The sequence below is a fragment of the Marmota flaviventris genome, chromosome 14, assembly GCF_047511675.1.
Source record: "Marmota flaviventris isolate mMarFla1 chromosome 14, mMarFla1.hap1, whole genome shotgun sequence".
Lineage (NCBI taxonomy): Eukaryota > Metazoa > Chordata > Mammalia > Rodentia > Sciuridae > Marmota > Marmota flaviventris.
The window spans coordinates 43,289,787-43,805,604 of NC_092511.1; the positions used below are offsets into that span (position 1 = coordinate 43,289,787).

General features: G+C 37.2%; 5 protein-coding genes, 2 non-coding genes and 6 pseudogenes across 15 annotated transcripts; 6 read left to right on the forward strand and 7 right to left on the reverse strand.

Moving 5' to 3' along the window:
* Positions 1-90,664: 90,664 nt before the first annotated feature.
* Positions 90,665-90,737, reverse strand: Trnaa-cgc (transfer RNA alanine (anticodon CGC)). The gene has a single exon. It is a non-coding gene; the product is annotated as a tRNA-Ala (tRNA).
* Positions 90,738-140,026: 49,289 nt separating this feature from the next.
* Asb3 (ankyrin repeat and SOCS box containing 3) lies at positions 140,027-294,352 on the reverse strand. Of its 6 annotated transcripts, none has more exons than XM_071601565.1 (11): positions 247,381-247,543; positions 231,487-231,711; positions 214,303-214,511; positions 202,881-203,039; positions 187,345-187,457; positions 186,596-186,731; positions 180,724-180,901; positions 178,381-178,578; positions 167,456-167,713; positions 161,776-161,909; positions 140,027-140,688 (listed from the first exon to the last, which is right to left on the reverse strand). In XM_071601565.1, exons 3-11 carry the CDS (start codon positions 214,496-214,498, stop codon positions 140,498-140,500), a joined length of 1,563 nt encoding a protein of 520 aa, XP_071457666.1. In that variant the 5' UTR covers positions 214,499-214,511; positions 231,487-231,711; positions 247,381-247,543; the 3' UTR covers positions 140,027-140,497. The 6 variants fall into 6 exon arrangements, 5 of the variants coding, with proteins under 5 accessions (XP_071457666.1, XP_071457665.1, XP_071457667.1 ...); XM_071601564.1 differs by lacking the exon at positions 231,487-231,711 and adding an exon at positions 246,314-246,495; XM_071601566.1 differs by lacking the exon at positions 247,381-247,543 and adding an exon at positions 244,549-244,666.
* LOC139701845 (Y-box-binding protein 1 pseudogene) lies at positions 143,641-153,670 on the forward strand (annotated as a pseudogene).
* Positions 219,879-229,342, forward strand: Chac2 (ChaC glutathione specific gamma-glutamylcyclotransferase 2). The gene is made up of 3 exons (XM_027934300.2): positions 219,879-220,131; positions 227,102-227,137; positions 228,196-229,342. The coding sequence occupies exons 1-3, from the start codon at positions 219,997-219,999 to the stop codon at positions 228,577-228,579; spliced, it is 555 nt and encodes a 184-aa protein (XP_027790101.1). The 5' UTR covers positions 219,879-219,996; the 3' UTR covers positions 228,580-229,342.
* LOC114092067 (U6 spliceosomal RNA) lies at positions 228,875-228,981 on the forward strand. Its single transcript, XR_003582610.1, has one exon. It is a non-coding gene; the product is annotated as a U6 spliceosomal RNA (small nuclear RNA).
* Erlec1 (endoplasmic reticulum lectin 1) lies at positions 247,610-273,218 on the forward strand. 2 transcript variants are annotated; one of them, XM_027934296.3, is made up of 14 exons: positions 247,610-247,936; positions 254,452-254,556; positions 255,686-255,766; positions 256,651-256,728; positions 256,861-256,924; positions 257,639-257,673; positions 260,045-260,268; positions 260,350-260,479; positions 263,459-263,620; positions 264,469-264,528; positions 268,549-268,673; positions 270,632-270,709; positions 270,947-271,022; positions 272,314-273,218. In XM_027934296.3, the coding sequence occupies exons 1-14, from the start codon at positions 247,775-247,777 to the stop codon at positions 272,383-272,385; spliced, it is 1,452 nt and encodes a 483-aa protein (XP_027790097.1). In that variant the 5' UTR covers positions 247,610-247,774; the 3' UTR covers positions 272,386-273,218. The 2 variants fall into 2 exon arrangements, with proteins under 2 accessions (XP_027790097.1, XP_027790100.1); XM_027934299.3 differs by lacking the exons at positions 256,861-256,924; positions 260,045-260,268.
* On the reverse strand, positions 282,497-294,301 carry Gpr75 (G protein-coupled receptor 75). Of its 2 annotated transcripts, none has more exons than XM_027934291.3 (2): positions 294,216-294,301; positions 282,497-287,583 (listed from the first exon to the last, which is right to left on the reverse strand). In XM_027934291.3, the coding sequence occupies exon 2, from the start codon at positions 287,465-287,467 to the stop codon at positions 285,854-285,856; it is 1,614 nt and encodes a 537-aa protein (XP_027790092.2). In that variant the 5' UTR covers positions 287,468-287,583; positions 294,216-294,301; the 3' UTR covers positions 282,497-285,853. The 2 variants fall into 2 exon arrangements, with proteins under 2 accessions (XP_027790092.2, XP_071457668.1); XM_071601567.1 differs by lacking the exon at positions 294,216-294,301 and adding an exon at positions 292,435-292,503.
* Positions 294,353-299,129: 4,777 nt separating the features above from the next.
* Positions 299,130-397,889, reverse strand: Psme4 (proteasome activator subunit 4). 2 transcript variants are annotated; one of them, XM_071601568.1, is made up of 48 exons: positions 397,646-397,889; positions 381,017-381,157; positions 380,317-380,433; positions 372,569-372,649; positions 369,392-369,436; positions 367,129-367,278; positions 366,501-366,564; positions 365,902-365,976; positions 364,575-364,697; positions 362,287-362,379; positions 361,363-361,628; positions 358,264-358,450; positions 357,241-357,330; positions 356,211-356,275; positions 355,852-356,002; positions 353,710-353,808; positions 353,428-353,497; positions 352,900-352,967; positions 351,931-352,146; positions 350,753-350,910; positions 349,589-349,684; positions 342,510-342,565; positions 341,043-341,099; positions 340,769-340,824; positions 340,581-340,679; positions 338,922-338,984; positions 338,716-338,811; positions 337,214-337,345; positions 334,657-334,866; positions 331,638-331,774; positions 330,552-330,605; positions 330,042-330,171; positions 329,325-329,406; positions 327,581-327,734; positions 326,492-326,561; positions 325,039-325,164; positions 324,407-324,559; positions 321,843-321,947; positions 320,667-320,758; positions 318,941-319,072; positions 318,373-318,581; positions 315,937-316,022; positions 308,758-308,886; positions 307,712-307,867; positions 303,440-303,602; positions 302,059-302,192; positions 301,243-301,380; positions 299,130-300,592 (listed from the first exon to the last, which is right to left on the reverse strand). In XM_071601568.1, exons 1-47 carry the CDS (start codon positions 397,885-397,887, stop codon positions 301,246-301,248), a joined length of 5,613 nt encoding a protein of 1,870 aa, XP_071457669.1. In that variant the 5' UTR covers positions 397,888-397,889; the 3' UTR covers positions 299,130-300,592; positions 301,243-301,245. The 2 variants fall into 2 exon arrangements, with proteins under 2 accessions (XP_071457669.1, XP_027790121.2); XM_027934320.2 differs by lacking the exon at positions 372,569-372,649.
* LOC114091831 (cysteine and glycine-rich protein 2-like) lies at positions 333,768-334,381 on the forward strand (annotated as a pseudogene).
* A 53,942-nt stretch (positions 397,890-451,831) lies between the features above and the next one.
* Positions 451,832-452,564, reverse strand: LOC114092012 (coiled-coil domain-containing protein 115-like; annotated as a pseudogene).
* A 48,164-nt stretch (positions 452,565-500,728) lies between these two features.
* On the reverse strand, positions 500,729-501,537 carry LOC114091997 (cell division cycle 7-related protein kinase pseudogene; annotated as a pseudogene).
* A 418-nt stretch (positions 501,538-501,955) lies between these two features.
* Positions 501,956-504,937, reverse strand: LOC139701714 (cell division cycle 7-related protein kinase-like; annotated as a pseudogene).
* Positions 504,938-514,326: 9,389 nt separating this feature from the next.
* On the forward strand, positions 514,327-514,674 carry LOC114091996 (mitochondrial import inner membrane translocase subunit TIM14 pseudogene; annotated as a pseudogene).
* Positions 514,675-515,818: the final 1,144 nt, after the last annotated feature.

Below are 515,818 nucleotides of genomic sequence, written 5' to 3' on the forward strand. Positions count from 1 at the left end.
TGTTGCTGTTGTTATGCTCTTCAGCATTATTGGCATATTTACATTCTCCTATCAAGTGAGAAAAGACTTCAAGGTGGAGCAGATGGCTCAGGCACTGGCAGAATCACTGGAAACATCAATGAGTAATCAGGTGTTGGAGCTGGTGATATTTTCTTGTCACAGGCTCTGTCAGAAGCTTTCATTTCCCTAGGCCTGGGGGATTAGTAATGCGGAGCACTTCCATACTATTAGTGTATAAAACTACAATGCAAAAACTTTTTACTAAAATTAACGATGCCAGGCCAGCCATAAAGAAATTCATCTCCCAAGTGACATGCTCAGCAGAGCCACACCGACTTCTATAACAGATGTCTAGACGATTTGACTTTGAAATACATAACCCGAACCTGAACAGCCTGAAGTTTTCCAGCCAGTACCCAGCCAAAGTTCAAAACAAGAGACCAGGTAGGAACAGAGAATTTGAAGATTATAAATAAACTTATTCATAGGGAAAGCAGAGCAAGGATAGCAAGCTAAAAATTGATTGCCCAGAGAGGATGACTCATCAATGAGACCATAAAAGACCATCTCGCGGTGATCACACAGCTTGACAGTTCATTGTCCTTAAACATTAACTGCCTGTCACACCAGGTCTCCCATCAGCAGACTGCAAAGCCCATAGCTGGGCCTCGTTAAGCTCTCTAGACATCCCCACCCAGCAAGAAGTAATCTGTTTCTTCTCCGTCACTTTGAAGCCCTACCTGGCAGTGAACACATCTGAGATTCGTGCCCTGGATTCCTAATGTGTCAGCTGGTTGAAAGGATTTGGCCTGGGTCAGTCTGGCCTGTCTGATCATTTTAAGACACTGCATTTCTGATTGGATATTTTAGAGCTAACAAAACCTAACAGGTGGATGAGGTCAGACCAAGAGCAACCTGAGACAGTCTCCAGCTGCTAAGGCAGTGGGAAAGCCGCTCTTGCTCTCATCATTTTTTGAAGGGTCAAAACAACACAGGGCCATCCCACCAAACTGCTTATAAATCTCAGCTTTCCTGCTACCTGCTTCTGCAGCATAGCAGATGTGTCTTCAGACACTCAGAATTTACCTCTGGGGCCTTGAAATTTTATTACAATGACAAGTCTCAAAATGATACCAAGATTCAAGGGTACCATAAACAGTAAATTATCATAAAGAAAATCGACATGGATGCCCTTTATATAACAAATACCTCCTAAGGCCTGGTTCTGAAAAGACACTGATCAGCAGGATTGAGAAGGAGTCAGGTAGCAATCTTTCCACTCAGGAGCTCAAAACCCATGGAGGAGTGATAGGGTAAGCTATGAACCTAAAAAGGTGGATAGGAAAGGGCAAGGTCACAAGGGAAGCATAAGAAAGTGGCTAAACTATTATAAGGAGAGATGGCTTCCATTTGGGAGATGGGAGAGTGGGTCAGAGAAGACATGAAGCAGTTGATGGTATTTGAGCTGGCCTTTAAAGGATGGACAGCAAGAGAATATGCATGGATGTCAACAGTACATTCCACAAAGAGGGGTGGGGTCCTTCCAGAGGGCCTGTACCACCATGGACTAGCAAAGCCTAAGGAAGGGCCAGGAGAGCGTCTACCACAGTCTACTCAAGGATCATAGATATGCCACCAAGTTAGTCTTAAAGCCACCAGAGAGGAGTCAGATTCAGAACAAGTCACCCAATATATGCACAAGGGACAGAAGCCACCAGAATCCAATATACCTTCTGAGATACTGGCTGACAAGGACTGGTAAAGAAGAAAGGACATTGGTTGAATATATTGCTGTACATCTGGATGGGAGACTACAATGAGCTCAATAAAGGAGGTGATAAATATGTATATTTGTTGACATGGAAAAAAATGTCCCCAATATATTAAGGAGGATAAAGGAGACTAAAGAATGTCTTATACAAAAGATCATCTATGGATGTAGCAAGATGAATCCAACTCTACTAAGATATATGTTAAGAAACATTTCCTTTTTTCATGCCAAGTTGAATCTAACTTTGAGCCCCTGACCTGGGAGAAAGTTTCATCTCAGTCATTATCAGGCTTCTGTCATGTCGCTATAGCTGCAGAAGAATCTCAGAGCCTTGGGTGATACCCACAAAATAAAGTATGGCCTCTACACATCAATCCTTCCGCCTCTCACCAACCACCTGGTGGTTCGTGCCTGTGTGCTCTTTGAAGTTCACCTGTGCCCGGAATATAACAGGAAGGAATAAAATAGCAAAAACTTTAACAAGATGTGAATTTATTTTTGTCTCCCATACAAAAGAAGTCTGAAGGCAGAAAATCTAGGGCTGAAATGCCAACTCTCTAACAGGGCCTTCTCTTTCTGCCTCTCTACCCTAAAACCTACGTTCCATCCTCAAGGGTCCAGGAGTGTTTCTAGAGCTTTACCATCACATCTTCACATGAGGTCATAAGTAAGATGATGGGTAGAGAGAAAACAAAAAAAATCTTCCTTGAAATACCACATGGCTGCAGGGGAGGCTGGGAAACAATGTATTTTTCCAAGGTGGACATGTGTCCATTTAAAACTGAGGTTCTATTACTAAGAACAAAGAAGAGATTGGGTGCACATAAAAACAACCGGAGAGCTAAATAAATAGCTCTCCCAGATACAGATGAGTAGAGGGGAGGAATTACAACAGATCCTGGAAGAGCATCAACATTTGAGAGATAAGCAAAGGACCGTATCACACAGGAGACTTAAAATATGTCATCATAGAGAAAAGACATTCTGAAAGATAATATCCCAAATTCAAGGGAAAGGGTTCTGTTGTTGTTGTTGTTGTTGTTATTGTTGTTTTAACTCAGGGATGCTCTACCTCTGAGCTACATCCCCAGAACTATTTATTTATTTATTTATTTATTTATTTATTTATTTATTTATTTATTTATTTTGAAACAGGGTCTAGGTGGTCCAGACCTCACACTTGTGATCTTCTTGCCTCAGATTCCAAAGTGGCTGAGATTACAGGTATGCACTACCACACCTGGCAAAGGGAAGATTTTTAATTTAAGAGAATAATTAATAGGGTAGGATAAGGCCAGAAAAATGACCAATAGAGAATTCAATTGTCTTCAGACAATTTCTTCAGAAAAGAGCTCTCTTTTCAGGATTTATTCTTTTTTTTTTTTATAGAAAGTTTGCAGTGCCTTTGTTTTGTTTTGTTTTTAACTTTTTATTGTTGGTTGTTCAAAACATTACATAGTTCTTGATATATCATATTTCACACTTTGATTCAAGTGGGTTAGAACTCCCATTTTTACCCCATATACAGATTGCAGAATCACATCAGTTACACATCCATTGATTTACATATTGCCATACTAGTGTCTGTTGTGTTCTGCTGCCTTTCCTATCCTCTACTATCCCCCCTCCCCTCCCCTCCCCTCCCCTCTTCTCTCTCTGCCCCCTCTACTGTCATTCATTTCTCCCCCTTGTATTATTTTTCCCTTTCCCCTCACTTCCTCTTGTATGTACTTTTGTATAACCCTGAGGGTCCCCTTCCATTTCCATGCAATTTCCCTTCTCTCTCCCTTTCCCTCCCACCTCTCATCCCTGTTTAATGTTAATCTTCTTCTCATGCTCTTCGTCCCTACTCTGTTCTTAGTTACTCTCCTTATATCAAAGAAGACATTTGGCATTTGTTTTTTAGGGATTGGCTAGCTTCACTTAGCATAATCTGCTCTAATGCCATCCATTTCCCTGTAAATTCTATGATTTTGTCATTTTTTAATGCAGAGTAATACTCCATTGTGTATAAATGCCACATTTTTTTTATCCATTCATCTATTGAAGGGCATCTAGGTTGGTTCCACAGTCTTGCTATTGTGAATTGTGCTGCTATGAACATCGATGTAGCAGTGTCCCTGTAGCATGCTCTTATTAGGTCTTTAGGGAATAGACCGAGAAGGGGAATAGCTGGGTCAAATGGTGGCTCCATTCCCAGCTTTCCAAGAAATCTCCATACTGCTTTCCAAATTAGCTGCACCAATTTGCGGTCCCACCAGCAATGTACAAGTGTACCCTTTTCCCCACATCCTCGCCAGCACTTGTTGTTTGACTTCATAATGGCTGCCAATCTTACTGGAGTGAGATGGTATCTTAGGGTGGTTTTGATTTGCATTTCTCTGACTGCTAGAGATGGTGAGCATTTTTTCATGTACTTGTTGATTGATTGTATGTCCTCCTCTGAGAAGTGTCTGTTCAGGTCCTTGGCCCATTTGTTGATTGGGTTATATGTTTTCTTGTTGTTTAATTTTTTGAGTTCTTTGTATACTCTGGATATTAGGGCTATATCTGAAGTGTGAGGAGTAAAGATTTGTTCCCAGGATGTAGGCTCCCTATTTACCTCTCTTATTGTTTCTTTTGCTGAGAAAAAACTTTTTAGTTTGAGTAAGTCCCATATGTTGATTCTAGTTATTAACTTTTGTGCTATGGGTGTCCTATTGAGGAATTTGGAGCCCGACCCCACAGTATGTAGATCGTAGCCAACATTTTCTTCTATCAGATGGCGTGTCTCTGATTTGATATCAAGCTCCTTGATCCATTTTGAATTAACTTTTGTGCATGGCGAGAGAAAGGGATTCAGTTTCATTTTGTTGCATATGGATTTCTAGTTTTCCCAGCACCATTTGTTGAAGATGCTATCCTTCTTCCATTGCATGCTTTTAGCCCCTTTATCAAATATAAGATAGTTTTGTGGATTGGTTTCTGTGTCCTCTGTTCTGTACCATTGGTCCACCCGCCTGTTTTGTTACCAGTACCATGCTGTTTTTGTTACTATTGCTCTGTAGTATAGTTTGAAGTCTGGTATCGCTATACCGCCTGATTCACACTTCCTGCTTAGCATTGTTTTTGCTATTCTGGGTCTTTTATTTTTCCATATGAATTTCATGATTGCTTTCTCTATTTCTACAAGAAATGCCGTTGGGATTTTGATTGGCATTGCATTACACCTATAGAGAACTTTTGGTAATATCGCCATTTTGATGATGTTAGTTCTGCCTATCCATGAACAGGGTATATTTTTCCATCTTCTAAGATCTTCTTCTATTTCTCTCTTTAGGGTTCTGTAGTTTTCATTGTATAAGTCTTTCACCTCTTTTGTTAGGTTGATTCCCAAGTATTTTTTTTTTTTTGAAGATATTGTGAATGGAGTGGTTGTCCTCATTTCCATTTCAGAGGATTTGTCGCTGATATACAGGAATGCCTTTGATTTATGCATGTTGATTTTATATCCTGCCACTTTGCTGAATTCATTTATTAGCTCTAATAGTTTCTTTGTAGACCCTTTTGGGTCTGCTAGGTATAGAATCATGTCACCTGCAAATAGTGATAATTTAAGTTCTTCTTTTCCTATTTTTATGCCTTTAATTTCTTTCATCTGTCTAATTGCTCTGGCCAGTGTTTCGAGAACTATGTTGAACAGAAGTGGTGAGAGAGGGCATCCCTGTCTTGTTCCAGATTTGAGAGGGAATGCCTTCAATTTTTCTCCATTCAGAATGATGCTAGCCTGAGGCTTAGCATAGATTGCTTTTACAATATTGAGGTATGTTCCTGTTATCCCTAGTTTTTCTAGAGTTTTGAACATAAAGGGATGCTGTACTTTGTCGAATGCTTTTTCCGCATCTATCGAGATGATCATATGGTTCTTATTTTTAAGTCTATTGATGTGGTGAATAACGTTTATTGATTTCTGTATATTGAACCAGCCTTGCATCCCAGGGATGAATCCTACTTGATCATGGTGCACAATTTTTTTGATATGTTTTTGTATCCGATTCACCAGAATTTTATTGAGGATTTTTGCATCTAGGTTCATTCGAGATATTGGTCTGTAGTTTTCTTTCTTTGAAGTGTCTTTGTCTGGTGATGTTGGCCTCGTAGAATGAATTCGGAAGTTCTCCCTCTTTTTCTATTTCCTGAAGTAGCTTGAAAAGTATTGGTATTAGTTCCTCTTTAAAGGTTTTGTAAAACTCTGCTGTATACCCATCCGGTCCTGGGCTTTTCTTAGTTGGTAGTCTTTTGATGGTTTCTTCTATTTCCTCAATTGATATTGGTCTGTTTAGGTTGTCTATATCCTCCTGACTCAATCTGGGCAGATCATATGACTTAAGAAATTTATCGATGCCTTCACTATCTTCTAATTTATTGGAGTATAAGGATTCAAAATAATTTTTGATTATCTTCTGTATTTCTGAAGTGTCTGTTGTGATATTGCCTTTTTCATCCCATATGCTAGTAATTTGAGTTCTCTCTCTTCTTCTCTTCGCTAGCATGGCTAAGGGTCTGTCGATTTTGTTTATTTTTTCAAAGAACCAACTTTTAGTTTTGTCAATTTTTTCAATTGTTTCTTTTGTTTCGATTTCATTAATTTCAGCTCTGATTTTCATTATTTCTTGCCTTCTACTTCTTTTGCTGTTGTTTTGCTCTTCTTTTTCTAGGATTTTGAGATGAAGTATGAGATCATTTATTTGTTGGTTTTTTCTTTTTTTAAGGAATGAAATCCAAGCAATGAATTTTCCTCTTAGAACTGCTTTCAATGTGTCCCATAGATTCCGATATGTTGTGTCTGTGTTTTCATTTATCTCTAAGAATTTTTTAATTTCCTCCTTGATGTCTTCTATAACCCATTGATCATTCAGTAACCTATTGTTCATTCTCCAAGTGATGTATGCTTTTTCCTTCCTTCTTTTATCATTGATTTTCAGTTTCATTCCATTATGATCAGATAAGATGCATGGTATTATCTCTACTCCTTTATATTGTCTAAGAGTTGCCTTGTGACATAATATGTGATCTATTTTTGAGAAGGATCCATGTGCTGCTGAGAAAAAAGTGTAACTGCTTGATGTTGGGTAGTATATTCTATATATGTCAATTAAGTCTAGGTTATTAATTGTGTTATTGAGTTCTATAGTTTCCTTATTCAACTTTTGTTTGGAAGATCTGTCCATTGGTGAGAGAGGTGTGTTGAAGTCTCCCATGATTATTGTGTGGTGGTCTATTAGACTCTTGAAATTGAGAAGAGTTTGTTTAATGAACATAGCTGCACCATTGTTAGGGGCATATATATTTATGATTGTTATGTCTCGTTGGTGTATGGTTCCCTTGAGCAGTATGTAGTGTCCCTCTTTATCCCTTTTGATTAACTTGGGCTTGAAATCTATTTTATTTGATATGAGTATGGACACACCTGCTTGTTTCCGAAGTCCATATGAGTTATATGATTTTTCCCAACCTTTCACCTTCAGCCTATGTATGTCTTTTCCTATCAAATGCGTCTCCTGTAGGCAGCATATTGTTGGGTCTTGTTTTGTGATCCATTCTACTAGCCTGTGACTCTTGATTGGTGAGTTTAAGCCATTAACATTTAGGGTTATTATTGAGATATGGGTTGTTCTTCCAGCCATATTTGTTTATTTATGGTACTAAACATGGTTTGTTTTCCACTTTGATTATTTCCCCCCCTTTACTGTCCTACCTCCCACTGTTGGTTTTCATTGTTATTTTCCATTTCCTCTTCCTGTAATGTTTTGCCGAGGATGTTTTGAAGAGATGGTTTTCTAGCTGCAAATTCTTTTAACTTTTGTTTATCGTGGAAGGTTTTAATTTCATCTTCCATCCTGAAGCTTAATTTCGCTGGAAACACAATTCTTGGTTGGAACCCATTTTCTTTCAGTGTTTGAAATATGTTATTCCAGGATCTTCTAGCTTTCAGAGTCTGTGTTGAAAGATCAGCTGTTATCCTGATTGGCTTACCCCTAAATGTGATCTGCTTCCTTTCTCTTGTAGCTTTTAAGATTCTCTCCTTATTCTGTATGTTGGGCATCTTCATTATAATGTGTCTAGGTGTGGGTCTCTTATGATTTTGCACATTCTGCGTCCTGTAGGCTTTTAGGATTTGGGATTCTGTCTCATTCTTCAAGTCTGGGAAGTTTTCTCGTATTATTTCATTGAATAGATTGCTCATTCCTTTGGTTTGAAACTGTGTCCCTTCCTTTATCCCAATGACTCTTAAATATGGTCTCTTGATGTTATCCCATATTTCTTGGATGTTCTGCTCATGGTTTCTTAACAGTCTTGCTGAGCTGTCTATGTTCTTTTCAAGTTGAAATACTTTATCTTCATTGTCTGATGTTCTATCTTCTAAGTGTTCTACTCTGCTGGTAGTATTCTCAATTGAGTTTTTAAGTTGGTTTATTGCTTCCTGCATTTCTAGGATTTCTGTTTGTTTGTTTTTTATAACCTCTATCTCCCTGTATAGTTGATCTTTTGCTTCTTGGATTTGTTTATGTAATTCATTGTTGAAGTGATCTTTCATTGTCTGATTTTGCTGTCTGATGTCTTCCTTGAGACTCCAGATCATCTGAAGCATGTATATCCTGAATTCTTTATCTGACATTCCATCTGCTGCAGCTATTACCTCTTCTAATGTTGAGTTGACCTGCATTGCTTGTGGTCCTTTCTTACGTTGTCTCTTCATACTGTTCGCGTTCCTTTCTACTTGGTGAAACTGTTGTGCTATTGAATTTTCCCCCTATATATTTATATTGGTCTTGTATAGTTGCAAAGTCTCCCTTGCAGGCGCGGGCGGCAGCTCTGCCCCTCCTCCAATTGGGGCAATGTACCTACCACGCCGGCAGGCCGCTGGGCCTGTTCTGCCGGTCAGTAGCAGGTCCGCCTACCTTGCAGGCGCGGGCGGCGGTTCTGTCCCTCTGAGGGCCGCTAGGCTTGTTCTGTCGGTGGTCGCAGTTCTGCCTACTTTGCAGGCACAGGCAGCGGCACTTTCCCTCTGCAGACCTCTGGGGCTGTTCTGCCGGTGGGTCGCAGGTCTGCCTACCTTGCAGGCGCGGGGGTGGGGGGCGGCTCTACCCTTCCTCAGGCCACTGGGCCTGTTCTGTCTGTAGGTTGCAGGTCTGGCCTGTTCTGTTGGTGGTCACAGTTACGCCTACCTTGCAGGCACGGGGGGGGGGGGGCGGCTCTGCCCCTCAGCAGGCCGCTGGGCCTGTTCTGTGGGTGGTCACAGTTCCGTCTACCTTGCCGGCGCGGGGGGAGGGGGCGGCTCTGCCTCTCAGCAGGCCGCTGCTCCTGTTCTGCCGGTGGGTCACAGGCCCGCCTACCTTGCAGGCGTGGTTGGCAGCTCTGCCCCTCCGCGGGCCACTGGGCCTTTTCTGTCGGTGGTCACAGTTCCGCCTACCTGGCAGGTGCAGGGGGGTGGTGGGGTAGGGGGCGGCTCTGCCCCTCAGCAGGCCGCTGGGCCTGTTCTGTCAGGATTTATTCTTTTACTGTATTCTTCCCAGGTGTTCAGGATTACCCCAAATTCAATAGTTAGATAAATTCCAACTTGTCAAAGGGGCTGCTCTACCAGGTTAATGCTCCAAATGAGGCACCCATTTTTTCTTTCTCTTTTATCTCTATCCTCAAAGGCCTCAGCCTCAAAGTTCTGGTGCATTCTTCATGGTTTTTCCCTTAACTGTACATTGAATTCTCATGATTTCAGGAGCACAGATACACTGAACCTTCTTATAAGGTTAGACCAGACAGACTTATGAAGAAAAGTCAACTATTGATAGTGTAACCTAAAAAAAAAAAAAAAAAAAAAAAAAAACAGCAAATTTTATTAAATATATGCTCTGTGCTAGGCATTTTGCTAACTGTTCAATGAATATGAGTTATGAGTGCATATGTGCACATACATATGAATGCATTATTGTTTGTGTGTAAGTAGTCTTCAAAATGCTTCATGAGGCAGTGCATTAGTCAGTTTGGGCTGCTATGACAAAATATTATAGACTGGATACAACTAACATTTCCTAAAACATTTATTAAATAATAAACATCTATTTTTCACAGCTCTGGGGGTTGAGAAATCCAAGATAGAGGTTCCACCTGTTATGGTTCAGATATTAAGTGTCTCCCAAAAGCTCACGTGTGAGACAATGCAAGAAAGTTTAGTAATGAAATGATTGGTTTATGAGAGCATTAACCTAATCAGTACATTAATCTTCCAATAGGGATTAACTAGGTGGTGACTAAAGGTAGGAAAGATGTGGCTGGAGGAGGTGGATTGATGGGGGTGTGCCCTTGGGGTTTATATTTTGTCCATGCTAAGGGGAGTGCTCTGCCCTCCCCCTTTCCTGGCTCAAGTCTTAAGCTGCTTTCCTGCACCACACTCTTCAGCCATGATGTTCTGCCTCACCTGGAGCCCAGAGCAATGGAGTTGGCCATCTATGGACTACGACCTTTGAAACCATGAGCCCCCAAATAAACTTTTCCTCCTCTTATTTTTCTTGTCAGGTCTTTTGTTCACAGAGGCAAAAAAGCTGACTAAAGCACTACCTAATTCAGTGTTTAGGGAGGGTTTTCTTCACGGTTTACAGACAGCTATCTTCTCACTATTTCCTCACATGAGACTTCCTTGGCATGTGCATGAAGAAAGATCCTGTGTCTCCACCCCTTCTTTTCAAGGATATTCATTCCATCATGAGGCCCTCACTGTCATAACCTCATCAAATCTATTGTCTTCCAAAGTCCCCATTTCCACATAATGTCACACTTTGGGATTAGGATTTTGACATGAATTTTGGAAAGACAAATGTCAGTTCCACAGCAGGCAGATACTATTATCCCATTTTACGAGTGAGGAATCAGAGAGACAGAGAGGTTAAGTGGTTTGCCCAGGGCAGAGGCCATCTAGCCCCACGTCCATTGCTGCTTTCTCACACATGGCTGCCTCCATAGCAACGATGCATTTTAGCAAATTTCTTGATATTTTTAGGTACAACTCCCTTCTTCCACACTCCAATTTTGTCTGTCCTCCTCTGGGCTATGATGAGTTAGAAACCTAATTAGTGAGCTAGTGACAATGAGGGTTTACAAAGAGCAGATCTTTATTTTCTTCCCAGTGGGAAGCAATTCAGAGGGACTTGGAGGTCAGGGGTTCTCTAAATCCCCTGGATTCCTGAGAGCACTTTGATTATATTATCTGGAGAATAATGATAATGGCTCACACCTATTGGGCACTTATATTTTAAGCATTTAACTTTATTAACTCATTTAAGTAATCTTATGAGATAGATATCATTATTCCTATTCTACAAATAGGGAAATGAGAAAATTGAGGTATAAAAGGTTAAGGTCACGTTCTCAAAAATCAGTTAGTAAATATTGAAATTTAAATTTGAACCCAGGCAGAATGACCCTGGAGTCTACATATTAACCATTCTGGTACAATCATTCTTTTGAAATGTGCAAAAAGGAATAATGGGAGAATGATTATTTAAAAGGGCATCCTGTCTGAACTTATTGCCCTTCAACAAACCTACTCTACAGAACCATTTCCTGACAGCTCTCTGCAAAGTGAGAAGCCAGAATCTCTTCACTTTCCCAAACACAATGTTTATAAAGCTTCCCTAGGCCCTTTGACATGCCAGCTCCTGATAATGTTAGTAAATGCTGGTAACAGGGTCTGAGTATCCACAATCCACAAACCATTGACTGGAGTTATTTTCAGCTTTTAGGCAGCAATTCCAACTGCAAGATACAATAAAGACTTGACAGGTCTACTGGGATGGGGGAGGGGGGATATTTAAGAGTTCAGTGGGGAAAATAGTCTCAAAATCATTCAGCCAAGAGAAAACATGCAGAATGGGATGAAGCAAGATGTCAGAACATCTTCTTTCTGTCAATCAACAACCTCAACTGAGGTCCCAAACCCCCTGCCCAGGGGACAGGTATTGGCATTAACAGGAAAATTAAAGACACATGTGGTCTCCTCCCTGCATGAACTAATAATCCATCATAGACCTTAACTACCAGTGTAGTTGGCAACAAATGTTAGAGTCTGTAAACAAGTCTGGATGGCGCCTGGCAAAATGCCAGAGGGAGTGGTTTGTGAAATAACACCAGCGAGCCATGAAGTGTGGAGATTCCTTATTGGTTGATTGCTGTATCTAGTTTATGTTAATTAATATAAGCTGTGTGGAATGTATATATACCCCTCCTGTCCTACAATAAATGGCTCCCTCTCCTGCTGTATCAACGTACACAAGTTGTTCGTCACCCCACCCCACCCCACCCCGGTTATTTTGCTGCAGCCGGACTGCGGCAGATGGTGGCCCGTTAGGGGGAGCCCCGGGACACTCGGGGGTAAGTGACGGGAAAAAAAGCTGCCCGTCCATAGATAGGACGGGAGCAAATCTGCTCGTCCCTAGGCAGATAGGGCGGGAGGAAAAATGGCCATTTCGAGAAAATGGAGAAGATTGATACAGTATGTTTGTGTCTTGTTTTGTCTTGAAATGTTGTATTGTCTTTGTGATGAAAATATGGAAGGGGTGAGAAGTAAATTACTAAGGGAAGGAGGCACCCCAGTGGAACCAAGAATAGTTAGGGCATGTGTTGATAAAAGCCCAAGAACTCTAGTCAGAAAGAAAAAGAAAGTTCAGAAGAAGAAGGATTATCAGGAAAAAAGTTGCAGCAAAAGGCTATTACTAAATACTTTTCCTTACCGGAGGGTGCGTGAAGCAGAGAGGCGGCTGCCGAGGGTGCAAGCCGGTCACAGCGCAGCAAGGATTTTCCAAGAGGCGGCGGCGACTGGCCCTTCCCTGCCTCCTGGCCAGGGAGCTGGCTCTTCCACTGCCGCGAGCCCAAATCTAGACCTGACCTGGAGGCACAGTCTCGCAGGCTCTTGCTCCCTGTGCCCAGTAGCAGTTTGAGTCGGGGACACTCCCCAGGGCCATCTGGGGCTGCCCAGGCACTACCGCCAGCAGAAGACGCTACTGATGTCCCTGATGTTTGGTCATTTTCAATGCCAATAACTAAGCTACAATGGTTCTCCCACACCTGGAAGCTGATGAGTAATGAGCACTATTAATGCTTATTTCAAATGCAAAAAAACCTTGAGATAATGTACTAAATTGTTCAGAAGGTTGTTTTCTTAGTGGAATGCTACAGGATTTTCTTTAGCCATCCGGAGTTCCTGCCTTCGTCCCAGTGCCAGTGAAGACCAAGGTGGAAGAATTTCCAGTGTTGCTGAAAACCGGACGAGACTTCGGCTGAGAAATGGACGAGACTTCGGCTGAGAAATGGACGAGACTTCAGATCAAGCTAGCTGCCTGCAGAACTTACCTGGACTGTGATTTAAGCTAGCTGCCTGCAGAACTTACCTGGACTGTGATTTACCTGAACTGTGAGTTAATCTATTGAGACACTGCTTTACCTGGACTGAGACAACAAACTGTAATCTACAACAAATTGTAACTCAGTATCTTTGCTAACGGTGTCATTGCTGGTATAATTTTTCCAAGGGCTTCTTGCATGGAGCCATCAATTGGCTTGGTATTATGGCATTTTGTATTCTCCCCTTCTGCTTGTAGCAGATTATTTATGGTGTTTGTGTAAAAACCACTATGATCGTTATTTAAATTAAACAAAAGGGGGAATTGTTAGAGTCTGTAAACAAGTCAGGATGGCGCCTGGCAAAATGCCAGAGGGAGTGGTTTGTGAAGTAACACCAGCGAGCCATTAAGTGTGGAGATTCCTTATTGGTTGATTGATGTATCTAGTTTATGCTAATTAAGATAAGCTGTGTGGAATGTATAAATACCCCTCCTGTCCTACAATAAACGGCTTCCACTCCTGCTGTATCAACGTACACAAGTTGTTCGTCACCCTCCCGGTTATTTTGCTGCAGCCGGACTGCGGCAACAAAGATGTTCTGGTTAATAAAACATGCTAGTTGGTTGAGCATTATAACATAGACCATTCAAGGATTGTTAGTTTCCTAGAAAAGAATAAAATAGGTGACATTTTCTTTTAAAGACTCCCAAAGTGAATAAATAAAAACATTGAGGAATTGGTGACCTGCTTTTGGAGCTGTTGGCCTGCCTTTTCAGATGTAGTCCTCCCTGAATCCCCTTCACTATGCCCTGACCACCTCCTGCAGATGACCAAGAGCCTTGGATTCTCTTCTTTTCCAACCTGATAAACCTATTGACAGGAAAAAAGTCTGAGGGATCAATGACTATGTGTTTGTATACTCTAATAGAGCTTAGATTCTTAAATGAAAGCCATGAATGTTAATTGTGGATTTCAGTCATTTGTTAACCAATAATGAAAGTTGTCTAGGCACAGGCATTACCACATTTGTCCTCACACATCTCAACATCTAAAAAAGTAAAACAAAAAAATTACAATAACCTTTTTTAAATGAGTACAAAGGGTAGATCAAATGGAACATACAGATAATCAAAAATTCTTGTCTGTTTTAATTTCAACTTTCTCAGTATCTTTGAAAAATGGAGCTAGTCAGAGTGAAGACTATGACCTATTTTTATAACCCCAAATGCCTAACACATTTGAGAAATGTTTATTGAGCTTATCCAAAAATGTTGACTGGACAGTTTATTCCTATCTTTTCTATTTCCTAGCGTTTCTTTTTAACTTAATGGAAGCAAAGCATACTAAAGGAGGGAAATAGAAATCAAAAATTCAAGCCAGATACATACCTGTAATATCAGTTACTCTTGAGCCTGAGGCAGGGAAATCAAGGCCAGTCTTAGCAACTCAGTCAGACCCTTTCTCAAAATAAACAGTAAAAAGGGCTGGGAATATAGCTCAGTGGTAGAGTGCTTACCTACCATTGCAAGGCCCTGCATTCAATAGCCAATACTGGGGAGAAAAAAAGACAAAGGAATCTAAATAATCTCCAAACTGGGCAATCAATGCTAGAGAGAGAGAGAGAGAGAGAGAGAGAGAGAGAGAGAGAGAATATGAACTATTATTCTTTTTAAGCTACTATTATAGTTTTATTAAAACTAACAATCACTATTGAGGAAGAACATACAGAATATTATTTGAACTTGCCTTTCATGAAGTCTCAACATATTGAATCCATACAACAGAAAATGTGTTATTGGTGCTGATGATAATAAAGATAAGTTATATTGAAACATTACTAAAATCATCCTTAGATAAAAATGTTTTAATTTCAATTTCCTCCATATCTAACTGCGAATAATGGAGCTAGTTTTATTCTCTTGATGATGAATAAAACTTTATTTCAGAAGACAATGAAGGTCTCTGCACTGGGAGATATGTGCCCAATTGAGGCAGAAGGCACTGTACTTAAGAGAAATTAAGTGAATCTATACATAATATATACATAGCATGGTTAAGACCCTCAGACCTTCACTCTCTTACTCTACTTGGTTCTCAGAATGCTGGGGCAGGTACACATCAAAAGTAAATCTCTCTCTCTCTCTCTCTCTCTCTCTCTCTCTCTCTCCCTCTCTCTCTCTCTCTCACACACACACACACACGCAAAGGAAATAGTCCAGCCCAGATCTCCCTGTAGAGAAAACCAGAGCAGAAAAGCTCCATTTGCTTGAACATAGTTTCTATGTTCTATGAACATAGTTCCTCACACTTAAATATGAGCAGATAGCCAAGAATCAGTAGGCATCTAAGGAATGCATCTGTAAAAAGCAGCTTAGGAGCTATAGGAAGGAAGGAAATTTAAACGAAACTTACAACTTATCATCAGAAAGAAGAATATGTTGTATCCATAAAACAAGAAAGGTATTCCGTATTTCAAAAGAAAAACCCAAAAACAAAAAGAAGAGATGTTAGAAGTTAAAAGTATGACAACAGAAATGAAATTTTCAAAACATAGGATATAATAATTTGGAGAAAATGATAGGAAAAGATAAATAACACAGAGATGGAAAATAGGAAGAAAACAAATACATGAAAAAATGTTCAACATCTCTAGCAATTAAGGAAATACAAATTAAAACTACACTAAGATTTCATCTCACTCCAGTCAGAATGGCAACTATCAACAATACAAGTAACAATAAAGTGTTGGTGAGGATGTGGGGAAAAAGGTTCACTCATACATTGCTGGTGGGACTGCAAATTGATGCAACCACTCTGGAAAGCAGTATGAAGATTCCTCAGAAACGTTGGAATGGAAACACCATTTGACCCAGTTATCCCACTCCTGCGTATATACCCAAAGGACTTAAAAATCAGCATACTATAGTGACACAGACACATCAATGTTTATAGCAGCTAAATTTATAATATCTAAGCTATGGAATCAACCTAGATGCCCTTCAACAGATGAATGTATGAAGAAAAGATGGTATATATACACAATGGAATATTACTCAACCATAGAGAAGAATAAAATTATGGCATTTGCTGGTAAATGAATGGATAGAAATGGAGACTATAGTGCTAAGTGAAATAAGCCAATCCAAAAAAACAAAGGCCAAATATTCTCTCTGATATGCAGATGCTGACTCACAAAGGGAGGGGGTGGGAATAGAAGTTCATTGGATTAGACAAAGGGAAATGAAGAGAAGGGAGACAGAATGGAAATAGGTAAGACAGTAAAATGAATCGGACATAACTTTCGTGTGTTTATATATGAATACACAAACAGTGTAACACCACATTATGTACAACCTCAAGAATGGGAAGTTATACTCCATGTATGTATAATATGTCAAAATACACTCTACTATCATATACATCTAAAAAGAACAAATTTTAAAAATAAATAAACATAACATTTTTTAATTAAAAAAATAAATAAAACATTGTCTCTTAGGTCTAAAAGACAATGAAGCAACGTCTTTAAAATACTGAGGAAAAAAAATACTTCCAACTAGAAACTTTATTATACCCAGCCAAATTATCAATCTAATGTGAGGGCAGAATAAAGATACAAAATATCTTTTTAAAAAATTTACTCCAGAGCTGGGGTTGTGGCTCAGTGTCACAGCGCTTGCCTCGCACATGTGAGGCACTGGGTTTGATCCTCAGCACCACATAAAAATGAATAAACAAAATAAAGATATTGTGTCCATGTATAACTAAAACATATTCTTTTAAAAAAATTATTCCATGTATCTTTTCTCAGGAAACTATTGGAATATGTGCTCCACCAAAATAAAAGGACAAAATCTGAATGAGTAATAAACATAATCAAGGGAAAAGGAAATTCAGAGAGCAGAGAGTGAAGGGCAATCTCAGACCACAGAGAAGGAAGATGAAAGATAACAGCTATATGCCAGGCCTAAAAAGCAAACAGTGCAGATCAGTACAGACCCAAAATAAATTCTACAAGAGCTTTTTTTTTTTTTTTTAATGAAATTAGATGGCCAAATGTGTTTAAATGTGTTGAGATAAGCTATGCACAACTGAGGAGGCTTGAGATAAAATTAGCAACTGATACATAGAAAAATAAGAAAATATATAAACAAATATAATTATTAACTTTAAGATAAACAAAAGATTGTGAAAGAAAGAAAAGTTAATCATAGTGTACTACCGACTCACTATTTCCACTCGTATAACTATAAGACTGAAAATACAACAGGAAGAGGGAGGTTTTCACATATCAAATGTCTGTTGATTTCCTATCTGCTCCTATGAGGCACTAGAGAAGTTGGGAATGTGTTTGATAAATAATTAGAAATAATCATTACACATCTAACATATATGTGGCAGAGTTGGAGACAAGACATGCCAGAGTTAAATCTATCCTATCTAGAAGAAAGTCAATAGCTAACATCTGAAACTGAAAATTCAAAAAGTAGTAAGACAGGCATGGTATTTAGAAGCATGGAGATAAAAACCATTGCTTCCTGGGAATGAACGTGTCAAGTGTGGAGATGGGGAGCCCACTTTTTCTTGTTAGAAGCCTTATAGAATTGTGACTCTTTCACCACCTGTAGTTATTACTTCAATAAAATTTTTAACTTCCCCCAAAAGAATCTCCTGACTCTAAAAATCGTAAGAACTTAGAATGATGTTGCCTGGTAAAAATAACTATTTTTCAGAATAGTTGACCCGAAATAGTTCATTTATATATATTTTAATATATATTTATATATTTTTTTAATATATATTTAATATTTTAATATATATTTACAACTCAATGATGTTATTTTATCCTTTACTGCTTTTTTTTTAACCTTCTTCTCAGGAATTGAGGCTCACAGAAGTTAACTATCCGTGATCACTCAGCTAGTAAATAATAGAACTAGGATTTCATAGAGCAGAGAGCCCCAAAGCCCATTCTTCTGAGTGTTCTATCTAGAAACTTTGAAGAAATTCTTGCTTGCTCCCTCCACACCGTGATACTCGTGAGAATCCTCATGGCTGGATGCTCTTTACCTTCCACCCTTCAGTTTCAAGTCAAGCCTTTCCTAATCCACGAGTCCACGTGTACAGAAGCTGGTACCCTGGCTCAGAGCACCTGCATTATTATGAGAGCTACATACCCCGATGTGAGTACCTAGTAGCATTATTTACATTGTCTCCCCAACTAGAATGAGCTCCAAGAGGCCAGCAATAGATCTGATTTGCTTAACACTATAGCCTCAGCACCTAGAAAAAGAAATAGTTGAAAGAATAAATACATTCATGAGCAGAAAAATAAAGTTTCTGATATATGTCTTAACATATTCTCTCAAGGCAACTAAATTACCATTGTGGTCCCAGCCATTCCCCCTGTCGTAAATGACACAAATAGTTTATCTGCTTGTGACTCTGTTTTGTTTTGTTTTGTTTTAAAGAGAGAGAGAGAGAGATTTTTTTTTTAATATTTATTTTTTAGTTTTTTGGCGGACACAACATCTTTTGTTTGTATGTGGTGCTGAGGATCGAACCTGGGCCACACGCATGCCAGGCGAGCGCGCTACCGCTTGAGCCACATCCCCAGCCCCTTATTTTGTTTTTTGTTTTTTTTTAACGAGGCCAAGTGGCTAAGGTTTATCATGAGTAGTGAAAGAGGCACAAGTAATCCCTGAGCCAAAATTTTCTCTCACCTTCCCACCATTCTAGATCTCTGCATCTCAGATGAGATGCTAATTTCAGAAAGAATATGAGGGCACAGAGGGCAGCACTGTGAACTCTGAGATCCTCTCTCAGAAGGTGGAAATGATGAAGGATTGCATCATTCACTATTCTACAGATGCGTAGGTATCACCCATGCAGAAAAAAATCATTACTTCTGATTATCCTATTTCTCTGGTTAAAATAGAATAAAAACTCTTCCAACTGTTTACTTAAAACCAGGAGACAGGAAAGCTCAATTAGCTAAGAATGTTATTTTTTAAGTAATAGCAATAACAGTATCTCATCTCTCTATATTTAAACTTTTGTTTTCCTGAGAACCTTCTCTGATCACCCCTGTGAGACAAAATTCATCAATGTCTGTTGTCAGGTGTCAGTAATTACACATCTGGAGTGAAGCTAAGGTATCTAGACACGGGTGATGCTACTCTTATTTGCATAAATCAGAAAATCCACTCTAATCACCATGTCATTTACTTGCAGACAAGTGATTTTCCCTGAATTAATACAAAGTGGTTTGTCTATTTCTAACTGGTCAGAAATACCTCTTTGCCTCTAACAAGCACTCTATTCCATACAATTTAATAAACACCAAAAGATTTAGTGACATCTCGCTCTTCAAAGGGTTTGCATATGGATGTAGGTCTTTTGTCTTCTGTCACATCATCATTAATGGAACTCAAAGGCAGCACTTTGCATGGTCTGCTTTATAGCATACCTAGACTGATATGAAGGAGACGCATCAAAGACGTCATGATTCCACATTTCTCTGTCCTGACTGCGCCCTTTCCTGTCTCTTATCCTCCAGGAGATCTAAGGCCCGTGTGTCTGGCTCCATTCCTGTCCTCATTATCTGCCATTCCACTCTCGTCCATTGCTGACTAGAGCTGCTCTTTGTTCTTTGGTTCTCTGCCTCTCATTCCCGGAGCCAAATATCAATACTACTCACACTGTTCCCAATGTTCAGAATCAAAAGTCACATTAGCAATTCTTTCTGAATATGCTGTTCATTTTTAAAGTTGTTGTGGGGTTTTTTTAATATATATTTACATTGACTCTTTTTCACATTTAAAAAACACACACATTTGCTTTCAGAGGCGGGTACCCTTTGATCCTTCAAGAGACTAAAAACAAAATGCCCGTGGGTACTGCAGGCTCATATTTAATAGCACATACAGAATTGACTTTCACTTTGTCCCATCTTCATTCAATCATTCATATTTAATGTTACACATACTTGACTCTTTGACTTTTTTTTAATCTCATATGCCGAATGATGCACAAATTAGTCCTGTATTATGCCATCCAGCAACTTGTCATTATTTCTCAGCACTGACTGAGCTATCATTGTCATCTATTCATTAGCTTTCGAAAGATTTAAGCCTCTTCTCATGTATAATCTAGCTGTGTTATTTATCATATTCTGTCAGTAACTCCTCTTTGTAGTGGTATCTGCTTTACAGCCATAGATCATCTTCTGGGCTGAACTTCTCATGAATACCAGGACTGCTCTTCTTTGGCTACCAAGGTTGACCTCAATGGGGCTCACCACTCGGAGAGATCAAACTGTTGTCCTAGTAACCCCACTATCGCATCTCATCACTAAACTGTCTTATGATAACTGTCTAGTTGCTGTGATTCCCACTGAAGAGAGCTACCAACTTCCTCCTGAAAAACATTCTAGGGGGGCAGAACCAGCCCTGCCTCTCTGGGAAAATCCACAGCCCAAGTTTTTGACAGGACAGGTGCTAGTTAGCAACAAGGTCCCATTTCTAACAAGGTCCCATTTCTTGATGTTTCAAGGTTTCAGATAAAAGAGAGGACCTGAAATGGTGGCTTCACTGTGTTCTTTTCAGTGCTGCTTTTTAATCTCCTGTCCCCTGACTAATTAGACTTGGCTCCTGAACTGAGAACTCACACACACCAATAATCAACATTCACCCAAACTTCTTAATGGCATCAGACTCAAAACAAACCTGGCTTGTGAATGGCTGGCTCAGCCCAGGACTGAGCATGAGCTTCCTAAAGTCAGCATATGCTCCATGGATATGGACACCAGCATGGTGTCCTTGGACAAACAGCAGGATCCATTTCCACCAGGTGGTTTCCTCCTATGCCACTTTGTTATCTCTTGGCTTATTTCTCTGAGAGGATCCAAACAGACTATGAAGGAAGGAGAAAAAACAGAGTCAAGAGATGAGATAACCTCAGATTTAAAATGTGCACATATCAGTTACAAATTATGGTGAGAAAATAAGTTCCTCTATTTGGTAAAAGAAGAAAATGCAAAAATAAGGAGAAGTAAAAGCAACTGTTGATTTAAAAAAAAAAAAACAGTCAAGGTTCTGAGTAGAACATAAAATAACCCATTCTAATTCTTTCCCTATAGACAGCCAGGGTTCAATAATCATTTGTTGAATCAGAGTCTTTCTTGAAAGCTGTATCTTTGTAGCCAGAATCTATTTCAATAAGTAAAATAATGTTTCCTAAGTAGATCAGCAAGACAAGCTCCCTGAGGAAGGGACCACACACTTTGTATCCCCTCAGTGCTATGTAAAAGGCAGGTGATCTATAAATACTCATTGAACCAATGGATGAGGGGCCAAATGAACACCCAAATCCTTCAGTGACCTCAGACCTTCAGCAATGCCTGGACTAGGATGCAGAGCTAACCCACAATGAAAAGCTCCATTCTGACACTGTTATAAAAGCCAAAATTTTCTACCATTAACTTAGCTTTTATGCTTCAAGCTGAGAGTATTTTTACTTGGATAATAGCATCTCCTCTGGCCTTTTTCTCCCTCACACAGACATTTTGTTTTGTGTTTACCATCTACGATGTAGCAGACGCAGGTGTTGCTACAAATTTCATGTTGCACCGCACTGCAGGACTTACAGCATGTTTTATCATGGAACCACATTTTGGCCTTAATAAAACACAGCACCGCACAGCATGACATTCACTATAATCTAATTAAATGCAATGCCAAGGGAAATATGTCACTGTGAAGATGAAACACATATGCTATTTCCATCTTCTTTCTACTCAAGGGGCAGGTAAGGCATAGTTCAGGAGGAATGTATTTAACAAGGTGAGGGTCTGCAACCTGCCTTCAAGACAAAAGGGGAATAAAAAGGGATGGTATAGGAGAGAAGGCATAGAAAAGTCAGAAGGAAGGGAAAGACACAATGTGATCAGCAGCACTTCAACTGCATTTTTCTACATAAGCCACAATCTCAGAGAATTTCCAAACTTAAAGATTTCAAAGAAGCAAAGAGTAAGCATCTCTGAGCAAGTGGTAAACAAACAAACAAAAAAATCCTGTTCTTACTCCCATTCCTGGCCATCTTCTGCAAGAACTGGCTTAAATAATCCCCAAACTAGTGAAAGTCCATTCTGTTTCCTTCACACTCATGTGACAACAAATAGTTGATGCAAAAAAAAAAAAAAAACACAATCACTAAGAGGCAAAATTCTGGGTTTCCAATTGCCACACCTTGACTGTAACTTAGTACAACCAATTAGCCTTTGGAGCCCTCAGCTAGTTTCCTTAAAAGATGCTGGATATGGTGGCATATGCCTGTAATCCCAGCAACTCTGGAGATTAAGTCTGGAAGATTGCAAAGTCAAGGCCAGCCTCAAAAATTTAGTGAGTCTCTAAGCAACTTAGCAAGACCTTGTCTGAAAATAAAAAATAAAAAGGGCTGAGGATGTGGCTCAGTGGTTAAGTGCCCCTGGGTTCAATCCCCAGTGCCAAATAAATAAATAAAAGATGAGGACATTGGGTTTAATTATCAAAGCTAAGATTTTAACATTAATTTTACGTCAGAAAATCTGTCCTTTTGCATTTCTCTTACCTATGCAATCTGAAACTTGTTAAGGTCAGTAGAAGCTCTAATCTCACAATGCAGTCGTACAGAAACCTAGAGCAATAAACACAACACACAGCAAGCACCGGCAGCACTTTCCTCTCACCCCTGCAACCTATAAGACTTGGGAAAATGAAGGAATACAGGACTTGCAAGGTCGATTTGGTCATGTTCAAGGAGCAAACTAGTGTTTCCCTCCCAACAAGCAACTCTACTCTTTCTGAGCCTTCTCAGCTTGTGGAAGAAAAAAATGCACAATCTGACCTCCAGAGAAGGAGGAAAGAAATGTCACGTCATCTTACTTCTGCAGCTTCCATGATGACCTTTAAAGAATTCTTCTCTGTTGGATAGGATGGGACAAGGTGCAGACCTGATCTTGGCCATCTAGGGACATTTCATGTGAGGGTGGTCAAACAACTCTTTAAAAAGTGATGGCAATAGTTACCTACTATCCTCAGCTCCCCACCTAATCTAAAATCCCAAACAATAGGAAAAAATCCATTTCATATCTTGTGAGACATATCTTAAATTTTATTTTAAATTTTATACAACCTGAAGGGATTCTTTTTTTTACCAACACTCCCCCCAGCCTTCTTCCAGTCTTTCTCAACTCATTATATGATACTACTATCCAACCTACCTGCTGCTCTGCTCTAGATATCTAAAACACATTTCAATTTCTCAATTTTCAATCCATCAGCAAGTCTTATTTGCTCCATATCCTCCACGACCAAGATCTAAGACACCATCATCATTCATTGAGGTTCCTGCAAAAGTCTACCAGCTTCTGCCTTGCAGCACTAGAGACCAGCCTCTGCCCAGCAGCTAGAGCAATCTTCTAAAAGTATAAATTCCACTTTGTCACACTCAGCTGAAAGCATCCCAATGGCTTTGTAATCATACAGAATAAAATCCCCCAAGATTCCATATTACCAGGCCTACTTTCTTGACACCTCTATCGATTCATTATCCTTCCACCACTGGGGATTTCTTTCTGTTCCTCAATATGAAAGTTCATTTCCACCTCTGAATTTCTATACTCACTCTTCTGTCTACCCAAAATATCCTACAATCAGATCTTAGTCATTTAGGGTTCAGTTCAAATATACCCTCCTCAATGAAGTCAATGAATCCCATCAGCCATCCCTAGCTAAATGTCAAAAATGAGATGCAACAGTTTATTTGGGCCAAATTTTTGTTTGTTTATGATGATGAATGCTGAGTTACAGATTTTTCCAAGACAGAAATGAGAAGGAATGGAAGAAGAGCACATTATGAAAGAAAAGAGAAATAGAAAAATACTTTTTGAGAACAGAGTGCAATACAATGTAATATTACTCAGCCATAAAGAAGAATGACTATAACATTTGCCAGTAAATGGATGGGTCTGGAGACTATCCTTCTAAGTAAAATAAGCCAATCCCCAAAAATCAAAGGTCAAATATTTTTAGTAATATGTAGAAGCTAAACAACACATAAAGAGGGGAGAGGGAAAAGAGAAGTTTAGTATATTAGACAAAGGAGAATGAATGGAAGGGAGGGGGGACAGGAATAGGAAAGACAGTAAAATGAATCTGACATAATTTTCCTATGTACATATACAAAAATACCTAAGTGAAGCCCACCACTGAGTCCACACACAACAATGGGGTCTTAGATAGAAGTTATATTCCATGCTTTTATAATTTTATCAATATGGATTCTATTGTCATGTACAACTAAAAAGAACCAATAAAAAAATAATAGAGTGCAATAAACAGTACTCTATACATATATAAAATAAGCTTACTTTACATGTCCATTTTGGTGAAAGAAAGGAGCATGACAAAAAAGAAGAGTGAATGGACAAGGGAAAGGGAAGTAAAGAGGAAGCATGGCAGAAAGAATAAAGTCAGACAGAAGCAGAGCAGCAGCTGAAAAGAAGGCCATGCTATTCATAGACCCAAGGAGCTGTTACAGGTTGGGCTTCCCAGAAAGAAGGTGTGAGGCAGAGATTGGCAGGTGGGGTGTTGAACAAGGAGGGCTCTTGGGGTTGGTACCACAGAAACATGGGAAGGAGACAGGTCTGGGCAGAGGGAGAAGTCAAGCTAAATACAGGACCAACAGAGGTTTTCATCTGGAGCTGGGGTGGCCTTTCCCAGTAGTCCTAAATTGGAGCCAGATCTTTATACTCAAGTGTCCCTCAGTTACAAGAAGGAGCCATGACTTTGTAGGAGGTCATATTCATCAGCTAAGGCACAGAGTCCAAAGGTCCAGATAGGTCCCTTTGGTTCTTCCTCTTTTTCTCTGCATATATGTTTGGGCTTCACATGTTTCCATCCTTCATTTTTATGCACGGGAAGGAAGTGTGTGTCTATATAGAGTAGCTTCTCAGTTTTTATCCTGACATAGCCTATTGGGGTGAAGTATCTGGAGGAGTGGGGGCACAACCTGTACATTTTCCTTACTGGTTTATCCCAATATCTTCTAAAATATAACAAATTCACAAGATAGATGTTCAATAAATGGCCTTAGGGAATCAACACATGATTCAGACTGATAACCCCGTGTGCCTCCCACACTCTGAACCCATTTTACAGGGCCATTTCCTTCCTTATGTCAATCTTTGTTGAAACAACTGATCACATTTTCCTTAAATTGGCTAATGTATTTTTCTATTGCCTAAATCACCATTCCTTTCCTTATAGCTACTCCACTGTGCTGAGAGGAGCAACCCATCTCTCAGTCTTGAATCTCTTCAGTGAGAACATTCAAAAATCTCTTGTTCTTCATAATTTTAACATTATCTTCATCATCAGAAATGATCATATTTAATAAAACCAAACCTCCTCCAAAAGTTCTAAATATCCATGCTTAATTTTCTTTTTTATTGATTTTTTTATTTATATATGACAGCAGAATACATTACAATTCTTATTAGACATATAGTGCACAATTTTTCATGTCTCTGGTTGTATACCAAGTATATTCACACATGTACTTTGGATAATAATGTCCATCACATTCCACCATCATTTCTAACCTCATACTCCCTCCCCTCGCCTCCAACCCCTCTGTCCTATCTACATACAGTTCGTCTATTCCTCCCATGCTCCCTCCTTACCCCACTATGAATCAGCCTCCTTATATCAGAGAAAACATTCGGCATTTGGTTTTTTGGGATTGGCTAACTTCACTTAGCATTATCTTCTCTAACTCCATCCATTTACCTGCAAATGCCATGATTTTATTCTCTTTTATTGCTAAGTAGTATTCCATTGTGTATATATGCCACATTTTTTTAATCCATTCATCTACTGAAGGGCATCTAGGTTGGCTCCACAGTTTAACTATTGTGAATTGTGCTGCTTTAAACACTGATACGGCTGTGTCCCTGTAGTATGCTGTTTCTAAGTCCTTTGGGTAGAGACCGAGGAGAGGGATAGCTGGGCCAAATGGTATGGAACCACCATTCCCAATTTTCTAAGAAATCTCCATATTGCTTTCCATATTGGCTGCACCAATTTGCAGCCCCACCAGCACAGTATGAGTGTACCTTTTTCCCCACATCTTCACCAACACTTATTGTTGTTTGTATTCATAATAACTGCCATTCTGACTGGAGTGAGATGAAATCTTAGAGTAGTTTTGATTTGTATTTAAAATAAGAGACCCAGAATAGCTAAAGCAATTCTTATAGGTGGCATCACTATACCAAACCTTAAACTACACTACAGAGCGATAGTAACAAAAACAGCATGGTATTGGCACCAAAACAGACTCATAGACCAATGGTACAGAATAGAGGACACATAGACTACCCCACAAAATTACAATTATCTTATATTAGACAAAGGTGCCAAAAACATGCATTGGAGAAAAGATAGCCTCTTCAACAAATGGTGCTGAGCAAACTGGAAATCCATATGCAACAAAATGAAATTAAACCACCATCTCTCACCATGCACAAAACTCAACTCAAAATGGATCAAGGACTTAGGAATAAAACCAGAGACTCTGTGTCTAATAGAAGAAAAAGTAGGCCCTAATTTCCATCAGTGGGATTAGGCCCCAACTTTCTTAATAAAACTCTTTTGGTGCAAGAATTAAAATCAAGAATCAATAAATGGGATGGACTCAAACTAAAATGTTTCTTCTCAGCAAAAGAAACAATCTGTGAGGTGAAGAGAGAGTCTACATCTTGGGGGCAAATCTTTACCCCTCACACATCAGATAGAGCACTAATCTCTAGAGTTATATAAAGAATTCAAAAAGCTAAGCACCAAAAAAATCTAATGACCTAATCAGTAAATGGGCCAAGGACCTGAACAGACACTTCTCAGAAGATGTTGTACAATCAATCAACAAATATATGAAAAAAATGTTCATCATCCATGCTTATTTTTTTTACTTTTCACTTTCCTAAAACTTTGAATAGTAACTTTAAAATAGTTAACTAAAATGCTAAAATGACATCTATACAAAAACAATGTGAAAAGATAAATATCTTTATAATATATGCCCTCTCCTTTCTCCAACAAACTTGGCTAGAACCATAGGGAAAAAGCTAAGCCTACTTGCCAACTGTCATTTGAGATTTGCCCAACTACAGAAGAAAGTTGAGAATTTACAAGATAAATTTTGAATAATCACTGTTTTTTTAAACTGAACTTTTAAATGCCTAGACTTTCATTTTCCAGGTAACAGGTCATCCTTTAAACTGATAATTGTATAAAAATGATTTGATTTCAACATATTTAATTCATTGCCTGTAATCCCAGCAGTTTGAGAGGCTGAGGCAAAAGAACTATGAGTTCAAAGCCATTTAGCAAGGCCCTAAGCGACTCAGTGAGACCCTATAAGAACAAAAAGGGCTGGATCTGTGGCTCAGTGGTTGGGTGCCCTGGAGTTCAATCTCCAGTACCCCCTACCCCCAAAAAAATTTACAACTCAGTTCATCACCTTTTCTAAGAATTTTTAGATATTTGTAATAATTAGGTCTTTTCAGTCTCCTGTGAGGTATCTTGGCTTCTCCCTCAACCCCCTGCCACCAACTAAGAAGTAACTTAGTCAACGTAGGCCAACATTATCAGGAAAACCTAAATGGAGATAGGCAAAGTTCAAAAGTCAGATTTTGAGTATAAAAAAAGTAAAACTATATATCATCATATAAACATGTAAACAAATTTAACGTGATGTTTTGTTTTGTTGTTTTTGTTTTTGTTTTAATTATGGGTTGTGTTTCTGAGAAGGCAGCAAAACGGAATCAGACAGATCCAAGTTCAAATGTGCTGACCAGCACTGTGACCTGGAACTAGTAGTGCCTTACTACTTTGAGACTTGGTTTCCTCATCTATAAAATCAACACCTCTACAGCTGCTGATCTTAACAGAATTCAAGAGATGCTTGAGACAGGGGCACAGAGGGACCAACTTAGAAAATAGTAGCTATTATTGTTAACTCCATTATTTAGGACAAGTACTTAGAATATATGAAATGTCAACTATAGTCATACATAGGATAGTATATTTATATTCATGAATTGAATACCAAACTATGTTTAATAATGATGGACTCCAGATTCATCATTAGGCAAACTTAGAAAACACCTGCTTTCTTTGTATTTTATATCTTGAGCTCTGCTTATATAGTATGGATCTGGAGCGTCTATCAAAGGTCCATGTGCTAAAGGCTTGGCTGCCAATCTGTGGTGCTATTAGGCAATGGAAAAATGTGTAGGAGGTGGAGCCTAATGGAAAGAAAATTAGGTCATTGGGGGCATTCCCTTAAGGAGGATATGGAATACTATGCCCTCTCTTCTCTTTCACTGCCATAAAGTGAGCAGCCTCCTCCACCACACCCTCCACCATGATATACTGTGCTGCCATAGACCCAAAGCAACAGGGCCAAGCAACTGTGAGCTGAAATCTCTGAAATAATGAGCTAAAATAAACTTTGCCTACCTTTAAGTTGATTTATATTGTATATTTGTCACAGCAATGAAAAGCTAACACAGGCTCTCCCAAAAGTTAAGTACAAACTAGATAATTATTTCTGAACATTTTTAGTTTTTCTTTAAAAAAACAAAAACAAAAACGAGGAGTTCACTTTCTTTTCAACTCTTGATAATTTCAGGCTGAGGGCAGACAATACCCAGCTAGTTGTAACTAGGAACACACATAATCATTCTATGACAAATTACTCCATTAATACATTCAGGCAAGTCCTTCCATAGATCATTTCACAATCCCTCACCAACCATTTGTCCTGCATCTTTTTAGTTTATCATGCTATAAAGTTCTAAAAATGCATACATCTCCCAGCAAATCCATGACAATAAGTAATGAGAACTTTTCCCTGGATGTAGGCTTTAAAATATCAGATTCTCTTTTTTATTCATTAATTATTATTAATGAACATCTTTCTTTAAAATTGGCTATTACATTTTTGATGCTTGTCACAGGTCTGGAAACACTAACAACAAGATTAAGAGAAGCTTTGAGTAATCTGGCCAAACACTTGCCTTATAATCATCTGGTATCTTATTAAGTTAACTTATGACCGAAGCCTTGCTGAGAAGCTACAGAACATCAGCCATTTCCAATTCAGCAAGAAATGGGAAAGTTTGAGGAAAGTCTGAGCTGAACACCAACCACCTAGGCATCTATTGATCTGGATTTTTTTCTATTATTAATTAGAAATTGACTTCTTCAGTCAATTTACATGAATAACAGATTAAAATGAGATTTGGAATATTCTAACACTCACTTAAAAATTTGGTATTACATGCTGTTTCTGCAAATGCAATATTAAGTGGAGCACTGAAGTAATTATCTGGATAATTTAAAAACTCATGATATGCTATCAAGGGGAAAGGGTGAAAAGAAGGGAATAGAGACTCAAATTATCCATTAAAAAATCATTACCTCTATTTTAACCACTATTAGTTTCTGAATGAAATGCCTCATTTAGATGATAAGAATCTCCAAAGGAAAGAAAATATTTCAATGTGATTATGTCTAATTGTTTTTCAAAGCATTTGAAAAACAATTACTTCTATAAAAAGAAAAGAACTGTCTACAGAATCAGAAGTAAAACTGCCTAAATTATTTGGATTTTTCCACAATGTCAGCCTTGCCTAAATGCAAGTTCAAATGAGAAGCAATAAAACAAGGTCTTCAATGTGTTTGAAATTCCAGTAAAGTAGCTCTCCCTTCTTTCCTCCCCCCAACCCCCCACCCAGTGAAATTGTGACAGTTATAGAACACACAACAAAAGTTAAGCCAATAAGACAACCCAAAATTGGCTTGAACATGGAAGTAAAGTTAGAGTCATTAATACATAGATCATTGACATCACCAAATCATTTTGTATTAGCATGAAATCCAGGTTTACTAAATCTTTTCCCCTACATGAAACCCAGCAGAATATAAGCTAGACATAAGAGCCCAAATCTGTCTTTCTATCTGCATATTTAGCTGCTGTCAGCACCAGCCCAGCTTCTCAGGACAAGATGACAAAGCCAACTCCACACAGAGGATCAGTCTAACCCCAGTCATCATCCCACATGCATCTAAATTATTCTCTTTGAGGAAGCCAAGCATCAAGCTTTCTTTTGACAATCTAGCATGAAAAGTTGCATCACACTGATCTCTCCCCAAGTTCATACTCCTTGAACAGGTTGAATGAAGCAAAATAAACCCACCATCTGCTCCTGACACTTGTTTAATTTTGGAGGGAATCTAAAATTTGACTAACTCTGTAAGAGGAGCTGAGAAAACGTAAACAAAGCCTCTTAATTTAAAATTGACTAAAGGCGTGTTTTTCCTAGTTCCAGACAATCTGCTGTCTTCCAGCTGTGCTTGCTCAGTTCTGCATCACTCTGAGAGCCCTGGTGTCACAGCAGTGAATAGGCAGGGTTCGGTGGAGATGAGACTGTGCCAACCTGGCCTCCCCCACAGCATACAAATGAGTGCCCTTATGAAAGCATTAATAATGCAGCACACACCAAGGTAGACGGCTTGGCATGGCCCTGAATGCACATCAACAAGGCAGCCGGGACTCGCCAACCCAAATGTGTCTGCACAATCTGACTGTCTGAAAGTGCCTGGTCTCCTAATCGCCAGTCTCCTTTCCCGTCACCCTCAAGGGCTTCATGAATAAAGATGAAGGACAAACACTTTCTACTTCCCTTTAGTACCTCAGCAGGTGCACACTTAATAAACTTTCTTATCTCTTTGGGTAAAAATGACCTCAGAGATTCTGCAAACCCAAACTGTCATTATTTTTTTTTCTCCTTTCAACCACAAAAATATACCCAAGTCACTAAGGAAGAGAAGAAAATTCATGGATGACAATAGTAAAAGAAACAAACTAATCTCAAAGAGATGCAGACTGTCCACACAGAAAATGTTCAATGACAGTCACAAATGTGCCTTCCTCCTTAGCAAGCCATCTGCTCTACTCCTCCAAGAAAAAAAAGTCGCCAAATTCAATTTTTTTCATGTGTTAGCATGTGATAAGGAGTCCCTGGTGTCTCCAAGAAAGACACACAAACATCTTTGGAAAAAGAAATTTGGATTATATTAATTTGATTGTCATCCAAAGAGACAGCCAGCCCGAAATCCTGGAGTTGAATGCTACTCTGGCAAATTTTACATGCTGCCACCACAAAAGGCATCATTAGGAGGAATAAGGAGTGGAGGGTGACATTGCAGAATGCTTTCAAGTTGTGATTTACAATCAGATTAAGACCTTTAACAAATTCACAATAATATTAAAACACAAAGGCACAAAGTTAAAGAGTAAGCCAGACTGCAATTAAACATACTCTTTTTTAAGTTACAAAGATCTAAAAGGAGATATGTTTTCATATGTAGTCGCTCCTTTTCATTTCACAGTCAGTAGTCCATTGTGATTGATATTTGCTAAGAACGGGTGACTTAACACTGATAAATTGTGGATATACCACCATTCACTGGATATCTCCTGCTCCATGAGTGCTCCTTGCCTCTTTCTATCAAGCAGGTGAGGTAGCTTCCTACAAAACACATACACACACACACACACACACACATAAATCATGGCAAAATAGGAATGAGAGGGCAAAGCATGGAATTCTAGGGAAATAAAAACTAAAGCTGAAACACAAAGCCAGGTGATGACGAAACTGCAAGTCCATTGTCTACAGTTCACAAGGGCCTGTCAAGTTGCTTCCAAGCATCTTGAGAGTTGAAGAGTCAAAAGCTCAGCAATGCATGTGTGTTACCAGAGAGGATGAAACATCCCAATTCTTCAGAAGTTCTAAGCCAGCATCAGTGTTAAAAAAAAAAAAAAAAAAAAAATTCTCATGTGTGTTTTTATGGAGGAGTGCCCTGAACTACTGTTGGCACGGCATGTCAAGGGCCCTGGGCCCTGGTAGCTCCCCTCTGCAGTCAGAAACTCTCTTCCCCGGCCATTCCTAGACTCCATTCCTCACTGACTAGGTTTAGCTCATTGTCTCAGTAAAGCCTTCCCTGCAATCCCACTTCAAGCTGCAAACCTCCAGTCTCACCCCTGCACTCGCCACCACCCCCTCTTATTTCTGGCTTATATTTCTGCATAGCACTTACCATCTGTTCAAATACCATGTACCATATTTATTTTGTTCACTCACTCCCACCCCCACGATCTAGAATACAAGTTCCATGAGATCAAAACTTTTTTCTCTGTTCTGTTCACTGTATCCCAAGGCCTTTCACAGTATCTGACACATTTACCAAATGAATAGATAAATGGGCAATGTCTTCAACAATATTATGACAAGTATAATAATTTCCCATGGTGAAATAACTCCACTGGTCAAGATAATTTGGTTCTATTCCATGAACATCTGGTGATGGGGCTTGATCCAATGTCAGTCTTAAATCACCTAGAAGAGCTCTTAAGCATACCTAGTCACATATTCCTCTGAGATTCAAGGAAGAGATAACCCCACTAGCACATGGTTGCCATGGTGTCCCTTCTAAAATCTGTGTGATCACAGTTAATCACCAATGAGATACTCTAAAGAGGCAAGACATTTAGGGAGTGATTAAGTTATGAGGATGGAGCCCTCATAAATGGGATTATTAATAAAGAGATGTGAGAGAGATGAGTTCCCTTTTCACCCTTCTACCATGAGAGGATACAGCATAGCATTTGAGGCACCATTCTTGGAAATAAAGACGGGGCCCTCAGCAGACACCAAACTTGCCAGCACCTTGATCTTGGGCTTCCAGCCTCAAGAACTGTGAGAAATAATTTATATTACTTATAAACTACCTAGTCTTTGATATTTTGTTATAGCAGTACAAACAAAGACAGCAGTGCTGTCTCATAGATAATATAATGTAAGCCATATATAGTAGGCTAAATTTGCTAGAATCCATATTTTTAAAATAAAATTGATCTTTTAAAAAAATTTTTTTTAGTTATAGATGGAAGAGAAGCTAAGAGAAGTCGCATGGCCTCGAAGGTACTTTGGGACTCATGGTTGCCCTAAGATTGTGATTTGCTTATAGTGTGTACACTGAATGCTAGTTGGGGTGCTCCAGCACACCCAACACTTTCTGCATTAATTGTTTTTGTTTGGTGAGTGGTGTGATTGAATATATGCTTACATTTAAAGATAATCTGACTCCGAGTAATTATTAATAGCTTCGCTCATGAAATTGATCTTAAAACATTTTTCATATGTCTAAATTATTATTTTAACATGTAATCACTATTAAATATTATTCAAGAGATTTTTATTTAATATATATTAAATTTTATATATATATATATATATATATATATATATATATATATATATATATACATATTTTTTGTGGTTCTGGGGATTGAACCCAGGACCCTGTGCATGTGAGGCAAGCACTTTACCAACTGAGCTATATCCCCAGCCCCATTTTTCAATTTTGATATCCATTTCATTTCTAATTAGCCACATTTTAAGTGCTCAATAGCACACATATCTGCTGGGTACAGTAGTGCATAGCATGACTCTAATGAGACAAATTTCATATATATCCATATACAGAACATTTTAAATATAATTTGGGAGGTTCCAGTCTCTCTGAAGCCCATTTACATTTCCAAGGGAATTCATAGACCCTGGTTAAGAATTCTTATTAGAATATACTAGAAATCAGGCTATTATCCTATTAAAAAAAAACTCATTTATTGCTTCATACATTGATTTATTCATTCAATTAACATGTGAATTCTTCTCCAAGGCCTTCACAAAGTGGGAAATTTAATCCTACCATTTCAAATAAGAATGTAGTTATTGGACTCTCCTGTTCTGGGATCCCAGAAAAGAATTCACTAAACCCAGATGAGATTTAAAACTGAGTATTCCAAAGAAATCTAGGGTTTTCTTTTTTCCCAACCTAAATGTAATTCTTAGCCTCTCTGTAAAATGATGTTCCTTTAGGTCCACAATTGCTACATTGCTTCAGGCTTCAGAAAGAAACCTGAAGTTTTGTAGATACCAGTCCCCAATTTCTAAACTCCATAAAATGAAATGGTTCTTTCCATTGGGTTGGACTGGACCTGGCTTTTCCAAACAGTATGGTGACTCATCTTTGATCACCAACTGCATATTTGTTAAGTTTCAACTAAAATATTACTTTCTCTGTGATAAAACTTGAAACTCCCCAAAGCAGAACTACCAGATAAAACACATGATATTCAGAAAAATTTAAATTTTAGATCTCCAAAAACAATTTTTTTATGTTTTCTCCATGCAATATTTGGAACACGCTTATATAAAAAGCTATTTTGCATTGTTTGTCTGAAATTCAAATTCAACTTTATTTTTATTTTCTGAGTCTGTCAACCTACCCCAGAGACAAATTCATTTTCCCCTCCACACATATATTAAAGTCCACAATCCTTTAAGTAAAATACTTGGAGCCAGAAGATAAGACTTCCATTTATGGCTAAGTGAGAATGTCAGAAAATTATCTTCACCAAAATCAACTATAAGTCTCAACAAAATTAACCAAAACAAATTTTTTAGCACTCTAAAGTAGCCAAAGGTATACAATAAATGAGAAGCATTTATAAGTTAGCCAATCCCCCCAAAAAACAAATGCCGAATGTTTTCTCTGATATAAAGAGGCTGATTCATAGTGGGGTAGGGAGGGGGAACATTGGATGAATAGATGAATTCTAGATACGGAAGAGGGGAGGGAGGGAAAGGTAGGAGGCAGGGGATTAGCAAGGATGGTGGAATGTGTTGGACATCATTATCCAAAGTACATGTATGAAGACACGAATTGGGTGTCAACCTACTTTATATACAAACAGAGATATGAAAAATTGTGGTATATATGTGTAATAAGAATAATAATGCACAAAAAAAACAAGTACATGTGTAAAGACATGAATTGGCATGAACATACTTTATACAAAGATATGAAAAATTGTGCTCTATATGTGTAATAAGAATTATAATATATTCTGCTGTTGTGTATTTAAAAACAATAAAATCAATTTTAAAAAATGAGAAGCATTTATACTTAAAAACTAATGAGCTGGTCTGGTGTTGTAGCTCATGGTAGATCTCTTGCCTACCACATGTGAGGCACTGGATTCGATCCTTAGCACTACATAAAAATAAATAGGTAAATGGTATTATGTCCATATACAACTAAAAAAAATTTTTAAATGAAAAAAAAAAACCAACTACTGACCTTTACCCTCAGGAACCTGCTCTGGACCCTCTCCTCTCCCTCCTCTCTGAATGTGTTTCTTTTTCTCTCTATCTCTCTCTCTCCCCCTTCCTCTCTCTTCTATCCTTTAAACTTTTTGCTGTTGGGGAAAAAAAACTACCAATATTTAGATTCAAACAGTGGGAGACCACATTGTTCTTGCCCGGGGCTGCTCTCAAGCTCATTACAACTCAGTCAGCAAGGATGTTTGCCAAGGTGGGGTTGGCTGTGAGGATGAGGAGCAGCATCAAAGAGGAGTGGTGGGGGATGCCAATATCCAGTAGCAATAGCAGAGGAAGTTACAATTTTGGCAGCAGACAAGCTAAGAGGGCCAACAGTTCTACCAGCTAAAGTTCCAGTTGTAGTTAGGGCAAACCTATCATTGACTGAGGTTGTGCCCATGTACAGCACCCATCAGAGAAAGTCCAGCCAGTACCACATCCCTAGCCAATCCTGAGGCTGCACAAGGGATTGCAAAATGGTTGTGCAGACATGCAACAGCCTTAACTTTGTGCTCTTTTGCATACTCAAGAGTGTTCTCTTTAGCAATATCTTTGATATTGTGAATAGTGCAAAAATAAATCTGGGTATATAGGTATCTTTTTGTATGAAGACTTCATTTTCTTACAAATTAAAACCACACTGATATTTCATCTCACTCTAGTCAGAATGGCAATTATCAAGAATATAAATAACAATAAATGTTGGCAAAAATGTGGGGTCAAAGGTTCACTCATACATTGCGGGTGGGACTGCAACCACTCTGAAAAGCAGATAGAGATTCCTCAGAAAACTTGGAATGGAACCACCGTTTGATCCAGTTATCCCACTCCTTGGCATATACCCAATAGACTTAAAATCAGCAGCCATATCAATGTTTATGGCAGCTCAATTCACAATAGCTAAGCTGTGGAACCAACCTAGGTGCCCTTCAACAGATGAATGGATAAAGAAAAGATAGTATATATATACAACAGAATATTTCTCAGCCATAAAGAAGAATAAAATTATGGCATAATTGAGAAATGGAGACTATCATGCTAAGCAAAATAAGCCAATCCAAAAAAACAAAGGCCAAATGTTCTCTCTGATATGTGGATGCTAGCACACAAAGGGAAGAGGTGGGAATAGAAGTTCATTGGATTAGACAATGGGGATTGAAAGGAAGGGAGTGGGGATAGGAATAGGAAAGATAGTAGAATGAAATCAGACATTACTATCCTGTGTTCATATATGAATACGACCAGTGTAACTCCACATCATGTACAACCACAAGTATGGGAAATTATACTTCATGTATGTATGACAAAATATATTCTACCATCATGTATAACTAGAAACAAATAAATTTAAAAAAAAAAAGACTTTATTTCCTTTGGATATATACCCAGGACTGGCATATGGATCATATGGTAATTCTATTTTTAGATTTTTGAAGAACCTCCATACTGTTTTTCATTATACTGATTCACATTCCCACCAACTGTATTTAAGGATTCCTTTTTCTCCATGTCTTTACCATCATTTGTTATTTTTTTTGTTTTTGGATAATAGCCACTCTGACTGATATGAGATAGATTTTCAGGGTAGTTTTGATTTGAATTTTTCTGATGGCTAAAGATGTTGAGCATTTTTTGTATGTTTATTTGCCATTTGTACTTCTTTTGAGAAGTGTCTGTTCAGATCATTTGCCTATTTTGATTAAATTATTTGATCTTTTGTTAACATTTTTTTTAGTTCTTTTCATATTTTGTCCATTAATCCTCTATCAGATGAATAACTAGCAAAGATTTTCTTCCATTCTATAAGTTGTCACTTTCACTCAGACTATTTCCTTTGCTGTAAAGCTTTGAAATTTGATGGAATTTCATTTTTCAATTCTTGTTTTTGTTTTCTGAACTACTTGAATACTGCTCAGGAGCCCATTGCTTGTGAAAATATCTTGCAGTGTTTCTCCCAATTTATCCTCTAGTAGTTTCAAAGTTTCAGGTCTAATGTTATGGTTTTTGATCCATTTTGAGTTGATTTTTTGTACAGGGTGAGAGATAGGGGTCCAGTTTTAATCTTCTACGTGTGGTTATCCAGTTTTCCTAGCATCATTTGTTGAAGAGACAGTCTTTTCTCCAATGTACATTTTCAGCACCTTTGTTGAGAATCAGATAACTACAGATGGATGGGTTTGCTTCTGGGTCTTTCATTCTATTCCATTAGTCCATGTGCTGGGTTTTACACCAATACCATGCTGTTTTTGTTACTTTGGCTCTATAGTATAATTTGAAATCACATATCATGATGCCTCCAGCATTGCTTTTTTGCTCAAGATTGTTTTGGCTATTTGGGGTCTTTTGTGATTCCATACAAATTTTAGGACTGTTTTTTTTCTAGTTCTGTAAAGGATGACATTGGTATTTTGATGATGATTACACTGAGTCACTTATGGTAGTTATATAATTATAACAATATTAATTGTCCTAATCTGTGAATATGGGAAGTGCCTCCATCTTCTAGTGTCTTCTTTCCCTTCTTTCTTTGGTTTTATTTATAATTTTCATTGTAAAGGTCTTTTACCTCCTTAGTTAGGTTTACTCTTAGAAATTTTATTTATAAAAACACTATTATGAATGAACTGTTTTCCTGATTTCTTTTAAGCACGTTTATTATTAATGAGTAGATACACTACTGATTTCTGTATTTTTATTTTGTGTCCTAATACTTTGCTGAGTTTTTTTATCAGTTCTGAGTCTGGGTGGTGTTTTAAGGGTTTTCTAAATACAGAATCATATCATCTACAAATATGGGTAATTTGACTTCCTCCTTTCATATTTGCAGTCCTTTCTCTTAAAACAAAATGTTTTTTTAAATTAAAAGCATCTTATGCTGATAAAAAGTCATATCATCAAAAAAGTATAACAATTAAAAATGTTTATATATGTAACAACAGAATCTCAAAATACGTGAGCCACGATTCTCCAATTAAAAGACTCAGGCAGACTCAATTTTAAAAGCAAGATCCAACTCTATATGGCTTGCAAGAAACATATCTCATTGGTGAAAATATCCACACACTGAAAGCAAAATGATGGCTAGCGATATTCCATGAAAACAGGAGTAGTTATTCTCACATCAAACAAAGCAGACCCCAAGCCAAAATTGATCAGAAGAGATGAAAAAGATCACTACATATTGTTAAAGGGAATGATCCAACAAAAAGAGGTAATGATTGTAAATATTTATGCCCTGAACCTTGGCAAACTTAATTACATAAAATGAATATTAGTTGATATAAAGACTCAGGTAGAACCCAATATAATGATACTAGATGATTTCAATAAATAGCTCTCACTAATGGTCATACAGATATAAAATCAACCAAGAGCTACAGAGTTAAAACTTATTATATATCAAATAAATTTAGCAGACATCTGTAAAATATTTCATCCAACATTAGCTGAATACACTTTCTTTTCAGCTGCCTCTGAAACTTTCTCCAAAACATATTTTAGACCATAAAAAAGTCATAGCAAGTACAAAAACACTGAACTAATTTCTCACATGTTATCAGACCACAATGGAATGAAGTTAGAAATAAAAAACAAGAAAATTTTATAGTGCTATACAAACACATGAAGATTAAATAATATCCTTTTGAATGATGAGTGGGTCACAGAATCAATCAGAGGAGAAATTTTTAAAAAATTGGAATCAAATGAGAACAGAGATACAACATAACAGACTACACAGGATGCAGTGAAGGCAGTTCTAAGAAGAAAGTTTATATTCATGCATGTCTAGGTTAAAAAAAATCAGATATATTCCAAATAAACAACCTAATGATTCATCTCAAGATCATTGAAAAACAGAAATAAACTAGTCCCAAAACCAACATAAGGAAAGAAATAATAAAGATCAGAACCTAAATGAATTAAATAGAGAATTTAAAAGTACAAAGGATCAGTGAAACAAAGAGTTTGCTCTTTGAAAAGATAAACAAGCTCAATAAATCTTTAGCCAAACTAACTCAGAGAGAGAAGATACAAATTAATAAAATTAGAGACAAAAAAGTATGATTACAACAATACCACTGAAATCCAGAGGACTATTTTGAAAATCTATATTCCAACATATTAAAAAATCTAGAAGAAATGGGTAAATTTCTAGACCAACACAAACTATCAAAATTGAACCAAGAGGATATAGAAAATCTAAAGGGATCAATAATAAGCAATAAAAAGCAGTAATGTAAGCTTTTCCACAAAGAAAAACCCAGGATCAGATGGATCGACAGCTGAATTCTACCAGACCTTCAAAGAAGAACAAATGCGAATGGTCCTCAAATTATTCCATGACATACAAAGATAGGGGACACTTCCAAATACATTCTATAAAGTCAATATCACCATACTACCAAAATCAGATAAGGACACATGAAGAAAATAAGACCACGCCATTATTGTTACTATAGCTTTGTAGTATAGTTTAAGGTCTGGTATTGTGATGTCTCCTGCTTCACTCTTTTTTTTTAAAGAATTATTTTTTGTATACCTTTATTTTATTCATTTATTTTTATGTGATGCTGAGAATTGAACCCAGGGCCTCAAACGTGCAAGGCCAGTGCTTTACTGCTGAGCCACAACAATTCACTCTTAATATTAAGGATTTCTTTGGCTATTCTGTCTCTTATTTTTCCAAATGAATTTCATGATTGCTTTTTCTATTTCTATAAGGAATGATGTTGGGATTTTAATTGGAATCACATTGAATCTGTGCCAGGTTTCTATTCGCGACTAAAAGGCTCAGGGGTCACTCCAGTTAAACTGACCTGACCGGGCTGTGCAAAATAACCACACAAGAGACACAAATACCTTTTTGTTTGGGGTCACTGTGATGGCTCCTCTGACCTTAAGGGTCCACAGAAAGAGAGAGAACGAGAGCACACACTGACCCCTTTTATTGAGGAGAAGCTATTCAAATGAGGCAAGGGGTTAGGTTTCAGGGGGCTGAGTCTATCTTCATGATGTCCACTGTCAGCAGGTTGACTGACACCTGGGTAAGCCATACCCAAGGGCACAGTAAGAGAAGGGGACACACACAAGGCACTTCCATGGAAGATTCTATCCTAAACAGGGCAAGGGTTTATATTACAAAGGAACAGGTGAGTGTAGCTTCACCCATGGGGCTGTAGCAAGACATACCCACCGACCCTCAAACCCAAGAAGGGTGGGAAAAACTCTGCCACATTTCTGTGACTGAGTGCCTCAGCACCCAGCAGGGGAATGTGACTCAGTCACATGTGAGATTGGTCTCCCACAAATCTATATAGTGCTTTGGGTAGTATGACCATTTTGACAATATTAATTTTGCCTATCCAAGAGTATGGGAGATCTTTCCATTTTCTAAGGTCTTCTTCAATTTATTTCTTTAGTGTTCTGTAGTTTTCTATGTAGAAGTCTTTCACCTCTTTTGTTAAGTTGATTCCCAAGTTTTTTGGATTTTGGTTTTTGGTTTTTGGTTTTGAAGATGTTGTAAATGGGGTAGTTTTCCTAATTTCTCTTTCAGAGGATTCATCACTGATATATAGAAATGAATTTGATTTATGAGTATTGATTTTATATCCTGCTACTTTGCTGAATTCATTAATTCTAGAAGTTTTCTGGTGGAGTTTTTTGGATCCTCTAAGTATAGAATCATGTCACCAGCAAATAAATATAGTTTATAGTTTGAGTGCTTCTTTTCCTATTTGTATCCCTTTAATTTCTTTCGTCTGTCTAATTGCTCTGGCTAGAGTTTCAAGGACTATGTGGAATAGATGTGGTGGAATAGGGCATCCAGTTTTTAGAGGAAATGCTTTCAATTTTTCTCCATTTAGAATGATGTTGGCCTTGGGTTTAGCATAGATAGCTTTTACAATGTTGAGGTATGTTCCCATTATCCCCAGTTTTTCTAGTGTTTTGAATATGATGTGGACCAATGGTATAAAATAGAAGACATAGAGACAAACCCACATAAATACAGTTATCTCATACTAGACAAAAGTATCAAAAAACATACATTCAAGAATATATAGCCTCTTCAACAAATGGTGCTGGAAGAACTGGAAATCCATGTGCAATAAATGATATTAAACCCCTATCTCTCACCATGCACAAAACTCAACTCAAAGTGGATCAAGGACCTAGGAATTAGTCCAGAGACCTGTACCTAATAGAGAAAAAAAGTAGGCCCAAATCTTCATCATGTTGGATCAGGCCCCAACTTCCTTAACAAGACTCCTAAGGTGCAAGAAATAAAATCAAAAATTAAAAAATGGGATAGACTCAAACTAAAAAGCTTCTTCTCAGCAAAAGAAACAATCAATGAGGTGAGAGAGAGCCTACATTTGGGGAGCAAATTTCTGCCACATGCACATCAGATAGAGCACTAATCTCCAGGATATATAAAGAACTCAAAAAACTTAACACCAAAAAAAACAACCCAATCAATAAATAGGCTAAGGAGTTGAACAGACAATTCTCAGAATAAAATATACATTTGATCAACAAATATATGAAAAAAAATGTTCAACATCTCTAGTAATTAGAGAAATGCAAATCAAAACTACTCTAAGATTTAATCTCATGCCAGTCAGAATGGCAGTTATCAAGAACACAGACAACAACAATTGTTGACAAGGATGTGGAGAAAAAGACACACTCATACATTACTGGTGGGACTGCAAATTGGTGCAACCAATCTGGAAAGCAGTATGGAAATTCCTTAGAAAACTTGGAATGGAACCACCATTTGACCCAGCTGTCCCACTCCTTGGTTTGTACCCAAAGGACTTAAAAACAGCATACTACAGGGACACAGCCACACTGATGTTTATAGCAGCACAATTCACAATAGCTAAATTGTGTAACCAACCCAGATGCCCTTCAATAGATGAATGAATAAAGAAACTGTGGTATATATACACAATGGAACATTACTCAGCATTAAAAGAGAAAAAAATTATGGAATTTGCAGGTAAATGGATGGAGTTGGAGAATATAATGCTAAGTGAAGTAAGCCAATCCCAAAAAAAGCAAAGGCCAAATGTACGGTCTGATAAGTGGATGCTGATTCATAACAGCGGTTGGGGGGATGTCAGATGGGAGGTGGACAGGATTGGAAAAATGGAGGAAATTTAACTGGGCAAAAGGAAGAGAGAGCAGAGGAGGGGCATGGGGGCAGGAAATATGGTGGAATGAGATGGATATCGTTACCCTAGGCATATGTATGACCGTACATTTGGTGTGATGCTACATCCTGTACATCCAGAGAAATGAAAAATAGTGCTGCAATTGTGTACAATGAATCAAAATGCATCCTGCTGTCATATATACCTAATTAAAACAAATAAATTAATTAATAAAAAAGAAAATTATAGACCAATATTTTTTATGAACATAGATGCAAAAAGTCTTTTTAAAAAATGCAAATAGAATTCGGCAACACATCAAAAAGATCATACATCATGATCAAGTTGGTTTTATCTCAGGGATTCAAGGATGATTCAACATCTGCAAATCAATGAATATAATACACCACAGAAATAGGATCAAGGACAAAAGCCACATGATCATAAGTGGGGTGAGGGGCTTTGACAAAATTCAACACCCCTTTGATATAAAAACAATGAGGAATCCAGGGAGGAAAGGAATATACTTCAACATAATCAAGGTTATATATGACAAACCCAAAGCCATTGTCATACTGAATAGGGAAAAACTGAAGGAAATTATCATGGTTTGGATATGGTGTGTTCCCCCCAAAAGCTTCCGTGTTAATATAGTAATATTCAAATGTGAGATTTATTATTGAGTTGTGAGAGCTGTAATCTAATCTGTCCATCTTAGTTTGAATGGGTGAACTGGGTGGTTACTGTAGGACATGGGGCATGGCTGGAGGAGGTTTACTACTGAGCATGTGCCCTGGAAGGATTCATCTTCTCCTGTGACCCCTAAAACACACATACACACACACTCTCTCTCTCTCTCTCTCTCTCTCTCTCTCTCTCTCTCTCTCTCTCTCTCTCCCCTTCCTAGTCACCATGAACAGAGCAGCACTCTCCCACCATGCCCTTCCACCCTAATGTTCTGCCTCACCTTAGACCCAAGCAATGGACCCAATCCACCATGAACTGAACCTCTGAAAACATGAACCAAAATAAAGTTTTCCTCCTCTACCTTGTCTTTGTCAGGTACTGTGGTCACAGCAACAAAAAACTAACACAGAAATTGGTACCAAAAAGTGAGCTCATTGCTGCAACTAACCTGACCATGTAGCTCAAAGCTTTTGGAAATGGTTTGCAGGAGCCTGGAAAAGCTTGGAGATGCAGAATGAAGAAGACTTAGAACACTGTGACTAGAGCTTTATGTGTGATTCTGGTGGGAGCTCAGAAGACCAGAATATCAATAGCAATGCAGACAGTAAAGACTGTGTTCATGAAGTTTCAGAGGGAAATAAGGACTCTTCAGGAAATCAGAGTAGAAGTCATTCATGTTACATTGTAGCAAAAAACTTGTCTACATTTTGTCCTGAGACTGAACTTAAAGGTAATGGATTCATCCAGTAGAAGAGATTTCAAGACACAACAACATTCAGGCCGTGGCATGGATTTTGCTAGCAGCTTTCAACCAAGTTTACTGTGAGAATCCAGATCAGAAAGCAGAATTAAGGGATTGGAAAAACTCAAAGTTCGGGCAGAAAAGTGCATGTAAAACTGGAGTCAAGTAAGGTGTGGTAGTTAAAGAGATTACACACTAAGGAGATACTAAATACTTTGCACAGAGACAATAGGAAAGAAGCCTTGAAGGCATCTCAGGAAAGTTGTTTTCCTGGGATTTATTTTACCATACTGAAGCACCCAAGCACACAAAGGCCATTGTAGGCTTGGTCCAAGACAACCTGACTACTGCTTGAGCTGGTGGCAGACTTTGGCTTTGTCCATGTAGTGCTGGTTCTGCAGGAATGCGGAATGCCAGAGCTAGAGGGTCATGAATACTTCTACCAAGACTTCAAAGAAAGGCCTAGGAAGCCAGGCAAGGTGTATCATGATTGGAAGCCCTGCAAGCTGTCCCTGAGAGGGTGATGCGTAAAGCTATGAAAGTAAAGCCAAAGCTGGAACGGAGACCTCAGGAATTAAGACAGCCAGTAATATGGACTGGCTGCTGAGAAAAGCTACTGGCTGCAGAGAGAGCCAGACTAAAAGAGAAGCCATGTGCACTAACCACAACTGGCAAAGCCAAAGGGGCAGGGCTGCCAAGCCCTCTGGACAGCCTATCTCCCTACCATGCATCCTAAAGGGCTGTATGCATAGTTACCAAACCAGTTTGCCCAAGTGGGTTTGGGTCTTGTTTTGGCCCCATTACTTTGTTCTGTGTCTCTACATCTCCCTTTTGGAATGGGAATGTTTATTTTGAATTTTACAGGGGTTCACAGCCAAGAATTTTCCTTGGATCTCAGATGAGACTTGAGACTTGGACTTCAAGGCAACACTGGAACTGTTAAGACTCTGAGGACTCTTGGAAATGAACTCAATGTATTTTTCATTATGAAATGGACATGAGCTTTTGGAGGCCATTGGCAGAATATTGTGGTTTGGATATGAGATGTCCCCCAAAGTTTCTATGTTAAAGCAGTAGTGGTCAGAGGCAAAAGGATTGGATTGTGAGAATTGTAACCTACTCAGTTCATTCAGTTTGAATGGACTAACTGGTTCTTAACTGTAGCAAGTGGCGTGTGGCTAGAGGAGATTGGTCACTGGGGGTGTGTCCTGGAAGGGTTCATTTTTTCCTATGGCCCCTTCCTCTTTTTCTCTCCCCTACCCCCACTCTGCTTTCTGATCACCATGAATGGAGAGTACTCCACCACCACACCCTTCTACCATGATGTTCTGTCTCAGTTTGAGGCCAGAGCAATGGCATTGGCCAGCCATGGACTAAACCTCTTAAACTGTCAGCCAAAATAAAATTTTCCTTCTCTAAGTTGGCCTTGTCAGGTATATTGGTTACAGTGACCAAAAACTCACTAATATAGAAATTCCTCTAAAAATCATGAACAAGAAAAGGGTGTCCATTCTCACCACTCCTGTTCAATATAGTACTCTAAATTGTAACCAGAGCAATTAGGCCAAAGAGAGAAACAAAATGGATACAAATAGGAAAGGAAGAAGCCAAATTATTCTTATTCATGGGTGATATGGTTCTATACTAAGAAAACCCTCATGACTCCACCAAAAGACTTCTAGATCTGACAAACTTCAAAAAAGTAGGCTGGGCATGGGGGCACATGCCTGTAATCCCAGCAGCTTGGGAGGCTTAGGCAAGAGGACCACAAGTTCAAAGCCATCCTCAGCAACTTAGTGGGCCCTAAGCAACTGAGGAAGACCCTGTCTCTAAACAAAATATAAAAAAAGGGCTGGGGATGTGGTTCAGTGGTTGATTGCCTCTGGGATTGCCCCAGTACAAAAAAGAAAAAAAAATAGCAAAGTAGCCATGTAAAAAATCATTAGGTTTTCTATCTACAAACAATGAACCTACTGAGAAAGAAAGCAATTATACACACAATAACCTTAAAAATTTTTTTTTAAAAAACCTAAGAATTAATCTAACCAAAGAGGTGAAAGATCTCCACAAGAAAGTTACAGAACTAGAGCCAGGAACAGTGGTGCATGCCTGTAATCTCAGAAGCTCAGAAGGCTGAGGCAGGAGGATTGCAAACTCAAAGCCTACCTCAGCAATTTAGCAAGACTTTAAGCAACTTAGTGAGATCCTGTCTAAAAGGAAAAAGAAATTACAGAACTATAAAAAGAAATAGAAAAAAATACTAGAAGATAGAAAGATCTCCCATGTTCATTGTTAAAGTGGCAATGCTAACAAAAGGTATCTACAGATTCAATGCAATCCCCATGTAAATACCAATGACATTCTTCACAGAACTGGAAAAAAACAGTCCTAAAATTCACTTGCAAGAACAAAAGCCCTAGAAGCGCCAAAGTAATTCTGAATAAAAAGAGCAATGCTGACAGCATCACAAAACCTGAATACAGATTATATTATAGAGCTTAATAACAGAAACAGTGTGGTACTGGCATAAAAAGAGACACATAGACATATGGAATAAAATAGAAGACACAGAAAGAAACCCACACAAATACAGTCAGTTGATCCTTGACAAAGGCACCAAAAATCTATGTTGGAGAAAAGATAGTGTTTTACAAATGGTGCTAGGAAAACTGGTTAGCCCTAGTGATAGGTAGACGTGATCAGTGGGAACATGGAAAATGAGGGTTTCATTTTACAGACCTAGGCCTATGTGCTGACTCTCAACATGTTTTTAAAGAAACAATATATGCAAAGTCTTCCTGGCCCTGCTCTGTCTTAAGATAGTAGCCCATAACAAGCATCAAATTATTCTCAAGGCTGAGAAGCATTTGCCCAAGGTTTCTTCTCCAATAAGAAAAAGATAGATTACCCTAACAGAGGCTAGAAAGCTCAAATTCTTAGAAAACAAGTTCCAATAAATCAGCCAGCTCAGGCCAAGAAAATTAGCTTTAGGTCTTTGACATGGCATCTTAATCTCATTGGAATTGTAAATTCTTCCCTCCCCCATGAGTTTCCTTTAGGCACTTAGGGGTAGTAACATGTGCAGTAGGGATTTAGGAATCTGACATAATCCAACTGTCAATTAAGAGCTAGGAGTGGTACTTGAGCAGGACACTTAACCCTAATAAAAGCTGAGACACAAAGAAGTAAGTTGTCAATCTCCTCCCTGAGATGATTCATCATCTCCCTTGAGGGTGGTATTGTCCACTTCTTTATCTTCTAATAAACTTTTCTATACTTTTACTATGCCTCATGTATCCCTTGAAATCTTCTCTTGCAAGAACAATTCAACCTTCAGTAACAATAAGTAGGAGAATGAAACTAAATCCCTACTTCTCACCTTGCACAAAAGTCAACTCAAATGGGTCAAAGGCCTGTGAATAAGACCAGAAGCTTTGTAGCTACTAAAAAAAACACAGGGGAAACACTCCAACATATAAGTTCAGGAAACAATTTCCTCAATAGGACTCCTACAACATAGGAAATAATACCAAAAATCAATAAATAGATGGAATCAAATTTAAAAGCTTCTTCAAAGCAAAGGAAACAATAGTATGAAGAAATGACCTATAGAATGGAATAAGATCTTTGCCAAGTACTCTTTAACAGAGGATTAATATTCAGAATATATAAAAAAAAACTCAGAAATACACACACACACACACACATAACCCAATCATTAAATGGGAAAATGAACTAAGCAGACACTTCTCAAGACAAAAACAATGGCAACAAACATATGAAAAAACTGTTCAACATCTTTAGCCACCAGGGAAATGCAAATCAAAACCACACTGAGATTTCATCTCACTTCAGACACAATGGTAATCATCAAGAATATAAATAACAACAAATGCTTACAAGGATATAGGGGGAAAGGAACTTCTATACACTGTTGGTGGATGTAAATTAGTATAGGCACAGTGGAAATCAGTATGGAGATTACTTAAAATACTAGGAAAGTCAGGCACGGTGGTGCACACCTGTAATACCAGACACTTGGGAGGCTGAGGCAGAAGGATCCCAAGTTCAAAGCCAGCCTCAGCAAAAGAGAGGACTAAGCAACTCAGTGAGACCCTGTCTCTAAATAAAATACAAAAAAAAAAAAAAAGGGCTGGGGATGTAGCTCAGTGATTAGTGCCCCTGAGTTCAATCCCCAATTTAAAAAAAAAAAAAACGACTAGGAAAGGAACCACCATATGATCCAGTTCTACCACTGCTCAGTGTTTACCCAAAAAGAGCTAAAGTTAGCATACCATAGAGATATACGCATACCCATGTTTGTAGCAGCACAATCCTCAATATCCAAGTTGTGAAACTAGCCTAGATGTCCATCAACACATGAATGAATAAAGAACAGGTGGTATACATACACAATGGAGTTTTTCCAGTCATAAAGAAAAATGAAATTATATCATTTGCAGGAAAAAGGATGGAAGTAGAGAGCATCGTGGTAAGCAAATAAGACTCAGAAAGTTACAGGTTGTATGTTTTCTCTCATGTGAAACCTAGAAAAGAAAAAGGGCGAAAGGGGATCTCAAGAGAATATAAGGGAGACTAATAGGGTAGAGGAAGAAAATTAGGGGGAGGGAGAAAGAGAGGGCAAAGGGAGGTATGGGGGAATTAAATTGATCAAATTATGTCATAAGCATGTACAAATATGCCACAATGAAACCCACTGTTATTTGTAATTATTATGCACCAATAAATTTTTTAATACATGAGCCAAAAACTAAATTTAAAGAAAAATAAGCAATTCAATAATAATAGTCAGAGATTATAATAGCCCAGTCTCTACAGCTGAGAGAATAAATGTAAATTCACCAAGTATAGAGAAGGCTTGAACAATACTATCTACAAACTTTAGCTAACTGACATATAGCATGCTCTACCCAATGACTGTAGAATATGCATTCTTTTCAAGCATATATAGAATAATGCTTCACGGTTTATCATATGATAGGCCATAAACCAAGATTCAATAAATTTAAATTAGAATTAAAATAGTACTTAGAGTGAAATTTATGGATTCAAATGCCTATGCTGAAAAAGAAGCAAAGTCTTAAATCTATGAACTCAGCTTCTAACTTAAGATATTTGAATAAAAAGAACAAACTAAACCTAAATCAAGCAAAATAAAGCAAATAATAAAGACTATAGCAGATATAAATGAAATGGGGAAAATAACTATGAAATCAAAAGTTAGTTCTTTGAAGGAAAAAAACACAAAATTGGCAAATCTTTAGATAGACTATAGCGAGCTGAATGGTTCCCCACACACACAAAAGTCATGTCCGTGTCCTCATCCCCGGAGTTTGAGAATATCATTCACTATTGCAAAAGAGTGAACTTTACCTTATGAAGCAAAAGATGTGATTAAGGTAATGAACTTAAATGAAGAAGTTTATTCTGGATTATTCCAATGGATGCCATTGCGTGTATCCCTACAACAGAGAAGCAGAGGGAATGTTGAGCGAGAAGGGTAAAATAAGGCAGTGTGCTGATGGAGGCAGAGATTGAAGTGATGGTTTTGAGTAAATGAGATATTCCTATTATAAAAATGACCTTTAGACCCTAGGTCATACAACACACACACACACACACACACACACACACACACACACACACACTCATATCAATTTCAGATAGATTAGATTTGAGTATGGAAGGCAGAGCAATAAAGCTCACAAATGATAACATAAGACCATGTTGTTACAACCCTTCTTAAACAAAACCCACAAAGGACAAACATAAAGGAAAAGATTAAAAATGGAATATATTATTATCTTTATCAAAAGGTGTCTTTTGTTCATCAAAGGACAACTTAAAGAGAGTGAAAAACAGAAGATACTTGCAACACACATATTTGACAAAGTACTTCTATCCTGAATTAAAAAGTCACGGTAAATCAATAAGAAAAATCAGCAATGAGTCTTAAATAATGAGCAGGAGACTCAAAAGAGGAGAAATACAAATAACTAATAAATTTACAGAATATTGTTCAGCATCATTAGTGATTAGAAAGATGCAATTTAAAACCACAATAGAACATCATCATATACCACCAGACCAACTATTTTCTTGGTCTCAAAACATACTATAGAAATACGGTGAGCTTGTAGATTAATTGGAACTCTTAACACGCTGGTAGAGATCCAAATTGTAACCACTTGAAGAAGCAATTTATTTTTTTTCCAGGCATAAACTTTTATTTTCTTTTTCTTTTTTTTATTATTAGTTGTCCAAAACATTACAAAGCTCTTGACATATCATATTTCATACATTTGATTCAAGCAGATTATGAACTCCCATTTTTACCCCGAATACATATTGCAGATTCACATCAGTTACACATCCACTTTTTTACATACTGTCATACTAGTGTCTGTTGTATTCTGCTGCCCTTCCTATCCTCTACTATCCCCACTCCCCTCCTCTCCCCTCCCCTCCCATCTTCTCTCTCTACCCCATCTACTGTAATTCATTTCTCTCTCTTGTTTTTTCCCCTTTCCCCAACTTCCTCTTATATGTAATTTTGTATAACAATGAGGGTCTCCTTCCTTTACCATGCAATTTCCCTTCTCTCTCTCTTTCCCTCCCCCCTCTCGTCCCTGTTTAATGGTGATCTTCTTCTCATGCTCTTCCTCCCTATTCTGTTCTTAGTTGCTCTCCTTATATCAGAGATGATGTTTGGCATTTGTTTTCTAGGGATTGGCTAGCTTCACTTAGCATAATCTGCTCTAATGCCATCCATTTCCCTACAAATTCCATGATTTTGTCATTTTTTGGGAAGAGTAATACTCCATTGTGTATAAATGCCACATTTTTTATCCATTCATCTATTGAAGGGCATCTAGGTTGGTTCCACAGTCTAGCTATTGTGAATTGTGCTGCTATGAACATCGTTGTAGCAGTACCCCTATAGTATGCTCTTTTAAGATCTTTAGGGAATAGTCCAAGAAGGGGAATAGCTGGGTCAAATGGTGGTTCCATTCCCAGCTTTCCCAGGAATCTCCATACTGCTTTCCAAATTGGCCGCACCAATTTGCAGCCCCACCAACAATGTACAAGTGTACCCTTTTCCCCACATCCTCGCCAGCACTTGTTGTGGTTTGACTTCATAATGGCTGCCAATCTTACTGGAGTGAGATGGTATCTTAGGGTGGTTTTGATTTGCATTTCTCTGACTGCTAGAGATGGTGAGCATTTTTTCATGTACTTGTTGATTGATTGTAAATCCTCCACTGAGAAGTATCTGTTCGGTCCTTGGCCCATTTGTTGATTGGGTTATTTGTTATCTTATTGTTTAATGTTTTGAGTTCTTTGTATACTCTGGATATTAGGGCTCTATCTGAAGTGTGAGGACTAAAAATTTGTTCCCAGGATGTAGGCTCCCTATTTATCTCTCTTATTGTTTCTCTTGCTGAGAAAAAACTTTTTAGTTTGAGTAAGTCCCATTTGTTGATTCTATTTATTAACTCTTGTGCTATGGGCGTCCTATTAAGGAATTTGGAGCCCAACCCCACAATATGTAGATCAGAGCCAACTTTTTCTTCTATCAGACACAGAGTCTCTGATTTGATATCAAGCTCCTTGATCCATTTTGAGTTAACTTTTGTGCATGGTGAGAGAAAGGGATTCAGTTTCTTTTTGTTGCATATGGATTTCCAGTTTTCCCAGCACCATTTGTTGAAGATGCTATCCTTCCTCCATTGCATGCTTTTAGCCCCTTTATCAAATATAAGATAGTTGTAACTTTGTGGATTAGTCTCTGTGTCCTCTATTCTGTACCATTGGTCCACCCTCCTGTTTTGGTACCAGTACCATGCTGTTTTTGTTACCATCGCTCTGTAGTATAGTTTGAAATCTGGTATCGCTATGCCGCCTGATTCACACTTCCTGCTTAGAGTTGCTTTTGCTATTCTGGGTCTTTTATTTTTCCATATGAATTTCATGATTGCTTTATCTATTTCTACAAGAAATGCCATTGGGATTTTGATTGGCATTGCATTAAACCTATAGAGAACTTTTGGTAATATCGCCATTTTGATGATATTGGTTCTGCCTATCCATGAACGGGGTATATTTTTCCATCTTCTAAGATCTTCTATTTCTCTCTTTAGGGTTCTGTAGTTTTCATTGTATAAGTCTTTCACCTCTTTTGTTAGGTTGATTCCCAAGTATTTTATTTTTTTTGAGGATATTGTGAATGGAGTGGTTGTCCTCATTTCCATTTCAGAGGATTTGTCGCTGATATACAGGAATGCCTTTGATTTATGCATGTTGATTTTATATCCTGCCACTTTGCTGAATTCATTTATGAGCTCTAATAGTTTCTTTGTGGACCCTTTTGGGTCTGTTAGATATAGTATCATATCACCCGCAAATACTGATAATTTAAGTTCTTCTTTTCCTATTTTTATGCCTTTAATTTCTTTCGTCTGTCTAATTGCTCTGGCCAGTGTTTCGAGAACTATATTGAATAGAAGTGGTGATAGAGGGCATCCCTGTCTTGTTCCAGATTTTAGAGGGAATGCCTTCAATTTTTCTCCATTCAGAATGATGCTAGCCTGAGTCTTAGCATAGATAGCTTTTACAATGTTGAGGTAAGTTCCTGTTATCCCTAGTTTTTCTAGAGTTTTGAACATAAAGGGATGCTGTACTTTGTCAAATGCTTTTTCTGCGTCTATCGAGATGATCATATGGTTCTTATCTTTAAGTCTATTGATGTAGTGAATAACATTTATTGATTTCTGTATATTGAACTATCCTTGCATCCCAGGGATGAATCCTACTTGATCATGGTGCACAATTTTTTTAATGTGTTTTTGTATCCGATTCGCCAGAATTTTATTGAGGATTTTTGCATTTAGGTTCATTAGAGATATTGGTCTGTAGTTTTCTTTCTTTGAGGTGTCTTTGTCTGGTTTCAGAATCAGGGTGATGTTGGCCTCATAGAATGAATTTGGAAGAGTTCCCTCTTTTTCTATTTCCTGAAATAACTTGAAAGTATTGGTATTAATTCTTCTTTAAAGGTTTTGTAAAACTCCGCTGTAAACCCATCTGGTCCTGGGCTTTTCTTGGTTGGTAGTCTTTTGATTGCTTCTTCTATTCCATCCATTGATATTGGTCTGTTCAAATTGTGTGTATCCTCCTGACTCAGTCTGGGCAAATCATATGACTTAAGAAGTTTATCAATGTCTTCACTATCTTCTATTTTATTGGAATATAGGGTTTCAAAATAATTTCTAATTGTCTTCTGTATTTCTGTAGCATCTGTTGTGATATTGCCTTTTTCATCCCGTATGTTAGTAATTTGAGTTCTCTCTCTTCTTCTCTTCGTTAGCATGGCTAAGGGTCTGTCGATCTTATTTATTTTTTCGAAGAACCAACTTTTAGTTTTGTCAGTTTTTTCAATAGTTTCTTTTGTTTCAATTTCGTTGATTTCCGCTCTGATTTTAATTATTTCTTGCCTTCTGCTACATTTGCTGTTGTTTTGCTCTTCCTTTTCTAGGGCTTTGATATGAAGTGTGAGCTCATTTATTTGTTGTTTTTTTCTTTTTTTGAGGAATGACCTCCAGGCGATGAATTTCCCTCTTAAAACTGCTTTCAATGTGTCCCATAGATTCCGATATGTTGTGTCTGTATTTTCATTTATCTCTAAGAATTTTTTGATTTCTTCCTTTATGTCTTCTGTAACCCATTGATCATTCAGTAACCTATTGTTCATTTTCCAAGTGATGTAGGATTTTTCCTTCCTTCTTTTATCATTGATTTCCAGTTTCATTTCATTATGATCAGATAAAATGAAGGGTATTATCTCCACCCCTTTATATTTACTGAGGGTTGCCCTATGGCATAATATATGGTCTATTTTTGAGAAGGATCCATGTGCTACTGAGAAAAAAGTATATCCACTTGATGATGGTTGATATATTCTATATATGTCAGTTAAGTCTAGGTTATTGATTGTGATATTGAGTTCTATAGTTTCTTTATTTAACTTTTGTTTGGAGGATCTGTCCAGTGGTGAGAGAGGTGTGTTGAAGTCACCCATAATTATTGTGTTGTGGTCTATTTGATTCTTGAACTTGAGGAGAGTTTGTTTTATGAACGTCGCAGCACCCTTATTTGGTGCATAAATATTGATAATTGTTATGTCTTGTTGGTGAATGGTTCCTTTTAACAGTATATAATGTCCTTCCTTATCCATTTTGATTAACTCAGTCTTGAAGTCGATTTTATTCAATATGAGGATGGCCACCCCTGCTTGCTTACGAGGATCGTGGGCGTGGTATATTTTTTCCCAACCTTTCACCTTCAGCCAGTGTATGTCTTTTCCAATCAGATGTGTCTCCTGGAGGCAGCATATTGTTGGATTTGTTTTTTTAATCCATGTTACCAGCCTATGTCGCTTTATTGGTGAGTTTAAGCCATTAACTTTTAGAGTTACTATTGATATATGGTTTGTACTTCCAGCCATGTTTGATTATTTATCTTTTTTTTTTAATTTGGTTTGTTTCTCCATGATTAGCTTTCCCCCCACCCTCTGGTTTTACTGAGGTACTTCCCACTGTTGGTTTTGGTTATTGTTTTTCATTTCTTCCTCGTGTAGTGTTTTGCTCAAGATGCTTTGCAATGCTGGTTTTCTGGCTGCAAATTCTTTTAACTTTTGTTTATCATGAAAGATTTTTATTCTGTTGTCATACCTGAAGCTTAATTTTGCTGGATACAAAATTTTTGGTTGGCATCCATTGTCTTTCAGTGTTTGAAATACATTGTTCCAGGATCTTCTCACTTTCAGCATCTGTGATGAAAAATCCATTGTTAACCTCTTTGGTTTACCCCTGAATGTAATCTGCCTCCTTTCTCTTGTAGCTTTTAATATTTTCTCTTTGTTCTGTATATTGGAGATCTTCATAACAATGTGTCTTGGCATTGGTCTACTGTGATTTTGTATGCTTGGTGTCCTGTATGCATCTACAATTTGTACATCCGTTTCCTTTTTTATTTCTGGAAAGTTTTCTATAATTATTTCATTCAGCAGGTTGCTCATTCCCTTGGTTTGAACCTCTATACCTTCCTCTATCCCGATGACTCTTAAGTTTGGTTTTTTTATGTTATCCCATATCTCTTGGATGTTTTTCTTGTGATTTTTTACCAGCCTTTCTGAGTTAGCTAGACTCCTTTCAAGATGATATATTTTGTCTTCATTATCTGACATTCTGGCTTCTACTTGCTCCACTCTGTTAGTGATACTCTCATTTGAGTTTTTAATTTGGTTTATAGTTTCCTTCATTTCTAGAATTATTGTTTGATTTTTTATAATCTCTATCTCCTGATAAAGATGCTTATTTGCTTCTTTTATCTGTTTATGTAATTCATTTTCCATGTGTTCTTTCATTGTTTGAATTTGCTGTCTCATATCCTCTTTAAGATTCCATTCCATCTGTCTAAGGTATTCCTTGAGTTCTTTATTTGACCATTTTTCTGATGCCTCTAGGTCCTCCTGAATATTTACGCTGCCCTGCATTGTTTACACTCCTTTTCTTCCTTGCTTTTTCTGCTGCTCATGTTACTTCTTGTTCTGTTTGACTGCTGAGTTACTGTTTACTCCTATAAATTTATTTGGTTTTGTGTGTCTCTGGGGTCTCTCTTTTGTGATGGGAGACTATGACTAGAGATGATGAGTTTTGTTGCACTTTAATGCAGATTCATTCGTTTCCTAAACTGTGTACGGATTCTGATGGCATATAGCAGTCTGCAGTTTGGTCTTGGGATTTATATTTAGGTCGAATGATGTGATGGTATTGAGGTTGGTATCTCTTGGCAACCTTGGAGTGTTGCTCTACTGATGAGGGAAATTAACAGGAGAATGGTCTGGAGTATTTGGGGGTAGCTAGGGACTTGGTAGCACTATATAATGCCTCGGAACATTGACCCATACATATTTAGTAAATTACACATAAACAGTGTCGTGATGCTTGGGAGGAAAGGTATTAGAAGGGAAGGGAAGAAGTCACTAAAGAGAATGAGAGTAAACAGGTAGAATTCAAGGATGGGGGAATAAGGAAATTGAAAAGAAATGAAAAGACAAAAGAAAAAAATAGAAAATTAAAAAAGAAAAAAAATTAAAAAATAATAAAAAATAAAAATAAAAAAAAATATTTAAAAAATTTAAAAAATAAAAATGAAAAAACCCCAAATAATAAAAAAAAAATTAAAAAATGCAGTCTTAGAGTTCGATTAACTTCTCTTCCAGTAGGTGGAGCTGTGCCCACCGGGCCAAGCTTCTCCTCTCAATATGCAGGAACCAATCACTGTGCAGCAGTTCCTCCTCCCCGCCTGGGCGGGTCTCCAATCCTGAGTGCCTAGGGCCTTTTCTTGTGTCTAGTCACTTCCCCACTTTTCCTCCAGCCAGGCCCTGCTCACCGGTGATGCTCACCACAATACTGGCTACACGCCAGGTCTGCTGCTCCCGGGAGCCCTATTTTCTTGAACGACTGGGCACACTCTCCCTGCTTGCCATTCCCTCAGACCCTAAGGTTGTGGAGCTTGGGGCTGAGAACCCTCAGCGTATTTTGCTTGCCCTCTGGTAGCCACGCCCCCGGTAGCTGGTGCAAGAGACCTCAGTTGTCGGCGCTTGTGGGAGCGGTAGCCGGGGGTCCCGAACCACGGGTCCCGCACCGCTCCTGATTCCCTCGGTCTGACTATCACGCTCACGGGAGAGCTGGGAGGGACCCTTGAGGTTTCCCCGCTGTATGGAGAGGGAAGGCTAGGGGGTTACACACCTGCCGCCACTGGTTTCAATGAAGTTATCTCCTCCGCCGCATTCTGGTGAGGTCAGTTCTCTGCCATGATGGTATCCCATGCAAATGGTGACAGTTTGTTCCCTTTGCCGGGTGACCGATGCAATGGGTGGGTCCTGACTGTCTCTCCCAAGCCCCATCTCAATCCTGTGGCCACTGTGGCCAAGGCTCGGTTGGTATTAACCTCCACAGTTTCAGAAGGGCCGACCAGTTGTTTCAGCGGGATTGTTTAGCGCTAAGAAGCAATTTATTATTATCTACTAAATCAGAAGGCACACAGAACTTTTGACCTAGCATTCCTATTTCAGGTTATATAGTTCACAGAAATACACATTTATAAGAAACAAAGACACATGCAAGAATGTTTATTGCACATTACCTGTACTAGTTAATAAAAACAGTACAAATGCCTAGCAACAGCAAATAGGATAAATTGTGGTGTATCCTGAATGAACTTGTTCTTGAACTTCTACTTGTTGTGAACTTCAGCTATTCACAAGTATAAATCTAAAAAACATAAAGTTGAAAGAAAGAAGCCAGACACAAAAGGATCCTGCTGATATAAGTTGTATATAAAAATAGAATAGGGTAACAATTGGGAGAGAGCAAAAGGGTGATGATAACGTTCTATTATTTTTTTCCTATATGGTGGTGGCATGGGTGTTTTATTAGAGAAAATGTAAAAGTGTTATAGAAATATATATACACTACATATACATATTCATATACACATGTTTATATCTATACACAATATATATGTGTCTCTGTTATACTTTATGAACAATTTACTTTGGGAAATGCTGTAGGAAATTAAATTCTTATTGAAGAATCTCTGCAATAACATTTTGTTGATTGGTCTGTGTCAAGTGGTTGTTATTTAAGAAGAGGCAGACTCAGCAAGTCGGCCCACTGACCTACTTTCTATGTAGGGACCTATGGTAACGATAGAATATGTCCTACATGAGCATAATCAATGTGCCTTCTTTGTAACTAGCACGGCAGGAATAGCTGTTGTCTTTCCAGGGCTGGAGATGGAGTTGCACTGGTTCACTTCTATTTTCTTATCTTCCCCTCACCCACCCGTATAACCTTGGCCATCTATTTTATGGTGATCAGGCAAAGAGGGAGCTGCAGTCTTTGACTCCAGAAAGGACTAAGGTTACTGGTTCCTGTGGTGCTTTGGGACCAGCTTTCCTGACTCCCAGACTTCCTCTGCCATGCTTTAAGGAAGCAGTCTGCTCAAGAGATCCAGCCACCAAGCCATGGGCACATGCACGGCAGATTAAGGCGTAGTTCTAAAGGGGTTTGTGTCGAGTGTGGGAGTGCAGGGGGAGAGACGTCTAGCTGAGGCTGCACAAAAAATAACAGCATTTGAAGAGTGGACAGAACTAAAAGTGCCAGGAAAGGAAGAATAAGACTGCAAAGGAACAGTCAAGAGAAGTGAAAAGACACCATAAAATTAGATGCCATTCCAACCAGCCCACATGTTCCTTTCCAGAAAGATTCTAAGACTATGAGCTCAGAAGGAGCACAAGGGAGTATGGAGAGAAGCAGGCCTCGGGTCCACATCTTGGCATCCAGCGACAGAGGATGAGAGGAGCAGCAGGCACACTGTCTTCATGCCTGGGACCAGTTCCAGCCACAAAATGATACTGTCCCCTCCCCCAAGGCTGGGCACAGGAACCCAGTGAGATTATCAAAGGGAGGTAAAAGTGGCTCCTCCCTCCCTTGACATTCAGGCACGACTATTTCTATTTGGGCCCTCTTTTTTTCTCTCTGGATTATACACTTAACCTTGTGAACAAAAAGAAAAAGAAATGAAATGAAGCTGGAGCCAGTATTTCAACCTCTTTCAATTCTCAAGTTTCTCAACTCACTGCTGAACACCTCTTCAAGCAAATGGCTGACCCTTCCACAACCCACCACCGGACTCCTCCAGAAGCATCTCCTTGAACACTCCTTTTGTCTCCCACATTAACTGTGACCGCTCCATTCTCTCCATGGTCCAGCTGCTCTTTATCTGCTCCCTGTTCTCACTGCTCCCATCAGAGACCTCTGCTTAAGGTGACCTCTCGGTGCATGCCCATCTCCCCAACTCCTCCCCACCTTGGCCTCCCATCCTCCCCTCACAACTCCTCCCTTCTCTTTCTGTTCATAGACCTCTGCATAAATGAAACCATTGCTTACCTTCCTGATGCTGGCCTCCCTCTGGGACCTTGTAGGTCACACTGATAGCACATAATGGCACTCCATTATATTCCAGAGAGACCCTTTGTGATATTTTAAAATATGACAAATTTGGGGCCCAGGTTATCCCCAGAGAAATAAGCCAGCTGCCTCCTAAGAAACCTTACAGGGTGACACTCATTAAAAAGTAGTTCCCAGTCCAGAAATCATCTCCTGGATTTACAGGCTCAGACACCAAGTGTGCCACACACTGTGAGTAGGGTGTTTCCTGGAAGATCTCTTCTGATACTCACTAACCAGGCTCATAAGATCTGCTTGCTTGGAGCCAGAACAGGAGAGTGGTTATAAGTTTAGATGATAAGGCCAACCGGCCTGGATTCAGACACCAATTTCAGTGTTTATGAGCCAAGTACAGAACCTATTTGGACTTGTTTGTAAAATGGAAATGTTAATACACACCAACATCATGTCATTAAGCCATGAGACAAAGGATTTGAGTTTTTTTAATAATATTGAAGTGTTTTTTGTGTATTTGTATGGATGAATTCTGCCTTTGATAAGATAAATTAAGCAGTAATTCCTGTGTAGCAAAAATATAAAGTTGTGCTATTTCTGGAATAGAAATGAAATTACTTAGAATGTTATTTTAATAAACTTAAAAATAAATTAATAATGTAAAAAAATAGATACTGATATCATCAAAGACTATTGCGATGATTAAATGGTTAATGCAGATAAAGTGTTGGAACAAAATCTGGCACCTCGTAAGCGCTCAAAAATAGTTAGCTGTCGTTTTTCATTAAATCAGAAGAGTAACTTTTTAATTTGTCATGACAAATGTAAGTGTTCCAAGGAGGTGATACCCATAAACTCTAGCTAGTCTTTTTTCTGCATAGTAAAGATGAACTGAGATCAAGTGGACTTTTTAACAGGATTTGAATAACAAGCAGTGCGGCATGATGTTTAAGCACTTGGCTATTTAATCCTGGCTCCATTACTTATTACCCGTATAACCCTGGACTTAATTTCTCTGACCCTTAGTTTCCTCATCTATTAAATAGGGATGATGACAGGATCTTCGTCATAGGGCTATTATTGAGATTAATGGAGAGAGCCCACACTGGCTTCTCACTGTACTTGCGTATAAAAACCACTCAATACATAATCGCTCTATTTGCTGTTTCTATCGGCCCAGTGTTTCTTTCACTATAGTCAATGGCTTCTTGACACAATCAGCCCCTGCATCTCTCTTTTCCTTGTTTTATTTTCTTCAACACCCAGAAGATCTCTTCTGATACTATGCTCCTTGTGCAAACTCATGAAGCACTTTCACAGGGCCTGAACCACTACGGGAAAGTCTGCTGGTCTCTAAGGAAAAGGTAGATGCCAATGAAAAAAACCTGAGCTTGAGAATGACCCAATCATATGATCTGTGTTGCCTTGGGCTAAATATCTAACATCATGTAGATGCATTTTCCTCCTTCTGGAGGGATCAAAAGATAATATGACAGTGGCTCAGAGGCTGAGGCAGGAGGATCTCAAGTTCAAGACCAGCCTCAGCAACTTAGCAAGGCCCTGAGGAATTTAGTAAGACCCTGTCTCAAAATAAAATATAAAAATGGCTGGGGATGTTACTCCCTGGTAAGCACCTCTGGGTTCAATCCCTAGTACCAAAAAAAAAGACAATACTGAAGTAATTTGATAAGTATAAAGTACTATCCTATGTTAACCATCAACAGCAATAATAATAAACAAACTTCTACCTTAATTTGAGAAGGAACACACTGTGAAAGGACTCCAAAATAGAGTTACTTAGATCCTGTATCAGCAATTCAAGGATACTAATGACCTTTCTAAGGCACTGCCGAAAGTATGACATGAGTAAAACTCCTGGAAGAGACATATTCCGTAGAAATGGCAAACAGAATGTAGTCCTGGTATGGGAGGAGTTGAGGCACTTGCTTCTGGCAGTAGAGAATTACAGAGAGCAACAGAGCACAAAATGAAACAAGAATTTGCTCCTCAGATATTACCTTGTCCTCCTCTCTCCATTACAACTGTCATCTCCCAACTAAGGACTGAGGACTAAAATCCAAGTCTGGCAAGAATCGCTCTCATTACTTACTCGCTTACCTACTTGGATCCATTAGAGAGCTCAGACTGGACTTTGTTCCATGCTTGAGGAAGTATTGTATCTGTCAGTTGCCTGCAAGATCTGAATACTATATTTTGAGGAAAACCACTGACTCTGAATGATGCCCCAGAGACTTTGAAATGCAGAACACCTGGGACAAGCAAGCCTACCCGAGACCTCAGAAGATCTCACTGCTCCAATAGCCGTGCATCTTAGGTCATAGAGCTCCACTGTCCTGAGGATACTCATACTGGCTGACAGTCCACCACCACCACTCATCCTCTTGGTAGGATGGAGGTTAAGACACAAAATGCTTCAAGAGGACCATGTGTTAATGTTCTCAGTCACTTGCAGCTTGCTCTTAATAAGTGTCAGAACTTTTCCTAGACATGTGTTACCTTTTCAAGGAGGAAAAATACACATTGAATCAAAAAGCAGCAGATACCAGCCACTAAATAATGTCACCTAGGTCAGGCTTCACGCTGCAGCCACAGTTTCAATTGATTGAGAAGGACCACAGCACGTTATGAGTGTACCTCACTTAGGAGAGAACCCATGATCTCATCTCTAAGAGGAATGACATTGCAGTTTTGACTGTGAGCATCTATGCAGAAGGAAACAGAATACATCAATTTATTCAAAAATCATACTCAGTGGGAGAACTATCTTAAGAGGAATTTTAGTGTTTCATCAAAATAAAAGATAATTCTAATTCCTCAGAACACTGAGTAGAGAAAAATAACATTGGAAACACCTGGAAAAATCTGTGTATTTCCTTAATCAAAGCAGGAAAAAAAATGTTTTTTATAACCAGAGGGGTACAAGGGAAGATGAAATACATTCTGAGATACACAAAGTAGTTCTTTGAACAAAAAAAAAAAGCAGCTTCATCAAGAGTTGGTTTTAGCAAAGGTTTGGAAAGCATCTGTGTCCAGATGGTCACATTGAACGACAGTTGCCAGTGCTTAGGGAGAGCGGTGACTGAGGGTGGAGAGGGTGATCGATGAGTACTAAGTTATAATTACCTAGCAGAAATGAGTGCTGCTGTGCTATTGCACAGTACGGTGACTATAGATGACAACATGGTATTATATACTTTAAAAGGCTAGAAGAAAAGATTTTGAATGTTTTCACTGTAAACAGGTGATAGACATTTGAGGAGATAGGCATGCCTATCCAGACTTAAACATTAACATTACATGCTGTGTACTTGTGTTGAAACATCACATGATTCCTTATAAAATATATCTTTATGGTTTTATGGTTCAGCTCAATTTTTTTGAATTAAAAAAAAATTGCAATGTCCTTCCTCTTAGAGATTGAATGAGAGGTTCTTTCCTAATTGAAGTGATCCGTCAGCTTGATTTCAGAATGTGGCTTGATTTGAGTGTAGCAGCAAACTTTCCTGAGCACTGGCCAGCCCAGGCCTGGAAGAAATCTTGGTGATAAAACAGCCACAGCATTAGAAAATTCCCTGGAAATGTGCCAAAGTTAAGGCCTGAAATTTTACTCACAGGACAAGGAAATGAGGGTCTTGAGAATTCCTAGCTTAAGAAGCCATTTCTTAAGAAAACAAATATTATCCAAGGATATTAGCAGCCTCAGGAGGAACAAAAGCTTCCCAAGTGTGTAGCTACCTCTAAAAAGGGCTTCAGCGGTTAATTAACAAAGCCAGAATATTATGCATGGAAAAGTAGACAAATAAGGTATTTTATGAGACACTCCCATTACCAGCAGAAGCACAGCAAGTCTCCCTTTCTCATTAAATTTTCAGAACCTGTATTAGGACTTCACAATATAAAGAAGAGGGCAAGTTGAATTCTATCTCGGGAAAACTGGCCCAGCAGTTATCCAATCATTGGTGGTCATTAAAAGGAAATAAAGTTTCTCAGCTTGCAAAGTCAAGTTTTAAGAGGATTTGAGAATGTAATGCCCTGAATGATATTCAGTGTTTGATGCCTGCCATCTTGGATAGAAGTTCCCAAATCTGACCAATAACAAGAGTCAGGGGAGGGGGTGGAAAAAATGTTTACAACCACCCACTCGCCATCCCTAAGGCGGAGTGCATGGGTTTGCACCACTGTGTTCATATAGCTCCATTCCTCAGAGCCCCAAACTGGAAACTACCAACTTTCAACAACAGGAGAACCAATAACAAACTGATAGAATTAAATCACTCACAGCAATATAAAGAACACATCAGAATATCCACAAGAACATGGATGGATATCAAAAACATCATACCAAACTTGTCAGACTCCAAGTAAATTGAATGATTCCATTCTTACAAAGTTCAAATAAAGGCAAATTGATTGACAATGACAGAAAACAGAAGAGAGGTAACTTTTAGATATACATGTATTTGGTGGTCAAGGAACATCAGGGACCTTTCTGGGGGAACAAATACATATGTGTGTGTGTGTATGTGAAAAATTTCATCAAGTCATATAATTCAGATCAGTGCATTTTCCTGTGTATAAATATTTTTATATTATCTTTAAAAGGGAAATATTCTTCAATAAGATAGAAACTTTCTGTTCTTTAAAAGTGTGGTAAATCCTTTCTACTCCACTAAATGTTTTGTTTGAAAAAAAAATTTACAGGGCTGGGGATGTGGCTCAAGTGGTAACGCGCCCACCTGGCATGTGCGAGGCACTGGGTTTGATCCTCAACACCACGTAAAAATAAAATAAAGACATTGTGTCCACCTAAAACTAAAAAATAAATATTAAAACAAAATTTACAACAAACACTAATTCACCACCTTCCTACTTATAATATTGAATGCTGAGCCAGTTTTTTTTAAAATTACACTTTCATAAAATAAGCTATATATTAGTCGAATTCATTATATTATATTATTTGCACTGTTTTTGTGGTGTTAACATTGTGAACAGGCATCTCATTATTCCTTTCCAGGATTTTTAATAAAAATAAGTATGTGTATACCTAAATGTAGACCAGTTCCACTCAGGAGAACTGGAACCCCTTTTTTAACTTGATGTGAATCATTGTATAGATGTCATGTTTTCAATTACATTTAAGTTTTAGGAGTTAGTTAAATACATATTTTTAAAATATGGCTTTTCAAGTGTCCTTGAATTATTGTTAGTCTTTAGCTTTTATTGTTTAAAAAATATGAATGACCTGAAATTGCAAGTGTGTCACTTAACCATCACTACAGTGGTACCAGTTTATAAATACTGCCATACTGCAGAGGTTTGTGCGGCTCTGGCATGGCCTCTGTTTGTCTCACAGACACCTCTGCCCCTCTGAGTGCTCCAGCCAAAGTTACCACCTGTGATTTCCCTTCTCCCCTCCCACCCCAGCCAATACAAGGAGAGTTCACCTGGGGTCCCAAGAGCCCCATACACATTTCACAATCTTTCCTTTAAGCCTTTCCATCCCCATCCTCCTTCTCTGCTCTCCAATCCCACCAAAGCTATTTGATTATAATTTGGGGGAAGAAAGATGGTGATTATATAGTTTCCAGTAAATATGCTGCTCCCCCATCTTGTCACAAGGAGTAGATCGGCTAAAAATATGCATTTTCCATCTGTGAGGGGTCAGTTGTGCATATACTCTGAGGTCGTTCATGTTTGGTTTTTCACTCACACCTGCAGTTCCAGATGAAACTCCTGAACACACTCATGAATGCTTTGAAGAAACAAATGGGCAAGAAAATAAACAAGAAAACCATCCAGAGCCCAATGGTCTCCAAACACATGACTTTATGTCAGTGACAAATGCAGCCAAATATTAAATAAGGAATTGAAACATTTTTAAGTGTTGGAGACAAAGTGCTCTCATTTGTCACAGCTCATCTCTGAAGCTCACCTCAGACCTCCTCTTAGGATCCTGAGATGCCTGGACTCAGAAACCTGGAACCTAAACACAGCTGGAGCTTGCTCGCAACTCTGGTTTTATATTTCTGAATTTCCTTAATTCTGATGACTCTAAGAGGACCACTGACTGACCACATCTGCTCGAGGCGGGAACACATGCCCTGGGCAGGTCCATTTAGCCAACACACCTGTAGCAGAGGTTTCAAGCATAGCTTTCCAAGGCAAAGCACACAGCCTAGTGGAGACACATCTATCTCCTCCATGATTTTAGATACACAAGTAGTGCTGATAAAGAGTGATAAAAAAAAGATCATGCAACTGTCAGCCTATCAGTTCCCAACAAATTTAGAAGATTCCACTCACCACGACACTACTTGGTTGAATGGCTGATTACTTGAAATGATAATGGCTCTTGGGCTTATCAAAATACACCTGTCAATTCTGGCAAAAAGATGCATTGTTTCTGTGTGTCCTGTTAAGGTACTAGAACTAATTATTAGAGTCTTAACATTTGTTTTTGATGGATTATCAGTTCCTGGGGAGCACAGTTACATGAACCATTAGTTTGAGAGCAAAATTTTCCCACACTGCAATGATCCACTAATGCACTGACTGCTGCTACCTGTCAGTCAGCCAGGGGATTTGCACAATAGAAAATGGGAACAGTTTTTTTAAATGTGTATGTCTTTTTGTTTTTTGTTTGTTTGTTCGTGTTTTAGATATATAGACCATTTATTAACAGCAATGGCCTACAGATTCGTTTCTTCTTAGACACAACCATGGTACAGCCATATAGTCATGATGAAGTAAGCCACCCAGAAGACCCTTACCATAATTAAACAGAAAACCCCACCATATCTGTGGCATGTAAGTTCCTCTTAGCCTGTCAGAGAGGATGTCAGCAAAAGCTTCTGCAGACAGCATTGTGGTTGGTAGTTTCCTCTTCTTATAAATGCCAGGTTGCACACAAAAGGTGTGAAGAGTTAGAGTTTGTAAGCTTGTTGTGCAAAAAGATATTATACAGAGAATCTTAGGCAGTAGCCCCACCTCTGGACCGACTACAGTCAATAAACCTGCTTCCGGAAAATTTCTCAGGTGTCCCGCCTCTTCTGTCCTACATCAATGATGGGCTGACCTCAGACACAAAGGCCCCGGAACAGGCATGGCCCATTATAAACCCTAAATTTTAGTTGCTCCCAGTCCCCACTGAGCTTGTTGTCTAGACCATTGGTCAGAACCTGACTATATTCCATCCTTATATGTTTCTGTCTATCCAGAAACCAATCTGAGACCTATATGGGCATGAATTCTGCATAATGGTGAAAACATTCCACCTCATCCTCTGTGAGTTCTCCGGCCCTGATGGTGGGCCAATGTCTGCTTTCCTTAATACCACATGAGCATATCTTCACCCCACTCCCTTAATGGCAGTGAAGGCAAAGCCTATTTTTCATGGCACATCTATGTTGTAGAAAATGTGCTAGAACTTCTATTGTTTCTTTTTTATTTTAATTGAGAACACTTATAATAATACAATGCATAAGCTTTAAGTGTCTATTTGATGATTTTTGACAAACATATATATCCACATATCCATAATTCTGTTCCAGATATAAAACATTTACATTGCCACCCAAAGTTCCTTCACACCACTTCCAGGCCACCCCACTACCACCGGAGACAGCCACTGTCTGATTTCTATCACTATAGGTAGGTTTGCCTGTTCTAGAGTTTCTCACACAAATGGAATCACACTGTTTTATACCTGACTTCTTTTACTTGGTATAATGTTTTTAAGACTCATCCATGTCGTGAGTAACTGTAGCAACTTCATTTATTATATGCATATACACAGTTTGTTTTCTACCTTCCTGGTAACGGATATTTGAATTGTTTTCTAGTTTGAAATCATGATAAACAAAGCTAAAGCTGCTCTAAAAAATTCTTATGCTAGTCTTTGGATAAATATATGCTCTGTTTCTTGTAGGTAAATACCCCGTACAATTGTGTAGTCACAGAGCAGGGTTTAACTACCTCAAAACTAGGGTTTAACTTTACAAGACACTATGGGGTATCTTTTTAATATGAACACCTCCACCTTCTCCCATTTCTTCCATAAATACTCATTCTAAGGAAGATAATGCATAAGTTTTTATTTTTCTTTTATTATTTCTTTCTGCTCTGGGCAGGTAAGTTTAGTTGTCATTGACAGGGACAGTTTTAATAACTCAGTCCCAATAACTGAAGGGGTGTGAAGGATCCTGCTTAAAGAAAGGAAGAAAGGATGTCCTCAAAAGAAGACTTAGCTTTCCAGACAGGCCTACAGTGGTTTGCCTGTAAAGAAGTGTCAGCTCCTTGTTGCACAAGCTTCAATTCCTGGGATACCATCTAAGCTTAGGCAGCTGGAAACTTTTTTTTTCCATAATACCATTTGATTTTAGCAGTGAAACTACCGCTAAAAGAGAAGTCATTATGCAAATTGATATTATAATTAAGCGGTTGTTACTAACGTAATCTTGGACCAGTCTTTCCCTTTGTTTCTGCTTTGGAGACTTAGGATTTTCAAAATCCCCTTGGGTGTCATTCAATGGCTGACACTGGCCTTAGGAGGAGGACAGTTGTTCACTTGAGACGGCTCCAATTTTGGTGTGATCAGCAGCCATGTTCTTTACAGGATTAAGATTCATCCCTTTGATAATATAAAAAACTAGGTGGCAAAAGGTACTGCGTAAAAATAATGCTTTACCACAGAACACATTTTGCTTTAGTCAAATCTTTTCTTTTCTTTTTTTTTTTTCCTAAGGAAAAAGTGTGTGGGCTTATCTCTTGAAAATGCCAGCGTAGCTGTGAACACTGGGGAAATTAAAAGACTGAATAGAATGGATTTCTTAGGAAAAATCAGTATGAGTATTCAGACAGTTGCATGGCTTATTTATTAAGTTGTGTGCTGGGGGAGGATTATCTACCTTGGACTTATCTATTACTTTGTGGCAGTAGTTTTTAAGTGTGGAGTATTTTTGCGTTGCACAAAGCCAAGTTCAGATGGAATCTAAAACTTAGTAACTTTGGAAGCTTTGGCTAGAAAAGAAATCAGAGAAATCGGATATATAAATATTACCTCTGCCATCATTCTTTGCCCAGAAAAGGATTTGAACAACATCATGGGAACTTTTGACATAGCATCAGTTATTCTAAAAAACAGAGGTTTGTGATGGTGTGTAAACAATGCTGCCCAAGAGGCTATGGTCAGTATACCCCTCCCTTATTTACTGCTGCAGCCAAAAACTAAGAGGTATCTATGCATGAGAAGAATCACAGGTAATCTGGAATCATGTGTCACAAAACAGGAACAGTGGACACAAATCAGTGCAGCTTCTAGCCCAGTTCAAGGGCAATAAGAGTCTCATCTATTAAATGAGGTAAATATGACTTGGTGCCTTGAAGTTATGCGCTACCAGTTCATGATAGTATTCTGCACTAATAATGCTTTTTGCTTTTAATTTGAAAAGTGCTCTATGGCTATCAGTTAGTCTGCAGAATATTCCCCAGAAGCTGAATTAATATGATTGCTCTTGTTCAATTTGAGGAAGGGAAGGGACAGCTGCAGAAAGGACATACAGAGAATAAAGGCAACTATTGGCCATCCAGAATACCTGCCCCCAGTTCACATCAAATTTAGCACTTTTAGCAAAAAAAAAAAATGCATTTCTATAGTTTGTGTAATATCCTATGATAGCTCTATAAAATGACATAATCAAATATGTATAATTTCAGACCCCAAAAAAACCCCTAGAATATGGGATAATAAATAGGACGGATTTTGTGCTTCCTAGCACCCCACCCCCCAGTTGTTCATACAACTGCTACATACTTAATCCTGTTACTACCCCTTGGCAATAACACAGGTGGACTAGATACTTAACTAGAAATTCTTCCTGAATGCATGGGCCTCTTGCTATTAGAAATATTTTCTAACTAAAGAAAACTGCACTTTCTATCAAAGAGAATGAATGGCCTATTACTTCAAAGCAGTATCCTTTCTCCCACAGATAATGCAGTTGTATTTGTTTTCTTTCAAGAATCAGAGTTCCAAGCACATTCTTACAAGCTTTGCCATGGTGAACAGACACAAGGAAACACAGCTGATCTCTACAATCTACTCGGTCCTGGGTACACTGGGGTGTTCAGCCACACAATTTTAATATCTAGCAACAGTCCAAAATCTCTTTCTGGAAACTCTTTCATGATCTAATGAATCTCATTTATTTTTTTAAATACTTTAATTGATTTTTTAAAAACAAATGACAGCAGAATGCATTACCATTCTTATTATACATACACAGCACAATTTTTCATAACTCTGGCTATATATAAAGTATGTTCACACCAATTTGTGTCTTCATACATGTACTTTGGATAATAATGTCCATCACATGGGTTAGCAAGGATAATGAGTCTCATTTAGATGAATGAATCTTCTTTTATTATTTCTTATAAGTTCATACCACACTCCTAAATGATGGAGAATAGCAGGTAGTTTTGTTTCGATGGCTATCATAACAAATCACCACAAACCAAAGGGCTTAAAATAAAAGAAATGTATTCTCCCACAGTTGTGGAGACAAGAAGTTGGAAATCAAAGTCTCAACAGGGTCATGTTCCCTCCAAAGTCTCATGAGGATAATTTCTTCTTTTTTCTTGTAACTTCTGGTCATTGCCAGCAACCCTTAGCATCCCTGGGCCTAGAGAAGCCTAACTCCAATCCTGCCTCCACCTTCACATGGCTTCTTTCTTATGTGTGTGTGTCTCTCTCTATGGCTCTCCTCTTCTGATAAGAAGATGGAAACTCCAATTACCAGGTAATATTAGGATGAACCATGTGTGACAAATGTCCTCCCAAGGGCTGGGGATAAAATTCAGTTGGTAGGGTACTTGCATGCATAAGGCCCTGGGTTCAATCTGCAGCACCACCAAAAAAAAAAAAAAAGTCCTCCCAAAATTTGTATGCTGAAACCCTAACCCCTAATGTGATTGATCTTACTAGAAAGTGAGGTCTTTGGAAGGATCATGAAAGTAGAGTCCTTATGAATGGAACTAGTACCTTTGTGAAAGGGACCTCAAGGAGCTCTCGTACCTTCTATCAGCCATGTGAAGATACAATGAGAAGCGGGCAGTCTGCAACCCAGAAGATGGCCTTCACCAGAGCCCCAACATGCTGACAGCCTCGTCTGGAACTTCCAGCCTCCAGAGCTGTAAGAAACACATTTCTGTTGTTGGTAAATCACCCAGAATATGGTATTTTCTTACAGCAGCCCAAACACTAGTAAGACAAATGGGTGATTTAGACTTAAACATATCTCTTAAGAGGACACAACCCAAGTCACCCCATCTTCATGGTTCCAATAATGCATGAGTCTGAATACGCATTTTAATCACTTGGGGAGAATGTTAAGAATAAAAACAAAAACAACGCCTCTTCCATTCCACCATCATAAGTTAAGCTTTAATATCTGAGGGAAGCCTAAGCATCCAGATATTTGTAAAGCTCCCCAGGTAATTCTCACAGGCCGCCAGTGTGGACCCTTCACAACCTTGAGGAATGATACGTGTAGCTACAGGCAAGAAGAACTATTAAAAACAGATTTACCTATGGCCTCTTTTCTCCAAAATGTGAGCCCTCCAAAGCAGTCTGATTTTAAGATGCAACTCAAACTCTTTTCTAAGTGAATTTTGAACTGACAGTAAAAATGTATATTTTTAATAACACAGAAAAAGCTCCCAATAATTTGTTTCACCCAAGGAACACAGTCTCTGGTGATTTAAGCTCTGAAGTCCTCATTGTTTTCGTACTGTGAAATCACTCTAGACGCAAATTTAACTGTTTGAACTGACCTGAAACTTGTTTTACAGCAAAAGATTTCCATATTGTTCATTCCAGAGACACAAATAGATATTTCCAACCAGAAGAAACTGTGACCTTTCTAAGATGAATGTCAACCAAGAATGCAAACTTTTTCACATTGAATGATTTTGGGGGAAAGAATTTCCAGTTTCAGGTAAGTGAGATTTTTTTTTTTTTTACTCCTGTACTTGCTCATTGCTTCATGTTTGAACTCCAGTTAGGAAGATATTTCTTGATATTTGCTTCCCTGTGCTCATTACTACTTTTTTAAAATTTACATTTTTTTGAGAAATAGCATTTTCTGAAGAATATGCATGCTGAGATGACAGCATTGAGCCCACGGAGATACCATTGTAAGCTGAATGAGCCAAGAGGAAGAAGTAGAAATGAAAGGCCGCATTCATTTAAGCAAATCAAAGAGGCTCTGTGTGCACCCTTCTTCCTTCCTTTCTCTGGGCTCTGAACATCCACACGCCCACAGAACATTCATCAAGGCGCTTTTCTTTCCTGCCAGATCTGTAAAGGGGAAAGATTCACTTCTCCTTCCCAAGGTGTCAACCTTTGTTGTTATTGATACCTCCAAGCCTGCAATTACTTGATGAAGCTAATGGGTAAAAGCACTTAAAGGGCTAGGCTCGGCGGTTCCATTGTCATAAGCCATGTAAAACAAACCAGACCCAACGCAGCCTGACAAGCTCTCAGTCTGTTATTATTAGGGATTTATTTAAATTATAGGTTGGTCTAAATTTATAATTTAGCCCATTGCACTTAGCAACACTTTCCTTTTCTTTGGAAACTAACCCCAAGAGAGACGTTTACAAAATTCCTTTCTCCGCGCTGTCAGATGAGAAAAATGTCAAGTGGCATGGGTGGCCAGAAGGAGGGGTTGAAAGTGTACTTAGAATAGTAAACTTCAATAAAAGTGGAATTTCACAGCTAACTACCCTTTACCTCTTTGCCAATGGAAACAGCAGATGGGTTCATCCTTGGTTTAACGCCCCTATTAATCCTGCTATAGCACTGGGAAAAAGGAATGGGAAAAAGCAAGTTCCATATAACCCCCTCCTCTTTCTTACCCCTGCCTGATTAGATAAGCCCTTAACAAAGCTCAGAACCTATGGCATTAGGTGTTAAAGCTCTAACTGAGGAGGAGGAGGATGCTTTTAGTTGTCCTTCTCTGGAAAAGAAGGGTATTGTCCTGAGAGATCAGCAACATATAAATACATCAAAAACACTGGGTAGTTATATTTTAGGTCATTCAAAATGTGCACCAACATCAGCGATGCCTGATGTCACCCTTACACAAATATTTTACCACAACTAACGTGAAAGAATCATGCAAGAAAACTAAATCCAAGGTGTGCAGCACAAAGTGAGTTTTATTTATTTATAGACAACCTCAGTGATGAGCAGAGAAGATGGGCAGGCACCCAGTAAGTACCAAGACTCTGAGGAGTTCAGTAGGAAGACTGTACACCTTGCTCAAAATGAGCGGAAAACAGAGATACTATATTTCCACTAATCAGCAGGTGACAGATGGGTTGTGAAAGTCTTGAATAGGAGATGACTGTAGTATGAACTTTTAAGAATGAATTACTTACAAAGTTTAATGATCCCAGAAGGAACAGTATGTGCAAGAGCACCAAGTCATGGGAACAATATCTAAGCACAAATGTGAAGTTCAGTGTTGAGCAGCTATGCAGGGTTTGAGGAGAAGTGAGAAACAAGACTCCAGGCAGTGACAATGGAATTGTGAAGGAGTTTATATGAAGCTAAGGAGCTCCAACTTCATCTTTTGAGCCAAAGGTTATAACTGAGCGACTCCTAGACATTTTAATTGATCCACAGTATTGTTTGTTTTAAATATTAAACTAATATTTAAATATTAGGAGTTTCCCCCCCAAAAAATGTGTGACTTTCCAGCAGTACTGGACCTGTACTCCCACATGGACTTCATCAGCAGGGTCTGAGCTGCAGCTACCTTCCTTACACAGGTTATACACTCTCTAGCTGGCCACAGTCCCCACCGTTCCTTATGGTCTTCCACCATTCATCATTTGGCTTGATTTTGTTTTCCTTGTAGTAGAGAGAAATGTTTCTCTATTACCATGTCTCTATTCCAGATGAAAATGCAAGGGATGGTCAAGGGTCTTAGAATCACAGTCCACTTTGCTCCTAGGTTACCTGCCAATCTTACAAAGATTAGAAGCCTGGATGCATAGACCCTGTTCTAGACAGACAGAATCAAGGCTAAAACAAGATGAAAAAAAAATTTAATGATTTTTTAGGGCTTTATAGGGTTTTGGAGTATAAAGTGCTGTTAGATGAGAGGATTCAAGATATCTGAATCCTGTGTTAGATTCTCTTCCCTGTGATGTTCTTCAGAAAGACAAACTGTGGGACAGAAGAAAATGGAAAATGTGGTCCATGTCTGGATGATAAGTGGGTCTGTGCCCATCATCCCATTCACTGCAGAGCTAATGTACATGGTTCAGGCTTAATGTAGGCTGGACCTATCCAGGCCTCTGCCTGCTGGGCAGGTGCTAAATGATAATGACAGTCCTGCAGAGTAGTTCAGAAGAAGAGAAAGCACAAGTGGCCGTGCCCAGACTGGAAAGGCAGGCTCTGACTCAGCTTGTCACCTGAGACATGGTCCTACATATTTATGAGGCACTCCAATCCATGTCTGGGAGCTTGTGTGCTCCTCTGCCAGAGACCTTCAAAAAGAAAACCCTAGTTACAGTATGAAAGAGATGGCTTCGAAAGAGGATGGCTGATGACAAGAGCATCAGTGTGTAGGCAAATGCAGTGTTCGTGCAAAATATCGTACCGCAAAACACTAAGCTGGGGTAGAAATAATTTGTATTTAACCAATGGTACAAACAGAACGGGGGCGGGGGGAGCTGAATCTGCGATCATCTCCTCGGTACATCTTTAATACAGGACATGAATATGGGTGTCCGTGGCTTGACACATGTACCTCCATAGTATAAAACAGAAAAAAGAGCTGGACAGGACAGACATGGTTCCCTGTGGGGTATCACTCCTTACCAAAACTGGACAAGGCAGAGGTCTCAGGGAGGTAGACTGTCACCCCACCCACCCACACACAACTCACTGAACAGGTCAGACTGCACATTACCCTGAGGAGGAGGAGGCTTTGGTCAAACCAAAAAAGCAGATCAAGTCAGAATTGGCACAATCTCTCCCAAAACATGCAGCCAGAGGAGCAGACAGGCAAATGTCCCCCACCCCCTGCAATTTTGGAATGACTTCTACCTGTTCCTAACTCCTCAGGCTTCCAACACCAGTAAGGAGAGAGCTCAACCCAAAGGAGCAGAAAAATGGATCCCAGTAGCTTAAAAACAGAGAGTTTGTTTGCCTCGAATAATAGGAAGTCCAGCAGGGACAGTCGAGGCTGGGGACAGTCTAGGCTAATGAGGGGCCTCCTCAATGCTGCCAGGGAGGCAGGATTCACCCTCCACCCTTAGTTCCTAGGATTGTCATTTCATGGTTGTCAGCTAGAGGTGGCAGGCTCTGCACCCCACGCTCAGCCTCAAGTTCACATTCAAGGCAGGATGTTTCTACAGAGGGGAAAGAAAATGAAGCAGCTTCCCAAAGACATACCCAGATGAAAGGAAGAGCCCCACAGGACAGGTGCTGTGGAAGCCTCCTAAGTTCCCAAATATGCATTCCTGGCCACCCAGTATCCTCATAATAAATATGTCCCATTTTCTTTTTAAATACTTATTTTTTTAAGTTTTTTTTTTTTTAGGTGGACACAATTCTTTATTTTACATTTATGTGGTGCTGAGGATCGAACCCAGTGCCTTGTGCATGCTAGGCGAGCACTCTACCACTGAGCTGCAAGCCCAGCCTGTTCCATTTTCTTCTGTCTTATTTATAGTAGCTCAAGATCATTTCTGTTACTTGCAATTCTTTTTAAGTGTGACCTAATGCACTCATGAGGTCAGATTCACCCTTTAAAATGTACAGATATCTCAGTCCTTGTGGCCTTTCAACTTTACACTAAAGGTCCACTTCAAAGCATTTATATAATTATAGTTCATGGCTTGCATAATAATAATTGGAATGGCAGATACTATTTATTGAGCATATGCCACTTGCACTGTTTGGGAATGTTTACATTGTCACCCAGCTCTGACAAGTAAATGCCCTTATGCATAGGCCTTAATGCTATGAAAAGTCACTTTTCTGAGGCTGAGAAACTCATAAAGACCCAAAGCTATATAGGTCTGATTCCAGAGCTCAGGCTATCCTGCTACAGAACCATCCGTATTAAATTCGCATATAATTGCTAAAGACTCAGATTCCCGAGTCCTTTTTCAGATAGAATGAATTAGAATCCCTAGGGCTGGAGGCAAGAGGAATCTACAGTTTGAAATAAGTTTCTCCGAAGACAATTCTTCTACATACTAAACTTAGAAAACATGGCCTCTGCTTGTAGAGGCTGTCCCATGGTTAGTGCCTGCTGGGATGTTTCATTGGAGCCAGCAGTAATGTAAGGACAAATAAAAATTTAAAATAAGCAGTTTAAATCTGCCTGCTAAAAATAAGGAAAGAGACTTTTCCCACCTCCTTTTACTTAGAACATTTACTTTAGAAAACTTATCATTGTAACTACTTTCTCCTCTCTTTGAAATGTATCTAAATCCTTTTGAAAAGTATATAGCCTTTTTGTCTGCTTTATGACCTGAGAATGTCTTTTTTCAAGCACTGAGGAGCCACTGTCTGGAAATGGAAGCTTCAGGAATGCAGGACCCCTGTTGCCCAGTTTGTGGGAAGGCGGGAGTCTAACTTCAGCAAGGGCTGGGCTCCAGTTTTAAAAACTATCTCCTGTTTTATAAGATATGAAAGCTGTTTTTAATTCTGGTTAAAGCCAGTAAGCTAACACAGGTGGAAACCCCAATTACCAGGTAAAGTTAGAATGACTATGTGTGACTAATGGCACTATGGAGCCCTTTTACTTGACAACTAGTTATTGTTTATCTTGAAAACCTATCTGTAGGGCTGGGGATATAGCTCAGTTGGTAGAGACTTGCCTCACATGCACAAGGCCCTGGCCTGGGTTCAATCCCCAGAACCACACACACACACACACAAAAAAAAACTATGTATAATGGGTTGTACTGCTTGGCTATGTAAAAGGGTGAGATTCTGTTTTTGCAATCTTGTGGTGGATTGCCTGTGACATGCATCACATTCTGGTTTAATGCTTATTCAATAAGAAAACGCTTTCTCTACTGCTTGTGTGGAAAGGAAATCTGGGTTGAGAAATTTTGTTTTTACTTACATTTCCCCAACAGTAACAACATTCCTACTTTGTAGGATGAAAGAAAAATGTTTTTAACTCCTCCTAAATCAGGGTGATAGAAAAGATCCCCAGAAAAAAATAGTATTATCCATGGCCACCTCAGGCACAGTGTTAACAGCATGAAGCAGTAGAGATGTGTACAGTGTTATGGCTTAGATGTGGTGTCCCCTCCCCCCCAAAGCTTATGTGTGAAACAAGAAGGTTTATTTCTCCTCCAAACCTTCTTGTTTCACACATAAGCTTTTGGGGGGAGGGGACACCACATCGAAATTGAGTCTAGAAAGGTTAAAACTGACAACTTCCACCCACAACATCCTTCCCCGCAAAATAAAAACAAAATCTCTTAACCTAATCAGTGAATTAACCTCCCTGATGGGATTAACTGGGTGTTAAATGAAGGCGGGTGATGTATGACTGAAGGAGGTGGGACATTGGGGGCGTGGCTTTGGGGTACATATTTTGTATCTGGCAAATGGAGTTTCTCTCTCTCCCTCCCTCCCTCTCCCTCCCTCTCTCCCTCCCTCTTTCCATCCCTCTCTCCCTCTCTCTCTTCCTCTCTCCTTCCCTCACTCCCCCTCCCTTCCTCTCTCTCCCCTCCCTCCCTCTCTCCTTCCCTCACTCCCCCCTCCTTTCCTCTCTCCCCTCCCTCCCTCTCTCCCTCCCTCTCTCCCTCCCTCTCTCCTTCCCTCTTTCCATCCCTCTCTCCCTCTCTCTCTTCCTCTCTCCTTCCCTCACTCCCCCCTCCCTCCCTCTCTCCTTCCCTCACTCCCCCCTCCTTTCCTCTCTCTCCCCTCCCTCCCTCTCTCCCTCCCTCTCTCCCTCCCTCTCTCCCTTCCTCTCTCCCTCTCTCTCTTCCTCTCTCTCCTTCCCTCACTCCCCCCTCCCTTCCTCTCTCACCCCTCCCTCCCTCTCTCTCTCTCTCTCACTCTCTCTGTCTCTCCTCCCTCCCCCCTTCTTAATCCCCATGTGAGCTGTTTGCCTCTGCCACTCCTTCCACCATGATGCTTCACCTGTGCCCCGAGGAATGGAGCTGGCTGTGCATGGACCGAGACTCTGAAACTGTGAGCTCTCTAATAAACTTTTCCTTCCCTAAAACTGATCTGGTCCAATCTTTTAGTTGCAGCAGCGAAATAGCTAAAAAAATTAAAAATAAACACACACACACACACACACAGCAAGTCTCATCGTGCATTTGCTGCGCACACTCTTACATCATGGATAAGTCCCCTCACAAGAACTGCCTCCATTTCTTCATCTGTGAACTGGAATTGGGTTTCCATAAGGACAGACATAACCACACTGCAGCTAAAGGACTTCCCACAGCAGGTTCCTGAGAACCTGATTATCCATGAAAAGGTCATGTTAAAATGATTCTGGAAACCACACTTGTAAAAGCTCAATTTCAGGAAATAACATACAATAGAAATAAGATAATTGAGTCTAGAAAGGTTAAAACTGACAACTTCCACCCACAACATCCTTCCCTGCAAAGCCCCAAGCGGGATTTTCCCCTGACAGCTGAGCAGGCCTGGACGCACTGGACCAGTTCTAACAGCACATTAGGGAGGGAAACTCACCCCACCAGGAACCAGGGACACAAAGGCTCACGAAAACAAACTGGTTCCATCAGGGATGAAAGCACTTACTTCCCCTATAGAAAGAGGATTTCTCCCTCCTCCCATTCTAGGGTTTTCACCTGCAAGACAGATAGGGAAAAACTGAGTTAAAGGGATTGAGGGAAATGAAAGTCACAAAGATTCCAGAAGTGTTGATTATCTGCTTCTTGATTTTGCATTTCAGTTATTCAAGTGCTGTGGGCAAAGTCTGAAGGAAAAGAAAAGTGACATGAGAAGACAGTTCTCAGAATTCCACCAGATGACAGATGGAGAAATAAGTACTCTTTATAAGAATGCTTACAAAATGCTCACTAAGAAAACCACAGTGTATTCTTTATGAAGGAAACAGTTTTGAGTAGGTATTGTGCTAGATGCTGGGGACACAGAGGTGAACAAGAGAGATGTGGTTCTTCACAGTTTGTGCTTCCAGTTTAGTTACAAACAGTCCAACACACCCATCCCCACTTGTGATAAGGATTCTGAAGAAATAACACAAGTGCTGAAGGGAGAATAACTAGAAACACCTCCTCAGATGAGGGTAGCTTGGAAAGGTCTCTCTAGGGGGTGGCACCAGTGCTAGGTCATGTTGACAGATTGTACCCCAACATGACATGGTGAAATGGCACTGCACCTCTGTGGAGACACCACCAAAGCACAGAGATTCTAAAAGAGATCAGATGACTCAATGCAATGCAGAATTGGTAGGGCCCCAGGGACTGCAGTAGGACATTAGTGGGAATATTGGTGAACTCTGAATAAATTTTGGAGTTCAGACCACAGGTCCCCGTGTTAACCTGTGGGTGTCTGACAGGTGTACATTAGTGGATTAACACTAGGGGAGCTGGATGAAGGGCATGTGTGATTTTTCTGTGCCATCTTTAGAACTTTTCTATAACTCTAAAACTTTCCAAATAAAAAAAATTAAATATTGAAATTTAATTTTAAAAAATTGAAAGAGCACTCACTAACTTCACAAGGATTGTACATGGTTATGTCCTGGTATGTATGGAATCCTTTCTTGGGTGCTAAGGATTCAGAAGTGAACAGTCTTCTTCTAGTTACAGATTCTCATTTCCCTTAGGGAAAAAAGTGCATACTCTGCAGACAATGCTTGCCAATTTTTAACCTTCCAAAGCTACGATATCTTTTCCTTTCCTTCAGCCTCTAAAATAAGCTGAATCAATAGAGAACTATTGGCTCAAATCACTTAAAATATTTTGTTTCAATTACTTTCCACACTGTAAATTGAAAACTCTTAAACCTATAAGTGTATTGCGAAGAAAAGAAGGAAACAGCTCCAACTTTGCTTTTCATTTAAAATTACCTGCAGCCAAAAGCATAAGTTCCATGTTTCTTAATGTTTTCTATTAAATGCATAAAGGATATAATGATAATCAAAGCTTCCTTACTAAAAACTCTGAGTTTGTATTTTCACTCACTTGTGTGTGAGTTAGTTAAAGTACAAAGACTAGAACAAAACTTCCTCATGCTGTGTGTGTGCATGCGTGCGTGTGTGTGTGTGCGTGTGTGTGTGTGCGTGCGTGCATGTGTTGTGTGGTTTGAGCCCAGGCACCAAAATGCAAGACAAGCGCTCCACCACTGAACTATACCATCAGCTCAGCTTCCTTTATATGTTTTCACTCAAGAATGAACCAGTTGCAAGAGCCTGAGGGATTTTCCCAAAATCCTTCACTTGTTTCTAATTTAATGCTAGGGTCTGGGTCTTTGTCATTGAGTATAAGGCTCACCTTAGATTTCAATTTAGTTGAATGTGCTTCTGTCCCAAAAGAAGTGTCCTGCCTTGGCTTTATCTAATGTTTCCCACTAATTCTGAACAATTGGCCCCCCAACTGACTCGAGGGAAAGCAGCACAATCAAACTGTCTGTCCTCCTCTCAGGACAACATCAGTAATATAGCCACTTTGGGATCTGGAACATAATTGCAAACTTTCATTAAAGGGCCAATACAATTCTTTATCCCCTAGATAGAAAAATAAAGGGAGGACCTTCTTACACAGAACTCCTTTGGTTGAGTCCAACACACCTATCCTCAAAGAGAGAGGGAGAACTCCCAGTATGGGAGGTGTCAAGGTCAGCAGTCCTTTCTTGATCCTGAGAAGGCTTTTCTTAATACTGAATGCTCCGCCCACCTCTTCTCTGGAAAGGTAATGCAATCACCAACTCAACAGAAGCTTCACAATTATCAAATAATGACAACGTGCAGCACTCAGCAACGGCCACTCTCTGCTGCACTGATGTAGGCAAGTTCTGGTGAAGAGTATCACCTCCAAAGGACACAGTGGCAAAATGTGTCTTCAATCTCCTTTCTCTTTTACCCTCCCAACTACTTCTGACATCTATGCCCCAAAACAGGACTACTGTAAATCTAATCTACTGTTAGTGGAGTGGGAAGGAAACACTGTGGGTCAAGAGAACATTAACATAAGACAAGGCTGGAATAAAAAGACAATGTGTGGACCCTATTATCTGTCATGAATGATTAAAAAATGTATTTCCTCTCTATTGGGTAGAGCTGCAACAGCAACTTTAAATTTTTTCATTATGCATTATGTTTAGGGTTTAGAGACTTCTTTTTAATTTTGAACACAAAGAGCACCTGGTTAGCTGAAATAGTCACCTGTAACCAACATTCCACTGTGTCCTCTAATTTCAGTCCAAAAATGTGTGGAGTGTGTATCTGTGTGTGTTTGCATGTGCACGTGTGTGCACATGCTCACGCATGTGTCTGTCTGTGACAAGCAGAAAATCTCAGCTGTTTGCTCTGCAGGCATCAAAAGGTTTGAGAACAGAGCTTAGAGGGAGATTGGGGAATAAGGTTAAGTTTGTTGGTCTGCAACAATCTTAAGAAGTGAGTGGAGGTGGGGAGCACTGGGGAGGTATATTGGCCAGATTACATTGTTAAATTGTGTATACATACAAATATGTAACAACAAATCCCATCACTATGTATGATTTTTAAATCCCATCACTATGTATGATTTTTTTAAAAAGTGTCAATTAAAAAAAAAAGTGCCAGGGGGGAGTTGGGGGAGCCAGGTGCAGTGGCGCACGCCTGTAATCCCAGCACTCAGGAGGCTGAGGCAGGCAGATTGCAAGTTGAAAGCCAGTCTCAGCAACTTAGCAAGGCCCTGTCTCTAAATAAAATATAAAAAAGGGCTGAGGATATGGCTCAATGGTTAAGCACCCCGGAGTTCAATCCCTGGCACCAAAAAACAAAATAAGGGGAGGGAAAAAAAAAAAAAAAGAAGTGAGTGGAAGAGAAGACAGTGACCTTGAAAGGACAGACCATAATATGAGAACTTGCTTTCACTTACCACATGGGTATCTGTGGTGCTTGCTGAGCTCTGCTCACAGTGGGAATCCAGTTAAAAACAGTGATATTCTCCAGTGCTTTCAGGGAAGAGCCCATTCCATTAGGTTCCCAGGAACAACAATGACCCGGAGAATAAACTATGTTAGTTGTTAGTTGCCTACCATCCTCTTTATTTTTGCTAATAAAAACCTTAATTTTGATTGAGGGAAGAATATGACCCATCCCAGGGAATGAATTCTGATGTCTTTATCAATCATGACCACCCTGTTGACCCCTTTTCTAGATATTTTTGTGTTGAGGGTTAGCCTTGTGCTATAGTTCAGATCTTGAATGTTCCCCAAAGACCTTTGTGCCACCCCGGTGGATAGCACTATGGGAGGTGGTGGCACTATAGAGATCCTAGTGGGAGGTTTTAGGTTATTGGGAGTATGCCCTTGAAGGAGATAATAGGACAACATTCTCTTTATCTTTCTCTTTTATTTCTGGCCGTGAGGTTAATGGACTTTCTCTGACAAACACTCTCATCATAATGTATGGCCTCACCATAAACCCAGAAACAACAGGGTCAATCAACCATGGACTGAAATCTCTGAAACCACAAGCCTAAATAAACCTTTCCTCTTTATAAGTTGATGTACCTCAGATAATTGTTGCAGTGACAGAAAGTTGACTAACACATCATGAGACCCAGTTCTGGTAATGACCTGTCAAGGGAAGTCAGGCAGGGGCCTTGGAGGAAAGTTTTACTTTCCTAATAAATACAAGAGTCAGGTTTGGCACTATCCTTTCTTCCCCTTTTCTTCCTGCCTTGAACACATATGTGATGTCAGCTGAGACCTTTTGCTACGATGAGAGAAAAAAAAAAAAGAGCCAAGAGAATCTTAGAGATGCCTGCCAGCTGTAATATCATTGAGCCACTGACCTAATAATGTCAGCTTGTTACATGAGAAAAATAAGCCTGTAGTCAGGGTTTCCATGGTTCACAGTACAAATCATTCATTTTTTAAAATATTTGTTTATCTTCTATTTCTTTAATAGAGGAATACAGAATAGTGAGGTTTCTCTTGAGGAACACCAATACTGAAATGTCTTGATATTTATTCAAGATTTATTATTTGGAATTTCCTTTAAATCCCATTTATAATTTGGGATTATTTGGGATTCCATTTATAATTCATTATCTTTTCTGCTTTAAAGTTTGTATTTTTAACAGGTCTACCAGAACATGTTCTAGTAAAAGACCAGCCTGCAAAGAGATGGTAACAGTGTTTTACCCTCAACTCTCAGAACTGTCAGTTATTCTCAGTTTAAAGTGAAGATGAACAGAATGGCCAATAAGGAAAAGGAAGATCTTAACAGCATCATGTCACCAAGGGAAACTTTGTGCAAGAGTTATTCACCTATAGAGGGAAGAAAAGTTCGCCTACCAAAACTAAAAACAGTGATTGGCAAAATCAGAATAGTCAACCCCCCAGCACCCAGGATCGCTTATTGTTAACAAACAAGCCATACAACTAGTTATAGACAGTCTTACATTAACTGTAGAAAAGTGCTGTTAGACCAAGACGCAAGAAAAGACCACTGACTCCAATTAAAATCAAATTAAAGCAAGCTTATTATTTCGACCAACCGGGCTGCCTCTCCCACCAAAAACCACAGGAACAAGACAGCCCTGCAGCTTTCTTGCAGCCCAGATTTATAGCCCAGAAAGTTACACAAAGGGGGGTTACAGATAACAAAACTCTGATGAGCATAACACGAAGGCTAGTTTACATTTTTGCTGGCCCCAGCATCAGAATTTATGAAGGTCATTAGAGCCTCAGAGAGGGTCGTTATCTGGCCAGGAAAGGCCAAGATTTATGAGGTGTCACAAAAGTTTAAGAGAGGGCTGCTATCTGGTCAGAGAGAGCCAGGCATGGGTGAGTTCAAGGCACAGGCAGGCATTCCAAACTAGTTCAGAATTTGCAGTAATTTATAGTAAAGCTGAAATTAGCTTTTCATGGCTTTGTGGCGAGATGGCTCCCAATTTTAAGAGAAAATCAGGCTGGGTCTATCAGTGCCAACTATCAAGTGGCTACATAAACACTACAGCCTCTGAGAGAGGTACTGGAAGTTAAGTGCTGTGTGTTCTGAAAAACATTATCACCAGCATATAGTAGGTGCTTGGTAAATCGGTGTTCAATGAATAAACACTTTCTGAATTTGAAGGGACAGAAAGACCCTGGTTCTCTGCAATGTGACAACAATCATATTCCAGCTTATACAGAAGAAACATGAGTAGATGGAAATGACAGTTCACACATATCATGACTAGAGAACTTGGGTTCTGATGAACCAATGGAAGTCTACTTGTTTTGTAAATCCAAGCTTCCTGAATTAAATGACTTACATCCCTGCATACTTAGGGTACTTTCTTTTGAGAGCACCAAACTACTGCCAGTAATAGAAATTCCTTTCAGCTCCCAGCATCATATGGACGACTGGGAATAAAACATTATTTTTTATCTGTAGCAAACTTTCCAGCCTCCCCCTCAGAGAAACATCAGAGTTTTTTACTCTTGTCACCACCATTAGCATCATCCCATTTCTCACGTGCCCTCTGATAGAGGACCTGGAACATTTAAAGTCACCAAAAACTGCACAGGACGACAAAAGAACATGAAAAACAGCCAACCCAGGTGACCAGTCCATACTCCTCAAGGAAAATTGAAAGCTAAATAAAACTAGAGGAAATGTTTCACAATTCAAACAGGGTGTTCTGGTCTACCTGCTTGTACTCTAGCACCAGCCGACATTTGCTTTTATTTTTCCACACCTTCTTAGTATTTACAGGCCACAGACCACAGCTCGTGTCCTGTTCAGTATTTTTTAAAATTGAGTTCCAAATGTATTGCAATGGCTCAAAGGTAATTGTTCATTCAGATGAAATGTACATCTAACAACCAGACCTTTCAGGCAGGTAGGGCCCCTCAGAGATAGCTGAGAAAATGTTATGCTCAGCTTGTGCAGTGTTATTAGAAAGAGAGGAAATTTCTTGCCATCTGCCAGCAAGATGCCATTCTTCCCTCTGGACCGACGTGAGGGGCAAACCATCAGTAACAGTGCTCTCGCCATCAGAATGACAGAAATAATTACCATCACCTGGGAATACCGCCTAAGGTTTTTGTTGTTGTTTTGTTTCGGGAGGAAGCATTTTAATTTAGTCACTATAGACCACTTTGTCTCACTGTTGTTGCTTTCATACTTACCCCACGCAAGAGTCAAAGCTCATACGTGTGGAATGGATTATTCATTATTTTTCTGTTTCAGCATTTTTCAGCATTCCCTAGGGTACTAGGGATTGATCCCAGGGACATTCTACTACTGAGCTATTCCCCTGGCTCTTTGTATTTTTGAGATGGTCTCCCTGGCCTCAAACTTGAGTTCACCCTGCCTCAGCCTCCTGAGTCACTGGGATTATAGGCATGCACCACCACAGCAGGCTATTCCAGTATACTTTTAATAACAAGAAATTTTAGCTACTGTGGTGATTTTAAATATGTTCACAATGCTTTTGGTAGACTTCTAAGAAAAGATGAAACCAATTCTCTTCCTTTTAAATGTGGGCTAAACTTACTAACTTATGACAACTAGAATGAAACATAAAATGGTGTATGATGGGATATTGGGTCATAAAAGATGCTGTGAACTCTCCACCCCCCACCCCCATACCCACACCCACCCCCCCGGGGATCACTTGTTCTGGGAGAAGCTAGCTGCCATGTCACAAGAACATTCAAAACCTCTGTAAAGAGACTAACAGCACAAGAAACTGAGGCCTCCTGCCAAGTCATGAAAGAGAGATCTGAAGCAGCAACTTATGCCTCGGTCAAGTCTCAGATGACTACAACTACTGACTACAACTTCATCAGGGACTTTACACCAATACCATCCAATTAGGCTGCTCCCAAATTTTTAACACAGAGAAGCTACTAAATTTGAGGACAATTTTTTTTTACCCATGAATAAATAAATAATTCAGTTACATTAAAGAAATATTTATACAGTGAAGACATCACCAGTAACCCATCATCCTAATATGGTTTCCATCTTTGCATATTCCCTTCTATGTGGAAATGTTTTATATACCTGCTATAATATAAGAGCAATTCTTGTTTCTGTCATTCTCTTATCATAAGCATTTCCCTTGTTGTAATGCTTTTAGATTTAATATTTTTAATTGTCAAATAATATTTGATCATAGGGATATATTGCAAGTTTTTTAAGCCATTTCCACAATATAAAAGAGTGGTTCTCAGTTTTTTTCTACTAAAGCTTTTATTACAGAGAATATCTTTGAATATATCACTTTTTGCTTCTCTTGATTTAGTTAGGTAGGACAAACTTTGCATATTTGAATTACTGGGGAAAAAAGACTTTTTAACATTTTTATGGCTTTCATATTTTGTCATATTTACTCTTGAAAAGATATATATATTTATTATCAATGAATAAGTGTACCAGTTATACCCCAACAATAATTATTCTCTCTTAAATTGTAATAGAAGGTACAAAGTTGCATGTCAAGTTTGCTTTAATCTGAATTTCTTTGGTTCCAAATGAAACTGTTTTTTTCAATTTGTTCTCACATTTGTGAATTGTCTCCTTGTTTTGATTATCCTAGTTTAAGGTGTACTTTTTCTTATAAATTTGAATGTAAAAATCACAGATTAGAAATATTAACCTTTGATTAAAGTGTTTTCCAGCCAGTGTCCATTTATATTAGTTTCCTTTTTTATTATACAAAAATTCATTTTTATATTCATATATATCAATACTTTTATGTTACTACTTCCATTGCTTTCTATTGCATCAAACAGTTCACATCTTCCTCTGATAAAAAACTACTTTATTTCTCTAGCTTTTCTAGAATTTATGAGGAGTTATTTTTCATTTATATTTAATTTGAACACTTCTGAAGCTTATTATGGTGTGTAATGTAAAATATAGACTTTTATTCAAAAGTGTTCTTTAGCTTATTTGCTTTTATTAAAAAATAGTTCAGGGGCTGGGGTTGTTGCTCAACAGAAGAGCGCTTGCCTAGCACATGTGAGGCACTGGGTTGGATCCTCAGCACCACATAAAAATAAATAAATAAAATAAAGGTATTGTGTCCAACTACAACTAAAAAAAATATTTAAAAAATTGTTCACAGTACCATTCTATGAATATAAAATTAAAGTTATCTTGGAAATCTTCTTGCTTTAAAAATTAATATTACCCTTAACTAATTCAATAATCTGAATAAACATTTTTAAATGTACAAAAAATAACCTGATTTTTAAATTCTTACAATAGCCCTAGGGCTTACTAGAGATAACTGAAGTGTCACCAAAACAATGGCAAAGAATGACATATCTGAGACCTATAGTAGATGCTATAAATTGAAATTTCTTTCCTCTTTTCTTCATACCAACAGAAGAGATAAATATTTCTAGGAGATTGGAATCCTCTCTAAGACCTAGGGGATGAATCATGATTTGCTCAAGCCAAATATTTCCTTTTTCTCTGCATGATTTACACTTGGATATTTCTCACCATGGTGGCCCACGATATGTGAGGGGGAAAGTGCTAGGGACCTCTGGGAATATTTTTTCTCCCTGAACAGAAGGAGACCTGCATAACAAAAGATCTCTTTTCTGTCAAAATTGCCACCTGCATGTGATACGTGAAACATACCTAGCACCTTAAAATCCTAAGCTGACAAGTCAGAGCACAAATACCAAATACGGTGGAATAGATGCCCAAGATTTGGGTTCTAGATGATGCTATGAGCTACAGAATTAACCATGGTTTAGTCAGCTCTTCATTTCTGTGACCAAAATATCCAACAAGAAAAACTTAGAAGAGGAAAAGGTTATTTTGGCTCATGGTTCAAAAGTCTCAGTCAATAGTCAATTCATTGCTCCGGGCCCAAGGTGAGGCAGAACATCATGACAAAAGGGCATAGAAGGAAGCTGCTCACTTCATGACAGCCAGGAAGCAAAGAGAGGGAACGAGAAAAGGGTCCCAGGGAAGATGGGCACACCTTCCAGGGCACAACTCTAGTTACCCACCTCCTCTAGCAATGCTCCACCTGCCTATAGCTACCACCCAGTTACTTCCTTCAAACTAGGATGGACTGATTAAGTCACTGCTCTCTCACAATCTAATCATTTTGTCTCTGAATTTACTGCATTAACACAGGAGTTTTGGGGAGACACCTCATATTCAAACCATAACAAACCAACTCTAGAATTACCCTAAGAACATTTCTATGTGGAAAAATGTGTGTGTGTGTGTATACATACACATATATATACATACACATTTATGTATATACATTATGTATAATAAAAATGTATATACTTATATATACACACACATATATATACTTATATACACATATATACTTATATATTCCCATTATTAAGCTATTTCTGCTGCTTTTTTATTTTTGCATTTCTGGGGATCAAACTCTCAGAGGCCTCACCTAGGCAAGGGCTCCACCCCTTAGCTATACCCCCAGCCCTAAGCCTTTTTAGATGTCTTTTTCTGTATCCTAAATTTTAAAATTCCTTTGATATTTGTCCCATTGCTCATTTATTTCTCTCATCATTGTGAAATGATGGTATAGGTTTAGCCCCTGTTCCTAATTTGCAAGAGGTCGAAAACCAGAGCATATGTAGGAGACTGGATTCTGTGAATCCTGCTGTTAGCAGGAGACTAGATCTTTACTGCCCTCAAGACTCTTGCAAACTCTGTTTCTCCCACATTTCAATTGCCTTTGTGCTCAGGGCTCTTGGCCTTCTTGCTTCATTACAACACACAGCTACCAAAACCCTAAGTACTTACGATCTACAACTCTCAGGAGGACAGGTTGCAGTAAATGACAAGCACCATTTTCCACTACCATTAAATGCAGTCTCTAGATAACCCCCTTATTGGCAAGAATGCAATGAAAACTGAGCACTCTGCTAACAAGATTTTGATAGTAAATGTCCTAAGCTGCCATGTTCTACAGATTGCACAGAGGAACAAGGGCTGGCCCTCATAACAACCATCTCAATAACGATTACAAATTTTACAACAACTTAAGGCTAAGGGAAAAGTTCAAGTACATCCGATGATTGGTCTACCACAGTGATTTTTCAACCTGAGCTTCAATAGAATTGTAGGAGTTCTACAGAAATACGTCAAGTAAAGGTGGGAGATATTGACCGAGGAAAATTAGGTTCCAGCCCTCTCTTCAAAGGAAAATTTCTGTGTTTATCTGCACAGAATATTCAACATGAAGAAAAGGGGTTTTTTTAAGTTTTAAGTTTACTCTCTTAGCATGTGTAGTCTACAAGGTGTTCACAGTCAGATAAACACTAAAATTTCCAACAAAAAAAAATTGAGGCAAAATAATCAGATCATTAAGGGAAAGACAAGGAAGACAGAAGATACTATATCTTCTTTTTTTCTTCTCATTATTTTTAGCATAATAATCAATGAATGATCAACATTGATGTGTATTTTCCATGTGAAAACTGGAAAAGATGAGACTGGATCCTTGCTCTGTACCTGTTTTTCCTGATGTTTGTTGAGGGAGATGAACAGGAGGGAGAAGGCTGGGTCTCGTTTTCCCATGTTAATATAATAACCCAAGAGCACACATTACTGGCATAGCTTTCTCCATATTGGCACACACAGGCTATTTCTATTGATCCCTAAACTCAAAGAGTCCATGACCTCATCTGAAGTATGCTTTTTAATAATTCACTCCCTTTAAGGGCCCATTAAAATGTCAGGACTGTCATAAACCTTGTAAACGCTTAGTTACCTCTAATGTCTTCAAAATAATGTAATGCATTATTGATGAAATTTTGGTTCCCAATCACTTTGCGCCCATTTGACAAAGCATGATTTCTCTTCATCCCAGGATAAGCTCCTCCCCCTTATGCTAGGATGCTTTGTCCCTGGGTCTCCCAGGTTTTCCTTGATAAAGCACAAACAGAGCATCCAAAAGTAAGGAGCTTGCCAGTTAGAAACCCAGAGCTAGCTGAAACATTTGCTTCTTATAATGCTTTCTCTACCACAATTTCTAGGTGGGGGTGGTGTTTAAGCACACAAACTTAATTTCAGGTTTCTTTTCAATGAAGCATGAGCATGAAGAACAATATTATTCAAGTATTCATAAGCCAGTTAAAAACACACACACAGTAAAAAATATTCTCCAAAGGATGGGGGTTCTCCCTATATGTAAGGTTGCCAAGTAAAATACAAAATTCCAAGTTAAATTTGAATTTCAGATAAGCAACAAATGAATTTTACTAAATATATGTCCTGAATATTGCATAGGAAATACTTATACTAAAAAAATTATTTGCTGTTTATTTGAAATTCAAATTCAATTTAGCCTCTTGCATTTTTATTTGCTAAATCTGGCAGCCCTACTTAAAGGCAAATCTTAATGTCTCACCTAACATTAAAAATGCTGATGGTGCCACTCAGTGGTTCCTAAGCCTGTCTACATACTAGGATTACTTGTGGTTGCCAGGGCCCACCCTTTAGAGAAATAAATCAATCTCTGGAGTGGGGCCCAGACATTCTTTTAATCTCTCCAGGGAATTCTAATGGGCATCCAGGGTTCAGAATCAGTATTCTAGAGGATAATAATAATCCCAATGTAAAATCTCAGAGAAGCATGTCTGAGAAATATCAAGGGTGTCTCAGGATCTAATGGCAGAGAAACACATGTATTTTTAAAAGCATATATGATTGTATCTGAAAAATAAAAAGTTGTATTTATATTATAAACTCTTTTAAAAAAAAAAAATCAAGGATAACTGAGTCACTCAGATCCATAGAGTTGAAAGACATAAAAAAGCACAGGGTCCAGTTGAAAGGCATAAGAAAGCACAAGTCCAAGATGGGACAGAGCATCTGGGGATAAAGAACAGCATCAGAGGTCAGGAGGCAGGGTTAAATGCATGCACAGGTGTCCAGGCCAGAGGGTAGCACAGACCTGAGTTCAGAAAGGCAGACAGCAAGAACAAGGACCTCAGGCCAAGAATCTAGACAGAGTCACCAGCCTGGCACCTGATTGTATAGTCCTGACAACTGCAGAATATTTAGGGGTATCAATCCCAGAACCTGGCCAGCTGAAGGCTCACAGGTGACATTGGTGTGAACATTTGACTAAATTAGGGAAGAGAGGTTTTAGTAAAATCTTTTCTCTGTATTTAGTGACAGCTGCCCTGCATCTGTGGCAATATGCAATGAGGTGTTTGTTTGTTTGTTGTTTTTTGTGGTTTTTTGTTGTTGTTGTTGGAGTTTTTGTTGTTGTTGTTGTGGGGGTTTGGGGGATTTTTTTGTTTTGTTTTGTTTTGTTTGGTAGTGCTGGGGATTGATCCCAGGGCCTTGTGCATGCGAGGCAAGCACTCTACCAACTGAGCTACATCCCCAGGCCTGCAATGAGTTTGACACTGAGAAGACACAGCTTTCACCCCTGTGTATTTTAAGAAAGTCGAGTAAGGCTTCTCTGCCTTAGAGTTCTTTTCTGAAAAGTGGGAAACAACCTTCTTCACAGGACGTGCAGATAGCATCTGATATCATAAGATGCATGTAAAAGAAATGCTCTGTGCTCTATAGGTTCATTTTTCCTGTAGCAATCACTACCGACACATGCCCACATGTCCTTCCATGTCATTGACCACCCCTCCAGCCCTTCTATGCTGTCACTTGTGTTAAGTGACTTATTTGCAGATCAGTGCCTGGCGTTGTCCCTTGCAAGGTAAGTGCTCAGTGAGTACTTGCTGCCTTAATTATATGTGGAAATCTAAACAGATGATCCTCCTAAAACACTTTTTTAGTATTCCAAACACTGTAATATACATCAGTCTAAAATTTGTAATTAATGGCTGTGTTATCTTGGACAAGCAATTTAACTTTGCAAAGCTTCAGTGTACCCATTCTAACATGGGAGTGTTAGTAGTATCTACTTCAAAAGGTTGTTGTAAGGATTAATTCAGATTACATATGATCATCCTTACCCCAGACCTGACATATTATAACTGTTTAAAAATATATTATATATTTTTATATTATTAAAAAGATCACCACTCAACTCCGTCTTTCATCTAGCCAGTTTCTTGACTTAGACTTATGCACTCCATGCCAACCCTAATTCAAATACCCAGAAACAGGTTTGCACTGAAAGCTCCAGTCCCAGAGCAGAGGTAGAGCATCTGAAATCACCCACTGCCTCAGGAGCCACGAAAAGAAGTCATAAATATCCCACAGTGCTCACTGAATGCACAATAAAAGTTATTCCACATTTGTTATATCCCCTTCCATCTCCATTTTCTGTCCTAGGTCTATATTTCACTGAAATTTCTATTCTTCTAATAAAATAGTATCATGCTTTTATGATATTCTCTATGCAAAAAAGCCAAAAACCATCCCAACCCAATCCCCAAAGGCAGAAAAGTAAACCCAAAGCCATATGGCACTGGAATTAAAGTCTGCATATTGTTGTGTTATACGAGTCACCATGGCTGTAAGTGATTTCTTAGTGATATGGTATTAACCCACTCTGGTGTGCAATGAGTCATATAGTTCTAAGTTTTCCTTTGAAACCCAGCTGGCTGTCTTTCAAATAGAGCTTAGGCAAATTTAGCCACACAAATGTTGTTTTGCCAACACCATTCCTCAGCCCAGTCATCTACCTCACAGGAACTGCCTGTTTCAGACCATCCCCCAGGGCTTCTGGCTTTTCACACACAAAGAGGTCTGCAACTCCATACCTACAAGATCTCAATTTGTAGAGGTAATCAGCTCCATTCTTGCTGAAGACATCTGACCTTATTATTCAAGTGATACTACAAAATTTTAACTCAGATGCCCAGTTTTCTAATTTTTCAATTTGCAAGATTGAGGGTAGTAATTGAATTTGCAAGACAGACTGTGAAATTTCCATCAATTAATTAAGGAGGGAACTTAGTACTTAATGTATACATCACCATGTATTAAGCAACTCTCTAGGCAACTTTTATGTACACATAAACTGTATCATACATGAAATCACACAAATGTGTTTTGTTACATTGATGTCCCCAGTCTCACAGCTCCCTAGGTTCACCTTGTCTTTTAATATTCAAGTATAATAATTCAAACAATCATACTACTAAGAAATAAGCAGCCCCTGATACCCAAGAGCTGGCCTGGAATTATCAGCCAGGCCTTACTGTTTCCATAAGCTGGCCTGGCACACAGAGCTAGGCCTTGGTATTCTTCTCTAGAACATAAACAACTTCCTGGAACATCAGCATCAGACAAGGCTGCTGCGTAGCCATGACCATTCCACCAGTGACTATAAACAAAAAGGTTGGCCAACCCACAAAGTAGGAAACATCGCCCTCTCCTGGTAGATGTGGGGAACTGCAGCTTCATTACCAACTACAGCTTCTGTCTTGCTATAATCTGGCCTCCCTCCAGATAAGACAGTTAAGATATTCAATCATAGAATTACCCCTACTACCTGTCAGCATAAAATCCTAACAAAGCTTTGCTTTCTTAAAACCCTACAAAATCACCCAAGATACGTCCCTGTAAGTCCTTTCCACACCCTTTCCCTGAGATGCCCTGAAGTTCAACACAGACTGAGCGCTCTCTCAGTAAAACTGCCCAAATTTTTCAACCACATGTATGTTCCTGGTGGTCTTTGGCTAGAAGACATTTGCACCACAAATACCAGAATCTATTCTTCCTATCTTTTCCAATGTTGTTTTCCCCTGTCATGTTTTAGGGAAAGAGATCTAACTTTGAAGCCTGTGTCAGTACTGCTTCATGGCTAATCTCTAGATCCTAGCCAACTCTCTCAGATCCACCGCCAAAGTCCTGGGACCACCATCTTTTGCATTCTCTGCAAAATACCATAGACACAATGTTGTGAGCCAAATAAGTATTTGTAAGAGGATTTGGAAGTTTGGAAGTACAGCATAGAACACATAATTTAGAAGTTTTATACATCCATGTACCAAAGTTTCTCAAGGACTCCCTTACACCTCCCTTCTGCTGCCACCCTCCTCCCCATCTTCCACATCTTAAAGAATTTCTCACTATCTGGGTTCCAGCTTTGTTTATATGTTTGTCTGTCCTTCCTTCCATCCATACTTCGGTCCTCTAAACTCCCAAATTTAACCTCCAGCAACCTTTTCCATCTTCCTCTCTTGATTATTTACTGAGCCTCAAATGCTGGGCTCGCTGGTCTGCAGAAAGGAGGATGGATAGTGGTAGTGATGATGATAACTTTATTATGCAAGTCATTTTTTTTTTCTTTTGAACACCTACCCTAAGCAGATCCTGTACAAATTGAGATGGAGCCAGATGGGGAATAGTAATGCTTATAAAACCACCACAAGGAAGTATTTGAATTTTTTAAACAAAACAAAAAAAAAACGTACTTTCTGGGTAAAATTTTACTCTAATTCTACTAGATCGGTGGCTTTCAAACTTTCTGAGTACAATAAGAAATACATTTATGTTACAAACCCAGAATATACACATACACAACCATGAGAGCAGATAAGTAAATAGAGAAATAGAGATGAATTACCCTTACTAAAATGCTCTGATTCTTTTTATTCTGCTTAATTTTTTAAAGAAAAAAGATCTAGCTGACTGCAACTTATTACTACATTGATTTAAAGACCCACTAATGGATCTCAGACTGTAGCTCAGGCACACACTCTTAAAGCAACCAGCATTTAAAATGACAAAAAATCTTATTCCAACTGTAGGTAGAGAGATTGATCTTATGCATTCTTCTCTCCCTCCCTCCCTCTCTCTCTCCCTCCCTCTCTCCTCTCCTTCCTCCCACCCCCTCACAAACACACACACCCTGAGATGTCATCTGGCCCACCAAGCAGGTTTCTGAGTCTAATGAGAAATAAGAGAGGCAGAGAGAGAGAGAGAGAGAGAGAGAGAGAGAGAGAGAGAAAGAGAATGGACTGTTCTTTTCCATAGATTTCAATGAGCACCTTGGATGCACTCAGCTGTGGTGAGGCTCAAAATAGAGCATCAATGCATATGGGGACCAGCTGGGTCTGCAGGGGTTACTTTCAGGTAAAAAGACTCATTAAAACCCAATCCAAGGCATAGCAAGCCAAAGCCCAGAGGACAGGCAACTCAGAATGTGACTCAATGGCCTCCAGGAATGGATGCAAGGAGCCCAGTGACCCGGGAAGGACAGAGAACTGCAAGCTGGGAAAGTGCAGTCAGGAAACACGAAGAATCCATGAGACAGTAATCACAAAGAGGGTAGTTCTCAGGAGATGATGGCAAAATAGAGAAAGCCCGGAGGTTGATGGAAGTCACAGCAGGAAGAGGGGTCCAGAAACAGAAATCCACTAGGGAGGAAAGAGGTAGAAACCACACAGATAAAGTGTTACTTACTTGGTACCAGAACCAGAGACTGTGGCTCCTACAGGTAAAGGACACATTTTCAGCTATTGAGGCACCTCTCAATCAAACAGCAACTCTCCGTTGAGCCAGAAAATCCACTTGTGAATTCAAGTTTTAATTTTTTTGCAGGGTAGAACCTCATTTCTATGCAAGACAACAACAAATTTAGGATATTAAGTCAGATAAGTTAGGTAAACTTGATGATGATGATGATGATGATAACAATGTTTTTTAGCCAGAATTTGAGGCAGCACCCCATTTTGGCTAGTTACTTTTCAGCACCTTTTCCCCTGGTTCACACATCTTCTCAAACAGAGGTAAGTATACATTCACTCAAGTTAAATTTATTTTCACTGATTTTTAGGCTCCAGACAGCCTTGCTGGTATGTTTATGCTATGTTGTTTATTTTCAGAGGTAGAACTGCAACAAATGAAAAATACTGCCCTTCAGTAGAAAGGAAAATATTATACTTAGATATTTATAAGTATGACTGGTTATTTTAATGATAAGTCAAAAATATCATTATTATACATTGCCAGCAATAGTTTTCTGAGTGTTTCTCATTTAAAGACTGGAAGTAATATTCATGATGTGAACTATACTTCAAACTGAATATGGAATAAAAATGGATTTAAATAACCAGAGTGAACTGCATTTCTAAGTAGTACATGCAAATCAGCTTAACTGTTTTATGTTAGAGTTACTGTGAAGGGAAATCACCATAATAAAAATAATAAAGCTACTATTTTTTTGAGTACCTATTTTATTCCAAGCACTATGATGGATATTTTATATGTGTTCTCTTACTTACTGCTCACAATAATCCCAAGAAGTAGCAACTTATTAACCCTATTGTGTAGATGAGAAAACTGTGTTGATCAGCTTCCATCACTGTAACAAATACCTAAGATAATCAACTTTAAAAAAGAGAAAAGGTTCATCTTGACTCTGTATTTAGAGGTTCCAGTCCTTGGTCAATTGGCCTGTTGCTCTGGGCCTCTGGTGAGGCAGCACACCATGGTAGAGCCAAACCAGTCGTCGGCTTGGCCAGGAAGCCACAAAAAGAGGAAAGGGTTCCATAATCCCCCTTGAGAACACACCCCCAATGACCTAAGACCCCCCTAGTAGGCCCCAACTCTTAAAGTTGTCACCACCTTCCTATAGCATCACCCTGGTCCAAGCCTTTAACACATGGGTCTTCGGGGGACGGTCAAGATTCAAACTAAAGCAGGAAGATCAAGTAATCTCTCCAAAAACACACTGTAAGTGGCCAAACTAGGACTGAAGACCTAGATCTCCTAGAACAGGTCTGTATTTATTTTGTTTCCACATTTCCTCCCCCAGTTTTAGAGGGATGACTTGCAAACTCTGGCTTTGTCCACTCAAATGCTATCATCTTCAGAATCTGCCAGAGAATGTAGAAGCAAAGATTCTACTAGAGAGTGGTGTGATAATGCCAAAGACAATATGCTCATTTAGAATGTAACATAAACCCATGCAGGCTTTAGAGGGTTTCTTCCATGAATTCAGATGATTCAAGATGTCCTCCTGCCCCCGCAGACTGCAAGCTCCTAAAAGACTTTTGTATATGGCATAGAATGGGCCACCCACAGGGGACAGTTAATAAATGCTGTCTGCCTGGGTCTTTTCCAGCAGAATGCTATAGAAGGGCTGGACCTTAGAATGACCCACACCATTTCCCCTAATCCTTCTTTCCCATCATTTTCCTCAGCACTGAAAGCATTTCCCACTCTCTTTCCTAGAGGCACCTTCCTGCAACCCAATGCACATGCTCAGATGAGTGCATGGGGGGAATCAGTCTGTTTCACTTCATTCTTCACTCTCAGGAGACGGAGTTGAGGATGGGTTCTCTCCATTATATCTCACTTAAAGTCAGCAGCCGCAGCCCAGGCACTCCTTGATAAGGAAGCAGATTGGATACCAAGATGGGCAGAAAAGTGTTATACTTTGACCAAAAAGACACTTTACATTACAATTTTCCAGGGTTACTGAGCTGGTAATTCTCGGGTTTCCTTGGCTTTGGAACCCATACAAACTTTGTAATGAACATTGTCCTGTCTTGGGAGTAACCACCTCTAATTTATTTTTTGCCATAATTATAAATATGTAAAATAATCATGATTTCTTGTATTAGTAATAAGGGCATCAAAATTTTAATAGGGGGAGGGGAATAAACAAAATGCAGACCAGCCTTCTAAATTTAACATAAATGAAACAATAAACAGTCATGAAGGGAATTTTGATGGTACAATAACTTTTATTAGTTTGATGTGCTGACTGAGAAAAGAAATAGCATGCATTTTTTAAAAGTGACTTTTTAAGGAAGAATAATTTGTTTGCATAAAATATGATTACTTACCCTCATAAATGTTTATTTGAATTTATTGCACTATAACCAAAGCCAAAGGCATCCGCCACAGCAGGGAAACCAAATTCTGAATTGCAAAACAAACCAAAGGTGTGACTGAGAGCACATCAGTATCCAATGCTGACTCAAAGAAATTGAGGCAGTTAAAATTCTGCTGATTTTCCAGGATATGCTCTAATGAGGCTGAAGCCTTTCAAAAAAGAAAAAAAAAAAAAGCTACAATTCAGATTGGGGCCCACCTCCAACCCCAAAAAGAACACCTAGAAGATTCTAGTCAGCACCTCCCTCAACTTACCTGGATTCCACCAGCTGTCCACACTAGAATCTATCAACTGACAATTTGAGACTGAATCTACCTACAGATGCCATCTTTATAAGTTTGCATTTAAACTGGTTAAAAGAGTTTAGAACAAAGGATGGCTGTGTTTTCTACCATTTCTTCTCTTCTTAGGCTACCTTCATTCATGATCCACCATAGTGGGCCCTGGTATAACAGAGACTTAGAGTGCCTTTGCCTCTTAGGTCTGCAGGTGCCCACTGGGTACCTGAAAGCAGAATAAAACTTAGTATCTCTGCCTTCATTTTGTATCTATCTCCTTAAACTTTGTAACCTGCTAACCTATGACATAGGCACACTAATCATTTAAGGAATATTCATGTAAAAACTGGGAATACTGGTTTATAAGCCCTAAATGTATCTAATCTATCTTATTCCCCCTTTAAAACTGAAGCCAGGTTTGCAAGGTCATTTACAGCATCCTATTTCAGACCCCTGGAGAGATGTCTAGAGGTTTTCAGTCATTGCCCTACACCTTCCAGTAACAATGGAGCCTGGCAGATGGGTCACCTCATGATGAGACTTCCCCTCTACGTAGGAGTAATCATTTCATGGAAACTGAGTTTCCCCTTCCAGAGTCACAGCCCTGGTAGAAAAAATATTCTGAATAGCAAATGGAGATTGCTCCCTCTAGTGATCAGGACTTTTCCAGAGCCAGCTCACAGAACTAGAACTGAGATAAAGATCAACTAGACCACAATCTGACCGAGACTGTTTAATTACACATACCTCTTGGCCCCATCCCAATTATTCCTCTATTTAAGCCTGATGTATCCCAAAGACAAGGCTGAGATGCTGGATCTCACTTTACCTTCCCAATATGGCCACATTGGTTAAAGTTCCTTTCCTGCTTTTCACCATTACCTTCTCTATTTGGTTTCTGCTGTGAGAAGCCAGATGCCAGACCTGATTTGTTGGAATGCCCTGGAGTCAGGCCTCTGACCTAGGACACTGGTAACAAACACGGAGACCTCTGACCCATGCAGTTGCCTGTTGAAGTCTCGTACTATTCTTTCACCAAACTGAAAACCAAAAACCCTTCAAGGACCTGGACTCAGCTGTCTCCATCATTAGCCAGAAGAAAAATGCAAAAAGAAAGAAGAAGAGATGTTTACCCTTGAAAAGTACGTTTAACACTAATTTACTCACTTGAGGCTGCCCAAGGAAGCAGAGCAGGCTGGAGATAGAGGGGATCCATGACTTCATCTCCCCATTTTCTATGCCCAGCTCTTCCAAAGACCCTAAAGCCAACACTGATCCTAACTAACTGGATGCTTTACAAGTAATGAGGCAAGATAACTACTTGACCTTGGTCAAAGTAACAAAGTAAGTAACAAGATAGCTGGCCTATGCTTTATCTTTCAGAGTTGCTGGCTAATTATCATTTAGACTCACCTACTCATTTTATTCAAATTCATATTTCATGAGTTAGGCTTTGATTTTTGAGACTGCAGTAGAAACTGCAACGTATTCACTATGACATTTTCATTTACCTAGACAACTTCCATTTCCCCTTCTCATACCCAGTTAAGCCCTTCGTAATCTACAGTTCATCGAATAGCCACAGTTTTTAAATCTGATTTCCAGAATGCAGTGGCAGAAGGCAGAAGAGAGAGATGTCAGCATTAATTCCAATGCACCAAGACAATTACCAGAAGTGCAACCTGAAAGAGGATCCTTCTGAACCCTTCCTGACCACGGCTTTAGTTCAATCATTTCCTTTGACTATAGAGGGCCCAAACTTCAGTGAACACTCAGCCTTTCCATAAGGAAAGCTCTTCGTCCAGAGGTTCACTTCTTCATCCCGAGCTCTAGCCAACAGCTCAAGCACAAGGGCTGACAACTATATTTCTAGACACCATGTTATAACTGGGTCCACTGTAGGGAGCTGGTTTTGTCTTTTTTAAATAACATCATGAAAGTATCCTCACAGCATGAAACCTGAGAAAAAGCTGAACACCCCACACGGTGTGTCAAGAGGAGAGTTAACAAAAAAAAATGGCAGTATTTTATTTCCACATTATTTCCCTAAGCCCCCCTGTTGTCTAGACCTTTCTGGCCTTTAAACCACAGGTAGCTTCTGGCAAAGCTTGAGACAGATGGCAATCCGGAGTTCCTGGCAACTGAGATAAATGCGTGTAATATCAAGCACCTACCTTACAGCTTGGGAGGCTCACAACGACCCAGCTCCTACACAAGGCCTCAGGAAGGGGTGCTTGCTAAAATAATTTTTTAGTTAACAAGAAGTCTGTGCAACATTTTGTGCCTGGGTGTTTCAAAAGCCCCCTCTGAGGGGTCAACACTATGCATTTTAATTTAGGTTAAACTCGTTTCATTATTTTTTTTTAGAATGATCGGTGCATAACAACATATTTCACAATATGAAATGAAAAGACCTTGATACAGTTCATCTACTGGAAGGTTTAGCTCCAAATCCAGAACAAATAAAGCAAAATAAACACAGCAGGACCCCAACTGTCCTCTTCCAACGTTTGGTAATTTGTTTTGGCATAGATTTAGGGGATGTTTAGAATATGGAAGAAGAGAGAGGAAAGAGGAAGGAACAGGAATGCTTGTGACATGCCAAAGATGCCTTAAACTCATCTGGAGTCAATGACCTTTTCTTAAACATCACAGTGGGCAAGACACTGTCCTGAATCCCTCTTGGTCATTTTGTCATATTTACTGAAAATCAATTCCTTTCGTTATCAGCTCAGATTTCAAATAAACTTCGAGGGGCTTTTTACCATTGCAGCATGTAAATGGGGATTTGAGATCTATTTGAAAACACAGTAGGAAGGTTAATTTGGAGATAATAGACATTTTCTATTCTTTTGTGTGTGTTCAAATCCACAAGGTTTTATAGAGCTCCCAGTTAGTTAACACAAATATTCTAACAGAAATTCTGAGAGCTGTCAGTGGCCTTCAGAAACATCCACTTCATCCCAGCTTCTGAGGGACAAGAAGGGCACTGGGATGATTTGCCTACAGTCACACTGCCTGGGAAGAGCTGCCTTCAAACCTGTCTTCAGAAGGCTGTGTTCCATGTTCGGCCTCTGATTCTGCCACCATTAGCAAGATGGAAACACACCATTGTCCCCTGGCAGACTGTCCTCATTTCTCCAAGGACTAGGATGAGATGGACTGCTGAGTTTGGGCAACTAACACTTTTTCAGAGAATCTTTTATTAGACCATTCGTGAATATAACCTTGCTTTATTCCACAAACCTGACAGTGTATGAAAACCTGGAATTCTCCCTCTCTATTTCTTTTCCTTTGTGATATTCATGAAAATTCTTCTTCTACTCCCATGGAGATATCTGACATAGGAAAATAATTGTGCTATTTCACTAGCCTAAAAGTTAAAGCAATTTGCAAACAGGACTGAAAGACTGCCTCTCCTTTCTATTTTTGTTCTTTAAAATCTAACCCCAGTGAATCCTCACAAGGTCTTCCACAACCATTCACAATCCACCTGGGTGTACCATGGATATTTACTTTAGTATCACATATTATTCAGGTCTCTTTCTAATCTGCTTACCATAAAAACTGAGAGTTAAAACAAAGATTAAATAGGAGGTGAAAATATCCAATCTATAACCAAGAGGGTGTGCTAAGACCCACCCCTAATCTATTTAGACAGACTTACCCCCCATCTCAGGCAGCCTTGACCCAGGGCAATAGGAGGATGTACGCCCAGATGAGACACACACTTTGGAAGAGAAGCGTTGAAGAGACTTCATACTGTATGTGGACAAGTTGGTTCATCAGCAGAGGAAGAAGAATGGAGTATGTTCTATCTGTTATATGAGTCATTCTCCCCCTTCCTTGAAGATGGATTGAAAAAATAGGAGAGAAGCCTGGGGTGGGCTCAGAAGATTTCCTTCTCAACAAAGCCAGAGGTGGGGAACATATACTTTCCTCTAATATATAGTTTTTCATGAAATTTCTGCATGCATGGTAGTTCAGTCTTTTTATCTCAATTTTTAGAGCTTCTTCAGAATACAAACCATGCCTTGAATGGCCTGTGTCCCACACACGAGCAAATACAATACTGGGTGAGGAGTGGGTAGGATTTGGTCTTTTGGTTGTTGTTTTTGCAGTGCCAGGGATTGAACCCAGGGCCTAGAGCATGCCTGGTGCACACTCTGCCATTGAGCTATATCCCCAGCCCTATAAATATCTGTCTTTTAAAGGATTGTCAGCAAGAGCTGGAGTTGTACAAAGAGTTCTGTTCACATCTATATAAAAGCAAATAAACTTTAGAAATAATAATCTGTTTCAATCAGTAGGTTGACCAGCATGGACCTGGATCTCAAATCAAATCTTTATATTCCAAATCTAAATTAAAGACATGCAGCCTTTTTCTCTTACTGCGTAAGTCCCCTATTTTGTTATTCAAAACACATTTTCACCTAAAGACCTTGAGTATAATTTGATATCAGTTCACTCTTTACGTACTCACAAACTAAATGTCTGTTCTCCTTCAATGAAATAGCTATGGAAAATACTGAAAGATTCCATTGAAAGGAAAAACAAAAACAAAAAACCTTGTTAAACTGTAAGAAATAAGATCCAGAAACTACTGCTTAATGCACAAAGACAGGCAGGATATACCCAAATTCCTATGAATTGATAGACAAAAATCTTTCAATTATGCTATAATAGAAGAAAGAAAAACTACACCCTGAAGAAACATCTTACCAGCACACCAAACAAATTGTGAGTGTAAAATTCCTGAGTGCTTATGCACCACCTGCCAAGATATTTTTAAATTTAAAATTTTAAAATGCAGCCCAAGACATAAAGGAAGAAACTTCTAAATTAAAGAAACTTCTAAACTGGAATGTCCTGTAATTCAAGTCTCAAACATCTCCTCAGTGAGAAGTAACTAGGTGAGGTCTTCTTTCTGAAAAAAACAGCAAAACTGCTGCATGCATTATTTGTGGCCTCCCCTAGGAAGAAGTAACTTTTAAATAATTCCAGGGGGAAAAAAGTGGGGACCCTCCTGAGTTTGCCCTACCTTAGAGACAAATGCCTTTGTTGATCCTAAATAACCAAGAAACCATCTTCCATGAAGGAATATTTGTGGCTTTTCCCCATGATCAAACTCCCTACGGCTGCTTGTGGAGGGGGCCACACTTTGAGAACTGCTCATCTTGAGAATGTAATACTTGGAAAGAAAGGATGGTACCAGTTTTGTACCATTGGTGTTGGTGGGTTTCTCACCACTAGGACACCTCTAGGCAGGCACTGACCATCAAGTGCTGCAAGCAAGCCAACCTTAGAAGGTGATAGAATGGAAAACGCAGAGGCACCTTCGTGGATAATCTCCAAGAAGATCCTCCACAGCCCTCTCAGACTCCCCAGCTGCTCTTTTTTTTTTTTTAATTTTTTATTGTTGGTTGTTCAAAGCATTACATAGTTCTTGGCATATCATATTTCACACTTTGATTCAAGTGGGTTATGAACTCCCATTTTTACCCCGTATACAGATTGCAGAATCATATCAGTTACACATCCATTGATTTACATGTTGCCATACTAGTGTCTGTTGTATTCTGCTGCCTTTCCTATCCTCTACTATCCCCCCTCCCGTCCCCTCCCCTCCCCTCTTCTCTCTCTACCCCATCTACTGTAATTCATTTCTCCCCCTTGTTTTTTTTTTCCCTTTCCCCTCACTTCCTCTTGTATGTAATTTTGTATAACCCTGAGAGTCTCCTTCCATTTCCATGCAATTTCCCTTCTCTCTCCCTTTCCCTCCCACCTCTCATCCCTGTTTAATGTTAATCTTCTTCTCATGCTCTTCGTCCCTACTCTGTTCCCAGTTACTCTCCTTATATCAAAGAAGACATTTGGCATTTGTTTTTTAGGGATTGGCTAGCTTCACTTAGCATAATCTGCTCTAATGCCATCCATTTCCCTGCAAATTCTATGATTTTGTCATTTTTTTAATGCAGAGTAATACTCCATTGTGTATAAATGCCACATTTTTTTTATCCATTCATCTATTGAAGGGCATCTAGGTTGGTTCCACAGTCTTGCTGTTGTGAATTGTGCTGCTATGAACATCGATGTAGCAGTGTCCCTGTAGCATGCTCTTTTTAGGTCTTTAGGGAATAGACCGAGAAGGGGAATAGCTGGGTCAAATGGTGGTTCCATTCCCAGCTTTCCAAGAAATCTCCATACTGCTTTCCAAATTGGCTGTACCAATTTGCAGTCCCACCAGCAATGTACAAGTGTACCCTTTTCCCCACATCCTCGCCAGCACTTGTTGCTGTTTGACTTCATAATGGCTGCCAATTCCCCAGCTGCTCTTGAAACCATCTGTAAAACCTTCCTTTGACTTAATGAAGTCTTCTAAATGTTTATCTTCAACTAATATGCATTATACAGCACTCATGTGTCAAGCACTCTGAGTGCTTTATTCCTCTATACAAGCCTATTGGATGATACTATTATAATCCCTATTTTACAAATAAGGCCACTAGGAACAGAAAGACTAAGTAACTTCCCTAAATCACACAGGCCATAAGTGATCTGAATGCAAACCATTCAGGTTCTTGGGCCCATGGAGCTCCCCATGGGTGTGATCTGCCCAATAACCCTCTTATCTGCCCGATAATCCTCTTTGTCCTGAGCATCCTAGACAGGTCCTAGTTACCTTTCATCAGGACTACTAATACAAATGTATATATCTCTCCAAGAAAGGATCGTACAGACAATGTAATATTAACGTCCATGTGATCGGCACATGGAGTATATTAGAACACATGAACCTCCTTCTCCAAGTAACTTAGACATAAAGGTGTAGGGCAGTGGTTCTCAAACTGTAGCAAGCATTGAAATCACCTAGAAGACTTGCTAAAACTCACATTGCTGAGCCCCACTGCCATGGTTTCCTATTAAGTGGTTCTGGGTGGGGCCCTTGAATGTGCATTTCTAACAATCTCGCTGCTGCTGCTGCTGCTGCTGCTGCTGCTGCTACTACTGATGGAGGGGGCCACACTTTGAGAACTGCTCATCTGGAGAATGTAAAAGGGGCTTGCAAATGTCCTACTCTGGCCAGGAACCCCGTGAGGGCAAACATCTACTTGTGTCAACAAATTCATTGTGTTTATTTGAATCTATTTTTATTCATGAACAAAACTTATGTCTCTCCATCCACATCTTACCCAGTTAACCAGAGAAGAGATCTCTGCCCTTCCTCCCTATTAGATATGGAAAATGACAAACCCCAAAAGTAGTGAGACCTGCGAAAATGGGAGTGAGAAGGAAAGGCATACATTGAGAGCATTGATCCTTTCCCAGTACATTATTTTCTGGTGATAAAACAAACCCTAGGGAAGAGGTGTCCATCAACTCTGGAAAGGCAGTCTCTGGGAAGAGGCCAAAGCATTAATCTTTCTGTAAACAAATCCTTTCCAGATACCAACCACTGACCCCAGGCCCTCCATCAGGTCCAGTAAGATAAACCCCAGAAACTGACCACTGATCCTAGACTCCCTTCCATTTTGCCCCATAAAATAGACCCCAAATTCCTAAGCACTAAAACTGACCCCTTCACTGATTAATAGAACAAACTTCAAATTCCTGAGTGCCCAAAGAAAATTTATATGCTCACTAGACTACCTCTCAGAATAACCTATATAAGCCTAGGCCCTTTCTTTGTTTGGGAGCTTATTTTCCACCAGGAAATTGGGTCCCACCACAGCGTCATTTTGTCCCTGCATCCCCTGCTCCTGTGAGAAATATCATTCCTGAATAAAGCACTGAGCTGATTTGTGAAGTTTGCGTTTGTGCCAGTCTTTTTGAACTAACACTCTAGATGTTGACTATAATCTTTACCCTATTTCAGTATTTTCGGGCTTATATCCATAAAGCCCCCCCCCCAAAAAAAACCAGTATCTCCATGAATTTAATAATACAAACCAAAAAGCAAGCCATTAGTTAGATAGAAATGATTGCCCACTGAGAGTTAAACTATAATTATGAATTAAAAATAGAACAGCATAGACACATGCAAGGTCACCTTGAAGAGGAAAGCGGTTCCCAGATCTACAAATTTTGATTTTCATCAGATTGAAGATATTAAGACACTCAAAACACAGAAAGGAGGACTAAATGGTCTTAGGAACAGAGGAGAAAGGATGCATCTGGGACCAGGAGTGTCAGGTCCCTTTAGAACCTCATCCAGGGATCTGTGAAGCACTTGGTCACTTGCGCTAACACTCCAGTTAGCACATGGTCAGTCAGTTCCCATACCAATCCCCTGGTATGGTGGTCTCTTTTCTGGAAATGTATGCACCAGGTATGGAAAGTAAGGTCATGTAAAGTATGGTAGAGCTGGCATAGCCTGGTGACATAGAATCATTCACTAAGTCCCTTAGTCTTGATTCCATGGTCACCAAGCAGTCTCCTGATAATTGGGTTTCTCAGGCACAGAACATATCTCCAGGGAGGGTATTCTTGGTCAAGCCAAACAGGCAGGTCTGCTTCCATGGAAATTCTATTTCTTATGCAAGTTGGCATTCCGACTTCATGTACCAGCTGGTCCAGAGCTCTGCACATGTCAGGAATCTCCCCTAAGTTCAGTTCAATTCAGGAATACCAATGAGATCTTAATTTCTGAATTTTGGAGCCCAGAGTGCTAAACATGTGTCTCTTCTTCACTGGCCAGCCATGGTGCAGCCTAGGAGGATAAGCCTGACAAGATAGCCAAGACACTTTGTGGTTGAGTAATAGGGCACTCCATGGGCAAATGGAGCATAAAAAGGACAGACCATGGAGTTCAACAAACCTGTGGTTAAACAATGTTCCTACGACTTACTAGCTTTGTTATTTAAGTTCTGACTTTTGATTTTCTCATTCACAACATTCTCCTCTTCTCAAGTAAGTGGTTCTAAAAGTGTGGACCCTGGATCAGCAGCATTGACGTCTCTAGGAATTCATTAGGTATAATTCTCAATCCTACCCCACACCTGCTGGACAGGAATATTTGAAGGCGGGGCCCTGAAATCTGTGTTAGAACAAGACCTCCTTGGTGTTACTAAAAGTTGAGATGCGCTGATACAGATTTCTTTTCTAAGATTAGAAATCATGTTATAGCCAAGCCTAGTGGCACATACCTGTAATTCCATTCACTCCAGAGGCTGAGGCAGGAGCATAGCAAGTGTGAGGCCAGCCTCAGCAATTTAGTGAAACTCAGTCTCAAAAAAATAAAAGGGCTGGGGACAGAGCTCAGCAGTAAAGTGCCCCTGAGCTCAATTCCCAGTACAAAAAGTTGGGGGGAAATATGTATCAAGTATGTGATGCCTGGCACAAAAGCAGGTACTTGAGATGTTTTTGCAGCTATGGCTATTATTACCACAGGAAATTTGGAGACTGAAGGGTTTTCCCATGATCTTACCACCCTAGTAACTATTAATTTATTTTCTTACTTGGCCCAAAACAAGATCTAGCCAAGAGGGGCTGGGGTTGTTGTTCAGTGGTAGAGTGCTTGCCTCTCACGTGTGAGGCACAGGTTTTGATTCTCAGCACCACATAAAAATAAATAAATAAGATAAAGGTCTTTAAAAAAAAAAAAGACCTAATCAAGATCTTTGTATTTATATAGATTTTTCCTCCTTAACAGCAGAGATACTTCTTCCTTTATTGTATAGTTTTCAAATTTCAATGGCTGCTAATATTCCATCAAGTAAGTATTCCATAATTTATGTAGTTATTTTCTTCCCTTTGACCATTTATGTGCCTTCTAATTTTTCAGGAGACATGGTTAGCATACAATTTATTCCTTCTCTTGGAACATTTCAAACTCCTAAATGAGAGAATATCATGTAATAGACAATGAATTTGTACGTTCTTATGTACAATCTAGAAAAAAGTGTGCCAGTGTTTCCACAGGTCTGTTCCCAACAGAAATAGTATTCCTTGGTATTTTATAAGGCTGAAAAATAGTTCCTGCTGTTAGAAATTTTAAAAATTACTTTCCAGTTTGAATATTTATACTCACTAAAAGGTAATATGACTACACATACTATTATTTGAGTAGCTCACATAAATTCACAATTTTTCTCTATAAACCCACATAAATGGATGGTCTTTTTTTTTCATCTGAAAAACTATAATTCTGAGTTGACTGAAAACTGATGAATATCTGCATCCTTTTATGTGAGAGAATTTGTAAATAAACAAAATTGAAAATGGATGCCTTTTACACTCTTTTTCTTAAATATTTAAATACATGGTGAATTTTACTATTGATACATATTTCCTGCCATGTGTTAAACTGATATATGTGATATATAAGCAAAATAGAAAACAATATAACATTAATCAGATGGGTATGTATTATGAACAAAAATTTTAAAATAACACTTACCTGCACTATAATAAACTTAAAAATTAGTGATTGAGATCTCCATATATATTTCTGAATTTTTATGCTAAGAATATATGTGAACTGAAAGATGCATATTTTTATTGTTGTTGGTGTTATAATTACCAGTAAGAAAGATATTGTGTTTGATAATGTGGTTGGTGTGATTTTAATTGAACAAAAATGTTTATTATTTCTAGTTGTAGTTTTGCTAAGTTCCTGAAATTATAGGTGTTTTTTATCCTTACAAAAAAAGAAGGGATCTTGAATTTTTCAGTTTTACTAAAATAGGAATTCAACGTGCAGGCAAATAACTATGAACTTCAGTTCCAAACTATAATGAATTATAGAAAATAGAAAAACTCAAAAAAATAACAGAAAAAATTATAAGTTCTAAAGAGAAACTGCAACAAAATTTTTGGATATAGGGTCAATTTTAAAAAAACTAATATTCCTTTATTCCAGCCATAATCAAATAGAGAATAACATACTCAACCTAAGGATGAATACATAAGATGTTCATGGAGGGGCTGGGGATGTGGCTCAAGCGGTAGCGCGCTCGCCTGGAATGCGTGCGGCCCAGGTTCGATCCTCAGCACCACATACAAACGAAGATGTTGTGTCCGCCAAAAACTAAAAAATAAATATTAAAATTTTAAAAAAAAGATGTTTATGGAGAATATTTTAAAACTTTAATTATAGGACATAAAGAAAATTATATGAATGCATGGAAGTAATAGCAAAGATGACAATTCTCTACAAATTAATTCCTAAACTTAGTATAATCCCAAACAAAACTTCTGATTTGAGGAACTCATACATTTACTCCCAAAGGCATATGGCAGAATAAAAGAACATAAATATCCAAGTCAACCTTGAAAATGAAGAGCAAAAATGAGGACCTACTCTGTCAGATGTTCACACATATCACAGAGCCTTATTAAAAATAAATGTGGTGCTCACCAAAGAACAAACACATAGATAAAATGAATATAGTAGAGCTCAAAGACATACATACACACACACACACACACACACACACACAAAGACACTTCATTTGTTGTAAATATGGGTACCACAAAGTAAAGAAGGGATAGACAGATGATTTTGATGTTGATGGGCAGACTCCTTACCACCTCAACTGTTACCACCTTGTCTAAGCTATCATCTCATCCTGATCCTGACAAAAGCCTGCTATCAGGTCTTTTCATCTACCATCAAGTGTTTTTTTTTTTTTAATCTCTGTCAGTCTACTAACAATAATCCTGTTAAAACAGTCAAATTATGCTTGTGTTTTAAAAATACCAACCACTGGAACCTGGTATGTAGCTCAATGGTGGGGCAGATGTCTAGCTAGCATGGGAAAGCCCTGGGTTTGATCCCCAGTACTGCATAAAAAGCACCCCAAATTCCCTTACCATCCTATAAAAATACCAGCAACTTATATTAATATACCAAAGACCATTTCTAGCCTGACCAAATTAGGCAGAGGATAATGACTAATAATTTTTGCATTCTATTAAGAGGAATATTGGATTTACAGACATAAACTGATTTAATCTTTACAACAATCCTATAAAATAGGCACTCTTATTGCCCCTTATCTTAGGCACAAAAAAACAGAGCAATTACTAAGGATCCCAAGCTACTTAACCTCTCTGTATAGCAGCAGAATTAAGATTCAAACCTTGGAATTCTAGCTCCAGAATATTTGGGCAAGGTTTGCAACACAGAAAGAATTGTTTACTAGACTTTTAGAATCTCCATGGGGTTTTAATTAATTAGAACATTAAGTCATGATGTTCCTAATTGATTTTACAGCTATTATTCAATTTTATGGTAGGAGGGAATTATTACAAAATTTATTACATAAATCCTGCACGTTGTCTGCTCTATCCCAGCTCTCTGATACCTGCCTTCTTTCTACCATGCTGGTTTGGGGCATTATTCTCCTGTGCCGCCCATATAGGCATCCTTTCTTTTGTTCCTTGCCTTCTCCCATGGGGAAGGAAGTCAGACTGACAAGGCCTGCATGTTCCAAGACTGTCCTAGGCCTGATACAGCAGCACAGGTGTGGAGGTGGGACAAGACAATCACTTGCTTTGGCTGGAGCAAAGACAGACTGAAAAGTCAGGCTTATACTGGGCAGTAGAGATGACTTGGGCTGTCGGGGCTCAGTTTGCAGGACTTAGCTTACAGTTAGCGTACAGTAACCTAAAACCCACTAGAAAACTTCAAAGCAAGAAGAATAATGCAGCATAGCAAGGTAGTGCACGCCTGTAGTCCCAGCAACTCCAGAAACTGAGGCAGAAGGACTGCAACTTAGTGAGGCCCTAAGCAACTTAGGGAGACCCTGTCTCAAAAAATAAAAAGACTGCCCATGTGACTCAGTGGTTAAGCACCCCTGGTTCAATCCCCAGTACCAAAATAAATAGTGTAATGTAGTGTGCAGGATAGACTGCAGTGTGTGTGTGTGTGAGAGAGAGAGAGAGAGAGAGACAGAGAGAGAGACAGAGAGAGAGACAGAGACAAAGACAGAGAGAGAGATTTAATGTATCACAAGCACTCCTCTATGCTAGACAAACTATGTGTTTAGACAGGCTCTGCCTGAAGCACCTCAATTATCTATCTAAATTATCTGAAAAAGTCAGGGACATTAACCCAGCCTTAAAAACAAATATTGATTTGTGTGGCCATAACCTAAAGGAAAAACTTAATTAAACTCTAAACATGAAAAATTGAATAGATCATTCATCTTTTGGGTTGAGATCTGGGGGACTCTGATAGGCAGGAAGGGAACAGATGATATATTTACTATTAACAACTGACATTATTTCACTTAAAATTTAGCAAGTGTGTATCAGGAGCTTTCTTAGAATTATCATTTCTAACATTGATTGGAAATGTTCAATACATGTTCCAGACACTGCTATCTGCTTGACCTGCATTATCTCATTAGATTCTAACACAACTCTAAGGAATTACTGTCTTCCATTTACAGATGGGGAAACAGTTCAGAGGGTTTAAGGCACTTTCTCACACTAGTAAGGAGAAGAACAAGAGTTTGAATTCAAGTCCAACCCTGATACTTAATTGTTGTTTGTTGTTTGTTTTTAATTTTCTTTTAGTAATGAAAGACTCTGCTCAAAAATTAGATACAGAGGATAATAGAGTAATCAAGGACAAGAGAGTGAACACATTTGTCTCAGTTACTCAGCTTAAGAACAAAGCATTAGAAATACAGTGAAGGCCCCTGAAGCTCATTCCACTCTCTCCTGCCATAGGTAATTCCATAAACCTCTGGGAGTAAATTTATCATTCACAAATATTCCATTATGTTCTTGCTATACATGTTTTTACTTAAATTAGGTATTAATGTTTTTCTTGCTTATTTATTTAAGCTTTAAATAAATGGGATACTGTAAGTATGCTTTTATAATTAGCTTTTTTACTCATGATGAGTGTATGAGATGTACTCATGTTGCTAGCCTTTACTTTAATTTACTTATAGTCTCTGCTAAATCATATTCTATGTCAGGAGTATACTGTTTTATTATTTATGTAATCTGTTGATGGACATTTAAACACCTTTAACTTTTATTATTATAATTAATGCTGCAATGAACATTCTTGCATTTTTTGTGTGCAAGAAGTTATCCCAGAATATATAACTAGAAATAGAATTGTCACAGCACATATGCACCTTCAAATGCACTAGATGTTGTAGAATCATTGTTCTAACTACTGCTCCTATCAGCAGCATATGACAGGATCTACTGCTCCTGTCTTTGCTAGCACTTGATTCCAGACTTTTTAATTTTGAACGATCCTTAAAGTGAAATACCATCCACTTGGGGTCTTAATTTGAATTTTTCCTAATCATTGTGAGGTTAAGTTGCTTTTCATATGTTTATTCATTACTCAGATCTCCTCCTCTGTAATGTGCCTGTCAACTTGAACCAAGAAGTCATGAAAGTACAACTCTTTTAAAGGACAAAAAAGTTGGGCTCAGTACTGAAGACACTCACTCACTAAGATGGTAGAGAAAAAAACACAGACATTGGTGAACCTGTGAGTTAAACATTATAGAGCCCACAAGAAGGATGGAGTGAGTAGGCATGGTGGTGTACACCGTAATCCCAGCAGTTTGGGAGGCAGGAGAATTGCGAGTGCAAAGCCAGCCTCAGCAAATGTGAGGCACTAAGCAACTCAGTGAGACCCGACAAAATCGGGCTGGGGATGTGGCTCAGTGCCCCTGAGTTCAATCCCTGGTACCAAAAAAAAAAAAAAAGAAAGAAAAAGAAGAAGAATGGAGTGAGTGGAAAGGGACAACTTCCTGTAGAAGATGGCCGTTAGGTCATTGCCAAAGAACTTGTGGTGGCCAGATGCAGAAGGGGAAAAGAACAGTGTAAAGTGAGGAAACATTATCTGCAAAGCTGTAGAATAAAGGAAGAACCTGATAAGTCCAAGAATATCACCACGAGCTCTCACTGACTGAACTTCCTCTACTTGAGGCGGACATGCCAATAAGAAGGGGAGCCCCTTAAGAATTGGTGGTGGGAGGGTGTCAAGATCATATCCGCACTCTGGGGCTAAGCTGGAGTACAGGAAGTAAAGAGGACTGGGCTAAAACAGAGGCAAGAGTATTAGCAAGGACAAAAGTTATGAAGTTACCACAATGTTGATGAAAGCTCACATTAAGGAAGTGGCAGAAAAGCCAAAAGAAAAACCCAGGTTTAGAAGACTAGGAATCAGCAGAACTTGGTGGTCTGTTTGAAGGATACAACTGGGGTCTGAAGGGTTAATTAACTGCATCTCCCTTTTCCAAATCTGAGTCCAGTACTAATGAGGAGACAGTCACAGGTGTCAGGCATATGAGTATCAAGACATCAGCTTTATCTATTGATAAGGCCTAGGTGGAAGGACATGTTTGGGCAGGTAGCCACAGTGGGCTTACTAACACCAGACACAAGAAATAAATACATACCCATCCAGGAACTGGCAGTTCTGGACACCTGGGGGACACACTCTCGCCCCAGCAAGTCTGCCAAGGAGACTAGAAACCTTCTACTGGCAGAGAGGTTGCAGAGAAAGGTAGGAGGGACATGCTCAGGTCCTTCAAAGACACTAACCAGATGAATTGTTCTTCTTCCTCTAAGGAAGAACAAGCAAGCATAAATATATGTGGAGGGGAAGGGGAAACCAAAAAAAAAAAAAAAGTGAGGGCATCTAATGAGATTCCCTCTGAATGGAAATTTAAGGGAGAAAAGGCCCCCTTTCTCCAATCAATGAAAAAAAATATATCTCATTTTGGATAGTGACTGTGAAACAGTCAGCCAGGCATGGATTCTAGGCCTTCCCTGATAACCTCATAGTTATGTGACTTTAGGAAGATTATTTATAATAACGTAGCTAACTCTTAAGGAGTAATCACCTACCTAATTGTCTCATGGATTCCATGAGGAAAAACACTGTAAGTATCTTCATTTTTCAGATGAGTGCCAAGGAGTTAGCTATTTCTCAAGGTTACCTGAGCCAAGGCTGGAAACCTAGACTGTCTGACTCTAGAGTTTTTGTTTTTTAACTAGGACACCTCTCAATACACAAGAGGCTGGGCCCAGTGGATGGCACACCATAAACATTCTATTTAATGGTCATATCTCACTGAAGAAAGAGGAGAGTCTTGAGGTAGAGATTAGAAACGTTTGGAAAGTGCCAAAAGAGGCAGCACAATTCAAACCAATCATTTCTGAAGACAGTACGCACCTGCTCTGAGTGGTAAAAGAACATTATGTTTGTAGGTTCTGCTGTTAGCAAAGGTTATGCTCATCTGTAAATGAACAGACAGAGTACATTGGGAGAACAGGAAGAAACACGGCTTGATTGGCACAGAATACACCTACTGGGCTGTGGAAGTGAAAGGAGAATATTAGGTACTAAAAGATCTACTGGGAAAGACAAGTCTACTCTGTAATTCTGTTGTGTGCTTAATTTTCTTCAAGAAAAAATAAGTTGGGACAAGAATTATATCTTCTACTTCATGCCCCTAACAATGGCAGGCCAGAATTGTGTGCTTATAAATACATTTATTTTTGGATAATGTATATGATACACAGTGAATGTGTCCCCCCCAAAATTAATAAGTTAAATCCTTCCTCACACTCAATGTGATGGTAGTTGGAGATGGGACCTTTTTCCTTCAAGAATGGAATTAATGATCTTATAAAATAAGTCTCACGTAGCTGCCTGTCCCTTCTGCCCTGTAAGTTCGCAGCAAGAAGATGACTATCTGTGAGCAAGAAAGCAGGCTCTCACCAGGCACCAAATTTGCTGGCACCTTGATCTTGGATTTACCAGTCTCCAGAACTGTGAGAAATAATTTTTTGTCATTTATAAGCCACCCAGTCTATGGTATTCTATTACAGTAGCTCAAACAGATTTAGTCAGTGTGTCAGACAGTAACATATTCTTCACTCCCAAATCATGCAGGTTTTATAAACTGGCAATGTGGAATTAAAGCCATAAAAATTGGTGCCATACCTCAGTTGTAACAATAGTATTGAAAAAAGCAAGTGTACTTTCTTTGTAAAGTAAGCCAACGTCCGCTGAAGCAAGAAAGAGTTAAGTGTTTTCCAGCACAGTAACAATGGAACTAATTTTTAAAACTTCAAGGCCAGAGCCATGCAGAATGGGGAAAATGTTTTTCCTCCCATGAGATTCAACTGTGTTGTCCCTAATAAAAATGAGTTCTTACCTTTATAAGGTGAATTTCCTCTTGAGAAACTAAAAAAGCTAGCTGCTAGGCCTTCTTGGTAGAAAAACAGAACTGCTTTTAGAAGATCTATATTGACCCTCACCTATAGGACCCGAGGCCACCTAACCCACTGCAACCCCAGGCCCTTAACAAAAGCCAGAGACATTGCTTGTAGATACAATCTCAGTAAGTTCCCAGGAGGCAGACCTGCTGCTTGGACCCCATGGAGTATGATTCTTGAGTATACCCAATTCAAGAACTTGAAGATGGATGCATGTGGGTCTGTGGCTGCAAAGAAAGAGGGATAGATCTGGGGAATACCCTCCTAGCAAAGTTCTAGGCCTGAAAAGATGTTCCAACCTTAGACAGTTTCAAGTAAGATAAAGATCACACAGAACTGCCATTCTAAGTTTCCCCTGTCCCTTCAATTAAAATGTCATAAATGTGCCTACTAGTCCTATGAGATTTTTCTGGTAGAGACCAGAGCACCTGGGAAATTCAGGAAGCAGGGGGACTTATCCACTTCTCCCTTCCATCAGAGCTCACTAGAGAGAATCTGGAGGACCATCTTCCCCTGCTTCTCCAAAGCCATTACTAACTGGATGGACAGTGGCAGAACAGAGCCATAGGCACCAAGGAATGCTGTGTCCCGACTGCCCCCCAACTCAGGTTAAGGGGAAACACACTTCAGGATGGGACATAAGGGGTGCTGATTCCTTCACACAGGAAACTGATAGGCTGGACATCCCCCTCCTACAGCTGGGAGAAGAGATGGTATAAAAAGTAAAGGGAGCCAGAAAGGTGGGGCGACTCACATACTCCCTAGGCTTTGAGAAAGTAGGTGATACAATAGGTATTGAGAAAGACAGTGATCCTGGACCTAAGATCAATAAAAGAGAAACAGAAAAAACATTTAGCAAATCTGCAATCCTGTGAGCATCTGCTAGATTCAAGGCAGGACCCTATCTAGAATATTCTAGTTGCCTGAGATTCTTCCAGAATTTTGCTGGGGGCTTCCCTCCCCTGGAGATTTAGATAAGGCTGACTCAAACCCCTACTTCCTTGCTCTGTGGAGACCTTAAGAGTACCTCCATTGTTTCTTCAAATTCCCAGGGGTCAGGTTCTAATGGCCCCCAACCTCCAGGCTCCTGATGAAATGGAGCTATTCTTCACAACACTCACTAATCATGAGCTCAGCCACATTTTTTGTTTTTTCTATGACCCAAAACATGTGAGTTTAACATAATTTACTGAAGAATTCAGCAAGACAAAGACAGTTTACACTCCAAGGATACATATCTTCAAATGGAAATGGAGCAGCATCTTATAGCTTTCTGTGCCAGGACAGGCCTACAGGTGCCCCACCCCTTCTCCTCACCCACCCCACAGCCTCTCTGCAGATCATTGGCTCTACTTTTCAGATCTTTCTCCTTTTCTCCTTTACCCTCTTTCCTTTATAATGAGAATCAGTCAATCCCAATCAGCCCAAGGTCACAAGGTCAGGGGGCCTTTGTATCTCCCATTTGGCAGGTTTTTGAGAACAGTGGTGAGAACAGATTGGGGCAATGGTTGGTGGAGAACTAAACTCCCAATATAGTGTGAACAGAAAGAGGGAGAGAGAAAGAAGGCAACACATTGATCCTTCCCCAATAAATCCTTTCCCAGTGACAAGACAATCCCTGGGAAAGAAGCACACATCACTCCTAAAATGGCAGTCCCTGGATAAACATTGATCCATTACAATACAATGCCCCCCTGGAGGAAAAGGATAAGCACGGAGACCCTCCATCCTTTCCCAATAAAAACAAGTTTCAAATTTTTACAACCTTTTTCCTGAATGGCCTAACTGACACATTCTGTTGAGGTGATTAAGTCACCTCTCAGTGTAACCTAGAAGAACCCAGACCCCTCCTGTAACTGGTGGCCATTTTCTAACCAGAAAGCGAACCCCTCTGATGCCTGACTCTGCTGCTAAATAAAAGGCACTGCTGATCCATGAAGTCTGTTCCCATCCCAGTTATTTATGCTTTCATTATGGTGCCAAAACCATTTTGGTTATTTTTGCTTACACTTGGTTTTATATATAGTCATGGGGGATTTGGGGAAGTGTGTATGTGTGTGGTGCTGGGGGTCAAACTGATCCCAGGGCCTCACACATGGTAAGCACATGCTCCACCATTGAGCTATATCACAGCTGCATTTTTTTTCAATTGTAGAGTTTTATTAATTTTTTTCTACTTGTTTCAAAATATGGGAGGTGTTTTTGATCTGTGCATCCAATGGTGCACATTTTCCCTTCAGCCTCAGGCTCCCATGGGCTGGGAGGGCACTGCAGCTGAGGGAGCACGCATGCTTGCGTTGGGTTAAAGGTCATCCAGGCAAAGCACAGAGGATGGAGGCAGCAGGACATGGTGGGCAGGACTTTTGAGTCAATCAGACCTGGGCAGAGGCCTATCCTCTCAATCAAACACTATGGGGCAAGTAAGTGATTCTCCTTCAGGCACAGTAACAGGTGGGCAGCAGTGGTGCCTCCCTCTCACAGGCGCTGTGAGGACAAGATGAAATATTGATGGTCAAGCGCAGGGCAATACTAAGTGACCAACAAATTTGTTACTTGTCATGCTTCTGTATCTTGTATAATAGTTGTGATAGACAAATAAGTTAATTTTGTTTGGCTGGTATGTCTCCCAGTGATTTGTCCACTTAATTGATAATGTTGTTTGGTGGGGGTTCTTTTTAGCATGTTAAAAAAATTGTTTGATAGTAATGAGTGGAACTTACTATGCTCTTTCCTTCCCTCCAAGGGATTATTACTGAGCTTTTAAAATCTAATTTGATGGTCTATGCCACCCAGTCCAAGACTGCAAGTTAACAGACACTAAGCGGGAAAGTGTTAACAGTATACACAAACTACCTTATTGTCAACTAAAAAATGATCATTTACTATGTGTCTACTATGTGTTCTGTGTGAGTTCTTAATAAACTCTAACCTCACATCAGTCCAACAAAGTTTTATGTTTGACAAAGAAAGCTCAGAGAAGTAAAATAATTTACCCAGCACAACACAGCTCGGGAGTGGTGTTTCCATTGTTTTTCTCGAAGAGGTTTTAAGATGACAAAGTACGCACTTTTTTCAGTAAGTCCTCACAAAAACAAGAAAACTAAGCTGGGGGGTGGGGAATCTGTTATCATTATCTCAGAACTAAAGAGGCTGGGGGCACATGCAAATGAGAACATGCAAATATACTCAGTCTATAAATTCACTTGCGAACCAGGAGGTTGGAGCTATCGGGGCTTTTGATGGCCAGATGTTGTCCTACTCCTTTTCTTCCACTCAGTCGACTCAGAGACTTCTTTTTTTTCCCCCCCTTCTAATGCTCTAACTCTGATGATATTGTTTGAAGTCAGCCTGGGATTGGAAACAAAAATGCAGATGCAGTTACAGAAGCACAACAGCTGAAGCATGAAACTAATGTGATCAAGCAAAGTAATAGAAAAATCCTAGAGGCTGGTTTGAAACAAACAACCAAAAAAGAAAAAGATAATACTGGATTGGAATCTCTACTGCTGGGTAAATGAGCTGGAAGGACCATTACTGGAGGGAAAGTGATAATTATTCACACCAAGGGTAGCTGATCCGAGTGAGCTGTGGGTACCATACCTCTCCTTTAGGGCACAAGGCCAGAGTGAGCAGAGGGCATGCTGCTTTGCCATGACATTCCTCATTTTCTCCCCCACCACCCTGCGGCTTGGTCAGAAGGGATTCCTAGGAATTCTTGCCACCTTCAGAGATGCTACTAACCCAGCTGGAAACACTGAGCCTCCACAACAGTGCCACATTATGCTTTCTATGAGTGATATCCTCGGAGTCTCCCAAGGCTGCCAGCCAAGGCTGCTCACAGAGAAGGGAGGCATCCTGGCTGGTGCTGAGATGAGAATGCTTTAGAAGTAGGGCAGTGCACGCCTTCTTCCTCCCCAGGGGCTCAGAAAAATAAGGCAGAACAAATTTCAGCCAGAAGTTATTTTGCATTCTGGGCAAAAACCCTGCAATGGGAGACCATCAGGCAGCAAAATGGGCCCTCCAGGCATCACAGAAATCAGCAGTGATGTGGTGAGGGGCTGGCACTGAGAGAAGTGAAGCAGAGACAGTGCACGTGGCTTTCTGTGCTGATTCCAGAACTCGCTGCCAGGACAGTAAGTCCAGAGTCTCAGGAGAGGCCCCCAGTTAATTAAGTCTCCCCCTCCAGCCTTCAACTCCACACACCACTCCCCACACAGTCTCAAAGACCTTCCTGTGCAGAACCTCCCAGGACCACCAATACTTCTGACAGGTAAGCTATTTCCTCTATGCTTAGGCTACTTTAGGAGACCTTCCTTTATTTATCAACTTGAAAACAACAGGAGGCAGAAGAAGCAGACCTTGAAGGTCTGAGCAGGTGTGGTCAATGCACACTCCACCACAGGGGGAAAGGGGCTGCTTCTGCTGCCCATGAGGCTTCAGGAAAATCTGGGGATTCAATTTTCTTGGGAAAATCCACAAAATGTCCCCATCCCAAGTTTCAGGGTCCTACTCATTTCTCATCCAGGCCTTGACTCTGATACCGAAGACCTGCAGGGACTATTTTTTTCAGCCTCTTTGACAGCTCAGCCAGATCCTAACAACTCAATACAGCATCCCCTGTAGCTTCAGGAGATCACAGTCTCTTTCAGGAGCTGACTTAGAGGCCTTCTGGCTTCAGTGCCTGTCATGGGTTAGAGTTGGTTGTACAGCATAGTTTTAAGGCTTACAATGCTGTTAGCAGAAGCCATAGCACCCTTGCACACACATAACTGTCAAACACATAACAGCTCCAATATCTAACTCAGGCTTCACCTTCTTCTTGGGATAGAGGTGAGCATACTAGTGAGACACAGTGTAAGAAACCTTTACCAATTACAATACCAGGGTCAATCCCACCTCACTCACCACCACCACCACCACTAGTTTCTTAGTGCCGTCAGTCTGCTGAGGAATCAGCTGAAAGGTTCATCCCTCAGGTTTATATTCCACACATTCCTCCCAGACCAAATACCCATAAGCAGCCCTCCTGCACATGTGACCTCAAGTCCTGCAATTCCTTTGGTATGTCAGCTATTTCTCCCTAGGTCAAACATTTAATCTGGGTTTGCCAGAAAGCTGATCCTAAGTCAGAAAATCTGTATGCAAGCATTTTTTTTAGAGAATACATTCCCAGGGAGAAGGATTGAGGAGCAAGCAGAGTGAAGCACAGGCCTAAGAGCCACTATATTGATGCATGGTTGAACTGGCCAGTACTAAATGACTGCTTGCTTGATTTGCAGGACTGCACTCCTGAGAAGTTACATCAACCGTCTTTCAGGACAGCATCACAGAGAGAACTGATGCACTGGCTCCCACTTCCTTTGTTAGAAGTTTACTATTTGTTGTGGAGGAGTAGGCCTGAGTGCCTGCAGCAATATTCCATTAGAAAGCCCAGAGTGGGGAGCAGAAGGCTGACAAGAGGGCCCCTGCCAAAGCAGATTGTATCTGGGTAAATTCACTCAGAACCCTGCTGCTGGAGCATGAGACAGGTGAGACTGGGAAAATATGAGCAGGTGCATCAAAGCACCTGAAATGATGGGTTTTCTGAGATTTTTGGAGGAGAGTAGAAAGGCAGACCTACAACTAGCAATTTGGAGTATAGAATCATAACCTCTGGGTAATGATAAAACCAGAGGTTGGAAAATCAATGGCATGTGAACAGAGAAACTTGAGGGTTCACAGCCATGTAAAACAGAACCAGTCTTCTTTGGAGTATATCAGGAGAATTAAAAATATAAAATTTCCACCTACATATGAAATATTTATATTTTTGTGATCATCCACTGCCCTATGATTAAAAGTCATTTATTTGGTCCATCAACAAAAATGAAATTCACTGAGATACCCATAATGAATTTTAGCACTTTGGACACTACTTTTATTCACCTTAACATGGCATTGAGTTCTTTTTTTCTTTTTTCTTTTCTTTTTTTTTTTTTTGTTTTTATTTTTTGTTTTGGTACTGGGGATGAACTCAGGGACTAATCACTGAGCCATATCCCTAGCCCTTTTTCGCATTTTATTTACAGACAGGGTCTCATTGAATTGCTTAGGGCCTCACTAAGTTGCTGAGGTTGATTTTGAACTCGAGATCTTCCTGCCTCAGTCTCCCAAGCCACTGGAATTACAGGCATGTGCCAGCGCAACCGGCAGCATTGAGTTCTTAAATAAAACAAGATGTAGGGTTTGGAAAGTTCTATAAATTTCAGTTATATTTGTGGGCAGGTGCCCGGAGGAAAACATGAAAAGCCATGATGGAAAATGTAATATAATAGTCTAATTATGCAATCATCTCCACCCATTTCTCTAATAATATTTATTGCCTAGACATCAGCCAATCACTTATATAGCTCATGGGTCAAATCTTGCCACTGCCTAGTTTGTAAATAAAGTTTTATTGGTGCCCAGCCATGTTCATTTGTTTGAATATTGACTGCAACTGCTTTTCTTGCTGCAAAGTCAAAGTTGTATAGATATGACAGAGACCATATGGTCTACAAAGCGTAAAATATTTACTGCCTGGCCTTTTACAGAAAAAGCTTGCCAACTCCTGGCCTAAAGACCCTGTATGAGATTTGTCTTGCAGGTAAAATGTCCAACTTAGCAGGAAGCCAAGGCTAGCAGCTGATCCCTCAGCCGATAACAGGAAAATTCCATTTCCTAATCACTATGCTTGTGTCCAAACTGGGCTACTTCTTTCCCTTTCTTTAAGGATGAATCCAGAAGCTGTGACTCTGGTACCACAGAAACCAGAGACTTGTGTAGTGAAAACAAAGATAAATGAGAATGGTGGGTTTCTCCTTCCTTTTAAACAAAAATTCTCAGAATCTTCTGTCTAAACCTATGTTTAAAAAGCTACTCCACATACTTAGCCCTGATTAAACTCAAGTCACACCTAGGCAGTCCCAGGAATTGTTATAATTGAAGGTAGATGATTGGGAGGGAAAAGAAATCCCACCCCCCATAGACTAAATAAATAATAATCCTCACACTGCATCTGACCAAACCTCAAGGTGTGTGTTTATTATCCTCTATGAAAGTGAGCCCAATTCTGCAGCTTCTAACTTCCTTCATGGGTATAATTTAGGTTCTTTGATGAATAAACTAACTTCTTTAAGGCACGAGAGGCCCATTATATTAGTGATTTGCAGTAAATAATGTTCCGCTATATTTTTATGGGATTCCAACTAAACTTTTACAAGAAGGCAATCAGGGAAACAAACAAAAAAAAATTCCTTTTGGCAAACAACAAAATATAAGGAGGTACAATTCTGACAGACCACAAACTCTCAGAATTTTAATCTGTCGAATCATTAACAGGTATAATTAACCTCCTAAATTGCTGCTCTATGATGTAAATACAGAAGAATTCTGTATTCATATTCAGTTGCATCATGAGCCCATCTGCATCCCCACAAACACACCTGTGAGAGAAAACTTCTGAAAAATCACCTGCAGCCCATAGAGCTGCTCACTTGGGCATGGTGATGGCACTCTTCCTGGTATCTCGGCTTTCCATATTCTTCCCCTTCAATTCTACACACATTTCAATCCTGTTATGTTTCTGAAACATGTACTAGAGAATTTCAGTTATCCCACATTAAAATTTTCAATAGCTTCCTCCTTGTTTCCTGTGGAGGTAGTCTGAGTTCCTGAAGTACACGAGACTTTTCACAATGAGATCCAAACCTAAGTCACCAGCCTCATCTCTGTATGTCTTACCTCCACATATGCATGATCCAGCATATACAGTCTGTAGAAAGCCCATGTCCCATCCCAGTGTTCAAAGTCTCCATACACTGGCCTCAAACTTCTCTAATCTGAAACCCCTGTTCTGTCACCTACCAGGCCATGTTCATTCCCATCAGGTGCCTTTTAAGATGTCCTTTCCTTTTCTCACCATTCATCCAAAGTCCCCTAAATCACTCAAATCCTATGCAAAGTACCATTACCAATGGGCCTTTTCCACATGTTCTAGTCAATATAAAGTGATCATTCCCTCCCATGAGCATCAGTTTTGCCCTGGCCCACACCTTAGACGGCTATCCTGTTGGTGAGATTCAGACCTGTCTCTCTTATCTCCTAATTAAATTGCAAGCTTTTTGAAGGCAGGAGCTAGGTATCATCATTTTCTTAGCAACTGAAATGTTTCTCTGTTGGCATCCTTGAGAAAAAAGGAAGACTATTTCTTATAGAAAGAAGACTAAAAAATCCAGGCTGTCAATATTAAAGGGAAATAGACAGTGAAGTCCAAGCCCACACAGAGCTTGCCAGGACAAATCTGCTAGCTACTTCTCTAGGAATCCTGACTAAGAGCACAGCCAGAGGACTGTCTCCCAAAAGCCAACTCTTCCTAGGGAGGAGCAAAAGGAACCCAAGCTCTGTGATGCAGCTGTTTAATTCAACTCCAGCCATGTAAAAAGATCAGTCCTCTTGCCCATATTTACATTAAGGGTAGAAGCTGCTGAGGAGATGCAAGTTCAAATAAGCTTACTGAATTAAGTGTGTACACAAATACATTTCCCACCACATAAAATGACGGAGTCCTCCACCCCACCTTTAACTTCCTTTACTGCAGCCTCCTTGGGCACTTGAGTCTTGGTTTAAAAGGCAACTTCATAGGATCTTTTCCTTTAATAAAAAAAAATTAACCTTTGCACATAAACTAAAAATTTCCCAAAACCTAGAACCTCATTATGCCCAAACTCCATGAATTATTCATGCTGCCTCAAGTGAGAGAGACCAGATTTAATTATGTTCTGAGGGGGCATCTTCCCTAGAATTAAATGGAAAATATCCTCATTTGTCTACTAAGCTATTTTAAGGACAGGTTATCATGGGCTTTCTACAGATCCTGTATGCTGAGAAACAAAACAGGGATCACTGGATCAGCACAGGGGAAAATTATGAAACCAGAGAGTCCTTTACATGAAGCCTGATTCTAAATTTAACCCAGGTAAGAACGACACCAATACCACCACATGCAAACCCTAATAAATTAGCTGCACCCAATTATTAAGAAGGCAGCCTTAGGTCATAAAAACGATTTTGTGAAATTGATCTTAAATGAAAAATGTGTAATTACACTTAAAGCAGTTACAGGCTGCTAGTCAATGAAAAATTTATATTTCCCGTGGAGTTGTACCACTTTCTGTGCATATAAAATTAGCTGGACTGGTAGAACTTATATTATAATCGGAAGTGGTTCAGGAGACAGAACCATTTTTCATTATACTTTTCTAAATGATCCCACAATATGGCCAGCTATGCACCCAATGTACATGTTGTAATTTTATTGCTTTTGGACAAAAGCCACTGCAAAACCAAGTGTTCAGAATTTGAAGCAAGATTCACAACATTTTTAAAACTATAAATCCATTTTTTTCATACATTCATTTTATTAGTTTTTGTATTATTATTACTTAAGATTTTAAAGACTTAGCTTTTAGTAAAAGTGACCATAAACTTGAGAGCAGGGTGCACATAGACATAAAGTTGTGGGATTTATCCTTGAATCCTCCTACACCTCCCTCCCGTATTCCATCTGTCACCAACATCTGCAGGTTCCATCTCCAAATTTATCTCAAAACCATGCACTTCTCTCTGTGCTCACTGCTAATGGCCTAAACCAGCCCACTATGGCACCAACCTCTTAACTCACCTTTTTCCTTCTACTCTTGACCCTTCCAATTCATTCTTCCCACAGTAAGTTGAGAGATGATTTTGAAAATGTAAGCCAATCCTATCAATGCTCTGATAGGCTTCCCACTGCCCTTGAAGTAAAATCCAAACTCCTTTGTGGCATAAGAGGCCTTGATTAATTGGGCCTCTCTCCCTGCTCCTCAATCTTTCTTCTTACCTTTATCCTCCTTCTCAGGGGACCATCACACTGGCCTCCTTTCCATTTGCAAAGCTTTGGCTTACTATTCCTCTCCTTCAGAATGTTCTTCCCTGACTCATCATATCTCAGCCCCCTACTTACTGCCTATAGAATTATCACTTGGTTCATTTGTTACCATGGTTGGTTTTAGCCTCTGGTAAATACAGAACAAATGAATAAATGAAATAACATACTTAAGGAATGGTAAATTTGTGGAGAAATACTTGAATAAATAAGCAAATAGCTAAGGAAAATTCAAGTTTAAGCTGATGACTGTCTGCCAAAATAGATACTAGCCCCTTTCAGAGCTATGCAGAACTTCATTTTAATTGCACTAGAAATTACATTGTACTAGTAATTTTTCATTTCTTGTCCCCTGAAAGGCACTAAAGAGAAAATTCATGTTCCAGATAAATACACACAATTTTGTGGCCTCTTTTGTAGTAAGAATTTCAAACTTTTAATTTATAATTTCATTGGAGATGGCCATTTAAAAAGCTGATCTGTCTTATCTTTTTGTCTGCTTTTGGTAATCATGTATGACTTCACTGAAACATTCCCATTAGATATATTTTAAACATTATTCCCAATACTATAGGATAGAGTTGAACAATTGGTCCATGACACCTGCCAATTAACTATGCATGTGTTTGCAATAGTTAGAAACTGCAGAGATGCAAGGATGTGCAAATTAGAGTTGTATCCATAAAAGATCTCCCAATCTAGACTGGAGATGAAACAAAAATGAGAGGGGGATGAATGAAGGACAAGATAGGAACTCGAGAGAGGGAGAGTTCATGTGGAGGGGAGGTCAGAGCAGCCTAGAACTGTGTTTTGCAGAATGGAACGGCTCAGACAGAGGGAAAGAGCAGGAAACATTTCAAGGAGGGGCAAGGGCTACTGCTGAGAGCCATAGCCAAGTAGGAATGACGCATGGCAATTTCCTTGTCAGCCTACCCAATGTTGCTTAGAGGGAGGACTCTCCATTGTGGATATGGGCTTGCCTTGGACCCAGGTCATTTGCAGTGACATTGCATGAATGTTTGAGAAAGGTGACCCTGATCAAGGACCAGGGTGGATCCGGGTTTAGGGAGGATCCTGCTGGATTAGGGTGGGTCCAGGTTTAGGGTGTATCCTGCTGGGAATAGGGAGTATCCTGCTGCCTCAGGTGCCCGCCCGCTCCTTGAGTTCCCGTTGAGTTCTCGCGGGATTCAGAGAGTATTTGAGATGCAGAGCCCGGTGGAGGTAAAGGAATTTTCCCCAGAAAGTGCGTGTAGAGTGCTGGTGACAGTTCGAGAATAGAGAGTTGCTGTTTGAATCTACAAAGTGTGTGGTGGCTTGTGATTTTGTGCCCAGCCAGACTGCGGCAGGCTACCATGTGGCAATTAGTCTAACTGGAGTAGAGTTAAAATTGGAGAGAAATAAAGTCAGGATAAACTAAAGAATATTTAGGGGTGAAAAGTCAGATTTAGCTGACATCAGTTTATCATGTTTTGACCCTAGAATATTGAAGAACTGTAAAGGATTTTGACAAAAGAATGAATTAACTGGAATAAATGCTTCCATGAGGAGAAATTGGCCATTTTAAGACCTGCATTTACATAGCAGAAGAATATCTCTTATTAAATTGTATGCTGAAATTAATACCTAGAAAAAATACACGCCTTTTAAAAAAATTTATTAGTTATTGATGGACTTTTACTCATTTGTTTATATGTGGTGCTGAGAATCGAACCCAGTGCCTCACACATGCTAGGCAAGCGTGCTACCACTGAGCTACAACCCCAGCCCCCCAAATACACACTTTTTAAAGCCTTTATTGCAACTATAAATAGTTTCAAAATCTTTGATTTGGGGAAACAAAAATTTTAAAGATCTTGCATGAAGCTTTGTTCAGAATAAAGGAAAACGTGGCCCAGAAAAAAAAAAAACTGCAAAAGAAGTTTGTGAAATAACAACTGTTATGGTCTGAATATTGGTGCCCCACTCCCATCCAACAATTCATATGTTGAAATCTTAGCCCCCATAATGAATGTGCTAGAAGGTGGATCCCTTGGTAGGTGACTGAGTCATAATGGCAGAACCCATAAATGGAATTAGATTCCTGAGAAAGATCCATGACCCCTTCTACCATGTGAGGACATAGTAAGAAAGTGCCATCTATGCCCCAGAGAGCAGGTCCGAACCAGACACTGAGTCTGCTGGGGCCTTAATCTTCGATGTCTCAACCTCCAGAATTGAGATAAATAAATTTGTGTTGTTTATAAACTACCCAGTTTGTGGCATTTCGTTATAGCAGCCCCAATGGGCTAAGACAATGATCATATATGGTTGAATTATAAAGTAAACATCCATTCATCCAGGCTTCATCATTATCTAACACTTCCTTCTTCAATGTAATTTACAATTATTACGTCATTTTTTTAAAAAAAGAACCTCTGAAGCTCAGCTTCTGATTTTTCAAATAAGCATGAAGAATTAGATGGCATACTCAAGGTTATAAGAACAATATAAACAAATAGCTAAGACAAAAACTTTCTGAATTCTAGCTACTCTCTGTATGGTCCTATGAATAGCTGCTAAGATCAATAACAGTTCTTACATGTACAGCATGAAGACAAAATTCTGGTGGTATAACCATTAGAAGAACTTCTTAGAGAAAGACACAGGCTGGGAATATTCAAAAGGATGGAAATTCAAATCACCTGTCAGACAGAGGCCATTAGATAGACTATTCCATCTCTATAACTACCCTGCTTAGTCTTTTATAATCAAAAGAAATGTATCCTTGCTATAGTATTTGTATTATGTCTCTTTAAGACATCAAAACTACAAAACTTTAATATTATCTCCTGCAGAATGTAACCATTAATCTCAGACTTACTAAATGGTTGTCATGGGAAACTATATTCAACCCAGTACCTGTAATTCCATAGAAAATTCCTTTATTCATTTGTTAGTAGGACGAGCCTCAAATGCCTGACTCATTTCCCTTGGGACCTGATTAAATTAAATAAATTAGTGGACCTCATACATCATTTAAAAATAATGGCGCATGAAAAAAAATTTTTGTTAGCATACACACACACACACTGGTAAGGAGTTTGGACATCAGGCATTGCCACTGGCAACCAAATACACTATGCTGCACTGACACCTTCCGGAGAGCTCAGAGGCCCTTCATATACAACAGCAGGGACCCAGGGATCCCAGCACTTGGTATTGTCACAGAATTCTCCCTAATGAGCTTAGATCTTCCTTTGGCTTCCAAACCATTTCTTCTGACTCAGAGGAAGAGAAGCTATTGAGAAGGGAGATGTTTTTTTCATTTCTTTGTACAGGGTGCAGTGATTTGGGCTTACTGTCAAGTCATTAATTCTCCATCATTTTCCAATGAAATTTTCATTTTATTAAAGACAATAATAGTTGACAATCTCTCACTGTCCCTTATGCCCTGAATTATTATTGCTATATTTCACCATGGAGTATAAAAATAATATACACACACTGTCATAGATCATCAACTCAAAGCAAGCAGCTCAAGAATTTTATTATCCAATGAAATATTCTAGAGGGAACTGTATTTCCCTTCTTGGGCAATGTAATATTCTCCAAGTGTCCAAAAGAGGGATATTAGCTTGTTGTTTAAAGCTCACTTCCATCACTATTATTTGAAATAAACAGGCTATGGAACCAACTGGAACTCTTATGGCTCCTCCAAGACCAAGAGCAAATACATCTTTTTCTCTGAAGCCATGCCATATTCTGCTGGAAGAAGCTGCCAACTGAGGACCTTAACCCATCAAAAAAAAAAAAAAAAAAAGAATTAATTATTACAAGTAGTGAAGCAAGGAAGGGAGAAGATTTTTGATCTTGGAAAAATCACATTTTCTAAACCTATTTTTCATCTTTAAAATAGTAATAATATGTAACTTGAAGCACCTACCACAATATCTGGTACATAGTTTAAAGTTTAATAATGTTTATTATTTTATTATGTTCTATGGGAAAGGAGATATTAAGAACAGATTTTTCTGAATCGTGATACCATACTAAGAAATCTGGATTTCAGATGGTAAGAAAAGAATTAGAAAATATTTTAATAACAGAAGTGACATTGAAAGGATAAAAGAAACTGAAGTTAAAGACCAGGCATTGTAAAGCTTCTAAGCTGCAAAGCCTGAGTTAAAATGTAAAAGACCAGGTATTGTTAAGTTCCTATGCTACATTCAAAACCTGAAATTCCTGTAGCTGTTAGGACAATTCACGGGACTGCCCAGTAGACATTCCCCCTGACCATTTAGTTGTTAAATAACCTGGGCCCTGTGCAGTTTGGCACATAGGCATTCAGGGCCCAAACCAATCAGTTTGAATGTACCCCCCTTCTTAGGACTGACCTATCACCCCCGCCCAACCTGTTCCCGCCAATGAATGTACTAATCATGTTCGAGAGTTGTTGTTTGATTTTCCCGTGGTGTATAGTGATTTGTTGAAGGGGACTGTGATGTATGTAAAGTCCCTGCCCTCCCTAAAAAAAATGTATATAAACCCTGCTCAAGTTGTTCTCGGGGCTCTGGGCTGCTCTCCCTCCTTGAGTGAGCACAGCGCCCCAGCATGCTGGATCTTCAATAAACCCCCTTTTGCTGTTGCATGAGTCGGTCTCTTGGTGGTCTCTTCCTCCGTCGTTCGCCAGTCCCTTACAACATATCTGAGTTTTTAGGGGAAAATCAGAATCAAACACTGATATAATAAATATGGATAGATATAAATTTAAATGTTTTAATTTTCATATTTTCTGTTTCTTAGGCATAATTAACAATTTACCTTAAGTCCTATAAATGCCTATATTACCAACTTATTTTTTTTCTAGGGATATGATGCCAATGGCTCATTTGGCAGAGGCTTTACCAGTCAGTCTTCTAATCAATAATCTTCTGAAGCTGACATTAACATAATGCTATGGATTCTTAATATTCAAGTAGTTCGGGCTGGGGTTGTGGCTCAGTGGTAGAGTGCTCACCTAGCAAATGTAGGACCTTGGGTTCGATCCTCAGCACCATATAAAAATAAATAAATAAAGGCATTGTGTCCAACTACAACTAAAAAATATATATATTCAAGTAGCCCTCAGCCATGACTATATTTGCAAGTCATTTCAGCCAGGCTTAGGACACCTAGATCTATAGTCTAAAGAAAAAAAAAACACAGTTTTGGAATAAATTTTAATTTAATGTTAATGTTAATTTAAAATATTATATAAACTTCTCTAAACAGTGAAATCTTTGATAATTTTTAAGCTATCATATTGGCAGAGATTTCTAAAATGATAACACTTAATGTTGGAGAACACATAGAGAAACAAGCACAACCACATACTGTGTAGAAATATAGTCTTCAAGATTTATAACATATAAAAAGAAGAAAATTTAAGCATGCCCTATTATTGTTTTTAATAAAAGAAAGTTATTACTTTTCACATTGACCAACAGAATAATTACACATGTAAATCCCCCATTTGGAACCCCAAATTGTCTTCAAATAAATTTCATGTAATTTTTATGTCTAACAAGTCATTACATTTTATTACCAAAGCAGTAATAGCCGCTTATTAAATTTTTAAAATACCCTACTGACCACTGAAGGTCTTTCCCCTTCCTCAAGTAGTTCTTAAATGAAAACAGCCATTGTCCATCCTGATTATTAGGTATTAGTCACGGGTCATAAATGTCCCCTCTTTCTTACAGTCAGACTTTAGGGGATTAAAATAGGACAAAATGAATAAACTGTCCTCTGAACCAGTTAAAAGCATCTGGTTTAGCCTTATAAATATTCTGGAAATGTAGTCAAGATCAGTATTATTTGCATTTTTTTTGCAAACCAAGAAATCAATCATGATTAATTCTTGTCTTGTATTGCCCAAACACTGCACCACTAATACAGAATGAGCAAAAATTCCTTCTGCTGAGGTCTCCTCCTCTCAGTCTGAGTCACACTTAAAATATTGATGGTTATTCTTATTATAGTAAAACTGCTCTCACATCCATTTTCCCTGGAGTACAATCTCAATTTTCAAGAATTCCTCCTTAGTAATTCTGAGAGTTTGTGATGCAAATTATCTTAGGAGCTCTTGCAGCTGGAGAACTAAAGACTGTGAGAATGAGAGCTCAAATTGGTTGCAGGGATCAATAATAATTTCAAGTGAAGTTGGTCTAAGAGAAATCATGAAAAATAGATATGTATCTCCTTTGGCTTACTAGTAAGACATAAATAGTGTGTGTGTTGGGCGTGGGGGTGGTGTCTGAAAACTCCTATTAGGTCTGGCAAACCTAATAGGAGTAGCAATTACACCCTCCTCCATTCCAAAGTCTCGTGATCTGGTTAATTTAACCTTTAACAGCTTTAACGTCATTTCTTGTAGACATACTGACAACCATTAGAGTAATAAATAAGTTGGAGAATGCCTTATTCCTGCTCATCAAAATTCTTACCTGGAATGTATAACGGAAGTAACTTGCTGCCAGCTACTGTCCAGTGCTATTCTTGCCAACCAATGAAACTGTTAACAACCAGTTTGCTGTAACTTCTTTCTTCTTCTTTTTAATCTATAAAATCAGAATCCCTGGACACCATTTTGGGAGCACTTATCCTGAGCAACTAGATTTTTTTTTTCCTTAGGCAGCCATCCTCATTTTGGCTCAGGTAAACTCTGTTCTCACACTTATTATAACTCAATTCGCCTTTTAAGTTGACACAAAGGTCTTTGGAACCTGGTGGAGATTTACATTCTTGTCTGTTTTCTACCCTGATCTCATAGTCTGAATGTTCGTGTACCTCCAAGATTCATATTTTGCATAGTAAACCCTAATTTGATGATATTATAAACATGCATTCTTTGGGAGGTAATTAGACAGTGAGAATAGGGCCAATCTGGTGGGATTAGTATCCTATAAAAACAGGAGGTGACATGAGCTCTACCATGCGGAGATTCAGAAGGGAGACCATCTGGAAATCAGGAATTGGGATCTCACAAGGCACGGAATCTGCTAGCACCTTGATCTTGGGTTTCCCAGCCTCAAAAACTATGAGAAAAAATGTATGCTGTTTAAACCAACCAGTCTATGATATTTTGTTATAGCAGCCCAAACTGACCAAGATACCTAAATAGGCCTCTCTGAACATTGAAACCACTCTGACCTAAAGATGGTAAAAGTGTTTTCTTCCTTTTCTCAAATTTTACAGCAATTTATTCATCCATTTTCTATCACATTATTCTTCATTTCATAGTATATGCATATTTCTTTCCTACTAAGTAACTTCAGGCTATCTATCTTCCTTAAAACTTCCTAAAGCCTTAAGCAAGATTGGTGAGGATAACTCAAATTTATTTCACTTGGTGTTAGCTAGAGTAGCTCAAAAAAGGAAAGCTAGGATCATCTACAGACTTGTTCATATGTCTGGTGGTTAACACTATCAGTGGGGCTACTGGCCAGAAAACCTATCTGTGGCTTCTAAGTAGCCTAGACTTCTTCCAAACTAAGTTCCAAAGGTGAGGAAACAGAGACAGAGAACAGAGCAGAAGCTGTATTGCTTTTTATGACCTGGCCTCTTAAATCATTAATTCTAACACATTCTAGAGTTTTTGCAGTACTTTTTATTTTGTATTTTTCCTTTTTAAGATATGAGGTCTTGCTATATAACCCAGGCTGGCCCTGAACTACCAAGCTCAAGAAATCCCCTTCTCAGCCTCCTAGGAATTGGGACCACAGGCACTGCACCAGGCTTCTAATACATTCTGTTGTTTAGAAGCACATCAGTAAGACACAAAAGTAGGTGTGAACAACAGGAAAATCAAACCATGTTCTTGCATAGGAAGACACATCACACAGATGTTAGGTACTTCTCTTTGAATTAGTTAATAAATTTTTAGCACATACTAGTATGTGCTAAATTTTTAGCACATACTAATGGCAGAAAAATATCATAAAGTAATTTACTGGAGCTATAAGAATTACTTAAAGTTTACCAGGCAGAAGTAAAACAAGTAAATATAACCAGGAAAATCCTAAGAGAGCAATAAGGAAGAGTTATCCCTGCCAGGCATCAAAACACTTCATTAATCTTTGATAATTAAAGCAGTTTTGTACAGGTGCAGAATTAATGACAGGCAAATGGAAAAGAACATATAGAAATGTAATGGCAATGTTTCAATCAATAGGGAAAAGATAGATATTCTAGTAAATGTTGTTGGAATACTGGACAGCCACATGGAAATAATTGAAATTGAATCAATTTCTGCCATCAGTATTAAAAAATACTATGTCTTGTACATAATAAGAGAAAGGCAAATCAAAAACTAAATTGAGGGCTGGGGATGTGGCTCAAGCGGTAGCGCGCTTGCCTGGCGTGCATGTGGAAGGGAATCTGGCAACATCTGGCAAACTTGCATGCACTTACCTTTTGATCTAGGAATCACAGTTCTAATAATCTCCCAAAGCTAAACTTGCAAAAATACAAAAAGTGCAAAGTTACTCATTGCAACACCATTTGCAATAGAAAAAGATTAGGAACAATCCACTTAAACTGGCATATTTGCACAGTGGAATACCATGATAGAGAAATGAGAGATATCCCTGTAAACTACTATGAAATTATCACCAAGATAGATTTAACTGAAAATAAAAGAACTATGAATAAAATGCTATCCACCATTCTGTTTATCAAATAGGGATTTCAAAATATATGCTTAAATTTAAAATAAAATTTTTTAAAATTTATTTTTTAGTTATAGATGGACACAGTATCTTTATTTCATTTTCATGTGGAGCTGAGGATCAAACCCAGTGCCTAATGCATGCTAGGCAAGCGCCCTACCCCTGAGCCACAACCCTGGCCCCATAAATTTTAAAATAATCTAGAAACAGGCTTCCTTTGTGAGAGGAAGAAAATAAGATGGAGAAGATGAAATATGTTATATTTCTTTGAATATGTTTATTTTTCTGTAATTTGACTTTGAAATCATGTAAATATTTCTCACAAAAATTGAAATTAAAAATCCCTAACAATGAAAATGAAACATGTGATCCCTTGCATCCAAATTACTTTATAACACAGCAATTTAATTCGACATCCTTAGTGAGATATGCTTAAATGACAAAAAGAATTGGCATGGAGGGAGAGAATAATAATCGTATTATTAATACTATAGAAATTGTTATTCTGAAACCATTGTGTGAATCTTAAATAAGACGAATGAGTAATTTTAGTGTCATTGAAAAGATTTTCAGTGTATATGAAATAAAATACACAGATTTAAGATCACTAAAAAAATGTAGTTCTGAATTGAAGTACTTTTCATGTGTGTGATATGTATTTTAGTCAAAAGACAGACAAGATTCCTTGCAAAACTGTGATTCTGATATGAATTTCCTATATACATGTATGAATACACCAGACTGATTATCACCATTATGTACATCCACAAGAAATTAAATTAAAAAGTATTGGTAAATGGCAGAAAGGAAGGGAGTAGAGGGGGTGTAAAGGGAAGGGGAAGGAGAGGTACTAAGGTCAGAATTAAATATCTTCCATGCTTATACAATTAGGTCAAATGGATTCTACTGAGCTCAATCCCCAATACCAAAAAAATAAATAAATAAAAATTAAAATTTAAAAAACTAGAGGATAATTAAAATAAGTAAATACTGACTGGATATTTGATGGAATTAATAAACTATCATTTTTTAGAAAGGCGTGATGATTGCATTATGTTTTTAAAAGGAGAGTCCTCGACTTCTACAGACACATACTAATACATTTACAAGTGGTATATGTATTAGTATTTAAAATGCCATGGGAGGAAAAAAACTGGTGAGGAAAGGAAGTTCAATATATAATTTTCTATCTTTAAATATGCTTGATATTTCCCACTAAAGATAAAAAAAAGAATAAGTATGCACTTACATCAACACACATAAATACCACAGCATGACATTTAAAATTGGGTTTAATAAACCAAATAATTACAAGCAAGATGAAGACCATAAGGGTTTGAACATTTTATTGTCTAATATAATTAAAAGTAAATAACAATTTTAAGTGTCAAAACCAAAATTTAGACTGCACATTATTAACTAGTGTTATCTAATTAAGAAAATATTTGGGGGCGGGGGATATAGCTCGGTGGTAGTAGAACACTTGCCTAAATCCCAGCACCACACACACACCCCAAAAACAATAATATTCAGGCTCGGGATTGCTAATTTCAGCACATATTATTTGATCCAATAATCCATAATAACCTCAGAAATATTATGCCTTCTTTTTAATTGTTCAGTTCAAAGCATAGTCATATTTAGTCACCAGATGGACTTTTCTTCTTCACCTATTTCATCATGTTAGAGAGTGTAAATTAGCACCTTTTAATGACTCATGATAGACTTTTATCATCCACATAGGAAAGCAGTGAAGAGAAGGTTATGCTAACCATTTGATGGTAAAAGAGACATAAACAGATGCCATTCACAAGTCTCAGTGCGCCAATGGCAATTACCACCTGTTCTGCTTCATCTATTAGTGCTATGCATGAAAAAGGAGCCAAGAGGTCTGAATCTTTACTACAACAATTGTATTCTAAATTTCTTCATTAAAAGCATATACATACATACATACATACTAGAGTAATGCAAAGGACATGCAATTGTATGACTACCCTGGGCTGAGACCAGATGCTTGAGCAGGTTAACAAAGATCTCGCCTCCACCTCTTCTTTCCTTCGAAGGAGGAGGGGTTGTTTGCTTTGTGTAGATATCTTAGGTACAGAATCAACTGGGTGATGTCTCATTTCTCATTCTCATCAATTCAGAATCTGTGATAACTCCTGGGCTTACCTTGGCTGTATGTTTCATTAATATTGTAAAGAAAAGAATCAAGCTGGGCATGAAATTGTGAAAGATAGTTTGATTTGAACTACATGTACATTTTTTAAAAAACGTCCTCAAATTTGTATCCAGATTAAAAATATAAAATAAAAACCTGAGAGAGAGAAAATACTCCAATTCAAAGGTTAACCAATAATGGGCCTGGATGACAGGACTACAGCTCCATCTTCTTTCTTCCCTTTCTTTTTTTCTGGGTTTTATTTTTCTTGAGTATCATGCATTTCTTTTTAAATGAAACACTTAAAATGTGCTATTATTGCTATTCCTATAGGAGAAAATTTTAAAGATTTATTAATATAACAACACAGGTTATTAAGATATCCTTTATTTAAAATTTAGATACATTTTATCCACTAAACCAACTCCAGGAGATATATACAATCTGTGCCCAAGAGATTTCAAAGTATTTCTCCATAAAAATATAACTCAGATTGGCATGCTCTCGGTATAAATTATTGATGTTATTGCAAATAGAGGCTATATATTTTCAACCAGCTTGTCACAGAAACACTAAGCATAATCAGTCCTATCTCATTAAAACTACAGGATTTTACTGGGGGAAAAATGGTTTTCTTACTGCAAGGTACTGTTTCAATGACCATTTGTCATAAATAGTAACAATAAATACACATAAAAATTCTACCTCAAAGAGAAAAACAATAAAAGAGAAAGAAAAACAAGAAACTTGAACAGATGAACTTAGGAATAATACATTTTCCTTAAATGTTTTGTTAAAAAATTAAAAAGTGAGCCAGGTGCAGTGGTGCACACCTGTAATCGCAGCAACTCAGGAGGCTGAGGCAGAAGGATCACAAGTTCAATGCCAGTCTCAGAAACTCAGTGATACCCTCAGTAACTTAGCAAAACTCTGTCTCAAAATAAAATAAAATCAAGTGTGGGAATGTAGCTCAGTGGTAAAGTGCCCTGGAGTTCAATTCCCTAGTAATACAAAAAAATAAAAATTTAAAAATTTTAAGAATAAAAAAAGGTAAAAGAGAACCAAATACACTTCTAAAACTATCATGAGAGTGTAGAAGCCACCAAATATGGGCCATATTTACCTGAAGTCATAAACATGGCCTTCTCACAGAGGGAATCCATACATGTGACATCAGAGATCCAACATTAGCTCTTAAGAGAAAGCAGGTGCACCCACTCTCACTTTCAAATAATTATCCCAGGTATTATAGGGCTGTGAATAATGTAATCTCTTGGTTTGGGCCCCATTTTCACATTAGTCCTGACACCTCAGTTATGTCTGACAGGGATAAGAGAGAAAGGAGGAGGAAAATGCTGAGTGTAGGAGAATATATGGTACACAGGGTGCCAGTGTGATATTTGTAGTTGACAGGTAAAGCTGTAGGGATCCTGTTGGCATAGAGATCTCTTTAAATTGCATATCTGGATGAAGCCAGAGAATTGAGCTTCCATTTGTTCTATAGAGAGGATGAATTCATGAAACTGGAAGAACTTAGTGTGTAATTCTACAAGCTGTTTCCCTAAATTGTTAAATTTTTAAAAATTGGTCATAAATCTTAAAATGGCCACATTTTCAGTAGCCCTTCAACATTCCTCACCATAAAATCTTTCCCCAGTAGCACTAGGCCCCTGCCAGCAATAATTATGCTAGATTTTCCTCTTAAACAAACATTTCTATGACTTATCAAGGAAAATAACTAAAAAGCAATATACCTTTGAGGATATAGAGAAGTATAAAATCAAAGGCAAACTTTTAAATGAATATTCTGAACTTCTTTCTAGAGGCCACCCTGATTGAACCACCAAGTCCACTTGACATAACCATCAAATTCTAGAAAAGACATCTAGTTATCTATAAACATTCTTATTACAGTTATAAATCATGGTATGTTTTGAAGACCAACAAAAATATAAGAATATCAGGGAGTAACCAATCAAAAGTACTCATGTCTCTAAATTGTACCTCATTCAACACTCAAAGACTCATAAAATATCACCATATCAGATATAGAGTAGATCTTAAGTAAGAGATGTTAACTGGTCATATGATAAATATGACACAGGCTGTAAGTCAAGGATTGTTACAGGTAGCCATGGGAAGATGACCTACAAGAAGGGTGTAGGTGACCTCTGGGAAGTAGGGTCACCAGAAAGCGGCACATCAAGATACTTGTTATTTGGAAAAGGAGGTAAGAAAAAAATGTCTACATTACTGTTATTACATGAAATGGTCACACAAAGATATTTGATAGAAAAGATCAGCAGACAATATACTTAAAGGAAAATATGGGACCAAGGTGGGGCAAAATCTTGGCCATTTCTATTAAAAGCTCTAGTTTATACCCTGCTCTGGTAGTACATGCCACTATTAGAAAACTATTGTATCAGGGTTTTTCATATGGTTCACTGTGACCTTAAACTGCAACATCAAACATTATTGGGCATGTGGGGCACAGCTTAAGGGGAACTAGCACTAAATGGATGTAGCACTGCAATCAGAAGCTATAACTGCAAATCACCTACCTTTATATGCTTTTAGATTATAGTTCTCATAAAAATTGTAAGTATTTTATTATAACAAATTTGTCTAAAGAAAGATACATTGTATACAATAAGGTAAAATCACTTACCAGTTTTAAATACCAAGGGCTTTTAAATGTTTCAAAGTACCACTGTATGTTGAAAATACAATTTAAGCTGAAAATGCATTTACTATACCTAACCTACTGAACATCCTAGCTTAGCAACAAAGTGCATTGTAGAATATCATTTGTTTGTTTACCTTTGTGATCACATGGCTGGCTGGGAGCTGTGGCTCACTGACTGCCACTGCCCAGCCTTTCCAGAATCCTAAGAGAATATATTGCATACAACCAGCCTGAAAAAATTCAAAGTATGGTATCACTTTTGCACTACTGTAAAGCCGAAAAATGGCCAGGGGCCATCTATACTGATTTTCAGATCTTCAAAAGTGAACATGAGGATAACTTGTGGATTATTTTTATTTTGTCCTGATTCATCATTTAATGGCTGCATAGAACTCGGTCCCTCATTTCCACTGCTCATGGGACCACTGTTCTGCTCATAGGCATAAATATGCAGGAGTTCCTCTGCTAGAAATCCATTCACCAGCTGATGTCTTTGAAGCAGTGGCGTCCCCTTGAACTTAGCAGATACCACCAGGGATTGTGATGCGACCACTCAGAGCCATGTCCTCCACCTCCTCGTGCTGACTCCAGGTCCTACTGCAATTCTCCTGAAGGTAGTCTGCACTGAGTTCCATGGCACAGCAGCAGCCCAGCAGGGACAGAATTCCACCTGGGACCCACCCTCATTGCTTTCCCTAATTGTTTTTATTGTGTAATTGAACACAAACACATAAAAAGTGCAGGGCTGGGATTGTGGCTCAGCATTAGAGCGCTTGCAGGCCCTAGGTTTGATCCTCAGCACCACATAAAAATAAATGAATGGAATAAAGGTATTGTGTCCGATTACAACAACAACAAAAAAAGACTCACCTGCAAATTTAAACATCTATATACATTTGGCCATAACAAAAATTTGGTGTTATATTAAAAATCAGAGACTTAGGGTTTGCAAAATAAAGGTTATGACATTTTAAAAGTACCACATTACATAAAATTTTGGTTTTTTTAATTAAATTATCAGAACCTCCACTTGGTTTTCCATATCTAACCTTATTTCCGCCTTTATACCTACAAACTCTATCTCCACACCACTGGTAGCTCTAAGTCTAAGGTAAAAGCTCAGTCATCCCTTGTGATCTTGGTAATGCTGCCCTGAGTCAGCCCACCTTCATCCCTGTTTTTATCAAAGAGCAAAGGCCTATCAGAGGAGGACCCTGCTGATATACTACCATCTCTTTTAATCACTGGATCCCAACAGGATGGAAGATTTGTCTCCTTTAGATCCCTCTCTAGTTGTCTATCATGACAGCAATGTTCGCAGACCACTCCCAAGGCTAGTCTCCACGGCCTCTTCTGACAGTGCACTTGGTCCTACGTTTATTTCTTCTTGACTCTAGATTTCAAATAAGCAACTATAAAAGCCCATGAGGTGATGACACCTCATTAACCTAGGATTCTGAGGTCTTTATTTCATGGGTGTTTAATAATCTGTCTAGATAAGAAGGAAAAAATACTATAATATTAATAGAACCGACTATTACTGTTTCATAGGAACAAAGCTGCCCTTTGATTATGGGGCTGAATGCAATGTAAATATTATATTTGATATTAAATTACTCAAGAATACACACCTTTCTCTAAAGATGGTACTACATAAATGCCTCTCTCAGTCTCATTAATATTCTAAATACAGTAATATGCTCATTTATCCCTAATTTAACCTAATTTAAAAAAAAAACAAACAAAAACTGAGCATGTCTTGAGGGGAGAATAGCAATATGATTGATTTCCTTTGAAACAAGTTTTCTCCCTGAGTTTATATGTGAAAAGGCAATGAATATCAATTCTTCATAAATGTGACAGGCTTAAGAGATGACAATGCAATGTGACAAGATAGAAAAACTTTAATAAACATAAGATATTCAGCCCCAACTAAAATAATAACAACAATAATAACAGATTCAAAACCACAGTTGTATACACTTCAAGTGAAGTGTTATACATTCCATTCTTAGCTCCTAGAACCAGGTAAACATGAATCATAGGTAGAAATATGCCATGTCTAGCACTAGAAGCAGCATCACAGTTCATTAGCAGAATAAAGCAGAAAATTGTTAGGTTTTACAACACAAAGTGTGCACTGGTGATGAACTGCAATAAAGTAGCATCAGTGATGTTTATAATATGTTTTTACTGAGCCCACTTGTAAACATTCACATTTATTTACTATTGTCCCCAAAACCTACCCAACCACACAAACAAACATCATCTTTTGTGAAATAAAATCATGAACACTTTTGCATTCCACAGCTCTTTTGTCTTGATGGTTTTCAATGAGCTGTGTTAAGTTGCTTCACTCACTTCTCCATCATGAGTGACTCCAGTTCTGGAATCTCATTCATCCTCAGAACCTCTTCATAGAGCAAATAGCTATGCAGGCTTCTGGGAAGTGGCAGCTGCTGGATAAAACTGTCAGAGAGGAGGTGCTCTGGCTTTAGGCTGGACCGAATTTTCAAACGACAAAGATGTGTTAGGGATGGAACAGCAGCTGGAGAGACAGACAAAGTAAGATGAACAACAACAACAACAAATTTCTATTTATTCATTCATTCAATATGCTAGGCAAGCATTCTGCCACCAGGATACATCCCCAGCCCTTTTTGATACAGGGTTTCACTACATTGCCCAGGCTAGCTTTGACCTTGCAATCCTTCTTGCCTCAGCCTCCAGAGTCACTGGGATTACTGGGTTTACATCATGCCTGGCTGAAAAAAAATTTTTTTGAACAAAAAGATGTATCTGTATATTAAGACAAATGCCTTCCCCCTCTGCCCTCTGGGAAGCAAAGGAGAAATGATATGTTGCTTAGACTATGAAAGACAACTGCTGGGGCCAGGATGATCACATAAGCCTTATTCATTTCTTTCCACTACAGCCTTCATCTGGCTCCTCTCTCTCCAGTTGTTGATCACACATTCAAAGCTGGCATCCCAAGACATTAAAATCTAAATTTTCAAATTCTAAATATCTGACAATATTAGTTGACACTTAAGAAATGGATGAACTAACTTTAGAAAAGATAGAAGTTCAAAGCAACAATGCCACTTCCCTCTTAATCTGCTTCATTGCAAATGGTCTCTAGATCTATTCACTAGATGTGTGGCTTGCAAAATTTCTTCTTTTTGTATATGACATAAAATGTGACAATAGTGGCACAGAGAAAAGTGAAACATTCATTGAGTGCCTTGTATGTCACATGCCATACATTTCACATATACTCTTTTTATATTTATGAGGCCTATGAAGGGTATATATATGTGTGTATTTTGATTTATTTATGTACTCTTTTATGTACCTCATGTGTGCTGAAAACATATTATCACTAAGCTACACCCCAGATCCTGAGTTATATATTACCATGTTAAAGATTTTTTAAAAAACTAAGTTTAAGAAGAAATTTAAAAGTAACTCTCTGTGTTAGCTTTTCATCACTGTGACCAAAATACCCAACAAGAACAACTCAGAGGAGGAAAAGTTTATTTTGGCTTATGGTTTCAGAGTTTCAGTCCATGGTTGGCCAACTCCACTGCTCTGGGCTCAGAATGAAGGATAACATAATGGCAGAAGAGCAACAGTAGAGGAAAGCTGCTTATCTTATAGTGGTCAGAAAGCAAAAAGAGAGGAGAAGATACCAGGGATAAAATTTAAATCCCAAAAGCTGGCCACTAGTTACCCACCTCTTCCAGCCACACCCCACCTGCCCACAGTTACTACCCAGTTATTAGTTCATTCAAATTATTAATCCCTCAAATTAATCAATGATTAGGTTACATTTCTCATAGTCTTTTCAGCTTTGACCATCCCTGCATTAACATGGCAGTTTTGGGGACACCTCATATCCAACTCACTACACTTTCCAAAGGTCACAGAGCTAATAAGAGGCAAAGCCAGATTTTAAACTCAGATCCATCTGATTCCAAAGCCTCTATGTATGAGTGGGTGTTTGCTAAAGCCACAGTAGACAAAAGCTAATTAATGGAAAATTGACTAACAGTTTTCACTTGAAATATGAGAAAACAAATAAGGGAGCACTAGAGGAATAAGCAGAGCCATGTCAAGAGGGCATGCCCAAACTGCAGACACCCGTTTCCCAGAGGTACAAGAAGGCTGACTGTATTCAACTATCAAGCATACTTTTACTCAGTAAGATCAGGAACAATAATTGTTAGAGGAAAGTCATCTTAAAGGAGGAAACAAACCATATATACTTTAAACACTCTAATTTGAAAATGTATACATAAACCACATCCATAATGCTCATCTGCAGCCTGCAGCTTTACTTCTTTAAGTTACAGCATTGATTTAAAGATATGTATGAGACAAGGTGAATACACACTCCTTCTATATTTTTACAATATTTTTTCATGTCTTTTAGTTGTCTCACCCACATCTAATTCAACATCCATTTCTGTTCACTGATTATGTTTAAGCCAAGTACTGTGGTCAGCACCTATACCATCAGCTACTCAGGAGGCTGAGGCAAAAGGATTGCTTTAACTGAAGAGTTCAAGGCCAGCCTGGGTAACACAGCAAGACCCCATCTCAAAACACAAATACATAATAATGATGATGATGATAATAATAGTAACCACATTTCACTTTGCCCTAATAGAAAAAAATAATTCTCTTTTCATACTCATAATTCAATGGTTTATTCAATTTGTAATAAAATTACTTGAATAAAATAATATGAACAAATGTAATAAAAATTTCAGAAATAAGCATAACACTAATTCTTGGTAAGCACACAAGTCAGTTGGTAGGGACAAAAGTATGTTGGCATTCTAGGGTTATAGCCTACCAACTGCAAATACTGAGCATGCCATGGGCACAGTCAGATGGACCTGAGAGAGGAAATGACAACAGTGGCTAATCTACTTTGTGGGTTAAAGTGAGGATGGTTAAGAGAACATCAGCTTAGATTCAATTAGGATCTTCATTCTGTACATTGTTATTAATGTGGACATTTCTTGCACACACAGAAGGAAGATAAAGCATGGGAGCTGCTCACTCAGGGATAGGGGATCCTTAATGCTACCCCAGTTTCTCTGGTTTGACAGACTACACTGTCAGTCAGTTTTTCTGTCTGCCCCAAAGCCTCCTGCAGTGCCACCAAGCCTTTCCAGGTTATCAGACTACACCACTGGAGCACCATCGTCACAACTTAATAAATCGTATGGTTATTCTAAGGTGTGTGGAAGCTTAGCCATTTGTGAGCAAACCAAATTGGACCAGTATACATCTGTTAGTGGAAGCTTAAGTAATTTGCCCACATAATACCATATATCAACAAGACAGCTATTGTTAACTAGATCCAAATGTTCTAATTCCAAGTCTAAAAGCCCAGAATTATTCTCTACATCTTCTAAATCACCAAAACTACAAAAAAAAGAAAGAAAGAAAGTATAGTAGTATAGTTACTTCATATTTTAAATGCACCATGCTGATAGCACAACAGATCACTGGCCTAATGAAAAAAATACAGGTAAGAACTGTATTCAGTTGAACTGAGAGAGACTTTCATCTGTTTATTATCAACACAGGCAAAACTATGCCATTAACTGCCATTTGGGCTTAATGTGACAGTGAACAACAAGGGAATTTTATAACCATTTATGCAAATTACAAAGCACACAAAGTTCCTACAAAAGTTTCAGTGATGCATAGTATCCACGAGGCTAAAAGAAGATGAAGCCATGCCTTGAGTTTACCATATAAACTGTGGAAGCTGTAGGAAATTTCCTTGAAACATACAATCAAGGAAATCTGTTAAAAATATATTTTAATCTGTTACATAAATTTCTATAGTTCTTAGATTGTGGTACTGATCATATCTTAGAAAATGATGTCTGAAAACTAGGCTACACTTTTAACTCTTTTTTTTCTGACCCAATCATTTTATATTTAGTATGTTAAACCCAGTTTATCTATAGATCTAGCAGGCAAACAACCTTTAACTTTTTATTTCTATACAAAATATTTCAATTATGTTCATTTTGTTATATGCATTGGCAATAATCAAAATGAGCTACATGTTATATGAAATTTTATTAAAAGCAAAAGCAGAAGAAGCTGGAGCTGGAGCTCAGTGATACAGCACTTGCTTTCAGCATGTGTAAGAATCTGGGTTCAATCCTCAGCATCATAAAAAAAAAAAATAAAATCAAAACTGGACACAACGATTAAAACAAACTCCACAACCCTTAATTAACTGTACTTATTAATGCCAACAGTTACTATAGCACAGAACTACATCAAATACATCCACTATATTCTCCACAATCATTCATCACTAGACTGCCCTCACACAATTGTCAAAATCTACCTGGACTGTTATTTCTTTGGCTCTTTTGTATTGCTTTCCACATCAAAGGGATTCATTTGACTTCTGGGTCTTCTATTAACATTTATATTTTCATTATTAATATATTGTGTTTGAAGTTGGTTTCCACTCCTTTGTTCTCTATTTTCTTTATTCATAGTATCTCTCCCCTTCCCCACCACTGATAACAACTAAAACCTCTAGAGGAAATATAAAAAAGTGACTACCTAAGAATTCTGAAAAACAAATAATAGATCAGCACAGGCAGTCAATGTAAAGAGTAACTAGTATAGTGGCAATAAATGGAAATGGCACTATCCAACAATAAAACCTGTGCTGGAGTTGAGGACCCACTATTAACTAGTTGTGTGACCCTGGGAAAGTCATTTAAACATTCTGACCTTCAGTTCCCCCCCATCCCTTTTTTATTATTTTTTTGAGACAAGGTCTTGCTAAATTGCTCAGGCTGGTCTTAAACTCACAATCCTCAGCCTCCTTAGTAGCTAGAATTACAAATGTATCCCAGAACACCCTGTAGCATTTTATTAATTACAAAATACCATATAAATTCTAGGCATGATCAAGTCTAATGATCTCCAAATGTGTTGACTGCACACCAATCAGTAAAAGGTGTTTGAGAGCAAATCAAGGGTTGAATGTTTTTTTCATATGTGGAAGCTAGAAAAATCAGGGAAAGATGGTGGTTGGAGAGGAGATCAGATATCATAAAAATATAGGGAAGATTAGTGGAGTAGAAGAAGAAAAATAAGAAAGAGGGAGGAAGGAAGGAAAAGGAGATTATAGAATGAATTTTATAAAATCATGTTATATTCATACATAAGGTTACCAAAGGGAATTTTACCTTTATGCATACGTAGAAAGGACCAATCAAAAATAAATAAAGGAGCCAGGCGCAGTGGCGCACACCTGTAACCTCAGATCAAGAAGCTAAAGAAGGAGTATCGAGAGTTCAAAGCCAGTCTCAGTAAAAGTGAGGTGCTAAGCAACTCAGTGAGACCGTGTCTCAAAATAAAAAATTAAAAAATGGCTGGGGTTGTGACTCTGTGGTTAAGTGCCCCTGGGTTCAATTCCTGGTGCACCCCCCAAAAAAAATAGTTGGGAAAAAAGTACTTGAGAACCCAATGTGTGAATATTTATTTATACAAAAGTTACATTATACTATTAGAGTAACTTTATTTGCACATTGAAATAAACATAGAATTAAAAGAATAAGTTAAAATACAAAAAGGTATGTTTTAAATAACTTCATTTCTTTATTAAAGGCATAAAAACTCTTTAGATATTAACATTTTAACAAAAGCAAAAATGACCAAGTTTTAACTTAGTTCTTAGTGATTTAGCAATTTCAAAATTTAGCAATTCTGGGTCCAGATCCTTGGGCTGTAAAGCCTGACACAGCTGAAAAAATATCTTATAAAAAGCAGATAAACTCAAATGGATGAAGTACATTGTGTCCTAACTGAAATAAGGACTTCATTCTATCCCATTTACCTCATGAAAAAGCTTTTAACCAAAATTCATCTTATAAATCTATTATTCCCAATATCAATCAATTTATAAGCTAATTAAAAAGCTTTACATTTAAAAATTTTTAGTAAATGCATTCAAAGTCCAGGGGGACTGTTTCTAAGTGTGACAACGTGAGTTTTTTCTAGGTGGTGTATCTTATTTTTAGCAAGAAAATCATGTAACAAAAGAAATACTTCCTAGTACCTATTTTCAAAATCATCTCCACATAGCAAAAATTCCTTTTAGAAAGCAGTTATTTTTCTCACTCAGTTAAAATGTCATTTCTTCCTTAAATCAACAGAATTTTTACAAAATACGTGTTAGGTTGCATAGTACTGACAGCTACTTATCACCAAGATAAAAACGGGCAAGAAAAGTGGAAGAACTGTATTTTCATAAAAGCAAAGCAGGTAGTTAGTTCATCTTTATGTCCAAGGACTCTTTCCTATATCATGTTCCATGATAATGAACAAACTTTGGGCGGAGTAAACAATAACAATGGTCACTTTCATCTCACTATAAAGTACTGAGGACTCACATATTTTAAAGGTCATGTTTTTTAAATCACCCATGACAGTATTACTTCACGCAATTCTGGTTTCAGCCCTTTTTCAGTATTAACCTCATTTAATGTTATCTCCATTACCTTATTCTTATACAAAAGCCAGCTACTCTATCAGTGGTCATTCTTACCTAACTTTTCCAAACATCATCCTCCAGAAAGTCATGACTGTTTTTTTTTTGTTGTTGTTGTTTTTGTTTTTTCAGAAAGTCATGACTGTTGCAAACACATCTTCTCTGGTGTATCTTTCCTTAAGCGGCCCTCAAAAATGTAACTGTCTATCCTCATATTGAAACAGAACCTTAACAAATATCTAAACTGAAGTGTGTTATAAATATCATAAATCATCTTCCATCTCAGTATACCAAACTTTCTACCTGCAGGATCCCCTCTTCCACCCCGCCCCTGCTTAACTCTTTAACAATACTATCTATGATGCTTTAAACAATATATGCCAACAAGGAATGCATTTTACTTTGTCCCTGTATTATTACTGCTAGCTTTACTGTGACAAGAAAAATGTGTGTCCCCAAAGATATGTGAGTTTTTGTTTTTTACTACTGAATAAGAAAGCTCAACGAGTTCTAAGAGTTTATCATTATGTTTAGTAAATTTTGTAAATACTGACTTAAACATTGATGAAAAAAATCACAGGGTTTGACTTCATGTTCTGAATGCTTAAATTAGCATCTTGATGACTATGAGTTTTTTATTAGCTAACATCTTCAGGCAACTGACACCTTTTTTTTTTTCTCTTTTTTAAAATATTTATTTCACTTATTTATTTTTATGTGGTGCTGAGGATCGAACCCAGGGCCTCACAAGTGCTAGGCTAGCGCTTTACCGCTGAGCCACAACCCCAGCCCAACTGACACCTTAAGGGCAGGGCTTACTGGAAACATTAGTAAAGGTGAGATCATATTTTAAATACTTTTCTTGATAATTTTGAAGTTCTTGTCTGCTCCAATTATATGGTAGTCTCTTTATTTTAGCTCTTTTTTCACTGTTTTATTTTTAATGTACATATTTAAGGTGCAGAAAATTTTGTTACACTTATCTTAATATAGATAATCATAATGAAGTAATAACTAGAGTTGAGCAAATTAATATATCCATCATCTCATATGTACCCTTTGTGTGTGCTAAAAGTACGTAAAATCTATTTTTCTGGCAAATGTACAATATACAACACAATATTATTAACTGTAGTGCTCATGTCATATGGTAAATCTCTAGACTTATTCATCCCACATTATTGCAACTTTATACCCTTTGATCTATATCCTCCCATCTGCTCCATCACCATCACCCTTGTCCCTAGTGACCTAGGTGGGTTGACATTTTTACCATTTAACATGGCTCTTAAAGAGCAGGAGGAAGCAGCTCTACAATTATTTCATTGTTCACTTGTGCTTGCACTTTTAGTATTATCCACATAAAATACCACTTCTCTGCAGAAATCTTCTAAAGACACTTAATCAATTTGAGGAAACTGGTTAAGTTAAAACTAGACAATCATAGGACCACCAATCATATGTTAACTATAATTCACAAAAGCACGACACATACAGTTGCATGGTCAACCACATACACCCTACTTTTAGGAAGCATCAAGCTAACTCATGTAAATACATATGTTCAAGTTCTGGGTCATGTGTGTTAATGGGGGCGGGGCAGACATTCAATCTTATAACTATGACCTATTAGATAAAATAAAAAGAAACGTAATCAATGACTAGCAATTACATCTTCCTTCCCTCCATCTTTAAGATGTCTCTCTGGAGCCTGGAATATTTGAGGAATAATTAAAATTATCTAGCTTTAGCATTTTCCTGTATTTATCAAATGAAAGAATGAATCTTGGTCTCAGAATCTCCCCCAAATTAAAAATCTATTCTTCACTTCCCTAACTTGTTTAGGAAACTACAACACAGAAATCTGGGACAATAGGAGAATAATCAAGCTCAATATTACAAAGAACATAAGAACTCTCTCCAAAACCTTTCCATAAAGTCCTCTAGACTCCCCATTCTACCATTAATACTATATAGAACACTCTCCCTCCCTTCCTGTCCTCATAGAAGTCTAATCCTCCTAAGAAAATTACTTCCTTGACCAATTTCTAAAATAGAATTTTCTCATTTTCCACTCACTTGTCACATCTGCCACAAGGTCTAGAAAATAATTGTAGAGTTCTCAAAGTTGTTTTACAACACTTCAGATACAGGTTTTTCTATATTCCAACATGCACTACTTCCTATCCTTCCAAAGTTTGTTCTCCTTTCCTACCTCCTATTGAGACCTTAGGTGCTCTGACTTTCCCCCCAGATAGTCTATGAGGTTCCTTCAATTCTCAGTTTTTTTCCTATCTCGACTAGATTCCTTGGGCCCATCACTTCAACTATTTTATCAATTCCTGCTCTGGCAGGTACTAATTCCTCTGTACCTGCTCTGACAATCCCCAGGATTGATCTAAACATTTTCCTACTGCCCCTCAATATAGAGAAGAATAAACCATACTGGAAAAGAAAGATTACATAACCACATGAATTGTTATCACTTCCAACCTCCATCAGGCAAGTCTTTTTCTGCAACAATTCCAAATCATCAGGTCTCCTATTCAGCTCTCACTTCAATCTTCTTAGCAAAACTTTACCTCTACTTTTGAGTAAACATACAAGATTTTCCAGGCTCTCTTTCTCTGAGATACTACATCCTCCCATGACCCTACATCCTTCCCTTTTAGTCATTGCACTAAACATCTACATTCTCTTTATTTTTTTTAATTCACATAATTTTTAAAAATACTTTTTAATATTTTTATTAGTTGTTGGCAGATCTTTATTTTTTATTTATTTATATGTGGTGCTAAGAATCGAACCCAGTGCCTCACACATGCTAGGCAAGTGCTCTACCACTGAGCCACAACCCCAGCCCCTAATTCACATAATTTTTTACTTAATATTTTACTGATACACAGCTGACAGGTTATTAAAACAAATTAAGGAATTAATGAATTTAAACAGCTAGATTTATAAGTATCTACCTATAGAAATGTTTCAAAATAGACTCTATTCATTGAACACTTCTGCCTGTGCCCCACATTTGGAAGTAAAATTACAGACTGAATGGCTAGAAGTTCTCAAATGAACAAGCTATCAGAAGCTTCTGCCTAAGCCACCTTTCCATCTTCAATTTAGGCCACTCTACCTAATCATATCAAAACAAATTCCTTATTATTCTCTTAATATTATTTTCTATAATTTACAAACTCACAAATAAGGGAGATTATGAGAACTTAAATGAGATGAACAGTTCTTAGGAGTCTTCCATAATAATTCTTAGGTTTTCACTGATTATGAGAGAATTGTTTCTTTAAAAAATGAACTACCATTGGAAGCAATTAAGTAGAAGGTGAACTTCTACCACTTAGTCCTCAAAAGCTTTTGGACTGAGTTAGAATATCTTGGGCAGTCCTCTTGTCTTCCCTTTATGTAACAGGAAACATCCCACTCATAGATTTAGGCCAAAAAAGTATTTTTATGATCAGATGTGGAGACTGTGAAAAATGCTCTTCTGTTTTTAAGGGGTATGCTCTCAAAAATCAACCAATGGGATTGGGGTTGTGGCTCGGTGGTAGAGCGTTTGCCTAGCATATGTGAGGCACTGGGTTCAAGTATTAGCATCACATATAAATAAATAAGGGTCTATCAATAACTAATAAAATATTTTTTTAAAAAAATCAACACATGTAGGAAACCTGAAAAGTGCCTTAACTCTGCCAATATACTGATGAGGAAAGAAATGGCTAGAGGAATATCAGGAAACATGTGGAAGAGGACATGATTTAAAGCCGAACTTTAAGAAATAAGAGTCAGTAGATTTAAGATAAGCATGCCAATCAGAGGACCTTAAAGTCATGAAGAATATATTAGCAAATCTGTGAGGTATATTTGGGAAAACAAGTATTTAATATATAACACTCAGAGTGGGATAGGACAGGAAGGCACTGCAGGGGCCAGATTATGAAAGGCCTTATATGCTTTGTTAGAGTTTGGCTTTTATTCTGAGAGAAATTAGATTGCTATCATAGATTTTTAAAAAGAGACCTGGTATAGTCAAACTTCTGATTTATTTAATGGTGATTGTGAGAATAATACTAGAAGCCAGGCATTTAGAAGAGTACTGAAATTAAGCATGTCAGAAATGATAGCTGCCAGAAACAAACGCCATGGAAAGGACAGAATAGGAATGGCTTTGGAAGTTATTAACTAAACAGTACTGACAGTAAATGGTAATCTACACACTGTAAATAGTGTTTCTCCAAGATGGAAGGACATCTTCTACCATTGCAACAATTGAGCAGTATTACTAAACTAAGAAGTTACTTTTCTCTACACCACAAGAGAAAATGAAGAATATCATCACAGAAGACAGTCTTTTCCTATATCAATGTTTTACTTTCAACATATTCTAACCTCCTAACCTTCCCTTTATTACAATTTTGTGGCCTCTTAATGTGCCACTAAGAAACAAGTCATAGGAATATATGTAGTATAGAAAGAATGCCTTAAAAAAAGATGAGAATTAAGGTTATTGTCTCTATCTATCTGCATCCACTTATTTGTCTCCCCAAAATGTTAAAAAGCATTCTCCCCAGAATCACATACACCTTAGTGCAGATCTCCATAACTTGGAGAAGAGGAGGTAAAGGCTGACATTTCACATCGTCTTCTTCTTTACATAACAAATGGTGGATCCCAAATGTTCACAATCTCCAGAACATGCTATGAGCCAGGAGCAAATGATGTGCTCAGTGGAGGCTTCATCTAGTGCCCATGGCCTAATCCTGACGAGGAACTGTCAAATGGAAACCCCCAAAAGAGTCATGGCAAGTAGAAAAGGCAAGAGGGACTCAGCAGCAGGTTCTGGTGCTATCTCTACAACAGCCTTTTTCATGCCTCCTTATAACCAGGAGATTCAGCTCCCCTTCCCTTTCTGGAATGTTACAGAAGAAGCCTCTTGCAGCACATATCTCTATAGCTTCCTTTCATCATCTTGAAAACCAACAAGAAACCTAAGCAAAACAAGAGCTCTTATGAATGGGCCAGTTCTTTAACTTATAGATAGTTATTTTAACTTAGAATAACCTTATTCTAAGGTTCTAAACTCTGCAACTCAGGCCTGCCAAGAAGGACTGATCATCAAGAAAACAACAGGTATATCTCATTTTCAAATCAAGGACCATGAACTCTACCTTAACCCCTTAACAATCTTCTACACCTGGCACCAACAACCTCCTCATAGCCATGGTTCTATGCCTTTTATAAAAAGTTAATCCTTTAACAATTCAGGTTTAAACTGCACAAGTCCACTTAAATTTATTTATTTATTTAGATTTGCAACAATTTGAAAAACAATGCAGACTTAACCTAAAAATATTTTTAAAAATCAAGAAAAAGTTAAGATACAAATGCCTAAAATGTCTCTTATTATTTAAAATATACACAAATATACATAAAATATACCATAAAATATATACAAAATTTATTATATAAAGCCAAAATTTACTGAACCTGGGGTACACAAACAAACCATACATAGCACCATTCTCAATTTTAAAAAAAGCAAACTTAAAGATGAACTATTAAATCATAACTGTAAAAACTTCATAGTAGTACATGAACTAGTAATTTCATGTCCACCTGTTCTTGCTATTGAAGTGAGCTCACATGTTGCAAGTATTCCTAAAAACGCCATGTGATGCTAATCTCTCCCTGTGAGCAGTTCCTTCCTCCTATAAATTACATACTTCCTTACAAAAGTAATCTCTCACTATCCATAAATATTCTCTCACTATCCATAAATATTTTTCACAGACTAATCTACTGTTATTGGTAAGGCTTCTGGTCAACAGCATGTTATTAATAGTTAAATTTGGGGAAGTCACGTTACATGTGGAGTTCAATTAGCAGTGTTGGAGTAGAGGGTGAACCCCAGAGGGTGGGGGGCTAAACAGCCCCACCCACTGCTGCTGGTCTAGTTACCAATCACATTCTAGCTTCTGTAGTCAGTCCCACTCACCATCACCACAACCAGAGGCCAAATCTCAGCTCCTGCCTTCAGCAGGGCAGACACCAAGATCAGCACCATGGACAGTGGCATAAGGAGTTGCAGGGCTGGGGTACACATCAATGGCTCCTGCTGGCAGAGGCAAGTAACCCAACAAAGGTTTTGGGAACAATAAAATGGTTCAATGTAAGAAACAGATATACATGATTTCAACAGGAATGATAACAAAAAAAGGTGTATTTTTACACTAAACTGCCATAAAGAATACCTAGGAAATACCTTCATTGTATAGGAGTTGTAAACTATAGATTTTGATGTTTCTGAAGGAGGAAAGTGTATGAAGGCAGAAAATGTTACATGTCTTGGTGGAGTTCCAGTTCAAGTCAGCAAATATGCAACAGACCAAAACTATGGAAGATGCTATCTGTGCTATGTTGTACAGGTCCTCCACATAATTACTAGCAGAATTACCAGAAAAAAATGGGAATGGAGGGAAGAATGAGGAATCAGAGAGGTCCTCAAAGGGGAGGCCCAACAATGCTGACCCTACCTCAGATGTTTCACACCTCACTATGTGGACAGACACTATAGTCACCCATCACAGTATTCTAACCCTCTCATGCAGGGAAAAGTAATGGAGGGTGCTGAAAACCAAAGAGCAGCGGAACAAGGTAGAAGAGTGAGACAGAAGATGTATGGAGTTACAGACCACTATTCTATTGGTGCCTCCTCACCAAAGACAGCCTAGAGAGGACAGCAATATAACGGATAAGAAAAATCAAGGAGATAAGACTTAAGTTAAACAGCCACCTCAGTACTTCTCCAACTTCAATTACCTGACAAACACCCCAAGATAACAAAGAGACAAAAGCAGCCACCTCACCAGCTGAGAATTCATCCATTCCTAAAGCTGAGTAGGGTGGGGCTGAGCAAATGTCAGCTTACCACCTTCACCACTGTGTGCCATCCAATAAGAAGAAATGAGTATGAAATTCCAGCAATAAGAAATAAACAAGAGACTGGCATTGAAGATTAAATGCTTGCTTTGCATTCATCAGCTAGATAACTACAACTATAAATTATCTATGCAGCATGGGGTTTTTCATTATTTTTACCTAAAAATATCTCTTTCTGGTAATGATAAATATGTGTTTTGTTTTGTTAGTTTTGAAAGCCTATTTTTCTCAATATAACTTAAAAGATTTTAAAATTGTTTCTATCTGTTGAAATTGAGATTTTTAAGACTTTCATTTTAATTAAAAAGTTTACTACTTGATTTTTTAAAATCAAACTTCAAATTCCTAATAAAAAAGGTCTTAAATAATTCTATTATTTGCATTTTTTGTTATTTTGGTTTGGGGGTATCTTGCTTTGTTTTGTTTTTGTTTTTGTGGTACTAGGGATTGAACTCAGGCTGCTTTACCACTAGAGCTACATTCCCAGCCCTTTTTATTTATTTTTTTTTTTTGAGATAGGGTCTTACTATATTGCTCAGGTTGAACTCCAATTCGTGATCCTTCTATCTCAGCTGGGATTATAGGCATGCAACACCATGCCTGGATTTAGATAATTTTTTTAAAATTACATGAATATTTTTTACTGTGGGGCTAGAGAGGGTATCTATGCCCCTAACACTGCCCCCCTCCACAGACATATTATAGGGTCCACCCCACTAGTCACTTTTATCTCTTACTCTCAAGGAGCATTGCCCATGCATCTGTAACAAGAACATCTTCCTTTCAATCTTATTCAGTCTCCTGGAAGAAACTAAGCTTTTACAATACTTACTTCAGACAAGAACCTAGTTAATGTCCTATAGTCTTTCCTTACTACTAGATTTAAGAGTCAGTCTTCAGGATTTTGTTTTTGAGTTTTGTTTAGTTATTTTTTAAATGAGAAACTTATAGCTAATGTTTTAACAAAGTTCCATCTGCCCACTTACAATTTTTGCTTCACAGAGCCCAGATTAATAATCATATTTTTATGATTCTTTAAATTTTATGTTATATAGTTCACATATAAAGTTCATCATTTTGGAAGACCTGAATGAAAAGGTTGGTAGAATTCTACGTGGATCCCATCCAGAAGCAGTGAGGACTCAATAAACTGCTTCCCTGTTTGGAATATCTTTTTAATAGATGTATTAATTTCAACAAAAATATTTCTAAGTGAACTACTTTATAAATAAAACTTAAAAATTGTCTTGAAAGTAGAATAAATTTAAGGATACATCTATTCATTTGATATCAGGGGTAACATAAACTCTATTATAGTTCTTCTGTAGTAGAAGAAATCTCTTCTTTGCTCTTTACTATACTTAAAAGGGATATTTGAGATTCAGAAAATAGTATTCTTTTGTTTTAATTGGGATGTAGCATTTTCAGGGATCTTCCTGCACACATAACTAATGCAGTAGATTTGAGGGAAGAGTGAAATAGGCTTTCCAATAACATTGGTGACCTGAGATTTGTATTTTAAACAAAACAAACTCCATTTTAATTGTTTTGAGACAAAAATTTCTACTATTCTAGCTTACCAACAGACTACTGGTAATTTCAAAGTAGTTTTAAATTTTGCTTTGTTCGTTTTATTTGCAGAGCCTCACACATGCTAGGCAAGTGCTCTACCACTGAACTATACCCCAGCCCCACAAAACTGTTTTAAGAGCAAAACATCCCAGCAAATGCAATACAACTCATTAGTGCCTACTTGAATAAGGATTTCCCCACAAAAATAAAAATAAAAAATTTAAATTAGAGGCTGTATGAAGCTAAAATACTAAGTGTGCAGATGGAATCCTGTTAAAATTTTAATCAACTACAAATTTTTCATTTAAAAAATTAGGAAAAAAATACTCCTACATCTGGCACTCAAATCTAGTAATCTCAGTCCTGCAGTCTACCCTTATAATTATATTTAAGAGCCAGATTTAGTTGGGTTTTTTTAAATGATAAATTCATAGTTAACTTAAAACCAAGCCATGAATCTGTTAAAGGTTGTAAAGGTTCATAATATGGCTAATGTCTGAGAGACTAGACTTGACAAATAGATGATCATGCATCCAATTTTTGAAGATTACAAGCAATTACTGATTGGATTCTTGGTAATAATGCCTCACCCAGATGAAAAGCATCCAGAGGAAAAGCTCCTAAAATTAAGAACCACTGAGAACAATAAGCTTTAATGCTCACTAGATATTTAAGCAAGTTTAAATATTAAGCACAGCTTCCATGGCTAGACATAACTTTCTTAAAAGTCCCCTTATTGCCCCACTCCCCACCATATTTACATATCATTTAGTTTATTGAACATTTTATTTAGAAATTTTAAGTTAGTGCTTTGAAGTTCATATTTAAAATAAGGAGAAAAATCAGGAGTGGTGGTATTTACCTGTAGTCCCAGTTACTTCAAAGACTGAGGTGGGAGGATTACTTGAGCCCAGGAGTCAAATACAGCCTGGTCAACATAGTGGGAGCCTCCCATCTCAAAAAAAAAAAATAAAAATAAATAAAAAATAAGTAGCAGATGGGCTTTAGTTGAGCATTCATATGAATAATCATTACAAAGTATACTACTCCAATATTTGTAGCTTTTATGGACCTTTCCTTGGTCCCTGACCTGGGATAGGATCTGGTAATGGGTTAGCTTGGGTATAGGCTAGGTTACACTGTGATAACTAGTGATAACTAGTGTCTTAATACAGTAAAGGTTTATTTCTTGCCAAATTTGCAAAATTTCCTGCAGGTGAGGTGATTTTCCTAAAGTGACAAATTAAGGGTTCCCAGTTATATCCATCTTGTGTCAATGTCATGTCAAAATATGGCTTTCAGATTTCCTCCAAAAAGTAAGTGAAAACAGAGTACTTTGTGCTTTTACCACTTACCCAAATCACATGATAATCAAGGCAAAAAAATAAATAAGTAAAGTCTTCCTGTGTTCCAAGGAAGAGAAAAATGAAATGCAATTTAGTTAACCAAGGTCTGTCTCTGTTACAATTACACTATCTGTTGCAAAAATGATATGAGATAGGTACTATTATTATTCTTCTTATAACTGGATACCAAAGCTCAGAGATACAAGTAATTCCCTATAGCTAGAAAATGTTGGAGGCATGTCTATTTAATTATAGAGCTCCAACCTTTAACTACTGTACTCTGTCTGACATCCAAGAAGAACCTGCACCTGATCTTTACTATCACAGTCAAAGTTAACAGAGAAGTTAAAATGTTTCACTGGCAGGGATGGGCAGGTAGCTCAGTGGTAGAGCATTTACCTAGCATTCTGGAAGCCCTGGGTTTAATCCCTGGTTTAAAAGGAAAAAAAAAATCTCACTGGCATAAAAGTAAGATTATATTCCAACTCCATCTTTTTAAAAAGTAACTTGATATCTTATTAAGTGGCAAGATACATGCTCTTACTAAAGAAAAAAGAAAAACAGATATTCTAAAAATTTAAATAGTCTTTAAAAGCCAGAATATTTACTACCTTAAATTGGAAATACCTTGAGTAGACAATTAAAGCACTACAGATCAACTATTCTAAACTTAAATTTTGTTTATATAACAACCAATCTCATAAAATAAGTTACCAATGTAGTTACATTGGCATCCTAACCAAAAATGGTTTATTTTGAAGAGTACATAAAAAAAGAGCATTGCTCAAAACTGGGAACACTGCTGTTTCAAAACTACCCTTTGATTCAAACTGTAGATACTTATTCAGCCTACCATATTTAGGAAAGAGTCCTGACAATGTTCCTTGGGTTTCACAAAAGAATACTTCTTCCTCACAAATCAACCTTTTAAAACAGATCCATTCCCAACTTTTTCATTAACTTCCATTTTTAACATTTATTTTACTGTTTTGTGATTGTATTATGTGTATAAACTTTGTAAATCCTGTTTAGAACAAAGCAGAAGAACACTGGCATAAAAAGATTACAAGAGTTTGCTGGGGATCTTTTAGGATCCTTTATAGTATTCAGATCCATTTAACACTCTGGGTAGAACTAAATATATCTGGTTATTAAAAATTCAGAATAGCCAAGGTGCAGTGGCACACACCTGTTAATTCCAACTGGTTAGGAGACTGAGGCAGACAAATCTTAAATTTGAGGCCAGCCTCAGCAACCACATGAGACTCTGTCTCAGAATAAAAATAAAAAGGGATGTGGATGCAGTTCAGTGGAAGAGTGCCTCTGGGTTAAATCCCCAGTACTACAAAAAATAAAAATAAAATAAAAAGTTCAGGATGAATTAGACGGCCACAGTGGCACACACCCATAATCCTAGCTATTCAAAAGACCGAGGTAGGAGAATCCCAAGTTCAAGGCCAGCCTGGGCAACTCAGACCCTGTGTCAAAATAAAACTAAAAAACGGCTGGAACATAGCTCAGCATGAGAGCACTTGACTAGCATATGCAAGACCCTGAGTCCGATCCTCAGTACCTGCCCACCATCCCATCAAAAAACAAGTTCAGAATGAACTAAAATCAAGTGCTTTTATCCAAAAGAATTTAATTACTTAAATGTGATCTTGAGCAGATGACCAGGAATTGGTAAATTTAAATATGTTTTGTTTTGGACAGGGTCTTGTTATATTGCCCAAACTATTATATTGCCTAAAAACCCTGGGTTCAGGTGATCTCCTACCTAAGTCTCTTTGAGTATCTGGGACTACAGGTATGTGCCACCTGGCCCAGCTGGAATTTTTTGACTAAGAAGTCTACTGGTATGGGATCAGAGTGATGTTTCAAAGAGGTATGTGTAAGGCACATGGTAAAAAGATTGTCACTAAAACTATAACCACTCAGTAAATTTTACCTGGTATACATTACCTTTCCTAAGCAAGAAATTTTTTGAAGATAACTGAATAGTTAAAAATAAGCAACAAAGAATGGTTTGCCCTTTTTGTTTATAAATGACCACAGCAAGTTAGTGCTTCCTTGGGGTAGAAAAGATAAGGAAAGGAGAATCTTGACCAAAAACAAGGCACCTTCAGGACTTGGAAAGGGCTTCTTAAAAAGATGGAGAAAACTTTTCCATGGGGACAGATACTGCTGGCATACTTAACAGGGCTAAGGAGCTGAGCATTACCTAGGGGCATACCAACAGCAGCAGAGGTGCAAGATGCATCTTCCCATAAAATGTTCTAAAAATATATTGAAAAGGCAGCTGTTATTTAATATTATGATAAGTACTGGAGAAAATGGGGTAAAAACAAGAGTATCATATGATGAAAGGTAAACAAGGAACTGTTCTTCAGGACTCACTCCTACTAGTTAAAATCTTGCCCATGTTCTGCTTTCTGAGATCCTATAGCTCAAATCCAGGGAAAGGAGAAAGTCTAGAAGACCAACATAAAGAAATTGAGTGTACTGAAAAGCCAAAAAGAAAAAGGATATACCGAGACAACCCTGAACTAGAGAAAGGAAGAGAATCATAATCCATTTGAAACCCAGGCAAGCAAGCAACTGGGCAGATCTTTTCTTCCCAGACTTATTAAAACTCCAGCATTGTAATGGTTCCTACTATCTCCATGAGAGGAGATACTGCAAAATACCCTGAGAGGTCAAGTAGGAGAAAGAACACAAGTAATTTGCAATAAGGTTAAAAAGCCATCCCAGGACAGGGTTAAAAAGCCTGGACTGGAGAGTCACTATAGATTGGGATTTCTTCTTTTTTTTTTTTTTTTTTTTTTTTAATATTTATGTTTTAGGTGTAGATGGACACAACATAATGCCTTTATTTTTATGTGGTGCTAAGGATCCAACCCGGGTCCCACCCATGCTAGGCGAGCACTCTACCGCTGAGCCACAATCCCAGTCCCTAGATTGGGATTTCTTAACCTCACCACTACTGACATTGCAGCTGAATAACTCTGTTGTGGGAGGCTGTCCAGTGAAATGTAGGATGATTAGCAGCTTCCCTGGCTGCTAAACATCCCCCTAGATGACAAGAGCACCCTTATAAGTTGTAACAATCAAAACCTGTGTGCAGACACTGTCAAATTTCTTCTGGGGACAAAAATCATACTCAACCCCTAAAACCACTGCTCCGAATGGCTGCCTGGCTTAAACTCACTCTCTTTGTAAATATCACTCCCAAACCATCTCACCTTCTGAACCAGGAAACAGACAGAAAGAACAGAAGAATTTATAGGAAAATGAATGCTCAATTTTTGAATATGTCAAAATGTGAAATACCAAGTGAAGCTATCCAAAAGGCTATTGGCTATATGGAACTGGAACCAAGAAAAACGGTCTTAGCTAGAGAAATAGACTAGAAAAGCATTAGCTATCTTAATACCTTTGAGAAAGACTTTTGCAAATCTTCAGCCAGCATAAAATCCTCTTAAGAGATGATGATGATTACGCTACACAAGGTCTGCCTAGTGCCTAATTAAACAAGAAGCTCTTGATGGATTTAGTCTACTGCAAGGTAATATACCCGTGCTCAATTTTTACCTTCATCTGGACAAGCCTGCCATATGTTAAGATCTTCAGAGTAAACTCTCACATATCTTTACTAACTGATAACACTGCAATAATTTCCCCATTAGGTATATGCTCCCTCTTTTGACTGTTCCCAAATCCACTGTCACATATTCTATCCGTTCTGAATAGATATTTGCTCTCTTCTGCTGCAGATACATAATTAGTTAAAATCAGAGTAAATTCTTAACATTAAGAATTACATGCAAGTGACTAGATGTGGTGACACACACCTGTAATCCCAGTTATTAGAGAGGATGAGACAGAAGGATGGCAAGTTCAAGGCTGGCCTGGGCAACTCAGCAAGAACCTGTGATAAAATTAAAAATAAAAATGGGGGATGGAGTTGTGGCTCAGTGGAAGAGCACTTGCCTACCATGTGTGAGGCACTGGGTTCAATTCTCAGAACCACATATAATAAATTTTAAAAAAAGGTCCATCAACTAAAAAAAAAAAAAAAATGGCTAGGGATATATATAGTTCAGTGGTAGAACATGCCTGGTTCAATCTCCAGTACCACCAAAAGAAAATAAAAATTACATGCAAGTCAGTTTTCCAACATTATCAGTAAGAAATTCTAAACTAGAAGACTCAAGAGATTCTTATCAGATTCCTTTAAAAAAAAAAAAAAAAAAAAACCTAACAGCTTAAATATACCTCGGTGCAAGAGCATATTTTCCTGAATGTTTTGGATTAAAAATATTTACTAAAATATAGTTTTCCAATAAATTAGAAGATACATTTCTACATATGCATATGTTCACTTGTTAAAAGCCTATCTTAAAATGTTTTATGATGAGTTATTTTAAGTAAAAATAGCAGTGAAGAAATAGTTTTTCTAACATAAGACATATAATCTAGTTAACAAAATATAGTCAAAGTAAAATAAATCTGAAAAATAGGAAAACTTTGCATACATGTTTAGTTTAAACTACTTTTCTTGTGCAAAATCCCACTGCATATTCTTTAATTTTTTTAATCAAAAATTTGATCATCAGCTTTAAATTAGCTTTAAAAAGTTTTAATGAGTAAAGGTAAGTTGAAAATGTTTTTAAAACTGTCATTTAAATATCAGCAAATTTACAGAATTTTCACCCAGCTTACCTCCATAATTATACTATGCCAGACACAGAATCAGTAAAGACAACAGGCAGACACAGAATCAGTAGAGAGATGTAAGTAAAGGATGGTGTCATTTCCTCTTAGAGATGATAAAATGATACAGAGAGAACATAAATCCACCCATATTCCAAAAAGCAAAACTAAGTTTAGCATATTTCTGATCACAAACTAAATTTTTAAAAAGCTGATTTTTAGGATCCACTTTGTTTACATAACACTTATTTAAAAATTAAAATGTCAGTAAACGTCTACTTTTCTTTACATGATCTTTAGGCTAAACTTAAATAAAAATCAGATATAATTTTTTAAAGGAAATTATCTTCCCCAACAATTCAATCCTTTCTCCATATAAGAAAATGTAAATTATATCCAATTTACTATGTGTTCTCCAACAAATTTTTTAACTTAAAATTACAATACAGACAAGCATGAGAAGGAAAAGCAGTAAAGTGTGTTTAAAATTGTTCTTTCTTACCAATCCATTGTTGCAGAACCCAGGAGGAGTTTGAGGCACGAGCAGAGAGCATCTTATCAACAGTTGGAGGTAGTCTCTTCCAATTAGTAAATTCCAAAGTGAAGATGAGAATGTCATCGCTGACTGAGTCAATCCTACATTAATAAGATGTTAACAAGTCATCAGAGACAAAATACACATAGGCTTCACCTTATGTTGTAGAAACATATACTACAAATCTATGCTTATATCTTAATGAGGAAGGCACAAAAAATAGGGGACAGAAACAATTCATGTAACTAAAGGTAAGTTTGGTGGATATGAATAATCATCAACAGGTTCCTACTAGAAAGGAAATTGACTGTGTGTGTAGTTGTCCAAGAGATAATAAAAGGAAGCTCTATTCTCTACTAGAGTAGAACTTCCCTTCTCATTGGAAACAGTACCAGTATCATAGTGGACTTACCATCATCTCCTCCCAACCATCTTGCCAAATGTAGTTTGGTCATCCTTACACACATCATTTAATAATCCTGAAAGGACAAAGCCCAAGCACTCTCAAGTTATTGCTAAACTGAGTATACAAGAAAGATGGCTTGGTTATACCCAATTTCCAGGAATGTACAGCTATTCTCATTTCTCATTATAGATTCAGACATAAAAGATGTACTAGAATAAGATTTGTCTTTAAGGATTCAAAGAAGTGATTCTATACAAACAGTTCTTCCTTTGTTCTTTCAAAATTATACAGATTCCCTACCAACACACCCAAAAGACAAACAGCTTTCCTCTACCATGCCCTCCCACCATGATTCTCTGCCTCTCCTAAGACCCAAAACAATTGAGTCAGCCAACCATGGATTGAAACCATGAGCCCAAAAAACGCTTTTCCTCCTCTAAGTTGTTTTGTGTCAAGTTTTTTGGTCACAGTAAAGAAAAGCTGACTAACACAGGACCTCTAGTAATTACTACAAAAACAGAAAATCTTCCCAAGGTAAATTGTTTGGGAGACATTACAGTAACAACTGAAGAAGGGAAAGACGGAGAAGAAAAAACAGAAACTATATAATACTCTAAACTTGTCATTTCAAACACAACTTATTTTTAGTAATTTAGAGTCAAAGTATCCCTGAAATGACTGATTAGAGTATGAGAATTATTAAACTGTTAATTCTCAGATATGCAAATATACAATAAATGTTAGACAAATGCCTTGGGAAAAGATTTTACTTCTTCTCAGTTCTCAGTGAAATCACAACTTATCAGGAATACTGAGATTAATAAAAAGATAAAATATATTCAAAGACAAACAATTTCCTTGGCATTCTTGGAGCACCATACCAAAGGTTATTTGGTTTTGGTTCCTTATTTCTTTTTTAATGGTTTCATTTTTCTGCCTTAATGTGCTTTCAGACTCACTGTGACCCAACACAAAATCATTTTATTCAGTTATCAGAACACACATGAGAAGCAAATCTGTTTGTACAGCTTTAGTTAATATAATGGTGAGTTTATTTTACCAACACTGATAATGCCACTAAAATGTATTGTTATTGCACTACATTGACCATTACATTGTACAAAGCAGTTGTATGAGGATAAATGAGTGACAGTTAATCAACAAAATGCACAGATGACATTTGCTTTCTATTATTCTCCTATTACTTTCCCGGGGGGGGGGGGGGGGGGGGGAGGGGCGGGGGAGACTTAATTCTTGCTTTAAAGTTGATAAAAATATTTCTACTTTACAGATTATACTGTGACAGGCAATTATTCAGTCAGATGCATTTTGAAGACTGTTTAAGACAAGGGATACCTAGGAAAGATATTTATAATTTACATGACAGGCTTGCATGCAATATAAATAAGAAACAACCAAAATCTACTTTAACAACATACTGGTATTTTTACAGGAGAATTTTTCTTATAACAGCTCTTTGAGTGTAAATTTGATCAAAGAAAGCAAAACATTTATCATATTCAGTGTAAACATTGGCTTTATCTATTAAATAAAAGATCAGTGAACAAAAATTTGACCATATTAAGTATTTTCATTTCTAAAGTGAAATTTTCCATTGTATTTTTTCTAATGAATATAAAGTGACTAAAGTTAGTCTTTAGTAGCAAAATATATGCAATTGGCTTTCTCAATTCAGACAGCTGAAAGTTTTACAACTTACTTTAAAATAATTTGTAGCTTATTGGTTCCTAACTCTCTGTATTCCAACATATTCAATAAATACAGCTATACAACCGGTGGTTTACAACCACAAAAATTCTCAACTATTTACATTTAGGGTGGGGAAGCTGTATCAGAACTAGGGAAATGAGAATATACTTTACAAAACCCTCTAAGAGAATAAAGCTAAACAGTCCCTCTGCATACAGGCAGTCACAGTTTATCTAATTGGCTGGGCAAAGACACAAGGTTTAATTCTCTTTTCCTGTGTGGGTTTTCATAACTTAGGAGCAGAAAGGACCAAGAAAGATTGGCATAAATCCTCCAGGTTTGGCAAAGAATAAAAAAACTTATAATCAGTGATACTACTACTTCATTGCTGTGGATTCGTAAGGCTAAGGTAGCACAGCAGAGTGGTAAAGAACAGAGATATGTATGAGCCACACTGTAGGAGTCTGAGTTCAAATCTAACTCAAAACTCCAGAGCTAATTTGTGAGCTTGAGCAAGAATATTGAACACTCTGCCTCAATTTCCTCCTCTGTAAAATAAAGATAACAATAGCACCTACTCCCTTGTATTATACATGAACTAACAGGAGTACAGAAACTTAAAATAATGCTTACAGGATGTCAGGCAGTATCCTTAGTTTTGATTAGATAAATAAATAAATAAAAACCGGAGAGAGCATGAAGGTTGAAAGTACTGGGCAAGTCACATGGTGTCAGTTAATAGCTCTGAAACAGTTCCTTTGAAATTAAAAGCAACTTTCTGGTAACTGTTTTTCCTCCATGCCTTAATTCTTCCTGCTGAGAAAAGATGCCAAGGAGGCTGAAACTGGGGTTCTCTAGCTAAGTCTACCTATGTGTAATACTTGCCTTTTGTTCCACTGTGCCACCTTTTTCTCTTATAAAATCTTTCTGGGCCTCTGAGCCCCCTGAAGATGAAGATTTAAAACATAAAGGTCTCTATCTACCTAAAAGCTGGCTTTGCATAAACCCCTTTTCTTCACCCACCTGTTTCCCAAGTTTCTAGTGGAGTGACAAGCAGTAGAGCTTTTCCCCGGAGTTATAGCTTCAGTAGAGAAACACAGTAAATATGACTGATAAGAAATTGGATGCCAGGCTGGGGATGTGGCTCAAGCGGTAGCGCGCTTGCCTGGCATGCGTGCGACCCGGGTTCGATCCTCAGCACCACATACAAACAAAGATGTTCTGTCTGCCGAAAACTAAAAAATAAATATTAAAATTCTCTCTCTCTCTCTCTAAAAAAAAAAAAAAAAACAAGAAATTGGATGCCTTGGAAGCACTTCGTGGGGTAAAAAAATGAAGGGATCAGACTGTCCAGACTGACCACAGCTACCCCACGTGTTCAGTTCAATTTACAGCACTGTCTGGGAGTGAATCCTAAAATGGTGAGGGGCAACTGCAGCTATCTGTCCAGAGACCAAAACCAATTGTGAAATTCAGTTAAGAATACTTAAATAACTTTCTTAATAATTAGCTGTGTCCTTAATAACACATGTGTGCATGTAAGGGGGAGCTATTAAGACAAATAGACAAGTATGAAGTTCTACTCAGCCATAAAAAAGTATGAAATTATAACATGCCAATAAATGGATGAAAATGGAGAACATGATGCTAAGTGAAAGTAGCCAAACTCAAAAGCTGAATGTTTTCTCTCATATATAGAAGACTGAGTAAAAGAAATGAAAGGGGGAGGGAAGAATAGAAGTAGAAGACCAAGAGGCAACGTGGCAGGATAGGAAAGGCAAAGCAATGCAAAATTAATTCTTTTTTTTAAATATTTTTTTTAGTTGTAGATGAACACATATCTTGATTTTATTTGTTTATTTTTATGTGGTGCTGAGAATCGAACCCAGGGCCTCACATGTACTAGGAGAGTGCTCTACCACTAAGCTACAACCCCAGCCCCGTAAAATTAATTTTTAAAAAATCATGTTACATGCATGTATAATATACCACAGGGAATTTCACCTTTATATATAAGTAAAAAGAACCAAATATATATAAATAAATAGGCTAGCAAAAGGAAGTCTAGCAGGGGAAGGAAAACAGGAGGGAAGAAAGGACAGAAGGGGGACAGAGGAACTAATGAATTGAAACTGAATTCCACACATGTATGAGTTTGCTGGGATGAACCCAATTACTGCATAACTATAAAGCTCTAATAAAATAAAAAATCAGAAATATGTCAGTAACTCAGCCGTAAGTTTCAATTATCTTAAAAAAAAAGTGAAGCTTTGCAAAAAGTAATATATTAGGAAAGGTATAAAAGGAATAGCAACCATGAGCATTTGACAAACAACTATTTATTTATTAAACAGCTGATGGAAAAAAATACAACTAAGGGGTTGAAACTGTTATAAACTATAAACAAAAGTTAAGGTGAGATCAGAACATTTATCTCAACTTTGCTCTTACTTCTGTATGCCCCAAACCATCTAACAGAAAGTACTTTTTTCCTCACAAACCACATGTCTGAAATCCATAGTGTCAGAAAGATAACAGTCCCATTAGTGAAAATTTTTGAATTCTATGGCAAACACATTAAAAACGTGAGATACTGGTATACAGCCAAATACAGACCTAATCTTCATATAAAGAAGGCGGCACTAGGAGGAAGGTGGAGTTCACATAAATACAAATTAATCTCACCAGCAGTGGCAACAGGCACTATATGCCTACACTCTCAAAGAAAGCCTCTTTGGAGAGGAAAAAAGCTGAAATATCTCAGCATTTGTCTAAATTTTACTTTAGTGAATGCTAGTTTTCGAAGTACAAAATGAAAACTAGTAGATGTTCTATTGAAATTCTACAAAACAATGTCTTCTATTTCCCTGGAGACTTCTATTCTACTTTTTCACTTGACTTGAATATCAGGAAAGGGTCCTCTCACTGAAAAAATTATGTGTCTCAGGTCATTAACAATTTCTGCAAAGGCTGGAGGCTTGCACAAATAGTCTTCCTCTTCTTGCCCCAAAAAAATCCTGACTCAGCATTAATAATAATCCCTTATAGAGGACTGCCTACTACAAAACCACATCAAGTAAACACATTATATCCTCAGACACTTCAGAAATCATTATTTTAATAAGGGAGAAAAATTTCAAAATGACAAGATGCTGTAGGGCAGGAGTATCCAATATAGTTTGGTGAAAGATAACAGAATCTTCAAAGCAGCTACAATCATTCCTTTTTATGTCACAGGCATTTTAAGAGAGGCATAAGGGATAGCCAGAAGCAGAAGAAATATCCCTCTCACTGGCATCTATCTCTTTCTACCCACTTCTACCAGTCACCTTTTCTAGGCCTCTATGCTTTATTTCACTATTTGCAGCTCCCAACTCCTTCCTTCATTTTAACCCTATCATGACAGTCAAAACTCATAAACATATATACACTCCCTCTTCCAAACCCAGAGATCTCAAGAAACTGGGGAAACTTAATGGTAGCTTAGTTATTTAAGTAAGAATTAAGGCCCACTAACATAGGATTTCTTACCAAGAACTGCAGAGTAGAGTCAATGGGTCAAATCCAGCAAGCAGGAGATGTGGCAACCATTCCTTGTATTTTATCTGTGCATTAATTGCATGATTTATAAATTCAGATATATGGTTCCATGGTGCCAACAGGCAACCTTTCTTCAAAAAGTAGCGAAACACTGAAAACTTCTCATACTTCAGGCAGTATGCCAAATGAAGTTCATTTAGCTGGGCTCCATATTTCAAAAGAATATTCACAATTCCAAAGAATTCACAGCTTCACCGCCAAAAAAAAAAAAAAAAAATTAAAAGTTAGGCTCTTACATAACAAATAATAATTCTTAATTTTTTAAAATTTATATATGACAGCAGAATGCATTACAATTCTTATTACATACATAAAGCACAATTTTTCATATCTCTGGTTGTATACATAGTATATTCACATCAATTCATTTCTTACCTGTACTTTGGATAATAATAATAATAATTACTATTATTATTAAAAACTGTTAATAGTATTATAGCTGAAGAAGAATGGTAGCTGGATACAGGATGGTTTTTATATATCTAGTGAACTAAGATTAGGTGATGGGAACTCTTTTTCAACCCTCTTGTGTTGTTTGTAATTTTCAACTGTGATCAAGTACTATTCTTATAATTTAAAACATTTGTCTTCAATAAATACTTGATCTAGGAAATTACCATTGACAAAATCGTTCTCAATTATAATATTTTTGCACAATTAAGAATCTCTACTACAACACACTTGCTAAACAAAAATCAATAAACAATTCTATCTGTCCATGAAGAGTGATGATTTATTCTGGGAATCTCCAAAATATCATTTTCTTTAGCAATAGCCTTGGCCAACCAACCACCTGTTACTTTTAGATTTATAATGGAGGAAAAACATCATACAGAAATTTTTTTTAAATGAACAAAAATTTAACTTAAAGCTTTACATTTTAAAATTAATCTTCCTTTTCAAGCATTTTTATAGAAAAAAGATTTCATATTATACCTATTAAATTGGTTACTCTGAAAAAACTTATCATCAAAATTTTTTTTATTATCCAATAATGATAGGTTATGATAAAACTGACTGAAAATGATGTAATTCTTTTGAGAGCAAAGGGGAAGAGTATTAAAACAAGCATGATTACAAAGTATAAGGAGCATCAACTGTGAAGCCAGACACTGAGTAAGTTACTTAGCCTTTCTGGAACAAAGAACTGGCACTATGTAAACATTTGTAAACTAAATAAATATTAAGTAAAATACCATCTAAAATAAAATATATCTAAACATATTTTTAGCTGGGCACTGTGGCTCATGCTTGTAATCCCAGCAGCTCAGGAGGCTGAGGCAGGAGGATCTTAAGTTCAAAGCCAGCCTCAGCAGAAGTCAGGTACTAAGCAATTCAGTGAGACCTTGTCTCTAAATAAATACAAAATAGAGCTGTGGATGTGGCTACTGAGTTCAATCCCCACTATGGAAAAAAAAACATATATATAAACACATGTTTATATATGTAAGTAAGTGTTAAAATTTTTAGACTTCTTTTTATTCGGCAATGTAATCCTTGGGAATTTAGTAAAAAGATAAAATTCAAAAGAAATGATAACCCATTTCTACAAAATTGTTAACCACAGTATTATCTACAAAATACTTTAAAAAAGAAATGACAATAACAGAAGAACAAGTATTATACATATTATACTGTTATCAAAAACTGCAGTTAAGATGGTTGTATAATGGAGTTTTATTCAGACATTAAAAAAATGAAATTATGTCATCTGCAGGAAATGAATGGAACTTGATACCATTATGTTAAGTAAAATTAGCCAAACTTAGAAAGTCAAGGGTCTCCTGTTTCTCTCATATGTGAAAAATAGAAAGGTGGCCCAGGGAGGTGAGAGGATTCCTGAAAATTTAAGGGAGATAAGCAAAGTAGAGAAAAGGGGACAATGTAAGGGAGGAAGAAGAGAAAGAGGAAATACTGGGGAATGACAAATTACGTTTTTATATGTGTGCATATATGGATATATAACGACAAATCCCACCATTACGTACAACTATAATGCACCATTAAAATATGGAAAAAAGATGGTTGTATAACAACATTTTAAAAAATATTTATGATATAATTTTAACTGTAATTAACTTAACAAACATATGTTCACTGTACAGACAAATGGAAAGAAGATAGCCAAGAATAAAATTATTCTTCTTTAAAACTAAAAATTTTAAAGAGCTGTAAATCTAAAAAGAAATATATCAAAATCATAGTATTATAGAATCAAAACAAACAAGAGTTTCAAGTTTAGTTAAAACAAATATAAAATGTCTAAACCCATAGTCAAATGAGACCAACTACTTCTAAGGACCTATATATAAAACTTCATGTTTTAAGCAGTTAAGCTACTATATATGGAGGTAAGAATGTTTTCTACCTATGTATATCTTTTTTTCAAATTGATTTTAGTTTTTAAATACATGACAGTGGAATGCATTACAATTCTTATTACACATATATACCACAATCTTTCATATCTCTGTTTGTATATAAAGTATGTTGACACCCAATTTGCATCTTCATACATATACTTTGGATAATGATGTCCATCACATTCCACCATCCTTGCTAATCCCCAGCCCCCTGCCTTTCCCTCCCACCCCTCTTCCCTAACTAGAATTCATCTATTCCTCCCATGCTCCCCCATATATCTTTATAAATCTATCTTATTTATTCTTCAATTTGTGCTTCTTTGATTAAAAAATCGAACAGTATTCTCTTTACTGTTAATCATTTGCATAGTAATTAGAAAGGAAAATCTAAAATTGTATAATTTTTTCATAAAATTAATAATTTTGTTGCTGTCTACTATATTTCTATTTGTTCCTGATAGGAAATCTGCCATCATTCATATCATTGTTCCTGAAAACAACCCTATACGTATGCTTTTTTCCTCTGGCTGCTTTGAGATACATTGAGAATTTGTTGCCAGCAGTCTTACACCACAGGAAATCCTGAAGGATAGTTCTAAATAGTTATCACCAATTTGTCTCAAACACTTTGACCTCATTTAACTAGGCTCTCATTATTTTGCCTACAATTATTACATGCTGATTCCACTTACAGAAGAGGCAAACTACACACAAACTGTTGAGTACATTCCAATAATTATGAAGGGAAACTGCACAAAAAGCTTGAGATATTACTGAGTCATTCTAAATATGATACACAATTCTCAAGAAACCTGGCAATTTTCCAGTTATATTATTGGTATGTGCAATTTAGGAACTGGTTGAATTTTTCCCTCAAGCATTTGAAACCATCAATAACCTAACCGTATATACTTAGAAGTTAAAAATCCAATGTGGAAGACATATTTTTGCTATAGAACTCAAGTACATAGTATTTCTATCTTCTAAAACCACCTTATTAGAAAAAATGCTACAGATAGGTACTGTAACCATTTTTTATTTAGCAAAAATTACAAAACCAAAAAGATTTCTTATTAAAATTTCAGTATAGCACCTAGACATGGGTTCATGCTAAGAAAAATTTAAGGTCAAGGACAAAAGATAAATCATCCATCTCTAAGTGTGAGAGGAACATGTATGCACGTAATTTCTTATATTAACAAACTTAACAGGGTATTTATTCTGTCTCAGGCACTACATTAAAAGGGTTACAAGCAAGATTTGACTGAATCCTATAACCCTAAGACTTAAGTAAGTCCTATTATCATTATCTCCATTCTAAATGGAAAAACTGAAGCTTAGTTACAAAGCCAATAATTGATAGAACTAGGATAATAATATCAAACCAAAATCTAATAGTGAACAGGATACAGCAAATTCCTAAAATCTCTCTCCTCTATTATGAAAACTGAATACTTAATGAAATTGAGAAAAATTTTGAGACTAGACCTGTGCTTCCCAAACTATGTTGCATGGAACTTTAGTCCTTGAAAATAATCCATTATGAAAAAAGGTTCTTTAATGAAAAAACTGGCGAAATCTTATCCAGTATACAGTGAGTCAAGAAAAGAGAGAAAAATAGGATGAACTTATTTTTAAGCAGAATGTTAAGTTACACTTTCAAATTATATGCTCTATGATTTTCTTCAACCTCCATACACTTTTTAGAAGTACCTTTAAAATTAAAGCAATCATTAATCTGAAAAAAGAATAATAAATGGAATATAAAATACCTACAAAGTCTATTAAACACAGGAGAAGTAGTATATTTATTATAAATGTGAGTATATCCTTCACTTCAGGATTATAAAAATCTTTGTAGATTCATTGCTCTCTAAAGAATTCACAAAGCATGCTGTAATAACAAAAATTATCAGAAGCCCTCCAGAAAAGGAACTATTAATATAATTTAACTCTATGTTTTCCGAACCTATTTAACTACAGAATTACTTTCATCCCATGCAGTATCTATTAATAATCTACAGAATAAGGATTCTACAAAATATGTTTTGGAAAACAGCCCTAAACTTCTTTCAAACACTGTAGTCATGCTGCCTTGTTTTAGAAGGGACAAGAGCATAATTATAAAACCTTTAAAACTGGCATGGTGTTACAATATAGACCCTTTTCCAAGAAAACTACTATTTTATAAGGAGAAAAATAACTGTGAAATAAACTGGAGAATCACAGAGTTTTGTCAGCATGCCCTGAGGTTCTGGGAAGGTTATCCAGTATGTGGGCATGCTCTAGAAATGCAAGAAATTCAGTGTTCTATATGACCTTGATTATTACATATCACCAGGTATATAATAAATTCTTAAGCTTAGGTAACCTTTAGTTAAAATATAAATTATATGGAAATATCTCTGTATTTTTCTTAACACTTCCAACAAATTCTCTCTCCAACCCTAAAAGCAAATTGGGGAAATTCTCTATATCACCTAGCGGGAAATAAAGAGTCAACACTGTTTAACAAAAACATCAAGAATTAATTCTGACACACACAGAGTTAGCTCATTAGAGAAACAGTGAACATCATCAGATTCTAAGAGGAGATATTAAAAAACTAAAAAGCAGTCTAGATCTTATTTGAGGGCATATACATTTTCAACCACTCTACTCTCTGAAGTTCAAAAACGTGGAGAAAAACAGTATCTATGCAAAAGCACAGTAAGAGAAAATTCATAATGAAACTATTTATTTTATTTTTTAAATATTTGTTTTAGTTGTAGGTGGACACATAACCTTTATTTTATTTTTATGTGGTGCTGAGGATCGAACCCAGTGCCTCACACGTGCTAGACAAGAGCTCTACCACTGAGTCACAACCCCAGCCCCTGAAACTATTTATTTTAAACAGTCAGAAATGGGCAAACATGTTGAGCATTTTATGTTCAATAAGCCAACAAAATATCTAACCAACTTATTAAATGAATTATCAAAAAGTCATAGGTAAGTTTTACTTGAATGGCTTTCAGCCACTGGCTAAAAACAAAACAAAAATAGATGAGTCCAATGTATACACTAGTGATGACTAGAATGGACATTTATGTCCATTTCTATGAAAGCTCATTATCAATTAGAAATACAGACAACATCAGGTCAGCTAAGATACAGTCTCCATCAATACCAAGTATAAAAGGCATTCATATTTGTTCAAATTGTCCTGAAATTTTCAATTTCCCTCCTCCTTCCCCATTCCAGTTAAAGGAATCTTTTTCTTATATTTTCTCATTTAAGTTGAACTATTTAACTGTGCCCTTGAAAGACTGGCTTCCTATCACTGCAGCTATAAACTTTTGAGTCCCAAGAACAAAGACTGCTTTTGCTTCAAGATCTGTACCTTGCAGAGGAAACACTTTTCTATCATGTTGCAAAGTGGGGAACAGAGCTAAAGGTCACTGCTTCAGATGGAAACTATCCTTTCAAAACATCCACCAAAAATGTTAGTACACAAATTCGGAGCTAAAAAGTCAAGTTGGCTTAGTAACATAACAGAGAAAATTTAAAGTCCAAAGTTATTATTTATATTTATTTTTATCACCTTTTAATATTAATTATATTATTTATAAAAGCAATAAAAGTTTGTTAATCACAAGAGGCCAATAGTGTAAGAAAGGCCACATGTACTGAATTTATAGATTTCAGAGAAATACCAGAAAACATGCAAATGAGAAAACAAGTCTCTTACTCATTAACACCTTAAGTCAGATAAGTGGTAATTAAATCATTTTTATACCATAGTCTTACACCAAATTAACATAACATATTGATATAAAAGTTCAAAACTCATACCACCAATCTTACTCCATTATCTATTACCAAAGCCCTGAAAATTTAAATATCAAGTTGATTTTATAAAATGGCATCTTCTAAATTACGGGATACCAAGTCTTGTAACCAAAATTTAAATTTTTGTTAATAATTGGTAAATGGGATACATAAAATTTGCATTGCTTCATTAAGAAAATTAAGGAAAAATAAAATATGATAGTTATTTTTAAGTTAAAATTATGTTCAATTATTCTTGCTTTGTAAATGGTGATTCTAATTAATTTAATAAATGTTTACACTTGATTGCAAAGATTCCCAATTTTAAGATGCTTACTTGTTTCAACTCTCTTAATATACAACAAAACCTATTAAGAAAATTTTTAAAATGTTGCTTAATTAGTAAAGCTTTATACTAAGCCCCAAAATACTCAAGCGATTTTCCCTTTACATGAACAGTGACTGACATGCAAGCCAACAGCCCGACATTAACTAATATAAATGTAATAGAAAGACTAAATGTTTAATGGAAGATGGCAGGGGGAGAGAACTTATCTAGACATTTTTCTATGTACCAAAAATTGTGCAATGTACTATTCTTAAGTCAACTCCTTTATTAATGTATATTAAATGCAGGCATATATGATCTACCATCTTTTAGATTTAGTTCCTTGGGAAAGGTTCCCTTCAATTAAACTCCCTATAAACAAGTAATAATGACAAAAATGTTTCAAAATTTAGCCTACTGTCACAGGTTCCAGGCAAACAAATGAAAAGTCAATTAGAAAGAATAGGAGACCATACCTCATAAAACAGATATTTTGATGTTTTGGTATTTTTTTCTAGAGGCTAACACATAGTATTTTCCAATTACTTTTCTTTTTGAAAACCTGCATTACTAGTTCAACTAACAAAAGTTCCCACATGGAAGAAAATAGCTCAGTTCACCTTTTGGAGAGCTATCAAACTACATTTCAATTATACTTTACCAGGCACTTTAAAGAGCAAAATTTCCAAGAGGAGCAAAAAGCAAAGTTTGTTAGCTGGTGTGAGTGATGACCAAGGGCTACTTACTACACATCACACTGCTTCTTCATTTTTAATTTATTTAATATGATGGTGTTTGTGTATTTCTTTGGTCTGTCCTGTTTGGTTTACTGAGCTTCTCAAATCTATAAATTTATGTCTTCATCTAATGTTGTGAAGTTTGGGACCATTAATAAATTACATACTTTTTCCATGCTAATCACCTTTTCCTCTCTTCTGGAATGCATTTTAATGAATACTGATGTTGTTCCTCATGTTCAGGCTCTGGGTGGGCTTTGTGTTTATTTTTGTTTTCCCCTTCAATCTTTATTCTCTCCTGTTTCTCTGTGTAGATAATTTTTATTAGTCTATCTTTAAGTTAACTGACTCTGTCCCTTCCATTCTGCTTTGTAACTCATGTAATGAATTTTCTAATTGTCACTAATCAGTTGAGAATTTCTACCTTTTCATTTATTTCAAGTGTGCTTACCTCAGGAACCAGAGTTATAATAGCCATTTTTAATTATTTGTGATTTCCAACATCTGGATCTTCTCAAGATTGACATCTAATTGCCTATTCCCTTGAGATTAAGTCACATTCTACTAGTTCTTCATATATCAAGTAATTTTAGACTATATCTGGTACACTGTAAATCTTACATTTACAGACTCCAGATCCTGTGTCTTGTTATAATCCTTTAAAGAGTACCGATTTTTGTTGTTATTGTTGTTGTTGCTGTTTATTTTAGCAGGCATATAGCATAGTTAGATTCAGACTACAATTTCTGCTTCAACTTCTATAGACAGTGGTTCTAACAACAGTTCATTCTCAAAGTCTGCTATGCTGCTTTGGGCCTAGTCCCACGAATGTGCAATTTGGCACTTAGCTTGAAATGCTGGTGACAGTTTAAATCATACTTTCAATAATTTGGGTCTGTTTTGTGCATCTGAAGCTTGGATAGTCTGAACATATACAGACTCATACACTGAATTAGGGGATTCCCTCTCCAGCTCTCTCTTCTCCAGAATTTCCATTATATTCTCTGGCACATGGGGTCTTATTGGGACATCAGCTGCTAGAGCCACTGCTGCTATCTAGCTCCAGACTGGGGTCTGCCATCATGACAACATGGCAAAAGAAAAACAAAAACAGAAAGAAAAACAGAAAGTTCATGTCCAGAAGGGTCACTTCGCCAAATTACCACTACCTTCCATAATCTGCCTACTTTGGTCTATTTGACAGAGTCCCTTTATAGTTCTATTTTGTATTTTGACCCATTTTTTTTATGCAGTTAGAGAGCAAGAGAGGAGCATTAGTGGGATTATGCCACCTAAACTAGAAGTAAACCCACAATGCATGTTAAGAATGTCTTAGCAGCACTGAAGTTTACAGAGTAACGTAGATATAAAAAGCAAAGCAACCAGAGTTCCTCAAAAATACAACTTTGGTGGACTGGGATACACCTCAAAAATGGAGCACTTGGCTCTTCAATCCCTAACACTGGGGAAAAAAATAGAGAACAGGGGCTAGAGTTGTAGCTCAGTGATAGAGCATTGCACTTACCTCACACGTATGAGGCACTAAATTCAATCCTCAGCACCACATAAAAAAATAAATAAAGGTATTGTGTCCATCTACAACTAAAAACTACTTTTAAAAAAGAGAGAGAACACAAAAATACAACTTTGGAGTACTTGTGAAAGAAAATGAAAAGCCATTTATGTTATTATTAACAATAAGATAACAGCACATGTTTACAGTCATCCTAGATAATAGATAGATAGATAGACAGACAGACAGACCTTGTCTTCCATAAATGGATACATTAAAAACACTTCTTAGTGAAGAGGTAGAAGCCAGTAGAGCAAATGCTACTAAATAATATTTTTCCCCATTAGGTTTTAAATTCTTAAAGGATGGAGTCCATGTTTCAACTTCCTCAGTACATTTGATAAAATCTATTTTAATATTCCCTACAAAACCACTGGCTAATTAATGTTATTGACTAATTTTGTAATTTTGCAGAAATCAAAGGAAAAAGGAACTAATCTTGGAAAATCCAGAAGACTATTAAAATCTAGAAGACTATTTAAGACCTCTTCCACCAATCTTCATTTATCTAAATCCTAAAAATGGCATGAAACAAAGACTGTCCATTTCTCAAAGAATACCATTAATTTTAAGGTATTTCAGGGACAACTTGAGCAATGTATCATATGGTCTCATTCAAACTACACTTACAAGACAATGAGCTCAGCTGCTGTGACCAAAATGACCAAAACAACTAGTTTCTCAAGAAAAATAAGACAAAGGCCAAAATGAAAACCATCATTACATTGGGGGTATGTAGAGAGAAAGACAACTGAAACAAAGTTACCAAAGATGAGCTAAAGTAGTGAGGGCTCCTCTGTTCAAAAAGGGAAAACTTTCAGGACTATGTAGTAAAACTCTATGCAATCATGAGTGTTATGCATAGAGCGAGTCCCATATACTAAGATTAACCAGATCTTGAAACTAAAATGTGATAGAGCATTTGCTATTAAAGCTTCCAGAAAGGAAGCTTTAATTTAGAACAAATAATATGAAGTAGTATTTAACATAGCAAATATTAAGAGATATAGAGATGTAAAGACAGAACAACTTAAGTTTCAGCAAAGAGTTAAATTAAATCACAACTAGATATCTATAATGATGAATTCAGGAAAGCCAATGAAATTTGAAATATGCCTATAACCTCTTCTGCTTCCTTAAAAATAATAGCAACTAAACATATTCTATTATTGAATTATGAAGAGATATTACTCAATACAGCTTTTCTTACTCATAAAGTTTATTCTTAATGTCAGCCTTAAAACTTTAGTAGTATTATAGACAAGTTATTGGCCAGAAGCTTACAAAACCAGATTAATTCTTTAATTATTCTACTTCATAGGATCATGGCAGCTAACAAAATATTTTTTAGACTTTTAAAATTCAATTATTCTGACATGAAGAAATGCTATACATCAACTATAATAAACTGCAATATCTACAAAACTAAAGTTTTATTTTTAAGTTTACAATAAATCTTATAAATATAAATTTCACATGAAAAATAACCAGAAATACAATCATTGTCATACTTGATAAAGTCCCATTTTTAATTTTTGAATTGTTTTGAAGGAACAAAGATAATCAGAGAATTCCTACTTTTATGTTAAAACATTTCAAGTAATCCCTGAAATTGCCACACTGAAAATGCAACCTAGATCCAAAGAGGGAAGGAAAATTGACCAGGCGCTGGATTAAATTCATAGTAGCATAAAAAAAAGAGGGTGAGGGGACAACAATCTGACATTATAACCTCATTTTTTCTATAGCTATACTAAATAAGGTACACAGTAGATTTTTCTGTTTTTATTTTTAATATTTATTTTTAAGTTGTAGGTGGGCAAAATATCTTAATTCCATTTTTATGTGGTGTTGAGGATTGAACCCAGGGCCTCATGTGTGCTAGGCAAGCACTCTACCACTGAGCTACAACCCCAGCCCTCTGTTTGTTTTTAAAGTTAGCAATTTGGCACTAACAAAGATACCAAATATCACCACAGAAAAAGTTACTTGGGAATACATCTCCATATAGCAAAAAAGACTTAAAATATAGCAGATATACATACTCCTTTTGGAAAGCCATGCACATGGGAGAACTAAATCCAAAGACGAGGCACATCTGGGCATCTGGGCTGTAGCCATTCTGGAGTAATATTTCCAGGCACTCTTCATGTCCTCCAAACACTGCAGAGTAAACAGGGCTCACTTTGTCCAGTCCAGTGTCACAAGCCCGGTTAGTAAGTGGTATTAACAAGTCCAAGATTCTACAAATAAACAAATTCAGGAGGATTTAATGTTTTCATATTTATATGAGGGTAAGCAACATTTCCATTGCATGTATTTTAAGACATTTATTGATTTAAAGAAGTCTTTCTGTCTTTAGTATACTTGCTATCTCTGGTAATTACTACATGACTAACTAGTCCAAATGTTACACTTGTAGTTGCATAATATAAAGGTCCTTAAATATACCTGAAACAGAATTATGTAATGTTCCTACAAGTAAACAGGTAAATTTTTTATCTTTTTTTTTAAACAAATTACTGACTTACCACCTTCCCTCCAAAATTCAAATTCTGTTACATATTTTAGGCTCTTACATGATTAAATATATATTACTAAATAAAGTACCTTCCTTCTTAAAGTACCAATTAATTTTGTTTTTCCAATTAGTATAAATTTTTAAAGATAATGAGTGACATGAAATAAAGAATAATATTTTCATCAGGAGGAAATTCAAATTTCTGCTAAGATATTCTTTGAAAAAAAATATGTGCTTATTGAAATTTAAGGCAAATTTGGGGCTGGGAATAGAGCTCAGTTGGTAGAGTGCTTGCCTCGAATGCAGAAGGCCTTGGGTTCAATCCCCAGCACCACACACACACACACAAAAAAAAAAAAAAAAAAAAAAACTAAGGCAAATTATAAAGAAGCTGGATGCTAGGTAGAGAAAAGTTCTAAGGAAAATCACTAAAAGTTCTTAGATTATTTGTAAAGTTAGGTCTAGTAATCAGGTGAGGAGAAAAAAGAACTATTGTTCTCTTCTAAAACTGAAAATAAAACTGTAAGGATTAAGTAAGCCAGGAAATTTCCCCGCTTCTGGGAAAAGACAGGGCTACTCCAAAGTATCTTTATAACATTGTATTTCTCTTTGCGATTTTTCCTTATGTAAACTAGACCTAAGATAACATTAAAGGAGAACTTACATTCTCAAAAAGGGTTACCTTTGAAGTAGGCTAGGAGGAGTCATTAATGGCAAACAGAAGTCTCAAAATTGAGCACAATTAAGGGTAAATTCCTAAAGGAATTTTGGTATCAACTATAAAGCTCAGCATATAACTGCATCTAAGAGTTATGCTTAAAAAAAAGAAGTGGGAAGGCTAGAGATGTAGTTCAGTGGTAGAGTGATTGCCTAGCATGACTTAAGTCATTGGGTTCAATCTCCAGCACAGGAAAAGGGGTGGGGAGGAAGCATAGTGAAAAATATAAAATTCTAAAACCTAAGTATCTTGCTAAAATAAAGGGTCTACTTAATAGCTCTTAAATTGAATAAATGTGTCTAATTGTTTAAATGGGTTTGAAAATTTTTACTCTTTTCCCCAAAGCACAAATAAGCTTACAAATATCTTTATAAAGACACAGTGAAATACCATGCCACCTAGTGGTACAATAAGCAAATTGTAGACTCTGTTTTCCTAGTATGTAAACAAAGTAATGACCATTTTTTTATTCTTTAAATTAAATAGTACCAACAACAGCTATAAAAAGTATTATGGTAGAATTATGACTCTAAAGATTGTAGACATGTTTTAAAAAAACTTTTAGGTGTCTATATATAATAGGCAGTCATAGTCTTATAGAACTAGATTACCAGTTTCTAAGATTCCTATAAATCCTGATTTTTTCTTCCCAGAAAACACCGATAAATTCACAGGAACTCTTAAGAAAGATGAGATAAAAAGAATTCCAACCAAAGGGTTCAAGATAGGAAGGTCTACTCAGCATATACAAATGAAAGACTCCATTGTGAGGGGTCACAAGCTCAAATACATTCTGGGGTTATGGAGACAATGTAAGTGAATGAGGGCATCAGAATCCTAGCTGAAGATAAAACTAACAAGGGAGAAAGGATGGTCATAATCAGAGAAATCAGAGGGGAGACACTACACCCTAAGAAAGCCTCAGAATGTACCCCATCTCTAACCATTCTGCCTCATGGAAGGAAAGTAAGATCAAGAGGAGCTAAAGATAACATAGGGACAGATTAGGAACAGACCTAGTCACCAAGCAGATTGGATAGGGAGGGAAATACCAAGGATTTTGCCTGGAGGTAAAAGGTCTGGCCCAGATTTATTCCTTATTAACTTTTAATTAGGAGATCATTTTTATTTTCTGTTTTTAACACTTACTTTGCATGGCCCATTTGTGCAGCTGCATGAATAGGTAACTGCCAGTTGTCCTCATTACAGTAAAGATCAGGATTTGCCCCACTGGACAGCAAAAGTTCCACACATTTTGTGTGACCCTCTTGAGCAGCAATGAACAAGGGAGTAGCTTTGTCCAACGCTTGACAATTTACATTTGCTCCTAACACAAAATAAAACATTTAAGAGAATATCTTCACTAATGTTAAAAAAAATTATAAAATTCAAAGCAACAGCCATAAAAGAGTTTTGACAGTACATCTTTTCTCTCTCCATGGATGTTGTTGAATAAACACATATTGTTAACTTGCTAGGAATTATTTATATTGTTTTTGCTCTTATGTCAGCAAGAAAACAATCATATTTTAGAATTCATTTTTAACTAAAACACAACTCCTGTTCAATGAAATATGCATTTCATTTCAATCCCTCCTCCAACAAGCATTCTGGGTTCAAAACGTAAACATATAAAAGTAAAATGCAAACCATCAAATATGGGTAACATTTCTGAGACTTACTGAGAAAGATGAGAAAAGGCCAAGTTTTGAGACATTATAGATGCCACTAATTGATTTAGGCTAAGATTCATGAAAAAAATTACCAATAGATAAAACATACATGGAATCTATGACTTAAAACTAGTATTAATATTAACTATGCTCTTTATTACACCTCTTCCTTCATGACTATTGCATGACAAAGCTGACAATAAAAAGGTATTTTTAAATAGATTTCTGAGCTTACTTTATAATCATAAACCTAATCAAGTTGTTTCAATACCAGTGTATAAAGATTTTAAAAGGTTGAGAATGACCTTAATTTTTGTGAAAGTTTTGAAAATAGACCCCAAACTTTTCTCACTGGCAAACAATGTATTAAATATGTTAAGTATTGTGTTACCACATGTTCATGACATTATTTTAAATTTTATGGAATATAACTCAATAGAAAAATCATAATGGATGGGGAAATTCAAACTCTCTTTTATTTAAAAGGATATTTGTAAATGCACCTTGAATAAACCAAAGCCCTGAGATAGATAAAAACTATGCAAAATACAAATGGTAAGTTAAAAAAGACTATGGAATCTTCAGGAATTCCAAACATGCTAGACAACTAGAATCTTCTTACTTACAAGAGGTGGGTGCAATACCTGCTGTCATCTTCAGAAAGAAGTGAAAACCATTACTAAGAAAAGACTAAATCAATTGAAGGCATTCCCTCTAAAAACTGAAACAAGACAGGGATATCCTCTTTCACCACTTCTATTTAACACAGTTCTTGAAACACTGGCCAGAGCAATTAGACAGATGAAAGAAATTAAAGAGATACACATAGGAAAAAAAAACTCAAATTGGCAATATTTTCTGATGATATGATTCTACACCTGAAAGACCCTAAAAGTTCCACCAGAAAACTTCTAGAACTAGTAAATGAATTCAGCAAAGTAGCAGGATATAAAATCAACACTCATAAATCAAAGGCATTTCTGTGTATCAGTGAGAAATCCTCAGAAAGGAAAACTACCCCATTTTCAATAGCCACAGGAAAAAAAAACCCTTGGGAATCAACGAAAGAGGTGAAAGATCTATATAATGAAAATTACAGAAAGAAATCAAAGAAGACCTGAGAAGATAGAAAGATCTACCTTGCTCTTGGACAGGCAGAATTAATCTTATCAAAATGACCATACTTCCAAAAGCACTATACAGATTTAATGCAACTCTGATCAAAATTACAATGACATTCCTCATAGAAATAGAAAAAGCAATCATAAAACTCATCTGGAAAAATAAGAGACCCAGTATCTTTAGCAGGAAGAGTGAAGCAGGTAGCATCACTATACCAGACCTTAAACGATACTACAGAGCAATAGTAACAAAAACAGCATGGCATTGGCACCAAAACACATTGGTAGACCAATGATACAGAATAGAGGACACAGAGACTAACCCACAAAACTACAATTATCTTATCTTATATTAGACAAAGGTACCAAAAACATGCATTGCAGAAAAGATAGCCTCATCAACAAATGGTGCTGGGAAAACTGGAAATCCATATACAACAAAGTGAAATTAAACCCCTATCTCTCACCATGCACAAAACTCAACTCAAAATGGATCAAGGACTTAGAAATACAACCAGAGACTCTGCGTCTAATAGAAAAAAAAGTAGGCCCTAATCTCCATCATGTGGGATTATGCCCCAACTTCCTTAATAAGACTCCTGTGGTGCAAGAATTAAAATCAAGAATCAATAAATGGGATGAACTCAAACTAAAAAGTTTCTTTGCAGCAAAAGAAACAATCTATGAGGTGAATAGAGAGCCTACATCTTGGGAGCAAATCTTTACCCCTCATACATCAGATAGAGCACTAATCACTAGGGTATATAAAGAACTCAAAAAGCTAAACATCAAAAAACAAATAACCCAATCAATAAATGGGCCAAGGGCCTAAAGAGACACTTCTCAAAAGATGATGTACAATCAGTCAACAAATATATGAAAAAATGTTCATCATCACTAGAAATTAGAGAAATGCAAATCAAAACTACTCAAAGATTTCATCTCACTGCAGTCAGAATGGCAGCAATTATGAAGACAAACACAATAAATGTTGGTGAGGATGTGGAAAAAAGGGTACACTCATACACTGCTGGTGGGGCTGAAAACTGGTGCAGCCAATATGGAAAGCAGTATGGAGATTTCTTGGAAAACTGGGACTGGAACCACCATTTGACCCAGCTATCCCTCTCCTCAGTCTATACCCCAAGGACTTAAAAACAGCATTCTATAGGGACACAGCCACATCAATGTTTATAGCAGCACAATTCACATATATATATATATATATATATATATATATATATATATATATATATATTGTGTGTGTGTGTGTGTATATATATATATATAATATATATATATATATATTGTGTGTGTGTGTGTATATATATACATATATATATACACATATATATATATACACACACACACACACACACACACACACACACAATATTACTTAGCAATAAAAGAGAATAAAATCATGGCATTTAAGGTAAATGGATGGAGTTAGAGAATATAATGCTAAGTGAAGTTAGCCATTCCCAAAAAACCAAATGCTCAATATTTTCTTTGATATAAGGAGGCTGATTCATAGTGGGATAGGGAGCAGGAGCATGGGAGGAATAGACGAACTCTAGGTAGGGCAGAGGGGTTGGAGAGGAAGGGAGGGGGCATGGGGTTAAATGATGGTGGAACGTGATGATCATTATTATCCAAAGTACAGTTATGAAGATATGAATTGTTGTGAATATACTTTGTATACAACCAGAGATATAAAAAATTGTGCTCTATGTTTATAAGAAGAAATGTAATGCATTCTGCTGTCATATATAAATAAATAAAATAAAAAGAAAAGACTAAATCAGAAAAGAGCCCTGCTTAACTTTTTTTTTTAAAATCAATGTTCCATTTTGAAAGAGAATTTCAAAGTATTAGAAAATGTAAGGAACCCATTTCTATAAGACTACAGGAGGAAAAGTTGGAAAAAAAAACAGATATTTCACTAAAAGGAAACTCACTTTAAGGAACTGGAAACACACAATTACATTATAAACATACCTAAATACCTTTTCAACTTGCAACTCTTAATAATTCAGAAGGAGAAAAGAAGAAGAAGGAAAAGGGACAAAAAAAAAAATAGGTGACGAGGTTGACTTGGCATGAGGGGAGAACCTCTGAGGTGCAGTTTAACTTATTTTATTCAAAATATTAATTGAACATTAATAACTGAAACTTGTGGAACTGGAAGTCATTAATAGAATTAGGATAGTCCTCAGGAGTATTAAGGAGTAAAGGAAGGAACGTCAGAAGTCAGAAGATCTGAATCCTATGCTAGCTGAAGATGCCTGGGATAAAACTAAGGAGGGGGAGAAGATGGTCATAATCAGATAAATCAGAAGGGAAACTCAACACCCTAAGAAAGTCCCCAAAGCCATCCTCTCCAACCACTGTCTGCCTCATGGTAGGAAAAGTTTCTACCCTGATTCTTATTCTGTCAGGAAATAAGTTTCTAGATTTTTGGCAAGGCACTTAACACTTGGAGCCTGAGATTCTTAACCTAAAAAGAAAACATATTTAAAGAAATTATTTTGGAGCTGTGTATAGTGGCGCAAGGCTCAGGAGGCTGAGGCAAGAGGAACATAAGTTCAAAGCCAGCCTCAGCAAAAGCAAGGCCCTAAGCAACTCAGTGAGACTCTGTCTCTAAATAAAATGCAAAATAGGGCTGGGGATATGGCTCAGTGGTCAAGTGCCCATGAGTTCAATCCCTAGTACCCACCCCAGAAAAAAGAAAGAAATTATTTTAGAACTTCCTTTCAACTCTAATATTTATAAGTTCATTATTTATAACAGACATTTTAAACTAGCAGTTAATTTGCTTTTTTCCCCTCCATATTTAAAACTAAATATTTGAAGGTTTGTTAAGAAAATCAGTTTCCTGGTGTCTAAATATATTTTTTGTCTGTTTGAAGGTAGGGTGGCTTTTTTGTTTTTGTTTTTGGTTTTTTTTTTTTGGTGGGGGGTGGATTAAATCCAGGGGTGCTTTACCACTCAGCTATATCCCCAGTCCTTTCTATTTTGAGCCAGGGTCTCACTGAATTGCTGAGGATCTCACTAAATTGCTGGTATCAGCCTCAAACTTGCAGTCCTGTCTCAGTCTTCCAAGACTCTAAGATTACAGTTGCATACTACCATAACCAGCTTGAGGGTAACTTTTAAAAGCCCAGATACTGAAATAAATTGCCTGAAAAAAAATCTGGTGATACTTCCCCTCCCCACTACTATCCATGCTTCTTCAGATTAGAATTTTGAGAGTACACAGTCAAGATTTTAAAAGCCCCAAATAACAAACAGTTCTAGTCACAGAAATGTCACACAAATTAAGAATGCCCCCTTAGCATCATCCTCTCTGGCAATGCTAAATGTGTAATGGTTATCACAGAGAAAACCTTAGCAGACTTGTGTTGCTATTAACATAATAAAGTATAAGCATGCTTTGAAATAAACCCATTCAAATAAATACACAATTATTAAAACATAAATATAAAGGCTTAATATATAAAATAACCATATAATAAATTAATTAAGCCTAAACTAATCTTGTACCTTAGGAAGCTGGAAGTGCTCTGGTCCCTAAATGAAAAGGCAGCTCCATCATTCAAACTGCCAATTGCTAAGAGCCACAGCCAAGTAATATGATGCATGGCATTTTTGGTTGAAAGGTGTCTCCAGCAAGCCATTGAGATGATATGATTATGTTAAGATCTGCATTCATATGGATATTGGACTCCTGTTGTCCACCTCGGCCTGCTACGGGACTCCTAGAGAGTTCCCATTGGTTGGGGAAGTGCGGTAGGAGGGATTTCCGGAGGAGGGACTTCCTGTGGGGGTCAGGGAGAACGCAGCGTGGGTAGGTCGGCAATCTTCCCAGGAGCATACGGGGCATTGGCGGCAGTTTCAAAAATAAAGTTTGTTCCTGCTTGAGTGGCTCGTGATTTGTGCCCAGCCAGACTGCGGCAGCCAATAAACCTGCTTTAGTGACAGATCTTACACGAGTGTTCTTACACAGAAAAATTAGTAGCCTATGCATTGCACTGCTAGTAATAGACAGTCAATAATCAGGCTTATAAATCAACTTATATATATATATATATGCTTATTTACCATGTACATAAAACCATTAATTTCATAACCTTATTTATACATGGGTCAAGAATTATTTTTCCTAAGAAGATATAAAGTTAAAATTTATGATCAACAGTGCAAAGGCTAATGAATTAATCTTACCCGATGAAATAAGTATGTTCAAGCTTTCTAGCTTGCCATACTGTGCAGCCACAAATAAAGGCGTGATTCCAAAGTCATCCTGGCATTCCTTGTTTGCTCCTTTTTTAAGAAGCAATTTTATGATCTCAGCATTTTCCTAAAGCACAGATTCATATTTTAAATAAAAGGAAAAAAGTGGAAGGTATCTTTTTTTCTTATTGTATTTTTTTCTGTTTTTCTTTTTAATCTTCTCAGTAAAGGAAAACTTGAAGAAGAAAAAAATCAACGAAACAATTTATGGTTGTATTGGTTGGGAAGGAAATGACCAAACAATGAAATTATACCATACTTTTAGCTAGCCCAATAAATGTAAACAGATTAAATATTGATCTCTAGGGATTATAATCCTTATGAAATTTTGCAAAATTAATTTACTAACCCAGCACTAAGGATATAACACAGGTTCTAAACACACCATTATAAAGAAGCCATTGCTCTTTATCAATTTACATCCCATATATTCTGATGTTTGTTAACTATGCTATCATCATTTGAAAAATTTAAATAATCCTTATAGCCCAAAGTTGCTACAGCTACTATAGCAGTTGGCTTATTCAGAATGATCATTAGCATTTAGACTGCCTTTTCTGTGCTGCACTAACCATTATAAATCACAGGCAAGTAGAAAGCAAAAACTGTACAGAACTGTCATTTTGAAAGGGTAAAACACACAATTTACATGGAAATGAAATAATAAATTCAGAGATTACCTGGAAAGAAGCCTGGTGCAAGGAGTTCCATCCACACATAGAATGGGATCCATTAACATTTGCTCCATGTCGAAGTAACAGCCTTAACACATCTATCTGTCCATTTTCAACAGCTGCGATACACAGGAGTCAGAAAAATTTTTGTCAGCAAAAAGGTATGTTTATAGGACTAGACACTTTGGTAATGTTCTCATCACTTATTCACCTCAGAACTCACAATGCTGTGACCATTCCTAAATAGTTATCACAAAATCATGTCTTAACCCAAACTCATTTACATACACCTAATCCTTTCTGTGCACATACAAAATTATTTTCAATAGTGTGCTAAAAGACACAGAGGAAATGGAGACAAAAAGCAAACATTCTCTCTGAAAATGAAAACAATATGGTTCAGAAGAAATAGTACCAGTCTGGAGAAACAGTCTCAAAAAGGTCGAAAGGTTTGTTATCATTACCATTTGATCAAAAATTACAAGAATCACTGACAAAGTGAAAGATAAGTTCTCAATTTTGGACATTTTTTCACCACCATGAACAACCAATGATATGCTTATGCGCTGGAGTTGTGGCTCAGCAGTAGAGAGCTTGCCTAGCATGTGCAAAGTCCTGGGTTCAATCCTCAGCAACACATAAAAATAAATAAATAAAATAAAGGTATTATGTCCAACTACAACTAAAAAATAAATATTAAAAAAAAATTCTTATATCCACCAATAAAAATCTTCTCATATATTTGAATTAAAGGGGGACTCCAGATAAACCAAAAACTGTCGTTAGATAACTAAAACTGATTACTCCCAATTGCTGGTATAGTAGAAGCTCCGAAGAAATAATTTATATGCCTACAGATAACCCCCAAAAAGGATACACACAAATATTGGACTTCCATTTACATATGTAACTTAATATTAAAACAAGGTATATTTAAGTCTAATATAAAGTACATATAACAGTTTATAAATCCTACTTGGTAAGAATGAACAATCTACTTGGGGGAACATGTTATCAGTTGGTACAACAAGCAAGTAGGGCTAAACCTTCCACAATGTATCCACCAGAAAATTTTGCTAAGAAGAAGACAATAATTCTGGAAGAGTTTAAGCATGGAGTTAATGAAAAACAGAATGCCAGAATATAATTATATACAGTAGTTCTCCTTATCCAATTTCACTTTCTACACTTTTCAGTCACTCACAGTAAATGGTAGCCCAAAATTTTAAATGGAAAAATTCCTGAAATAAACAGTGTGTAAATTTAAAATTGCTTACTGTTCTGAATGGTATCATGAAAACTCAGGCTGTTAATTTTCTCCTTCCCATGACATGAATCATCTAGCATATCCACACTGTATACAGGACCTGTCCATTAGTCATTTAGTAATCTTAGCCATTTCATTTCGGGGAAGGGGGGTAGAAAACAGAGCTTCAGGCATCTACTGGGCATCTTGGAATGTATTCCCTGCATATGAGGGGATACTTAGGGGTTACTAATGTAGTGCTACATAAAGTAAGTATACACATACACAAACACACATACTCATAAATCACTGGCAAATAAGATAAAATTTAATAGCCCCACACCTATTAAATTATTTTATTAAATTTTAAGTTTGGAGAAATAGTAATATCTACAATAGAGTTGAGATATGTATAAGAATGCCTAACTTCATGTGCTTGGGTATATATTTTATTTTAAACAATTATTCTGTATCTCCTACTAGAGTAGAGGATGGAAATGGGAATATAGGAATCAACAACTTTCAGGCATAAAAAAGAAAGGCATTAGATAACTGGATGACAATTACACTTGAAAAATGTTAAGACAGATGAAACAATGGGGAAAATAAAATACTTAAAATGTAAAGCAAGAAGTATACTCATTATTACTGAAGATAAGTAACATGCCATTGATATTCTATTAGTTTTTTACTGGCAGTGAGGTTGGTTTTGTTTGTTTGTGATACTGGGGATTTGTTTGTTTGGGATACCAGGGGTGCTCTACTACCAAGCTACATCCCAAACCCTGAACCCCTTTTATATTGTTGTTTTGTTTTTGAGACAAGGTCTTGCTAAACTGCAGTTTGTTGTTAGAGTCTGTAAACAAGTCAAAATAACACCTGGAATTTTGCCAGGGGAATGTTAGAGTTCGTAAACAAGTCTGGATGGTGCCTGGCAAAATGCCAGAGGGAATGGTTTGAGAAGTAACAAAAGCGAGCCATTAAGTGTGGAGATTCCTTATTGGTTGACTGATGTATCTAGTTTATGCTAATTAGATAAGCTGTGTGGAATGTATAAATACTGCTCCTGTCCTGCAATAAATGGCTCCCACTCCTGCTGTATCAACGTACACAAGTTATTCGTCACCCCCCCTGATTATTCTGCTGCAGCCGGACTGCGGCAGTTTGTGATCCTCCTGCCTCAGCCTCCTGAGTCACTGGGATTATAGGTGTTTGTCATGGTACCTGGCAATATTCTATTAGTTTTAGATATTGAATTTATACTTATAGCTTGGATCTGGAATGTAAATCTCCCTATGTTGAAAGTGTGGTCCCCAAGGAGGCAATGTCCAGAGATGAAAGTGGTTGGATCGTGAGGGCTCTGACCTTATGATCTAATGTATTAATCCACTGAAGACTACATGGAACACTGACAAGTATTCCTAGGGGGAAGAAGTAGATCACTGGGGTTGTGCCCTGGAAAGGTTTATCTTCTTCAGCCCTTCCCCCACCCTACCCCAATCTCTCTCTCTTCTGGGTCCCAAAGCAGCTTTCCTCTGGCATATCCTTCTACCATAATGTTCTGCCTTGCCTCAGGCCAAAAGCAATGGAGCTGGTGACTGTGGACTGAAAGCTCTGAAACTGTGAGACAAAATAAGTCATTCTTCCTCTAAATTGTTCTAGTCAGGTATTCGGTTATAGCAGTGAAAAACTGACTAATGCAAACCAAAGCTTATTTCTTCATAAGAACTCTAGGAAGTCTTTTAATCAAAAATTCCCTCATTCTGGGCAGGTTCAGAAATGTAACCAATAAGTTTAACATTATTTACTTTATTTCTAAGTTAATATTTAAGCATTTTATCAAGGAAAAAACAAGTTTTTCAAGCTATTTTTCTATATTCAATCTAAAGTCAATCTAATTTGGAGTGGATGTCATGTCAGAAAAGGAAGAAAATCTGTTTCAAATCCAAGTCATTTATCATTAGCAGTGATCGCTTGCAAAAAATCAGTCTATAGCTAGGCAGACCCTGAGTTGAAAATTATCAGGTTGTTGGTGATGATATATGAAGGAGGGATGGAGATAAATTTGTTTTCTACGAGTTAGGCTGACCTTATAAAAAAGAAAATAATTTTACTGTGATTATTAAATACAGTATAGAAGTCAGACAGAAAAACTGTTTTCACTTTTAATATTATAAATTAAAATTGCTGATCTCTACTGAAAACACTTCCTAATAGCAAGAGTGAAACCTGTACATAAGCAAATAAATAACATTTTCATAGCTCTTGCTAATTATTTCAAAATAAAATAAACTTAATGATTAATAATTGTGAAATAGTAGTTTATGAAAGTATATTTATAGCTTACATTTACTACCAAAATCTCTGCTTTGGAAGAAATGCAATAATACTGTCTTTATCAAATTGAAGAAGGGATCTAACACTGTGAACAGTACACATCCAAAAAGGAAGTCATTATTTTCTACATATTTTCTCAATCCTTCTGAGAAAAGCAAGTATAGTACTGTGGTTAGAAACTATCCCACATCTAAAATAAGACTATGCAAATCTTTTCCCAAAACATAGTCAACCATCAAGCAACTATAACACCGAGTATTTTTGTATTCTATGGGGACAGTGGGGATACAGGTAAAGAAGGAACCATAGAGAAGGATACCAAAGCATTAAGAGTACTTCTGCCAGGCTGGGGCTGGGGCTCAGGGGTAGCGCACTTGCCTGGCATGTGTGAGGCACTGGGTTCGATTCTCAGCACCACATATAAATAAATAAATAAAGGGCTATCAACAACTTAAAAATATATTTAAAAAAAAGAATACTTCTGCCTACCAACATATAGAGAGAAATGATAAATGTATAAGTAATGATAGCAAATTATCCCTACCTGACTGAATCAGTGATGTTAACTTGGTGGAAATGGACTACACAAGGGTATTTTATGTTATATTGCCTCCTCTCTAATTTCTCATATCACCCATTTTCTGGTGGGTTCTACTGTTCAACCTGTAAACTGGTTTTGTCTTAAAAATAAAACAAATAATTTGTCATGACCCCTGCTATCAATATGCTATTTTCTTTTACTTTTTTTGCCACTAAACTTCACCCAAAGACCACTCTCCTTAAGTCTACATTCACTGATTCCATTTTTCCAATCAGCTGTTAACAAATACTGTCTACAACATACCAAGCAATGTTCGAGGTACTAAAAATACAGAAGCAAATGAGAGATCAAAATTCCTGCCTTCATGGACCTTACAAAGTCTCTATCCATAAGTAGCATGCAAACTTCACTCCCATAATTCATTTGTAATTATTCCCTTGATAATAATCATCAGTGACACCCAGGTCATCAAATTCAATGGCCTTTTCTCAAGCTGTAACTTCCTATTCAGTTTCTACTGCCTGTGACATTAAATTCTTCATATCTCTTTGATATTTGAATATTATCAAATACAATTAATTTATACATGATATGAAAATGATCATAAAATATGAAGAATATTATATAATATTTTGAGGAAGAAAGGGGAAAGATGAGAAAAAGGAAGAGGAAGAAATTATTTTATGGGCACAAATGCCTAGGACCAATCATTTCAAAACCAGGGAACTGTATGTCCCCATTGTTATTACATCAGCAGTAACATAATCATCGTTATGTCCCAATTCAAATCTTAAAGTAACATGTACAAAAATAAGCATTAGTAATTGTGCACAAGATGGCATCTGGAGAACAACGGAAAATTGACTCAACTCTTGTAAACTGCATTTTTCTGAAACACCACTATCAAACCTGGCAGATACTTAAAAGATCAATGGTCTTTCATCCTTTGAACACTGTTTCAGAATCAATATGAACAGGTAACAAATATTACATGAGGCAAAATTGATAAAGCACTATATTAAAAAAGATCATAAAAACTTATCAAATAATTAAACTACATGAACCTTATTTGGATCAAGATTTCAACAAATTGAAATACACACACACAAATATATAACAATAAAGGAAATTTCAATACTAACTGGATATTTGATGATATTAATGAATTATTATTTTAGATATGATAATTTAGTTATAATAAAGTATCTTTATCCTGTGGAGATAGATATGCAAGTATTTTTATATGATGAATGGGATTTTCCTTAAAAAAATGAGTGGGGGTAATAAATAAGACTGAAAAAGAAACAATACTAATACTGAATTGACAACTACTAAAGTTGGGTGTTAGGTACATGGCAATTTACTATATTTTTCCTCTATGCTTTTGTATATGTTTAAAATTGTCCATGAATTTTGTTGGAGGTTGGAGGGGTACTGGAAATTGAATCCAAGAGCTTTACCACTGAGCTATGTCTCCAACTCTTTTAATTTTTTTATTTTGAGACAGGTTCTCGCTAAGGTGCTTAGGGCCTTGCTAAGTTGCTGAGGCTGGCCTTGAACTTGTGATCCTCCTGCCTCAGCCTCCCAAGTGGCTGGGGTTACAAACATGTGCCACCACACCAGCTGTCTGTGAATTTTTAAAGGAGCCTTTCATAAATTATAAAGGTAATTTCAATATGGGAATTCGCAAAACACGTATCTGAAATATTTCTTTTGTCAATGCTGGGAATTAAACCCAGGGCCTCACACATGCTAGGTAAGCACTCTACCACTGAGCTACAGCCCCAGCAAATATCTGAAATATTTCCAATGTGCATACAGTCTACACTAAATTTTCAAAAACATATCAAAAAAAAAATCTAACTGAACTATGTTCTACTTACTTGGTAATATTAAAGTCACATTTTATACATATTAATTGAAACCTACTTTAAAACTTAAAAAAACGGGGAGAGGGAGATAAGTCAAAAAAATAAATGAATCTATAACAGAATAATAATAGTAACTGGGACAAAGCTAACCTTCATAACACTCTGTTGCTCTTGTTCTCTGTACTATAGCTTGCCTTGTATAATAACTAATTCTAGTTATTAAAATATTTCCAATTAAATAGTAAGCCCTTGGTATCAGGAACTAATACTAATAGTGCAAAGGTCTGATAATCACCAAATCAACATAGGACAACATAATGAAATTCAGCTACAACTTCTACTATTCCACTGATAAGCAAAACTGATTGGCTAAGCAGTTGAATTACTATTGAATTCAACTTCCTCACCTTCCCAACTGGACAGAACCAGTCTAACGTTTAGAATATAACTAAATTGGAATTTAATTTAAAATATCTATTTCCAAGATATATGTCTGAAATTGGAAACAAGAAGCCATGTCATCAGTTGCAACCACTATGTCTTGTGATAAATGTTCAATTAGAGAAAGGAAATGTGTAAATCTAGAACTTAGAAATGTAGCATGGGTTCCTAGAAAGGAAAAAAAAGGAAGAATCATAATATCTGGTATTTCACCAGTATCCAGAGTCCACAAATAAGGAATAGGAACAAAATAAGCTGCATTTTGGGGGGTAGAGCTCAAAATGTCCCGGATACAAAGAGAAGTGGGAAAAATTATCCTGTCTTCAATTCAGACAGGTATTGACTGTAAGACTTTATCCAGCTGAGACAGCAGAAGAGAAAAACCATGAGCTCCGAGGGTAGAAACACTGCGCCTCCAACCACACATCATAGTACTGAAGGAAGCTTTCAGTACAAAAGTTTAAGAAAGTAAGAATGACATGAGACTATCATTTCCTACAATAATTTCTTGGGAAACACTTTATATTTTTAAAGAAAAAAAAAAGTTTTACATTTCCTAAATTAGAGGGGAAAAGAAGAAAATAAAAAGTAATCTAAGTAGGCATATACATCGTAACAATTATTTGAAAATGAGAACTGGAAGAACCACAAGTACCCTTTGTCTCACCCAAGACTTTCAACCAAAGATAAAACTCATTTGTGGTATGTAACACATTAGATTCAGTCACAAGCCCTATATGAAGACTTCATGAAGAAATGGACTCAAGATTCCATGTGGGAGAATAAGGGCTGATATACACATACATGTTTAAGTACTAAATTATTATTAGTAAATAATAATCTTATTCAATATAGCATTTGTTAAAGAGTAAATTTTTAAAAATCAGATATTTTGGGGCTGGGGTTGCGGCTCAGGTAGAGCGCTCGCCTAGCATGTGGAAGGCCCTGGGTTCGATCCTCAGTACCACATTAAAAAAATAAATAAATAAAAGGTATTATGTCAACTACAACTAAAAACTACTTATAAAAAAATCAGATATTTTTAGAATATAATTATCTTAGTGAATGCTCTTTTGAAAAATGCTTACTTGGGACAAACTTGACCAAAATTATATTGTTCTGTTGTGTGTATGTAAAAATATATAACAATGAGTTTTACTACTATATATAATTATGAAGCACTAATTTTTAAAAAATGCTTAATATGCCTCTGTGTACTACAGATAATTTGTACCAACCACAAATTACAGTACAGTGAGTTCTATATATATATTAGAAAATAAAATTTTGAGGCTCAAGATTTTGACAGTGATTCTAAGAAACACCAGTCAATGAGGCTTCGATGAACAGCATAACTGTGAGTTTTCCAACTCCCCTAGTTGTAGAAGGGAATTGCCAATAGTTCTGAGAATCCCAGAGATCACATATGTATTCTTTTAGTACATTGGAATTATGTATGAATTTTAATTACATTTATGCTTTTTTGAGTTCTACATATACTCTATTCTCCATTAAGTACTTACTTCATTTTTCTACACAATTTACAATAAAATGGTCTTTCCATTGTAATCCTAGATTATGTAAAACTTTTCTCATACTACCCCTTTTATGAACCAAAAGCACCATTCATAAGCCATTTAACTACAGTTTTTCTCTGGTCCTGTGGTTACACTGACATCTGGTGGCACTAGAATAGAAACTATGTTACAATGACAGTTTTTTCTAGCATTGCTAGTATTATTCTATATAATTTCAAGTTTGTGTTTTTGTAAGATTTTACCAATACTCAAGACAAAAGAACTAATAAAGTGCCAATATAACTCCTATTGATGTCATGCATTAGTTATAATCCTTCTCTCTGGGAACGTGACTGGCAAGGATACAGAATTTTCAATTATTTCAAGAATGTCACTGATTCTGTTCAGTTATGTACTTAATAACTAAAGCTTATAATCAGAATGATTATAAATTGAGGCTTTGCCACCAAAGATAGATACATAATGTCAAATCACCCTCTATCTATAGTTTTAGATGTATTCAAAAAATGTTTATCTTTAGTCTAAAGTGAATTTTACTGATATGTAGAAAATCTTTTTCTAGAATTATAATGAAAAGTTATATATTATTAATTTCCTCATGTTTTCCCATTGGTTAATAATCTTAAAGATGTATACTGATGGGGAAAACCCTGATCTCATGGGCAAAACTCATGTTAGTAACATAATGAAAATACCCCAATTGAATTCTACATGCTATCACTGACATGGCTCATGGTTTCTAGGAGGAAAAAGTCTAATGGGCAATTAGACATCAGAGACCACATCCCAAAAAAATACATCCTCAACCACATGTATTAGAAGACAAAAACCTAAAATTTCACTATCCTACTATGTAGCGATAACTTTTCCATGTGTCACCACAGCAACAGAAAGTTATAAGAAACATTTGATTAAGAAAACATATCCCTTGGGCTGGGGATGTGGCTCAAGCGGTAGCGCGCTCGCCTGGCATGTGTGCGGCCCGGGTTCGATCCTCAGCACCACATACAAACAAAGATGTTGTGTCCACCAAAAAAACTAAAAAAAATTAAAAATAAATATTAAAAAATTATCTGTCTGTCTCTCTCTCTTAAAAAAAAAGAAAAAATAAAACATATCCCTACATTTGTATCTTATTCTAGGGGTATACCACTGAATTCTATAATTTTTGGTAATTATTCAAGTTTTTGAAGCATTAATACAGCAGGATTCTCTTTACAGGAGCCAACTCTCTAAATATGATCCATATTAAGACTCATAGAAGTGGGACTTGACACAGTAGGATGCTTGCCTAGTATATGCAAGGTCCTGGATTTTATCATCAGCATCACAAAAAACAAACAAAAATAAGACTTAGAGAAATAAATGATTACTGAGGATTCCTTATCAAAGAAAAAGTATATGGATCAAGGAATGCTGTTTATGTAGAAGCAATACTTGTATTTCAGTCATTCTAACCAGTAATAATCACATAAAATTAGTTGACTGATAGCAATAATAATCATGAAGAACAAAGAGACAATTGCATTAATAACCCAGTTTGCCACATAAGCATACTGTATAACTATGCTATTTAATATCATCCACAAACTGGCTATCAATCTGCAGACTGTTATCAGTCCTTAAAAAGGTATAAAGGTTTGATCAGAATATGAACCAACTACATCCCTAAGCACACTGTTTAGTTCAGTGGACATTTTTTTCTTGAGATAAGACTTCCTTGATGAAGGAGACAACACAATGACTTCTGGCTCAAGTCTCTTATACAAACAGACTGATATTTTCAGTAGCATTGCTGTATGATACCTAATTAGAACAGAGATTGTACTGTATCAGGGCAGGAGGACTAGAAGGAGCTGATCTAGGTTTATAGATCAGTTACCATAAAATAAACTACTCAATTATTGAAAAAAATGCTAAAATCAAGAATTTCTGTCTTAGGTTAAAAATTAATATGGACTTCCAATTTTAATATTATAGCACAATGTATACATTTCTACTCACTTTCTTAAAAATCATCCAAACCCAATTAATGCAAAATCAGCAAAGGAAAATGAAATTTAAAAATACTTTGTTTTTAGCAAAACAAGGATTCATCCTAGTTTTAAATTTTTGAACTCTAGATCAAAAATAGTTTTAAAAGTACCTCCAAAAGAATAAAGATCAATTCTGTGTACTTATGGGAAGAAGGGAGGAAATGTCTTAGCTACAAATGTCTTTCTTTCTTTGCTAGAAAAAGCTAGCAAACAACACTTCTCTAAGGTGAGAAATTCCATCTGAGGTGTAAAATATAAATCCCCAGTAGTAGGAAGAGATACCTGGGCTGCCAGCAGGAACTTCTCTGGATTCAACTGAAATATGAAAATCGGAAGAGATGGGTCTAAACAGGCAATCACACTAAAAAGCCATATTTTTGAGAACAGTCTGCTTCTACTATCACAGAAGGGAAAATGCATTGCAAAAACCCATAGGAGCCAATCCTCAGTGACTGGTAAAAGATACTAGCTAAATAAACTCACACTCAAAAATCCTGAATTGAAAGAAAACCCTAGCTAGTATGGAATGCAACTCCAGCTCCTTCCCATTATATACCTCCTGAAAATAGCTGGTCAAGCAATATAACACATATTTCTAAGATGAATTATCACAAAAGAACCAGTACAAATCCCAATAAAAGATATAAGAAAAAGAAAGAAAGTTACAGGAAAAATACTTAATAAAAACTATCATAAAATATTTCCAATAAGTGAATGAAAATTATAGCTAAACTTGTGCTTTAAGATTTTTTTTTAATATTTATTTTTCAGTTTTTCGGTGGACACTACATCTTTGTTCACAACATCTTTGTATGTTTGTATGTGGTGCCAGGCGAGCGCGCTACCGCTTGAGCCACATCCCCAGCCCCATGCTTTAAGTTTTTAAAAAAGAAGTGAATGAAGCAATTGCCTCTGTGAAACACAGCACAACACCAAAATAAAAGTGTTCAAGGTAAAAGATCATTATATGATAAGAAATGACATATGCAAACTCAAAGAATTCACAAAAGACCTAGGAAAACAAAATCATCATAGAAATGCAGTTGAAATTGAAGACACACTATAAATATTTCTAGAAAGGAACATAGAGGATTTTTGTGTGTGTGTGTGTTTGTGTGTGTGTGTGTGTGTGTATGTGTGTGTGGTGCTGGGGATTGAACTCAGGGCCTTGTACAGGCGAGGTAAGCACTCTACCAACTGAGCTGTATCCCCAGCCCCCAGAGGATTTTTTAAAAACAGGAAAAGTAAAATAAAAATAAAGAGTAAGCAGACTAGAGAGAAAAGATTAACAAATAGATAACAACTTATGAATAATCTGAACTCAAAACACCAACATAACTGAACAGAAAAATATTTAAAGTTATAATTCTATAAATATTTACTAAAAGTTTTCTAAAAATCTGCATCCAAATATTGAAAGGGTATACCCTGTCTTAGAGAAAACTAATATAGTACAGACATGGAAAACTATTGACACAAAAAAGAAAAGAAAATTAGGCTAGCCTCAGATTTCAACTCTGAGAATGGATCACCAGGAAGGGAGGGGAGATGGGATTAGGAAAGACTGTAGAATGAATCAGACATACTTTCCTATGTTCATATATGAATACATGACCACATCATGTACAACCACAAGAATGGGATCCTAATTAGTATAAGTTATACTCCAGTTATATATGTCAAAATACACCCTACTGTCATGTATATCTAAAAAGAACAAAGAACAAATTTTTTTTAAAAAGTTTTAAAAAAAGTTCTTTTTTTAATTATTTTCTTTTTATATAAATTGTTACATATAACTTTAATGTTTATGTGGACAGTATATCAAAATAAGAATGCATTCAAAAATAATTCATATAAGCTTTTCCTTCTCAATGCATTAATATTCTCATCTTCTAGAAAAACAAAATATTATTTAAATGTAATTATATAAAAAAAAGTTCTTAAGAAAGGGCTGGAATGTAGCTCAGTGGTAGAGAGATTACTTGCTTAACATATGTAAAATCTAGGTTTGATCGCCCATAACCACATACACAAATAGAAAGTTCTTAAGGAAAGAAAGTGTGATTCAAGGATTTTGTGCCTAAACAAACTGTTGTTCAAGTATGAAATAATTATTTCAATTTTGACCAGAACCTAGGCAATACTATTTACATAAATCCTTTTGGAAGGCTCTGTTTAAGGAAGAATTTAGTTAATCAAGTAAAACTGGAAAAACTACAGCAATATAACTGGTGATACATTTCTAAGCTGTTTAACTATATAACTAAAAATAAAATAAAATTATTTAAGATGACAGAACACAAAGGAAAATGCTATTTCAACTGGCAATGCAAATATGAGACAGATGACAAAAGTTGGAAAAGAAAAGGAGAAAAAAAAAGAACTACATAAGAAAATAAGGACAGGGCTGGATTTGTGGCTCAGTAGTACAGCACTTGGCTGGCATGTGTGAGGCACTGGGTTCAATTTTCAACACCACATATAAATAAATAAATAAAATAAAGATCTATCGACAATTAAAATTTTTAAAAAAGAAAGAAAATAAGAACACTGATCTTCTGATCTTTAAATGCTGGAGGTTTTAATCTATCAGATATGACAATAAATTGACAGACTGTATAACTAAATTTTACTGCATGAAAGCAAAACAAGAATAATAAATATCCTAGATTCATAACTGCTTATACTAAGGAATTAAAAGATACTGTCTTAAAACACAAAAGAGTTTGAGGTAATAAAAAGTTACATCAAGAAACATAAGACTATATAAACAGAGATAAAAACAAATACTTGAACATAAAATCAGTACTTTTATTTTATTTATTTATTTATTTACTTATTTATTTTTGTGATGCTAGGGGATTGAACCCAGGGCCTTCTGCATGTAAAGCAAACACAACTTTTAGTGAATTCCATACTTTTGACCTGGGAAAACTCAAACCCATATTTTTAAGAAACTAACATGTCCTCAAGTAAAAATGCTTAAATTCCTAGGAAAGATGATTAATCTTTCAATTGAAAAAAATCAAAAAATACCTCCAAGAATAAAGATCAATATAAAATATATTAAGATAGATGCATATTAAATTTCAAAGTTCTTGGCTTCTCTACAAATAGCCTTAGGCAAGATCACTTATCCATAAAGATATTAGTGAAAAGTGAAACAAATGGTGATTTGTTCCAATTTTGGAATACAGCTACAGAATCAAAGTTAAAAGATATGCCATGAAAGCTAAAGTATAACAACACATTTCACAGTTAAATACTGAAATAGGCAATCTTACATAACACTGTATAAAAACACTTTACTTTCACTAAATATTACTGCTATGTTTAACACTAACTGTTACACAGAATAATCAGAGACTCAGAACAAAAAAATGAAAAATAATCCATCAAAAGTAAAAAGTCCATGCTGTGCAGTTCCCATAGAAATCATTCTATAAAGGCACACTGGATTGGATTTGAGTCTACAACTTATCCATGTTTGTTTTTTTGTTTTTTTTTTTTTTTTTTTTTTTTTTTTATCTCTAACAAAATAAGAAAAGAACTTACTACCTAACTAGCTGGGTTTTCGCTTTATTTATAAATAAAGATGTTGCCAGGTACAGTGCACATCCCTGTAATCACAGCTCAGAAGGCTGAGGCAGGAAGATCATGAGTTCAAAGCAAGCCTCAGCAAAAGCAAGGCACTAAGCAATTCAGAGAAATCCTGTCTCTAAATAAAATAGAAAAAAAAATAGGGCTGGGGATGTGGCTCAGTGGTCAAGTGCCCCTAAGTTCAATCCCCGGAACCCCTCCCCAAAAAAATATGGATGGATAGATAGATAGACAGACAGACAGACATAGATAGAGGTGTTTTTATTTTGGAAGCAGTTTTATAAACTATCCTTAGAATACTTACTATGTACATGTGTATGGAGCAAAAGGAAGGGACAGAAAGCAGAAAGAGAAGGCAAGGTAAAGAAAAGAAAAAAGGGAGCTGACTTCCTTACTAAAATAAACTCCTAACTATGTGTTAGGTAACAAAATTCCAGAAGGACAATTTTCATATGGAAAAATGAGAAGTTTCCTGAATTTCCCCTTTCTTGTGGGCTTTTCTCATTTTGATTCCTCCTGTTATCAAAGAGAAGAGTTCCTTCCAAAGCTCAGTTTTATTTATATGCTGGTGAGTTCTATATAGGGAAGATATTCCCATTAGAAACAGTGGAATAGTAAAGTTTCGGTCTACATTTAGACTTGAGTTCAATGGTAACCATACCTAAGAATGAGACACCATACGATAGAATATTATTCAGCAATAAAAAGGAATGGAATACTAGTATATGTAACAATGTAGATGAATCTCAAAAGCATTATGCTAGGTCAAAGATGCCAGTCTCAAAGGTTACACAGTATGTTATTTCATATACATATTTGATATTCTGAAAAAAGCAAACTAAAGGGCTGTGGCTCAGTGGTAGAGCGCTTGCCTAGCATGTGTAAGGTACTAGGTTTGACTCTAAGCACCACATATAAATAAATAAAAATAAAGGCCTATTGACAACTAAAAAATATTTTAAAAAAATAAAACTATAGGAATGAGAACAGAAGAGTGGGTACTGAGGTGGGGCGGGTTGAATAAAAACAGCAAGATGGAATCTTGGGGTACTAGAAAGGTTTTATATCTTACTTGTTATCATTATAGAATTTTATTCATACATCAAGAGTCATAGAACTCTATACTAAAGAGAGTGAATTTTACCATACATAAAATTTTTAAATAAATATTTTTAAGTTCCTAAGAAAAAAAGATACTTCCAGAGCCATTTAATTTTATTCTCAGGCCAGTAACAAAGCTTAGGTGGGTACTATTATAAGTGAGAAAACTGAAGCATAAGGTAAATAAGTGAACATACAAACTATATGTGCCAGGACCAAAACTATAGTCTTAGATACACTGATTCTATCCCAAATGTTTTATTCTCTTAATTTTCTCAGTTCCACTCAACTTTCTGAGACAAATGTCCCTGAAGATAAATAGGATCAAAGGAAGGAGGGAGGGAAAAAAACAGTGATTAGAAGTGTATCACTTATATTCAGGTCATCATACTTAAGGAATTAAAGTACTCCACAATTGAAGAAGTCTGCATAGTAATCAACATAAGCAACAAATGAACTGTCATTAAGGGATTAGCTGGTGATTTCTTCCATAAAAGCTTAAATTCATAATGCTCAGAAAAAGAAAATGCAACATAAAACATTCACAGGTAACCTTGTAACTATTGCTACAATTTCAGTACTACCTAGTTTCAGAACTACACTGAGAACAACAATGGTGACCACAATTCAGAACAGATTTTACAACTTTAAATAAACATAAAGTCCCAGACACCACCACCCAGGGTAGAAAATAAGAGGGAACCAATCAAAATACTTCAGTTTCAGAATCATATAAGTGGTAATATAATAGAAGAAGCATACTATAATTTAAACTAGTTTCTCTAAAAAATAATAAATCACATCTAGACCCTAAATAGCATACATCACCTAAAAACAATGGCGTGGTTTCTTCTAAAGTAGTTGCATTTGGATCTGCCCCAGCTTCTAAAAGAATCTGTGCGATCTTCCAATGTCCTTGACTTGCAGCAAGATGTAACGCACAGAAGCCCTCAAAAGTCTTTGTCTTAATGTAGTTTTCAGAAGAATCTATGGAAGAACAAAATCTCATCAATCAGAAGATTATTACTTACTACTTTGTTGAAAAGCAAAGATTATCAGAGGAGAGGTGGAGGTGTAGCTTAGTGGTGGAGCGTTGCCTCACACATGAGTCACTGGGTTCAATCCTGAGCATCACAAAAAAAATAAATTAAATAAAGGTATTGTGTCCATCTACAACAAAAATTTTAAAACAATAACAAAAAAAGATTATGAGAGGAATTTAATGAAATATTAAAAGTTAACTTATAAATTATAGGGCTGGGGCTGGGGCTGGGGCTTAGCGGTAGCACACTTGCCTGACATGTGTGAGGCGCTAGGTTCAAGCCCCACATATAAATAAATAAAGGTCTATCAACAACTAAAAAAAAAAGAAATTTTAATTGTAGGTCTCATAATTCAAAACTCTGGTAAACCAAGGAGAAGTTCTACAGGGATCCTATTGTCACAGTTCTTTGATTTTCTTACCACACAAATTCTGCCCATTCACTTTAATTTTCTCTTCTCTAATTTTTGGTAAGGAGCAGGAGGGAAGGGGCATGAAATCAAAGGTCACACAACATCAAGATCTGAGGAGGATGCAGCACCAAATATTTGCTTAAGCAAGATTTACTGAAACATTAATAAGTTTGGTTCAATTTCTAAATTTATTTCTAAATCCAGGAGGAAAATGGTCTCACCTCTAGCATTCACTACCTTGTACTTAACTAACACTATAAAGGCAATTTTAAATATGCCCTTTCTAACTTAAGGTAGCCTTAGTTAGTGAAAATTGCCTTTCCGAAAGAATAAAACACACCCTAAACAAACCAATTACATATGTTTAAGAGAAACTTCTGAGTTAATTTAAGGAGTGCATTTGTAATGAAAAACTAAAAGTTCAAGTAACATTCAAATTATATAAATAATATCTACATTAAAAAATTTTAAATACAGCAAAAGATAATACTGAGAGGTGACTTACTTACCAAAACAATAAAATTCTAAGCCCATATCAGAAGAATGGACTCTATGGTGGAGGCTGAATGGTGAAGGCATTTCTGAGAGTGGTAATAAAACAAACAAAAAAACTTCTAAAATATTTTCCTGAAATACCAGAATAGAAACTAATGATCCTAAAACAGTCATCTATTTTAAGCATTTCTTGTAATTATAACTCACTGATAAAATAGGCAGACCAAGCTATAAAGTTCAAAAGCAAGCTATAAGTATTTAAAGAAAACAATCTCAGACTTTACAGAATACTAAATGGCAAGCAGAATAGTCATATTTTAAAGTGCCTTATCACAGAAAAAGTGTTTCAGAGATTAGTCAGAAATTGGTATTTATTAAGATGAGTTTATTTAGATCAATTAGAGATTAGTATTTAATGTATTACATGTGGAATACAATTAAGATTTTTTTGTCACAAAACCTTATAGTTTTGTGAATACAAATGATATGAACAACTAGGAACACATAGATATGTATATAAATAATTGATATACGTTGAGTTCTTAAGTGGGAAACTTCAATATTATGAAGACACCAATTCTTCCCAAAATAATTCATACATTTAATATAATTATAATTAAAATGCCAGTAGAACTATTTGTTGGTTTTGAACTGTTTGTTGGTTTTATACTTGGTAAAATGATTCCAGATGTTTGAGTGTGGAGTAGGACAGGTAATAATAACAAAGAATTCAGAAAAACAAACAAGACAAGCATTGTAGGGTAGCCTGGATTTATGCATTAAATCATGTCTTCAAGTTAAAAACAGTAAAATAATGCAGACAGGAGTAGAGAAGAAATAAATAGAAGAGGGTTTTGAGAAGTAGCTCAGTAGTAGAGTGTCTGCCTAGCAGGCAAGAGGCCCAGGATTCAATCCCCAACATGACAATTAATTAAAAAAAAAAAAAAATAGAAGAAAAGCAGACTAAAAAGGATGACAATTGGAAAGTTAAACCTGTAAACCAACTTTAAAGGAGTCCCTGTTAGAGAAAGAAGAATACATATTCTCTTCCATTCCATTAGGGGAAAAAGAGAATTTAATCTCAACCATTTAAGTACTATGTATTAAGACAAAAGAGTACACTAATTTACAGCAGGCAGAATTTTTTTTTTTTTTTTTAATCAATCTGGAGGTAGGTGGAAGGGGAAATCCTAGGGAGACAGTCTGGGACAAATGGGTATATAGGCTCTAGGACTTTAATCCAAACTTGTTACCCACTGAAATCTTTCCCTGCCTCTCTCCACTCTTTCAACAGTTTATGTAACATACCTTTCCCCACCCTCATATTCTAATCAAATTGACCACAGAGACCAGAACACCTCCAAAGATATTTCCCCGCCTTACCTCAACAACTCAATAAAAGGCAAGACATACCCAACCCTTGGTTTTGGGGACTGAACCCAGGAACTATATCCATGTTACCACTGAACAATATCCCCAGTCCTTTTTATCTTTTATTTTGAGGCAGAGCCTTACTAACAAGTTGCTTCGATTCTTGCTAAGCTTCCAAGGCAGATCTTGAACTTGGGGTCCTCCTGCCTCAGGCTCCTGAACTGCTGGAGTTACAGATGTGCACAACCATGAACCACTTACCCACTTTTATTTGGGGCCCCGCCTGATTTTCATCTATCAGAGCTGTTCCCTTTCTCCTCAAGGTGAAGCCCCTCCCCCAACATACTGCCTTTGTGTTCATGTTCTTTGGCCAGATTTCATTTCTATTGTCATTGGGTCAAGAATTCCCAACCCTAGTATCACTAAGATAGAATGCACATTGTAACATAAAAATTTAATTGTATTCTGAGGAGGTAGAAAAAAGATGCTGGCCCACATAATTTTGAGAAATAATGTTATGATTAAAAACTGTAAAACTAAAGACAAAAGGAGCTATACATAAACACTATACTCTATTTGATAAAGATGTTTCCTGTAGATGTAGAAATTCAGCAATTCTGAAACCACTATGTACATGCATACTAAAATGGAATAAATAAATAAATAAATGGCTTATGAATCTGAAGCCCAGCTTCTTAAGCAAAGGCTAAAATGAACCTAGAATGTCATACTAGGGTCTAGACATCAGGATTAACCCATTTAATTTAACAATGTAAGTATAGATGGCTAGATAAAATTATGTATAGTTATACAATCATAGTTATATATGTACAATTATATGTTTAACTACATATATATGTATATACATAAATATCCATAAATATATTTTCTAACTCTGTCTACTGAAAGGCTTTCAAAATGAGTGACACTCCAGTAAGAGTGAAAACATCTAGTCCACACATCTTGGTTTTGAATATCATTCAACAACAACAAAAACAGGTCTCTTAGAATGGTTGATTCTTGGGCTAGGGCAAGGAATATATAAAATGAGCCAGTGCATACTGTAGGTTCAGAAAATTAAAAAGTGCTCAAAAAAAAAAAAGAAAAATCAAACCATGTCAAAGGGACATGGGATTCAATCTGATAGGGCATCTAATGGCTGAAACAATTTGAGAAACAAATAACATTTTATTGATGGACGGACAGACGGATGGAAGGAAGAAAGAAGGACATGAGCTAAATCTCCCAAACAGATGATTCCAAATAATTTATACAGAGGTTCCACCATCAAGGAAATAGAGCTTAATCCCCACCTCTTCCCTCCACCACTGCACACCCAGTGTTGGAGATTAAACAGGGCCTCAACACATCTAGACCAACACTCTTGACACTGAACTACAACCCCAACTCCTAATTCCCATCTCTTCAGTGCAGGCCACCCTTAGTGACATATATACATACCTACCCTATGAAAGAGAAACAAAACCTCTGATATAATTATCTGTGAAGTAAAGAATAGGCATTTCTCACTCAAGATGAGAAATACTGAAATTAATTTACTACTAACCTGAGACCTTGAAAATTTTTACCTATAGAAAAACAAATATACTCAGCTAACTTTAAAACACTGGACCAGAAAGGTAACATCTTAAAAGTTACAAGATTTAGGCTACAATTCTGGCTCTGCCAGTTATAATCTATACTACACTTTCGGTAAATTACTTGAACTATCTGGAGCTCAGATTCCATAACAGTAAAACAAAACCTTCAGTGGGGCTCAATAGAATTATATATTTAGTTTCCTGAGTTTTTGTGAGACACTAATAAATAAATACTATAATCATTACAATATTATGGATTGTAAGACTTATTGTCAATTTGACAAAGTCTCCAAAATATTTTAAGAAAGTCTTCAGAATCCAATCTAAATTGGGTATGGAAGTTCCAATGATAAAACTGCTTCCCTTAATTAACATGTAAATTTTACCAAAGGCATCTTACCCAACTTGTGCTAGACCATCAACTACTCTCTCAATTTCATCCTTGCCTGACAAGAGAACTTCTTGAAAGAAATGGCTCATCATACTTTTTTCAGTAATTGATGGACCTTTGTTTTATTTATTTATATGTGGTGATAAAAATTGAACCCAGTGCTTCACACATGCTAGGCAAGCACTCTACCATTTAGCCACAGCCCGAGCCCTCATCAAACTTCCTAATACTTTAACCTCTACTTATTCTCACTGGAAGACAAAGTGGTTTCTATTTCTCATCTACTTACTGAAACTTTAAATGGTAGGAGAATTAAAGACTCCCCTGATAGACAAACATGATGAGCATATCTTTCTTGCTTACACTTTGAGGGTTGGGTCCATCTAAGCTGGACCTATGCCAACCATCTGTGCAGCAGTGACAAGACTAGGCTATAACACTCTGCCAATGATACCAATTAGTGGGTGTATTTGTGAGGATGTTTTGAAAAGAGATTAGCATTTGAATCAGTAGACTAAGTGCAGAATTAGGCAAGAATCATGCAATCTGTTGTAGGCCCAATAGGACTAAAAGGCAGAGGGAAAATTTCCTCTCTTCTTAACCTCCCTATCTTAAGTAACCATCTTCTGCCCTTGGACATCAGAGTTTCTGGTTCCTGAGCCTTTAGACTCTGGGATTTACACCCATGCCCCTATCCTGGCCCTTAGCTGTCTGGCCTTTGGCCTCAGACTATTAAATTCACAATGGTTTCCCTGTTCTTGGGCCTTCTGATATATTTTAAACATATCCCTCTGACATAGTGAATGAATAGAGCCAGGGCAGAAACAGAAGATCTGTTAGGATGCTATTGCAACATTCTGGAGAAAATATGATGTGGCTAAGACCAACGTATTAATAGTAGTGAGAAATGGTCTGATTGTGTGTGTGTGTGTGTGTGTGTGTATGTGTGCGCATGCTCATAGGTATATAAGACACATAAACATAAGAATTTACTGTTCAAGGATTGGATGACGGACATGAGAAACAAGAAGGAATGGATGTCTCACAATGGAGTATTCCCACTTAATAACTGAACAAGTAAACAACTAAGGGATTAAAAGACCTGTCCAACATCATACTAAAACAGTGGCAGTCACTAGAACCCATCCAACCATAATCACTCTATTTCACTATCTTATTTAACTGTTAGGTCGGCAGGCTCTTCCCTTCCCCCTCCCCCTTCCCAGCGGCTGTTGCATGGAAACTTTCCACCTGACTGAAGAGACCTGAAATGGCCAACCAGAAGCTGACATGGCAATGGACACCAACCACCACGGGTTCCTACAGGCTGATGCAATTGCCATGTCAACTCAATCAGCCCTGACGAACCCAGGACAAACTTGATCCCCCTAAACTTGGCTGGGCCAACCTGCTGTCCTTAGATGCAATTTAGATGGCCTAGGCCCTCCTACCTCCAGTTTCCCTTATTAGCATTGTTTTCGCCTTCCCCTGCCAACCCCCCCAACCCCCCATCCCACCCTCCTCTGTGCCTGTCTTCCGGCCCCCCCCCCTTCCCCCCCCCACCAGTGAATCTCGGCTGGGAACACCTCCCAATAAACCTTTTTTTGGTGCCTTATTCTCCTTCCGTGGTTCCTGATCTCGCATGCCCCTTTCTGCTTTCCATTAACCATCTCTAGCTCTGTTACTGTGTTATACCAGATTCGTGGGACCCCAATAGACCTCCAGGAGCCTAATCCGATGCAAGCACACAAGAGTCTTTATTGCAAGCTCGAGCCTGGACTCACAACCATTCCGACACAGCGGTCCAGGGAGTGAGTCCTGGTCCTTTGTTCAGTGAGATTTTATAGGTTTTGGGGAGATACTCTATGCGTCACAACATCACACAGCAAATCATTCCATACTTCGGGAAAATCAAACAACAACTCTTAACATTGATTAGCACATTCAATGGCGGGAACAAGTTGGGTAGAGGTGATTGGCTAGTACAAGAAGGGAGTTTGTTTGAATTGATTGGTTTAGGCCACAAGGGGTGTACCTGCTAAACTACATGGTTTCCCAACATGTTATCAACCACCATAAACTACTTGAGGGTCATCTGGCATTCCAGGTATTTTCCCTGTCTTACCCTGATTAGAGGTTGCTAGGGGGGTTGCCATGGGACCTCACCTAGCCTAACTGAGTCAGGGACACCTAGTGCCTCAGACCTCTCCTGTTATTTACAGACAAACAACTCAGCAGGGTGGGTATGTACTTAGGAGTGCTCTGTGAGTTTTTCCACGGACAAGGGTCACGCCCCCTTCCTTAGGACAGGCCTTGAGGTAGAAGCTGCTGTTATTTATTTATTTTTTAAAATGGAGTCACATTAGTTTCTCAACTGTTCCTTGTATTTCAGCATATTTTCTTATTTAACATGAAGTTAAGTAAAAGTTACTACAAGCAGATGACTTATTTGCTAAATAAAAAGTATTTGTTAGGGAGTGGCTCAGTGGTAAAGCACTTATCTAGAACAATAATTAAAATAATTTTAAAACTAAAATTAACATTTTTTAAAGCAACTAAAAGGCCTTCTGCCTCATTCTAATGTAGTTTTTCTAGCTGGTAAAACAGATAACCCAATATTATGATTTCTGGACATTAGTTCCAACTCTAAGAATGCTGTTAAAAAAACAACCAAATGCATTGAAGACTGAGCCCCAAATTGTTACCATCTCCTAAAGTAATTCATATGGCTGCTTTCCTACCTTCTACAAACCCTACTTCCTATCTTCATCATAGCCTTACTCTAGTCCTGTGCATATAATACACATAAATTAAGTTTAATTCATAATATTCAATTCTAACACAAAAAGAGCTAGAAAATTGTATTTAAACATTTATAATAACTATTCATCTAGCTAACTATGTTTGGCTACCTTACCCTCCAAAATATCAAGCTCAGAAAAAGGATAATCATTGATGATAAAATTGTTTCTTAAAATTTCTAAAAGAAAATACAGATGAACCTGAACAGCAAATTCAAACACCATTATTTGAAAGCATACCCAAAATCACTCAGTAGCTAAAGGAAAAAAAATCTGTAATATATACATCACTATTCTGATGTGGGAAAGTGATATAACATTATATTATAAATGAGCTTTTAGGCTAGAAAAGAACATTCAAACTCATGTTGTTATGCTCGAATTCGGGACCCCCAAAAGACCACCAGAGACCAAGATCGAGGTGTTTATTGCAAAGAGGTGTTTATTGCGAGCAACTGGTGACACTGAGAGGCCCAGAGTTTGCAGCAGTTTTATACATTCTTTGGAGAAGGCAGGGACCCCCATATACACCATAGCATCTCTTAATAAATCATCACACACCGCGGGAAAATCAAATAACAACTCTAAAACATGATTAGCACATTCACTGGCGGGAACAAGTTGGGTAGGGGTGATTGGTTACTACAAGAGGGGGATTCGTTTGAACTGATTGGTTTAAGCCAAAAGGGGTGTTCGTGCAAAACTACATGGTTTCCCAATATGTTATCAACCACCATAAACTACTGGGAGGGTCATCTGGCATCCCAGGTATTTCCCTGTCTCATGCTGATTGGTGACAATGAAAAACCAGCCTCTATCTCAGAGCAAAGCCTGTCCAAGGAAGGGACAAGGCCTTTGTCCTTGGAAAAACCCACAGAGCACTCCTAAGCACATTCCCACCCTGCTAAGTTGTTTATCTACAAATAACAGGAGAGATCTGCTGCACCAGGTGTCCCTGACTCAGTCAGGCTAGATGGGGACCCATAGCAGCCACCAATCAGCATGAGTCAGGGAAATACCTGGGATGCCAGATGACCCTCCCAGTAGTTTATGGTGGTTGATAACATATTGGGAAACCATGTAGTTCAGCACGTACACCCCTCTTGGCTCAAACCAATCAGTTCAAACGAATACCCCTTTTGTACTGACCAATCACCCCTACCCAACTTGTTCCCGCCAGTGAATGTGCTAATCATGTTTTAGAGTTGTTATTTGATTTTCCTGCGGTGTGTGATGATTTGCTATGATGTATATGAAGTCCCTGCCCTCTCCAAAGAATGTATAAAACTGCTGCAAACCCTGGGCTCAGGGCTTCTCAGCGTCACCCGTTGCTGTGTGTGGGTGCAGAGGACAGAGCTAGCTAGCAATAAACACCTCTTTGCTGCTTACATCGATCTTGGGTCTCTGGTAGTCTTTGGGGATCCCGAATTCGAGCATAACAACTGCTAGGGGGTTGCTATGGATCCCCACCTAGCCTGAGTCAGGGACACCTGGCACAGCAGATCTCTCCTGTTATTTGTAGATAAACAACTTAGCAGGGTGGGAATGTGCCTAGGAGTGCTCCGTGGGTCTTTCCAAGGACAAAGGTGATGTCCCTTCCTCAGACAGGCTTTGCTCTGAGGTAGAGGCTGGTTTTTCAATGCCTTTCTCTGTCACCAGAGATAATTTGAGAATTAAATCTTTATAGTTAACTTCAAACAGGGTTTTACAAACATATCTTAAGCTTTTGATATTTGAAGCACAAAGTCTCTTTTTCTAATTATCTTTAAACAATCATCTTGTATAAAATAACCTAGATGCCCTTCAATAGACGAATGGATAAAAAAAAATGTGGCATTTATACACAATGGAGTATTACTCTGCATTAAAAAAATGACAAAATCATAGAATTTACAGGGAAATGGATGGCATTAGAGCAGATTATGCTAAGTGAAGCTAGCCAATCCCTAAAAAACAAATGCCAAATGTCTTCTTTGATATAAGGAGAGTAACTAAGAACAGAGTAGGGACAAAGAGCATGAGAAGAAGATTAACATTAAACAGGGATGAGAGGTGGGAGGGAAAGGGAGAGAGAAGGGAAATTGCATGGAAATGGAAGGAGACCCTCAGGGTTATATAAAATTACATACAAGAGGAAGTGAGGGGAAAGGGAAAAATAATACAAGGGGGAAAAATGAATGACAGTAGAGGGTGTAGAGAGAGAAGAGGGGAGGGGAGGGGAGGGGAGGGGGGATAGTAGAGGATAGGAAAGGCAGCAGAATACAACAGACACTAGTATGGCAACATGTAAATCAATGGATGTGTAACTGATATGATTCTGCAACCTGTATACGGGGTAAAAATGGGAGTTCATAACCCACTTGAATCAAAGTGTGAAATATGATATATCAAGAACTATGTAATGTTTTCAACAACCAACAATAAAAAAAAAAAAAAAAAGAACAAGTAGGAGCTGGAGTTGTGGCTCAGTAGTAGAGCACTTGCCTAGCATGTGTGAGGCACTGGGTTCGATTCTCAGCACTGCAAATAAATAACTGAATAAAATTTTTAAAAAAATAGTCTCTAAAAAAAAAAGTAAAAAGAAAAAAAAATCACTACTGAAAAAAAAGTAAGGATTATCTCCTTTCCTGTCCATAAGGTAATGATTGGTAGTTCTGATAAGCTATGGATCCCAGAAGTCTAAATTTTAAGTAATTATACCTGACTGGAAGTACACAGGGAAGAAATGAAAATAGTTTAGTAAGTATTAAAACATGGAGTATTACATTCAACTTCAGCTTAAATTAACTCAATACAATAAATGGTTTTTTTCAATTAAATGTTAGAAGTATGATCTAGTAGGAAAAAACAAGAGCATTAACATCAGAAGTGGGTTCAAATCAAATACATTTATTATTAAATACCTTAGTTTACTGGTAACATTTGCCAAGTTGACTTCTGTGAGCCTTGGTCTTTTCATAAAATAAAAGGATAAGTATAATAGGGCCTCTAACAGCAATATTTATATACTAGATAAATAATGTAAATCAAGCATCTGATACAGTAACTTAGAAATCAGTGTACAATCACTATTAGTTTTCTTCCCATCCACCTTCTCCTGAGTGTCAGAACCTCTTCTTCAGTTCATGCCCTTCACTTAGTAATGTGCTATTTAACATTTAAACCCAGTGTGCAGCACCAGCTGACTTCTCTGATCTGAATGAATCCCACCTTAGATGGTCCCAAGCTACAAACATGGAGTTACTAAACGCAGCATTGCAAAGATAAGTACAACATTACTCTCTATCCCACTACTATTTTACTTTCTTCACAGAACTTTTACCTTTTAAAAAATTCTTATTTAAGTGGTTAGGTATTTATTATCTATCTCCCTTGACAGGAATGTAAGCACCATGAAGACAGAGCATGATTCATGCCCTACTATATCCTCTGCAAATACAAAGCCCAAGTAATGGGAAAGTTTCCCAAAATTAAGGAACTAAAAGTGTTTCTTAAAAGGAGAAAAAAAAAAAAGGACTAATTCAAACAAAACAACCTCAAATTCAGCTGCACCACTCCTTTTGTTCGGAAAGGAAGAAAAAAAATGTGATTAGCAACTACCAAATGCTTAAATTAAAACAGCAGACTAAACCGGGTGTGGTGGCATATGCCTGTAATCCCAGGAACTCAGCTGAGGCAGGAGGAACACAAGTTCAAACTCAGTCTCAGCAATTTAGCAAGGCACTAAGCAACTTTGTTATTAATATTTTTTTAGAGACTCTATCTCTAAAAACATATATATTAGAAAAAATTTTTAAAGGACTGATATGTGGGTAGGTGGTTAAGTGCCCCTGAGTTCAATCCCTGGTACCAAACCAAAGGGGAAAAAAAAAAAAAAAGACTATTTCTGCCATATCACCTAGCATAGTCCATAAAAGTAAGCAAGGCATAAGCACTGCCACATAAAGGACAATATTTACAGATGTCTAGATGGAACATTATGCTCACATAATCCAAGATAGGTATTCTTATCAACCTTGATAAGCAGTTATTTTAGAATTATAGAAAGGGAAACAAATACCACCCTGTATTGCCATCATTTTGTTTTATTAATCCAGCATGTAGAAGCAGTATTCCGTAACTTGAATATACTTTACCTGCATGAATTAACATCCGCAAACATTCTACAGAGTTGTGATACGCTGCTTCATGAATTGGCATCCAGCCCCTGTTATCAGCAACATCAATGCTACGACCCTTTTTGAGCAGTTTCCTTAAGATTTTAACATTGCCTTCCCTGGCAGCAAGTCCAACTGTAGAGCACGTGTCCGAGTAAGCTTCTGTAAAATCCATTCTTTTGACCAATCTACAAAACAAGGTAAAAATACTACGGTCAATAAAACAACACTGCACTCTTAAGAGATTAGCAGGTCACAGGAGACCTGTCTAGCACCTTTCACATGACCACAGAGAAATCTACTGTCATGCTAGAGCCTAAATCAGGAGTCTCTCAAATCAGTACTCCTTGAACTGTTAGTATTTAAAATACCAAGGAACTTTTAAGTGTTCTTTTCTTCTTCCTCCAGAAGTATCTGTAGCTTTTTCCAGCAGGCTTCTGCTCCTATTCATATCCCACCAAAATGTACTCTTTGGAGCACTGCTGTTGAGAGAGCTAAATAACTCTACTTATCAAAATGTAAGCTCTATTAGGCAAATAGGACTACTTAATTACCAGCTATGCCCAGCTTCTATACATATTCCTCTATAGGAAACAGCTAAATCTAAAACAGCTTAAAAAATAAAAAGTGAAGGGCATTTATTGAGAAAAACAAAGAAAAGCAGTCCTTTTAGTTTTCCTGCCCTTCTGGTCCTACTCAGGTTTCTCAGTCTCTATGAAATAGTTCCACTAACTAAATATACTGAAAAAACAAAGAACAGCCACAAAAAGCTGAGCTTTCTTTCATAAACTAGCACAGAAAGTTCTTTAAAGCATTATTGCCCTCATCATCATCTCCCTTCAAAGGTCACTTCAAGTTCCCCTGCATTCAGAGTTGAGCACAGCTCAGTTTATGACTTTCTCACAACAATAATTTTTTAGTGATACTAGGAAGCAGGTTGGGCTTAAATTCAGGATTCTCAGAGAAACAGTTATTTCCTAAAGGGTAGTCCTTCTCAAAAAATCCCATAACATTTTTTCTTTTTTTTTTATGTGGGAAAAAAAAAAAGCTTTAAAGGTACTGAACTATGGCTTTGCACAGGCTAAGCTAAGCAAGCACTCTACCACTGAGTTACATCCCCAACCCTTTTTATTTTATTTTGAGACAGGGTCTAAGTTGCCAGGCTAGCTTCGAGCCTGTGATCCTCCTATCTTAGCCTCCCATGTTGAGGGATTATAGGCCTATGCCACCATATCACTTTATAGTCTCTAATAATCTTAGGAGGTGGTCAAGAAATGCCAACATGACTAGCCCAACACAGGTGAAAATTTTCAAGAACCATGTTCTACATAATTTATACAGGAAAAAAAAAAGATTTTAGGAACGAGGTTAAAAGAAAGTGCATAACATTTCCTATAGCAAATTTAACTAACCCATGGTCACCTTAAATACAAAGCTGTAACTGCAGAAGTTGATTCTGTAGCAGGCTAAACAGCTAATATTAGCAATGGATTATTCTAATTGTATTAACTGATCCATTACTGGAATAAGTGAAGACATTTATTACTGAACATCTAATTATACAACTACCAGTTATATATCAAGCACCAACTAGATGATCAGCCCTGAGAAGTATATAAAGATGACAGTGACATAATTTCTATCTCAAGTTGTTTACAACCTAGTAGAAATGATAAATATATATGATTCAAGATAGAATGTGGAGCAGGGCACGGTGGCACACACCTGTAATTCCAGCAGCTCGGGAGGCTAAGGCAGGAGGATCTTAAGTTCAAAGCCAGTCTCAGCAATTTAGCAAGACCCTAAACAACTTAGTGAGACCCTGTCTCAAAATAAATAAATAAATAAATAAAAAGGACTTGGGATGTGGTTCAGTGGTTAAGCTCCCATAGGATCAATCCTTGGTACCAAAATAAGTGGAAAGGACAGCCAGGCATGGTGGTAAATGTGTACCTTTAATCCCAATGACTCAGGAACTGAGGTAGAAGGATCAAAAGTTTGAGGTCAACTTCAGCAACTTAGTGAGGCCATAAGTAATTGTCTTAAAATTTTAAATAAATTTTTAAAAAGAATTGTTTTTAAAAAAGAAAGAAGAGAAATGGAAAGTACCATAAGAGAAATACAGATAAAGAGCCACAGAAATCAAAAAAGAATCTGCTTCAGCTCAGTAGCAACAGGAGTTGTGACTTAAAGGATATGAAGGATTTGAAAATGAAGACAATGGACAAAAGAATACTCCTAGGCAGAAGGAAAGGTAAAACCAAAAAATGTGGACATGAATAAGCAAGGGTAAGTAACGGACAGTGAATAAGGAAATGATTCATTCACTGTGGAAGGATTAAGTTAAAAAAGAACAATAGGAAAATGAGATTACTAAAGTAGCTTAAATCCCATTAAGCCTCAAGTTCTCAATTCTATGAATGTTTCAACAAAATTAACACAGGTGCATAAAAATAAGTGGGAAATCATAATCTAGATATATATATGAATAAATAAAATAATAATTTTCATTGTTATCATAATTATATTGTTATATCATTCTATATATATAATTATATTATATATTATATATTATATATTATATATTATATATTATATATTATATATTATATTATGTAATTATATATATCTTAAGTGGTTTATTGTTTTGTTTTCTCTTTGGTACCAGGGATTGAACCCAGGGGTGCTTAACCACTGAGTCACATCCCAGCCCTTTTTTTAATTTTCTATATTGTTTTTTTTTAATATTTATTTTTAGTTTTAGGTGGATACAATATCTTTATTTTATGTGGTGTTGAGGATTGAACCCACACCTCACACGTGCTAAGTGAGCACTCTACCACGTGAGCCACAACCAAGCCCTATCTTAAGTTTTTATAGGTGTTCCACATCTGGAACCATGGGACAAAATGGTTAAAGCTAACTGTGGAGGATCTTGAGACAAGGTATATTTTTAAACTATGATAATAACATCTAGCCAAGACAATTACAATAAATTTTTACAAAAAAAAAAAAAAGAACAAATTACACACTTTATGGCAATTTGTAAGAATGTTCATTTAATACAAGAAAACTTTTTATGTAGAAAACATGCATACATAAAGACACACACAAACAACAATTTAAAAAACACTAAAAACAGATTTGGAGCCAAGTGTGGTGGCACACATCTGTAATCTCAGTGGATCAGCTTGGGAGGCTGAGAGGAGGATTTCAAGTTGAAGGCCAACCTGGAAAATTTAGGAGACCATATTTCAAAATAAAAAGGGCCAGATATTCTCAGTAGTTCAATCCCCAGTATCACAAAAAACAAACAAACAAAAAATTCCAACATTTCAGTAAAAATAAGTATGGTGCCCTTTCCAAATTTTACTGGCTTTTCTTTCAGTTACAAAATAATTTTGTAAAATATATTTTTCAGATAAAAAAAATAGATGATAATCTTTTAAAAATATATAAAAATGAGATAATTCTTTCAGGTTTGTTTTTTGTTTGTTTGATTGTACCAGAGATTGAACCTAGGGATGCTTAACCACTAAGCCACATCCCCAGCCATTTTTTTATTTTTTATTTTGAGACAGGGTTTCACTAAGTTGCTTAGGGCCTCACTAAATTGCTGAGGCTGGCTTTGAACTTGTGATCCTCCTGCCTCAGCCTCCAGGAATTACAGATGTGAGCCCATGCACATGGCATTCTTTCAGCTACTAAAAGAAAGAAGAGGCCAAAAGACATGTGCTATAACAGCAGGATCATTCCTTTCGACTCCTATACTAACTAGCTAAATGTCAGTAAACTATTTACAAGATATTTCCTCCTTTTTCAAAACCTCCTTATTCAGGGTAACAGTACAGAGTCAAGCAAATGCAATATATAAACCTCAACTGAGGTTGGGAGTGTAGCTAGGTGGTGAAAGGTCCTGGGTCAGATACTCAGCACTGTTCAAAAAATAAAAATAAAAACCTCAACTGGATTCAGAATTTCTGGAGGGAAAAAAAAAAGAACCCCTTCCCCAAAAAATATTTTTGAGATAATTAAGGAAAGTTAGATATTATACTGGTATTTGATGCCATTAATTATAAATTTTCTTAGGTGTGATAATGGCATTGTGGGAATCAGGAAAATGAGTCTTTACTTTTAAAAGATGCATTTAGAAGTAGTTAGCAATAAAATGTAAGAACTTACTTCAAATGTTTTAAATTTTTAAAAAGTATATAAGCAGGGTGTGGTGGTGCACACCTATAATCCCAGGAACTTGGGAGGCTGAGGTAGAAGGATCATGAATTCAATGTCAGACTGTTTAACTTAAGAGAAAGCCTGTCTCAAAATAAAAAAATAAAAGAATTGAGGACACAGCTCAGAGGTAGAATGCCCCAAGTACAAGCCCCAGTACCACAAATAAATAAATAAGAATAAACAAAAAAAAAATTAATTATTGAAACTACATGGAGAGTATTTGGATAGTCACTGCCCTTGTTTCTCTCTCTCTCTCTCTTTTTGTTTATTTGTATTTTTTCAAAAAAAAAAAAAAAAGAGGAGAGTATGGGGAAAAGAACAATTCCAGGCAATATGAAACTACGACCGGAGAAATACGAAGAAAACTTCTTACTCTTTTTCTTTAGTAGCTTCTGCTGACTTCTTAAGAACACAAATAATAGTTTCTGAACCTGGGTGTTTCAGCATTCTTCTCTAATTAAACACTAAAAACTAAAGACCATTAAATAGTTAGAAATCCTCAAGAAGAAAGCAATCATTTGGTAAGGTTTCTATGATAGTTCAAAGTGTTCTTCCTAAAAAAAATATTTTGGAAGCACAACTCTAACAACCAGATTTTAACATTTTTTAGTATCCTTAACCCCTTCAAGAAACTCATGAAAGCTATAAAATTTCTCCCCAGAAAAGTGCATAAACACCCCACATTTTGCTACAGGAAAGACTAAAAAGATAAAGGTTATCTTTCGTGTAAAATTTAAATATGTAAACAACTTGCATGGAAAAAAAAATCATTGCTTTTTCACAGGTGTAAAGCGTCTGTAAATTTTCTGCTTTCATTTAAAAGGCAAAAGGGCGGACTTTTTTTTAAAGATTCATAAAGTCAAATATGGATTACATTTCTGGCTTTAGCGACTCTGGCTGCTGTTATATGGGCAGAAATCAATTTTCAAAGCACGAAAGCATGCCTTTCTATGTGTTGACTCTGGGCAGGTACACGTCCTCCTATCTGGACAAGCCCGACAAACCACCACGCCTGCCCTTTCTCTTCTCCTTCCCTCCGGGACTCAACACAGAGTTCCAACTTCAGAGCCACGGATCTCCGAAAAGAATTGTGGGTATTGTAGTCCTCTGCACAGGCGCATTAGAGGAAGAATATGGAGATTTACAAAGGCTGCAGAAGAATCCATTGTTTAATATACAGAAGACCAATGATTCCTGAGAATGAGTCAGGGAAAAAAAATAATGCCACCTAAAACGGAATCAGAAAACGTTCCACGGACTACAAACCCAGTATGCTTTGCACCCTAAGCTGCAACGCAGCCACTGCGCCTGCGCCCCGCGTAGCCGGTTACTTGCCTCTAGTAGGCTGCAGTCCCAGGCGGCGGCCAAGACCGCAGCTGATGAGGGTCGGCGGCCGCGGTCGCTGCCGGCCCTACCACCACCACCAGGAGCCACCGCAAGATGTGGGTTTTTGGTTATGGGTCCCTGATCTGGAAGGTGGACTTCCCCTATCAGGATAAGCTGGTCGGATACATCACAAACTACAGCAGGCGCTTCTGGCAGGGCAGCACTGACCACCGCGGGGTCCCCGGCAAGGTGAGAAGCCAGTCAGTTCCCACAAAGCCCCCAGACCACCGCTCCCCAACTCCAGGCAGGTCTGTATGGGACCCACACCCAAATGCTTTCCGAGGGCCGAACACGTGGGTCAGGGGTAAAACTGCTGTATCTATGCATCTTCCTTGGCCACCTGCCCCCTACTTCTCTTCCAAACCAGAACACTCCTTTGAAGCCGGTTAAGATGCTGACGATTCGTTTCTTGAAACAAAAAGCATGAGCACAAGCACATAAGCTTTCCCTAGCCTGATATGCCTGGCAAGAGGGTTCCATTTCTTGGCAGCCTCTGCCAAAAAAACAAAAACAGTGGCAGGAAAATGAAATTTCATGTCACCATGGAGGTGAAATAGTAAAATCAACTTGCAAATTCAGCTTTTTCGCAATAAGTTTGTTGACATGTCTGCATTTTGCCAGACTTTCACTGGTTTGAGTTTAAACGTGCGTGTAATTTCTAAGTTTTTTTTTTTTTAATATCTTTCCAACTCTTTTTATAACACTAACATTACAGAACTGGTTTCCACAACTGTATCAAGTTATTGATCATTTTAGTTGTCAGGTACCCCGAAGTTAAATGAAGTCCCCTGTTTTGTTATATTAGTAACAGGGCCAAAGCAGCATTATTTAAGTTTATTTCGTGATAGTTCCCATAAATAAAAAATAAAATTTCTTTGATCTTTTTTTCAGTCAGTCATAAAAAGACATTCGACTCAGTGTGTTCAGAGAATTAGAAACAGCTTATTTACACAGCATATGGGCTACAAAACTAACTAATCCATGAAGAAAACTAAATCTGTGATAACTGTAACTCCAATAACTTGGACACTTACTTAGTTAGCCTCCTAACTTTTGAAGGAGTATATTTTTGTTTGCTGATGCTACTGTGATTTTGGCAGTGCTGGGAATTGAAGCTTGACTACTGTTTTAAAAAAATTAATATTGACCTAAAAACATGATATCTAACATACTGGAAATCTGACAGAGGAAGTGTTTAAGGTTAATTCCAAAGAAACACTGCAGTGTGGAAAGGGTAAGAAATCAGGATTCTAAAGTAGCTTGTATGACACAGAATTAAAATCAAACAGGGGGGATAGGAAGGGCAGCAGAATAAAATAGACACTAGTATTGCAAAAAATAAAAGGACAGTGGCTTAGTACATTTATAGGCCAAGAGAAACATGACCTAAGTATTTTTAAGAATGTTATACAACAGTATTCAAGACATTAAAAAAAAAATCTAACCTAAATAAATTGTTCTTTGAGTTTCCAGTTTTTATATGAGCACTTAAAATTGCCATTCTGAAAAGAAAGCCTTAGCCAGGGCTTTCATTTTAAGAATAAATTTTAAATATGTATCTATGTGGTGGGAGGCTAAGAAAGGAGAATCCCAAGTTCTAAGTCAGCCTCAACAAAAAGCTAGACGCTAAGCAACTCAGTGAGACCCTGTCTCTAAATAACATACAAAATAGGGCTGGGGATGTAGCTCTGGTCTAGTGTCCCTGAGTTCAGTCCCCAGTACCCCCCCCCCCAAAAAAAAATGTATCTATGTGGGGTTTTTTGGGTTTTTTTTAGTTGTCGATGGACCTTTATTTAATTGATTAATTTATTAACCTGGTGCCTCACACACGCTAGGAAAGCGCTCTACCACTAAGCTCCAACCCCAGTTCTGTATGTGGTTTTAATAGCATATTTTACTACTCTGGTCTCAACCAAAATATGTTTACATACATAGTACACAGAGATATGTATACTGTGAAACAGACTGATAATAAGAAACTGTCCAGCCCTGCGAGGTGGCACAGGCCTGAAATCCCAGTAGCTAGAGATGTGGCTCAGTGGTTAAGTGCCCCAAGTTCAATCCCTAGTTACCTACTCCCCCCCTCCAATTAAAAAAAAAATGTCTAGTACATGTTTTGGGTTTTTTTTTTTTTTTTTTTTTTTTTTGGTAATACGGACTGAACCCAGGGGTGCTTTACCACTGAGCTGCATCCCCAACCCTTTTATTTATTTACTTAGAGGCAGGGTCTTGCTAAGTTGCCTAGAGCCTCCCTGAATTGCTGGGGCTGGACTTAAACTTGCAGTTCTCCTGCCTCGGCCCCCTAAATCCTTTGGATTACCAGAGTGCCCCAATGCACCTGAAGTAACTATATAAACCAGTATCTCTTTGTATTTAAATTTACTGAAATAAGCCAAACACACCTATTTGGGAGGCTGCAGGAGGCCAGCCTGGGCGATTTGGTGAGACCCTGTCTCAAAATAAAAATAAAAGGAATGAGGATGTAGCTTAGTATTAAAAGTGTTCCTGGATTCAATTCCCAGTACTTAGAAAATACTAATAATAAGTACTGAAATATAGAAAGTTAGAGGGGAAAACTGCATTGGATAACAGTTTTACATCTTTTAAAGAATTCATCCTTGTTAATTAAAGTATTTTCCTGGTGTTCTGTTGAAAAATTAGATAGGACTGGGCTTGGTAGTGCACACCTATAATCCCCAAGACTTGGGAGGCTGACACAAGAGGAGCACAAGTTCAAGGCCAGCCTCAGCAATTTAGAGAGACCCTGTTTCAAAAAATAAAAAGGTATGGGGATGTAGCCCAGTGGTAAAGTGCCCCTGAGTTCAAACCCCAGGACAGCCCACCCCAAAAAAATATAATTTGCTTCACATTTTTTATTAAAATGTATTTCTGGCCTTATATAATGTTAACTGTTTGACAGTTATACAAATGGCTAGAGAAATATCCAGCAAATTAGAATGATTTAGATACTATTTAGGACATAAACTTTTTTTTTTTTTTACAACAACCTACCCTAGTAAGTTAGTCCTCAAAAAAGGCATCATTAATTTATACATATACATAGTGCAAGGTGACATCTTTTGGAAAAATACTGAACATACTTGCTTTGTTAAATTTTACTTTTTAGCTTCATTAAACATTAATTTATTTTTAAGTTTAATTAATAATTTCATTTATATATAATAAAACTGGCAGTTTCTCACCAAAGGATTTTCTTTAAATGGGAAATACTTTTCCCTACAAATAGAATGTATCACAAACTCAAAAAAAAAAAAAGCCTAAATTTTAATGGGTGAGACAAACTTGTGCACATTCAACTAAATACCCAACTTTTCTTTTGGATCAGAAACACCACTTATTACCCTAAGAAAACACACTTGATATGTCTCATGATGACCCTCATTTCACATCCTCCATGCCCTTTCTTCAGTTTCATTGCCCGCCCCCCCCCCAAAAAATACTTAAGTAAATTTACAAATTTATATTGTTTCTCAATAACATTTATCTTAGCAACAAAGAGCTCAAGGTTTAGAAAAGATTTTTAAGTAAATTTATCAGTAATGCCAGTAGTCCATGTCTGTATCAGTCATTAACAGTCACAAGACTACAAATATTTACCCTTAAAATGACTTCCTATAGTTTTTTTGTTTCACCTACCACCATCCAAATCAAAACTTCAGCTACCCAGCTACCCTTTCAACAATTACAACTGAGTATCTACATAAGTAGGAGACACTTGTGCAAACAAAAATACTTGGAAAAGAAATGAATAAAAGAAGCACTTAGAGTATTCTGAGAAGGAGCTTCTAAATTTGCCTAGGAACTGAGCCAAAACTTTATGGAGGGAGTGGCCAGATACACCAAGTAAACAGAAGGGAGAAGGGCATTCCATACACATTAGGCAATACATTTACAGAGTTTTAAATAATTCAGTACATCTTGAGGAGACAAGTGGGAAGAAATGAGGTTTGTAGTTAAATCATGCTAAGGAACTTTAATTATATCCTGTAGACTTAACAGCCCTGAAAAATTCAAAGCCAGAAAGTCATTTGTGGCCCAAGTAAAGAACAGACTGGAGGGAAACAAAAGTTACATACTAGCCACCTCCTACTCAAATGCCTTAGTAGCTCCTTATTTCCTGTTTTTCCCAAATATTAGTGGCTTATTTCCATTGTCCCTGATTTAAACTCTTTTTTTAAAAAAAAAAAACATAGGACCTCATAAACATTGGGCAAGCACCCTACCCCTGAGTTATATCCCTAGCCCTTAACTTCGCTCTTTGACTTTTCAAATCTGCCTCTAACTTCTCTAGTCAACTTTCTGAATCATCTCCTATATATGGGTGACCCTCTGCTAAAGTCAAACTCCTGGCCTGTTCTACTCTTGCCTCTAAGCCCTTATTCATAAATCATGATTCATTATGCTTTTTGGCAAGAATTTTATCTTTCTAGCCACCTAAGAGTCAGTATTCTTACTGTATATTTAAAATATATATATATATATATATATATATATATATATATATATATATATGCCTTCGCCCTCAAGTATTCTCTACTTATTTGGCATGTTGATTTGTATTCCAGAGGTATATTTCTTGGAAATAAGAATCAAAAATTTCACTGTAAATTTGAAAATAATTAGAAGTAATGTGACAGTATTTAATGAGTCACACCAATATATGCATCCTCATTGTTGTATTATTGTAAATTTAAACTTCCAAGAACACAAGAATTTTTAATTTATAGTTCATCTATTGCAAATATTATACAGCTATTAAAATGTACAAGACTTATGGGAAAATACAAATAAATGAGAAATCATAATTCAAAATCCCATGTGTCCTTTGATTACAAATTCTTTATACAAATGGATAAAGACAAGAAGCAAACAGAACAAAGATGACACAAATATCTGAATGATTTAGGCTGTGTGCCAGTCATTAGGCATACATGTAAGGAAACTTGTGGCTTGCAACTCAGCATTCTTGCTAATGTTAACATGTCAGTAGACAACCTTTGGCACTAGGTAAGAATTTCATAAAGAAAAACTAACATACCTGTGTATATATATATGGAGAAATACTAGTCAAAAATAAATAAATAAAGGAGTGAAAGGAAGATCAATAAAAGAGAGGAGAGAGAGCAGGGAGGAAGGAGAGAAGGAAAAGAGAGGAATAAGGATTGAAATCAAAATTCCTTATGTGTATTATTTTGTCAATGAACCCAAATACTATGTAAATTATAATGCTCTCAAGAAATTTTAAAAGAAAAGCTTACTTTGGTTTAAATCACCTTTGTGACTTAAATTATGGAATATTCCAAGTCTGGATTTTCTCTAAGGCTTTCAATTTATAAATAAAGATTACTTTTTCAGCCACTGAAATGGAACAACAAATAAAGTGTTTTGACTTGATAATATATAATTTCAATTTCAAGTGGAATGATACAAAGCCAGCTTTTTGTTTTTTTCCTCAGAGTAACTAATTTTATTACTCCAGCTTACATCAGCTCATTCTGGTACAGTAATTTTCTTAGGTTTTCACAGCCTTTTAGAAATATCCATCTCCCAAGCTCACTAAAATTTCACAGGAAAACATTAGTCATTCTGAGGAAGATAAGAAGTGGATAAAAGAAAACTTTAGACCTGGTAGAGAAGATAAAAACTAAGAGAAAATGCAGCAACAATAAACCCTGATGTGACAGGTCTGTGTGTGTGTGTATGTGTGTCTGTCTGTCTGTCTGTCTTGCTCACTGTCTCAACAAACCTTTTTTATGAAGCTACTCCTGAATACCCACTTTATGAGCTGTCTCTAAACAGGGAGCATGGTAGCGTAGGAAGCTTACTTTAAAAAAAAAAATCTTTCTGAAATACCATCATTTCTTAATTTCATAGCTCCTCGGGTTGCTTCTTATAGTCTACTAGCTGTTTATTCCTTTCAATAGCTATGGCTTTTTGTTGTTGTTGTTCTTCTTCTTCTTTTTAGATAAGCATGACAGTATATTCAGACATACATGGAGTATAACTTGACCTGTGTAAAAACCAATATGGAAAAATAAAATTGCCTAGAACACAGGTGGTCTAACTGTCCCATATAAGAGAAACTGTATGGATAGATCAGTTCTTTTTTTCTTAATTTATTTATTTTTATGTGGTACTGAGAATCGAACTCAGTGCCTCATCACGTGCTAGGTAAGTTCTCTATCACTGAGCTACAATGGAAGCCTTGGGCAGACCAGTTCTAATATTAACTTCTCACTAGGGCAATGTAAAATTCATTTAGAAATATAAAACAGATGCCTACCTTGAAGCACCTACTGCCGTAAATAGAAAGGTAAAGGCAATTCTTAACTCACAGGTGCAAATTACTCATTTACTTGCACTTGATACCTCATGGTATATATACCGTGTTAGCAGTAGTTCAAAGTATATACCCAAAACCATTTCACTGGAATCACATGGGAAATGGATTACAAATGAACATTCTCAGGCTTCAGACCTAGGTGTGGCCTATCAATAATATGTGTCTATCAAATCCTTCAGTGATCTGATCAAAGTCTGAAATACTTCCGTATAGGCAAACACCCTGAATTATCTATATTTTTCCTTACTAAAACTATTAAAAATCTTGTTTTTCTCAAGGGGAAAACCAGAATTTTTATTTATAATTGCTGCTTCTATTTGCCTTTCATTCTAGATAGACCTTAATCATTGCTGTTCTTTAATTTTAAATGAATTTATCTAATACATGTAAATTGATGGAAATATTTTAGAAAGCTGTTCTACTTTAGAATAAAGGTAGACTCTCTTACTTAGCTCACTTTAAACTTTATCTTTAAAAAATGAGTACGTTTTGCAAAGTGTGGGGGCAAATGCCTATAATCCCAGAGGCTTAGGAGGCTGAGGCTGGAGTATCAAAGCCAGTCTCAGCAATATACCGAGACCCAGTTACTATATAAAAAATTTCAAAAGGAGTCTGGAAATGTGGCTCAGTGGTTAAGCACACCGGATTCAATCCCTAGTACAAAAAACCCACATTTTTAAAAAGTGCTTCTTAGAGTAAATATAGTTAAAATATTCCATGTCAACATTAAGTCACTAATATTTGGTTATTTGATTCAGAATTTTTTTTTTTTTTTTTTTACCTTTCTCAAAACAGCCTGGAAGAGTTGTGACTCTCGTTGAAGATCCTGGGGTATGATATAATTATTTCTTTTTATATAGACTTTAATTGTAAAAATGTTGAGATGTTTCTTAGCTCTAATAATTAAATTTTATGAATAGTTTTCAGACTATTGAAACTATACTAAGTCTAGAACTCTTCTGTATTTGTCGTGAGTTATTTGGCTTTGTTTTTCATGTTTGTAGAAAATTAGGCCAGTAGGAAAAGTTAGAATGCAGAATGCAAAGTAACAACAAAACACAACCAAATGACATGTATTTTCATTCTAGCAAGTTTTTTTTTTAAGAGTTTGAGAATTTTGTGGTCCCCTTTGACATTAATAGATAGCGGTAGTGTGGCTAAGAATCAAATATAACTGTGAAGTCTCTCTTCCATTTGCTAGAAGTCTAATATTTTCAGCAGAGAACTAAGTAAAGAATTCTCACTTTCTGTGTTGCCTAATTTTATCAGTAAGACTTTGTTTTTAACAGGTTTGAAGTATCAGAACTCTTAAATTATAGTTCTCAGTTTCTTAAATATTTTTAATCATTTTGTTTGCATACAGATCTAAAATTTTATATTGTGGAATTAAAGATTAAATTTTGCAAAGGACTTTGATATACAAAAATAAAACAGCTACCAATAACAGATCAATAATGGTATAGACTAGGAAATGCTTTCCTAACTTACACTAGGGAAAATCATCTATAAAAACAGCTTTAAGCTGGTAACTATAACTTCTAATCAACAGTATTAAAAAAAACAAATGTTTTTATAGAATTTCTTAATGACCCAATGAAAACATGAAATTTTCATTTCAGTCCCATTAGTTGATAAAAAAAAAAAAATCTGATTTAAAGTTTTTAGTGATAAATATGTTGTGCCTATGATACAAAGAAATTATTTATTCAGATTTTTAAATACTGATTTCCTTTATTGTTTAGTATAACCTCTTCAATGAACTCTAAGTAAGACAAAACAACTGCATTTTCTTCTACCTATACAAGATATTTTCTTAGACATAACACATTTTTACCTATTTTGATTAGGCTTGTAAATGCTAACTAGTGTGTTCTTTTATTTTCCAACAGGGTTGTGTTTGGGGTGTTGCTTACAAACTGCCAGTAGGAAAAGAAGAAGAAGTAAAAGCATACCTTGACTTCAGAGAGAAAGGAGGCTACAGAAACATAACAGTCATTTTTTATCCAAAAGATCCCACAACAAAACCATTCAGTGTGCTGTTATATATTGGAACGTGTGATAATCCTAATTATCTTGGTCCTGCCCCTCTGGAAGACATTGCTGAACAAATTTTTAATGCAGCTGGTCCAAGTGGAAGAAATACGGAGTATCTTTTTGAGCTTGCCAATTCTATTAGAAGCCTTGTACCAGAAGATGCAGATGAGCATCTTTTCTCCTTGGAAAAATTAGTAAAGGAACGTTTAGAAGAAAAACAGAACCTCAGTTGCATATAAAGACCTAATCATTAACTTATTTAAATAGTAGATCATTTAGTCTTCAAAGAGTAACTTCAGCACACAATGACAATATTTTGGAAATTTGTTTAGTTGAAGATCTTATTGTTTTTAATGTTATAGCCAGGATATCATCTAAATGTATAATTTAAGTGCAAGTGTCCTGAAACACATATATTCAGAAGACTGACATACAGAGAAAGAAAAAATTCAAGTTTTAATAATATAATGATTTCCTAATTATATGATATTGAACACTTGCTCATCACAAGTGAATTCTTTAGAAACATACAAAGTACTCCCTTCGGCAGCACATATACTAAAATTGGAACAATACAGAGAAGATTTGCATGGCCCCTGCACAAGAATAACGGGCAAATTTGTGAAGCATTCCATATTTTTAAAGAAGCAAAATATAGAAATATAGAAAGACTTGGTTCAGTTCTTGTTTGTATCAGAGTAAAATAATCTTGTTTCATTTCACAATACTATTTTGAGGTTATAGAGAATTAAGCCAGAAGTCCAATAAATATTACAAATATTACTATACCTTCAATATGTTCCTATAAAATAATTCTATAACGATGGTTAGAATATGTAAGCTTAAAATGATGTGCAATTTTAAATGTATGTTAATACAGACGACATTTTATTTTGGCCTTGAATGTGAATTTCCTTGTTATTCAAGTATAAAATGAGACTTTCAAATTCAGGCCAAAAGAAATTGGCATTTTTTTATTATAAAAATATCCTTGGAATTTTAGTCTGCTGTATCTCTCCTTTCTTGAATAAATGCATTACACTACATAGAAAATAATTCATTTAGCTAAACAGTACAAAATAATAGTACAAATCACATCCACTAATAATAATGTCATTTATTTTGTACTTATTCTGAAATGGAAAAAAAGGGATAGACTGATAATTATAGATTAACAGAAACATATACACACATATATATAATGAAATTTGCGTGTTTGAAATAGCCTTTGGAATTATAATTGTTTAAAAAATTAAATGGTATTACCTGATTATGTGCTACACAACTTTATATTCTTTCCTGAATCTTGTCACCTAAATAGGAGTATCAACTGTGTTTGTGCTATTACTCACATAGGAAAAAAAATACTTAAATTATGAACTCATGTAAAATTATCCCTAATTTAGGAGCTAAATTGTAAGATTATAAGAGATTTCTTTCTCAATACAATACAGCCTATAGAATCTTTCAACATGAAATGAATTTCAGTATCATGTTAAATCTAATAGAAAACTTTATAAAACTCTTCAAATCTACACATGACTAATAATTAGTACTGAAGTTTTTCACACAAATTACTGTTGTCCTATATAATACAAACAATTGTCCTTCCCCATTTTTCTATTAGTCTCTTAGTAACCATTTTAAATATTTTCTAATAATTTAAATTTTTAATTTTCCTAAAGTCATTTCACATGTCTAGTACTACAGAAAATAAACGAGCATTTATTAATATCTAGGATACATAGACTGCACTAGGCACTTATGGAGGCAATATGTCCCATTTTTTTGTATAACTCCTCTGAGCTAGCTTTTACAGTAACCTGCACTCAGTTACACAGCTAGTAAATGGCTGAAATCCAGATCTCTCTTTTAAAAACCACATGAACTTAAAAACCACATTTTCACCATCCTGCATCTTTTCTCCAAGAGGTAAAAAACTTTCACATTTTTGTATAATGAAACAGTATATAACTTATTATTACACAAAAAAGTTAATTTCTATTCCCACACATATAATAAGCCTATCCAAGATTCACAGGCCACAGCTCAGAGTCATATAGGTCAATACAGAGGAACAGCTTTTCATTTTACAAACAAATCAAGGCCCAAAGGAGTTTGGGACTTACCAAAGTGATTCTTCTACCATTTAACATGTACAAATAAGTTACAAAAAACAGGTTATTTGGGGGAATATCCAATTGCATATTTTTCTAGGCTTTCAGTTAGAAGTTAGACTAGAAAGTATATGAACATATTCATGGTATAACATCAACATTTATAGTAAGGCTGTGTTCCAAAGAGCCAGGAGTTTTCATTAGGATGGGCAGAAACCTGAATAAAATGAAGAAGTTAAACAGTACTATATTAGAGAGAAGCTGGGGTCTGGAGTCTTCAAGTTAGGAAGAACTATTAACTCTGGTACAAAATTATCTAGAATGAAAGCCTTCCTAGCAAAGCTGCAAGTCTCTCTTAATGGCCCTCAAATCTTAATTTCAAAACATTTTTTTTCATTCTGACATAACTACATACATGAAACTAGCATTCTCTTCTTCAGAGTACAAATGTTAGGTAGGTGTTACATTTTAGAAATCAAAAAAGTATGAGTACATTTAGAAAAGAAACCTTTTTCTTAATATGACATAATTTATTTTAAATATGTAAGTCAGCATAATTTTCATGGTTACAAATCCTATAAGCCTTAAGTTGAAAGTCAGAAGGAAGTTAAAAACATATCACTGCTATTACTACTTAACATCATTCTCGATATTCCATCCAAAACATTTAGAAACAGATATTAGAAGTATAACAAATATTGCCATTATTTCCTGGAAGTGATTATTTACCTAGAAAAAATACTTATAAATAAAAATTCACTAAGATACTTAGGAAAAATACTCAATGGGTTTTGTATAAAAATGATGTTAACTATTATGATATTCATGAGAATAAAATATGAAAACAGAAATATTGAGAGGGAAATTGTAAGAATGTACTGATCTCTGGTAGATTTTTTAAAATACCAGCAAAACAAAAGTATTAAAGTACTGTGATACTGGTGTATAAATACAAGTCAGAATAGTGCACTCATCTATATGTTTCTATGTATGTTCCTATCCTGAATACTAAAGGTGACATTCACTCACCTGGAACAGCTGAAAGGATTGGAAGATTCTGCCCAGAATAAATTCAGACATCACTTGGAAAAGCAGTTCCCAGAATCATGAGACACTGATCCTAAGGAAGAGCTCGTTCAAATAAATTGGATGGGGGCTGGGGATGTGGCTCATGTGGTAGCGCGCTTGCCTGGCATGCATGCGGCCCGGGTTCGATCCTCAGCACCACAAAAAAGATGTTGAGTCTGCCAAAAACTAAAAAATAAACATTAAAAATTTCTCTCTCTCTCTCTTTAAAAAAAATAATAAATAAATAAATTGGATGTTTTTAACTAGAAACATGTTTTAACTTTTTAATTTCTATTTTTTAAATTAGTAAAAACAGTTTCATTGAGTCCAAAGAGTTAAATATGCATATATATATATATATATATGTATATATATATTTTTTTTTTTTTTTTTTTTTTTTTTTTTTTTTGCTACCCACCGTCAGAATGTTCAACTCTTTATTTCAGGTAGTAGGGAAAGAAATACCTGAGTCTGAATTTTTTCTTAGGGCATCTACCCTACCTTCCATCAAGTACTCCTCAGAGATTCAAGAGTGGTGGTAATTCAAGAGGCTGAGGCAGTAGGATTGCAAGTTCAAGACTAGCCTCAGCACCTTATCGAGATCCTAAGCAACTTAGTGAGATGCTGTCTCTAAATAAAATATAAAAAAGGCTGGGGATGTAGCTCAGTGGTTAAGAGCTCCTGGGTTCAACTGCTAATACCAAAAAAAAAAAAAAAGAAAAAGAATTACTCCTCAGACTAAATTTAGTGTAAAAGTCCTAAGGGACAGTTTCAGAGAGAAGGGTTTTGGGGTGTGGGTCACAGCCACCACATACAGGGAGAAAATTAGAGCAAAATTTTTTATATCAGGAATATTCAGTCCAGTCCTCTGAGCTCCCACAACCTAATCATTTCATTATGTATTTCAAGACTTCATTGCAGGGAGTTCCTCTGAAGATAGTATTAGGGGAAGATACTGGCTAATGCTTACATTATCTTAAGAGGGCCCTTGCTCTCAGGCTTATGGACCTGATATATAAAGTACTGCTACAAATTCTTCCCAACCTCTTATTTGTATCAAGGAGGAAGAAGGGGAAAGAGGTAAAGAAAAAAAGCAAGAAAATAAAAACGGGGAGGGACATCAAGTTCCCTTGCCTTTGATATGGATGCCCTGGACTTGCTGGGAAGTTCTTTGTCCAAACCTTTTAGGGTATGAACCAAGCTCAGATGGAGTCCAAGGAAGGGGTGTTCTAAGGAAGATAAACTAGAGCCACTGCCCTCAGACTCAGTCTTCATCATCATTCAATGCTGTAGTCTAAGAGTTGCTCCCATCATCTTCCTCCCCACCTCCTTCTTATTCTCTTCTGGTCATGGTAAAGGATAACAGTTGACTTAAACAGTCTGACAAATGTGTCCCTGGACCCTGGAGCCACACCTCCTCTCCAATCTTTTCTTGCAGACTCCTGGCTGATAAGGACTGTACATCTGAACTTGGTCCTGCCTCTTCACATGCAGCATACTCCTTAGGCAAACAATTCTCAAGCCAGAGATCCATGTCCAACCTGTATGTACTGTTTCCACAGCTCCTCAGCCTGGCTCTTATATTGTTCTTATGGGTCCTGGGAGAAGAGCTGCCCATCTCTACCATGCAATTCCTGTTGCAGCTCCCTTCTTAAATATAAATCCTGATAGAACATGTGGTATCTTTTCAAGGATGGTCTCTTTGGCTCTCCTTGAAATTTCATCTTCTTGGAAAATAAAAACATAGTTTTCTGGATGATATCTCACTTCCTCCAAATTTCCTGAAACTTCTTTTGGCATTCAGTTCAGTAGACATTGGGGATAAAAGATTTCTTTGAGTGCTGAACTACAGTAGGACAATCTTCATTGGGTTGATGATAAGTATTCCCTCAAACTACTGTTTCTCCAGGAAATCTTGAATATATATACTTTTGCTTCATTTGCTCTAGAAGCTCCTCCACGGGGTTTTTTGTTTTGTTTTGTTTTTAAATGTAGATGGACACAATACCTTTGTTTATTTATTTTTATGTGGTGCCGAGGCTCAAACCCAGCGCCTAGCACTTGCGAGGTAAGCACTCCACTGCTGAGCCACAACCCCAGTCCCCTTCCATGGATTTTGATTAGGTCCCAATTGTACTGCGAAATTAGCCCAGTGCTTTTTTTTTTTTTTTCTTTTAATTTTCTTAGTCATAGATGGACCCAATAGCTTTATTTTTATTTATTTATTTTTATGTGATGCTGAGGATCGAACCCTGAGCCTCATGCATGTGAGGCAAGCAAGCGCTCTACAACTGAGCCACAACTCCAGCCCCAGTGCTTCTTTGTGAAGTCCATAATTACATACTTTTTTCTATTATTTTCAGGAATTGTTAACTTGTTCTTTAGCATCTAATTCTTTCTAAGTACAATACTTTTTCAATTCAAGAAATCTCTAACCATTTAAATGTGCACATTTCCCAAGAACAACCCTTAAAAGCTCCTTTTTCCTAGTCTAGACATGACTCTGTTACCTTTTTTTTTTTCTTCCAGAAACACAGAGGTTTATTTAGGGAAGCAGATACATATCCAAGAAAGAATAGTGGCAATCTCAAGACAGAGACACCTTTGGGATTACGCAAGGAATACACATTCAAGGGAGAATGTGGGCCATATCAAGAGTGAGAGATATGTTTCGGGGGATGACTCTGTTACTTTGAAGTGATGCTGTCATCGGGTAGGAGTTTTTTGTTTTGTGTTTCTGGGAGGGGAGAGTACTGGGGATTGAATCCAGGGGCACGTTAGTACTGAGCCACATCCCCAGACCTTTTTATTTTTTAAGACAGGGTCTCACTAAGTTACTAAGGCCAGCCTTGAGCCTGCAATCCTCCTGCCTCTGCCTACTGAGCCTCTGGGATTACAGACATGTGCAACTGCACTTGGCTTGGGTGGAATTTCATTCTGCATGCATTCAAGAATATCCTCTTCTAACCAGGATTTGGTCATGAGGTGAAGCCATTTCAAGGTCTTTGGGTCTTTTAATAAGATTCAAGGCTCAAAGTTCTGTACTATCAAGGCTCGGCAGGTAAATTATTTCCACAAGTTCTGTACAGTGTGTGATTCTAGATTTCTGAAGTTTCTAAAATAGGTTTCATCAGTATTTGTAGCAAAGTCCATTCACACAATACCCACCTAACTCAAGTCTGTGTTCTCTGGGCTCCCTAAATCGCAGTTATAACTTTCTGAAGTTTTCATAGTCCAGCCAAATCCAAATATCTCTGAACAGAAAACATTCTACTTTTGGGATCGATTTATATTAGGATTTTTTTTCCCTCAGCTGAGGAGCCCTGAATTTAGGAAACCCCAATGTTTTATTTATTTTTTATTTTTTTATATTTTCTGGTCATATACAAAGTATATTCACACCAATTCATGTCTTCATACATGTATACTTTGGATAATAAAGATCATCACATTCCACCATCATTAATAACCCCATGTCCCCCTTCCTTCCCCTCCAACCCCTTTGCCCTATCTAGAGTTCGTCTATTCCTCCCATGCTCCCACTCCCTATCCCACTATGAATCAGCCTCCTTATCTCAAAGAAAACATTGGGCATTTGGTTTTTTGGGAATGGCTAACTTCACTTAGCATTATCCTCTCTAATTCTATCCATTTGCCTGCAAATGCCATGATTTTATTCTCTTTTATTGCTGAGTAATACTCCATTGTGCATATATGCCACATTTTTTTTTTATCCATTCATCTATTGAAGGCTATCTAGGTTGGTTCCAGAGTTTAGCTATTGTGAATTGTGCTGCTATAAACATTGATGTGGCTGTTTCCCTGTAGTGTGCTGTTTTCAAGTCCTTTCGGTATAGACCAAGGAGAGGGATAGCTGGGTCAAATGGTGATTCCAGTCCCAATTTTCCAAGAAATCTCCATACTGCTTTCCATATTGGCTACACTAATTTGCAGTCCCACCAGCAGTGTATGAGTGTACCTTTTCCCCCACATCCTCCCCAACACTTACTGTTGTTTGTCTTCATAATAGCTGCCATTTTGACTGGAGTGAGATGAAATCTTTGAGTAGTTTTTATTTGCATTTCTCTAATTGCTAGCAATGATGAACATTTTTTTCATATATTTGTTGATTGACTGATTGTATATCATCATCTGAAAAGTGTCTGTTCAGGTCCTTGACCCATTTATTCATTGGGTTATTTGTTTTGTTGATGTTTACCTTTTTGAGTTCTTTATATACCCTAGAGATTAGTGCTCTATCTGATGTGTGAGGGGTAAAGATTTGCTCCCAAGATGTAGGCTCTCTATTCACCTCACAGATTGTTTCTTTTGCTGAGAAGAAACTTTAGTTTGAGTCCATCCCATTTATTGATTCTTGATTTTAATTCTTATGCCACAGGAGTCTTATTAAGGAAGTTGGGGGCCTAATCCACAAGATGGAGATTAGGGCCTACATTTTCTTTTATTAGACACAGAATCTCTGGTTGTATTCCTAAATCCTTGATCCATTTTGAGTTGAGTTTTGTGCATGGTGAGAGATAGGGTTTTAATTTCATTTTGTTGTATATGGATTTCCAGTTTTCCCAGCATCATTTGTTGAAGACCCTATCTTTTCTCCAATGTATGTTTTTGGCATCTCTGTCTAATGTACGAAAATTGTAGTTTTGTGGGATAGTCTCTGTGTCCTCTAGTCTGTACCATTGGTCTACCAGTCTGTTTTGGTGCCAATACCATGCTGTTTTTGTTACTATTGCTCTATAGTATAGTTTAAGATCTGGTATAGTGATGCCCCCTGCTTCACTCTTTCTGCTAAGGATTGCTTTAGCTACTCTGGGTCTCTTATTTTTCCAGATGAATTTCATGATTGCTTTTTCTATTTCTAAGAGGAATATTATTGGGATTTTTATCAGAAATGCATTAAATCTGTATAGTGCTTATATTAGGATCGTTGAAACCCCATCCTGACTAGGTTTCTGCAACATGGAAGTTCTTCTCATCTTTTTTGGGGGGGGTGAGGGGCATGGGGGAAATATTGGGAATTGAACCCAGAGGCACTTTACCATGAAGCTATATCCCTAGTCCTTTTATTTTGAGACAGGCTCACTAAATTGCTGAGATCCTTTCTAAATTGCTGAGGCTGACCTCTAACTTGTGATCTTCCTGCCTCAGTTTCTCAGAGTTGCTGGTATTAGAGACATGCATCAACATGCCCAGCTGGGCTTTTTTGCTCTTAAGATTCATTTTACCTTTCTAAAATATTATACTTCAGTATCACTTTTTTGGTTGTTTTATTTAATTATATTGAAACGCCTCTTCGTAAATGGTTTACCTATAACAAACTTTCTTTAATTGAAAAAAAAAAACCTCCTCTTAACCCTACAATTTCTCTTATTTCAGCTTTCTTACTTTCACAGAAAAATTTTAACTGGTGTTCCAACTCCTTATCAACTCATATGCTTCTCCAATCCAACTTTATTCTGTTATACTTTGATAGGATTCTTAAGTGGTTTGGAGAGATTCTGCCCCCACCTAAAGCCCTCCCTGACCCCCTTTAGAGGAATGAGGTTCTTTGCCCCTAACCAGCAGGAAGAAGCTACAGAAGAATGACCATTGTCTCCACCAGGTGACCATTGTCTCCACCCCTGGTATCTATAAAAACAAAAAGGGAGGAATATTGGCATCAAATCAAAATTGTCATTAGACCAATATTGGCATCAGATTCGCCATTTAAGGTCAGGAGCCATTTTATCTAGAGGTTCCAAAGTTTCGATTCTGAGCAGTGCTACTTAACTTCTGGTAAGAATAGTGCCGCTAAACCTTCAACCCCACCCAGCTTAAACTCCTAATCAGTTTATGAAATTCCTTTTGCAGGCCATAAAGCTGCCTACACGCTGTTGCTTTCCTTGGAGGGGCAGCCTTGTCCATTTGCCTCCTGTTACCACAATAAATCTCTTGTGTGAGATTCTAGAGTGTGGTGTAGTCTCTGAACTTCGTGTAAACTCTGTGAGTGTCCTTTCATATTCCACCCAATCACTATAGTCTCAACTCTCCAATGACTACTTCCTAATTCAATCCAATGATCTCTGTTCTCTTCCTTTTTACCATTCTGACGCATCAAGCACTAGTGACCAAGCATAGCAGGCCTCTAAAGCGAAACAGGCAGAACATTTCATGGTACTTCTATTTACAACTCTTTATCCCCTATTGGATACACAAATCTTGGGCTTCAATTACCATTTTTATTTTGACAGATTCCAATCTCTAGCCTACTCTCTCAACCCACAGCTCTATGTCTGACAGATAAAGGCTAAGCTATACAAGCACAGAAACTTATTGTAATCCCAGCAGCTCAGGAGGCTGAGGCAGGAGGAGCATAAGTTCAAAGCCAGCCTCAGCAACTTAGAAAAGCCCTAAGCAACTCAGGGAGACCCTGTCTCTACATAAAATATAAGACAGGGCTGGGGGATGTGGCTCAGTGGTTGAGTGCCCTGGGTTCAATCCCTGATACCAAAAAAAAAAGCGGGGGAGAGGGATGTGGCTTAGTGGAAAATGCCCTAGATTAAGTCCCTAGTCCCCCGCCCCCCCCCAAAAAAAAAAAAAGAATAAAGAAAAAAGAAAGGGCTGGGGTTGTGGCTCAGTGGTCGAGCACTTGCCTGGTATGTGTGAGGCCTAGGTTCAATCCTCAGCACCATAAATAAATAAATAAATGTTCATTGACAACTAAAAAAATATTTTAAACAAAAGAAATGAAGACAGGACAGATAGATGAAAGAAATCTGGATATGTACAATAAATATAATTTACTGCATACACACACACACACACACACACACACATCCATGCTATGTAATATATATCAAAAAAAAAATTCCCCTTATCTAACTGAGTATTTGTACCCTTTGATCATCATCTCTCTGTTACTACTATCATATTCCGCTATCCTCTGGAAACCACTATTCTATTTTCTGCTTCTTAGAATTTGATTATTTTAGATTACACATACAAATGAGAACATATGACATTTTTCTTTATGGACCTGGCATATGTGATTCAACATAATGATCTCCAGTTCCATCTATGTTGTTATAAATGACAAATTTTCTTTTCTTAAGGGTAAATAGTGTTCCATTGCATATGTATGCTACACTTTTTTTATCCATTTATCTATTGATGGACACTTAGGTTGGTTTCATATCTTAGCTATTGTGAATAGTGCCTCAAAGAACATGGGAGTGCAGACATCTCTTCTACATACCGATTTCAAGTCTTTTGGGGAAGTTGAGCTCAGAGGCGCATGCCTGTAATCCCAGGGACTCAGGAGGCTAAGGCAAAAAGATTGAAAGTTTGAGGCCTAAGTAATTTAGCAAGTATTAGAACACCACCTAGGTTCGGGTAAATACCCAAAAGTAGAATTGCTGAGTCATATGGTAGTTCTATTTTTTAATTTTTGAGGAATCTCCATAATGACTATACTACTTTATATACCCACCAAGAGTATACAGGTGTACAGGTGCTCTATCAGTGAGCTAAGCCCATTTTATTTCTTATTTTGAGAAAGGATCTTGCAAAATTGCCTAGAGTGGCCCTGAATTCGCAATCCTCCTACCTCATTCTCCCACATCACTGGGATTGTAGGCACACACTATCAAATCCAGTTCCATTCATAATCTTTTAATGCTCAAATAAATTCCAATAAATTTATTTTTTCTCAAATTTTTAACAAAAGTCAAAACGAAGTTAGTAAGGAAGACTGGAAGCCTATCTGTTTTACAGCTTGAAAGTTACATGATGGTAAAAGGTTATTGCTAGCTGGACATGGGGACACTTGTGTGTAATCCCAGCAGCCTGGGAGGCTGAGGCAGGAGGATCGCAAGTTCAAAGCCAGCCTCAGCAAATTAGCTAGTCCCTAAGCAACTCAGTGAGACCCTGTCTTTAAATAAAAATTTTAAAGGGGGGTGGAGGGGTGCTCAGGATGTGGCTCAGTGGTTAAGCATCCTTGGGCTCAATCCCTGGTACCAAAAAAAAAAGTTACATGCTGTAGGAACCTTATAATAAATATAGCAAGAACAAGAGTTCTTACATTCTTTTCCTTGTCTCCAATTTCTTTTCTCTTTCCAGTACATTCTCTACTCTGCACTCAGAATTATATTTGTATAATAAACAACTAATCTGGTCAGTTATCAAAAATACCTGCCCACTGCATACAAAATAAATTCAAATTCTTTAGTCTGGCATTCACCTACCTAAATTAGGCATCAGTATATTTATCAAAATCTCACTTCCCATTAACATAACTACCATGCCCTAACCACACAGTTCTGCTCATCTTTTAAAACCCAGCACAAATAAGGAGACTAATGATATGTGAATGACTGACTAGTCACCAAGACGACCAAAAAAATAAGCATGGTAGGCCACTATTAGGCTTATAAAATAAGCATGGTAGACTATTAAGCACCACATTTGGTAGAGAGACCCACAAGAAAACAAATAACTGTTATTTAGTATAAAGGATGTGATATAAAATACAAGAAGAATGCTGGACACGGTGGCACATGCCTGTAATCCCAGCAACTCGGGAGGCTGAGGCAGAAGGATGGAAAGCTCAAAGCAAGCCTCAGGAATGACGAGGCACTAAATAACTCAGTGAGACCCTGTCTGTGGGAGGCCAACATTACCGGTGACTGAGTTACACTCCCCAGCTGGGTGCTGAGGCGCTCAGTCACAGAAATAGGTGTGTCTTGCTACAGCCCCATGGGTGAAGCTATGCTCACCTGTTCCTTTGTAATATAACCCTTTGCCCTGTTTAGGATAGAATCTTCCATGGAAGTACCTTGTGTGTGTCCCCTCCTCTTACTGTGCCCTTGGGTGTGGCCTACCCAGGTGTCAGTCAACCTGCTGACAGTGGACATCATGAAGATAGACTCAGCCCCCTGAAACCTGACCCCTTGTCTCATCTGAATAGCTTCTCCTCAATAAAAGGGGTCAGCTCTTGTGTGTGCTCTCTCTCTCTCTCTTTCTGCGGACCCTTAAGGTCAGAGGAGCCGTCACAGCAACCCCAAAGAAAAAGGTATTTGTGTCTCTTGTGTGGTTATTTCGTGCAGCCCAGTTAGCCCAGTTTAACTAGAGTAACCCCTGAGCCTTTTAGTCGCGAGAACAGAAACCCAGCACCTGTCCCTAAATAAAATACAGAAAAAGGCTGGGGATGTGGCTTAGTGGTTGAGTGTCCCTGAGTTTAACCCCTGGTACCAAAAAAAAAGAAGAAGAAGAAGAAGGAGGAGGAGGATAACCAAATTATTACTTCAAACAAGTAAGATCAGAAAACACCTCGTAGGAAAATAAAATAGGTGTTCTTGGGTTAAGAATAACAGATAAAAATCTATGTAACACTTACTATATATGCCATGTTCTATTCCAAGCACTTGACATACATTAACTCACTTAATTTTCATCTTCTTAGATGTTAGAAAAAGATAAAAAGTTTAAGTAGAACAAACGTAACAACTGTCATTAACTGAATACATACAACATGCCAAGCACTGTGCTAATCACTGAAAACAAAACTGAATTAAGGTTTTTAATTTAAATAAACAAGACATTGCAGTTATTTCATTTTGTACCTTAACTAGTAGGTTTTAACCCCAAAGAGTCTCACCTTTTTAAAAAAGGATAAAATAAAAAAGAATTTTTTAAAATAGGATAAAAGGATTAATTTAAATACCTACGTCCTACATCCATAATATAAGTCAAATGTTTAAACAAAAATATGCTTTGCCCAATTTTCTCAATAGTACTCATTCAACAACTTCCTGTTTAAGACAAACTAAGCACTCGTTATTTTTCCTTTACTTCCTACCAAAATCCCACTGAACATTCTTTCTTCTATAAAGAAAGAATGCAGTTGGAATTATGTTGAGAAATAATCTGGTGGAAAGAAAACTGCAACCCAGAATAAATACACATGTACATACATGTGAGAAGGCTACAGCAATACAGGAGAGACTCAGAGACAGACCCCTAAGACAGCAGAGTCTTGAGAGGTATCTTAGAGGTACCTTAGAGACAGTAGGAATAGAAAGAAGGAGGGACTGTTGAACTTAAATCAGAATTAAAATATTTATATAAAATGTCCAAACAAACTTTTTACTACACTCCATCACCCATAGACAGTCTAGCACCAACATTATTGGCTTTTGGCTAAAATCACATCTGTTTTTGTTGTTGTTGTTGTTTAAATTAACAGTCTACCAAGGAAGTATTGGAGCATTCTCATACTCCACAACAAAACCTTCTCCTTCTGTATTTAGGTAGAGGGTAGAAGGAGAGGAGGGAAAAGGCAACTCCTTTCTTACATTTCACCCAAAGCATCCTAAAGTGAAGCTACAGCTAAAACTCTGCCCACTTAGGAAAAGCTCATTATTTAAAAAAAAAAAAAAAAAAGGAAAAGCTTTTAAAACACAAAAGGATGGAAACAAACAACTGACCTGAAGGGATCAGAGCTATTTTTGAGAACAGAAGATAAATATTTTTTTAACAGAAGGAAAGATTTATTTTGGATCATGATTTCAGAGATTTCATAGTCACTTGGTCCCATTGCTATGGGCTTGTGGTGAGGCAGAACATTATGGCAAAGAGTACCTGGTGGAACAAAACTGCTCACCTCATGGTGGCAAGCAAGCAGAGAGAGAGAGAGGAAGATAAATATTTAAAAGTTGTGTTATCCTCCAAGAAATTCATGAAGACGTGGCATCCATGAAAACGAGAAACTAGAAACCATAGAAACAAAAACCACAACACTAAAAAAGGAAATCAAAAGGAGAACTCTGTAAGACCAAATGCTACCATTTGTTAAGGTCCTATGCAAATGCCAAGACTATTTTATTGATTTCTACCCTTTCTTCCTCTCACCCCTGCCAGAGGTAATCACCCCGTCCTATGAATGTCCACAATACTTTATCTGCACAGTACCTTTCTAACATACTCTTACTTTGTACCTTTTAATATAATTAGTTACATACAGGCTATCTTCCTGCCTAGGTGGTAATGATTTGGGAGACTTAATCTATACTATATCACTTTTATATTATCCTTAATATCTACAACAGTACCTCCAAACAATATGTTAGATGATAACTACAACTTGCTTGATCTCTGCCCAGAACTGCAGTGTTGCAGTTAAACAACACAACTAAGTACAGTGGAATATGCCTCTAATCCCAGTGGCTTGGGAGGCTGAGGCAGGAGGATCACAAGTTCAAATTTAGCCTCAGCAACTTAGCAAGGCCCTAAACAACTCAATGAGACCCTGTCTCTAAATAAAATACAAAAAAGGGCTTGGGATGTGGCTCAGTGATTAAATGCCCCTGGGTTCAATCCCTGGTAAAAAAAAAAAAAAACTCCCTCACTGAGAGAAAAGGGTACCTCTGACAAATAAAGGGGAATTGATTTAGAATCCAAGAATCAGAAAGTTAAATGAAATTTAAAATTGTGTATTCTGTGCCATATATATATATATATATATATATATATATATGAAAAAGTCAAGAGACTACTAAAAGTAATATGTTTTCAAAATAACAAATTCGAGGCTAACTTTTGAATTGATAAAATTCAGCACAATCTTCCACAACTTTCTATCCAAAATCCTCTATGACGATAACTGACATACATAATAATGACATCAAGGCAGGGTAATATTAAGTGACTTATGACCATTACAGATGAAATGCAGGACCACTTACATTAAAGGCAAAGTAGGTATTTACTACTTATATTGCAAATGTAATGAATAGCTGTATAAGTTCTGGAATGCAAAAAAAAAAAAGGTTCTCTGCTTATCCCTGAACATTTTCCTGTTCCACTGATATTTAAAACTTCATCATTAATATTCATGTTTTTTACTTAAGAGTCTAAACCAGTGGTTCTCAACCCAAGTCATTTAGCATGAGGACATTTGGAAATGTCTGCATTTTTGGTGTCACAAATTGGGGGGTTGGGGAGAGCCAAGGGTTGTTACTGGCGTCTACTGAACATAAGCCAAGGATACTACTAAACATCATACAATACACAGGATAATACTCCACAACAAAGGATCACCCAGCCCAAACTATCAATAGTACCAAGATTGAGAAGCCCTGTTCTCAATTCTGCTAAAGTACAAAAGCATATGGTTTTTATTAATATAGACCTTAGCAAGTCTCCCATTTCAATCTACTCCAATCAGGCCTACCTTTCCTTGTACTCCTCTTCCATGTTGCTACATTCAACCATCCCTTACATCCCAATACAGTTTCTCAGCAACATCTGAACCATTTAGCTATTCACTCCCTCCTTAAAACATTCCTTTCTCCAGACTTCCTTAATATCTGTTTTCTGGTTTCTTTCTGCTTTAACTGGGCACACTTTCTTAGTCCATTTTGTTAATTCTTCATTGCTATTTGGAGATGTAATGACCTCTGTCTCTCCACCACCACCACCACCTTTCTTTCTTGGTACTGGGGAATGAATTCAGGGGTTCTTAATCACTGAGCCACATTCCCAGACCTTTTTTTTTTTTAATATATTTTATTTACAGACAAGGTCTCACTGACTTACTTAGGGCCTCACTAAGTTACTAAGGCTGTCTTTGAGCTCACAATCCTCCTGCTCAACTTCCCTTTGTCTTCCCTTCTTTATCCTCATTTTTCCCCTAGATGATCTCAGCTAGTACCATGGCTTTAACTACATTTACAGGCCAATAACCCTAAATTTAGAACTTCAGCCTGAACTTCCCCTCCCACTGAGTTTCAGAGTTATTTAACCAAATTGGATATCTAACTGACGTGTACAACTTAATGTACCTAAAATTGATCCTTGATTCAGAAACTGTTATTATTATTAATGTATGTATAAATAGAGAAAATACATATCAGATAAATATTAACAACTGGGGAATCTAGGAGTTCATTACACAATTCTTATAGTTTTTATGTAAGTTTGAAATTATTTCATAATAAAAAGTAAAACAGAAACGCTGATTCCTACCAGAATGCATTCTGTTCTTCTATCAGTCTTCCCTCTTTCAGTAAGCTACACCAGTTGCTCATGAAACCATATCTAGACATCATCACTGATTCATCCCTGTAAAATCATATCACATCTAATCTACCAGCAAGTTCAAGATATTCTACCTGAAAAAAAAAAAACACCAAATCAGACCACTCCTCCATCTCTACTGCTACCAGACTCCTGAATGATAAGTTTGCCCCATATTAGATTCCTAAGGCTGCTATAACAAATTGCCATAAACTGGATAGCTTAAAACAACGGAAATTGATTCTTTCATAGTTCTGGAAACTAGAAATCTGAAATCAAACTGTCATGCACAGAAATGCTCTCACATGTGCTCATGCACTGTCTCTGAAAGCTCTAGGGGACGTTCCTTCCTTGCCTCTTCCTGGTATGGTGGTTGCTAGCAATCCTGTTCCTTGGTTTGTAGAAGGATCACTCCAACCTCTGCCTTCCCCTTCACACAGCTTTCTCCCTGACTACATTTTTCTCATAAGGATACCAATCACTGGATTAGGGACCTCCCTATATCAGTATGACCACTTCTTAACTTGAATTACATCTCCATTATATCCTGTTTCCAAATAAGTTCACACAGAGGGTCTGTGGGTTAGGACTTCAACATATCTTTGTGGGGAACACAATTAAATCCACAAAACCCCTTATAATCAATTTTTAACACATCCTATATAGGTTTTCTTTCACATAACCCTACTTTCTCTGCTGCATTTATCTATGCCAGAAATCATTAAGTCTTCTTAATCATAAACTCCACTGAAAGCAGACTCAATCTCTATAGTCCCAGAGAGTAAAACAGACCATACAATTTTTTTCATTTTTATTAATCAAAAACACCTTTTTGCTTTCATGGTTTTAGGACTTCCTATCTCATTAAACACCAAGCTCATTCAAATACTCCCCTAAATTTTCTATTTTTTTGTTGTTGTTATTGTTATTCATTTAAATATTTATGAGCTGGGGATGTAGCTCAATGGGTACAGTGCTTGCCTTGCATGTATAAGGCCCTGGGTTCAATCCCCAGCACCACCAAAAAAAAAAAAAAAGTGCATTTAAACATTTAATCCAGGCTAGAGGCACAGCTCAGTGACACAACACTTGACTTGCACAAGGCCCTGGGTTTGATACCCAACACTCAAAAAAACAAATAAATAAATAAATACCTAATTCATTTGGAATTATTCTTTATACACTTTGTATATTTGAAAAATAGGTGTCACCTCAGGTGATTACAATGTAAAAAATCTACCACCCTATGAAGTTCTGATGTACTCAACATAAGCTCACATACTTCTCCAAGACATAAGCAGCCTTCTCTGAACTGACCCCCTCTTCCTCTATAGCACCAGTCTCCTGCTGCTGATTCCATCCTACTCACCCCTCTCTCACCAAAAAGTCCTAATGGACCATCTGGGCCAACTTATGCTTAAAATGCATTTCCCCATCTGCCTAACAAACTCCTATAAATTCTTAAAAACTCCAGTTGTATAGTCATCTCTCCTAGAAGGCCTTTCTAACCACCACAAGTTTTTCACTTTCTTTTTTTTAATCTCTACCCCAACATCCTTATACTATATAATTTATAGTAGTACCTGCCTCATAAGGGTTATGACATAATACATAAAAAGTTCTTATTTAAGTACTTAGCACAGAGTAAATGCTTAAATAAAGATTAACTAATTTACTACTACCACACTAGTTTGCAATTATTTGTTCAATCTACCTTGCTGAACTGTGCCATTTTTACCAGTCTCAATGGTCTGACACACACACATTAGCATTAAGAAATGCTAAGCAGGGGCTGGGAGGTGGCTCAAGCGGTAGCTCGCTTGCCTGGCATGCGTGCGGCCCGGGTTCGATCCTCAGCACCACATACAAAAACAAAGATGTTGTGTCCGCCGATAACTAAAAAATAAATAAAAAATAAAAAAAGAAATGCTAAGCAATTCAATGAACAACATTTGGATTCAGGAACAATAGAAGCTGCCTTTAATACTGTGGATTCCTCCTGTTAAAAGAAAATTTATAGAGATGAAAATGAACTACTCTTCCTCTTTTATTTGGCTTAAATTTGGTAAGAGAGCCATGCAGTCTTTAACAAATTTAGCAAGACAGTCTAGCTTCTCTCACTCTCCAGCCTGAGAATGATAAGTGGTCTATGACCAACACTGTACAACCTACTATGGTGGAGATTAAAACAGATAATGGCATTTTTTTAAGAGAGAGAGAAGAAACCAAGACATTTTGTCTAATTTCAGAATGAGTCTGGTGCGACTTAGCGCATAACTGCACATTCACCTGGCCCCGCCCCTTCCATAAAGAAATGCGTGAAACTTCTATGATAAAATAACATTTCAATCCTGAAATGGAGGAGCCCCACGTGAGGTAAAAATGCAGGGGTTGCAATGTCTAGCTGCCTTCCCCCACCAGAGTCTCGGTCCATGCCAACTCTGGAGGACCATGGTATTCTTGCCGTGGGGGACAGCAGGTTTTCTCACCCCAGGTTTCCCAAAACCGCGCGTCAGAAGCTACTAAGTACTGAGATGAACACATCGCACAGCAGAAGAGGCGGAGAGAAGGTGAGTATACAAATAGAAACGAAAAGCAAAGTGCAGATGACTGTGTCCCTCCCACTTCTCGTCGCTACCTAGAATTTTCTCATCTCCGGAACAGCACCCGCTTGGCTCTCACTCTTCCCGCACTCAAAATAGTGCGGGCCAAACCACCACCCACCCACTTGGAAAGTCGCGCAGGAGGCCAGAAGGAGAGGCCGGCGCCACTAAAACTCACCGGCTCGCCGTGCGGCCAATTCTTTGCCGGAAAGGCCGGTCTGAAACCAAGTCACCGGGAGTCGGGTCCCCAAAGCCCACCGCATTCGAGCCCTACCACCAGGTTGCAGTTGCCGGAAACCACAGAAACGCAGCATTCGTCCCGGCTTCCGTAGGCAGATGGCTCCTTGGCCCCGGATGTTGATATGCCACCTGCCCCGGAAACAGTGGCGGGAGGCCCGGGGGGCGGAGGCGGCGTTGCCTTGCTCTCCGGAAGGAGACGTGGCGGCGGTTAGGTCCCAGGCTCGCTGGACGCTTTGTAGTCCCGCCGCCTCCTCCTCCATCTCCTCCTCCTCCTCCTCTTCTCCTCTTTGGGCAGAGGAGGTTGTGGCGGCGGCTGGAGAAAGCGGCGGAGGATGGAGGAAGGAGGCGGCGGCGTGCGGAGTCTGGTCCCCGGAGGGCCAGTGTTACTGGTCCTCTGCGGCCTCCTGGAGGCGTCCGGCGGCGGCCGAGCGCTTCCCCAGCTCAGCGATGATATCCCTTTCCGAGTCAACTGGCCCGGCACCGAGTTCTCTCTGGTCAGTGTCGCGAATCCCGCAGCCATTTCGTCCTTCTGACGCTAAGGGTTAGACCCCATCCTTCGGTTTCCTTTGCTTTTTCCTTCCCAGAACCTTTTCTGCAAGCTCTTACCTTCCCTAAATCCAAGTTTCTTCTGCCCGGTGTTCATCCATCCATTCATTCATTCAGCACGTTATGCGGAGGTGCCCTCCATGCTAACATTAGGATCCAGCAATCACTTGCTGTCCCTTTTTTAACCCTGCCGCAGTAGACCTTGCTTCCCTACATTCCCGCCTTGTGGAAGAAGCTTTCTTATAATCCCGTCAGGCATACTTCATCTTTCCTTTGGAGAACCAGTTGCAGCTCTTCCTTCAGCAGCAGCCTTCAGTATTACCACCCTAACGACACAACCCTACTGCAAACTCGAATTCCCTCTCCTTTTCGTTCTTCCTGTCTTGCTTCCACACCCAAACATACACAAATGCGCAGCTCCAGAGGAACCTTCTCCCTTAAAAGTTGTTTCCTAAAAAGGCCATGTGACTGTGAGATGTTAACAACCCTCTATGTGGAATACCTCTTGCAGTTTTACGACTGTTACTTAAGATCTCATGAGATTTTATGATGAATTTTCATACAGTGAAGCACATATTTATAATCCTACTAGAACGAAAATTCCTTTGGGGGCTAGTGGAAGGTCTTCCTGTTCACCTGTAGCTACTTAGGCTAATGAAACTTGTGCTCCTGTGATACTGTGTAGTAGTTAATTCTAACGTTTAAAAAAATCTTATTTCTAATTACCTGCAATCATTCAAGTTTGGAAACTGTTTTGTTATATTGCCCTGTTACTGTTTCGTTGAGACATTATTAAGCGGTATCATAATACCAAAACAAGATTTACCAAGTTAAGAATTGGCATAGAGCTCAGTCGGAGCGTGCCTAGAATGCACAAGGCCCCAGGTTCGTTTAATCCCCAGCACCGGACAGGGAGACAGTATTTACAAGGCAAATATTATTCTAACCACTTAGCTTTCTACTTGCAAATATTCGCTTTTGCTTATACTGTATTTCACATTTGGTTTGTTTCTCCACCCTTCTGTTCCGTCCTGATAGCCCAATGATTCTCAAATTTACCTAGTAAATATTTAACTGAAAAGTCAGGTTTATTTTTGTATCAGTGCAATAAACTATTGATAGTCAGTATTAAAAGACCTTTTTTAAAATTTTGTTATAAGTCAGATACAACCTTCGGAGGATTGGGATGAGAATACTCTAGTCCAGTCTGGGTTGTTTTTCCAAAAAGCACACTTGGAATGAAAGTGATAAATGTTTAAAAAAACAGTCATTAACTTTTTTTTACTCTTGCACCTGTGTTTAATTGAGAACAGCATGCACACTTATATGCAGATCTGAAAACTTACTGACCTATATGCTGGATGACTAAATCTAGCCTTCTTAGAAGTTACTACCAAATTATCATTCAGTTTTTTTTCTGGCCCTGGTGTTTGCTGGCTAAAAAGGAGTTAAGGAAAAAGATCAGTCATAGTGTATGCTATACCAATGTTTCACATGTCTATCAACTTTATTTTGAAATTTTGTTTTTAATTACTTTTCTCTAGCAATGAGGTATAATCTAAGATGGACACATTTGAAGACTTGGGGTTAAGTCTGAGGTTTTTGAAAAAAATAGTTATTCTTCTGTGGATGTGGCACAAGGTCTATGACCCTCATGCAGAAATAAACCTTAAGAGTCATTTTCATTGGTCTTTTTAAATTGTTTTAATACTTCTATTTAATTGAAACAACTGCCCTCCTCACCTGGCACTGCCATTTTTTTTTAATGGGCCAGTTGGTTGTATATTTATATATAACTAAGCAGCTGTATGAACTAGGGTAAGGTCCTTTGCCTCTCCACCATCTGAAATTGGAAGAGACTGGATTAGAAGTTGTTTTTTGTTTTTAGTTTTGTTTTGTTTTGTTTTTTAGTTGTAGATGGACACAATACCTTTATTTTATTTATTTTTTATGTGGTGCTGCGGATTGAACTCAGTGTGTCACATGTGCTAGGCAGGTGCTCTACCACTGAGCCACAACCCCAGCCCTAGAAGTTATTTCATTAATCTCTAAAATTCTCATCTGCTTTAAATTATCTTCCCATCCAGATATATCAAAATAAATGTTTTAGGGCTGGGGATGTGGCTCAAGCGGTAGCGCGCTCGCCTGGCAGATGTACGGCCCGGGTTCGATCCTCAGCACCACATACAAACAGATGTTGTGTCCGCCAAAAACTTAAAAAAAATAAGTAAATATTAAAATTTAAAAAAAATGTTTTATAATTCTTGCTTTTATATTTACTTAGAAATAGTATTAAGCACCAAAAAGGTATAATTTTTTTCATGTTTGTAATAACTAATAATTATGGTATTCTTACTAGTTTTTATCATCCACTTTTTGTGTATATATTTTTCTTCTGAAATTGTCATCTCTATGTCATTAAAGTATTCAATTTTTTATTATTTCATAGAATTCATGGATTTCATCAAATTGAACCACAAAATAAATCTAAGTTTCTACTTTTACTGTTTTTATGTATGTGTGTGTGTGTGTGTGAATAAAAGAATATATTCCTATTGAAAAACCTTCCCCAAGCACTAGCAAAAAATGTGAAAGTTCCTTTACTTTAAAGTACCCCACTCTTTGATTCATTTCACCATATTAAAATTTGACTTTCTATTAAATCACTAGTAGATATTACCACTTACATTGAAATAATTTCTTTTAAGTTATATTTTAAAAAGTTTTATACTGTCTATAATGCTATACATTTCGAATTTTATTTATTTAGGTGTTAGGGATTGAACCTAGTGATGCTTTATCACTAAGCTACATCCCCAGTCCTTTTTTATTTTTTATTTTAATACACGGTCTTGCTAAATTGCTGAAGCTATCCCAGAACTTGCTATCCTCCTGCCTCAGCCTCCTGAGTCACTAGGATTATAGGCATGTGCCACTGCACCCAGCTATAAGGAGGCATATTAATAGTAGATCAAAAAATTCTTTTTAACTTAGAAAATCACAGGTTAGTTTTTTAGTTTTTTTCCAGTAATTTCTATTACCAAAAAGTAGGGTGATACTAATTAAAAGTACACCTTGTGATCCGAATATATGACTCATTTCAGCAACGTGTTTTTGGGCAGAATTGCCATTTGGTCTATGTTACTGAAGAGAAAAATAGCCCTTCCTAAACTAATGAAAGATAAATTGTTGCATTAAGAAATGTCTTCCTGGGGCTGGGGCTCAGCCATAGCGCATTTGCCTGGCATATGAGAGGCACTGGGTTCGATTCTCAGCACCACATATAAATAAATTAAACAAAGGTCTATCAACAACTGAAATATAAAGAAAATATAAAGAAAGAAATGCCTTTCTGGCACATGCCTGTAATCACAGCAACTCGGGAAGCTAAGGGAGGAGGAATGCAATTTCGAAGCTAGCCTCAGCAACTTTGTGAGACCCTGTCTCAAAATAAGAAAAGGGCTAGGGATGTGGCTCAGTGGTTAAGTGCCCCTGGGTTCAATCCCTGGTACCAAAAAAAAAAAAGGTCTTCCAAACCAGGCGCGGTGGAGCATGAGTCTCTAGTCCTAGAGATTCAGGAGGCTGAGGCAAGAGGATTGCAAATTTAGTCTCAGCAACTTAGCAAGACTCTGTCTCAAAAAAAAAAAAAAAGGGTGCCAGCATGGTGGCACAATCCAATTAACTCTAGAAGCTGAGAAAAGAGGATAGCAAGTTTGCGACCAACCTCAGCAACTTAGTAAGGGCCTAAGCAACCTAGTGAGACCCTGTCTCAAAATTAAAAAGGACTGGGATGTAGTTCAGTGGTAAAGCACCCCTGGGTTCAATCTCCAGTACCATTCCCAATATCAAAATAATAAAACAAAAAAGGCCAAGAATGGCTCAGCAGTACAGTGACCCAGGTTCAATCCCCAGTACTACAAAAACTAAAAGAATTGTCTTTCTTTGCTGGAGTTCCAAAAAAGCAGTTCTCTTTTCCATTATTAGCATTGTGATGAACACTTTAATAAGCTAGTCAATACTGCTGTAGAATTCAGCTGTGAAAATCAGAGTTGCAGGTACTTCACAAATAGACATGCATACATTTAAGTCACTTACTGCTGTCCGCCTTCACTTCTGTATATGAATGATTTGACAAAACTCAGGCCATCCACTATGGAGTGAATGGAAAGCATGCTTTCCACAATTGATCATGTATTCTGGATACATCTGGAAAGCATCAAAAGACATTATAAACATTATGTTTTTTTTTTTTTTTTTGGTACCAGGGATTGAACCCAGGAGCACTAAACCTCTGAGCTACATCCCCATCCCTTTTTTTGTATTTGAGACAGGGTCTCACTAAGTTGCTTAGGGCCTTGCTAAGTTGCTGAGGCTGGCTTTGAATTGACGATCCTTCTGCCTTAGCCTCCCAGGCCACTGGGATTACAGGTGTGCGCCTGGATTCCCAGCAAATATTATGTCTTAACAGCAAATTATTGGCCCAAATGAATATTTATGAGGATTCCTTCATCATAAATTTGGCTTTGCAACTCCTAATTTCCAATTTCTTTGATTCCATTATCTTCTATAATGGTCTTTTTAAATAATGATTCTTGACCATAAAACAGAAGTCCACATAGTAATCATTTCAAAGTTAATAAAAACTAATGTGAATGTGTTTAAAGTTATAAGCACACAGAATGTGGAGACAATCCACTTGGGTTCTCTGGGCTCTGCTACTTCTAGCTGAGTTACCTTGAACAAATTGCTTATGCTCTGGCCTCTGGCGTTTTCTGTAGAAATGAGTATAATGATTGTTTTGAGGATTAACAAATTAATAAATGTAAAGCACTTAAAATGGTATAGTCACAGATCCTACATCTATAGAATCAGCCAACCTTGGATCAGAAATATTCAGGGGAAAATCTGTACTGAAAATGTACAGACTTTTTTTTTTCTTATCATTCCCTAAACAATATAACAACTATTTACTTAACATTATAAGTTATTTAGAGACAATTTGAAATATAAGGGAGGGTGTTCAGAGGTTATGTGCAAATATTATGCTATTTTATACAAAGGACTTTCGCTTCTGTGAATTTGGCTCTGTCTGGGGGCTAGTTCTGGAAGCAAACCCCCCAAAATGCTGAGGGATGATGATATGTCATAGAGCTGATGCTGCTTTGTTCGTTTGTTTTATTGTCTTGGAAAAACATTGCCCTTATTTGAATTTGTGTTTAGGATTACATTGGTTCCAAGCTATACTGGTTTTATTATAGGTTAGAGTTGTTATTGTTAAACTAGAAAAAAACAGAGGTACTTAATAAGTAGTAATTCTTTTCTTGCTAGGAAGAGCCAAATAGTACATTGGTTTCTCCATACTTTGAAAAAAGTGAAGAGAGAATTGAATTATAATGGAATATGTACCAGAAGACAGAACTTTCTTTTTAGTAAAATATCATCAGTTACATTAATTAAAGTGTTCATTTGAATTGTATCAGTTCATATGAACCATGTGAATTTGTTTGGTTTTATAGTGTAGAAAACTTTAAGGACAGTTTCACAGATATGTGCCAGGAATCAAAAAACCATCGAATCTTAAAAGGTTTTATTAGAACACAACCATGCCTATTTGTTTACACATTGTCTATATCCTCTGTTGCTGAAGTGACAGTGTTACAAAAGAAACTATATGGTCCACAAAACCTAAAATATTTATTAGCTGACTCTTCACAGAGGAAGTGAAGTTTGCTGGTTCCTGATATATATGTTACAAAGTTAGGTCAGCACAGAGGATCGATAGTGATTTTCTTTTTACAGAAATTTATTTATGGATAAATTCGTAAATTCTCCAAATATGAAAAATACTGTATTACTTTATATTCAAGTATCCCATCCAACAAAATTTAGAGTTTTTAAGTAAATGTAATAATGATTGTTTTGAGAATACAGAATGATAATTTATACAGATGATAATTGCTGATAGGAGCAATAAAGTGATGGTGCTTCTGTCTTTGGCTCAGGATATAGCTCAGTAGTTGATATGTGCTAAGCATATATGAGGCCCTAAATTTTTTTCCTATTGTGATGTAATATCACAATAAATTTTGTTATCTTAACATTGTCAGACTGTCTTCCCTGCTTTTGAAAATGTGTGTTAAAAATCTATTGAGGCAGGCACAGTTGTGCACTCTTGTAACCCCAGTGACCCAAGAGGCTGAGGCAGGAGATCACAAGTTCAAGGATAGCCTCAACAACTTAGCAAGGCCCAAAGCAAGTTAGTGAGACCCTATCTCAAGATTTATGAAAAGTAATAAAAATAAAGGAATGGGGATGTGGCTCACTGATCAAGTGCCCCTTTGGGGAGAAAAAAAAAAAAAAAACTTCTGTTGAAATGATAAATTAGTTTGAGGAACCTTTGCTCTATTTGATATGATAAAATTTAACTGGGGAAAGTAGTGTTTATTTTTTATTCTATTTCTAGCCCACAACTGGAGTTTTGTACAAAGAAGATAATTATGTCATCATGACAACTGCACATAAAGAAAAATATAAATGCATACTTCCCCTTGTGACAAGTGGGGACGAGGTAAGTTTTTATAAATAGATTGATAATTCCTGTTACCAAAGATATTTATTTAAACATTGTAACCACATACTTTAAAAGAGAGTAATGAGATTTGTAATACCCTGTTTTAGCATGAAAGTCTTTTTCACTTTTATTATTCCTGAATTCTTTGATTTTGCGATTCATTTTGGAAAAATTAGTAGTCAATTATTAGTGTTTTAGATGAAAATTTAACTCCACACTTGCTTTCTTCTCTAGAAATGAGGGTTTTAAAACAAGATATAATTTTTAATATTATATATGATAGTTTTTATAAAGAATTTCTTATAAATAAATCTTTAGGTACTTTATGCATTCTCACTACCTTAGCTCATTCCCTTTTCTTTCTCCTAAAATACCCTAACTGCCTCTTATCCATCCTTCAAGGCAAAGGAAAAAAAGACTTCTTTCAAGATGAAACAGGAGAGGCAGCATGGTAAAATGGAAAGGACACCAGCCTAGGAGCCAGGAGGCTGAGGTATAGGCTATAGTTAGCTGTGGAACATTGAACAAATCTGAAACTTAATTCTTCCACTCAATGAAATTATTAAGCCAATTATATAATCTGTAAAATAGAAACATTAAACTCAGTACTTTTAAGTTTTGTTCAGATTTGAAATCTGTCCAAGACACCTGTTTAACTTTGTTTTAAATGTCCTTAAGACACAAATATACGCGTACATAACCACACACATACAAATGACATTCAAGTCTGAAATGTAAAAATATAGGAAACCAAAAAATATCTTAAAACTTTCCAGTATATTCCTACAACATTCAACCATTCTAAAACTTTTTATAGCTAGAATTTGTTTGAGTTACAGCACTTAAAATTTCTGAAATAGGTTTGTAAGAATTATTCAGAAAACTGATACTTAAAAACCTTTTTTTAAAGTTGAAATAATGAAAGCTATGGTATTCTGTGGCTCCATACTTTATACTTAAATTCATTTGAAAGAAGTGGCATACTATAGGATCTTGTTAAAGATTTTGACTTTTTTCTTCTTTTATTTCTAAGCATTTGTGATTTAACCAGTGAGTTAATACCCAAACAGCAGAGTTGGTTGAAGTTCTAGGAAATTGTAAGTATTAAACTATAGTTCTTTCTTAGGAAGAAGAAAAGGATTATAAAGGCCCTAATCCAAGAGAGCTTTTGGAACCCCTGTTTAAACAAAGCAGTTGTTCCTACAGAGTATGTATTTTATGTTCATTTGATAACTAGAAAATAAATTTCGAGCAGCCAGTAGACCCCTGAAATTACTTCTGCATTTCTTTTTACTTTGTTATATCAAATTTTAAATTAGTTGCAAATCAAAGTTATTGCTAAATAGAATTTTGTTTATTTAAATTCCTAATAACAGTAGATGCAGTAGATGCTTAATAATACCAATATTAAATCATCATTTATCGAACTACTTTGAATGTTTTTCAGTTCAAAGGAAGTTTCTTTACCTAATAGAATTTTAATTTAAAATGCTAATTATTATGTTTAAGGCATGTAGAAAATTATCCCTAAACAAGGTAGTTATTATAGACTCAGGTATATTATAGATCAATTTCCTTTATATAATTCTTACATAGAGCTAATCAATGGAAATAATGAATAGGTTTCAGAAATTTCACATTTTTCTTGAGGCATAATTATAAGTGTAATTTAATGAAACTTTACTGTAAATCCTTAGGGAAACCTACTACATTTTAAAGTATCAAAAAGTAATTCAAACATGCTAAGTGAAGTAAGCCAATCCCAAAAAACCAAAGGCCAAATGGTTTCTCTGATAGGATGCTGAGCCATAAGGGGGCAAGGGGCAGGTACAAGGGAAGAATGGAGGAACTTTGGGTTGAGGAGTGGGAAGAGAGGTGGTGGGGGGGTGGGATGGGATGGACATTATTTCCCCTGTACCATTGGTATGATGGTACCAATGGTGTGGCTCTACATCATGTACGACCAGAAAAATGAAAAGTCGTGCTGCATTTGTGTAAAAAAATTTAAAAATGAAAAATAAAATAAAAATAAAAAGTAATTCAAATGAGTTATATGACTTTTATACTTTTAAATATATTCATCTTTCTTAGATTGAGTCTTATTGGACTTATGAAGTATGTCATGGAAAACACATTCGACAGTACCATGAAGAGAAAGAAACTGGCCAGGTATATTTTTTCTTCAAAATATAAAGTGTACAACATAATAAATGAGAAGTTTCATAATGAAATTGATAGTTTTAAAGTTGTATCCTGAAAAATGTATTTGCAAAATACTTACTGTATTTTTTTTTAATATAGAAAATAAATATTCATGAGTACTACCTTGGGAATATGTTGGCTAAGAACCTTCTATCTGAAAAAGGTTGGTCTCTACACAGTGATTTGATAGTAATTCTGGAATTTGGTTTAACATTAACATTTCAAATTGAAATTTAAGAGATTTAATTGGAGACTGTGAATTTTAAAACATGTTTCTGAGCTGTCCCTTAGAAAACTTTTTTGAAGTCTTTGTTTTTGTTATTTTCTAATTTGACAAACATGCTTTTTTTCTACTTATTAATGAAATTTTCAAAATCTAGTAGAATATTCATCTTAGTGTTAGTCTTTTGCTTGGTTTAAGCAATGTTTTTATACATGGAAATAGATGTATTCCTCAAATGTTGAAATATATATATTATTCTATATTATTCAGATTGGTCAATTAACTTTTCACTAAGATAAAATACTTCAAAAGAATATTATTATGACCATATTTTCTTCATGAAATTGAGTATTCCCTATGCAAAGTTGTGAAGATTTAATGTGACTATCCTTTCATACAAAAACTATTTCAAGGAAACTGAAAGTAGTTGGGGGTGTAGCTCAGTGGTAGGGTGACTCTGTAGCATGGGCAAGGATCTGAATTCAATTCCCTGCACCACCAAAATTAAAAGTAGTAAGACAAAATCATATGTATGTTTTGGATCTTCTTAAGGAAGTTTAAGATTATAAAATTGGTTAAAAACTTAGTCATTTGTATGTTATATATGTTACTGCTCATTCTTTACATTTACCTTTCTGTTATATTATTCCACAGAGCGAGAAGCAGAAGAAAAGGAAAAATCCAATGAGGCAAGTGACAAATGTTAGTTTTTTACTCTTAGCATTTATTGTTTGTGAGATATGAATTTATACAACTTAGTTGACCTTAGAATATAGTCTTTGTGCGTCTTTATCTATGGAATAACTCAAGAATTAGGTACAAGAAAATATACAGCATATTTGATTTTTCTGAGAAAAGTTACATTGGAATCCTTCTATTTACTTACCAAAATAGGTAACTCTATCAATGATGTGTCTGGGAAAAGATTCTGTAATACCAGTATGACACTTGAGTGCTTAACAGTGGTTCCCTCTACTTAGCATTGAAAACAAGTATAGGCCAGGTGCAGTGGCACAAGACTGTATCCCCAATGACACAGGACTGAGGCAAGAGGCTCACAAGGTCCAAGCCAGTCTAGCAAGGCCTTAAGCAATTTAGTGAGACCCTGTCTTGAAATAAAAAAGAATTGGGGATATAGCCCAGTGGTAAAGCACCCTGGGTTCACACACTGCACTACCCAAAAAAATTACAGTAAGAGCTTTTGTATTTTTTTCCTCCCATCTGCTCCTCACCCCCTATAAAACAGATAAACTATATATGTAAATAACAAGCTACTAGACAGCAAGCATCTTAAAAGCAGAGACTTTTTTTTGTTTTTTGGTTTTTGTTTTTTAATCTCTTCACTCCACAGTGCAAAGCAATGTGTCACACATACTGCAGGTACTTTATAAAGGTTTATTAAGTAAGTGAATAAATAATGGCAAAAAATAGTATTATTTAAAAAGAATGATTCCTCAAAGTGCCTAATCATGATTTTTATTTTTTTTATTTGTTGTAATTAGCTACACAATTTTTAAATACTGTATGTTTCAAGGAGTGCTCTTTGAATCCTGTTTCAAAAGATTTAATTTGACATTCTACCTTTGAGATAAAATATGTATTTACTGTGACTCTGAAGGATAGCAAGATGGAATTCAAAGTATGAAATGATAAAGGAAAAGTAAGAAAAGGGTAAAGGCAGAAAACTAATATTAGTTGAGCCCCAGTTTTAAGCCTGACACTGCCAAACCTGTAACAAAAGCTAATGTTTAATTTTCCAACAATTATTTATTTATTTAATCAAATTCATAATGGTAGTAATAAGCCAGTAAATTTAAAACTTCAAGCCCAGGATTCTAATTTCAGACAATAGCACACGAGAAATTCTCAAAATATTTTTCCCAGGAAACATTTATTGCCTGTTTTGAATGAGGCACTGATGGTACAAAGTGATGCAAGATGAGATTCCTGCCTCTAAGAGCTTACTCAGATTATTAACAATATCTTTTTAAAGTTTATTATATTAGGGTTGGGGTTGTGGCTCAGTGGTAGAGCACTTGCCTAGCACATGTGAAGCCCTGGGTTCAATCCTCAGTACCACATAAAAATAAATAAATAAAATAAAGCTATAAAAAAAAAAAGTTGCCGGCCGCGGTAGCCCACACCTATAATCCCAGCAGCTCAGGAGGCTGAGACAGAAGGATCGAGAGTTCAAAGCCAGACTTAGCAAAAACCGAGGCACTAAACCCTTGTAGACCCTGCCTCTAAATAAAATCCAAAAAATAGGGCTGGGGATGTAGCTCAGTGGTCGAGTGTCCCTGAGTACAATCCCCGGTACCCAAAACAACAACAACAAAAAGTTCATTATAGTAGACTTTTGTTCTTTTTTTTTTTTAAGAGAGAGAGAGAGGGAATTTTAATATTTATTGTTTAGTTTTCGGCGGACACAACATCTTTGTATGTTTTGCTGAGGATCGAACCCGGGCCGCACGCATGCCAGGCGAGCGCGCTACCGCTTGAGCCACATCCCCAGCCCAGACTTTTGTTCTTATAGAAAAAAAGCATGTGAGATAACTCTTTAAGAATCTTTGTCTTCTCTTAATTTTCTTTTCCTAGACTTGAATAGATTTAATTTAGGAGTTAAAGTACTATTTTAGAAGATAAGTGTTTTTACTGTTTCACCCAAGTTTTTGATAAATAAACCTTCAGAGTTGTAGAATCTAAACTCTCAACAGCCATTCTCTATTGAGTTCAGTGAAAGCTATAAACAGCCCAGTATAGTAAGTTCTTACATCTTATCATTGAGGATAACTCATATTAATATTATCTTGTAGCTCTTTATATAAATGCATATTAACATCTTAATTTTAGTATCAAATGATTTTTCTTTTTGCTATATTAAGTTACACACTTACTCAAATAAGAACTTCAAAATCAAAACACTAGAGAATGAACTTGAAAATAAATGTTACCTTTCTAAGTAAAATGTAGTTTTCTTCCTTTTAGAATCATAAGTGCTTCTTCCACCCTCAACCCCACCTCAATTTCTAATGAAAAGTCTTTATACTCTGTTTTTTTAAGATTCCCACTAAAAATATCGAAGGTCAGATGACACCCTACTATCCTGTGGGAATGGGAAATGGTACACCTTGTAGTTTGAAACAGAACCGGCCCAGATCAAGTACTGTGATGTACATATGTCATCCTGAATCTAAGCATGAAATTCTTTCAGTAGCTGAAGTTACAACTTGTGAATATGAAGTTGTCATTTTGACACCACTCTTGTGCAATCATCCTAAATATAGGTAGGATGTGCATTTAATATTTTAAACACATGCTCTAAAATATTCTGTGCTTCGCTTTAATGCTTTCTTCTTACTGAACAGGTTCAGAGCATCTCCTGTGAATGACATATTTTGCCAGTCACTGCCAGGATCTCCATTTAAACCCCTCACTCTGAGACAGTTGGAGCAGCAGGAAGAAATACTACGGGTGCCTTTTAGGAGAAATAAAGAGGTATAAGAATTATCTAATGATAGTTTCTCAATGCTTCCTTTTCCAGATTTCAGAACATGTATCAATATTTTGATGATTCCTATAGCATAGTTGTAAAACAATATATTTTAGCACAGATTTTTAACTTTCAGTTCCTTTCATTGATTTCAGTTCTTTTCCTAAGTCTTAGTTCATCAGTGTTCTTCAACCACTTCTGTATGCTGCTTTCCCCTTGTGATGCACTATCTTCCCTTTTCATCACTTTTCACTTCTAGACCTAGCCATGTAAATTTTTAGTCATCTTCCATCTTTTTTTTCTCTTTCATACTGATATTGAACAAGTCAAATATTTGTGTCATTTGTCTTACCCATCTCTTCTTTTATCTCTAACTCTTATCATTCACTAAGAGCCATCAGTGTTATCTTCTAAATGCTCTTCAATCCTCTCAGTAGTTCAGGACCTCATCTCCTAGGGCTAGAACCAATCTCACATATCCCCTTTCTAATTCTTGTTTTTTTTGTTGTTGTTTTTGTTTTAGGTTATTTTTTTGGCAGGGGGGTTACAGGTGATTAATCAGGGCCACTCAACCACTGAGCCACATCGCCAGCCCTATTTTGTATTTTATTTAGAGACAGGGTCTGAGTTATTTAGCACCTCACTTTTACTGAGGCTGCTTTGAACTCAAAATTCTCCTGTCTCCGCTTCCCAAACTGCTGGGATTATAGGTGTGAGCCACTGTGCCCAGCCGCTTTCTAATTCTTCCCACACAGCTTATGAAAATGCTTTTCCTAAAATGAGCTTTTATTATATATGTAATCTTTGGTGGTTAACATGATCTATACCAGAGGATAAAATCACTGTTCAAAAAATGCATGCTTCTTTGTGATTTGGTCTCAGCCTCATCTTTCATCACCATTTGCTTTATCCCAGATGTTTTAAAGAACTTAGAGTTTCCTACAAGGACCATGTTCTTTCTGGCTCCCTGCCTTTGAAGATACTATTTTCCTCCTTTTACTATTGCTTCATCCCCTCCCTCCCTTTCACCTTAAAACTTATATAAGATGTAATTTCAGTGACACTTTTTTTTTTTTTTTTTAGAAATGAGCCAGGATTTCCATTGGATTAGTCCAAGAAGGGAGAAATTTTTATACTTCATTGGCCTAGTATTTTATCACTCTTTTATTATAGCACTTCCATGGCAAAATCTTATTGTTTTACATATGGTTATTACATTAAACTGGAGAGCAAAAGAAAGTATGTTTTATTTACCGTGGGGTTTCCAGCTCCCTGCAAGATGCTAGGTATGTTATGAGTACTTAACAGTGGTTTAACTATTTAGCAAAGGCCTATTTTGTCCCTTCCTCCTGAGTAACTTTTGCATCATATATACTCTGACCAACACTGTCAATCCGATAGGAAAAGGAAAGTGATCTTAACATTAATTCCTGGTTTGATTTGGAGTACTATATTAAAAGTTTTGCGCTAGAATTCTCTTCTGGCCTTCTTGTAGTGACGTAAGTACTAAAATTAACCCAGTCCAAATGTTCCATAAATCCCAACTATCATTAATCTTCCAGGAAAAAGTACTCATTTACTTTTCTTTGAATATATGTTGTTTTATCTGTCAGTTGAGAAAAACCAATTTTTTTAAAAGCCTTCATAGATAAAGCTGGACACAGTGGTGCACTCCTATATCTCGGCGACTCAGGAGGTTGAGGCTGGAGGATCACAAGTTCAAGGCCAACCTCAGCAATTTAGTGAGACTTTGTCTCAAAATAAAAATAAAAAAGGGCTGAGGGTGTCGTTCAGTGGTAGAGCACCCCAGGGTTCAGTTTCCAATATCAAAAAAAAAAAAAAAAATTTAATTAAATAAAAATAAATCTAAAATATGATTACATGGCACTGGAGCTGAATAGTACAGTATGTGTTTCCCATAAGTAAGTCCCTGGGTTCAATCCTCTGCACCAAAATTAAAAATGATCACAGCATATCTTTTCTTAATATCTATAACATAATGCCCACACCTCTGAGCTGTAGTTACCCACAATATAGTGCCTGCTTATGTCTTGAGTTTTAAATAATATAGTCAAATACCTTTGCTTTTACTTCTTCTGCCAGTCCCCATGTATGTACATGTAGGCACTAAACACATACACAGATATAGACATAAATCATGAATTATTATTCATGTTTCAAGAATTAATCAAGAGTTTTCTCTTTGTGAAATCTTTTTTTAATATTTTTTAAATTGTAAATGGATTTTTTTGTTTTATCTATTTATTTATATGTGGTGCTGAGGATTGAACTCAGGGCCTCACACATGCCAGGCAAGCACTCTACCACTGAGCCACAACTCCAGCCCATGAAATCTTAATATTTCAATCCTGGTCAAAGTTCATTTGAGTCTTCCCTACTAAATTTCATGTTCCTCCGGGGCAACAACCAGATTCTACTATATTGAATACCTGTAACCAACATTCATATTCATTCTCACCCATCTCATCTTTTTTTTTAATATTTATTTTTTAGTTGTAGATGGACACAATATCTTTATTTTATTTTATGCGGTGCTGAAGATCAAACCCAGGGCCTCACACGCGCTAGGCAAGCGCTCTACCACTGAGCCACAACCCCAGCCCTCACCGATCTCATCTTAACCCTGTTCATTATTATTTTACGCTTCTCCAAAACTAAATGTATGGACACAAAGCTTACCAAGTATCAAAGTACCTTGTAAGAATAATGAGACAAAATATATGAAATGAAAATTATCCCTTTATGTTTGGAATGGTCTCCATACTCCTAACTGGCAGATGAAACTAACATTTATTTAGCACTTTTTCTATACTACTAAGTGTTTGCAAAGTCCATTTTCTTGTAACACATTAAAATAAGCAGAACTCTTATTTTACAAATGTGCTACAGCTTAAAAATAACAAATTATCACTGAAAAATTAAATGTGGTATAAAATCTCTTAAACATGTCTGCTTAATTTTAGGAAGATCTGCAATCAACTAAAGAAGAGAGATTTCCAGCGATCCACAAACCTATTGCTATTGGCTCTCAGCCAATGCTCACTGTTGGAACAACCCACATATCCAAACTGACAGATGACCAACTCATAAAAGAGTTCCTTAGTGGTTCTTACTGCTTCCATGGGGTAAGAAGTGGACCTTCAGTTTAAAATTTTATCTGACAACTTTTACCTGTCAGTTATTTAATCAATGGTCACTAGCAACACTGCAAAAAGGTTTATGTCAGTGAGGCACAGTGGTGCACATCTATAATCCCAGTGGCTCCAGAGGCTGAGGCAGTAGGATCACGAGTTCAAAGCTAGCTTCAGCAACAGCAACTCAGTGAGACCGTGTCTCTAAATAAAATACAAAAAGAGCTGGGGATGCGGTGAGTGGTTAAGTGCTGGTACCAAAAAAAAAAAAAAAATGGCAGCAGGGTGTGGTTTATTCCTGGTACCAAAAATATAAATTAAAAAACAGGGTGGGGGGAGGTTTATGTCTATACAGAAATGGCAGAATCTTCAGGTGAATTCTGATGGACATTTTCTCTGTGGAATCTCATACTCCACATTTCTATCATCTAATCCATTACCAATATATTCTCCTTATTCACAGTAAAACACCACCTTTCCTGTAGCAATCATGTATGATTCTGGTTGATTTTATGTCCTACATTTTGGTTATATAGAGATCACAATTTAAACTGGAGTTAACATCTTCCTTTACAAAGGTAAAATTTTGCCCCTGCACCAGTGGGAAATACATTTAAAAGTAGAATTTTTGTTTCATCTTATTTACGAAGTCATTGCAGCATTTATTCTTTGTATTTATCTTTTCTTATTTCTCGGTGATTTCTAATTTTCAACCATATTATTGCTATTACAGGTTATAAAAATTACCTATATTTTCATCACTATCATGGGTAGTGTTAAGTCAGTCCACAATACCCCTTTCTCTGTACATCATTTTATAAACTATGTTTTCTTTCCTTTAGGGTGTTGGTTGGTGGAAATATGAATTCTGCTATGGAAAACATGTACATCAGTACCATGAGGTATAGAAAAGCACTTCTATATCATTCTATCACTAGGTTAAAGGACGTTTTATTGTTGTTTAATGTTAGGAACTGAACCCAGGGCCTTATGCATGCTGGACAAGCGTTATGCCCCTAAACTACTTTTCCAGCCTTGGATTAAAGTTTTTAAAATCTTTTGTAGAAAAAAAAGGAGAGGCAAGGAATAGTGATGCACACCTGTAATCCCAGCCACTCAGGAGGCTGAGATAGGAGGATCATAAATTTAAGGCCAGCCTGGGCAACTTGTAAGACCCTGTCTCAAAATCAAAGGGCTAAAGATGTAGCTCAGTACAGCCTCTCTGGGTTGAATCCTTAGTGCTATTGGGGGAAAAGAATGAAGGAGGGAAATCGATATTATTTTTAATTGTGAGATGATATTACCATGGAAAGTACTAACCAAAGTATTACCAGATTTTGGAAAGTAAAAAAAAAAAAACCTAATTGTAACTAAATCATCTTGAAGTAACATTGCTTACTAACTAGTCATATACTTATATTACTAAGAGCCTGGTAGAATGATGGGCTGTTGTGTCTGTTCCTTCTTAGCTTTGATCAAAAAATTAATCATTTATATAATTCACCTTTAAATTAAGAAAATGAATGGCAAAATGGTATATTAACCATAGAATCAGCCAGGTGCAGGGTCACATATCTGCAATCCCAGCTACTCAGGAGGCTGAGGCAGGAAGATCAAAAGTTCAAGGCAAGCCTGGGCTATTTATCAAGATACAGTCTTCAAATAAAATTTTTAAAAGGGTTGGGGATATAACTCAAAGGCAGAAGAACACTCCTGGGTTTAATCCCTTAACTACACATACACACACATATCAATAAGTAAAATTGGGTAAACTTAGCAAGTTTCTCAGCTAAAAAGAAGATACTATTTCATCTAAATTTAAAGTGTTTTAAGATTTACATATAAGATTTACATATGATGATAGGCTCACACCTATCATCCCAGTGGCTTGGGAGGCTGAGACAGGAGGATCACAAGTTGGAGGTCAGCCTCAGCAATTTAGCAAGGCCATAAGCAACTTATCGAGACCCTGTTTAAAAATAAAAACGGGTAGGGATGTGACTCAGTACCAGGTTCAATCCCTGGTACCAAAAAAAAAAAAAAATGTACATATGTAAGTTTTTATTCTTCCTGTTATTTATTCTTCTCTAAATAAGATAGTATATTCTCCCATGTTGATCCAACCTACTTAAATTCTGAGATTCAAACTCCAATAATTTTATTTGTTGATAGTTGTATTTTGTTTGTTAAGGTAACTGGCAAACATCGAAGACAAACTCTAATTAATAAAATTGGCCTCACCAGGCACAGTGATACACATTTGTAGTCCCAGCTACTGGGGAAGTTGAGGCAGGATGATCACAAGTTCAAGGCCAGCCTCAAGCAACTTAGGGAGACCCTATCTCAAAATAAAAAAGTAACTCAGTAGTAGAGCACTTGCCTAATATGCACCTGCCCATGTGTTCAAGCCACAGTGCCACAAAAAATTAACAAATAAATACTGGGCCAGTCATAGTGGGGCACACATGTAATTCCAGCAACTCAGTAAGCTAAGGCAAGAGAATCACAAGTTCAAAGCCAGTCTCAGCAACTTAGGGAAGCCCCGAGCAACTAGGCGAGACCCTGTCTCAAAATAAAAAATAAAAAGACTGGGGATATTGCTCAATGGTAAAGCATCTCTGGGTTCAGTTACCAGTACCTAAATAAATAAATATTGGCTTGACTGCTCCAAAAGGCTTTTTTTCATTCCCTGAAAAAGATTATAATTAGTATTTTTAAAATATTGTATTTTTCTGTACAAGATGTTTTAAGCTTATCTTAAATTCCAAGAAAAGCTGAGCATGGTGGTGCACACCTATAATCCCAGTGGCTGGGAGGCTGAGGCAGGAGGATTGTAGGTTCAAAGCCAGCCTCAGCAGCTTAGCAAAAGCCCTAAGCAACTTAGCGAGACCCTGTCTCAAGATAAAAAATAAAAAGGGCTGGGTATGTGGTTCAGTGGTTAAGCACCCCTAGGCTCAATCCCTGCTACCAAAAAAAAAAAAAAATTATAAGAAGGATCATACAATTTACCTTCCACATTAAAATTATCCAAAACATATGAGGCATTTATAAGCTATTTTTTCTTCACTTAAACTTGAGAAGTTTCATTTAAGCATTCTTTCCATTTGTTCTTACCTCTTCACAGATGTTTTCTTTCTAAAAACATTTGTTACTACAGAAAAAGGATGAAGTGCCATACAATTGAAATCCAGATGACCCTCAATGACTTTTTTAATTGAAGGAGTATATGCCAGAAATTAAAAATAAAAAGTTAATTTCTTTTCTGCCATCCTCCCTCTTCCCAAAAATAAGTGCTGTTAACATTTTCATAGTTTAACTGTCTATAAGAAAAAAATGCAAGTGCTTAAATTTTGGTATGATCTTTTTATTTCTACAGAAGGGATTATGCACTACTTTGTACTTGTTCTTTTCACTTATCATCTTGGAGATGTTTTTACATCTCATTCTTTTCAGCACTTACATAGATTTATGACTCTGCTTAACAGTGTATTTAACCAGACCCTACTGATGGACTTTTAAGTTCTTTCCGTTTTTGTAGTGATAGTGATTTAGTGAAATTTTTAAATAGTTATGTTGCTGTACTTTTGCCTGTATATTCAGAAAACACATTTCTAGCAAAGTACATGCATGATGAAAAATTACTTCCCAGAAGACCAGCAGTTAACACTCCCAATAAAATGGTGGTTTTCACACACATTTAACAACACTATAGGTTTTACCAAACTTAATTTGTTCAAGGTCATATAACCTAGAGCTTTCTGAGGGACTTTGCTCAATGCTTTGGGAGATAGAAAAATAATAGTAACTAACAAATACAGTGCTCACCAGGCACAGTAGCACACACCTGTAATCCCAGCAATTCGGGAGGCTAAAGCAGAAGGATGGCAAGTTCAAAGTCCACCTCAACCGTTTAGTGAGCTCTTCAGCAACTTAGTGAGACCCTGTCTCAAAATTTAGTGGTAAAGTGCCGCTGGGTTCAATCCCCAGCATCAAAAAAATATATGGTGTTCATTTTTTGCTGGGCACTAAGAACTTAATACATATTATCTCATTTAATCCTCATAACAAAGGTATTATAATTCTAAGATGAAGAAACAGAAAACATACTTTAGTAACTCGCCTAAAATCACATAGGTAGTAAATAGTAAAACTGAAATTCAAACACAGGCAATTTTGCTCCCTGTCTAACCTCTTAAACACTTCATTTTGCTGCTGTAATCTCTGTCTAGGAACTTAAAGTCTAGTTGCTGAAAAAAATAAAATATATAATAGCTGTGTCTTTCATTAGCTTATTGTAAGCAGTGGCCTTGCGTGTTTCATTTACCATTGAAGGGATTTTTCATTCTACTAATGAGGAGTATATTGTTGCCTGGCCTAGAATATGAAGGAAAGAAAAAGAGGAAGGCAAAGACATAGGAAGGAGAAGAAGAAAAGATAAAGAAGGACATGTACACATAAGATCCATATAAGTACACAGTATTTAAAAAATAATAAAGCAGGATGGGGAAGAATCATAGTAGTATGTAGTTGTGAAATCTAGGAATGAGAAATTACGCTTTTGGTTGTGGGGATGGCGTGCTGGCAGAGAAAATGTAAAGAAAGAATCTGATGCCAAAAAAAAAATCTCCAGGAAAGACTTTATACGACTGATAGATGGAAAAGAGTGAGAAGATGTAAGAGTTAGAAATAGCTACATCTAGATCTAGCCCAACTACAAATTAGTTATCATTATTCAGAGAAACAGAGAATGAAGAAGATAACGTCTGCTCACTGAGTTTGACTAACATCATTACATCTAAGTCCCATATCCTGTGTACAGATGAAAATAAAGACTAGACCCTGTAAGAGGGTCGGGTCGTCAGCATAAATGTTTTGTGATGATGTCAGGCATGCATTGTCAAAAATATTTTTTCATGTATTAGGACAAAGATAGTGGGAAAACCTCGGTGGTTGTGGGGACATGGAACCAAGAAGAGCATATTGAGTGGGCCAAGAAGAATACTGCTAGAGCATATCATCTTCAGGACGACGGCACCCAAACAGTCAGGTAAAGACTGCCTTTATTTGCCTTTGGATCTGAGAACTTTTAAAACCCAGAATATTGATAAACATAAAAATATAAACATATAAGCAAGATCCTAGGTCAGGGTTTTTACAGGGGTCATCTTTTAGATTATTTTCTTTTTGTGGAGAACCAAAACAGTATAATTGGTAAGACCACAGTCCCTGGAGTCTGGCCACTTGGACTGAAATGCTGGCTGGCTCTTCACTTATTACCTTAGGTAAATTACATCTTTTAAGTTTCATTTCTCTTGTCTAATGGTATTGCCTCATATGATCCTTATGACATTTAAGTGAAATAATTCCTGCAAAGGGCAGTGCCTGGCAATAGCATGAAGTAAACTTTGGCTGCTGCCTTTGTGATGGCGGTAATAGGCTAATGATTGGCAGTGGTATTAGTGACAATGGCTCAGTTCTATTAGAACTGAGACTATAAAGCATTTGCCTCTTTCATGGGTAATGTTTGTTTAATTATTCTATTTAAATATACTCTGGCATTTCCTTTTGTTGTGCAGTTTTTGTAACATAAACGGTTGAAAATAATTGATTAGTAGCTTTATTTAAAACTATCTCATGGGCTGGGTATGTGGCTCAAGTGGTAGCGCGCTCGCCTGGCATGCGTGCAGCCCGAGTTCGATCCTCAGCACCACATACAAACAAAGATGTTGTGTCCGCTGAAAACTAAAAAGTAAATATTAAAAAAAATTTTTTAAATTAAAAAAAAACTATGTCATATCTCTTTTGGGCTATGTGGGTATATTTTTATATAACAAATAAATTAAATTAATCTCATTTCCCAAGGAAAACTAAGTTTTTGTTTTTGTTTTTTTAATGGTGCTGGAGATTGAACCCAGGGTCTTGTACATGCAAGGCAAGCACTCGACCAACTGAGCTATATCCCCAGTCCCCCCAAGGAAAACTAAGCTTTAATTTTTCTCGTAGTTTCTTGCCCAGTAAATTTTAAATTTTGGGGGGTGAGTTGGGGATCAAACCCAGAGGTGCTCTACCACTGAGCTACATCCCCATCCCTGTTTTTATTTTATTTTAAGTTGCTAGCGCTGACCTCAAACTTGTGATCCTCCTGCCTCAGCCTCCCAAGCTGCTGGGAAGCTACATGCACCACTGTCTCTGGCTTAAATACTCATTCTTGGTCCTTCTCAGGTGATACCTTGATGTGGTGTTGAGAGATTGTTTTCAGAATGTGCTGACTTTTCAGGCAAGCCAAAATCAATGTTAGCAAAATTATGATATAGTCATTTAAATATTCTAACGGGGCTGGGGTGGTGGCTCAGTGGTAGAGCACTTGCCTAGCATTGTAAGGCACTGGGTTCAATTCTCAGCACCATATACAAATATATGAATAAAATAAAAGTCCATCAATTTCTAAAAAATTTTTTAAAAAGAAAGATCTTTTTAAAATAAATAAATAAATATTCTAACATACTCAATAGTCTGTTTTATGCTTATATGTGTTTTGTGAGAAAATATTTTATGGTATCATGTACAACAAATTTTGAAGTATAGGAAGGTAAAACTAACAAAATCAAAAGCTTTTGGGGGGATATTGCACATTTGAGATTTATAGCTTGGCCTACCTAGACTTATCTCTTGGATCACTTACAGTACAGTATTGCAACAGGATTAGCTTGATGGAGGACAAAAACAATTGTTCCACAAAACAAACAATATAATTGGTTGGGAAAATGGATAACTTTTTAAAACAACTTTTTTAAGGGAGTCTAACCTCATTTATTTATATAGAAATGCTGTACAAATTGAATACAGTATCTCTAATTTATATTATCTTTATAAATATATAAAGACTGTCCCTGTGAAAACCCTCATCACCATCATCTTATCCAACCCATTACAGTTATTCCTTACCCATTACTATTACTGAATTATGATATTTTTAGTTTAATAAAGCTTGTTTCTCCAATTTAGGATGGTGTCACATTTTTATGGAAATGGGGATATTTGTGATATAACTGACAAACCAAGACAGGTGACTGTAAAACTAAAGTAAGTTGAAATTATCAACTCGTGCTTTATACCTTTCTCCTTTACCTATATCCTACATTAAAAAGTCTTCTATAAATATAAAATATAATTATGAATAATTATTAAATTATATTATTTAAATTGCATGAGATTATGCTGGCTCACTTAAATAGATCTTTGTAGGCTAAGTTGATAACTATAAAAAATAATCTTATTTTGTATCATTTGGGCAGTGCCTTAAAGTACTCTCTATTTTAGGTGTAAAGAATCAGATTCTCCTCATGCTGTTACTGTGTATATGCTAGAGCCTCACTCCTGTCAGTATATTCTTGGGGTAAGTAAAAAGAAAATAATCAAAAATTCAGTTTTGGACCTCATTTTAATTTTTTGCATTAAGTCTTAAAAGGACCTTCATTAGACTCCAAGACTTAATATATGGTGCCCATACTACTTCTGTAAGACCTGACATGTCTAATTGAGGTTTAATTTACATCAAATAAAATGCACAGGTCTTAAATGTTGAATTTGATGTACTTTAACATATATTGTCATCCAAAACAAAGTATCTGTTACTGAAGAAAATTTTCTCATATCTGTATCCATTAAACACACCTTATCCCCCTCTCCAAAAAATACCGCTTTCTAATCCCTCCTCCATGCTGACTTGCTGGTACTGGGGATTGAACCCGGAACGTGGCACATACTAGGCAAGCAGTCTACCACTGAGTTCTTTTGCTGGTTTTTTTTTTTTTTTTTTTTTTTGAGACAGGATCTTGCTAAGTTACCCAAGCTGGCCTTGAGCTTGTGTAATCCTCCTTCTGTTAGTCTCTCAAATCACTGGGATACATATCTGGCTCAATTTGAGTCCCTTCCAAAGTTATAAATTATTTCCCTGTATTTCCCCATTCTGTCCAGTGCATTGAATGAATTCATCTGTGATAAATTTTTCATCTCTAAAATTTCCATTTGGTTCTTTTTCTATGGTTTCCTTTTTATCTGCTGAAATTCCCTTCAGTCATACATGTTATCTGCCTTTCCTAATGTTGTCGTCATCAATCATATTTTGTTTCTGTTATAGGTTTGGTGTTTTTTTTTTTTTTTTTTTGGTACAGGGGATTGAACCCAGGGCACTTAACCACTGAGCCCTTTTGTTATTGTTGTTTCTAGACAGGTTCTGGCTAAGTTGCTAAGGCTGTCTTTAAACTTGGAATCCTCCTGCCTTAGCCTCCTGAGCCACTGGGATTATAGGCATGCACTACCATGCCCAGCTTCATCTTATTTTTTATAACTGTTATAACTGATAATTTCAACATCTGACCCATCTTTGAGTTACGTTTTTCTTTGCCTTTTAAATACAACTAATTATTTTTCCATAATATTCTATCATTTTTGACATATAAGATCTAGCAATTTCTTATTCCTGTGCTTCACACTTTTTCTCCCTTGTCTCCTATCTCATATTTTATATACATGACTAAAAATTGTTTTAATTTTGTAGGTATGATGTTGGATGATTTATCCAAAACAAGGACTCATACACATTTAGCAAATGTATTCATTTAGCAAAATAATACTGAATAAAGTATGCAACTTTTTAATGGCTTTGTTGTTCTTTTTTTCTTTAGGTTGAATCTCCAGTGATCTGTAAAATCTTAGATACAGCAGATGAAAATGGACTTCTTTCTCTCCCCAACTAAAGGACATTAAAGCTGAAGGGAAAAAAAAGATCATTGAAAGTCATGATTTCTTTCTGACCATGTGTCTCATTATAGCGTTCTCAGCCATTGAACCTCATCTAAAGGATCATCTAAAATGACTCTAAACCACTTTGTGAATATATATGTGTATATAAGAGATTATTGATAAACTTCTAAGGCAGACATTTGTCTCACTTTTTTCATTTTTGTTGTGTCTTATGAATGGATTTATGTTATGTCTTTGCTTGGATGATGTGATTCTGAAATAAACCTCATCCAAGCAAGTTGGAGTCCAGCCTATTCAAATGTTATAATGGTTGTACTTACTGAAAAGATTTTAAATAATAGATTTATTATGTAAATTATGTATAAATAGCTAATGAAGTAAAGATAATGAAGAAAGATATAGGAGGTTGTTTAAATGAGAGATCCTGTAAAATATGTAAATTTTAGTGCCTGAAATCCTTTCAACAAACTTTATATAACAGCTGCTCTCTGCCAGGCATTAAACTAGAAATGGGCACACAGTAGTCTCACAGGTGAGTTTTCTTTACCACTATTACTCTGAAGAAACTTAACTTGTGATAGGTTGCTTTTCTCTCCAAACTTTTATATATTTCTTTCTTCATCTTGAGTGTGTTTACTCCCAGAGTATCTGGTGTAGACAATTGATTAATCCCTGATTTAAAATTATTTACTCTAACAAAACACACTGTGCTGGCTATCCATTTTACTTGTCTACTGTATACTACAGATCTTAGGTCTGGACAATTTTATAGTACAATATTTATTTTAAAGTAAATAAAATGTCCACAAGCAGTGTTGTCATGTAATCAATGGAAGATTATTCAGTTCCTTTCTTTCCTTCTTTATCCCATTGCACATATTTTGAACACATCTATCTGAACAAGGACAGAAAAGTGGGCATATGAGACTGGGGTTAGTTCAGTGGTAGAGTGTCTGCTTAGATTGTCTGCTTAGCATGCACAGACCTTGGTTCAATACCTAGCACGGGTGGGGGGAATGGCACACACCTGTAATCCCAGCAGCTGGGGAGGCTGAGGCAGGAGGATTGCAAGTTCTAGACCAACCTCAGCAACTTAGGCCCTAAACAACTTTGCAAGACCCTGCCTCAAAAATAAAAAGGGCTAAGGAGGGCTGGGATTGTGGTTCAGTGGTAGAGCGCTCCCCTAGCAGGGCAGGACCCAGGTTGGATCCTCAATACCACATAAAAATAAAGGCATTGTGTTGTGTCCATCTATACCTAAAAAATAAATATTTTTTAAAAATTAACTTTTAGGATTATTTGTAGATTTTAGTAGGAAGCAGAATACAGAAAGCATGCACTTTTTTATTTTTTATTTTTTTTTTTTTTTTGTAGATGGACAGAATGCCTTTATTTTTATGTGGTGTTGAGGATCGAACCCAGTGCCTCACACATGCTAGGTAAGCACTTTTGTCACTAAGCTACAGCCCCCGCTGAGCATGCACTTTAAATTCAGACCTATGCATAGATTCTCTCTTTTTAACTTACTGTGTATGAGCTATGATAAAACAACTGCACACAGCATAGAACAAACATTTGATGTCACCAGAATGTCTGGGGTTTTTTTTTTTTCCCTCCAACATCAGCAGGTATCCAATAATTCCATTCAATTCTAGCTCTACTAGGACTTCACATCAAATCTCACAAGTAAAAGGGCTTTTCCCCCAAGACTATCCCGACTTCAGATTCCAGTTGCAAGTCTGTGCCTCCAGTACTTTTGACCAACCAGCCATATGTCAGGTTCCCAGGACCCCTCCGTGGGCTCAAAAAACCACTAGAATGGTGCACAGAACTCACTTGGTTTACCAGTTTGTCCTAAAGGATACCACTCTGATCAGCCAGACAGAAGAGATGCATAAAACAAGGAATGGGGATAAGAAGAACATAGAGCTTCCATGCCCTTTTTAGGTATGGCACCCTCCCATAACCTCTGTATAGCCAAGCAAGGTGGCGCACAGCTTCAATCCCAGTGGCTCAGAATTCTCAGGGGAATGAAGAGTCTAAAAGCCAGCCTCATGAAGGGTGAGGCACTCAGCAACTTGGTGAGACCCTGTCTCTAAATAAAAATGCAATAAAGGGCTGGGGATGTGGCTGCTGGAGTGCCCATGAGTTCAAGTTCCAGTACAAAAAAAAAAAGAACCTCTATATGTTCAATAGTAGGGAGATTATTAAACCTCAAGAATGAGATGGATATATTGCTCAGAGGGAATGCACCATGTGCAAGGCCCAAGGTTCAAACCCAAGCACCACAAAAAACAGGATCTCAAAGAGTTCAAATGTTTATAGAACTGAGTCTCTAGACTCTCCCCTACCCCCTGATGAACAGTAACATCCAGAGGCTAAGAGTCTCACTCTAAATCACCTCATTAGCATATAAACTAGTTTAAGCCCAGGGAGCTCACTGTGAATAACAAGAAATACTTTTTTTTTTTTTTTTTGGTACCAGGAATTGAACTCAGGTGCACTTAACTACTGAGTCACATCCTTAGCCCTTTTTATTTCAAGAGAGGGTCTTGCTAAGTTGCTTGGGGCCTTGCTAAATTGCTGAGGCTCCTTTCCAACTTGTGATCCTCCTGCCCCAGCTTCCTCAACAGCTGGGGTTACAGCATACACTGCCACTACACCCAACTAACAAAAGATACTCATATCACTCAGGAAATTACTAGGGTTTTAAGAGCTCTGGGACAAAGAACAAATATGTTTCTTATAACAACTATGTAAGCCTGGACAGATCAGTGGAGCCTCTTCAGGCTTCAATACATCTTTTATAGAGAGAATACTTATTTCTTAAGGTGATTGTATTACCTAGAACCTCAAAGAATAAATAAAGTGGTATCAGTTACTAACTTTATGAAAAAGCCTAGCCTACTACTTCCTAATAAGGATTAACTTCCTTCTTAATACTGCCCTTGTCTCCCATAACACAATAATATCGAAGACCAAAGCTACTAAGTTGGTCAGTTTTCCAACTGTATCTCAATCAACTTAAAAAGAGGAATGGGTTTTTGTTTGTTTTTTTTTTTTTTTTTTTACTCACAGATTTGAAGGTTGCATCCCTGGACAGATGACCTGTCGATGTGAAGAGGCAGCACATCACAGCATCTCAGGGGACATCAAGTGGCAGAAACAGCTTATTATCAATGAATTAAAACAACAGAATTGTCCTCACATTTAGACTATAAGAAGGAGGTAATTAGAATTATGAAAGTTCAGTGCCAGAAAGCAATTTGAGAATATTTAGACCAAACTCTCGGGTTCTCTAGAGGAACAGAACCAACAGGAGGTATGATTATAAAAAAGGGATTTATTAGATTGGCTTACACAACCGGAAGCTGGATAGTCCACAATGGCTGTTTGCAGGCGGGAGAGCTGGAGGAACCAGTAGCAGCGCAGTTCAAGAGGCTGAAGCCTCAGAACAAGAGAGATCAATGATGATTCCCCAGTCCAAGTACGAAAGCTCTGGAAACTCCCTGGAGAATCACTGGCAGAGTCCTATTTGGAAGATTGAAGGAGCTCCTCAGGTGATCGCAGCAGCAATCAAGAACCCCCACAACAAGAAAGGAGCTTGCATCTGCTTCTGCTTCCCTGTTCTTCCAACTTCTATTCCATACAAGTCTCCAGCCTATTGCAGGGTGCTGACCATGCTTAGGGAGTATCTCCATTTCAGTTGGCTATTCCACATGCCAATCATTCCCAGACACAGCCCCCTGGCCACATTCAGAAGCCTTTAATCTTATGCATCTCTTAATCCAATCAAGTTGAGGATTCAAATTGACTATTACTGTGTGTGTGTGTATGTGTGTGTACACTCACACACATGTATACATACACATACATACACACACATACTGTATTGGAATAGCTTACCAAGAAAGATGCTTTAAAATAGGAGTCATTAATTCAAAATAATAAAGGCTTTTTGAGAGTCAACTTTCTCATTGTTTCTCTCCAGGTGAAGTCTGTTAAAGTGGGTGATCTACCAAATCAGACTCTTTAGGACTAAAAGACTTTTCTTTTAGCTTTATCTGCTCTTCCTCAAAATGCCAGTAGGTGGGGCTTATAGCCTAGCCATAGTCTGTATTCTTGATGAAAGGAATGTTGGCAACAAATTCTCTCAAACCAGAATAGTGCGCCTGTGCACGGTCCCTGGTGAAATAACCTTCGTATTTAATCAGATACACAGACCTGGCCTCATTTATGACCACATTTAAACTATCTAGTACTTCATAAGGCTCAATTATTGACCCAGTAGGTCCAAAACACTAGCATAAAAAGACTTAAGCCTTTTTTCTTTACCACAAAATCAAGGCCCAAATCTTGAATTGTTAGTATTTGCAACCAGAGCTTCAAATTAAAATGAATACCAGCCACCTAAATCTGACTTTCAACTTTATTTCTAGAATATTCCTAGTTTCTTATATTTTCATTTAAATGTAAAAATAGAATTATCTTTCATATGCATGGATTTGGGGGTTTTTTGTTGTTGTTGGCTGTACTGGGGATTGAAACCAAGGGTGCATAACCACTGAGACACATCCCCAGCCCTTTTTCTTTTTTTATTTTAAGACAGGATCTCACTAAATTGCTTAGGGCCTCAACAAGTTAGGATGTTGTAGATTACAATGAGCTATTGAGGTAAAAGTTTTCAAAATATGTTGCCATGGTGACCTGGCTTAAGAGAAAATTAGTTTCTCCACTTCTTTTCTTTACTTGTTTGGCAGGCATAGTAGAGCAGCCATCAACCACTATACCAGAAGGGGATGCTTTATCTCATGCCAAATAGTCTCAAAAGCAGGTTGTTTAAGCAGGCAAGATGATCCAGTAGGTTGTGAGAAGAAAATATTAGAAATTTTCATTTTCCATCTGTTAAAGAAGAATTAAGCCGCAGTATCACATAGTAATGTGGTCTGATGCTGTCATTCATGAGTCAGAAACACAAAATAGTCTGAGGAGGGCATTACATATATAGAAAAAAGGAGTTGGTGGGGATACCTTCCTTTATCTTTCACTTTCACCAAATTACAGCATTGCAGGTTAACTAATGACCCTGTCACATTCCAGAAAAATGGAATTGTCACTTTATATATTAGCATTAAGATTACACATTATCAGGTATACACAAATCTGAATTCTGGTATAGAGGTTAAAGGTTATTCTCACCAACCATGGCTCCAATCACTGAGGTCTTAGCATCTCATAATGCTTTTTCACGTTGATGGGGAAAAAATAATATATTTATGGTTAGCTCTTGGAAGAATCTATAGTTTGAAGACGACTAGAATTCCACTCTTTAATATTTACAGAAAATGAAGGTAAGTCTGACAGTCTCAAAATTTAAAAAACAGAAACAAGATCAAATTATTAATAAATGAAATATAAGACTTTCATGTCCTGCATCCACACTTATTTGTAAATTGTAAAGCATTTTAGTATGTTTTACATCTGACGCAAAAAATGTCCACCCAAAGCAAGTAAATCAGACAGAATTTTCTGGAAATGATAACCAAAGACATTTGTAAGAGTGTAAAATATTGTTAAATCTCACAACTAATCATGTACTATATATTTCAAATCTGTTAAACTGCTTTCTAGTACCTTTCAATAGAATAAAGTGTGCTTTGCCTTGAATTTAAGAAATATTATATAACTTCCTATTCTTAAAATAGTTTTTATTGAGTAAATACATAATATTAAAAGTCAAACTTATTTAAAAGTCCAACAATTTAGTGTTTGAAAACCCATCAAGTTGAACCTACTCTCTGAAATCACTCAGTAATAAAGCCCAAAACAGTGAACTTGCTGCTAGGTAAGCACTGTACCACTGAGCTAAACCCAGAGGTCATTATTTCCTGACTTTCAGGATGACAGGCGACTTCCAGAATGTGCTTTTATAATAACAAAAATGACAGCTATCACATATTGAACATCAATTAAGTACCAGGCACTAGGCTAACCACCATATAGCCTACAATGACAATCTTATGAGATACACTTATGTCTTTAACCACAGAGAAGCAAAATGAGACTCAGGGCTAACTACAAGTGGCTGAGCCAACACTTTTCTCCATTCAGATTCCAGAGTCTATATTCATAAACTTATGCTACAGTGCTTTCTATTTATAGAAACATCTCCTGTCCCAGGAACCACTGTTATCACCTCCCACCTGAGAGAACACACAGACAAGCTCAGCAACAGGGCCTGTAAAATGAGGGAAATTAATTTTGTCCTGGCAAGAGAAATACATATATGTATATGTCATTTTTCTCCAGTATGTTATTTTTATGAAATACCACTTTTTTTTTTTTGGGGGGGGGGTGAGGGAGAGGTAACTGGAATTGAGCACAGGGGTGCTTTACCACTGAGCCACAACCCCAGAACTTTTTATTTTGAGACAAGTTATCGCTAAGTTGCTGGCATCAAACTTGAGATTCTCCTGTCTCAGCCTCCTGATTCACTGGGATTATAGGTGGGTACCACTACACCTGAAGATTAACACTTTTGGGGGGCTGTGTTTGGTAGTTTGAGGGGGAAAAAATTTCCTGCAGTTTTACAATGGCTCAGAAAAGAAAAGGAACAGAATTTTTTATCGATTTCTTTTGTCTTCATGTAATTTTTTTTCCCTGTCTTACAGCCACATTCTTGGGGTTCCATATACCCATGTATATGTGTGTGTATGTGGCTGCAGATGGACCCAGGGCCTCACATACTGGGCAAGCGCTCTACCACCGAGCTACATTCAGCCTTTGTAGTTGCCTACCAAAAGAGTACAGTGGATGTATTCTTTCCTCTGTTGTATTTTCCCTACTCTATGAACTGAAAATACTCCAATTCAGAGGTACTCCGAACTCCTAAAAAAATAAAAAGCTTCCTTTATCTTTCCTCATTCATATTAATATTAGTTTTTACAATTTCTTTGACATATGCTGTTCCTAAAGCCAAACAAATAATCCAGATATTCTGCTTGTGGAAAATATTCTACAGCATTGACACAGGTTATGAAACCTCTCCTAGTACGTTGGCCGCAGGAGACAGGCATAGAGCACTCTTTGTGAATTCCTCAGTTTTGTAAGGCCTCCCTGGCATCTGAACAAGCTGCATTCTGCAGAACACCAGACTTGGCATGAAAATCAAGATTCCCACATGGAGAGTCAACAGAAAGATCCCCCCCTCGTCAGCACGCTACAGGGAGCTGAAGGAGCAGCACCACATCGAAAGAGCAAACCTTCACATAAACGAACTCAGAGAAACCCATGAACCAGCTCAACACCAGAGAAGGGTGTTGATACTCTGCTTTATTTGGGTAGGGGGAAGTAAAGGTGACTGAGTTGTCCGTAAGGAATGAAGTGATACTTTGGTAAAATTCATCTCAAAGGCATTGAACCCAAAGAGACTGCCTATTAACTATTTCTTGTGGAAAGTAAAATTTCCCTAAATCTTCACCTTTATTCAAATTGTGGTATATTTTATAGTAATTGGTAGTCTCCCTCTCCAATCTCCCTCCAGAACCGATTATCCCTTCTCTTCTGCAATTCCTTCGTGGGTGCAGAAGGATTTTGTTTCATCTTCAATAACCTCAGGCACCATCAAGAGCTAAGGAATTCCAGGGTGAACGAACACAGGTTGTCTGGCAGCCTCTGGGCAGCCGGGGCTGTACCTTAGAAAAAGATGCCCTCAGAGCTGGATAATAGTCCCCCAAGTAAAGAGCCAGGAACAGGACCATGTAGTCCTCCTACATCAGGACATAGGTCACCCTGCTGATTGACAGTCACTCTGGGAAAATAGAGAAGGATACAGATAATACCAAACATGGGGAAATTGTAAGCCAGCCAGAACTAGATGTGTCAACATGACTTTCAGGCTTCATTCACTGATTCATTTATTGTTTGACTCATTTATTCAACAGCCCCCTAGGGCTGAAAGGTACTAAGGATATGATGCTGAACGAAATAGACAGTCTTTGCCCAGTAGAGCTTGATTCTAGTGAGGAGACAGTGAGTAAGCAATTATATATAACTGTTGAGGACTGAACTGTGTTCCCCCACATTCATATTTTCAAGTTGTAACTCCTAATGTGACTATATTTGGAGAGAGAGCCTTTAAGAAGGCAATTAAGGTGAAATGAGGTCATAAGGGTAGGGCCCTCATGATAGGATGAGTGCCCTTATAAAAAAAGACACAAAAGAGCTGGCTTCCTACCTCTCTGCCATGTGAAGCCACCCAGCAAGAAGGCAGTCACCTAAAAGTCAGAAAGAAAGCCTCATCAGGAATGAGCCCTGATAATACCTTGATCTTGGACTTCCAGCTTCCAGACCAGGAGAAAATAAATTTTTGTTGTGTAAGTCACCCAGTCTATGGTACATGGCAACCTGAGCAGACCAACACAGTAACATAATGTCAGGAAACAAATAAGGACTATGAAAAAATTAGGTGAGGTGGAGAGAGAGACTCACGGAATAGACAGCCACACTGAATAGGGGACTAGGAAAGGCCCCTGGGGATATCATTCCAGGTGAAGGATTTTTGCGGGAAGTCCCGGACATGGGATAAAATTGACGCATGTGAGAAATGGCCCAAAAGCCTATTCAGCCTGAGCATGTTGGGCAGGGTGTGAAAGAAAGGAAATGGACACAGAGAGGAAACCAGAGACCGGATGATTAGGGCAACACAGGCCATGGCAAGCACTTCAAAGTTTGTACTAAGTGGGGTCGACTGGAAAGCCACCAGAAGGCTATAAACAGGAGAGTGACATTTATGTCTTTAAGAGGATCACTATGACATAGGCAAGAGACCATAGCACACACACAAAAAAAGAAAGGCTGGTACATTGTTGTGAGGCCAGTTTAAAAGCCCAGGTGAGAGAGTTGGGAGACATGGGCCAGAAGGCGTGGGGATGGAAGAAAGGAGAAATAGCTGGATTCAGAGTATATTTGTGAGGTGATTCAACATTTGTCAAACAGATCGAATGCAGTATGCAGGAGAAAGAAAGGAGTCAAGGACACCAAATTGAGCTGTGCTGCTGTGTACCTGTGTGTCCTTTACTGAAGTGACAAAATAGAGGAAGGAGAAAGTTTGGTGGGGAGTCGTGTTGAACCAAAAGTTCAGTTTCATGTCTGTTAAAATTTGAGAGGCCTATTAGAGATCCAAGCAGAGATGTTAAATAGGCAATTGGACAGACCAGCATGGAGTCGAGGGAGAGATCAGACTTGAGATATACATTCGAGATATACATTCACTGATGCTGGTATTGAAAGCCCAGAGACTCAGTATCAACATAATTACTGCCAGCACCTGCTTCTCAATGTACAGATTCATCTTTGGGGCTGGGGGCAGAAAGGAGGAGATATTCTCCTCTCAGTTCCTTCTTTTCTTTCTCCATCACCTCAAAATGAATTCATCAAACTTTAAGTGGCCAGTGTCTTCGCCATTCTGGGAGGTGACATGGGCTCTCTTGCCCCTCACAGCTTAGAGCACATTCTCAACATGGGGCTGATGCACGCTGAGCACATTCTCCAGTCAACCGCAGAAGCAGAGTCCTCCGGGTGGTCTAGGCCTGGCCTCTCTACAGCCTCCCTCCCTGACAGAAGAGCCTCTCTTCCTCACCACTCCACAGGGCTTGGTGTCTAACTAACCCTTGTTTTCCTTCCTCCACTTCAGTAGGAGAGCACGGAGCAGATCTCTTTTAAGAGGCTCACAGGCATCTTTTCCTTAAGGGAAAAGAAAAACAACTGCTTTAGGTGAATAAGGAGAAAAACTGAGTGTCTCTGGGAGAGTCAAAGATCCCTCTGCAGTCTCCAGGTACACATGGCCCCTGAACTGAGAACAGAGAGCAGCCTGGGAAGAGGAGACTCCAGATTATGGAGAATAATTTTTAAAAGAGCAGGGTATTCAGCCTGGTGTGGTGGTGCATGCCTGTAATAACGGAGACTCAGGAAGCTGAGGCAGGAGGATCATTAAGTCTGAGGCCAGCCTCAGCAGCATAGTGAGGCCCTGTATTGAAATAAAAAATTAAAAGGACTGGGGATGTAGCTCAGTAGTAAAGTGCCCCTGGGTTCAATCCCCAATAACAACAAACAAAACAAAACATGCCAACTGCCATGCTCTCATGGTTTTTAAATGTTAGAACAGGAAAGTCATCTATTGAAACGTGGTGTTCAAAATGTTAGAATTTTCAATATTTTTATTTTCCAAACTTTATTTTAAAAGTACATTAAAAGCATCAGAAATACAAATCTGGCCTAATGGTTAACATAAGAACAGTTATTATAAAATGTTTTAAAGACCTCACATACTTTGCATCACAGTAAAGCATCAAGAGAACTAGTTAATATACCCTGCAAGTTAATCATATTCAATTGAATTCTCATTACTCTTAGTTCTCATTTTAGCCCTTATAAAGAGACAAGTTATATATGTCTATCTATACCTTATTACTACTATATAGGTATAGACAGACATACATAACTTATGTAGAGACAAGTTCTGTCCAAATATCTATATCTACTTACAGATATAGATGTGAAGGGGAGCTAAGAATCTAGCTCACTATGTATTTCATGCAAGTTAAATCAATAATTTCTTGAAGAGCATAAAGAACTGAATACCTTATATGCACATGCTTAGTTTTCTTTATGCTATAATTTTTACTTCCCAAAGAAGGGCCCCATGCTGGTCAAAACATCTCAAACTCAAAGGTCACACGGGAAATCTGACATTTAAAATTTTATACACAGAAATTGCTTTTGTTATAACCTTTTATGAAATCACATTTGAAATGCCTGTCCAAAAACATATACCTTAAAAAAGTGGGAAGTATCTTCTTGACTTATGTTATGAATTATAAAAGGTGTTTGGTTGATTGGACCACTAGCTTCTGACTTAAGACAAAGCTCTGATTCTTAATTTGACACAGTCCTTCAAATCATCTTGGAAGAGGATGTTAGATTTCTTAATTCTTTGTTAAAAAGGGGTATATATTAACCTATCTCATGGGAGTATTAATAAATACGTGCAGTGTTGTATTAAAATATAAAAGCACAATTGAAATAGGTAATAGTGACTTCCAAAAATAGCATTCAATTACCCGCCCCTCCCCCAAAATGGTGAGAGAGTGAATATGTTATCTTCTGTTATAAAATTCGATAGCAAAACCAAAGGAAGAAAGGAAGAGAAAGGAGGGAGGAAGAGAGAAAAGGAGTAGGTAGGGTAGTCAGTCCTGAAAGGTGAATTTAAAAACCAAATAAATCCTATAGTTCGTACTTACATCTCAGAAATAGAAATGACCGGGTAAATACTGGAGGGTGTGAGGCACTAGATGAGGTGAAAGTGAACGCTAGTTGAAAATCTACTCTCTGTCCCAGGCCTCCCAGGACCTCTACTTAGGAACAGGCTCAGGGAGGGGCGCTATAAATTGAGTGTCTTTCATTCAAAAGAACAAAGTACTTCCCAATGTGCAACAGTAATTCTTGAATACAACAGTTCATAAAGATAGGTTTTGGAGTGTGATGCTTGAGTCTAATAGTTGAGTTCCAAAATTCCAGTGAGATCAAGTACTGACTGTATAATGAAAAAATTTTACATAGAAATGTGAGTTCACATTGTTATCCTAAGAATCACAGAGTATAGAATAAAATTGGTTTCAGGTACAGAGATACTTAATCTAGTTTCCAGGTTAAGGTTCTGGGAGTCATGGGGCGTACTCCTGTAATCCCAGCTACTGGGAGGCCAAGGCAGGGGAACCACAAGTTTGAGGCCAGCTTGGGCAATTTAGTGAGAGACCCTGGCTCAAAAAAAAAAAAAAAGAGTGGGGTATTGGGGATGTTGCTTAGTGGCTGCTAGTGTGTACAAGGCCATGGGTTCAATCCCCATTATGGCAAAAAAAAAAAAAAAAGATTAGTGAGAGGAAAAATAAAACAATTAGTTTAAAAATATATCACCTTGATAATTTTTTTTTAACCACAATGATACAAAAATAAAGAAAAAGGAGTTATTTCTAAGTAGTTACTTGAATACTGACAGGTACTTAATAAATTTTCTTACACTGTAGGAAAACCTCCCAATCCCATCTCTATGCCAAGATAGCCTAATGAATGACACAATAGTTCACACTGCCTCCCACATAACAACCCTCTCCAAGAACAATGCCTCTACTATAGGGGCAGTCCCCATGCACTAGGATTCTTGGATAAGATCATTCCAAAATATAGTAATTCACTTGTAACAAGCTAAAATATCTTTCTTTTGAAAAGAACTATACAGCCAGAGGCAGTGGTGCATACCTATAATCCCAGCAACTAGGGAGGCTGAGACAGGAGGATAACAAGTTTGAGGCCAGCTTCAGCAACTTAGTGAGACCCTCAAAAAATTAGTGACACGGTCTCAATAAAAATAAAATGAAAAGAGCTGAGGATGTAGCTCAATGGTAAAGTACCCTGGGTTAAATTTCCAGTACCAAAAAATAAAAAATTTAAAGAACTATACAGCTACCCCAATTGACACAGAATAATAATGTCTCTAATAAGAAATGGCAATAATCATACACTAAATTCTTAGTTGAGTGTCTTATAAAAGGAAAGTACTTAATGCTCGTGTGTGAATTTTTGAGAAGGACAAAAATATAGGTAACATATTTGTGATTTTTTTTTGTTTTAACAATGTTATTTTTATTCAAATAAACCTGCTTACCAAAAAGTGTATTAATCCCTATTTCAGGACTTCAAAGAATCAAATTTTACATTCTTAAAAGAATAACACCTTCAGGAGGCTGAGGCAGAAGGATCACAAGTTGGAGGCCAACAACTTAGCAACTTAGCAAGACCCTGTCTGAAAATAAAATTTAAAAAGGGTTAAGGATGTAGCTCAGAGATAGAGTACTTCTGAGTCCAGTCCCCCATACCAAGAAAACAAAAACCAAACCAAACAAAAAAATCAACTCATACCTTTAAGTTCGTCTATTTTTTTTTTTAATCCATATCTAGAGCTGAGAGTGCAGCTCAGTGCTACAGTTCATGCTTAGCATGTGCAAGGGCCTGGGTTCAATCCCCAGCACCAAAATAAAATTAAAAAAAAAAAAAAATCCAGCAATATCTTTGCAGACCCATAATACTGACTCAGAGAATTACAACCAGTCAGTCGATTTCCTACTTGAACATATCACCATTCCTGGCCTCTATTTAAATGTTCAGCACAAAAGACTGGGTAACAGGTCTGGGTTAAAAAGCTAAATAAACTTTTACATCATATCTTAAAATGTCAAGAAATTACAAATCAAATCAAGACATTAATATTTCAGACAAAAGAAAAGTCCCAACTGCCAACTTTTCGGCTGAATCTTTAAGTTTTGATCTGCGGCGGCTCTCAAAAATCAAACAGTGTGAGAAGGCAAAAAAAAAACATTTGCACAAGATTCTCTGGCCTCCCTGACTTTAAACGGAGGGGACTGGAATCTGCTTGGCTGAAGTGCTGTCGTACTCCTGCATTATTAGGTCGTTGGTGGTGTGATAATGCATGGCAATATAGGAGCTTGCAAATCCAAAAGAGTTTATTGGCTGCAAGTGGCGTGGGCTGCTCTCCTCCTGGGAAGGGCTGCTGTTATAGATGCTGTAGTAGGGTTCAATCCGAGTGTTGATGGGGGTGGAGCTGCTCTGACCACATTGCTGATGTCCAGCAGAGATCTTGGGACTTACCACACTTTCCTTTGAATGGCTTGGGCCACAAGCCTGATCCACAAATTTCTTCTGTGGCTTTGGAGACAACATGTAGGCCGAGTTTGTTTCATGATGGGAGGATTTGTTTCTGTTGACTTCGAGGTTCCCTTTTCCCATGGCTCGAAGTCGAGTCTTCTGTTTGCAGCAGAAAACCCCCAGGCCAATGTACTGGAGGCACCAGAGCACTTTCCTTCTCAGGCCTGCACTGTTCCGAGAATATATGAAAGGGTTTAATCCTGACTTGAAAAATATTAGGGTGAACCCAAACAGTTCAAACTGGTAAAGGATGAAGCTGCCACTGTTGGACAGGACCACCTGCACCAAGGAAATCCCCAGCGGAAGACAGCACACCAGGACCGACAGCACAATGATCACGCAGGTGACCACGGCTTTGGAATCCTTGGCAGTGGAGAGGTTGATGGCTGATACCAGCTGGAGTCGGCTGGCTGCAGGGGTTGGCAGCTGGTTGGGACTCTTGGTGTACCCGTGCTGCAGTTTGTTGTAATTCTGGTTCCTGTAGAGGGCCGGCACGGTGCACTGGATGGGATCTCCGCCTCCCTTGCCAGGAGCCCCCATGAAAGGCTGTGGTCTGGAAGCATCGACTGTGATGACAGGGAGGCACTTTCTGACCTGCGCATTCTTCCTCAGGGTCTGTGCAATCATGATGTAGGAGACAGACACCACGGCGATGCAGAAGGTGAAATCGACCACATAGAGAGACAGAATGGCTCTCCCTTCTCCAGCCACCAGACTGGACATGGGAAGGCAGAGGTGGGATTTATTGGTCTTCAGGGTCGCCAAGGTGGCGAGGGTGAAACTGGTGGCCCAGAGAAGCAGAGTGAGGAGCAAGGTGCAAGGAAAGGAGGCTGTGCGATCAGGCTGCTTCCCCAGCACCATGCGGAGGCGGTGCAGGGCAATCACTGCCACCGTCTTGAGGGACATGATGATGAAGCCGGAACTGGTGAGATGGAAGGCGAAGCAGAAAGCATCCGGGATGCCACTGGCTGAGCTGAAGAACAACACAAAGGCGAACATGGGCGCTGTCACCCCGCAGATGAAGAGGTCACAGAAGGACAGGTTCAGGATCATGAAATCAAAATTGGTTCTGAATTTTCTGAAGGCTGGGTCAAAGAAGGACAAGAAGACAATGAAGTTGCCGTAAGAGCCCAGGCAGAAGATGATGGCAAGCAGAAAAGTGCAGGTCACCAAGGTGGCCATGTGGATGAGGTCCTGAAGATCCTCCTGGAGAGAGGTGTCATTGCCTCCCTGTGGGTGAGGCACGTGGAGCAAGGTGGCATTGGGGGCATCCTGAAGGGGGTCTGTTGAGTTCATCTTCAGAGAGAAATGTCTCTTCCTTCTGTTCTCCAAAAAAGCTCAGTGGGAAGAGAGTCAGAGCCTCAACTCACAGATGAGCGACGTGTGACAAAAGAGGCCCAAGACAGATAAGCCTGTACACAAAAATGCACACCCAGACACAGAAAGGGGTTACTACACGATCTCATTATTGTTTATGAAAGCATTACAATTTCTCAGCCCCGGCCTCATACATGGAAAGCAGCTTCTCTTCACAAAGTCCAACACAGAAAGAGAGATGAACCCTCCCAATATATCCATCCAAGTAATTTAGTCTTACGACACAGTGGTTTCCAAACAGGGTTAACTTAGTATCACCTGGGGAGCATGTTAAAAAGTTTAATGAGTGGTAGCACACGCCTGTAATCCCAACAACCCAGGAAGCTGAGGCAAGAGAATTGCAAGTTTGAGGCTAGCCTCAGCAATTTAAATAAAAAATAAAAAGACTGGGGATGTAGCTCAGTGGTAAAGAGTGGTAAAGTGCTTTTGGGTTCAACCCACAATACCAAGAAAAAAAAAAAAGTTTTTCATTACAGGGCAGATTCCGGGCTTCACCCCTTGATATTCTGTGCAGATGATACTTTTGGAAACATTTCCATGCCAGGCACTGAAAATACACATGAACATAACCTCTCCTTCAGAAATCATGGCATAGCTGTAGAAGATCAATCTAACAATATAACTGCAGCCTACTGTGGTTGCAGTGTGCTATGGAAGGAGAAAAGAGGCAACTAATCCAACCCAGGGAGAAGCTGGGAAGGAGAAGGGGAGTTTTAGCAAGTAGAAGCTAACTGGGTGAAAGGTAAGGGGCAGGCAGTGGGACCCAGGCTCCGGAGAAGGGAAGGAGGTCTTTGCAGCAGAGGGACTGGGGCAAAAAACAGCATATGCTTTAAATAAGATCAGGGTTGGTGCATGATGTGGCCTTACATTTAGGTTCCCGTACATCACTAACAAATCCCCTTTCTTTTCCTAGGAACAATCCTTTATTTTCCAGTATTTCTTTCTTTTCCCATATTGAGTTTTTTGGGCCAACTCCCTACATTTCTGAGGGGAAAAAAATCAAAGTAACAAAGAATATCTGGAATAACAGTGGCATAAAAATAAAAATATATAGTGGAATAAAAAATATAAGTGGAATAAAATTTTTTTAAGAAGTGGAATAAAAGTTGTTCAAAGAACCACTTAGGGGGCTGGGGATGTGGCTCAAGCTGTAGCGCGCTCGCCTGGCATGCGTGCGACCCGGGTTCGATCCTCAGCACCACATACAAAGATGTTGTGTCTGCCGAAAACTAAAAAATAAATATTAAAAAAATTTCTCTCTCTCTCTCTCTCTCAAAAAAAAAAAAAAAAAAAAAGAACCACTTAGGGGGATGGGATGTGGTTTTATGCTTGCCAAGTATGCAAAAGGTCCTGGGTTTGATCCATAGCTTCTCAAAGACAGAGAGAGAGAGAGAACACACACTACTTTGTAAACTCTAAGTAATGTGATAAATGTGAGTTGCCATTATTTCAACAGGAATATCCTCCTGACAAAGCAGGAGCACACACTCACTCAATGCACACTAATTATATGCACACCACAGGCCTGCTTTATGCTACATGCTGAAGATAAGACACAGCCTCTTGCTCTCTTTGCCCCCTTTTTATTTCTACTGTACAATGAAATCTAATGTACACTCACATAATCGTTTGCATTGTCCCAAAGACCTGTGGTGACCTGGTGTTCATCCTGCTCCCAAAGATACTCCCAGCAGAACAGACCAAGTTGTTCAGTGCGTTATTCTTGCCAACCAACAAGCATTTGCTTCAGTTCAACATTGTTGGAACCACCAATGGCAGTGGGGAGGCCCACAGCTGATGTTCAGAATATTTAACCACCAGCTCAAGCTACACCCCAGAGGCCTCTAGTTGTCAACCCTTTAGTCGCTGGATCAAGGTGGAGCAGAAGAATGGGCTATGTCCGTGTGGGGTTACCGGGGCTCCAAGCAGCAGCTGTGGACTACCCAAAACAGAAGCCTCTCATCATGTAACAGTACCAGACAAACATCAGCTCTGGAAGTTCCATATGACTAACTGGTGTCTTTCAAGAGAGAGGACAGCTTCTTCTACATTCCCACTACACGCCTTGTAGTGCATGCAGATCATGACAAAATGGTGAATTTCTCCACTGGAAAGTGAAAACAACTTTTCTGCAACTTTTTAAAAGTTCTATAGGAGCCAGGTGTGTTGGTGCACACCTGTAATCCCAGGGATTTAGGAGGCTGAGACAGGAGGATCACAGGTTCAAAGCTATCCTCAGCAACTTAGTGAGACTCTGTCTCAAAGTAAAAAATAATAATAATAAAATAAAAAGGGGTGAAGATGTGACTCAATGGTTAAACATCCATGGGTTCAATTTCTAGTATGAAAAAATATTCTATGGGACAAAAAAATGTAAATCCTGAACCTTTGTTTCTTTTTTTTTTTTTTTTAATTTTTTTTAGTTGGACACAATATTATCTTTATTTTATTGATTTTTTTTTAATATTGATTTTTTAGTTGTAGTCAGACACAATACCTTTATTGTATTTATTTTTATGTGGTGCTGAGGACTGAACCCAGGGCCTCACACTTGCTAGGTAAGCGCTCTACCACTGAGTCACAACCCCAGCCCTTATTGATTTATTTTTATGTGGTACTGAGGATCAAACCCAGGGCCTTGCACGTGCCAGGCCAGCTCTCTACTGCTGAGCCACAACCCCAGCCCTATTTCTTGATAATTAGAATTAAATAATAATGGATAGCTCTTATTGTTTCCAGTTAAAGATTGCATTCCTGTTTCTGAGCCCTTCTAATATTTTTGTAGCAAAAAAAAAAAAAGACGTTTTGCTGCTTATAAAAAATTATTGCCAGGAGTGGTGGTGCATGCTTATAATCCCAGTTCAGAGCTAGACTCAGCAATTTAGTGAGGCTCTAAGCAACTTAGTGAGATGCTGTCTCAAAATAAAAAATAAATAAAAAGGGCTGGGGATATAGCTCAGTTAAGTGTCACAGGGTTAAACTGCCAGTATCATCTCAAAATTTTTAATTGATATGCATATAAAAGTATGACACAATGAAACCTATTATTCTAGCCAATAATCCCAGTGACTCCAGAGGCAGAAGGATTACAAATTCAGGGCCAGCCTCAGCAACTTAGTGACACCATATCTCAAAATTCACAGAAAAGAACTGGGGATGTCATCCGATGATAAAACATCCCTGGGTTCAATCTCCAGTACAAAACAACAACAACAACAACAAAACACAAAACACAAAAAAAGAAACAAAACCAAAAAACTCATTATTCGCTAGGCGCGGTGGTGCCCTCTTGTAATCCCAGCAGCTCAGGAGGCTAAGGCAGGAGAACTGTTAAGTTCAAAGCCAGCCTCTGCAACAGTGAAGCTCTAAGCAACTCAGTGAGACCCTGTGTCTAAATAAAATACAAAATAGGGTTGGGGAAGTGACTCAGTGGTCGAGTACTCCTGAGTTCAAGTCCCAATACCCAAAAAAAAAAAAAAAAGAAAAAGAAAGAAAGAAAAAAAAGAAACCCATTATTTTATATAATTGATATGCACTAATAAAACATTTTACAAGTTTTTCAAACCTTTTAAAAAATTGAATTGGAAGATTAGTGTTAATTTATGAAAAAGCAAGTGGAAGATGCCCATTTAAAGAGGCAGGAAGAACAGAATACTAGTGTCTTATTGCCACCCCTCTGCCCCCAACCAAAGGTTTCCTCTTTGGAAGTAGACAAATCAAGAGGAATGAAAACAGAAGCAAGAATTTGGGGGCTGGGGATGTGGCTCAAGCGGTAGCGCGCTCGCCTGGCATGCGTGCGACCCGGGTTCGATCCTCAGCACCACATACCAACAAAGATGTTGTGTCCGCCGAGAACTAAAAAAATAAATATTAAAAAAAAAATTGACAGAAGAAAATATTAAAAAAAAAAAAAAAGAATTTGGCCTGGGAAACTTAGAGCATCTGGAATTGGTGTGCTCAGAGAAATAAGTGGGTAATAATAATGAAGAAGTGAAATGATGGAAGTTATGAGGACCCCAGATGAGGAGATAATAGGAAAGGGGTCAGGAAAATGAGATGATGAGGCACCAACATTACTCAAGGATAAAAGAGGAAAAAAGATTATTTGTAGGAATTGAAGAGCAAATTTCACTTTGTGCAGTTATGTTTTGTCAATAAATTTTAAAATTTTCGATTAATTTTAAAAAATAAAAAATTCTGTGTCAGGAAATAATAATGGCAATGTACTCATCAGTATTGTTATTAGCATTTTTATTTTACGGAGTGCTTATGATGTGCCAGGCACTGTTTTCAGTGCTCTCCACTACGAATTTTAAATTCTCACAATCCTGAAATTGTATAACATCAGCATTTTGCAGATGAGAAAACTGATGGAGAGATGATATCATTTAACAATGTAACAGAGTTTGGATTTGAACCTAAGCAATTGCTTTTAACCCAGAGCCTTGTGCATGTTAGGCAAGCACTCTACCAACTGAGCTATATCCCCAGCCCAGCAATTGCTTTTCTTTATTTTTTGGGTACTAGGGACCGAACTCAGGGGCACTTGACCACTGAGCCATATCCCCTGTCCTATTTTGTATTTTATTTAGAGACAGGGTCTCACTGAGTTGCTTAGCACCTCATTTTTGCTGAAGCTGGCTTAAGCAATTGCTTTTCAAAGCCTGTTTTTTGTTTTTGTTTTTTTGTGGTGCTGGGGATTGAACCAGGGCCTTGTACATGTGAGGCAAGTTCTCTACCAACTGAACTATATCTCCAGCCCCCCCCCCACTTTTTTTTTTTTTTGTATCAAGATTGAACCTAGCTAGAAGTGCTTAATTACTGCGTTACATCCCCAGTCCTTTTTTCATTTCAAGACAGGGTCTCACTAAGTTGCAGAGACTGACCTTGAACTTGGGATTCTCCTGCCTCAGCCTCCTGAGCGCTGGGATTACACATTTGTGCTACGAGCCCCACATTCTTTACCACCATACTAAACAAAAGAATAAAGAGATCAAGGGAGGAATCCCCATGTCATAAGGGTAGTAGCTATAGTTTACTGGGTGGTTATTATACACTAGGCTCCATGGTAGAAGTTTTATAAAAGTTATGAAACTTTATTTCATCCTCACAATAATCCTATGAAGTAGGTATTATAATCCCTTCTTAATTGAAAAATTCCTGGAACACAAAATTCTAATACATCTATAAATATACACATCTATCTTTATATTTAGCTACATATCTGCATATACATATTTATATATAGTTATATTAGATATATAGAAACTTCTGTATAGCTTTTTGACAAGCCTAATGAATACAGTTCCAATATAATTACTTATATTATTAATTAATAATAAGTAATTACAGATCACTCTTACTGGGATAACTAGAACAAAAGAAGGAATCAAGGGCTTGGAGGAGAAAAGAGTGAAAAAGAAGACAGAAGAAAAGGTTTTGGTAGAGGAATTGTAGAAGCAATAAAGGAAATGGAGGGAAAGTCTTGGTACTAAATCCTAGAACTTTTAAAAGGAGACCAAAATCACAAAATGAGAACAAAATTATGATGGCAGAAATACAAAACTGGGGAGGGTAGCAAATCAATATCTGTTTAATATCCTAAATGTTACCAAGGTTATTTTCAATGCCAGCATCCAAGCTACTCTTTTCTCCCTGGGACTATAAACAGGTCCTGGAAGATGTGATTAAAGCCATAGAATCCGAAAATTTTTAAGCTGGGACACAGTTTTAAGTGTGCACACTAGCCACAATAAGAATGAATTTACATGCATTTTTTAACTACTGAGGAGAGTCCATAAGAAACTAGTAGTAAGACAGAAAATTGAAATGTATCGCAGCAAGGTTATTATTTCTCATTAAAATGTATGAAGAGCCCTTGCTAGTGTGCTGTTTTAATTTTTTAGTAAACATTAAGGTGTTTTATACGTGCCTTTACAAATCATGATCTGGATTCTTCCAACTAAGTTTTTTTTTTTTCCTCTCATAATGTCTTAAGTTCCCTCAAGGCAGCGCCTAACCCTCACAGAGACATAGTGAATTTAATATGCTCATTGTATTTGTATTGATCAGGAAAACCTCAGGGAGGTTAGATAACTTGCCCAAGGTCACTAAGATTCAGGCTAGATTTGGATCATTTCAAATCTCTGCCTCTTTTACCCAGATGAAGTACCTTTTGAAGCCCTGAGCTCCTGATGGGGTAGGGAAGGTCAGATCTGGGTCACTTGCTGGGAGAAATGGGAAGGCTGAGGTAGGATCCCAGCCTGAGAACAAGTGGAGTGGGAGACCTGGGAGAGGGGAGGTTGGTTGGCGCCGACCAGGGACAGGCGATGGGTGAGGAATCTTGAATTGTGGGAGAGATGATGGTATAGAGGGCCTAAGCCTATCCAAAGACGCTTGTAGAAGAATCAGCTGAAGGTTGGTGCAATGAGGAGAGCTAAGTCCGGGCACCTGCAGTAGCTTGGGGTTTCTACCGGCCCAGCAGAGCCTGGGAGCTGGGAAGGACGGGAAAGAAGGCTTTTCCCAAGGCCGCACCAGCACAGGTGCGCCGGGCGGCTTGGCCTGGCCCAGCACGGCCGCGCTCCTCCTTCACCCGCCGGCCTCCCGGAGGCCTGGCCTCCCCAGTCCGGGTGGCTCGTCCTCCTCCAAAGAGCCCGCGACCTCTCACCTGCCGGGTGGCCGCAGCGCCTCCCCTCCTCCTCCATCTCGCAGCCGGGACCCCAGCTCCGCCCGGCACCCTGGATGATGCAGGGCTGGAGGAATCATCGCCATCGCCGCCGCCTCCGCGCATCCTGGGAGCCTCGGCGAGACGGGGGCGCGGAGGCGCAGTCACGGAGACGTGGAGGGCGCCACCCCCTCGGTCCGACACTCAGGCCGAGCCCCGCCTGTCCCCCGCGCGGGTCTCCTTGTGCCCCGAGGCCGCCCGCTCCCGCCGCCCAGCTCTGAGCCAGAATCCCTTTTCTGCTCGTCGTTTTGCCGTGGGGGGAGCCTGGATTCCGCCATAGGCAGAGGCTGAAGTAGAGCGCAGGAAAGGGGCAAGCGAAGTGGGAAGAAAGGAGGGGGAGAGCAGGGGGGTCGCCTTAGAGGACAGACTGGAGTGCAGCAGGGTTCCAGGGATTCCTACCGTGCCCGCCCGCCCACCCACCTCCCCAAGTCCCTGTGCGTTCAAGCCAGCCTGCTTAGCTTCTCCATATGCTGCAGTATTTTTTTCTTCCTAGACAAGATCGGCGGAGGCGTCCAATTTGAAACTTTGAGGCATAGAATTTATTTATTTGGTACAGGGAATGGAACTCAAGGCCACTTGACCACCGTTTTATTTTTTGAGACAGGATCTCGCTAAATTGCTGAGACTGGCCTCGAACCTGCGATCCTCTTGCCTCAGCCTCCCGAGTCGCTTGGATTACAGGTGTGCCACTATGCCTGGCTGGCGGCATAGAATTTATAGTCATTATAACAGAATTTAAATCAAACCAACTCTAACTTGCCTAAGTCTCTCAAGATATCAATGAATTTACTGAAGAAACTTAACAAGGGGAAGAAGAAGAAGAACTAGGGGGGGGGGGGGACCATGGAAATAAATAAGAAATCATGGGATATTTATTAATACTATCATAAAATGTAAAAAAAAAAAAAAAATCTTTAAAAGCAACAATGCAATGTATCCAGCTAGGCTTATTTTGGTAAGAACAAAAAACTGCCATCTGGTAAGTCTACACAACTTGCAAAATAATTCATAATGAGTTTACTATTTCTCTAAACTCCTCAGGGATACCATTTGCCCTTTCCTTCACCTGGAACCAGAAAACAGGAACGTTTATTGCATTCAGGCAAAATACTTAGTTGGAATGTTGCTAGCGCAATCTCCATTTTGGGCTAACAGTTTTTCTAAGGATCATAACCAACAAATACCAAAGAATTTGATTTATGAAAATTTCTTTCCCAATTCCCTGTACTATTTTGTTAAGAACACACTAGAGGGCTGAATAATGTATAAAGTAGGTTATTTTGTCCAGTGGTTGACTATGCAATCAGAATTGTTTATAAATAACTTTAAGAAAATGTTCCAAATGATTTGTACATAGACCACACTTCAGCCAGGTATGGTGGCACACACCTGTAATCTCAGCTGCTCAGGAGGAGGATCCCAAATTCAAAGCCAGCCTCAGCAATTTAGCATGACCCAGTTTCAAAATAACAAGCACTGGGTTTGTAGCTCAGTGGTAAAGTGCCCTGGATTTCAATCCCTAGTACCCCCAAAATAAAAAATAAATTTAAAAGCTTCATTCTCCCAAACACTTGCAATGTAATCGTTCTTTTGGTACAAGGGAGTGAACCCAGGTGTGCTGAAACACTGAGCTCCAGCCCTTTTTATATTTTGAGACAAAGTCTGGCAAAATTACTTATGGCCTGTCCTAGTTGCTGAGACTGACTTTGAACTTGTGATGTTCCTGCCTCAACCTCCCAGCTGCTGGGATTACAAGCATGTACCACTATGCTTGATACAATGTAACAGCCTAACATGTTGTTGGTATTGGTGACTTTGAGCCCTAGGAAAAAATCAAAAAGACCCATTAGCTGGCTGGGGTTGTGGCTCAGAGGTAGAGCACTCGCCTAGCGCATTCAAGGGCCTGGGTTCTATCCTCAGCACCAAATAAATAAACAAACAAACAAACAAATAAATAAAGGTATCAACAACTACAACTAAAAAATAATTTAAAAAAAAAAAGACCCATTAGCTTCTAGAGTGGAGCTGGCATTTAGAGAAGATATTCTGATCAAAGTTACATGCCTCTTAATGAATTAAAAATCTTGCCAGCTCATTTCTAGACATTTGGCCATATGAGAGGAGGAGGTTACAATTGGTTCAGGTTGGATTGCTGCCATGGGTTACACCTATGGGAGAAAGGATCTCAATGGGGTGGGGGGGGGTGTTTCACATCTTATGAAACATTCTAAAGATGTAAAAGAGGAAATTAAGACCCACCAAAGTTCCAGAACTGGTAAGGACCATTCATCAAGGCTAAACCTAATATAAGAATACATACAAAATCTATAAGTGAAGTGTGCTAAGCCTGGAGAGAACACTGTCTTAGTAGTCAAAAAATGGGAAACCTACAAATAATAATGTTAGAACACAAATGGGCTACCAATCTGCAGTGACACCAGCCTTCCAATACAAACTATAATTACAATGCAAATTGATACATGTCCACTTGAAGAAAACACATAAAAGCCATTAAATGTTTAGATTTTGACCTAAAAATCTGACTCCTTGGAATTGCTCCAACAAAAGGTTTAAGGCATAGAGGTATGGAAATGAGCATCACAATGCAATTGGAACAGAAAACAACCTTGATGTTCAATAGGGGAATACTCAGAAGCAATCATGATATATTAAGACAAAAGTCCATAAAAGCACTTATAAATATGGCTACGTAGAAGAAAAAATATTTCCAATAAAACAAAATTCTCATTAGTCTCTGACCACACTAATCACCCAAGTTGCCAGATGTGGTAGAGCACGCCTGTAACCCAGGCGATTTAGGAGACTGAGGCAGGAGGACCACAGGTTTGAGGCCAGCCTCAGCTTAGCAACTTAGTGACAGACCCTGTTATCAAAATAAAAAGGACTGGGGATGTAGGTCAGTGATTAACAATCTTTGGGTTCATTCCCTGGTACAACACCACCAACAACATTAAAGAGCTTGGCAATGCTGAGTATTTCGTATATTCGAAAACATTTTTCTCATGTACTGTACACAGTGGCACCTAAATTATCAGTCATTTGCATTAAAAGAACAGGTGAGGGACTGGGTTGTAGCTCAGTGGTAGATGCTTGCCTTGCACATGTGTGAGGCCCTAGGTTCAATCCTCAGCACCACATACAAATAAACAAATAAAATTACTATGTCCATCTACAACTAAAAATATTTAAACAATAACAAAAAAGAATAGGTGGTAGGCTGGAGATATAGCTCACATGAGTGCTTGCCTTGCATGCACAAGGCCCTGGGTTCCCCAGCACCACCACCAAAATAAATAAATAACTGGTGAGTAGCTAGTAGTAGTGGCACCCACCTGTAATCCCAGTGGCTAGGGAGGCTTAGGCAGGATTGTGAGTTCAAAACCAGCCTTCCCAACAGTGAGACACTAAGCAACTCAGTGAAAACTTGTCTCTACATAAAATACAAAATAGGGCTGGGGATGTGGCTTAGTGGTTGAGTGCTTCTGAGCTCAATCCCCAATACTAAAAAGTCAGGTGAGTAAAATTCCCTCCTAAATTCTGAAACACAATTTGTTTTGCATAGGATCTATTCAAAACCTAAGATTAAGAGGCTGGGGATGTGGCTCAAGCGGTAGCAGGCTCGCCTGGCATGTGTGCGGCCTAGGTTCGATCCTCAGCACCACATACGAAGACGTTCTGTCTGCTGAGAACTAAAAAAAATATTTTAAAAATTCTCTCCTTAAAAAAAAAAAAAAAAACCCTAAGATTCAAATTTTACAACCTCGGGCTGGGGATGTGGCTCAAACGCTCGCCTGGCATGTGTGCGGCCCAGGTTCGATCCTCAGCACCACATACAAACAAAGATATTGTGTCCACCGAAAACTAAAAAATAAATATTAAAACATTCTAAAAAAAAAAAATTTACAACCTCTAAGAGGTTTTCTCCTTTCCTTCTCATGAAGCTTATAGAAACCTACACTCTTTTCCATGCCTGCTTCCAGTCCCATTTTAAGAACTACTTTAGACAACATCAGCCATCCAATTCTTCCCTTCCCCCTTTCATTCCTGAGGCCACTGATAGAAAATTTGCATTATAATACAGGGGAAAATATCAAGATAATAAGCAGCATCCAAACCTGGCATCAGAGTCACCTGGGGAGCATATTACTCAGGCTAAGGTACCCTGTTTTAAGTCTACAGTGAGACTTAAAGTTTTTTATCAATTGTCTCAATCCCGGCTGCACAACTGAATCATCAGAGCTTTAAAAAGATGATGCCTGAGCCCCCTCCAGAGGGATTTTAGTTGAGAAACATACTAGGGCATCCAGTATCTTTTTTTAAAATTAGTTTCCACTTAGGAACCACTGTTGAAGTATAATTTCATATAGTTTTAAGTTAAAAAAGCTAAACTGGTCAAAATATAATGTAAGGTCTTACAGACATTGATACCATGAAGTGGGAACAATAAGAATTTACATTTTAACAAAATTCCCTCATGATTCTTAGGCAGGCATATTGATTTGAGAAAAAAATCTTCTAGGTTAGTGCTATTCAACAGAAATTTTAGTGATGATGGAAAAGTTCATCTGTGCTACTCAATGTGGTAACAACCACTAGCCATGTAGCTAAAAAGTGCTTAAAATGTCCCTAGTTCAAACTGAGAAAATGAATTTTTCATTTGATTAAATGTAAAGACACATGTGGCTACAAGCTACTGGACTATACAGGGCATAATTTGAATTCATTTTGGTCAGAGGGAATGAATTCTAGATCCAAATCTGGGACGGCAATAGGAATCCACAAGAGCCACTGCCTACAGAACTGTCTTCTCCTGTTAATGAAGACAAAAGCCAGGTGTTAAAAACAATACATTTATTGGGTTTTAACTAGTTACACAATTGAAATAATCAGTTTGGCACTACTCTATACAGGGATTACGCCTGTGTATGCTGACACTTAAATACTGTACCAGGACCACTGCTGTGCTTAGATTGAGTCATTCAGCAGGTAGATACTAAAAAATTTTGTGGTGTTCCTTTAAGGAAGACTGTACAGGGTGTGTTATGACATTCACCAACTTGTGAATTATTTCAATCTAGAAGATATCTTGCACTCTATAAATCTGTTATAGGCAAACATGTGTTAGCAATTTGGGATGCACACACAAGTTACATAAAAATTCAGACATTCTAATGATAAATGAACTAAAAAAAAAATTCCACATTTCAGCTTTTGTAACATGAAGAAAATAACTTAAAAAAAAAAAAAAAAAGGCATTCAATGGGTACAAAAGCCCCAAATCACTATAATAAAGAGCTACATGTGAATCTTTACAAATTAACTACACAATGGTGTCGTGTGAAAGGCTGCATCTGTACAAAGTCTTGCCAATGCTATCGCTATAGTTTATACAATCTTTTACATCTATGTAACATATATTAAACAAGTCAATTAAATACCAAGCCTTATTAGTCTCAACGATTCTGCAGAAAATAAAAGAAAAAAAATCACAGAATTTCCACAAACACAGCAGTCTTCCATTAGGTGAAATATAACAGTTTTCAAAGTGGGTCAAACAATATTTGTAAAGATACAGGTAAAAACCAACCAGTCAGGATGTTTACTGTTGTTGTTGTTGTTTATTTTCAAAATCACACATTGTATACACACACAACAATCAATCAAAAATTTATTCAACAAACCCCCATTTTTTTTCTTTCAGCAACTGGCTCTATTCAGCACCAAAAACTCCAGTCTGGGAAACAGACTTTGCTTCCGTGACTTGGTCCAGCAATTCATCAGTCATCGGTAAGGTTCAAGAGTTGCCCTCCTCTTTTCCTTTCCTCTTCTGGCTCTCCAAGGCTCTCAAGGCTTCAGATTTATGGCCCACTGCCCTACTACCATCCAACAGCCATTTGGGAAAATTCAAAATAATTTGAGATGAGTGAAATGACAGGACTTGTATTAATGATGGGTTTTCTCCATTCAAAAAAAAAAGAATTTTTTTTTCTTAATGAGTTCCTAGACTGTTTGTCCTTAGATGCCATGTTCGTACTGGGTAATAATTTCTAGTCTGAGACTTTGTGACTTTGTCAGATGCCTCAAACAAAAAGTATATTCTGGAAACACTATGGACAAATCAAGAAACCAAATGGCAGCTGAGAACCTGTGGACACAGACTAATGAGACCAAACACGGAAATCATCAAAATTATGAGAGCTCAACAAAGGCAGAGTTTTAAACCTGCAGAGAGCCACCACAGATGGTACCTGAGGATCTGGAGTTTTTGATGAAAAGAGCCTGAAGTGAGGACTAGTCATCTGTATCAGGAAGGAAAAAATTTCAATTAGGTAACAAGACACTCAACCCTAAAAACCCAATAAATTATATTTTATTTTTCCTATCCCAATAAAAGGCTTCTGGACCATTCCTTTCTAAAGAATAGGTAATAAATACTTCAGAATCCAGATAAATATTCTCACAACTCTGTAGAATCCATAGTGCTCAGGGCAACCTAGAACATCCATACCTCCATACAAGAGGCAAAAGACCAAGATTTCTTTTACCTTACTCTTCCCATGCTACTAAAAATACTAATTTACAAAGGTCCAAAAGCAGTCACATCAATTTTCTGCTTAACATTTAAAACAATAAGCCACGAAGGGAAAATCCTTTGGGAACTTATTTCCAGTGGCCATAGCAAAAGCCATGTTTGTATGTTTATTTTAGTTCTGGGGACTGAACCCAGGGCCTTGTAAATGCTAAGCCATGTGCTCTGACACTGAGCTACAACCCCAATCCCAAAAGCCATGTTTAAAAACAAATACTCCACAACTTTATCTAAACAAATATAAGAATGTCAGCAAAAATTTAAGAACACATACATAAAAATATCCACCTCTCAGTCACCGAAGAATGACATTTGCCTGAGGATTTCACCGTCTTTAAATTCAGAACTTTGCTGACTTACCTCCTATGCATAATAGCATGGTGACACAAGGAGATCCGTGAGAACAAGCAGTTGGTCATCAGTGAATTGCTGTTTGTGTTCTTGCCAGTTGTCATGGTGTGTCCTTCGAAAATTGGATAAGGTCTTTTTTACAGTCATCTGTAGAGAAGGCAACCCACATCATACATTTTAATATCTCCGAACAACCAGGGTTGTATGTACTGTACCTTTAGCTAAGTAATAATCCATAGCTGATTCCAGATCTCATAAATTGTGACATAATGCTACAAAAACAAGCCAATCTTGTTTTCCAAAATCATTACACATCTGTAGAATTACTAACTTCACTTTAGGACAACCCACTGGAACTTACACTATTAGACCAGTTTCAGTACACACTTAAATCTATTTACAAAGGTTGAGAAAGACTAAATCATTTGTATTTTGAATTGTTAAATCTAGGAACAGAGCTGTTCACTACTATATAATACACCGCTATCTCCTATTTAACATTAGCTTCCTGTGAGATACTTTCCAGATATGTTAGAAAAGTAGAAGGATAAAATTGAACTATCCCGACAATACTGACAATACTCTACTTCCACTGAAGGGCAGAAGCTACAGTAATTTTCTTGCTATATAAAGATCTCAAATAAACATGGGATTGAAGTCTCTGCAAGAGTTTAATAATTAATGGAAAGCAGACTTAGTCCTGGCAGAGGCAGTAGTTGTATCAAAGCAGCAAGTTCAGGGTATATAGAAAATTATAAATACAAATGGTTTCTTATAAAACATTGATATCATATATGCAAACAAAAAAGGAATAACTAATGGTACCTCAATAGGCTGAGGATCATTCAAATGTGCACTGAGATTCATAAGTAGCTGGGGCATCCAGGTGGGAACATTGTAAGGGCTTGAAAGAACACATGCACCAAGTCCTAGCACCCCAGCATGGCGTTTCACCAACTCTGCAAAGAAAACAACAATATATATGGCAAATATGTATGGCCTTATAGCATTCATTACAATGAAATGAAATTATGCTAAATATTTTCAATGTGTGAATTTCTGCATTTAAAATGAATCTTCAAGAACATACACACTTCAAATTACCTTTTGTGTGTGTGTGTGTGTGGGGGGGCACTGGGGATGGAACCAAGGGCCTTGCACATGCTAGACAAGCAATCTACCAAAATGTTACAACCCAGCCCTAAATTACCATAATTTTTTCCCCTTTTTTTTAGGGGGGGGGGGGGGGAATTGGGCATTGAACCTAAGGGAGCTCTACCACTAAACTACCTCCTCAGCCCTTTTTTATTTTTTATTTTGAGAAAGAATCTCATAAAGCTGCAAAAGCTGGAATTAAATTGGAATCCTCCTGCCTGTCAGCCTCCTGAGTTGCTGGGATTATGGCTGTGCATCACCACTCAAAGCTCATGGTTACTTAACAAAGCTGCATGTACACGTTTTTGTAAGCATATTATGTGTGTGTACACGAAACATGGACAGTTAAGTATAGATAACAAAAAGAGACTTTGAAATAAACATAAACAATGCCATTTGATATAAAAGAGTTTGGTACTTCATTATTAAATAATAGACTTCAAGCAAACACAGTAGAGTAATGGTACTTTACTGAAATTTGCTATTAACTATATGACATTATTAATATACTCAGTACTTAATAGCTGCCTACTCCAAGCACTTCCCACAAATTCAATTAATTTCCTACTTACTAATCTTCCCATGTATTTTCTATTCTTGTTAGCAGTGGAAAGGTCAGATGCTTCTTTACATGTAAATTTCTCTTTAAACATTACATAGTAGTTATATGTTATTCTCATTTGGTTTCTTTATATTAATTACGTTGAAAACTCCAGTAATGACTCTTCTCATTCTTTCAATAAATGATCAATTAAATATAACTATGCTAATAATGACATTTTAATGGTCTGCATATACAATGGTGATCCTTTAAGATTCTCTTAGTAGTGTCACAGTCATTTCAGTGTGTTTTAAGTACAAGCTATGTTGTAGACTTCATTTATTAAAAGAGTTTTATGTAGCCATGTACAGTTTTCTTCATAGCTATCTCAATTTTAGCTTTTACATGCCAGGGATAACTATTGCCAGTATTAGCAAAAACCTGGCACATACAAGTTTAAGTCTGGTTAACTTCCAAAAGGGTATGGGTGTTTTATACCAGCAACATTACCTGCAGAAGGAATGGTATCTCCTACAGAACCAGGGTCTCGCTTTCTTTTCTTAGGTAGTTTTGTTTTGCAAAGTTGCTCAAAATGAATCTGCATAGGACTGTCCATGGTAAGGAAGTTACACTGTAACAGACCACTTAAGGTGGTAGCAGCCATTTCTCGAACCTGTAGGAATAATAATTTATATTAGAACTGAGATTCTAAGCCTGAGGGAACAATAGAGAACAAAGGGGAAATATGGGACCCAGGGTGGAGACCTTCCCTGGAACTGTTATGTAAATTTTGCATATTCTCTTTGGAAGTTTCTTGATAGAAATTTCATCAAAGTGTTTAACAATCAATTTCTGGGTTTAATCCCAACAGAGATAGACACACACACACACACACACACACACACACACACAAACACGGGAAGTGGGCATGCATTTTTACTATATCTAGAATATACTGTAGCGAGACATTCTAACTTCTTTTTCTTTTCTTCCAAGATACTAATAAATTATCTCAATACCTCCACCAGAATTATTCTCTTTCTTAGTAGTAGGGTATACTTCTGGGGTGCTCTGTCCAGAGTTCACCGTGTATATACAATTAATTTTATAAGGTGAGGAAAAATAATTTATTTAGCTTTCTTCTTCTTCTTCTTCTTTTTTTTTTTTTTTGGCAGGGCTGGGGAAATCAAACCCAGGGCCTTCTACATGCTAGGCAAACGCTCCACCAAATTACATATCTCTAGACCCCTTACTTAGCCTTAAATATAGGATGTCCTTCCACTTCTAAAAATTTTCCTTTAAATTCAGTAAGATTTTTCTTCAAAAAGATATTTGTCATAGTTGGGTGTAGTGGTGGATGCCTGTAATCTCATTGATTTGTGAAGCTCAGGCAGGAGGATCTAAAATTCTAGGCCAATATAAGCAACTTACTAAGACACTGTCTCAAAAAAATTTTAAAAGGGGCTGAAGTACAGTTCACTGGTAAAGCACCCCTGGGGTTCAATCCCCTCATATGCGACCCCAGCCAGAAGTCATTTTACAGTCAGATTATTATAAAGTTTTTTTTCTCAATACTATCATGAATAGGATTAACTAATTACCACTGCTATTTAGGATCACAGTTGCTTTAAACATATATAATGGCTTTAATAAATGTCATGGTTGTGCTTATTTAAGAAATATGTTTAATAAGCCTACTATATAAAAAAAGTAAAATGTATATAATAAGAATGTTCTAATAGAAACTTGCAAAAACCAGTAAATTTTAATGCAAGTGTTCTGCTACAGTTTGGATCTTAAATGTCCCCCAAAAGCCCACGTATTAAAAGCCTGGCACTCAATATTTTCCCTGATGTGCAGATGCTAATTCACAACGGAGTAGAGAACAGAGGTATTTTGGACTAGATAGAGGAAAGTGGAGGGAAAGGAGGGGCCATGGAGGTAGGAATGATTGTAGAATGAACAGGACATTATTACCCTATGTACATATATGATTACATGATCTATGTAACTTATATCATGTACAACCAGAAGAACCAGAAGCTACACTCCATTTACCTATAATGTGTCAAAATGAATTCTACTGTCATGTGTAACTAATTAGAACAAATAAAATTTAGGGGAAAAAAAAAAAGGTTGACACTGCTGGGCACAATGGCACATGCCTGTAATCCCAGAGACTCGGGAGACTGAGGCAGGAGGATCCTGAGTTCAAAGGCAGCCTCAACAATTTAGCAAAGCCCTGACTCAAAACAAAAAAGGGATGGGGGTGTGGCTCCGTGGGGAGGGAGGGAGGGAGGGAGGAAGGAAAGGAAGGAAGGGAAGGAAGGGAAGGGGGGAGAGAGAGAGAGAGAGAGAGAGAACAAAAAATTCCAAAAAGCACTTGGCCCTATTGGGAGGTGGTAGAACCTTAGTGGGAGTTCTTTAAGTCACTGGAGATGTCACAGGGGACATAGTGGGACTTAAGCTCCTTCTTTTTTTCACTTTGTAAAGATGAGATTAGTAGTTTTGCTCTACCACATTTCTTCCATGATGTACTGCCCTGCCAGAGGCCTAAAGCAACAGGGCCAACAGATCATGGACTGAAAGAAACCTCTAAAACAGTAAGTCAAAACAAAACTTTTTATCTTGATAAGTCCATTGTTTTGGGTATTTGTTAATATGACAGAAAGTTGACTAATGCATACTCTAAAATCTGAAGTTATGCCAGGCGTGGTGGCACACGCCTGTAATCCCAGTGGCTCTGGAGACTAAGGCAAGGGACAGAGAATTCAAAGCCAGCCTCAGCAAAAGTGAGGCTCTAAGCAACTCAGTAAGATCCTGTCTCTAAACAAAATACAAAATAGGGCTGGGGATGTGCCTCCTTGGTTGAGTGCCCCCTCAGAGTTCAATCCTTGGTACCAAAAACAATAACAACAAAACTGAAGTTATGAAACAACTTGAGATTTCTAATTTTTCATTTTCATTCCTTTAACTTAACTTCTTTAAAAAACATAAGGGGGGGGGAAACATCAGAAATTTAAATATTTTCACCGAAACCTCTCAGCATTGTTATAACCAGTCTGTTAGTTTCTTAGACTAAACAACATGCATTCCCAAAAGATGAGAAAGCTAGTTGGGTTCATTTAGGGAGGTAGAGAAATTTCCATTCCCATTTTCTTATGTGCCGCAGTCTGGCTGGGCACAAATCACGAGCCACTCAAGCAGGAACAAACTTTATTTCCGAACTCCCGCCAACGCCACTCACGCAGCCTTCTCCCCAGACACACCACACCAACTGGAAAATCCCTCCTCCAGCACTTCCCCAACTCCCCAGGAATCCCCTCAGGAACTCCAAAGTAGCCAGCACCTGAGGTGGACAGCAGGGGTCTAATATACAATTGAATACACAGCTTAACATAACCATCATCATCTCAATGGCTTGCTGGCCTAACCCTAACCCTCTCACCACTCCGTTCTGGCAAAAATGCGGGAGACTCAGCTATGGCTCTCAGCATCTCCCCCCTTCTGTTTAATTAAACACCAAGCATGTAGTTAAGGGACCGTGCCTATCTTAGGTTGTCCAATTCTACATATGGTCCTTACCCATCATTGGATGAGCTGACCTCAAGGCGTCAGCCTCCTGTCTTAGGTTGGTACTGTTGCAAATGGATCATACCAGTCATTGACTACTGGTTCAGCATACAGCCATACTTGTGGATAGGCCTTTGCACCAGTGTGTGTGTGGGGGGGGGGGGGTGAGGTTCTTTGCCTCACCTCTGTTGGCCCCCAAATTTGGCCTTGGTGACAGTCGGGGGCTGAGATTCTTTGCCTCACCTCTGTTGGCCCCCAAATTTGGCCTTGGTGACAGTGGGGGGGGGAGGTTCTTTGCCTCACCTCTGTTGGCCCCCAAATTTGGCCTTGTGCCAGTGGGGGGGGTGGAGTTCTTTGCCTCACCTCTGTTGGCCCCCAAATTTGGCCTTGGTGCCAGTGGCTCTCAGCACTTATGGATATAATCTATTCTGAGTGCTCAAAAATAAATATATAAAATAAAGTATACTACTGTTTTAAGTCCATAAAAGAAGTAAAATTTTCACAAAAATTCAATTACATTTTCCCCAAGAAATGAATATACACACATACACACCGTGTATATGTGTGTATATACATATTTTCCCCCTTTTTTTTTGGTGGTATTAAGGGCTGAATCCAGGACCTTGGGCATGTTAGTAGGCAAGCACTTTACCACTGAGGTACATTAGCCCCAAAAGTGACTTATTACAACATGCTTTCCTTATATTACGCTATTTGAACTAAAACTATCTTTTTATACCAAACATTAATATAACCTCACCATAAAAGTTGACTTGAATTTCTTTATCAAAGAAAAACCAAAAAAGGATAGCAGTTCTATCTTCAGTTTACTGGACAACAACACACTTGAGAGTGAAAGTGCAGACTTGTACTCTCTTCAAATTGCTTTCATGCATGTTTCCATTAATCTCTTAAAAATCACTATGTGGGGTGATTATCATTCCCTAATACATAGAAAACACTGCGGTTTGTAAATATTATTTGCACAGTTCCAAAGAGAAGACACATTAAAAGTATGTCCAGTATTTTATTTTCCCATTTGAACCACAGAAAATCATGATTAGGGTACTAATCAATTAGAGTACTCACATAGATCTGTTAAAATTCAAGTTACTTTTAATAATTTATATCTTATAAGGTACAAATATTTCTGCAAAGAAAGACCATGATGGGTTCTTTAATTTTAATTTGTTGTAACATAAATTTTACCTCTAATTGCTCATCCTCCAAAAGGTTTATAACAAGCCACCTGATGTCTTTAACTGCATCTTCATTGTTTAGGAAAATAAAGAGGTTATAAAACACCATGGTCTGGAGGTAGGTCAGTACTGTATATCTCGCATGCCAAGAACTGCTTCTTGCTGTCTGTGAGTGATAAAAACATATAAATAATGATAATAGTACTAACAGAAGTATGAGATGCCTATAAATAACATAATATTCTAATTTAATTCTACTTTCACAGTATAGCTAGGGCAAGTTTATCTAATATTTCCTTCTGTATAAAAAGTTGATCTATTTCAGGTAGTTATTCAGAATGTATGATGACTGAGTAACAGCAAATGAACACAAAGGTATAAGTCAATTTTAGGAGAATTATTTACAATTAATGACTATAAATTCTTCTAAGAAATGCACATTATTTTACTCTCAGTGGCAGTTAGCATCTAAAAGCAAATAAGATTAAGAACAACTAAATTCCACTACAAAAATTATGGACCATTTTAGTCTGTTGAAAATATTTTTCAGTGGCAGTTAAACTAAAAATCTAAAAACTATGAGTATGTTCATTTTTATATTATATAACACATATATTACCCTAGACAAAACTGAACATACAGTACACTAATTGCAGCCAGAAATATATCCAACCACTATAGGTCTCTAGCATAGACCAGGAAATAAAAGTGAATAAAATAAAGGGGAAATGGCAAAAGGGAATCACTACTCCCATCCCTCATAAGCATTTCATATTCAATGAAGTTCAATAATTAGTTCTTTGTGTATATAGGTAACTTTTGGCTTGTGTGATTTTTTTTGACCAAGGTAAAAGAAGTTGATGGCAGAGCTAGGTATAGAATACAGATCTGTTTCTTTGGTCAACACATATTGCTTCTTGTACTAAAATGAAAATCAAAATGAAAGGAAAAAAAATACGTTACTGTGTATACTACAGCTGATACTGTGAAATTCTTAGAATGGTAAACTAGGATCCTAACCAAAAGATATGAAATATTGTAGTTAAACACTCTTACTTGGTTTAGCACCTGAAGTACCAAAGGCACTTGATGAGGGTAAAGCAACCCCTGAGACATTAGTGATAAACAAAGTTTTGCATCTCTTTTCAGTTCATCATAGCTATTGTCATTTTCCACGGGGGCAATCTAGAGAACAACAATAACAACATAAATTGAACAATAACTGCCAATAAAAACAAGGGCATGCTATATACCAAAATTACATTTTACCTTTAACAACTTCTCTTTTTTTTATATTTATTTTTCAGTTTTTGGTGGACACAACATCTCTATTGTATTTTTATGTGGTGCTGAGGATCGAACCCAGTGCCCCGCGCATGCCAGGCGAGCGCACTACCGCTTCAGCCACAACCCCAGCCCTTACTTTTAACAACTTCTATGGAAAAATTTCAAACATACCCAAAACTAAAGAGACTAGTATAATGAACTCCCCATAAACTAATTATTTCAACAAAGACAAACTCATGACTAATCTTTTTTTTTTTTTCTTCCCTCTGGCTCTCCTCCTCCCAAGTAAATTGTGCGATGCAAACCCCAGATATTCTTCACCCATAAATATTTCATTATGTTATCTCTGAAACATCTCTTTAAAAAAGAGACCTGTTAAGTACATAATCATACATAAAACTATTTATAAAATATTTGGTAGTGGTCAAACTACTTCCCCCCACACACACACACCCCCATTGTAGTATCAATGTTATTACAATTGGCTTTCTGGAACCATTGGTCACACAACACTGTGTTTAGCTGGATTTTTTTCTGGGGGTTGGGAGAGGGATAGTTTTGAACCCAGAGGTTCTTTTTATATATCTATATCCCCAGTTCTTTCTACTTTTTAAGTCAGGATCTCACTAAATTGCTGAGGCTGGCCTTAAACTTACGACCCTCCTGCCTCAGCCTCCCTCTTTGCTGGGATTGCAGGTATGTGCCACTGTTCCTGGCTAGCTGAAATGTTTTAAAGCTCTCATTTAAAATTTCTTGATATCCTGTTTTGTAATTTATCCCACTGTGGCCTTCTCTGACTGTACTCCCGTATTGGCACGTGCTGGCTCTAATAAGTCCTGTAAATGACCCACTGGATCTTTTTTTTTTTTTAAAGAGAATTTTTTTTTTTAATATTTATTTTTTAGTTTTTGGCGGACACAACATCTTTATTTGTACGTGGTGCTGAGGATCGAACCCGGGCCGCACGCATGCCAGACGAGCGCACTACCGCTTGAGCCACATCCCCAGCCCCGACCCACTGGATCTTGACGTTTGATTTTATTGAAGTTTGGGCACAACATTAAGCGATGTTTCTTCACAGATATTTAATTTTCTTTTTGTGATGAACCATTATAAAAGAAGTATAGGTTTGCAAAATGGTGATAGTCATTCCTCCTTATTACCTAAAACACACATAAATAGAAAAGGTTTCCCATATACTGAATAATTATTTCCTATTGTCCTACAAATGTGAACAACAGTTTAAAAAAAAAGTATTATGAATCAATTAATTTCAATAAATTTGATGGCTTTAGTTCACTTTAGTTACTCTGTACACTGGTGCTCATTTCCCTTTTCACTATCAAAAACCTCAAATTGGGTCCTGAGTCCTTAATACAAGAATCTTGGTTTCTGGTATAGCAAGATGACCTAGATTTACCATGTGTATTTCTTGCTCCAAACATGAAATGAGTCACTTCTCTAAGACCTAGTTGTTTTATATTTAGAAACCATACCTGATTTTCTGTATTATTAAAAATTACTATTCTGTGTATTCATTCCTATTGCTATGGAATGATTCAAATTATAGGATATCTAAACAAAAGGATATTCCATGGGCTGGGATTGTGGCTCAGTGGTAGAGTGCTTGCCTAGTACAGGAGGCACTGGGTTCGATCCTTAGCACCACACAAGATATTGTGTCCACCTAAAAGGATGTTCCAGAGTTCATTTCACCAGGTCCTATCCAGAGGCAATAGACACTAGAACTGTTTCCAGACTTTTTACCATGTCTTTGTGCCTAGTCATTTCACATCTTTATTGGTACACTTTTGTATAGAAGGATAGAATATGTTCATTGTCATCAGAAATGATGAAAATGCATTATGTGTGCTTTGCTAGACATTGCCCCATGCCCTTCTTTATTGCTGATTTCTTCAGAGATTCACACCATTTGGTAACCAACACTAGATTTTTTTCACAATTATGATGGGTGAGAAATGAAAAATTATACAGTATGGTTTTAATTTGTGAAAAGAAATAAATTTTCATCAAACATACCAGGGATTATATCAATTTAGGAGAAACAGGCAAAGTTCAGTATTATCAAATTTTTTTGCATGTCTATAACAAACAGGAATTTGACCATGTAGGAAGCCTCTCCTTGACAAGTTTTAGGCTCTTTGAAGCCCTCTTTCTGAATAGGCTCCATCCATGGTCTCCACTTTCTGGCCTACAGTGTCTAATCTTAGCAGACTCCCACTAATTCAGTTGAATAAGAATCCCCACCCACATCCAATCACATTCTTCATTTCCCACCACTGCTATCTGACCACTCATGGCCTGCCTTCAGCAAAAATCCTGTGAAGGCAGTCTAGGAACAATCCTAAATAAATGAATCCACTATGACAATTTGTACAGGGTTTGATGGAAATCAATTTTATTAAAACAAGGATTTCCTAGACAAATAAGAACTAAATAAAACTTTAAAGCCATATTTTTTAAATACCCCCCAAAATATAAGGGGATTTGGGCTGAGGACAGTGGCTGGAGAAGTGCTTCCCTACCATATCTGAGATCCAGATTTGATACCGAGCACCACCCAAAACAAACAAACAAACAAACAAAAAGACCATATATAATATAAAAATGGCATTAAACAGTATATGGTACAAAACAAATCTGATTTCTTCATTAAAACAAATAAGGATGCTATGTTCTCCAGAAGTATATTCTTTAACATCAGTCACTGAAGAAGTTGTCCCTAAAACAAATTTTAAAAACAGCAAATAAAAAGCACCTTAAGGGGGCTGAGGTTATAGCTCAGTGGTAGAACACTTTGTGTATCATGTGTGAGGCACTGGGTTTGATCCTCAGCACCACATATAAAAGCCAGGCAAGGTGGCCCACACATGTAATCCCAACACTTTGAGAGGCTAAGGCAGGAGGATAGAGAGTTCAAAGTCAGCCTCAGCAAAAGTGAGGCACTAAGCCTCTCAATGAGACCCTGTCTCTAAATAAAATACAAAATAGGGCTGGGGATGTGGCTCAATGATTGAGTGCCCTTGAATTTAATCCCCAGTACCACTCCCCCGAAAAAAGCAATAAATAAATAAATAAATAAATAAGATTTTGAAAAGGAAACATATATAACAGGCTTGTAATTCAACCACACCATCATGTCTTAATTTGGTTAATCAAGAAAAAGCAGTAAGAGTACTTCTTTACAGACAAGTGCACAAAGGCTTAAAAGTGGTGACTCCAAGGACTAGTAGAAGAGGAAAGGGGCATGAGAATACAAGTTCTTATAAACAATTGCTGTACCATTTATATATATCTTCATACTACAGTATTTAAAAACAGAGTAAATGTGAAGACATTTTGAACAATATACTAATTTTGAGAAAGGTGAGAGGAAGAATAGATAAATGTGAACTAGATATCAAGATATTACCAGAGAAAAACCTCAGTAATTGGCAGAGGAAGAGAAATAGATCAATGGAAAAAAGTGGAGGTCAAAAACACTTTATACATGTGGAGTATCACTTTTGTGATATGCTTGGGGCCTGAAATGTTTCAAATTTTGAGTTTTAAAATTTTGGAATATCTACATACACATTATGTGTTATCCTGGAGATGGGACCCAAGTATAACTATGAAATTCATTTTTGTTTCATATATACCTCATATACACATAGCCCAGGGTAACTTACACAATATTTTAAATAATGCCTTGCATGAAATGAAGTTTGGCTATAGCAGCTGAAAGAGCTGCTTCCCTTGAGGATGCTGAATAAACTATGTGCCTGTCTTTGACCCCTCAACACTCAACACATGAGGTCATGTGAAATTTTCCACTTGTGACAACATGTCAACACTCAAAAAAGTTTTGGATTTGGGAACATTTTTGGTTTTCAAACTAGGGATACTTAGCTGGTATAAAATAAAAAGCAAATACAGATGTAAGCAATAAAAATATAAAAGTGATAAAAAACCAAAAGCTATTTAAAAAATTTTTTCGAACTAGCAAAAGTTTGGAACGTTAAATTATTTAAAACTTACAAAATAAATGACGCTGGAGAACTGCAAGTCTGAGGCCAGTCTGGGTAATAAAGCAAGAGCCTGTTTCAAAATTTTAAATGGCTGGGGGGTATATCTCAGTAGTAGAGCACTGATTCTGGTAATGGTTTAATCCCAGAACCATGGGGGGGGGGGGGGAATCAAAAACCAAAAAATGACGGTAAACTGTTAGCCCTAAGAAACTACTGCCCATTTAGCTAACAAAGGATTACAAGTTCTTTTTCTGTAATTTTTGGGCAAAATAATTTTCCCAAAGAAATGCTATCCATGAAAAGTAACTGTACACCAATTATCACAATATTTGCAATTTTTTTCTACATCTGACATATGTAAAACTATTATTCTACAGTAGAGGAATTTTTTTTTTCTTTTGTGGTACTGGGAATCAAATTAAGATTCAGTTAAATAATACTGACATAGCAATATAAGTATGTACTTCAAACTGAGCTCTCTGCTTTATAGGAATTATTTCACTTCATCCTTGTAACAATTCTATGAGGGATACTAATATTATCACTTTAAAAATTAAAAGACAGTCTTATAAGTTTAGTAACTTGTAGGTCACAATCAAAAAGTCTACACACCTCAAAGCCAAGGATCTCACAACTATTTTTGTTTACAAAATCTTTTTCCTTAAAATCTTAAGATACATAAAGGTTTTAAAAATGAAAATGGAAAAAATATTCAAACTTTTACTTTGATATATACATATTTCAAAGATTTTGATGAATATAAAACTGCTTTATCTGGGATACAGCACTCTCATGTTAATCTTGTGCCTGACACAACTCTTAAATACTTTGCACACCTAGGTACCCCTTACTCTTTGTTTAGATCCAACAGATTAGTGCACTATCATATTTCATCTGAACTCTTTGGCATTTGCTAACAGCAATGCAAGGAACAGAAAATTGAGATGACATGGCACTCCTGTTATTTAATTCTGCCACTCACTTCTCAATTTGTATAGTGAGGAATACTTATTACAAACTCACTTAATTTTCATAACACCTCTAGGAGGTGAGTGATTTTTATTACTCCCTTTTTACATATGAGCAGAAAAAAATGTTCTGAGGGGTTAAGTTACTTGCTTATGGTTACAGAATTAATTCATCAACCAAGACTGCCTGGGTCCAGAGTTCATGCTGTTAAACACTACACTCTCCGCCCCTGGCTGCCTACGTAGTGAGTAACAGCAATAAAACCAAGTACAAACTACTTTAGGATAAATTGGGTATTAAGTTTTATGAGCTACATAAGAAAGTATAAAATATCTACTTATTCATCTGGGAAAGCATATACTATATAGTTTAGGTACAAAAAAAAGGAAGCTAAAGAACAACTGCATGATCTTATTTAAAAAAAACTGTATACAAAAATAGCATCTGGAGAAATACAAATAAAAAATTGCATATCAGCTTTCTTTGAGGTATAGACACACAATTTAAAGAGTTTGGCCCATCTTTACATTCTAGACTTTTTAAAATAAGCATGTACTACTTTGGAGGGTACTGGGATTAAACTCAAGGGCACTCGACCAATAAGTCACACCCCCAGCCCTATTTTGTATTTTATTTAAAGATAGGGTCTCACTGAGTTGCTTAGTGCCTCACTTTTGCTGGTTTTGAACTCTCTATCCTCCTGCCTCAGCCTCCCGAGCTGCTGGGATTACAGGCACATGCCCCCATGCCCAGCAGCAAGTATTACTTCTATAAAATAACAATAAGTTAAAAAAAAAATGTAGGGGAATAATTAATGATAGATGGTGGTTTATTTATTTTTTCCCTTCAGCTTTCCAAATTTTCCCTTAATAAACATTTAACTTTTATAAAGGCGGGGGGGGGGGGGGGAGAGGGAGGGAGGGAGGGAGAGAGGGGCAGGCAGTCCGGCTGGCCAGGTGCAGTGGCACAACGGCTGTAATCCCAGCAGCTTGGGGGACTGAGACAGGAGGATCTTGAGCTTAAAGCCAGCCTCAGCAATGGCAAGGCACTAAGCAACTCAGTGAGACCCTGTTTCTAAATAAAATATAAAATAGGGCTGGGGATGTGGCTCTGTGGTTGAGTGCCCCTGAGTTCAATCCCTGGTACTCTCCCTGCCCCAAAAGAGAGAGAGAGAGAAAAGGAAGTTTATATATAATTACTGAAAATTTCCTTAAACTCATTTACATTAAAAAAAAGCGGGGGGAGAAGCCATGTTTTAAGCTATCATTCACTGGTCTCTCCTCTGAAATATATGTTGGCTACCCATAATCACACAAGCATAACTGATTTTTAAATAAGTTACGGGGCATACTTAAATTGAACTTTCTCCGTGTTTGTTTGTGAAGACTCATTCCATCTTTGACCTTCTTTTTTCCATTTACACCAATTAGTCAATATCTCATTCAGTGTAATGGATGGATGGATTGATTGATTAAATAGTTTTTAGTTGTTGATGGACAGCTAGTTGTTCATTTTATTTATTTGTATATGGTGCTGAGATCGAACCCAGTGCCTCACATATGCTAGGTAAGAGCTCTTCCATTGAGCTACAACTCTAGCTATGTTTATACCTGAACTCCAAGTGCCCAAACATTATCTTCACTTACAAGCATCATCACAAAATAAACATCTCAAACATGTTCAAAATGAAAATTCTGATCTCCTTTCAAATTACTCATGTGGTCCTCCTACAGTTTAATAAGCAGCAAGTTTCTTTTAAATGCCTCTATGTTCAAACGCTATACAACTCATCTATCCCCAGGTAAGATATGAGTACTAGTAATTATGTAATGATTTAAGTCTTTCACAAGTTTCAAATTGATTCAAATCACCTTTCTCCCCAACCTCACTCTCGCATGCTTCCTTTTGCAGGTCAAAAGGGATGTACTGATTTCAACCATAACCTTACCTTAAAAAACAATGGCAGAAGCTGAAGTTGTTCTGTGACTGCTGTAGAGAAGGATCTGCCTGCACTTGCCATCAGCCACTTCAATACTATTTGGAAATAAACATGCAGAATCAGTCATTATAATCAAATTAGAGACCCCCAAATTAAGTGATATTTTAATGCTAATGTCAAATGGTCACTCTGACAACTCTTTATACATATATGTAGTTCTAGAAGCACACAATAACTTTATTTCACTTGTTTATTTTTATGTGATGTTGAGCCCAGTGCCTCATACATGCTAGGCAAGCGCTCTACCACTGTACTACATGCCCATACCCACAACTCTTTCATGTTATGAAAGAGATCACATATGATACTTCACATATTAGACACTAATCGATCAGGAGTATAACAACCCAAAATAAAGACCCTCAACCAATCCAGATTACTGACACAATTCCTCAAGAGAGAATGAAACAATCTACAAATTATTAACAACCCAAAACACAGAATATATTAAAACTAGCATTTTTAGAATCCTAAATTGGATAAAATAATGACCAAGTGGCTTATACTAAGAATCCTTGATAGTATTTTAGATACAAAAACAAAAGACAACCCTGAAGAACCAAAACTATCTTTGGCCTTGTTGTCCCAGGAAACAAAAGAAAAAGCAGATAAATTAGAGCTTATCAAAACTGAACTTTTGTGCCTGGCACATGGCACACACCTAATAATCTCAGCAATCTAGTAGGGTGCGCAGGAGAATCGCAAGTTCAAAGCCAGCCTTAGCAACTTAGTGAGGCCTTAAACAACTTAGTAAGACCCTGCCTGAAAAAATAAAAAGGGCTGGGGGGTGTTGCTCAGTGGCTAAAGGATTCTAGGTGTAATCCGTGGTATCAAATCAAAACAAAAACCCTGAACTCTGTGCAACAAAGGACATTACCAAGAGAGTTAAAAAAAAAAAACAAACACCAATCCCAGCAGCTAGGGAGGCTGAGGCAGGAGGACTGCAAGTTCAAAGCCAGCCTCAGCAATTGAAAAAGGCCCTAAGCAATTTAGTGAGACCTGTGTCAAAATAAAAAATAAAATGGAGATAATGCTCAGGGGTCAAGTGCCCTTGGATTCAATCCCTGGTACCAAAAAGAAAAAGAAACACAGTATTTATGAACTGTCTACCCAATAAACTACTGATATCCAGAATTAAAAGAAGTACAAGTTGCTGGGTGTGGTGGTGCATGCCTGCCTGTACATCCCAGCAACTCAGAAGCAGAAAGATTTCAAGTTCTAGGCCAGCCTCATCAATTTAGTGAGACAATCTCAGAATAAAAAATAAAAAAGGACAGGTTAGCTCAGTGGTCAACTGTTTCTAGGATCACTTCCCAGCACCTAAAACAACAAAAGGAAAAAACTACAGGTAAGGGCTGGGGATAAAGCTCAGTTGGTAGAGTGCTTGCCTCACATGCACAATGCTCTGGGTTCAATCCCCAGCACCACACACACACACACACACACACACACACAAAAAAAAAAAAACCTACAGGTAAATAGCAACCAGTAACAAAACAACCTAAAAGTGGGCAAAGAACATGAGCTAACATTCCTCCAAAAAAAATATACAAATGGCCAATAAATACAGAAAATGACGTTCAACATCACTTATTAGGTAAATGTAAATCAAAATTAGAAAAGATGACAGATATCTCTTTGTTCCCATTATTATGGCTATATAGAAAAGTGGGCAGAGGGGTAGAGACAAACCAAGAAAATAACAAGTGTTGGCAAGGATATGGAGAAATGAGAACCCTTGTGCATTTGATGACTGCAAAGTGAAATGGTACAGCTGTTGTAGAAAGCAGTTTGACATTCAAAGAGATAAAGAGTAGTATCATAAAGTCCAGTAATTCCACTTTTAGGTATACCCTCAAAAAAACTGAAAGCAGAAACTAACAAAGATAGTTACATACCAACACTAAAAGTAATATTACACATGATAGTAAAGGAAATAGTAGGAATCCATTTTTTTAATTCATGCTACAACATGGATTAACCATAAAATACTGTGCAACATGAAATACACCAGATCTAAAAGGACCAATATTGTCTGATTTAATATTGTATGATATGAGCTACCTAGCATAAGGCAAACTCATAGAGACAGAGTAAAATGATGGTGGGTAGGAGTTACGGGAGGAAGAATGAGAAGCTATTTTTTTTTTTTTTTAATGGGAACTCAGTTTCAGTTTTACATAATAAAAACCACTGTGGAGACAGACAGTGGTGATAGTTACACAACAGTGTGAATACACTTCATGCCAATGTATGCTTAAATACATAAATTTCACACCATGCATATTTTAGCAAAAAAAAAAAAAAAAAAGTGGGAAAAAATTCCAAAGGAGAATCAAAATAAATGTGTTTTCAAATGAATTTCTAGGAACTTTAGCTACTCACTAGTTTTTAAGAGTTTAATGCCCTGAGTTCGTTCATCTTCTTCACCAATTCCATTTTCTTCCATAACATGGTTCTGAATTTCTTCATCCACATCCATAAGGGGTTTTAATTTCTCTAAAATTCGAGCAGTAAACTCAGGAATACAAGGGGATGTTGTTGGCGCAGTATTTGGCAAAGAAACATCTATCATGAATATGTAGGTCAGCACACTGTTAAATGAATTACATAATAATAAGACATCCCATATTAACATTCAAACTGATGTTCAAAAATTGTGACCCAACCAAAATTAATTTTCCCAAGATAATTCCTGGAGATCGTCTCAGATTGTCTCTATGTGTAACACAGGGTACAGTGATTGTTGACCTTTGGCCTCTGATCAGACTGCCTTCCTAGTTTATATTCAAGAGTGCTTTGACTTGTTTCCCACAACATAACAGTAAACAAAATTTGAGGAAGAAGAAACAATGAAACTCACCAGGAAACAATGAGCATGTATTGTTAGATATTAAAACTTAACAAAAAGAACTCAGGAGTAATGCTGTACCACTGAGAAAATAATACCTACCTCCCTATTCTTTCCCTGACATTTTTGTAAACCTGGGTGAGTTTGGGTTCCAAGTACTTCAGTAGTCTGTGCAATAATTCAGGCACTCTCCACTCTTGCTGGGCAAGGCCACCTTGTAGTACATAAAGTCGACTAAAAGGAGAAAAGCATTGTGTTACTCTGCATTTACGTACCAACAATATAGATAAACAATGTCTGGATTTCACATAAAACTCCTTCCATGTAATCACTTAATAGATAATGACAAATCTATATTTTAAAAATGCCATCTTTATGAAGTTTTTGTTGTTGTTGTTGTTTTTACATTGCCTACATCATTTTTTTCTATATCACATTTAATTTCCACTACTATACAACTGGGGAAAAAAACTCTTGACTGGGCGTGGTGCCACATGCCCGTAATGCCTGCAGCTTGGGAGGCTGAGGCAGGAGAACTGCAAATTCAAAGTCAGCCTCAGCACTTAGTAAGGCTCTAAGCAACTCAGCAAGACCTGTCTCTATATAAAAAAAGGGCCAGGAATGTGGCTCTGTGGAAGTACCCTTGGTTCAATCCCTGGTATAAAAACAAAAAACAAACACAAACAAAAAACAACCCCCTGGAGAATCTTTAAAAATTAGAATTCAAGCTGGGCATGGTGGTCCATGCCTGTAATCCCAGCTACTTAGGAGGCTGAGGCTGAAGGATTGTATGAGGAGCTAGCCTGGGCAATTTAGCATAATCTATCTCAAGACAAAAAGAGGGGGGGAGAGCGCATGAGCACTAGGATGTACCTCAGTGGTAAAGTGCCTCTGGGTTCAATCCTCTCTGTACCACTGGAAAAAAGAATTATCATTCAAGGTTTTTCACAAACCAAATATCTATTCTTTGTTTTAATGAGATTTGTTGACTTTTTTTTTTTCTATTGTCAACTATCTTTCTCCAGTTTCACATGGCCTACCAAATTGTGCAGTTTTCCTTAAAATGATTACTCTCCTTTTATGGAGGGTGGGGGCTCCAGGGGTACTTAACTACTGATCTACTGAGCCACATCCCCAGCCCTTTTTACTTTTTGAGACAGGGTCTCACTAAATTGCTTAGGCTGGCTTTAAACTTATGACCCTCCTGCCTTACCCTCCCTAGTTCACTAGGATTACAGGCATGTACCACTGTGCCTGGCATGATTACTCTCTTTTTTTAAAAAATTGTAGATGGATACAATATCTTTACGTTTATTTATTTTATGTGGTGCTGAGGATCGAACCCAGGGTCTCATGCGTGCGAGTCAAGTGCTCTACCACTGAGCTACAATTCAAGCCCCGATTACTCTTTATTTTTATTTATTTATTATGTTTACAGTGCTGGGGATTGAACTTGCGCAGTTAGGCAAGCACTCTACCACTAAGCTACATCCTCAGCCACTTTTCTTTATATTTTTCTTAACAAGAGAAGTGAAAAAATAAGATGTGATAAAGAAGTTAGTAACTGTCAAGGAAAAAAAAAAAACAATCCTATTAAAAGATATGACAGTGAGAGGCTATATCTGCCATACACTGTAAATGCTTGGGTTGCCTACATTTTTCCTACTTGTTCCTAACTGAGAAATAGATTAAGTAAGTATTACAAGTTATGATGAACTGTATCATACTGTCATCCAGAAGAAAGTAATTACTTCGTCTACTACTTAGGACCATAGACAATTGACTAACACAAAATCTTTGGTATTAACTAAGTCTTCTTTTTATTTACCATGCATCTACAAAGGATCCTCCTTCACCACTCAATGGTGATTCCAATAAGAGCTCAAAAAGCCAATGAAGTTTCCGAGGATCTCTGCTTTCCTGTGTAGAAGATATAAAGTAATAATTAAACACAGGACCTATAATTTTATAAATAAATTGTATCTAGTTATTTTAGAAATATTAAAAATGCATAAATATACAGGATTAAAACTAAAACTGATCAATCAAATACAAATGTAGGGGCTGGGGCTGCGGCTGGGGCTGTAGCTCAGTGGCAGAGTGCTTGCCTTGCACATGTGAGGCAGTGGGATTGATCCTCAGCACTACATAAAAATAAGCAAATAAAATAAACTCATGCTAAAGGGGAGGGAGGAGAAGGGAGGGGGGCATAGGGGTAGGAAAGTCGGTGGAATGAGATGGACATCATTACCCTTTGTACATGTATGAAGACACGAATGGTGTGACTCTACTTTGTGTACAACCAACCAGAGATATGAAAAATTGTGCTCTATACGTATAATAGGAATTGTAATGCGTTCTGCTGTTATATATAACAAATTAGAATAAAAATAAAAATAAAGGCATGCTGTCCATTAAAACAAACAAACAAATGTAATTCTTCTCATAGCTCATGTTAATAGGGACAAATTGTTAGGTACATGGATTGTCCTTAAATTGAAGTGTGCTGAGCTATGAACATACGTGGAGTCAAAAATAACACCTATAACCTTGTACTGTGTGAATTTTAGTATATATCAACTACATTTCAAATATGTGATTTGACTTGACAAATTAAAAATGCATTCTGCTGGGTGGAGTGCCACCCAGCTGTTAGGAGGCAGAGGCAAGAGGATTGCAAATTCAAGGCCAGCTTGGGCAAACTAGTGAGACCCTGTCTCAAAATAAAATGTTAAAAAACAAAAATGGCCAGGGAGATAGGTCAATGGTACAGCACTTGTCTAGCATGCACAAATACCTGGGTTCCAACCCAGTACTGTAATAAAAATACTATAAGTAGAGAAGATAAAAATACTATAAGTAGAGAAGATACCAAAATCCTTTGGAGGATGAGAAACCTATGAACAAGATTTAAGATTCAAGTGGCATAATGAGGTTTACATTTGGACACAGGGCATAAAAAAATCTGAGCAGTTATGCAAGACAAGGAAGCAGGAGAACTTACACAGGATGTTGCTATGCAAGTTCCCCAGTCATTATAAGTTTCTACTGTAATGTTGGACAAAGCTGTTCTAAGCAGAGGGCACAGAAGCTCCCAAAGCTTCTCCACCTACTCAAAACAAAACACATGGGTAAAAGTGAGCAATACTCAGAACATTTTTCTTAAATAACTCTTCCTGGAAACGCACAAACTGATAGATCATTTAAATTATTTTCTAGAAAATACAAATAATCCAAGAAAGCAATTCAGCATTTTCTTATTGTATATTTAGGTACAGGTCAAAATTTCTCCCCAAAACACTATACAGGAAAAAGAGGAGAAACTTCATATGGTTCCTTATAAAATCTGTCCTACTGAGCAGTCCTCTTTTTAGAAGGAAAAATAGAGGGGAAAAAAATGGGGTGGGTGAGGAGGGTGGGGTGAAAATAAAAGATCAGGGAGAAGAAGAAGGGGATTGAGGAGGAGGGAGGAGACAGAATAAGGGAAAAACAGTGGAATGAATCTGACCTAACTTCCCAATGTACATATATGAATATACTATACTTATCATTATGTATATCCACAAGATACTAATTTTACCCCCCCACACAAAAAAAGGTAAATAAATAGAGCAGTAGAGTTGAGAAAAGGAAATAGGGGGAGGGAAGAAGGGGAGGGTAAGGGCCAATACTGGGGACTTTATTTGGAGCAAATTATATCCCATGCATTTATAATTATGTCAAAATGAATTCTGCTGTTATGTGTATGTAAATAGTATAAACCAATAAAATAAATAAATAAATCACAAAAATAAAAAACAAAGTGAAAGGGAACCTTAATAGTGATGCCAAAACTCCACTCCAGGCCTAAACCAAGACTGTCTCATGTTACATTTACCACACTATATGCAACATACTTATTTATGTATCTATTCCCCTTCTGGATAAGATTCTAAAAGTCAGGGACTGTGTCATGTTTATGATGTACATTTGTTTCCTCAGAGAATAGATGGAGGGGGTCCTCTTAAATTTTTTAGTAACAGTACACTAGACTAAATAAAATCACAATTTTAAACTTTATATGTTTATCAAGGCCATTTGACTGAATCTTAAAATAGAAGGCAATGACATTTTAATATAATTTAGGATTTAGCCTGGGGTATAATCTTCAAATTGCAAGTATTTATCATAAATAGCCTTTTAAAAACTGTTTCGTTGTACAGAGAGTGAATATATACGTGTGTGCTTCTCAAAAGTTAATGAGAATCCCAACTGTGATCTTGATAAAAATGCAGATTATGATTAATCTGGGGGTGAGGGGCTGAGATTTTCCTTTTCTAACAAGTTCCCAAATGATGCCCATGCTGCAAGTTCACTGGACTTTATTTATTTATTTATTTATTATTATTTTTAAATTATTTGTAGTATAGAGTATTGAAATTAGGGATGCTCTATTACTGAGATAGCCAGCCCTTTTTATTTTGAGACAGGGTCTCACCAAGTTGCTTACAGCCTCACTAAATTTGTTGAGGCTGACCTCAAATTTATAATCCTCCTGCCTTATCCTCTCAAATCACTGAGATTACAAGCATGTGCCACCATGTCTGGCTGGACTAAAAAGTTTTTTTTGTTTGTTTGTTTGTTTGTTTTTTAAGACAAACAGGGAGGGAGGGTTTGAGATAAAATTTCTGCCAAAAGCATCAGGCAGTTTTTTAAAAAGAAGGATGAGATGTGATTTGGAAAAAGGTAACTCAAAAGTGGCTCAAGCTGGACATGGTCGTGCATGTCTGTAATCCCAGCTACTTGGGAGGAGGCTGAGGCAAGAGGATCATAAGCTCAAGGTCAGCCTGGGCAACTTAGAGAGACCCTGTCTGAAAATTTAAAAAAAGAAAGGGCTTGGACCATGGGTCCAATCCATAGTACTGCCCATCCCTCCCCCCACCACAAAGTGCTCTAGTAAAGATAGGACAAAGACATGTCCTACATGTTTAACACTCCTAAAGATGGCCCCAAACAAATATGTTCTCTTTGAAGAAACAGTGGCCTATCACATATTTAAGCATTCCTTATATTTGACCATGTTCTTTTCAGTCTAGTGCATTTTCTTAACCAATTAACCTTAGGGCAGGGTGTGCAACTAACTCTTACAATTAAAAGAGTGATATTCTAAAAAAGGAGTTCCAACTCAAACTGTTAGCAATTTGGGAAGGGTAATACAGAGGAGCAAAGATGCTTACAGAAAGGATTTGGGAGGCAAGAGAGGATTCATGAAAGGAGAAGCCCATATGCAGCACCGGCTAAATGATGGAAATACAATAATATGAACAGTCTCCAAGATTTTCCTACTTTTAAGAGAAACCAGAATTCTTTTCTTTTTCTATGATATATCCTGACTCTACTTCTCCACTATTTTAGCAAATAACTCCAATTTTTAATGACAATTGAATGTTGTCTATTAATCGCAATTTTTTAGCACATGCTCAAACCAATATATACCACATTTTATGGATCAATATCATTTCACTTTTAGGTATCAATAACAATTGTGGTAAGAATTCTATATAAACATATACTATAAAATTACATCACCTTTTCAAATGTCCAATGCTTAGAACCTCGGATTAAACCAGCTATAATTTCTGCAACACATCGCTGGGTACTTTCATGAGAATCTGCAACCAAACGTTCTAAATGGGGCTTCAGAACTGGCAGAAAGGCATCATCAAAATTTCTAAATATACCCTACAAAAACAAAGAAAATTCAGTAATTAGGTAATTCTTCCTTAATTTACAGTCAAGTGATTTTTTTTTTTTACATAATTGTGCTTCAGATTCTAAGCATTCTCCCCTTTAGAACTGCTTTAACAATGTCTGAGTTAAAATGATAAGGCTGCCATTTTACCTATCACATTAAAATGTAACTAAATAAGATATTAATAATCTTTTGTTTAAAAAATATTACACACCCCCCGAAAAAAGAAAAAAATGCATAGTATTACTTTTGCTTCTAGTGTTCATTACAACACTAAAAAGTTTCCCGCATTCATTAAAATAAAAATCTTAAAGTTAAGCCAAGATCAATGATTAATATAAATTCCAGTGCCATGTTTATGAAGACAGATGGCTAAATTCAAACTTTGATCCAATGTTTAAACCTTATAAACCTACAAACAAAACAGTCACTGAACTTTAAGAAGACAATATATAAATAATATAGTTACCTTAAAGAGGCAAAAACGTCGGGGATTAAACTTATCTTTTCCTTTTCTGTCTTCTAAAGATAGAAAAGTAATTAACTGTTCAACAAATTTAGGATCAGAAAAATGATCAAATATAATCTGTTCTGCCTATAAAGTTAAAAAAAAGAACAATGTTCAGGAATTAAAATCTATTTAAAAACATGATTCTGAAAACTTTAAAATTGTAAGATTTTGATTCAATGGAAGGCTGTTATTTTGTTCTGAAGAATTTTTAGTTCTCACAAAAACTATAATGTTTTCTAGAACCAAAATAAATACCTCCCTCCTAAAATTGCTACATCCTTAAGAATAGGTGGAAGTTTTTCTTGATGTCTTTAAGTCTGGGTATCATATCTCACTCTGTGAATTAAACCAACAAACATTCTGCTTGAGAAATGAAAGCTTAATTATGTTGCCTGTATTTGCATGACACCAAAAATTAAAAGGAAAACTTTCTTCAGAATCAGCTAAGTTAGATCACTATTATTAGGAAGACATAAACTTAAAACTCATTATTTCTCAATGTGATATGTAACAAGTTCAAGGAAGAGTAAGTAGTTTTGGCTTTAATCTATGAAAATCTATTTACTCAGTACCCATCATTTATATGCAATATGGTTAAAAATCAGCAAGTGTCTTTGACTTCAAGAAGCTTGTATCAATTCCAGCTTCATTAAGCACAGGAGAATTCTGCTGGAGAAAGGCCTTATGAGTGCAGACGATCTTTTAGCCAAAAACGCCCACCTCACTTAGCCCCAGAAAATTCACACCAGATAAATAAATAAATTAGAAAAACCTCAGACAGAAATATGATCTGATTTATCACTGTGAACTATATTTTTTAAAAACAACTTATAAAATACAGATAATGAAATTATCATCATAAATGTTTAAGTGTATAGTTCGGTGGTCATTCACATTATTGTGCAACAAATGTCCCAAAGTCTTTTCATTTTGGAGCTCTATACCCTTTTACAATTCATTTTCTACTCTACCCAGCCCCTGAAATCACCACTCTATGAATTTCACTGGTACTGGTACTCTCTATAACGAAAATTAAGTTTTGGTCTTATTATTTTATGGTTTTCACTTATAGTTTCTTTGAAATGATTAGAATTCCTATCCTTTTTAAAGCTGAGTTAAATCCCATTATAGAGGGAAAAAACAAAAAACTATGTATCAGACAAAACTGATAAGAACTAGCAGCTAACTACACAAAAGCAGCACCCAAGGGAGTGCTAAGCAGAACAATAAATTCAGAGTAGCCTTAGATACATTGAGACCTGTGTAAATTGGCAGTAACAGGTGTTGGGACAGTAGTACACATTCACTGAGATACCTAAACTAGTAAAAATGATCTGAACTGGGATTGAAATAAATCTTACTGATAGTAAGATGCGAAATCTTTTGAAATCATGGTGAAATGAATGCTTACCTCTGTCATATCCTCCCTGCTTCTGCCAAGCTTAGGCTGCTCTTCCACACCAGCATAAACAACCATATTCCTACACAGTAAGAGTTTATATTTGTAATATAGAGAGGAAAAAAAATTAGAACAACACAGATGAAAAATATTAGCAGGAACTTTTAATAAAGTCTAAGTGATGTTAAGTTTCAAGTTATGAATGTCAATGAAAGTCTCAGTGTAAGTTGGGCATGGTGGCACATGCCTGTAATCCCAATGGCTCTGAAGGCTGAGGCAGGAAGAGTGAGAGTTCAAAGACAGCCTGAGACAAAGAGAGGCACTAAACAACAACAACAAAAAAGAGATTCTGTCTGTAAATAAAATTCCAAAAAAGTCAGTGTGGATGTGGCTCAGTGGCCAAGTGTCCCGAGTTCAATCCTGGGTACACCACTCTCCCCTGCCAAAAAGTCTCGGTCTAAAAAATCTATCATATCATTGTGTCCTTGACTGACATAAATTAAGGGAGTCAATAGTCAAGTATTTTTATGGTCTGATTTACATGTGGACATATTATAAATAGGAATATATTTAAAGCAGCTATTTTTTTTTTTTTTCGTTTTCGGCGGACACAACATCTTTGTTTGTATGTGGTGCTGAGAATCAAACCCGGGCCACACGCATGCCAGGCGAGTGCGCTACCACTTGAGCCACATCCCTAGCCCTTAAAGTAGCTATTAATAAACTCTTTTGCAATATAATTATGGTATTAAGAAAGGCTAGGACTTGGGATGAGTCATACTTCAGTGGTGGAGCGCTTGCCTGGCATGTGTGAGGCACTGGGTTTGATCCTCAGCACCACATAAAAACAAATAATTAAAATAAGGAATGTTTGGAGCATGATATTTCCTATTAAAAAAAAAAAAGAGAAAAAAGTAAGGCTAGGACTTTTAATACAAGGAAAGAGGCAAGAATGAGACACACACTGGCAGAGCAAAGGAAAGAGAGGAAGAGAGAAGGAGAAAGACCTTCAAGTGTCCCTGAACCTCCATAGACATCCAACTCTGATAAATCACATCAAAAGCTTTTTAATGATGAGGTATATGCTAAGTTAGAACTTACTTTGGCCAAGTATAGTATCCCCAGTGAGTTTTTTCAACAAAGCAACTTGACTCCCATTCTTTTTTAGTTCTTGGTATACTTTTGCTATTATAATGCAGCCAATGATTATCAGGCCTATCACCAGCAAGAATTTGGGTGGGTTTAGGATATCCACCTAAAAAAACAAAAAACAATCAAATTTGATTAAAAACATTTATACACAACTAGGCGTGGTAGCATATGCCTGCAATTCCAGCAGCTTGGGAGGCTGGGGCACAAGAAGTGCGAGTTCCAAGCCTGCCTCAGCTATTTAGCGAGGCCCTAAGCAACTTAGCAAGACCCTGCCTCTAAATAAAAATATAAAAAGGGCTGGGGATGTGGCTCAACAGTAACACACCCCTGGGTTTTCCCAGGTAACCCCCTCTGCCAAAATAATGTTTATAAAATTATTTTCAATTTTTAAATCAATAGTGCTACTATAACTCTGTCTTTATAACAAGGCACCATCTAATAAAATTCTCTCAAAAGACCACATAGGGTTGGAGGTGCAGCTCCACGGCAGAGCACTTGCTTAGTATACGTGAGGCCTCAGGTATGATAGCCAGCACTGCAAAAAACAAAACAACCATAACAACAACAAAAAAAATCCTACATATAAATGAGCAATTAAGGGAGTAACTTAAACCAGAGGAAAAAAGATATGATTATCCACTAAATGATTTTAGAATACTTATTTGGGGGAAGAATTATGCAACAAACTTCTTCCTATCAGCAAAATTAGAAGGATTAATTTTGTTAAAAATTTTAGCTTTGAATTAATTTTAAATGTACAGACCTTAAGAAATCCCCACATATCCTTCACTCATATACCTCAAAATATTGACATTCTCTTTCTCTTCACATATATACACAAATTTGGGGAACAATTTTAGTTGAAACTGTAGACATATTGTCCCTTTACCTACAAGGTATTTCTGTATGTACTATAAATAAGAATATTCATTTACCTAGCCTAAACAAATCTTCCAAAATAAATAGTTAACACCGATCCTATACAATCATTTTAGCAACATATATTATTGAAATTGTTGTCCCAGTGAATGTCCTTCATAAACGGGAAAAAATTTTAAGCTTTTTTCTCAATCTATGCTCTAATTTAGAAATAAACAAAGGACATGTGGCGATTAAATGCAATGTTTTAACCAATGATTGGTTCATTTATCAGGAAAAAGAAAGGTTTTCCTTGTGAAACATATTGATACAGTAAGGTATAAAGAAGAAAATCAAATTTGTCCCTAATCTCATCACTCAAAGAAAAACCTTTAATGAAGTGATAATAGCTATTTTAATTTTGTGAAATACAGCTGAGTAAATAATTAGTATAATTGTTCTGTGAGTGAAACAAATAATAAAAAGTAGATGGTGTATATTTGCCCGAGTGTGCATCTTAGAGATATCTATATTAAGAAAACAAAGGGTTGGGGGTGTGGCTCAGTGATAGAGCACTTCCCTAGGTTCAACCCCCAGCACAACAAAAATAAAAACAAAGTGAAGATACAGAGTCAATCTACTTTTGTAAATACTTATGTTATCCCTAGATTTTACTGTCACTATTCTCATACTGTCTCATACTGTCACTGTTCTCATACTTTGTGTTAATATCTATAGAACAATACTTAAGACCAAGAACCATAATTTATACATTTCAAGAAAAATGTATAAATTTTATTGAAAAGCACTACTAATTATTTTTGGTAATACTTACTGATTTCATAAGGGTTGATAGTTAACTTTTTGTGTGTTCTCTTTAGCTGCTTGAGAATTCCAGTAACAGCTGAGATAGCCATCTAGAAAACAGGTGCCATACAAGAAACAAAATTTTTAAAACCTCTTAAAAGACTGACTGCTTTACCCAAAGCAGATGCTGGATTTTATTTCTTACAAAAACACTTCCGCCAATGACAGATGGTAAGAATGTGAGATCTGACTGGGAATGAGTCATTGGCAGCTGCCATTCTTCAATCTTAACCCAAGTTCTTTAGAACTTCAACCTTTTCTTTGTTCAGCTACTATCTGCTCATTTTTCACATCTCAGCCTAAGCATCTTTTTAAGAATTTTTCTCTAATATACTAGATAGTACCCTTCTTTAAGCCTCTATACTTTGAGAGCAAAATAAAAAAAGTTATGCTGTATATTTTTCCCCTTGTGCACACCTAATTTTCTAAATTTTCAAAGTCAGTCTTTCTGATTAGCCTACAAACATTTTCCCTACTGTATCTTCAGCATTGAATGTAGAATGCCTGAACATGCCCTCATATTTACTGAATGAATTACTATTGTCTCTGAATCAACAAAGAGAGATTTCAAGTTAATAATCTTCAATGTGTTTATAGGGTATGTATATATGCATGTAAAGAAACTGCATGCTTCAATGAGATAAATATTCTCACACCCAATATAGTAGCTAAAAAAAGTATTTACCTTTCGAACTACAATTGCATCATGGTTGAGATTCTCAACAAAAAACCGTATGGCACGAAGAGGCAATACTCGATCATCTCTCAACAGTAGAGACAGAAGTCCAATGCCTATATGTTCAAATTTCCAGGGCCTTAAAAGGGGGACAAGTCAAAAAGCACATTACTCATAAAAAATATTGGTATTTGCAATATAAATAAAGTTTCTCAAAAATTAAAATACCGAAAAACAATAATGCCATCATTAACCCCAAACCTCTCCTCCATCCCTTTCCCTCTTAGTTTTCTTCTAAACACACAATTCAGAGTATAATTTTTTTGTGACATAGTCATTCATAGTCTTCCATGTAGAAATTCTCTATACATGTAAGATAAATGTCTTCATCTTTTTTTTTTTTTTTAGGGCTGGGGACATAGCTCAATGGTAGAACGCTTCTCTGGTACATAAAAGGTTCTAAGTATGATTGCTGGCACCATGTTACAAGGTGCAGAGAGGGGGGCTTTTTGTACTCACAGGTTTCTTTGTTCCACACCATCCAGTAAAGTGTTTACCAAATTCTCATAGTTCCTTAATAAAATAAAATTCAGGTGAGGTATTGTTTTACTACAATACTAAGAAAAACATCAAATAACATAAACTCAATTTCTAACCAAATTCATCCTTACTATATTTCTCAACACCAGATTGTAAAAAGGCCTAGTAAGAAGCCAGCCAAATAAAAACAGACTGGGAGAACAAGAAGGGCTGGGTACAGAGAATAACAGTTGTTTCTGAGCAGACATTCTGAAGTGAAAAGTAAATCTATAATTAGCATCCAATTAGGAATGGTCTATCATATATGTCATGTTGGCTATATGAAATTAGATAGGCTATAAGAGTTTCTAAAGACTTTTTAGAAAAAAAAGCCAGAACAGAGGTGTGTACCTATTAGTTCTAGTACTCAAGAGAAGCTGAGGCAGGAGGATCACTTGAGCTCAGGAGTAAAAGGGCAGCTTGAGCAACATAGACAGACCCTGTCTCAAAAAGTATATAGGTGGGTTGGGACTGTAGCTCAGTGGCAGAGCATTTGCCTAGCATCTGTGAGGCACTGGGTTCGATCCTCAACATCACATTAAAACAACAACAACAACAACAACAAAAAGGCATTCTGAACATTTACAACTACAAAAAAAAATGCTTTTTAAAAAATGATACTTGTCTATTAAAAAAAAAGTATTTAGGCATAATCATATACTAATTACAAGGCATAGCCAAAATCAAGTTAGAAAGGCTCCTGCTTGAATGTTATCAAACCACTCTACTTTCTAAAGGGCAAAAATACTCTGATACCAAATGTGATAAAAAACAAATTATTGTTAAGAGCTATTAAGCAATACATATGTTGAACTTCAACTTAGGATTTAATAACAGAAACAACAACATTTCCCACGAAAAAGTTGGAATACAATTAACCTTTATTTTTACGATGCTAATTTTCAATCTCCATAGATTAAAAATAAAAATTAGAGCTCTTTGCAATAATTATTTCCCAACTCTTTTGTATTTTCTCAAAAGTCATGTAAACATGGCATCTATCTTATCAGACCATTCATCAATTACCTTAGAGCATCAGCATTCTTTTCTTGTTGGCGTTTAAGCCCTTCCTTAATTTTTTCTGGGCTAAGTGATAACTGGTTGATAGAAGGATTCAGTGACTGTTGAAGTAATTCTGCTATTGCAACACATGACTTTGGAATCTTATTGGGAGAAAAAGAGAATTCTGTTACATACAACATGGATGAACCTTAAAAATGTTATGCTAAGCAAAATAAGTAACATTTTATGACTCCATTTATATGAAGTATCTATTTTTTATATCTTTATTTGTTTTTACGTAGTGCTGAGGATAGAATCCAGTGCCTCACACATGTGAGGCAAGTGCTCCACTGCTGAGCCACAACCCCAGCCCCTGAAGTATCTGTTTTTAAAAAAATATTTCCAGTTGTAGATGGACACAATACCTTTATTTTATTTATTTATATGTGGTGCTGAGGATTGGAACCAGCACCTCACAGGTATTAGGCAAGTGCTCTATTACTAAGCTACAACCCCAGCCCTGAAGTATCTATTAATGGGCAAATTCATAGGGAGATAGAAAGTAGAGTAGTGATTTCCAAGGGTTAGTGGTGTGGGGGAATGGGAAGTGATTATTATTGGGTTCAGGCTTCTTTTTGAATGATGAAATCTTCTAGAATTGGAGCAATAACAGTTATATGACTGTGTGAATATATTTTTATGAACATATATGAATAAGATAACTACTAAAGGTAAATTTTATGGCCCATGACTTATATTTCAATTTAAAATTTTTTAAAAAGCATAGGGGTGGGGGTGTGGCTCAGTGGTAGAGCACTTGCCTTAGCAAGCATGAGGCACTGGGTTCAATTTTCAGCACTGCATAATAAATAAGTCCATTGACAACTAAAAGAAAAATTTAAAAAATAAAAATCACAATCTAGTAAAAATTGCAAATAGCAAGACTGAGTTTGATCAAAATGAAATACATTTAAAGCAGTGGGAAGGGATGTGAATCATAATCACCTTAGGAAAGGGGGATTCGGCTACTTTCAACCTTCTTTAATTCACCCTTACATTCTGAGGGGGTAAGCCTATGGCATTTGAGAAGTTCTTAATATGATCTGCTACATCTCTCCATTTGCACCCTAATGAACTTTATATTCTTACCTATTTTTATATACTTCATATTTTTATATTTTATATATCTTTATATTCTTACCTACTTCAATCAAAATCATTCAATTTTAATACCCCACACTATATAGAGTATGTTCACGCCAATTCATGCCTTTATACATGTACTTTTTTTTTGCATTACAATTCTTATTACACAAATATACCACAATTTTTCATCTGTTTATATGTGTTATATGTGTAATAAGAATCGTAATGCATTCCGCTGTCGTGTATTTAAAAAAAATAAAATCCATAAAACTAAAAACAAAACCCCCCCCCAAATTTCCAACAAAATAAAGGAATAAACTATTTTATTTAAAAAAAAAAAAATCCCGCACTATAAATTATGAACCCAGAGGCCAATCTTTTACTACATTGGATATGACCAACCTCCTATATTATAATCAACTTTTTGAAAAATGAGGCTATGAACACACACAAAATAACAAAGAATACAACAATGTAATAATCCATAGTTGCCTTTTGGTAAAAAATGGCCTGGCCCTCTCCTGTACATGCTCAAACTTGCTACTCTACCTTGTTATTTACAGTAATGATCACTAAAACCACAAAATGGAAACAGAAAACAAATGTCTTTTTTAAAATCGCTGCAGCTGGGTACAGTGGCACATGCCTATACTCCTAGCTACTCAGGAGACTGAGGCAGGAGGATTAAAAGTTCAAAGCCAGCCTCAGAAACTTAGTGAGGCCCTAGGCAACTTAATGAGACCCTGTCTCTAAAAATAAAAATATAAAAGGAACTCGGGATGGCCCAGTGGTCAACTGCATCTGAGTTCAATCCCCTTTGTTCCCCCCAGCCCACAAAGAAAAAAGTCACTGCAAAAGCCACTAATATTATTGCTGAAAATATATCTGAAAAATAAAAGGCATTTATTTAAGTAAGGCAGTCTTTCCATTAAACTCAAATGAAAGACTCCCAGCTAGCTGTGAGCTTCCTCCCATCCACACAGTGTATGCACCTACCTCGGACTAGAAATGCCTGTCTGGGGAGGTGGAAATAAGTATGGGGCCTGTGGGAGGGCAGTGTACTATGCTGAAGAAGTGCAGTGTGATGAGAGGAGCTTCCACAGCTGCTGCTTTCTGTGCATGATTTGCAGGAAAAATTTAGAATGCATAACAGTGGCAATTCATGATGAGATGTACTGCAAATCCTGCTATGGAAAAAAGTATGGGCCAAAAGGATATGGTTACAGCCAGGGCACTGGCACACTCAACATGGATGGCGGTAAGAGGCTGGGCATCTAGCTACAGAGTGTTCAACCTCACAGGTCTACAACAAATCCAAACACTTCTAATCTGATCTGAAATACGGAGGTGCTGGGAAGTGTTCAGGAATGGGGATTCTGTTTATGTCGCCGAGAAGATAATTGGAGCTGGAAAGCCCTGGCACAAAAAATATTTTCAATATGCCCAATGTGAGAAGAGTTTTAAATCAATAACTCTGAGAAAGAAAGTGAAATCTACTGCAAAGGATGCTATGCACCAAAAAAAAAAAAAAAAAAAAAAAAAAAAGATGCTATGTCAAGAACTTTGGCTCTGAGGGATTTGGCTATGGCCAAGAAGCAGGAGCCCTTGTTCTTGCTCAGTAAAGGTGGTAACCCAAAACTATGCATTGCACACTTGAGAATCTCTTCATAATCTAGACAGATGATTTCGTAACACTACACTACTGTGAAATTCTACCAACATTAAGTGCTGTATATTACCCTGTACTTGGATAAGTTGGCTAACTTGTAGGAAGAGAGTACTGTATCCTTTTACTTAATTCATCAGCATTTTCAGGAACCAATTCTTTATGTTTTAAATAAAACTTCAGCTTAAAAACAAAAAAAAACCACTCAAATGAAAAAATTTTTTCGCTTACTATGAAGTCCAAGCCAATTGTTTCATATTGCCTGTGAATCTTTTCTGCAAGATCATCAAACAGTCTCACAATTGATGGCTTTTCTAGTGACATTGCTTGGCTAAGCCCTGAAGAAACAATTGCTGGCCATGTCTGCACAATACAGTCCCAATCATGAAGGTTTGCCAAACACACACCACTGTGATTTCCAAGGAGACAATACAAAGCACCCTGTAGAAAAATTAAATTTATATGGAAAAGAAGAGACATTATTCAGTAGCAACAAACACATATTTATGTTGTTTTTAAATTTACAATGATTAAATGCTTGATATTGGTTCATAAAATAGGTTCACTAATTTAACATGTTACTTTTAGAACCTGAATTAATGTTATCCACTAATACCTTTTCTAAGTCATTTAATAGAGGGTTTGCTGAAAGAATGACTATTAATAAGGTAATACAGAAATATATGGCTGTTTCTAAGAACACAGATTCCATTCTAATATTCTTTTACTATTTCATAAAGGCCACGAAATGTGCCATTCAGTATCTTAGGGCATAAGCCTTGAAATAATTTATTAAAAGTAATTAAAACCCAGTTGGCAAGTATTTTACTAGGTATATAAAAACTTGGCTAATTATACTATAAACATTTTACTCATAAAAGTCCAATAACAGAATGAATCTGATGGCAGCAACTACACTTTCTTTTCTTTTTTCTTTTTTTTTTTTTTTAAGATGAGATCTAACTATATTGCCCAGGCTGATCCTCAACCCATGGGCTCAAGTGATTCTCCTGAGTACTTAAGATCACAGGCCTATGCCATAATGTCCAATTTATTTAAAGGGTACCCTTTCTAAGATACCCCTTTTTCCATAAAGAAGAGTTATTAGTATCAAAACATTTTATTTTCAAAACATTCACTATAACTTGATTCCAATCTCCTTTCTTACCTGCCCCGTATTTCATTCTTCTACAAGTTCTTTCTAAGGTCACTGATAACCTCAATTTTGCTGACCTAACAGATATTTTTCAATGTGGATCTCATTTCACCTCTCAAATTTTGTCCATATATACTGTTCTCAATAAATGCGGCCATATACTATCCAATGAGTTGGACTTTCTACAACATTCAATATTGGGGATCAGCAAACTTCTTCTGTTACAGGGCCTCTGTCACAACTTATCATCTCTGTCACTACAGCATGAAAGTAGCTACACATAATACAAAAACAAATGGACATGGTTGTGTTCCAATAAAACTTTATTTACAAAAGCAGTGTAGTAACTGACACTGGGCTATTTGATGATCAGTGCCTTACAATATAACTTCAAGGAACATGTTTAGAATGTTTAGTGCTCATCTTAATTCACTTTAGGAAGCTGTTGTTACTGAGTCATTCTTCTGGAAAGATCTCTCTGCCTTCTGTGATTCCTCCTCATTTCATGATAATTTTCTGACTTCTCTATCTCAAGCTCTTGGCTTCCAACACTATTTTTTTTTTTTTTTTTTGCAGGAGGATGGTGTTCTTTTTTCAGATAGTATTTAACTATGATGTACAGGCTGGGCTTAAATTCATAAGCTCAAGTGATCTCACCTAAACCTCCTGAGGAGCTGGGACTACAGGTACCTGTTTGACTTGGCATCTAAAAAAAGCTTATCAGTACACACCCCTTGGTCCTCTTCTCATTCTATTTCTAGGCTCTCCAACTCACATCCAAAGGTTTCAATTATCATCAGCATATATGGAAATGTTATCTTTAAACTCAGATGTCTAACTCCTCCTTGATATTGCCTCTTAGTTAATACGAACCAAATTAAACATACTAATTCAATAGAGTCTGTTTCTTTCTCCCTCTCTGATATGCCAAATAACCAGTTGTACAATCCAGAATTGACACCTCCTTTTTAGTATCCTCATATTAATTCACCAAGTCCTATCCATTCTCTCTCCTAAGTAACAATCAATCCATTTCTCTCTTATAAGAAATCAATGTATCTTACCTAGACTCTACTTCATCTCTGAGATGTAATATTTGCCTTATGTTATCTCCTTCTTTCTCTGCTCTAGTCAGATAAACTCACTCGGTTGCTACTCTCAACTTGGTAGTTTTTCATCCACCTTTCCCATGGTTCAGCTAGTCTACTCAATCACTACCACTCATAACTGTTTTACTCAAAAAAAGTCTGCATCCTATATTTTCTCCATGATAATACTGATTTCAATCATATATAAGTAAATAATTAGGAAGAAAAAATGATATTGTAACTATTTAAAAGGTGAATTGTACCAGTGTCTTTCATTTACTTTGAAATATGTCAAAAAATAAGATAGTAGGTGGGTAAATATGTGATAAAGCAACTATAAAATTTAAATATAGAACTGGCTTTTTGTTTTGCAGAGCTGGGGATCAAACCAAGGGCTTCATGGATGCCAGGTATACACTCTACCACTGAGTGACATCCCTAGCCCCCAAATATAGAATCTAAATGGTGCATACATGGAAAATTTTTTTCGCTTTCTCTATAGTTGAAATTCTGCTAAGGAAAACAAAAACATGAAATCCTGTACCTTAAATTGCTGTTGTGTGACATCTTGTCTGTCAGGACGTAAAAACTCCAAAACCAAGGGAATAATATCTCTGCAACAGAAGTTATATGCTCCTAAAGCAGCAAAAAATGTTTGCTGAGCCTTATTTCTGACCTGGAGGAAGTATTAAAAGCAAAGAACATAGATAAACTACAAAAGATTCCAACTGAATTATCAAAACCAAAGTGATAATTTTTGTGTCTAACTAATAGAAAAATATGTTGAAGTACATACTCTCCACCCCCCACCAAAAAAAAACCCAAGTAAATGATTACCAAAAGAAAAGCACATTACCATCAACCACATTCATGGTTTAAAAGATTTGTACTGTTATAAATAGTTTGATAAAGGGGAGAATGAATGAGACCAATAATCATTCGTTAAGTAACGTAGCTAAAAATATGGCTAAAATTAAGCAGCAAACTAACAAACATTTTATTCTGAGTCACTCTACATAAGCAGTGTCAGATTTTCTCTTTTGTCCACACAGGAAAATTAAGACTTTTTCTAGGAGAAGCATAAGTGCAAAAGAAACAAAGAACTTGCAAACTTCTCAATGCAAACCTTAAGTATAAGCTTCATACATTTTGAACCCAAATATTCAGTAAAAAATTGTAACCTATGGGTCTAGTTCAATAGTAATAGAAAAGTGATCAGAATAAAATAAACACATTCTATATATTTCAAATTCTTTAAACATTATTTTAGAAGGATCTGTGAAAAACTAGTCACCTAATCTATATTACTTTACAGGGATAGAATAGTTCATTGTACATGAATCGCTCTGCTTTTTCTAGTTTTTGTGCTTGGAGGTATTTCTTGGTCCTATGCTTAAAGAATTGACCCCCAAGTCTCCTGATAGTGGCTCCCTGAAACACAAGCATAATGCTGATGAGGAATTATATGGCCTTCATACAGTAGCTTTCAAAACTTAATTAAGCAATCTCATGCTATACAATCTTTAAATTAAAAAAAAAATTTTTTTTGAGAAGCAATTAATTACCGACAGTACAAGTAATGTTTTACTTAAAAAAAGAAAATGAAAAAAAAAAAGCTTAACCTGGGCACAGTGGCGCAAGCCTGTAATTCCAGGGACTCGGGAGGCTGAGGCAGGAAGATTGTGTATTCAAAACCAGCCTCAGCAAAAGCAAGGTGCTAAGCAACTCAGTGAGACCCTGTCTCTAAATAAAATACAAAATAGGGCTCAATGGTCAAGTGGCCCTGAATTCAATCCCTGGTACATTCTCCCCCCACAAAAACAATAACAACAACAACAACAAAAAAAACACAAAGTTTGAAAATACTTGGAATTTTAAAGGTATTTTCAATAACAATGAGTTTCAGGAAGCCTAAAGATCAGTTATGGTTTTCTAACTTCTTGGTAGTTGCCTGTGGGAAAATTTTTAAACTCAAAATAGGGATATTCCAATTCCATATAGTAAAATGAGAATGTGAATGAGGCAGAGTATTTGGATAAGCCTTACCTGACTATATGAACTTGTAGATAATCGGAGAAGATCTCTGATCATATCTTGATGTATCTTTTTGTACTCACAACCCTCAACAGTTAGTGTTCGTAGCTAAGAAAACAACAATGTAAATCAGATCTTGAAATGTTTACTGAAAGTTCACTTATTTATCTGGAAAACTGGCATTTTAAAAAGTTGTCATGACTGAAAAAGATATTTACCTCATGCTGCAACATTACTCTGTCAATCAATAGTGCTCTGATATGTTGTTTTTTCCCATGAAGCTGGAAAATAAAGTAGTAAACACTTGAACATTTTTTCCTTTTTTTTTTTTTAAGAAAGAGTGAGAGAGAGAGAATTTTTTTAATATTTATTTTTTAGTTCTTGGCGGACACAATATCTTTGTTTGTATGTGGTGCTGAGGATCGAACCTGGGCTGCACACGCATGCCAGGCGAGCGCGCTACCGCTTGAGCCACATCCCCAGCCCCTGAACATTTTTTCCTAAATGACTTCAACAATGAATTCCTCTGAATACTTAAAAAAAAAAAAAAAAAAAACAACTTAGTTTGAAAAAGGTCCATGGGTGGCCAGGTGCGTGGTAAAGGTATTTCTTTCATTTAAAACTCATTAGGCTAGGGATGTGGCTCTGGTAGAGAGCATGCCTAGCATGTGCTAGGCCCCTAGTTCAATCCCTAGCACCACCACCCCCCCCCCAAAAAATAAAAAAAGGTCATTAGGCTTATGCTTAAAATATATATTATCTCAATTAATTTTATGGCTAATAAAAATCTCTCCCTTTTAAATAGGCTGCTTATTTCTGACCATTTATAAATGAGAACCCATGCATGGGAGAACAAGAGTTGATCCTTATTCATTTAAATACTGAAAGTTCAAAAGCAGCCTTTCAAGAAAATTGCTCAATTCTATTAATGTCTATGAATAGTCCTTCTTGTTAAGTGTATAGGTATACTATGGAATATATCTTTTATATTTCTAAAAATCATCATGTGAGCTTTTGCCCACACAATCTTCCACCCAGTCACCAAAGATAAGACACTTGAGACTCAGATTATTACTCACAGCTTTACCACATTAAAGTACCCATAATTCCATCTTTTTCAAAACACACTTATCTCCATCCTAATACCAGTGACTAGATACAGACTGTTTTTTCATCTTGCCTATAATGATTCAACTGTACTCTCAGTTTCTACTTTCAATCTCTTAATATTTACTTTTCACTGAGGTTGCAGAGCTTTCCAATATTCAGTGAACTGAATATTGATCTCTTTAATATTAAAATTAGATAGCTAAAGAACTTTTAGGGTTAGGAACATAGTTCTTGGAAGAACATTTGCTTGTCTACAACAGCTAGCACAATTAATATACAAGCTTTATAGATTCAACTTCAGTAAAAGTCTCCTATAGAAGAACATTGCTATAAACAGTTTTCCACTTAGGTTCTCTTTCTTCTGTGCTCCCAGAGAAGCTTACAATAACTTCTACTGGAGCTCAAATATAACACAAGATGTATCTTCCTCAGATTACACAAAGTTCATGCCTGTGGACAATTCCTCCTAGTTTTTTATTTCTTTACATTCTCACAAGACAGCCCAAATGCTGTTGTCCAAATTCCTATGGAGAGTTCACAGATGGATCATGGAAAGTGACAGATGATTCTGAATTAGTAAAATACACTATTTTTTAGGATTCATGTGATCTGTACCATAATGTTTTTATCCTTTATGCAATATTTTAAATCTATTTTTACTTCTAGGGGAAACTTCTTCTGTATGATAAATAAAAATACACAAATTAGGGCTGTTAAGTATCTCTTCAAAAAAACATTTACTCAGACTTTTAGGTGAAAATACTGACCCGATTTTCCATTGATTTCTTTACTAAGTTAAAACTTTTCCATCTAGAGTCAAATTCATGCTTGTGAGATCCTTGGAATTGTAAAAGGTCTCCAACAATCTGTGTCAAAAGAATTTCAAATTTTATTTACAAATCATGAAGGTAAGCGTGATCATATTAATTATAGAACTATAATATGGAAAACATACCTTTATGATTAGAAATAATGACTTGGTATCATCTTCTGAATTATCAAGTATGTGGTCTACAAAGGGAAAAGAAAAATATTTGGTTAAAATATTTTAAATTACTAGAAGAACACCAATCCATTGATTCAGGAAGAAAACACTGCCCAATATGCTCACAATTTAAAATAATATATGTTAAACAAAAGCACATGCTATAGAATTAAATTCATAAACATCTATTAGTATGGATAAATGGAATATACACACACACATATATATATATATATATACTTACTAAGAAGTTTCCTTATGACCCTAGCAATTGCTTCTCGGTGGTTCTCTCTGGATAGATCTGTTTTTTAAAAAACAAGAGAAGGATCTTTAGAATGTTCCTCAGACTACTGAATTTCGTATCAACAGTTTGTGTTAAGGTATAAAGCTGGGCATGGTGGCCCACACCTATAATGCTAGCTTACTAGAGAGGCTGAGGCAGAAGGATCACCTTGTTTGAAAATAAAATAATACAAAAAGGCTGACAGATGCAGGTCAGTGGTAGAGCATTTATCTAATATGCTAGGACTTTGTTTGGTTTTAATCCCCAGTACTGGGGGGGGCAGGGAGAGAAAGCAGAAAAAAAAAAAGGGAGAAGCACAGAGAGAGGAAATGAATATAACACTCAGGCAAAATCCAAATGGTTGTGCTTTTTATCACAGTTGGATTAATGACTAGTCATGACACTGAATAACTTTCAAAACCGCCATCTTTAAACCTGGGAGGCTCAGGCAGGAGGATAACAAGTTCAAGGTCAGCTTCTGAAAATCAGCAAGACCCTGTCTCAAAATAAAAATAAAACGGGCTGAGTGTATAGCTCAGTGGTGGAATGCCCCAGGTTTAATCCCCTGTACATTATAGAACATTCCACATAAGATGACTAGCTTATAAAACTTTGTTAGTGGGAAGGTGAAGAAAGCAAGATGGAAAAGGAGAGAAAAAACATCTCTATGGGTATTTCCAATGCTCTAATCACTAACTAGAAAACACAAATGTACAGAGTTTCTTGACCCCAAATCAAGCAATTTTACTTTATCAATTAATGTATGTAAATGATTCTAGTAATAATCCACCTGTATAGAAGTGTGCTAAATTTCTGTTAATGTTGGATTCAGAATATTAACACATAAAATATTTAGTCTATTCTTTATTTCAGGGGAAAAATTAGGCACTGTGGCTTGAATCTAGAGTCTTGAACATGCTAAGCAAACATGAGTTACATCCCCAGCCCAGTTTCACATATGTATTAATAAAAAATTTAACATTTGGAGGTGTAGCTTCTATTAGAGCACTTGACTTAACATGCACAAGGCCCTGGGTTTGTTCCCCAGAATGACATACACATAAAATAAAAATGTAACTTACTTTGACAGAAAGATACAAAGATTAGTAGAAAATAAGGGTCATAATGTTATCATTTACATCAAGTGTATCAGTCTCAAGAAGAATTTTAAACATAAGTAAACCCTCTGATACAGGAAAACATGCCTGTCTGCTCAGAAAGTATTCATATTTACTGACACAATTTCTATCTTTTACGAATTATTGTTTATATAATTTTCCATTTTCACACAAAAATGATTACTGTGAAATTCATTCATTTTATGAATCAAAGAAAGTGTAAGAAAATCAAAATTACAAAACTATTCAATTTTAATCTTAATAGACAAAAATAGTTCTCACATTTTCACTCAGATTAGGGCTCACATACCATATTCAAGTCCAGTGTACAACTTCGTCTCCTCCAAGGACACCATACTTGGTACCCTGTATAGAAACAAGAGTGCTTCCATTTACTGATAATACCAATATAAGAGATGAAAGGGGAAAAGTCTCATCACTAAAATACTTAAATTAACAGAAAGATAATGATCTTTTAACACAAAGACTTCCAATCTTCAATATTTCAATTCTTTAAACTTCCGAAGAGTAATGCTGTCTACTTCAGTAAGAACCATATTAAAGAAAATGTAAACTTAGTGTCTTCAGGGTAAAAAATTCATCCCCCAAAAGGAACAGAATATCATTAATTCAATATTCAAATGTAAAAGCATAAATCTGATGATGATAAACATTTATACAAAGAAATTTTGGCTTCATTAATTATATAATAATGGTTAAAACTCAAAATTTTATTGCAGTATATACATATAGCAGAAAAATTTTATATAATTATCTCCCCTTTAAAACTAGCAAAAATGGATATGTCCTAATATCTACAGTGAAATGCTACTGCTTTTTAAGAAACTGACGTGTAAAAATACTGCATTTCCTAAAGATCTCCCACAAAGAATGTTATCAAAACCAGACGCAGCTAGTCAAATCATTAAAAGGTTAAAAGTCACCTTTTGTGTATGTGAACAGAGAATAAGAATCTATGCATCTGAAATATATGTTTTCATCAATGAACAGTATACTTCAATTTTCAACATTTTATTTCAAAATAATGAGATTCAATGTAATAGCTGGGTTTAAACTAAGATGATGCTTTCTAAAAGGAGGAACATGGATATGAACACCAAAGAAGCATGAAGAGAGAGCAGGTTCAATACAAGGCTAATTAATAAACAGAAAGTATAATATCATTATTCATCATCAATAAATTGTGCAGCTCTTAACATGAAAATACACCCAACATACCCCCGCCAAAGTATTGAAATTAAATGAGTTATGAGTTATCTCTATTTTAAAAACGTTATGATTACATAAATGACAGTTATGTATATATGTTCCTCACATAATCTGGTGCCTAGGATAGCAGTAACACCTTCCCAGGTTTCAAAACCAAACTACAGAGTAAAAACAAAGAATGGCTTCTTTTTCTCTAATTCACTTCAAAGTTCACTAATACTTTATTGTAAAATATGCTAATTTGCTTTTCTGAGACTTTTAAGTTCAAATTTACTAAACTTCTATTCTAAGAAGTTTCAATCTCTGGCAACTTGCAAAATTAAGCATCTTGTAAATATAATCCAAAAATATATCTAAAATCTATATACTAAAAGGTAAAATCAGTTTCTTTTACAATGAACTTCAAGTCTACTGAAATTAGATTTCACTAAGAGAAAAGATCTGTGCTCAGAGTAACATGCTCCTCTGCTAGAACACAAATTGTCATGGATGCCTCTTCACTGCTGCTACAAACCTAAATGATTAGAAAATAGAAATAGAAGTCTATCTCACCCAGCATTATACCTAATACCATAGGTAACTGAATCAAGCATGAATTTTAATCAGTCCCATTATTCTTACAAATAGAATAAAAGCAATCTATAGTACATTAGTCTCCAAAATTTTTTCTATATCAAACAAGATTATCATTAATATTATCACTTGAAATGCATACAATAAAAACATGTGAAGTGCATTTCTGGCTCCAGTACTATAATCACATTCAAAACAAGTTTCATCTAAGAAGCCTAATGCTAATTTCTTTAATCTATGTATCGCTTTGAATTAATTTCCAATCAGAAAATTTCAAGAAATAGTATCATTTATGCTATTTTCAAAAGATAGCACCTTGTACATGACTTTAAAATATTTACTTCCTCTGCTTTAAAAACCTGAAATTTATATAGATATAGATAATGTGTTCAGACATATATTTCAATAATTCTGTCATCTACCACAAGTTCCTTTGATGCCAATTTATCTAAGATTCAGTTTTAATTTGATCTCCTTATCTACCCCAAATTAATTAAACACCAACTGCATTGGCATGGTTTATAGCAAACATTTGTTAGTAAGTATAAATAGATATTTACATTAAATATTTCTTCTGATCTTTAACCAAATAATTTTGTAGAAGAAATCTCTATTACCCAAGAAATATATGAAAAATTTGTATATATACATATATATTCTTCCCTCCCTCCCTCTCTCTCTTTCTTTGTGGCTGCCTTAGAAGTCTACATACACCTAGAATGTACTCACTGATATTTAAAACTGTTTTAGAAATAGGGATCTAGTCTGTGGTATGGCCCTTGTCTATCATGTTTGAAGCCCTGGGTTTGATCTCCAACATCACAAATAAAATAAATAAAATAAAAATAAAACTACTCTTATCACTTATGTACATATTCTTAGCTGAACAGACTGCGGGAGAGCAGATCTATGTTCTGATTGAAAGGTATAGTAGCATCTATAATTTAAGTCAAATACCATCATACGTCTTCAAACTACTATCATTTGACCTCTTGAACTAAACAAAATTCTAAAAAATAACTCCAATGTAAAATACTATAAATAATACCATCTATACAATAATAATATTAAACCAGTTTCACAGCTCCTAGGCAGTAGCAGACCACCCAATTTATAACAATATGGATTAAAATGTTTGAATCACTTAAAAGACTTATGAATTTTCCACTATTGTGTTATTTGTATCACTAGATGGCAATCTTCTTTAGATTTGGTTAGAGTAGAATAATCACTGGTGAGAAAGAGAGCATGATAAAAAAAGGATCAACTAATCACAAAAGTAAATTACACAATACAAATAAAAAATGCAAATGAAGATTAAGTAAATTGGCGTGTAACAGCTATATGCAATAATATAAAATTTTTCCTGTTTCTAAGTTTAAGAACATCTTACCCTTCCCAAATATCCCTCCCCTTCCAAATGAAAACAAACAAAAGACATAAAACCAATCCACTAACAGGATTTTCCCCCCTTTAAAGATACAAGTATCTCACAAGCCTCTGTTGGCCTATTTCTGTGTTCTGTTCCCAATTCAATCCTGAGCATCAATCACTGCCATAAACACAACTGGTTCTTACTCTACCATGTGAACAAAGGGTTGTTAAGGAATGAGAAACTTTTTATACTAGAAGATTTAAAATTACTCTCAAAATAGAAACTATTTCCACACCTGACACACAAAGCTTTTTTAAAAAATCAATGAAAACAGTCAGAAGGTGAAATAAGCAGAAAACAGGGTTACTCACCGTGGAGTAGTAACTGTTTCCTTTTCTGTGTGCAGCTTCCCCAGCAGAGCTGGGTAGTTTCCTGGAGGTGCCAAGAGAGGTTAGCTAGCCCTGCCCCTCATTGCAAAAGCAACACATCCTTTCACATATCAATGAATTGGTCTCACTCTTAGACCTAAGAATTTTATTTATTTTTTTTTTTAGTGAAAAGTTAGTAAAAACTGAGAGCCTAAGAATAATTTAACTAAGAATGATTTAATAGATCTATCAGAGAAAAGGGGGCACAAAGTAAAGACGTATTTTGAGATGAAAAATGGTAACTCCTCTACCTTGAGTAACCCTGTTTTTTTAAGATGTTAGTTCTGTGTATGCTGTGATAGCTGATTAGCCCTCAAGAGATTAAACAAGAGTGGACTGAAAAAGGAGAAAATGACAATTTCAGAATTAAAGGCAAGTGTCTAAAACTCCTGTATTACCCTGGAAAGACATGATCCAACTTTCACAACTACAAAGGTAGAACCATGAGTATAAATTATAACCCTAACAATTCTCTTAAAAAATTAACTGAAAGTTCCAAGAGCAAAATAGGGAGATTCCACTTTAAGATTAATTCAGCAACCTGCAGTATCTAACAAAACTGTTGAAAATTTAAATTAAGGTATACTAAACTAAGAAATTTTACCCTTGATTACTCTCAAGATCCTTATCATACCCATACTTGACAACACTGTAAGTTTATAGTAAGAACAAGAATTTAGTAACTCTACACTGCTAAAGACCCAAAATTACAAGAGGACACCATTAGGTAGGTCATTCACTTTTATACTCAGGATTTAGCTTTTAATTTTTTGTCAGTTTCCAATCACACAGCACATAAAATAGGTTTTCAAATTTAGTAGCAATCTCCCTAACAAGGAGATTAAGACCACACCACATACTCATATATTAGGAACGAAAATTAGATTTACTTACAGGTTAACCCAAAAGTAAACTAAGCTTCTACTTTATCATTACTGTAATTTCCCAGAAGACAACTAGTATACTACAAATACATACAGAAGGCAAACAATACTGACTAATCTGACTGACAGTAATTATAGAAGTTAGAGAATATTTTACCCAACTAAAACTTAAATGATAAACGTTTAAATAAAAAAAAATACTTGAGTTGCTATGTACTTCTCAAAACTGATCTAATTTTTCAGAAGACGAATAGCATCTCATAATTTCACAATCAAGTTGTCATTAACGAGGTATTTTCTTAGGCATCTCAGGCATTACACTTTAGCATTCATAACAAATATGCATCCTCTGCTCCCCCATCTAGCACAACTGTCCTCTGCTCCTATGGAGTAAGTAATGTCCTCAGTCAAGTCTTCTCTTCTGTTTTAAACTGACCTGTGGAAAATCTATGAATTGTACTACACATATTCTTTCTTCCCACTAAGCAGTGTAATTTTATATCATGGAACAATGAAGTGATCACTTATTTTATTAGATTTTTTTTTTCAAATAAAGCTAGACAGTAGATTTTTACCAAGTATTAAACTATAGTAGAATAAGCATTTTAGAAATCTTAAAGGCTATTTTTATGAAACTGCTTCCAAAAAAAAAAAAGTTAAAATGTTATATATAGGACACAAACTATAAAATGGAAAGAATTCTGTTAAGACCTACTTAAGAGTTAAAGGAAGACTTTATAAACTCCCTCTTTTGGCAATTCAAATGAAAAGACAGGATTGTTTATTTTAGATTCTACTTTACATAATTAGCCTACATAAAGTAACTACAAAAAAACCTTAACAATATATATTAGTTGATAACTTATAAATATTGAAGTTTAGAAAATATTTTATATTTTAAAATGAATTTAAATATAATATTATTTATGTTATTGAATATATTTAATATGATTTCATTATATTACAGAAGATTTTAAGAAACAAAACTTTTCCATTTAAATTTATCTTTCCTTTTCAACTTTTTTGGGAAAATTGTTTAAGATATAGTAACAATTTCATAGCTTATAATGAATAGTAATATGGACTATTTATTCTATGGTATTTAAAATTTCAGGATATATTCTTTTTCCTTATTGAAAACGTATTTCATTATATAAAAAATCTAATTGGCTTTATAATAAATAATCAAATACATGAACTTCTGTCATAATGAACACTTACTTAGAAGGACACAGATTTTTCACTTCTCCTCACTATTATAGTGCACATGGCATAAATAGACCAATATCCTAATATAAACCACAAGGAAAACCTATAAATATCTTTAGCTGACCCTTTTGCAATTGCATCCTGATGATCATTCAGTAATAAAAATTTTCTACCCCAGAAGATACATGCTTTTCCTCTTACATATACTATTGGTTTAAATGACCATGATTCTCACTGTCAATAATTTCATATAGAACTCAATTCACTGATATACTAAATTTGTTACGTGCAAATTAACTTTTTACATGCCATAAAATGATTAAGTTATTATTTTTACACTAAGATCATCAAGGGGAGTGAAAAGGGGGGATCAAAGAAATGTCTATAGGCCTCTTATTTTTGAAATATTGTTTAAAATCAATTTTTTTTAAAATCAATCTATTTTTAAAAATAAAGTTTTATATATAATCTTAATTATAAATAATAAATTATATATATAATTTCAATTATAAAACTCATAAAACCCAAAAGTTATTTTAAGAATCTGAAAAAATTCCTAGGCAAACTTAAAACAATTTTCCTTAACCTAAAATGACCCTACATCTTCTTAAACTTAATAAATAATCTAAAAAGTTTAATGTCTGTGCATACAAAGTTTTCAGAGTGACATGAATGGGAATTATAGAAACCAGGAATGACCAGCAGTAGGCATTATGACTCTAAAAAATGTCTATACAAAATATGAAAAAGACAAACTATATTTTTAAACAGCTCCTTGAAGCTTTTTAAAGATTTCTGTTGCAAAATCAGCAAATACTTCTCCCTTGTGTATTCTGAAGAGTTATTTACTCATTTTAATGTGATTTTCAACCTTGCTCAGTAATAAGATGTTGAAAAATGAAGATCTTTAGATTACTGAAACTAGTAATTATCTACTTCTAAAACTTAAGCTATCACATTCTGATTTCATTCTAACTCAGTTTCTTCAGCTTAAATGGTAGCATGAAGAATGAATTGAGAAATTCATAATAGTAGAATGCTGAAAAGCAATTAAAATCATAGAGTTCAAATTCATAGTACTGAAGAAATTTTTATTAAAACAATCCATATATTTTTGTACTATAAAATTCTAAAGCAATGTTGACTGCAGGCAAAAGAAAGAAGCATCCTCCCTCCCCCATTTTAGAGAAAGAGTATTTACTTAGTAACTCAGTAAACTAACAGGTGAACCGAGTATATCTGATCACTCTTTCTTTTTTTTTTTTTTTGCCAGTACAAGGGATAGAACCCAGGGATACTTTAGGCCTGAGCTTTAGTCCCAGCCCTTTTTATTTCTGAGACAAGGTCTCACTAAGCCCAGGCTGGCATCAAACTTGCAATCCTCCTGCTTCAGCCTCCAAGCTGTTGGGATTATACTCATGTGCTGCCACACCCAGCTCACACTGATATTTTTTTAACTCACTCACATCCAGTTGTTCTTTTGATATCATTATAAAAATCTAAATAAAGGCTTTAAAAGTTTAGAGACCTAAATTATGACTTAGATATTGTTGACCTAACAATTACGAATAAAAAAGGTTAAAGTAATACAGGAACAACAGCAATAATATACCATCAGTAGGTCATTAAGTGACTCAAAATGTATGCCAAATGGAAAAACAGTATTAAATAAATAGTTATTTTTACTTACAAATTAGTAACTGGATCTCCTTTCAGTGGAGGTAGGAGGTTCCCTGAGCCAATTAAACAGTTGTGCACTATAGTCAGACTCTGTAGAATATCATCTCTAGATAAGAGGAAAAAAATATCATCATGTTTTAGAAGATTCCAAAATTCTCATTAAATAAGACTTCTAGAGTCTTAAAACATACAAACTTTATCAAAAGGGGATACATAAAATTATATCTTCAGTTTACCAACTTAATTAAAAGTTTAGGATAATTAAAGCTGCAGATGTACATCAGTGGCAGAGCATTGCCTAATGAGCACAAGGCCCTGGGTTTGATCCTCTAAAAAATTGTTTCAAATAATATTGGACAATTAAATATATTTATTGTTAATACTAGACCTACCTGCATTTAAACAGGCTCTAAATAATTAATAACAAGTGAAACTGTCCTTTGTGTAGTGACTCTTAATTTTAATCACCTCTTTCAACCACTACCACTAACAATAGGGGTAAAGAGCACTGCAGAAGATCTTCCAGCTTAATCCTTATCACCCCCCACCCCATTCTGGGGTGTGAGAATTGAACCCAGGGCCTCGAGGAGCTAAGTAACTCAGTTAGATCCTGTCTCCATTTAAATATAAAGAGGGCTGGGAATGTGGTTCAGAGGCAAAGCACCCCTGGATTCCATCTCAAGTACCCCCCAAGAAAAAACCTTTCAAAGATTCAGACTATTAAAGTCTAATGGTCTCAAAGTAACTATTTCTTGTTAAACACCTATACAAGAAAAAAAAAAATTACAGAAATATTTCTCTAAGTAACATTAACATCAACAATGTGAATTACTAAAAAGAAAACAAAATCTAAACTCAGTCAAGGAAAAAGGGATTTTTCTTTCAAAGGTATATATCTACGCACTTTCAAAAGAAAGAAGTCAAATTGCTAAACAAAAAACAGTTTCTACTACAAATTAGGATGAAAAAAACCTGAGTTTTCTTTTTAAAATGTTTAAATCTTGCTGAACTTTATTGTACCACACTATTTCAAATGTTTTTTTAAGTACATTTATGGCAGTTTTCAAAACAGTGAATATAAATACATCAGATATGCCCACAGAAAAGAGAAAAGCATAAAGATTCTTTCAGATCGCAATTAAATGATACTGATTGATTATAAAAGAAAGCCAACCTAGACATTTCAAGTTCTCCATCCCCACAACGCTGAAGTTTGTCGAGCTCAGGCTGAAGAAAGGAGTCCAACAAATAGAAGGCAAAAGAAACTTCCTCTGAAGATGGAACATGCCACTGAATTCCTAGATTCCACAAGTCCCCAGGTTTACCCCAATCCTAGAAAAGAACATTTCTTAATTACCTTGAGAAGCTGAAAATAAACATGTCTAAATATGATTTAAAGGGATTCAAAGAAATAATCCAAACCTAACCAAATAATATGCAAAAAGAGTGGCATATCACCGTAAACATCGCAAACATCCTATCACCCTTTCATTACCACTTGTAAAAAAAAAAAAAAAAAAGGATCACAGGGCTGGTGTGGTGGCACCCACCCACCTGTAATCCCAGTGATTCAGGAGGCTGAGGAAGAAAAATCACAAATTTGAGGCCAGCTTTGGCAACTTAGTAAGAGGCTGTCCCAAAAAAAGTTTAAAAGGAGTGGGAGCTAGGGGTTGGCCATGATGTCACACATCTATAATCCTAGCTACTTGGGAGGCTGAGATAGGAGGACTGTAAATCTCAGAAGAGCCCCATCTCAAAAAATGAAAGGTCTGGGGAGGTAGCTCAGTGGTAGAGTGCTCTTGAATTCAATCCCTACTATCCACCCTCACCTCACAAAATGAAAGATTTGGGAAAGCCTGAAGTAGATAGAGTTCAGTGGTAGAGTGCTACCATGCTCAAGGTCCAAGTTCAATCCCCAGAGCCACAAAATAAATAAATACATAAATTAAGTATTTAAAAAGCTGTAAGCTCAGTGACAGAGCACTTGCCTAGCATGTAACAGGCCCTAAGTTCAATACTCAGTACCATTTAAAAAGAAAATTCACCTCGAAGAGCCACTTAACATTATATTAAAAGAGTGACAGCAAGTTTATGTGCAGTTAGTTAGTGAAACAACAAAATTACACAGAATTACAGAATTATACATGGCAAACCAAGTTGTTTTATGTATAAACAGAAAACTAGAGTTTTAGCTCTATTTGAAGTGAGACACAAGTTTAATACATTATAATAGTTTTAATAATTTATTTTAAAACAAAAAACTGATATCTCTATATACAAGAAACACATTTTGAATTACTCAGGAAATGAAGCCAATTTATTATTATATCCTAAATTATTTAAAATGCTTGCCTTGATAGGAAAGTATTCAGAAGGAGGTTTGTCAAAGCCACCCGGTACACTGCAGTATTCTGTAGGGTAGATAAGTGTAGTAGAACGAAGAAGATGATGCAAAAGGTTACAAGACAGAGTGTAACCCTGCTTACAGGTTAAATGTAGGGTTCTTTGGAGAATCTTTACAAGCTGCTCCCTATAAAGAAGCAACTTCTTCCCATCCACTCGGGTAATCTAAAAATAGGGGGGGGGGGGAGAGTTGAAGATATTTTAGTTAAAAGATCAACAACCAATAATTAATGCAAAGTTCAGTGCTTAGCCACTAAAGTAGCCTTAAAATAGTGCTTTCTTAAAAATGAGTTTAATTTAGGATTGCCATATTAACTGTATTCTAATAATTTAATTCTCTTTGGACATTAAAACACATTTTCTGAGCTTAGGCTTTCATGTGCCAAAATAATATTCCTTTCAAAAGGGTCTATCTCAGGTTGGGGATGTAGCTTAGAGGTAGAGTACTTGTTTGGAATATATAATGCCCTGGCTTTTATCCCTAGTACCACAAAGAAGGGAAGGAGAGAAAGAAGAAAGGGGGGATGAAAAGAGAAAAATGAAAAGGGGAAATAGGAAAAGAAAAAAGAATGGGTATCTATCTTTTAAGAGATGAAACTTAAAACTGTTGAACTGTCTCATAATGGAAATTGAAATTTGACTGATGGCCAAATTTTATATCTGAATGATTCCAAAAAACTTTTCAATTAATGAGTTGTTCACACCAGACTTAATCAATAAAAACTCAATCAAATAGGTTTTTTATTAGTACTACTGCAATAGTAATAAAAAATGTACACTTCTTTGATAAAAGGAGAGTTCTGACTTTTTCAAGCTATATCAAGAAACTTCAAACTTTTGGCTTTCCACATTTTAAAACCAATTTGTCAGAAAGGGCTTAAAAGCATGTTAATATGTTCTTCCAAAAACTTACAATACCTCTGATAAAAGTTGAAGATTCCATAGTAACTCCTTATCTAGCTCTTCTTCATTCAACACATCATCATCTAAAATAGCAAAATACTATCAGATGAAAAAAATATGCATATGACTAAATAATTTTAAAATATTTCAATTAGCCAGTGCAGTAGCACACACTTATAATCCCAGTGACTTCAAAGGCTGATGAAGGAAGATCTCAAGTTTGAGGCCTGCCATAGCAACTCAGGAGGTAGAAAATAAACTTGAGAAAAATACACATACCAAACAAAAATTCTGCCTCTCTCTCTCTCTCAAAGAATAAGTGATATTTTAACAAAGTAATAAATATTAATTAAATAGAGTACAACTTCTAAGCTACCTGCCAACAAGGATGAGTCATTTTGGGGGAGGCAATTCCTTCCCCAAAATAAAGAAAGTAAAATGCTGCAGAGGTTCAAGGAATATATTTTCATTAACAGAGTTCTAAAACTGAAGAAAAAAACATATCTGGACTTGTAAAGACAGAATATTAATTTTATGACTTACTCATTGTAAGTTGAGTTATAACACTACAGCAGTGGGGAACAAATAGCTTCAAAGCTTCTTCTGGGCAGCACTGAAAACATATTTGTAAAAATAACTTTTATGAAAGGCAAACATGTAACAGTCACAAAATATACACTAGCATTGTTTTTAGTGGCAAAGGGGAGCTGTAAGCAGCTACTGACACGCTATGTATTTTCAATACAAGCACTTCTGAAATAATTAACCACACAAACTTATTGGTTGTTGAGACATTAATTCATTAGTTCAAAAAACTAAACTCACCTTTACAGCAGCACGGCACATGTCTGCCACCATGCGGCCTGCCACTCTTGTTTCAAATATATGTGAAATAGAAAAATTAAAAACCTTCTGAAGGGCCACCTGTTAAGATATATTAAAAAAATGAAAATGCCTAATCATCATTTTTAAGAAAATTAAACATCTTATGGAATATAAAAGAAAATGATAAATATACTACACTAAAAATAACAAGTAAGCAAGTAGCCATCTGATTTTATACAATTTGCTTAATAATGTTACATTCAGGTCTAAGAACAATCTGTGAAGACAATCCCAACTTGAACAAAACATTTAAGGAACAAGATTTTACTTGCTACAAAAACCATACGAACAAAACAGTAGCTAATAGCAGCAAATGCTGTTTAATTACCACGGTTAACCCAAAAAGTGGAAATTTCTGAAGTATGTTAACACTTTTTAAAATTTGTCCTTCTAACAACTATAAAACTACCCCTGCTTTAAAAAGACTTGAAGCTGCCTGTTTAATTTTATAATCATGTCACAGAATTTGGACTTGTTGGCTAAATGAAGAAATGAGTTCTAAACTTGGATTAACAATGCTGAAAACTATAAACAACTTTTACTCTGTTAAACAAGAGATGATTTATGTTCATTTCTTTATACTAACATAATCTTAGTAACTATCATGCAGTTGGATGGCAGTTTGGCTCTGAGCCAGGATGAACATGTTAAACAGTGATAATCTCAGAGGAAAAAATAAAAGAGGTACAAATAAAGACCATTCTTTTTTTATTATGTATTTATTTATTTATTTAAGTTATTGGTGGGCCTTTATTTAATTTATTTATGTGCTGAGAATCGAACTCACTGCCTCACACATGCTAGGCAAGCACTCTACCTCTGAGCCACAACCCCAGCCCCATAAAGAATATTCTTAAAGGCCACACTGTAAAAATTTAGGTACCAACCAGCATCAAATGTCAAATTCCTTATGGGGACAACTGTTTCTAATTTGTCAAAATTTACTCAAAGGCCAGGTCGTACCCTTAGATTTCAGCAGCCTGGGAGGCTGAGGCAGGAGGATCTCAAATTCAAAGCCAGGCTCAGCAACTTAGTGAGGTTCTGAGCAACTCGGTGAGACCCTGTCTCTAAATAAAATACAAAATAGGGCTTGGTATGTGGCGCAGTGGTTGAGTGCCCTGAGTTCAATCCCCAGTTACCACCACCCCCCATTTATTCAAAGGATATGATTTCTATCATGTGATGGCATAAATAATTCCCAAAACTTCTCTCCTAATTATATTTAATTGTAAATTTTTACAAAATAGTCATTTCCCATTATTCATGGTAGTTATGTTCTGTAAAGTTGCTGGGAATGCTTCTAAGAGAAATATAGCATTAGGTTGTTGTGGGCCTCTGGTCACAACATTTTTGTCAAGTGATCAGTACATAAACCTGTTTTAGGTGTGTATCTGTTTATGGACACTCATTTAATACTTACATTTCATTCATTAACATCGAACTCACAGTTAACAACTGTAAAACTCATGCCTGTTTTTTTCCCATTAGGCACAGCACAACTCTTAGGCTTAGAAATACTAGACCTTAGTTAAGCATTACATTCTTGGGAACCATTTTTAACCACTCCCCCCCCCCCATGCTGGGGATTGAACCCAGGGGCACTGTACTACTGATCTGTATCCCTGGCCCTTTTTACTTTTTGAGACAAGGTCTCGCTAAGTTGCTGAGATTACAGGGGTATGCCACCATACCTGGCCATTTTAACATTTTAAAACAGCAAAATCACTAATTAAAATGCAAACCAATATGGCACTAAAAAGTTTAAAGGACACTTGTTCATGTTAGAAGAATGGAAAAAGAATGTAAAGTGTGGCCTTGTTCAACCTTAGGCCAGGACCCTGTATGAGTTAATTCAAATTTTTTGTCATTCTACACAAGTTCTCACAAAAGCATTGATTTGGGGGTCACAAAGTTAAGCAAGTGGAAAGATTTGCAAATTGAAAATTTGTGAATATCAAGGACCAACTGTATAGGTTTTTTAAACCTTAGTATAGAAAGGGATCTGGCATGGTATATACACTTAAAGTAACTGACACTCAATTCTAAAACATCAAATAAAACTAAAAAAAATAATCTTCTTACCATAAATATTTCTTTGGAACATTGTGTGAGGATTGTGCTAAACGTAGAAGACAGACCTAATTCAACCAAACTCTCCAAGTGAGTCATTTTCTCAGTTTCGGTCTCTTCTCTTGTTTGCTCCAGTGTACTACTTTCTATAAGTCCAAAGCATCTAAATAATCCATACAAAATATAATTTTAGCAACTAAAACCTGGTTTAACATTTAATGATAATTAGATAAGCTTCTTCTTCTTCTTTTTTTTACAAATTAAATATCTATCACTTTTCAAGTGATAGGGAGAAATTTCTGTCTAGGGTAGAACAGCCATTTTCCAAATATCAAAAGAAAGACAAGCCTAGGCTACCAGCTGGTGCTCACCTGTCCATAAACTGCAAGACGAAATCTTCAAATTCAGCTGTGGCGGAACACAGTTCTCGTTCCACCTGTAACACCCAAATGTGGAGAGAGATTACAAATAGCCTTTGATTTTTTTTTTTTCTCTGAACTAACAAAACCCAATTATGGCCTAAAACAGATTTAACACTGAATTATTGTGTTGGATACTGTGAGAAACAATACCACAATCACACATCAATTTAGAACAACTCAATCCACTACTTTCTAGGAACCAAACAAAAGGTAATTAACACATTTTACAAGGGTCAAAAACAACATAAGGGGGGCTGGGGATGTGGCTCAAGCGGTAGTGCGCTCGCCTGGCATGCGTGTGGCCCGGGTTTGATCCTCAGCACCACATACAAAGATGTTGTGTCCACCAAAAACTAAAAAATAAATATTAAAAATGTCTCTCTCTCTCTCTCACTCTTTCTTTAAAAAAAAAACAAAAACGTAAGGGCTGGGATTGTGGCTCAGCGGTAGAGTGCTCACTTAGCACACGCGAGGCCCTGGGTTTGATCCTTGGCACCACATGAAACTAAGTGAAATAAAGGAACTGTGTTCAACTACGACTAAAAAATAAAAAAAAAAAAAAAGTAGTCAACTTTATTACCAATTAGAGTTAAAACTGCTAGTATACAAAGAATGGTGTCTCACTACTTGATATCCAAATGAAGCAAATCAAGTATTAACATGATTATAATACAGAAAATAGTTGTGAAAAAAAAACCACCATAACCCTCCCCGCAAAGTCTCTTTTCATTAGATGCCAATACTGGGAAAGTTTATTCCTAGGTTGATAGAAAAAACTTTGACCCACTTCCTATGGTAGGTGCTACACAGACTATCTTACCCAGTGACAGTCTGGCATTTTATTTATACCATTCTAGTAAATGAAACTTTTGTAGAGTTATCCAAGTTTGTTTTAAAACTATCTAATATACATTAAGAACGCACATGCTTTAAGAATTAGAAATTAATTTAATCATTTTTAACCAGACAGCATCCTTACTTCTGTTAGGTCATCCCTTTCCTGCAGTACAGATGAACAATCTACTAAAGGCACCAGAGTAGAAAATGTTGCTATAAACTGGAATGTGATCTGTGGGAAGATGCAAAGAATTTTCAACATTAATCATATAATTTTATTTCAATTCAAGCATACCATAAGCTAAACAGCTCCCCTCTCCAAAATTATCATGAGGGAAATCCCGTAACAATCGTTCTGAATATTTTTCCCTTAGAATTTCACATTTTTAAGTACCCAAAACTTAACTGGCTGTCACTTCAATAATGAAGTTATACTAAATTTATTTTCCATATAGTTACTTATTAGGTTTAGGCACAAAGTTCTCCAATCTTTTGTTACTGAAAAGTTGCTTAGTTTTCCACCTCAAGTGTAATACTATTTTAACTAAGGGTAAAAATAAAATGCTCATGCAGAACCTAGAAAACCAGAAAGGGAAAATGAGAAAAATGATACTATCTGTATATAAGCAGAAGATGGCATTTTTCTTCACATTCCCTTTATGCTGATAGATGAAGGAAAAGGTAAATGATCAAAACATAGGGTAGTTTTAAAAATATCTGTTTAAGGAAAAATAGTAAATACCTAATGAGCTTTAAAACATCATTATGATCACCACAAAAGTGGGAACTTAATAAGTTATTCTTTATATACGGGTAGTTGGCCAAAATACATTCTGTCATATATAACTAAAAATTTTTTTAAAAAATCATATGATCAGGGCTGGGGATGGATGCAATTCCCAGCACCACAAAAACAACAACAACAAAAAAAAAACCCTCTTACTATCATTAAATATATACAGGTTATGGCAAATTACGTAACAAAGGAAGGTATAAGCTTCAACAATTTCTCATAAATCTAAACTTAGGCACCAACATATGTAATGCTGTTATCATTAACAGATTTTATGATGAATGGTGTTATAAAGAACTTCAGATTTTAAATTCAAGATGTTCTTTTACAAAATATAAACACAGAATAAAAAAAAATCATCAATATGCTCACCATGCATTTACTAAAGTCATTTGGATCCACCCCAGGCAATGCTCTCATCAACAGAGGTAGCATATGTGTTGGACCTTCAGGAAACCATCTGCCCCCTGATACCAAACTTCGGGCTACTCCAATTACACAACTTAAAGTAGCTGTGAGCTGGTGAGGTTCTGTTAATGTCTCTAATGCAGGATATGTTCTACAGTTTGAAAACAGAATTTTACAACATTAAATATACTAAATTCATATACTGCATTGTGATGTAAAAAATAAATCAACAGAGTATCTGGAGTGAAAATTTGCTGTCAATGTTAACAGAATCACACATATAAAGGAAAAGTACATGCACAAAAAAGAATAGACTGGTGCATCTTTTTCCAATCCCCTATTATTGTCATCTCTATCCATGCAAATTCTACATGAAGAAGAGCATAAACTAATGGACTTGAGTTATTTTATCCACCTTAACCCACATTATACTAACCTAATGGTTCAATTAAGAATAATAAATTAGAAACTGAGTATAGTGGGACACGCTTATAATTCAAGCGGCTCAGGAGGTTGAGGCAACTTAGCAAGGTCCTAAGTAACTCAGTTGAGACCCCGTCTTTAAATAAAATACAAAAAAGGGCTGGGGATGTGGCTCAGCGGTTGAGTGCCCCTGGATTCACTCCAGTACCAAATAATAATAATAATAATATAAATTAAAATACAGGAATAAGTTACAAATACCCACTCATCACTTTTATAGGAAATACAATCTCACTGAAACGTAACCTGCTCTTTTTAAAAAAGGCTTAAAATCACAAATCAGTTATACAAAACATGATAATATTCCTGGCGCTAGAGGGAGAGAACTGTGGGGAATAAGACAAAGACAAATGTGAATAACAAGGTAACTAATGAATTGATAACAAAGATTTAATTAAAAAAAAAAAAAAAGACAAATGTGATGTTTGGTCACAAAGTGTTTAAAAGCTAACAATAAAAATCTATTTTAAGAGGGCAGGGGTATCCAAAATATAGTTATTTTAAATTCCACTTATATGGGAAATTTCATTATGTATTATGTGGAGAAAGGAAATTTATAACTAAGATTAAAAAAAAAAAACTATGTCCTATTGTAAAAAATGAAGGAAGCACATTACACTGAAGAATCTTTGGAGATGCAAAACTCTTAAAGTGTACACTACCATGTGGGGTTTACAGCTTTATTTTAAGTTCTGCATTTATAAAAGGAAAAAAACCTAAAAATAAGTCATGTCACAACACAGCACAAAATTACAGTTCAAAGTCTCAAAAAAAAATGACATTTTGGCTAAGCACACAATATTGCTCAATATATTAAATTTATCCAAACATTGAGAACTAAAGAAGAAAGATGTGACCAAAGTACACAATTTTGTTTATAAAGTTTGTTCCTTCTACAAAATACTTTATCTCATTATTCATAATTACTCAGTCCAAAAATAAATAAGGTAAGAGTGCGGTGGCACACACCTTAATCCCAGCAGCTCCGGAGGCTGAGAGAGGAGGATAGCAAGTTCAAAGCCAGCCTCAGTAACGGTGAGGCACTAAACGACTCAGTGAGACCTGGTCTCTAATAAAACAGAAAATAGGGCTGGGGATGTGGCTCAGTGGTAGAGTACCCCTGAGTTCAAGCCTGGGTACCAAAAAAAAAAAGAAAAAGTAAAAAACACTGAAATCCTCCTCCAAAATTTCAGCTATGAAAATAGATGAAGTCCCTCCTCCCTAGGGAACATCAATGAACCTACCATAACTATTAGCTTCTATTACCCAGTAGAGATCAAGGAGCAAAGGACACTTTGAACTGAAGATAGGGGAAATTGTCTACCTTCTCTATACCATTTACTAATTATCTTCTATGAGTTCAAGAGTTTCATTGTTCCAAGACATGTACACCAGGTGAGTGGTACAGTGTTTGCCTAGAATGTATCTGGGTGGGGGCTCTCAGTTACACCCCCAGCACTTACAAAGAAATGAGGCTGAGAAAGTAAGGTACAACCTAACTTGAATACTCATTGCAATGAAAACAGGATGAAACTGCATCATAAAGCAACTGAAATGTATAGGTAATGTATAGGAGCCACATTTTGGTAAATATCTTAAACAGTGTGTTCCTCCACAAGTAACTGTGACCATATTACATATCCTGACTCAACAGTAGGTTCAAATAGACTGTGGTCTGGATTCCTTCACTAAGGACCCCTACATAAATTCTTATGAAATTCAATTGTAGATCACTCTGGGATCCAAAAACTAACATGTTTCCTTTTACCTTTCAAAGACATTTTAGAGAAAAACAGTAAGGTTCAAGTTCAGGTAGCAGAAAAAGATGACGCTTAATAGAAAGCTGAAGTAATAATTTCTTGAACACTCAAAAAACTAAATTTCCTTCTTAGCATACACTATTCCTAGATTGTGAGAGTAACTAGGCAATTAGAGAGCTACTTTAGATGCTGTTTTAACACACAAAATAAAATAAATGCAATCAAATTTATACTGTAAATACAATACACCGAAGATTATACAGTACATGAAAATAATTAAGATAAAGAAATTTTCCTGTTATCACTGATTCACTGCCACATTCTCACATTTTTAATACTTAGTGACACATTTTGAAGGAAAAAAATAGATCTTAATTTATGAAAAAAAAAAAGATTTGGTAACTATCATATGCAGATATCCAAAATACTTACACTATTCATTTCCCTTTCATTTTTTTTTTTTTAAGAGAGGTGAGGTGAAAGAGAGAGAGAGAGAGAGAATTTTTAATATTTATTTTTTTTTTTAGTTTTTGGCGGACACAACATCTTTGTATGTGGTGCTGAGGATCGAACCCGGGCCACACGCATGCCAGGCGAGGGCACTACCGCTTGAGCCACATCCCCAGTCCCTCCCTTTCATTTTTTTCTCCCTAATAAATCTTTATCAAGTTACAAATCAAGTTAAAACCTCTTGTTTCTCCTCTAAAAATAGATAAAAGCCCTGAAAATCCAAAACAGATTCCACAGAAAGGAAAAGGAACAGATGACAAGACTAACTTAGCTATAGTTGAACCTTCCGCTAAACAGGTATAGCACTTACCTTTCAAGTACAGGGGGTATTACTAACTCAGGTCTCATGAGTGCAAGATTCTGCAGAGCCTGGGCTGCTTCTAGACTACCAGTTTTGCTAAACATAGCCAAAAGAACAGGCTGAATAATGCATTGTACAAAGTCTGTAACATCTTGATCAGTAAGCTTATGGCTATCAGGCACAGGAGTTAACCAAGAGGGCTTCTTGTATCTTTCACGATGCAATCTTCTAACAACACTGTTTGGCAATCGCTGAAGTAGTTTCATTAACTTGTTCTGGGAACAAAGAAACAAAAAGTTCTAGGTAGTTGCAACTTTCTCTTGTAGATATTTATGGCTCTTCTCTATCCACTCAAGAAAGGATTTTTGAAATAACAGCTCTAAATACAAAGATTACTGCTAAACTGTATAGAATTAAACACTATCAATTAAATATTGAGAACAATTAATAAAAAATGAGTTTTGCCAAGCACAGGGTGCATGCCTGTTATCCCAGTGACTCAGCAGATAGGAAGTTTGAGGCCAGTCTGCATTCAGCAAGAACCTCAGTAATTTTAGCGAGATCCTGTGTCAAAATAAAAATAAAAAGGTCCCTTGCTGAATTCTCAAGTACCAAATAAATAAAATAAAATGAGTTTCAAATTCTAGTTTTAAGAATTTCTAGCACCACATAAATTTTCTGTTGCATAAAAAGCCACTTTAAGGAAGTAAAAAAGAAACAAAAAAATCTGCTGACATGATAAAATAGAAAAGATGATCCTATGGCATTTTTGGTATTGTCTTTTGCAAAATATGGCAGTTTGTCATCAGTAACCCATAGCAGTATGTCTTATTTCTGTATGTTCTATGAAAGTAATAACTTACTAGGCAACAGTTAAGTATGACCATATTTTTAAATATTTTAAATACTATAGATCAAATTGAACATACTCACCAGCCAGCGCCCATTATTTGAAGGATGGTAAAAAGATGTGATGCTGTTAAACAAACCAGCTAAGTGTTTTTGCACTAGCTTACTTGGTCCACCCTGTTCAAATAAAAGAATAAAAATGTCAATATCTACATTACACTGCAAAAAAAAGGAGACAGGGTCAACAGGCCCAGGCCTATATACAAATCTATAATGTGGTTCACCTTCATACTGATGACAAAAATCAATTCTACCTCTAAATAAGGATCAAAACAATTCCCCAATGAATTGCATGCAAAGCAATTTAAAACATTCTACTAAAAATAAAAGCAACTAAATTAAACACTTGGGGGAAAAGTGTATTTTTCAACTTAATAGTATATTTTAGAGTTCTGAAGTAAAATAACATGCATACTAAAATTTATTACTAAGATCATTATCCAAAAATAACTGGGCTGGGGATGTGGCTCAAGTGGTAGCACGCTCGCCTGGCATGCGTGCGGCCCGGGTTCGATCCTCAGCACCACATACAAACAAAGATGTTGTGTCCGCCAATAACTAAAAATAAATAAATATTAAAAATTCTCTCTCTCTCTCCCTCTCTCACTCTCTCTTTAAAAAAAAAAAAAAAAACTAATGATGGCTAATATGAAGCACATAAGGCATTTCTTAAATGAATCATTAAGTGAATTCCTCATCCTTTGGAATGATAAGAGATGCTTTACATAAATGTAGTTATATATTTTATAATTACTTCCAAAGGTTTAAAATGTCCAAATTTGTTACATTGGGCCCTATTTTTTTACTCAAATAAGAAAATTATTCTTATTTTTCAATCTATTACCAAAACAAACACAAAACAATCAATCGAACAACATAACTTGGAAGGAAAATGAGGGGAAAAAAGATAGCTTTCTTCTGTCAAGTTGATAGAGAACTACAATTTGAACTTAAAATCTTTGTCTTGTGGTGATCTTTCAAGACACAGCACAAAAGTAAACTAAAATGTCAAATTATATTAGGAACATGACTAGCTGCTAAATGAAATCCATGTTCATGTTTCTAAATCCAGTATCTAGAATAGGCCAGAAACATAATAATTTTATAGCAAAATGCAAAAATCTTCAAACTTCTGGCAATAATCAGCATTATAGATTTTATTGTTGGGGCTGTTTTTCCAGTAATGGGAACTGAACCCAGGTAGGCCAGCACTCTACCACCAAGCTACATCCTCAGACCCCTTTGAAAATTTATTTTGAGATAGGTCTTGCTATTGTTGCTCAAGTTGGTCTCAAACAATTTTTCTGCCTCAGTCTCCCTAGCAGCTGGGATGATAGGAATGTGTCACCATGACCAGTTTCGTTTTTTTAATTTTATTTTTACATTTAACACAAAATGTAGCCACCAATGAGAACTGTGTGGGAAGGCAGAGCAAAATGCACTCAAGGCTTACATTAATCACCATCTAGTTCTGTGGCTCCCAAAACGTGAGTTTCACCTTATTGCCTATATAAGATAGTAAGCAAACATGTAGTTGTTGTATTCATCTCTTACTGAATGTTAGGAAAATGGGATTTCTCTTCTTAACAATAAAATGATAATAACAATGGGGAGCTTGAATTTCTTGCTATAAGCTTGTAACAATCACTTGGTCTTTTCCACAAAAGTGATGTCAAACAGAACAATTCAAGGAGAGAGCTCTAGAAGCAATATACCAACGTTAAGTAAGAAAATCATAGTTGTTCTAAAACTGCATTCCTGAGATGACACCAAAATCTAAGCTTATGACATATTTTTTATTTTCTTCAATGATGACAATAAATTGATCCTTCATACTTTTCCCTTCACTAAGATAATTGTAAAATTTTGTTTTCAATAATAATTTATGTGAATATTAACAATGAAAGAATAATGGGATTTCTGGTCAGTTCTGAGTTATAATCCTATCTTGGGAGAGTGTCTTATCTGAGTCTGGTTCCACATCTGTGAAAAATGTTTGACATTTTGAATTCCTCAAAACTCAAAACTTTTCATCCTATTTGTAAGATGCATTGGTTAAGATTTACAAATGGTAGATTATGACTACATTCTATATCTGATATACATGAACATCATCAGAAATGAACAATATAAGAAAATATCCAAGAATCTTAGCAAGCCCCAGGCCCTGGGTTCAATCCTCAGAACATGAAAACAAGCAAGCAAGAAACAATATATCCAAGATTCAAGTGACCAACCAAACCACAAACATGGACTTCAATTTTTTGTATGGTTAAGGCAAAATAGAGATGACAAATTTATTTATTACAAACCATCATGGCAGTGATCCATATCACAGCATGGCCTATATCATAAGCATTTGTTAAAAATCTTGGAACTAACACTTGACTGCTTCCCACTGGGAGGTTCAAACTTCTCAAAATTCTTGTAAATATCTTTAAAAAAAAAAAAAAGGAAAGATTTTTTTTTAACGGATAAGAATTAAGAATAAATACTTACAGGTATCAAAATTAATTTCTTAAATAGCTTAGTGCTATACATTAGTGATATTGAGTATACTCTCATCTCATCTTGGAGGTCTTTAACCAACATTATAATTGTTTAGTCATTTGCTTTAATTTTAAAAAACAATACGTAAATATTAATAGATACACCATATGACATAGGTCACAGGCACAAGGATGATAATCAGCTGTGTCCATGTCCCCCAAAATTAATGAGATTTATAGTTCAACATAAAAAGGCAAAACAACATGTGGTTAGACATGAAAATTTTTTACCCACCTGCCTTTCTCTACACATACACAAATTATCATTCCTATACTCCTGTTCCATGCCCAGGATGCACAACACCACCAACTAAAATTTAAGTATCTCTAGCCAATTACTTTCCTATTTCAAAATTTTAATGCTAGCTTCATTTTTCCCTTAAGTATTTGTATTTTAATCAGTCACACAATAATTTCATTGTAATGCAATTAAATTTATGTTTTAAATCTATATCTTCGTTGATGGATGCCCAAAGGTGGGGGGGAGTACTTCTCCTTTCAATTAGTTTTAATAGCCAATGGCAAGAGAAAGAACAAACCAAGGCAACCAGAGCCTTTCTCTTACTTCCAGTCCTGTTCTAACACCAGTGTATACATCAAAAAACACCTGGATGTCCTATTTCTAGTCCTACTAATGTTCCAGAAGTGATTCTACAGGTGAAATATCAAAGATGCAATATTAAGAAACACCTGAACCTAGAGACACTCTTAGTTTACTATAGAAAAATACATATTATGATTTAAAAAGAGTGTAACCCCTTAATAGTAGTAATCAAATATAATGCGCAAAATTTGCTTTCAAAGGTATGAATCCATGACACCCTTAATATACTTAGTACTTCTATACTCACTCTGAAACTTATAGTTCATGTCCTTATAGAAAAGACAAAAATCATGTACTCCTGATACCCTGATGTTTCAGTTGCTTACTGAAAAGATTGGCTCACCTCTATATTCACTAAGAACCAAAAAAAAAAAAAAAAAATTTATGTGGCACTGGGCATTAGTATACAAAAAACACTTCTCCTTTACAACACAAAGTTGATTGTCAGTGCTGCTGTAAATATGTTAAAATGTTCTTATAAATTACCTTTGGTACATATGGATCCCAATCTATGTACCCTATATTATCTGTAGCCAATCGAGCAAAGAGATTTACCAGTTGCTGAAAATAAACAAAACAAAACAAAGTTAAGGAGAGTATTTCTTGCTGCTTTAAAATATCATAGTCCTGCCCCTTAATCATTTGTTCTTACTAGCAGTCATTAGCACAATTTGACAGATTGTTTTTTTAAAAATCTCCAAATTTAAGTTCTGATTTATGTCACTCATTTTGCATCTAAAATGCTTCTAAAAAGAAATGACAAAACATCATCAACAATACAAAACAGAAAAGGAAATTTTAATCCAATAAAATGTTTTTTTAAAAAAATCCATCATGTGTCCAGCACTATCTAGTGTAGGTTACAAAGAAAATATTTTTATACTTTATGCATTTTGTAATATATGCTCATACTCCTAGATATTGATAAGTAGATGTCTACTTTTATTAGAAAAATAGTAAATAAAATGAAAAAGAATTGATCATAATATTGCTAATGGCAATTCTAACAAACTGAAGTTACTTGTCAAGTGATCTATTTATCTCCAAACAAAAACATAATAAAACAAGAAAAACAGGATACTCACCCCCTCCCACTGTGGGAGATTTTGCACTGAAACCCAAAGGCCAATTAATTCATCAAACCAAAGTCTGAAGAAGAAAAATGTTGTTATGAATAGCAAGTGATTATAGAAAGTGGTTCAAAGCCAGGTATCCATTGTATTTTTAAATCTATTATTCTTACTGATAACTACACAACCTAGAAAAAATAATACTGAAAGTTACAAACTTAACAAAATAATGGAATATTTCTTGTCTGAATATTCCCTTCCTAATTTATGCTATAAAATGTGATCTCGTCTATTAAAACATCTGTTGTACTGCTAAATTATTACTGTCAATTCCTAATAGCTGTTTCCAATTTTCTTTCTCTCCCTGACTTTGTCCATTAATGTCTTCCTGTTACTATTTGTTCTTACTATTCTCTTTTCCTTTCTTTCCTAATTTCCTAAAGCCCTCATTCTTATTTGGCTTTTCACACAGCCTTATTTTCTCTTTTATTTACAATCTTCTGTTCAACTGTTTTAGCCTTCACACACTTCAAGTATAATAAACATAATGAGTTTGCAAATTTAAACTTACTGCTTTACTAGGTTGTTCATATGTATATTTCCTGCTATGTTACTGAATTTGTTAATATACGTATATACTTACTTAAAACCTTTATGATGAAGTTCTGGAGGAAGGGAGGTAGGAAGAAATATTTCAAAATAAGTGATGGCCTTTTGCATCGTTACATCAAAAGGACACATTAAAGGCCGCCATTCCTCTAGCATTTCTGCTGTTGCATCTGCTGGAAAATACCTAATAAAAAAGAAAGTTTTCATGTGTCTGATCATTGGCTAAAAACTCTACAACATCAATACATGACTGACCAAAAACGGGAAGGAAGAGATGAGATGTTTAGCTCAGATGTAGAGCACCTGGGTTCAATCTCTAGCACCACAAAAAGGAGGGTTGTGGATTTTATAAAGTATATCACATACCACAAATGTCAAGATAGCCCACAAAAAACACACATTTTTACAAAATATAAAATATATATCCCAATATACCTGGGATAAAGTAAATTCTCTTTTGTCAAAAAATCTTTAAAAAACTTCTGTGAAGTTGGTAAAATTAGATTAAAAGCCCTTCAATCACCCACAAAATTAAGCATGGTTGTTTTTTTTTTCTTTGTCCTATGTACTAGTAATTTTTAAAAAGTCTTATATGAGCCCATTCTACATAAGAAATGGAAATCAGTGAGTGAGTAAAACTGGCATCAGTCCAGAGGTCTCTGGGACCCTTTGTTATTCTTGTTTATTTGTTTGATACTGGAAATTGAACAAAGGGATGCTTTACCTCTGAGCTACATCTTTAGCCTTTTATCTTATTTTTATTTTTAGACAGGGTTCCACTAAGTTGCTGAAGCTAGCCTCTAAATTCTGATCCTCCTGCCTTAGCCTCCTGAGTCACCGGTATTACTACATGTGTGGGCTACCACATCTGGACTCTTGACCCCTTTGGATGAATCTCTGGACACTTTTTACCCTCATGGAACTACTAAATCCTTCTGTGTACCAGAAGACTGGACTAAGAATCTGGTACTAAAGATTCTAATATTCTGCAATTATGTGACATGGCCAGAAGCATCCCTGGGGTAGCTATGTAACAAAATTAAACTCTCAAGTGTGCATATACGTACAATATTAAGGTAAATGGCTAAAGATGACACATGTATGGTTGCCAATTCAACTTAAGAAGTTTAAAACAAGAAATAATGTCTGAGAAATATGAATTCTACCCAAAGAAATTGGGAAAATCCTGCAGATCTACTTATATTTTTGGCTTACCCAACATACTATGAATCCTGCTATATTTTCCTAAACCTGTGTTAATGTAAATCACACTTCAATCTTTTATGTGAATCACATTTCTAATAATATTTCTGTTGAGTTCACCAAGCATTATGTGCCAGGTCCTGTGTAATGGGTTAAAACAAAACAAAAAATAAACACTATATTTCACCTTCAAGAATTTCATACATAAATCTAATAATCCAAAATAAAAAAACTGGGAGTTCTATAAATTACCCAAGAACAAGTATGTACCTTGGTAATAGTTAAGTTTCAGTGAGGAAACTAGGCTAACATGGTAACTGCCTAAAAAACGTCACTGCTCATTGGTGGCTTGTGACTTAGGTTAGATCTTAAGCCTCTTATGAGGGAGACATTACATACGCTGAAAATACATCTGCTCAAGACTAAGTTTTATAACAGGCCAGTGATAAATATCTGCACTACCACTGTACCTGTAGCAAGAAAAAAAGCCTTAGAATGGCTGGATAAGAAAAATATAGTTCAGGACTGGGGATGTGGCTCAGTGGTAGATTGTTTGCTCAGATGAATGAAGTACTGGGTTCAATCCTAGCACCACCATCAGAAGAAAACAAGAATATAGATCAAATACCTAAAATTGGACTTGACTTAAATTCTATCCATATTCATTTTTAATCATAATATAGGACATTTATCATAAGAATGTAAGAATTCAGAATTAAATATTCTGAAACAGAACATAGTTATGAAAAAATTAGACTACATTCTTGTCACAATATTTTAATGTAATATCTAAAGTGCTCATTTTAGAAAATATTCTGATCTGAATAACAACTAATACTTTAGGAAAACCTTTCAAATAAAGATAGCTATATATAAATTACAGTATTCTTTATAATGGGTAACTTAAAATTTTCTAAATTTATAAATAAAACATGAAAAATTCAGTTCAAGAGCTGGGAATGATATGCTACATTAGGTGACTAACATCACAATGTTGGAAACTATTTATACCTTTAATTTTCTCTTCAAAACACACTAAAGTTGGGGGAAGGCCCACAGACACAAGAGGCTTTATAAATTGAGAAACTACTTACGGTCGGCAGCTTTTCACGAGTGTTTTGAGAACATTTTCTACAGAACTGGAGGAGGAAAAAGCCATTTGATAAATTAGATTGGGCTATTTTAAAGAACATTAATAGTATTAAGCAATTTCTAAGATATGTTCATACATTCAGCTATTATTTGTTTACATGTAAAAACTAACCCTTCTCTTTCTTACAATAGAACTGCAATGATTAACTACCTAAACTCCTAATCTACTATTTCCTCTGCCCTCATTTTGCTCCTTCTCTGCTATAAAGAAAACATTACACTGGAAAAAGGCCAAATTATTTTCAATCTTTACAAAGTAGGGAGCAATGATCCTACTTATCAACACATGAATTGTGCTCAGTGACTTGAAACTTCAATTTTTATTATGCTGCATGTACATCAAAATACAAACAGCAGACATACCAAATCTGGTAAGCTTCTATGAGCAACTGCCAGAAATAAATTTTGTAATCAGTTAACAAGAGTTCTATAATCTTCCAAGGCACTTTATTGCCAGCAACAATTATCAAAAACAGCAGCCATCTCTTTGACCAGCTACTAGCAAAGTTAGATGAGTAAAATGAAAAGCTGGAACTTATTTTTCAACATTTCAGAACCTCAAGGGAATATCAAAACAAATTAGCATATAAACTTATAATGAACATTTCTGTTTTAATGAAAAGGCCAATGTATACTAGTTTAAATACATGACCAGAGTGGAATATTTTAAATATTGGCTAGAAATATAGTCAAAAGAAGTCACATTGCAAACAAGCCAAACAGGGACAGTAGGTAATTTTGAACTGAAATTTTAAAATAAATGTGATTGCTTATAGGATGGTAGGTATGAGTAAAAATAAAGTTCTCAAATCTCAAACAAACAAACAAAAAATGTATATATATGGAAGAAAAGGGTAATGTTCAGGCAGTGTTTCCACCTAACAGTCTCATTAACCTTCTTTGAATTCCCTAGTCCAAAGGTTTAACTTCTCTGAAAGCTAAAGAACTAAACTGCAAAGAAACTAGTTCCAAGGAATAACAGACTCAGCATGCATAACCAATATTATACTACCAATACAGAAAACTATAATCTCTTTATTTGGGAGCAATAAGAATCATTTTAATTTTAAAACTACTCAGAAAAATTAAATGAAGAGGAAACCAGGAGATAGTCATGAGTTGACTTCTAAATTAAACAGAGAGCCACATGACCAGAAAGCCATCATGAAGCACTTTTTCTGATCAACAGAGAGCTAGGCTCTCTACTTTCTTGCAGGGAAAACAAAGCAAAAACAAATAAAACAAGAAGAAAAAAAAATCTAAGAAAGTGAGAAACACAGTTTAGAAAAAAATCTAGTTTGCCAGGTTAAAAAATGGGCAAACTTCTCTCAACTGCACTTAAAGCTCCCTGAAGACCACGGCTCTGATTTTTACTTAAATGTTTCCAAGGTGCTTATAACAAGCCTGTCTGTTCATATATTTATACACATTTATACTTATCCATTTATTTACAATATTCAATAAATATTTTCTATCAGGACAACAAATAGCACAGATCTTGGGTCTTCTTTTAGTTTAGATTGAAGAACAATTTAGGAACAAATTTTAGAATAAACAGGCAAGGTTTGAAGAGCCATCTATAGTTCCAAACTAAATAATAGGCCAATTTAAATGCAGATTTTGAAAAAATAATTCTAAAATGATAAACTATCTTTCCAGAGAATTAAGCTGAAGATACACAATTCTACAACTTCCTAATGTTTGTGTTCCCACTAACTTTTTTTTTTTAACATTCCTTCTGTGACAACTGGTTTGAGACAGTGTAACGCCCAAAACCTGTTGCTTCTAAGTAACTTCCTACACCAAAGAATTTTGACTTAATGTCAAAACTGATTCTAGAAAGCAAGTCATAAAAGGCTGCACAGCTACAAGTTTTCGCTAGTTAATTAACACTTGGTATCGTCACTTCACTTATTATGAGGACTAGGGTTTGTGGGAATGTGATTTAATTCACCTAAATAAGGCTGATTTCAACCCCTTCTTATACATAAGGCCTGTACCATTGGATTTATGCTCTTTATCCAGAAAAGGGTACAATCTCTCTAACCTGTGATATCTGTATAGTGACCTTTTGTGATTCTTGTAATCTCTCAAGATGAAGGGAACAATGTTTCTGTTTAAAAATAAAATAAAAGGTTAAGGCTAGATGCTACTAGACTATATTTCATTAAGTTTTAGAGGGAGTGAATAATCACTACATACTTGTAATTGTTGGAAATTTATAATACTAAAGTGATTTAGTATTTATAATACTAAAGTGATAACAATTCAGAACACTCTTTTTTTAATCAAAAGGGATCTACAGAGTGACTAAGCTTTGGATGGATTTTCTCATACCCCAATTCCTCCTAGAAATGGCATGTTAAGTTGAAAAGAATATCATATAATGGTTCACAGTTTGGGCTTACGTTAGATATGAATATGAATACAAATTCTTCTACTTCCTAGTAGTACAACATTATAGCACAGTTTTTTCATCAATGAGCAACAATACCTACCTCTCATAGAACTTTTACAAAAATTTAATAAGATAATATGTAAGTCAGTTATTAAGTGACCCAGAATTAAACACAATAAATGTTAACAATTACTGCTTCACATTTAGCTAAAATAAACTGCATTCTCGATGTCTGTAAGAATTGAAATTTTGTGCTCATTTTGTTTTTACATTGATTCTATCACCTCTGAGTGGCTATTAATTAATGATTTAGGAAATCACATCAAAATGGGAAATTCTTCAAATGCTACTGTATTATTGGGACAGGAAGTGAGTTCTTATTCCAGTTTCGACCATTGACTGAGTGCATTCTCTCTGGATCGCAATTTCTCCTTACGATGACATTCTTTATGACACACTAATAAATGCTAACTATGTAGCAAAGAAGCATGAAGATAGTCAATCAACTTAGCCTCCAGTTATTGATGTAGTGAATTTTATATAAATTTGAGTTGAGTCTTATCTCCATGGTTTTATTTAACTATCATGACAATATTCACCTCTAAACCAAAGAAATGTATAGTAAATAATAGGAGAATAAACTGAACTGCTCATAGCCAGAAGTACTTGCAGCTTTGTTTAAACTAAAATTTGACCTCAGGCCAGATGTGGTGGTACACACCTGTGATCCCAGCGACTTGGGAAGTTGAGACAGGAGGACTGCAAATTCCAGGCCAGCCTCAGCAACTTAGAGACCCTCTGTCTCAAAAAAAAAAATTTAAAAAGGACTGGGAATTAACCCCTGGGTTCAATTCTTAGTACCACACATTAAAAAAGGATTTCAGAATAATGTTTACTTTTTCATAAATGAAATGGGAAACTATATCAACAGCATTCTGCATTTCTCTGCCTTAATCTCCTCATAATTTAATTGGAATTGCCTATACAGTATTCTTTCTTTTTATGCAAGCACATAGGAGTCAGTTTTACTTTCTCTAAATATAAACAAAACCTGCCATAAATCAGTTAAATATTTTCCATCTACCCAATCTTTCAAAATCTTATATTACTCAGTTAAATGAGCAAGTAGTTTCATACAAAATTAAAGTCAAGGTAATTACACCATAAACAAAGTTACAAATAACATCTTTATCATTGATGAAGCGAGCACTGTTTTTTCATTAAAATTAAGAGAAAAGTACCTCTCTATGGCAAATGCAGAAAACTATAGTAATCCTTACCATTTGTAAAAAGACCATTTATAACTACTCTAAGTGATGACAAACCTGATTATAATAACTAATAATTACTAAGTTTTTTATTCTTTTTTTTCCCTAAGTTTTTTTAGGGTTAGATACATAACTCAATTGTAGAGCATTTGCCTACTAAGTTTAATTCTAAAAACCGTAAGAAAGAAACAGTTATTTAAAAAACATCACTGTACCACAGACACAACATATCATATTAAAAATCATTTAAAAAATCATTATACAGTTAGGCATGGTGTTCCACTTCTCTAATTCCAACTACTTTGGAGACAGAAGCAAGAGGATCAAAAGTTTGAAGTCAGCCTAGCCAACTGAGGAATACTCTCTCTCAAAAATGTAAAAATAAAAATAAAAAGGGCTCAGAATACAACTTAGTTATAAAGCACATGCCTAGCATTTGCGCGGAAGTAGGTTTAATCCCTAATACTGCAAAAAAAAAAAAAAAAAAAAACTTTTTTTAAAGTAAACAGAATGTTTCTCAAACAATGTATTAAAAAAATCACTGCAGGGTGGGCAGGGGATGTGGCTCAAGAGGTAGCGCGCTCGCCTGGCATGCACAGGACACTGGGTTCGATCCTCAGCACCACATAAAAAATAAAGATGTTGTGTCCACCGAAAACTAAAAAAATAAATAAATATTTTTAAAAAATCACTGCAGGGATTGGGGACTTAGCTCAGTGATAAGAGTGACTGCCTGGTACATGTGGGGCCCTGGGTTCAATCCCTACAACTACCATTAAAAAAAAAACAAATTCCCAAACATTGCAAATACCATATTAATAATCAATATTTACTGCTGGATACATGCCCATAATCCCAAAGATTCAGGAGGCTGAGGCCCTAAGCAACTCAGGGAGATCCATAAAATATAAAAAGGGCTGGGAATATAATTCAGTGGCAAAGTGACCCTATCAATATTCAATATCCTACCAATAATAATAATATTTAAAATATCAATATTCAATATCAATAATATTTAAAATATTATTAATATTTTAATTATTTAATAATATTTTAAATATCAATATTCAATATCCTACCAAAATAATAATAATATTTAAAGAAAACAAGAGTTACCTGCACCCATTTGTAAAAATTGATGTAAGTATAATTCCCATACATTTTGTTAGCAGCAATACTCTACACAATGTGTGTGCTTCCTATATTTCTAACTTTCAATTTGTGCTTTTTTTTAATGAAGTAAACAATAATCATTGGTTATATTGCTAGTGTCAAATTCATAGTTACTTATCTCCTTTCCAATTCTGCTTTTTCTATCAAATTAAAAACCCTGATGATTTCTTTCTCCAGTAGGAAGCAGAAATACATGAGTGAAGAAAAAGGTCTTTTGCCCTTGAGACAGAGAGGGGAAAAAAAAAAAAAAAAACAGAAGGGAGAGAAAAAGAAAAAGAGCCTGGGAGAAGAAAAGAAAGGAAGGGAAAAGGAGAAGAGCAGAGAGAAAGAAGTTAACCTTTGCTCCAAATAATCCTGAAATGCATGTCACGCTAAGCAGTCATTTCAGAAAAGACAAACACATAAAAGATATAACTTTTAGATTTGAAAGACAAATAGTTAACAAATGAAGCAATCTTTCAGTTAGATTATAAAAATAGTATTCTAAAAATAGTATGAACACATGCAGTCAGCTGACAAAACTGTTGTAAAATGTGTCAGAATACATCTAAGATGAAAATACTCAAAACAAAAATACCAGTACAAATAAGCATGCCATATAAGTGGCTCTTTTTAAGCTAAGGGGTTTTGGAAATAAAATGTCTGTAAAGAGTAATTTTATCCAGTGATTGTAAATTTAAAACACTGCTGTATTAGTGCATGAAATAGAACGTTAAGCAGAAAAGCAATTAAAAAATTATTAGAAATTCAGAGAACAAAGGATTGCTTGGAGGAGTGAAGAAGAAAGTGTCACTGTATGGCTTCCCACTTCTTCAAAGACTACTGGAATCCTCAATTCAAGGCAAGTGTGATGAAGAAACACCAAGAACCAAAACACTGTGAAAATCTTTCAAACTGAATTTTTATAATTATATACAGATTCATCTGAATAGAAATAAAGGTGTTACTTTCAAAAGAAAACAAAAATATAACAGTAAAAGGACTAAAGAAAATTAGAGAAAATAATTACAGAGAATCACAGTCTTGCAAAATGTTTTTAATACCATATTCTTTTTTTATTTTTTTTGGAGACAGGTTCTCACTATTTTGCCCAGGCTAGCTTGGACTGATCCTTCTGTTTCCACCTCCCAAGTCACTGGGATTACAGATGTGCACACAATGCTTAGCCTATTTTTAAACTTATACAGAGACACTAAATTTCTAATTTTTTCTTATAGTGCAGCTTCTCACCAAGTCCTCTTAAAAGTAGTTTCAGATTCCCAATAATTTTCTTTTTTAATTGGGGGTCGGGTACTGTGGATTGAACTCAGGGGCACGCCCATTTTTTGTATTTTATTTAGAGTCAGGGTTTCACTGAATTGCTTAGCACCTTGCTTTTGCTAAGGCTAGCTTTGAACTTGAATCCTCCTGTCTCAGCTTCTGAGTTTCTGGGAGATTACCAGTATTCTTTCTGAACCCTTTAAACTTGAACAACTTATCACTTCAAAGAAAAGACTCAAGCAATGATGCTGTACTTCATAACATATACTCTGTATAGTGAAGGTACACAGCCCTGTGTGAAATACTTCACACCACTGGAACAATATAGCTCATCTTCCTAGAACATCAATTTTAGTCATAGAAATACAGAGAAATGTTTGCTTATAAAAACATTACCTAATAAACCTACTGCAGATATGAACATTTAAGAGAATACATGAAACTTCCAAGAAATATCTCATTCCAGGACCTCTTTAGTTAACATCTTAGGGACATGAAGAGGGTGTTAGTGAAAATGCTAAGAAGCACTGATACAAAGAAAAGACTACTGGATTGGAAATGAGAAGGCCTGGGTCTTACAAATTAAAAGTAAGATAAGACAAAGAGTACTGAACCAGTAAAGACTGAAGAATGAGGCAGAAATTTTTGATTATTTGAATCCAAGATAAAAGGTAGCAAAAATTAGTTGAGTCCCTAAACCACATGTAGAATGTACTTGGGAGTGTGGGGAAGGGAATGGAGGTGTAGTTCAGTGGTAAAACACTTGGCTAGTATTTTGGATGAGGCCTTAGGTTGTCCCAGGTTCAATTCCCAGTACCATGGTGTGGGGGTAGGGGTGAGGGTTCGGGTCTGTGTTAGAGCACTTGTCTAGAAAGCATTTTAGAAAAATATCCAAACATATTCAGATTAAGTAGATGCAAAATATGAATACTATATTGTGTCTTTTTATGTAATGACACAATATGCATGTGCATGATGAGACATGAATGTTTTATAATGAACTACTTTCCTATTATTTCTCTTTTTTAGGTTTAATAATATTATTATTATTATTTGCCACTGAATAGACATAATGAGCATAGGTAGGTTAAAATAATAATAGTAGTGATATTATTATTAGGTGCTGGGGACTAAATCCATGCCCTGGTACGTGCTAATAACCACACATCCTATAATGAACTACACTACTACACTCCCAAGGGCTAGGGATGTGGCTCAATGATGAAGGGACCCTAGATTCAATCTCTAGTACCAAAAAATACAAGAGAAGAAAATTAATAGAGACATAAAATGGTACTCTTCAAGTAATGAGTACTTAAGCATATGACAAATAATTCTAGACAGTTCTAGATAACGAAAGGAAATAGCTATTAAAAATTATATCATTTGTAAATTTTATTTTAAATAATTAATTAAAAATATACAACAATGGAGTGGTGAATCAATCAGAGTTGAGTTACTTATTTAAATCAATTAAAGATTTCAGCAGAACCACAGTGTTTCTTTAAAATACTAAGAACACTAAGAGCACCAGGCGCAGTGATAAGCATCTGTAATCCCAGCAACTCAGGAGGCTAAGGCAGGAGGATGAAAATTCAAGGCCAGCCTCAGCAACTTAGAAAGGCCATAAGCAACTTGATGAGACCTTATCTCCAAAAAAACAACAACAACAACAACAAAAAAAGGGCTGAGGTTGTGGTTCAGTGGTTAAGCACCTCTGGTTTCAATCCCAAGTACCAAAAAATACAATGCTAAGAGCAGCCAGATATGATGACACATACCTTTGGAGGCTGAGGCAGGAAGATCACAAGTTCCAGGTCAGCTTGGGCAACTAGCAAAACCATATCAAAATAAAAAGGGCCAGGGATGTAGGTCAGAGGCAGAGCAAACTGCTGGGTTCAAATTCCAATACAAAGGAAGGAAGGAAGGAAGGAAGGAAGGGAGGGAGGGAGGGAGGGAGGGAGGGTATGGGAGTGTGTGTGTGTGTGTGTGTGTGTGTGTGTGTGTGTGTGTTTGTGGTGAAATTTTAAAGCAGAAAGGTTTCCATAAGAGCAAGGACAATTTGATGCTTCAGACTACCATAAGCAAGATATCAAAATTTCAGGGTTAGAAAATGAAAAGTACCAACCAACAGGCACTAACAGAAAATGTTGTGGCAAAACATTTGGGACTACTGAAGAAGAAAGCCAGACATTTATTAGTGCTCACCAAGGACTTTGTAAGAAGAAGCTGCCTCTTATAAGAAGAGGCAAGACAGAAGGATAATGCTTGCATGGGATGTTTTAAGAACAGGACATACTGAAGGACAAGAAAGCACCAAACCAACTGAATTCCCTTACCTCTCACTAATGACTTTCAGAGGCAGTCAAAAAAATAAGTCAGAAAAGTTTCAGAAAGATAACTGATTTGAATACAGTGCTAAGGTCCCTGAAATCCATGAAGTAGTGATGCCAATCATAAATTCTTTGAGCTCATATTTAAAGAAGGCTTAATCAAGCCAATTCATGCCATCCTCCTTGAGGGAAAGAGTATTCAAAAGGAATTTTTAAAAAAATTTTTGTTGTTGTTTATGGACTTAATTTTATTTTATTTATTTATATGTGGTGCTAAGAATTGAACCCAATGCCTCACACATGCTAGGCAAGCACTCTACCACTGACTTATTAACCCCAGCCCCTCAAAACCAATCTTTATAATGCTTTTATATTAAATTTTGAGTTTGCATAGCAAAATTTATAAAAGCATATTTTACACATTGTATCAGTTTCACGATGAATTTTATTATCTTTATGGTTGCAATAAAGTTTCCTTGTTTTAACATATAAAACCTTCAGAAAATAAATGATTCTGATCACTATTCTTGAGACCACTGTCCAAAATCCAGCTAGGGCCAAAGTTCAGGATCACCTATAGTCATTTTTTAACCCTTTCTATTTATATAATTTCATTTTTCACCACTTGTCTATGAACTGAAAATCTTTTATAATCTACCATCTGCAGTCATTTTTTAAAAAGTCTATGGTAAGGAACACAGATCACTGATCTAAGTGAAGCCTGGGGGTTCACCCTGGTTTAAATGAAATTAAGGAGGCTACAGGAAATAATAAGGTAATGGCTACATGTCTAAGTTTGAGAAATAAACTACAGGAATACATATTTAAAGACAAGAGAAAAAAGATGCTGGGCATGGTGGCACATGCCTGTAATGGGGGATGGAGGACTGCAGGTTCAAAACTAGCCTCAGCAACTTAGCAAGGCCCTCAACAACTTAGTGAGATCCTGTCTCCCCAAAAAAAAACAAGGGCTGGGGATGTGGCTCAGTAATTAAGGGACCCTAGATTCAATCTCTAGTACCAAAAAATAAAAGAGAAAAAAATTAATAGACATAAAATGGTACTCTTCAGGTAATGAGTACTTAAGCATATGACAAATAATTCTAGACAGTTCTAGATAAAGAAAGGCAATAGCTATTAAAAAAGTGGAGAAAAAAGTCCCTTAAATAAACCTAATCATATATTTGAGAGCATTTAAATCCAAAAATGCTAAAATTGAGAAAATTATGGGCTATGTCACAACTGAACCCCTGTTAACAAAGAGAAATGACATTAAGCAGTCAACTCTGAATCACTATTAACCTAAGAGGACCGGTGATTATATTGTACTCTGTACATTCAAAACTTACAAAAAGTAGAAGAGTTGGAACATATGTCCCAGAAACCAATAATCAGTAACAATTGTGAACATTACCAGGAAATGGTATAAACCAAGGTCTGTGCAGTTAGACTGGTCTGTGTTTAGATTCTAAAAACAGTCAACCACTCAAACTGACATTCTTTAACTAGGAGTGTATGTCTTTAGAAATGTGAGTGCTCTGGAATATGCAAAGAATCTTCTTGAAGCATCCATTTTACTAGAAGAATTAAAACACATGGAGGCCTTGGCTCAGTGGCAAAACGCCTGCCTCACATACACAAAAGCCCTGGGTTCAATACAACACTCAGTTCCAAAAAAGAAAAGATCCCCCCACACACACCAAAAAAAAGAAAGAAAGAAAGAAATACACACACCCAGATATATAATGAAAAATGCTAAAGCCAGGTATAGTGGCACACCTACAATCTCAGCAACTCAGGAGGCTGAGGCAGGAGGATCACAAGTTCAAGTCCAGCCTGAGCAAGCTGGCAAAAACCGGTCTTAAAAATAAAAAAGGGTTGGGGGTATGGCTCAGTGATAGAGCCCTCCTGAGTTAAATCGCCAGGAAAGAAAGGAAAGGAAGAGATATTTCTTGAAATCTAATTTGTATCATTAGAAGTAATGCACATTTTACAATCTTTTTTCTTTTGTGGTACTGGGGATAGACCCCAGGGGTGCTCTACCACTCATCTACACCTCCAGTCCTTTCTATTTTTATTTTGTGACAGGGTCTCCCTAAGTTGCAGAGACTAGGTTTAAATTTGCAATCCTCCTTCCTCAGCCTCCAAAGTTGCTGGATTACAGGCCTATCCCACTGCAACAGGATCTTATTTTCTTTGGTTATTATGTGACACTGGATATTAGAGGTATCTTGGTGGGAAAGCCTTGAGAGGTGTGCTTTCAGATAATTTCAAGAAGGCAAAGAATTTTCTAAGGAGTCAAGTTACATTAAAATGAGCATATTAAAATGTGTATTTGATTGTTTATTTCAAGAGATCCAATATTCTTCAATCATGATCAATCCCCTCAAGTCAAGTGCCCCCCCACCAAGAAGTACTTTATCAGAAATACTTACTTAGGAAACCAATTTAATCCCAGGTGCTCTGTCTTGGAATATAATATTCTTTCTACCATGTCATAAAGTGGTCTCCAAGGTAACTCCAAATCATCTCTTGAAAGAAGTTCCTTTTTCCTAGTCAAAAAGAGAAAAAACATGTGTGTGTGTGTTTGTGTGTGTGTGTGTCACACATACTACATAAAAAGCACAGTTAATCACAGTAGCTTTTGCTTTTCCCCATTCAGACACTCACTGGCAGAACATAATATTAGAACAATACACCAGATTCTTGCTGCTGCTCAAAAAGGACTAGATTAAAAGGGGCATTTAAATTTATGCCACCACTATTACAAACAAATTTCCTATTTTACCACACTATTTATGGGGTACTTAATGTTTGCAACACTGTGCTGAGTGCTCTTGGATTGCCAAAGAACATAATGGCCCCTGTCTTCCAGGAAAATATAACCAACATGGGGAAATAATTAGGATAAATGAAAGAATCACACAATATAAACTTGAATGTGTGTGTGCTATGGAAAAGAAGATTTCATGGAGATAAAAATTTTTATTTAAAAGGTTAAATGATACACAAAATTAAATCTATGCTAATGTTTTCTGTGATCTTTTCCCAAAGTGGCTCTCATTTCCTGAAACCTCAAAAAGAAAAACAAACAAAAATTAAAACCTTAGCAGAAATCATAGAAAATGAACTTACTTTAACAAGTTGATCAAGAGACGGGCAAATCCCTGCATCATGCTGATTTCCAGTTTGGGAATTGATACCAGTTCATACAATAACTTAATAAAAAGAACATGATCTTCTTTGCTAAATTTTCTCCCATAAAGTCGAATATATCTGCAAGAAAAGATAAGCCAAATAATGATGTTTGTGTTCCTCATTACATAATCTATATTAGTTAAGATGTGTAAGCAATTAAATTGTCTATACAGTGGTGAATGATTAAAGAAAATGTGATATACAATGGATTGTTCAGGTTAAGAAGGAAATTCTGTCGTATAATATAACATGGATGAACCCTGAATAAAGTTAAGTCAACCACTTAAAAAAGACAAAAACTACATTTATATGAGGTACCTAAAGCAATCAAACTCAGAAACAGAAACTAGAACGGAATTTGCCAAGAGGGGAATAGTTGTTACTCAACTGGTATAGAGTTTTAGTCATGCAAGATTAAAAAATTTTAGAGACTTGTTTACAACAAACATAGAGCTAACAATACTGTACCATACACTTAAAAATTGTTAAGAGGGTATATTTATGTTATGTGTTTTTTTTTTAACCACAAACACATAAAAGGTGTAGTGACATCTTAATTTCAAGTATCTCTGATTTAAGCATTTTTTCATTCTAATCATTATGCAGCAAAGAATTATTCTGCACTTCAAGAGATTACCAAATAAGTATTTTAACAGCAAAGGGTTTATAATAAACCTGTTCTCATCATTACTTGATGGCCAATTAAAACTATACTGTCTTATTGTTATGATAACTGGTCTTCATAACTGGTCTTCAGTTGTAAGTCCCTGAAACTACTTAAAAACAGCATACAACAACATAATTAAAGGTAAAAAATACAAAAGTACAAATCCAGTTTACTGTACTATTCACTTTGTTTTAGGAATGGATATGATAAACTGGGTGTGGTGGTGGGTGCTTGTAACCCCAGCAACTCAGGCACTGAGACAGGATGATTCCAAATTCAAGTACAGCCTCAACAACTTTGTGAGACCCTCTCAAAATAAAAAAGGGCTGGGTGATATAGCACAGTGGTAAAGCACACCCAACTTTAATCCCCAGTAACAAAAAAAATAAAAAGTTATGCTGCCCAGTGTGGTAGCATTCTCCTGTAATCCCAACTACTTGTGAGGCTGAGACAGAATGATCACAAGTTCAAAGCTAGTATAGACAGCTTAATGAAACTCTGTCTCAAAATAAAATAATAAGGACTGGGGATGTAGTTCACTGGTAGAGCACTTGCCTAGCATTCAAAAACCCTGGGTTTAAACACCAGTACTGTAAAAAATTAATTAAATTAAAATAAGCAAGCATGGATATGGTCTGCTTAGAATCTTGAAACAATATAGCAAATTACAGAACATACAGTTATGTTTCCAAGCATTAATTCAATTATAATTACTACCAAAAACAATTGAGCATTTAACCTCAAAAACATACATTTTCAAATTTTTTAACTTTTAGAGAAACAATGTAAGCAAAAGTACCAAACATAAGCAAATTTCAGAAAAAAGGTGTTTCAAAATTCAATGAGTGCTCATAGAATACTTAAGGAGTCAAAAGTTATTAAACTCAAATTTATTTAGAACGAATCACTGTATATTTAAATTCATACCCCTTTGAGGAGGGTTGTTTACAAATACACACAAGTCAAAAGAAATGAGAACAGGTCTGGGGATGTGGCTCAAGTGGTAGCGCGCTCGCCCGCCAGGCAGGCGTACGGCCGGGGTTCAATCCTCAGCACTACATACAAACAAAGATGCTGTGTCTGCCGAAAACTAAAAAATAAATATTAAAATTCTCTCTCTCTCTTTAAAAAAAATAAATAAATGAGAACATTACTATTCCTCACATGATCTTTAGTACTCCCCCAACAGCTAAAAATCATTAAAACTATGCCTAATTTTGAAAGTTAGGGCACCTTAATGCATTTCTATCTTCCAGAAACAACTCAAAATTTCTGGTCCACTCAGAGAAGTCTTTCTTGTTTTCTCAAACAATTCTAAATTTTTTTCAGCTCTTTTCTGTGGTTTCAGGAATAATCCCATCATCTCACCTTAGTTCCTAAGAGACTGAACATTATATGGGGAAGAACAATGAGACTGCAGATCATTTCGACTTTGCCTATTATTACTATAAAAGTTTCTTAACCACCCTATACTAGTAAAGCATATGGATTAGCAAAGACATTATATTAAAAATCTCAATCCCAGGGTTACCAATGATACTTGAGGCTGCTATATAAACACAGTAGTAACTTCCTGAAGCCTCCCCCGACCTTTGATTTTATTCTAAAATTAGAGCTGAAAGAATCATTCAAAAGCTATTCTTAAAAACTGGCACAGAGGGCTGGGGATGTGGCTCAAGCGGTAGCGCGCTCGCCTGGCATGCGTGCGGCCCGGGTTCGATCCTCAGCACCACATGCAAAACGAAGATGTTGTATCCGCCGATAACTAAAAAATAAATATTAAAATTAAAAAAAAAAAAAAAACTGGCACAGACAGGGCTATGGTTATAGCTCAGTGGCCAAGCACTTGTGAGGAACTGGATTCGATCCTCAGTACCACACAGAAATAAATCAATAAAATAAAGGTATTGTGTCCATCTACAAAAAAAAAAAAAAGGTTGTCTTAAATTAAAAGGAAAAAACTGGAACAAAGATGAAACAGGAGAGTTCAAAGAAATATTCCCTAATTTAGTAACTACTTCAAATCTTGCCAAGATTCCAGATGCCCCTATAGTTATACACTCTCCCCTATAAATACTTTTATGAAAAAATTGGATCAACCTGCTTTATAACTTAGCTACAATATTGCTCTATTGCAATAGACAGACACCTTTGTCACACTAGAGACACAAAATTAACATAACCCAAATTTTGATACTATAAAAGAAATTAAGGGTGGGGGGTGTATTCCTTGAAGGACTAGAGCTGCTGAAAAAAGCTAAACATTGGGGAATTCCTCAAAAACCTTTTATTTCCCCTAATTCCTCACCAACCAGCAAGCAGTTCTTTTCTCAAGCATTACTCAAAATACAACTCAAAGACTTTTTTTTTCAAAAGCTCAAAAAAGTACTGGCATAAAAGTAAAATGAATAAATGGGTCTTCTTTTAAGTTAAGAAGAAGAGCTGGAGTTGTAGCTCAGTGGTAGAGCGCTTGCCTAGCACATGTGAGGCACTGGGTTCAATTCTCAGTACCACATAGAAATTTAAAAAGGTCCATTGACAACTAAAGAAATATTTTTTTAAAAAGATTAACTAGCAACTTATCAATGCAGGAATTATGTTAAAACAATAAAGTCTTACTAAAATAAAAACATTTGAATAAATAGTAATATTAAGGACATTTTAAAATGTCTCTTATAGCCAGGCTGTGGGCCACACCTAATAATCTCAGCTACTCAGGACGCCAAAGCAGGAGGACTGGAGGTTTGAGATCAGCCTAGGCAACTCAATGAGATCCTGTCTCAAAATAAAATTTAAAAAGCTCAGTGGTGGGCTAGGATTGTGGCTCAGTGGTAAAGTGTTCATCTAGCACGTATGAGGCACTGGGTTCGATCCTAAGCGCCACACAGAAATAAATAAATAAAATAAAGGTATTGTGTCCATCTACAACTAAAAAAAAAAATAAAATTTTAAAAACTCAGTGGTATAGTACTTGCCTAGCATGTGTGAGGCCCTGAGTACCACAAATAAAATGAAACAAAATAAACTGTCCTTTAATAGCTCATGGCTAGTGCTAAATGACAAGTATTATACAATAAGAAGAGATACCATGACCCATGAATTTTTAGCTGTAGATGGACACAACACCTTTATTTCTTTTATTTATTTATTTATCTATCTGTTTATTTATTTATTTATATGTGGAGCTAAGGATAAAACCCAGTGACTCACACTAGCAAGTACTCTACCACTGAGCCCATGACCCATGAAATTTATAAGCAAGGGGCTAGGGACATAGCTCAGTTAGTAGAGTGCTTGCCTCGCATGCTCAAGGCCCTGGGTTCAGTCCCCAGTACCACCAAAAAAAAAAAAAAGAACAAAACCCCAAATAATTTCATATACTCACTTCAACTCACCACTCTTCATACCCAAAGCAAATAAATATACACTTTCCTGTACCTGTATCAGTTCCAGTCTTTTCCTTCTCTTTCCAACGGTCCACCAAACCAAAAAAATATATATATTAAAGAGAGAGAGCCAAAAGTAGCAGGGAAAAACTAGAGAATAAAAAACAAATTACTTTTAATTTTATTCCAGGAACAAGACCCTCACTATTACATATAATACACATAATTATCTCACAGTAAGGGTTTACTCAGTAAGCCCATCTCTCCTCTTTTAGTTAGTTCCATGGGAAACCACCCCTGGGTTCAATCCCTAGTACTAAAAAGGGAAAAAAAGAAAAGAAAAAAACAAGAGTATCCTATGTTTTCATTCATACTTGCTGTGCAACTCCCAACATTATAATCAACTCCGGAAAGGATTCTTTTTTTTTTTTTTTTTGTAGTTGTAGATGGACAGCATGCCTTTATTTTATTTATTTTTGTATGCAGTGCTAAGGATTGAACCCAGTACCTCACACATGCTAGGCAAGTGCTCTGCTTCTGAGCCCCAGTCCCACCTCCAGCCCCTGGATAGGATATTTATTGATTTCAACACAGTATCCAAGCAATCTGGAACAGCATGGTTCTACATTTTTATTTGCTGAGAATTCAAACTGCTCTATGTCAATCCACTGGGAAAGTCATTTAATTTTCTGTGTGTCTGTAAAACCCAGGTTCCTTCATATGGCTACAAAAACAGTGACAACTGATGAATGTATGAAAAATAATGACTTAACTATTACTGGAGTGGGGCTCTGATTACCAGTTTTTCATAAGTTCCCTAGATGGATTAGAACACAACATATGCTTTTTAAAGTCCATGAAAATCATTAAAAATGTAATATTAATATAATCCATTTCAATTAATATTTCCTTTTTTTTTTGGTATTGGGGATTGAATCCAAGGACACTTTACCACCGCGCTAAATACATCTCCAGCCGGATTTATTTTTTTTTTTAATATTTTTTTTCTTTTAGTATTTTTTTAGTTGTCAATGGACCTTTATTTTATTTATTTATATTTGGTGCTGAGGATCAAACCCAGGGACTCACATGTGCTAGGCAAGCACTCTACCACTGAGTCACAATCCCAGCAGCCCCGACCCTTGTTTTATTTTTGACTTTGAGACAGGGTCTTACCAACCTGACCAGACTAGCATCAAACTTGCAATCCTCCAGCCTCAGCCTCTTTGAGTTGCTGGGATTACAACTGTGTACTACCACATCCAACTCAATTCCTATTTCTTTAATTAATTATAAGCCTAAATAATTTTAAGAAGTTTGCTCATTGTATAATTATTTTCATGTGAATTATCTGTTCACATCCTTAGAAGCCTATCTATCCTTCAACAAATCCCTCCTTCATAGTCTTCCTCCATTCCCAAACAAAAGCACTATCTCTGTCCTCTTAGCCCCACAATAAGTTATACCAAATAACTATTTTTCATGTTCTACTTCATATTATAGTTTTGTATGCACACATTGTTGTTTCCTTTGGTGACTGAGAGCTACTTGGTATAAGGGACCATGCTTCTACACCTACTGAACCCACAGCTCTAACCAGAAATGAAACCAAGTGAACATGTGAGACACTTTTTCCAAATGACCAAAAGTGCTACCAGTGTGTTTTGAGGAATATACTGGCTTCTATAATTACAAACAGCTCAATAGGACTAATTTTCAAAAAAAGAACTCAAACCAACAGTAAATATTTGAACACATTAAACCAACTGATTTCAAAAATAGAGATTTCCGGACTGGAGCTGTAGCTCAGTGGCAGAGCGCCTGCCTAGCATGCATGAGGCACTGGGTTCAATCCTTAGCACCGCATAATAATAAATAAAGGTATGCTGTCCATACACAATTACCAAAAAAAAAAAGATTTCCCAAATGCCTAAAACCAACTATTATCATTTTTTTTGGGGGGGGGGGGGGGTTGAACTCAGGGACACTGAACCACTGAACCACATCCCCAGCTCTAATTTATATATTATTTAGAGACTGGGTATCACTGAGTTGTTTAGAGCTTTTTTGCTGAGGCTGGCTTTGAACCAGGATCCTCCTGCCTCAGACTCCTAAGACACTGGGATTTCATTACACCACAGCACCCAGCCCACTATCATCTTTACAATGATGACTCCAAATGGACAAAGAGACCAAAGGTACATAATTCTCTTTATCTCCATCCACCACAGGCTGCACAAAACTCACTGGACTTCCAGCGTATCAAGAGTGCAGAATTATACTCTGTGACTATTTTAAATTGACCCTATTTCTAGATTAATAAAGTCACTTACAATTAATACATAATAATAATGTCATTATTCTTTTCCCAGTTGTTTCTCTCTTGAGGAATGGATAAAGGAAATAACTTCTTGAAATGCTTTTCTTGTGTCATTTATGAGCTAGACATGGCATCAGGCAAAGGGAACATAAAAACAAATAACAAATGACTCTAGAGCATATACCTTAGAAAGAGAGACAGGTAACTGATTATTTCAATAATGCTTTGAGTACAGTCATATCAATTTGCCCATTCATCTCTGTGCCCCCAAATTAAATGGCTTTCTTTGAGTTCCTCCTTACCTAACTAAATCCTACCTGAAGGTTAACTGTGATCCTTCCCCTGGGTGGAATTCCCAGGCTACATAGCCAGAAAACTTTTTTCTGAAAACCAACACAGTGGTTAAGAGCAAGATCTCTGTAGTCATCAAGTAAACTACACATTTTTAAAAAGCCTCTACTAATGATTGAATGCTTATGCACTATCTCCCCTCAATATGTATATTTCAACATATTTCATATGTTGAAATACTAATTCCCAACATCAAAGTATTCTGAGACTAGACTCTGGTGAGGTAATCAGTCTTGGGATTAATGTTCAATAAAAGAGTCAGAAAAAGCTCCCTTCCCCACTAGGTCAGAACTCATCCATGCTGACACTACAATCTCAAAGATTTCAGACCTCCAGGGAGAAATAAAAGTTGTTTAAGCTGGGATTACACTCCATGTATGATACTGAGAGTAGCCCAAGTAGACTCCAGACACCTTCATTAAGCCTCATTTCTTCAAAGGTAAAGAAGTTTGAATAATATATCTATAGTTCATAGGTTTGTTTGTGAGAATTAAATGAAATAATGAATGCAAAGCACTTAGCATAGTGCTGCCACAATAAGACCTCTCTATATGGTAGGTGCTATCTATGTCACTCATTCAACATTTCACTAACACTCTAACCCTCAGGTTACTGATATTTTTAAACTGTTGTAACTGCATTTTCATCTCTTTTATCTCAACAAGTACCAGGTGATTACTTTTAATTACAGCACGACACCCATTACATCTGTGGCTTTAAAATTTTTTTTTGGTCACAATCCACAGTAACAAATATAATCTGGTACACACACATACTCATATAAAACTAAAACAAAGGAGATGAACAGTCATCTTTATTATTGCTGAATGAACTCTAATAATCCTAGTCTACTTCACCCAAAACAAGAAGTGGTTAAAATAAAAAATCAAACTTATATGCCAACTCACTTGGTCATGACTCATTATTTCAAGAATTATGTGCAGATGAAAGATTACAACCCCCCCCCAAAAAAGTGAAAAGATCTTAAGATAATTCTGCCCTTAAATTATGATTTTTTTAAAAAATCACCTGTCTAAATCATTTCTGGATCAGTTACATGGTAACTTTTCCCCTGCCTTATACAAAAGAGGCAACTCCATTTGTTCAATGTTTACAGATATTTGATGTTTTATTAATTAGGGTCTCTAGAAGTAATCTACCTCCCTCAGAACACCAACTATCCCAAGTGAACTATTCAGGAATCTGCCAAAATTTCCCAATCCATTCGTCATATTAATACAGTAACAAAGAAAAAAACTGTAAGTCCAAATATACATACTCACAAGAAAAAGACTGCACTAATAAGATTTCTTGCTCTAAAACCTTCTACTTTATAATTTGCTTAAAAAAGAAAATCACCAGAAAAAGAAACACCCACGTATGTTCTATTCTATATTCCATTTAGACTGCCTGCCATTAGAAAACAGAAGATTATAAAATATTTTTAATAATTCTTAAGCAATCTTCAACTTGTCTGCAATACAGTCCTATTTTTATACCCATTCCACGCTGTGTTAATAGTGTTAATTTTTTTTCTTAGAAAGGAAAAATCTTTATCTTTAATCTCAAATATTTAAGAGCCAGATATTGTAAAAAAAAAAAAAAAGGCCAAATTAGCATTACTAATACATAATGGTTACCTATCAAAAAAATTATAACTACAGCTAAATTTTCTAACACTAAATCCTTCACCACAACAACTATTACAGATTTATTTTAAAGTGAAACATTTACATAATCTATTTTGCTAAATTCCAGTTTTGGATACCTCTTTTGGGATTATAAAACACACTAATCTCTTTCTTGACCAAAATGTTCATTCCCTCCAGTCCGTTTGTTACACATCTTATACATGGCCTTTCTTTTGAGCCCAGTATTAAAATCAATTTCTGAGATTCACTTTCTTCATTTTGAATACAAAATTAACAATTTCTTAGATTTTTGTAATGTTTTAGTTTATAAAGAAAAAAGGTTGGGCTGGGGATGTGGCTCAAGTGGTAGCGCACTCGCCTGTTATACACGGGATGGATGCTGGGTTCGATCCTCAGCACCACATAAAAATAAAATAAAGATGTTGTGTCCACCGAAAACTTAAAAAAATAAATAAATATTTAAAAATTCTCTCTCTCTCTCTTAAAAGGTAATTCTAATATTAATGAGTATCTATGAATGCATACCCAACTATTAAATGCTAGGGGTAGAAGGTTGAACAGGTGAAAAAAAACTCAATACAGAAAGGAATATGCGTAGAAACAATACAAAAGCATGAACAAGAGTGCACTGAAAGGGAATAAATACTCCACATAGGCTGAATATGGAAGTAGTCAACCTCAAGATTCCAAATGGTAAGACTTATGTGTTGCCTTTCACACTTCAGCAGGGGTCTCAACAATCAGATCATCTTCTTGTAATTTCTGCTGCTCCTTTTATTTGTGTGGTGTTGCTTTTATTACCATGTTCTCAGTTTGTTGTTTAGACACTAGTTTTATACAAAGGTTAAAGGAAAACATATTTGGATTCTATATTTAAAGGAGGGGAAAGAATCTCACTTAAGAGAAAAGTTTCAAAACTATTTTAGAAGATGTATTACTAATAAATAAGCATCCATAAAAATATAATAAAAGTAAATAAAAATTTGCCTCCACTTAATAACATGTATTTTAATTACAATGTTATTTTACAACACAGCATGAAGCAAAGAACACTTGGGGGGGAGTGTTTAAAGTGACTTTAAGTTCTCAGATCATCAAATGATAATTTATTATTTTCTAAGTTCCTTTCCTAGTGCCTCAACGCAAAGCATTAAAACACACTGGTCAAGGTTTGAGGATGTGGCTCAGTGGTAGAGTATTTGCCCCGCATGCCCATGCAGGAGGCCCTAGGTTAAATCCTCAGCACTGCAAAAACAAAACAAAATCAACAACAACAACAAAAACCCACTGGTCAGAATGCAAATTTTTAAATACATAATACATTTAGAATTTAAGTCATGCACAGTTATCAGACCTGTAAGCCCGGTGAATGCCTCAGGAGACTAAAGCAGGAAGATGACAGATTCAAGCCCCCACCACCTCCAAAAAAAAAAAAAAAAAAGCCAATTGGGGAAAGCACACCTGGGTTCAATCACCACCACCACCACCCCGAAGTGGGGGGTTGGAGGTTGGGGGTGGGGGAAATCCTATTTTCTTCCTCTAAAATTCTTGGGGGGCTACCACTTTGCCTGGTCTATTCTAAACAAAGATAAATGAACACAATGAGTACACTGGAACTTCTTGAGGGCAGAAATTTTTTACTTATATGCACCAAATGCCAAAAACTACGTCTACCCTCTGTAAGGCACTTAAAAAAAAAAAAAAGTTCCTCTACTATGTAATAACCTATGAGTCTCAGTATATTCATTTTCCAAATGGCAATCCCCTCAACAGAGCACTTGCTATCCCAAGATTAAGTCTAAATCTCCAGTATTAAAGAGTAAAAGAAACCGTATGAAAACGATCATTAACGAGCTGCTGTTTTTTTTAAACTCCCTACCCATGTGATTCAACTGTAGCAAACCTTAAAGCATTGCAAATGGATGAAAATTCTGTGTTTTTACCTCTGAATTTTCAAAGAAGCAGAACTTCCTGAAGCCATTCAAAGTTGACAATGAACTGTTGTTTTTTTTTTCTTTTCCAGTTTTTCAGGGTTTGTTTTTTTAAAGATTTATTTTAGGTATTGATTTTTGTTGTTATTTTAATTCCTTTCCCCTTAAAGACACTGAAAATGTTTTACGAATGAAATAATATGCTTCACAGCTATGGAGAAAGGTTGGGTGCAGTGGTGCACACTTGTGATCCCAGTGGCTCAGGAGGCTGAGACAGGAGGATTCAAAGCCAGCCTCAGTAACATACAGAGGCCAAACAACTTAGTGAGACCCTGTCTCAAAATAAAAAAAAAATTGGGGGGAGGGGGGCTAGAGATGTGGCTCAGTGGTTAAGTACCCCTGGGTTCAATCCCTGGTACCGCCCACCCAAAAAAAGAACTACAAAGGGTGCATGAAAGGAACAATTTACCATGAGTTGATAACTGTGTAAGATGAGTGATGAGGTTCATTATATTAGTCATTCTCAGTATGTTTGGTATTTTCTATAATAAATGTTTTAAGTTAAAAAAATTCTTAAATCAGCAAACTGTTCAAATTAGAATCAAACACATATTCAATGGCAAAGGAAGTTCTGCCACAAACAGCCAGGAGGCTGAATCAGTGGACTGTAAGCTACAGGCCAGCCAGGGCAACTAAGTGAGATCTTGTCTCAAAGTAAAAGAAAAAGGTCTGGGGATGGAGCTCAGTAATAGAGTGCCTGCCTAGCATGTGCAAATCCCTGAGTTTAATCCCCAGCACCACAAAAAAAAAAAAAAGTGTATGGATGTTTGACAGTGCTATGAAAATTCAAATGTGAACAAGTGTGGGAGACAGAAGTTATATGAGAACTCCACTTTCCCATTCAATTTTGATGTGAACCTAAAACTACTCTAAGAAATAATTTTGGTTTCTATTGAATTGTAATCATTTAGTAACAAAAACGCATCTCATCTACTTTCTCTAACTGGTTCTCTTTTTTGGGGGGGAGGGGGAGTTGAACCCAGGGGCACTTTTACCACTGGGCCACATCCCCAGGCCTTTCAATTTCTCTTTTGAGAGAGGGTCTTGCAAAGTTACTCAGGGTCCTGATAAGTTGTTGAGGTTGGCTTAGAACTTGTGATCCTCCTGCCTAGGATTGTAAGTGTGCACCACCGTGCCCAAGCTTCTAACTGGTTGACTGATGAAGATGGTAATTTGTCAAGATTTGAGATTATTTTGCAAATAGAAAGCACTTGTGTTTATGGTGTACTTTTACTATTTACACATTAGATACTCATTAATTATTAAGTGCTGGACATGGTGGCACATGCCTGTAATTCCATGATTCAGGAGGCTAAGGCAAGGAGAATGGCAAGTTCAAAACCAGCCTCAGCAACTTAGTGAGGCCCTAAACCTGAATTCAATCCTTGGTACCAAAAAAAAAAAAAAAAAAAATTAGTAAGTATCTCACGTTAATAGACAATAGAGATTCAGCAGTTAGCATTTCCTGCTTTCTAGATGATCTGAATTCAGTTGCTCCTGCAGTCACTTATTACTTTTCACAAGAAAAGGTCAGTATATTTCATAACTCATACTTCTACTAAACTTTTTTTTTTATTGGTATCAGGGATTGAACCCCAGGGTGCTTAACCACTGGACCACAGTCCCAGCCCTTTTTATTTTTTATTTTGAGACAGGATTTTACTAGGTTGATTATAGCCTCGATAAGTTGTTAAGGCTGGCTTCAAAACTATGATCCTTCTGTCTCAGTCTCCCAATCCCTTAGGTATTACAGGCATGCACCACTGTGCCCAGCTTAAAATTTCTTAAATGCATTATGTGGCTTTGACTAAAATAATATGTCTGGGAAGACTACATAATGTTACAACAATTAAACTGTCTCTTCAACCTAAAAGGGAGCCACAAATCAGCAAATGAAATGATTCCACACTCATTTAATCATAAAACAATACAGAATATAAGCCAGGTGTGGTGGTACTTGCCTATAATCCTAGGGATTCTGGAGGCTGAACCTATTGCCAAGTTTGAGGTCAGAATCAGCAATTTAGCAAGGCCCTAAGTAACTTAGTGAGACCCTATTTCAAGAAGGGCTGGAGATGTGACTCAGTGGTTGAATACCCCTTGGTTCAATCCCCAGTAGCAAAAAAAAAAAACCCAAAAAAACAGAACTTTTGTCACTACGACAGGCAAGGTATTTAAATTTGCTTTGTACCATACAATATTACCTAACTAAAATCAAAACTCTAAAGCACAAAAGCAAGAAATTATCATCGATGGGGTAAGCTTGTAAGGGATTCTATTATCATTGAAGTGTTAAAAAGAAAAACAAGCCATTTTAATCTGCTTGAGGAATCCCATCTCACATTTTAAAATTGTTTTTATAAAATACTCCACTAGTAAATATTAAATTTGAAAACCCACTAGTCATCTCAACTGTGCCTTCAAAAGGAGAACACCTACAAATGTAGATGTCCCAAGCCCAAAAGTGTAGCAACATTTCAATCAGAAAAAGAGGTCAAATAAGACCAAGATGAGAATCTTGGTGGCAATGCCAGGTTTAGATAAACTGAGGTGTTCCAGACTTCACTGTTTCTTATGTAATGCCTAGAAGGTCAAGAGCAAAAACACGTTTCAAGTTCTTCTTTTTTTTTTTTTTAGTTGTAATTGGACACAATACCTGTATTTACTTTTATGTGGTGCTGAGGATCCAACCCAGGGCACGCACATGCTAGGCGAGTGCTCTACTGCTGAGCCACAACCCCAGCCCCTCAAGTTCTTTATTCAACTCCCTTCATTCTCTACCTGGGCCACACAAGTTATCTGAGTCGATAATCTGTCTACACTGCCATTTTCCAAAGACCACTATTTTGGCCTTACTTTCTCCAATTTATTTATTTTCCTTAACCTCTCTAATTTGTTTGTTCCATTCTTAAAACTGCCCTGTTCTATCACAAAATCTCCCTGGAACAGGCAGTTCTAAAACTTTAAATTGTCTGTGAGAGTTTGTATTACATCCCAGGACCAATTTTTAAAATATACAGGCACCAGGCATGGTGGTACAAACCTGTAACCCCAGCAACTCAGGACACTGAGGCAGAAAGGAAGACCACAAGTTGGAGGCCAGCCTCAGCAACTAAGTGACACCCTGTCTCAAAATTTAAAAATAAAAATTTAAAAAATATTTTTAATTGTAGATGGACATAATACCTTTATTTTATTTTTTATTTCTATGTGATGCTGAGGATCAAACCCAGTACCTCACACGTGCCAGGCAAGCACTGTACCACTGAGCTATAATTCCAGCCCCTCAAAATAAAGGGCTAGGAATGCAGCTCACTCACTGGTAGAGCACTTGTCTAATATGTGTGAGGCCCTAGGTTTGATCCGTAGTGACACAAAAAAATAAAAATAAAAAAGACACAGAAACCACCTTTGGTCAAAGATGCTAAATAGACATGCAAATCTCAGAACAGATTTAATTTACTAAAAAGAAATAAAAAGTGAAAAGGGGGGCCAAATGTAGATGTCCCAAGCCCAAAAGTGTAGCAGCATTTCAATCAGAATTCGGCTTCAAACACACCTATGAAACCCATGATTACGGTTGTACAGTTCCAGTAGGGGATACAGTCCCAGTGCCTGAATGACCTTCATACTTTGGTCTTCTTTAGGAATGTACTTATCTATGTAACTATTTCAAGTACTTTACAAACTGCTCAATCTTTGTAGAAAAATACACACCGGCTTATAGGAAACTAAAAAGTGTAAAATAATAATAAAATCATAAAACAACAGAATAGGAATGATTCGTAGGAATTATTTAGTCCAACACCCTTATTTCATTCACAAGAACACTGAAATACATGATTAAATAATTGTTCCACAGTCCCAAAGCCAGTGGGAGAAACTAGGCTTTAATTTCATTACTGCTTTCCATTCTTAGGACTTATGATCACTACTCAGCTATCACCACGTTTTGACATTATTCAGGTTTTAACTTATGCAACATGATGCTTTAAAAAATATGCACAATACACAGTCATCTTAACATGATTTAGGAGAAAAACACACCCAACATCATAATATGGCCTTCAAGTTCAAATTTTCATAGTGCAGTCCCAAGAATCAGTTTCCAGCATTTAATCACAATTCCAAAATTAGATTCTACCTGACAGCACTTCTTACACTTTATATATATAAGACATTATGGGTTCAGAGGTATTAAGCCATTTAATTACAACCCTGTCCTAAACATCAAGCATTGTCTCCACTGCATTTTTTAGTCCTTCCTAAGTAACTACTTTTATCTAATGAGCCAAACAGTAACAAAACTATTAGTGCCAGGGCAGAGTGCTCGCCTACAACATGTGAGGCACTGGATTTGATCCTCAGCACCACATAAAAATAAACTATTGGTGCCAATATATCAAATTCATTAAAAATAAAATACTTTAGGATATATTTTACTGCGCCTGTGTAAATTAAATTCTAGGTTCATGCACCCAAACCAAACGTGCCCTCACACATTGGCATATTTATTTTTACTTTATTTTCTTTAATTTTAAGTTGTAGGATGGACAAAAATGCCTTTATTTATTTATTTTTACGCGGTACTGAGGATTGAACCCAGTGCCTCAGACATGCCAGGCAAGCACTCCACCACTGATCTACAACTCCAGTCCCAAACTCGCATATTTATATATTGTGCACCTAAAAAGAGCTGTTCTAGTCCCTAAAAATGGTATTCTATGGCAAGTCTACACCAAGTGACTTAAATAGGGAATTTCTGGAACTAACAATGTAAATTTTATTTTTACTATGTCTAATTAACACAAACACCTAGGAGGCTTACTTCAAAAAGTGAATTTTAGTCATTTATAAAATATTCTGTTTTGACTAAAAGTTGTTCTTTTCTCTCTGGTGCCTTCCTCTCCCCAACCCTTTCTCCCTTGGATCCTAACACCACAAACTTCTTTATACTACAAACAAAAGAAGAGCTGTTAACTTCAAAATTTTATGGCCACTCTTTGAAGAGGGCAAATTAAGAGTCTTAGTTTTGCCTCTTTTTCAATTAAAAAGGTAATTACTCCCATCAACCGGTCAGAGGTGATGAGAAATTTGTCAGAGGCCTCCTAAAAATTGGCAGATAAGAATATATTTAATACTATTACATTACAAAACCCTGAGTCATCACCCAGTTCACTCAGCAGATTTGGGTAAACACTGAACAAGTGACTTATGTCCTGTGTGTTCAGCCATCTGTAACCACATGCAATGAACATACAATGTAACAGACTTTATCTGCAGTCAACCAACAAGATACAGCAAAATTCTTTTATAAAAGGCTGACAGTGCAGATGCCTATCTAGCAAATAGTCTCTACCCGCTGCCCCAATACCTTTAACCCCCCCCATTACTGTGACACTAGTTTACAGTTGGTTTATACAAAACAAGAGTACTCCTCAAACCGACTTGGGTAATCAATGTTATGTTCACCTAAACGACTCAAAAACTCACATATACCTGATACTAATAACTCCCAGGACATCCTGACGGCGCTCTTCACTGTTTTCCTGCGAATAGTAAACTTCTCGCCAAAGGAAATGTCACAACAGAAGCAACACACTTTCCTTAGATTCTAACACAACATTCTCAACATAAACGTCTACTCTACAGTCCAAGAATGAGCTGAGGGCTGATTTTATGCCAATCTTTTCAATCAAATCTACAAAACAAACAGAAACCAGAAGTCTCCCTTTGGCTTCCTTCCCATTCACAAAGTTAGTAGAAACTTAACGGAGAGGTGAAGAGGCGGGATCATAGGGGAAGAAAGAACCAGAGGAAACAGGGAGAAGTGGGGAAGTCAAAGTTCTCCAAAGACAAATCCTCTCTGCCCAGTCTCTCCCTCGCGCAAATCTCCAAGGAGGACCTTTGGGGACCGCTCTTCTCTCTCCTTCTTCCCCAGGGCCCCGCAAGTCTTAAGAAACAACCCGGGGAGTAGTAACTGGTAAGGACGAAGAGGGCTGTAGAGGACCCGAGAGGTCCCCGGGCAAAGTGGCAGGGAGGAGGCTTCAGTGCTTCACAGGCTTCTGTCACGACCCTGCAAACACTTGCAAGGGGGCAGCGCCAGCCAAGACAGAGTTGCGGGTTAAGCCATCCGGACAAAGAGCCCATCCCCCGTTAACACCCCTCCAGCCGTTGCCTCAGACCCGTGCCCACTTACGTGGAGAGTTTCCTGGTCCAGAAGAGGCCCCCGGGCCAAAGCTCTTGGAGCTGCACGGCCCGGCCCAGGTTGCTTTTTATCTGGGCCAGTTGCAAGTCGGACTCGGCGTCCAGCCGCTCGGCGTAGGGCAGCAGCTTGTTGTACACGATCTCCTTTTGCGGGACGAAGCCCCGCAGGCCCTGCACGGGACGCCCGCCGGGCTCCGGGGGATCCCCGCCTCCCGCCCGCTCGACCGGCTCCATGAGCCCAGAGACACCCCCCCACCCCCTCCCACCCTATCCCTCCCCGGCCCCCACCCCTCTCCGGGCTCCGCCTCCTCCGCGTCGTTGTCGCCCCGCGGCCACCGGCGGCCCGTCGCTCTCGGCCCAACCGCTGGGCCCCCTCCCCTGGCCGGTGTGCTGCTGGGCCCCGCGCGGTCCCCGGTTCGTTGGCGGCGGCAGCGGCCGCTCTGCCCGCCCCGCACCGGCTCCGCTGGTGACGCTGCAGCCGCCAGGCCCAGAGGTTCCGGACGGGCCTCAAGTCACTTCCGGGGCGGGGCGGGGCGGGGCGGCGGCGTCTGTGGAGGTGGCAGCGGGAGCGCTGGGAGCCGCGCTTCCTAGCCGTGGGCCGGGCTCGGAGCCCCCACCCGCGGGCTCCACCCGCCTAGCGGGAGGCTGCCCCACCGGAAACACGAGGCCGAATTCCAAGCTATTGTCCTCCCTTGTCTAGGACGGCACGCTCCCCACCGCAGGCCTCGGGCGCCAGTAGTTGCCGTGGCCTCAGGCGAAGTAATTGGCCTTGATCCCCACGTTGAAGCAGGCAGGGTAGCTTCTAGAGGAAAGAGTTTATGGAAAAACCTATGGGACCCGTATTATTCCACTTTTCCTTACAGATTTTTCACTCTGTCCCTTTTAAGTTTCCACCTTTTTTGTATTCACCTGGCAACCTCATTCCAAAGAAGTTATTCAACAAATATAAATTGAACTATTTTGTGTGCCAAACGCTTTCTTAGGTTTTTAAGATGGAAAGTTTAAGGGCACCTGGTTTCTGCCCTTTAGGAACTTAGAGCAGTCATACACTATAGAGGATTACAAGACAATGCTCTTAGTAGTTAGATGGGTATAGAATGCCTCTGGATCAGTAACAGGTTTCCTGGAAGTGATATTTTAGTTAAACTGTGAGGGTTGACTGCAAGTTGGTTAGAAAAACAAGGGAAGAGAATGTATATTTAGGCTGAGAGAACAGCTCTAAGGCTACAAGCATGTATTCTAGGAATTCAAAGAAATTCAAACCAGCTGACGATTGTATGAAAAGAGGGGAGTGAAAAAACCAGACAGAGAAGGAAATGCTGGAGAATTTAGAGCTTTATCCTGAAGACAAGAAACTTGTGAAAGATGTTAAGAATACAGGTGGCGTGATAAAATTTGCATTTTTGGTTAGTGCTAAAATTTGCATTTTTGGTTGGTGCGTTGGCACACACCAGAAATCCCAGCAGCTGGGGAGGCTGAGGTAGGAGTATCCCAAATTCAAGACCAGCCTCAGCAGTTTAGCCAGGACTTAAGCAACTGAGGGAGACCCTGTCTCAAAATAAAAAAATAAAAGGACTGGGGATGTAGTTCAGTGGTAAAGCATCCCTGGGTACAATACCCAGTACAAAAAAAAATAGTAATAATTACATTTTTTTTATTATTTCTTACATACATGACAATAGTGGAGTGCATTACATTCATAATTAATAATTACATTTTTGAAGAATCACTCTCGTTTGCTTGGAGAATGGATTGGAAAAAACAAGATTGAAAACTGGAGGACCCCTTAAGAAGATGACACAATGAATGATGGCTTGGATGTCAGCTGAAGTTATTTGAGACCTATTTCAAGCAGAATGGCCTAAGCTTGTTAGTTGATTGAATGTGAAGAGTGAAAGAAAACAAGAAATGATGTGATGTCTGATGCTATCTGGCTTGGGAAGTTGGGTAGATCTGAAGTCCTTCACTGAGAGAATACAGCAGAAACAGCTTTAGAGGCAGAAAGCCTAAGGGTGGATAAGTGTCAAGTTGAAAAGCACATCAGGAGGATGATCTAAACTGGGATATGAATCAACATATAGGTGGGTAGGAGGGAAATGAGGAAAGTATGAAAATAATGGACCCTTGATGGACCTCTTGGACAAAGAAAAGTCAGGTGTTGTAGCGCAGGACTGTAATTCCAGTGACTCTGGAGGCCGAAGCAGAAAGATTGCAGGTTCAAGGCCAGTCTGGGCAATTTAGTGAGAACCTGTCTCTCAATATTTTAAAAAATAAAATAAAAAGGCTGGGGTTGTAATTCTGTGTAAGAGCACCCGTAGGCTCAATCCCCACAACCATAAAGATGGAACGAGAAAAGTGGAAAAGACCATAAGGAAAAATAATCACTGGAAGCAGAATATTATGAGGCATTCTAGGTGAATGGCCATTAATAAAACCATTGAGTTTCAAAAGGAGGAAGTGATCCAGTCTACCAGTGGTGGCTGGCAGGTCAATTGAAATGAAACCTGAGAAGGCTTTACTGAATAAAGGGTTTATTGATAAAGCAGACAGCAAGTTTCCATGAAATGTAGGAATGGAAATCTGATTACAATGGCAAAGGACAATGGGAAGTGAATAGATTAGAGGCAGCAAATATAGACAAACTTTTTTTTTTAAAATGGGGTGGGAATAATAAGGGAGAGATAACAAAGTACTAGAATAAAAAGAAGGATTTTCTAAGATGCAGTCTATTTAGATATTTTAAAATATAGGTAAGAAGAAGCCAAAGGGAAGAGCCGTTGAAGGTATGTGGATGAGGATGACAGAGTGGGAGAAAACAGGAGTCATTGGCTTTTAGCAGTAAACCAGACTGTGCTTCCATTGTCACAGGAGGAAAACAGGGAAGGATAGGAGCAAATACAGGAAACTTTTGCAGATTTGGTGCTGAAGTTGGAGAAGTTCCCTGATGCTTTCTTTCTTTCTTTCTTCATTTTTTCCCCCTGTGAAAAGAATAAGAATTAGGAAGAGATGGGAAGATTTAAAAAGATTGGAGAAAGCTTAGAGTGCTCTCAAAATTCAAAATACTGATTAGAGAAAGATAAAGATTACTTGGCTGTTAAGGATAGAAGCATGAGTTTACTGTCATCTATTTGCACAGTTTAGTGATATTTTCCAATAATATTCAACTGCCCAGAAGTGTATGACATATATGTCTGGTATAATAGACATATATGGCTGGTATAATAGAATGACAAAGGAGGAAGAGAATTTTATTTATGTTTATGTTAGCTACCATTTAATGAACACTTGCCAGTGCTTTAGCTATATTATCTCATTGAGTTCTCTAAATAAATATAATTGAGTTATTTGGAAGGGAGTGGTTAAAATGTAAATTGGTTGAAGTCTAAGTAAAGAGAGCAGAAGGCTGAAAAAGAGAAAGCTGAGAAATGAAGGGTTTAGGTCCTGAGAAGGTACAAGGACAGTAAGAGAAGTCACTTGAGCAAGGGATCAAAAAGAACAGGAATGTTTGGATTAAGATTTCAAAGGAATTCCAGGTGATGTCAAGCTCCCTAAAGCAAACATCTGAACTGGAAAGGTTAAAAACAATTAAAATTTTAAAAATATATGGGCTGGGGTTGTGGCTCATTGGTAGAGTACTTGCCTAGCACGTGTGAGGCACTGGGTTTGATTCTCAGCACCATGTATAAATGAATAAATAAACTAATGGTCCATTGACAACTAAAAAATATGTATTTTTTTAAGAGAGAGAGAATTTTTAACATTTATTTTTTTAGTCTTCGGCAGACACAACACCTTTGTTCGTATGTGGTGCTGAGGATCAAACCCAGGCCGCACCCATGCCAGGCGAGCGCGCTACCGCTTGAGCCACATCCCCAGCCCAACTAAAAAATATATTTTTAAAAATATATAAAGTGTATGAAATGTCAAGATCATTTTACTGTCATGTGTAACCAATAAAAAATAATAAAAAATAAAATAAATAAAAAATATTTAAAGTGTACATTAAAGAAAGCATTATTGTAATACATATATCTGATAAAACACTACTGAAATGCCCCCAGGTAGGCTGGGGCTGTAGCTCAGTGGCAGAGTGTCCCTAGCATGTGTGAGGCACTGGATTAGATCCTTAGCAACACATATAAACAAATAAATAAAATAATTTTAGCCAGGCACGGTGTTGCATGCCTGTAATCCCAGCAGCTCTGGAGGCTGAGGCAGGAGGATTGTGTATTCAAAGCCAGCCTCAGCAAAAGCAAGGTGCTTTTGCTCAGTGAGACCCTGTCTCTAAATATAATACAAATATAATACAAAATAGGTCTGGGGATGTGGCTCAGTGGTTGAATGCCCCTGAGTTCAACCACCAGTACTCAAAATAATAATAATTTTAGAAGAAGAAGAAATGCTTTCAGGTGAGAAAGTTGGAAGGTCATAGGTTTCTTTTTATGACTTGGTCTGCTTATCACTGGAGACTAACCCAGTAAGGGTTTTTTATGACTTGGTCTGCTTATCACTGGAGATTAACCCAGTATGGGTTTTCACCTCTCAGTCCATCTCCAAGCATTTTTATCTCTTGGGGGTCAGGATACTCTGCCAGAGGATAACAGCCCATTATCTTTTCAGCCAGACTCTGGGGTAGACATTGACTTCTTATCTCACCACTAGAGGCAGCAGACTAAAAATGCCCTTCTTGGAAGACCAGAAAAATGCAGAGGTCCTTCAAAGAAAATATTCTGAAGAGAGAGACTCCTCCTCAAGCTGAAGGAATTAGTAGGAATAATAATCAATTGGACATGTATGCCTTTGATGTACTTACTGGCCCACTTATTAGCAATGAACAAAAATGAGAGCCTGTTAGTGTCTTGTCTTTTCCTGCCTTAGTTTTCTCTATATATGATATACCTGAACTGAGGCTATAATGGCAAATGGATGAATCTCTGTTGCCGGAAGCATAATCTTTAGAAATATTAATGAGTCATTCTATTGTAATCAACTATCCAGACTTCTGCTGAGTTACAGTGGTGTTTGTTTTGGTGTTGTTTTTTTGTTTTGTTTTTCCTGGTACTGGGGATTGAACCCAGGGACATTCTACCACTGAGCCACATCCCCAGCTATTTATATTTTTTATTTTGAGAAGGTCTTGCTAAATTGCCCGGGCTGGCCTCCATTTATGATCCTCCTGCCCCAGCTTTCTGAGTCACTTTGATTACAGGCATGCTTCACCACATCTAGCTTTGTTAAACGTTTTGATATTTCACTAAATTATAGCTAGATATAGGATTTTTAAAATTTTGCAAGGGTTTTGTGGTTTTTTAACCTAAAGATTCAGCTGATTGCAATGGCACATGCCTCTTATTCCAGCTACTCAGGAGGCTGAGTCAGGAGGACTCCAGGTTTAAGGCAGTTTAGCAAGAAGCTGTCTCAAAAATTTAAAAAGGCACATGTGGGGAGTGGCAGTGCGGTATGGGTTTGTTGGTACAGTGCTTATCTAACATGTACAAAGGCCTGGGTTTAGACCCCAGTACCATATCCACACAAAGACACCCACAAATTTCATTTCAGTTGTGCAAAATTTTTAGCTATCTTTCCATATTTCTTATACTCGTTCTTTCCTTGTAGATCTTATTAGGTGTTATGTTGTACCTTCTGGTTCTAATCTCTATGTTACATTTTCCAATCTCATTCTGGATAATTTTATTATATATCATATCTATTTTTCATTCTTGAATTCTTTCTTTCTTTAAGAAGAGGAAAAGTTTATTTGGGGCTCATGGTTTCAGAGGTCTCAGTCCATAGATGGCTGACTTTGTTGCTTGGGGACTGAGATGAAGCAGAACATCATGACAGAAGGGAATGGTAGAGGAAAGCAGGTCAGAACTTGGCAATCAGGAAGCAGAGCTCATTCTTGAATTCTTTCTTCATCCATTTCTGATCTTCTGTTTAACTTGACCATTGAACTTTTCACATTTTATTTTAATTAATTAATTTATTTTGGTATCAGGAATTGAACCCACAGGAGCTTAACCATTGACTTACACCCCCAGCCCTTTTATTTTTTGAGACAGGGTCTTCCTAAGTTGCTGAGGCTGGCATTAAACTTGCCGTCTTTCTGCTTCAGCCTCCTGACCCGCTGGGATTATAGGTGTGTGCCACCATGCCAGGCTCATTTGTTGTTTTTATGTTTAACCAGACATTCCAACAGAATAGGGTTTTGCATTAGCTCCAACTGCCATGGATGGAACTGAAAGACCCTTAAGGAAAGAATGTCTATCTTTAAAATATTAGAAATCATTTGGCATAAGCCAGGCATGATATATAACATACTGTAATCCCAGCAACCCAGGAGGCTGAGGCAGAAGGATCATAGTTTCGATGCCAGCCTGGCCAATTTGAGACCCTGTCTCAAAATAAAAAATAAAAAGGCTGAGGATATAGCTCTGTGGTAAAGAGCCCTTGGGTTCATTCCCCAGAACTAAAAAAAAAAAAAAAGATAGGTAGGAATGGGGATTTAGCTCAGTAGAAAAACACTATGCCTAGGGTGTATAAAACTTTGGATTCATTCCCCAGCATCACAAAAACAAACAAAAAGTCAAAAGTACATAGGTGATTAGTGATGCCTAACCACCAGTCTATATTTATTTAGTGATTAAATTAAAAAAAAAATACTTATTTGATACTTAAATGCAAAAAAGCCTTTTAGCACCACTGAAGCTCTTTGTGTTTTTTCTTTTTGACAAGCTGGTGTGAATAATGTAGGAGGTGACAGCTTCTCTCCTAATCAAATATAGTAAAGAGATGTATTGTATTTTTTAATGGTAGTTGAAGACATTAACAATAGAATCAGTGGAGAGATAATAACTAATGTACAAAGAGGAGGTAGACTTTTTCCACCTACCCCCTGGTTTTATATATATAAATAGAACTGGCCTTGCTCATACACAGAGAATGGGATTGGCTCCATGAATAATTTCAATAGCCAGCAAGACAGTCACACTCAACAACATCTGATGCTTGAAATGCTACCATTTACAATCTGTTTCTTTGTATAAAGCAGAATCTCTTTTGAAATTTGCAGACTTAATAAAAGAAGCAATATATCAAATTCCTTATTCTCCAAAATGAATTATATATTCAGTAATTCAACAAACATTTATTAAATACTGTATGACTGCCAAGTTTGAGATCATAAAATGAATGACAGAAGACTTGTCCTCAAGGAGTTTACTGTCTAGGAGATTAACAGACATATAAACAGAAACTTTAAAATTGTAACTAAATGTCAGCTGGGATCTTCCTACATCCTAAAATCTCCAGATTAAACTAATGTTAACTCCCTTTTACAGGCTATAGAAAAAAGTCGATGTTTCATCTCATAGACAGTTTTGGAGAATAGGGGCTTACATTTTTATGGTCATTCCCAGGTTTATACTCTAGCTTCTGCTATTTCTGTAGTAATAATCTTACCATAAAGTGTGTATTGTCCTTGTTCCTGCATCATTTCAACACTAACATGGAACCTGGCTGTTTTCCCTAATTTCCACACAACAAACTATTCACACAAGTGTGTGTGTGTGTGTGTGTGTGTGTGTGTGTGTGAGAGAGAGAGAGAGAGAGAGAGAGAGAGAGAGAGAAGAGAGAGGGAGGAAGGAGAGGAGTGGGGGTGAGAAGAGAGAGAATAAATGTAAATAAGTTCAGGGAGATAGGGATTTATATGCTAGAAATACAAACACCTTAAAATTTTGCATAAAGACAGGGGCAGTGACACAGACCTGTAATCTCAGGAACTCAGAAGGCTGAGGGAGAATTGCAAGTTGGAGGCCAAACTAAATAATTTAGCAAGATCCTGTCTCAAAAAGAGATGAGGAGGTGGTTTACTATTAACTTTTTTTTTCCTAACTACCTTTCTTAGTGCCTCAGTGCAAGGCATTAAAACACACTGATCAGAAGAGATTTTGTGTGTGTGTGTGTGTGCCAGGGTACCAGAGATAGAACCCACAGGTGCTTAACCATTGAGCCATATCCCCAGCCCTTTATATTTTTCATTTTGGGACAGGTTGCTTAGGGCCCCACTAAATTGCTGAGGCTGGCCTCAAATCTATGATCCTCCTGACTCAGCTTCTCAAGTTATTGAGATAATAGCCAAGTGCCATCACACCACAACTATTGAGTTTTGAGAGTTCTTTATGTGATCCAGATAATATTCTTTTGTGAAATATGTGGTTTGCAAATATTTTCTCCCTGTTTATATCTTTTCATTTTTCTTTCTTTCTTTCTTTCTTTTTGAGAGAGAATTTTTTTAATATTTATTTTTTTAAGTTTTCGGCGGACACAACATCTTTGTTTGTATGTGGTGCTGAGGATCGAACCCGGGCTGCACGCATGCCAGGCGAGCATGCTACTGCTTGAGTCACATCTCCAGCCCCTCATTTTTCTTTCTTTCTTTTTTTTTTTTTTTTTGAGACTAAGTCCCACCAAGTTGCCCAGGCTGGCCTAGAATTTGCAAGCCTCCTGCCTCAGCTTTCTGAGTAGCTGTGATTTAAGTCATGAGCCACCATGTTTGGCTATAGCTTGTCTTTTCATCTTCTTAATAGATTCTTTTGCAGAATAAAAGTTTTGAATTTTTAAAAATTTTTTTTAGATGTCGTTAGACCTTTATTTTATTCATTTATTTGTAAGCAGTGCTGAGAATCAAACCCGTCGCCTCACACATCCTAGGCAAGCATTCTACCACTGAGCCACAACCACAGCCCCAAAAGTTTTGAATTTTGATGAGGTCAAAGTTATCAATTTTTCCTTTTATGTATCAAAATCTGGGGTCAAATATTGGGGTTTAGGTCAGTGGGAGAGTGCTTTTTGCTTAGCATATAGTAGGCCCTGGGTTCCATCTTTGGTGCCACGGGGCAGGGGGGGGATTGTTGTCCTCTAGGACTCTTTGCCTAGTCTGAGATTCCAAAAATTTTTTTTTTCAAAAAATTTTATAGTTTTATGTTTTATATTTACATTTGTGATCCATTTTGAGTTAATTTTATGTGAAATATGACATCTAGACGAAGATTTATTGTTTTGCCTTTGAATGTCCAAGTCAGTCAGATTTATTTATGTATGTATTTATTTATTCTGAGACAGAGTCTGGCTTGTTTCCCAGACTGGTATGAAACTACTGGGCGCAAGTGATCCGCCCACCTCAGCCGCCTGAGTGCTGGGACTATAGGCACACTCACCATGCCTGCCCAGTAACTCAGTTTTGTTTTGTTTTTCCAGTGCCAAGGACTGAATTCAGGGCCTCATATATTAGGAAAGTGCTATACCACTGAGCTATACCCCCAGCCCTGCAGTCAGTTCTTATGTCAATAACTAGTTATACAAAGAATATATGTGCCTTGGTCTATTCAAAATACTTAGAATAGTGGACATCTATAATTGGGTTCCGCCCCACCCCTGGAATTGGGGAAGGTACCAGGTATTGAACCAAGGGGTGTTTAACCACTGAACCACATCCCCAGCCCTTTTAAAAAACACTTTATTTAGAAACAAGGTCTTGCTAAATTCATTAGGGACTCACTAAGTTGCTTAGGCTGACTTTGAACTCTCAATCCTTCTGCCTCAGCCTCCCAAACTACTGAAATTACAGGTGTGCACCACCTCTACAGCTTTATTTATTTATTTAGTGGTACTGGTGATCAATCCTTGAACATGCTAGGTAAACACTACTACTGAGCTATATCTCCAGTCCTCTGTAATTATTTTTGGCTGCCCAGCCTCTGAACCCACTTGACAGATTTCGAAAATCTCCCATTATCTAGGTCTTGGTAAAGTAGAACGACTCCTACCTTTAACTTCAGAAGCCCAAGGGGTGTGATTCATCTTCTTCCCACTCCCCTGACAGCCTTGTGACCCAGATTAGGCCACCATGTACTTTGAGTCCTGAGCAAGTGGTGCCAAAATGAAAGGGTGATGAATGATATTGGATCTGTGGTAGTGACAGTATCAGCAGTCTGGCATCATGGCTGCATTTTTCATGAGCAGTGGCTACTAAAGGGGACACTATATCAAATAGTAGAGGTGGCATATGTTGGTTATTTCCAGTTTCTGGCTATCACAAATAAAGCTGATATGAATATTCATACACAAGTCTTTTTATAGATACGTGTTTATTTTTCTTTCTTTTTTTTTTTTGGTAGGGGGTACCAGGGATTGAACTCAGGGGCACTCAACCACTGATCCACATCCCCTGCCCTATTTTGTATTTTTATTTAGAGACAGGCTCTCACTGAGTTGCTTAGTGCCTCGTCGAGGCTGAGACTGGCTTTGAACCTGCAATCCTGCCATCCAGCCTCCTGTGCCTGTGCCGAGGGGATTATAGGCATGCGCTGCCACGCCCAGCTGATACATATTTATTTTTCTATTGGGTAAAAATCCTGGGAGTAGACACCATGTACACTCAGAAAAATGAGAAATTATATCAAAGTGCATAAATGCATTATACTGTCATGAATAACTAATTAAAACAAATACATTAAAAAGATAAAAAGATGCTAATGTAATTCATTAATTTAAAAAAAAATTTTAGTTGTAGATGGACACAGTACCTTTATTTTATTTCATTTTATATATACTGCTGAGAACCAAGCCCAGTGCCTCACATGTACTAAGCAAGTGCTCTAACACCAAGCCATAATTGCAGTCCTAGTTCATTAATTTTTAACGCCTATATAGTAGTATTCCATTCTTTGAATAAACCAGTTATTTATCCATTCCCTTCCTAAAGGAAGTAAATAAAGGTGTTTCCACTTTTTTGTTTAAATGTTGTTTTTGTTTGAAGAAAATATTATTACAATAAACATCTTGGTTCATGCAAAAAAAAAAAAAAAAAAATCCTGGGAGTAGAATGGCTGAATCATACAGTATATGTATCTGCAACTTTAAGAAACTATAAACTGTTTTCCAAAGTAGTTATTTTACATTTTTGCCAATATCGTCTGAGAATTTTAGTTGCTTCACACACTTGCCCATATTTGGCCTCATCAGTCTTTAAACTTTAGCCATTCTAGTGGGAGTATAATAGTATCTCTTATCTCATTAAGATTTTAATTTACATTTTCCCAATGACTAATAATGATAAGTATTTTTTTTTTTTTGTATAGGGGATTGAACCCAGGGGTTCTCTGGTTACATCCCCAGCCCTTTTTAGTTTTTAATTTGAGACAGGTATTATGCCAGATTTGTGGGACCCCAGTAGACCTCCAGGAGCCGAATCCAATGCAATCATACAAGTCTTTATTGCAAGCTCGAGCCTGGACTCATAACCTTTCCTGATGCAGCGGTCCCAGGGAGTGAGTCCTGGTCCTTTGTTCAGTGAGATTTTATAGGTTTTGGGGGGATACTCTATGCGTCACAACATCACACAGCAAATCATTCCACACCTAAGGAAAATCAAACAACTCTTAACGTTGATTAGCACATTCAATGGCGGGAACAAGTGGGGTAGGGGTGATTGGTTAGTACAAAAGGGGGATTTGTTTGAACTGAATGGTTTAGGCCACGAGGGGTGTACGTGCTAAACTACATATTTGCCCAACATGTTATCAACCACCATAAACTAGTGGGGGGTCATCTGGCATTCCAGGTATTTTCCCTGTCTCATGCTGATTGGAGGTTGCTATGGGTCCTCACCTAGCCTGACTGAGTCAGGGACACCTGGTGCAGCAGATCTCTCCTGTTATTTACAGACAAACAACTCAGCAGGATGGGTATGTGTTTAGGATTGCTCTGTGGGTTTTTCCAAGGACAAGGGTCATGCCCCCTTCCTTAGGACAGGCCTTGAGGTAGAAGCTGCTGTTATTATTATTATTTTTTTAAATGGAGTCACATTAGTTTCTCACAGGGTCCCACTAAGTTGCTGAAGGCTTCATTAAATTGCTGAGGCTGTCTTTGAACTTGTGATCTTACTGCCTCAGCCTTCTGAGTCGCTGGGATTATAGGCATGCACCACCACACCTGGCATGATAATCATTTTTGAATGCTTATTTAGCATCTATATATCTTTATTGTTTAAATGTCCATTAAACATATATAATTAATTAATTAATTTTTTGGTACTAGAGATTAAACTCAGGTGTACTTTACCACAGAACTATATCCCTAGTGACTTTTTATTTTGAGACTGGTCTCACTAAGTTTCTAAAGATAGGTCTCACTAAGTTTCTAGCCTCAAACATGTGATTCTACTGCCTCAGCTTCCCAGGTCACTGGGATTACAAGTTTGAAGGTTCTTTTTGTTGTTGTTGTTGTTTTGTTTTTTTGGTATGAGGGATTGAACCGAGGGTCACTTAACCACTGAGCTTCATCCCCAGCCCTTTTTGTATTTTTTTTTGGGAGGTGGAGGGTACCAGGAATTGAACTTAGGGGCCGCACATCCCCAACCCTTCATTTGTACAAATAGTCTAGGCACAGTAATGTTATGCTCGAATTCGGGACCCCCAAAAGACCACCAGAGACCAAGATCGATGTAAACAGCAAAGAGGTGTTTATTGCAAGCTAGCTCGGTCCTCCTCGCGCGCACACACAGCAACTGGTGATGCTGAGAGACCCGAGCCCAGGGTTTGCAGCAGTTTTATACATTCTTTGGAGAAGGCAGGGACCCCCATATACATCATAGCATCTCTTAGCAAATCATCACACACCGGGGGAAAATCAAATAACAACTCTAAAACATGATTAGCACATTCACTGGCGGGAACAAGTTGGGTAGGGTGATTGGTTACTACAAGAGGGGGATTCGTTTGAACTGATTGGTTTAAGCCTAAAGGGGTGTTCGTGCAGAACTACATGGTTTCCCAACACGTTATCAACCACCATAAACTACTGGGAGGGTCATCTGGCATCCCAGGTATTTCCCTGTCTCATGCTGATTGGTGGCTTCTAGGGGGCTGCTATGGATCCCCACCTAGCCTAACTGAGTCAGGGACACCTGGTGCAGCAGATCTCTCCTGTTATTTGTAGATAAACCTCTTAGCAGTATGGGAATGTGCCTAGGAGTGCTCTGTGGGTCTTTCCAAGGACAAAGGTGATGTCCCTTCCTTGGACAGGCTTTGCTCTGAGGTAGAGGCTGGTTTTTTCAGTAAACCATGTTATCAGTTATGGAAGAATGGTAACACTTCTGAAATCCAAAGTTCCAAGATTCCTTCCAGGGACCAAACATCAAGTTTCTTCTAAACATAGCAATCTCAGGTCTGCTATCTTAAACTCTTTTCTGCACAGAATGGCATTGTAAAAAGCTAAGTGAAAATAATGTTTCAGAGGAGAGAGGCACTGCTGGTAAATCAATAATATAAGAATCGAAACTGTCCAGTGGATTTAGCAATATAAAGGTCATTGGTGACCTAGACAGGCACATTTTCAGAGGCATGGTGGGTCAAGGAAGTTGTACTGAAGAGGATTCAAGAGTGACTTGTTTGTTGCAAGTCATGGTGGCACATATCTGTAATCCCAGAGACTCAGGAGGCTGAGGCAGGAGGACTGCAAGCTCATGGGCCAGCATCAGCAACTTAGTGAGACCCTGACTCAAAATAAAAATAAAAAGAGCTAAGGATGTTGCCCCAGTGGTAGAGTGCCCCTGGGTTCAATCTCCAGTACCAAAAAATAAAAAATAAAATAAAATAAATCTAGAGTCTTTTGGTTAGAAAGGCTTATAAAGACAGGATATTTTAAGAACTTTTTCTGGATGGGAAAGCAAAAGAAGGAGATGTAAGTAAATATAGGATATAATATATCTTAGATACTATACAATATAGGGCAAAGTAAGAATATACGTAAATAAAAGGGCATTTTACAGATAAGACATGCTAGCACTTGTTTGTTTTGGACCAGAATAAGTCATTAGAAAGGAAAATATGATGTGGAGAGAGGGGGACTGGATTTTGAGTATGAGTAAAATGATAGGAAGAAGGACACTCCTGCCATTGAAACTGGGGAGAAGAAAGAGAAAATGTCCAGGTGCAAGGAGAATTGTAGATTTTGCAATCAAAAGATGTTCATCTTCTGATGTCTTCTTTTTTCAACAAAATAGAAGGCAGCATCTTTGGTTGAGAGTTGAGAGTTGTAGAACAGATGTGAAAGATATGAGAAAAAAGTAGAAAGTTAAGAATTTGTGGGCTGGGGATGTGGCTCAAGTGGTAGCGCGCTCGCCTGGCATGTGTGCGGCCTGGGTTCTATCCTCAGCACCACATACAGACAAAGATGTTGTGTCCGCCAAATACTAAAAAATAAATATTAAAATTCTCTCTCTCTCTCCCTCTTTCTCACTCTCTCTTTAAAAAAAAAAAAAAAGAATTTGTAGAACAAAGAGTAAATCTCCGGGGAAAGGCATATAAAATGAGAAACAGGGGTTGGGGATATAATTCAGTGGTATAATGTTTATCTAGCATGTGTGAGGCCCTGGATTTGATCCTCAGCACTGCAATCAACATGCAATCAATCAACCAACCGATCAGGATGAGAAGTTGGCAGAAAAGAAGCCACGCTAGGGGAGGGCTATGAAATTAGTTTGTAAATGTTTTATTAATGAAAGACAATACATTGAATTTAGATTATTGAAATGTTTCAACCAAGATTTCTACCAAGATTTACTTAAAAGAAAAATTCATTCAGTAGCAGTTAAAAGTGGAAATAAAATGATCAGGACTTCAACTGAATAGTTCTTTATTAGTTCAGTACAACCTTAGCACAAAAATTTCATTCCCAAATTACTCTAGCACTGAAAACTGAAACTGAGACCAAAACCCAATCAACAAATCTCCCCAGCCTGACAAGCATACAGAATATATGTCTAACATTATACAATAACTTCCCCTATTAAACAAAACAGGAAGAATGGTTATGTTCAGCTGATAGTGTTAGATGGTCTGTCATGTAGTGTTTCCGTTATACTCTGAATATCACCTTGGTGTATTATGTGACCGTTCTTCATGCATGTTTTCAACACTGCCATGAAAGGAATGTCTATCCAATTTCTCAGAAATGTCTCATGAAAACAAGGCATAACGTCTATTTAAAAGAGGTTTCAAGAATTTTTGCTGTCTGAAGGACATATTTTTATTTATATTCTGACTCCCATTTGCAGCACTTATCTCTGAGAGCTGCTGTGTCTCTCCCATTGATCCCATTATAACTTTCTGTTGTGAAATCAAAATGTTCTCCTTAAAAAAAAAAAAAAAAAAAATGGGGCTGGGGTTGTGGCTCAATGGCTAAGCACTTGCCTAGCATGTGTGAGGCACTGGGTTTGATTCTCAGTACCACATATAAATAAAACAATTAAATAAAGGTCCATTGACAACTAATATATATATATATATATATATATTGTGTGTTTCTGCCATTGTGGTGGGACACTCCTGTAATCCCAGCAACTCAAGAGGCTGAGGCAAAAGAATCTGAAGTTCAAGGGCAGCCTCAGTAAGATCCTCAGTAATTAGTAATTTAGTGAGACTCTGTCTCATAATAAAAAAATAAAAAGGACCAGGGATGTAGCCCAGTGGTAAAGTGTTCCTGGGTTAAATCCTCAGTGCACACACACACATATACACATAATTGGACTCTCTAAATAAAGAAATGTCCAAATAACTACGGAATCTAGCTTTGAATATGCAGCCCTCCTGTCTCAGCCTCGGGAGTTGCTGGGATTTACAAGCGCACACGTGCTACTGCATTTGGTACATTTTTTTTTTTTTAATTGTTGATGGACCTTTATTTTATTTACTTGTATGTGGTGCTGAGAAATGAACCCAGTGCTTCACACATGCTAGGCAAGAGTTCTTCCACTGAGCTACAACCCCAGCCCACATTTTAAAATTTTCTAATGCATGAAATGATTTAACTTAAAATATGCCCTTTCTCAACACAATTAATTCAAGCCCATAGTTTAATTTTTACTTGTATAATTTTATAATATAAAACTTTTTATATACTTCCTAAATGTTTTATATTAGTCTCTTAATATTTATTATAGTCTCACAATGTGCAAAGGGCTATTCTAGGGACCACTGATTCTAGGAAAACAAGATTCACTGATGCATCTGACTGATTTAGACCCTTCAGGAAGCAGACACTCAGACACACTTGGAAGTATAAGAACTATGGGGATGTGGTGTGGTGGGAATATACCACCTATGAGGGATGAAGGGGGAGGAAAGAGTATGGAAAGCCTTCAGACCTGGATGCTGATCTGATACCGAAAAAGAAAAGGGGAAAAAACAGGATTGTGCAGGAGGAGCCTCAGACTCTGATATAGATCTAGCAGAGTTTCAGCCAACCCATGAGGGACTCAGGAACAAAAATTGCCTCTTACAGAAGTCCTACACTGGGAGAATGGTCTTGGTAATACTGGCATGCTCAGTTATTGGTGGGGACTGCCTAGGAAGATCATGAACTCAGTTTGAATGTTGCTGTGGTGAATCCCAAAGGTGTTGCAGCAGAAAGGCATTAGCTATGTGCTTTCTTTTAGTGGAAGGGAGATCCAAACAATGCATCTGATGTAATGTCTTACATCAACTGCACCCCTTTGTTATTGTTCTCCTCCAACAGTTTGGTTCTGTAGTTCACAAATTCAGAGCATGGATTATTACATAGCCTCTTGACTCTTCTCCTTTTGACCAGTCCCTCCTCTATTAAATACTGTTATCAGATTAATCTCTGTAAGAGGTCATTTTAACAGGTGTGGTCTTGAATGCTGTAATCCCAGCTACTCAGGAGGCTAAGGCAGAAGGATCACAAATTCAAGGCCAGCCTGAGTGATTTAGTGATACCTTGTCTCAAAATTAAAAATAAGAAGGGCTGGGGATTGTAGTTCAGTGGTAAAGCACCCTGGATTCACTTCCCAGTACCTCCCCACCCCCACCACATAAAATTCACTGTTTTTCTACTTGTTCATATTATTTTTTCTTTTATTACTCAGGTTTTAATATGAGTATATCCCTTTCTCAGTTATACTATCATTTTGTTTAGGCAAGAGGAATACAAGGCTGTTTATTACTCAGCAACTGCTCCAGGACTAAATGAGGAGACAGATGATTGGGAAATAGATGGGAAGAAACCATTACAGAAATTAGGGGAAAAAAAAAAAAAGGTCAGATAAAACCTCAGGGCAGTTTAGGAAAACACACTGAGAGGTGAAAGAATACTCAATTATTTTATAGGAATAAATGACCCTCTTTACCTTCTGTTTCTATCTCAGGTTCAGACCAGACAGAATTTTTTATTCAACAAACAGATATGTAGAGGCACAGGCCTATAATCCCAGTGGGGAGGCTGAGGTAGGAGTTTCACAAATTCAAAGCCAGCCTCAGCAATTTAGCAAGGCGCTAAGCAACTCATTGAGACCCTGTCTCTTAATAAAATACAAAATAGGGCTGGGGATGTGGCTCAGTGGTCGAGTGTCCCTGAATTCAATCCCTGGTATCCCTGCCCCACCCCTGCCCCCACCCCCACCCAATAAAAAAAAAGAAAGAGAAATTTTCAAGAAATTTTTGGATGGACTTTGGTGGACTTTGATGATCAAAAACTCTATTAAATTTATTTAAAATATGTATACATACTTTTCTGGGAGTATGATCTATAGTTTTTACTGATTTTCAAAGGAGTCTATGTTCATAAAAACAAGTCAATCTACTTGATCAGAGTTTGGAAACTTGGGTAGAAGAGAGATTGCACATAATTGATGTGATTTGGCAAGTGGTAGGTCATTGGTATTTTTAAAGAAAAGATTCTTTCCTTAAATAAAATAGGGTTGCTGGATTTGGTGGTGCACACCTGTAATTTCAGTGACTCAGAAGGTTGAGTCAGGAGGATTTCAAGTTGGAGACCAGCCTCAGCAACTTAGCAAGGCCCTAAGAAACTTAGCAAAACCTGTCTCAAAATTAAAAATTTTTAAAAAGGGTTGGGGATGTATCTCAGTGGTTAAGTAGCCCTGAGTTCAATCCCTTTACAAAAAAAAAAAAAAAAGATAGAAAGAAAGAAAGAAAGAGAAAGAAAATAAAGTGTTTTTTTTTGTTGTTGTTGTTGCGTTGTTGTTTATTTTCAGTATTAGGAATTGAACTTGGGACCTCACCCATGCTTGACAAACTCTCTACCCCTGAGCTACATCCCAGTCCTTTAACTTTTTTTGATTTTGAGACAAGGTGTCCCTAAGTTATCCAAACTGGCTTCAAATTTGTGATCCTCCTGCCTCAGCCTCCTAATCCTAAGTAGGTGTGATTACAGTCATGTGTCAACACTGCATCCAACAAAGAAAGTAGTTTCTGAAGGATGAAAAAAAAAAATCAGTAACTAGATCTCCAGAAATTAAGGAGTGCCTGGATTGTATGGAAGTGGAGGTACCACACACAGACTTTTCCTTCCAGAAATATATCAGCAAATGAGGAAAAGAGATATGATAATTTGAGTAACAGTAGAATCAGAAGACGACTCCCCCCTCTGAATAGGAGATACTTGAACATTTTTATAGAAAAAGAGATGAAAAGATCATAATTAATAGAGGAAGTAGGTGGGGAGATGTTTGGGTAGTTTAGGTTTATGCTGAGGCAGCAATCCCAAAGTATAAGTGACTTAACATGTAAAAGTTTTATTTCCTGTTAATGTAAACACTATTGTAGACTGCTGTCCTCCATGCCGGGCTCCTTGATCAAGGTTTCTTCAATCTTTAGACTCCCTGTTTATAACTGAAGGGGAAGAGAGAGACTAGAGACATAGAGATCTTACTACCACGGCTCCCAAGTGACACCTGTTACTTCCACTCATGTTTCGCTCGGGAGAACTGGCCTTGCAGACAAGCTTGATTGGGGGAGGGGCAAGCAAGTGTAGAAGAAATATGAAAAGGGATTTGGTGAGCACATAATCGTCTCTGCTACATAAGTGGATTAAATAAAAAAAAATAGCGCTAAAGTTATAGCTCAGTGGTACAGCATACCCCAGGCCCGGGTTCAACCCCAAGCACCCATAAAGAAAGGGGGGAGGGGGCTGGGGATGTGGCTCAAGCGGTAGAGCGCTCGCCTGGCATGCCTGCGGCCTGGGTTCGATCCTCAGCACCACATACAAACAAAGATGTTATGTCTGCTGAAAACTAAGAAATAAATATTAAAATTCTCTCTCTCTCTCTTAAAAAAAAAAAAGAAAAAGAAAGAAAGGTGAGGGGAAGAATTCTAGGAAGTTACAGTGCCATAGTTTTTGAATATCCCCAGATTTTCCCAGAAAAATAGAGCAACTGGGTGGCAAAACGTAAAATCCCCATGCAACGTCACAAGTTTAGATAGCAAGGCATGAGCCTCAAATAGACCTATCCTAGAACACAAGATAAAAGATTGACTTGTAGAAGGTGGAGAGGAAGCCAAAACAAAACAGGGCTGGGAGTGTCAGTCCATGATAGAAGGCATGCTTACAAGCACCTAGGCCCTGGGTTCAATACCCAGCACCAAACAAACCAAAACCACCACTGGAGAAAAAAAAAAAAAAATTACTAAAATGTCGCCCACATCCCACGTGGCAGAGTCACTCTGAGTGAATTGGGCTGACAACGAAAAGACCATACAAACACAAGCTACCTTTTTCTGCATAAGAGATGGCTCTGGGACCTCAGGGTTCAGTTCCCAAGCTGGAGGACAAGAGGAGCAAGGGAGGCAGGAGGCCAGAGAGCGCACCCTGAACCCCGGTATTTATTTAGGGAAGACATTCCATAGACTATTCCACCCAAATAAGGCAAGGGATTGTGTTACAACAAACAGCGGGGTGCAGCCCAGTCCCATTAGGTGACGCCCAATCCCAGACTGGCACTTCCTTGCCCAGAGAAGATAAGGCCCACTTGCTCTGCATGCCAGTTCCACACACCCCTATTATTCAAGGCTAAGGGGGCGTGATCAGCTCCTGTTCAGAGCTGCCCCCCACCCCCTCTCTAAAACGTGCTTCCAAAGAAAAGAGTCTCACCTGGTGGATGAGAAATCTTAGAGGGCTTGTCTAGGAACAGCAGTTCAAAATTGGTAGAAAGTTGGGATAAAGCTTTGTGGATTCTATTTTTTAGGTGGACACAAGGGAACTATGGGAAGATTGGATGGTACTAGATTGTTCTAACTCTTTGGATGATACCATGGTTAAGGCACTATGCAATCTTAAAACCAAATCAAACTCCTTTCCAGGATCAAACTCTGCATGGAAGAGAAGCTGCTAGGAGAAGACATAAAATAGGTCTTATTGTATAACTGCCACAAATAGTTAATTAATTAAATTCCAAAACCAAAAATTCATCCCCTAGTTTATTTTCTATAACAATTGTATTCAGTAGCATTGTCCAATTTCATGTATTATAGGCTTGCAATGAGACTACCCAGCACCATTATGATACTTCAACAATAAAATGCAGTCAACATGAAGATTATCTCCTTTGTGATCAAACTTCCAGGAAAATTTAAAGTCTAAAGATTAAAACCTCATACAAATTAAGGTCATGTCTGAAGTCAAATTCACTTGCCCTTGAGATTTAAACTTTTCAGAAATTAATGTTCAGAGTACATCATCTCTATTTTTCACTCAAACTTAAGAGGGTTTTTGTTTGTTTGTTTTGTGAGGGGTTGGTACCAGGGGGGCTTTACCACTGAGCAACATTCCCAGTCTTTTTTATTTTGAGACAGGGTCTTGCTAAGTTGTGGAGGATCTCATTAAATTGCTGAAGCTGGCCTCAGACTTGCAATCCTCCTGCCTCAGCCTCCTGAGTCACTGGAATCACAGGAGGGTGCCACCATGCCAGGCAGTTAGAAGGGTTCTTAAGGCTTAAATAGGGTTGGAATTTGTTTTAGCAGCTGCAGCTTGGACAGAAATTTAGTCGATTAATGCCAATTCTCTCTTTGAGCTTTTTGAGAGTCCAAAGAGTAAATATGACACCAGGCACAGTGGCGCATACCTGTAGATCTCAGCAACTTGGGAAACTGAGGCAGAAGGATCCCAAGTGTGAAGCCAACCTCAGCAATTTACTCTGTCTTTAAAAAAAAAAGGGGGGGGGGCTGGGGTTGTGGCTCAGCGGTAGAGCACTCGCCTAGCACATGTGAGGCCCTGGGTTCAATCCTCAGCACCACATATAAATAAAACAAAGATATTGTGTCTAACTACAACTAAAAAATTAAAAAAATTAAAAAAGATCTGGGGATGTAGCTCAGTGGTAGCACACTCCTGGGTTAGATACCTGATACAAAAAAAAAAAAAAGGTGTGGGTTGCGGCTTGGGGACACAAATCAGCAGTAGAGTGTTAGAGTAGTTGGCACAAATATCCAAGAGAGACACATCTCTGAGTTCAAGCAAAGGTTTATTGCCAGGCTGCTCTTCTGCGAGGCATAGCAGCCAGTCACTTGAATAGAGGTTTTTATATATTTTTTTAACAAGAAACAAGAGCAAGCTGGAAATAACCTTGGGTGCAGGTGGTTGAGCCACAACAGATTTTTGTATTTAGGGGCCTTGAAGGAGGGGTTATAGGAACAAGGTATCTTAAGTTTCTTTTCCTTGGAAGTTACTAATGTCTAGGGACCTAACATAGAGTACTTGCCTATCATATGTAAGGCCCTGGGTTCAACACTCAGCACCACACACACACACACACACAAGTAAGTATGACACACAAAATTACTACAGCACTAGTTCCACACCCATCAAATTTAGAGAAAGCCATTCCCCATCCTCTCATGTAGTTATTTCAGGAAAAATTATGTTCCCAGAGCCCACTACTAATTGGTGCTGTCAAGTTCCAGATCACAGACTCTGTGGAGTGGGAGGAAGAGAAACTCTGAGTTTCAACTTGAAATGGTTGCTCTGGCATAAGGTCTAGAATCTGTCAGCATATACTTAATTGGGAGATGTTAAATTTGGCAACTTGAACTTTCTTTTTCTAAGGGGAAGATTTACCTATGCATATTAACTCCTGAGAGTGGCAATTGAGATACTGTTGTCTTTTGGTGAAGCCTAGAAATGTGTAGAATTTGAAGACTGTATCAGTCAGGGTAGGTTGGAGTATGCTGTAATAACAGAGAACCTCAAAATCAAAATATTAGTGGCTTGAAACAACTAGAGTTGATTTTTCACTCATCCTACACATCCATTGAAGATGGTTCTCATCACACATTTCCTTAAGGAGCTAGATTGATGGAATCTCAGTGGGTTTTTCCATGATCACCGTAGCAGGGACAGGGAATGTGACAAGTTGTATCTTGGCTCTTAAAATTTCTTCCCAGAAGTAAGATGGATCTCTTCTCGTGCACCCCTTCCATTCACATTTCTTTGATGGAAGCATGGTATGTGGACTTCCAACGTGAAAGGAGATGTGAAAAATTTTGAATTCCAAGTTCTTGCCCCTTCGGTGCTACATTTAGAATAAGTTCTCTCTAGGAATGCTGCTAGTAAAATATTCTGTGAGCTGACAATTTGAGTCCTTGACCACAAGCTGCCATGACTGCTTCTAACTATAGAATATAAGTCAATGTTTGTCAAATTGATCAGATTAAAATAACTCCCTTGATGCTTATTAGATATACTGATTCCTAGGTCCTATTTCTGCAGAAATAATTCCATAGTTTTTGGGGAAGGCCTAAGAATGAATATATATATGTATAATTAGTTATTGATATCTTATTTATATTTATATTTTATTGTATTTATATTTTATGGTGGTGCTGAGAATCGAACCCAGTGCCTCACACATGCTAGGCAAGCGCTCTACCACTGAGCCACAACCCCAGCTCAAGAATATATATTTTGAAAAATAACTTTTTGTTAGGCCAGGGAAACCTCCCTGTAAGCATAGTTTTATTTGTTTTTGTGGTACTGGGGATCAAACTCAGGGGAGTTCTCCTACTGAGCTACATCCCCAGCTCTTTTTATTTTATTTTATTTACTTATTTTTTGAGACAGTATCTGGCTAACCTGCTCAGGCTGGCTTTGAACTTGTGATCCTTCGGACTCAGCCTCTGGAGTGAAGGATATGGAAAATAACATCCCTCAAGAAAAGGGGAATGACAGTTCAGGGAGAAAAGGAGGACAATGTAATCTGGGCGGGGAGGAGGGGAAGGCAAACAATGGGTCCTAGGCTCTGGGCTTTCATCCTTTCCCAGTGACAATGTTTCCTGGGTGCAGAAGGCAAACAACTGGCTCTGGGCTTGGGACTTTCATCCCAGTAACAATGAGTTTCAAGCTTTTACAACTGTTTTCCTGAGTTAGATTTTTTTTTTTTCTGGGGGAGGGTAACCAGGGATTGAACTCAGGGGTGCTCAGCCACTGAGCCACATTCCCAGCCCTACTTTGTATTTTATTTAGAGACAGGGTCTTAATGAGTTGCTTAGCTCCTCTCCATTGCTGAGGCTGGCTTTGAACTCGCTATTCTTCTGTCTCAGCCTCCCCAGCTGCTGGGATACAGGCATGTGACAGGCTTAGATTTTTAACCTGCACAACTAGTTTCCTGACTGCCCATCAGCCCGTCCTCAGTCTCTAATGATTAAGTCACACTAAACAGTCTACTATGATTAACTCTCATTAAGACCTATAAAAAATAGACCTCTCTTGTAACCAGTCGCCATTTTCTCCCCTGGAAATGTGCCATTCTGCTACTGCTTAATAAAGACAAATGCTGATCATTGAAGTCTGCTCCCGTTATGGTTATTTTTGCTCACATGGAGTAGCTGGGATTATAGCTATGTACCGTCACCAGGAGCAATTTGTCACTGAGTTACACCCCCAGTTCTTTTTATTTTTTATTTTGAGACAGGGTCTCACGAAGTTGCTTAGGGCCTCGCTAAATTGCTGAGGCTGGTCTTGAACTTTTGATCCTTTTGTCTTAGCCTCCAGAGCCACTGGGACTACAGATGTGTGGCAACATGCTCAGCTGTTGTTTTTAATAAACTTTACTTTTCAGAGCCATGTTAGGTTCACAGCAAAACTGAGTGGAAAGTACAGAAAGTTCCCAATATCCCCTGCTCCTGCACATGTACAACAGATATACCTAAGGCTGGGAGACAAACCTGATGGGGAAGAGAAGAGGGTGGTGTCAGTATTTGGCCTAACTGACAAAGAAAAGTATGTAATCTATCAAAATCTCTTTCTCTCTCTCTCTGGAGTGCACAGCCTTCCTCTAATATTACTTAGGAGGAAAAAAGAAAGACTAAAAGACATATAGCATTGCTAATCATCATAGTTTTTTGGCGAAAAAGCCAAATAAAAAAACCTCATTGTTAAGTCTTTGTAGTTTGTATTGTGTCATTTTACCATTGAGAATCAATCTCTAGCAGGGAGAAGGGGCACATGCCTGTAATCCCAGCTGTTTGGGTGGCTGAGGCAGGAAGATGGCAAAATTGAGGCCAGCCTGGGCAACTAAGTAAGACCCTGTCTCAAATAAAAAATAAAAAGTGTTGGAGATGTAGCTGAATAGAGAAGTGCTTGCTCAGCAAGTACTAGGCCCTGTTTTTATTTTGGGTTTTGTGGTACTGGGGGCATTAAACCCACGGATGATTTACCACTGAGCTATTTCTCTAGTCTTTTTTATTTTGAGACAGGGTCTCACTAAGTTGCTTATTTTCTCCCTAAATTGCTGAGGCTGGCTTTGAACTTGGTGGTTCTCCTGCCTCAGACTTCCCATTTGCTGGATTACAGGCATGTATCACCGGCCCCAGCACTAGGCCCTGTTTTAAAACCCTACTACCATTAAAGAGAGAGAGAAAATCAAGCTCTTAAATATCCAAGTAATCACCTGAAGACTTCCCTGACTTCCATTGGCTTTCTAAATTTCAGTTTGTAGTTGTAAGGTCCTTGCTTAGCATCTGGATGGCTATCTTAAGTGATGGCTGCCATTTTAAGAAAAATTTCACTTTCCCTCCCAAGGGCGTTTCTGAGAAAGGCTCAGCACTCCCTCATACCAACCACACCCCTAACTGCCCACATTAGGACCAGACTGGCTCCAATCCCTGAGCCTGCCCCATAAAAGTCCCAAACCCCAAGCCTGTTTTGCCTCTTTCTGTCTATGGAGAGATGGCCTTTATGTGTCAGCTCTGACAAATAAACTCTCGTGTGTATCTCTGTCTGGTCTCCATCTTTCATCTCTCACCGTCTCCTGGTTCCCTGCTTTCGTTTCAGCAGGGAGGAAGAAAGACTAAGAAAGTAAAATAACAAGACAAAAAAGAAACGCTATGGAACATTGGTGTTAAAAAAAGGAACACAGGAATTCAAAACTCAGTGCAATTTAATTTTAATAAAATGTTATAGTGAAGTTACTTGTTTTTTCATTTAAAGAAATACTTTTAATAAAATGTTATATTGAAGTTACTTGTTTTTTCATTTAAAGAAAAGGTGATCCATACAACAGACTACTATTCAGCAATAAATAAAGAATGATCAGGGTTGGGGTTGTGGCTCAGTGGTAGAGCGCTTGCCTGGCATATGTGAGGCACTGGGTTCGATTCTCAGCACCACATATAGATAAATAAAATAAAGGTCCTTTGACAATAAAAAATATATATTTATTAAAAAAAAAGAATGAGTAACTGATACAGCAACATGGATGAACTTTGAACGTACATGCTAAGTGAAGGAAAGGTTCCTACTGTATAATTCCATTTGTATCATATTCTGTAAAAGGAAAAACTGCAAGCCCAGAAAACAGATCGGGCCTTTATAGTGGGAGGGGCAAGAGAAACTGATAAGGAATAGGCAGGGGTCAGGGGGCTTATGGGTGATAGCTGCTCTGTTATCTTGATTACTTACGGTGCTGTAATAAAACTATGAAATCTTAAAATTCATAGAACTACACACTAAAAGGGGTGAACTGAATGATATAAGTTACACCTTAATAAAAATAGCTTTGAAAATAAAACCAAAAAAAAAAAAAAAAATCTTAGTAATCACTTATGAGAACATACATACTATAACACTTCTATTCCCAGAAGCTGCCTTTCTGTTTTTCATTAAATTATTTTTTTTTTTTGGTGCTGCCATTTAAATGTAATTTTATTTCCTTGGATATTGTTGAATAAAACATTTTCTCTCATGCTGTTCTCTGGCAGAAATATTCATTGGCACTGTTTGATGACATTTCAAAAGTGTCTGCTACTTCCTCTATTCTTAGATTTGTATTATATTTTCCTTCATGAATATATAGCATCTTTTTATAGTCCTCCTTTCTCTCTTTAACTTTTTCTCTTTCTTTTATAATAAAAGGGAAAGATCATTCTGATATGCTGTTCTTAACTTCTTTTAAAGTTACAGACGTTGTATTTTGCTTTTTAAAAAAATTTTTTTTAGTTGTTGTTGGACCTTTATTTTATTTATTTACTTATATGTGCTGCTGAGAATCGAACCCAGTGCCTCACACATGCTAGGCTCTACCACTGGACCACAACCTCACCCCTATATTTTGCTTTTTAAAAACCCTGATAAGGGCTGGGGTTGTGACTCAGTGGCAGAGCGCTTGCCTCACACGTGTGAGGCACTGGGTTCAAACCTCAGCACCACATAAAAATGAACAAACAAAATAAAGATATTGCATCTGTCTATAACTAAAAAATATTAAAAAAAGAAACCTGATAATTTCTACTGATTGTCCTTTCCTCATTGGAGAATGGTCTGTGTCATTTAGCAATGAGTTTGGTTACACGATCTTTACTGGAACTATCAAATGATACTCTGACAAACATGACATCTCAGTATATTTTCAGCTCTTTTCATTTCGTATCTTTGGTGTGCTCTTTTTTTGAAAAAAGAAATCTAATCCCTGTTTTTCTATTCTAGGGCATTTTTTTCCTTGAGTAGCTGAGCAAAATTCATATAATGCTTTCACAGAATTTGATCTGAGTTTCAAAGCTCTTCTAATTTACAGAATGTCTATACTGGAAGGTTTCTGAAATTCAAAAGCACTTATAAATTTATCTAATTTAAAATATTTATGGAATAATAGTCAAATTCAGCAACTTATGAGGCTGAGGCAGAAGGATCACAAGTTCGAGACCAGCCTTAGCAATTTAGCAAGGTCCTCAGCAACTTATTGACAAGACACTGTCTCAAAATAAAAACCAAAAATGGTCTGGAAATGTAGCTCAATAATCAGTAATGGAACATTCTTGGACTCAATTCCCAGTACCAAAAAAAAGAAAAGGCAAATTTCCCATGATAGTCTTGTTGAATTTATATTCAAATGCATGTTTCATTTTTCTTTCTGTTTTTCCCACTGCCAACTAAAGGCATAGTGCTGTGTCTCTTATTATGGCATGGAGGTTGTTATTTATTAGAATCTGTTTATGTCACCCATCCTCATCTGCCTGCCTTTATCATCTGTGACCTAGGTTATTTCTAGAACCTCTCAGCTAGTATTGCATTTTGTCTCTTAGCATCTTTCTTTTTCTTTTTTTTTTTTTTTTTTTTTGGCGATGCTGGGGATTGAATCCAGGTAAAACCCATTCATTTTACTACTGAACTACTTCTCCATACTTATTCATTTTTTATTTTAAGACAGTCTCTCACTAAATTGCCCAGGCTGACCTCAAACTTGCAATCTTCCTGCCTTAACCTCCCAAGTAGCTGGTATTACAGGCATGGCCTCTCTGCCTGGCTCCCTATCATCTTAATCAGAAGCCAGAGTTTTCCTGTTAAAACACAAGTCAGGTCATGTCACTCTTGACCTCTGGATGGGTTTCCACCTAATTCAGAGTAAAAGTCAAAGTGCTCACTATAATCTAGAAGGCCCTCAGTGATTTGGCCCATCTTCTCCTTCCGACCTCACCTCCCACTCTCCCTCTCCCTGTGCTTCTGCTATTCCAACTCCTTGTCATTTCTTGAGTATGCCAGGATGCTCCTTATCAAGATTGTGCTGTTTTTGTCTGAAGTGCTTTCCGTAGGTATATCTGCATGACATAATTCTTCACCTCTTTCAAGTCTTGGTGCAAAATGTCACCCTCTCAAAGAGGTCTCCTGTTTTAACAACACCGCCCCCCACCCCATGTCTCAATTCTTTTCTCCTGCCATTCTTTTGTTAATATAACATTTATTACCACATAATACATTTTATTTATTATTATTATTTGTAGTAGTAGTAGTAGAGTAATACCAGGGATTGACCCCAGGGGCACACTTAACCACAGAGCCACATCCCTAGCGCTTTTATTTTTTTATATTTTGAGACAGGGTCTCACTAAGTTGCTGAGGGTCCTGCTAAATTACTGACGCTGGTCTCCAACTTGTGATCCTCCTGACCCAACCTCTCGTGTCACTGGGATTACAGGTGTGTTCCACTGTGCCTGGCTCTAATAATTTTAATAGTTTTTATTACTTACTGCCCCACACTGCCACAGAAACACTTGAGTATCAGTTCCATAAGGAGTATACTGCACAGTGCAGACACAGAGAAGACTCTACACGGAGAAGAAAAAAAAGTTTTGAGTGAATTAACTTCACAGCTAGCATGAAAAATGGAAAGTAACACGCTGGGAACACCAGGATAAGAATCTGTGGTTACAAAGGAGTCTTTTGGAAGCTCAGAGGAAGCTGGGCAGGCAAGGGCAGGCTGGGGAGGGCAGACCTTTAGGTTTTGTGGTCGTCCTCTCTCTTCACCTCTATGGTGAAGATGAGGATAGAGGTGGGATCATGGTTATCTTCCCTTCTTAAGCTAAGCTAAATTGAGTCTGCTGAAGTCACATTTTTTTTTTTCTGATGACCTCAAAGTACTTAATACTATTCAGCTGTCTTCTCCATCTTCCAGCCTGCCCTAAATTTTTGACAGAAAATCTTGTGTGGCTTTTAGAGAAGTGGAAAAATTTGTCTTCTCTTTTTCTCTTGTGCTTTTATTCTTTCTAGATTCATAAATCCTTTTCTAAAGGGCTTCTCCATTGGAGCTTCTAGAGAGCTTTCTTTTGGGTCCTAAATCCCAAATGAAGCACAGTTTCATTTTGAGAAAGACACAGAAGTTGAAAAACTAACAAATCATAAACTAGATGCAGTGGCACACACCTGTAATTACAGTGATTCAAGAGTCTGAAGCAGGACTATTACAAGTTCCAGACCACTTCAGCAACTTAGCAAGGCCCTAAGCAATGTAGAGAGACCCTTTCTATGAAAAAACATAAAAAAGGGCTGTGGGTGCAGCTCAGTGGTAAAGTAGACCTGAGTTCAACCTCGAGTACCATAAAAAATAAAATAAGGTAAGATAAAATGAAATAAAATAAGAAGAGCTGGAGATGAGCTCAATGGTAGAACTCCCCTGGGATCAATGCCTAGTACTGAAAAAAAATCCAATAACAATGACAACAACAACAACAATAACAACAAAACTAACAAGTCATTAACTGTATCAAAGGACACAATTTTAAGAATAAATTGGCTCCAGTTTTGATTCTAGAATCTGGCAACGCATCACTCCAAAAAACAGAAGGGGTGTTCTAAGGAGCCAAACAAAGGCAGTTGGTTTTATAAGCAGAGAAAAGCTGAAGAAAGCAGAAACAAAGAACAATAAAGCAGCGTGGACATTTCAAAGTTACTTTCCTTGTAAAATGAGAATAGAAAGAAAAGTAGAAAAATGATTGGTTAACCTCAGGTTACATGTTTATTTGGTAATGGGGGTTGAAACTAGGGGCACTTTACCTCTGAGTACATCCCCATTCCTTTGTGTTTTTATTTTGAGACAGGGTCTTGCTAAGTTGCTGAGGCTGACTTCAAATTTGTGATCCTTCTGCCTCAGCCTCCTGAGTAGCCGGGATTATAGGCATATGTTACCACGCCCAGCCTTCTGCATTCTTTATGCATCTCTCTCCTTTACTATCTTAAGATGTGGGAATAACTTCAAGGCTGAGACACCATGATAAGCCTAATTAAGAAATTTGCAAGGACACCAAATCAAGAGATCAGCAACTGCTAGTTTTTACAACATCCCAGTTAAGCCCACTGGTGTAGCACCCAAAACTTGAAGGAATTAATGCTATCTTGCCTTTCTAACTTGTCATTTCACTGAGTCATTCTCTTTGGTAGTCACTTTGGGTTTCAGGAACTTTAGGACTGATGGATAAACATTTTGTGACAAGAGTAGAAATTACCCCCCAGGCAGGAACCAGTTTTTTATCCCCAACAAGGCCCTGCCTGACCATCCTGAGGTAATGACCAATCAGACCACAATTTTTTTAATTGGGAATGTATATTTATATTCTACTACATGTCTATACCTAGGCTAGGCATTATATTTATCTGTATCTATATATAGACAGTTATAAATTTTTATATTACTGTATGCTATAACAGGGAATAAGGTAAAATAAAAACTGATAAAACTATTGTGGACTTCTCACTTTGATACCACAGGTGAATTAGTTGACTGATTTGCAAGTAAAAATTAAAAATTAAGATATTTCCAAAATTTTCAAGGACACCAAATCAATGGAGATCAAGCCATAGAAGACACAAATGTTCTTCTAATACTGGTGTAAAGGGCTGGGATTGTGGCTCAGCGGTAGAGCGCTCACCTAGCATACCCCAGGGCCCTGGGTTGGATCCTCAGCACCACATAAAAATAAATGAATGGAATAAAGGTATTGTGTCCAACTACAACTAAAAAAATAAATATTTTTTAAAAATACTGGTATAAATTATTAATAATGGCAGAAGGATATATAAGGAAAACTTCTTTGATAACAAATTAAATTAACCCTCAAGAGAACTTAATATAATGAATTATAGCATTGGATTATATTTCCTCTCTGAGAAGTAGCAATGTGCACATTTTTAGCACATTCAGCTGAAAAGCTGAATGTGCTAAAAAGGTAAGTGGGCAGTTTCTGTGGAGATGACAATAAAACAATCTGAGAGTAAATCCCCATCAATGTAACCTTAGAGCATTGGCAAAAGGAAACAGTTTAATGGATTCTGAAAACTAATCTAAAAACTACAAGAAGCACTGGAGAGAAAAGTTACTGAGTCCTAACACTGATGGGCTGTCATAACAAAGTACCAGCAGACAGATGGCTCAAGCAACTGAAACTTACTATCTCACACTTCTGGAGGTAAGAAGTCCAAGATCCAGTGATCACAGGGGTGGCTCCTTCTGAGACTTGTGAGAGAAGATCTGCCCCATTGTCCTCTCTCCTAGCTTCTGGTTTTCCTGGCAATCTCTGGCATCCCTTGGCTTTTACACCTATCACCTAATCTCGCATGACAGTCTCCTTCTTTACCCAAATTTCCCATTTCCTAAGAATTCTTAACACAAAGACAGAGGGACTCACCTTATACTTACTTCTTAATGAAGGCTTCAACACTCCTTCAACAATCCAAACTAACTTGGATTCTGAGGTACTGGAAGTAAGGACTTCAACACATGAATTTCTGGGAGACACAGTTCAACCCATAACAGGGAGATGGGAGACTAGATCCAGAGAACCAGACAGCATGGATGGGTGAACAGACAGGAGAGACTCATGTGATCTTGGCCCATCTTCATATCACTCTGGGAAAATCACAGACCTCCTTGCTTCAATAGTCTGATAAAGAATCTGTAGCTATAGCGGTTTCAGAGGTTCAGTCTAAGGTGGGCTGACTACACAGCTCTGGGGCTGAAATGAAGCAAACATCATGGCAGAAGGATGTGGCTGAGGAAAGCAACTCAGGACATGGCAACCATGAAGCAGAGAGCTCAGACCACAATTTGACCAAGACTACTTAACTATATATACTCTAGCTCTCTGCTTTTGTTCTTTCCTCTATTTAATCCAGAAACTCATATCAATATCCTTGAAGACACTAACTACTTCCATTGTCTTATTAGTAGGAATATACTGAATATTAAATTTCTTTCTTACTGTATCAGGACTTCTGTCATTGGGTTTTCTTTCAGGGAAAGTGGTGAGACCTAGTTTGTTGGGACTCCCCAGAGTTGTGCCCTCTGATCTAGAACTCTGGCAAACCCCCTACCTCCACATCAGTACAAATGTAGCTTATTCTTAACATCATCTCTCTCCTTCTTCTTTCTTCTTTCCATTCTTTACTCTGTTCTGCCATCTCTGACTAATGTAGCCTCAAACTTTCATGTTTAGACTTTTCAAAGTGAGATGCCCTCTCTGTGTTCTCCCAAATTCCAGGGACCACAAATCTAGCTCTTGAATCTAGTGATTCTCTTGAAAAGCCCCTCCTTTGGGCGGGCAGTGAAGAAGTCCTTTCTGTAGTCTCATGACATTTGAATGGGGAGATAGAACACAGCCATGCTGGTTTCAGACCTCACCACCCGCTTTTTCAACCTCAGTGAATTTGTTGCCAACTCACACTGTCCAGTTGTGGTGGATAGCTTAAGGCCAAAAGAATTGATTTCTATGTTTTCATGTGCTCAGAAAATCACCTGTCTTGAGGGCATGGCAAGTACTTGACATGTATTTTACAAACAATGGCAGCCTCAGCAGAACCTGAGGGTCTCTCCCACCAGTCATCCTAGCAGGAGATCTGTTGGCCAGTTTGACTTCCATGCCCAACTCTCTCTCCCTTCATTTCACTCACAATCCCTGAAAAACTATATATAAGATTCTCTGTCCAAGTAAAACATGACTAAAGCAGAGATGGACTTTTGACTTTGGTGACCAACCCCCAAACTGGTCCAATCTGATTCTCTGCAAAGAATCTGAACTGAGACTCAGGTGATAATAAGGTAGTGGTGGGTGATTGAATTGAAAGTCATTCAGAGTCAGAACTCAGAGTACTTATGAGTGAACTGATGAGTCAGCAAGAGAAGGAAGCAGAAAGACACAAAAGCATATAGCAAGAGAAAGATGAATATGGCAGTGCTGGTGAATTTCCAACATACGTTACTCTAACATACATTTTGCATTTGTTTCTGTAAGATTTGCCTGTGTCTGTTTTTATAAGCTTTTTAAATTTTATTCAGCTAATTTTTATATCCTTTTAAAATTTTATTCAGCTATTTATTTATTTAATTTATTAAACTAATTGAATGAGAAATGTCTGTTCCTTGTTATCGAATAAACAAACTATAATACGAGATTTGGAGAAAAAAATTTTTTTCTATGATGCTCTTCCTCTTCCTATTTCAGCTTTATACCTTAGTGGATATCTTGAAGTTAGATGATACTCTAATCTCTGACTATTCAAAGTGTGGCCTGGGGAGGAGCAGTATGGACATCATTTGGATCTTGTTAGAAATGCAGAATATCTCTCATTTTTGAGGGGTGGAAATGGTACAGGGGATTGAAATCAGGGGCACTCAACCACTGACCCACATCCCCAGCCCTATTTTGTATTTTATTTAGAGACAGGGTCTTACTGAGTTGCTTGGTGCCTCGCCATTGCTGAGGTTGACTTGAACTCACAATCTTCTGCCTTAGCCCCTTAAGCCGCTGGGAGACCCACAGAATCAGAATCTTAATTTTAACAAGATCCCCAGGTGAATTCATATGCATATGACAGATTGAGAAGCCTGACTATAATTTACTCTACACATTTAGTCAAATCAGTCTTCCTAAAACACTGGTTTCATCATGACACTAGGGTTTTGAATGATTCTTCATAGCTCTCAGAATGTCAAACTCCTTCGCCTGGGGTTTATGACTGCAGTAAGATGGGCCGCCTCTATCTGGGCTCTGTGGCACCTATGATTCCAGTGACTCAGGAGGCTGAGGCAGGAGGATCACAAGTTCAAGTTCAGCCTTAGAAACTTAATATGACCCTCCACAACTTAGGGAGACCCTGCCTCAAAATAAAAAAAAAAAAAAAAAAAGGGGCTAGGGATGTAGTTCAATGGTAAAGCACCCCTGGATTCAATCCCTAGTACTGAGAAAAAAAACAGTTGGACCTATTTTAATTTTCCAATCTTTTCTATGTGAATGTTCTATTGTATGTAAATTGGTGTGATTAATTATTCTTTAAATATGCCTAGCATTTCCTGGACCATTCCTCATGATGTTTGACCCCCTGGAATTTTCATTCCTCCCTAAATGTCCATACTTCAAAGACCAACTCAGTTTCCACATCTGTTTGGAGGCTTCTGCTCCCCATCTTAGCTCATAATGCTGTTTCATTCTCTGAACAGCATAGCTGACCCGATGTCAGTAAAATGAAAAAAAAAAAAAGGAAATGTCACTACTCTTCACTAATGAATGCCTATTACAATAAAGTGAACATACTACTTTTAAAAAATGCATTGGTGGAGTCCTTATTTTTTTATTTTTATTTTCTTTATTATAAAGAGTCTTGTTAATTTATAAGGCTTTAATTTCTCTGACCCAGCAGGAGTTAGAGCCAAACAGGAAGAAACTAGAAGTAATGTTTGTTCCTATTTAGATTTTTTTTTATCACCTCTGTGGGTGTAGTCATTTCAGTGAGATTTTATTACTCATCGTTATCCAAGGACATATTCTAAGTGAATCTTCTTTATACACAAAGTTTCTAATTTCCATCCTAGTCCATTTGTGCTGTTACAACAAAACACTACAGACTGGATAATTTAAAAATAATAGAAATTTATTTCTCGTAGTTCCTGAGACTGAGGAGTCCAAGATCAAGACATTGGCACTGAGTTTCTGGTGAGGGCCTTACTACATCCTTATAAGGTAACAAGGGCAAAAAGAAAAAAACCAAAAGGAATAAGCACTGTGTGCTCATGTAGAGAAGAGCAGAAGAAAATGAACCCACTTCTTCAAGCTTTTCTTCAAGATCCTGAATCCCTTGTCACTTAATCACTTCCTCTCAATACCATCATATTAGTTGTTTAGTTATTGCATTTCGACATATGATTTTTTTTTTTTTTTTTTTGATACTGGGGATTGAACCCAGGGACACTCTACCACTGAGCTCTTTTCATTTTCCTTTTTGTTTTTGGAGACAGTCTTGTTCAATTGCCCAGAGTAGGCTCAAACTTGCAATCCTCCTGCTTCAATCTCCTGAGAAACTGAGATTACAGGCAATTTTTTGTTCTTTTTTTTTGTGTGTGTGTGTGTGTGGCACTGGGGATTGAACCCAGGGTCCTGTATATAGCTAGAGCTATATCACTGAGATACATCCCCAACCTTTTTTCGTGTGTGTGTGTGGCAAGATCTCACTGCCTCAGGTTGGCCTCCAACTTTTAATCCTCCTGCCTCTGTTTCTCCCAAATAGTTGGAATTACAGACTTGCACTACTTCAACATATGACTTTGGTGGGGAAGTATTAAGAGCACAGCAATCTCTTAGAGCATATTTCTAAGATATTGCATGAATGGATACAAAGATAGAGTTTAGGCATCTGTATTCCTTCTTATGAAAACAGTAACCATCCCTGTTCCCAACCAGCATAATCAGTGCTTGAGTTTTTGCTGAGGGAGGGAGAATAGGTACCTTAAATGCTATGCTAAGTCTATGCATGGATGTGATATCTGGGGGTGACAGGAGGAACAGCAGTTATGAGTATGTGATTCCATTTGTAAACCCACCTTCTCTCTCCTTGGCATTTAGATCTGAGCTGGTGGAACATGGGAAGGTGATAGGCCTTTGGGACCCAACATTTCCAAGTATGATTCTTTCTCTACTGCAATAGGTCTTTGCCTATACCAGAACTTTGCAAATCTGTGTGAGCATCTGTGTCACTTGGAAGGTTGTCCACCTCCCCGACCTCCACAGAGTTTCTGAGTCGGGAGGTCTGGGGTGGAGCCCAGGAATTTGTATTTCCATCAGGTTTCCAGGTGCTGCTGGTTTAGGGACCACACTGGAGAGCCACTGGTACAGTGGGGAGGAAAACATCAAAAGAAGAAAGGAAAAACAAAAAACAAAAAACCCCAAACCAACCCATAAGTACAAAATGTTAGTCCAGGTCCCTTTTTAATCTCTTTTCAGGATGTGAAAATTGTAATCACTAATTCAAATGTATATTACAAAATGTACAGAGAAAAGTTACAGTTTCTAAAAAGTGTCATTTGTTTGGTTGTTATTCTTTATATTATTAAACCAAAACTCTACATTGATGATTCTCAGGAGGTTTATGGAGCCTTTATAGATGAGAGCCAGGAAGACGTCCACATTCTGGGACAAGTTCCTCAACCACCACCAGCAGAGATACATAGCAGTTGGAAATGTGTCTGTTGGACCTGACACCCAAGAAATTTTATAATGAAAATTTGAGGAAGGAAAACATAAATCATTTCATTGACCCTATGTTGGCTATAGATAAGAGTAAATGAGGTGGGAAAAGTTTGGGGACAGGAGGACAGTCCAAAAAGAAAAGTCCTTATTGTTTTTGGATTGGTTGGAGTTAGTAGTCTGGAAAGTTTATTCGGAATCCTATGCAGTGGAACCTGGTGGTCTCCAGCCTGGAGTTGTGAGTTAAGGTTTCAACATACATTGAAGAATATGGTACTGTCTTTTATTGGTTTTGGCCCCTATCTGTTAACCAATTAACTTCCCTTATCTCTCCTCACTCCATCCTCCAGACTTTACAATTAAATTTAAGACATCTCAGAATTTTTCTTTTATCAATATCAAGCTTTTGAAAAACCAAAATCTATAATCTTTTTCTTTGAAAACATCTGTTAATGAGGGAAGGGGAGAAAAAAAATCGTTAATGCCAGGAGCTTGGGATGTAAGGCCCTGGGTTTGGTCCACCGCACCATAAAATAAGCAAGCAAGCAAACAAACAAAATCTGGTAATACCAAGGAAATATGTTTTATTTCATTTGACAATGAAATTAATAAACAATAATAGAGATACCATACAGATTGTTTTTATCTTGTGTTCTCTTTGAAGTTTTGGATAAATTGAATTTTTTACTTACAAATTTTGGTCCCATTATCATTTGACATTGAATTTATTGTGTATGCTGTGTTTCATGTTTGTGGGTGTTCCCCTTCTTGATTGCAAAGATTATCTATAACACTACCAATTGAGCTGACCTCAGATTACTTTCTAAAGAATACAGTCTAGGACAGTACTTTAGGAGCAGTGGGAGAATGCTCTCTGCTATATAAATTTTTAATGTTTTTGTGGTGCTGAGCACAGAACTTAGGGCTTCAGACATGCTCCACAAGCACTCTCCCACTGAGCCATACCCCCAAACCCTGTGCTTTTAATTTTAATGATGCATCTTAAAAATCAGAATGCAGTTGGCTGCTGACTGAATGATAAGACAATAATTGTGTTGTAATTGCTTCCCTTCTGGGAGAAGTATCAGTACAACACTTTCTTTAAAAAAAAAAAAAAAAACCTGCTGTTCTCAATACCACCCCCCACTCCACTTTTTTGGGCAGAGCTGGGAATGGAACCCAGGACCTTGTGGGTGTGTACTAGGCAAGTACAAAAACAATGCCCCTCCCCCTATTGATGAAGTTTGAACCCAGGGGTACTTTACAATAACGCTATATCCACCGCGCTTTATTTATTTAGTACCAGGGATTGAACTCAGGGGGACTTAACCACTGAGCAACACCCCCAGCCTTTTAAAAAATATTTTATTAGAGACAGGGTCCAGCTAAATTGCTGAGGCTGGGTGTGAACTTGTTATCCTCCTACCTCAGGCTACCAAATTGCTGGGATTACAAGCATGAGCATGTGCCATGGCTCCTGGCTCAGCCCTGTATTTTTATTTTGAGATAGGGTCTTACTCAATTGCCCAGACTGGGCTCAAAGTCTTCATCTTACTGCCTCAGCTTTCTGAAACACTATAGGCATGCACCACCAGCACCATGTGCAGCTTAAATCTGCTTTAAAAGCATTATTATTTTTAAAATTTTTAATGGACCATTATTTTATTCATTTATTTAAACGTAGTGCTGAGAATTGAACCTAGTGCCTCACACATGCTAGGCAAGTGCTCTACCCCTGAGCCACAACCCTAGCCCAAAAAGCATTATTTTTGCTGGTGGTGGTGGTACACATGTGCAATCTCAGTGTCTTAAGAGGCTGAAGCAGGAGTATCTTAAATTTGAGGCTAGCCCAGGCAACTTTAGTAAGACCCTGTTTCAAAACAAAAAATAAAAAGAGCTGCTGATGCAACTCAATGCTTGCCTAGCATGTGCAGTGTGCTGTGTTCAGTCTCCAGCACTGAAAAGAAAAAATAAATTTCTTGCTTAAAAAAAAAAGCCAAGAATTATGTAACCCAATAGTTGTTTATTTAAATTATTCTGTCATTACCTAAATCAGGGGTCAGCAAGTGTGTTCCACAGACTGCTTTTATAAATAAAATTATTTGCAATATAGCTAAGAGCATTCATTTGATTATTTTCTCTGGCTGTTTTCATGCTACAACAGCAGAGCTGATTAGTTGTGACAGAATAAATATGACCCACAAATCCTGAAAATATTTACCATCTGAACCTTTACAAGAAGTTTGCCAACTCCTGACCTAAAATAGTTTTGGAATATTATTTTGAAATAGTTTTTTTTTTTTTTTTAGTTTTAGAAACATGGATTTTTTTAAAATAACATTTTATGTTGGCAAATTTTAATTTGTGAAAGTAGATTTGATTTTTCAAGAAGGTCAACAGCCATTTGAGTTAAAGAATGGTAAATAAATTGGGTGGTAATATGTTCTGATTTCATTTTGCCCAAAATAAAATATGGATGTATTTTAACACAGCCACACTGATTTTACTAGGGGGTTTGTAAACAGGCTCTGAAGCCCCAAAGTGCTATTCCCAGAAATGTCTGAGCAATAGTAGCACTGTTGGAATAAACATAATTAACTGCCTACTCTGCATTCTTTTAAAATTGGTCCTGAATAAAAATGTCTACATGATTCCAAAACAACTGGACAAATAAGATGAGCCTTGGAGTCCCAGAGTATAAAAAAAGTTGTTTGAGGGAGCCTTTTCTTTTACAACTGGGTTGTACTGGTGTCAAACACATAATCCTAAATTTAGTTGAACCACCTGAGTGACTTTTAATAAACAGTGAGAACAGACTGTTCCATGAAGACAGTCACATTTTCAGGGCTCAGGCAACATAAATACTTTTGCCAGCCTTACACCACTCAGCAAAGTAAATAATAAAAAAAATGACCTCTAGAGAAATTCCTATCATCTTAACCGGTATTACTGAGCTTGCTTTCTCCCATAATTTTTTTTTTGGTCTGACAATGTTGAAACTTACAGGGCAGTTTCAAGAATAACAGAACTTATACTGTTCATCCTGACTCACCACTTTTGAACATCTTGTCACATTTACTCCTCCTTCCTCCCCTTTTTCTTTTGCTGAATCATTCCAGAATATGTTTGCAGACATCATGACATCTTACCCTTGACAGTGTTCAGGACATGTTAACCCCAAATATGGTGCCTTATCAGCTTCATATTTCAAACTGAAGGAATTGGAGAAATGGAAGGTGCAGGTAGGACTCTCCCCTGAGGCAAGTCATAAGGCCCTCCAGTGAAAGATGCTCTCCCTGTACCTAGAGGAAAGGGGCATCCTTACCTTTGAAGATGGAGGGAGACCCTCAAAGAGCAGCCTTGCTAAATTTTCCCCAGTTTACTACTCTTAGTTTATATGCCTTTCATCTTGTTGCATTTTCTCACAACTTTTTGCTTTTTTTTTTTTGGTACTGAGGACTAAATCCAGGGGTACTGGGGGCTGGGGATGTGGCTCAAGCGGTAGTGCGCTCGCCTGGCATGCGCGCAGCCCAGGTTCGATACTCAGCACCACATACAAACAAAGATGTTGTGTCCACCGAAAACTGAAAAATAAATATTAAAATTCTCTCTCTCTAAAAAAAAAAAAAAAAAAAAAAATCCAGGGGTACTTAACCACTGAGACACATACTCAGTCTTTTTTTTTAATTTTACCTTTATTTTATTTATTTATTTTTACATGGTGCTGAGGATCAAACTCAGTGCCTTACGTGTGTGAGGCAACCACTCTACCACTGACATAAAACCTCAACCCTTATTTTTTATTTTGTGACAGGTTCTCACTGAATTGCTGAGGCTGGCTTTGAATATGTGATTCTCCTGCCTCAGCCTCCAGAGTTGCTGGGATTATAGGCTTGCACCACCACACCCGGCAACTTTTCTGCTCTTCATCAGACTTAAGACAGTATAAAAACACTCAGGTGTATCTGTTCTCCAGCTCTCTTTTCCTTACAAAATCTCCTGTGTCATGTAAAACTTTAAATAAATTTGTATGTGGGACTGGGATTGTGGCTCAGTGGTAGAGTGCTCATCTACCAGGTATGAGGCACTGGGTTCGATCTTCAGCACCACATAAATGTAAAATAAAGATATTGTGTCAACCTAAAACTAAAAAAAATAATATTTTAAAAATAAATAAATAAATTTGTATACTTTTCTCTTATTACTCTGTCTTTTGGTACATTGATGCAGCTTGAACCAAAAAAATGTAGAAGAAAAATACATTTTTCATCCTCTTGTAATAGTGGTCCACTTTATACTTTGAATATAGCCCTTGATGTCCTGCCACTGAAACTTTTTTAGATGGACACAATATCTTTATTTTTATGTGATGCTGAGGATCAAACCCAGTGCCTCATGCATGCCAGGTGAGTACCATACCACTGAGCCACAACCTCAGCCCTTAAAACTTACTTTTAAAACAGAGATGTTTCTTTCTCTTCCTCTCTCCCTACTTCTCCCTAATCTCTCCCCTTCCCTAATCTCAGGGGAAACAAGATTACCTTTCTTCCCCATTTTAGGCAAGTTATCTATCCTTGAGCACTCACCCACCATAAGAAAGAAGTAATTGAGACTTAGGAATGGCACCAGAAGATCTCAGAAATGACTATCTCCAAAATTAACAAGTGAATTACAACTCTAACAGAGAAACTTGTGATTGGGTAGAATCACAGCCTCTGGGACAGGAGTCCCCTGTGTTCCTCTTCTGCTAGCAAAGCAATAAAACTTTTTTTCCTTTTTCTCAAAAACTATGTCTTCATTACTGGATTGGCACTGGGGACAAGGACCAAGCTTTCAGCAGAACTCTGTACTCCTCAATATTACAGCATGTATAACCTAAGTTTCATTGATTTCCAAGTGATTGTATTTTGTTGTTGATGATTTTATTTTACATTTTATGAACATATGTATATATATACATTTTAAATTTTTTTAGTTGTAGATGGACACAATACCTTTATTTTATTTTTATGTGGTGCTGAGGATAGGACCCAGGGCCTCCCACATGTGAGGTGAGTGCTTTACCGCTGAGCCACACTCCCAGCCCCTATTTTATTATTTTTAAGTACCTAGTAGCAGAATTGCTAGATTATGGGGAAAGTGTATGTTTAACTTTATAAAAGTTGCCACACTATTTTTAGAGCAACTGTATCATTTTGCATTTCCATAATCAGTGTTTGAGAACTTTAGTCACTCTATGTCCATACTTTATTTTGCATTTTAACCATTCTGATTGTCTGTAGTTGTATTGTATTGATTTGATTTGCATTTGTCTTATGACTAAAGATTTTGTGTCAAAAGATGTTGCATATACTTTCATGGGTTTAATGCGTTTATACATTGTATTTATACATCTTTTTTTTTTTTTTTTTTGGTGCAATATGTGTTCAAATGTTTTGCCCTTTTTTTTTTTTTCTTTTTTAGGTACTGAGGATACAACCCAGGAATGCTCTACCACCAGGGCACATCCCAGTCCCCATTTTTAATTTTGAAACTGGTTCTTATCAAATTGCCCAGGGATCCTCTTGCCTTAGCCTCCAGAGTCACTGGGATTACAGATATGTGTACCCTATATACCCCATTTTTGAGAATGGTTTGGGGCTGGGAATATGACTCAGTGGTAGAGTGCTTGTCTAGCATGTATAAGGCCCTGGGTTTGATCTCCAGTACTAGAACACACACACACACACACACACATACACACACACAACAGTTTTACAGAAACATTGAACATGGTACAGAGAGTTCCCATGTGTACTTCACCTAGTTTCCCTGTTATTAACATTCAAGTTGATGGGACTTAAGACATGATGCTCAAAATATGGCATGTTGGAAATTGAGAAAACAGTGAAGCAGGACGATCACTCTGACCTTTCTGCCTTGAAGTAGGCCATGGAAACTAGAACTGACTTCACCATTTTTCTCCCCTGAAGCAGGCCATAAAAATAAATAAATAAATAAAAATAAAAACAAACAAAAAATAATAAGTTCACTCTGACCTTTTTGCTTACTTCTTCCCTGAAAGCTCTCATGTGACAGGTGTCCTTCCCTGTGCCTGGCTGAAGTGAAGAAATGTCTCAAGGGCATGCCAAGAAGAAACTGAACAAACAGGCCTTGCTAAGTTCCACCCAGTTTGTTGCCTTTAGCTCACATCCTTTGTCTTCCAATCAGACTTCCGCATGACTCTACATAAAAACAGACCTTTTTCCTTGGTCTTTGGATCTTCATTTCTGGAGCCTCCCATGTCTTCTAAAACTTTCACTTAATACATTTGTTTTGCTTTTCTTTTGTTAATCTTTTGTTACAGGGGTCTCAGCCATGAACCTTTGACTTCCCTTGACTATGACCATTTCTCAACGTTCTTTGTTTTTGATGACCTTGACAGTCTTTTGAAAAGTATTCATAGGGTATTCAGAGGAATGTCCCTCAATTGGGATTTGTCACCAGGTAGTGTTAGAATTGAACTGAATTGGGGCTGGGGCTTTGGGTCAGTGGTATAGTGCTTGCCTCACAAGTGTGAGGCACTGGTTTTGATCCTCAGCACCATGTAAAAATAAATAAAGATATTGTGTCTATCTAAAATTTAAAAAATAAAAAAAAAGGATTGAATTTAATTGAAATAGACACTCAACTGGAATCTACTGCAGAATTGATTGGTTGTGGGTAGGGAGAAATGCCCACGTACTTCTTGGTGATGGAGGTCACAGAAGTCTACTGTGTTGAGTGAGAATATAGGAAAATGTGTTTTTGTTTTTGTTTTTTTTTCCCTACAACCATAAAATTCTCTTCAAAGCCAGACTCTTTATTTATTTTTTAAATTAATTTATTTTTTTAGTTTTAGGCTACCGCTTGAGCCACATCCCCAGCCCTGACTGTGGAATCTTTAGGAGTTGTTTCTTGGTCCTTGGGTGCAATCGTCCAAGATAAGACAATCACCTCAGTGCAGACACAGAATATACAGTAAAGCAGAGACAGTGTTTAGGGCAGATTTACAACAAAGCTGAAGGGAAAAAGGAGAAAGTGAGATTCACCCCAGAGTCGGGTAGGCAGCTGGGCTAGGGGTCAAAATGCACTAAAATGATGAAGCCTTTTCCTTTTGTTAGGAAAGGGGGTGGAGCTTGCAGTGGCAGGAAAATCTGGAGTAGCAGGTAGCCATACTTCTTTGGGCCTGATCTTTGGGCCTGATGTTTTGCATAGTTGTTCTTGTCTGTTTGGGGGAAGTCATATGCCTGCAAGGTTTCAAATTGAGGGCATGCACCTACGTAATCGGGTAATTATGCCTTTCCTGGCCTATCGCCACCAGCAGAAGGTCATATAATGGTTAGTTGATCCTTAAAGAAGCTTGTAGGTGTATGCATGACCTTGGGAACATGATATAGGTCCATAAATCTAAGGGAGAGAGTCCTTGATTTTTTTCTGGAATGTGGAAAAAGGCTGGTACCTCTGGATCAATTTCCATCCAGGGTCTCTTTTCTAGTGGCTCCTCTCTCTCTCTTCTTTTTCTTCTCCCATTCCTGTTCATCTCTAGCTAAATAAATAGTTCATCTCTGCTAAAAAAAAAAAAAAAAAAAAAAAAAAAAAAAACCACTGGTATAAACCATGCTGAAGGTAGTGGGGAACCCCTGAAAGGATTTATTTATTTTAATTTTTATTGGAACTGGGGATTGAACCCAGGGTGCTTTACCACTGAGCTACATATCTAGCCCTTTTTATTTTTTGAGACAGACCCTTCCTTTGTTGCTGATGCTGACCTTGAACTTGCCATCCTCCTGCTTCTTCCTCCCCAGTCACTGGGATCATCGGCATGGCCCCTGCACCCAGCTCACAGTTACCTTTCAGGTGGTGGTACTGGATTCATACTCAGCCATCTACATGATCACTTTTTTTTTCAGTGTTAGGTATTGAACATGCTTGCACATGATAGGCAAGTACCCTACCACTTACACCCCCAGCCCTCCATATCATATGTGATCCCATTTGGGATTCAGACAATTCTAAGATTGGAATGGCTGTCATAATCTGTCACTATTCAAGAGAATGAAATTTTTCTGTTGGCAATAGTCTCAGCTCAGTGACAGATGTTTCCCCTTCATAATTGGTTATCATCTATTTTATATCATGAAGAAATACTTTCTAAGGACTTAGGAATAAGGAAATAGATTGCCTTCTGAGGATAAACTGTAGGATCAGAGCAGAAAAACAAAATTTCCTGGAAAATTTTTTCCTGACTCTTAGGTCAGTTAAATTATGAATAACTTTGCGGGGGGGGGGGTTCTTGAAGGTTGACCCCAGGGATACTTTACCACTGAGCTACATCCCAGCTCTTTTTTTTTTTTTTTTTTTTGAGATAGGGTGTCATTAAATTGCTGAGGTTGACCTTGGAACTTGCAAATCTTCCTGCCTCAGCCTCCCAAATTGCTGGGATTATAGGCATGTACCACCATGCCTGGATAAATTATCAATAACTTGATTGAAAATATATTAATATATCTAAATATATCTATCAAAAAAAAAAAAAAAAAAAAAAAAAAGAACTGGTCAGTCTTCAATTCCTGGATAAAGAAACATGGAGACTGAGGCTGTGTAGCTCAGTGGCAGAGCACTTGCCTAGCATGTGTGAGGCACTGGGTTTGATCCTCAGCACTACATAACCAAATAAAATAAAGGCATTCTGTCCATCTACAACTACAAAAAAATTAAAAAAAAAAAAAAGAAAAGAAAAGAAACATATGGGCAAAACTGGCAGTACCTATTTAAACTGTGTGCCAAGTTCTGGTCTATGGATATGAGAAGACAAGGTGTGTTCAGCTTGTAATAAGTGTCCTTATAAGGAAAGGGCATGTTTTCCTTCACCTCTTTCTTCTTCCTGATGGTTAGAAATGTACTTTTTTTGTTTTTGTTTTTGTACCAGGGATTGAAAGCAGAGCAGCTCAGCTTAACCACTCAGCTATATTCCCAACCCCTTTTAGTTTTGATTTCGAGACAGGGTCTTAACAGGTTGCTTAGGATGTCATTGTTGCTAAGGTTAGCCTTGAATTTGCGATCCTCCTGCCTCAGCCTCCAAAGCCACTGGGATTACAGGCATGTATCACTATGCCTGTATCACTATGCCCGGCCCTAGAAATGTGCATTCTGCCTGAAGATTGGGCAGCTATCTTGAACTGTGAGGTTAAAATCATGTGTTGAGTATGAGAAAACAACAAGGTGGAAGGGCCTGGGCACCTGGGAAGGATTGGAACTACCACATTAGTCCTGAATTTTCTAATTTTATTTTATTTTATTTTTTGGTGCTACTGAGGATTGAACCAAGGACTTCGCACTTGTTAGGCAAGTGCTCTATCACTGAGCTATATCTCCAGTTCAATCCTGGACCGTTTAATCTGGAAATTATTTTTATAAGAGATTATAATTTGTTCAAACAAGATCATACCATCTTTAAGCTACTGATATTTAGGAATTTCCATTACTTACAGTTTAATATACTCCTAACAGATGTTTCAGGCTCTGTTAATTAACTCTTGTTTCTGTAATGGATTACCATAAATTTAGTGATTTAAAATAACACGAGTTTATTTTCTTATTGTTCTGGGGGTCAGGAGACCTAAATGGATCCCACCAGGCTAAAATCAAGGTGTTGGCAATGCTGTTTTCTTCTGGAAGTTTCAGAGGAGGTTAGATTCCTTGCCTGTTTTAGCTTCTAGAGGCTACACCGCCTATCTGGGCTCACAGCGCCTCAGGGCATCACTCTGATCTCTTCTGTCTTCAAATCTCCCTCTACTGCCTGTGTTTGACTTTCTTGCCTCTCTCTTATAAGGACTTCAGAGGCTGAAGCAGGAAGATCATGAGTTTAAACCCAGCCTCAGCAATTTAGCAAGGCCCTAAGCAATTCAGCGAGACCCTGTCTCTAATAAAATATAAGAAAAGGCTGGGGATGTGGCTCAGTGGCTAAGCACCCCTGGTTCCCCTCCCCCCAAAAAACAAAAAACAAAATAAAGATGCTTGTAATTCTTTGGGCCTAACTTGATGACCTAGGATAATCTTCCCATCTCAAGATTCCTAATAAAATCACATTTGACAAATCCCTTTTGTTCCATAAGGCAACAAATTTACAAGATCTGGGGATGGGGACACGGACATCATTGAGGGCCTTATTCTGCTTGCTGTAGAGTCTTTTAGTCCATTTCTATATATTTGATTGCTTACATTTTCTTTTATTACTGAGCAACATTCTGATTCTGATTTGACAGCATATTTGGGTTATCTATACAGAGAAAATGCCCAGTGCATTCAGACTTTGAAGTTTCTGTCCCCACGGCAGAGATTTCTCATAGCAAATTAGTGAAATGCCTTTCTAATTATGAATTGGTCTCCCTTTGCCTTGACTTCAAGGAGAAAATGCACTCACTATGCAAATGAGAGCATTCTGGTCTATGTGAGAATTTAATTTCTCATTGAAAATGAATGAAGTTGTATCTGGACATCTACCTATGTCTCCCATATCAGCCTCCTGAATAGGGGGGACTACAGACATGCGTCACTATGCCCAGCTCAGAAAGCTTTATTATTTACTTTGGTACTGGGATTGAACCCAGAGGGACTCAAACACAGAGCTATATACCCTTTCCTTCTTATTTTTCACTTTGAGACAAAGTCTTGCTAAGTCACTTAGGTCTCTAATAAATTGCTGAAGCTGACCTTGAACTTGTGATCCTCCTGCCTCAGCCTCCAAATTTCTGGGATTACAGGTATGTGCCACTGCACTCGGCTCAGAAAGCTTTTTAAACAAATATACGTTTAAGCTAAATGGTTATCAATGATCATACCAGAAGATTAGAAATATCAAAAAGTTTAAGAAACTTGAAAAGTCTTTCAAGAATATTAAGGTGACTTTGAGCTATGTGTTTTTTTCACCATATGCTTCAAGCGAATTGGGATAAACTTTCCCCAGGGTGTAAAAATCCCCAAAACTTTCTCTCCTACACAGTGAAATGATTATAATTTAATATTCAGTGTTACCAACACCTTTCCTTACACAATAAAGAAATTAAAGAATAAAATAGGAAAAACAAGTTAGATTTCTTGGCACAACTCCAGATCATCACTTCCTGGAAGGTGGGAGGACAGATTTATTCTTACCTCTGAGCCTCCTGATTCAAACATTTATTCCTGTCCTCAGCCTGGAATGCCCTTCTTCTTGGCCTACTAACCACTTTGACAATCTTCAAGATTCACATTAAGCATCAGCTACTCTGAGGAGTCTTATTTACCCTAAAGGGAAGTTGACCCTCCCCATCTTTGCTACCACTGTACACTCAGTACTTTTTTTTTTTTTTTGCAGATAATGTCTTGCTTTCTATTCTATGTGAGCTTCTTGAGGGCAGGGATTAAAAAAAAAAAAGACCATACATCTATATAATTTAAATATAAATACATCTATAGGGTTTTTTAAAAAAACTTAATATAGCACTTCCTAAGCACCAGGTGTTATCCTAAGCACTACATAAATATTCAGTCATTTAATCCTCAGAATAGTTCTGTGATATATATTATTACTCTCATTTTATAGATGAGGAACCTAAAGTACAGAATGTTAAGTAACTTGGTTCGCCTCTATTTCACCGACACTGAAACCGATGCTTCACCTGAAATAGGCATTCTTTTATTCAAATAATATTTATGGAATGCTTTATATATGTAGATACTCTTCCAGGTGCTGGGGTGAAACAACAAAAACAGCTGACAGTAGCCGGGCTGTTCCACACACGTGTAATCCCAGTGACATGGGAGGCTGGGGCAGGATGATTGCAAGTTCAAGGCTAGCCTCAACAAATTTAGTAAGAACCTAAGCAATGTCTGTCTCAGAATGAATGAATGAATGCATGAATGAATAAACAAATAAATAAATAAATAAATGGACTGAGAATGTAGTTCTGTGATAAAACACCCCTGTATTCTATCTCTAGAATCAAAAACAAAACAAAAAAAAAACAAAAAAAAAGCAAACACTCCTACTCTTGTTGAGCTCATATTCTGGGGGAATGAGAGAAGAGAGGTAAGTAGAATAAATATATGTTTTAATAAATGGCAATACATTTTACAAGAAAAAATAAAGAAAGAAAGGGGGAAGGAAGTGCTCAGGAGTTGCATTTTAAATGAGTAACAGAAGGTAATACTTGGGGGAAGAATTGAGTGAGTCCTGGCTGGGGAAAGAATATCCTAGGAACAGCTAGCACAAAGGTCCTGAGGAGCCTGGAATGGTCAAGGAACAGCCAAGTGTGGGAGAGTAGTGTTGGAATGGAAGCTGTAAGGGGAAAGAGGGAGTGTGGTTGGGAGGGAGTGGGCGGTGAGCAGAGAATCCAGAGTTGACTTATTACTAAAGATGCCATTGGGGAGGGGGGCGGGCTTTTGAGCAGAAGAGTAACCCTTTCTGAGTTTTCTTACCAGTATCATTGCGTTAAGTAGAATCTGAACAAAGATGGAAGCTGGGAAACCATCTTTGAAGAAAGCTCCAGCAACAAAGTAGGTGAGACACAGCAGTGGTAGCAGTGGAAATGATGAGAGGTGGTCAGATTCTGGGCATACATTAAAGGCTGAGCTGACAGATTTGCTGACATAGCAGATGTGGATGAGAGGAAGACACACACGGAGAGTGACTTCAAGGTTTTTATCTTTGTAAATGGAGAAGAGTAGAAAAGGTCCAGGGTTTGGTGGTAGGGCAGTGGTAAGAGGAGTTCAGGAGTTCAGTTTGGGGCTTGGAAGCTTTGAGATGTCTATTAGTCATCCAAGTGGAAATATGAAGGAGGGAGTTGCGACTCGAGTTCAGGGAAGAAATACAGGCTTGGACACAGTTAGCACATAGTAAATATCAGTTAAGGCCATGAGACTCGGTCAGATCACCAAATGAGTGAGTGAAGATAGAAAAGAGAAGAGGTCCAAGGACTGAATCTTGGGACATTCCAACTTTGGGAGGCCAGAGAAATAATGAGGACCCAACAAAGAGAACTGAGGACCTAGGAAAAGAAACCTAAGAGGGGTTAGATAAGGCAAGTGGACTTCTAACAGCTAAATGGAAAAGAGGTTAAGTGATTCAGGAAAGAGTGATCATATTCTGCTAACTGATCAAGTAAGATGAAGACTGAGACTTGGATATAGTAACGGGGAAGGCAGGGTGGCCTTGATAAGAGCACTTTAATGGAAGTAGATTAGGTATGTACAACACCTGACTTCATTATGTTTAGGAGAGAATGAGGAGAGATAATGAAGACAGTAAAAATAGATCCATCATAAACTGATCCAGTGGAAAGGGATGAATGGAATTTGCCAGCAATAGTAAGGGCCTACCTGAGGTTTATGCTCATAAATTTATAGTGGAATCTTGGAGTACAATTTGGCTCTTCACGGTCACATTTAGGTATAGGCCTGGGCTATAGGGAATGTTGCCTTCTTCTCTCTCTTTCTTAAACTGGGGATTGAATCCAGGAGCATTTTACCACTGAACTACATCCATAGTCTTTTTTGTTTTATTTTGAGACAGGGTCTTGCTTTGCTAAGTTGTTTAGGGCCTTTAAGAATGTTGTCTTTGTGAACTCTAGATACGGCAAAGGGATGGGAGGGGAAGAGAAGGGGGTAGGGGGTAAAAAAGGTGGTGGAACGAGATAGACATCATTACCCTAAGTACATGTATGAAGACATGAATGGTGTGACTCTACTTTGTATACAACCAGAGATATGAAAAATTGTTCTCTATATGTGTAATATGAATTGTAATGTATCCTGCTGTCATATATAACAAATAAAACAAATAAAATAAAAAATTAAAAAAAGAATGTTGTCTTTGGAGACTAGAAATATAGCTCAGTTGATAGAGTGCTTTCCTCACAAGGCCCTGGGTTCGATGCCCAGCACACAAAAAAAAAAAGAATGTTGTCTTTAACAAGGGGCATTGTTTAATCAGGGAATATCTCAAATTGTCAGAGGGACAAGGTAGCTGAAGGCACATGCAAAATAATATAAATGAATTTAAACTGGTTATAGACTCAAATGAATGCATACAAGAATGTATGAATGCTTTCTTTCCTCACATAGAATGCATTTTTCTCTTCCATCTATTAATCCAAACCCACATCATTGTCATCGTCATTGTTTTTATTATTATTATTATTATTATTTTGCAGTGCTAGGGATTGAATCCAGGCCCCAATGCATGTTAAGCAAGCACTCTACTGCTTGAACTATATCTCTAGCTCCCAATTTATTCTTAATGGCCAACATAAGAACCTGTGCTTGGTGTTAAGCTAATAAATAGTGTTGGATGAGAATAATTTCAGAGGGTCAAATGTTAGATTGCAAATCATAACATAATAGAGGGATTTTGCTGTGTAAGTTTTCCCTTGGATTTTTCAGAATTCTTCCATTTAAATGTCAACACATCTGGCAGTGAAACAGACTGACCTCTGATCAATGCTGGCCAGTGACTCACCAAAGTTTCCATGAACATACAACCTTTTATTCTTCCTTTTCTATTTGGCCATGCTCAGTATCTTTTTTAGTGTCTGGTAAATGATATTTGATAGATCCTTACTAGGAGTGTGTGTCAAGAGGTATGATGGTAAGGGGACTCTTTTCCCTTTGCATCTCTGTTTGGCTTTTGCAGGCAGAAACAGAGGCAGATATGACTACCTGTCTTTGTTCAGGGGAAAAATATTTACAATACAATGTCTAAGTTAGCTCATCTAAGTTGGAGGCAAGAGAAAATCAAGAGACAATGTGGAAGGCCAGTCCTTCTTAGGAACCTACCCACATTGGCACACCCATCATTTCCACCTCCCTAAAATTTAAATATAGCACAAAATAAATGCTTTGTCTACCTCACTCTACATAACCATCAGTCCATGCATAGCATGGCCACTCCCTGAACAAAGCCTCGTCATTTCATGTGGTCAGGGACCTCAGTGAATATGGGGTGCATGTATATGTGTGTGCTTTTTTAAAACTAGTGGCCTAAAAACAGATTACACAAATAGAAAATACATGTTTGTTGAGTTCAGGCTTGCCAAGACCTGAAGCTGTTACCCTGGGAGGATAGCAAATATATCTTGTTCTATTACCTGAAAGTCGTTTTTTTTGGTGGGGGGGTAATGGGGAATTAAACCCAGGAGTACTTAACCACCGAGTCACATTCCCAGTCCTTTTTATATTTTATTTGGAGACAGGGTCTCACTAAGTCACTTACAACCTTGCTAAGTTGTTGATGCTGGCTTTGAAATTGCCATCCTCCTGCTGCAGCCTCTTGAGTTGCTGGGATTACAGGTATGTGCCACCACGCCCAACAACCTGGAAATCTTGAACAAGGGAGAACCAAAGGGAATCCAATAGGGCAGTCACTCTTTCTCAGACCAGTACTTGCAACAGTTTCCAATTTCTAGGTGTTGTTTGGTAATCGTGGGTACATTTTTGGTTATCACATGATTGAGGGCATGCTGACTGGCACTTGTTGGCTGGAGCCAGGATTGACAGATGTGAACAGTTCAATAGAACAACAACAACAACAACAAAAACTGTCTTGCCTGACTTTCAAATGCCCTGCAGGGCATTGATGTGGGTGAAAAATCTATTTATAATTATTTCAACACAGACCCTCACTCTAATTTTCTTTTTTTTCCTCACAATTTTTATTGGTACATTTTAATGGTACGTACTGATGGGATTTGGTGTTACATATTCATACATGTACATAAATACAATATAACAACATAATTTAGCCAATTTCACCTAATTTTCTATCTCCTTCATATTTTGCTTAGGCATTATGTTAATTAAAAATTTTCCTATGTGTAAGTAGACTATATTACATATAAATTTCATTTCAGGATGGTGAAGGGGATAATGGGTCTGATACAATTAAGAACTCCCATTCTAGGTACTTAGATTCATCTAGATATCCTTTCCATGGCAGATTCATAGTTTGTCTATAATTTCATCCAACTTTATCCTTAAGAGGTAGGGAGAGATCAATTCTATCAATCTACATTTAAATCCTGAAGTGTGAAGAGTCTCAGTTTGGGGCTGGCTGTAATTCTTCTTCCTTATCCCATAGTAGGAGGGAACCAAAAATAGGGACTACCAAAAATTCTCTTCTTCTTTTTTATGGGAAAGGGAATCACAGTAAAAAATCCGTGTGCAATGAGAAATAGGAAGCTCCAACTAGGGAAAAGAGAAAGGGAAAGGAGAGTCCAGCCTGGGCATTGATTTAGCTGGAAAGTCCCACCTAGGACAGAGATCTGTTTTCTAGACTTCTACCTCCAAATTCCCCCAACCACAGATGTACACACAGAGCCTATTCCTTTCTCTAGAAATGTAAACTGTTTGGCACAATTACTCTACACACACCACAAACAAACTCCCTTTGTTCTCAGGATATGTGTTGGATAGTAAAATGTTTGTTCTAGAACATGCCATCCACTAAGGTTTGGACTTTCCACAAATGAAAGTGCCAAGTGAAAGGTTTGGAAAGATCTTCAAAAGAAGATCCAGAGAAGCAAAGGGTTCATTGATCAGGACCCCACAATTACAAGAATCTGAGCCCTCTGCCATCATTATGGTAAAGCAGCTGCAAATAGTCACAGCAAGAAGGAACAGTGTATAACATGCTATGTTATATACTCAAAGCTATAGTGAAAAAAGGCTGAACTTTATGTTTTGTTATTGTTTGGTTTTGTTTTTAAGAAGGAAAGGACTAATTAAAAGGGAAGTCTTGATTTTCAAAACTCACATAAAATTGTGGGATACATTTTACTGTTGAATATAACATTAAGGTATAATGTTTAACATGGCAAGTCGAAAGATTGGCTGAAAGAGATGTGTGTCTCTAGGCAGGACCTCTGTGTCTCATGGATCTACACAGGATCTCTTACGGTGGAGTTGTGGCTTGGACAAAATATTTGCTGAATTGGATTGAAGCATGGGATGAGGACAGGATGAAGGGAAGCAATCTGTTTAAGAGCAAGGCCAACTTCATGCTTCTACCACCTGTGCAATAGCATGGTGCTTAGGAAGGCCTTCCATCCCTGGTTTAATGCCTTACTATTGCTATCTTTTTTTTTTTTTTTCTGAACAGTTGATGTAGTTTTATTTTACAATTAAAAAGTGTTTTTTAAAAAAACAACACTACAAGCAAAGTTAAAGACAAACTGGGAAGAAATATTTACATCTCATATTATGAACAAAGGATTACATACTCTCACCACCCCTGGCAAAAAACAAAAACAAACAGAAAAAGAACTAGATATTGCTAAAACGATAAACCACCAGTAGAAAAGTGAAACAGAGTTCCCAGAACAGGAAATACACAACTGGTCCTTCAAAAAATGAAGAATGTCTTTGCCTCACTCCTGGTAAGATAAAGGCAGGTTTTTGAAACATAGACAGTCTCTTCCTAAACATATCCAGGTCAAATCTTTTTTACTTTCTGGGTTAGATCCTGCTAAGGGCTACCTGTCTACTCAGGTGTTTGTCTTTGAGATAGAATCTCACTATGTTGCCAGGCTAGTCTCAAACTCAAGGCCTCAAGTGATCCTCCTGCCTCAGCCCCCTGAGTAGATGGGACAACAGGGGGGCACACATCACACTCAGGTAGATGTTTGTATTTTTATTAACTCAACTCATATTGTCCTGATTTGTTGGTCATGTACAATCTTCTCCTCTATCCAAGTCAATTCTGAGGATCTGGTGACCTCTTATCCTTTCCTGCCACTGTTTGTGCAGTATTTCATCATCCAGAAATGAGACAGTTGGCTCATCTATGAGGTCGTTCAATTGTTCACTAACATGAACAACCTTATACTTGCTCTCTGGGGTGGGGGTGGGGGTTTTCTATGATAACATGGGCCTAAAAGTGGTTCCAAAGAAGGTGACTTTCATATTACTCAGTTTGGGAAGAAATGTTTATATCTCACAATGTGAACATAGGATTAAAAACTTTGAACTTCACACCTAACAAAGTCAAAAACATGAAGACCAATGACATTTTAAGGAGAGGGCATTAGCTGGATTGGAGGTTGGAGCGGGGACTATTTATGAAGGAAGAATGCCTGAGAAAAGACAGCCACATCCATGAACTGCTGGGCTGAGTGCCTGCCTCTGTGGACACGGTCAGGCAGCCCCAGGCTCCAGCTGCTTGAGTTTCTCCTGGATCCCCCGGAGTTGGCTTCGACCCCAGTTGATACGGGTCTGGAGGCTGGCTATATCTGCAGCTAGCTGTAGGCCATCCCGGAAGCTGGCTTGGGTCTGCCGCAGACTCTGAGGAACCAGGATTCCAAACCAGTTCAGGGGGTCCTGTGGGGCTGCAGAGGGCTCTGGCTCTGGAGTTTTGGTAGGGCCCTTGCGCCTGCGCAAAGCTGACTCTCTGGGCCCCACCTCCTCTGGAGTCTGAGCATCTGCTTTCACCACCCTGAAGGTCTGGAATCCGTTCTGGGTCTCACTGAAGGACAAGGGAAGACAGACCTTTGAGAGCCCTGGGCTGGGCCTGCACTCCTCCCTCCCCTGTCGAAGGTTCCTCACCTGGCACACACACAGACCTGGGGTTCCATGCGAGAGGCATACTGCAAGGGCCCTACAGACTTGGCACCCATTGCGCAGCGAGCCTTTGCGAGCGAGAGCCAGCCCTCCTCCACTCGAGCGTTCAGCCCCCTCCCCCCCGCCCCCCTTCACTTCCAGCTCCTCCAGGTCTCTGAGCAGCTACAGGAGAAGCGAGTCCAACTCCGCCCTTGGGTCGGGCGCAGCCATGGCCCAGCCAACCCGTGGCTCTCAACTCTACTGTTGCTATCTTTGAATTATAAATTTTTTTCTTTTTTGCAGTTCTGGGGATTAAACTCTGAATCTCTTGCATACTAGGTAAGTACTGTACCACTGAGCTATATCCAGCTATATCCTGGGTCCCAAAATTTTTAGTAACTTTGAACAAAGGGCCCTACATCTTAATCTTGCCCTTTAAATTATGTAACTAGTCCTGGTCAAGAGAGTGAACATTGAGTCTGAGAAGACCATGTTCCAATCTAAGCTTCACCATTAGCTAGCTGTAGGATCTTGGGTAATTTATTTAACCTCTCTCCATCTATAAAATATGAACCATAATAGGACTATTGTCAAGACTAAAAGAAACTATATAGTTTTCACTCGATATTATTAGTGTTATTATTAATGACAAAAATTTAGATGACATTGCAAAGGCATCAAGCAGTACTAAAGTAGAACTATTTTCTAAATTCATTTTTGTGAGCACATTTCTGATCTGGATGTGTAGATTGACGTCACCATCCTTTGGCCTCAGGATAATTTTCCTAATTGCAGGCTTCACTGACACATTTTGTGCCAGAATCGAAGGAGAGTAGGTGTTATTTCAAATCTGTGAATCATCACCACACACTCATGCCACAGCATATTTCTTATAGATTTAAAAAAGTTGAACTGTAACCAGGATAATGGAGTCATTATTTTAGAATGTAAAAATATGCCCATATAAAGGCAACTTGCTATTAAAAATACTTAGTTCTGCTGTGTGGGCTGATCAAGTCATTTAATTCACCATACAGTTATTGAGTACAATATTCCCAACCAAAGAAGGTACAAATCAAAAAAATAATCAGACCCATTTTGCTAGAACTACATACTAATTATCACCTTGCCATGAATAAATTGAATGTATTGCATTAGAATATGGTTGGGCTAAGTTAGGAATGAATGTGGAGGTAAGGCCAAGTAGAATCATTTTCTTCCATTTTAACTGAACACTCCTTATTAGCTCCTTGCTTATTACTATAATTAAAAGTAGTCTTTGGCAGTACTTGTCCTTTAAAAATTATTTTTGAAGTTCAGAGCAAATTTTTAAAAGTAAAATGGATTAAAAAAAAGATTTTAACACAGCATATTAAATATGTCATGACCATTCTCCTTAGTGGAAATGCCTTGGCTAACACACTGTGATAAGAAACTAACTTAAAGAGTTGAGTCATAGATCTGGAAGAAAGCTTTTTAGTGCTTAGGAAGACACAACTGCCACTATGATGTGGAATGTGAGTTCAAGACTGGTTCCATGGTTGCATGAGATCAAGTTGATTTTTTGTCTTTCGAAACATTTTAACTGATGAGCTGGGGATGTAGCTTAGTGGTAAGAGTATTTACCCAGCATGCATGAAACCCTGGGTTTGATCTCAAACACTATAAACAAACAAAAATGAAAATAACAAAAAATAAAAACCACTTTAATTTTGAGTTTCTATCACTTAAGATGTCAGAAATAATGATCAAGGAAGTGTTATGATTTTTTCTAATTCTATATCATGCTTAAACTTTTTTTATTATGGTAAAAACCTACATAACACAAAATTTACACTTTCAACTTTTTTTTTCTTTGGTACTAGGAATGGATCCTAGGGCCTCATGTGTGCCAGTCAAGTGTTCTACCACTGACCTGTATCCCCAGCCCTTATTATTATTTTTAAATTTTGAGATAATGTCTCACTAAATTGCCCAAGCTAGCCACAAAATTTGCAATCCTCCTGCCTCAGCCTTTAGAGTAACTGGGATTATAGGTGTGTACTGTTACATCAGCTCCCCCAACCATTTTTTAAGTGTCCAGTTGAGTGGCATTAACCACATTCACATATCTTGCAATTTTAAAAGAGACTTTCAGTACCTACATCTGCAGAGTTGTTGCCAAATGTTTGTAAATAATTGTTTTAGACACTGACAAAAGATGATTATCTACAACCACACATCTAAAGAAAGGCAAAATAACTAATTTGAGGAGTTTTCAAAGGATTTGACCTCTCATTGTATTTTTGTATTTGTCCTCCTAATAATCAAGTGAGATATATAGACTGATGAAGAGTTAAGAAAACTGAGCTAAATAAATTAGGGAGATTTATCCAAGCAATTACCAGTCATAACATGCAGACTAGAACACACACACACACACACACACACACACACACACACATATATATATATAAAAGTGTTGTGTCTATTTGTAAATGGACACAACACTTTTATTTATTTATTTATTTATTTATATGTGGTGCTAAGGATTGAACCCAGTGCTTTACACATGCTAGGCAAGCACTCTACCACTGAGCTACAACCTCAGCCCTAGAAGTTATATTTTAATTATCATTTCTTCAGAATAAGAAAGAACTTGCCATGTAATAACTAGTTTTTTTTTAAAGAGAAAATTTCTTTCCTAAACCATGTGTCAAAAATAACAAAATTAAGTCTTGTTTATACAAATTCCATTATCTCAATAATAATACTGTAATAATACAGACAACTTACCTTTCTATAGCATTCTGACAAAGCATTTTGACATATATTGGCAATTTCATCCCATAAAAATTGTGGTGAGGTAGACAGGAAAAGTGTTATGTTTCTATTTTTCCAATGAAAAACTAGCTGGTGGGTGCTATTGAGACCCTGTTTCCAAATAAAATAAAAAGGATTGGGGGCATAGCTCAGTAGTAGAACTCCCCTGGTTCCAATCCTTAGCAGTGAAAAGAGAAACAAAACAAAACAAATGGAAAAATAGAGGCTGAGAGAAATTAACTGACTTTCCTAAGGTCATGTAGTTAGGATGTGGGGGCAGTTAAGTTTGAACCCAATTCTGTCTGGCTCCAACAAGAGATCTAATTTGGCAGAGAGAACAGATCTCCTAAAACCAAAATTAAGCATTTATTCTATAATATGTGTTGTGATAAATACACTCCTTATAGTGGAGACATACTAGTGCCTCATAGACATAATGTAGATATTATTTCTCTTATTCTATAGACATAAAAATCGAAGCTCAGAGAAGTTAGGAAAATTATCTAAATTCAGATTCCTCTCATTCCAAATGCATGCTTTGTCTGGATTAATGTAATTGACGTCAACAGAGATATCCATCTAGGAAAGTTCTTCAGGGAGCAGGAAAAAAGAACTGGCCCTCTTCTACCAGCTTGAATGTAAAGCCCTGCCTTGAAAAAGATTAATGATTAGAACTTGGCAAGCCACTGGTGGAGCTAATCAGGCTGCCACCCAGGCTAGACACTCTAAGTTTATCTGTTGATCTGATAGGCAGCAAAGAAGCTTTACCATTCATGGCCTAGTGACATAAGTAATGCTTTTGACATCTTTGCCTATTGTCAAGGACACAGTTCAAATAAAATCATATGTTCTTTCCACACATTTGTCAATATCAACAGACCAATTTAGATTTTTCCTATCCATTGGCAAGGGCACATGCTCATTGAATTTTTAAAAAATTACTCTTTCCAAAATTTTTAAATTGGTGCATTATAGTTGTACATAATGGTGGGATTTGTTGTTATATGTTTGTACGTGCACACAATATAACAATATAATTTGGCCAATATCATCCTCAGTATTTCCCCTTTCCCTCCCCACCTGCCTCCCACTGGTTGCTCATTGAATTTAAAAGAAGTATAGAGGAAGGAGGTATAGCTCACTGGTAGAGCATTTACCTAGCATGTGCAAGGTCCTGGGTTCAATCCCCAGCAGCACAAAAAATTAAAACTTATCTAAATAAATAAGCACAGGGGCCTGCGACCCACCGGCAGAAGAGGAGCAGCGGCCTGCTGAGAGGCAGAGCCGCCCCCTCCCCCTGCACCGGCAAGGTAGACAGAACTGTGACCACCCACAGAGCAGGCCCAGCGGCCTGCTGAGGGGCAGAGCCGCCCCCCACCCCCTGCGCCTGCCAGGTAGGCGGAACTGTGACCACCGACAGAAAAGGCCCAGTGGCCCGCGGCGGGACAGAGCTTCCAATCACTCCTGCAAGGTAGGCGGGCCTGCGACCCACCGGCAAAAGAGGAGCAGTGGCCTGCTGAGAGGCAGAGCCGCCCCCTCCCCCTGCGCCAGCAAGGTAGAGGGAACTGTGACCACCCACAGAGCAGGCCCAGCGGCCTGCTGAGGGGCAGAGCTGCCCCCACCCCCCGCGCCTGCTAGGTAGACGGAACTGTGACCACCATGAGAACAGGCCAGACCTGCAACCGACAGACAGAACAGGCCCAGTGGCCTGAGGAAGGGTAGAGCCGCCCCCCCCCCCCAGCGCCTGCAAGGTAGGCGGACCTGCGACCCACTGGCAGAACAGCCCCAGAGGCCTGCAGAGGGGCAGTGCCGCTGCCTACGCCTGCAAAGTAGGCAGAACTGCGACCACCAACAGAACAAGCCTAGCGGCCCGCAGAGGGACAGAGCCGCCGCCCGCGCCTGCAAGGTAGGCGGACCTGCTACCGACCGGCAGAGCAGGCCCAGCGGCCTGCCGGCGTGGTAGGCACATTGCCCCAATTGGAGGAGGGGCAGAGTCGCCGCCCGCGCCTGCGAGGGAGACTTTGCAACTATACAAGACCAATATAAATATATAGGGGGAAAATTCAATAGCACAACAGTTTCACCAAATAGAAAGGAATGCGAACAGTATGAAGAGACAAGGAAAGAAAGGACCACAAGCAATGCAGGTCAACTCAACGTTAGAAGAGGTAATAGCTGCAGCAGATGGAATGTGAGAAAAAGAATTCAGGATATACATGCTTCAGATGATCTGGAGTCTCAAGGAAGACATCAGACAGCAAAATCAGACAATGAAAGATCACTTCAACAATGAATTACATAAACAAATCCAAGAAGCAAAAGATCAACTATACAGGGAGATAGAGGTTATAAAAAACAAACAGAAATCCTAGAAATGCAGGAAGCAATAAACCAACTTAAAAACTCAATTGAGAATACTACCAGCAGAGTAGAACACTTAGAAGATAGAACAACAGACAATGAAGATAAAGTATTTCAACTTGAAAAGAACATAGACAGCTCAGCAAGACTGTTAAGAAACCATGAGCAGAACATCCAAGAAATATGGGATAACATCAAGAGACCAAATTTAAGAGTCATTGGGATACAGGAAGGGACAGAGTTTCAAACCAAAGGAATGAGCAATCTATTCAATGAAATAATATGAGAAAACTTCCCAGACTTGAAGATGAGACAGAATCCCAAATTCTAGAAGCCTACAGGACGCTGAATGTGCAAAATCATAAGAGACCCACACCTAGACACATTATAATGAAGATGCCCAACATACAGAATAAGGAGAGAATTTTAAAAGCTACAAGAGAAAGGAAGCAGATCACATTTAGGGGTAAGCCAATCAGGATAACAGCTGATCTTTCAACACAGACTCTGAAAGCTAGAAGATCCTGGAATAACATATTTCAAACACTGAAAGAAAATGGGTTCCAACCAAGAATTGTGTTTCCAGCGAAATTAAGCTTCAGGATGGAAGATGAAATTAAAACCTTCCACGATAAACAAAAGTTAAAAGAATTTGCAGCTAGAAAACCATCTCTTCAAAACATCCTTGGCAAAACATTACAGGAAGAGGAAATGGAAAATAACAATGAAAACCAACAGTGGGAGGTAGGACAGTAAAGGGGGGAAAATAATCAAAGAGGAAAACAAACCATGTTTAGTAACATAAATAAACAAATATGGCTGGAAGAACAACCCATATCTCAATAATAACCCTAAATGTTAATGGCTTAAACTCACCAATCAAGAGACACAGGCTAGTAGAATGGATCACAAAACAAGACCCAACAATATGCTGCCTACAGGAGACGCATTTGATAGGAAAAGACATACATAGGCTGAAGGTGAAAGGTTGGGAAAAATCATATCACTCATATGGACTTCAGAAACAAGCAGGAGTGTCCATACTCATATCAAATAAAATAGATTTCAAGCCAAAGTTAATCAAAAGGGATAAAGAGGGACACTACATACTGCTTAAGGGAACCATACACCAACAAGACATAACAATCATAAATATATATGCCCCAAACAGTGGTGCAGCTATGTTCATCAAACAAACTCTTCTCAAGTTCAAGAGTCTAATAGACCACCATACAATAACCATGGGAGACTTCAACACACCTCTCTCGCCACTGGACAGATCTTCCAAACAAAAGTTGAATAAGGAAACTATAGAACTCAATAACACAATTAATAACCTAGACTTAATTGACATATATAGAATATACCACCCAACATCAAGCAGTTACACTTTTTTCTCAGCAGCACATGGATCCTTCTCAAAAATAGATCATATATTATGTCACAGGGAAATTCTTAGACAATATAAAGGAGTAGAGATAATACCATGCATCCTATCTGATCATAATGGAATGGAACTGAAAATCAACGATAAAAGAAGGAAGGAAAAAGAATACATCACTTGGAGAATGAACAATAGGTTACTGAATGATCAATGGGTTATAGAAGACATCAAGGAGGAAATTTAAAAATTCTTAGAGATTAATGAAAACACAGACACAACATATAGGAATCTATGGGACACATTGAAAGCAGTTCTAAGAGGAAAATTCATTGCTTGGAGTTCATTCCTTAAAAAAAGAAAAAACCAACAAATAAATGATCTCATACTTCATCTCAAAATCCTAGAAAAAGAAGAGCAAAACAACAGCAAAAGAAGTAGAAGGCAAGAAATAATTAAAATCAGAGCTGAAATTAATGAAATCAAAACAAAAGAAACAATTGAAAAAATTGACAAAACTAAAAGTTGGTTCTTTGAAAAAATAAACAAAATCGACAGACCCTTAGCCATGCTAGCGAAGAGAAGAAGAGAGAGAACTCAAATTACTAGCATACGGGATGAAAAAGGCAATATCACAACAGACACTTCAGATATACAGAAGATAATCAAAAATTATTTTGAATCCTTATACTCCAATAAATTAGAAGATAGTGAAGGCATCGATAAATTTCTTAAGTCATATGATCTGCCCAGATTGAGTCAGGAGGATATAGACAACCTAAACAGATCAATATCAATTGAGGAAATAGAAGAAACCATCAAAAGACTACCAACTAAGAAAAGCCCAGGACCGGATGGGTATACAGCAGAGTTTTACAAAACCTTTAAAGAGGAACTAATACCAATACTTTTCAAGCTACTTCAGGAAATAGAAAAAGAGGGAGAACTTCCAAATTCATTCTACAAGGCCAACATCACCCTGATACCTAAACCAGACAAAGACACTTCAAAGAAAGAAAACTACAGACCAATATCTCTAATGAACCTAGATGCAAAAATCCTCAATAAAATTCTGGCGAATCGGATACAAAAACATATCAAAAAAATTGTACACCATGATCAAGTAGGATTCATCCCTGGGATGCAAGGCTGGTTCAATATACGGAAATCAATAAATGTTATTCACCACATCAATAGACTTAAAAATAAGAACCATATGATCATCTCGATAGATGCGGAAAAAGCATTTGACAAAGTACAGCATCCCTTTATGTTCAAAACTCTAGAAAAACTAGGGATAACAGGAACATACCTCAATATTGTAAAAGCAATCTATGCTAAGCCTCAGGCTAGCATCATTCTGAATGGAGAAAAACTGAAGGCATTCCCTCTAAAATCTGGAACTAGACAGGGATGCCCTCTCTCTCCACTTCTGTTCAACATAGTTCTCGAAACACTGGCCAGAGCAATTAGACAGACGAAAGAAATTAAAGGCATCAAAATAGGAAAAGAAAAACTTAAATTATCACTATTTGCAGAGGACATGATTCTATACCTAGCAGACCCAAAAGGTCTACAAAGAAACTATTAGAGCTAATAAATGAATTCAGCAAAGTGGCGGGATATAAAATCAACACGCATAAATCAAAGGCATTCCTGTATATCAGCGACAAATCCTCTGAAATGGAAATGAGGACAACCACTCCATTCACAATATCTTCAAAAAAAAAAAATAAAATACTTGGGAATCAACCTAACAAAAGAGGTGAAAGACTTATACAATGAAAACTACAGAACCCTAAAGAGAGAAATAGAAGAAGATCTTAGAAGATGGAAAAATATACCCTGTTCATGGATAGGCAGAACTAACATCATCAAAATGGCGATATTACCAAAAGTTCTCTATAGGTTTAATGCAATGCCAATCAAAATCCCAACGGCATTTCTTGTAGAAATAGAGAAAGCAATCATGAAATTCATATGGAAAAATAAACGACCCAGTATAGCAAAAACAATGCTAAGCAGGAAGTGTGAATCAGGCGGTATAGCGATACCAGACTTCAAACTATACTACAGAGCAATAGTAACAAAAACAGCATGGTACTGGTACTAAAACAGGCGGGTGGACCAATGGTACAGAATAGAGGACACAGAAACCAATCCACAAAACTACAACTACCTTATATTTGATAAAGGGGCTAAAAGCATGCAATGGAGGAAGGATAGCATCTTCAACAAATGGTGCTGGGAAAACTGAAAATCCATATGCAACAAAATGAAACTGAATCCCTTTCTCTCGCCATGCACAAAAGTTAATTCAAAATGGATCAAGGAGCTTGATATCAAATCAGAGACACGCCGTCTGATAGAAGAAAAAGTTGGCTACGATCTACATACTGTGGGGTCGGGCTCCAAATTCCTCAATAGGACACCCATAGCACAAAAGTTAATAAATAGAATCAACAAATGGGACTTACTCAAACTAAAAAGTTTTTTCTCAGCAAAAGAAACAATAAGAGAGGTAAATAGAGAGCCTACATCCTGAGAACAAATCTTTACTCCTCACACTTCAGATAGAGCCCTAATATCCAGAGTATACAAAGAACTCAAAAAATTAGACAATAAGAGAACAAACAACCCAATCAACAAATGGGCCAAGGACCTGAACAGACACTTCTCAGAGGAGGACATACAATCAATCAACAAGTACATGAAAAAATGCTCACCATCTCTAGCAGTCAGAGAAATGCAAATCAAAACCACCCTAAGATACCATCTCACTCCAGTTAGATTGGCAGCCATTATGAAGTCAAACAAAACAAGTGCTGGCGAGGATGTGGGGAAAAGGGTACACTTGTACATTGCTGGTGGGACTGCAGATTGGTGCAGCCAATTTGGAAAGCAGTATGGAGATTTCTTGGAAAGCTGGGAATGGAGCCACCATTTGACCCAGCTATTCCCCTTCTCGGTCTATTCCCTAAAGACCTAAAAAGAGCATGCTACAGGGACACTGCTACATCGATGTTCATAGCAGCACAATTCACAATAGCAAGACTGTGGAACCAACCTAGATGCCCTTCAATAGATGAATGGATAAAAAAAATGTGGCTTTTATACACAATGGAGTATTACTCTGCATTAAAAAATGACAAAATCATAGAATTTGCAGGGAAATGGATGGCATTAGAGCAGATTATGCTAAGTGAAGCTAGCCAATCCCTAAAAAACAAATGCCAAATGTCTTCTTTGATATAAGGAGAGTAACTAAGAACAGAGTAGGGTCGAAGAGCATGAGAAGAAGATTAACATTAAACAGGGATGAGAGGTGGGAGGGAAAGGGAGAGAGAAGGGAAATTGCATGGAAATGGAAGGAGACCCTCAGAGTTATACAAAAGTACATACAAGAGGAAGTGAGGGGAAAGGGAAAAATAATACAAGGGGGAGAAATGAATGTCAGTAGAGGGGGCAGAGAGAGAAGAGGGGAGGGGAGGGGAGGGGAGGGGGGATAGTAGAGGATAGGAAAGGCAGCAAAACACAACAGACACTAGTATGGCAATATGTAAATCAATGGATGTGTAACTGATGTGATTCTGCAATCTGTATATGGGGTAAAAATGGGAGCTCATAACCCACTTGAATCAAAGTGTGAAATATGATATATCAAGAACTATGTAATGTTTTGAACAGCCAACAATAAAAAATTAAAAAAAAAAAAAAAGAATCATGACAAATCAAAGAAGACTGTTATCCCATGAGAGAGAAGGTAGTACCTATAGCAATCCCAGTTTCCTTCAGGTAACAGCAGGTAAATTGCAGTCTGTTTTGTGTTTTATTTTTTGTTTGTTTGTTTGTTTTGGAAACCAAATGATACCAACAATAAATAAATAAATAAAACATTAAAAACAAAACAAAAATAAATAAATAAGCACAACTGCCTGCATTATTTCTATTCCTTTAAAAAAAATTTTGCTAAGAAAGTGCTCTTGGAATTTATATGGTTAAGTGAGTGTTAAATGGAACCTCATTGTACTCTTTAAATTATGTCCTTCCTGTGTTTACAGTGATGTATATTTTCAATGATGACACAGTCTGAATTTTCTAGGATAGATGTGATTTTAAGTTAATTCTCATTTTCCCCATAAAAAAGTTTCTGCTTATCTTTGTACAGAAAATTGTAAACATTTTTGAAAATATTTTTTAGTTATAGATAGATGCAATGTCTTTATTTTGTTTATTTATTTTTATGTGGTGAGAATCAAACCCAGTGCCTCACATGTATGAGGCAAGCGCTCTGCCACTGAGCCACAACCCCAGCCCAATTGTAAACATCTTGTATTGTGCCTGAAGGCATGAGTCGCCAGCTGTCATTTGTCCTTTAATAGCTTTCTAATATGTTAGCTATTGATTCCTGTCTGAAGAATGCAAAGGAGCAGTATATAATAAATAATTGCCTTCCTTGAACTGAAAAATTAATTTCACTTGTAAAATTAAAAGAAAATTATAGCTATCATTTAAATTAGAGAGGTAGTCTGTTTCCCCTTACCCCGTGTATTTGGGTTGGCAGGAAAGGGACATGAATTTTGACTTGAATCATAAATTAAACTGGCTAGATAGATTGATTTCATGAGCCAATTTTGAAACCTGATCCTTCAGAGTGCCTGGTGATGAATTTTTATTCATATAATAAGTGAATATTGAGCCTGTACTCATTAATTTATTTCTAAGTTAATGTTTACTGTCACAAAGTTACTAACAGACTGTTCTGTTTACCAAAAAATAATTTTTCTTTTTTTGGGTACCTTAGATTGAACCCAGGGTACTTTACCACTGAGTCATATCCCCAGTCCTTTTTATTTTTAATTTTGAGACAGTCTTGTTGAGTTGCTTAGAGCCTTGCTGAGTTGCTGAGGCTTGCTTTGAACTTGAGATCCTTTTGCCTCAAACTCCCGAGTGGCTGGGATTATAGGCATGCAAAAAATACATTTTATTACATACATTATAAATGTGTTTACTCCAGATTAATAAGATTTGAATTTATAAGATTTATTGTAATACACACATATTTGTTAGTGATATATACAATATTGTTTTGTTGCTTATAAAATATTGTGCATCTGGTAATTTATTGAGTGAAATGTGGATATTACTCAAATGGGGAATCAAAGCAAGGAAGTCTCTAGATGACGTAATGAGGTCATGACGTTATTGGGGATTGAGTGAACCAGGCCAAGAAGAGCAGAGTGAGGGGGGCTTTTGATTTAGTTGTCAAATGCCAAACAGATATAGTATAGTAAATGTGGGGAATAAATGAACATTTAAAAAACAAATATTTTAAAATCCTATTTCATCTTTGGGATATACACTTATACACACAGGAAACAGGACAGAATATTTATATTTATGTCTAGATTTATTCTCAAGAGTTTTTTTTTTCTTTTGACGTTGTAATTTTTTTTTTGGGGGGGGGGTACTGGGGATTGAACTCAGGAGCACTCTCCCTCTGAGCTACATTCCATTCTCATTCTCTCTCTCTCTCTCTGTTTTTGAGGCTGGTCTTATTAAGTTGTTAAGGCTGGCCTCAAACTTGTGATCCTCCTGTCTCAGCCTCCTGAGTCACTGGTATTAACAGGCATGTGCCATCATGCTTTGCTACTTTTTTTAAAAATCCAAATTGTACAAAGTTATATACAATATTAAATAGCACTACAAAGCTAATTGTGTATGCGTGTGTGTGTATATTTTATATATATATTTTTTAAAGCAGTAGATCCTCTCACTTCTGGACTCTTCTTTCCTCAGGCTTTTAAATCCTTGGCAGTTTTTCCTATAGAAAATGCCTATCAATGAACTGTTATTCCTTCATTTACAAAGTTTAGACATTATTTGTTAATTTCTTATACATGCATACTCTGTCCCCCATTATCTTAATATAACTTTAATCCAATTTCTAGTTAATTCAATATTTAATATTTACATTATTATGTAAGTCTTGGTCATTGATAAGTCAACTAGTAGACTTTGACTACTGATCCATTGTAAAGCCTTTTGTTTTCTTTAGAAATTAGAATTGCCTAGTTTTCTATCTTAATAAGTTTTATATCAATTTAATTGAATGTTTCATTAGATTTAATGAATTACCAATACTACATTTAACATTTCAGATAATCTATTTGTGGTCTCTGTCCTCTTGCTCCTTTCTGGACTCATTGCTCCCTAGATTGTCATTCCAGGACTAATGTCTAAAGCCACTTTTATGTGTGACATTTCCAGTTTCCATGTTTTCTTCTTTTTGGTTAGACCACTCATTGTGCCGAGATTCATTTTTCAAAAGTGTATTAGTCAGCTTTTCATCACTATAGCAAAATACCTGAGGCAACTAACTTATAAAGAAAAAGGTTTATTTACCTCATAGTTTTGGAGGTTCAAGGATATGGCTTCTGCATTGACTTGGTTGGTTCTCAGGTACATTTCATCATGACAGATAATGCTTCTAAATCCTCAGCCTTTCTGGATGCCTGCAGGGTAAACTGGCCACTTTTTCTTGATATCCAGCTCTACAGTAGCTTAGATTTTAGTTCTTTTTGCTTAGCAATGTTATTTGCCTTTCCTTGATTTGTTTCCTGGCTTTTGAAATTTGGTTTTTCTATTTATTTATTTTTTTGTTTCCCATGTGCCCTTATGGTTTATGTCATTTTTTTTTTTTTTTGGTGGAATTTCAGAAAAAAAAAAAAGAGAAGACAAATTCATTTAATTAATCAGCCATATTAAAATGAAAGTTCCTTATTGGTCTCTCTTTCTCTGTGTGTGTGTGTGTGTGTGTGTGTGTGTGTGTGTGTGTTAGTTACTGGGAATTTAATCCCAGAGGCACTTTACCGCCAAACTTTATCCCCAGCTCATTTTCAAAAAAATTATTTTGAGACATAGTCTCGTTAAGTTGCCAGACTGGTTTCTAACTTGGGATCCTACTGTCTCTTGGTGTCCAGAGTCACTGGGATTACAGATGTGCCACCACTGTACTGGGTCTGTTCCCCTTTTTGTTTTAGGTTTTGGCAACCCGACTCACAGATATGGAGATGTCTTTTGTGTCTCTGAAATATAAATTCATAAAAACATGTTGTTTTTTGACTGACCAGTATTGTTTTTCTCCTTCCCCTGATAAAAACACTTACCTCATTACTTTGGGCAAACTGCCCTCTCCCCAGTCTGTGTGGTTTTGGTAGGGCTGCCAATCAGAGGACCTGAGTCCTCTTACGCAGAAACCAGCTGGTGGTCTAAGCTGAAGATAGGTTTGCTATCATGGGGGTGCGACTCCTAAGAGAGGCAAATGGAGACCAAGGTGCTGATGGTGCTGAGTGTTCTTATCAGTGAACCCCAGAGGGACAACCTATGATCATGCCAGCCTGGGTTCTTTGTTGGATAATAGAAATCAACTCTGATTAGTTTCACTGGGAAAGGAACTTATTGGAAGTCTATTGGGTAGTTCATAAAACTAGTGAGAAGATTTTAGAATTAGGCTCAGGAAATAGCCTGTTACCAAGTATTAACATCCTGCCTTTGTAGTAACAAATGACCACAAATGGGGCTTAAAACAATACAATATTTTCTCATAGCTCCTGGCTCTGCCAGAAGTATAAAATTAAAATCTCTTATAGTCTCTTCCTTCTGAAGGCTTTAAGGGAGAATCAATTTCCTTGTTTTTTTTTTTTTTTTTTTTTTTTAAGCTTCTAGAAGTTCCTGTTATGTTTGGATCTGGAATGTTCCCAGATATGTTGAAGATTTGGTCCCCAGCATATCGAGAAGTGTGGAAGCTTCAGGAGATGGGGCCCAGTGCAAGGAAGCTAGGTACTAGGGGCATGTCCTTGAAGAGGATATTGGGATTCCAGCCTCCACACAATCCTCAAGAGGATGTCCTGCCTCACCACAGGCTCAAAGGCAACAGACCCAAGCAATCATGGATTGAAACTCTGAAACCAGGAGCCAAAATAAATATTTCCTCCTTTAAGTTGATTCTCTAGGGTATTTTGTCCCAGTGATAGAAAACTAACATACTGCCCTTGTATCCCTCCGACCTCTTGCTTCCATGGTCATCTCTCTCTCTGATCTCTGCCTCCCTCTCAAAAAGACTCTTATAATTACTTTAGGCCCATCCAGATAATCACAGACAATCTCCCCATCTCAAGAGCATTAATTTAATTACATTTTCAAAGTCCATTTTACCAGTTAAGGTAGTACATTCACAGGTTCCAGGGATTAGGATGAAACAGTTTGGGGAACCATTATTCAGCCTACCACACTGAGAAGGGCTGAGCAGCCACGAATGTTGCTGGACTGCAGCATGACAGTCATAACCCCCTTGCGCTGCCCAAATTGAATTTGCACAGAGGTACTGTCTTTTAAGACCTTCAGCTAGGGCTGGGGATGTGGCTCAAGCGGTAGCACGCTCTCCTGTTATGCGTGCGGCCAGGGTTTGATCCTCAGTACCACATACAAACAAGGATGTTGTGTCCGCGGAAAACTAAAAAATAAATAAATATTTAAAATAAATAAATAAAAAGAGACTGCCAGACCAACCTCAGAAAGGGCACGTCAGACAAATGACTGAGCTTATTAAAAAAAAAAAAAAAAAAAAAAAAGACCTGCAGCTATTCAGATTCCTTCCTCCTTAAAGGGGCATTGATTGTTAGTTTGTCATCCAATATCTATTTTCTTTTCTTTTTTTCATAATAGAATTTTCAACTGGTCCCGCAGTCAAACAGCATAAACACTGCACTCTTCAGCCTTCCTGCAGGTAGGCATGGTCATGTGAGTAAAGTTTGGGCCAATGAGATATAAATGGAATGTCTTGTGACAGTTTCTGAGAAATTTCCTTAGAATAGATAGCACTGTTGGCTCTTCCTGTCTGTGGGCTCCATATCTAATTCAACCAACTATGGATCAAAAATGTTAGGGGGCACTGGAGATATAGCTCAGTAGGTAGGGTGCTTACCTCGCATACACAAGGCCTTAGGTTTAATCCCCAGCACCAAAAAAAAAAAAAGTTAGGGGGCTGGGCGCTTGCCTTGCACATGTGAGGCACTGGGTTTGATCCTCAGCATCACATTAAAAAATAATGATAATAAAAAAATAAAGATATTTAATTTTTTAAAAAATGTTAGGGAAAAATTGTTTCTGTACTGAACACATAGACTTTTTGCTTGTCTTTCTCCCTAACTATTACAATATTTGTGTGTGTGTGGTTATATAAAACACCTATTTAAACAGCATTTACATTGAATTAGGTACTATAAGTAATCTGGGTTTTTTGTTTTTTTTTTTTCAGTGTTGGAGTTTGAACCCAGGGCCTTACATGTGCTAGGCAAGTGCTCTACAATTGAGCTACACCTTCAGCCACACTATAAGTGATTTAAAATATACAGGAGAATGCAAGTAGGTTACACACAAATATTATACCATTTTATGTAAGGGACTTCAGCATCTACAGATTTTGGTATCTGAGGTCCTGGAACCCACGTTCCACAGGTAGCAAATGTGCACCCTTTTTCTTGTCCTTCATCCATTCTTGTATCCTGCTGCCATCCTGGACCCTCACGACTAGAGTCACACTGTAAGGATGGTGGTTCTGTGAGCAAAATGAGCCTTAGTTTCTGAGGACTTCCTGGAGGAGCACTGCTATGCCAACACTGAACTTCTTATCCCCAGGCTCAGTGTGTGTGAGAGAGAATTAAAATTCTATCTTGTTTAAGCCACTGTTATTTTAGGTTTCCTATTATGTTTACTGGAACTTAATCCTAAGTCATACACTGAGGCTTGCTTGTTCAGCTGTTCCTTTAGCGGGGTGAGCTGCTCCAGTATCCTTCCATAAACTTTTTTTTCTTTTTTTTTAAGTTAGAAGGATTTTGTTTCTGGGGCTGCTGCAAAGAATTGTACCAAACAAAAGAAGGTTTAGAATGTCAATATCCCAGTGATACTATCATAGTCAGAAAACTGATTACTGAATCCTCCCGCCCAGCCACTCTCAGCAGAGGAGACATTATATTCCCTTGTGACATTTTGGAAACTTGAAGATCCATTTTGGTTTGTTAAAAATGATCGAGGGATACTTCTGGCATTTAGTGAAAAGAGGTCAGAGATGCTTGCTATTCCACAATGTGTAAGACAAACCTACATAGCAAAAATTTGTTTTGTTAATTGAATACAACTTTTTTCTTTTTCTTTCTTTTCTATCATTTTTTCCCCCTGACCACCTCTGTTACTGGAGATTGAATCCAAGGCCTTGTACATGTTAGGCAAGTGCTTTACCACTGAGATACATCCCCAACCCTGCTTTTAAAAAAGTTTTTTGAGACAGGATGTTGCTAAGTTTTCATTGCTGGCCTTAATAAAGAAAAATAAAGGCACTGTGTACAACTAAAAGAAATATATATATGTATTTAAAGATCACTATTGTGTAAGTCAAAGGAGACATTACAAAATATATTATAAAATGATGGCACTTACTGGCCTGACAGAGTCCTCGCCAGTAAATTTAAATCTAATCTACAAGGCTAGCAAGAGTAACATTTGGGGATGCTGAGTCTTTCCCATAGGTTTCATAAGTTTTTTGGACCTGGGTTAGAGATTATCCTTGAAAGACTCCCTTGATAGAGCTTAGAGCCTTCTCTAAATGTCTCTTATTAGCCTTGTCACTACCTTGTCTCTGATATCCCAAAGAATGGATTAGACCTGTCTTCAGTCTGTGAATTATTTTGTAACTGACTTCACACATCAGTCATCTATGTTCAGCTTCCATTTTTTTCCCAGGGTGACATTGGAAATCAGTATTTTTAAATGCTGATACCAGATAAACCTATCTAGAAAAAATAAGTCTGGTTCCACTCTTACTTCCTGTACAGGATATCATTAGCATATTTTCCATATGAACAGGGACTGTCATGTACCATATGTTATTCACCATATGGCATTGTGCCTGTTTCAAGGCATATCTTAATATAGCACAAAAGCAAAAAACTTTAAATTAAAATGTTTATTGTGCACTGTGGCTTAGACTTTCTGGTCATCATGAAGCCCAAGTTAACTTTCTACATTTTCTACGGAATGAGCTCTAAATAGATCAACTAAAAAAGTTAACTGAGAGACGAGCGTGGGCACATGCCTGCAAGCCCAGAGACTCAGGACGCTGAGGCAGGGGGATCGAGAGTTCAAAGCTAATCTCAGCAAATCAGTGAGACCCTGTCTCTAAATAAAATATTAAAAAGGGCTGGGGATGTGGCTCAGTGGCAAAGCACCCCTGGGTTCAATCCGTGGTACAAAACAAAACAAAACCTGAGGATGTTACTCAGTGATGGAGCAAGGAAAAAATGGGGCAAAATAAAAGTAAAATTGTTGGAATTTTAGCTCAATATAGTCAGGGTCTAAGAAATTTCTAATTGAAAGTCCCTTCATAGGATGGATAAAGAAGAAAGATCTGGCTCACAAGGAAGCAGGAGAATATTTTCCCCTTATTCTAGTTACTAAAAGTCCAAGAATTAAATTCTATTTTTTAACTTACCAAATATGGCAGCCATTATTATAACTTATTTCTTTATTTTAACAGATCTTACTGAATTGCCCAGTCTGTCCTCAAACTCAATAATTCTTCCTGCCTCAGTCTCCCTTAGGTAGTCCTACAGATATGTATATAAGAATTAGCCTGTTTAAAGCTCTATACTGCTGATAGCTTCATTAGCTCAATAAATATTGATGGAGACCCTTCTATGTGTCAGTTATTATGCTGGTTCCTGAAGAAACAGTGATAATATCACCATAAGGGGTTTAAGAAGGGCACTGTGGGCCTTCCAGGCTCTTGACACATTGCAGAAAAGAACTTAAGGACACATCGGGTATTAGTAAAGAGAAAGAGCTTTATTAAAAAGTGAAAAGTAAAGGTACACATTGTCAGCTGAATTCATGCTACCCCAAGAGAGGCAAAGTTCTTTTGGAGACTCTGGTTCTTCTTTTTAAAGTAAAATTTGTGAAAGATTGGCACAGAAAAGTATGTGGGAATGATGTCAGCCTGGTGAACTCGGTTCTTTGATCATGATCACAAGACATTCATGGTGGTCTGACCATCTTCCAGGACCTTTAGGTTGACGTTGCCTCTTCTATTTAGATAATAGTTGGGATGTGCCCACATGATAGGTTTCTTAAAATACCTCTCCCTTTGCTTTATCTAGTAACTTTAAAATTTGTAGATTTCAGCTGGGTGTGGTGGCTCAGGCCTGTAATCCCAGCTACTCAGGAGCTGAGGCAGGAAGATTTCAAGTTCAAGGCCAGCCTGGGCAATTTAGCCAGACCTTATCTCAAAAAGGGATGACAGTTCAATGGAACATTACTCAGCATTAAAAGAGAATAGAATCAGGGCATTTGCAGGATGAAATTGGAGAATATAATGCTAAGTGAAGCAAGCCAATCCCCCCAAACCAAAGGCCAAATGTTTTCTTTGATATGAGAATGCTGACTCATAATGGTGATGGGGGGGGCATGGGAGGAATGGAGGAACTTTAGATAGGGCAAAGGGGAGAGAGCGGAAAGGATGGGACAAGGGGGTAGGAATGATGGTGGAATGAGACATCATTATTCTAAGTACAGAATGAGACATCATTATCCTAAGTACATGTATGAAGACACAAATGGTGTGAAAATACTTCGTATACAATCAGTGACTTGAAAAATTGTGCTCTATATGTGTAATATGAAATGAACTGCACTCTGCCATCATGTAAACAAATTAGAATAAATAATTTACTGAAAAAAAATGGGGATAAGGGTTAGGGTTATGGTTATGGTTAGGCATTTGCAGGTGAATATATGGAGCTGGAGAATATCATGCTAAGCAAAATAAGCCAAACCCAAAAAACCAGTGGCCAAATGTTTTCTCTGACAAGTGGATGTTGATTCATAATGGGAGTGGGGGTAGGAAATAATGAAGGAATTTTGGATTATGCAGAGGGAAGTGAGAGGAGGGGAGAGGCTTTGGGGATGGGAAGGATGGTGGAATGAGATGGACATTATTACCCTATATACATGTTGATTACACTACCAGTGTGACTCTGCACCATGTACAGCCAGAGCAATGAGAAGTCCATTTCTGTACAATGTGTCAAAATGCATTCTACTGTCATGTATAACTAATTAGAATAAATTTTAAAAAATTAAAAAGGGATGAGGATCTAGTTCAGTGGTACTAGGTTCAATCTCTGATACTACTAAAAAAAGAAAATTGGAACTGGGTGTGTTGGTGCACGCCTATAATCCCTGCAGCTCAGGCAGGCGGCTGAGGCAGGAGAATTGCAAGTTGAAAGCCAGCCTTAGCAATTTAGTGAGGCCCTAAGCAACCCAGCAAGACCCTGTGTCCAAATGAAACACAAAAAAGGGCTGTGGATGTGGGTCAGTGGTTAAGAGCCTCTGGTTTCAATCCCTGGTAGAAAGGAAGGAAGGAAGGAAGGAAGGAGGGAGGGAGGGAGGGAAGGAAGGAAGGAGGGAGGAAGGAAAAAAAAAAAGAAATTTTTGAGTGACAGGCCTGAAAGGAAAAAAGCAAGTTTGGGAGTAAGTCTGATCAGAGATTTATAGCTGTAGTCTCTTTTTACTTCCACCCGTCTCCTTTCTTCCTATCTTTATTCCTCCTATCCTAACTCAGTAAGAAAAGACAGATGCCATCCCTTATCTCAGGGAATTTACAATCTAGTAGGGAAGATAGACAATAATAATTTTTATAACACTTATGATCATATAGTTACAAGTAGAATAAAATATTTTTAAGGAAATGAACCTAAAACAAAGGACACCAACTGAAAAGGTTAAGAATGTAAGAATTAAGTTCTGTTTTCCTGGAACCTGAAACTCATGTAGAAGTTGAAAACAACTCCCGGAAATGCCCACTGATCATCTGGTTGCTCTACGAAAACAACCCCCTCCCAGAAACCGTGCAATGATTGGCTATGCTGTATGTGAAGTCCCTGCCCTCTCCAAGGAAAATATATAAGCTCTGCTTAAGCTGTTCTCGGGGCTCTCTGCTCTATTCAAGTGAGCTCTGAGCCACAGCATGCTGGACCCCCAATAAACCCTTTGCTGTTGCATGAGACAGTCTCTTGGTGGTCTCTTCCTCCAACGCTCGCCCGACCTTTACACAACCACATTGGATTTTTTCCATTAGCCCTTCCAGATCCACCCTCCATCTTTCTCAATCCTGATCTATCCCCCTGGCCTCAGGCTGGGTTTGACCAATAAGAGTCACCAACAGGAGATGGGAGGCTACTCTCCCCCTCCCTGCCAGGCTTAGCTTGACTTCTTTGCTGAAGACAACAGTTGTTCTTTCTGGGTTCCAGGAACCACCATCTCCTTACTCCTTTAGGTGAGAGGTTGGTAAGGGCTTCCTGCTGCAGTTAGTTCATGATGCTTTAACACAGTTGGCTGGCTTTCTTTAGCGATGTCCAGGCCTTAGTAAATGGCTACTTAATTGAGCCCATCCATGGATATGACATCTTTTCCAGACAGTACCTGACAATAACCTAGACCATAGAAAGGTATGGCTGCTGGTGATGAAAGGAGCATTCTAGGCAGAGAAAAGTGTTGCTGGGGTGTAGAGAGGAAGGAGCTGATGCTGGAAGGGAAAACAGGGTCAAATCATAATTCATTGCATGTAATGGATGATTATTTTTTCTTCCTTTCTCTGTGTGTGTGTGTGTGTGTGTGTGTGTGTGTCTGCTCAGTACTTAAAACACCTTCTTGTGTTTGGGGAACTCCCCATTCTGTGAGTTTTGGTGGGAGGCCAGCTCGCTTCTTATTATAGCAGCTCAGCACCCAGGTGGTGAGCCATGGCCACATGACCTAGCCACAGCCAATCAGGTGCACACACATGCAGCCTTTGGATCAGGAGCCAGAAGCACAACAATAAGAAATTCTCTTTTGGTCTTGGCAGGTGTGGCAGTGGCTCTATCAGTGTTTTCCAGGGTGTTGGCAGCACAGGCTGTGGTATCCATTTCCCCAGCTTGGCCATAGTCTCCTGGATGGCGATATCCTTTTATAACTTCCTTTCTTATCTGAATGGATCAGAGACCATTTCTTTCTTGTGGCAGTATCTTTTAAATACATTTCTTTGTTTTTTAAAATAGCTAAAGTCAATTTCTGTTGTTGGTAACTAAGAACCATGAAAACTAGGTACACTGTGGTGACTATGAACACTATGATTCATAGTCCATGCTATGTGTTTTGACTTTAGTCATAAGAATGAAAGGAAACCATTGAAGGCTTTTAAGGAGCAGGAATGGAGTGGTGACAGGACCATGTCTGCATTCTGAAAGATCTCTCAGACTGTATGGAGGAGGGTCTAGATTAAATGTAGGGTAGATGATATTAGCTTTTATAAAGAGTTGTAGTGGAGTCAGAGAGAGAAGTGCCTGGATTTAAGGGTTATTTAGCAAGCAAAATAGCTATTATTGGACGTGGAGGAAGTTAAATAGAGGTACCAAAGTTAGTCCCTGATTTTCTGCGTACTGAACGGGTGTTGACTACTTAAAGCTCAACTACTCTGTTTAAATTCTCAATTGCTGCCAAGGACTTCATGACTGATCAAAATGATTTATCCACTTGTCTATGCTTTTTTATACATGCATAAACCTGTTACAGTTGTGTACCAAGTTACATATACATTTTTTTTGGATCCAGACTCTGAATTCAGATCATTTTTCAGTGCTTGGCTATCACTGATGAGGAGAGAAGAAACCGAGTCACAATGTGAAATAGTATTCAGTGCTCAGGATTCATCAGCAGTGCTGGATTCAACACATCTTGGGCTGGTGTGAGTAGGAGGAAAACCAGTTTAGAGAAGCCAGAATTGGGCTGCCATCTGTCATGCATGGGATTTGCTCCTTACACATAACTGGTGAATAAAACATTTAATAGGCTGTAGCTGAAAATGCAGTATCTCCATTCATGAGAAAACTCTAAATTTTGTTTTCTGTTTAAGGAAATTATTTAAATGTTGTCTGACCTGTGTTTATGCATCCTCAGTTGAATGAATAATTGTCTAAAGTCCATGATCATCAACATTTGCACCAGAACTTAAGATCAGAAAATTGTAAAACTGGTATTAGCTGCTTACTGGATCCACTGCCTCTTCAATGTGATGTAAGCCATATTTAATATCTCTTCCAAACCTGACTTATTTACAACTCTCCCCAACCAAAGTCGTAAAATTGCCCTTTATTCTGTACTTATTTTGTACCAATTACTCTGATAACCTATAATATATATCTATGTACATAGCATACATCACTCATACATCATATATTTAGTTAACTGTCACTGTAATTGTATGAAATTTGTATTGCTGAGCCCATTGTACACATAAGGGAATTGATGTCCACATTTAGAAATCTGAATTTGAACCCAGATATGTTTTACAAGGCCTATGTCAAACTAATGTTTCACAAAGTCATCTGACCTATCATTTGTTCTTCTCCTTTATTCTGTGTTCTCTCAACTGGTATTAATCAAAGATGTGTTATATATTATAATATGTTTAAATTGAAGACATACCTATTTAATAGAGATAAAAACAGAGACAGGGCTGGGATTGTGGCTCAGCGGTAGAGCACTCACCTAGCACGGGCAGGACCCGGGTTCGATCCTCAGCACCACATAAAAATAAAGGCATTGTGTTGTGTCCATCTACACCTAAAAAAAATAAAATAAATATTAAAAAAAAAACTTAAAAAAGAGAGACAAATAAATGAATAAATGGAGTAGCAGTTAAAGAAAGAAGTTAAATAATTTAAAATTTAAGTGACTAAAATAAGTCATCAGGGTCTCTAATCAATCCAGAAAAATTAACCAAACACTCTTCAATGGATTCCTCCATTTGACTCTTATATTAAGAATTTGTGCCAAGTCTGGTGACACACGCCTATAATCCCAGCAGCTCAGGAGGCTGAGGCAGGAGTATTACAAGTTCAATGCCAGCCTCAGCAATTTAGCAAGGTCCTAAGCAACTTAGTGAGACCCTGTTTCAAAATAAAAAATAAAAAGGGCTGGGGATATGGCTAAGTAGTTAAGCACCCCTGGATTCAATCCCTGGTACCAAAAAAAAAAAAAAAAAAAGAAAGAAAGAAAAAAGAAAAAAAAAAGGAATTAGGGTAGAAATTTCTTGAAACATCAGATTAGCTCCATCATAATATCACAATACAGGGAAATGCTGGACCTGGAATAAAAGATAGGATTTCATTCTGAGCTTTAAATTCTAGTTTTTCTACCAGTTGTGTGAATTTGAGCAAATCATTAACATCTCAGAAGTTCTGTCTCCACAAATGGTAACATCACATAACATTTATATGGATTAAATGAATAACATTTACAGAAATTATTTAAAAGCCACGAAGCATTATGCAAATGCAGATATTGCTAACTTACTGGAGGCCCTAAAGGTTAGATTTCTGGAAGTCAAGTGTAGGGCAAATAATATCTATGCTCCTGTTTTGGTTTGGATCTAGAATATTACCCAAAAGCTCATGTGTTGAAGTCTTGATCCCCAATGCAGCAATGTGCTATGGTGCACACCTGTAATCCCAGCAAATCGGGAGGCTGAGACAGGAGGATCACAAGTTCGATGCCAGCCTTAGCAATTTAGCAAGACCCTAAAGCAACTTAGCAAGACCCTGTCTCAAAATAAAAAGTAAAAAGGGCTGGGGACACAGCTCAGTGGGAGAACACCCGTGTATACAATCCCCAGTTTAAAAAAAAAAAAGTTCTCTGATGTTAGAGAATCAGAAATAAAATCAGGATTTATTTCTACCGTGCACTGTGTACTTCCCACTTTAGAATACCTTTGCTGAACACCATTTATGGAAAAAAAATGTAACCTAAGCATCTGTGGCTAAATTTAGCAGATAATGTTGAATGATGAGACTAGAAGAATATATTTAGAGAAAAAACCTACTTAACATGAGTTGTTATCTGCTAGGGGAAAAAAATTGGGTTTCAGGTATTCCTAGAACTCCATCTAACATATTACTCATCACAAAGGGAAAAGTCTGCAGTAACTGTACCTAAAATTCTTTTTTAAACATCTCAACTTTGGATTTATATCTGAAAGCGATTCATTTTTTTTTAATGCAAGATGTCCAGTACTACTGATATGTCCATACAACAGAGTTACTAATGCTCAACAGATAGTTATCAGTTCAGACACTCCTTCAAGTTAACATTTAAATCATTTGCCTTTTCTATCTAAAGGCTCTAAGCAAAAATTGATTTATTATGTTTTTGATTATCTTAAACATAAAATAGTTTTAACTCAATTTGTATAACCCATAGAATTTAAGCAAAACATTGAAGGAAGGAGAGTGGGCACACGTTGTTTAGTGTGACATTTTATCTACATGTGGTAGAGAAGTCCAGTTAAATATGTCACTGATAAGCCATCTTAGTTTATTCTTACACTAAAACTGATATTTCTGTTTTTATTCCTTTTTCTTTTCTTTTTTTGGAGAAGGGGAGGACTGGGGACTGAACCCAGGGTTGCTCTATCACTGAACTACATTCTAGCCTTTTTTCTATCTTTTATTTTGAGATAGGGTTGCTGAGGCTGGCCTCAAACTTGCAACCCTCCTTTCTCAGCCTCCTGAGTGTCTAAGATTACAGATGTGTGCCACTACACCTGGCTCTTTATATCTTTACTAAGCATTTTCACTTTCATGCTACTCTACTACTGAGCTACACCCTTCAGTCCCAAGAAGGGTGGGCTGAGCCTGATTTTTTTTTTTTTTTTTTTTTAATTTAGAGATGGGATCTTGCTATGATACCTAGTTTGGCCTTGAACTCCTGGGCCCAAGAAATCCTCCTACCTAGCTTCCCAAGTAGCTGGGATTATAGGCACCCATTACTGCATCTGGCTTCATAATGTCAATTATTATTGAGTCAGTAATATTATTTATTTTATGTTATATATAAATAGGTGAACTTTTGTCTGTTTGTTCATTAATGTGATTGTATCCATCTGGGAAGTATAGGGGTTACTAAGATACAGTCTCTACTCCAGAGTCACATGAAGTTTCAGAAATCAGAAATTAGCTAAATTCTGATTTGGGATTCTACTTAGCTACATTTGCCATTGTCTGTCTTTAGAATCCCTGATACTAAATGGTTAACATCAAAACATGCCCAATGACAGAAATCAGAGAGGAGAAGTTTTCATATAACCAAACCGGGAGATAATGTGATTCAGTTTTGTCCTATGTGGGGATAGTTTACCTGTCTTTCCTCCTCCAACCTAACCTTCCCAGGTACTTAAATAAACATCTCTCATTGCCCAAGCAAAGTGAAATATGAGATGAATGGAAATAGTCACACATTGCTGCCATATTTACAATACGATGGGAGTGACCAGCTGATAAAAATGCTACTGGGTAAGTTTTTTGAACCTAGCTAGTCAACTAGCATAACTGTAATTAGCAAGTTATGTGTTTGAACACATTAGTTCCTAACATACTGTGCTGGGAACAATTAGTCTAGAATATTTCTATGATATAAGTTAAGACTTAAAATGTTCTATTTCTGAAGAAAAAAATACATTTGGAATCTGCAACAGTCTAGGCATAATTGACAATTTTTTTATACCTTTATTTTACTTATTTTTTTATGTGGTGCTGAGGATGAAACCCAGGGCCTCTCACGTGCTAGGTAAGCACTCTACTGCTGAGCCACAACCTCAGTCCTTGACAAAATGTTTTAAAATGATGATTCTGAAATCCTAATTGGGGTTAAACCATTGCAGTGATTTAAATTGAAGCTGAACATTGGTTAAGTGGTTTCATAAGAATGGATTTTACTCTGAACCAGAGTGCAATATCTGCTGTTCCTCCGTATTTTATACTGTTTCCAGAAGTCAGACTCTTTCCCCGCTTACTTAACTCTTTGAGAATCCTTACTCCAACATGATTTAACATATACTGTTTTAAAATTGATGAATTCTCCAAGTTCCAGAGAAACACTTTTTAGTAAGCGTAGAGATATATGCAAAGAGAAATAAATAAATAAATAAATATAGCTATTTTATAAACTATACTTTAAGTGATATCTAAATGAAAATAAAATATAATTCAGATTAATTTAAAAAGTTATTCTTGGGATGAGGTTGTGGCTCAGGGATATTTGCCTAGGACAGTTGAGGCCCTAGGTTTGATCCTCAGAACCACATAAAAACAAATAAATAAAGGTAAAAAAAAAAAAAGAACGATTAAAAAAATTATTCTTGTTGGGTGCAGTGTGGCACACCTGTAATCCCAGAGACTTGGGAGGCTGAGGTGGGAAGATTGCAAGTTCAAAGCCAGCCTCAAACTTGCTACTTTTTACAAGAAGTGTGTATGATCACAGAAGTCGCTGCTGATGCTCTGGGTGAGAATGGAAGGACTATGTGGTCCTATTCAGTGCAGGGAACAATAAACAAGGTTTCCTAAACAACTTAGCTAGATCCTGTTTCAAGATAAAAAATAGAAGGGCTGGGGATGTGACTCAATGGTTATGTGTCCCTAAGTTCAATCCCCAGCAACCCCCCACCTCCAAGTTATTCTTTATTTGACAAATTCAACACCCTTTCATGATAATAATATGCCCAACCTAATGAAAGGCATCTACAAAAAGCCCACAGATAACATCATATTTAATGGTGAAAGACTGAAAGTTCTCCCCCTAAGATTAGGAACAAGACAGGAATGTCTGCTTTCATCCCTTTGGCTCAACATTGTACTAGTGGTTCAAGTTCTAGGCAGAAAAAGAAATGAGGCATCTAGTTGGAAAGAAAGAAGTAAAATGATCTCTTTTAAAAGTGGCATAATCTCGTATGTAGAAAATTCAAAAGAATCTACAAAAACTCTTAGAGCTAATAAACAAGTTCATCTAGTGACTATGGGGGAAGACGGAAATGAAAGTTGTCATAGAAATACATGACAGGATAAAAAAATAAAATACACCAAGAATTGAGAACAAAAATCAAAATAAACAAAAAACCAAAAACTAACCCCCCCAAGAATAAATAAAAAATAAACAAGTTTAGCAAGGTTGCAGCACACTAAATCAATATTCAAAAATACATTGTATTTCTGAACACTAGCAGCCCAAAAATGATGTTAAAAAAACAATTCCATACTCAATAGAATCAAAAGGAATCAAATACTTAGGAATGAACTTGACAAAGAAAGTGTAACCTTATGCTCCAAAAACATTATTGAAAGCGATAAAAAAAAGCATAAACAAATGGAAGAACATCTATGTTCATGGGTCGGAAGAAATATTGCTAAAATGGCAAATTTATTTGCAGACTCTGTGTAATCCCTATAAAAATCCCAGCTGTCCTTATAAAAAATTGGAAATTAAAGCTGATCCTAAAATTCATATGAATATAAAAGGAACCCAAACAATCCCTTCTTTTTGTTTTATTCTGTTTTTATTTTATGTGGTGCTGGGGATTGAACTCAAGACCTCACACATGCCCAATCTTGAGAAAGAACCAAACTTAAAGACTTTAAAGACTCATACTTCCTGACTTTAAGATTCATTATAGAGCCACACTGATCAACACAGCAAGGTACTGGCAAAAGTCCATACATATAAATCAATACAATAGAATGAAAACACAGAAGTAATTTCTTAATTTATGGTTAGTTGATTTTTTGGGGTGGTTAGGGACAAGAGATTGAACTCAGGGGCACTCGACCACTGAGCCACATCCCCCGCCTGCTTAGTTGATTTTTTTTACAAGGTTTCCAAGATGTGGAAACAGTTGTTCAAACAAATAGTGTTGGGACAAGTAGATATCTATTCACAAGAGAATGAAATTGAACTTCTACCTCATACCATATTAAAAATTAATTTATAATGAATCAGAGACCTAGCAGAGTGAAAAGGTCAAAACTTTTAGGAAAAAACAGATGTATGTTAATTGTGACCTTGGAATAGGCAATAGTTTCTTAGGCATGACACCAACAGCACAAGCAACCAAAGAAAAAGAAAATAAATTAGATGTCATCAAAATTAAGAACTTTTGGCTTCTTTTTAGTTCACCTTGTAGGCAGTCATCTGCATCAAGATGAAGTGAAGGCCAATCACAGAGACCCCACAGGTATGATGGTTGCCATGCTCCTCTCTACGGTCTCTTGAATAAAAAAGTCCTCTTTGTGGAACAGAAAGAAATATGATTCCTCTAAACAGTGGATTGAAAATTAATTTTATTTATAGATGAGAAGACTGAGAATGAGGATACTGATTCAGAAATCCCACAGCTTGTAATAAAAGAGGAAATGGCTCAACACCACTGTCTCCTGTGATGTGAAATCCACTGTGAAGGGAAACAGTGCAGTGAAAGGAAGTTCTTCATGTCAGGACAGATCTCATTGCATCATGTTTATTTATTTTTCTGGATATTTTTATAGCCCTTAATAGAAATATTAAAATAGAAAAAAATGATGAAGGTAAATATCTCCTTCCCAGCCAGAAACTCAAAGTGGATGATGAAAGCAAACTTGCTACTTTTTACAAGAAGTGTATGATCACAGGAGTCGCTGCTGATGCTCTGGGTGAGAATGGAAGGACTATGTGGTCCTATTCAGTGCAGGGAACAATAAACAAGGTTTCCCCAGGGAGGGTGTCTTCACCCATGGTTATGTTGGCCTGCTACTGAAGAAAGGGCATTCCTGTTATAGACCAAGGAGAACTGGAGAGAGAAGGCTCAAATCTGTTTGGGTTTGCATGTGGATGCCAATTTGAGTGTTCTCAACTTGTTTAAAAAAGGAGAATATTCCTGGGCTTAAGGAATATCTGTCTTATTGTCTGGGATCCATTACAGCTAGCAGAATCCACAAATTTTCACTCTCCAAAGATGATATCTGTCAATATGTTGTTAGAAAACCTTTAAACAGTCAGGCATGGTGGTACATGCACACCTATAATCCCAGCAACTCAGGAGGCTGCGGCAGGAGGATCACAAGTTTGAGGCCAGCCTCAGCAACTTAGCAAGGCTACAAACAACTTAGTGAGACCCTGTTTCAAAATAAAAAAGGGCTGGGGATGTTGCTCAGTGGTTAAGCACTCCTGAGTTCAAGCCTAGTACCAACCCCCTCCAAAACCAACCAACCAACCAACCAAACAAACAAACAAACAAAAAAGCCCAGTACAGAAACAAAATTTAAAAACCTTAAATAAGAAAGAAACCCCAAACCAAAGCACTGAAGATCCCATGTCTTGTTATTCCATGTCCTGCAACACAAACGCTGGCATGTTGCTCTGAAGAAACAGCTACTAAGAAAAATAAGGAAGAGGTTGCACAATATGCTAAAATTTTGGCCAAGAAAATGAAAAAAGCCAAAGAAAAATGCCAGGGATGGATTGTCAAGAGATGCAGGCTGTTCTCTCTTAGAACTGCTACTTCTGAGGCCAGTCAAAAATAGGAATTTTTAAGAGGAGCAAATAAATAAGAGCAGACCTCCTTCCTAAAAATAAATATACAAAAACTTCTTTCAAAGGCCATCATCAAGAAAATGAAGAGAACCCATAGAATGGAAGGACATTTTGGCAAAACTTATATCTGATAAGGACAGTGTATCTAGAATATGACAAGTCAGTAATAAAGACAATCCAATTAAAAGATAGCAAAAGGCCTTAATAGGTGTGTTTTCCAAAGAATATTTACAAATGACCAGTAAGCACATGAAAAGATGTTTGCCGGGCAGGTGGCACACACCTGTAATTCCAGTGGCTAGGTACACTGAGGCAGGAGGATTGCGAGTTCAAAGCCAGCCTCAGCAAAAGGAATGCGCTAAGCAAGTCAGTGACCCTGTTCCTAAATAAAATACAAAATAGGGCTGGGAATGTGCCCCAGTGGTGAAGTGCCTCTGGGTTCACTCCCTAGTATCCAAAAAAAAAAAATGTTTGATGTCATTAGTCATCAGAAGAATGATAATTAAAACTACAAAGAGTTAACATTTCACACTCACTGAAATGATTATGATAACAATGATGTACAATAAGTTTTGGTGGGGATGTGGAGAAAATGGAACACTCATATACTTTTGGTGGAAATATAAAATGATGTTGCTCCCCTGGAAATGGCATTTCCTCAAGAGGTTAAACATGGAGGTGCTGTATGACTCAGCAATTTCATTCTTGGGCATATACCCTGAAGAAATGAAAACATATGTCCTCACAAAATTCATATATGAATGTTCACAGCAGCATAATAAAAAGTTATTGTATAGTAAGACATCAGTAACATGGTTGTTTATCATCAAGTATTTGTGTATGTAATGTAAATACCATACTTTTGTATGAACTGCAACATGAGAAGTTTGTTTATACAGCATCATCACAAACACAGGAGTAATGCATTATGCTGCAAAGTTATGATGGCTACAATGTCATTAGGAAATAGGAATTTTTCAGTTCCATTCAGGGCCAGCAGGCTGAATACCCAGGGATGGGTCAATACCACAGATGAAGTCTGAAGGTGGTCTGCTGTTGAATTCACTGTTGCTCAGAGAGTTTAGACTTATGGTTGTATCCAGTCCTTAGCTGGTTGAATGACGCCCACCCACGTTATGAAGGGCAATCTACTTTACTTAAAACCCACTGATTTAAATCTTAATATTATCCAAAATACAGAAATATCCAGAATAATGTTTGTCCATATATATGAACTCTGTGGCCTAGCCAAACTGACACAGAGTTAGTCATGACAGTAGCCTATTCTTTTTAATCTCTCATTTTTCCAAGTGATTGGATGACTTTAAGAAGTAGCATTGTTAATTTGCCTAAAAAGCAGTCCTAAGTACAGCTTGCTATTCACAGTGAAACTTCAATGGACAGTGTGTGCCTGACAAGCTAATCTGGCTATTAATAGAGTTAGTAATGGGCGTGATAAAAATAATTGCCAATAATTAAGTGACATAATACCTACCTCTAAAAGTTTTCCTTTTCATAAACTTTTTATATAACTAAAGATTTAAAAATGTTACTCATGTTGACATTTCTCCTTTTATTAACATTTATATGTTGTGAGTTCTTTGTAGCAGACATGGTGAATTTTGCATTTTAAAAAGTGTTATGTTCCCATCTGGAAAAACAGACATTTGAACACAAGTTAAATTCTTTCTCTTTGCACAAAGACTGCTTAGTTATTTATGTGTAAAATAGTAAATCTGGTGGGGATTTACATAGATGTAAGGCAAGCACTCTGGACAAAGGCACACTAGGATGGCAACAGTGGGGACATGGTCCTAGAATGGGGAAAATGGTGGAGGAAGTCCTAAAGGGACTCTGTTTCCTCATTATTTTTAAAATTTTTTACAGAGAATATATGCATGTATTACTTGTGTAATTAGCAGTTATACATAATATATCTGGTCTGATTTCCTTATTTTGCAGATTGCAGAGTGGTGGCTTAGAGAAGTTAAGAGGCTCATATTTTATATTTTAGTTAGTGGTAGAGAGGACGAGAAGCCAGGTGTCCTGTTGCTCAGTCTCATACCATTAGTACCCAGGTAGTAATGTATCAAAAAGATCAAAAGATGCTTTAAAAAAAAATATATATATATATATATATGTGTGTGTGTGTGTGTGTGTGTGTGTGTGTGTGTGTGTGTTGGTCGGGCATGGTGGTGCATACCTGTAATCCCAGTGGCCTGGGAGGGAGGCTGAGGCAGGAGGATGGAGAGTTCAAAGCAAGCTTCAGAAAAAACAAGACCCTAAGCAACTCAGTGACACCCTGTCTCTAAATAAAATATAAAATAAGGCTAGGGATGTGGCTCAGTGACTGAGTGCATATATATATAGAGAGAGATGGGGCGGGGTGTAGGGTCGGGAGGGAGGATAGAAAATATTAACCAGCATGAAAGTTTTGTTTATTTTTATATATAGAAACTCATTTGGAAGATATAAGTTGAATTTTCCAGACCAGCTGGGTCAGGGGATGGGGAAGACTGTGATGCCTTAGAGAAGGGACTTTGAACTGTGGGCCTGGAGATGGATCACGAAGGGAGAAAGAGGGCACAGCAGCCCGTTGCCTAGGCTTGGAATAGAGGTAGTGGACAGATCAGGATCCCTCTGGAGTCGTCCAGTACAGCTCCTTGCAATGTGAGGGTGATAACACCTACAAGTTGTGTATACTGAGTCCCAAAAGTTGTGTTAGTAATTCACTTCTGTGAGCATGAAGATTAAACTATTTCTACTTAACTCTAAAACAGAACCTGAGTTTTCAGGGTCTTCTGCAGGGTATTATTTGAAAATAAACATCTAGAAGTACTCAGTTTTATCAAACCTACACATACACATGTATAAACTAGATTTTCAACAATGTATTTTTCTTTGTGCACAAAGTAAATACAACCTATGTTCAATTTGAATTACTTTCTGTTGTTTTTTTTTCAGGATATCATTGTCCCCAAATTTAAAACAACAATATTTTGATTGTTTTACTATCTGCCTGACATATCTCCATGGTACTTTTTTTCCTACTTGCTGGGATACAGTTTCTTTGATGTCTTCTTCATAAAACAATAATTTTATATTAGCACTACAGAGATTTTGTAATCTTAGTATCCAATGTTTTCTCTTCCATGTGGTCCAAATTTGGTTTTTGTTTTTGGTACTGGGGATTGAACCCGGGGTGCTTTACCACTGAGCTACATCTTCAGTCCTTTTTTTTTTTTTTTAAATTCTGAGGCAAGATCTTGCTGAACTACTGAGCCTGGCCTTGAACTTGTGGTCCTCCTGCCTTGAGCCTCTTGCGCTGGTAGGATTACAGGCCTGTGCCACCATACCTGAACAAATTTGTTTTGATTTGATAAAAGCTTAAAAGTGTCTTTCAGTTTTACAGCATTTTACTATATTGCCATGCAAATTGTATAGGTTTGTCAAATTTGAGAAAACCTCTAATGCATTTCAAATGTGGCTCATAAGATTTTAGAACATTTCAGATTTTCTTGAGCAATGATAATCTTAAATACACTTTGAGTTAATCACATATAGTTACAAGTTGTCCTCAATGCCCTCTGTGAATTTCATATTATCCTTATTGATATTATATTGGGTTAATAACAAGAATCAACAAATGGGACTTACTTAAACTAAAAAGTTTTTTTCTCAGCAAGAGAAACAATAACAGAGGTAAATAGGGAGCCTACATCCTGAGAACAAATTTTTACTCCTCACACTTCAGATAGGGCCCTAATATCCAGAGTATACAAAGAACTCAAAAAATTAAACAATAAGATAACAAATAACCCAATCAACAAATGGGCCAAGGACCTGAACAGACACTTCTCAGAGGAGGACATACAATCAATCAACAAGTACATGAAAAAATGCTCACCATCTCTAGCAGTCAGAGAAATGCAAATCAAAACCACCCTAAGATACCATCTCATTCCAGTAAGATTGGCAGCCATTATGAAGTCAAATAGCAACAAGTGCTGGCGAGGATGTGGGGAAAAGGGTACACTCGTACATTGCTGGTGGGACTGCAAATTGGTGCAGCCAATTTGGAAAGCAGTATGGAGATTCCTGGGAAAGCTGGGAATGGAACCACCATTTGACCCAGCTATTCCCCTTCTTGGACTATTCCCTAAAGACCTTAAAAGAGCGTACTATAGGGATACTGCTACAACGATGTTCATAGCAGCACAATTCACAATAGCTAGACTGTGGAACCAACCTAGATGCCCTTCAATAGGTGAATGGATAAAAAAAAAAATGTGGCATTTATACACAGTGGAGTACTACTCAGCACTAAAAAATGACAAAATCATGGCATTTGCAGGGAAATGGATGGCACTAGAGCAGATTATGCTAAGTGAAGCTAGCCAATCCCTAAAAAACAAATGCCAAATGTCCTCTTTGATATAAGGAGAGCAACTTAGAACAGAGCAGGGAGGAAGAGCATGAGAAGAAGATCACCATTAAACAGGGACGAGAGGGGGGAGGGAAAGAGAGAGAGAAGGGAAATTGCATGGTAAAGGAAGGAGACCCTCATTGTTATACAAAATTACATATAAGAGGAAGTGAGGGGAAAGGGGAAAAAACAAGAGAGAGAAATGAATTACAGTAGATGGGGTAGAGAGAGAAGATGGGAGGGGAGGGGAGGGAGGATAGTAGAGGATAGGGAAGGCAGCAGAATACAACATACACTAGTATGGCAGTATGTAAAAAAGTGGATGTGTCACCGATGTGATTTTGCAATATGTATACGGGGTAAAAATGGGAGTTCATAATCTGCTTGAATCAAATGTATGAAATATGATGTCAAGAGCTTTGTAATGTTTTGAACAACTAATAATAAAAAAATTTAAAAAATATAATTGTCAATATTGCATTTTCAAGCATATCTCTGGCAGGAGAAATTTTCCATTTTTGACTAAGTATCTGCTTATGCTTTTATAGATCTGTTGATGTTAACAGATGGGTGGGTCCCTGTTCTAAGTCAGCTCACTTGATTCCACTCACCCATTTGTGGTTAAATGGTGGGTTGACCAGTCACTGGATGATCTGGGATGGCCTGCCCCACTGTCATGACTCTTGGTTGTTTGGCTATCAGCTGAGGCAACAGGGATGCTTAGGCCAAATGTCCTTCATCTTCCAGGAAGCTCTCTTGGGCTTCCTCATAGGGCAGTCACCAGTCCCGAGGCCTAATTCCCAAGCACTTTTCAAGTTTCTGCTTATTCATCTATGACTTCATTTAAGGCTTCACAAGAGCCCTAAAAATAAACTCTGCTCTGCCCCTGCCTGAAGCTGCTTTCCCTGAATCCTTCCCTGATCCAACAGGTGCATTATAGTAATTAGGTGCAAGGTTATGTCATTAAAGGATCTCTAATGATGGAGCTGGATTTTAAAACATAAATCAATTTTCATTATTCCTTTTAAAGGTAAGAATACATAATTTGTACACATTTTTAATAATAAAAGTCCTTTTTAATTAAAATAGGATGACTTTCTCCCAGTGATCAAGTTTTAAGCTTAATGTTCTGTATTCTTGTGGCTTTCATGTCTTTAAACTTGTTTTCCATAGTTTGCAACCTAAATCTCCACCAAATTTTCTGGTACTGACAAACTTGTAGTGATTGAGTTATGGGTTGATGTTCATGGTCTTGTAGGCAAAACCCAAGTTCATAGGTAGGACTGAGAAGTAATCATTATCTTCTCAGAGAAAACACAGAGAGAACCTAGAGACTTGCATGTTGTGTTGTTATGGTAACAGCTACCTGTGTCTTCTCAGTAAGAGGATCTATTCCTGAGGTCAACACAAATGCTAGCCTGCAAACCACGAGCCAGAGGTCAGCTTGTGAATGATATCTTTCTTGAGGGCTAATTAATAAATCTGAGGCAGAGACGATGGCAATGCCATCATCTCTGTGAAGTTGACACATTATCTTCATTTCCCATTCTAGTTGGAGTTCCAGGAGCAGCACACCTGTCTTTCTTTGTTCAATTACATTTTATCTGTGAGCAGCAAAGATTTAATTCCCACAGCTGGCTCAGAATATTTGACTGGAACAAGTCCCAGTGGGTTGTTATTTTCAAAAGAAATCCGTCTTGAGTTTACAGAGAACAGCCATTATTGGAGTGGTCAGCAAGTAAACAGTGACAGGAAAGAACAGTGAATCCAGGAGGATTAAAAAAGTCAAACAGATCATGGAGAACAACTCTCTACACAAACATGTTAGGAGGCTGGCCAGCCATCCAAAAACTCACATAATGTTCTAAGAGTCCTGTTGATAAATGTAGTTTCCACACCCCTCCACCTCTATCCACCACCACAGGCACAATCTAGACAGAATGTTCTCTCATACTCTCCCAGATCCTAGAGCATAAACACCTTTAAAACCAAAACAAACTTCTATATTCTAGGTGAAAGGTGAACCGATGAGTAAGGTTCCCCTATTCCCTAAAATACAAGAATAATTTATATGCCAGCATCTTTCAGTGCCTGGGGGAAAAAAAAAAAAAAAAAATATATATATATATATATATATATATATATATCTTATAAGGTCCATATTTCCAAGGAATAAATGCAAATCTTGGTATTTGGTTTATCTCTTACTATTAATAATGCAGATTTGATTTTTCTCTTGTGGGATTGTTGAAAGTACAAGTAACAATCATACCATTTAGGCAAGAAGTCTGATTACTCTCAACCATTTAACTGTATTACTTATTAGGAAAGGAATATTATAAGAGTTAGCAAAAACTGGTCCCCGTTTATGGTGGGCTTTGTCATACACTCAGTAACTTGTCTTGCACTGCCCTCTTCCTGCCATCTAGGTCCAGCCAGAGCAAGAAAGGAGTATGGAGGCTGGTGCTTAGAGATTCCATCATTGAGAAAATTAAACATAGACTATATAGTATATAATCCTATTTATGTCAGTTTTCTTAGCTGTGATAATGAATTCAGAAGTTTCTCAAGAAAACTAGAAATGACCTGGAATAATGCAAATATAATTAAGAAAGTTCATGATATCATTGGACTAACCCCTGCAGCATAGAACTAGTTCATATTAATCTTTACATCCCAGTATTTAGCTCAATTACTAGAATGCAGAGCTCATAAACTACTTCATAAATAAACCTTGAGTAACAATTAACTTGTTAAAAATCAGTAGACTGATTTAACAATTTACATTTAATGTTGATGTTTTTGTTATTGAGTTTATTACTATTTTCCCAGAAACTCTACTAATGTTCTCAAAAAGCAATTCCTTTTCTGAGTGTTGGTGGTGCATGCTTGTAATTCTACCTACTGGGGAGGCTGAGGCAGGAGGATCTAAGTTCAATTTTAATGAAATCCTGCCTCAAAAGAAAATAAAAAGGGTTGGGAATCTAGTTCAGTCATAGAGCACCCTGGGTTTAATCCCCAGTACCACAGAGTGGTGGGGTAATGGCAATACCCACAAGGGTCTAAGGAGTGTTATTATGTGTACTCTGGAAAATTTCAAAGCAACCCAAAGAAATATTTATTGAATAAAAAAAGAAGGCTCTGAATATTACCTTGGTACATTTGTAATAGGACTATGCAGGAGGATGGGGGAAAGAATGTGTTATTTTGGTGTGGGAAACACTGGAAGAATGGTAAATTAAATCCTCATTTTCCATAGTAGTAGAAAGTCAATATTTAATTTCTAAAGTGGAAAAAATAAAATTGACAAATAAGGTTAGGGCCGTAGCCCAGTGGTACAGTCCTGCCACCATCACTGCTCCAGAGTTGTCCCCAGAAACCTCCAGCACACAAATATCTGCCTCAGACTTAGTGAGGAGCCTACCCTAGGGCTTTCGGGCAATGCAATTCAGTCCTCCCCCTTCACAGATGAAGTCTGTAGATGAAATCTGCAGGTGATAAGATCAGAATATAAAGGTGTAAGTATATTATCTAGAGCTACACAGACAACCATTGGAACTAAAAATGATGATGGATACATATTGTCCCTGTGAAATGTGTTTGGGCAGTGATTGGTGGGAGACTTTCTTTTCCTCCTAAGATTTTCTGAACTACTTGATTAACTATGTGTAGCTTTTTTAGTGCTTTGACTAAATCTAATTTTTTTAAAAAAAATTTTTAGTTGTTGATTGATTTTTATTTACTTACTTATATGTGGTTCTGGGAATCGAACCCAGTGCCTCACACATGTTAGGCAAGTATTCTACCACTGAGCCACAACCCCAGCCCCGACTAAATCTAATTTTAACATTAAAAAAGACTCTTGGAAACAATTAACTATGGAAAGGTAGTAGAGTTAGAGAAGCAGTAATGTTTTTTCATTTTTTAATTAAAATTTAAAAAAATTTAATAGATTTTTCCACAAGAATTTGAATGATGGTAACTATTGGCAGGTGATCAGTGGCTACAAGAAGTAGGTCATTGGGGTCGTGCTCTTGGGAACTGTATATTGTCTCTTGCTTCTCCTCTCTCTGCTTTTTGGCTGGCATGAGCTGAGACACTTTCCTTTACCACACTCTTCCACCATGATGTTCTGCCTTACCCCAGGCCCAGAGCAATGGAGGTGGCCAACCACGGACAGAAATCTGAAGCCATGAGCCAAAATAAACCTTTCTTCCTCTAAGTTGTTGTTGTCAGGTAGTCTGTTCACAGTGATGGAAAGCTGACTAACACAGGAGTCATCAGATAAAAGTAATAATGTGGAGTAATAATAGTAATATAGTAATAGTAATATTACTCTCTGCTTCCATGCTGGACATGGTGGCACATGCCTGTAATAAAAGTAATAATCAGAGGATGTGACCTCAAATTCAGATGCTGTCTCTGGGTCTGGGTGTATGTCATTTACTTTTTCAGAGTTTTAGTTTTCTGTCAAGTGGGAATAATAATGATATTAAATAAAAATGACTTGGATCATGTAGGGTATAAATTAAAAACAAAAAGAAAGTGAAAATGCTTGATAAAGGTAAAAAGAGCTATATTAAACTGGGTGCCATGGCTGTGGCTAATGCCTGTAATTTCAGTTACTTGAAAAATTTGAGGACAGCCGGGGCAACTAAGCAGGACCCTGTCTGAAAATAAAAAGTTAAAAGAACTGGGATGTAACATATTATATTATACTTACTATGTCTGTGGATGGTTGTCTCTTTCCCCTAACTGGAGTGTGAACCCCACGAGAATAGTGGTTTTGATCTGTCTGTTCTTGTTCCAAGAGTCTTAACAGTGCCTCACACATTGCAGGGAATCAAGAAATATTTACTGAAGGAAATAAAATAATCTTGCTGGTACCACTGTTCCCAAATCCCATTCCACTCCTCAGAGGTCCCTGCTTTGAAAAACAAAAACAATAAAACACAAGTGTTTTATTTTGGAAAAATTTAAACTCTGTATAAAAGCAGAGAGAATGGCATTGTGTACCCTGTGAAACCCACCATCTAGCTTCCACAGTTAACATGTTACCACAATTAACATGTTTTCTCTGTTTCCCTCTATTTCAGGGGGAGGATGAGTTAGTGCTATACTATTTTACAACAAGTCCCAGCATATTATTTTATCTAGAAATATTTTAGGACATGTCTAACTACAAAATATATTATAAAATCTAACCACTGTGTCATTATTAGATCTCAGAAAATTAACAGTTTAGCATCATCTTATATCCAGTTCATAATAAAATTTTTCTGATGTCAAAAATTTGTTCAAATAAAGGATCCCAAGTGATATATCCATGTTGAATTTGATTGTTTTGTCTCCTAAATGTCATTTGTTCTCTCATTTTCTCCCATGCCATTGATTTGTTAGAGAAATGAGGTCAATTGTCCTACAAAATGTCCTATATTATGGATTTGATGGATTACTTTCTCATTGTGTTCTTTAATTTGTTCTCCAGAGGCAACTTCTTTTAACAGTGTCTACTTTTAGTTCTTTTTGTGATTACCTTGACATCTCCAAATGTGTTTCATCTTGATTTAGATATCAGATAGATACAAATTTAGCTTGCATGTCCCGCCTCCCTCCTCCCAGTGAGATTTTGCCATAATTTTGCTTCTCCACTGGTCAGAGTGTCTCTTTTTTTCTTTTCTTTCCCTTTAATTCCTTCCTTCTTTCTTTTCTTTTTGGCAGTGCTAAGGATGGAACCCATGGCGTTATACATGCTAGGCAAGAGATGTACTGCTGAGGTATAGCTACAGCACAAGAGCATCTCTTGTTGAGGATATTTATTCTTGGGTGGTCTCCTCCATCGCCACCTCCTCTTCTTCCTTCTTATTTATTTATTTTTGGTACTAGGGATTGAACCCAGGGATGCTTAACCACTGAGCCACATTCCCAGCCCTTTTAATATTTTATTTAGAGACAGAGTCTTGCTAGATTGTTTAGGACCTTGCTAAGTTGTTGAGGCTGACTTTAAACTTGCGATCCTCCTGCTTTACCCTTCCAAGCTTCTGGAATAGGTATATGACACTGTGCTTGGCTACCTTCTTATTTTTAAAAATTGACAAAAATTATTTATGTTTATGGTGTACAAAATGATGTTTTGAAAAATGTATGCATTGTAGAAAGTCTAAAACAAGTTAATGAACATATATATTACTACACAATTATCTTTCTTTCTTTTTTCTTTTCTCTCTCTTCCCTCCCTCCCTCCTTTACTCCCTTCCTTTTTTTCTTCCTGTAGAGTACATACTTAGAATCTACTCTCTTAGTAATTTCTCCAGTATACGGTACATTTTTATTAACTATAATCACCATATTGTACAATTTTTTTTGGTGTGTGGAGGGGTACTGGGAGTTGAACCCAGGGCTTCTTGCATGCTCAAATACTCTACCACTGAGCTGCATCCCTCATTTTAATATGTTTATTTTGAAACAGGGTCTTACTAAATTGCCAGGCTGGTCTTGAATTTACAATCCTCCTTCCTCAGCCTCCCAAGAAACTGATATTACAGGCATGTGCCAGCATGCTCAGCATGTACAATATATTTCTTGAATTTATTCCTGTGTCTAACTGAAATTTTATATTCTTTAATCAACATTCTTCCAATACCCACCTCCAGCCCCTGGTAATCACTATTGTAGCCTCTGCTTTTACAGGTTCAATTTTTTTTAGATTCTACTTATGGGAGAACATGCACTCTTGTCTCAACAAGAGATGCTCCTGTGCTATGTCTGGCTTATTTCACTTAACATAATGTTTTCCGGGTTTACCCATGTTGTCAAAATGATAAAATTTCATCCTTTTTAAAGGCTGAATAACATTTCATTGAGTATATGTACCATCTTTTTTTTTTTAACTCATTTCTCCACAGATGGACACTTAATTATTCATTATATTCTAGCTATAATGAATAAAGCAGCAGTAAAAATGAGAATATAGATAGTTCTTTGACCTACTGATTTCATTTCCTTAGGACATTTGCCTGGTAGTGGGATTGCTAGATCATATAGTAGTTTGCAATGACAATTATTTTATTTTATGTTTTTTTGGGGGTAGGGGGTACTGGAGATTGAACCCAGAGGCTCACTTACCACTGAGCCACATCCCCAGTCCTTTTTATTTTTTACTTTGAGATAGGGTCTTGCTAAGTTGCTTAGGCCCTCCCTAAGTTGCTGATCTCCGACTTGTGATCTTCCTGTCTCAGCCTCTCAAGTCACACCTGGTGGCAATTATTTTATTTACATCTTTGCATTCTTGCTCATTTATTTTTCTTTTAGAAGACACTTATAACTTAAGATCTGTAGGTAAAACATGTGAAGTTTCTCTTTCAACTTTATTTCTTAGAACAGTTTTAGCTTAATAGAAAAATTGAGTAGAAAGTACAGAGTTCTTGTATATACCCTTCTTCCAGCTAATAGTTTCCCCTATTATTAACATCTTGCATTAGCATGATACATTTGTGGTTACAACAGATGATTGATACACTACTAACTAGTGTTTATGTTAAGGGTTATTATTTGTATTATACAATTCTTTGAGTTTTGACTAATGTTTAGTGTCATGTATTCACCATAAGTATCATGCAGAATACTTCCACTGTCCTAAAAATTCCCTGTGCTCCATCTATTCAACTCCCACAACATGTGTAGTTTTTAAGGCTTTTGAGGCCTATAGCCAAATTAATTTACAAAATGTTCCAAATACCAGCAGGGTGTGGGAGTCTATATTTTAGCATATCATCAACACAGTGATTATCATTTTTATTTTTAATTTGAGGGAAATTGACATCTCATATGTATTAGAATAATATCAATAGGATATCAAATGTCCAGACTTTACACAACAAGTAAATGACATTGATTACAATGACAGAGACTTTTTAGCAACTGGCATAAGCCAAAAAAAAAAAAAAAACAGGGGGCGGGTGGTGGGATTTATTGCCTCATGCATCTGGATGCTGACCTCAGGGTGATTTGGTTCAAGAACTCAACTGACATCAGAGAATGTGCTGTATGTCCCTTATTTTTCTTCTATTGCAGACAGACTGTTTTATTTTTACCCCCTAAGGAGGGAGATACGGTTGTAGATAACTCTAGGCCTGTATCATTTCAGCCACGGAGGTCTAGAAAAAAGAGAAATCTTTGCTGTTGATTTAATCCTACATTCATCAGAGCTCATTTTAATACCACTCTAGAAACCCAAATTAAGTTTGTTTAAGAAAAAAAAAAAAGTGAGTATATTGGCTCTTGCAATCACACAACTGACAAGTTTATGGGGGGCAGTCCTTCTTTCAGGAATAGCTAGGTCTAGGGGCACAAACAGTGCCATAAGTACTTGCTTTTGTCTTTTGTGCTGCCCTCCTCTTGATTGGCTTCGCTCTCAGGCAAGCTTTCTCTGCCTGTTGGCAGATGGTTCCTGGCAGCTCCAGGCTTAAATGACTCAGCAGCAGTCAGTCTCATGAGTCTCAAAGGCAGTGACAGCTTCAGCAAAAGTTCTGAGGAAAACTTTGGTTGGCCTGTCTTCCTGTTTATCCCTGAAATACCCCTTGCACCAGAGGGATGAAATAATCTGATTAGTTGAGACTGGATTGTGTGTTACCCAGGCACAGAGGTGGGAATCAGCCCTACCAAAATCACAAGGACTAACAGGGAGAAAGACAGTAAAAAACGAAAAAGGAGAGTGGATATTGTGGCAACAGAAAGAATAGATAACTATTACAAATATCTATTCTTGTAATGCCAGTATCAGCCCTCCCACAACCACATGTTTGGAGTGTGGGAGAAAGATCTTTCCTAGCAAATTAAGAGAAGGAATAATGCATAGATAAAAAAACAAAACAAAACAAAACAAAAACAAAAACAAAAAACAACAAATGTCTACTAAATCATTGTTTTAATTTGCATTCACTTATAAAAATTAATTCATATATTTCTTGTCCAATGTATTTGTTCTTTGATAAGTTAACCTATCTATTTGGCATTAGGGCTTTTTTTTTTTTTTTTTTTTAAGAGAGAGAGAGAGAGAGAGAGAATTTTTTAATATTTATTTTTTAGTTCTCGGCGGACACAACATTGTTGTTTGTATGCGGTGCTGAGAATCCAACCCTGGCCGCACCCACGCCAGGGGAGCGCTCTATCTCTTGAGCCACATCCCCAGCCCAGGGCAGTTCTTTTATTTAAGTTATTCACAAAGTTCCTATGATCCTTATCATTTTCAATGATACATACAGGGAATATTTTTTCCAGTTTTTAAAGTCTTTTTTTGTCTTTTGTTTTTGGTACTGAGGATTTAACCCAGGGGAGCTTTACAGTTGAGCTACATCCTCAGGCTTTTTAATTTTTTAAATTTTGAGACAGGGTTGCTGAGATTGGCCTCAAACTTGCAAACTCAAACTCAAACTCAGCCTGTGAGTTTCTGGGCATACAGGTGAGCACCATCAAGCCCAGTCATCAATTGTTTCTTAACTTTTTAATATATCTTTTTACACAATAATACAGTTTAAAATTGCACACAGATCCGTGCAATCTTTATGCTTTTATCATCCCATTATAACATGAAATAGTTTTTTTTTTTTTTTGAGAATTTTTAATATTTATTTTCCAGTTATCGGCGGACACAACACCTTTGTTTGTATGTGGTGCTGAGGATCGAACCCGGGCCGCACGCATGCCAGGCGAGCACACTACCGCTTGAGCCACATCCCCAGCCCAACATGAAATAGTTTTATGAATTGTTTACGCTGATTTAAATTCTGAGATCCAAATTCCTCATCTGTAAAATGGGTCATAACTTTTTCCCTATTTTTATTACATGTTTATGACTATCAAACAAGATCAATTTATTTCTAAGTATAGGAGACAAGTTAGTGGGTAGGAAATATTAGAGTAATGCTCTGAGCACATGCTGACAGAAAATATTTAATGGTGTTTCATAGAGAATACCATGAATGATCCACTTGCAGCTTGAAGTTACTCTTAATGCCAAATAGAGCAGAATAAACCCCTTCTCTCTTGCCCTAGCCAAGCAGGCTATGCAGCTGGCAAAGGAGATTCCTGAGGCTAACAGAACACAGAGGCCAGTCAGAGTCTGCCAGAGAAGACAAACCAAAGCCTGCCCCAGGTTGAACAAGAAAGCAGAAAGTCAGTATTTTTTTTTTTTTTAGTGTAATATTGATGGTAAAAACTTAACACTTTAAATTAACTTTGGAAAAAAAATGAAAATAAACAAATGAACTTGGAGCAGTTCCAGAGTTACAGATTAAGAACTTCCTGTGTGTGGAATTAGAATTCTGACACAAGATGTATCCTCACACAATCTGGGTATGATACATGGATGAAGATCATTATTCTTGGAGAACAGAATCAAGATAGAATGAGAAAAGAAACAATTCCTTTGTTTATAATGACCAAGGGATTCATAAATTCCTTCATGAAGAAAAACTGGAAATTGGCATAAGACCTCTCCACCCCCACTACGTACCATTGGTATTTTGTCACATATCTTTCGTGTGTGTGTGTGTGTGTGTGTGTGTGTGTGTGTCTGTGTGTGTGTGTGGTGCTGGGGATTGTGCATACTAGACAAGCACTCTACCACTGAACTACACCCTCAGCCCTACATACATCTATTTTTAAACACACACACACCCCACAAAAGAATGAGCTTGGCCATGTCCACAAGTCTTTTTGTCACCTTCACAAAGAACTTTTATAGGTTTTGTACAATTCAACTATCACCTTGCATCATTTTTTTTGACAAATTATCTAGTTTTTTATGGAAAAAAAAATTGGGATGGGTATTCAGATATTTTTTGAATACTGTTTTGTTGAAAACTATTCAGAGTTTTTTTTTTTTTTTTTAACTACTTAGTTATTTTGCAGGTATGGAAGTGATTTAACTTAGCCATGAAAGTGGAGAGAGGGACATTTTATAAATAGGATATAGTCGTGTGAGAGCTGGAATCTCCATTTTATACATTTTATCCTTTTTTCTTCTTTCCCAATAGTTTGGCACAGTTAAATTTATAATAATGCTTCTCCCACTCCTGGTTATATTTAATTGGCAAACTTGACACATTTCTCCTTGCCCAAACTTGTATAACTTTGTATCTAAGTGTTGATTTCCCTCAAAAAGCAGACTTTGCAGGCAACCCTATGGGGTTCCCTCTAGCCCTGTGGGAGCTCTGTCTCTTTTTTCCTCATTTGACTAAATCCTGTTCTTCTGGGGATTGAACGCAGGGGCACTGATCCACATCCCCAGACCTATTTTGTATTTTATTTAGAGACAGGGTCTCACTGAGTTGCTTAGTGCCTCACCCAGGCTGAGGCTTGCTGTGGACTTGAGATCCTCCCATCTCAGCCTCCCGTGCTGCTGGGATTACAGGCGTGCACCACCACACCCAGTTTATGCTCACCCTTTGGAAAAAAAAAAAGCAGACTTTGCATAAAAATAGTTCATTTAAGAGATACAGCTTACACTGTTAGGGAAATAGGGAAGTAATAAAGGGAAAAGAATTCATCCCCTAGAGAATATACTTCTAAGCCAGCTACCACACACAGTTTCCATGGGACAACTCTGGGAAACAATGCCAAACATACACCTCAAAATTGTCTTACCTTTGGGGCTAGGATGGGGCTAGGATGTAGCTTGGTGGCAGAGTACTTGCATACATGTACAGGCCCTAGGTTCAAACCCTAGCATCACAAAATAATAATAATAGTAATAATAATAGTAATGGTCCTATCTTGGTCTTCATATATCATCTTTTGGGAATCATTATTTGAAACACTGTTGGTCTTTGTGAGCTGAGAGAGTCTGGTTTTTCACAGTTCTGGGATAAAAAGCTTTAAAGCATAGAGCTTGAGGTTCAGATTTTGAGAAGTAGTCTAAGCTTGGAAGAAATAGAAGAGCATTACTAGAAAAAAAATCACACAACTGAACAGACTGATTTGAATACCAATGCATAATTTTCAGTCCCAAATGAATACAGTTGGTAATCTCACAATGCTTTTCTCATAAACTCGTACCTACCCTTTAAAAACTCTATGTCTGATGACTACAATGTCTATATTACACGTATGTCTATTTCTATTGTCTGTTTTTCTCTTGATTTTTTTTGTGTTTTGATCCCACACACACACAAAAAATGATCACATCTAGCATGACTCATCTTACTTTTAATTCCAGAATAAAACATTTAAAGGATATAGATCCTCTATAAGGATTTAATTTTCTTGTCAACACAGTAGCATCATTCATCTTAATGCTATCAGGAATTGAGATCATTCTAGGCTTTTTTAAGCTTTGTGAGAGATAACTACTTTATCTCTAGTTTGCCCTCATTTCTAGATTGTTTTCAGGAATATCAATAGGAAGTGTAGGAGCATATCAATGTCTCTCTTCCTTGGTAGGTCATGAACTATAATTTTTTCCTACCCAATACCATGAAACTACCCAAAGTTTACCTTTTTAGTTTCTTAGAAGATGATTACTGCTTGGTTTCTTGCTTTTTTACCATTACACTGTTTAAGATTTTTAAAAATAAAAGCGTAACTTTATTAAACATACAAATTCAAGAAAGATTACTGAATAAAACAGCAGATCAAAAGCAATGGCATATATATAATAGTACACACATACAGACACACACATACTACATTTACTAAATAGATCAATAGATATACCAACTCATCAAAGTTTAAAATAACAAAGCAAATATTTGTCCCTAAGCTGTTTCTATAATTTGTGACTATGAAATGGAAACTTCTCATCATATCTATCCACCAAAACTTATTTATGATAGGAAATTTGACACACTGTCATTGATATATATAATTTTGGAATGTAAAACATATATAAACCTATATTTTAGGTCCTTTTCTGCTTTGCCTACTTTATTATCTCTTTTCCCAACCCACCTAAGACTCTAGTAGTCAGTCTTCTCTAAGGTCAACTTAGTCAAAATAGGATGTAGACATCTGGACAACTCTAGGTAGAGAAAAACATCTCCAGTTAAAGTCTCAATTCTGTATTTACTCTTCCTTTTGACAACTACCTAATAATACCTAAGATGTTGTAAAACAAAACATACACACTCAAAAGAGACAAGGAAAAGCATTTTGGCTGTCAATATTCATGTTAGTCCTAAAAGTTTCCCTTTCTCAACCAGTGTGTGCATTATAACTTTTAAGTTTCTGACTATAAATACATAAACATTTACTAAAGCACCCAGAAACCTTATGGTAATCACCATATAATTTCCAAAGTAAATATGTTAGGTGGAGGCAGAGAAGGAAGAAAAATCAAGAAAATATGACAATTTACACAAAAATGTGTCCGTGAAATAGTTTTAAAAAATGCATAATTAAATTAAAACTTAAATGATATTTTGCTCCATGACCAACATTTCCTCATTGTTTTAGTGTTCATAAAAGGCATAATGTATACCTCTTGGAAAGGAAATTATCTTCTTTATGTATAAATTTTTAACAGCACCAGTGCCAGGTTGAAATTTCCAAAAGGACACATAGTTCATGCTTTCAGGAATCAGGAAACTAAGTCTTTTGACTCATTTAATTCCTATCACATCCATTAATTTTAAGATTTTGACCTTGAACCCATATGGTTTGCTAAAACTGCTTCTTTTTCTTTATGTGGCAGTGAAAAGTAATTAGAGAAACTAAAGCTTTGATTCAACTTGGGTGGGTTTAAATGCAAAGATCATGTTGTTAGTCCAAACAACTCTTCCAAGCATTTTAGGTGATCTTAGTCTATAGTTTAAAATCAACCACTAGATCAGATAATATTTAAAAAAAAATTCATCCTTCTCTGGTCTGTAAACAAGAACTCATGATTATTAGAAAAACTATTTTTCCCATTTCGCAGTACACAATAGTAACATTAATGAAGAACTACCACTGCAAGCTCATATCTTTAAAAAATGGATGCAACAAGCTTCTTGTTTGTTATTCTTTTTTTTCCACATTTTTATTAGTGTCTTATAGTTGTACATAACGATGGAATTTGTTGTTACATATTTATACTTCCACACAATATAAGAATATAATGTGGCCAATATCTTCTCTCTTATTCTGTTTTTTTTTTTTTTTTTGTACCTGGGATTGAACTCAAGGGCACTTAAACACTGAGCCACATTCCTAGCCCTTTTTTATATTTTATTTAGAGACAGGATATCACTGAGTTGCTTAGGGCCTTGCTAAGTTGTTGAGGCTGATTTGAACTCAGGATTCTTCTGCCTCAGTCTCTGGGATTATAGATTGTGCCACTGTGCCCTGCTTCTCTTATTTTTGAAGATGGATTTAAATCTAGAAATTTATTAAGCAGGTTGTAAGCTCATTAGCTATCTAATCCCAGTCTTCTAAATCAGTATACTTATCAAAATGACTTCATTACTGTCCCCTTTATATAATGAATTCCCTGAGTGATGTGCCTGAGCATTTGTATGATAGAAGAAGCTTTCTGGTCAGTCTTCTCTAAAAAGTCTGGGTCATAAGTACATCCTTGTATATGACTTGTTATTTTGGGAGTGTTAGAATCTAGACCCCTGAGTCTTTCATAGTTTCCTCAAGTCTTGTGCTGAGACTTCTTTGCTACATAATATTGATTTGTCAAAAGTTTTGGTAGCCTGGGTGGTTTCACTGGATCCCCAAATTGTCATAATTTGAGCTAAAGCAGTTAAATCATCACTTACTTTAAAAAATGGATATCAGTCTACAGCCATACCACCCTGAACGCGCCCGATCTCGTCTAAAAAATGGATATCAATCTGTATACGGGGTAAAAATGGGAGTTCATAACCCACTTGAATCAAATGTATGAAATATGATATGTCAAGAGCTATGTAATGGGGCTCAGTGGTAGAGTGATCGTATCTCATTTGTGAGACCCTGGGTTAGATCCTCGGCACCACATAAACATAAATAAGTGAAATAAAGGTATTGTGACCAACTACAAAAAAAAAAAAAAAAAAAAAAAAAAAAAAAGAAGAAGAAGAAGAAGAAGAGCTATGTAATGTTTTGAACAACTTATAATAATAATAATAAATGGGTATCATCCACTAAACAAAGAAAGTAATGTGACATCTGTAGACCACAATCAATTACAGTATTCTGGATGCTTTATCGTATCTCTGGTGCTCTGAATCCTGGTATACCTGTCCTAGGCCAACCTGCTGACCCCTTGAAAAGCAAATATTGCAAACTTTATCCATTGGATAGCAATCACAGGTTAGGTTATCTGGGCAAGAACTGGTAGTTTTCTTTATCACACCACTATTCATAACTTTTTTGGGTAGTAATAGCCTTCTTTTTGTTGTTAACTTTCTCAATATTACATTCATAGTCTTTGCTTTATAAATTTTACTGCAGGGCTCTCATGTGAAGTAGAGTTATATATATTGAAATTTCTTTTTCCAAAAACAGAGTTCTGGACAGAAAGACTTTACAGATCCTTCCTTCCCATCTTTTCCTTGTTTAATCTGAATTTGTACATCTGTGTAGTTTTTTTTGACAGATTTTTTTTTTTTTTTTTTTTTTTTGCGGGGGTCTACTGATTCAATTTTCTTAGGTGCTGGGCCATTCTTTGAAATCCTGTTTGCTGTGATTACATAAGATCTGTTTTGTGAACCACTCTCCTGCTGAGTTTTAGACTGGACAAATTTGGGAAGCTCTTTTTGTATCATGAATTCATAGGGCTAAATCAAAGTCTATTAAAGCGTATTATTTCAAGCACTTATTATATAAAAAATTGCTGGACTTAACATCATGGTGAACAATACTAAACTGATGGATATATTTCTTTTTTTTAAAATTTTTATTGTTGGTTGTTCAAAACATTACATAGTTCTTGATATATCATATTTCACACTTTGATTCAAGTGGGTTATGAACTCCCATTTTTACCCCGTATACAGATTGCAGACTCATATCAGTTACACATCCATTGATTTACATGTTGCCATATAGTGTCTGTTGTATTCTGCTGCCTTTCCTATCCTCTACTATCCCCCCTCCCCTCCCCTCCCCTCCCTTCCCCTCTTCTCTCTCTACCCCCTCTACTGTCATTCATTTCTCCCCCTTGTATTATTTTTCCCTTTCCCCTCACTTCCTCTTGTATGTAATTTTGTATAACCCTGAGGGTCTCCTTCCATTTCCATGCAATTTCCCTTCTCTCTCCCTTTCCCTCCCACCTCTCATCCCTGTTTAATGTTAATCTTCTTCTCATGCTCTTCGTCCCTACTCTGTTTTTAGTTACTCTCCTTATATCAAAGAGGACATTTGGCATTTGTTTTTTAGGGATTGGCTAGCTTCACTTAGCATAATCTGCTCTAATGCCATCCATTTCCCTGCAAATTCTATGATTTTGTCATTTTTTAATGCAGAGTAATACTCCATTGTGTATAAATGCCACATTTTTTTTTTTTAATCCATTCGTCTATTGAAGGGCATCTAGGTTGGTTCCACAGTCTTGCTATTGTGAATTGTGCTGCTATGAACATCGATGTAGCAGTGTCCCTGTAGCATGCTCTTTTTAGGTCTTTAGGGAATAGACCGAGAAGGGGAATAGCTGGGTCAAATGGTGGTTCCATTCCCAGCTTTCCAAGAAATCTCCATACTGCTTTCCAAATTGGCTGCACCAATTTGCAGTCCCACCAGCAATGTACAAGTGTACCCTTTTCCCCACATCCTCACCAGCACTTGCTGCTGTTTGACTTCATAATGGCTGCCAATCTTACTGGAGTGAGATGGTATCTTAGGGTGGTTTTGATTTGCATTTCTCTGACTGCTAGAGATGGTGAGCATTTTTTCATGTACTTGTTGATTGATTGTCCTCCTCTGAGAAGTGTCTGTTCAGGTCCTTGGCCCATTTGTTGATTGGGTTATTTGTTATCTTACTGTCTAATTTTTTGAGTTCTTTGTATACTCTGGATATTAGGGCTCTATCTGAAGTGTGAGGAGTAAAGATTTGTTCCCAGGATGTAGGCTCCCTATTTACCTCTCTTATTGTTTCTTTTGCTGAGAAAAAACTTTTTAGTTTAAGTAAGTCCCATTTGTTGATTCTATTTATTAACTTTTGTGCTATGGGTGTCCTATTGAGGAATTTGGAGCCCGACCCCACAGTATGTAGATCGTAGCCAACTTTTTCTTCTATCAGACGGCGTGTCTCTGATTTGATATCAAGCTCTTTGATCCATTTTGAATTAACTTTTGTGCATGGCGAGAGAAAGGGATTTAGTTTCATTTTGTTGCACATGGATTTCCAGTTTTCCCAGCACCATTTGTTGAAGATGCTATCCTTCCTCCATTGCATGCTTTTAGCCCCTTTATCAAGTATAAGATAGTTGTAGTTTTGTGGATTGGTTTCTGTGTCCTCTATTCTGTACCATTGGTCCACCCGCCTGTTTTGGTACCAGTACCATGCTGTTTTTGTTACTATTGCTCTGTAGTATAGTTTGAAGTCTGGTATCACTATACCGCCTGATTGACGGATATATTTCAAAGCTTTGAATAGATTAAACATATATTCCCATCCTTCTTAAAAGAACGAGAATTCAAAATGTTCAAAAAGAACTCATGCTCCAGATATGGCACAGCAACAACCACATGATCATTTTTTCTAAAGCACTATTTAACTCCCATGACATTGTCTTCCCCCAGCCACAGTTAGACACTGCAGTTCAGCTTCATTTCTTTTTTTAAATTCTAATTTGTTATATATGATAGCAGAATGTATAACAGTTCATATTACACACACAGAGCACAATTTTTCATATTTCTGGTTGTATACAAAGTATGTTCATGCCTTTTGTGTCTTCATATATGTACTTAGGGTAATGATGCCCATCTCTTAGTTTCAAATCTTATAGGATGACTTGTTGGAATTAAGTTTGTTTTAGAGCAATTTTCTCTTCAGATCCTACTTTGTAACCGTGCTTTGGCCAAATAAACAGAGCTGAAAGTGTCTTCTCCAATTTTGTTCTTAATTTAAAACACATTCCCAGGCTGTACAGCTTTATACAGCTTCTTCACATCTTTTTGAACAGTTTCAAATGAAACTGTTGGCCAGCTCCCATGCTCTGGGCCCGAGGTGAGGCAGAACATCCTGGTGGAAGCGCATGGCAGGGGTAATCTGCTTAGCTTATGGTAGTTTGAAGTGGAGAGAGCACAGTTGAAGATTTTGTAAATGTCCTAAAGGCAAAAGCCACAACAAATGTAGGGCTCACTTCTCAAGTCCTGGCTGTGTGTGTTTTCTAGTATTCCAAGTTTTTTTCCCCCGCCTAACTGTAGGGGATACTTGGGGGCTCTCTATCATCATGTATGCTAGAAATTAGCAGGTTTTTTGGATTTTATTTTTTCCTTGAAGGATCAGGCAAGATCCTTAGCTGAGAATAAAGGACAATTCAGGAGGCAAAAGAGTTGAGGTGACATAAGTGGTGAAATACAGAGGAAGCAAGAGAAGACTTCTGCTTCAGGTTAGCTAGCATCAAACCAACCACCAGCTAAGGACAACTAGCAAAATTGGGTAAGAAAACAAAATAAAATTCCAGATGTTTAAAGTCATTGGAAATGGACTAAAGTAGTCAGAACTTTGTGTGCTGAGACCTGAGAAAAGGGAAATGTCCAGCTCAGCTGCTGGACAGTTTATGTTGACTTTTCCCCCCTGGCTCAGGAAATTTTCTAACTTGAAGCATAGAACAGTAGAGCCTGATCAGTCTTCACTGAGTGCCCACTGTATTCAGGACAGAAACCAGACTCTTTATAGTGGCCTACAAAGTTTGGCATGTAAAGGTTTCTCCTTGCCTGGATTGATAGCCACATTTGTGCCATCTACCCTCATTTTGTGTGTGTGTGTGTGTGGGGGGGCGGGTACTCAGGATTGAATTCAAGGGATTGAAGTCAGGGACATTTGACCACTGAGCCACATTCCTAGTGCTATTTAGAGACAGGGTCTCGCTGAGTTGCTTAGCACCTTGCCATTGCTGAGGCTGGCTTTGAACTTGTGATCCTCCTGTGTCAGCCTCCAGAGCCACCAGGATTACAGGCGTGCACCACCACGCCTGGCACCTTCCCTCATTTTTATAATGCTTCAGTCACAGTGGCTTTCTTTCAACTCCTTCTACTTGGAAAACTCAGGTGTTCTCTATGTTATTCCCTCTGCCTGGGTCAAGTTTCCCACCTTTTCTCTTGGCTTATTTCTATCCATCTTTCAGAGACTACCTTCCCAGAGACTTTCTTGACAATATCTTCACGCCCTAATGCAGCCCTAGATTTAAAACTGGACACCACCTTCTCCCTAGCAGCTACATACACATGTAGGTCACTCTGCAAATATTTACTGAGTGAAAGAATACTCCCAGTTGGTGTGGCAGACTGGAAAGAACTTTTGGCCAGGTATGGTGGCACATGCTTGTAATCCAGCCTCTTCGTAGGCTGAGGCAGGAGGTTTGGGAGTTCAAAGCCAGCCTCAGCAATTTAGTGAGGCCCAAGCAACTCAGGGAGACCCTGTTTCTAAATAAAATACAAAAAGAGCTGGGGATGTGGCTCAGTGGTTAAGTGCCCCTCAGTTCAATCCTTGATACCAAAAAACAGAACAACAAAAACAACCAAACAAACAAAAAACTTAGAATTTTATCACAAAAAAAAAAAGAGGGGCTGGGGATGTGGCTCAAGTGGTAGCGCGCTCGCCTGGCATGCGTGCGGCCCGGGTTCGATCCTCAGCACCACGTACAAACAAAGATGTTGTGTCCGCCAAAAACTAAAAAATAAACATTAAAAAATTCTCTCTCTCTCTTAAAAAAAAAAAAAAAGAAATCAGGTTCTAGATAAGGTTCTGTGCCTGGATGTCCAAGATCTTGGACAATCCCTCAAATGTCCTCAGACTATTTCTTTGTGTCTAAAATAGAGATAGTACCTGCTGTACAGTCTACAGTGTTTTGTAAAAATCAAATGGTAGATGGTCTATTATAAGTGTCTTAACAATTATAAAATGCTTCTACAAGCCTAAGTTTGTGCACTATTCACTGACTGAAAAGGAAATTAATCCAACAGCAAAATATGTTTTTAAATGCAGCATTATCAACACTGTGCTACATTCATCATAATTACCAATTTTTTTTCCAGAAAAGTAAGGGAAAGGTAAGTAATTCTATATGACATCTTTCCATATTGCAAAAACTGTTGTTCTGGTCAGGTCTTTAAGTCACAGCAGAAAAAAAAAAAAAAAAAAACAACTGACTAAAACAGTAGATAAGTGTACTTGGAACATAATGCCTAGCATATGATCAGAGTTCAAACACCACTTACTGAATGAATTTCCCTAAGTTTGCTTTTCCTATAACATCCATATCTAATAGTCAGTCATGTTCAAGATTCTCTCATGTTTAAGTCTTCTATTGAGTAAGGAGCCCTCACAGCTTTTAAACTTGGGGTTGGCGAGCATGAAGGTATTTTGAAGATGTGGCACTGAAATGAGAGACAATTTAGGAGGCACTAACGTTCCTGAAAGAATAAACTATTCACACGACCTGCTTTGCCTTGGATAGTTGGTAGGTGGCAGCAACAGACCAGAAATTATGGTTCATTTAAATCATCAGAGCACTGGAAGAGTGCTTTTCAAAGTAATTATTTCATTAATTTTTAACAAAATAAAACAGCGTAACTGCAAGTAGATAATAAAAATAAATAAGCAAGATATAACTAATGTGCAGAATATAGATCACTTAAGCTTTTATCTTATAATAGACTTTCAACAACAATTTATTTTTCAAAAGCTCCAGGCTTAATTTCATTACCATTTTTAGTATTTCTCCTGTTTATAAGTATTGAAAATTTTAAGGCTCCTTTATTGACAGGAGGTGTGTGTGGGTGGCATATTTGAACTTTTGTTCTGCCTTATTTTGATCTACTCCAATTGTGAACATTTTGCCTGCATGCATTGCACTGGTCAAGGTTTAGTTATTGTATATTCATTTAGATAGTTTAAACGGAAAGGGATTTAACATTGGGTATAAATGGCTTATGGAATTGTTGGGAGGACTAAGGAGAGAGATTCTGAAATCATTTACTCTCAACCTTAGCTTCATATCACAAGAATCTGGGCTGCTTTTTTGCGGGGAGGGTCCCGCGGATTAAACTCAGGGGCACTCGACCACTGAGCCACATCCCCAGCCCTATTTTGTATTTTATTTAGAGACAAGTTCTCTCTAAGTTACTTTGCACCTTGCTATTGCTGAGGCTGACTTTGAATTAGCAATCCTCCAGTCTCAGCTTCCTGAGTCGCTGGGATTACAGGTGTGCGCCACCATGCCCGGCTGGGCTTCTTTTTAAGACACCAATTCTAGAATCCAGCGAAGGCATACTGAATCAAAACCTTTGGACACATGTATGAATATTATTGATAAGCTCCCCTCATGATTAGAATGTGCAGCCAGGGCTGAGAACCCTTTGAGCCTGAGGTTTCAGGATTGACTCTCAATGTAAATTGGGCCATCAAGGAAGATTCTGATATCTCTGTAATCAGAAAACATGTGCTTGATTTGGAAGCTGTTGCATCAGCTGCTGCTACATTCAAAACTGCCTTCTGGCTGAGGATGTAGTTTAGTGGTAGAGTTCTTGCTTAGCATGTGCAAGGCCTAGAGTTTGATCCCAAGCAAAACACACACACACACACACACACACATACAGAGAGAGAGAGAGAGAGAGAGAATAAATAAATAATAAAAGACTGCATTCCCTGAAATCATTGAAAACTGTAACCTTCTGGAAACTGTCATATCCAGAAAGTTGCCACTCCATAACTTGCTACTTGCTGTAATATCAGCTAGTAAAATAGAAGTCCTGCATCATGCCTCTTGGTGCTCTGGAAGCCACAGAAAAACTAGATTCTTCCAATACTACGCTTACAGAACCACCATGCCCTCCCTCACTCATGCCCTCCCTCAACATCTATCATGTTAATTTTGCTGGTGGAAACTATCACATGTGGGATCTTAATTGTAAGAATAGAGGTTGTAGCTTTAAACTTTTCAGCCCTAGGGAAATGAATGGCAAACTAAAAAGAGATTGGAATGGATGTGTGCACCAATCCACTGTTATACCAAGGACTTCAAGAAGTAGGTGAGTTATCCTAGAGGATTTTTTCTTCTCTTTTCACATTTTTTTAAATTGGTGCACTATAGTTGTACATAATGATGGGATTTTGTTACATATTTATATATGCCATAATATAATCATATAATTTGGCCATTATCACTCCCAATACTTCTTCACTCCTCCCACCCCCTGGCCCTTTTCTCTAATAATCTTCCTTTGATTTTCATGAGATCCTTGTCCCCTGACCTTTCTTTTCCTTTTTCCTCTTTAGCTTCCACATGGATAAAACATTCAACCCTTGGCCTTCTGAATTTGGCTTATTTCATTTAACATAATGGTCTCAAGTTCCAACCATTTCCTGAAAATGACATAATTTCATTTTTCTTTATGGCTGAATAAAATTCCATTCTGTATGTATACATTTCCTTTATCCTTCATCTGTTGATGGACACCTAGGCTGGTTCCTTAGTTTGGCTATTGTGAATTGCACTGCTATTAGCATGAGTATACATGTATCACTATAGTATGATAACTTTAATTCTTTAGGATAAATACCAATGAGTGGTATAGCTGGATCATATGGTGTTTTCATGCCTACTCTTTTGAGAAACCTACACTCTGATTTCCATAATAGTTGTATAATTATAATCCCAACAGTGTAAAAAGCATTTATTATTTTTTGTATTCTTGACTGCTATTCTGACTGGTATGAGATGAAATCTCAATGTAGTTTTGATTTCCATTTCCTTAATTGCTAATGGTTTTGAACATTTTACCATATATTTGTTGGCCATTTGTATTTCTTCTTTTGAGAAGTGTCTGCTTAATTCATTTGCCCATTTACTAATTGGGTTATTTGAGTTTTGGTGTAAAGTTTTTTGAGTTCTTTATATATTCTGAATATTAATCCTCTGTCAGATGAGTAGCTAGAAAAGATTTTCTCCCATTCTGTGGGTTCTCTCTTCACATTCTTAATTGTTTCCTTTGCTGTGCAAATACTTTTTTAATTTGATGTCATCCTATTTATTAACTCTTAGAAATTATTTCCTAAGCTTTAGGGGTCCTACTGAGAAAGTTGTTGCATGTGCCTATATGTTACGAGTATTGGCCCTATGTTTTCTTCTAGGAGCTGCATAGTTTCTGGTCTAATTTCCAGATCTTTGATCCAATTTGATGTTTATGCAAGGGTAAGGGATAAAGGTCTAGTTTCATTCTTCTACATATGCATAATCAGTTTTTCCAGTACCATTTGTTAAAGGGGCTGTCTTTTCTCCTGTATATGTTTTTGGCACCTTTGTCAAGGATCAGATGACTGTAAATGAGTGGGTTTGTCTCTGATTATTCAAATGTGTACCATTGGTCTATGTCTGTTTTTATGCCAGTACCATGTAGTTTTTGTTATGATGGCCTTGTAGTAATTTTTTTTTCTCTGCAATAATTTGAAGTCAGGTATTGTGATGCCTTCAACATTGTTCTTTTGGCTTAGGATTGCTTTGGCTATTCTGGGTCTCTATTCTTCCAAATGAATTTTAGAATTTTTGTTTTTTTTCTAGTTATGTGAAGAATGTCGTTAGTATTTTGATGGAGATTACATTTGAATCTGTATGTTGCTTTTGGTAATATGGCCACTTTAACAATATTAATTCTGCCTATCCATGAACATGGGACGTCTTCTTCAATGTTCTATAGTTTCACTAGATTGGAGGACCCTCAGTGTTACATTAGCCCAGACCTGAAGGTAAAGCTGATTTACATCTTGTAGGGAGTGTGTGTGTGTGTTTCATGTGAGAAAGTATGCCCTTCTCCAGACAAAAGCTCCTTTCATAGGAACAGCAAACCTGAGACTGGCTGAAGTCCATGAATGGGGGTTATTAGAAAAAGAAGTGTTACCTACTTGTTTGAATTGTCATTTAAAGGTGTGGCCCTTCCCTGTCTTTGTGCTATAGCTCAGAGTCTGGCTTTCCTGTTAGTTGCTACCTTGATATGTCCAAGCATTGTTATCTGTAGTTAGTCTTAACTTTACCCATCCCATAATACCTACAGATGCATATTTCATGTTTTCTAAACCACCCAGTGCTAATCATAATCATATTTTTCCACAGTTTCCTCACTTCCAGATATGTGCTTAAGTGTTTTATATTATTTCTTCTTCTGGAAATAAAATGTTTCTGTAACACATTCTCTTCATTAATGGAAATATTAGCAAATTTGATTATCTGCTTGTGTTTCTTTATGTCAGTTAAGATTTGCTTTTCTGCTTGCAGTCAACTATTTGATCTGTCTTTGCCTGAGCATGACTTAGCAGTTGATTAAAAATTTAAATTATGTGTCCATAATTCTGAAACAGTGATTCTGATAATGAACTTCAGTGAGAAATTATTTTGGAATGCTATTATAAAAATAAGTAACTGGATATTAAAAAGTACTTTTTAAAAGCAAACTTTTAATTTTAGAAATTCTAGATTTATAAAATTGTGAAGATAGCAGAGAGCTTCCATGTACCCCTCAGTCTCCCCAACTATTCACATATTATTATAATAAATGGTACATTTGTGCCACTATTAATAATACATAGTACATTTTTCACTATTAATGAACCAATATTGATATCTTTTAAACACTAATTAATTTTATTAGTGCATGGTAAGTATAGTGGGATTCATTATGCTATATTTGGATATGCACACAACTTGATGTCTAATTATTAACTAAAGTCCATACTTCATGTTCAGATTTCCTCAGTTTTTACCTTACGTTCTTTTTCTATTCCCAAACATCATCTTCCTAGGCACCTTTTAGATGTTTCTCAGGATTTATTTTGATGACTTTTACAGTTTTGAGGATTACCAGTCAGGTCTATTTTGTAGAATGAAAATGAATTTTTTATAATTTTAAAATTTATTTTCAAATTTTACAAAAATTTCAAATATATGCAAAATTACAGAAGACTAAAATGAACCTGTATACATGACCCAGCCTCAATAATCACCAATTTGCTAAGTTTATTCTAATAAACTGTCCTAATTCCTATTCTTGAGGATTTAAAAGCAAGTCCCAAATATTATATCATAGCACCTTCATGTATATCAGTACACCTTTAAGAGATAAGGGCTTAAAAAATATGCCCACAATGCCATTGTCACATGTAAAAAGTTAATGAGGATTCTATTAATATTTAATAGCATGGGTTTAAAAAAAAGTCCTTTTCTGTTAATATACTCAGATCAGGATCTAAACAAGGTTTATTTATTAAAGTCTGTTGATTTGAATAGGGGCCTTTTGTCTCACTTTTAGCCTAGAACAGACACTGAAAAAATGCCCTGTGTTATGCAAAAGTGTCATTTCAATGGGTTTTAACCTCTTAGACTAAAACTCATCTTAGGTTTTAGAGGATTGCTTTGGGAAAAGTCACTGATAAGCTGTGGCATTTTCCTTTTACAGTGAGAGAGAAGTAGGGTGTTTTCTTTTCACCCCCAGCTCAGTGAGAAGGGACTTTAAGTGAACCTCTGAGAGCTTGGCATTTACTCCTTGGAGCTAGAAGGGACTGGTAGTTGAGCCTTACCTAAGTAAAGTCAAGAAGAAAGGCTGGCACCTACCAAGCAGAGCAAAGAGAGGCAGTGGAACTCAGAGCACTCTATGACTTCTATTAATGGTACAGCAGAGATAGGAGTTCCAGCAATTAGATGTGTTTGCAGGGAGAGATCTGTTCTTATGGTCAGTTTAAAGTGGATCCCGCCCAGATGGTCTTCTTGTTGGGGGTTAGTCTCAGCAGAAAGAATCTGGAGATGCCATTTAATACAAAGCTGGGATGGAACAAGTACAGAGTAAAGGGATTCTCTATCAAGGGAGCAGCAACCAGGAATTCCTAGTGGGGTAAAGACATACTTTCCTTCAAAAAAGGATTCTGCAAAAGAATTAATCAACCTTCAATATTTGCCATTCCCAGAGAGCCCATATGATATACCCATTTCTTCTAATTCTCAGCTACCTAGGGGAAAAATGAGGCAAGGGAGGGATCAATCATGCCTTCTCCCTCACTTACCCTAAGCAGTACTGGGCTGGGAGAGGGAAGAAGCTTTAATATTTCATGTCCTCTTGAGTTGTAAAAATTAAAGTGGATTTTGATAAAGAAAAATTGGTCCAAACTTGAGATACTTGGGAAGGAAACATGCCTTCCTGATAAAATGCTTAAGCAATTTTCTGATAAATTGTAATAAGATGTAAGCCTCTTCTGAGAAATAGCTACTAAGTCAGCTAAATACATTAAGAGTTTGGTTTTTTAAGAGAGAGAGATAATTTTTTTAATATTTATTTTTTAGTTTTCGGCGGACACAACATCTTTGTTTGTACGTGGTGCTGAGGATCGAACCCGGGTTGCACGCATGCCAGGAGAACACGCTACCGCTTGAGCCATATCCCCAGCCCCTGGCTAATGATTTTGAATCCAGTTTAGTAATAATTATTTAACCACATCTTTAGCTTATGAAGTATTCCTTCTATAAGGGAATCATTGAATTAGCTTATTTAGGTCTTTTCCCTTGTGGAAGTTAACAATTTGTATCCTTTTGAGAACTGCTCTTTCGACATGATTACAAAAATATGTCAGGAATAGAAATGTTGATGGATGAAGTAATTTTGGTTGTCTTTGAAATCAATTATATCCCAATTTCAACTTTCTGAGAAATCACTGCAGGAATCACTCTCAACTAACCCTTTGTGGTGATAAATTAGAAATTTACAGGTTGCACCTCCTCAATTTAAATGTCACTTGGACCCAGAGACTGTTGCCTGTCCTTCCTTACTTCACAGGTTCTAGTGCCTGGTTATTTTTTCTATCTACATTGTATAGGTAGGATTTTCCTTTTATATGCATTACCTTAAATATTATCCTACAACATAAACAATTTGTCTTAAAATGTTCAAGGAAGAGACTTACATAATGTAAGGGTTTAATTTTGACCAATAGTAATAACAGAGCCGAGTTATTCCAAAATTGTTGCTATAGATAACTAGGATGAAATTTGGTAAGAACTTGCAGAGGTAACTGAGCAAGAGAGAGAAAGATCTGGGAATAGCAGGAGTATTCCATATAAAGTGGATCCAAGAGCAAAGGCTTTTTAAAATAAATCTCTCTTTTTGGATTGTAGAATAATTCAGTGTTTTGACTATAGGTCAGGTTACAAAATCCAATGTTATATATAATCTAATCATGTATTATATCTGAAGAGCCTGTTTATATATGCATAGAAAGCCAACTAAGTGAGGGTTCCTGTACTTGGGAACTTGTGCTTGCTCCTGCGGATATATCACTTTCTGGTTAAAGCTTATGGTGGTGGCTGTGGCCTCTGGGCTAGGATGAACGGTGCTCCTGGTAAAAGCAGGGGAGCTGAGACTGAGACATGGCCAGTACAGTGGTAGCAGTTGGACTGACCATTGCTGCTGCAGGATTTGCAGAGTGCTGTTTTACAAGCCATGAAACATATGGAGCCTCAAGTAAAATACAAATTTCAGAGTCTACCAAAATCTGCCGTCAGTGGTAGCTATTATAGAGGTGGGTTTGAAATCAAAATGACAAAACAGGAAGCAACATTAATGCTGTTTAAGCCATATAGTCAATAAAGGAAAATAAGAGATGCTTGACAAATTATGCTTTTAAATTGCCCAAAGGAGGATCTCCTTCTATAGTAGCCCAAAACAGTGAAGCTAAAGATTACTAGAAAGAAAGTCAAGCTAAAAAAATGAAGTAAATGTATGATGAATTTTTAAGCTCATATTAAAATAACCACACTTTTTTTTTTTTTTAATAAAATGCTTCTGAGCTCAAAAAAAAAAAAAAAAAAAAAAAAGGCAGAGCCTGGGGATGTAGCTCAGTGGTTGAGACTTTGTCTATTGTTCATTCCCAGCACCATATAAATAAATAAATAAATAAATGGCAAATAGTCATACATGGTGTTGACAGTAGTATATCTAAATTGGTACAGCCCTTTGAAAAGTGATTTGGCAATACATGTCAAGAATAATACATGCCTATATTCTGATATATTTTAAGTTAAAAGTATTCTAACTTCTAATATAAAAATATGGGAAGGAAGCTGTTGAGGGCCACAGCCGAGTAGGGATGGCTCATGGCATTTTCCCAGAAGGAATGGTTAAGAGATGAGCCAGTGAGCCATTAAGATGATGATAATTAAGTTATAATTGCTGTGACTGGATGATGCTGGATTGAAACAGGCTGTGTACTGAGTTGTATATGGACCCTGCTGACCGGCAATAGGGAGGCTCCTGGAATAGGGCGGCTCCTGGAATAGGGCTCCTGCTGCCTCGGGCGCCCCTACTTTGGAGTTCCCATTGAGTTCTCTCGGGGTTCGTTGAGAGGTGGAGGGTGAGAGAGTTCCCGGGAAGCGTGTGTGGAGTGCGGGTGAGAGTTCGGGCAATAAAGTAGTTGCTGTTTGAACCTACAAGTGCCTTGTGGGTGCTCGGTTATTTGTACCCGGCCAGACTGCGGCATTAGCTACATGCATAAATAGTTCCTTCACAAAATTTTTTATAGTAGTGAAAAATGAAAAGTAGCCTGACTGTGTAATCACAGGACTAGTAAGTAAATTTATGATCATACCCACTTAACATCCACTGGAAAGACTACAATATAGAAAAGAATAAAAATTGAATTCATGCTGTAACTACTAAAAAAACACACAAACACACATGTATATAGAGAGAATATACAAAAATGATAACAGTTGTGCTAGGATGATTATGGATGATTTTTTTCCCTTTTATTTAAAAAATTTTTCTGTTGCTTAAAAATTAGTTTAAATATTAGAATCATTTACTTAAAATTTCTAAAGTCTTACCATTTTATTGGCAATCCATGCTGAAATGGTACATAAA

Bases quoted from the DNA above. Each gene is read 5' to 3' on its own strand.
- Chac2 (XM_027934300.2), top strand. From the start codon at position 219,997: ATGTGGGTTTTTGGTTATGGGTCCCTGATCTGGAAGGTGGACTTCCCC. The intron at 220,132-227,101 runs GTGAGAAGCCAG...TTCTCAAAACAG, and splicing joins ACCGCGGGGTCCCCGGCAAG to CCTGGAAGAGTTGTGACTCT. The intron at 227,138-228,195 runs GTATGATATAAT...ATTTTCCAACAG, and splicing joins CTCTCGTTGAAGATCCTGGG to GGTTGTGTTTGGGGTGTTGC.
- Erlec1 (XM_027934296.3), top strand. From the start codon at position 247,775: ATGGAGGAAGGAGGCGGCGGCGTGCGGAGTCTGGTCCCCGGAGGGCCA. The intron at 256,729-256,860 runs GTATATTTTTTC...TTTTTAATATAG, and splicing joins AAGAGAAAGAAACTGGCCAG to AAAATAAATATTCATGAGTA. The intron at 260,269-260,349 runs GTAGGATGTGCA...CTTACTGAACAG, and splicing joins TGCAATCATCCTAAATATAG to GTTCAGAGCATCTCCTGTGA.
- Gpr75 (XM_027934291.3), bottom strand. From the start codon at position 287,467: ATGAACTCAACAGACCCCCTTCAGGATGCCCCCAATGCCACCTTGCTC.
- Asb3 (XM_071601563.1), bottom strand. From the start codon at position 294,319: ATGGCGATGATTCCTCCAGCCCTGCATCATCCAGGGTGCCGGGCGGAG. The intron at 178,579-180,723 runs GTAAGTGTTAAA...GTTTATTTGTAG, and splicing joins GCACAAATGGGCCATGCAAA to AATCTTGGACTTGTTAATAC. The intron at 140,689-161,775 runs GTAAGAAAGAAC...CTGTCTCTCCAG, and splicing joins GGTTCTGCAACAATGGATTG to CTGCTGTTCCATCCCTAACA.
- Psme4 (XM_071601568.1), bottom strand. From the start codon at position 397,887: ATGGAGCCGGTCGAGCGGGCGGGAGGCGGGGATCCCCCGGAGCCCGGC. The intron at 331,775-334,656 runs GTAAGCGAAAAA...TCTCCCAATAAG, and splicing joins CAATTGGCTTGGACTTCATA to ATTCCAAAGTCATGTGTTGC. The intron at 316,023-318,372 runs GTGAGTAGCTAA...ATTTCCAAATAG, and splicing joins CATTAAACTCTTAAAAACTA to TATTGAAGTGGCTGATGGCA.